Source organism: Saccopteryx bilineata, chromosome 1, assembly GCF_036850765.1.
Source record: "Saccopteryx bilineata isolate mSacBil1 chromosome 1, mSacBil1_pri_phased_curated, whole genome shotgun sequence".
Lineage (NCBI taxonomy): Eukaryota > Metazoa > Chordata > Mammalia > Chiroptera > Emballonuridae > Saccopteryx > Saccopteryx bilineata.
In genome coordinates this window covers 364,437,630-364,985,826 of record NC_089490.1, presented here as the reverse complement: position 1 = coordinate 364,985,826, position 548,197 = coordinate 364,437,630, and the positions used below count along the sequence as shown (strand labels likewise).

Below are 548,197 nucleotides of genomic sequence, written 5' to 3'. Positions count from 1 at the left end.
CTGTCTCTCCTCTTCCCCTCCTGCAGCCGAGGCTCCATTGGAGCAAAGATGGCCCGGGCGCTGGGGATGACTCCTTGGCCTCTGAACGAGGCGCTAGAGTGGCTCTGGTCGCAACAGAGCAACGCCCCGGAGGGGCAGAGCATCACTCCCTGGTGGGCAGAGCGTCACCCCTGGTGGGCGTGCCGGGTGGATCCTGGTCGGGCGCATGCGGGAGTCTGTCTGACTGTCTCTCCCCATTTCCAGCTTCAGAAAAATACAAAAAGAAAAAGAAAAAGAAAAGAAAGAAGAGGAAATTACACTGGTTAGCCAGGGGAGGAGAGAGGTGGAGGCAATGGGGAAGGACAGAGAAATGCAATTGCCATGGATTTGTGAAGGCAACCAGCCAGGAACCTTGGGATCCCACACAGATAGAGGCACCCAGAGGCATGTGACCTGGAGCAGTGTTCTCTAAGGCCCTGGAAATGCAATGGGGCTTTCAAAGAACTAGGTACACGGTGGCATTCCTAACAGCAAGATTTTATCTTGTTATTCACCACATAAAATTTTTCTGAATATAACTTAGTTTTATTATCAAAAAAGAAAAAGTTTGTTGGAAGCTGGAGTAAAATTAAGGTACCATAATGGCCATTATGGTCAGGGAATTTAAGGACCATAGGAGCCGCAATATGGCCAATGAGATCAAGTCCTGATAACAGTGACCAGCAGCTTTCTGTTAACTCGGGTTTGGCCCCAAACCTCACAGCTGAGCTCTTGTAGCCCGGGCTGCCCTGCCTGGTCAGGGCTGGAAGGCTGAGTGTCTTCTCCTCTAATTCCAAACTCAATCACCAGTGCCCACACTGTAAAGGCCATTGCAGGCAGCACCCACTAGCACGGGAGAAGGGCAGCAGAGAGCCAGAACTGGTGCTTGACCCAGCGGAGCCCATTGCCCAAGCACAACTCACATAAAGACTTTTCTCCTTAATATTTGTTTTTCCCCATTGATTTCAGAGAGAGAGAAGGAGAGGAAACAAGAAAGAGAAATCAGAACTTGTTCCACTTAGGTGGTCCCTTTAGTTGTTGGTCCCATTCATACGTTGCTTCTCCTACGAGCCTGAGCAGTGACTGGGCTCATGACCTTGGTGCACCAGGACAACGTTCTGTCCACTGAGCCACACGGCCGGGGCCATTTCTCCAAAGTTATTAAAGTATAAATAAACTGAGACCAGAACAGATGTGTAACTGTTCTATGTCATTGCTTTTTGTTAATAAAAGCTAAATTACTGTAAAAATTTCAGAAGCTTAAGAAATACAGAAATGAATGTTTCACCTAATGGTTTTGGGCAAGTAGTCCCCCAGCCAGGGGCCTGGGCTCCGCACTGACTTACAGACTCCTTCCAAGTTTCTGCTTGTCAGACTTCAGACTGAACCTTGCTGTTCACAGGTGGTCCAGGGACGGGAAGCTTCTGCTCCCTGGGTCCTGTCAAAGTGCGACAGCTCAGCCTCCACCTCAGGACTGTGGATGTCAGGACAGCTCCAGCACGTGTGGACACTAGTGCAAAGTAAAACATGGTTCCTTTGCTCAGAAATTATTAAAAATTCCCAAAGGTGAAAGCAGAGCAGTAATCCAAGCACAGGGCTCAGAGAAGCTCAGGGCGCTGCGTGAGCTGCACAGCCAGGGGCTTAAGAGCACTGAGACGATGTCACCAAAGCCAGGGTCTCCTACTAGAATCAGATAGAAATACGCCTTAGTCCCTAGTGGAATGAATACATAACTGAATATTCAGATTAACCAGAGCCGTCCATCTGGAATGAGGGATCACCTGGCCAAACGGAAACCACAATCTGGGAAACGCTCTGTGTGTTTAGGGCAGAGCTGTGCCAGTGGGTGTTTGCCCTTGCCCTCTGGAAGAACTGCCGAGTGGGGATTTTCCGGGCCTCCCCTGGGTTCTGTATTGGATCTTCAGACCAGGGCTCCTGGAAACTCCAGGTTCGTCATCTCAGCACAGCTGCTCCTTGCTGTGGGTCCATGTTATCCAGGAAGTTCACTGAATCCAGATTCTCCTAAATGAAGGTGGGGGAGAAGCCTCTTGTGACTGAGATTTCACTCTGAGATATTTCAGCCCCTTGTTCTGTTACAGAAAGGTTAAGATGGTAACTTTTTTTTTGTTATCGGTATTTTACGATTAAAAAAAAAAAACCTTAATGTGCTGAACCTGAAGGGACAAACGCTGGTAGAATTTCTGCAGGTGGGCACTGGGGCAAAGGGCATGTCAAGCTTGAGCGGGGCACAACCAGAGGGCCTCCTGTGGAGAGGACCTTAGAAACAGGAAGCATCAACTTTTAGTAGTTGCTTCTCACATGTGCCTTGACCGGGCAAGCCGGGGTTTTCTTTTTTCTTTTTTTTTTAATAATTTTATTTTTTTAATGGGGTGACATCAATAAATCAGGATACATATATTCAAAGATAACAAGTCCAGGGTATCTTGTCGTTCAATTATGTTGCATACCCATCACCCAAAGTCAGATTGTCCTCTGTCACCTTCTATCTTGTTTTCTTTGTGCCCCTCCCCCTCCCCCTTTCCCTCTCCCATTCCCCCCTCCCCCCCATAACCACCACACTCTTATCAATGTCTCTTAGTTTCACTTTTATGTCCCACCTACGTATGGAATAATGCAGTTCCTGTTTTTTTCTGATTTACTTATTTCGCTTCGTATCATGTTATCAAGATCCCACCATTTTGCTGTAAATGTTCCGATGTCATCATTTCTTATGGCTGAGTAGTATTCCATAGTGTATATGTGCCACATCTTCTTTATCCAGTCATCTATTGACGGGCTTTTTGGTTGTTTCCATGTCCTGGCCACTGTGAACAATGCTGCAATGAACATAGGGCTGCATGTGTCTTTACGTATCAATGTTTCTGAGTTTTTGGGGTATATACCCAGTAGAGGGATTGCTGGGTCATAAGGTAGTTCTATTTTCAGTTTTTTGAGGAACCACCATACTTTCTTCCATAATGGTTGTACTACTTTACATTCCCACCAACAGTGGATGAGGGTTCCTTTTTCTCCACAGCCTCTCCAACATTTGCTATTACCTGTCTTGCTAATAATAGCTAATCGAACAGATGTGAGGTGGTATCTCATTGCCGTTTTGATTTGCATTTCTCTAATAGCTAAAGAAGATGAGCATCTTTTCATATATCTGTTGGCCATTTGTATTTCTTCCTGGGAGAAGTGTCTGTTCATATCCTCTTCCCATTTTTTTATGGGACTGTTTGTTTGTTTTGTTGAGTTTTATGAGTTCTTTGTATATTTTGGATATTAGGCCCTTATCTGAGCTGTTGTTTGAAAATATCATTTCCCATTTAGTTGGCTTTCTGTTTATTTTGTTATCAGTTTCTCTTGCTGAGCAAAAACTTCTTAGTCTGATGTAGTCCCATTCATTAATTTTTGCCTTCACTTCTCTTGCCATTGGAGTCAAATTCATAAAATGCTCTTTAAAACCCAGGTCCATGAGTTGAGTACCTATGTCTTCTTCTATGTACTTAATTGTTTCAGGTCTTATGTTTAGATCTTTGATCTATTTTGAGTTAATTTTTGTACAGGGGGAGAGACTGTAGTCCAGTTTCATTCTTTTGCATGTAAGCCGGGGTTTTCGAACCAGCGACCTCAGCATTCCAGGTAGATGCTTTATCCACTGCGCCAACACAGGTCAGGCAGGACCGGAGAAACAGAGAACCCAAGATGAGAGGCTAATATGAGCTCTGAGACTGAGAAAGTGAATTTGGAGACAGGTCACAGAGGGCCTTAGAAACCAAGCTCAAGGATCTGAGCTTTATTCTGAAACAGGCGGGAGGAGCTACCAAAGCTTCTGCTTGGGAGGAGGCCTGATCAAGGCTGTGCCTCAAGAGGACAGGGATTCTGCCGGATCTCCAGTTGACTTCCCAGAGACCAAGACAGGGAGTCTTCCTCAGGGGCCGTGGTTTACCTGTAAATTAGGAGAGCTTTATGTCTACATCTAGGAACAATGTGGGGGTGGGAGGACAGTTGAGGGAGAATAAATTAGTTCCTAGTCCTACAAGTAGCAGGTCTGGGTATATTCCTGGCCTGTGTATTTTCAAGAAGCTCCTGGAAATTCTGATGTGTAGGTTTGTGAACCAGCTGACTGGGTGGTACCTAAGGGTGCTTACAGTTTCATGTGCTGAGACTGGGAGGTGGTAGTGGGAAGGCAGAGTTTAGAAGAGAAGAAAGGTCTTAAGACTGCTTTGGCTGTTTAGGCAAGAAGTAATGGGAATACAGGCAGTGGAAATAGAGAATGGAAAAAAATGATGACTGTAAAACACCACATTGAATTCAGAGAATCTACTTAGTAAATGGCAGTATTAAAAAACAACATTCAACAGAGCAAGTGGACAAGGACATCCTTTTTATGGGAATAGATCAGGAAGAATTTTTTTAGGTTTATTTATTTGTTTATTTATTTATTTTAGTGAGAGGACAATAGGCAGAAACAAACTCCTGCATGTGCCCCACCAGGATCCACCTGGGAAGCCCACTAGGGGCGATTCTCTGCCCATCTTGGGTCCTTGCTCTGTGGCAATGGGAGCCATTTTGTTAGCGCCTGAGTCGGAGGCCATGGAGCTATCTTCAGTGCTTGGGGCCAACTCAATTTAATCGAGCCCTGGCTGTCGGAAGGGAGGAGGAGACTGGAGGGGTGGAGAAGCAGATGGGCTCTTCTCCTATGTGCCCTGACTGGGAATCGAACCCAGAACATCCACACACCAGGCTGATACTCTAGCACTGAGACAACTGGCTAGGTTTAGGAAGTATTTTTATCATGCAGACTGCCTCTTCTTTGTAAAGGGGATGGAGAGGGACCATAATGACAGGTTATCTCCTTAGTGATGGCAGAAAATTCCAGACTAGTTGTTTCTGGTGGAGGCTGAAAGTGGAATTTGATCAGGTATGAAATCTAGGTTTGGCACCATGTGCTTTTAACATGGTGATGCCATTTTGAGTCTGCTATTTTCTCTTTAGCAATTACCTTTTTTTGATCAGACTCTCAGCTTAATTAAGAGATATAGTATAAAAAATTAAGGCACTTTTGTCCCTGTTGGCTACCACTCTACAGCTCCTGTGATCCTTGGTTGGCATGATGTTTTACTTACTGCTGTGACATGGCTTGTGGATTTGTCTTTAACAGCAGTGAGGGTTGAGAAGAGGAAGAGGCAAGGATGACTACAAGGTTTTGAGCCTTGACCATGGCACTGACAGATGTAATACAAGCAAGTAAGTTATTCACTTCAATTGTGGGCTTCCTACTTTCTCCAAATCACATAAAACAATTTACATGGGTCTGATCACTCCTGAGTGAAATGATGATATTCTAAACTTTCCAAAGAACAGCTAACATTTATCAGCCATATAGCTTGTCACAGGCACTATGCACTACTGTTGGGTCTCATTTAATTGTCACTATTAGGTAGCTCTTATATCTCTCTATGTGCTGCATGTTTCACATTTATTATCATATGTGATCTTCAAACTACCCCGAGTGAATGACACTGTTATACCCATTTCCTCAATGAGGAAACTAAAATTTAGAGAAAGAAAGTAACTTTCTCAAGGTCATATAGAAAAAGAGCAGATAATAAAACCTGACAATCAGCCTCAGAACGCAAGCTCTACACCACTACGCTAGCCTACACCTCAGCTGAAACAGCAGAAAAGTCTGGAAAAAAAGTGTAAGTAAGGCGACCGTGAATCACAGTCTGTCTCACATTTTAAAGGAGGTTAGAGATATAAGTTGTATTTGAGAACACTGCCTAATATCCAAGTAGACTGTTGAAATTTAAATGTTTAACTGAAAGACTTTTTTTTTTTTTTTTGCCTTGGGAAATGAATTCAGACGTTGTGATATATTTTTCTTTAGTGCTAGAAATTTCTCTCTGTACCTTTCTGGTAAGTGAGGATTGCGGTAACATGGCCTAGAAACATCTGTTGGGAAATGATTGTGCAACTGTGCCCAGTCAGGCTTTTACCTCCTTCCTAGATTTCTACTGGGCAGTGTTTTGGACTGTCATTGTGTGATGACAAAAAAATTACTCTCATTCTGCATAATCTATATGACCCAATTCCAGCTCATGGGAAGGTGTGATATTGTGATTTTAAAAACATATATATTCGATAACCTGTTTTAATATTATATTCTATTCTCTTGGAACTTGAAACTGTTTTTCTGCAAAGTCCATTTTTATCCTAAATTTGTCAATAAAGGTGATTTTAAATGTAAAAAAAAAACACATATATTCGGTCTTTGTCAGGTTTCTGTCAGAGCTGCTAAAGCCCTTGGAATGTTCAAACTAGTGAGAGAGATAAAGGTGCCGTGTCAGTGAGGTAAGCTTTGGAAGACCTGTGGATAGGAGCTGGTTGCCAGGGGAACCAACTCTGTGATTTGAAGGTTGGAACTTTCAGTCACTAATGACTAATGATTTAATCCATCATGCCTGTGTGATGAGGTCTTCATTAAAATGTAATAGGACTGGGATCAGAAAACTTCCGGGTTGGTGAGCATATGGAGGTTCCCTGAGAGGAGTACAGAGGACATGGAAGCTTCCGGGTCTTTTCCTGTACCTGCACCTGGCTGTTCCTGAGTCACAACCTGTTTAAAACACATTGCAGTGGTACCTTGACACACGAGTTTAATTTGTTTCATGACCGAGCTCGTGATTCAATTTGCTCGTGTGTCAAATTGAATTTCCCCATTTAAATTAATGGGAATGCAATTAATCCGTTCTGGCCGCCAAAAACCACAGAAATTTTTTTGTTTTATTATGCTGCCAAAAACCACACAAATTTTTTTTGTTTTATATGCTTTTATATTAAAAAATGTACTTTATAAATAACAAATACATACATACATATATATATATATAATAAGAGAGAATGTAAAGAAAGTATATGGCCTACCAGAAAGTTCTGTCCGTTTTTGGAATAAAACAAAATACAAATTTTTCTTACCGTCAATAAATTAAATAATATAATTGCCATTGTAATTAATGATTTCTTGCCAGCATGAGGGCAATTTGTATATCCCATTTTAAAAAATGTTTTATCTTTTGATGTGAAAAATTGAACGAGTGCTTGTTTGATATCTTCTTCATTTTTGAAGTTTTTGCCCTTCAAAAAATTTTGTAAGGACAGAAACAAGTGATAGTCCGGGGAATATGGTGAATGTGACAAAATTTCCCAGCCTAGTTCTGCAGTTTTTTGATGAGTCCCCAAAGCAGCATGTGGCCTAGCATTATCATGATGCAGTATGATGTTCTTCCTATTGAACATCGCCGGCCTCTTTTCTTGGACTGCTGTCTTTAAATTATCTAGTTGCTGCCTGACCTGTGGTGGCACAGTGGATAAAGCGTCGACCTGGAAATGCTGAGGTCGCCGGTTCGAAAATGTGCTTGCCTGGTCAAGGCACATATGGGAGTGGATGCTTCCAGCTCCTCCCCCCCTTCTCTTTCTCTGTCTCTCCTCTCTCTCTCTCTCTCTCTCTCTCTGTCTCTCCCTCTCTTCTCTAAAATGAATAAATGAAAAAAAAATTATCCAGTTGCTGACAATACTTCCCTGAATTGAGCTTTTCGTTCGTTTTTAAAAGCTCATAATGTATTGGTCCTCGAATGTCCCACCATATACACAACATTCTCTAATTCAGAGTCAAATTTGGTTTAGAGGTGGAAGGGCTAGGTTTTCCAGGGTCACAATATGCCCTTTTCTTTACGATGTTTTCGTAGGTAATCCACTTTTCTTTTCTTTTTTTCTTTTTTTTTTTTTTTTTTTGTATTTTTCTGAAGCTAGAAACGGGGAGAGACAGTCAGACAGACTCCCGCATGCGCCCGACTGGGATCCACCCGGCACGCCCACCAGGGGCGGGCGACGCTCTGCCCACCAGGGGGCGACGCTCTGCCCCTCCAGGGCGTCGCTCTGCCACAACCAGAGCCACTCTAGCGCCTGGGGCAGAGGCCAAGGAGCCATCCCCAGCGCCCGGGCCATCTTTCCTCCAATGGAGCCTTGGCTGTGGGAGGGGAAGAAAGAGACAGAGAGGAAGGAGGGGGGGGGTGGAGAAGCAAATGGGCGCTTCTCCTATGTACCCCGGCCGGGAATCAAATCCGGGTCCCCCGCACCCCAGGCCGACGTTCTACCGCTGAGCCAACCAGCCAGGGCCGGTAATCCACTTTTCATCCCCAGTTATCATCCGGTTCAAGAAGGGCTCGATTTTGTTCCGAGCAAGCAGAGATGTGCATATGACGACTCGATCATCCAAATTCTTCTGACTTAATTCATGTGGCACCCATCTTGAATATTTCCACACCAATCCTATCTTCCGAATATGGTCCGAAATGGTTTGCTGAGCTGAATTAAGCCTTTCTGCGATTTCCGATGTTGTCAGAAAAGGATCTTGCTCCAACATGGTCTTAACAACATCGTCATCGATCAAAGATGGTTGCCCAGAACGTGGCTTATCAGAAAGGTCAAAATCACCTGTTTTGAATATTTTGAACCATCTTCTGCATGTCCTATAAGAAACTGTACCTTCACCAAACACTTTCAATAAATTTCTACATGCTTCTGTAGCATTTCTTCCTTGTTGAAATTCGTATCAAATACAGTGGCGTAAATGAACTTTATCAGTAGCCATGGGTACACTATGGCTTCACACATAAGACTAACGTGAATCAACTTTGTTTTAGTTAATTTGCTACGTCAGTATGTATACATTAAGTGATAAAAATAGAGAGGCACACATGCACCAAATAAACATGTGCTTACGTGTTGAAACTTGTTGATTAGAAACAGAACTTTCCGGTAGACCTGATATATTGACCTTCAAGGTCAGGCGATGATGCTGTCATAGGGGGAGAAGGCTGGTGGAGGAGGTTTCCTTTCTTTTTTTTATTTTTTTTCAGGGACAGAGAGAGAGTCAGAGAGAGGGATAGATAGGGACAGACAGACAGGAACGGAGAGAGATGAAAAGCATCAATCATCAGTTTTTCATTGCGACACCTTAGTTGTTCATTGATTGCTTTCTCATATGTGCCTTGACCACAGGCCTTCAGCAGACCGAGTAACCCCTTGCTCGAGCCAGCGACCTTGGGTCCAAGCTGGTGAACTTTGCTCAAACCAAATGAGCCTATGATCAAACTGGCGAACTTGGGGTCTCAAACCTGGGTCCTCGGCATCCCAGTCCGACGCTCTATCCACTGCGCCACCGCCTGGTCAGGCCGGAGGCGATTTTCATTTCATGCCCTATTACTTAACATAACTTACTCTCTACAAACAATGCTACATTTAATTGCAAAATTTAACTAACACACTATGTATAATATGTAACTTTATCACTAAACTTAATTGCTATTTTTTCCCTTTGCTTAATCATCATTGTATGGCTTCCTTCTCCTTCCCCTTCTCCTTCTCTGCTCTTTTCAAAACATTTTGGCCCAACAACCTCTCCTCCAGCAACATTAGCTTAACAATGGCCCTTCCCAAGCAAGAAAGTAATTAGCCATTTCACAGACAGCTCCCAGCACCATTTTTAACAATAAAAGTGAACTCAGAAAATATAAATTTTACAAACTCATTTGCCCAACAATCATCATTTTCTTCAATGACTTTTGGCTTTTCCGCCACACTTTCCTCACTTTCACTTAGAGGCCATTTCAACAAAAACCTTACATGGAAGTTTGTTTCTTCCTCCCTTTCAGAACGTTTGGCATGCCATCTAGTGGAGGGTGGTAGAAGTTTGTGATTCAAATATCTGCTCATGAATTAAAACAAAAAAATCCTGCGAGTAACTGCTCACCTGTCAAAATGTTCGTGATTTAAAGTGCTCGTGTATCAAGGTACCACTGTATATGGGCCTGACCTGTAGGGGTGCAGTAAATAGAACAACGACCTGGAATGCTGAGGTCACTGGTTAGAAACCTCAGGCTTTATGCCCAGTCAAGGTGTAAAGGAGAAGCAACTATGAGTTGATGCTTCCTGCTCCTTTCACCCCCTTTCTCTAAAACTTGATAAATAAAAAATATTTTTAAAAATTATATTGAATAAATTTGAAGATCTCATTGGCTTTATTTTGAGTAATTCATGAAAGATGCTTCAAAAAGTTTTACAAAATAAAAGGTTTTATAGGCAGAAACTGGGAAGGAAAAGAAAGTTATTAGGAAAAGAAAAGAAAGGAATGTTTCAGGCAAGGGCATTTTACTTTGAGAGTAAGAGCAGCAAGGGCTTCTTTAGACAGATTATCTCACCAATGTTGGCCAGGAGATTCCAGATTGATTGTTTTAAAATTACACTCCTGGTAGAGGCTGAAACTGTAGTTAGGTACAGAGGCAGATTAAGGTCGGTTGAAGCCCCAGGCACAGAAGAAGATATTGGGCCCCTTAAAAAAAGAGAGAGACAGGGAAAATAAAAATACATGTTAACCATATTTTTAAGTAAATAAAAAATATTATGTACTATTAATGTTAAAATTACACATATGAAACCAAACTTGGTGTCATTAGAAAAGAGTGTAAAGTTGAGGTTTTGCAGGGCCCTTCAGAAGTTGGGGCCCAGGGAATGTGTCCAGTGCACCTGCCGTTAAATCCACCTCTGCTTAGGTAAGGTATTAACTCTTGGTGGGGCTTAGCAAAAATGATTCCATTTGGGGCCTGTTGTTTCTTTTTAATACCCTTTTATAATAAATTGATAATCTGGTAAATAAAATGTTTTTCTCAGTTGTATGAGCTGCTCCAGGAAATTAGTCAAGACCAAGGAATAGGTCATGGGAACAGATGATTTAAAGCCAGTTAGTCAGAAGCACAGTTAACAACATGGACTAATGATTGGCATCTAAAGTAAAGATCAGCCTTGCAGCACTGAACCCTTATTCTGTGGAAGCTGATACTCTCTCCTGGTATACAGTCTCAGAAGTGGGTGGAATTGTAGGATATGCAGTTCATATTAGCTATTGGTTGGCATGGGGAAACATTACATGCACAAGACACACACACACACACAGATGCCACATATTGATGACCAGAATCTTTAGGTTTTCCACACTTCCCAAAGTGTGGAAAAGAAACCTTGTGAAGACTCCTTTTTTGTTCAATCTCCTCATCCAATCTGGTTACATCATATCAATGACATATGGGAGTGTAAAGATTAATAAATAGAAATCCCTTTAAATTGGATTTGGGAGGGCTTCTAAGGGGAGCTCTCAAGCCCTGCCTCTCATTATGGTATTTTGCCGAATACGATATTCAAATTGCAAATAAGAATATAAAAAGCTGCTCAACATCACTAATCATTAGGAACCTGCAAATAGGTACTGCAAAAGGACATTACCTCATGCACACTAGGATGGCTACAATAAAAAAACCAGAAAATAACTGTTATTGGTAAGGATGTTGAGAAATTGGAACACTTATGCACTGTTGGTGGGAATATAACATGGTATAATCTCTATGGAAAACATTATAGAAGTACTAAAAAATTATAAATAGAATTACCATATGATATAGAAATTGTACTTCTGGGTTTATACCCAAAAGAATGGAAAGCAGGATCTCAAAGAGGTATATGTACAACCATGTTCATAGCAACAATACTCACACCGACAAGAGGTGGAAGCAACCCAAGTGTCCACTGACAAATGAATGGATAAACAAAATGTGGTGTACACATATTAGAGAATGTTACTCAGCCTTAAAAAAGGAAGGGAATTCTGACACATGCTACAACATGGATGACACTTGCGGACATCACGCTAAGTGAAATAAGCCAGTCAGAAAAAGGCAACTACTGTGTGATTCCTTGAATTTGAGGTACTTAAAGGAGTGAAATCATAGACACAGAAAGTAGAATGATGACTGGGTGGAGGGGAGAAATGGGAGTTATTTAATGAATACAGAGTTTCAGTTTCACAAGAAGAGAAAGTTCTGGTAATTGGCTTCACACTACTAAACCAAACACTTAAATACAGTTAAGATGGTTAATTTTATGTTATTTGTATTTTACCATAATTAAAAACAAAAGTTCCTGATTGAGACAATTAGGTATCTGGTGCCAGTATCATTCCTAAAAAACTGAGTACACCTCAGATTTGGGTATTTATTCACATTAATCCGAATAGTGTCTTGATCAGAATTGTGAAATAAATATTACCTTAGCCTCTTCCCTTAATCACCTTCATCAACAATGATCCTATGTCCCCTCATCTGTTGTGAGGGGCTGGGGATAGATGATCTCTCTAGTCTTATCCACCTCTGTAAATCTTGGGGTTCCACATTCCCCAGTTCCCCCTGGAGAGGGCATGACAGACAGGTATTACCTCTGCCTTTTCTCAGCGATCCTCAGGATGTCGTAGGTTCTGGCAAACCTCTCTGACAGCTCAAGGGTCAAACCACATTCCTGTAGCAGCGACCAGGCCCGATCTGGACCCATGGCCTTAGCTAATAGCAGTGCCACATTCTCCACATTGACCGGTGAAGGCCTGTCACTGAAGTTCCCATTTGGTGACTTCTGGGATGCTGGCTTTGTGCTCTTGTTTTGTACCAGATGTAGGAGAAGCTTCCACTCCTCCGTAGTCTCAGAGATCCAACCTACACAAACACACAGAACATAGAAGTGCTGGCTCGGACTGCTCTTGGCACTCTGCCTGCATACAGGAGACAGAACCATTTCTGAAAATATAATAGCAAAACGTACAAATATTAGAGAACATAATCTCATTACTCTAACACAAAGTTATTTTCTGAACATCTATTGAAGAAGTCACAGAATTAGCTTCAATTTTCTTTTTTTGGCACCCTCAGTAAATACCCAGGATGTACTCATTCTACGCTGGGCACTGGGTATTCAACAAGGAAGTCTTGTGGAGTTTACAGTAAAGGAGATAGAACTTGGACAAACACATAAATCTATATACTTAAAACTGCACTAAGTGTTATAAAGAAAAAGATCAAGAAAACATTAGTGAGAATGGCAAGGTTTTTGAGAGGATCTGAGAAGGGCTCTGAAGAGGTGACATTTAGGCAGAGAGAAGGAAGATGAGACAAGCTTAGACAGATGGTATGTGCTTCTGGCTACATTTGCACAGACTTGAGGTGCAAGCGTCAGGAAAGGAGAACCTCATTCAGACGGTACCCTGAGTCCCACCCTACCCAGTCTGGCCTTTCAGACATGCCAGGGAGCCCATCACAGCCAAGGTGGATCCAGGAAGAGCTTGATACACCATCCTGAGAGGAAAATGCCTGGACAGGACAGAGCCAGGACAGGGGAAAGCGAGGACAGAAGCTGGTGTCAATTTTCTTTTATATTCACCTCACTATACAAATAGGACACTTATTTCTTTCTTTCCTTAAGTTTATGGTCTTCAGAAGGCTCAAAACAGTAGGTAGTGTCAGTTGCAGGACACTCTTTGAGATTCAGGTTGCGTGGATGATTAAGTGTGTTAACCCCTTGATGTCCCAGGTCCTTTGGGTCTCTCACTTTTGGGTCAGTGGGTACATGTCACTTTCCTCTGTACTCAGGGTATAGTAAAAAAGTTGCCTAGAGATTGGAGATTGAGGATCTTTTAGCATGTTCTATACTAAGTCATGAGCTAAGTTCATCTTCAGGTGGAAAGGTCAAGGGGCTCGGCTGTGGGGATCTACAGACATCAGAGTGCTGGAGGAGAAGGAAGCATTTGTGTTGGGGGAGAGAAAACCCATGCCACAGTGATGGCTGGGTAAGTATTATCTTTTATTACATTTTTGGAAAAAGAAACAATATATTCGTGAAGCTCTAACAGGTCAAAGAAATTTATATTTGGGGGTCTTGGTCCTCATTAATAAAGAATCTAGGCAAAATGTGAGCTTGGCTAGCATCTGGTAAAGAAGTAACGAAGTTTGCATATACAGACTTTCTTGAACTCTGGTTTAAGGGAGTCTGTCTCAGCCCTGGAGCACGAAAGGCATATACACAGGGGAAATTCTTTCCTTAGTTGTGTGGGACAAGCGAGGGTCGATGTGCTCTTCTTCCATTGGCTGCTTGTCAAGTAACTTTGACTGAAAGGACTCAATACCCCATTGTGGGCTATTAAGGTGCAGCCTGCCCTGGGTCCCACAGTTCCTGGCACCTAAAAACCTACTCCCATTCGGAGGTGTGTCCAGGATTGGGAAGCAGAGTCCCCTCCACTTGATGCCCACGTCCAACGAAGAGGCCGGGATATTTTTATTTTTAATTTAAAATTATTTTAATTATAGTCAGCATACAATATCATATTTGTTTCAGATGTACAACATAATGATTTTATGTATATATACCTTATAACATTATCACCACGATAAGTCTAGTAACCATCTATAATTATGCAGAGTTCCAGGAAGAAATAAAGGAGCCGGCTTACATAAGACACTGCTTCAGGGCTGACAGCGGAGCAGGCCTGTCTGTGCCTTGTAGTCTGTGCCTTGGAGCTGAGAGCCGAGCATATGCAGACAGAGAGGGGAAGCAGCCTTGCAGGGCACCCATGAGATTGGGTGGGTCAGTTTAGGAGCTCAAGGGCTTTAGCCATGAACTCAAAGGGGTTTCATCTGACCATCTGCCATCTGGCCCAGCAGGGACCATCCTGAGGAGATGACCAGTAAAGCAAGGTCCTGGATGGAGGAGAGTCCTTTCACTGCACACCTTCCAGCAGTCTAGGTGTCCCGTCAAGGGCCCACACCCTTTCCCTCCACAGCCCAGATGGCCCTGCCTCGTCCCCTTCACTCAGACAGCAGGGCCGTAATCCTGCCCCGTGGCTGCCAACAAAAAAAAATCCCTGTTGTTTCCTCAGGGTTGCCCACGGGGAAATAACCTGTGGATGAAGATAGCCACTGGTGTTCAGTAAGTTTTACTTTCTACTCTTTTAGGAGAAATGACCTGCAGGGACTTTGCCCAGGTGCCATGTCAGCATTTTCCTCCTCCCCATGTCCCCGGCAGGGAGGGCTCAGTATACATAAATAGCAGTCACCGGTCCCCAGCAGGCAGGGACGGTAGCTCTCCTCCACTGGAATTCAGGTGAGGAACTACTTCAAGAGTGATTGTTTTCCAAAGCTTACTCTGTTTTGTCTTTTCCAGCAAGCCTGTGAATTCATGGTAAAGTATCATTCTGTGTTGAATTTGCCCTGTACGAGGTCAGGGCTGGCGGAGTACAGTTAGTGCTTTATGATTAATTACAGGCTGCTTTAGGACCCGTTTGGTCTTGACGGCACTCTTCCTCCACCAATGCCACCTTGGTGACATCATAGACAATCTTGGGCTCAGGGCCGATGGGTTCAGAATTGAGGGCCGTGGTTCTGAGTGAGGTTTACCAGATGCACAACCAGCATCTCTTGAGAACGAGTGCAGATGCACAACCAGGCTCTCTCTGACACACGAATCCTCAAAGGGTTCTTTCCCGTGTCTCCCTGACTCTCCCCTTTCATTCCAGCGCCATGAAGCTCTTCACAGGCCTCGTGTTCTGCTCCTTGGTCCTGGGAGTCAGCAGCCAGGACTGGCTTACATTCCTGGGACAGGCTTATCTCGGTAGAGTCACTGGCGGGAGTGGGATGGGGGTTGGCATTCATGGACACTAGGGTTCACCCTGAGCTCCTTCGGGGCTGAGCTACTGGGTCAGGTATGTGGCCTGATGTAGGAGATGTACAGGGGTTTGGGGAGCTTTTCATCAAACAGACTGAAACCACAGCTCCCAGAGAAAGAACTGTCAGCATTACCAGCTGAAAGGTAAGTTTGACTAGAAGACATATAATAAGCCTTAAAATTGCATAAAATTGTCCTCAGAACAAACTGCACAAAGGATGGTTAAACTATCCATCTTCTCCTCACTCCCTCTCTCTTGCCCTCTTTTTCCTTCTCCGTCCCTTCCTCCTATTTCCTAATTGGACAGTTCAGAGGGACTGCAGCTTAGCTCTTGCTGGGGCTTCCTACAGTCTGGGACACTGTCCCTGCTTCAGTCTGTTGGCTACTCCTTTTCTAGCCTTTTAACTGACGGAAGAGAACCAGTAGCATCTATTGAGTCTCCTGAGGGAACTCAGCCCTTGAATGCAATTTAGGGACCAAGTCTTCTGATGGGCTAAGGTGTGAGGAGTGTTCCATGACTCTTTCAGTGCTAATGAGACACTACTAGGGAACCAGGGACAGTTCTGGTCACCCATTTTAAGTGCAGAAGAACTTGGTGAGGCAGACATCTTCCCCAGCTTTGAAGCTTAGAGCATGTGAGTATGTTGAGTACGGACTAGCTGCCAGTCATCACATCACAGAGTAGAGTCTGACCCGCTGAGGCCACAGTCTTGCCACATAGACGTGCCCAGGTCCCTCTTCCTAAAACTCGGTGGTCCTCAGTCCCATGTGCACACTGGTATCACCAGGAGAGAATTAAAACCTATTGAGGCCCGAGGCCCTCCCCAGAGAGGCTGAGGTAATTGGACTGACATGGGGTATGGCATCGGACTTGCAAAATATCCCCAGGTGATTAGAAAGTGGCGTCAAAGCTGAGAAAGAATAACACTTTTCTAAGGTTTGCTTACCTCATCAGTCAGGCTAGTTAGAAAGTTACCAGGATGCCATTTATGACACTAACACTCAGAGGGTCTCAAGTGAGAACCAGGTGCGTTCTGTCTGCAGGACCACATTTCTTAGGCGTCAGGCAGAAGTGCTGTGTGTCAGCACCTTTCTCTGAATCTGCTCCCTCTCACCACCTTGCTCACCAAGTTCCCCGACATTAACATGTGTACCTTCATCCTATAACAGAGGTTCTTATTTATGGGCAGTTTTGTGCCTCATGGACATGTGGCAATGTGTGAGGCAATTTTGGTTGTCACGCTGGAGCAGGGGTCCTCAAACTACGGCCCGTGGGCCGCATGCAGCCCCCTGAGGCCATTTATCCGGCCCCCACTGCACTTCCGGAAAGGGCACCTCTTTCATTGGTGGTCAGTGAGAGGAGCATAGTTCCCATTGAAATACTGGTCAGTTTATTGATTTAAATTTACTTGTTCTTTATTTTAAATATTGTATTTGTTCCTCTTTTGTTTTTTTACTTTAAAATAAGATATGTGCAGTGTGCATAGGGATTTTTTCATTGTTTTTTTTATATTCCGGCCCTCCAATGGTCTGAGGGACAGTGAAATGGCCCCCTGTGTAAAAAGTTTGGGGACCCCTGCGCTGGAGGAATATGCTGCTCACACCTTGTGGGCAGAGATGCGGGCATTCTGGTGAACGTCCTGCAGTATTCAGGAAGGCCCAGAACAACAGAGAATCACCTGGCCCCAAATTTCAAGAGTGTTGATGTTGACAAATCGTATTGTGAATTGACACCTCCCTTCTCTTCTGTAAATATATGTCACAGAGGCCTAAGTGAGGTGGAACCCATAGATAGTGTCACAGGAGTCAGACTACTGGGTACAGCACAGCTGTGTCCCCACCTAAATGACTCGGTGCAGACTAGAGTTGAGTTCTTCTCAACCTCTGGTATCCAGGTGCTGTGACTACAGGCTGAAATTGAGTCAGTGGTAGATTTTTCATTCTTGATGCCTCTCTAAGGGTGTCACAGTTTTCTGGTATTTCACCTGATATCTCCTTGCTATGTTCTTTGCTTCCCAGGGACTAAAGACATGTGGAGAGCCTACTCTGACATGAGAGAGGCCAATTTCAAAAACTCAGACAAATACTTCCACGCCCGGGGGAATTTTGAAGCTGCACAGAGGGGACCCGGGGGCGTCTGGGCTGCGGAAGTGATCAGGTAACAGGGCTCCTGGGGATGCAGGGCGTTGTGCAGAGCTTGGCTGACTTTGGGCATCAGGAGGGCATAAACCCTAGAGAAGGACCTACAGGGGCTGTGGGCTCCTGCTCATGTTCTATGCCCACCTTCTCCATCCTTCCACACCAGCGTGGGGCTTGGGCTGCCTACAGAGCCAGAGTAAGGCTGGTAAAGATGTTTGATTCTGTACCCAAAAAGAGAAATGAGGGACAAGGACTGATTCCCACCCTCGCCCTATGGGTGCTGTCCACCCAGTGTGTGGGTGGTCACCTCGGAACTGGGTGGGTGTGTCCAGGCTGGGTGAGTGTTTAGCCTCTCTTTCCTGGCTCCTCTCAGAGTCATTAATCCCTGGAAAAGAGAGGGTTAGGAGGGTGGGCAGTTTCTCATCAGCCCCTGATTCACCTCCTACCTGCCCTTCTCCATTCCAGCGATTTCAGAGAGGATGTTTATGGGCGAGCCTTAGACCTTTTAAAACATGGAGACAGTGGTCACGGAGTGGAGGACTCAATGGCTGACCAGGAAGCCAACAGATGGGGCCGGATGGTGGGAACCCCAATCGCTACCGACCTCCTGGCCTGCCCAGCAAGTACTGAGCTCCTTCACTCTGCTCTCAGGATTCGGGGCTGTGAGCCCCTGAGGGCAGCGACTCCCAGCCATTGAGTTCTGCAACCCCAGACACTGATACAGAGCACATAACAGCTAATAAATGCTCTAGAGCTTGAATGTTGAAAACTGTGTCATATTTCTTGGTATAAGGACTGTTTGTTTGATACCAAGGGTTTTTGGATGGCCACCAATAGGAAGGTTGATCCTGTGCCAATTATTTTGGGAATGGGAAACATAGTGTCAGGTCATATAAGGCAGACACCCTGCACCAACTCTTCTCTGAATTAGACCCTCTCCCCTTCCCAGACTCCACTGGATGCCTTTGTGCTATTTCAGGTCCTTCCATGTCTGGCCTCCTAATTCCCTGTCAGTTATGTCTTGCCACCTTCTCTGTCCCAAGGATCAAGTTCTGTTAGTTTATTTTTTAGTGGGCTCTGTTTGGGGGTAAGGGACACAGCCATGGGAGGATTGGAGCACGAGAATGAGAGAGACAGGAGGGAATGGGAGGGAAGAGAGACAGTAAGAAGCATCAACTCATAGTTGCTTTCACTTTAGTTGTACATTGATTGCTTCTCATACATGCCCTGACTGGGGCTGAGCCAATGTCGACTTGCTCAAGCCAGCTACCTTGGGCTTTTCATGCCAGTGACCTTTAGGGCTCAAACTGGCAAGCTTTGAGATTGTGGGGATGATTCACCCACTCAAACCAGTAACCCTGCACTAATGAGCCCACACTCAGAGCCAGCCACTTTGGAGTTTAGAACAAGCAAGCTCAGTGTTCCAAGTCAATGCTTTATCCATTGTGCCACAACATGTCAGCAATTGCCACCTTGATCATCTGTTCAGTTCTCAGCAACACCTGCAAATCCACTTATTGGCCAATTTCTGTCCATGCCATCAAAGAAATGCCTCCAGTTTTACTTCACTATTTTTTATTACCTTATTGCAAGCTTATATGCTGATATAACGCCACCTTACATGTGACTATTTCCTCACAGCTTCTGCTTATTTACTAGCTCAAGATTGTGGATTGATAGTGAGGACAGAGAGCAGCACAGAGAAGAAACCTTTTATCTGTCAGGGTCCTGTCAGGAGAAAGAAACCAGGAGATAATTTGAAAAGGGAAATTTTAATAAATGGACTATTAACTGATATCAGGATTTAACTGCTAAGGGGTTAAGAATACACAAGGCTGAGATCTGGATCTTGTTGGAAAGTCTGTGCCCCATCAGAGGGCTGATAAAGATCTCTGGGTATCAGACGCCAGAGCTGACAAACAAGAACTCCTCCACAAGCTGCCAGTGAAACGTGGCATGAAACTGCGCAGGGTTGCACTTGAACTCACTGGGAATGCCACTTGGCTCCTGCTAGCTCACACACCACATGGGGGCAGGAGGTGGAATGCCTCTAAACTCCCTGGAAGCCAGCTGTGCAGAACACAATGCTCTGGACAAAATTATAATATGTTCATGTTCCATCCCCCTCCCAACACCCCCCACCAAAGTAGGTGTTGAAGTCTTAACTTACAGTGTGGTTGTATTTAGATTAAGGAAGTAATTAAGGTTAAACGAGGTTCCACAAGTGTGGAACGCTGGTCTAATAGGATTAGTGTCCTTACAATATCATTCATACCAGAGAGCTTGCTTTCTCTTTCTGCCCAGAGGACACAGCAAGGACATGGCCATCAGTAAGAAAAGAAGAGAGCTCCCACCAGGAACCAAATGGGTTTACACTTTGATCTGGGTCTTCCCAGCCTCCAGAAATATGAGAAATAAATTTCTGTGGTATAAACCACCCAGTCTATGGCATGCTGTTAGGCACCTCACCTAACACAGGCAGGGTGCTGCTGAAAACATTCAAATCCAGGCGAGGTACCACAAAACTGGTCAGGAAACTTTAGTGGTACCACTGAAACTCTGCGGAGTGAGTGCCACTTGTTGTCCTGATAATGAGAAGAGCACTACAAGAGCTAAAAGGAGCCTGACCAGGCGGTTGCGCAGTGGATAGAGCATTGGACTGGGACGTGAAAGGAACCAGGTTTGAGACCCCGAGGTCGCCAGCTTGAGCACGGGCTGGTCTGGCTTAAGCAAAAAAAGCTCACCAGCTTGGACCCAAGGTCGCTGGCTCTAACAAGGGGTTACTCAGTCTGCTGAAGGCCCGCGGTCAAGGCACATATGAGAAAGCAATCAGTGAACAACTAAGGTGTCGCAACGAAAAATCGATGATTGATGCTTCTCATCTCTCTGCGTTCCTGTTTGTCTGTCCCTATCTAACCCTCTCTCTGTCTCTGTCCCTGTAAAAATAAATAAATAAATAAATAAATAAATAAATAAATAAATAAATAAATAAATAAATAAATAAAACTAAGCCTTAGGGAAAAAAAAAAAAAAAAAGAGCTAGAAGGAAGAAGGACCAGCACATAGGACCTGGAAGAGGTGTCTTTGTTTACTGCTATCTCTACAGCGCCCTCTACCGACAAATATTAGCATTGTGCCCAGCTGGCACAGTAGAAACCTTAACAGGGTCCAGCTCCAGTATCACAAACAGGGCAAAGAATTGTGGATGTGGAGATGTGGATGGAGCTAAAGGTGGGATATACAATTGAGACTCATAGACATAGACAAAAGTAAAGTGATTACCTGAAGGAATGGGGTGGAGGGAAGAGAGTAAAGCAGGCCAAATATATGGGGACTGAAAATGGTTTGACTGGGTGATGGGCACACAATGCAATCAATAGTTCACGTTTTGGAAATATGCACCTGAAACCTATGTATTCCTATGGATCAATATCACTCCATTCCATTTCATTTCTAAATTCAAAAAAAAAGTACATAAAGTGATAACTGGGCATTGAGAACTCCAAAGGGAAGGAGATTAATGGTAAAACGGTATGTACAGAGGAAAGACAAATTTCAGGAGAAAGAAAAAGTAGCAAGAGTCACAGCAGAACTTTCTCATACAGTGCCCAGCAGAAGGCACTAACAGAAGGGCGGGCAGAGGAGATTGGGGAGGTTTGAGGCTGAGTCTCAGAAGGGTGAGTCTATGTCAAAAACAAAGCAGAGCAGGACAGACAGGTGGAGACCGTGACGAGGGACACTGACTGGCAAGAACAGGACACTGTGGAGATTAGGGTGCAGTGGGTGCTGTCGAGTTCACCCACCTCACTTCATGAGTTGAGTTTTCATTCTGTTCAGCTTTTCCTTTGTGGTGAGGATGAAGTGGTAACTTCCAAGCCCTTACATGTAGAACTGAAGCTGATGTTATTAATTTTGCAACTGACTATTTTATGAATTTTCCATTAAACTTTGACAAATTAAAATTTTCTGCATATTGAACTTCATGTGTTGTTCTTTTTCATAATATTCTCCTTATACTAAAAAGAGTTTTAGTGGCAGTGGCTAAGTATTTCTGCACACAGAAAAGAATATCTCCCCTTAGGTCAGTGTATGTCAGAATTTGTGGTATGACCCATCCACATTTCAGTTTTCTGGGAGTGTTTGTAGAAAAAGTACCCTGCTGAGCCAGAAACTTGGAGAAAGAGTGGGGCTAGGAATTGGCATTTTTGAACAAATGCCTCAGATTATTTGTGCACAATACAAATGAGAACAACTGTGTCAGTTTTTTCTACCACTTAGTGATAGAATTTGTCAGGTGCTTGGAGAAAATGCCCCATCCATCTGGAACACATGAAATGAATGTCAAGCAGGCATCAAAAAAAACAAAAACAAAAACAAACAGAAAGAAAAAAGAACAGTCATTATGCTCTGACAGAGACATTAGTTAATATCATAGAATCACCAAATAATAAAATAGAAAATTAGTAGGAAATATTTCATAGAACAAAGCACATAAAAAAAATTAAAACTATTCATTATCATCTTTCTTTTTTCCAAATAAGTTAGTTTAAAGAAGTCCTGGATGTGTAAGTCATAGCAGAACTCAACAAATACTTAATGATTGAACAACTCAGGCACCAGCAGCTCTTCCTGGTTAGACCTGTTTTCAGCATCTATTTTCCAACTAACCTTATTTTTAAACTTTTTTTTCCATAGAAGTATAACTTATATGTACTGAATAGCTCAGTGAATTTTTATATATATAAAAAGTCCAGCCCTGGCCTGTTGGCTCAGCGGTAGAGCGTCGGCCTAGCGTGCGGAGGACCCGGGTTCAATTCCCGGCCAGGGCACACAGGAGAAGAGCCCATTTGCTTCTCCCCCCCTCCGCCGCGCCTTCCTCTCTGTCTCTCTCATGGCGACGCCCAGGATGGGCAGAGCATCGACCCCCTGGTGGGCAGAGCATCGCCCCATGGTGGGCGTGCCGGGTGGATCCCGGTCGGACGCATGCGGGAGTCTGTCTGACTGTCTCTCCCTGTTTCCAGCTTCAGAAAAATGCAAAAAATAAAAATAAAAAATAAAAAATTATAAAAGTCCATGCTATCACATAAAACTATGATGTATTATCTTTCCAGCACCCCAGAGGATGCCTCATGTCCTCTCCAGGTAAGGTCCGCACCAAAAGTAATCCCTGTTCAGACATCCATCACTATAGATTAGTTTTGCCCATTTTTTGATCTTCAAATAAAAGAAATCATGCAGAATGTACTCTTTTGTATCTGGCTTTCTTCCATTCAACATACTTACTAGATTCATTCACTATTAATAATTAGGCTGGGCCTGACCAGGCGGTGGCGCAGTGGATAAAGCGTCAGACTGGAATGTGGAGGACCCAGGTTCAAAACCTCAAGGTTGCCAGTTTGAACACGAGCTCATCTGGCTTGAGCACGGGCTCACCAACGTGAGCGCGGGGTTGCTGGCTGGAGCGTGGGATCATAGATGTGACCTCATGGTCGCTAGCTTGACTCAAAAGGTCGCTTTCTTGAAGCCCAAGGTCACTCACTCTGCTGTAGTGCCCCAGTTGAGGCACATATGAGAAAGCAAGCAGTGAACAACTAAGGAGCGGCAACAAAGAATTGATGCTTCTCATCTCTCTCACTTCCTGTCTGTCCCTATCTCTGTGTGTGTGTGTGTGTCTCTGTCAAAAATAAAAAATAAAACAATTAGGCTGGAACAATAGTCGCTGAGATTGTCTTTGAAAACCAGGACACAGGGACTCATAGGAATCTCTATGAGTATATATCCATGACAAGATGGCTTTATTTTACAGCATAAATAAGTGAAAATAGCTGACTGCCACTATTGCCCATTGTTCAAGTATGGCCCTACAATGAACTGCATGTCCCTCCCAAGAAGACAGACCACAGTAAGTGACAAAGGAAGAGGACTTGCAACGCTTGTCAAATTCCCTGTGAGGAGTTAGCTCCTCTAGGTGTCTAGAAATTGCACTTGCCTTCTCTCTGCTGATTCTGTCAAAGAAGAGAATGAGTAAGATGACTTAAGAAAATGGGGAGTGAATTTCCAGCACTGAATAGCCCCAAAGGTAGTCAAAGAATTACTAGAGGACGTGATCACTGGCCCACCATTTCTGCCCTGAGGAAAGTAGGAGAATGAGGCTGTGAACGTCACATGCCCTCCTCTGGGGAGCAGTCCCCCAAGGTGTGGACGTCGCACGTCCTCCTCTGTGGAGCAGTCCCCCAAGGTGTGGACGTCGCATGCCCTCCTCTGTGGAGCAGTCCCCCAAGGTGTGGATGACACATGCCCTCCTCTGTGGAGCAGTCTCCCAAGGTGTGGATGTCACATGCCCTCCTCTGTGGAGCAATCCTCCAAGCACGCTCATGACCAATGGCTGAGCAGGGTTGACAACTGCCCACTTTCTCTGCCATGTCCACTTCTAGGACCACGTGAGCCAAGGCAGCCCAGGCACCTGGACTACCAGACCTCAGGGCCCTGCCTTTCCCAGGAATGGAACTTGTGCGGGGCGGTCCAAATGCCGCTTAGCATTGCTCTGGATAAGAACCAAAGACACAGGGAAGTCCTTGACAGTTGCCTGCCCCACAACATTCATCTCACTGTACCAACCAGAATTAAAAATGACCCAGATCCAGAAAGAGGAATCACTCCTAATTTGGGCAGCCTCGAATCTCACCCAGGAATCCCAAACACTAGTGTGATCCTGGCCTGGTTTGCTTCATCCTGGGTCACCACTGCTTTCTGATGTCCTAGTCAGAAGTCCTCTGGTCTCATAGCATGGTGGAAGTCTTCCGTCCTCGTCCTTCTCTGGGTGATTAGCGGAGCGCAAGCCCACAACTCTTTCCTGGTCATTATTTACTATCCTCCACATCTCAGCCCTCAAGCCTCCTAGTGGATTTTAAGCCCCTCTAACATAAACTAACATTTGAGTAGTAGATTATAGCTTATAAACACTTTCGTTTCTATTATCTATATAACTTTTCACTTGACAGTGGTTATTGTTCTAGAGAGAAAGTCAAATATGTGGGTAATTACAACACAATTTAATAAGAACCTCTAGAGAAGTACACGAGTGGCAATCCAAACTTTGCTGGGAGGCTGGTGAATAGGAATTGTAGTAGTGGCTATTTTCTTTTATTGCAATCCAGACTATGCACTATACTGTACACACCTTACTTAAGCTATAGAGAAAGTCTATGCAGTTCTCAATTGGAGAACTGAGGTTTAGGGGTATGTGCTTAGGCTGTAAACGAGGCAGAGGCAGGGCTGCCAGCTGGTGTCTGACTGCAGGACCCAGACTCTGCTGTACAAGGCCAAGGGGAGCAGCTGGCGACTCCCTCTCCTTCCCGCATCTCCAGCACTTGGTGTGAACAGTCAGGAGAGCACTTGTGCCTGGAGATGGCTGACCTGTAAAAGGACAAGCACTACGGCTCATTCATCCCTTTGTTCACGATGCCAGATCCAGGCACTGACTGCTTTCTCAGTGATAAACCACATGAAAATCCCCCGGCTCAGTTTCCTCTTCCTCTTAAGAATCTAATGTCTTCAAAAAGCTTCCCATCTGCACTTTCTGTTTCTTTACTTCTGACTCACACTTGAACCCACTCCCGCCTGGCCTCCATCCCCAGCTAAATAGCTCTTGTCACCACTGACCTCCTTGTTGCCAAAAACAACTGACATATTTCTTTTCTCTCATTAGTAGGACTCTGACCAACATTCAGCTGTTGCCTGCTCCTCCTTCCTGGAAGGGTCTCTCTCTTGGCTTCATAATACCACACTCTCCTGGCGTTTCTCTTTTCATTTTCCTTTATTTTCTTAGCTGGGTCTTCCTCATTTCCTCCAAACTCTGAGTGGTCTCAGACTTCGTTCTGCACTCTCACTTTTTATTTCTCTATACTCTCAAACAAATGTAGAAGTGTCTATATGATGATGGCTCTTAAATTATATCTTTAGGCTTGACCTGTGGTGGCGCAGTGGATAAAGCGTCGACCTAGAAATGCTGAGGTTGCCGGTTCGAAACCCTGGGCTTGCTTGGTCAAGGCACATGTGGGAGTTGATGCTTCCAGCTCCTCCCCCCTTCTCTCTGTCTCTCCTCTCTCTCTCTGTCTCTCCCTCTTCTCTCTAAAATGAATAAATAAAAATAAAAAAATACTAAGCTTTAAAAAAAAAATTATATCTTTACCCCAGAACCTCATTTCTGAGCTCCATGCTTGTCTATCTAATGGGCCTCTTGACATGTCTGATTGGATGGCTTCCAGAGATCACAAACTTAACATGTCCCAAAGCAAACTCTCATTTCTCTCCAGATCTCTCACCACGAGGCTTCTCCATTTCAGTGACAGGACCATTCTCTCTGTTGCTCAGCCCAGAAATTAGAGACTGTGCTTGCTGCTTCGCCTCTCTGGACCCCTACATCCAATCCACTGCCAAGTCCTGTGATTCTATTTCCAAAATTCATCTCTAGTCATCAGCACTCTCCCACGTACTCCCATGCTTCTAGCTGCATCAATTCTCACCTGGCTCCATGCAATAGCCTTCTAACTAGTCACCCCATTTGCATGGTTTCCTGATTACTCTAGTTAACTGCATAATCCATTATGTGAGTCTTTCCTAAATCACTCTTTCTTGAGAGGCACCTTCCCTGATCACACTGGTTGGCTGGTCCCGCATATTCTTTCCTTCTTAATAATGTCTATAAGTGAGATTATTTTATTAATTTCTTGGTTATTCTTCTGATTTGTGTTTAGATTATCTTTTGGTCCATCTTCCTCCTGGAAGTATAAAATCAATGAGAGAAGTGACCATTTCTGTCTTGTTCGCTGCTAATTATCTAGTACTATGTCAGCACCAGGCATATAGTGGGATCTCAACAAATGCTTATTGAGTGAATTAGTTAATTACTAATAAAATGGTTTTCTTTCATAATCAGTCAATCTAGTTCTAAGGAGCAAGAAGGAGCTAAAAAATAGGGAGACACCAATGATAAAGAAGGAAAACACAGGGCTCCTGTGGTCCCTCTTCCTATTGCTCACCTTGCCTTTCTATGCCCAGTGTGGTGTCTAATGGAGCCAGAGCAAGAATGGTGGAATGGGTGATTCCCACCACCCCCTGTGGGTGCTGTTCTCCCAGTGGGAGGGGTCACCCCAGAGCTGGGTGGGGTGCCCAGGTGGGTGTTTAGCCCCTCTTTCCTGGCTCCTCTCAGAGTCATTCATCACTGGAAAGGGGAGGGTTGGGAGGGTGGGCCAGTTTCTCATCAGCCCCTCATTCACTTCCTATCTGCCCTCCTCCATTCCAGTGATACCAGAGAGCTTTCTCAGAGAGTCACAGACCATTTCAAGTATGGAAACAGCAGCCATGGAGTGGAGGACTCGAGGGCTGACAAGGAGGCCAACAGATGGGGCCAAATCACCACAGACTTCGCGGCCTGCCCAGCAAGTATGATCTCCTTCACTCTGCTCTCAGGATTCGGGGCTGTGAGCCCCTGAGGGCAGCAACACCCAGCCATTGAGTTCTACATCCCCAGATGCTGACAGAGGGCATCTAATAGATGTCTAATAAATGATTAAGAGATTGAATTTGTTGAATATTGTTTGTATTTCCTTGGTGTGAAGACTGCCTGTTTGATGCCACAGGGTGATGGATTAATATCCACGTGACGTCTGAGACTGTGCCTGTGTGTTTGGTGTGGGGGACACATTCTCAGTGACATACAAGACAGTCACTGTGCATCAACTTTTCCCCTAATCAGACCTGCTCCTCTTCTGGTGCCTCAAGTTATACTTGTGCTCCTTAACCTCGGTGTCCAGACTCCCTCACACCCAGTTTCTTGTGTACTGTCACCTTCTAGGCCCCAGGACCTCGTTCTGTTAGTGTTGTTCCTCAGTGGTCGCTGTCTGGGGGAAGGGCATGCAGCCACGGGAAGGCTTGCCTGGAGGATCCTGCTCTAGTAACTGCTGCCTTTCCTTCGGTTCTCTTCTCAGCAGCACATACAAATCCAATTATTAACTAATCATTTTCCATGCCATCTAAGGAATGCCTCCAGGCAGTGTCCATTGCATTAAGTCTTTGTCTTATGCAAAGATCCAGGCACAGGACATGTCAAGGTATGGAGTCGTGGTAACACTATCAAGATTAAGTAGTTGAACTAACTTCCATAGTGCGTTTAAACATGATGTTCCCTCCACCCAAAACACTCTTCCCACCTGCTCCTCGGTGGCTGCTCACTTCCTTTCCTGACCCCTCACTTGAGCTCCCTCTCAGAGAGGCCTCTCTGACCACTCTATCCCTTTCTTGCTTTGTCTATCAAAAGAAAAAAAGAAAGAAGGGAAGGGAAGGAAAGGAAAGGAGAAAATTAGTGGTTGCCTAGGAGCTGCAAGGAGGGGACATGGGGAATGACTGCTAAAGAGCACAGATTTCCTTTAGGGAAGATGATGAGAATGACACAGAGATCATGGCTGCACCGCTTCGTGACTATAATAAGCAACACTAAATTGTATACTTGGCAAGGATGAAGTTTTTCATATGTGACTATATCTCAATTTAAAAATTGTATGAGCAGCCTGACCAGGCGGTGACACAGTGGATAGAGCATTGAACTAGGATGCGGAGGACCCAGGTTCGAGACCCCGAGGTCGCCAGCTTGAGCACGGGCTCATCTAGTTTAAGCAAAGCTCACCAGCTTGGACCCAAGGTCGTGGTTTAGCAAGGGGTTACTCGGTCTGCTGTAGCCCCATGGACAAGGCACAGATGAGAAAGCAATCAGTGAACAACAAAGGTGTCGCAACGAAAAACTGATGATTGATGCTACTCATCTCTCTCCATTCCTGTCTGCCTGTCCCTATCTATCCCTCTCTCTGACTCTCCCTCTGTCTCTATAAAATAATAAATAAATAATAATAAATAAAAATTGTATGAGCAAAATTATTTTACAAATAATAAAGTTGAGGGGTAAAAGGAGAAGGCGCTTGTTAAATACTGTGTGCCATTGACATAAAATGGAATACTATGCAGGTGTTTTAGATAATAGTCATATTATGTAGAATAGCATTTAAAAATTCTGTTTAGTAGTATAGTGATAAGGCAATAAAAGAGTCTATTGTTTATCTTATACTGTACATAGAGAATTTTCTAAGAAATACTCTCATTAACTTCCTAAGAAAAAATTAAAACTCTATTATGTTTAGTATGAGATACAACCCATTTTTTTGATATTTTGATAATGACTTTATTTTTCAGATACAATATTCCATTACTATTTTAAAAAGATATAATTTAAAGAATGCATTGTTGTTTTATTTTTTTAAACTAGTTGATGGACCACAAGACACAGCGCTGTTCTGAGGAGAGTAGTTTATTCGTGTGGACACATAGAAGGCCCCAGCCTGGTCAGAGCCTAGTCACAGCTCCTTGTCATGTTATCCACCTCATTCAGACGGTACCCTGAGTCCCACCCTACCCAGTCTGGCCTTTCAGACATGCCAGGGAGCCCATCACAGCCAAGGTAGATCCAGGAAGAGCTTGATACACCATCCTGAGAGGAAAATGCCTGGACAGGACAGAGCCAGGACAGGGAAAAGGGAGGACAGAAGCTGGTGTCAATTTTCTTTTATATTCACCTCACTATATAAATAGGACACTTATTTCTCTCTTTCCTAAAGTTTATGGTCTTATGAAGGCTCAAAACAGTAGGTAGTGTCAGTTGCTGGACACTCTTTGAGCTTCAGGTTGCGTGGATGATTAAGTGTGTTAACCCCTTCATGTCCCAGGCCCTTTGGGTCTCTCACTATCAGGTCAGTGGGTACATGTCACTTTCCTCTGTACTCAGGGTATAGTTGGAGGGTTGCCTAGAGATTGGACATGGAGGATCTATCAGTGTGTTCTACATGAACTCATTAGCTAAGTTCATCATTATGGGGAAGGTCAAGGGGCTCGGCTGTGGGGATCTGCAGACATCAGAGTGCTGGAGGAGAAGGAAGCATTTGTGTTGGGGGAGAGAAAACCCATGCCACAGTGATGGCAGGGTAAGTACTGTTTCTTACTTTATGGACCCTTGATCCTGGATAACAGGTAAGTCTAGGAATGAAGCCTCCAAAAAATGTAAGAATCTTCCCATTTCACTACGCCCTCCCACCCAGTGGTTCTCAGTCCGGGTGCTCAAATATTTTATTTGGAAACTGTCCCAGGGAGCAGGAGTGAGAGCCTGGAGGTAACACAGGGCAAGAGCAAGGCCAAGGTGAGGACGGCTTATAGAGCTGGCCGTGAGTGACAGTCTCAGAGCTGGAGCTCATCCCCCTGGGACCTGCTGAGGAACCGAGTACAAAGTGTCTCCGCACTGCCCAGGAGGCAGATAGAAGCACCTACCAACCGGCTCCCTCTGCATGGTCGTGGGTGAGCCCTCGAATGTTCACTTTCTTGCATTTTGTGTCTGTGCACATGTGAGTGCCCAGTGAGTTGCCCTGGGGCATGATGTACAAGGTCATAGAGTGGACTCATAACAAGGTGCTTCCAGGCTCCACCTGCATGAAAACTCCAAAGCCCACGTGGAACTCACCACTGTAGCAGTGGCTGTAGGAAGATGAGGGGCCCGTTGAGTCTGAAGGATGCTTAAACCTTGTCTGATACACCAGTGGTCCCCAACCTTTTTTGGGCCATGGACCGGTTTAATATCAGAAAATATTTTCACAGACCGGCCTATAGGGTGGGACCGATAAATGTATCACGTGACCGAGATAAGCGTCAAGAGTGAGTCTTAGACGGATGTAACAGAGGGAATCTGGTCATTTTTTACAAATAAAACATCGTTCAGACTTAAATATAAATAAAACGGAAATAATATAAGTTATTTATTCTTTCTCTTCGGACCGGTACAAAATGGCCCACGGACCGGTACCAGTCCGCGACCCAGGGGTTGGGGACCACTGTGATACACCACACCCCATGCTTTTCTAAAGCATGTGGAAAACACAAGCCTCCCCAAGGTGTGGACACAGTCAATTCACTCAGGAATGAAGGGATTGGTGGAATCTGAGGCTGAGGACAAAAGAAGAGGAAATTACACTGGTTAGCCAGGAGAGTTGAGAGGTGGAGGCAACTGGGAAGAACAGAGAAATGCAAATGCCGTGGACGTGTGAAGGCAACCAGCCAGGACTCTTGGGATCCCACACAGACAGAGCCACCCAGAGGCATGTGACCTGGAGCAGTGTTCTCTAAGGCAGTGTTCCCCAAGTCCCGGGCCACGGACTCCGCAGAGAAAGAATAAATAACTTACATTATTTCCATTTTATTTATATTTAAATCTGAACAATGTTTTATTTTTTTAAAATCACCAGATTCCCTGTTACATCCATCTAAGTCTCACTCTTGACGCTTGTCTCGGTCACGTGATACATTTATCCATCCCACCCTAAAGGCCGGTCTGTGAAAATATTTTCTGATATTAAACCGGTCCACGGCCCAAAAAAGGTTGGGACCACTGCTCTAAGGCACTGGAAATGCAATGGGGCTGTCATAGAACTAGGTACATGGTGGCATTCCTAGCAGCAAGATTATATCTTGCTATCCACCACATCAAATTTTGCTCAAAATAACTTGTTTTCTTAACCAAAAATAGTTTGTTAGAAGCTGGAGTAAAATTAAGGTACCATGATGGCCATTATGGCCATGGAATCCATGGACCATAGGAGTGACAAGATGGCCAATGGAGATCAAGTTCTGATAACAGTGACCAGCAGCTTTCTGTTAACTCGGCTTTGGCCCCAAACCTCACAGCCTAGCTCTTGTAGCCCGTGCCCTGCCTGGTCTGAGCTGGAAGGCTGAGTGTCTTCTCCTCTAATTCCAAACTCAATCGCCAGTGCCCAGACCGTAAAGGCCATTGTAGGCAGCACCCACTAGCACAGGAGAAGGGCAGCAGAGAACCGGAACTGGTGCTTGACCCAGCTGGAGCCGATTATACAGGCACAATGCACCTAGAGACTTTTCTCCTTAATATTTGTTTTTCCCATTGGTTTGAGAGAGAGGAAACAAGTAAGAGAAACCTGAACATGTCCCATTTAGTTGTACATTCACTGGTTGCCTCTAATGTGTGTCTGACTAGGGACTGGGCTCGAGACCTTGGTGCACCGGGACAATGTTCTATTCAGTGAGCCACACGGCCAAAGCCATTTCTCTAAATAAACTGAGACCAGAACAGATGCGCAACTGCCCTATGTCATTGCTTTTTGTTAAAGCTAAGTTGCTATAAAAATTTCAGAAGCTGCCCTGGCGGGTTGGCTCAGCGGTAGAGCGTCGGCCTGGCATGCGGGGGACCCGGGTTCGATTCCCGGCCAGGGCACATAGGAGAAGCGCCCATTTGCTTCTCCACCCCCCCTCCTTCCTCTCTGTCTCTCTCTTCCCTCCCGCAGCCAAAGCTCCATTGGAGCAAAGATGGCCCCGGCGCTAGAGTGGCTCTGGTCGCAGCACCCCTGAGGGGCACAGCATCGCCCCCTGGTGGGCAGAGCTTCGCCCTGGTGGGCGTGCCAGGTGGATCCCGGTCGGGCGCATGCGGAAGTCTGTCTGACTGTCTCTCCCCGTTTCCAGCTTCAGAAAAATAAAAAATAATAAAATAAAAAAAATTTCAGAAGCTTAATAAATATAGAAATGAACGTTTCACCTAACGGTTTTGGGCAAGTAATTTCCCTGCCCGGGGCCTGGGCTCCACACTGACTTACAGACTCCTTCCAAGTTTCTGCTTGTCAGACTTCAGACTGAACTTTGCTGCTCCAGGGACGGGAAGCTTCCGCCCCCAGGATCCTGTCAAAGTGCGACAGCTCAGCCTCCACCTCAGGACTGTGGCAGCCAGGACAGCTCCAGCACGTGTGGGCACCAGTGCAAAGTAAAACACGGTTCTTTTGCTCAGAAATTATTAAAAATTCCCAAAGGTGAAAGCAGAGCACTAATCCAAGCACAGGGCTCAGAGAAGCTCAGGGCACTGCGTGAGCTGCACAGCCAGGGGCTTAAGAGCACTGAGACGATGTCACCAAAGCCAGGGTCTCCTACTAGTATCAGGTAGAAATACGCCTCAGTCCCTAGTGAAATGAATACATAACTGAATATTCAGATTAACCAGAGCCGTCCATCTGGAATGAGGGATCACCTGGCCAAACGGAAACCACAATCTGGGAAACGGTCTCTGTGTTTAGGGCAGAGCTGTGCCAGTGGGTGTTTGCCCTTGCCCTCTGGAAGAATGCCGAGTGGGAATTTTCCGGGCCTCCCCTGGGTTTGTATTTGATCCTCAGACCAGGGCGCCTGGAAACTCCAGGTTCATCATCTCAGCACAGCAGCTCCCTGCTGTGGGCCTGTTGTTATCTAGGAAGTTTACTGAATCCAGATTCCCTAAATGTAGGTGGAGGAGAAGAACCCTTTGTAGCTGAGACCTCATTCTGAGAGATTTCAGCCCCTTGTTCTGCCACAGAATGGTTAAGATGGTAAATTTTTTTGTTATCGGTATTTAACAATTTAAAAAATCCTTGCCTGACCAGGTGGCGGCACAGTAGATAGAGCGTCGGACTAGGATGCAGAGGACCCAGGTTCAGGACTCCGAGGTCGCCAGCTTGAGCGTGGGCTCATCTGGTTTGGGCAAAAAGCTCACCAGCTTGGACCCAAGGTCGCTGGCTCGGGCAAGAGGTTCCTCGGTCTGCCGAAGACCCACGGTCAAGGCACATATGAAAAAGCAATCAATGAATAACTAAGGTGTTGCAACGAAAAACTAATGATTGATGCTTCTTCGTCTCTCTCCGTTCCTGTCTGTCCCTACCTAACCTTCTCTCTGACTCTCTCTCTGTCTCTGTAAAAAGAAGAAAAAATCCTTGATGTGCTGAACCTGAAGGGACAGACATTGGTAGAATTTCTGCAGGTGGGCACTGGGCCAAAGGGCATGTCAGGGTTTTCAGGGCACAACCAGAGGACCTCGTGTGGAGAGGACCATAGAAACAGAGAACCCAAGATGAGAGGCTAATTTGGGCTCTAAGACTGAGAAAGTGAAATTGGAGACAGGTCACAGAGGGCCTTAAATACCAAGCTCAAGGATCCGGGCTTTATTCTGAAACAGACGGGAGCCACCAAGGCTTCTGCTTGGGAGGAGACCTGCTCAAGGCTGTGCCTCAAGAGGACAGGGATTCTGCCGGGTCTCCAGTTGACTTCCCAGAGACCAAGACAGGGAGTCTTCCTCAGGGGCCTTGGATTACGTATAAATGAGAGCTCTACATCTAGGAACAATGTGGGGGTGGGAGGACAGTTGAGGGAGAATAAATTAGGTTCTTGACATACAAGTAGCAGGTCTGGGTACTATCTTTGGCACGTTATTTTCAAGAAGCTCCTGGAAATTCTGATGTGTAGGTTTGTGAACCAGCTGACTGGGTGGTACCTAAGGGTGCTTACAGTTTCATGTGCTGAGACTGGGAGGTGGTATGGGAAGACAGAGTTTAGAGGAGAAGAAAGGTCTTATGACACTGAGATAGCTATGCAAGATGTAATGGGGCCCTGGCCTGCTGACTCAGTGGTAGAGTGTGCCCAGTATATAGATGTCCCCAGGTTCAATTGTCCATCAGGAGAAGCAACCATCTGCTTCTCCCCCCCTTCCCTGTACCCCACCCTCTTTTCTCCTCCCACAGCCATGGCTCAATGGGTTCAAGCACACTGGCCCGGGCGCTGAGGATGGCTCTGTGGAGCCTTTGCCTCAAGTGCAATGGTGTAAGTTGGTAGTCTAGTTTCATTTTTTTTGCAGGTAGCTGTCCAATTTTCTCAACACTATTTGTTAAAAAAAACAAACTGTCTTTACTCCATTGTATGCTATTACCACCCTTGTCAAATATCAATTGTTGTGATGTTTGTTTTCTTAATGCTTTCTGAATTTTCAGTTTTCTTCTTTAACAAACATTGTACTGTAACTTTAAAATACAAACTATTCATAACAACTTTTCTGGTTATTTTTCAGATGTGTATGACTTTCTATAGTTCTGGTTCTGCAGAGCCATCTGGTCCTTTTGTTTCATTTCTGAAACAGAGATGATCTGAGTAATTATTACTACAGTTGTGGTGTTTGAAGCTAAGCCTTGCCAGCCAACTGACTTCTTTGCTCTGTTCTAACATTTTCTTTCCTACACCAACATGGATTAAAAAGTGTATAGAACTTATATCCAGTCAGACTTGGGTCTGAACACCAGCTCCAGCATTGGTTGTATGACTTTGGGGAAACTGTCCTTTTTCTAGGGCTCAGTTATATAATAGTAACTATCCCATGGATTGGTTATCTCATTTAAACAGCATATAAAAAGCCCTTAGTATAGTATCTAATGCACATTAGGCACCCATGAAATAGAAAAGTTGCCTGTAGTGTGTTTCTGATTGAGATTTCATAACATACCAAATGGTACAGATTAAAAAAAAAAAACAACCTCACAAATTTGACAACTACTATAGCTAGAATTATATACATGATCATTGAAATTATGTTTATTAAATTTCTTTATTGAAAAGTCTGGAGTATGTCTCAAAATATGGAGCACGAGGGCTACTTGCCCATTGCTTGTGGGAACATAAATTAGTACAACTGTTTTAGAAAAATAACTCAGCATTATCAACCAAGTTTACCACAGTCAGATTCAATTAAGTCTGGGTCTATGCTCATGGACACTCTTGCATCAGGACATGTGTCGGTGATCATTAAAAGCAAGACTGTTTGTAATGGAAAAAAAGAAATATATCAAATAGTGAAATAAGCTGTGATGCCGTCATGCTTGGGAATACCATTCAGAACTGAAAATGGAAGAACAACCACAACAGATATCAGTATGCCTCTATCTAAAAACATGTCATTGTTCAAAATAAGCAAGTGACCGGTGAATCCATTCAATAGAAATCTGTTTATAGAATGTTCAAAAACAGGCAAAGCCCTGGTGGAATATCTCAGTGGGTTAGAGTATCGTCCCAACATGCAAAGGCCTGGGTTCGACCCCCAGTCAGGGCATATACAGGAACAGAGCAACATTTCTGTCGGCCTCTCTCCCTTCCTCTCTCTCTCAAATCAATAAATAAAAAAAAAAAAAAAAAAAAACCAGGCAAAATTCTAGACAGTATATTGTTTGTGGACACACACATGTGATAATTTTTTTAAAGCAAGGGAATGATAAACACAAAGATTAGGATGGGGGTTACCTTTGGGGGGAGGCTGGGAGGAGCCTGCAGCCAGAGACGGGCACAAAGTGTTTCTATGGTGTCATATATCTTATCTCATTACCTTTAACTAAATTGGGGGCTTTAGATAAATATTCTGTCTTTTTATAATCCTTTTTTGGACGCTTCTTTTCCTTGGGGTAAGTTTTGAGCATCTAAAACCTGTCTCTCTTTAGCACTCTTTAGTGGAATTTCAGGGATTAGTTTAAGAAAAACCACAGGGTTTTCTAACTGCTGCTGAGAAAAGTCCTGCCAAGGTTGAGGTGCAGGTGGTTCCTCTCCTCTTATAGCTGCAAGAAATGCAGATAGTCTCCAGTCTCAAAAAGCTCTATTGTTGACACAGTTATTTCTAACAAAGGAATCCTGAGAGACACCCAGATTTCAAAGGTTGTTGCTATGTCTTGTAAAACAAAAACTTTATCTTTAAAAGTGTAATTCTGATAGGTAATTTTACTTATTAATGTGTTGCCTTGAAAATAATTTATCAATTTTCTGTTTCCTGCAAAATGCAAATTGTGGACAAGTCCTGCCAGAGGTGAGGACGACGGAGACGCAGAGACCGACCCCGGGGACCAGGTTCAGTGGCGCAGATCCACTTTATTCAGGAAGTAAGCTAGCTCATATACATGGGTTCAGCATATAGGGTGTTACAGAGTGTTCCTCAAAGCCAATGGCTGAAAAGATCAGGGAGCTGCGTGCTTGACTCTAAGTCACTTCCTTATAGCGGGCTAGCTTCCTTCCTGGGTATGCCCAGGAGGGTTCTGGGAGCTGGAGTATTCTCACAGCATTGCATCAGCCACAGCTGCTAGGAATGCGCTCTGCACTCCACCCACAGCAAATGATGAATTTTCTTGGTTAACCCAGGAGACTTGAAATTTGTTAAGTCATTGAGTGCCGCGACCAGCGTGGGGAAGTGAAGACCTGAGTGGGGGTGATGGAGGATGAAGGAAACACAGAGACATAGTTTGGGCCAGGTGGGACATTGTGCTCTAATGGAGACACAATGACACTAATCCTGGAAAACTTGTTTATTTTATGTGCTTAAACAAGAGGGTATTGTGCTGGGGGGTGGAGGCAGTAACTTCAAATCAAAAACTACTTGATGCTCTGTCCTACAAGCATATCAGGACATCCTTAGCCTGTGGTAGCACAGTATGCTTGCCGCCCTGCTTTTGGTGTCAATGCCACGAACATCCTTCAAGTTTTTAGTGAGCCATCTTGCGTTGCCAGGTCACTCAAGGCCGAGCAGGGCCCTTCCTCTGCTCTCAGCTGCACGTAGGCCGGACGCATTGAGTCGCAGTGGCTGTCTACACTTTACATATGCTCAGTGCTCAGAACAGATCCAAGCCCTTTCAGTGTTAATCATGTCATCCTGACAACAACCCTGTAAGGTTGGCACCATTATTTCCTCATTTTATATTTATGAAACTGCTCACCATTCGTCCTCCTTTCCCCAAGTCTAGGATTTAAGCCCTAGGTGCCATTCTTGGTCATGGTATCTTGTGGGGATTTAAAATTTTTTCATTTGGTTTTCTGGCTCTTACTAGCCTTGGTGATGGTCTACATTTTCACTTCAATCAACTGTATCAGAAAAATGGAAAACTCTTAGACCTCTCAACAGCCTGGTCACACATGGCTATTAGACTAAGGGTAATACCTAATTCACTATGCAAACAAGGTCACTTCTGAGAGTGAAAAGGGATGTCACTATTAACAATTAGGCTGAGACAATAGACTCTGAGATTCTCTTTGAAAACCAGGACACAGGGACTCAGAAGAGTCTCTTGAGACACCACTTTAAGGGCTGGAGATTCTGTATCTCCATGACAAGTTGGCTTTATTTTACAGCATAAATAAGTGAAAATAGCTGACTGTTTTGAACTGCATGTCCCTCCAAGAAGACAGACCACAGTAAGTGACAAGGAAGAGGACTTGCAATGCTTGTCAGAGTCCCTGTGAGGAGTTAGCTCTTCTCATTGTCTAGAAATTGCACTTGCTTTCTCTCTGCTGAGTCTGTCAAAGAAGAGAATGAGGAAGAGGAATGGGGAGTGAATTTCCAGCACTGAATAGCCCCAAAGGTAGTCAAAGAATTACAAGAGGACGTGATCACTGGCCCACCATTTCTGCCCTGAGGAAAGTAGGAGAACGAGGGTGTGGACGTCACACGCCCTCCTCTGTGGACCAGTCCCCCAAGGTGTGGACATCACATGCCCTCCTCTGTGGAGCAGTCCCCCAAGGTGTGGACATCACACGCCCTCCTCTGTGGAGCAGTCCCCCAAGGTGTGGACATCACACGCCCTCCTCTGTGGAGCAGTCCCCCAAGGTGTGGACGTCACATGCCCTCCTCTGTGGAGCAGTCCCCCAAGGTGTGGACGTCACACGCCCTCCTCTGTGGAGCAGTCCCCAAGGTGTGGATGTCACATGCCTCCTCTGTGGAGCAGTCCCCAAGGTGGATGTCACATGCCTCCTCTGTGGAGCAGTCCCCCAAGGTGGATGTCACATGCCCTCCTCTGTGGAGCAGTCCCCCAAGGTGTGGACGTCGCATGCCCTCCTCTGTGGAGCAGTCCCCCAAGGTGTGGACGTCACACGCCCTCCTCTATGGAGCAGTCCCCCAAGGTGTGGACGTCACGCCCTCCTCTGTGGAGCAGTCCCCCAAGCACGCTCATGACCAATGGCTGAGCAGGGTTGACAACTGCCCCCTTTCTCTGCCATGTCCACTTCTAGGACCAAGTGAGCCAAGGCAGCCCAGGCACCTGGACTACCAGACCTCAGGGCCCTGCCTTTCCCAGGAATGGAACTTGTGTGGGATGGTCCAAATGCTGCTGAGCATTGCTCTGGATAAGAACCAAAGACACAGGGAAGTCCTTGACACTTACCTGCCCCACAACATTCATCTCACTGTACCAACCAGAATTAAATATGACCCAGTTCCAGAAAGAGGAATCACTCCTAATTTGGGCAGCCTCGAATTTCACCCAGGAATCCCAAACACTAGTGTGATCCTGGCCTGGTTTGCTTCATCCTGGGTCACCACTCCTTTCTGATGTCCTAGTCAGAAGTCCTTTATCTGCATAACAAGTTGGAAGTGCCTCCTTCTCTTTTTTTCTCCTGGTTATTAGTGGGGCACAAGTCCTTCTCTTTCCTGGCTGTTAATTACCATCTTCCACATCTCAGCTCTCAAGCTTCCACGATTTGCTTGGAGATGCTTCCTTAGTATCTCCAGATTACTACCCACATTGTTTTCTCTTGGCAAGCACTCCAGGCAAATTCTCCCCTAGTACTCCCTGGGCTGAGTCTGACTCTCTGACTGCTGTCCCCTGGCTCTCGGTTAGTGTAAGAAGGTCCAGCTCTTTCCACTATCACCTGTAACATTACACACCCATCATCCTTTCTTTTCTAGAGAAATTAAATTGCTTTTAAATTTTACCTTTTGGATGAAGGGGCAGGATGGGGCAGGAGAGCGGACTATGGACTTTCCTGAAACTGCCCTGCCGTTCTCTAACATTGCACCCTTCCATCATTCTTACGCTGCATCCCAGCTTTCTCTGCATCCTACCTGCTTCTCTTATTCTGATAATTTAGCAGCTAGTGGGCCATTCCCTGATCATTTTAATGGTATCATGTCTGCACAACACTGTAGCACATTTCTATATTATAGTACATTACTGGATTGCAGCATCTTCCAAATATAACCTGCCATTATGACCTTTCAATAGCAACTGATCATGAACACACTTGACTCTGGAGGGCTCCCTTTTCTTTCTGTCTTTCTTTTTCTTTCTTTCTTTTTTCTTTCTTTCTTTCTTTCTTTCTTTCAAGACTTTATTCATTTTAGAAAGAAAAGGGAGAGAGAGAGGGAGAGAAAAGGGGGGGGAGCAGGAAGCATCAACTTTCACATGTGCCTTGACCAGGCAAGACTGGGGTTTCAAACCAGCGACCACAGCACTTCAGATCTACGCTTTATCCCCTGTGCCCCCAAAGGTCAGGCCAGAAGGACTCCCAATTCTGGTTCTGAGTCCACCCCACATGAGTGCTGGAAGATTTATTTTGGGGGGTCGTCTGCCTTTCCTTTCTTACTCTTGTACCTGAGTTCCCCCTTCACCTTAAGCCGTCCTTTGCAATGGAGCCCATTCTACTGTTCCCTTCCCCTGTATTCTCACATTCTTCAATCAAATTTCTTTCTGATGTTGACTACCCTTCACAGCAAGTGTCAGTATGTTATTGTGTAGGGAAATTAAACCTTCCTCACCAATGGTGAAACCGGGCAGAAAATTCCAACTTGCTACATCCCTGAAAACTGCTAGGTTGTGCAACTTGGGAAACTTAAATGTGTGAAAAATAACCATCATGTTTTGGAAGCTGTGTTCTGATCAAGAGGAATTTCCCAAATTGCAGTGTTTTGCCTCAAACCTCTCCTACCATTTGTCCCACTAGCAAAATGTCAGTATATATAGCATGGAGCATTTCTCCCAGGTGGATGGCACGGGCAGCTCAGTTTCACCAGAAGTGTCAGCAAGACCCAAGGGCCAAGGTGAGGAGTAGAACTTTCCCATATTCTTCCTCTGGAGGTCCTCTAGCGCCACCAGCATTGTGCGGCCGCATGGCTCTCTGCGTCTTTTCTGAGTCCACTCTTCTGACAGTTATAACTCAGGGATGTGGAGACGTCTGGGGTAGAGATTTTGTCATGTGCTTCTTCTGTGTGAGGTGGTGATGGAAGAGCAGGCATCCTACCATATTTAGGGGTTGTTGAACTCATCTCGTAGGAGAGAATATCGCGGTCACAAAATTTTCAAATGTTTTCCAGACATTTCCTGTTCAGTCAGGTTTCAGGGCTGAGACGAAATGATTGAACTGAAACTGTTTATACAACAGTCCTTTGCACGCTCCCATACAGGAAACCACTCTGATTTTAACGAGACAGATGGAAATGGAAATCCAGATTCTCTGAAATAGTCTATCCATCTGCAGAGATGGATGGTTAGATACTGATATTGATACAGAAATATAAGACTGAGTGAAATTTATTATTGGAATGCTAGGATAGGTTGACATTACAAAAGAATAGACACAAAACTGTTTCATGCTTGGCTGTGTGTGTCTGACTCTCTGCAGCAGGATGAAGCTCTCCACGATCATCATTTTATGCTCTCTGATCCTGGGCGTCAGCAGCCAAGGATGGGGAACGTTCCTCAAGCAAGCTGGTCAAGGTAAGGATCAGAGCTTGGGTTTTAAGGAGGCTGTATCAAACTTCACCCGGGTTTCACAGGGGTCGGGAAGCTATGGCTTGCGAGCCAGATATGGCTCTTTTGATGGCTGCATCTGGCTCACAGACAAATCTTTAATAAAAAATAATAACGTTAAAATATAAAACATTCTCATGTATTACAATCCATTCATTTCCTACTGCTTATGTTCATGGTTGCAGGTGGCTGGAGCCAATCACAGCTGTCCTCCGGGACAACAAATTTTTATTGGATAATGCGTAAGGTACATGGGTCATTGTATGGCTCTCATAGAATTACATTTTAAAATATGTGGCATTCATGGCTCTCTCAGCCAAAAAGGTTCCCGATCCCTACTTTAGCAGATGGCACAGTCCCACAAGGAAAGCTTGCAAGTGGGTAGAAAGAGACCACTGTTTTCATAGTGGGTGTTCCCTAAGATTTTCTGAACAACTTTGTACTCTTTTATGGGGATCCCCAGGCCGGAGGGCACATATGATTCAGGCCTCAACTTTCTTTCTTTCTTTTTTTGTGACAGAGGGACAGATAGTAAGAGAGAGAGAGATGAGAAGCATCGTTGAGGCACCTTAGTTGTTCATTGATTGCTGTCTCATATGTGCCTTGATGGGGGTGGGGAGTGGGTGGGCGGCTACAGCAGACCGAGTGAGTCCTTGTTCGAGCCAGCGGCCTTGGGCTCAAGCTGGTAAGCCTTGCTCAAACCAGATGAGCCTGCGCTCAAGCTGGCGACCTCGGGGTCTCAAACCTGGGTCGGGTCTTTTGTGTCCCAGTCCAACGCTCTATCCACTGCGCCACCACTGGTCAGGTCAGGCCTCAACTTTCAGCAGAAGTGATGAAGAGATCTAGAGTTCAGAGATGCCTCCTTAATTAAAAGTTGCGCTCTACTGCCCCCTAATGGCAATCAGCGACAACTCATTTCTTTGTCTCAGACTTAAAGTGGCCGTATGAAACCTGTGGGGAGAATTTACACTTACCAACCACTAGGTTATTACAACCAAGATTAAGGGAGCTTTTAATACGTACTAGGCACTGTTCTAAAGGTTTTTCATGTACAAATAAATTTGTTTTCAGGTTTTAATCCTTTAGTCTTTTGAAGTAGGTACCCACTTTCTTAGAGAAAGTGAGACACAGAGAGATTGAGACGCCTTACAAAGCCCTCAAGCACAGCAGGATTAGTCTATGTTGTTGAGATCCCCAGGCCTTGCCCCATTAACCACGGTACTAGACTTGCCTCCCAGACAAGACTGCACATGGAAGAGTGAGGGACTTGTGAGCACACATTGTGCTTTTAATCTGAGCAGAGTGCCTTCGAAAGGCACCTCTCTAGAGATCCTCTCCGTACAATAAAAGGCACGACGATAGTTCTGTTGAGGTTGAGACCTAGCTAGGAAAACAACAATAAGAGATATATAGCTCTCTAGCCATAGTAAATAGGCAAAAAATTGTTTGTTTTACAGAACTATTTTGCATTTATGTTCTGTGATAAGGTCAGTTATTTTGCTTTTTTCCCTCTGTGATAGTCTCTGAGTAATTGTCTTAAGAGTTTGCTGTTAATTCTATCTAAATTCTCATAGACCCAGCTAAAAATTTCTTCTCATTTCTTAGGCCAATGTTTTTTAAAGAGTTGTTCAAGGCCCACTTGCATGAGAATCATATGAGGTCTGGGGTGCTTTGTGAAATGCAAATAACTGGGTCCACGGAGTCACAATTTCTGGGCTGAGCATAACACCTGGCCCTTATCAAGCATCCTGTTGATTTTGTGCATGCTAAAGGTTGAGAACCACTCTCTTTGGTTTGCTGCTCTTAGATGAGAAAATATGCCACACATTTTGGAAACACTGTACTTGTTAGGTAAATTCAGACTACAAGGATCTATTTAAATCAGTAACTCACAGTGGATAAGTACAGTGAGACCGTTGTAACTCTGAACAAGACTCTTTTCTTATTCCAGAAATGTTGTGAGTCGGGGACTCAGAGAGAGATCAGCAGACGAAATATTCATGAACTAGCAAAGGACCACCGCTCGCTCAGGCAAATGGCACCGAGTTCGCACTGTGTCCTATTTTTATTCACAAGATTTCAAAAAGCTTGTTTACTTAGAAATTGGCATAGCATCAAGCATAACCTTTAATTAAGAATACATGGAATACATCTGCATGATAGCTTAGTAACAATACAATATCAAAAGGCATTAACTGCTATTGCTTCTATGGTTCCCAAAACATTCCTTTCTTTTATCTCAAGGAATAACCTTGAAGAGAGCAGTAAAATCTTATGAGAAGGTTTTACTGAGAAGAGAGTCTAGCAACTGCTTTCGGTCACATACATTTGTTTCAGTGACTCACCTTCGAATCACAAAACAATTCTCTTGGCAAAACATTCTTTTCTTGTTGGCTATGTTCCCATCCAAGGTCATGCAATGGATTATTCCACTACACAAAAATGACATATATAAAATGAAGATCAGGTATCTCACGGAGTAATTATATGAACCATGATCATAATTCTACATTATATTTTTCTCTTTTTCTCATAAATTATTAAAATTTTTTGTCATTTAATTTTAGTTTGATCAAATTCATTCTGTTTATGACTCCCTGCTCATCTTACTTCATCTTTTTCTTCCTTTGATCCCCTCAACCTAAGGATCAGAGAAGTAAGGTGATATAGCACATCATCCACCTATAGTGTTCTTGACATCACACAGTATTTTCTTCTGCATAACCAATCTGAGCAAGGCACTACTCCTCCATCTCATTGGGAGGACACTGGACTTTAGAGCTTGTGGGTCAATTGTCCTTGTTCCATATCTATTATCCCATTTCTTTACAGTCTCTCTGGGAACTCACTTTAATCACCTGCTGACTGAACTCTGACAGTTGCCCAGGTGCCAAATGTGCCCAGACACTCACATGTACTCAGAACAAGTTGTCCTCACTTTGCCCCTAAGGATGAATGTCTACCATCAACTAGGTTGGGAGCACTGTGCTTCTGAACTTCCCTCAGAATCATCTGGTTCTCATAGCCCAGTCAGGGGGCTCCCTGCATCTTTCCAGGTGGAGGTTCCTTGTACAGCTGAACATCCCTTAAAGACCACCTTACTTCTTTACAAGCACCACATGGCCAAAAGCAAGGTAGCAACAGAACTTAGAATGGAGTCAAACAGAATAAAATTTGCATGAAGAATGATTTTCATAACATCAACCTAAAAAAATGCAAAGTAAAGAAATATTTATTTCATGACAAGATAGTCTCCGAGGTCTTTTTTTTTTTCCATTTATTTATGCATTTATTGGTTGATTCTTTTATGTACCCTGACAGGGAATGAATCTGCAATGTTTTTTTATAAATAAATTTTTATTAATTTTAATGGGGTGACATCAATAAATCAGGGTACATATATTCAAAGAAAACATGTCCAGGTTATCTTGTCATTCAATTCTGTTGCATACCCATCACCCAAAGTCAGATTGTCCTCTGTCACTTTCTATCTAGTTTTCTTTGTGCCCCTTCCCCTTCCCCCTTCCCCTCTCCCTCCTTCACCTCCCCCTTGCCCCTCCAACCACCACTCTCTGGTCCAGTTCTCTTAGTCTCGTTTTATGTCCCACCAATGTATGGAATCATGCAGTTCTTGGTTTTTTCTGATTTACTATTTCACTCCGTATAATATTATCAAGATCCCACCATTTTGTTGTAAGTGATCCGAGGTCTTTTTGATGGCTGAAATCTTGGAATCAGTGGGAGGAAAAAGTTTTTATTCCTCTATTTTGCCAAGATGTGACGATCTCCATTTCCCATTTTCCTTCCTTCCCAGGGGCTAAAGATATGTGGAGAGCCTTCTCTGACATGAGAGAAGCCAATTACAAAAACTCAGACAAATACTTCCACGCTCGGGGGAACTATGATGCTGCACAGAGGGGGCCAGGGGGCGTCTGGGCTGCTAGAGTGATCAGGTAACAGGGCTCCTGTGGTCCCTCTTCCTCTTACTCACCCTTCCTATCTATGACCAGTGTGGGGTCCTAATAGAGCCAAGAGCAAAGAATGGTGGAATGGGTGATTCTTACCATCCCCTGTGAGTGCTGTTCTCGCCAGTGGGAGAGGTCACCCCAGGAGCTGGGTGGGGTGGGGCCCAGGCTGGGTGAGTGTTAGCCCCTCTTCTGGCTCCTCTCAGAGTCTTTAAGCCCTGAAAGAAGGAGGGTTGGGAGGGTGGGACAGTTTCTCATCAGTCCCTGATTCACCTTCTATCTGCCCTCCTCCATTCCAGTGATACCAGAGAGCTTTCTCAGAGAGTCACAGACCGTTTCAAGTATGGAAACAGCGGCCATGGAGTGGAGGATTCGAGGGCTGACCAGGAAGCCAACAGACATGGTCGGAGTGGTGGGGACCCCATATCTACAGACCATCGTGGCCTGCCCAGGCAGTACTGAGCTCCTTCACTCTGCTCTCGAGGATTCCGGGCTGTTGAGCCCCTGAGGGCAGCGACACCCAGTCATTGAGTTCTACATCCCTGGATGCTGACAGAGGGCATCTAATAGATGTCTAACACAAATGATTAGAGATTGAATTTGTTGAATATTGTTTGTATTTTCCTTGGTGTGGAGACTGCCCTGTTGATACCACAGGATGATGGATTAATATCCACGTGATGTCTGAGACTGTGCCATGTGTTTGGTGTGGGAGACATAATTTCAGTGACATATAGGACATGGGATCCTTGAATTTTAAGGCTGAGGAAACTTGAGGCAAGAAATAATTAAAATATATATTCAAATCACTTTGCTGGTTTGACGCTAGAGCCACATCCTTAACCATTTGCTATAATTCACATTTGTTTTGAAGTTTAGAGATTATAAAACACTTTTGCATATATCAGTTCACTTAGTCATTCTTTCAACAAATGCATTCCATGTACCACCCCAGTTGATCATCACAAGTCTATGGGGGGTCAATCTATATGGGGAACCAGAGATAAAAAGGAGCTGAGAAAAAAACAATTTGGAGGCAATTATGTCCTTGTGTCAAGGCAACTGTAGAAAGATATAAGTAGCCATTTCCTTAGAGAATGGCTTATATATAACTCCTCCCCAAACTTGTCAGTCCTGGGGACAGAGAGAGATCTAGACCTCAGTTCTTAACAAAGACAGCATTGCACCCAGCTCCATTCCCACCCCAGCTTTTGGATGTCTCTAAGGACATTTTTAGTTGGCGTGATTATGGAGGCATTTAGTTAATGGACCATCCACTAAATCTTTCAATTTACAGTACAGTGCTGCAAACAATCATCCTGCATCCTGCATGACTTTTGGAATGTCCTATCAGACATGCATGTAGCAGAGTCAGATTTCCTGTGAAGCTGACAAAGCTTAAGCTTCAAGGGCCCCTCACTTACATGCAACCATTTCAGGGCCCTGGGCGGGACTCTAAAAAAGTGTTTATATGATTGAACATCTTTGTGAAATGTAAATAAGTAAAATATTTTAACTTCAAGCAGTTAATGCCTCACACTCTGTTCATTCCAACACCCCACCATCACATTTCTCCACCTGTCGAGTGGCCACTGGGGGAGTCACAGGCATTTTAGGGATCTAACTAAGGAGAAGTTGAGTTGGGAATAGAATTGATTTGCATTTTGTGGGACATATTTATGTGGTTTGCAGTTACTTCCTAGGATAATTAAGTTATTGATCGCCATCCTGGAGTAGGAATGGCCAATAGGTATGCTGTCACCGCCTACCGTGGTGACTCACAGGTGCAGAAGCAGAGGTTATATGGCAAAAGGACCATGTCCTATACAGTCCATAACAGAGTATGTGGGTTGATGAAATATATGGTTCGGTGAGAGTGGCCAAAAACAATTATGAATATAACCATGCCTGCGTCCTGGTAGAAGGGGGTTGGGGTTTTGGAGTCACTGAGGTTGTTATGCTTGATGGGAATATTGGGTGGGCACTCAGGCAGTCAGGGCTCTGGGCAGCAGGGGGCGCTGTGGCGAGAGCAGCGCCGGGCCCTCTGGCGCCAGAAGGCCTCTCGCCTCTTCCGGCGGCTTCCGGCGCGGCTCCTTCACGTCCGCACCCGCCAAAGCATGGACCGTAACCCATCGCCGCCGCCGCCGCCTCCGCCGCCACGGGACGGGGACGAGGACGAGGAGCAGGTGGCTGGCGGAGACTGCATAGGGAGCACGGTGTACAGCAAGCACTGGCTCTTCGGCGTTCTCAGCGGGCTCATCCAGGTGTGGATTCGTGCTCGCGTGGGCTCCTCCTAGGCTCCCCCAGCCCGGGCTCGGGCCCCGCCTCGGGCAGCGCCGCAGTCCCCACAGCGACCCCTCCCACGGCACGTACGGCCAGGCCTCGCCTCGCATCCTGGCGGCTTCCCGGGACCCCGAAGCTGGCGGGGCCGCGCCCGGGGCCTCAACACAGAAGGAGGTGTAATGACAGAGATGCCGGAGCGCTTGCAATGAAAATATTTTGCTTTTGCAAAATTTTCAAAGATAGATGGTCCTCAGCGCCTGGGCCAACTTTGCTCCAGTGGAGCCTTGGCTGCGGGAGGGGAAGAGAGAGACAGAGAGGAAGGGGGGCTGGAGGGGTGGAGAAGCAGATGGGCGCTTCTCCTGTGTGCCCTGGCGGGAATCAAACTGGAACATCCACACACCGGGCCCGGCCGACGCTCTACCACTGAGCCAACTGGCCAGGGCCTGATACTGTTTTTTTAAAACAAAGTTTTTTCAAGAGAAAACACTTTGAGGGTAGTATCTTTGTGGCTTCTAAATAATTTATGGGATAATATTACTTGAGGAGTACTATAGACAGCTGTGTGTGTGTGTGTGTGTGTGTGTGTGTGTCAGTGTGTCAGAGACAGGAACAGATAGGGATAGACAGGAAGGGAGAGAGATGAGAGACATAGTTCTTTGTTGAGGCACCTTAGTTGTTCATTGATTGCTTTCTCATATGTGCCTTGGGGGGGGGGGTGAGGGGGCTGCAGCAGACTGAATGACCCTATGCTCAAGCCAGCGACCTAGGGGTTTCAAACCTGGGTCCTCCGCATCCCAGTCCGACGCTCTATCCACTGCACCACCGCCCGGTCAGGCTAGACAGCTTTTATTCCTCTCTTTTCCCCTTTTTTGTTTCTGAAGATTGTTAGCCCTGAAAACACCAAATCCAGCTCAGGTGATGAGGAGCAGCAGACGGAGCTTGATGAAGAAATGGAGAATGAAATCTGCAGAGTATGGGATATGTCAATGGATGAGGTATGGGGAAGGAAATAAAAATGAAAAGACTTGGGTAAGGAGGTGATGAATGGATTTTTTCTTAAAGGCTTGAACCTTAAATCTCTGGGAAAAGACTTTAGTGTCTATAATCAGTCCTATATGTGGTATAGGGAATGAGGTCCCAGGAGGTATAAATGCTACACTTTTGTCTTTTAGATTTGTGCTTAATATATAGTTTAATGCCAGAACTGTTGTAGTCCAGGAAGGTTCTGATACCTACCTACCTGAGGAGAACACTGACCTCCTATTTGAGAGCACAGTACACGTTAGGAGACCATTGATGTACTACGATTAAATTAGAGGAAAGGGACAAGAAGGAATTACATGTATATAATTGCTGTACTGAATTTTAACATTTGTATTGTGTTCTATAGCTCAAAAGCGTTTTCATGTATATTCCATTTCTTCACAGTCACCTTGTGATATAGGTAGTATCCTTATTTACAGGTAAGAGAAGAGGTTAAAGAGGTTGACTCACATAAGTTCTCATATTATTACTTGGACTTGACAATAGATTACTGATTAAAATTCTCTTTTAGCCTCTTTCACTTTCCTCTTCCACATTGCTACCCAAGTTCTCTTTTTCCTAAAACACATATTTAATTGTATTCTTCTGTCTTAAAATTTTTGAACAGCTATTTGTTATCTTCAGCCATTTTTTTTTGGTTTGTTTTCCAAGTGAGAGGAGTGCAGATATAGAGACAGACTTCTACATGTGCCCTGACCAGGATCCACCTGGCAACCCCCATCTGGGGCCATGTTTACAACCAAGCTATTTTTAGCACCTGAGGCAGAGGCTCCACAGAGCCATCCTCAGTGCCTGGGGCCAATGAGCTTGAACCAATCGAGCCATGACTGTGGGAGGTGAAGAGAGAGAAAGAGAGAAGGGGGAAGAGTGGCGAAGCAGATGGTTACTTCTCCTGTGTGCCCTGATTGGGAATCGAACCCAGGACTTCCATACACCGGGCCAACGCTCTACCACTGAGCCAACCGGCCAGGGCCTCTAGTTCCATTTATTCTTTGTCACCAATTTGGTATGATCAGTCTTTTTTCATTTTAGCCATCCTAATAAGTGTGTAGTGATTCTTGTTATAATCATGACTTGATTTTCTTAATTACTAATAACGTTGAGTGTATTTGCATGTGCTTATTTCCAGTGTTACCTTTTTTAGTGTAGTGCCTATTCTAATCTTTTGCCCATTTTTAATTGTATTTATGATTTTTTTTCCTAGGAGTTTTATAATCTTAGGTTTTACTTATATATCTATAATCCATTTTGAGTTCATTTCTGAGTGTGATGCAAGATATGAATGGAAGGTCACTCATTTAGCATATGGACATACAGTTGTTTTAGCTTCTTTGTTGAAAGGACTGTCCTTTCTCCATGGAGTTGTCTGTGCACTTTTGTTAAAAATTAGTTATCTGTATACATACACGTGTAAATCTGTTTTCAGACTCTTTTCTGTTCCATTGATCCATTTGTCTATTTTTACTCCAATCTCTCACTATTTTGATGACTATAAGTTTATAATAAATCTTGAAATCAGGTAGTGTTAATCCTCCCAACTTTGTTCTTTGTTCAAAGTTGTTTTGGTTGTTATAGGTCCTTTTTATTTCCATATGAATTTTAGAATCAACTTGTCAGTTTCTACAAAAATCCTGAGTTGAATTTATGGAACATGTAAAGGAAGGATTGAAAAATTAACAATAATGAGTCTCTTGACCCATAAACAGGTTATATCTTTTCATTTACTTAGGTTTTCCCTAATTTCAGCAAACTGATTTAGTTTTGGGGCCCACATTTCTACCAAGATTGGGTCACGTGACCATTCCAGATTTCTTTACCTGGGTGGTGTGTCCTGTTAGGTGCTATGGACTAGGCCAGGCCCTGGGAACCAAGTGTGAAGCTGCTGCAGTTACACTGTGATCAAAATTAATTTCTGTTGAGGATTTGAGGATTCCGAAGGAACAAGATCTGATTTTGGGTGTAACCTAGTAGGAGTTTTCACCTAGTTCCCCTATTATGTGTTAAGCTCTTAGAAGAGCGGAATTAAGAGTTTTACTTTTTCCTTATTCCCAGCTCCCAGCATGATAGCTGGCAATCAGGAAGTGTGTTTGGATAATTTAATTCCTGGTGGATAGAAAGATCATTAATGCTAATATTCAAGGCGGAAAAAAGGGGAGAACTCCCTGGAATATCACAATTATTCTAGATTTATTTATGGAATTGTTCCATTGCCTTGGGACCAGAAATTGCCAAGATTTTCTAACATTACATTTATTTATTGATACAATTCCTAACTTTTTCTCTTTGTGCCTTACAGTTGCCTAAGTTATGGGTTTAAAGAGGAATATTCAACATCCAAAATAATTATTTTTATTTTTAGGATGTGGCTTTATTTCTCCAAGAATTTAATGCACCTGACATATTTATGGGAGTATTGGCCAAATCCAAATGTCCTCGATTAAGAGTAAGTATGTACATTTTTTTTAATAAATAAATTTTTATTTTAATGGGGTGACATCAATAAATCAGGGTACATATATTCAAAGAAAACATGTCCAGGTTATCTTGTCATTCAATTCTGTTGCATATCCATCACCCAAAGAGAGATTGTCCTCCGTCACCTTCTATCTAGTTTTCTTTGTACCCCTCCCAGTATGTACATTTTTATAGCTTTCTCCTTGGAGCAATAACAGCAGCTAATGCTGGATAGTCTTTCATTTTTCTCACTTTAATTTTCTTAACTGGCTACAAATCAGTCTGCAAATGCTTATTGAACATTACCAGGCACTATGTAATATGCTATTTAAAATTATTAGTCCCAGAATTATAGGTTTGGGCTGGACCAGGGAGATTAATACTTTTAAGTGAGCATAACTGATGCTAGTTATAACACTAATATGTGGTAGAATAGGGAACAGTGAGTGCCTGAATCTCCCATTTCTGTTTATTGCTCTTTTTTATTCATAAAATCCATTGCTGCCTGATCAGGTGGTGGTGCAGTGAATAGAGCGTCAACCTGGGATGCAGAGGATCTAGATTTGAAACCCCAAGGTTGCTGGCTTGAGCGCAGGCTCACCAGCTTGAGCGCAGAGTCGCTGGCTTGAGGAAGGCGTGACTGGCTCGGCTGCAGCCCTCTGGTCAAGGCACATATGAGAAAACCATCAGTGAACAACTATACTGCAGTGAAGAATTGATGCTTCTCATCTCTCTCCCTTCTTGTCTGTCTCTACCTCTCTGTCTCTCTCTCTTGCTAAAAACAAAAACAACAAAACCGTCCATTGCTTAAAACTTTCATTCTAAACTCTGCCTTTTACTTAACACCGTCCATAGTCTGAATCTAATTCATCTTTCTTACATAAAATCTACCCTCCGGATGGCCTTCTAATGTAGCAAGGCCTGTCTCCTCATCTCATCAGCACCTATGATCATCACCATCTCTGTGCCTCCCTTTGTATACCTTCCATCCCTCTCAGTGCTCGTCTCTACTATCCAAGGTGGTACTTTTCTTCCAAGCCTTCCAAATAAGTAAGCTCTCAGTGGCCATTGTTCATAATAAACTCCCCAAGTAATTATCTATGTTTCTCATTTATGCTTTATCTGTGTTCTGTGTAATAATTGTGCTTTAGTGCCATTTAGGTTGCTATGTGTTATGCATGTTGTAGATGACTAATAAGTATCTATTAAATAATTATAATTATGAATAGCTGCTCTGAAATGAGTATTTAGTTTTATTACTCTGAGAGGTAAGCATTAATCTATACTTTATAAATAAATAAAAGAACGAGGTCTCAGCTTAAGAAATTTGTCTAAGGTTTTAGAACTAGAAAAGAATAGAGCTGGAGTTTGAGCCTAGACTGTCTTTCAGTATAACCATTGTACTGTATTGTCTCTCTCTGAAGTTACGAAGTGGAGAATTCTATAGCATGTTTTTACAAATTGAATGTTGAATTAAATTTTATTTAGGCCTGACCAGGTGGTGGCACAGTGGATAGAGTGTCGGACTAGGAGGACCCAGGTTCGAGACCCCGAGGTTGCCAGCTTGAGCACGGGCTCATCTGGTTTGAGCAAAGCTCACCAGCTTGGACCCAAGGTTTCTGCTTTGAGCAAGGGGTTACTCAGTCTGCTGTAGCCCCACGGTCAAGGTACCTATGAGAAAGCAATCAATGAACAACTAAGGTGTCTCAACGAAAAGCTAATGATTGATGCTTCTCATCTCTCTCCCTTCCTATCTGTCCCTCTCTCTGATTCTCTCTGCCACAAAAAAAAAAAAAATTTTTTTATTAGTACAGAGCTCCTTCTGAATTGGGGCCTGATGAACCGCTAAACCACTTTTCTTTGGGTTATTATATTAATATATTTGATAGTTATATGATTTTTCTAATTTAAATATATTGATTCATGATTAGTACTTAAAGAAAATAAACATGTCAGAAGTGGCAACTTTTAGGAATTAGTCATATCATGCTGTATGTCTGTAAGCTCTGGCCTGTCTGTAGCAGTGATTCTTACCCTTGACTACACATTAGAATCACCCAGGACATGCATAGACTCTCAAACTTCAGCATGTCCCAGAATCACCCACTACTGGGCGCACCCCTAGAATTGCTGATCCAGTAGTTTTGGGGTAGGATTGAGGATTTCAAACATGTTCCCAAGTGATGTTAGTGCTCTGGGCCAGGACCCACATTGAGAAACCTTGCCATTGGGAACTTTTAAAAGTCCTGAGTCAGGCCATATCAGATCAGTTGAAACAGAGTCTCAAAGTGGGAGGCTCCAGGCAGCCTTTAGAGTCTCCCAGGTATTCATTCCAGTGAGCAGCCCAAGCCTGAGAAACTTAGTCTTTGATTGGAAGTTCAGTTATTCCCTTTTTGTTTGTGAGGGAACTGTACGTTTCCTTTCTGCCCCAACCTTCTGCTCACCTTTTATCAACGCTTGATCACCCACATTTTATTTAAACTCAACTCCTGTAGCTTTGGTACCACCTACCCTCCTGGTCTATTCTTCAGTCACTTCCCTGTCACTTTTATTGGATTTTTTCTTTTCTTGATGCATGTTGAGTGTGGACTCCTAAGGTATAGACCCACATTTCTTGTTTTTCAATACTAATTTATTTAGTGAGCTCATCTACTCTTTATACCATTCAGTTGCAAATCTGTACCCGTGGGATCAAAGCTGTGGCCTCCCTTCTGATGTCTGGGCCATATCTCCAACACTTTTCAGGCACTCGCTCTATATTTGCATGCTGCATTTTCCAAATTGAAATTCTGCATATCTTCTTTTTTTTTTTTTTTACAGAGACAGAGAGAGGGATAAATAGGGACAGACAGACAGGAATGGAGAGATGAGAAGCATCAATCATTAGTTTTTCATTGCGCATTGTGACACCTTAGTTGTTCGTTGATTGCTTTCTCATATGTGCCTTGACCGTGGGCCTTCAGCAGACTGAGTAACCCCTTGCTTGAGCCAGTGACCTTGGGTCCAAGCTGGTGAGCTTTGCTCAAACCAGATGAGCCCGCACTCAAGCTGGCAACCTCGGGGTCTCGAACCTGGGTTCTCGGCATTCCAGTCTGATGCTCTATCCACTGCGCCACCGCCTGGTCTGGCAAAATTCTGTATATCTTAACTCAGTGATTATCATACATATCTGATCATAAAAATCACATGGTGTGCTTGGTAAACACTAGCTTCCCAGGTCCTGCCCTGTAGATTCTGATTGAATAGTTCTGAGATGGGATTCAAAAATCTGTATATTTTTAACATGCTCTATAAGTAATTCCTATGTTCTAGCAAGCTTGGAGACTCAACCCTAGCTGAACTCATGGTGTCTTTTCCTATGCTTTCTTTTCAATTTTTCTGTCAATGGGACCAATACCTCCTACTAAAGAAATGAAGCAATTTGAAACCTAGGAGCCGTGTTTAACTGCTTTCCCCCTTTACCCCCATCACATGATTTTGCTTTCACCTGGAGTCTTTTTCAGCCAGCTTTATCCCATTCCTTGCCTGCCGTCACCACCCTCATCTTGCACCATGACCACTGAGATACAGTGTGTTATAGTGGTCAAATGCCTGGGCCCTGGAGCTCTGCTGTTCTCCTAGTTGGGGACGTTGGCAAATTGCTTAACTTCTCTGTGTTTTAGTTTCCTCATCTGAGAATGGGGATAATCATAGTACCTACTTCATAAATGATAAAAAATGATACATGGAAAGTGCTTAGAATAGTGCCTGGGCATAGTAAGTGCAAAATAAATATTAGGGGTTACTACTAAGGTTATTAACTTCTTTTAAAGTTCCTTCAGCCCTGGCCGGTTGGCTCAGCGGTAGAGCATCGGCCTGGCGTGCGGGGGACCTGGGTTGGATTCCCGGCCAGGGCACATAGGAAAAGCGCCCATTTGCTTCTCCACCCCCCCCCCCCCCTTCCTCTCTGTCTCTCTCTTCCCCTCCCGCAGCCAAGGCTCCATTGAAGCAAAGATGGCCTGGGTGCTGGGGATGGCTCCTTGGCCTCTGCCCCAGGCGCTAGAGTGGCTCTGGTTGCGGCAGAGCGACGCCCCGGAGGGGCAGAGTATCGCCCCCTGGTGGGCAGAGCTTCGCCCCTGGTGGGCGTGCCTGGTGGATCCCGGTCGGGCGCATGCGGGAGTCTGTCTGACTCTCTCTCCCCGTTTCCAGCTTCGGGGGGAGGGGGGAAGCAAAGTTCCTTCACTATTGTGCACTATGCATTTTGCCGCCAGAGTGATCTTTATACAAGATCATTGCAGTATGTTGTCCTCTCCATGAGGACCTTCATGGCCCCGCATAACCTCCTAAATTAAATCTAAACTCTTCATGGCATTTAGGGCCATAATCCTGCTCCTTTTACCTGCTGTGTCTATCTCACGCTGGCTCTCGCTTGGTGCAGCAGCCAGGATGCTTTCTTTACTGACCATTTTATCAGCATGTACAGTATTCCCTTTTTGCCTTTCCTGGTACTTTGCCCCTCATTTGAATGCCTTTCTTATTTGCATATCTAAATCCTTCCAATCATTTAAGACCCAGTTTATCCATAAGTTTCTTCTCCCGTGACTTGTGCCTGCCTTTGATCTTTCGTTTTCTCCTGCCTTTCATCCCTTACCAGACACTGAGATTGTCAAGATGAGGGTGCGGGCAGTATCCTTCTATATGCTGTCTGCCGTTCTGTTTCCTATGGCTCAGTGAAAGTTTTTCTTCAAGTGTTTATTCCTGTATATGTCTTTCAGCACAGAGCCATTGTGACCTGTGAAATTTGATTTGACAGGAAATCTGTGTGGGAATTTTAGGTAATATGGCCTGTTTCCAGGAGATATGTGTGTCCATCAGCGGTAATAAAAATCTTGGGTAAGTGTTGTTATATAATAATTATATATTTTTTAAGAAATAGGTTTATATATATTTTATATCCCTGAGGAACTCCTGATATACAGGGGAGATAGGAAAAATACTATGAATGTAGTTCTTCCTTTCTTCTGATGCTCACTCTTCAGGAACTTCATTGTGTGTTGATGGTAGTTAGGAGCGTTCGTGTACGCATGGACGAGTCAAAATTTCAGTCCATAGCAAAGGGGCCTAAATTGTCAGTAGGTGGTAAAGCAGATAGGATAAGAACCAGTGAGGCAGAGCTTAGAGATGGAGCACCTGACTAGAGTCTAAAGCAGTTGCCCTGGGAACTCGGACTTAGACTGGGTGTGGGACCTGCCGAGAGAGTGGAAGATACAGGGTTGCCTCTGATTCAAAGGCTTTCGTACTTCTACTTGGAGCCTAGTTGTCTTCTCCATGCAGGAAAATTTGGGGCAAAGGGTTTTTTAATAGTGGAATTTCTGGTGGTTAAGAGATTTGAGAGCACCCTGGAATTGTATGCTAAATTTTGTGAGTGAATTTATATTCTAGGCAAAGGGTTTATGGTTGTTAATTAGAATCTCAAAGAAATTTGTGCCTACGATAGTTTAAGAAAACTGTCTTGGGTGGTTATTGTCAGTTGGTGCTGTAGAGTTTATCACAGGATTCAAATAGTATAACAGGTGGTGGATTACCTCTTCTAGGTGTGGGGAGACTCAGAAATACTAGGTATTTACTCCTCAGTAATTTGTAACTGTTCATGGAGTAAATGACTCAGGACTGTGTTTGGTCTCTATTGGTCCCTATAAAAAATCTGAGACCTGTTTTATAAATTCAATAAATACTTATCTTAAAATTATTATGGAATAGTTTACATTGATGGGTTATGAATTTGTTCAACCACTTTGGAACAGTTGGGCATTACCTAGTCAAGTGGGAAGATAGGTATAAATCAGCAATGCCATTAGCATGTACATAGCAAGAGAAACCATGCACACATATATCAGGATACTCATACAGAAGGTACTATAGGAGCATTGCTTGGAATAGCCCCAAATTGGAATCACCCTCGTGTCCATCAGTAGTAGGCTAGAAGAATACACTCTTATATTCGTACAGTGGCATGTTGTGCAGCAGAGAAAGAACAACAATTGCAGAAACACCATGGGTAGATCTTAAACACATGTCAAAAGAACTAAACAAAAATACATGGAATATAATTTATTTTCATTTAAAGTTCAAAACCAAAATAAATAATAAAACTATAGAGTTAAGTAAATAAATGATTGCTGGAAAGTCAGGGTAGTCATTTCTCCGTGGGAACAAATTGTGATTTGGAAGGGGCACACGGGCTGTGAGGTGCAGCACTGTCCTGTTTCTTGGAATTATTAGTGTTTGCTTTATAGTTAATCATTTAGTGTAGATCTATATTACTGGCTTTTACATATATATGCTTTACTTCACAATCAAAATGTTTAAAAAATTAAATGAGAACTCTACTTTGATCTTTAAAATGAGGGAATGGATGCATATTGGTTTAACTATTTTGTTTTTGTAGCCAGGTATTATTGCACTGTTTGTATGATTCAGACCCCCCTACTCTGCTGGAAACAAGCAGGTATGTTTTCCTCTTTTTATGAATTTTATATACTCACCCAGAAGGGAGACTAGGAAAATAGAGTTAATTCTTTATTCTTGAATTTTCTTTACTGTTTTTGGAAGATAGATATCAAGCTCACATTTATCATGTAGGTTGCTGCTTACATGCCTTTCCCAGACAGAAGTGGCCAGTGTCTGGGTTGAAAGAATCCAGGAACATCCAGCTATTTATGATAGCATTTGCTTCATCATGTCAAGTTCAACAAATGGTAAGTCACCATGTAATCTAGAAAAAAAAAATGTTTTGATTATATTTTATTGTTAGGAAACCAGATAATTATTTGTGGATGTCACCTAAAGGCTAAGAGTAAGGTGAGAAAGTATTTCAAGATAAAAAATTTCTTATATCATGTCAGTGGGTGCTAGATTTAGCGGTGTGATCACTTTGTAAGATTTATAAATATCTAATTTCTGTGTTGTACACCTAAAACTAATTATTGTATGTCAGCTGTAATTGAAAAAAAAATTACTTAAAAACAGATTTAAATTTTCTTCTTAAACTCCCAAGCAAAGGAAGCAAACTTATTTCTCCTAGAATAAATAATGCCTTGGCAAGATTGGCTTTCTTGGAATAAATATATAGCTTTAGGAATTTTGATTAACATTACTACATTTAAAATTTTGTTTCTCATTTTAGTATGTTTTGTTCTCTGCAGTTGACCTGCTGGTGAAGGTGGGGGAGGTTGTGGACAAGCTCTTTGATTTGGATGAGAAGCTAATGCTGGAATGGATTAGAAATGGGGCTGTTCAGCCTCTAGACCAACCCCAGGAAGATTCTGAAGAGCAGCGAGTGTTTCGAATTGTGCCCTGTGTGCTTGAGGCTGCCAAGCAAGTACGGTAGGTGAGCTCTTTCGTACAAAATGTTCTGGGAAAATCCACTTTCTAGAAGTATCCGTAGATATAAGTCATCTTAATTTCCTTTTGGCCGGTTGAATAGCACACAGCTGATCGTGGTCAGGTTTGATTCACTACTGATATTTGTGGTGACAGAATATTTGGTCTGTGCAAGAATCATTGATGGTTACAAAGTACCTGTTCTCATATGACTTAGCTGTAGGCTATTGTTAGCATTAAATTATCATTAGTGTCTTAAAATCTTGTGTAATTTTGTGTAACTTAAACCAAATAGATAGGATTTTTTATGCTTTGTTTTTCATTGAACATTTAACAACTTCAGTTAATGACAGATATTTGTTTTCTTCTTGTGTGTGTGTGTGTGTGTGTGTGTGTGCGCGCGCGCGCTACGTCTTGGATACGTGACTGACTTTTGGGCTCTGATATCTTAATAAAAGTGATTACTAGATTTTGTAGGTTATTGAAATTTTATTGTTAGTGACTAGAAAATTAATTTATGAATTGATTTGTGTAATGGTCAGTTGTGCATTCTTAGTGCTCAGTAACCCATATTAAAGCCCATTAATTTATGCCCTTTATACAAGTGAGGATTAACTTCATCATGTTTCCCCTAAACCTTCTTCAGCGTTCTCCATCTCAGTAAATGATAAAATCATTATCCCGTTTGGATAACGGAAGAAGTGAAAGCTGTTGCTGGCTTCCCCATCCCACTCTTTCCCGTGGCCAGTCAGCCTCCACGCCTGTTCCTGACTGTTTGTGGCTCCCGTCCCGTCCGTGCCACCGTCAGGCTACTGACTCTCACCTGGGTGACTGCAGCGTTCTCACCCGAGTTCCCTGCTTCAAGGCGTGCTCCTTCCAAGCCTAGACTAGAGCACACAGTGATCATCTCACGTTCAGGTTTCAGACTCTAATTGCCTGTCTTAGGATAAGGATTTTTAACCCTTTGAGTAGTGAGTTTTTCTCATGCTCACTGACCCCCGGGAGTGAGTTTTTTTTCCAAAAATGAAATTAGTTCCAGTTACAGTTTTATTGACTTAAAATCATGTTTGTTTGATAACCAATTTATGGAAACAAGAAGAACATACATTTGCCTTTTTTTAATGTTGCCTTACACATGTATGGTCGTACTCTGGATGGTCAGGAGGCACGAGGATGTACATGAACATTCGTACTACTCAGAGGGTTAAAAACATGGCTTGCCCTGGCCGATAGCTTGGTTAGTTAGAGCTTCATCCTGAAGCACAGAGGTTGCTGGTTTGATCCCTGGTGGTCAGGGCACATACAGAAACAGGTCTATATTTCTTGTCTCTCTCTAAAATCAGTACAAAATGTTAAATAAAATAAAGACATGACTTATATGATCCTGCACAGAGCTTCTCCATCCTTATTCTTTGTACTCTGAGTCTCAACCATAAGAAATTTCCCTTATTTCTTCAACGAAACTAAACTCTCAAGGCCTTTGCATACCATGTCTCTTGTACCTCAAACATTTCTTTCTGCATAAATAACATTTCTCTTAAGATACTTTTCCTGACTCTCCAAACTAAATGAAGTCTGCTCACTGTGTGTTCCTTTAATACCTTGGACATCTTCTAGCATTACGATCTTAACACTTTGTTATTAGCCCTTAATTATCGTTTTCTCATTTAGATTATAAACCTAATGAAGGTAGGAACAATGTCTTATACATCTCTCTTTCCTTGGCCCCTAACGTAGTATCTGAAAATAGTAGGTACTAAATAATTTGCTGAACCATCTTTTAATAGTTTAGTATTTTTTTTTACATGATTGTTTGATTGAAGAACTAAGATTGTGAGTTTCTGGGAATCCAGACTATTGAACACAAAAATTTTATTTAACATGGTTTTAGTATTCTGAACTAAGGAACTAAGATTATCCTGTGAAATTTTAAGAACTTCATTATTGTCGATGCTTGGTGCAGTGAATCATTCATTCTATGAAGTCTGTCACTTTTTTTGTCCTGATAATTCAAGTAACCCAGAATGATAAAGTGTCATCTAATAGGTTTCTGCATTGTTGCTTTAATGGGATGAAGTAAAAAAGACTTTTTCTTTTCTTGTTTGTGTTGATTATAATACAGAATACTTGTTTGTTTTTGACTGATTTCTCTGTTAGAGTGTAAGCTCTGGTGAGCAGAGAGACTTTGTCCTGTTCTCTTTTTTCTTAACACCTTGGGCAATGACTAGTACAGAGTGATGAGTATTTGCTGAATGAATGAATGCAGTCCTATAGCCAGTAAAGCTGTTGGTACAATGATTTTGGTTTTTTGTATTTAGTTCTGAAAATCTGGAAGGACTTGATGTTTACATGCATATCTTACAGCTCCTTACCACAGTGGATGATGGAATTCAAGCAATTGGTAAGTTGTTATATGAGGAAGCACTATATTTACTCATTTGATTGTTTTCTGTTTTTAAAATACTACTTTCTTTATCATTTTATTAAGTACAGTGTCCTGATACTGGAAAAGACACTTGGAATTTACTTTTTGACCTGGTCTGCCATGAATTCTGCCAGGCTGATGATCCACCCATCATACTTCAGGAACAGAAAACAGTGCTGGCCTCTGTGTTCTCAGTACTTTCTGCCATCTATGCCTCACAGGTTGAACAGGAGTATCTCAAGATAGAAAAAGGCAAGTATCATTTTGAGTTCACTGATTTAAATTCTAGTCTGTCACATTTTAAAGCCCAGCTTTGTGTTGTTCATTTTGTTTCTTTCTCCTATTTTTTCTTTTTATTCTCCTGATTACATTTGCAGTAAAAAAAATGCGACATTTATGAAAAGAAAAAGAGTACTTGTATTCCTGCCATTTAGAGATACTTACTATTCATTCACATGTATATATAGTTTTTTTTAAATTTAATTTTATTTATTAATTTTAGAGAGTGGAGAAAGAGAGAAGAGAAAGGGGAAAGGAGTGGGAAGTGTCAACTCATAGTAGTTGCTTCTCATGTCTTGACCAGGCAGACCTGGGGTTTTGAACCTGTGACTTCAGCATTCCAGGTTGATGCCCTGTCCACTGTGCTACCATATGTCAGGTTATATATAGTTTTAAGTCCTGCATTTTGGACAGCGTTGTTTTTCTTTTGTTTGTTTGTTTGTATTTTTAGAGAGAGGGGAAGAGGAAGGAGAGTGAAACATTGACCTGTTGTTCCACTCACTTAGGCATTCATTGGTTGTTTCTTTATGTGCTCTGACCAAGAATCAATCCCAGAACTTTGATGCATTGGGATGATGCTTTAATCAACTCACCTACCTGGCCAGGGTCCCTTAGGCAACTTTTTTTTTCATTTAGAAATATAAAATGAGCCTGACCTATGGTGGCACGGTGGATGAAGTGTCGACCTGGAATGCTGAGGTCGCTGCTTTGAAACCCTGGGCTTGCCCGGTCAGGGCGTATACCAGAAGCAATAAGTTGATGCTTCCTACTCCTCACCAACCACCCTCTCTCCTGCCTTTCTCTCTGTGTCTCAAATCAATAAATAAAATCTTTAAAAAATATATTAAATGAATATTTTTTATATAAAGTAATGGTCTTTCATAGAATGATTTTTATGACTACAATTAAATCCATGATCTATCTAGGATTCTGGTGTTACATGTGAGGTATGGGTTCAGCTTTTTTCCAGTTGGCTAGCCAGTTACCTCAACATCATTTAGTGGAAGAACCAGTTTATTCACATTGACTTGAAATTTCATGATTACTATGTTTTGAATATCCCTGTATATTTTATTCAGTTCCATTGCTGTATTCATGTATCAGTGTTTTAATTTTTTTTTTTTTTTTTGTATTTTTCTGAAGCTAGAAAGGGGAGAGACAGACAGACTCCCACATGCGCCCGACCGGGATCCACCCGGCGCGCCCACCAGGGGGCGAAGCTCTGCCCACCAGGGGGCGATGCTCCGCCCCTCTGGGGCATCGCTCTGTTGCAACCAGAGCCATTCTAGCGCCTGGGGAAGAGGCCAAGGAGCCATCCCCAGCACCTGGGCCATCTTTGCTCCAATGGAGCCTCGGCTGCGGGAGGGGAAGAGAGAGACAGAGAGGAAGGAGAGGGGGAGGGGTGGAGAAGCAGATGGGCGCTTCTCCTGTGTGCCCTGGCCGGGAATCGAACCCGGGACTTCTGCACGCCAGGCCGACACTCTACCACTGAGCCAGCCGGCCAGGGCCCAGTGTTTTAATTATTAAGGCTTTATGCCAGGGCCCAGTGTTTTAATTATTAAGGCTTTATGTTTTGATACCTAGAAGACTAGTTCCCCTTTATTCTACTTTTTCTCTGAGTTTTTTACTGTTATTTTTGTTTCTCACTGAATTAGATTGAGAGCTTCCAAAAATAAAACCCAAAAACCTTCCTGATATTTTTATTGGGATTATGTTAAATTTATAGAGTATCCAAGAACATGTGCTTTCCTCTTGTTCCAGTCTTATTTTGTGTCCCTTGGTAATGTTTTGCGACTTTGTTCATACAGATCTTTCATATTTCTTATTATGTTTGCTTCTAAATATTTTATCTTTTGAATTGCCATTGTCTATGATGCCTTTTTCTTCCATTGATTATTGTTAGACTATATGAAAGCTGTTAATTTCTGTATATTTATTTTGCATCCAGTGATGTTACTGACATCTCTTGTTTGTAATACTTGTTCCAGTGGAAGTCTTGGGCTTTAGCTGATACTGCTTTGGGTGTAGGTCAGATAGGTTTTATCACTTTCTGCCTCTGATTTCTTTCTCTTATCTTAATGGGTGTTAAGTGGTAATGGTGGTGGAAAACACACTTACCTTCTCCCTGACTTTATTGGGAATGAGTCTAGTTTCAACATTAATCATGATACTGTTTTGGGCTTAAGATATTTATGTTTTGTCACTTAAGGAGATATTAACGTATTACATTTAATTAAGATTTTTTTAAAAAAAGACATGTGTTGAATAATTTCAAGTGTCTTTTCTATGTTTATGGATAAGTTACCTCACTGAGAGGGTGACATTGGGTACAGACCTGAGGGAAATAATGAAATAAGTGATGTGAATACTTGGGGAGAAAAGCCTTCCAGACAGAGGGTGCAGCAGGGTAGAGGCCCTGAACAGAAGTGTGCCTGTGTGTGTGTGTGTGAGGAAGGCAGTGAGGTCTGTGTGGCTGGGGTGGGTTCACATGGGGAAGAAGGGTAGTTAGTTCATGGGACCAGAGAGGAACAGACTACAGTGTGGAGAACCCGATTTTACCTTTCACTCTGAATGAGGTAGGGACTTGTGAGGGTTTTAAGCAGGGGATAGAGAGACATAAGCTGACTTGAATAGGCTTCCTCTCGTGCTCGCTTCGGCAGCACATATACTAAAATTGGAACGATACAGAGAAGATTAGCATGGCCCCTGCGCAAGGATGACACGCAAATTCGTGAAGCGTTCCATATTTTTATGTCACTTCGTCACCCACTGTCACTGCTTTGTTTTGGAAGGGCAGTAATAAAGCAACTGAACATAAAAAAAAAAAAAATAGGCTTCCTCTGGCGGCTGTGTTGATAAGACATGTAGGGATGCAAGAATACACAAGGGAGACTAGTTTGGAGGCTGCTGTGACCTTGAGACAAGAGATGAAATAACTTGGGTTAAGGTGGTAACAGTGGTGGTGGTGGGAAAAAATAGATTCTGATCATTTTTAGGCAGTGCCAGCAGGATTTGCTGACAAGACAAGAGGGTAGGAAGAAAAAATCAAGATATGTCTGACATTTTTGTCCGAGAGAGTTGCCATTTACTGAAATAGGAAAGACTTATTTTAAGCATAGTAAGTTTGAGGTGTCTCCTAGATGTCCAGGTGGAGGGTTGAGTAGGCAGTTTATGAATATAGAGCTGAGGCCTTCTGTAACCTTGGTTACTTCTTTTGACTTGATTATGAAATGAGAGGGAAGTTAATATCTCTAACTGCTACTAACATGTTTGTCTTTTTCTCTTTATCATTTGTAGTTTGCTTAGTGAGTGATGTGATATTATATGGAATATAGACATTATAAATTGCCTGCCTTGTCCTTTTTAATGCTTTTTTTTTGGTCTTGGATCATGTTATATCAGCTATAAAGATCGAACCCTTGTTTTCCTTTTGTTTGCATTTGCTACTGTTCTCTTTGCCTATCTTTTTTTTTTTTTTTTTTTTTTTTTTGTATTTTTCCGAAGCTGGAAACGGGGAGGCAGTCAGACAGACTCCCACATGCGCCCGACCAGAATCCACCCAGCATGCCCACCAGGGGGCAATGCTCTGCCCATCTTGGGGCGTTGCTCTGCCGCAATCAGAGCCATTCTAGCACCTGAGGCAGAGGCCACAGAGCCATCCTCAGCGCCCGGGCAAACTTTGCTCCAGTGGAGCCTTGGCTGCGGGAGGGGAAGAGAGAGACAGAGAGGAAGGAGAGGGGGAGGGGTGGAGAAGCAGATGGGCGCTTCTCCTGTGTGCCCTGGCTGGGAATCGAACCCGGGACTCCTGCACGCCAGGCCGACGCTCTACCACTGAGCCAACCAGCCAGGGCCTCTTTGCCTATTTTTTATTTAACCTTTCTAAAGACTTTGTTTTACGTGTGTTGATTTCTTTTTAATAGAATAAATAAACTCATATAGATGTATTATTATTGTAGTTATGTTTGATCTGAATGCTGTCATATTTTCCATTATGTATATTACATTTAATTGTCTTGGCATATGATTTATTTGCTTTGTTTTTGTGTGTAGTTCTAACATTTTGGAAGGTTCGTATTTTTGGTCTAGTAGTTACCTTTATAATTATAACAGATTCCCCTCTTTTTAAAATTCTTAAAATCTAATTACTTTAAAAGATGTGTTTTTATTGACTATTTCTTTTTAATTTTTCTTGGTGCTTTTAAATTACAAATTTAAATTGGAGAGGATTGTTGTTCCTGAATTACCATTTTCGATGCCTGTTTTGTTTCTTTATATCGTGTTTCTTCTTCTAGGATTATAATTTTATTTATGTGGGATCTCCTTTCCTGACCTCCATAGATATTCATTAAAAAAAAAACAACCAAACTTTCTTTTCATTGCTTTTACCTCCCTGACCTCCATATCCGTCCTTGTGCTTCCACAGCGCCTGTTCTCTGTGCTGCGGCCAGTTTTGCCCTCCTTTCTCTGGTGGCTTTGAATTCTTTTAACTTTGAGGTCTACCATCTCAGGTTTCCTGTCCTGTGGTCTTTGATTTCTCAGTCTGCACTCCTGCGTTGTACTTGGTTATGTGCTGTCTTAAATATCATTGCTACATGCCTGACTGATGGTGGTGCAGTGGGTAGAGCATCGACCTGGGACACTGAGGTTCCAGGTTCAAAACCTCAAGGTCACCGGCTTGAGCGCGGACTCATTGGGCTTGAGCGTGGTCTCATCTGGCTTGAGCATGGGCTTGTCAGTTTGAGTGGCGGGTCCCCAGCTTAAATGTGGGATCATCATCATGATACCATGGTCGCTGGCTTGAGCCCAAGGTCTCTGGCTTGAGCAAGAGGTACTAGCTCAGCTGGAGCCCTTATGAGAAGCAATGAATGAACAACTAAAGTTGACACAACTATGAGTTGATGCTTCTCTCTTTCTGACTCTCGCTAAAAAAATAATCATGGCTGTATATCTCAACATTCATAAGCTTCATGTCAACATTTTAGGTGAGTATTTTTTTTGTTTTTGTTTTTCCTGGTTTTCTTCTTAGTATATTTCTGTTGCTCTTATTCTCATTCTTTTTGTTTACTTATCTTTGAATGAACTGAGTTTTTCTTGGACTAGCTTTCTGCAGGAAGTTCATGTAGGGGAGGAGCTAAGGCTGTGTCCCAGGCTAACAGCAGTTGGTGTGTGAGCCTTCTAGCTCTTTTTTTTCCAGGTGGGAAGTAGCTACAGTAAAGTTTCATTCTTCCCTTGCCATTTGCATCCTGCAACATAGCTTGTCTGTGGAATTACTCCTTGACCCCTATTCCTTAGCTCCTCAGGATACCAGGGAAAACCAACATACCATATACTCTGTTCCTGCTTGCAAACAAGGGATTCTGGATTTACACTTCAGAGTATGTGCTTCATCTTAGAGAAGTGGACTTTCCCGGCTCTTTCTGAGATCTGCAGCCTCATGCTCCTTTCTTTCCTTCCTGCACCCTGCTTGATCTACACTGCATTTTACACTGTCGTCAGCTACCTTGTGTTTGGGGTTCAGCTGGCTCCTACTATTATCCAAGTATTTGTTACCCATTCTTTTTGTTTCTTTGTGGTGATTTCTGAATGGAGCAGAAGGGAACTGTTGATTTTGAGCCCATTGGTGGTCCTAACCTCCTTGTATATATGCATTTTCTGTTAAATATCATACAGAGTTTTTATACTAGGAACACATCTTTCTCGATGTTATTGGACAAGATGTTCTTTATTTTTTTTATATATTTTTTAAAATTCATTTATAGAAAGGAGAAAGAGGGAGAGAAGGGGGCAGGAGCAGGAAGCATCAACTCCCACATGTACCTTGACCAGGCAAGCCCAGGGTTTCGAAGCAGCGACCTTAGCATTCCAGGTCGATACTTTATCCTCTGCATCACTACAGATGAGGCATGGACAAGGTGTTCTTTATCGTCCCCCCTTCTCCCCAGAACTTCATGTATGCTTTTTTATGATTGGATGAGAAAGTGTGAAGATACTCCTTTAACTTTAAGCCATTTATGAACACCCATTTCCTCATCCTGTCCTAGGCCTTGAATAGGGGCTTTGCTGAGTTATGACTGGGGGTGAGAAAGAGAGAAGAGAGGCTGTATAGTGTAGGTGATTGAGGAGGGAAATCATGGAGTGAAGAATCGGGTGTTAGAGTGAGTTGGTGAGGACACAAGTACAAGAGTGGGGGTGACTCCAAGGGGACTGTGATGAAGCAGCCAGGTGGGAGGTGCTCTGGAGAGGGACTTTGAGTTGAGAGATAAAGGATAAGATTTTCCTGGTTGCTAACTTTTTAAAAATGTTATTTTCATGCACTATAAAAGACCTAACTTTGGAAATGAAGTTGGATTTAAAAAAGAAATCAATATACTTGATTCAGTGCAATAGCAAACTTTTTTCCTGTTTTGTAATTATTAAGCAGAAATCCAAGTTAAAAATCACTGATTGATGCAGAGTTGAGACATATTTTAGCATAGTCATGCTGTAACATGTGTTTAGAGGCTGAGCTTAATTTAATTTTATGTTCATTTTTTTTATTACAGGATAATTAAAATGATGGTTCTGCTTTTAAGAAATTATACTAATCCTGGACAGTTTGCTCAGTGAATAGAGTGTCAGCCTGGCATCCAGAAGTCCTGGGTTCAGTCCCAGTCAGGGCACACAGGAGAAGCAACCATCTGCTTTTCTTCCTGTCTCTATCCCCCATCTCTCTCTCCTCCCCTCTTGCAGCCAGTGGCTCAAATGGTTCAAGCATCGGCCTAGGCACTTAGGATCACTTGGTTGGTTGGACCATTGGCCCCAGATGGCAGTTGCCAGTGGATCCCAGTTGGAGGCACATGTGGGGTCTCTCTATTCTCCCCTCCTCTCACTTAAATTTAAAAAAAAGAATAGTAAAATTATAGTCTTTTTTTTTTTTTTTTTAACTGAGAGGAGGGGAGATAGTGATACAGACTCCCGCATGCACCCTGATTGGGATCCATTCAGCAACCCCTGTCTGGGGCTATGCTTGAATCAACGGAGCTATTTTTAGTGCCTGAGGTTAACACTCCCATCAACCAAGCCATGCTCAGCACCCTGATGCTTGAACCAATTGAACCCCTGGCTGCGGGAGGGAAAGAGGAATAGAAGAGGCAGAGAGAGAAGCAGATGATCATTTCTTCTGTGTGCCTTGACGGGGTTGAACTGAAGACATCCACACACTGGGCTGATGTTCTATCCACTGAGCAGACGGGCCAGGGTATATTTTTTAACTTAATAAAAACATGACATTTTAAAGTTTTGTCTAAGAGTTTTATAAAAGTTTGTTTGAAATTCATTTCTTACTATGGCCTCCAAGACCCTACTTGATAGGATTCTTGCCCACCTTTCTAAACTCATCTTGTGCCCTCCTTGTCACTCAGCTTAAGTCACACTGTTCTTTTTGTTCTTCAGACCTTACATGACATGTCCTGCTTGGGGCTTTTACACTTGTTCCCTCTTTCTGAAATGTTTCCCTGGTCTTGATTCTTATTCTTCAGTTCTCAACTCAGTCACCTCTTCAGATAGCCTCCTTTGTCAACTACTTTATTATATTCCCCTTTAAATTTCTTAATGGAATTTACCAAAATCTGAAATGACCTGCTTTATTCATTTGCTTATTTGAGAGTATAAAAACATCTTTTGAAGGCTGAGGCCTTGGTCATCTTGTTTACCACTATATCTGCTGTGTCTAAAATACCATGTCTAGCACTAGCAGGTGTTTTTAAAGAATGAATGATGAATGAATAAACAAATTTAACTGGCTAATCTCATGCCTCTCGATTTATTTGTATAGATCTTCCTCTCATTGACAGCCTAATTCGTGTCTTACAAAATATGGAACATTGTCAGAAGAAACCAGAGAACTCGGCTGAGTCTAACACAGACGAAACTAAAAATTCTGATTTAACCCAAGATGATTTCCACTTGAAAATCTTAAAGGATATTTCCTGTGAATTTCTTTCTAATATTTTTCAAGTATTAACAAAGGTAAGAAAGAAGTCTTACTTTTTATTTTCTTCAGCAAAAGAAAATATGGATTTCTTAATGCTCCCAACTTTATTATTACTGTTATTCTTTTAATGCAAAAGTAGTATAATTATATTACATAAGTTTGGGGAACTAGAAAAAAAATCATAATCTTATAGTCTTAAACCAGCAACTGATGTGGTTTGGTATATTTTTATATAGGTATGTATTTTCACATGTTTATAACCTGTCCATGTAGCTAGCTTTCACTTTACATTACATTGTAAATACTACTTTTCCTGATTCTAGATCAATTCACTGAAAGATTTTTATTGAGAGCCTGTTTAATACCTAATATGCCAAAATATCAGTTTTTAAAATTGATTGTAAACTTGTTTTAAGGAATAATCTTTCTAAATATGTTCATAACCCTGGCCGGTTGGCTCAGCGGTAGAGCGTCGGCCTAGCGTGCGGAGGACCTGGGTTCGATTCCCGGCCAGGGCACACAGGAGAAGCGCCCATTTGCTTCTCCACCCCTCCGCCGCACCTTCCTCTCTGTCTCTCTCTTCCCCTCCTGCAGCCGAGGCTCCATTGGAGCAAAGATGGCCTGGGCACTGGGGATGGCTCCTTGGCCTCTGCCCCAGGCGCTAGAGTGGCTCTGGTAGCAACATGGCGACGCCCAGGATGGGCAGAGCATCGCCCCCTGGTGGGCAGAGCATCACCCCATGGTGGGCGTGCCGGGTGGATCCCGGTCGGGCGCATGCGGGAGTCTGTCTGACTGTCTCTCCCTGTCTCCAGCTTCAGAAAAATGCAAAAAAATAAATAAAATAAAATAAAATAAATAAATATGTTCAGGATTGTTAGCATATTATTTCTTTGAGCATATTCTTTCTGTCCAAATATTTTAGAGAAAAATATGTGTGAATATATTGTATTTCCCCATGTATAAGACTCTCCCAGGTATAAGACACACCTTAATTTTGGAAAAAAATGTATTACATAAAGTTATTGAACTCAAGTTTTATTCATCATAAAAGTCATACAACACCTCATAACTGTCAAAACTCCCATCCATTACCTTGTCCTTATCTGTGTCTCACGACGAATCACTGTCTTCATATATTGCCTTGTCCTCAGTTCTATTGGTGGCATTTGAAATGCCACACCCACTTTATAAGATGCATCCAGTTTTTAGACCTTAAATTTTTGGGGGTGGGGGGACTGGTGTGTCTTATACATGGGGAAATATGATAATTACTAAATACATATTCACATTCACTAACTTTTTCAAGAATACTATTTCTTAAAACAACTTTCTGTTATTCTGCTGATTTGTTGTTTTGGTGAGTTGTCCTACTGTGGAAGGAGGGGCAGGCCCCCTCTTCCCTGAGAAGGAAGAAATGAAAAGAATACGAGGGAAAGGAGCCAGCTGGGGTAACCGAGTCAGCCAGTGATAACTTATCTATATCCCATAGTTACAATACAAAACAAGAATAGCAGCATCTGTATGTAACTATGGCCAGTGATCTCGGAACCCCTTCCCCCTTGTTCACCCCACCGAAACTCCCTCCCCTCTCCTTGAGTCCTGGGAAACCTTAAACAAAGAAATCACATGCACATTGCTTAGATACTGTAAAGGTAGATAACCTGTAAGGAAATCAATTTCAGGGAGCCCGTGTTTTAGAGCTACAAGCCTCACGTGCTCCACTGGCTTAATAAATTCTCCTTTATTGATTGAGTTGAGTGTCTGTCCTCTGTTGGATCGCTTCCTGCAACACTACTTCCCTTTTCCAGATTGGGATTATTACCTTAGCATGGGTTTTCAGAAGTTGGATTCCCAGGTTTGACATAATAAACGTGAATATGACTGAGACATTATGGCTACATATTTCCAAAAGGCTTTTGATTTGTGAAAATGTTGATTTCATTTGATCCTTATTATTGGGTATTATAAGTTTATATCAAATAAAATCCAAGAGGTGGTTAAATTGTGATTTATTTTGATTGGCATTTTTTATTATTGGTGAGTTTGAATATATTTTCATATATTTGTATATTGGCTGTGTCTACTGCTTTATAAATAGAATCATTTGATTATTTGTATGGAATTCCTTGGGTAATACTGTATTTTCTGCATATTCATTGCAAATATTTTTCCCATTATTTGCTGTTGCTTTTGTGTTTTTGGGAGTGAGGGACATAGATGTTTCTTAACTTAAAAAAATTTTTTTTTAATTTATTGATTTAGAAAGAGAAAAAAACACTGATTTGTTGTTCCACTTACTTATGCATTCATTGGTTGATTCTTATATGTGCCCCGACAGGGGGTTGAACCTGCAACCTTGATGTATTGGGACGATACTCTAACCAATCGAGCTATCTGGCCAGGACGATATTCCTTAATATATACACTTTTTCTTATTAAGTGGGGGGGGGGGGGCAGACAGGGTCAGACAGACAGGAAGGGAGAGAGATGAGAAGCATCAACTTGTTCTTGCGCACCTTAGTTGTTCATTGATTACTTTCTATATGTGCCTTGACTGGGGGGTTGCAGCTGAGCCAGTGACCCCTTGCTCTAGTCAGCAACCTTGAACTCAAGCCACCATGGAGTCATATCTATGATCCCATGCTCAAGCCAACAACCCTGTGCTCAAGCTGGTGAGCCTACATTCAAGCCAGATGAGCCCACACTCAAGCTGGCAACCTCTGGATTTCAAACCTGAGTCCTCAGCATCCTAGTCTGATGCTCTACCCCTGCGCAACCCACCTGGTTAGGCAAAGTGATAGGCATATAGGAGGAATGTGGGCTGAGACTAAAGCAGAAATGTGACATGAAAATTCTTATATGTCATACTTCCTAGAGTTTGAGCTTAATCTTAAGGAAACTGAGGAGCAACTAAAGATTTTTTTAAGCATTAAAGGTGATACATCTGTTGAGAAAGATTACTCCAAAAATAAGAGAGAAGATTAGAGAGTTGAGGCTGAAGGCCCAGAGACCAAGCAGACTCTTGTGGCTGTAATCTTCAAGAGTGATTAGAAAAATGGGAGCCTAAACAATGGAAGTGTGGGTGGAGAGGAGGGGTGGGATGAGAGATTTAATAGAATTAAACACTTAGGGGAAGGGGTCAGCAGCAGAGGAGGAAGAAAAGTCTTGGCTGTATCCTAAGTTTTTGGTTTGTGTAGCAGGGTGGATGGGGGTAGTGGTGCCCTTTACTAAGGTAAGGACTGCGATGGAGCACATGTTTGGGCTACACAGGAGGAGTGATGCCAGGTGAGGTGTGGGGCATTTGAAATGTCTATAGGTTCACTAGGACTGTACGGATTTGTATTTATTCACCAGCTATAGCTTTAGAAATATTCCTTTCCTTGGATCTCTTTGTTTTGTTTTAGGAGACTGTTGCTAAAGGACTGAAAGAGGGCCAGCTGAGCAAGCAGAAGTGTTCCTGTGCATTCCAGAACCTTCTTCCTTTCTATAGCCCTGTGGTGAGTATGCGTGGGTATCGGTGGATGAGGGTCAGAGGGTTACTAGATAAAACGTTTTAAAACAGATGCTTGTTCTTCAAAGCCATTGTTCAAAAAGATTTGTGCATATAATTCACACCCTTGCCAGATAGATAACTGCTGGATGATTCCTGGGACTAGCCCGAGGAGCAGTTCAGACTTCAAGAGAAAGGAGTCAACACTGAATTTATAGTACTACTCTCTGGTGTAAGGTGGACAGCATATATATTAATAAAAAATAAGGTTCTTAGATTGGTATGGTCAGTAGGTTTTTCTGGTTCTTCGAATTATATCACATTTGCTATCATTTTGAGGCAATTTCAAGATAGGAACTTTTTTAGGCAAGTGAAGTATGGAATGTGGGAGTGAGGGGCTGTGGCAGGAAGGAGGGTGGAAATAAAACTTCGTGAATGGACCCTAAAAGGAAGTTAGTGGGAGGATACATACTAGTTTAAGAGCAAAACAAAACGGTAATGGGTAGTCACTCCTTACCATTTCCAAGGACAGTCCAGGAAGTGCTGCTGTTGTCACCGGGGAATATATCATCATTTCTTTTCTGCTAGACTATATAGAAACCAGATTAGAGCATTTTTATAGTCAATAATCAGTATCTTTTTAAAGTTTTTATTTTGATAGTACATTTATTAAAGCTGGGGACAGTGAAACAAAGGAAGGGCATAGGGTAGAAGAAGCAACAGGAGAGAGCATAGACAGGGCTGCTTTGACTCCCTGAACATGTTGTGGGGAAGAAATGAGCCACGGCAGGGCTGCTGTCTGCTCACTGAACAGTCAGGGAAAGGGGGCCATGAAGAGGATTTCGGGGGGTAACCTGGGACTAGCTGCTGCTGCCTGTTGCCCCTGGTTGCAAGTCTCATGGGATCGCTTGGAGTTTAGGAGAGAAAAGTAAAGATGCATGCCTGAGAGGGAAGAAAGGCGTGGGGGTGCGCCCGGGAGAGCCCGCCAATAATATACATCTTTAGTCACCTTCTCCTGTACTTGAACTTACTTGGTTCTTTTCTTTGACTCACAGGTGGAAGACTTTCTTAAAATCCTTTATAAAGTTGATAAGACCATTGCTGGTGACCTAGAAGAAAGCTTCCCAAGTTTAAAGGTTCAGACTTAAAAACTGAATTATAATTTCCTCTGCCCAAGAAATAAACTTTATTTTTTTAACTGACAGTTGAAATCGACATATAGGGTGTATTAGATAAAGCCTATATATATAAGGTCATAATTGTCTGGTGTTACACTCATGCCCTTCTCCTCCCCCAGCTTCATCTCACCTTTATTTAGTATTGGAATCTTCAGTTTCACCACCATCAGACACCCCTCCCCTTGTTTTGTATTGGTTATGTGATATATGTCTTCAGATAAAGAAAACAAAAATACAAGCTTTTCATTGAGGTTCTTTTTTTAGAATATTTGAAGGGTTGGTGAGAACTTTTTTTCATAACTCTTAATTTGATTTCTATGTGAGAATTTTATATTTGTATCCACTATAAGTATATCCAGCTGCACTTATGGAAAACCATACCATAATAGCTAATCCAATACTTTTATGTGTCTTATTCAATAAGAAGTCCAGAGGTGGGTAGTCCAGTCCTGATAGGGTGGCTCAGGGCCCCTAGTTCCTTTCACATCCAGGTGTTCTGCCATGTAGACCTTTGTATTCATGTTTATTGTCTTGTGGTTAAAGGGCCTCTGCCATCTCTGCTCCTTCCATCCACACTCAGGGAGGAAAAGGAAAAAGGCCAGGAGACTTTCTCCTAGCAAGTCTTTACCTTTTTATTTGGGAAGGACAGACCTCCCTGCCCAGAACTGTGTTGCCTGGCATTTCTAACTGCAGGTATTTGAAATCAAATACCTTTTTTCTTTCTAGCTTCGGGAAAAGGCAAGAAAGAAGGGAGATGTGAATGGCTTTTAGACAGCCAGTCTGTAGTTTGCCACAATATGTACACATATCTTTGCCATTTTGTGACAGTTGTGTTGATTCCACACTAGTTAGTAACTCAAAACAGTTATTTAGCTTTGTTATAGCTCAATTTTTTTCAGTGTTGTACATATAAAGATATAAATGCTAACATCTTGATAAAAGTTCATTAGCCAACTTTTGTATTTTCATCATAATTCAAGTGATTGAATTTCAGAAAATGATTTGAGTGAATTCAGATTTTTTTTTTAAGTGAGAGGAGGGGAGTTAGAGAGAGACAGACTCCCGCATACACTCTGACCAGGAGCCACCTGGCAACCCCTGTCTGGGGCCAATGCTTGAATCAACTGAGCTATCCTCAGCACCTGGGGCCAACACTTGAACCATTCGAGCCACTGGCTGTGAGAGGGGAAGAGAGAGAGAAAGGGCAGAGGGAGGGGAAGAGAAGCAGATAGTCACTTCTCATGGGTGCCCTGACCGGGAATTGAACCCGGGACATCCACATGCTGAGCCAACACTCTTATCCACTGAGCCAACCGGCCAGGGACAAATTCAGATTTTTAAAACTAAGACTGGGCATTTCATAACTTCTGTATTTTACAAACTGTGCTATATATATGATTTTCCCCTCATACTTTTGTTATTCTTTATAATGTTGCTTAATAAAATATATTCAGAGTCTCAACCAGGAACACTTAATGGAAGCATACAGTTTTCATTATTTCAGTTACTGAAAGTGGAATTTTTAATAGTTTATAGTATTAGTTATGAATAACAAAACCAGCTTTTTAAACCTCTGTCCTGGTACAACCTCTTTCCAGCTTATTGCAAAATCTTTTTAGTTAAAGCATTGTCTTGTCTCATAGTTTGTATTCTTTTTGTGAGTGACTTTTGCTAATAAAATACAGGAAAACTGTTGTTGATAAGAGATATATAATTTTCAGTTTGGAGATAGTTTTATTGTAAGTGTACCTGCTGAAAAGACTTGAACCATAAAATTAAAGTCTTACTGATTAAATTGTAATTGGTAGGTTTAGGTTATGTATATTTGGTTGTGTTCAGTGGTAACCTTATCCATAGGCTGAACGTGACTCTGTTTAACATGAAATTTCAAAGGCAGTGATGAAATTACTCATGCCTATTAGCTGGTGCCCAAAATACCACTCTTATTAGCTCTTGAAGTTTAAGGTTAAGATGCAAATAGCCCCATAAACATAATACTGCAAGTTGTTAGTCATAGTTACCTCAGTGCATGTTAATTTCACTTTTTTGTTTTCCCAAGAACACCTTTTAAAAAAAAAACCTTGGGTATCTGAGGGGAAAATGGCCATTCAAAGTGGGTAAGTTACAGAAGGAGAAAATGCATTATGGGAAGTTATTTTCATAATATTTTGATGTGTTTGAAAACTTTGTAAATCTATAAATTATAATAAATCATTTTTTAAAAAATGAGTAATGTTAAAACATTTTTTATTGCTAAACAAGCTAAAGAATTCACCAAAAAAATTAAGAGCCTGCCTCAATAGAGTAATAGTTTGAAATGGTGCTTTCTCCCAACGTATAAATATGAAATTTAGAATCTTATATGCAAGTGAAGTTGAGACACGTGGTTTGCAGAGGAGGGAAGAAATTACAAGAGGAACATGAGTTAGCATTTGTTAAATATGTCCTTCTATTTTTTTTTTTTTTTTTTTTTTTTTTTTTTTTCATGATGGCACATGGTTCTGTTGGAAGGCAGTACCAGACCAGTGCATCTCCAGTTTTTTTTTTTTGTTTTTTATTTATTTATTTATTTATTTATTTATTTATTTTTTACAGAGATGGTGAGTCAGAGAGAGGGATAGACAGGGACAGACAGACAGGAACGGAGAGAGATGAGAAGCATCAATCATTAGTTTTTCATTGCAACACCTTAGTTGTTCATTGATTGCTTTCTCATATGTGCCTTGACCGCGGGCCTTCAGGAGACCGAGTAACCCCTTGCTGGGTTCAAGCTGGTGGGCTTTTGCTCAAACCAGATGAGCCCACACTCAAGCTGGGGACCTTGGGGTCTCGAACCTGGGTCTTCCGCATCCCAGTCCAACGCTCTATCCACTGCGCCACCACCTGGTCAGGCTCTATTTTTGAAGTATCTAAACCACTGGAGACAATACAGAAGACATGTTTTCTTCTGCCCTCTTTGTTTTAAGATAGTTTATCCTCTGAAGTCCATTGTTTTCTTGGATAATCCAACTTTGTACATCAAAAGACTTTTCCATTCTGTCTTGAACATTTTTCATTGCCTTGGCTTTGATTTAATTACCCCGAATAACTTCGGCAAGTAAGTAGAACATAGTTTAAAAGCCACCTCTCAGCATATGTACTTGTTTTGATGAGGTGTATGCGGAAACCAATCGTAGACAATTAAGATACAACTTCCGGGTTCAGAAATCTTAAATGTATAAAATGTTGAACCATTTTGTATTCTGCAGGGCTGGGCTCTAGGAAAGCTGTGTCTGAGAGGTAGCTGTGGATTTGAGTAAATTGAAGGAATGACCTATTGAGGTTATAGATTCTCTTGCCTATTTTAACTGTTATTTTTTAAAAACTCATCATATTTTGAAGAAATAGGCCCACATTAATCTAGAACTGAACTGTGTATTCTACTTAGCATATGTTATCTTTTACCATTTTGCAACTCCAGCCTCCTCTCTGCTCTTGGCAGAAATTTTAAGAAAGAGAAAATAGATAAGCACACCTCTCGAATTAGTACATACCAGTATTTTTCCTCTTATTGTGAGATCTAACAGCAGGAACCATTATTAAAAAGTCATATATTTATAGTGAAATGGTATGATAGTTTGGATTTGCTTCAGAATAGTCTGGGATGAGGGCAGAGAAGTGGGTGAAGGAAGTGGATGAAATAAAAGTGGCCTTGAACTGGAATTGCTGAAGCTGGATGATGGTTACATGGGGATTTATTATACTGTACTCTCTGTTTTGTTTATATGTTTGAGGTTTCCTGTAATTTTTTTTTTTAATTTAGAGGCAGGGAGGCAAAGAGACAGACCCCTCCTGCATGCGCCCCGACGGGGATCCACCCGTCAAGCCCCTTATTGGCGATGCCCTGCCCATTTGGGGCTACTGCTCCATTTCTTGGCAACCAAGCTATTTTAGCACCTAAGGTGAGGCTATGGTGCCATCCTCAGCACCTGGGGCCAACTTTGCTCAAACCATTTGAGCCATGGCTGCGGGAGGGGGAGAGAGAGAAAGAAGAGGGAGGGTTGGAGAAGCAGATGGTCACTTCTCCTGTGTGCCCTGACTGGAAATTGAACCTGGGACATCCACATGCCGGACCGACACTCTACCACTGGGTCAACCAGCCAGGGCCCTCTTAATGTTTTTCAAAAGCAAGTAAATCATACATATAATTTTAAGTCTGAATTGAATTATGAATGATGCTTATTCCTTTTATGTCTTAGTAAAACTCAAATTACTGGATTAGTATTAAATACTATGTAATTTAACACAGTTGAAATCAACACAAATCCTTGGTAGAAAAGATTATCATTAGTATATAACCAATTGTATAAAAAGTATTATCTTTACTTGCATGTTTTAGCCGACTCAACAGGGAGACTTTGTCATGAGAAATGTTGGTGACTACTAACCAGTTTGGATCTGATGTCATAAATATTTTAGCACCATAGTGGGACAGTTTTACTAACAAAAGTTCTTATTGGTGGTCTTTAATGTTGTATTTTATGGGAAGAGGAGACTAAGTGAGATAAGCAGGATCACAGAATTTTAGAGATGGACAAATTATTAGAGATCACCTCTGTCCAGTGTTTATTCATTAGGCTAATCAAACCTACAAGGGCCTGGGCCAATGTAGTCCTGAGGGCCAGGCCAGACCTAACGCAGCAGCCAAAGGAAACCAGTTAAGTCCAAAAGCAGGACACTTGTAGATGCTGCCTGCCTTCCACTCTCAGGTCATGGTTTGTGTTCATCAACCTGCCGACTCTGCATCTCTATATAGAAAGCAAAGTCTGCATTGCAGAAAAATTATGATGTACCTTAGGTAATATGCATCAAGTCAAATTTGTGTAAATCCAATTCTGTAAAACTCAGGGAACATCTGTTATATAAAGGCTAAACAGCCTCTGTGGTTCCAAGTTAGTTTTCAAAGCCAAAGAGTTAGGACTATTAGGCTACTCCTTGTACTATAATTATTATGTGCATGTGGCTGTCCTTTGTAACAGCTGTATTTTCCCTGGAAGTCCATGCCTGCAAGACTTACTTGATTTGGCAGAATTATGGATTAGGTCATTCCCATTTTACTTTGAATTTTCCATAGGGCCCTGGCAGGGAACAACATTTTGGGAAAGGGCCATGCCACTCTGAAATCAGACCTGGAAGGGAGGGTATTCACCAGGCAGTGTAGGTCTCTGACCAGCCTGTGAATGGGCTACAGTGGGCTAAGTGCATCCCCCTAATAGAGTCAGCTAAAGCTGAAATTAAGATGAATGTGATGTAAAATTTATCTGTGGACTCAGAATGGTATAGTAGACATCAGGCATAAAGGCCTGGTAGAAATGGCCACCATTTATTGAGGGTTTACTGTGTGCCAGGAACCCTTAAAGATCATTATACACATTATCTTACTTAATTCTGCAATAGTATCATAAGGTGATTGTTACCATTTTTCAGATGGGGAAATGAAGATTCAGAGTGAATTGGAAGAATTAATGTTATTAAAATATTCATATTACCCAAAATAATCTACACATTCAGTACAATTCCTTTAAAAATCCTAATGGCATTTTTTTTCTTTACAGAAATAGAAAGAAACAATTCTAAAATTCATAAGGAGCCATAAAGGACTCCAAATAGCCAAAGCAATTTGAACAAAAACAACAAAGCTGGATGCATTGCACTTTATGATTTCCAAATTCAGGGTGGGGCAAAAGTCGGTTTACAATTCTGAAAAGTCTCAAAAATCTGCAAATTCTATAACCACGTTTATTTTTCACTACAGATAAACTGAGGGAGGATGTACCATCATGATACTTCATTGCAAATATTAGAACATTAGAGCTCTTTAACTAGTCTTATTGTATACCTCTTACTGCCTCTAAATATATGCCTTTCCTTATAAAATGGTTTTAAATTAACTTTTAAACACCAGCTTTCTGTGTTCCACTGCCAAGGCTACAGCATATATTTATAAAAACTTTTCTACTCACTAGGACACCTCGTTAATTATGAACTGAGCTCATATCAATTTTGGGCTTGTTGACTTACAGGCTGGTTAGAAGTGAAGCCTTACCAGACCATCTGTCAATTCCTGTCATTGGAAGTGCTTCTCTATTACTGTAATGAAATCACTAAAATCATTTCCTGTTTCCAGTCTTTGTTCAGATCTTCTATCTATTGTCAATAAGAGGATATTAAAATACTCAATGAGGTCCACATATCCTTTTCATAATGGTTCACAGTATAGCACATGGCTTTGTATTTTAGTGTTGGAAATAAAAAACAATGACGTCAAGCTTTATTATAATAAAAGAGAACTGCTTATTAAACTCTAGCTGTTTTTCCTTTGACATCATGGGATCTGCTTATAATTCCTTTTATGAGTCTCCTTACAATTCAGGGTTTATAGGATTACATTAGAAATTGAAAGTTTTGGGAAACAGTCCCTTCACAGAACTGATGCCTTCCTGCTTCATTAGACCCTTTGGGCTTGGAGACTCCAACAATGGGGTTGTGGGAAGAAAGGATGAAGAGGCTTTCTCTGTTCTGGAGGAGTTTGACTTCCTGAAGTATGAGCTTGCTTCTAGGAAGCAGTGTATGTTGAAAGCAGGATGGGTGGGTAGGTGATGTATATTGAGCATACAGTTTAAGAGAATGTGTACACACTGCTTTATGATAAGTCAGTTAACTTAGGAACATATAGTTTTTCTTTGAATGATGGCTGTTGACCCCGTGGCAATTCACTCTTCCTTTGGGACTGTATTTGGGAAGGCTAGTGACATTTGTAAACCCATGAGTGAGTGTGCTTTCTTCAAAATGCAACTGATGTTGGACTTTTCTTCCCTGTACCCAGGAGCAAGCAGTCACTTGGCCAGTCAGCAAGCACTTCTCTGAAGGAGGAAAATTAAATCCTTTAACTTCCCCATCACCAAAAAGTCTACTCTGTCATCACTGGTAGAAAAAAAATATGCTATTATGTGGGCCCTGGAACAAATTTCCTAAATAGAATTTTCTAATTTCTCTTTATGTCTGTTTCAGGTTTAGACAAATCAGGCAACTGTCCTGTTTGTCCTGAATAACTCCTAGTAGTTATTTCAATTTTTATGATTATAGTATTTGGTATTTAAAGCAATTTTGAGACTTCCTGCTCTAAATAAATCCTTTTGCTTGTTGCCCACATCAAGTGATCTCTGTGTTTAAAGATCCAAATTTTACCTCTTTAGTTGAGCCTTGAGTCACCTACAAATCATAGGTTTTTCTCTCTCATCCTATTTGATCATGGTTTAATGTGGGTTGGCTATTTTCTTTAGAGCAATTGTAGAAAAACACAGTTTTCCAGAACAACTCACAGAGCTTCAAGGATTATTTTATCTTTTAGAAGTTTCTACAGTTTGTTGTATGTTGTAATTTGTTGGATTTGCCATGTGTTAAGCACTGCTCACTCAGTGGGATTCAGAAGGTGACAGTTCAAGAAAGGAGGAAAATAGGAGCTAGTTAATAGCTGTTGATTCCAGCTCAGGTTGTACCCTGAGCAGTGTGGCCCTGAAGGAAACCCGGAGGGTCACACTGCAGAAGCCCTTCGGAGGAACGTGCCAGCTGCTCCGTAGACATGAGCGGGCTCTCCTTTGATGGGGAGAGTAATAGTTTCCTTAATCACATCATCCTGGTTGCTGTGTGCTCAGAGTTTACTCAGACTTGAAAGAAATGGAAATTAATTGAAAAAAAATTATTTTTCTTGTCTCCCCTCCAAGTCTCTCATCTGGAGAAGTGATGAGAAAGAGATTGAGGGTTTGTTGCCAGAGGGAGCTGAGATGTTTATTCTTTTGCGATTCTGGATAAAAGAAAGTTGGATGGTGGGGAGGGTGTCAGCAAGGGAAGATGGTACAGGCCTGCTGCCTAAACACTTCGAAACAGAACGGAAACACTGGGAAGTGGATCCAGTATGTACCTGAAGGTTTTCATGAGTATCCAGTCCTAGAAATAAGTACAGAGGGAACAGAAAAGGGATTTTGTAGCTGGTACTATGGTGACCAGACGAATTGGATTAGTCTGCTGATTTTTATGTGTCTACTACTACAGAGGAGCTGCCACGAGTTTATTTGCCACATCCTGGAATTCAGGAAATACTTATCTTTGGTTAAAATCTGTTCTTTCTTTTCTGTCTCTGAAATTTGAGCTTCTTTTGAAGCCCCTACCATCACTCTTGACGAGTTCTCACCCTACATACTAGTGTTGGTCTTTGTAACATTGCTATTGAGCCTTGGAGGATTTCATTGGGCAGAGGATTTAGTCTCTGGGAGAACTGGGATATGTTACTAGAACACGGGTCTTGTCATATGTTCAGTCAGATAAATTTCGAATATGTGATCAGTAAGTGCTTTGTTGAAGTTTACTGAACTAGTAGGAGAGAAACTGAATTGTAGACAAACACCTCATCATTCATGCCACAGTATGTTGTCATTTGTTGGATTTGCCATGTGTTAAGCACTGTGCTCACTAAGTGGGATTCAGAAGGTGACCTTTCAAGATAGGCGGAAAATAGAAGCTAGTTAATAGCTGTTGATTCCATCAGTTTCTTAACGTCAAGGTCCACATCCCCTTCCTCTGAAGTGAGGTACTTTTCACTCCTCCAAGTTACATGCTAGTTGGAGTTTTGGGGTTCTGATCCTTTGGTGGGTGCCTGTCTCTGTGCATTTTATATTCAGGCTCAACAGTAGGCATCCTTCCACTGTTGCCCACACCCATGACAATTAAAGACATCAGATAAACGCTTGCCCTCACTTTTCTTGTGGGTCCTCGTAAGGAAATCACCTCTCCAGTTGCTCCCATTCCAGTCTAGGCTTGGCCATTTCTCACCTGCAGAGGGAGGAGACTGAGTTTTAGCTTTTCCAGGCTGTCTGAATATCCTGTGTAATGTCAGTGCTTAATTGATAGTACTGGACATGCAAACAGGCCTGCTGCAGCAGGGCACGGTGATGCCACCGCGGAGTCTACGGGCAGGCAAGGCCGTGGGCCAGGAGGCCGGAGGAACAATGTGTTTGTAAGATACTCAAGGGTTTGTTCATCGGTGCTGAGATGAGGCCTCGTCATTTGGAGCACGGGGCCTGCCCCAAGCCAGCAGAAACAAATCTGAATTTACGTTAGCTGTGGGACACAGCCTCAAACCTTGAGGAAGCAACCAGCAATCTGGAAGCTAAGAGGCCAGAGTTGGAAAGAACATAATCCTCTTTAAATCCACCATGAAGTCTCAGCTACACCTCTTCTCTGTGCACTGTGATACTCTCTTAAGAGGAAGCTGTTAGACACTGAACCTTTATTTATTTATTTTTGTGACAGAGAGAGGAACTGATAGGGACAGACAGGTAGGAAGGGAGAGGGATGAGAAGCATCAATTTTTTGTTGCGGCACCTTAGTTGTTCATTGATTGCTTTCTTGTATGTGCCTTGATCGAGGGGCTGCAGTAGACAGAGTGACCTCTTTGTCAAGCTAGCAACCTTATGCTCAAGCTAGTGAGCCTTGCTCAAACCAGATGAGCCTGCACTCAACCTAGTGACCTTGGGGTTTCGAACCTGGGTCCTCGGCATCCCAGTCCGACGTTCTATCCACTGTGCCACTGCCAAATTAAAGACTGCAACTCTTGAAGGGTCTATTTAAATTCTTGGAGCAGAATAACTTAGGGACATGGACAACAATGTGGTGAGGGCCCAGGGTTGGGGGGAGGTGGAGGAGGGTATAGGCGGGATAAATGGTGATGGATGAAGACTTGACTTGGGGGCGGATCATGCAATTCTGTGTACAGAGATGTGTCGAAGAATTGGGCACCTGAAACTTGTATATATTATCATACTAAGCAGTGTTACGCCAATACAATTCAATTAAAAATAAATTATTGGACCAGAAGAAATTTAAACTGAATTGGGTCTTGGTTTATTAATTTTCCTGCTACAAATATAGAAATACCTGATTTGTTGTGGCGGCAAAGTGAAGCTGCTAACCTTTTTTCCCACATTTGGTAACTGAGTTGCATTGTGAAACCCTGTAACATGGGGAAAGAGTACAAGGAGATGGAGTCGCCAAAGTTATGGAGATAAGTTATAGTGTCAGAAGCCGAACAACAGCTGCTGATTGACATAGTCACAGCGAGAAAGGACAACTGCTGATTGACAGTCACAGCAAGAAAGGACAACAGCTGCTGATTGACAGTTACAGCAAAGAAGAAGAGGCTCAGCGATACTTCCCCCTTTTAACTTCTTGGATTCAATTGGGTTTTCTTCCTCCCCTTTTCTCTGGGGTGTGTGTGCTATCATTTATGGCACAGGGATAATAGCTCTGTACTTTCCCTGCAGATTTACAGTAATTTCTCTGGAAATGAGAGAGGGTGCGAATTCCACAGAAAAGCCTTTAAACATCTCTGCTTAGGCCTATGGACCTAGGGGGCTGGCTATGATATCCCCCGAAAGGGGCTAGATCTATAGGAATGCTCCCTTCTAAAAATCATAGTAGGGAAATATAGATTGTGACTTAAGAATAGGTAGGAAACAGATGAAATATAAAAGCACCTTTCAGTCTTTACCCATTCTATTGCTTTGCCCCCCTCCTAGCCTTTTCACATTATAGAAAAATAGAAAACCTTTCCATTCCTCTCACATACCTAGCCTTCAGGTAGCGAAACGTCCTGGGAAAAATAGAACTTAACTAGTAGATGAAAATAGTAGACAAATACAACTTTTACTAGACAACAGATTGCTAAGTAAGATAGAATCAATAGAGTTTTTTTTAGAAGTTTGTGCCAATATTGTTGCTGCTGCTCAAGTTATTGTATACCACCTGATTCATAGCTTAAAGAAATGTACTATCCCTTTTCTGGAATATTTACTCATATTAAAGCAAAAATAACAATATATTCCACATACCATGTAATTATAACTTCAATGTATTCTGCATTCCATGTGATTATAACTTAGTGTATAAAAATAAAGCTATACTAGCCATTGGCAGAGATGCCTGGCAGTGAATGCTAAAGAATTCGGCTCTCTCACTCGTTTAGCACTGACGCTGTCTCTTCCTGTGGGACCCCTGGATTACCCCCCGGGGCTGGACCCTGGCAAGTTAGAATACTCACAGACTTCTTTTAGAATTTCTGTAAGTAGATATACTCAGTATTCTTCCACATAGATTCATTTCCAAGACAACCAAGAGAACAATAGATGAAAAAGGTGCTTCTGACATTTTGGGAGGCTCACAGAATCACTATGATTCTGGCTGATTTTATATCCAGAATCCATGGAGACCACCTAATGTGTATGTATGGTAGAGCCATGAAGCATCTTCATCTTGGGGTTAAACCCAGAGTGTCCCTGCAAAAGCTGACACATCTAGGGGAAAGTATAAACGGAAGAATTCCAAGTTTAGTCTACACCCAGTTGCCAATGTGAAATGGGAGAGACTGCCTAACTAGTGTTCATTTATAATCAACCAGCATTTAATGATCGCCAGCTATGTGTCAGGCACAGTGCTACTGCTGGGATGCAGTGCTGGGAATACGGCAGTTGTTCCATAAATGTTAGATGAATGAAAATGATGTTCCCTGTCTAGAAACAGACTGATAGGAAGCTAATGAGGCTTAAAGCAGTGGTTTCCAAACTGATGCACATAAAAATCACCTAGGAACCTTTTCTCTTTTTTTGATATTATTTGTTCATTTGAGAGAGAGAGAGAAGAGGGGGGAGCAGAAAGCATCAACTCCCATATGTGCCTTGACCAGGCAAGCCCGGGGTTTTGAACTGGCAACCTTGGCGTTCCAGGTTGACATTTTATCCACTGCACCACCACAGGTTAGGCTAGGAATCTTTCAAAAGAACTGCTGCCTGGATTTCACCTCTGGACAGTCCGATTTAAATGGTATGCGTTACAAATTGGGCATCATGATTCTTTAAGCTTCCCAAATTCTTATACAGCAAAATTTGGGAACCACTGGATTAGGGGACTCTCGTTTGCTGGGGTCCCTTCCAAGACCCTAGGAAGTGACTAGCACTTTTGACTTTGAAATTTTGTGTTATTTTCTGAACGGGACCCCTGAATTGAGCAAGCTTCAGGTGCCACAAAACTTGAATCTGACTTTATCCTTGAGATGGTCTTAGTCCAAATCAATGGGATCTTGGACAGCATAAAATTTTTTCAGAAGTGTAACGTGGGCCTGAGCTTTTTTCAGAAGAATAACCTGGGCCTAACCTGTGGTGGCACAGTGGATAAAGCTTAAACCTGGGATGCTGAGGTCACTGGTTCAAAACCCCGGTTTTCCTGGACAAGGCACTTATGGGAGTTGGTGCTTCCTGTTCCTCCCCCTCATATCTCTCTCTTTCTCCCTCTCTCTCTCTCTCTCTCTCCTTCCCTCTCAAAAATGAAAAAGGAAAGTGTAATCTGGCTGAAAGATGCCAGTTAGCAGTCCTCTCATGGCTACCACCACATGAAAGCTAAGCCATTACAAGCAGCACATGCCACTTTCTGTGGTCTTGTCCTCTTTTTCTGGCCCCTGACCGTAAGAGTGATTTTTGCAATGCTTTCAGAATGAACTCCACTTTGGAGTGGAAGAATTGGTCGCTACAAGCTGCAGGCTACTGTAGTTTTATTGCATTCTGCATAATGATTGGATTTTATGGTCAGTACTAAGTTTATGACTTCATAGTATTTCCAGTGCAAAGCTTTTACAAGAGACATACTGCCTGACCTGTGGTGGTGCAGTGGATAAAGTGTCAACCTGTAATGCTGAGGTCCCCGGTGCAAAACCCTGGGCTTGCCTAGTCAAGGCACATATGGGAGTTGATGCTTCCTGCTCCTCCCCTCTTCTTTCTCCCTCTCCCTCTCGCTCTCTCCTTCTCTTTCTCCATCTCCAATAAAAATAAAATAAAAATAAAATAATAAAAGAGACATGCTGATCCTCGAGTGTCCCGGGAGTTCTGTGCTCCCGCCCCGCCCCCGCCATTCTGAGAGGAGTTGCCGGGTGATGCTTATGAGGCTGATTTAAAGCTCTACAAAATTTATTCAATGATTTTATTACAGAGGCAAACAGTAACCATTTCTGCTGCACATGTGGGCCAGGTGCACACCTGGGAATGTGTCTCCATGTCTTTCAAAGGGGTGGGCACGAACACACCTGAAGAGGAGAGAATGGAGCCACTCACGGTGCAGGAGCTGCTGAGAGTCTCTCCTAGGCTCTCCGCAATGTTTTGTGGGGGGGGGGTTGCATTTTTAAAATTTAATTAATTGTGTTTACATAGATTCTAGGGTCACCCCGAATGCCTCCCCCCTTTTCCCCTCAACATCTCCCTTGCCCCCCTCCCTACAGCACCCTCCCCCCTTCAGGTTTATCCATCCTATCATCCCCTTTCCCTCTGTCCTCTTTTCCTCTGGTCCCTTTGATCCTTCCTCTGTCTCAATTCCGTTCCTCAGTTCTCTTTATTCCTTGGATTCCTCAAATGAGTGAGGTCATATGATATTTTTCTTTCTCTGCCTGGCTTATTTCACTCAACATAATAGTTTCCAGGTCCCTCTACATTGTTGCAAAGGGTAATATTTCCTTCTTTTTCATGGCCCCATAGTATTCCATTGTATATATGTAGCACAGCTTTTTAATCTGCTCATCCACTGACACACACTTGGGCTGTTTCCAGATCTTCACTATTGTGAACAATGCTGCCATAAACATGGGGATGCATTTCTTTTTTTTTAGTTGGTGATATGGTGTCCTTGGGATATATTCCTATATCCCAGTGGCATGGCTGGGTCAAAGGGCAGTTCCATTTCTAATTTTTTGAGGAATCTCCATACTGTTTTCCACAGTGGCTGCACCAGTCTGCATTCCCACCAGCAGTGCAGGAGGGTTTCTCTTTCTCCACATCCTCGCCAGCACCTATCGTGTGTTGTTTTGTCAATGAGCGCCATTCTGATTGGTGTGAGGTGGTATCTCATTGTGGTTTTAATTTGCATTTCTCTAATGATTAGTGATGTTGAGCATTTTTTCATTTGTCTATTGGCCATCTGTATGTCCTCTTTGGAGAAGTGTCTATTCATTTCTTGTGCCCATTTTTTGATTGGATTGTTTGTCTTCCTGGTGTTGAGTTTTACAAGTTCTTTATAAATTTTGGTTATTAATCCCTTATCAGATGTATTGTTGAATATGTTTTCCCATTGTGTGGTTTGTCTTTTTATTCTGTTCATATTGTCTTTAGCTGTGCAAAAGCTTTTTAGTTTGATATAGTCCCATTTGTTTAGCCTGTCTTTTCATTTGCCTGTGGAGATAATTCAGCAAAGATATTGCTGCAATAGATGTCAATGAGCTTACTGCCTAAGTTTTCTTCTAGAATACTTATAGTTTCACGATTTACATTTAAGTCTTTTATCCATTTTGAGTTTATTTTTGTGAATGGTGTAAATTGGTGGTCTAGTTTCATTTTTTTGCAGGTAGCTGTCCAGTTTTCCCAACACCATTTGTTAAAGAGACTGTCTTTACTCTATTGTATGCTCTTACCTCCTTTGTCAAATATCAGTTGTCCATATAGATGTGGGTTTATTTCTGGGTTCTCTGTTCTGTTCCATTGATCTATATGCCTGTTCTTATGCCAGTACCAAGCTGTTTTGAGTACAATGGCCTTGTAGTATAACTTGATATCAGGAAGTGTGATACCTCCCACTTTATTCTTCTTTTTCAAGATTGCTGAGGCTATTCGTGTTCTTTTTTGGTTCCATATAAATTTTTGGAATATGTGTTCTATATCTTTGAAGTATGTTATTGGTATTTTAAATGGTATTGCATTGAATTTATAAATTGCTTTGGGTAATATAGACATTTTAATGATGTTTATTCTTTCTAACCATGAGCATGCTATATGCCTCCACTTGTTTGTGTTGCAATGTTTTGAAATGACTCGGCCTGACCTGTGGTGGCACAGTGGATGGAGCATCAATCTGTAACACTGAGGTTGCTGGTTCAAAGCCCTGGGCTTGCCCAGTCAAGGCACATAGGGGAGTTGATGCTTCCTGCTCCTCCCCACCTTCTCTCTCTCTCTCTCTCTCTCTCTCTCTCTCTCTGTCTCTCTCTCCTCTCTCTAAAATGAATAAACAAAATCTAAAAAAAAAAAAGTGACTTGGAACTTGCTAAATTCCTCGGTTCCCTGAGGCTTCCTTGGCCCCTCCCATGTAGCAAACGCCTGCTTAGCAGGTCACATCCAGGCTATTTACACATCTGATTTTCAGTGACTTTGTTGCCCTCAAAGGAAAAAGTGACATAATACATAAACCCAAGCCCCCATGGATGACTAAAGGCAGATTAAGGGCATGGCTGCTTCTCTGTTAGGAAAGGCTAGGGCTTTCTCTTGATTAATTTCTGCCACAATGCACCTAATAAAGTCTTCTAATATCTGGTACCTAAGAAAAGATACCCCCAACGCACCTCTTCTGGGATGAGGTTCAGGGTATTAATGCCATATAGGTCGGATTTTCCTGAAGATGAAAGAACAGTCTTTTCTGTCTATTTGGAATTCCAGGAATGACATTTATTGTCTCCCGGTGTATTTTCTTCCCTTGACCATTCCAGGTGATCACATTTAGACTCTTTCAGAATCTTCCTAATTACTCTGAAAGCTTGCTCCCTACCTTGAGCTCAGTTGGAGATACAGAAGAGAAGGGAAGTTAGTCATCAAGTTTGCTCATTTTCCCTGATGTAGACTTAGTGATGCCCTTTCATAAAAGCTTCAGAGCTCATTAATTAGACAAATGGTACTGGCTTTGCTTTCTGCAGCCTCAACAAATGCTGTTTGACTTGTAGCAGAAATAACAAGTTGCATTGAATGAGAAGGATGATAATGCCTCTTCAAACAGCGCAGAACAAACACTAAGACAGCAGACACTGGGGGAAGTCAGGTGTGCCCAAGCAACAGGGTTTGTTTCCCCCAACAAAACTGTGTCTCATGCTGTAGGTCTTCCTCTTACTCAAAATCTGAACAGCCAGCACTTCCTAATGATTCAGAACTCTGTATTTCCGTAGATAGTGGCCTTTTCTCACACTGTTTACTTCATGAGCCTGAGCGGGAATGCTGTATTGAATAATTCCAAAGAACAAAATTCTCTATCTTTTATATAAATCATGTTCCCTGGACCTAGAATATCTTGTCTCTTCCACATGGTTTTGGGTGCTTTCATAATTATCTCATTTTAAAAAATTGGGGTACAGGGAAGGGGCATATAGAGGGATAAATATATGGTGACAGAAAATGATTTGACTTTGGGTAATGGGCACACAACGCAATCAACAGTTCAGATGTTACAGAGATGTTTACTTGAAACCTATGTATTCTTATTGACCAATGTCACCCCATTAAATTTAATTTCTAAATAAATAATAAATTTTAAAACTTATTAAATTTATTGGGATGATATTGGTTATTAAAATTATATAGGTTTCAGGTATACAATCTGTAGTACATTATCTATATATTGTATTGTGTGTTCATCACCCCAATAATTATCTCTTAATAATGGATTAGGAAGTTTACATATAACTTAGAACCCAAAGTAAAAGGAAATCTAAAAACCTCAAAAAAATTAAAAAAGAGATAAATCACCCTAGAGAGATAGTGGCTAGAGCCTCGTTTTGATATACAGTACCAAGGTTGTAGGTTCAAGGCCCTGTCAGGGCACATACAAGAATCAACCAATGAATGCATAAATAAGTAAAACAACAAATTGATGTTTATCTCCCTTTCTCTGTCTCTAAAATCAATAAATAAAAATTTAAAAAGAAATCATTTGATTCCTTAACCTATTTTCTTTAGAAATTTCATGGTATATTGAGTTGAAAATTCCTTGGGATAAGCCAGGTCTTGAATTCTGGTCCCCATTTGTCCCTTACTGTCTGACTTTAGGCAAGCAATAATGCACAGCAAATGGAAGGCTTTGTCATGACTGATACTAATTGGGCTATTCTGCTCAACATACCCAAAATGACCACAGCCAACATTTCTTGGAGTAACATGTTAAAGCAAAAATGTTCAAATGACCTGGACTGCTGAGGTCGCCGGTTCAAAACCCTGGGCTTGCCTGGTCAAGGCACATATGGGAGTTGATGCTTCCTGCTCCTCCCTCCCTTCTCTCTCTCTCTCTCTCTCTCTCTCTTTTCTAAAATGAATAAATAAAAAAATAATTTTAAAAATGTTCAAATGATAAACAGGGTTTCCGATTGTAACTTTTTCAAGTGTATTGAGAATTGGAGCAGACTTGGAGTGAAATTTGCACAAGGCTGTGTGCAAACAGACTCGTGCATAATTCTTCCCTTACACATCCAGGTGTTATCAGAGATGAGTGCTCACTGAAGGCATCGTGGTGTAAAGATTACTGTGCTTTTGGAAGGAGATTTAGATTTGGATCTTGAGGACTCAAGAGATTACATCCTGGCCTGATCTCTCTCCTTCATCCCTTTGTCTCATCAAATTACGTTCCATTTGAACATGGATAGAATTCCATATGACCTCTAACATCTGAGATCTTATAAAAACAGCCTGTTTCATACTCAGATACATAAATGGAACTTTGATCTTTCTGATTAAGGGTTACAGAGAGCATTTTGTTTTATTATGGTGTGTTTCATTTCTCATGCAGACTTGCTCAGTTTTGTATTCATTCATTCTTTCTCAGCAAAAGTACTGAATACTTACTTATTAAGCACCTTCTCTGTAACAGGCTTTGCGCTGGGGTCTGAGCTATGGAGGTGAATAGCACAGTTCTTACCCTCCAGGGGTTTATAGTAAAGGAGGAAAACAAGGAAACAAATAACTACCATGCCATAGACAGGTAAGCTCAGGGAGCATTCCACTGTGCTTATCGTTTATGGAGGATGGTTGTAGCTTGTTTGAGAGATCCTCTATAATTAAATGAAAAAGAAAAAAAAAACTAAAACTAAACACATATTCATTCACCTGGAGTTCAAACCAAGTTTCCTCAAAAGGGTAGTATGATGAGTAAAACAGCACAGAGCTGAGAGAGAGACCATCTTGTTTCAAGTTCTTTTTATGCCATTTACAAGGATTGGCCAAGTCACCGAACCATTCTGAATCTCAGTTACTTTAAGGACCGAAGTAAACAGTATCAATAAAGGTGCTTTATAAAATGTGGACCACAACATAAGTTGAAGAGGAAAAACAGTTTGCCACATGCACACACATCTTACTGCTGAAGAATGTTAAGCACAACTTTTACTTTGGGCCTGTTTTTCACCCATGGAAGGATTTTTTTTCTTTTACTTTTTTAATTTTTTATTGGCTTTAGAGAGAGGAAGTGAGAGAGAGAGAAAGAAACATTGATCTGTTTCTGTATGTGTCCTGACCAGAAATCAAACTGGCAACCTTTATGTATCAGGACTGTGCTCTCAACCAACTGAGCCATCTGACCAGCGCAAGATTTTTTCTGTATTACATGTATAAATCACATTGTGATATCCAAACCGATTATTTCTTTTACCTAAGTTTCCAGTCACAAGACAATTAGAAAGCATGCATTTTTTTTTATTTTTTATTCATTTTTTAGAGAGGAGAGACAGAGAGAGAGAGGAGAGACAGAGAGAGAGAGAAGGGGGAGGAGCTGGAAGCATCAACTCCCATATGTGCCTTGACCAGGCAAGCCCAGGGTTTCGAACCGGCTACCTCAGCATTTCCAGGTCGATGCTCTATCCACTGCGCCACCACAGGTCAGGCTAGAAAGCATGCATTTTAGATACTGAATTTGTGTTTAACATGGTATGAAAATAAAATCCCTAGATAAGCCTCAGAATAACTGCAGAGAATGGTTCTTCCTGACATGTGCATAGTGTGTGGCCAGCCTACACTTTGCTTTAGTCTTACTGCACAAAAAAGAAAAGTTTTCTTCATACTTTCTATATAATATATACCCACATTTCATATATTACTTAATAACACTAAAAATTTAACATCTTTTGCTATCTTAGAAGTATAACATCTTGGGACTACAGCTTTTTAGAAATAATTGTGAAGATCATAAATGCTAGCATTACTTTTCAAACTTTGATATTTATCATCAAGGATTTGGGGTTAAAACATGTATTAAGATAAATGTTCCGCCTGACCAGGCGGTGGCACAGTGGATAGAGCGTCAGACTGGGATGTGGACGACCCAGGTTTGAGACCCCGAGGTCGCCAGCTTGAGCATGAGCTCAACTGGTTTGAGCAAAGCTCACCAGCTTGGACCCAAGGTCGCTGGCTCAAGCAAGGGATTACTCGGTCTGCTGTAGCCCCACAGTCAAGGCATATATGAGAAAGCAATCAATAAACAACTAAGGTGTCGCAACGCACAACGAAAAACTAATGATTGATGCTTCTCATCCCTCCGGTCCTGTCTGTCTGTCCCTGTCTATCCCTCTCTCTAACTCTCTCTTTGTCTCTGAAAAAAAAAAAAAAAGATAAATGTTCCTGTCTTTGGTGTTATTCTACTTTATGGAAGAGTCACAAGAAAAGGGAGAGGAAGGAAACTTCCAGTTACTGAGTGCTTCCTGTATGCTAGACCTGCTCCAGGGAATTTACCAGTCTCACAAGGGCAGTAATATCATCTTGGTTTTCTAGGTGAAGAAAGGTTCAGAGAGGTTAAGAAATTTGTCATGATCACACAGATAAGTGGAAGAATGAGAATTTGAACTGAAATTTGTCTGAATGTAAAGCCCATTTTCTTACCTAAAATGCTTTCTTTCCTATATTTATATTACATGAACATTGAACTGCCATAATTTGAATTGCTATATTTTACTTGTTATTGTCCCAAAGAGACACATGAAATGACAAAGACAGCAAGGTTCTAGAATTGAGACACTTTTGTTCATGAGTATTTTGGAAGTAAGAATACCCATGTAATCTTTCAGAAAAAGTATTATTCAAGGATTTACTTCAAGAAAATAAAAAAATCATGCAATAGAAGAAACAGAAATTTATGGACCAGAACCCTTTGGTTTAATTTTTTTAAAAAGGATCAAGCTTCTGGTATGGTGGATTCCAGATGCTCAATGTCATAGGTCCTAGTTTCTCTTTATCTTTCAGTAGTGTTCTTTTCTGCTGGTTGACTTCCATTAGCTGCTGGCTTTCATCCTCCAAGGTTAAAGATTAGAGAAGTTCTCTTTTTCTAAATTGTAATCAAACCTTTGGCCTGATTATCATTGGTTCAAATTAGGTCATGTAACCATCACTGAACCAATTAATATGGCGACAGGCTTTTAATCCTCTAATCAGCTGCCTAGGGTCATGTGACTACTCTAGAACTGGGAGGGGAGGGAGAAGAATCAAGTCCACCCAAAGCAATGGTTGGAGACTGGGAGTCAGCAGTGAGTCCCCAGAGGAAAACCAGAGTTCTATTAACAGAAGTAGAGGGAATAATACAATTATACAGGTTTCAGGCGCACAATTCTACAAAAAATTATCTGTATATTAGAATCTTCTTAAAACTTTCTCCTCTTGGCTTTTGTGACACCATCTTTACTCAAGTATTCTCTCTCATTGGTGTAAAGCTTCAGCTTCCTTTACTGGGTCCTCTTTCTCCTCTTCTTAACCCCTGAAATTTGGCATATCCCAGGGCCCAAAAACTGGATCTCTTTCTTGTCTCTTGATACATTTTTTCTCCCCAGGAAATTTTATCCAGACCTGGTTTTTTTTATATGTCATCATTATACCAGTGACTTCTAAATGTATATCTCTGCCTATGATCTTGTTCTGAAATTTGGAGTTCGATTTCTTAATGCCTGCATGACATCCTTATTCAGATAGCTAAGAAGCATCTCAAAATTAATGAGAGCCAGCCAAGACCTAGTTCTCCTCATCCACTCTTGTCTTCATCTTTACTAAGATTAATCGGTTATTCAATTGTTCAGTAAAAAGCTTAGGGATCATCCTTGAAACCCACTTTCCCTTTCCACCTCTGCCATCAACTGACCCTATTAACTGTATCTCCAAAGCATATGCTCTGGTGGTCCTTCATTCTCTTCCTCTCCACCCTACCCATATCCATCATTGTATCTCAGCTGGACACCTTCAATAGCCTTTCAGCCAATCTCCTTGCTTTCACTCTTACTCTTGGCCCCCACACCCACCACCACAACTAATCTCCACCTGTGCACCTTAGAAATGGGAAGAGGCAGAAGGGTGTGATTTAAGGGGCCCATTAAATTCCAGTGTAAAAGATTGATTGGACTTTAAAAACAAAAATGTTGTAAGGTACAAGACATCTTAAATGTGGTTAAAAGACAAGTAAGAGGCTTACGTGACAGCAATGCATATAACAGTTAGTTAATATCCACAATATCTACAGAGCTCCTACTTATTAATAAGAAAAATAACCTGATTGAAAAATAAGCAGTGACATAAGAAATTCGCATGTGAACAAATGTCTTAAAAGATGTTCAGTTCTACTAATAATTACAAACATGCTAATTAAAAGTAGATACTTCTTTTTGCTATTCAGATGGTCAAAAATTAATATTAATAACAATATCCACTACTGGTTAAAATGAAGATGATGTTTTATATTCCTGAGAGTAGGAATATAAGTTGATATATTCTTTTTGGAAGGCAAGCTGGCAGGATACCATAACTGGAAACCAGTTCTACCAAATGCATATATGCACACATATTGGCACATAGTTGTACCATTCCATTATTATTAATTGAACAAATATTTCTTGAGAAACTACTATTTGTCAGGCACTGAGGTAGCCAATGGAGATTTTACAGAAAAAAAAAAAAGTAGAGAAAAGACATACATAATCTTTCCCTGTAGCAGATGCAAGTAAACAGAGTCACGCAAACAACTATACAATAACAATAACAGTTGCTATAAGTAAAGTAAAAGGGCAGCGTGTGCAAAAGGGGCAGGTGGGCCACTGTAAAGCCAGTAGCCACGGCCACCATCACAGCCGCCTGGCCCATGCAGGTTCGCATTGGATTCGGACAGTCGGTAAAGAAACAATGGAGCCAAAAACTGATGGACTACCATCTTTAATCCTAGCTTGCACCCGGCGGGCAAGTTAAAAAAAACCACACTGGGCTCCAAAACCCACTCACATTCAGTGCTCACAAAGCTACTGACTTATCCGAGTTTCCTAGAATCAAAGGTTTCTAGCTCACCAGACTTATTCCCCCTCTGCTCCCCATCTCCTTCCTTCTCCCTGCACAAACTGCACAAACTGGCTTCTCACTCAACACTCTGCCATCTTGGCTGCTTCTCCTGGCCTCCTCCACATGGCCTTTCTCTGCTCTCCTCTCTGCTCTCTCCTCTAATATTAATCTCAGGAACCAAGAGAGCAAGCTCCCATTCTGCCCTCATTTTATACTGTAGATTCATAACCTTTAATCCAATATACAAAATAGGGAAGTTTCTAGTACAAAGTCACTTATCTGGGGCATGATGGGATTGTACCACCCCACATCAAAATGGGTGGGAAAGGCTTAATCCTAAAACCAAGCCCCAGGCTACAAGGATCCTGCCTGCCCACAGCCCACAGAGACACACATTAATATCACCTGGGCAACGGCCTCCACGTGGGCAGCACCATCTTTAACAAAGTGAGCATAATACATTTTATCTGCCCAACATGGGCCACCTAATTTAGAGAGTTTTACTTCTGGGAAGGAATTGACTCTTTTTTTTTTTTTTTTTTTTCATTGATTTTAGAGGGAGGAAGAGAGAAAGAGAGGGACATTGATCTGTTCCTGTATGTGCCCTTATTGGGCATTGAACCAGCAACATCTATGCTTCAGGATGATGCCCTAACCAACTGAGCTATCCAGCCAGGGCTTAGGAATTGACTCAAGTGAACACCTGAAGGATGGGAAAAGCCAGTCAGGTGAAGAGGCAGACAGGGTGTGTGAGAGTAGATCTTCAGGTCTAAGCATGTGGGAAGGTCTTGAGGTGGGAAGGAGCTTCAATTAGACAACCAGAGCAGCAGTGGACAGAGTGCAGTGAAGAAGGGGGGAGTGATAGGGTAACCAGCCAGAGAGGCGCATAGCGGCCAGATATGGGGCCCTCACAGATCACGAAAAGGTTTCTAAACTTCATCCTGTGAATAATGGGAAGACACCTTATGGGTTTAATCTGAATAGTGATGTGATCATGTTTGCATTTTTAAAGTGTGGCAAAAATTGTGTAGACTCCACACAATAATTTTGAGCATATTTTAAAAATGATACTGGACAAGAGGAGGGGATGGAGTGGGAAAAGGAAACCAGTGAGGAGATAATTGTAGTATTTCCAAGATGCAGTGACAGTGGATTGGACATCATAGCAGCAGAGGAGATGGGGAGGAGTGGATGAAACTCAAGTATATATTGGAGGTAGAAGAGACTAAATTTGCTAACCTGTGGAATGAAGAAAGTAAGAGACAAGCATATATGTAGGAAGGTAGGAAGGCTTGGAGAGCAGGGAGATCAGGCTTTCTTTTTATATTGAAGTAAAATTTACATTACATAAAATTGACCATTTTCATGTGAACAATTCAATAACATTTAGTACGTTCACAGGGGTGTAGAACCACTGCCTCTATCTAGCTCCAAAATATTTCTATCATTCCTGAATAACACCCTGTACCTACTAAGCAGTTACTCCTCATCCTCCCACTACCTCTACTACCACCCAGCCCTTAGCAACCAACACACTGCATCTGTCTCTATGGATTTACTTATTTTGGATATATTGATATATAAATTGAACCATACAACATGCAATCTTTGTGTCTTGTATTATTCTTTGGCCAATATTATTCTTTCATGTTGCATAATGTTTTTCAGGTTCATCTAAGTTGTAGCATGAATGAATACTTCATTCTTTATTATGGCTGAATAGTATTTTCTCTTTTTTTGTGACAGAGACAGAGAGAGGGACAGATAGAGACAGACAGACAGGAAGGGAGAGAGATGAGAAGCATCCATTCTTCATTGCGGCACCTTAGTTCATTGATTGCTTTCTCATATGTGCCTTGACCGGGGGGCTACAGCAGACCAAGTGACCCCTTGCTCAAGCCAGCGCCTTGGTCAAACCAGATGAGCCCGCACTCAAGCTGGCGAGCTTGGTGTTTCGAACCTGGGTCCTCTGCGTCCCAGTCCGACACTCTATCCACTGCACCACCACTTGGCCAGCTGAATAGTATTTCCTTGTATGCAGATAGCAGCTTGTTCATTCATTTATCTATTGCTGGACATTTAGACTGTTTCCACTTTCAACTATTGTGATTGTTGCTGCTGTGAACATTTGTGTATAAGATCTTGTCTGAGTACCTGTTTTTAGTTCTTTTGGATATATACCTAGGAGTAGTGCAATTGCTAGGTCATATGGTAATTCTCTGTTAAACTTTTTGAGGAACTGCCAAACTGTTTTCCACAGTGGCTGACCTATTTTACATTTCTACCAGCAATGTACAACACTTGTTAGCTTCCAAGTTCACTTTTGAATATGTTAAGAAGCCAATGTGTCATGGAAGAAAAGACATAAAATAAGTCATTGAATATAAAGGTATGAAGTTTAGAAGGGAGGTTTGGGCTTGAAATGTACATTTTGGATTGTTAACATAGGAGAGAGGGTGGCATTAACAAGGAAAACAGTATAGACTGAGAAGAGGGCCTAGGTCCTTGCCCAGGGGAACCCTGAATATCTGGAGGGGAAAAAAAGGAGGAGCTGGCAAAGAAGATCAGGAGGGACCAATATAAAGGTACCACAAAACCAGTTTAGCAAGAAAAATTGGAGATCAGGATGTGTCTCCTCTGAAATAAGTTCTGCTGATAATACCTGGAGTGCAATGAGGAATCCTTATTTATCATGCATGGAACCAGCACTCTTTTTTTTTTTTTTTTTTTTACAGGGACAGAGAGAGAGAGAGTCAGAGAGAGGGATAGATAGGGACAGACAGACAGGAATGGAGAGAGATGAGAAGCATCAATCACCAATTTTTCATTGAGACACCTTAGTTGTTCATTGATTGCTTTTCATATGTGCCTTGACCGCAGGCCTTCAGCAGACCGAGTAACCCCTTGCTCGAGCCAGTGACCTTGGGTCCAGGCTGGTGAGCTCTTTTTTGCTCATGCCAGATGAGCCCGCGCTCAAGCTGGAGACCTTGGGGTCTTGAACCTCGGTCCTCCGCATCCCAGTCCGACGCTCTATCCACCGTGCCACCGCCTGATTAGGTGGAATCAGCACTTTTAATATCCCAAAAACTATATCTCAGGTTCAGGAAACTCCTTTGCTATAGATTCCACAGGTCAAGATGATAAAACAAACATAAGGAGAAAGGTCATTTCCCATCTGGATATTACCCAGAGCTTCTAATTTTGGTACAAAAAAGTCCATGTCCTAATCTCTGGAATCTGTGAATATGTCATCTTACTTGGCAAAAGGCACTTTGCAGATGTAATTAAGGATTTTGAGATGAGGAGCTTATCCTGGATTATCTGGTAGGCACAAAGTAATCACAAAGGTCCTAACATGTGATGGAAGAAGCAGGAGAGTCAGAGGCAGATTCAAGGATGCTATGTTGCTTGCGTTGAGGATGGGCAAAGGGTTATGAGCATGCGGGTGGCCTCTAGAAGCTGGAAAAGGCAAGAGAACAGATTCTTCCCTAAAGTTTCTAAAAGGAACACAGTCCCTCTGACCACTTGATTTTAGATTAGTGACCCCATTTTAGAATTCTGACTTCTAGAACTATAAGATAATAAATTTGTGTGGTTTTCAAACAGTACATTTGTGTTAAGTTGTTACAGCAGCAATGGGGAAATCAATTAAACACTTCTAATTAGGCAAATATCGTATATATATATTTTTCTCCAACTGACAGTCCTTTCTCTGAACCTTCTCAAAGTATGTGAATTTTTAAATTGTATAATTGAGCCCATTGAAATTCTTAATTGGTGGAATTCCAGGCACAATGCTGGAGATACTTTGAGAAAGGTCAGAGCCATCTTAGAATTCTGTCGGAGAATTGGGGAAATCCAGACACCTGAATTCCCCAGGGTTGTGAAGTCTAGATGTGTTCAGAGAGGATCAGAGAGGGTTCCTGCTTTTCTCAGTCCTTTCGGGTGACCTTCAACTACTCAGGCCTCTCCACCCCAGGGTCATTGCCTAAACTATTCTGGTGTCCTTGGTGATGGACCCACTGAATGACTTGGCCCCATCTTTCTTCTTTAACTGAGGTGGCTCAAGCCCTGCCATAGACCCAAGTTTAGGAAAGCCATCTTTGACCTTAGCTTTGTTCTGAAAGGTCTCTTTTGGCCAGTATTTTTCATGGTATTGCAGTAAGAACTCCAGATTAAAAGTCAGAATGTTTTTGCTTGATTCTTGAGTGTACTTACTAGCCCCTGCCAAAAGAGGGTCATAGAGTTTCTCTGTGTCTGTTTCTGTAGAAGCTGGAAAGGCACATAAAATAAGGATGTAAAATAAGGATAGTGTTCACCTTATTAGAATTATTTTTCAGATAAAAGAAAATATGCATGCAAAAACTATAATTGTCCTGCATTTTAAAATACATCCATACTCAGCAATGAAAAGGAACAAATTACTGATACAATAGTAACAAAATGGGTGAAGCTCATCTCAAAAGGGAGAATCTTACTGTAAGTTATACATCAACAAACTTGACTTTTAAAAAATTGAAGAAAAAAATGACCTACAAGATAATGTGTTGCATATAAAGCCCTTCGGGGGCAGCAGGATCTAATGGACTGAGCACTCAAGTAATAAATGATCTAGTCCAAATTGGTTTCTGGGCCACGTTGTTCATATAGCATATAACATGACTTTCTGCTAATATAGTGTGCTCATCTGCTTGCAGCCTTAAAATATATTTAATTGGAAGGATACTGAGTGCTTCCCTTTTAAAAAGTTCAACGATTGTTATGCCTCAAGGAACGAGGGAAGCCAACCAAAAGAATGATGAGGGAGGTAGGACAGAGAGAAAAGGGGAGGCGGTTCCTGCTTTAGTTGCCAATCTGAGAAACAGTAACAAGTCTAGAAGAAGTCATTCTGCTGATAACAGATGTTATCTTGGTTTGGAGGAAATTTCCAATTCTGGATATTAGTCAGACCTGTAATTTAGGATGGCCTCAAGCTTAATAGAAACACCAGTCAGAAACACGTGAAGACTAACGTGTGCGAATCTCGCCGCAGGCTGGAGCGGACCACCAGGACCCTGCCCATGCGCCTCTACCCGCCCGCAGGCGAATTCCCTTCTTCTCATTGGACACTGCTTGACTGCCTCGGACGCCCATTGGCCTGCTCCGATGCCCGCTTCTATAAAAGGCGGGCAGGCCGCCACCGAACTCATCCAGTTTACTGCTGGCCGCGCAGCAGGTGAGTAGGGTGACCCCATGCGGGCGGGAGCAGGTACCGCTTCGCGGATTTAGGGACGCTGGGACGGCGTGGGTTAGGGAGGCACGATTACCTTCGGGGGAGGTAAATGGCCATGGAGCAGGGTCTGGGAAGTAGGACTTTTGCTCTAGTGGTCACTATTCTTTCCTCCTACCCACTTTGGGGAGAAAAGGCACTATTTTTGAGGGTCTTTTTTTTGTGCCAGAAACAGGTTCCTTACCCTCATCTCACTGTCAAGTCCGTAACTCTTGCGTTTTACATCTGAGGAAACTGAGGTCAGAATCGAACCCACATTTGTGTGACTCCTCTATGTTAGCAGAAACAGACCGTTCTTCCTTCCCTTCCTCTCCCTCAAATGGCAACATCTCGTTTTCCTTCTCTTCCTATAAAGGAAACCCTCCCTGAGACAATCCCCCCAAAAAGGGAGTCTCAGATGCAAAACCTCTTAGCATCACACGTCCATCCCAACACAGGATGGGGTGGGTTACAAGTGACGAAGAGGCATAGGGTCTGGTAGTTCAGATCCAGTTACTAGTCCAGGTAAGCTTAACCTTGGCTCTGACCATTTGGTTTTCAGAGGTTTAAAGTTAACTCCCCAACTCTAGTTGACTTTGGGGGAAAAGACTAGAGTTGAATGTTCTGACCCAAAGTTTGTGTCTGTCAATTCTCGAAGAAGACAGAATTTACTTCTTTGATTTAAAAGTAAACATGAGCACAGCTTAAAGTAACTATAAATGTTTTGTGAAGCTGTGGTCTGTGGTCTATGAATTTTACCACTGGAGTTCATTGGTACATGTATTAGTATCATATTAGATTATTTTCAAGTAGGGATGTGTCTTCTATTTCCGTTTCCTTTGCCAGTCCTTTATTTTCTGGGTCGATGTTTTTCAGGGTCAGTGTTTTCTCTTGTATTCCATCTTCCTTTCACCCTTGTTTAGAAAAAAAAAAAATCAAGATTCTCTAGAGAATTCTCTCCTTCCACACAAGTCCTCCTCACAGCTTTTGGTTCTGTCTTCAAGCAGCACCCTTGCTTTCAAAATACTTTAATTTGATAGTACTCTGCACTTCCTAGATCAAATAAATTTAAATTACACTTGGTGTTAATTCGGCAAAGGGGAGAGAAGAATTAGTCAATGTATATACATCTTCACCTCTACAATACCACGGGGCTGTTGATCTTCTAACCTCCTTCTTAGTATGTCTTCCTTATTTCCAGTGATATATCCTGCACACCAGTGCATCTTTAGTCAAGCCAGGAAACGCAGTAGGAGAAGGACTCCTTACCTCTCACAAGAAATGGGAAAATGCCAGTTGGCATTGGCTTATTGAAATATATATATATTTCTTCATGAGATGTAGATTCAAACAGGTGTGACCCATTGGACACTTTATAGCACTTTATCTTATCAGACTAGTACTGTGGGTCTTAACATGAAGGGGTAGGAGTGGGCAAGTAGGTTGAAGGGTGGAAAAGTGACAAGGGAAAATGTAGATGCTCTGAGGGCAATTGAGAGTGGTTGAGTCCAAAATGGTGGGATCCTGATAACATTATACGGAGTGAAATAAGTAAGTCAGAAAAAACAAGTACTACATGATTCCATACATTGGTACGGCATAAAAACGAGACTAAGAGACATGGAAAAGAGTGTGGTGGTTACCGGGGGTGAGGGGTGGGAGGGAGGGGGGGTGTTGGAGGGGAGGAGGGAGAAGGGAAGGGGGAGGGGCACAAAGAAAACTAGATTGAGGGTGACGGAGGACAATCTGACTTTGGGTGATGGGTATGCAACATAATTGAATGACAAGATAACCTGGACATGTTTTCTTTGAATATATGTACCCTGATTTATTGATGTCACCCCATTAACATTAATAAAAATTTATTTATAAAAAAAAAAGAGAGTGGTTGAGTCAAGTAAAGAAAAACTTATGCCTCATAAGCTCTGACAACCAGGCAGTTATGGCCAAATCTTAGTAAAGATCAAAGCTCTGTAAGCTTATTTTAGAGGTGGCAGTGGGGGAAGGGTGACGATGTTTTTCTTCTTTGTAGCAAAAATAATTACTTTTGAGAACTTCATTTTTATATTGACTAAAACAAGAGGGATAGGAATATTTCCAAATCTCAATATAAAATTCTTTGCATATTACAAATATTCAATTATCCTTCAACTCCTTGCCCCCATTCTCTAAGGAGATGCTGGTGGCAAAACTAGATACACTCTAGAACCAGGGAAAGAAAAGAAAATATGAACCCCAAAGGGACGACTTAGATCAGCTGTGATTGTTAGTACCCTCTTACCATGGCTTCTACCAGGTGAATTTAGGAGACAGTTTTGGGGTTTCATAATAAACCAATGAAACTGAAAATCATCTTAAGACAAAGAATACTTTCATTTTATAAAACAACTGTTCCATGTGCTTGCTGCTATAAGAAATGTACCATGGGTAAGAGAAAGTCTTAGAGTTGTTTAAAATGTCAATTTCATTACATTTAACATTTTCTCTCTCTCTCTCTTTCTTCTAAGATTGCAAAATTTGGGATTTACACTTTAAACTAATATTAGTTGAGTACTTAGGTCAGCAGCTGTTCTGAGGGATTTAATATATTTTATATATATTTAATCCTTTTTATAACCTTGATATTGGTGCTAATTATCCTTTCAACTTCGCAAATAAGGAAATTAATGCACATAGGAATTATAGTTTGCCTAGATGGATTTGTAGATACTGTAGATATAGTACTAGCAATTTGCTCTCTTATTTTATCTCTTTCTATTGTTTGCATCTGCATGCTATAAAACAAAGTCACTCATCCTCTGTGTGGAAAAAAAAAGTCCATGGTTTTTTAGTGATAACTAGACAAGAAATGTTTCCAAACTTTTCACATCTCTAAAAACATTTTGAAAATGAATATCTGAGATCACCTCTGAATTTTTAGCCTCTGAACACTACTTCAAAATTTCCTGTGTATACTTAAGTTTACGTTAAGAAATGGTCAATCCTGTTGGAGCTGAAAATCTTTATTAGGATTTCTTGTTTCTTATCCATAAATCCTTTTTGATGAGAGATTGTGGATGGGCCAGAAGCCACTTTCAGTCACCTTTAGAATCTCATAAGATATTGGTCACAGGGTGGTCATGCTCTTCAGATATCATAGTTGGGATTTCAGGGTCCCATTTTTTTCTTATAATTTGTAGTTATTGGAAAGTCCTTTTCACCCCCTACCACACGCATAAGTCTGTGAATTATTGAGAGGCAAATTGTCTAGTTTTTAATCTTTACTGCCATAACACTGACTATGTACTTTATACATGTGAATGTGAATGACTTGAACTCTCATTTATTTTACCGTTAGTAATAATTTGAATCACAGAAAAATCTACAGTATTATTAAATTTAACTTGTCATTTGGTTTGTTTTTTTTTTTAATTTCTTTATTTTATTTTTTTATTTTATTATTTATTTATTTATTCATTTTAGAGAAGAGAGACAGAGAGAGAGAAAGAAGGGTGGAGGAGCAGGAAGCATCAACTCCCATATGTGCCTTGACCAGGCAAGCCCAGGGTTTTGAACCAGCGACCTCAGCGTTCCAGGTCGACGCTTTATCCACTGCGCCACCACAGGTCAGGCAACTTGTCATTTGGTTTTAAAGCATTGACACAGAGGTTGTTTCGATTGGCATAGTCAACTGACAATGAACCTTGCTATTTTAGAAAGTTAAGTAGCCATGCCCAAGATCATACTGACAAAAATCAGACCAGTGATTAGGTCTGATTCTGACTTCATGTTTTAGGTATTTACTTACACTGTTTTGCAGTGTAAATAGGTGGTTGAGAAGATGCTAAAGTAGATATCCAGTTCATCTTCTGGCAAAACAGCTCTTGGCTAGATGCCATGAATTTTGTCCAACCTTCTGTGTTTCTGAACATGTTTATGGTAGTCCCAGTGAAATCAGATTAATATGTTAACATTCACATGTTCAGGGACACAGTTTTAAATGTATGTTCTCATATTCTCTAGCTGTGGGACTGTGAACAGCTTAATTTCTCTATGCTTCAATTTTCTTATTTATAAAATAGGTTTAATTCTTTATCCCTTCCCCTCAAGATTTTATGAGAGTTAGAGGGGATAATATTTGTGCATGATATTTATTGACATTTGACAAATGTCAGTTCCCTTACCCACCTCTTGGATTGCTGAGAATGGATGGAGCCTGCCCTCATAGAGTGGGAAATTTCTTTCTTTCTTATCTCCATACTCTCTAAACTTATATGAGATGTAGAAGTCCTTCAACTTTGTACATAAATGATAAATATTTGTTAAACTAAGTTCCAAAGGTATCATAAAAACTGAATTCTGGACCAGAAAATTGTATTTCGTTGGCAAATTTAGTAGCTGGCTATTGTTTATGACCATAAGATTGAATGTCAAGCCAGATGGGTCTCTTAGGGCCTCCTTTTGTAAGAGGCCTCAAAATGTTTTACAATAAGGATTTTAAAAAGCTTTGTAGAAGAAAGAGAAAACTTACAAGGGTTCTCTGGTCCGAAGGACAGAAATACATCAAGCCCCTCATTTTGCATCATCCTATAGAGAAGCATGTCAAATCCAAGATTTTAGCTTAAAAAAACAACCTTGTCCTTAAAATTCCCTTTTAGCCTCCAATTAGACAAGCCATGGTCCTTAGATGGGTATTTGGATGGGCATAGAAAATTAAGTTCAAACTGCCTTGCATTAGCTGAGCAGAGCCTTTTTTTTTTTTTTTTTTGTGACATAGAGAGAGGGACAGACAGGTAGGAAGGGAGAGAGATGAGAAGCATCAATTCTTCGTTGTGGCTCCTTAGTCTTGTTAGTTGTTCATTGATTGCTTTCTCATATGTGCCTTGGGGGGGGGCTACAACAAAGTGAGTGACCCTTTGCTCAAGCCAGCAACCTTGGGGTCATGTCTATGATCCCATGCTCAAGCCAGCGACTCCACACTCAAGCTGGTCAGCCTGTGATCAAGCCAGCAACCTTGGGTTTTGAACCTGGGTCCTCCACGTCCCAGTCCGACGCTCTATCCACTGCACCAAAACCTGGTCAGGCTGCACAGAGCCTTTTAAGGAATCTGGCCCCACTGACCTTAGCCTAAATTATTTCTCACCACTCTGTATTGGTTGGTCACATCCTCATCTTTTTCTTTAACCTCCTTATCTACTCTTTCTCCTTTTTTTCTTTAAGATCCATTTCAGCCTGACCAGGCAGTGGCGCAGTGGATAGAGCGTCAGACTGGGATGCGTAGGACCCAGGTTCGAGACCCCAAGGTCCCCAGCTTGAGCGCGGGCTCATCTGGTTTGAGCAAAGCTCACCAGCTTGGACCCAAGGTCTCTGGCTCAAGCAAGGGGTTACTCAGTCTGCTGTAGGCCCGCGGTCAAGGCACATATGAAAAAGCAATCAATGAACAACTAAGGTGTCACAACAAAAAAATGATGATTGGTGCTTTTCATCTCTCTCCATTCCTGTCTGTCCTTATCTATCCTTCTCTCTGACTCTCTGTCTTTATAAAAAAAAAGAAAGATCCATTTCAAACACATCTTCTTCTGGAAACACCTCTGAATATATACCAAAATAACCCATTTACTGCCATAAGTATGCCATCTGTGTGCCTGTGTTCTTATCTTCCTTCACTGTCATTTTTCTCCCTACAAGGCTTTCAGTTCCCTTATGGTGGGGACTGTATCTTTAAGATATTTCTTATTCCTTTATTCATTTAATGGCATGTATCCAGTGCCTCTTATGTTCAGGGACTGTGCTAAGTGCAGGAGATACAATGGTGATCTCTGCCAGCAAGGAGCTCACAGTCTAGTGGGAGGAACACACAAACAAATACTCACTGAAATAGAGCTACCAGTGGCTGTTGTTATAAATGGAAGGTACATGGTGCAGTGATAACCCACACTAAAGGGAGTTGACTTGGGGAAGTCAGGGAAGGCTTCAATGAGTAAGTGAAGTTTGAGCTGGGCGTTGAAACACAGTGTATCTTGCTTCAAGTACACACCATCACCACTACGCCTGCTCTGAGTGTGCCACAGGCTTGGATCAATGAGTGAGAGCCCGTGGAATCAGTTACATCAAGTTCAGTTGTTAAAGGTTAATTCCATGGAAACTACAACATTAAACTGGGTAATTGGGAAAAATTAACAACCAAATGAAAGTAATAAGAATAAATTCTAAATATGCTATTTTCACTTATTAATCCAAATCTTATTTCTCAAGTGTGTTATTTCTCAATTGAAAGTCACCAATCCAAAGTTACTGTGTCCTGTTTCTATCTCCCACAATAGTCTCACCTCTCCCAACACACACATACATACACACACACACTCACACACACTCACACACACACACACACACACACACTCACACACATACACACTCACACACATACACACCCTACAGTGGGATTTACAATTATATAGCTCTTGTCGGCTAATACTAAAAAGGCTTCAGGGCCCATGGCCTAGGGCAGTGATAGGCAAACTCTTTAGTCAACAGAGCCAAATATCAACAGTTCAACGATTGAAATTTCTTTTGAGAGCCAAATTTCTTAAACTTAAACTATATAGGTTACACTCCTTACCGAGGTAGGACCCGCACGTGGTATTTTGTGGAAGAGCCACACTCAAGGGGCCAAAGAACCGCATGTGGCTCGCGAGCCGCAGTTTGCCAACCACGGGAGGGAATTCCACAGGAAGAGTAGAAAGGAAATACTGATATGGAATCAGACTTCTCTCAGCTACCAGTTAGCCTTCTAGTCCATATGTGTCCACAGCTGCCCAGGCTCGTGAATTTACAAAAGAAATAGAAGGCCTTGTTCCTGTTATGAAGGAGCTTGCTGCTTGTTAGAAGACAAGGCATGTATGAATAAAACATCTGGGAAAGCCATTCAAGACCCAGTATAATAAAGTGCTAAAATTGTAGAGGGGAGAGGAGGTAGCTTCCACAGAGGAAGACTGCAAGCAGCCAGTAGGCTTGAGTCATGCCCAACAGAAAGATTGAATTGGGAAAAAAATAAAAAGAAACTACTAACATATATCGTATGCTTATTACATTCGAGGCACTATTATCTGACAATGTTTTGTTTTATTTTGGCCTCGTTATAATCTTGCAAAGCATATAAACGTATCCATGTTTTACAGGTTAGGAAACTAATGCTTCATTAATGTTATCAAATGTCTCAGTTTCAAAAATTATCAAATATTGTCTACAATGCATATTTTTAGACCTTTCCCTGTATTTTCATACTTGATTTTTAGAGAACTACACCAAATTCATAATGATTGAAGACAATAAGGAAAACAAAGACCATTCTTTGGAAAGAGGAAGAGTAACTCTTATTTTTTCCTTAAAGAATGAAATTGGAGGCCTTATGAAAGCACTGAAAATTTTCCAGGTAAGCACTCTTTGTATATCTACACAAAACTCTCTAAAGTGAGTCTCTAAAATTATATTTAAAATATGGAATATTGTAAGTTCTTCAGAGATGGACTACAGAAATTTCTTAAGCATTTAAATCTCTAAATTGTTGCTCAATTCTAATAAATGAGCAAGGGATAAGAACAGTTCACAGAAGAGGAGATATAAAATAGCTATTAAAGAAATGAGGAAGAAAGATTTGCTTAATAGTTTTTGGAGAAGCAAATTTTAATTTAAAAATATTAAAAATTTAATGATATTCTGGGCTTGCCTGGTCAAGGCACATATGGGAGTTGATGCTTCCTGCTCCTCCCCCCTTCTCTCTCTCTCTGTTTCTTTCTCTGTCTCTCCTCTCTAAAAAAATGAATAAATTTAAAAAATAATTTTTAAAAAATTTAATGATATTAATGCTGTATTAATAATGTAGTTAATGATATTTTTGTATAGCAGAATAGCAAATATCTTGACAATTATACTGTTCCCTGTAGTCAAAGCTTCAATGCATTTGACACTTAAGTACTGTACACATTTGGTGTGAGAGTAAATCAGTGTAATATGTAGGGAAACAATCTGGTAATATATATTATGAACCTTAGAATGTTCACATTTTTTTTGAGAGAGAGAGAGGTAGAGAGACAGGAAGGAAGAGAGAAATATGAGAAGCATCAACTTGTAGTTGCATCACCTTAGCTGCTCATTGAATGCCTCTTATTCGTGCCTTGACCTGGGTGGGGGGGCTTAAGCCAGTGACCTTGGGCTTCAAGCCAGTGACCTCGGCATCATGTTGATGATCCTGTGCTCAAGCTGGTGAGCCTGCGTTCAAGCTGATGAGCCCACACTCAAGCTGGCGACCTTGGAGTTTTTAACCTCAGACCTCAGCATCCCAAGTCAGTACTCTGTCCATTGCGCCACCACCTGTCGTGCAAAAATGTTCACATTTTTTTGACCCAGTAATTCCACTTTTATAAATCTGTCTTAAGGAAATAGGGTCAGTGAGGCAGACCATGAGTATTTACTGAGTATTTACTATGTGCCAAGTGCCCTGCTAGATAGTAAGGAGGTGGAGCTGACCAAAGAAGACACAGAGTCTGCCCTCACCATGTGTATAATCTAGGGGGGACCAGAGACACTAAACAAATCATGACAGGAAGCAATTAATTACATGTGTGTAAAGTGACCTGAAAGGGGAGCACCAGGTACTATGAAGGCATTGAACTGGCTTTCTTCTGTTGATTCCATGATAGATTTCATGTTCCAGGATAAACCCTGTCTATTTCAGTTTCCCAACATCCCTAACATTCACTCCTTCTTTTTGGCTCATATTCCCTGATGATTCCCATCTCACGCCTACCTTTGCTCATTCAGTTCTCCTGTTCGGAATCCTCCTTCTTCCCTCTACTTTCCTATTCTACCTATCCTTCAAGACTTTTCCAGCTACTCTCGGCTTGTGGAACCTTCTGCTCTACCCCATGGCATCATAATTTTTCCCTCTGCCAAGCATTTTCTGCACTCAAACACTCACCCCTTGTATTTTCTCTCAGTCTTGGACAATTAGATTATAAATTCCTGTGCGTTTTACCCTTCATGTATGCTTCACTGCCCTTTTTGATTGCACAGATGTTTAGTAAGTTAATTTAGATCGAAGAGGTTGGCATTGGAGATCATCTACTCCAGCCTTCTCATTTTTTAGGTGAAAAACTGTTGGGTAACTGGTTCTTATGTTTCATCATTCTGTCACCAGCTCTGTCCCTCAGCTACTCAAACTGGTAAGAGAAGACCCCTCCCGGACAGGTTTACACATTCAGCTCCCACAGCTCAGGCGGCAGGGAGAAACCCACGAAGCAATCTGGTTTTAGCTGGTTACTAAGTTTGTAGCTTAACAAATTTGAGGTAGTAAGTACTCTGTTCAAGCTGTTCATCTAATTTTACTGCATGCAATTTTGCAATGGAAACTTTTCTGAAGGAGTAACATTAGCATCACGTTTTGAAATCTGATTCTTTTTGGTGAAAAATTTCAAGAGCTTTTTATTTAGGAGACTTGGTATAGTCTATTGAAAGCCAATCAATTCTGGCACTATATGGACTTCCAGTGGGTGTTACTTTATTGGTTTTGGTAGAATGTGATGAATTTTTCAAACTTTCGAAAATTGTCTAATATTCAGGGGAATATTTGGCTATTGGCAGCACTAAAAGCAGCCTTTTCTCTCTTTGGCTATTATGACAAGTGTGAAATTGATTTTCAGTTGTTATGAAGGTAGTTTGCTCAGAGACTGCTACCACTTGAGGCAGCCGTGTGCGAGCGTGACCCTCTGCTTTACACAGGAGAAGCATGTGAACCTCTTACACATTGAGTCCCGAAAATCGAAGAGAAGAAACTCGGAATTTGAGATCTTTGTTGACTGTGATATCAACAGAGAACAATTAAGTGATATTTTTCATCTGTTGAAGTCTAATACTAATGTTCTCTCTGTGAATCCACCTGATAATTTAACCATGAAGGAGGATGGTAAGTTTGAAAACCGAAAATATTGCGTAGAAGATTGTCTTCCATCCTTTTTTAAATTGTGTGATTTTTCTTTCTTTTTTAAAATTTTATTTTTTAATTACAGTTGACATTCAATATTTTGTATTAGTCTCAGGTGTACAGCATAGTGGTGAGACAATCATATACAAAGTGTTTCCTTCAGTATTTCCAAGTACCTTCAGTATTTCCAAGTACCTACCCGGCACCATACATAAATATTACGATATTATGGATTATATTTTTATGCTGTATTTTACTTACATCCCTGTGACTATTATGTAACTACCAATTTAACTACTATTATGTAACGACCAATGTAACTACTTCTTAATCCCTTCACCTTTTTCACTCAGTTCCTGTCTTATCTTATATTTATCTTGAAGGATGAAAGTAAAAATAAAATACTGTTCTTCAAATTGCTTACAGTCTGGTAGTGAAGGGAACACAAAATAGAGTTGCTCAAAATTCTAAATAAAAACTATACAGCAATATTTTATCAAGTGTGAGAGAAGTGAAAAGGAAAACTTGAGTCTGCAAAAGAATTCAGAAGAGTTAGAAATATACTAAGTTATCTCAGTTTCTAAATCATCAAGCATTTTGTGGTTTCACAAACCACCAATTCACAGTCCCCTGGGTGCTTAGTGACTCTCACAGGGCTTAGAATTGAGCAGATATTAAATGAATGCATTGAGAGCATTGACATTTGCTGGCAACTGTGACGTGAAGTACACTATGTACAACTTTCTTCTCTGTCCCTACTTCCACCAAAAGCAAATGAAACAGCAGTAAAACCTTCTAAGGTTTCGGATGCTCAGATAGCAAAGATACAGGCTCAGATCTTCTGTTGTGAAAAAATCCTGCAGTTTTACTTGGGGCAGAAGACAAATGAATAATTGAGCCACGCTTTGTATATGATGCTCAATTTAAAATAATTGCTTCAGATTATATCACAATATCTGGGGTGTAATTAGGGCTGATACTTGTCTGTTATGTATTTGTACGGCTTTATAAATTATTAGAATATTGATATACTTTCATTTTTGGCTGGCAGGGAGCTGCTTGCCTGAGTCCTTTGAGTGCTTCCTACCATGCCCACAGCCTGTGTGCCCAGATCTCCCTCCACCCCCACCCCCGGAGTTCCAAGCCTGCCACAGACAGCTCCAGGGTTAGCACCTATAAGAACAGGAGCCTGGGACTCTGCTTGTGTCTATTTCAAGTGATATGATTGGTGCCCCTGTTGTATTTGTTGTTGAATCTCTTGAATATCGCTTCAGGGTCTGTTAGAAAGAAAGAACATTAGACTGAAGTAAGAAGGATGAATTCTAGTCCTTTCTCTTCTATTGGAGAAGGATGCGTTACCTTGGTAAATTACTTTACCCTTCTGGATTTTGATTACCATCTCTATAAAATTTAGAGTTTTATAGAGGCTTAATGGTTCAATTGATCTTTAGGCAATACCAACTTGTGTCAGATGTTTCTACTAAGAAATGGGAATACAAAAATATATAGTCCTTACCCTAGAGTTGTTCCCATTTTTTTCTGTAAGACAGATATATTACACATATATTATACTAAAACATAGAGAAAGTTTTTAGACAATTAGAAACATAGTGTCAGGGGAACCTGGATGACAAAGAGTTAGCTCCACTGACAGGCACAGGGAAGGCTCCTTTGATGTGGGCCTTGAGGGAGGCCCATATATATTCTCAGGAATATTTATATATTCTCAAGAAAATAGTAGGATGTCTGGAAGAAGACGAGGGAGTGGGATAGGTATTTCAGGCAGAAGAACAGCATTTGCAAAACCCAGCATCTTATGGGAGGTTGAGTCTGGGGGATGATGAGATCGAAGTGGAAAAGGCATAAATGATTTCTAAGATACTTTTCATCAACAAAAATAAACATTCACATTTCTTATTGAAGTTGCACCTTGGTCTATGAAATTGTACATCCCTATTCTGCTCTTTTAGAATGGTTTAATATGTAGCTTTAAATTTTTTAATTTTTTATTTATTTATTTAGAGAGAGAGAGGAAAGGAGAGAGAGAGAGAGAGAGAGAAACATCAACTTGTTCCACTTATTATTCATTCATTGGTGTATGGGCCCCCACAAGGGCTTGACCCCACAAACTTGGCATGGGGATGACATGCTAACCAACTGAGCTGCCTGGCCAGAGCTAAAAAAAACCCATTGTTTTGGAACTTTTAGTTTATTAGCAAAGTTTAGCATTTCTCCAACACTTAGGATTTCAAGGCTTATAAATTGAAGCTAAAAAAATTTGAATAAGATTTATTTATTAGAAATGGAGAAGTTTGCTTATATAAATGTTGCCTCAATATACAAGCTAAAATTAAAAATTTCATCTAAATGCATTCATTATTTTCTTAATTTCTTCTTCCTTATTGCCTTGTTGAAGATCATCTCCTCACCTGTTAGTGGTTTTTGTATTTTTCAGGTATGGAAAATGTTCCTTGGTTTCCAAAGAAGATTTCTGACCTGGACCATTGTGCCAACAGAGTTCTGATGTATGGGTCCGAACTGGATGCAGACCATCCTGTAAATATTTTTAATACATATTTTTATGAAAATAATGTAAAGAAAACTAAAAATTAAGGGTAATGTTTTCATTTTTTGGAGAAAGTGCTTATTCTAGGCTAAATAGGATCTTGTTTTCATTTGGATTTCAGAAAGTTTAGTAGACAGACTTCCATGTTGATAGAATTGAGGCTAACTGCCTGAAGACCATCTAACTTTGTTAGCTCCAAACCAACTGTTCAGTGCCTGACATTCCTATTATTAAGAGCTATTCTAAGAGTTATACTAAGGCAAAGACAGTATCTTCAGTCAGCTTTTATTCCAGTGCACACAGGTTATTGGAAAGGGGTGTAAAGCTAGGGTGGACTAAGACTTATCACCCATGCAGCCTGGTATAATTGGGTTATTACGAAGTTGATGATCTATGAAGTTGTTTCCTTAAGAATTTTTTTGAGATACAGTGCAGGCATGAGTTGGGGCTTTTAGGAAATCCAGAATATTAGGATTGCTGATGGAGCTCTAGGAGGGGAGGAGAGTAGAGAGTGCAGTGTGAAGTTGCATAGACCAGGGCTTCAATCTAGCTTCTATCATGTATCAGCTCTGTGAATGTGAGTGTATACTGCCTTAAACAGCCCCCAGCCGATCCATCCAATTATGTTATAATATTTTATTGAATAACTATTGGAATTTATAAATGTCTATGCCTGCCAGGGAGCTTATAATCCAGTTGAAAAGATAAAGCACACATACAAATAAACACATATGAGATTAAAATGTGGAAAGTGTGCTAAGTGGCATGGACTAATTGCTATAAGATATACACAAGAGATTAAATGCTTCTAGCTAAGGAGATCAGTTGAGTAATTAAGAAAAAAAAATTATCTTTGGAAAAGAACCTGTATTTAACTAGGGTGGCGCTTTTATTATTCAACCTATTTTATTTTTGTAGCCACTATAATATTTTTGTATCTTTTATCTTTGTACTCACTATAGTATAAAGCTGTCATATAGCATTGACTTTAAAATTAAAATGATCATAAATCTCTAAACAATGCTTGCTCAAAATAACAATTATGTCGCTCTTTAGTATAATAGCTCAGGCAATAATAAAAATGTTTCCCAGATATCATTTGTCAAGTACACTTTAGTATGAATATTTAAAACCTTTTCTTTAATTATCAGGGCTTCAAAGACAATGTCTACCGTAAAAGACGAAAGTATTTTGCAGACTTGGCTATGAACTATAAACAGTAAGTGTATTATAAAAATAACTTTTCCGGCCCTGGCCGGTTGGCTCAGCGGTAGAGCGTCGGCCTGGCGTGCAGGAGTCCTGGGTTCGATTCCTGGCCAGGGCACACAGGAGAAGTGCCCATCTGCTTCTCCACCCCTCTCCCTCTCTTTTCTCTCTGTCTTTCTCTTCCCCTCCCGCAGCCAAGGCTCCATTGGAACGGAGTTGGCCCGGGCGCTGGGGATGGCTCTGTGGCCTCTGCCTCAGGCGCTAGGATGGCTCTGGATGCAACAGAGTGATGCCCCAGATGGGCAGAGCATCGCCCCCTGGTGGGCATGCCGGGTGGATCCCGATCGGGTGCATGCGGGAGTCTGTCTGACTGCCTCCTTGTTTCCAGCTTTGGAAAAATGAAAAAAAAAAAATAATAACTTTTCCAACTTTAAAATAATAAAATCAATGAAGAGAGTAAATTATGCTCATTTAGCAAATAGGGAATAAGTGCTACTATTTAGTAAATGCTAATTCAAAGTAACTTCCCTTTTTCTCACTAGGGGAGACCCCATTCCTAAGGTAGAGTTCACTGAAGAGGAGATTAAGACCTGGGGAACCGTGTTCCGAGAGCTCAACAAACTTTATCCAACCCACGCCTGCAGAGAGTATCTCAAAAACTTACCTTTGCTGTCTAAATATTGTGGATATCGGGAAGATAATATCCCACAACTGGAAGATGTTTCAAACTTTTTAAAAGGTAATAGTTAATTAATTTTTTTGAGGGGAATGTTGAACTCTGTGGATTATGACAGATTTTTTTTAAAAGGTTTTATTTATTGATTTTACATAGAGTGGAGAGAGGGCAGGGGAACAAGAAGTATCAACTTATAGTTGCTTCACTTCAGTTGTACATTGGTTGCTTGTTGTATGTGCGTTGACTGGGCAAACTCAGGGTTTCAAACAAGTGATCTCAGCAATTCAGGTTGACGCTCTACCCACTGCACCACCACCGGCCAGGCTTATGATGGGATTTTTAAAAGACTAATAAAGTCCATTGGTACGGTAGATCAGAATTTCCTGTACTCTGTGCTGGAGTATTGGAGCCTGTATTGGGTATCACATTTGAGGAGGAAAAGTCATAACCAGGAACAAGTATAGAAGAAAGTCAGCAGAGTTGCAAGGGGATTGGAAAATGTATCAGATAAATAAAATCTGAAGGACTCTTAAGGTGTTTAACCTGGAGATTTAAGGGACATTACAGCTTTATTTAAATATTTGAAGGTCACCTAACGTAATAGAGGAATGACTACATGGCCCTTAAGTAAAGAACTGTTGAGGAGAAGCTGCAAGCTTTTGGCTTGAAATGGAAATGGAACAGGCTCACAAGATGGTTAGTTCCCCATCCAAGGGGGTGTTGATGCGTTAGCTGCACACCCGCTTGTCAGGGATGTGGGTTGGGAGAATCAAGCTCCTTGGGAACATTGAAGTAGATGATAGGTAGACCCTTTACACATTAAGAGTCTATCATTTTCCCACAGAAGAAGACATGCTAGTAGAGGCAGAAATAAATGAAGGGTAAGGACAATTTCGTTCTTTTTAGAACCTCATATTTGTTTGGCCTCTTTATTTATTTATTTATTTTAGCTAGTATAGGAAATAAAATGATCAGTGATCTCCAGGGTCTCCATTGTGTAAGAAAAAAAATATCCCTTTTGATCTCGGTAGATTAGAAATACAGAGAAAAAAGAGAAATGATGTTTTTGACTCAAAGTGAATTTAGTTTATTTTCATCATGGTCTGTAATTATTATCTTTGAATTTTTACCATCAGTTGTTATAAAAATCTGCATATTTATTCAACACTATAATTCCCACTCCTCATTCTATATACACAAAAGAACTAAACAGGAAAGGACAATATAGTTTTTACAAGGGAAGAACTCGTGTAAGTGGTTCCACAAACACTAGCTAGGGCTAAAAACAGTAGTGATTATGGATGACAGAACCAATGCATATGATCTCATGAGACTGCAAAGACAAACAAGCATGTGCTACAGAAGTTGTCATCAGTGAAATTTTTATGAGATTTGGAAGAAATATTTTGTTATGAATGCAAAACTGAATGCTTTTCACATGGGGTCCGGAGCCTGAGATGGCTGCAGACATATTGCCAAAAGTGTTTCAAGGGACAGTGTCAAAGAGAGAATTCGAAATTACAGTACATTTCAAACAAAACATCAGTCGTAAGAGGCTACCCGCCCTGTCAAAAATGTGGCCACTACATACATATGATTGTTTAATTGAAATTGATTTAAATAAAAACGTTAGTGCCCCAGTCACACTAGCCACACTTCAGGTGCTCAACAGTCACATATGGCCAGCGGCCACACTGCAGGGCAGCCTAGAGACAGGGCATTTCCATCACTGTGGAAAGTTCAGCTGGACCATGCAGTCTGCCTGTCCGAGTGAGAGAATCCAAGTACACAGTAACTGGGTGTAACTGGAATACAAGAGTGTGAGGATTTAAAATGAAGGGCAGAATTGGAGCTGATAGTTCCCTGAGCCACGGCTGCCTCCTGGCCGATACGTTTACGTGGGCATGCAGTCTTGGCCGTTGGGGACATGGAAGACTGCCATCTTATATTGATAAAATAAAGAATCTACTTTAGGCCCTGGCCGGTTGGCTCAGCGGTAGAGCGTCGGCCTGGCGTGCGGGGGACCCGGGTTCGATTCCTGGCCAGGGCACATAGGAGAAGCGCCCATTTGCTTCTCCACCCCCCACCCCCTCCTTCCTCTCTGTCTCTCTCTTCCCCTCCCGCAGCCAAGGCTCCAAGGCTCCATTGGAGCAAAGATGGCCCGGGCGCTGGGGATGGCTCCTTGGCCTCTGCCCCAGGCGCTAGAGTGGCTCTGGTCATGGCAGAGCGACGCCCCGGAGGGGCAGAGCATTGCCCCCTGGTGGGCAGAGGGTCGCCCCTGGTGGGTGTGCCGGGTGGATTCCGGTCGGGCGCATGCGGGAGTCTGTCTGACTGTCTCTCCTCGTTTCCAGCTTCAGAAAAATACAAAAAAAAAAAAAAAAAAAAAAAAGAATCTACTTTATAGGAGGTAGTACTGGCTAAAAAAAATAATGGCATAGATTTGAAAATAAATTCTGATCTAAATGAATAGATTCTGTTTAGGGGATATTCTAAACCCTTTAGGGAGACACCATGGTTTAGAATAAGGAGACCTGGTTCTCGTCTTATTTGTTTCATTCACTGTGTGACCTTGGGCACATTATTGAGTCCCTGAGCCTCAGTTTTATAGTTGTTGTGAGAAGAATAAGTTTGAACTTATACTGTGAATGTGAAAGGAGACGTGATATGTAAAATTTGTAATTCATTGCCCGGCCATGGAAAGTGCCTAGTAATTATTACTTACTCATAGTACACACAGGATGCATTTTAGTTTTCATGTCCTCTCTCAAAGTGTAGCTTGGTGCCGCTAGGAGGAGTTAAGATGCTGCAGCACGCAGTCTGTTTCGGGGAAGAGTTTCTCTGAGTTTTCTCCCTTGCTTTGCAGAGTGCACAGGCTTTTCCATCCGTCCTGTGGCTGGTTACTTATCACCAAGGGATTTCTTATCAGGCTTAGCCTTTCGTGTATTTCACTGCACACAGTATGTGAGACACAGTTCAGATCCCCTCTACACCCCAGAGCCGTAAGTACGTCTTCATAATTCATTCATCAAACAGCTTTTTGTAATAGTGGTTCCCACCTCATGGGATTCTTGTGAAGGTTAAATACATTAGCACATGGATAACTTCAGAACGGTACCTGGCACCTAATACATGCTTCATGCTCTTAAGTATGTTAGCCGCTATTCTTATTCTTATTATCATAATCATTTGTCAATCTGTTAGGTGACCGGTGCTGTTCTAACTATAGAAGGTATATGAATGTATAAACACTGAAAAATTCAACAGAAATTTCTGCCTCCACAGAGCTTCTATTCCAGTGGGGTGTGTGTGTGTGTGCAGATAATAAACAGGTAAATATATACAAGGTGTGGCAAAAGTAGGTTTACAATTGTTTATATGGAAAATAATATAATAAAGAATAATACAAGAATAAACTCTTGTGTACTCACAACTGTAAACCTACTTTTGCCTCACTGTGTGTGTGGGGGGGTGCACTCACGTGCATGTTTGAGGTATTGCTGTTTTGAAAAGGGTGGTCAGGGAAGGCCTTGCAGGGAAGGTGATATTTGAGCAGTAACCCGATTTGGGGTGGGGGAGCATGTCTCTATGCACTTGTATGTGTGTGGAGTGGCCAAGGTTTTGAACCAAAACTGCTTTCTTTATTTGGTTAGTGTCCTTTGTAATCCTTTTCCAAAGTAATACCACTTGATTAACTTCAGTAAAAGTAAGATCTGACTTTCATTTGATTGAACGATTGCTGAATACATTTATGTTAAGCATCACAGTGTGACAGACTTGTACCTCCTTTTCAGAGACACCTGCCATGAACTCTTAGGTCACGTGCCCCTTTTGGCGGAACCTAGTTTTGCACAATTCTCCCAAGAGATTGGCCTGGCCTCCCTTGGCGCTTCAGAGGAGGCTGTTCAAAAACTGGCAACGGTACACAGCTGGAGATAGCCGTAGAGTCTGTCTTCCCTAACTGGGGCGGGGTGTGGGTGTTTGCATAGTTTAAAAGCGCATATTCAAGATGACCATTAGAAAATGTGTCTTGGCTCATATTTAGTTTAAATAATTTAGATAGTATTAAAGGAGAATGTAAAATTTTAAGGTTTATCAAAAAGAGACTGGAGCTTAAAAGGGCAGAGAAACACTAGATAGATAATGTTAATAGTTTATAATCTTTTTCCAGTAAAAATGATAGGTTCCCCCAAAATAATGCTAAAAATACTTTTGGGCACTAGATACAAGACATCGTGCTGCAAACACAAAGATGAGGAAGGCCTGGTTCCTGCCTTCCAGGAACTTATACACGACTCCAGGAGACGGTTATCTTAGGACAAGGTGAAGGCAATAGAATGGTCAGGCAGAGTTCTGTGGAAGAGAAAAGAACTGCTTTGGGAAGGTTGCACGGAAGAGGAGCATCTGAACTAGCCCAGGGAGGATGAGTAATGTTTTCATGTGCCAAGAAAGGAAGGAAGAGCATCTTGGGATGAGGGCATACAGGGAAAGACAAGGAGGTTCCTGGTGTGTCTGGGGAAATGACAGGAATCTGGAGCAGAGTGTGTGAGGGTGGGGAAGCGGTGTGAAATAGGCTCGATGGTTAGAACAGCGCTTCTCAAACTGTGGTTCGGGGTCCCTGAAACTCTTTCACTACCACGCATAGTGAATGCTCCATTCACAGTGCAAAGTGGATTTTAATGTAACACAGAGTTCACTGATATGGTTTCTGATTCCACAATGCAGCTGAACTTGAAGAAACAGCCACCTTCTGAGTTTTGATGTAGTGCCAAAGAAAAATATCCACCATGATCTGAAAAGGCTATTAAAATATTCAACCATCTTTCAACTGCTTATCTGTGTGAGGCTGAATTTTCTTCACATACTTTAGCCATATATATTAGCCATTATTATTATTATTAATAATTGATAACCTGTTAAGTGACAGGTACGGTTCTAAGCATAACACTGAAAAAAGCAGATAAAAATTCCTGTCTTCATAGAGTTTATATTCCAATGTGGGATATAGATAATAAGCAAATGAATATCTATATTCCTATATTTTAACCAAAACAACATATTGCAACAGGTTAAATACAGAGGCAGCTGTAAGAATCCATCTGTTTTCCAGCCAGATATTAAATACTATCTAACCAAACTTTTAAAAGATTTGCAACAATGTAAAACAATGCTATTTTTTTTATCTTTTTTGTTTTATACCGTAGAGGCACTTTTCATTAAAATGTTTTTTTTTATGTTACTATTAAATGGTTTCTTATATTTTAAAATTAGTAAACATTTCAACACTTTCTCAGTTTTAATTTTTAATATAGTAAGTATAGCTAGCTATAACCCACATACACAAAAAGTCTTTGGGGTCCTCAGTAATTTTGAAGAGTGTATAAGGGTCCTGTGAACAAAAGTTTGAGAAGTGTTGGTTTAGACTGAGGCCAGTTTGGGATAGTCTAAGGGATAGGGACTCTATTCCAGGATACTTTGGGTCACGATGAAGAGTTGTGATGTGTTTAAATCGAGCCATTCAGGGTGTGAAGGTGATACTGATGTCCTTTTGCAGTGCTACTTTTTCACTGTGGAGTTCGGCCTCTGTAAACAAGATGGGCAACTCAGAGTCTTTGGTGCCGGCTTACTGTCTTCTATCAGTGAACTCAAAGTAAGAGTTGTGAACCTTTGTGACATTTGTCACCTAATGTCACTTATATGACCTAAAATAGTTTGTGGATTTGAACTAGTGCTTACTATGGAAAATACTTAGGGGGACAGTAAATATTATATAAGAGACATTGTTTTCTGTTTCCCACATATATATGTAGAAATATGTGGTATGTATCTTTTTTTTAAAAAGTATTTTAAAGCTTTTGCTTAAAAATGTCTTGCTGTTTCCTCACCATTTTTGGTGTGTTAGCAATAACTTCTGTAAGTTTTAGGGATTTTTTTGAGATTTATTATTTAGCCAATAAAAGAATAAACGTAGGCTTGTTGAGTAATGGATATGTATGGCACAAATTCAAGGCAATGTCTTGCCTATCAAGAAGCCTGATGGGTACCGGTCATACATGGGGATAAATAGTGCAGGTAGACATTATGTGCCATATACAGAAATAAATGAATGTCCTTGGGTGCCTCTTACATGCAGAATAGTGTTAGAATGGCGGAGATGGTCTTGAGGCAAAGCCATTTGTTTTACTGAGTAATATTGCAGGTTAAATCGAGCTGTGGGAATTTAGTGTGGAATTATAGGTTGGGGCCATGGCATTAGTCATACATTCAGAGGTGTGCTGATTCTGACAGTTGCATGTAGAATGTGATATATGAAAAAAAGATAATATTCTTTGGCTCATGAACTTTTCATCTTCTAGCATGTACTTTCTGGACATGCCAAAGTAAAGCCCTTTGACCCCAAGATTACCTGCAAAGAGGAATGTCTCATCACAACTTTTCAGGATGTCTACTTTGTATCTGAAAGCTTTGAAGATGCAAAGGAGAAGATGAGGTAAAGTATCTCTTCCCTATGCCTTAATTTTCCTTTGCAAAACATAGGTCCAGTAATGGCAACAACTCCCAGAAGTAAGCAACTGGATAATTAGAAACTTACTAGGTGCCTTCAGCCTGTAACAAATTTCCCCTTCACAACAAATATTTAGAGTGTGTTGTTTAAAATGATAGTTGTAAATTATGAGTCAGATACATGAAGAAATTGTTTTCTTCCCATTTCTTCCAATCATAGAGTTTATAACCTAATAGGGAAAAAACTGTATACAAAATACTATACAACAACATAGAAAGCCTTAGAGGGGATACATATGAAACACTGTTCTTGGTTTTATTCAGGAGCCATTCATTCCAGCTGGTGGAGCAGGGAAAGCTAATGGCATTTGAGAAAGGACTTGAAGGATAGATAGGATTTAGATATGTTAAATTATAGGCTAAGGTACAGCATAAGAAAAGGTCAGGTGGTGGGAAAATATAAGAAATGTGGGATGACATCAAAGCTATGCTTTAACTATTTATTTATTTATTTTAGAGAGAGATAGGAAGGGGTGTGGGGGTGGGGATGAGAAGTATCAACTCGTAGTTGCCTCACTTTAGTTTCTATTGATTGCTTCTCATATGTGCCTTAACCAGGGGGCTCAAGCAGAGCTAGTGACCCTTTGCTCAAGCCACCAACCTTGGACTTCAAGCTAGCAACCCTGCACTCAAGCTGGCAAGCCCGTGCTCAAGCTGATCAGCCTGTGCTCTAGCTGGCGACCTTAGGGTTTTCAACCGGGCCCTCAGTGTCCCGGCCAACTATCACTCCACTGTGCCACCACTGGTTAGGCTATGCTTTAACTATTAATTAGTTAAGTGTGTTGTTAAGAAAGAAGGCGAATGCAGGCAGAGAAACTACTTAGATTCTTGCAGTACTTCAAGTGCAAACAAAAGCCTGAACTAAGAGGTTGTAGGAAGGAAAGGACTATAGAGGCAGAATCAACAAACAATATTTAGTGGAAGAGTTCATGAGATCATATTGGGACAATGGAGATAGATAGGGATTGAAGACATGCTCCTTGCCTTCCAGGGTTTTCTTTTAGTTGGGGATTTAAGTCATGAACAGAACCAAATAGCAGTATCAGAAGGGCTTCCTCTAACACATAAGGCACATTTGTGCAACTAGCAGAGGGGTCTCCGTCAGGTAGTCCTGGTGGATTACAAGCTGGACTTCATCCCCTGCTTGTGTATAATTGTCCTCAGCTGTATGATTAACCACAGGGGTCCTGAACACGATTGTTCTTGGGAGTGCCAAAGGGGGGTTCAGATGTTGGCTTGATAAAAAAGGCAGAACTTTCATGCCTGAAGAATTTGGCCTTTTTAGAGAAGGCTAGAGGAAAACATTCTAAGTAGAAAGAATGTGTGTGTGCAGGAAGCAGGACTGTTCTTGGCCAGTTTTGGGGTGTGCGTGCATGTGTGTGATTGTGTGTATGTGTGGTGTAAATCACAATGCAGGGGTCTGTTACTATGCGGCCAGTGTTGTCATTGTCTACCAATAAAGCTACTATGGTAAAAAATTGTTAATAAAGCCATCCAGGCTTTCCCTGGTAACGCAGGGGCAGAGGTGTCTGTGATGACTTTAGGTTTGCTATCTGCCTGGCACGCCAGGGTGCCTCTGCACATGCGGTGTAGGGAGGTAGGTCAGGTTGGTTGCATGATCACCTAGATTTGTCTTTTGCCTAGTGATGGTAATAGATATGCTGTTACTTCGTTTTCACCATTTCCCCCCTAGATAATTGATCACCTTGTATCTGTTTTCTTAAACAGAGAATTTACCAAAACAATTAAGCGCCCATTTGGAGTGAAGTATAATCCGTATACACGGAGCATTCAGATCTTGAAAGATACCAAGAGCATAACCAGCGCCATGAATGAGCTGCGGCATGATCTTGATGTTGTCAGTGATGCCCTTGCCAAGGTCAGCTGGAAGCTGAGCGTCTGAGAGCTGCCAGTTCTAATCCTGAGAGCATCCAACCATCAATTCAGAGGCCTGTGGGCCAACTCTTGCTTTTCTTGTTGAAGACTTGGTCCTGGAGGAACAACTACCAAACAATATTTTCTACTCCTGTTCTTAATGGCTCATTAGTCTTTAAAAATTTATACCTGGATACTCTAGCCACCACCCATTTTTTTTTGTAACAGTTTTAGTGAAATATGATTCACGTACCATACAAAATTCACTGACTACCTGTTTTGTTTGCTTTTAATAGAGATGTTGTTTAATCCAATGGATTTATCTAGTCCCAGCCTGATTCTGTTTCTCTCAGTCCTTCTTAAGTAAAATGACCTTTATGATTACTTAAAATATCTTCGTAGGTATTAGGGAGCTGGTCTATATTGTTACCTAAATCCTTTTATCTCTACAGTATCTTACTGATCACTGAATTTGTGCCCAGGTTGGTCCCGTTCACACACCTCAATTTATTAGGAGACCAGTGCTAGCATGACCAAAAGTACCAAGGTCTTTGCACATGAAGCAGAGCTGGTACAGAGCGAGCAATCTAGCTTCACGTGTAGTGTCTTGGGGGAAACAGGACTGGCTATGTCTGGAAAGGTTGATCAGGGTATAACCTTAAGACCAGCCTAAGAATTTGAGACTTTACTTTGTAGGCACTGGGGAGCCCCTTCCCAAGTGACAATGCTCCTTAAAACTTTCCTTTTCTGTGGCATTGTAGAACGCTGGTTTCATTTTAGATTATCTGTCCCCCTTATGGGGCCAAGGGAACTTGGCGGGGGTACCACTTTCAAGAGCCCGTGCTGAGACATGTAGCCCCAAGTATTGTGATGGTTTGTCTTTAGGTTAACAGGGGACAGTATTATCAAGGGGGGAGTTCCAACAGAGACAGATGAAAGAAGCATGAAGTTAAAGTTGGACAAGCAATGCTGAGCACTTTATTTCTAAAGTATAAGGTGAGAGCCTGACCAGGCGGTGGCGCAGTGGATAGAGCATTGAACTGGGATGTGGAGGACCCAGGTTCGAGACCCCGAGGTCGCCTGCTTGAGCACAGGCTCATCTGGTTTGAGCAAAAAGCTCACCAGCTTGGATCCAAGGTCACTGGCTCGAGCAAGGGGTTACTCGGTCTGCTGAAGGCCTGCGGTCAAGGCACATATGAGAAAGCAATCAATGAACAACTAAGGTGTCGCAACGAAAAACTGATGATTGATGCTTCTCATCTCTCCGTTCCTGTCTGTCTGTCCCTGTCTATCCCTCTCTCTGACTCTCTGTCTCTGTAAAAAAAAAAAAAAAAAAAAAAAAGAACCAAAGTATAAGGTGAGACCATAAATAGGAAAGCAAGTCATGAGGGTAGAGGGTGAGGAAACATGGAGAAAATGGAATGTAGGAAAGGTCAGGAAGAGTATTTTGGAAACAACACTGTAATAATGCATGGGCTGTTTTTTATGTGGTGTCAGCTCTGTAGTGCAGGAGTATAAATAGATGCTATAAATAGATGAAGCTGGACTCCCAGATACATGCTGTATCTTTTAATTTGTTTCTTTCCTCTTCCCCCACCCCCCGAATGAAGGCTGTCCTCGACTGTCTGTCTCTGGCCCTTCTCTCTGCTATCTCTTCATGGAAATGTCATCCACATCCATGACTTCAGTTCTTATTTTGTATGATTTTCATATTTGTTTTCTAACACTGACATCTTTCTTGAGTTTTTGCCTCTTAAGTCTAGCTGTCTGCTGGATATTTCCATTTAGATGTCCCATAAACTAGGCCAATGTTGTACAACTTTTTGTGGCATCATTCACAGAATGGAATGGGGTTGTGCAACGTGGCAACCCTGTCATGTCTCTCAAACTCAACAGGACCAAGAAGAAACTCAGACTCACAGAATATTACACCCCTCAGCTTCTTCTCCCAGTGATCTCATTTCTATTGATGGTATATTGGCTGGTCCGATGATAGTGGGTTATCAGAACTTATTAATTTAGTGTCTCTATTGATGGTATATTAAGGGTCATATTTTCAGCCAATTTTCCATTCTTAAGAAACCATGTCTTTATTTTTTCACATTAATAGTCAAATTATATATCATTTGACATATTTTCTATTCAACAGACCACATCATTTTTAAAAAAACTTCTTCCATTGATTTGAGAGAGAGAAAGGAAAGGAGAGAGAAAGAATAAAGCATCAATTTGTTCTACTTAATTGTTCCATTCAGTTGTGCACTCATTGGTTGCTTCTCCTATGTGCCCTGACCGGGGATTGAACCTATGACCTCAGTGCTCTGGGATGATGCTCTAGCCACTGAGCAACTGGGCCAGGATGCTCTTGATCTTTTCGTCCTTTTTAGAGCTCAAAGGAAATTATAAGTATCTTCTTAAAAATTCCTTTAATTTTATGTTATACTAAGAAATAGAATTGGGAAAAGTAATTCATGCTATTTTATATTTTTACATTACTTATAAATTTTAATAGCCAATTAAATGTTAAAGGTAATTTTGATAGTAAAAATAGATCTAAATCAGCTGATTCAAAATTATTTAAAATATTAATTAGCTTATAGTTAGTGTATTTGGTTGCAAGGAAATCTGTTTTAGGCAAACTATGATGGATGGTAAATAGCAAATTATGCATACTGCATCTAGTAATTTTCATACAACTCTGATCATGGTGAAGAATCACTGAATTTTATAATGATGGTATTTAATTTTTGTAGGTACTCTCTTTCCAGAAGGTGGAGCTTGATCCCTCTTTCCCTCCTGATTGTGGGCTGAATTTAGCCATTTGTTTCTAAAGAATAAAATATGAGAAAAGGAGGAAAGTTACTTTATAGTGAAGAAAGCTAGCAAACACTACCTAAACTAAGTGATAGAGGTTAACATAACCAGTAATAAGTCTATTGCTAGCGATACCCTTGATGTAATGTGATGAGAATGCTACTTCACTCCTGGGGCCACCTCCCCAAAACCTATAACCCCAGTCTAACCAGAGAAGATATCAAAATGAGCCACATGGTACAAAATTCCTGACTAGTCCCCCCAAAACCTTCTGGAAAGGGAGTATCTACAAAAGTTATTTGGAATCCTAATAGAAGGAAGATTTATTTTTTCTCCCGTGTTCATTTTTTTAATCTATTTCTGTCAATGTGGATTTCTAGACATTTATAGATGATGAAGTTAATACAGGAACTTTTTTTATTAAATTTTATTTATTTATTTTTAATGGGGTGACATCAGTAAATCAGGATACATATATTCAAAGATAACATGTCCAGTTTATCTTGTCGTTCAATTATGTTGCATACCCATCACCCAAAGTCAGATTGTCCTCTGTCACCTTCTATCTAGTTCTCTTTGTGCCCCTCCCCCTCCTCCCTTCCCTCTCCCTCTCCCCCCTCCCCCCGTAACCACCACGCTCTTATCAATATCTCTTGGTCTCACTTTTATGTCCCATCTACGTATGGAATAATGCAATTCCTGTTTTTTTCTGATTTACTTATTTCACTCCGTATAATGTTATCAAGATCCCACCATTTTGCTGTAAATGATCCGATGTCATCATTTCTTATGGCTGAGTAGTATTCCATAGTGTATATGTGCCACATCGTCTTTATCCAGTTATACTTTTTTCCATAATGGTTGTACTACTTTACATTCCCACCAACAGTGTATGAGGGTTCCTTTTCCTCCACAGCCTCTCCAACATTTGCTATTACCTGTCTTGTTAATAATAGCTAATCTAACAGGTGTGAGGTGGTATCTCATTGCAGTTTTGATTTGCATTTCTCTAATAACTAAAGAAGATGAGCATCTTTTCATATATCTGTTGGCCATTTGTATTTCTTCCTGGGAGAAGTGTCTGTTCATATCCTCTTCCCATTTTTTTATTGGATTGTTTGTTTGTTTGTTGTTGAGTTTTATGAATTCTTTGTATATTTTGAATATTAGGTCCTTATCTGAGCAGGTGTTTAAAAATATCATTTCCCATTTAGTTGGCTGTCTGTTTATCTTGTTATCAGTTTCTCTTGCTGAGCAAAAACTTCTTAGCCTGATGTAGTCCCATTCATTAATTTTTGCCTTCACTTCTCTTGCCTTTGGAGTCAAATTCATAAAATGCTCTTTAAAGCCCAGGTCCATGAGTTTAGTACCTATGTCTTCTTCTATGTACTTTATTATTTCATGTCTTATGTTTAGATCTTTGATCCATTTTGAGTTAATTTTAGTACAGGAGGACAAACTGTAGTCCAGTTTCATTCTTTGCATGTGGCTTTCCAGTTTTCCCAGCACCATTTGTTGAAGAGGCTTTCTTTTCTCCATTGTGTGTTGTTGGCCCCTTTATCAAAAATTATTTGACTATATATATGTGGTTTTATTTCTGGGCTTTCTATTCTGTTCCATTGGTCTGAGTGTCTATTTTTCTGCCAATACCATGCTGTTTTGATTGTCGTGGCCCTATAATATAGTTTGAAGTCAGGTATTGTAATGCCCCCAGCTTCATTCTTTTTCTTTAGGATTGCTTTGGCTATTCAGGGTTTTTTATACCTACAGGAACTTTTTTAATGCACAAAATTGGGCTCCAAGAATGGAGTTTCTGATGTGGTTTGTCTGAAATGGGGCTGAAATGTGTGCTCTTTTTAAATTTCTCTAAACTTTACCCTGCTGCCCAAGTTGAAAACCACTACTTTTTTAATTTCAATTTCATAGGACACATTTGATCATACTCAGTTCATGGCATATTGTTCTTATCAGTCCATTGCTGAGACCAGCTCGGCAACGGGTGTGCACGAGAGGAAGGCGCTGCAGGACTTAAGGAAAAACACACAAAACACAACATAAAGAAAAGATGGGGCCTGAACTGTGGTGGCGCAGTGGGATAAAGTATCGACCTGGAACACTGAGGTTGCTGGTTCGAAACCTTGGGCTTGCCTGGTCAAGGCACATATGGGAGTTGATGCTTCCTGCTACTCTTCCTTCTCTCTCTCTCTCTTTCTCTCTAAAAAAAAAAAAAAAAAAAAAGATGGGTACAGGGGACTCCCAGCCTCTAGGACTGAGAGCCCAGATCTGTGTAGCCTCATTGTATTTATTTGTTTCTTTAATCAGCAAGCAAATTAGCAGAGCATAGGCTCAGGTGCTGAGAAGGATGAATAATTAAAACCTTTCAGGTATGCAGGAAATGGCTAGAGGGTTCAGACGCTTCCATTAAACAATCTCAGTGCTTGCCAGGGCGGCGTTTTGCCCCACAGGACTTGGCGTTCCAAAGTCCTCACCAAAGACTGTGTCAGGCAGCATTCCAACTCCAGCCATTCTCCTGCAGTCCACGCAATGTCCCTCTCTAATTTTGTTAATTTCATTTTGTCATCCATTTTCACTGCCCCCAAAGATCACCATTCTAATGTATGACACGAATGTCTTCTCTTTGTATGTGCGTTAGTAAAATGTTTTGTTGTTTTCTGTACAGGCATGTCTCAATTATAAAATAAAACTTTGTAACAAAAAAATGATGGTATTTAAAATCACTTTATGACTAAAGCACATGAAAATAAATATTCAAAGGCACAACCATTGTAATTCACAACTTCAGAATAATGGAAATATTTAAGGATTGATTTCAGTTCTTCTAACCTCTGGGTTTGTGATATTTGGTAAATCAGGAGTCCTGAGAGTCTTAGAATTTTCATGCATTTGAAATATATATCTTCAAAGCGTCTGGGATTAAACTGATCAAAAGTTTGGTTCATAGTTCTTTTTCTTTTTTCTTTTCTCCGCAGTGTTGCTTGCGGTTGAAAGGGCCATGGGCAGGGAACAGTAGGCCCCAGTTACTGGGAGGTGTTAGGCTGCGGCCATGTGTAGGAACAGCAGTGGTTCACAGTTCTTACTCAGACCTATTGTATATATTCTACTGGTGTTTTGAAGAAAGCTCCAAAAGCTGGTCATCAGAATACCTACATTTCTTAATCTGCTTATTTTGTTATTTGAAAATGTACAGTAGAAATGACTCACCAACATAGTCATAATTCAGACAGAATTAGTTGATTTTTTAAGTTGGCTTCCAAATTGAAAAAAGAAAAAAAACCCAAAATAATAATAAGAGTTCATATATTAAGAGTTCATATATTAATTTCTAGGAAATATATCAAGACAGTCTATTTCACTCTAGTCTTGTTTTACTATGTAATGTTTATGATTTGCAAGATTCTTATTTGACTGGATAATAAATGGACACAAAATTCATGTTCTCAGCAAGCATTTATTTTTTTGTCAAACCGTTAAAAACTGATTTAAGTATATTAGCAATTGAATTAGTTTCAGAAATCTAGCACATCCTTATACTTCTTAAAAAGCCTATGAATATATGAGATAAGGGAAGCAAAACACATTTGGAATCTAGTAACCATGTTTTGGAATTCTCGGTAAAGTCTCAATCTCATGATCCTTATCTGTAAAATAAACTAAATCTACTGCACTGGATTATTGCAGGAATTCTGTTGTGAGAGAACTTTTTGAAAAGAAATGTATTATCCATATTCATATGTCAAGAATAATGAATATAACCACTCTCTTAATCGGAAATTCTCCATAGTTTCTGGATGATTTCATTTTACTCTGGAGGGAATTAACTTTTACTTCCGGCAGGCAGTAGGTATATAATGGCATTGAAAGATCTTCTTAGTCTAATTAGGGATTAAGCCACTTTGAAACCGAGCTTCAGTCTTTGTGAAGGTTGGTGTATTTCCAGTTTGCCTCTACTCTTAGGATGCAGCCCGTTAGCGATTCCAAAGGAAAGCTACAGGTTTGTCCCAGGGCGTCTCCTTGGGAAGCTTGGACTCCTAGTTTGTTTCCTTCTTCACTCTCACTGCCTCACCTCCATAGAATTACTCAAGTACTGTTCAGTTTTACAGCTTCTCAGCTACTTCTCAGCCCAGTTTCTTAGCCTGTAAGTCACTGCTTGCTAATTAGCAAATGTTTCAAGCAAAAAAGAAGTGCCAAATACAATCTCTCAGCTTCCAGATATTGGCCTTTTAAGTTCTGGCTGCTTTGATAGTTCTCTAATGTCTTGAAACAGATTAAAAAAAAAATTTCTCCAGCTTTTCAAGTTGTTTTGATGAGAGAATTGGTCTGCAGCTAGACAATCTGCCTTTATCAAAGGCAGAAATCTGACCTTGGAGTAAATTACTTCTTTGAAACTAAGTTTTCTCATCTACAAAATAATTACAATCTTAACAATACTTATTATACCAGTAATATGGAAATAAGATAATCTAGGGGGGAAATTCCCTATGCTGTGTGGTGCAGAGATATAGTCTGTATGGCTCCAAATAGTTTATATTTTCCTCTTATGGGGAGACAAGGCATCTGAAAGTGATACCATCAAATAACCTAAAGCTAGCCCCATTCAAGAACTGCAACTCAATCAGGCTGCTAATGGGAAGGGCTAGTCAGTGGCATGTATGTAGTTGAAATAGTTGCAACATCTCAACACTCCCAAGAAATTGTACTGAGGGATATAACATAATAATATAACTAAGTTAGCTAAAGTAATGATGCATGTACATTCAAGGGATGAAATAAGGAAACAATTTTATTCTTCCAGACCCACTATTAAAACTGGCTCTGTGAGTAGTTCCTCCTGGCCCCTTTGGATGAAATCTCAGGTTCTGGCCTTGAATTTTTTGTTTGCTCTCAGTCCTTAGCTTCTAATCAATCTCTCTCTCTCTCTCTCTCTCTCTCTCTCTCTCCAGCATTTTAAAAGTCCAGTCTTATGTAAAAGTTCAAAATATTAAACTTAGATAAAACTAAGCACACCCTTTCCTTTCTCAGTTCTAGAGAAGAAGAGCACTGAACTTAAAGTTTATTATTGTTATTATTTATTGCTCCTCCTTCCCACTCAGTAGGATGCCTCCGGCTTCTTCAGGATTTGGTAGTGGTGGTGGAAAGGAGAGGTAAGGAGTAGAAACTTTTTTTGGTCTGATACTGTTGTGAGTTGGCATCAGTGCTTTCTGTACTTGGTTAGTATTTAGTGCTGATTCGTTTTCTGTGAGTGTTTTTGAAGACCTTTCCACCTTCCTATTTCTTAGGATCTCTTATTATTATTCATTTTTAGAGAGGAGAGGGAGAGACAGAGAGGAGAGATAGAGAGAGAGAAAGGGGGAGGAGCTGGAAGCATCAACTCCCATATGTGCCTTGACCAGGCAAGCCCAGGGTTTCGAACCAGCGACCTCAGCATTTCCAGGTCGACGCTTTATCCACTGCGCCACCACAGGTCAGTCTTAGGATCTCTTGATGTCAGTAAATGTACCTCTTTGACCAGGCTGTTGAATTCATCTCCCTCAAGCCTCTAAGAATCCAGTGGTCAACTCTCTTGGGGTGTCACTCCAGCTCTCCAGAACTCCCTTGGATGGAGTCTAAGATTATTCCTGGGCTAAATTGTTCATGCTTGGTAAATACTTACATGGCAGATACTCAGACATTCTTTCACATGTAAAACTGGGCATGAAAGTCCTCTCCAAGGCATCAGTGTCACTTTGCTCATCTGTTGGAGCAGTTATGTGACCATAAGCCCTTGGATTTCTCAGCACAAATTGTACAGCAGCCTGTTTGGGTCCCATCCTGGAGGGATACATACTGAGCTCTCTAAGTACCCTTGCTGCAGCATGCCTTTCTTTAGACAGGAGATGGGTGTGGACTCATCCACATCCATTAACAACTATTACCACATGTCATATCAGAATTCCTCCTCAATCTCTCCAACTTCTTTCATAGCCTAGATGTCATACACTGTTTCTAGACACCTCTTTCACAAGTTATGCTTTGGTGGTCTTGTACCTCACTTTATAATGTAGGAGTAATTGGCATTTACAACCTTGGGGGTCTCAGCCAAAGCTGAGACAGGAAGGGTCCCATTTTTACATCGTATTACACATGCTTGAAAGGAATTATCAAACAAAAAAGGCCTATCTTATAAAACAAGCAGCAAACTTGGTATAGTTTTTGCACATCAAGGGCCCCCAGGGAGAAAGAGCTACTTTGTCTCTCTCAAGCTTGTATTTTTCTTAGCATAACCACAGGCTGGAAAGGTTAGGGTGAGGTGCTGCCCTCAAGTGGTCTTACAGGCAGAAACAATGAGGAGGAATGGTGTGAGAGAACAGGAAAGGGTGGTGTTAAGAGCTCACCCCAAACACTTTCCAGGGCTCCCAAGCATAAAGGGTGATGAGTACTGGAGGTTTGTACTATCAGAGGGGTCAAGAACTAGTGAATATGGACTATTATCCTTAACATGACTCCATTTGTACCCCCAAAGTAATGTGTGGCTTGAAAAATGTGGGTTATGTACCCAAAAAATCACCTGGGACTCACCATCCTGTGTGTGTGTGTGTGTGTGTGTGTGTGTGTGTGTGTAGAAAACTGGTATAATACTTTCACAATATAAGTATTTCCCATACTTAATATATTTTAAAACATTTTAAAATGTCAACATAGTAGTCTATCGCGTGGCTATGCCATAATCAATCAATTATTTTTGGACTTCCAGGTAGTAAGTTTTCTTTTATTTTTGGGGGAGGGGTATTTATTCATTTTAGAGAGAGGAGAAAGAGAGAAAGAGAAAAAGAAAGGCTGAGGTGGGAGGAGGAGCAAGCAAGAAGTTTCAATAAATAGTTGCTTCTGGTATGTGCCTTGACCAGGCAAGCCAGGGTTTTGAACCTGTGACCTCAACATTCCAGTTGTAAACTTTAGCCACTGTGCCACCACAGGACCACAGGTCAAGTACTTTTTTTTTTGTAAGTTTTTTTTCCTATTATATGTAATCCTATAGTGAATAACTTGCAGTTTAAATCTTTGTGCACAGCTCTGATTAATTTCTTGTGATGAATTAACAGATGTGGAATTACTGGGTAAGTACTTATCTTCATCTATATAAATATAAATGTAAATGTTCGTTTGTTCAAAATCTTAAATCTCTGAAAGTTCTTCACCGATTACTTTGAAATTTTGAAACAATGTTGCATTCGAATACACACTCTTTTTTATATACCTACTATTTTCTAGATATAGATGTCACACCTGTGACAGGTAAAAACATGCTTTTTTTGAAAAACAGCGCCATCTGTTGGACATAAAAGCAACACACGCTATACTAAATATTTTATGATTCCATTTCAATGTTTTCAATTCACGATCCATTTACATGCAGCCAGACTTGAGGATGCACGGTTGCGAGTGCGGCGATCGTGTTCTGCAGCTTCAGATCTGCTTCGTTCTCAACGGAATGAACGCGACAAACTGAGAATGGCTGAAAGATGTCAATGAGAAACAGCAGATCAGCATCAAACAATCTCCGGGCTCAGCAATCACGCGATTACAATCGCCTTGCATTCCGGTACAACCCAGCTGATGATTATAGTTAAAGCTGGTATGTTTTCATCGACACTATGATTGAAGTGTGTCCTTATTGCAAGGCTCTGAAATTTAATGGAGAAATGAAAAGAATGTGTTGCGCCACCGGAAAAATTTAAACTGCCTCAACTTGGAGAACCGCCAGAGCCATTAAAAACTTTGCTTGCCAGACATACTGCCGAATCAAAGCATTTTCTATCTAACATCAGGAAATAGAACTCATGCTTCCAAATGACGTTGTTTGGCACAGAAATCGTAACAGCTCAATTCATGCCAACTTTCAAAATGAAAGGACAAATTTATCATAAAGCTGGCTCCCTGCTTCCGTTCCCAGATGGTCAACATAAATTCCTACGAATGTATTTCATCGGTGATGGCAATGATGAATTGGTTGCATGCTGCAGAATTTCTACCAGCATAAAAATGTCCATGTTCCCCAACTGCAAGAGCTTCCTCACAAAAAAACAATTTAGTGCGTTTGTTCAAAACAGCAATTGACATGATGTCATCTGATACATACAAGATTGTTATTCAGCCCTGGCTGGTTGGCTCAGTGGTAGAGCATTGGCCTGGCATGCGGGAGTCCCGGGTTCGATTCCTGGCCAGGGCACACAGGAGAAGCGCCCATCTGCTTCTCCACCCCTCCCCCTCTCCTTCCTCTCTCTCTCTCTCTTCCCCTCCCGCAGCAGAGGCTCCATTGGAGCAAAGTTTGCCTGGGTGCTGGGGATGGCTCTGTGGCCTCTGCCTCAGGCACTAGAATGGCTCTGATGGCGGCAGAGTGACGCCCCAGATGGGCAGAACATCGCCCCCTGGTGGGTATGCCAGGTGGATCCCAGTCGGGCGCATGCAGGAGTCTGTCTGACTGCCTCCCCGTTTCCAACTTAAGAAAAATAAAAAAATAATAATAAAAAAAGATTGTTATTCATGCTGACAAAATGGCTGCTAGAGAACATGTGCAAAGATTCAACGCTCCAACTATAGACAAAGTGGCAGTTGTTATAGTCGGAGATCAATTCCAACCTAGAGATATTTTTCTTCATTGGAGAAACAATTAATTGACAAAACTTGCAGAAACTCATCGTTGCTTCGATGCCCTGCAATAAATATCCAATCATTTTTAGGATGGTGCCGATGGATATCACTTCAACGTTAAGATGATAAATCCAGTCAGTGGTGAAGAAACAAATATGAAATGCAGCGCAATGAACTATTATTCATACTGATTGATTTGAGAGAATGAAGACACATTTTGAAATGCCGTCAATTGTTTCACCAATACATCATAGATATGTATACAAAAGTCGAAACAGAATGTTTGATATTCATCCATTTGAATCAGACCAAGCTTTGCTCTGAAGAATACGTTCATTTGTGAGATGCAGTTCTAAATGACGGTAATACAACTAACGTTGGAAGACTAACGATTTTGCCATCTTCATATACAGGCAGTCCACGTCATATGCATGAGTATGCTCAAGATGCAATTGTGTATGTTCGTCACTACGGGTGTCCAGACCTATTCATTACATTCACATGCAATCCAGCTTGGGACGATATACAACAGCACTTACTTCCTGGCCAATTGCTGGAGGATAGGCATGACATCACAGCATGTGTTTCAGACAGAAGCTGAAATCGCTGATGGATTTCATGGTAAAACATGAAGTGTTTGGGTCTGCATGCTATAAAAATTAATGAGCAACGTCATAGAAGCAACAATCTTGACAGGACCTTTCAAAGGTGAAGATGTCCTCATCCCTCGCATTCCTATGATTTCAATGGATATGCCATTTCAATTTAAGAGATTGCAGTTCCCAATTCGATTGACGTTTGCAATCACCATCAACAAAGCTCAGGGCCAATCTTTAGAATTGTGCAGTATAGATCTAGACACGGATTGCTTCTCACATGGACAATTATATGTTGTGTGTTCTAGACTCGGCAAACCAGACAATCTCTACATTTGCACAGACAGTGGAATAACAAAAAATATTGTATACCCACAAACATTGTGAAATTAAACATAATAGAAACTTGTGCTTTCTCTTTTCTTTCTTTTCCATTTAACCAGACTGAGCCACAGCAACGCCTGACCGGGTACAGCTAGTATTCCTAATAAGCATTGCCACATTTTCCTTCAGGTGAATTGTGCTTATTTGGCTCGAACCCAAAGTGTATGAGGGTATCTGATAAAAGCCATTTTATATGAAAATCTATGTTGGGCGAAAATTATCCAGTATTGGTGATCAGAATCAGGACAGGGCCATGCTTGGAGAACTGAGAATCAGAAGGCTGCCCAGCAGGAATCCATGAGGACTAGCCTCCTCAGTGTAAGTTCCCTCCCGGTGCCAGGCGCTGAGGCCCACATCAACGATATACAGCACTATCATCTACCAACAAACTCCCTCAGATTTTGCAAAGGCCTAAGACCCGGGGGGCAGGAGGACCCTTTCCACTCCTTCTCAGCCTCAATCTCTTCCCAATCAAATAATGAAGTCCTGTGAGCCCCTCTGGGCTGTCGTGGCAGTCCAAGGAGATAAGAACGTGATGGAGCATGGTGCACTTGCACCGGATTACTACTAAAAATAAAGGCAAAGAGCGGAGATAACCCGCAAATCAGAAGGCCGGGAGCGGACACACTTATCTCGCGCGCGGCGGGGCGGAGCCTTTGGAGGCGAGGCGGCCCCGGAAGCGGCCGCTGGGCTCTCGCCGGCTCTTGATTCGTGGCGGCGCGAGGGCGCGGCACGGCGACCCCGCCCTCAGAGTTGGCTTCTCTCTCGCGCGCCAGCCCGGCCTCTTTTCCGGCCCCGCCCCTCTCCGGCCCCGCCCTCCTCTCAGGCCCCTCCCGGAAGCCTCCGTGGAGCTTTCCTGCATGGAGCACAAGCCCCGCAACTCGGAAGCTACCCTTGCGCGGTCCGGGCTCTTCTCCTGGGTAAGTGGCGTGATTCCGCCCCCGCACCGGGGCGGCTGGCACTGAGGGGCGCGCAGATGCTGGGAGCACCCGGCCTTCGCGTGGGCGGTTCTGGGTGGGCGGTGGAGGTCCGATCCGGGCTCTGGCTCCGGGTTGGAGGATGCTGGACTGGGGGCGGAAGAGGAGCAAGAAGGAGGGAAGGTCTTCCCGGATTGAAATAGGGGGCCTGCTGGCTGATGGCGTGCGGATCGGAGGGGCTGCGGCTTTGTGGGAAGAACCTGCCTCCAGGGCAGAGCGTCTGGTTCCGCGAGAGCTCCGGGAAAGACAGCGTGGATGGCTCCGAAGAGAGAGAGGATCATCCCATTCTCAGAGCCCTGTGGGTCACCTGTGCTCTGTACCCTCCCCCCTCCCATTGCTCGGAGGATGGGGCCTTTTCCCAGACCCACCCCAGTCTGGCAGGAGCATCCTTTGATGAGAGGCCTGCGGTGTTTGGCGGTGCACGAGCCAGAGACCTGCAGAGTTGCTGCTATTCTGCTGTGGCCGGGTCTTGCCTGTATCGGGGTATTGGGAGTCCGCGTTGGTATTGGTTTGACAGGAGCCCTGAGTGACAGGGTCATCTTTTTGTGTCGTGGCTGGCAGGGAGGAGGAGGGTCTCAGTACAGCTGCGTGTGGCAGGTACCCGACCAGATGCACGGAAACAAGCAGACGTTGTGTCTTAGCTCTTCATAATACATATCCCGGTTGTAACGAAATGTGTAATTTGTCAGTGTCAGTTTCCTTGGCTAGCATGTAAGCATCATAACGGTGGGTACTGTGCCTGTCTTGTTCATGGTGCTTGGCACATGGTAAGGTGCTCGGCACATGGTAAGGTGCTCAGTGAATATGTGTTGACTGATGACTGAATGAGTACCTGTTGTGTGTGAGCTATGTGCAGTTGTTTTTTTGGAAAAGCACAGTGAAAGATAGCTCTAGCGTTAGGGTAGGGGGTAGGGTGGGGAGATAACCTATATTACTGTTAAAACCAGTATATGTTCACTAATTAAAAAATGATACTTGCTGAGGTCACCGGTTCGAAACCCTGGGCTTGCCTGGTCAAGGCACATATGGGAGTTGATGCTTCCAGCTCCTCCCCCCTTCTCTCTCTCTGTCTCTCCTCTGTCTCTCCTCTGTCTCTCCTCTGTCTCTCTCTCTCTCTCTCTCTCTCCTCTCTAAAATGAATAAATAAATTTAAAAAAATGATAATTATCAGTACAAGGAAACATTTGTTGAATGTAAGGCTGCAGACTGGCAGAAGGGAGAGTGTGGTGTGGCTTGAGGTAGTCTGGCTGTGTGACTATATTTGAGGTGGTGCTTGAGCTGGTGGTGGAGTTGGGGATTGAATGTGTTCCTGGGATGAGTGGTGTCTCTGGCTTTTCCCAGGCTAGAGACTGGGGTCTCTGTGGACAGAGGAAACATCTGACAGATAAAGCCTTTCAGATGTGGCCTTATCTGTACTGAAACAAAAAGATTGTTGAACCTAACTGTACATAGAGACCCGATGGACTGTTCTTCCAACGCCTTATCTATGAGATGGGAGTGTTAGTTTGCTAGGGCTGCCAAAACAAAATGCCACAGATTGGGGATCTAAACAATGGAAATTTATTTCCTTACAGTTCTGGAGGTCGTAGGTCCAAGATCAAGGTGTCAGCAGAAAATTAATTTCTTCTGAGGTCTCTCTCTCTTTTGCTTAGAGATGGCAGCGTTCTTGTTGTGCCCTCAGATGGATTTTTCTCTGTGCGAGAGCATCCCTGTGTTTCTTCTTACAAAGACACCAGTCAAATTGGAGCAAGCCACATCATTGTGACCTCATTTAACTTTAGGTACCTTTTTAAAGGCCCTGTCTTCAAGTGCAGTCACATTCTGAAATACTGAAGGGTAGTTTCAACAAATGAATTCAGTCCATAACAAGAGTATTTACCTCCTTGGAGTTGTGTGTGTGGTGTGTACAGTGTTTATAAGGAAGGGAGGCAAATAGAGCTGTAATAGGTTGTATTGAAATTTCCTTTTGTTTTGCTTTATCATGGATTTATGGTCTATTGTTGCATTGCAAAAATTGATATCATTATTGAATTCCATAATGCTGGTGTCTGACTTTCTGTTCAGCTTCCTGTAACCCTGGTAATGGGACAGCTGTGAGGTCTCAGGGCTGATGGAGAAATCCTGTGCATATGCTCGCCACTTCACACTGTGCAAGCTTTTCATTTGATCTTCTCTAGGTAGGGACTCAACAGGTCTTACATCCATTGACTATAAAATATATGCATGCCTTTCTTGGGATGGCACAGTTTTAGATGCAGGGGAACTGGTGAGCAAAACAAAGTTCCCGCCCTTATGGAGTTTACTTTTTAGGAGGTAGACAGGAAATAGGGTAAACATATATAATGTCATGTCAGGGAGTACTATGAAAAAAAATGAAGCAGAAAAAGTGATGGGGTGGTTTTTTTAGATAGGATCATGTAGTCAACCTCTTGCCATGTAAGCTCAGGGCTGGTTCGCAATATATAATTATTGTTATTTTTTGTTTCCCTTTGTTCTTAGTGACAAAGTATGGTATAATGAAAGGAGTATATATCTGACTTGTCCACCCAGCTACCTGAAAGTTACTTAACCTCTCTGAGTCTTAGCTTCTTCATCTGTACAATGAGAGTGACAATGCCCATCTCTTCTGTTGTTATGAGACATTAAAAGTAGATGCCTAACACAGGGCCTCTGAGACCTGTGTTCCTGCTATGGCTTGCTTTGACAGCATAGAATCCTTGCAGCCCAAATGACTGTGGAAGAGACCACAGGGGCAAGAATTAGTGTGTATGTATTTTTTGTAGTTGTTTTAAATCACTTTTCCCTATTCCGGTGTTTTATTTTATTTTTTAATTAAAAAAATTTTTAAAGATTTTATTTATTTATTTTTAGAGGAGAGAGAAAAAGAAAGAGGTGAGAGAGAGAGAGAGAGAGAGAGAGAGTAGAAGAGCAGGAAGCATCAACTCCCGTATGTGCCTTGACCCTGCAAGCCCAAGGTTTCGAACCGGCAAACTCAGTGTTCCAGGTTGACACTTTATCCACTGTGCCACCACAGTCAGGCTTTTAAAATTACTTTTTTTTTCCAGGTGTTTTAAAAACCAGTTTTATTACTCATTTTTATGAAGAATTTTAGCCAGAAGAAGATATTTAGAGAAATTATAAAGATTTCTGAAATCTTAGATTCCCCCTGCAGGTCCACAATCCCTTATTTATTCTCAGTTTTGAAGTCAAAAAGCTTTAAACACCCCAGACTGACCTGACATCATAGGCTGCTTATAGTCTTTGCCCACTTACTGTGACTGTGTACTGTTTACTTCCCAGAATAATACTGTTTTGCTTATGAGGTGCTACTCTCGGACCTTATAGAAGTGTACATGATTTATATACCATGTTACTTTTCTAAAGTCTATAAAATTCTGAGTCTGAAATATATCTGGCTGCAAGGGTTTCCAATTAGGGATTATGGACCTTTATTGTATATTAATGATCAACATATTGCCCCCCCCAAAGAAAACCTGTTTCCTTACGGGGATCTCACCTTGTGAATCTTAGAGTCATAAAACATAGTACAGTACTTGGAAAGGCCCTTAGAGATCATTGCCAACCTATTTACTTACAGATGAGATAACAGTGATGTGCCCTGCTTGAGGGTACAAAATCCTTGACTAACTTTGCTTACAGAAAGTCATTGCCATTGCCAGTTTTTCCAGTAAGGTGTGGAGAGAAGGGACAAGAACTACTAGCATATTTCCCAACCACTTTGTTCCCATTTCCCCTCATTATTTCTTAGCCACCTCAGGTAATTAGCTTTTATCAGAAGGAACTCCCATATTGTCCCCAAAAGCAGCATATGGGGCCTGGGGCATGAAAGGGGAAGGTGAGGAATATCATTGGATAAACCGTGGATGCTTAGGGCTCCTCTCATATGGAAAGTGTGGTGTTCTGGGCTACTAAGTATGGGTTGCACATAACAACCTCTTAAGAATGATCTTATGGAGGCCCTAGCCGGTTAGCTCAGTGGTAGAACATTGGCCTGGCATGTGGATGTCCCATGTTTGATTCTGGGTCAGGGCACATAGGAGAAGCGCCCATCTGCTTCTTCCCCCTTCCCCCTCTCCCTTTTCTCTGTCTCTCTCTTCCCCTCCTGCAGCCAAGGCTCCTTTGGAGCAAGTTGACTCGGGCACTGAGGATGACTCCATGGTCTTGCCTCAGGTGCTAAAATGGCTCCAGTTGCAATGGAGCAATGGCCCCAGATGGGCAGAGCATCGCCCCCCTAGTGGGCTTGCTGGGTGAATCCCAGTCAGGCGCATACAGGAGCCTCTCTGCCTTCTTGCTTCTCATTTAAGGAAATAAAAAAGAATGATCTTATGGAATCTCATTTGTATATAGGCTCTGAGATGTTTGGGTGATAAAGACAGGGCCAGGTAAATAAACATTGGCAGTTGGGGTTCCCATGCTTCTTTCATCCTTGGTTTGTTTTATCCCTAGGGTGCAAATAGCTATGGGCAACTTGGCCTTGGCCATAGGGAAGATGTACTCTTGCCCCAACAACTGAACGACTTCTGTAAACCTGTGTGTGTCCGGAGGATCACTGGAGGAGGGGGACACTCTGCTGTTGTCACAGGTAACTTTTCTTCAAGAGTAGATAGCCTCTCATTTTCTTATTTAGACACTTCCCCGTAGGGTGCCATATTGCCATCTTTCAGCCTTGTGTATTTTGTTTTAAAGTTATCATCAGAGAATCCAAATTGTCAGAGCTAAACGGACTCCTGAGATCTTCTAGGCCAGGGGTCGGGAACCTGTGGCTCGTGAGCCAGATGTGGCTCTTTTGATGGCTGCATCTGGCTCACAGACAAATCTTTAATAAAAATAATAATAACGTTAAAAATATAAAACATTCTCATGTATTACAATCCATTCATTTCCTACCGCTCATGTTCATGGTTGTGAGTGGCTGGAGCCAATCACAGCTGTCCTCTGGAACAACACCTAATTTTTATTGGATAATGCTTATTGTACATGAATCATTGTATGACTCTCACGGAATTACATTTTAAAATATGTGGCGTTCATGGCTCTCTCAGCCAAAAAGGTTCCTGACCCCTGTTCTAGGCTCTCCCAAGGCTCCCACCTCCTTACCCCCCCCAACCCCCATCTCATTATACAAATGAGGCTCAGAGGGGAATACTGATTGCTTAAGGTTACAAGACATATTAGTGGCAGAGTTGCACAATATATCACATTTTATACCATGTATTGCTTAAATTTCACATGTGAGTTAGAAGTTTACAATTAGGTTGACTATTCCATAAGAGCAAGAACTTTGAATTTTCCATAGTTTCCCGTATAGTAGTTAGGCTAGGACTTAACAAGTATTGCAGGTGCTACAGTATTGTGAAAGAGGGCATAAAGCTTCTGGTTAAGAACATGAACTCTGAGATCAAACTGCCTGGGTTCAAGTTCTGGTTCTCTTATTTATCAGCTGTATAGTCTTGGGTGAATTACTTAATTCCTCTGTGTCAGTTTCTTCTGTGTTAGGTGGGGATAATAATGGTGGCTAAGAAGAATCAGTGAGTTAATGGCTGCATTATGACTTTTATGAGTCCTTGGCACTTTTGCTTTCTGAACACCTTTCTCCATAAAGAAATACTAAAATTATATTTTATAACTGCCTTGATAAAAAAGATTAACATAATCCAGGCTAGAATTAGTAGTATATATTCATTATTATTACATTCATATTTCTTATTTTAAAAGAGTTTGAAATTAAAACATTTTTGTGGGCCTCTAAAAGTATTGTGGGCCCTTGGCACTGTGCCTAAAGGATAAGTTGGCCCCGCACGGAAACCTCTTCGAGCAATACCTGTCACATTCTAGGTGCAGAATAGATGTTGGCTTCATTGTTACAGTAGATATGCTCATTTTGGTGATTGATTGGCCACTACTGTAGCCCTTGGAGTTTCCATTTAGATATTAGATTTGAACCCCTTGGCTCACTGTTGTTTGGTTCAGTGCACATTGGCATACACAGATTATTAATGTGGGTGGGAAAAGGTTATTGGGTGTATAACTCCAAATAAATAGCGAAATCTTTTTGCTTGCTTGGGCAGTTGTAATTTCCCCTGTGCACACTATCTTCAAAGCCTTTGTATTTTGCAGATGGAGGAAGCCTTTTTGTTTGTGGCCTAAACAGAGATGGGCAGTTGGGGCTTGGTCACACAGAGGATGTTCTGTATTTTACACCCTGCAAATCCCTCCTTGGCTGTCCCATCCAACAGGTGGCCTGTGGCTGGGACTTCACCATTATTCTTACAGGTGAGTTCACTCCTAGGTAAATGAAAGCCTCTCTGTGTTTAAAAACACACACAAATATTCTCTGTGATTGTCAAGGAAAGTTGCGAGGTGTCTTTTGCAAGGCGAGTTTAAACAGTTAAACTTAGAGCTCGAAAACTCTTGCAAGAGACTGGAGAATGAACTGAATTACCTTTCGTGTCCATTTCTTGTTCCAGTTCTTGGTAGCTGTGTGGCTGGGCTAACAGGCCTTCCGTATCCACAGGTTTCTCATCTGTGGATTCAACAACTGTTGATCAGAAACAGTACTACATACAATATTTTCAACTCGTGGTTGGGAATTTGTGAATGCGGAGGGCCAACTGTATGCATTGTTTCACTCTATTTTATATAAGAGACTTGAGTATCCGTGGATTTTGGTATCCTCAGGGGTTCCTGGAACCGATCCTCTACAGATACCCAGGGACCACTGTAATGCTCTTGGGAATCAGTTCAGCTGACTTCCCCCTGGAAAGTTTTGCTCGATCTAGCTTACCATTCTGGATTCAAAGGACTATCTGTAATTTCTGACTGAAGTCTCTCTTTGTCATGGTCCTCTGGCAAGGGCTTCTTCTGACTATGTAACCTCTCCCACCCCACAGCTCTGCCTCAAACCCTTGTGGATTCTCACATCTATAGCTTATATCCCCAGCTTTTTTAGCACATGACCGTAAATTATTGTTCCCCACCTATTTCTGCTGTTGCCTTGGCTCTTATTCTCCTCACTCTCATACTTTTCTTTCTTGTCTTTCCAACTAGTACATGTCATTCTTTGCCTGGAACAGTCCCTCTCTTGTCTGTCTGGTTAACTCCTGTCCCGTCTTTGAAACCCTGCTAAAGTGTTACCATCTCTCATTGCAGATGGGTTCTGTAATGTATGTTGAATTGGTAGTGATTATTAGAATCTAAATAATAGCTATCACTTATGAAGTGCTCATTGTGGGCCTGAGTTGGGGTTGTAGGGAGTCAGTAGATAATACTCTGTTTCCTGTTTATATTTGGAACCAATTGTGAGAAAGGTGTAGAGCAGTCAGACAGGTGGAGATCAAACTATTGGCTTTTTACTGAGATAAAGGCTAAGTTGGAAGCAGTGTTAATCATCAGGCCAAGTGGTTCTGCTAACACTTCTCTCATCCAAACTTATCCCCCAAACTCTAGGCCAGGGGTCCCCAAACTTTTTACACAGGGGGCCAGTTCACTGTCCCTCAGACCGTTGGAGGGCCGGACTATAAAAAAAACTATGAACAAATCCCTATGCACACTGCACATATCTTATTTTAAAGTAAAAAAACAAAACGGGAACAAATACAATATTTAAAATAAAAAGTAAATTTAAATCAAGAAACTGACCAGTATTTCAATGGGAACTATGGGCCTGCTTTTGGCTAATGAGATGGTCAATGTGCTCCTTTCATTGACCACCAATGAAATAGGTGCCCCTTCCGGAAGTGCAGCGGGGGCCGGATAAATGGCCTCAGGGGGCCGCATGAGGCCCGCGGGCCGTAGTTTGGGGACCCCTGCTCTAGGCCTTCCTCATAGTGGAAACCCTTACTATGTGTCAGCCCGGAGTGCCTGAGGGGAAAGTGTCATGCCACGTGTGTCCTGTTCCTTCTCCCAAACCCACCAGTTGGTTAGGTTACCCCTTCTCCACTAGAAAGTGGTGAGTATGGGAAGGGCAAGGAGGAAGGCTTGAAATGCTAATTGTGTTACGTGGAAACAGAAAAAGTGGAGAGTAAGTATCTGCTTATCCCCACACTCAGCACTGGGCTGAGTGTTCTGCACAGCTAATCTGTCAGGACTTAGGTAATGGACAGTCTGCGTAGAGAAACAGTGGAAGCAGGGAACGTGGTTTAAATGTGCCGAAGCACAGGGCCCTCCTTCCCTCGTCTCATTCCCTTTGCTCCTTCAGCGTTTACCCGTTAGTCACAGCTATCTTACTACTTAGATTGTGATTTAAATATTTGTCTTTTGCAGAAAATGGTCAAGTTCTATCATGTGGATCCAACTTTTATGGCCAATTAGGAGTTCCTCGTGGGCCTCGGAGATGTGTGGTTCCCCAGGCCATTGAGGTAAGGACGCTCCTAACACTCATTTTGCTCATGTCCTGTTAAAGAGTTTCCAGGGTATTACAGTTATTCCTCCCCAGACTGGCTGGGTCCCTGAACACCCAGTCAATAGTTAGAAGTTAAGTTGAAAAACTTAGGTTTTTCTAGGAAGAATTAGGTTGAGGGGAAGAGGGTTGTGAGTGAAAAGAACCTCTGTTAGTCCTCATACACATTACAACTTATTGTGAAATAAAACAATAAAGGTAATATATCTTATAGAGACATTAATGATTTTTTACAATTCTAAAATTAGTAATAATAGAAAACGTGTTAGAAATAGGTTCAGGTGGAAGTGACTCACCTAAAGACACTAAGCTAGGCAAATGGTAAAAGCCAGTCTTGTCTAATAGAAATATAATAGGAGCCACATATGCAATTTAAAAATTGCTAGTAGCACCATTTGAAAAAGTAAAGAGAAACAGTTGAGATTCATAACAACTTTATTGAGATGTAATTCTCCTACCATAAAATTTACCCTTTAAAAATATGTAATTTAGTGGTTTTTAGTACAGTGGTACCTTGAGATACGAGCAGACCAACATACGAATTTTTAAGATACGAGCTGCGACTTGATCTGTATTTTTGTTTGAGATCCAAGGGAAATTCCGAGATACGAATTGTGATTTGGGAAGCTGCCGCTAGTTGGTGCGTTGGCACACGGATCCAGTATTGGCAGCACAACACCAGCATCTTGTTCTTTCTCACGTGTTACCCACAGAATCAAGTCAAATCTCGTGTGCTGTACTCTTTCTTGCATCATTTTTGCATTTTTTACTAACTTTTTTGTGTGCTATCATGGGGCCAAAGAAAGTTCCACCGCTGCTTTGAGGTGATTGAGAATACAATTCTAACCCTTTGAGAGTTTTGGAAAGATCACTACAGGCCCTGGCCGGTTAGCTCAGTGGTAGAGCATCGGCCTGGCGTGCAGGAGTCCTGGGTTCGATTCCCAGCCAGGGCACACAGGAGAAGCACCCATCTGCTTCTCCACCCCTCCCCCTCTCCTTCCTCTCTGTCTCTCTCTTCCCCTCCCGCAGCCGAGGCTCCATTGGAGCAAGGATGGTCCGGGCGCTGAGGATGGCTCTGTGGCCTCTGCCTCAGGTGCTAGGATGGCTCTGGATGCTACAGAGCGACGCCCCAGAGGGGCAGAGCATCACCCCCTGGTGGGCATGCCGGGTGGATCCTGGTCAGGCGCATGCAGGAGTCTGTCTGACTGCCTCCCCGTTTTCAGCTTTGGAAAAATGAAAAAATGAAAAAAAAAAAAAGATCACTACAACATCATGATATGTTTACGTATTATTGACTTGGCATGGCAAGGGGTTACAAGAAGAACCTTGAACTTGGCATGGAAAAAGTTATGGCCTGATGTTGCAGATAGGGACTTCAAAGGATTCGAACCAAAGACTGAGAATGAGGTAGAAGTGTTGGAGAAGATTGTATCCTTTGGAAAGTCGATGGGTCTGGAGGTAGATGAGGGTGACATAAACGAGTTCGTTGAGGAACATGAGGAGGAACTCTCAACTGAGGAGTTGAAGGAGCTACAGATGATGCAACATACAGAGCTTCAGCAAGAGATTCTGTGAGGAGGGAGAGTCGGTGGAAGTGAAATTAAAGACATGCTGGCAATGTGGGAGAAGCTTTCAAGTTTCATTGAAAAGAAACACCCAGAAAAAGTTTCTACTGGTCATGCTTCAGCACTTTTTAATGACACTTGTTTGTCACATTTCCGTAACATTTTAAAAGGCAGGAAAAAGCAAACCTCTTTGGATAGATTTTTTATTCAAATGTCCTGCAAGTGAAAGTGCTGAAAGTGCAGTCAAAATGGCAAAAACGGGTGATGATTAAATGAAAAATATATAATGTTAAGCTTAGTTCAGTCTAAAGTTAAGAAAGCGCATTTTTTTACAATTAAGTTTTTGTGGTTTCATTTTAAGTAAAGAAGTGCAGTTTTAGTTTTGTTTAAAGTAAAGAAAATGCAGTTTACATTTAGTGTTAAGAAAGTGCAGTTTTAGTTTACGTGTCTACAGTGCCTGCATCCCTTCCTCCCTCCCTCCTCCTCCACAATTCACCTCCGTTAGCCGCACTTGTCTGTCTCCAAGGTAAGAATACAGTACTAAATAACACTTTTTTCTTTTATTTCATATATTTTATTATGCATTGGTAAAGTATACATGTGTGCTTCTTAATTAAAAACATGTCTTTTTTTCATAATTTAGGATGGTTTGGGGATGTTTCACAGGGTTGGAATGGATTAAATCTATTTCAGTTATTTTAAATGGGAGAAGTTTGTTTGATATACGAGTTGACTGACTTACATGCTTGGTTACAGAACAAATTAAACTCGAATCTCAAGGTACCACTGTAGAACTCTTTATAAATAAAGTTTTATTGGAACACAGTCATGCCCATTCATTTATGTATTGTCTATGCAGCTTTTATATTAGAATAGCAGTAGAGTAGTGTGACAGAAACCATGTGGCCTGCGAAATCTAAAGTATTTACTATCTGGCCCATTATGTAAAACATATGCCACCCCCTGGACTGGATGAACTTGAAGGTCTCCCCATCTCTGAGAGACATTGTGATACGGTATTTTGAAAAGATTTTTGTCTTTTAGGGATGCATATGCAGGTATTTATGGTTGAAAATGTCAGTTGGGGGCTCTAAACCATCAGACCCACTAATGTCATGCTGCATCACATTTGGGCATCGATTATAGAACATTTTGTAGATGGATGATTCTGCGATCTCAGCCCTCTTCTCTGTTTTGACAGCTCCTGAGAGAGAAGGTTGTTAGTGTTGCTGCTGGACTGAGGCACGCCTTAGCTGCTACAGGTGATCATTTTGCTTTTGTTTTCAAAATAGGTGTATAAGAAGAAGAAGCAGAGCTTTAGAAAAAATGAACTTTAAGAAGTAATTCAGTGTCCTTCTCTGCCACACTTCTGACTAAAAGAAGGCGACATAAGGCCAAAGCTTTCTGGCAAAGCCTTTAGCAGGTAGGGAGGAAGGAAATGAAGTTTTCAGGCTCTTTATTATGTTCTAGACATGGGGTTAGGCTCTCTTGATTTAATAAAGAGCTCATTTAATCCTCACAATCATGCAGTGATATTAGTTGAATTTTTTTTTTTTTCTGAAGTGAGAAGCAGGGAGGCAGAGAGAAAGACTCCCACATGCATCCGACCAGGAGCCACCCTAAATACCCATTAAGGGGCGATGCTCTGCCCATCTGGGGCGTTGCTCCATTGCAACTGGAGCCATTCTAGTACCTGAGGCGGAGGCCATGAAGCCAACCTCAGTGCCTGGGCCAATTTTGCTCTAATGGAGCTTTGGCTGCAGGAGGGCAAGAGAGAGAGAGAAAGGAGAAGGGGAAGGGTGGAGAAGTAGATAGGTGCTTCTCCTGTGTGCCCTGGCCTGGAATTGAACCTGGGACTTCCACATGCCAAGCTGGCACTCTACCACTGAGCCAACTTGTCAGGGCCTGAGTTGAATTTTTATGTATGAAGAAACTGAGGCCCAGAGAGGCTAAAGTGCTCGTCTCAGCATGCACAGGGAGTACACTAGTAAAAGGTAGAGCTGGGATCGGAGTCTAGGATGGTTTGGATTCTAAGGCCTGCTCTCTGCTGTGACTGCATGAGTGGGATTTTAATGTTTATTAACTGAAAAGCTTCAGGTGAGCTTGTCTCCTGGACTGTGAGAGGGCAGTGGGTGTGGGGCTGACCGTGTATGTGAGGTTGAAGGTGGTGAGTAGGGAGAAACGGTGGCAGGTGGAAGAGCAGTGACCCTTTTCTCTCTCCATTGCTCATTTTCTGCTCCCACTCCCGGGCTGAGGACAGCCCTGAGCAGCTGTGGCAGCTGAGGCCCAAGCCTGTGGTGAGTCCAGTTGTGGAGTGGGGAGCGGAGAGGAGGCGAGGAAGAGTTTGGTGCTGCACGGTGCTGATGGTGGCCTGGGGCTTATTGTTGATTGCCCTTAAAAGAAAAATTTAACGTTTTATTTTGAGATAGTTGTAGATTCACATGCAGTTGTAAGAAATAAGGTAGATCTCATGCATGCTTTTCTCAGTTTCTCCCAATAGTATCATCTTGTGTAACTGTAGTGCCGTAGCACAACTTGGTACTGTCCAGATACAGAACAGTTCCATCACCACAGAGAGCCCCTTGTCACCCTTTATCGCCACACTCACTTCCCACCTGCCCCCACCCCTCTCTTAGCTCCTGACAACCACTCTTTTGTTCTCCATGTTCATAATATTGTCATTTCCAGAATGTTATATAAATGGTATAATAGAGTATATGCATCCTTTGGGGTTGGACTTTTTTGGTCAACATGATTCCTTGGAGATTCATCCAAATTTTGAATATTGCCTGACCTGTGGTGGAGCAGTGGATAGAGCGTTGACCTGGAATGCTGAGGTCCCCAGTTCGAAACCCTGGGCTTGCCCGGTCAAGGCAAGCAAGCAATGAACAACTAAAACGAAGCAACTACTTCTTGTTCCACTCACCCCCTCTGTAAAATCAATAAATCAAATCTTAAAAAAAAATTTCCATATTGGAAAAAAAAGCAAATTTGAGTATCGATAGTGTGGTTCATTTTACTGTTGAAAAGTATTCCATGGTATAGAGGCACCACCGTCTTCACTTAGGCAGCCGTAACGGAACACCCCAGACTGGACGGCTCAAACAACAGACATGCGTTTCTCACAGCTATGGGGGCTAGAACAGTGCTTTTCAGCCTGTCTGCCAGAAATTTTGTGCCAGTCTGTGAAAGAGTTAATCACCCTGATGTTCTATGAAGATTATAGACGCAATGATTATAGAAAACCATTGGGCTAAAAGTGCAAGATCCACATGCTGGGAGAATTGCTTTCTGGTGAGGCCTTTCCTCCTGGTTTGTAGAGGGTGGCCTTCTTGCCGTGCCCTTGCTTGGCCGTTCCTTTATACACACATTTCCTGTTTATACCAGAGGTGTCTCTCCTCTTCTTTTAAGTTCTGTCACATTAAGACCTCACTTTTATGACCCATTTAACTTTTATTGCCTCCTTATAAGCCCTGTCTCCACATACAGTCAGTCACGTTGCATGTTAGGGCTTCAGCATGAATTTTCGGAGGACATAATTCAGTCCATAACAACGACAGGTTGCTTATCCAGTCACCCGCTGAAGAACATCTGGTTGTTTGCAGTTTTTCGCTATTAAGAATAAAGCTTGAAACATTTGTGAACAACTTTTTATGTGAACATAAATTTTTATTTCTATGGGATGAATGCCCAGGAGTGTGATTGCTGAGTTGTATGGTAGTAATTACCACTTTTACAAGTAGCAGATCCTCTTATAAATTAGCAGGTTGGAGAATTGCCTATCATGGGTTTATTTCCCCCTTTCCTACCAACTTTGTAATTGCTAATCTTATGTGTACATTTCTGTCCAGTTACAAAGCAGCACAATTGCCACTATGTGTTTCATTAAATTAATTTCCAGTTCTCCCCATCACCATTCTTTTTTGCAAATATTTCTACATGGATTTCTAAGATAAGGACTCTTTCTGAAAACATTATCAAAATACCATCATCATACCTGCAGAAATTAATGGTAATTCTGTAATTTCATCAAATTATATGCAGTCAGTGTTTACATTTCCCTGATTGTCACAAAAATTTTTTTTTTACAATTTGTTTGGCTCAAGATCTGAATTAGGTCTTTACATTGCGGTTGGTTGATATATATCTCAAGTCTCTTTTTTAAATGCTGATTCTGCCTTAAAATTTTTTTATTGTGATAAAATACACAGTAAAATTTATCATCTTAATTATTTTTAAGTGTACAGTTGAGCAGTTTTAAGTACATTATTGTGTGACTCTCACCACTATTTTTCATGTTGCAAAACTGGAACAATATCCACTAACCCGTAACTCCCCACTTTCCTGTCCCCCAGCCCTGGCAACCACCATTGTACTGTCTGTCTCTATGATTTTGACTGCTCCTGTAGGTACTTTGTATGAATGGAATCGTGCAGTATTTGTCTTTCTGTGGCTTATTTCACTTAGCATAATATCCTCAAGGTTTATCCTTGTATCCATGTCGGAATTTCCTTCCTTTTTAGGGCTGAATAATTTCACTGTGTATACCACATTTTGCTTATCCATTCCTCTGTTGGGCACTTAATTTGCTTTCACATTCTAGCTGTTGTGAATAATGCTGCTGTGAACCTGGGTGTACAAATACCACTTCAAGATCCTGTGTTCAGTTTTTTAGGACGTGCCCCCAGAAATAAAATTGCCCGATCATATAGTAATTCTATTTTTAAATTTTGAGGAACTGCCATATTGTTTTCCATAACAGCTGAATCATTTGATTTTTTAAAAAATTTAATTTTCAATTACAGTATACATACAGTATTATTGTGTATTATTTTCAGGTGTACAGCATAGTGGTTAGACAATCATATACTTTCCCACCACCATTGTACAAGGGTTCCCAGATTTATCCACATCCTTGCCAACACCTATTTTCTGTTTTTGTTTTAAACAATAAACATCCCTGTGGGTGTGATGTGGATGTGTCATTATGTTTTTGATTTGCGTTTCCCTGCTGATTAATGATTTTGAGGATGTTTTCATGTGCTTATTTTCCATGTGTATATTTTCAAATATACACATGTCTGTTCAAGTCCTTTGCTCATTTTTAATTCAGGTTGTTTGTTTTTGTGTTAAGTTATAGGAGTTCTTTATATGTTCTGAATCTTAATCCTTTATCAGATATCTCAAATCACTTTGAGTCTATTAACTGCCTTTTTTTCTCTTTCATTCCCCCCCTTGCAGTTTATTTGTTAAAGACATGTTAAGTTTTGTTTTATTACAACTCTGTGTTTTGCTTCATTGTGTTTGGTTGTCATCACTTATATTTCACAGAGCAGGGTTGTCTGTTTGCAGCCTGAAGGACCTCTGGTTATAGGACATTTCCAGAGGAACAGAACCTTACCGATACTGTTGGGTGATGGATCCTAGTTACACACATCTGACTGTAGGCCAAGTGGATACAATTTCACTTACGCATTTGGTATGAGGTGCAGAACATGGGTACATGAATTAGATTCAGTGGACATGGAAATAAAAGGCTATTCTACTGAAATAGCAGCTGTTAAGAAGCTATCTTGCAGTCATAAATTTATTTGGCCGAGGATCTTTGAATTCATCTTGGTGTAGTAGAGAGGGCACCATATTAGGTGTCAGGAGAACTGAGATCTATCAAGCATTTTCTCTGCTACTAGCTCCTAGTATGACCTTGGACAAATCACATCCTTTCTTCAGGGTCTCAGTTTTCTCATCTAGTAAATGGAAGGAATGGACTTGATAATCTTCAAGGTTCTTTCCTGCTCAGTCTGGAGTCAGAGTGGTCTTTCTAGGTCAGTCATGAACAAGGTGTCATCAATAATTTGATCCTGGAGGAGTGTCCCAGAATTTTTTGGAGGGAGTTTTACTATGTTGGAATTTTGGATGGTTTTAGATTGCTCTGAAGATTGGATTTGTGACTGGCTTGGTGGTAATCCCTGTGACCAGCAATAAGCTTCTCCATAAAACATCTGTTAATTGAGAATAAACTGGGACCCTCCCATAGCAGTGAGGTTCAAAGAGCAGTCTGGGCTTATCCAAATAATCATTGTTTCTTTTTTTCTTGTGCTCATTTGGGAAGCAAGTGGCGTAGTGTTCCAGTGGGGAACTGGCTTGGCATCATCTGGACGGCGCTCATGCCCTGGGCAGACCCTCCCACCATTTTTGACAGCAAAGGAACCAAGCAGAGTGACAGGTAAGGCCCTTATTTCTTCTGAGTCCTATATTGATTCTTTGTCAAGAAGTAGAGACATAGGCAGGCAAAAAATGGGTAAATGGAGTTTTGCTTTTGCTATTGGTCTCTGTGTCCTAACTCTCTCCGTTGCTTGTTCTCTTAGTCTTTTGTGGGTCCAGTAAAAGCATCTCTCGTCGTGGCCATAGTTTGGAACCCATTGAGACACAGATGTAATGCAGGTATGTGGAGCTCAAAACAGTAGCTCTAGAACTGTTAAAAGCTAGGTTGGAAGACATGACTTAGGTATTTGTGTAGCAGTAGTGAACCCCTAAATTCTGAATTCCAGATTGGATTTACCTACCAGGCACTAGAGCAGCTGCGTAGAGTTGGCCCACTAAACTGACTGCACTGCTAAGAACACAGGAGGAGGCCCCTCTCTGCAGGGGGGCACATCCGAAGGGGAAGGCCCGGGAGGACTGTGCCTCACATGCCCGTTCCTCCTCCCAGAGGGAAGCAGGAGGGAGTGAGGATGTAGAGCGGGAGGCCAGGACTGTTCCCCTGGGGAAATCTCTACCAGGGCACACGAGGAGTTTTTGTTGGTCAGTCCCCTGAGAACCTTGTCTTTGTCTCTGTCCCATGCCAGGACCCATTTTCATTCTTTCTCTCTCCCTCTCCCCCCGACCTCTGCTCTACACTTACACTCACTCTGTGGGCCTTTCTGTCTCTATCTGGCATTCCATGACTTCCTCTCCCGCTCTTTTACTTTGTTACCCAGCTTGCGTATGGCTGGCTGTAATGAAACCTTCACAGGAAACCTTTGACTGCTCTCCTGTAGCCCAGAACAGAGGAGGGCTGTTGAGGGTGGCGGGAAGAGGGTAGAGAAAGGGAAGAGTGAGCCGCAGTGGGAGCGATGGACAGGAGGTGGGGCTCATCCTGGCTTTCCTAAGTCCTCCAGGCTCTCCCCGGCCTCTGGGGCCGAGGGTAGCTGCCCTGAAGCCCATGGGTTGAGTTGAGGAGGGCACTCGTAGAGGATGAGAAGGGGCACTGGATGCTGGTCAGACAGTCCACTTCACAGGGCATTGAAAACATTCATAGCGTGGACTCAAACTGCCCAAACGTACTTTCCTGCCTCACAAAGTACTCACTGCTCCCCGGGCGGGTGCTACTTTCTCATTCCTCGTGTCTTTGAGCGAACGGTTGCCTCTGCCTTTTCCGTCCTGTTGCCTGGGAAAAAGCTGATAATGTTTAAGGCCTAGCTCAGATATAGCTTTATGAGTAAAGACTCTTCCCTCTTCTCCCCTCTGCTGCATTTTCTCACGTGTGGCTAGCACAGTTCTATTGTATTATCATGAGTTATTTATACATTTTCCCACACACCAAAGAGTCTGAGTTTTTTTAAGGGCAGGAACCGTCATATTTTAGCACAGAACTGTAACTGGAAGGAATTTGAAATGCTTTTATTTGATTTGATTTAAACAGCGTATTTGAGATCTCCTTAGGGCACAGGATAGATTCCGAGTTGAGTTGGGGGAATTTTCTGATGAGACATTAGGATAATTAGCAACTTTCTGCCTTCAGAGTCTTTCATATTTCATTCTCCCATCTTACCTCGCTGCCATGGGTTCTGGAGCTGGAAACATGCACGTCCCTCCTCACTTGGCCACTAGAGACCCAGTGCTTCCTCTCTGGCCCTGTGCTGGAGATGTCTGCTTTGTTCCTTTCTCATCCACAGGATACTTTAAGGTTCAGGCCTTCCTTCCTTCCTTCCTTCCTTCCTTCCTTCCTTCCTTCCTTCCTTCCTGCCTTCCTGCCTTCCTGCCTTCCTGCCTTCCTGCCTTCCTGCCTTCCTGCCTTCCTGCCTTCCTGCCTTCTCTCTCTCTCCCTCCCTCCTTCCTTCCTTCCTGCCTGCCTGCCTGCCTTCTCTCTCCCTCCCTCCCTCCCTCCCTCCCTCCCTCCCTCCCTTCCTTCTTTCCTTTCTTTTAGCATTTATTTGCTTTATGTTGTTATTTATTTATTTTTTGTTTTTACTAGCTGTTTCCTGCATGGTGTGTCTCCTGGGTCACTGTCCGCAGGACTCTGAGAAGCTGTAGGAATATGCAGGCACAGACTCAAGGCCCGGCTTTCTCTCCGACGTTGTGGAAAGGGACTGTATCTCACAGGGCAGAGCCTATGTCCCCTATGCCACCTGGACAGAGCCCCGGGGAGAGTGACTTCTTGGGGGTATCCACATTGAATGAGGAGCATTTTATTAAGGTGCTAGTTAATTGAGTAGAAGTGTCAGAGAAACGAGTTACAGATGACTGACCAGGTGACCATAGCAGAGTTGATTGGGATATACCTTGTCAGTAAAGGCAGTGTAATTAAGGGAGGAAAATGTTGAGTTTGGGGATGGAAGGCAGGCCAAATCCTGTGTGTTGTTATGAAGCCTGCGTGTGTATTTTAGTGCCTGCATGTGATAGCAGCGGAATGTATGAGATGCTATTTTTCTAGCCCTCCTCAGTGGACAAAGCGAGGAAATATACATATTTATACATATGTACACCTGTATCTCTTTATCGTCTCTATTAGAAACCACGAGTCTACACTGATTTCTCCAGTTGCAATCCAGTATCAGTCAATGCTAGCCTTTCACCATTCATATCTGTACCTTCCCTTTCCTCTCTGACAGAATCTGGCTCTTTATCCTCAGTATATTTACTTCTTTGTTCAAACCCCTGGTATCTAACCAGTCTCCCTGCCACGTTAGCCATCTTCTGGCCAGTGCTGCTGCCTCAGACTGCCCGCACTGGCTGAGAGATTCTCCCAGGCCCCGCTGGTGCTGCCTGGGTCCTTCTCTGCCCCTTTGTTCTGTTATTAATGTAATTTCAAAAGAATTGTCTTTTTTCTTTTTGTAGGCCTTGAGAATTCTAAAGCAATGCGTGTTGTTGCTGGCTCAGATCATTCAGCTTCTTTGACAGGTAGGCATCAGCTCTTTCAGTTTAACATTCCATCCACAGTTCTCTCTGTTTCTTCCTCAAATGGTGATTTTGGGATTCAGAGGGAAGTCACAGGCTTTGGAGTCAGAATTCTGATGTCACCACCTGTGTGATCTTAGGCAAGTCAGTTTACCCTCCTGATGCCGTTTCCTTGTCTATAAAATACTTAGTGGGTAGTTCTGAGAACTAAATATGACAATACCTGTAAAACACTCACATGGGTTTACTTTCTTTGATTTAGTGTTCTTAACTGTACAATAGGGGCAAGAATATCTTCTTCTCAGGGTAATTGTGAATGTCAAATCATATAACCAACAGTAAATTTATATATAACATATCTAATCTATTTAAGTGTCTAATAAAACAAGCTCTCTAGCTGTCTCTTCCCTGTTTGATCTGAAAGTAACCTTTCTAATTCATTTATTTCCCTGTTTGCTCTTTCTCTGCATACTCTTTTATTTATTTAATTATATGTATCTATTTTTATTGTTATTTCATCTTTATATCTTTTTATCTAGTCTATGTATCCATATAGCTATCTAAATGTAGTTTTTCTAAACTTTTTTGTTTTTTATTTACTTCTCTATTTTACATTTTTGATCTATTTCTTTAACCTTTTTCTCTCTCATAGGATAACTGTTTAGCTAGCTATACATCCATTCATGCATTTGATATACCCAGTCAATACAGGATACACTTTCCAGTGACAGTATAGTATTTATTTTCTTGGAAGTTAAGATTATCTCTTCCACAGCCCAGATTGCCCTGCCCCCTGCTGGTAGACTGGAGAATATAGCTCTGAGAAATTTATTTTGGTTAAAACTTGTCACACAGAGTTAAACGCATTATGTTAAGCAAAGGGAAATGACTTAAATGCATAGTGTTTTATGTGGAAAATAAGGTGTGTATGTAGTATATGTAAATGAATTCACATTAATTTCTTTAACATCAAATTTGCAATGTAGTCCAACTGAGCAACTGAGAAGCTGTTAATTGTTTCCAGAGTACAGAGACATAATGTAAGAGTTTAAATACTTTACAAACTCTGAACTACATATAATTTGTTACTTAATGAATTTAAAACAGACAACAAAAGAAATCTCTACTTTTAGACTATATCTCATATTAGGTAGATTTATACACATATGTTGAAAGAGTTGTGTTGAAATGAATGTTACTTTCAGAGGAATGACTGGAGGCCTCAGGGCTAGAAAAGACTAGTGAGTGACAGTCAGGGAGGGTTGGGGAAGGCATTCTTTTCTGTTTAATTAAGTTGAAATGGCTGGCATTATATAAACCTGGAGATTTTCTGTAATTAGTAAAGTGACTTATTATGTGGAGCACTTTTATTTTGATGTTTTTAAAACATTTTGAATTTTTAGTTTTTGAGATGTAGTTCATACATAAAATCATCCTTTTTTGTGACAGAGACAGAGAGAGTCAGAGAGAGGGACAGATAGAGACAGACAGATAGGAAGGGAGAGAGATGAGAAGCATCAGTTCTTTGTTGTGGCACCTTAGTTGTTTACTGATGGCTTTCTCATATGTACCTTGACTGAGGGGCTACAGCAGAGCAAGTGATCCCTTGCTGAAGCCAGTGACCTTGGGCTCAAGCCAGCAACCGTGGGCTTCAAGCCAGCGACCTTTGGGCTCAAGCTAGTGACCATGAGGTCATGTCTATGATCCCACACTCAAGCCAGCGACCCTGCACTTAAGCCAGTGAGCCCATGCTCATGCTGGATGTGCTGTGCTCAGGCCGGCGACCTCAGGGTTTCAAACTTGGGTCCTCTGTGTCCCAGTTCAACGCTCTGTGCACTGCGCCCCTGCTGCCTGGTCAGGCATAAAATTCACCCTTTTAAATTGTACAATCTAATAATTTTTAGTATATTCACAAAGTGAATTGTTTTTGGATATTTTTAATGTCAGTTAAGGGTTGTCAACATTCACATACCTCTTGTCCACTTCAAGTTGTTAACACACTGGGTTTTGTTCAGTGCTTTTCAGATCTTTTTTCTAGAGTTGTTGATTACGTAACTATTTGGCATTGCAGCAGAATTTAATTTTGCGACAGTGTAATAATGATCCGAATGTGGAAGGCAGTCTGTGTTTGTGAAAAGATGGTTTAGACTTGCTAGGGTAAATAGAAGCTTTTTACAGACCTAGGCTCTTGGTCAGTTAACCAGGCCATTTAATGGGTTGAGACTTTGCTGAGGGTCTCCTCTGCTTTCTTGTCAGGAATACTCATACTTTGCACACCCTGGTGAAGTCTAGGGAAGTCACATGAAATATACCATAGAACTGCAGTATGTTAATGCTGCAAGGTCACCTGGGTGACAGAAAGCTCCATGTATTTACACTCCCTCATTCTGTCAGAGTGATAAAGCAGTAGATCTGGAATGTGAACCCTGAAATTTGGTCTAATGCCCTTCAATGATATTGTTTGGCTTTTGCTCAGTCTTTGAGAATATACTGGACTACTGCAGGGCAGGCAGCATGTAAAGCTTTATTGAGAGGTCACAAGATATAGTGGAAGTAGAAGGCCTGGCTTCTTGTCCTGTTTGACTCCTTATTAGCCATGTGATCTTGAAAGTCATTTAATAGCTCCGAGCCTTGATTGATTTATTTTCTAGAAGAGTGCTGTCTAGTAGAAACACATTTTGAAAAGTAAAAAGAAACAGGTGAATAATTTTAATAATACATTTTACTTAACCCCACATACCTAAAATGCTATATCAGTGTGTGTGATCATTATGAAAATTACTGAGCTATACTTTATTTATTTTTGCAGTAATTCTTTGCAATCTCTTGTGCTTTTTTGTCTTATAACACATTTCAATTTGGACTAGCTACATTTCAAGTGTTCGGTAGCCACATGTGAAGAACCTTATAGAACTTTAGAATATTAGGGTTGGAAAAGCCCTTAGAGAGCATCGAAGGAGTCACAAATTATTGATTCACAGGCCCAGTTGTAGCCCGTGGCCCCATTTTGTTTGGTTTCCAGTTAAATTTCTTTGGACCTGAATGCCTTTTAGAAAAGCATGTGCCCTCTGGTTTGCCACAGTTGCCCACCAGCCTCATACCATTGTCATCAGTTATACTGTTTGCCCTTCTATACCATCCTTCAATTTTCAGCTGGTGAAACTAAGGCTTAGAGAGGAAGTTATTGTCTGAGGTCAACAGCTAGTTAGTAGATTCAGGAATAGAAGAAGCCAGTCACTTGACTCTGAATGTGCTCTTTTCCTATTAAATCACAATGCCAATCAGTTGTATTGCTGCTTATATCACAGGATTACTGTGAGGTTCAAGTGAGCTAATGCCATACAGACGTGATGTGGTAGTATTATTATGTCTGCTGGACAGGGCATGTAGTGAAATCTTAACATTTAAAAAGTTTAACCTTGCCTGACCAGGCAGTGGCGCAGTGAATAGAGCGTCGGACTGGGACACGGAGGACCCAGGTTTGAGACCCTGAGGTCACCAGCTTCAGCTCATCTGGCTTGAGCAAAGCTCACCAGCTTGAGCCCAAGGTCACTGGCTCAAGCAAGGGGTCACTCAGTCTGCTGTAGCCCCCCTCCCCCGGTCAAGGCATATATGAGAAAGCAATCAATGAACAATTAAGGTGCCACAATGAAGAATTGATGCTTTTCATCTCTCTCCCTTCTTGTCTGTCTGTTCCTATCTATCCTTCTCTCTGACTCTCTCTGTCTCTGTCGCCAAAAGAAAAAGAAAAGTTTAACTTTAATAAGTGAAATAAGTCAGACAAAGACAAATACCATATTATTTCAGTTATATGTGGAATCTAAAAAACAATAAAAAAGAAACAGACTCATAGATACGGAGAACAGACTGATGGTTGCCAGATGGGGAAGGGGTGAAGAAGGTGAAGGGGTTAAGAAGCACAAACTGGCAGTTACAGAACCAGTCCTTCGGATTTAAAGTACAGTACAGGGAGTGTAGTCAGTAATACTGTAAAAACTGTATATGGTGCCAGATGGGCACTAGACTTCTCGGGGCATCACTCAGTAAGTTGTATAAATGTCTAACCGCTATAATGTACAACTGCAACTAATCAACATCGAATATGAACTGCAGTTAAAAAAAAATTAAAACAAAAGTTTAAGCTTAAATCAGATTTTAACCTGTTATTTTAAAAAGCTAGTATATTTTTCCCTAACAAAAGATAATACAAGCATGTATTTTAAAATCTATGTAATATAGAGAAACATATCTTTCACATGGTAGATGTTGAATAAATATTTGTTGAATACATTAATGGAAAAATAAACCCACATTCCTATTCCTTGACAGACTACTAAGAAGAATATTTGGCCTTGTTTCCTATATGTAAAATTTTAAAAAATCTTATATTTTGCTATATATGAATTTTATATCTTGCTTTGCTCTCCTCACAAGCATAAATCGATTCAGCTTCTTTTCACGATCTTTTTTTTCGGACTTGTGTCCTTTTCCATCTTTTGGGGCTGATGTTCCCTTTCCTGTTTTGTTCCCCTTACGCATGTGTAAGATGCAGGAGAGCTGTATGTCTGGGGAAGCAACAAGCACGGGCAGCTGGCTTCCCAGGCTGCTTTCCTCCCCGCGCCCCAGAAAATGGAAGCGCATTGCTTTCAGAAGGAGAAGATCACTGCTGTCTGGAGTGGGTGGACACACCTGGTCGCTCAGACAGGTAAGAGAGCAGCAGAGAAATTGTGGTTGGTAAGAGCATCTGGGGGGGTGCGGAGGCAGCTGTCTAAACAGCTATGAATGCTCAGGATTAAGTAGGTTGGCTTTTACTGATGAAAAGCTTTTAGGATTGGGGAGGGGAGGACCTGGGATCTGGATCTGCAGTCAACCAGATATGTGGCTTTTCTCTCTGGGTCACAGGTTGGCACCCAAAAGGGAGAGGCTGGGTTAGGTTATTACCTTCTGGCCCTAAGAGTCCATGGGGTTTTGAGAAGGAATCCATTGCAGCAAGCATCACCCAAAAATTCGTTCAGGTTGTTGGGGAGTCTGCCTTGGCGTCTCTGAAGAGAGGACTGTTTGCATATCCACCTGAGACTAAATTAAAGGCCGCGGAAACTGTTACCTTAAATACTGGAGTGGGCAAAAATATGATTACAGTTGTTTGTATGGAAACTACAATAATGAATAAATAATAGTACAAGAATAAACTCTGTGTTTCATGTACCCACAACTGTAAAACCGCTTTGCCAATCGCTGTATTTCATGATTGAGGCAGGTGCAATATTTTGAATCATGGCATGATATTTTGCTTTAAATTTTTGTTAACTCTAGCAAACTATGTACATTGATTCAGACATCTCATATGTTCCCTCAGATGTTATCTTCTCATGCCGTGCCATCCAGCTTTTGGCATTTTTATCTTCTCTTGTTCTTCACTTATTTCTCAGCCTTTCCTCGGGACAGTTCTCCTTCTTGGTGTTCACATTCCTGACTTTGTTCTCGGGGTTTGTGTTGGAGGCCTTGCTTCTTCCTCCGCCTTCCTGGAGCTCCTGCTGACTTACACAGAGGTTCCCACACACGTAATGTGTAATTCTCAGGATCTGTTATCATGTCCAGGTCTTCTGAACTTGAGGGGTTCTCTCAGGAGTCCCCTTGCCTGCTCTTGGCCTGCTTATTGGCTATGCATGGCTCTCCAGACTCCCAAATATCTGGTGACTGTTATTCTAGTACCTTTTGGCTTTGTAGTTTTCAGGTCAGCTTCAGTTGTCCTTGGTAAGTCACACAGACATAGACTTATGAGAATTCATAGCTAGGATGATCTTAATTGGCTTTTTAAAAAAGTATACAGTCATTTGGAGCAAAGGTCTTTATGACAAAAGGTGTATAACAAACTTTCTGTATAATAAACTTAAGAGGATGCTCTAAAGAAAGTGTTATTTATTTGGAGGGAAATTGTGACTTTCCTCAACAAGGTTCAGACTGCTTAAAGATTGACAATACATACACGAGTTTTTCTTAAAAACACTCACTGATCATAGTAGCTGCTCATTTGTATAAATGTTAATATCTGTCTTTTCCTTTAGATAATGAGCGCTCTGAGGGAAGGTGCCATGTTAGTCTTGGTCATGTCTGTATCTCTGCTGCCTGTTAGAAAATGTATTCAGTTCCTGCATCAAACTGTATCTAGTTAAAGGAGACAAAACACATTCAAATACTAATGAAGCTGGGTAGACACCTAGGACCTAGGACCTCTTTCCTTGGACTCACCGTTTCTTGAACAGAGGCTTCAGTTTGTCTCTCTGGATTCAAGAGTCCAATCAAATCAGTCATTGTTTATTGGGAACTTATTGACCAATGTCCTTATAAGCCTTGGAGAAACAGAGGAGTGAAGACATGGGCCGTGCCCTGCCACTAGAGTGTATAGACAGGCTTAAGTCTAAGAATATAGGGATGGAAAACTTTCTCATCATCCGTCCAGTTGACATTCATCATGCTGATGGCGAGGATCTGTGTACATACCACGCCTTGTACTAGATGTAAACCTTGCGCCCAAGTAGCCAACTGTCCACTAGGGGAGACAGATCAGATCTGTTATGAAATTTCAGAACATTGCAGTATGAGACATGCAACAATAGAGCTAAGTATATCGTGCAGAAGTAGCATAGAAACTAGCAGCCATATGAGTAATTGGGTGTTAACAAGTAGGCGTTTCGTGGTTTGTCCTCAAAGAATTGCAGTGCAGTGAAATACACTTACTACCAAGTGGTAGTGAGTTTAGTTGAGTCTGTCAGTAAACCCTTTAACCAGTTAGGCAGCGACTAGTGGAAGATATATAGATGCCACTTCTTTGATTCTAGCTCTGAAGCATTCTAACTGATGCTGGTTTCCCCTTCTGGGCCAACAGCCCGACCTGTGGGGTGGGAGGTTGGAACCCACGTATGTGACACTGTCTGAGTCACCCCAGCTGCTCCGGAGCTCAGCTTCAGGTCTCCTCCTCCACTTGAGAGCGTGATTTTTTGGTAATGTTTCAGCTGTTTAATTAGCGTGTTAGTTCAGATCGCTTGTTTATGTACTTTGTCACGTTCCCCTTTCTCCTAAGGCCAAAACGGTTGAAAGTTGGGATGTTTGCGTGTGCTGGTTGTTGTGGGGCCTTTCAGGTAACTGGAAGCCTGCTGCTGTTTGATTTACCAGTGTTGTGTGGCGCTCCATCTGGAAGCAGTGGGAGCCTTTGCCCAGGCCCCGTGTCATTGAGAAGAAACACCGAGGGCTTCCAGTTTAATCAGACTCAGCTGCTCATGTTAATGGGAACAAGCTTTGCTCACAGGGTCAGAAGCAGCTCATTAGCGGAACAAGGAGTTATTTGACTCTAGTTGTTTTCACAAGCTCCAGTGGTGCATTGTTCTCGGGACCTACCTGCAGGCCACATTAGCACGGAGGCTGCTCCCAGTCTCCTTTGGGAAGGCATTACTTATGCGATATTGATTAAAGAAGAGTTTATGCAGAGTGACCATGTATCTGTCCAGTAAGAGGGGATGGGGTGGGAGAGTTTAGGATGAGAGAAAGTGAATGGACTCTGCCTTTCCCCTTCTCCATCATGGGCTCTAGATCAGTGATTCTCACCCACAGGCGAGTTTGTCCCACAGGGGACATCTGCAATGTCTGGAGACATTGTAGGGGTGCTACTGACATCCAGTTGATAGAGGCTAGGGATGCTGCTAAACATCCTTCAAGCAAGGGCAGCCCCCACCCCCATGACAGTGAAATACCCAGCCCCAAATGTTAGTTGTGCCAAGATCGAGAAACACTGCCCGAGACTGACATCCCCGGGGGTCGGTGCTTAGCGAGGCGGCTCCCGCGGTATCAGGATAACTTTACAGTTTGTCTATACAGGAACCTAACCTGGGATGCTGTCTCTGCCATCCCCCTTCAGGAGTCTGGTGCCTGCCTGTGGTGTTTGCGATGGAAAAATACTTCTCTCTGTTAGTCAGAGGCGCTTGGAAAGAGTCCAAGCGAACCTGTTCTAATCTGGGAGAGTTGGCAAGGGTACCTGTGTCTCGGGCTGGGGGGGGAGCTGCATTCTAGAAACCTTTCCCAAGCTGCTTGATGTCCCTGATTATTGTTCTCAGGAACTTCATGGGACTCCGGGGTGACTTTATCCAGGCTCAGTGACTTGCTGCGGTCTTACTCTGAGATTCATGATTTCCTGGCCTGAGGTGCGTCTAGTGAGCACTGGATGGCACATCTGGGTACCTTCTTAGTTTGGTGACTTTGGTTAAATGACTTAACCTGTCTAGGCTCCCATTTCCTCATCTCTCAAGGAAGATATTAAAAGCCTTCCTGCACCTCATAGGGCTACAGTGAGGTTTGAATGAATTAATCTGTGTGAAAGATCTCCCCTAATTGTAAAATGCTGTGTAGATACATTAGCGAGAGGTGCCTGAGGTTGGGATTTGTGAGTACATTAAGGAGTTAGCAGTTGCTTTTAGAAAGACTTCTATTTCTTTCTTTCTTTTTCATTTTTCTCTTTTCTTTTTTTGTGAGAGGAGGGGAGATAGTGAGACAGACTCCTGCATATACCCTGACCAGGATCCACCTGGCAACTCTGTCTGAGGCTGATGCGCGAGTACCAAGCTATTTTTAGTGCCTGAGGCTGATGCCCTTGGACCAACAGAGCTGTTCTCGGTGCCCAGCCTGATGCTCAAACCAATTGAGCCACTGGCTGTGGGAGGGGAAGAGGGAGAGAAGGGAAAAAGAGAGGGGGAGAGAAGCAGATGGTCACTTCTCCTGTGTGCCCTGACTGGGGATTGAACCCAGGATGTCCATACACTGAGCCGACACTCCATCCACTGAGCCACTGGCCAGGGCCCAAAGACTTCTATTTCAACAAAGTGTATGCAGAGATTTAGATACCAGCTTCTCCCCTGAGGGCTCAAGAGCTGTCCAGGGATGTGATGCTCCTGTTCCAGCTCTGACAGGCAGTTTCCTAAAGCCTTTCACTTACATGCAGCCAGCAAGTGGTTCTTATATATTATCAATAGTTTGGAAGAGCTCTGTAGCCTTATAGGTAATTTTCCATGTTAAAATTTTGGATCACACTGTTCCTTCATGGTACTCATCCCAATTTGTAATTGTAAACATCTGTTTGTATTTTTATTTGTGTAATGTTAATTCCATGAGAGCAGTGTCTGTTCTATTCATGACTGTATCCTTAGTACCTGGCACAGGCCTGGCACTTAGTCGATGATTAGTAACTAATTGCTGAATGAATAAATGGAAAGGTGGAGAGAAACATGGGCTTTGAAGTCAGACAGGCCCAGGTTTGAATCTCAGCTCTGTGTGGCCATGGCGACATCACCTCTCTCCAACAGATGGAGAGAGAGTTCAGGCCACTGTTACCTCCTGCCTGGATCCTGCAGAAGCCTCTGACTGGTGTCCTCATCTTCCCATACTCACTTCCTCTCCCCTCCAGTGTGTTCTCTATACCCCAGTTGGAAGATCTTTGAAAGACCATTGTGTCACATTCCAATGGCTTCCCATTGCTCTTATGATAAAAATGTCATCCTTGGTGGACCCACAGGACCTCTGTGGTCTGCCCCCTGCTGACTAGCCAGCTCCATTTATTACCATTCTGGCTCTTGATCTCAAACTGATCTCCGCCCTGGCCCTTCGTTGGTACCTTGAATGCATCATATATTCTCCACTGTAGTACCTTTACACCTGCTGTTCCCTCTATTTGGCACACTTACCCTGTACTCCTTCTTCTGACTTAGTTACATCCTTTTTTTTCAGATTTCAGCTTAGTCATCACCTCCGCAGGGAGGACATTCCTTGACATACCTGACTGATCCCTTTTCCCTTTTATCTGTTCTCAAAGCACTACCACCTCTCCTTTGTGCTATTTTTATTTTTGTAGCATTCTATGACTAACTCCCCCTCCCACTAGATTGTAAGCTCCGTGAGGGTAGGGGCCACATTTTTAATTTTAATTTTAGAAAGAGAAGATTGGAGAGAGAGAAACATCGACTTGTTGTTATAAACCTGAATGTATAATGTGCCCCACCTGGGGATCGAACCCACAACCCTGGTACATTGGACGATGCTCCAACTAACAGCTCTCTGGCCAGGGCGGGGCCCCATTTATTTTGCTCAGCACTGTATTTTCAGTGCTGAGCAAAATATTTGGTACACGCAAGGTAGGTACTCAATAAATGTCAGACAAATGAAAAACTTCTCTAAGCTTATTTTTTTCATTAGGAAAATGGAGAAGTATTGTTGACCTTGTCTGAGAACTAAACGAGATGCTTCCAGCATCCAGCACAGGCTGGGCTCATATGTCGGTTCAGTACACATTAGCTTCCTCTGCCCTTTGAAACTGGAGCCCTTTGGAGGTCAGATGCCCCGTATCCTCTTGTTTGGGATGCTGGAAGCTTTCCCTGAGCCATACAGTATCCCAAAGTAGTCTTGTGGTCTCACAAAGGCTATGGATTGAAAAAGTACAAATGCAGAGTACTTGACATTCTTTGGTTTCTTCAGTGTCACCTAAGAAAGTCCTAGAATCTTAGAAGTTTTAGAGAATCAGAGATGGGAGAAGAAACTTCCTCACTTTGCAAAATGGGAAGACTGAAACGAAGAGGAGAGAACATTACTTTATGGCAGCATTTAAGCTAGAAATCCAGTTCTGCTTTTCAGTAAATTTATCCCCCTTTTATTGCTGTCCTCCTGGTCCTTGGTTATATTGTTTAGTTAACGTATTTTTTATTCTTTTTCTCTAATGTGGGAAATTGCATAACATACACAAAATGGACCATTTTCATTTCTCCAAGTATCACAGATCAGGAAATTTTTATTGTACCTATTTGATATTGAAGCATTAGTGAAATCTAAGCCTAGCCATTGATTCACACTAAACCAAGTGTATAAATACACCTAATGATGATTTTCTGTTTTGGGGCCAAGATCCTTTTCACAGTAGGGTGACAGTGGATATTACCCCATCTTCTTTGTGACCACATATCAGGGAAAAACCTCAGCCTAGCTCAGGGAGATTCTAACCTTGGGGGGCTCTAATGACAGCAGGTGCTTTGGAATTCATGATGTGTGTGCTTTAGAACCTTGAACACCCAATAGTTGAAAGTCAAACCAAGCCCAGAGGACTATTTTGAAATGGGTAGCTTTGCTTATTATTATTAAAGCCATTAGTTTTTATCCTAGAATTCTTAGATTGTCAGCAATGGATAAGCACTTGGAGCTCAACTGGCCTGACTCTTCAGTTCAGAAATGGGGAAACTGAAGACTGAAGAGGGGGAGGCACAGGGAGTGAGGGAAGGAGCTAGGAAAGAAAACAGGCTCATGGCCCTCGGGCCAGTGCTCTAGTCACCTGTCACATTCTCTCTAGAGAGGACCAGGAAGTAAGGATGACTTAACTAATCACACTCAGGACCTGAAGCAGGAAGAATCGTTCCTCCTTCTGTACACGAAGTTCTGCTTCCAGAGAACACTGATTCTTACCTGAGATGTGTAGCCATAGATTCCCTTCACGGGTTTGTGTGTGGGGAGAAACCAGGAGATGGTGCCCTGGGAACGAGGGGCGGGAGGCCATCCGGAATTCACAGAAGCTGCTGCATTTTTATTTATGATCATACAATAGCAAGCATAGTTCTCATGGACTACTTTATCACTATGAAGTGCTTTCACACCCATTTTTTTCATGAAATAGGCAAGGTGGGGGTTATTTTTGCTTCACAGACAAGGCCCTAATTGGTTAGCTGCATTGCCCTGGTTCACATAGATGGGCAGAGCTAAAACTTGTACCTGGTCTTTTGTCCAGCCCGCCTGTCTGATTCCTAGTTGTGTGTTTCAGAATGCTCTAACTCTTTAACTGAACTTCTTTTACTTTTCAAAGGAGCATCTCTCTTCCAGCTTTTGCCAGTGACTTTCCCAAGCAAGACAGAAGGTTACCCTTGATCCTTCAGCAGGTGTTTGTGGACTGTTTGCCTACATGTGGATAGCGTGCTACAGAACACAGGGGATATAGAATCCAGAACTACCTTCAGGAAGCTTGTGGTCAGGTGAACAAAGGAAGTATTTAGTAGAAGAATAAAAAATAATGTGAGGAGTGGCCCAGCCATGGAAAGTACAAGGGTTTCAGAGGAAGGAGAAGTCAGTTGTGGGTGAGAGTGATCATGAAGGGTGTGAAGTCCTTCGGGAAGGCCACATTTGAATAGTGGAGGGTTTGGGACTTGGTTCTTCTGTTGTTGTCTTTTTGTCCTCTGGCAAGACACCGAACTCTCTGGTTTCCTTTTTCCTGTTCGGGCAGTAGAAAGCTGTGGATGTAATTATTTCTAAGGGCCATTCCAGTTCTGAAATTCTTCCCTATAAAAAAAAAAAAAAAGGCTGGCCTAAGGAAATAATCATGGATGTTAGAATAGTAAGAATATTGCTATTAATTATAGCCTAATACATAATAACAAAAGCAAATACATAGAAACATGAAACTGTTGGGAGTAGGTTAAATAAACTACAGTATAACCCTGTGTTGGAATACATAGCTATTAACTAGAATGTTTTGAAGGACATTTAATGACAGAGGAATATGCTCTTGATATAGTAAATGAAAAGAGATTACAATAACTTACTACACTATAACTTCTTTTTTAAAAGGATGTTAGCATAGAAAAGACTAGAAAGATATATGCCAGAATATTATCTCTGATTGGTTTATGAATGAATTTTATTTCCTTTTCTATTTTCTATGCTGATATGTAATTTTCAGCTTGATTATATCGCCCCATAAATGTTAAAGTTAATGGATAAAATTTCTCACCCCTTCACGCAGGGCTAGCAGCCACTTTGCCAACCATTCCGGTGTCTAAGTCCTTGACAGATCACTTCCGGAGGCCTCGGTTGGGAGGTCGCATGGAAAAGAGGCAAGAGACTATAGAAGGAGGCAGGAAGGTAGGGATCTATTTTTGGCTCAGTTGTGAGTCAGCTTTGTGACCTCAGGCAAGTCCCTTTGAACATCCCTGAGCCTTGGTTTCCTCATCTGAAGGGAGGAGTTGGAGGTCAGAGAAGGTCCTTTGAGTATATCTTTGAGCTCCAAGGTGTACTTGTTTCTAAAAATGGAGAATTTCTCCACTGGCCTGGAACCTGCTCAGAGGCCTGATTGGCTCCTGGAGCACGGTGCTTTTGCTTTCTCTCCCGCTCCTTTGTGCCTGGGCAAGCTGTTTTCTGTTCAGAGTTCAGGGTGGGATTAAATGGAGTTGAGTGGTAAAGCTCAGAGCTGAGAATGTGTATTGACAGCATTAAACCACTAGAGGGAAGTATTGTTTGATTATTTCCTCCTTCCTCACATCTGCTCTGGCGGTGAAGAGGAGCCTTGATTTGCCTTGATTTAGTTTCAGATTCTAGGATTTTTGAATTAAAAGGACTTTGAAGATCACCCAGTAGAGCCTCATTATGCAGCTGATGTGACATAATAGAGGCCAGAAAAGGCAACTGACCTACAGTATGTTTTTTCAGAGTCGTCACTATAGGGGTCAGAAGGAGGCTGCAGAGCCGAGAATGTGGCCAGTTGAGTCCACAAAGGCTGGACAGTTCCTCTGATTGCTTAAGAATCTATGGGATCTGCCTGTATGTACCTTTATGACCTTGGTCAGCTCCTTTGGCCAGGGTCTGAGAGGTTGGAGGTAGAGAAGAAAAGCTATAACTCTACCCTGAGGAACTCATGTGGTAGGGGAAGCACAAGCAGACACATGCTGCGACCGGTGTGCCTTTCTTATCCTCTGGTGGCGTGCTGGCCTAGGGTCCACACTGCAGTGTGGCTGAGAGGCTGGTTTATGGACGGCCTCCTGCAGGTGTCCTTGTGATTGAGGCCCTCCAAGATTAGGAAGTACCATGGGCACCTCCAGTTGGTTATATCCAGTGAATTTCTGCAAGCATTGCTCACATGTTCACATGCCCTGTCTTACCATTTATTGAAGTTTGCAAGGAATTCTGACAGTTTGTTTCCCCGATTTCAAAAGCTTTGTTTCCTTGGCCCTGCGCGGACTTTATTTTTGGTTTCAAGGGTGCCCATCAGCCCTAAGCAGTGTGGTAAAGTCGAATTGTGAGCTGGTCCAGGAGCCAGGCAGCTGTGTGACCTTGGGCAGGTCACTTCCTGTCTTTGGGTAGGGAGTTCAGACTCTCAGCTGCAGTGTGTCATCTCTGCTAGAGAGATAAAGTTCTGTGTTATTTTTGGTTTTTGTGTTTGGCAGTGAATACCCATCGATTTGTGGTCCAAAGAAGTGCAGTAGGTGTCAAGCAGAATCAGAATCAGATTCACTCTTAGAAATGGGTGCCTTCAAATAAGGGTGCTTGTCAGGGGTCTGGCCCAAGTCAAGTGCAGCTGGGCCAGGAGGGCCACCAGGTGGCAGCAGTGGGCAGGCAGACAGCCTCGAGGGGTGAGGAGGGTAGGGCGAGCATTCAGTCAGAATGAGCAAGGTCAGAGCTGAAAGGACCCCCAGGGGTCACACAGGCCTTCCTTTCTTTTTATGGATGAGAGAACTCAGGCCAGAGACAGAACGGGGCTACCTAAGGTCTCATCATGAGTTGAAACCCATTTGTCTCCATGCTTGTGAGAAGAACTGAGATTGGTTTGGCCTCTAGCTGGCTACCCCATCAGAGAGTCAGGAGACAAGGGCCTGGGCCCTATGCCAGTGGGCCAGATGTAAGAAGGGAAGGGGACAGGCATTAACTCTCTGCCTTGATCCTGATTTCTTCATGCGTCTGGTCCTAATGATTTCCACTCTCCTACCTGCAGTAAGGGCACGTTCACTGTTTTTTTCTGCTGCCCTGTGTCTGTCCCGTTCTCCTCTAGGCCAAGGCCCTTCCATCAGGCTGTGCTGTGATGGAACCTTCGCCAGGGTCATCTCACAGCCCCCAGGCCCAGCAGATGGGCATGCCCAGAGCCTTGTCAGAGGCACACTGCAATAAGACATGAGTTAGCACAATTGGTTGAACAAAAATTGTTTAAAAATTTCCCAAGGGGGTCAGAGTAGGGCAGGGAAGCAGTCTTCGCCCAGCACGTGCCTTGTTCCGGGTGCTCTGTCAGGTGCTGCCACTTCCGAACTCCTCATAGCCCGAGAGGTAGGGTTTGTGTCTGGGAGAGGTCACGCACCTTTCCTCTGGCAGTCCCCTTTGCCAAGAGTGCTCATCTCTGACCCCCACAAGCTACTGCCACACCCCTGTCACTCTCGGCCTGACTGTCACATCTCACAGAGGCCCTCCCTGTTGGAAATAGCCACTGCCAGTCTGTCCCCACCACTCTCTACTCTCCCCTGCTTTATCTATCACTCTGTTTTCACTGCCTGAAACTATAGTGTTGTCATTGTTTACCTATTTGTCATTACTCTCTCCTCACCGAAGGCAAGCCCCACGGGATCAGGAGCCTGGTCTGTTGTGCCCCTGCCTCTCCCCAGGCATAGAGCAGAAGCTCAGTGGGGCTAGTTCCTTGGAATGGCTTTAACTTTTGCACGTGGAGAAGTGGCTGTGCTTAGGAGACCCAGCCTGCGGCCCTGCCCACTTCTCACCTTCTTGGAGAAGCGTGGGACCGAGCCTCGGCTCCCTGAGGCTGACAGCAGGCCTGGTGCACCAGGGCTTGGAGGCCAGCTTTGCCCCTGTGTGTCTGCAAGGCCTTGCTGTGGGTCCTCAACTTCCACATCTGTCCCCAGTGGGTGGGGCGCCAGGCATGCTGCATGCTCACCAGAGGGTCTGGGAAGGGCTCGGAGGTCCTGGCTCAGTTTCCATTTAAGGAGCCCTCTTCCTCTCTCCTGGTTGGATTGGTTTGTTCCAGGGGCTCTCTGATGGTGAGCTTTAAGTGATCAGCCTGTAATTTTGCCATCATTTTTAGGTTCCTGACAGATGGCACCATGCTTGCCCTTTCCCAGGGGATTTTGCCCGTCTCACGGGAACTCTCAATAATTATAGTGACAGCCAGTGCCTTACAGTGCTCTTGAGTGTGTGCCAAGATGAAAGTGGCCCATTTTGAGGAATCTTGGATCAGCTTTTTCCTAACATGGGAGTGGCTTTTTTTTATTTTTATTTTTAAATTTTTTTTGAAGCTGGAAACGCGGAGAGACAGCCAGACAGACTCCCGCATGCGCCCGACCAGGATCCATCCGGCACGCCCACCAGGGGCGACACTCTGCCCACCAGGGGCGATGCCCTGCCCCTCCGGGGTGTCGCTCTGCCGCGACCAGAGCCACTCTAGCGCCCAGGGCAGAGGCCAAGGAGCCATCCCCAGCGCCCGGGCCATCTTTGCTCCAATGGAGCCTTGGCTGCGGGAGGGGAAGAGAGAGACAGAGAGGAAGGGGGAGGTGGAGAAGCAAATGGGCGCCTCTCCTATGTGCCCTGGCTGGGAATCGAACCCAGGTCCCCTGCACACCAGGCCGACGCTCTACCGCTGAGCCAACCGGCCAGGGCCGGGAGTGACTTTTTACCTCAGGAGGAAGCTGATGTGGCCAAAGTTGTCCTGATGAACCCGGTTCAAGTGCTAATTTGGCTACTTGCTAGCTGTGTGATCGAGGGCAAGTCATTTAGCCTCTCTGGGCCGGCACGTCCTCATGTGTTAAATGAGAATCATGATCCCTAAATTTGTCTGCCTCACAGGGACGTACGTTATTCACTCATTCACACATTTCTTCCTTCATTCCTTCACTATTTAACAGACGAATAGGGAATACCGCTGACGAAGGCATACAAGTGGGAAGCATACGCTGGTGCAGTTTGCTCAACATGGGGCCAGATAGAATGAAAAGGGACTGCAAACATTCACGTAGAACAGGCATGAGTCCTTATTCAGGTTTTATTCCATGAGTGACAGAGGAGCAGCGAAGGTTTCTGTGGGGGCGGGGTGGTGGCATCCAGGAACAGGAAGGGAGAGGCCCGCCTGGGGGGCGGGGCCCTCTGAGACTCTCCTTGGGAGTCCTCGTGCTTGCTCTTTTTTTTGCTTCAGTTCTCATCTCTGGCTGATTTTGAAGTACTCTGCATTCTTGGCGGAACCCCATCCTTTATGAGCTGGGGTTATTATTAGAATCCATGAGGTCAGTAGGGACTGGAGTTCTCTAGCTCATTGGTCTGCCTTCTGGGCAGTTGTCTCAGGCCACATGGAAGGTCACCTAAGAAACCACCATGGTGCCTTCTGCCTTGAAGCATTCCTCCCTGAGGAGGTGGGGGTGTGTGGGGAAGGTTACTCATGTTTATCAAGGATGCACTACAGCCTGACCAGGCGGTGGCGCAGTGGATAGAGCATCAGACTGCGATGCGGAGGACCCAGGTTCAAGACCCCGAGGTTGCCACCTTGAGCGCAGGCTCATCTGGTTTGAGCAAAGCTCACCAGCTTGGACCCAAGGTTGCTGGCTCGAGCAAGGGGTTACTCGGTCTGCTGAAGGCCCGCGGTCAAGGCACATATGAGAAAGCAATCAATGAACAACTAAGGTGTTGCAATGTGCAACGAAAAACTAATGATTGATGCTTCTCATCTCTCCTTTCCTGTCTCTGTCCCTCTCTCTGACTCTCTCTCTGTCTCTGAAATAAATAAATAAATAACCATTACTGTGGAACCAGTGGGGGGTGGTTAGGGAAAAAAAAAAAAAAAAAAGGATGCACTACATGCCAGGCATTTCTCCAGGGCTTTCCAAAGTCACCTGTTTGATCATTACACAGTGTGCTGAGTACGGCTCACTCCCGTTTCACATGTGAGGAGACTGCAGAGCGGTCAGAGACATGGGTTCGCCCTATTTGGTTTTTGAGTCTGGCTTTGCTCAATGTGAAGTGGAGGTCAACAATGTTGCCTTGTGAACATTGCCTTCGAGGGTGTTTGAGTCTCCAGTAAAAGCCTGGATGTGAAAGCACTTTGTAAACTGGGAATTACCGTGTGCACAGGCAGGGGTCACTGATAATACTGCCCCTCAGCAAGGTCGTTGCAGCTTTGCTGGGGCCTCTCTTGCCTGGGCCCACAGAAGGGTCGAACTTCCGGTTTCTCCTTGGGGCACTTCCTCCTGCCAGGCTGGCGGCGTGGTGCTGGGCACCGCTTCTCTCCTTACACCCACCAATATGAAGGCACTGGTTTTTCTTTTTCTTCTTTCTTTTTCTCTTTCTTTTTCTTTTCTTTTCTTTTTTTTTTTTAAAGAAAATTAACCCTACAGTCCAAAATTAATATCAAAATAAGCTTTCTTTCTTTGCCACTTTGGTGAAAACAGTGCAAAGTCATGGAATTAAAATGGTGGAAAGGACCATTCTGTCCTCATTTGAAATTTGAGAAAACAGAAGTTTGGGGAGATGGTCCTGCAGCTAACAGCTGCAGAGCCAGGAGGAGTAGGGCCCCGTGGGTCCCTGCCCAGGGCCCCTCTACCGCGCCACATGGCACCTCCTAAGAGAGACTTCAATGGCTTTGTCTAGAGGAAGGATCCAGTTTAATAAATTTCATTACACCAGCCCCTTTATGTAACAGGGCTGTTTCCGGGTCCTGGCAGATGGTCCATAGTAACAGTGCTCTGCTGATTTGGTTGGAGCTGATCCTGTGAAAGGAAATATTCTGTGTAGCAGATGCCTTTCCCAGTCCCTGGCTGAGGAGAAGTCAGCCTCTCCAAGGAAGGCACGGTGGCTTTTGTCATTACTGTGTCTGGTGTGACTAAAGGTGAAGGCCGTGAGAGGTAGTCTTCAACTGTGTTAGATTTTTACAGAGGTGGGGAGCTGGTAAAGGATGCTCCTTCCAGGGCCTGAGGGACAGATGGGAGCAGAGAGCAGAGTGGGAGGGCATTGGCAGATGTGGAAGCAAAGACAGGCTGTCCCACCTCAGATCTGGACTGCTGGCGCTTCACACCACAGGGCCATGCACCTCCAGAGAAGCAGTTTGAGTATAACCTCAGTGCTTGCCACATGGCCACCAGCTGTCATTGTGGACTTTGATCCCAAGCCTCTCCCGGTCCCTTATATTGAAATTACTGGGACTCCCAGTCTCCTGATGTTATTCCTTCTCCTGGGGAGTGCTTGATCATAATGGTTATTAGGGGCCTCTCAACCTATGCTTGTTGCTGCCACTGCTTGATACAAGTGGCAAATCCCCAAACCATTGACAGTGCAGTGCACATTATCACTTCCATGGGTTCTTGAACTTGTGCTGCTGCTCATTTCTCTCCCTTAAGTGTCCTTCCATGTGGGGGTGGGAAAATGCTCCCCTATTCCTGAGTGCAGCTCTACTGGGTCTCCAGTAGGTCTTTTTTTTTAAGTGAGAGGAGGGGAGTAGAGAGACAGACTCCCACATGCGCCCCAACTGCCGGATCCACCCTGCAATCCCTGTCTGGGGCCAATGCTCAAATCAACAGAGCTGTCCTCAGTGCCTGAGGCTGACACTTGAACACTCGAGCCACTGGCTGTGAGAGAGAGGAAGAGAGAGAGAAGAGGGAGAGGGAGGGAGGGAGAGAGAAGCAGATGTTTGCCTCTCATGTGGGCCCTGACCAGGGATTGGACCTGGGATGTCAGCATGCTGGGCCAACATTGTATCCACTGAGCAAACTGGCCAGGGCTCCCCGGTGGGTCTTTTATACCCAACTCTCAGGACGAACCTGGCAGAGTGTCCAAGGGTGGGATTAGAAGAAATTTGGGAAGCACCATCCAAAGTCATGTCCCAAAACATTGTTGCTGGTTGACCGTGAACTAACATCCCAGGATAGGCTCCCTCCCCTCCTTGCCCTTGGGTGAATTGTTTGCACCAAAAGATTGGGGGCAACCTTAGTCTTTGTCTCCACTGCTTGAAGATCTTAATCTGGGCCTCCCATTAACCAAACACCAGTATCTCTTTGGAAACTGAGGATACAAATAGTATTTCTGGGTGGGGGGTATTTCTTGGCTTGCTAACATAACAGCTTCAATATCATGGTGGGGTTTGCAGGATGGCTGGCCCTAGTTTACAGTTTGTCTCTGCTCCTGCGGGCCTCTTGGTGGTCTGCAGGGACGCTGTGTTCAGACAGCCAGGTACTGAGGTTTTACCGAAGGAACTCAAGCATTCTTTGCAGGCCCAGGAGTGCTTACGAACTGCGGCTCTCCCTTGCTGAGTCTCATTCCCAGCTCCTGCCCCCAGCTCGGGCGTTGTGAGTCATCATCATCAGTAGAAAAGGCAGCCTCACCAACAGCTGGGTGCAGTGTTTGGTCTTTTTTTTCTTATTTCTTCTTTTTTTTAAGTTCTTTTTTTGTAACTTCACAAGATAGAAACTGCTGATGATCTTTTGCAATGGACAGTAACCGAAGTCCGGGTTAGGGACGGCAGTCCTAGGTAGGGAGAGGAGAACCCCGAGGGGATGGGGGCACATATGTGTGTATTTCCATCACCGAACCCTTGGGCCTTCTACGAAGAAGCCATTGCAGGGAGGCAGGCAGGGAGGGACCGTGTAGACCTCACCTGTCTCTGCTCTTCCTGGCCAAGGAGCCGGGGATGTCTTTGGTAAACTTTGAGAGCTTGACTGGTGTTTTGCTAGGAAGCTATGGACAGGATATACTAGGAGGCAGGGCAACGTGGGATCTAGTCTTGCCACCTGGGGTAAATATGTCACTTTACTTACTGGGCCTCACTTTTCCCATCTAGAAACAGACAGTTGAGTTAGAGTGTCCAGAGGTCCCTTCTTGCTGTGACAGCCTGTGAGTCTAACTTGAATACAAAGAACTTAAAACCATGTTCCTGTAATCCCCTTGAACATCTGAAATCAATGGCTTTTCCTCCAGGTAAATGGTACTCACTGCATAAGGAGAATCACATAGGTAAGATTCCTATTCCCCAAGAATTTCCAGTCTGTCTTCCTCCTTTCCTTTCCCCACGAGGCAGTAGACAGTCTACTGGGAAGCAGGAAACTGGGATTCTGGTTCCGGCTTTGCCAAATTAATTGTGTGTACTTGGGCAAATCATTTCCTTCCTTCAGCCTCGTTTCCATTTGATCTAAAATCAAGGAATTAGACTTGCTTTTTGGCTCCAACTCCCCCCACTCTTCCTTCCCTGCTTGAGCCTCCTACTAGCTTTTCTGCAGGGCATGACTCTTAGCTGCAGAGCCCTGGGGTATAGTTTCCTTTCTTGCTGGGAGGGAGAGAAGGAAGATTATTTTTTTAATTACGCAGCTAAGATTAGGCAGCAATCTACATTTTAAAATGTTATTAATAAGAATCTAAAAGTGTGCAAAGAAGCTTTGGAGTTTGAATGTGAAATGACTTGGGAAACATCTGCAGAGGCACTGGCCTCCATCAGGGATTTTTCTCTGGTGCTACGTGGCTGCTAGGCGCGGAGCCCGCGGTGTGGCTGGGCCCTCGGAGGAGCGGAGGGCCCGCACTGAGCCAGAGCAGCGCCCCCAGAGCGGGGCTCGCGGTCCAGCTCTCATGGTGGTTCTTTGCAAATTGACTTTAAAGAAAGAGTGACAGTCATATTTCTAGCACCTCTATTTAGAGGTTGCAAAGTGCATTAATGTTTATTGTCCCCCTTGCCATCACAGTCCTGAGAGGTAAAGTTGGCTGGGGTCTCTTAAGTGTAAGATTCTTTCCTTGAGAAAGATCGTAGGCTATAGAGGAAAGTGAGGACAGGAAGTGAGGAGCTGGGTGCCGGTCCTGGGCTTCCACCTCCGTCCCCAGCTGTACCTTTCTCTTTTCCCTTCTTTATATGTCACTACAACTCTCAGAGTCATTGGCCAGGGCATTTGTTCTGTGTTTTTTGTCCATTGTCTGTCTTCCCTGCACTAGAATGTAAGTTCTGTGAAGGAAGGAGTTTTTTCTGTGTTGTTCATTGCAGTGGCCCTAGCATCTGGGACAGCACCTGGTTTAGTGAAACTGCTCAGTAATGATCTGTTGAATATTATGAATGCCCAGCTTTGCTTCTAAGTAGTCTGTGTGACTTGGAAAAGTTATTATTATTTTTTCTTCTTTTCCAAGTTAGAGGAGGGGGAGATAGAGGGACAGACTCCTGCATGCGCCCTGACTGGGATCCACCTGGCAACCCCTGGAAGGCAGCTTTGCTTACCACTATACCACTAACGCACCTGGCAGCCCCTGTCTGAGGCCGATGCTCTGCCCATCTGGGGCTGTCCTCACAGAAGAGCTGTTTTTAGTGCCTGAGGTGGAGGCTCCACGGAGTCATCTTCAGTGCCTGGGGATGACAAACCAATTGAGCTATGGCTGTGGGAGGGAAAGAGAGAGAAAGTGAGATAGATAGATAGATAGAGAGAGAGAGAGAGAGAGAGGGAAAGAGAGAGAGAGGAAGGGGGAGGGGAGGAGAAGCAGATGGGCACTTCTCCTCTGTGCTCTGACTGGGACTTGAGCCTGCCTAGGGCATCCACATGCCGGGCTGACACTCTACCACTGAGCCAAACAGCCAGGGCCTGGAAATTATTTATTTTCCTCAGTTTGTTTTCTCTTCAGGGAGTTGGATGGGATGGCCTCTGATGTCCTTGGTGGCATGGTAAGAGCAATGCCTACAGCTCCTTTTTCTTCCAGCAAACGCTGAGCACCTGTTCTGGGCCAGGCCCTGTATTACATGCTGTGAGGATGCAGAGAGAAAGGATCAATGTTCTTCACTCTTTAGTGCAGCAGTTCTCAACCTGTGGGTCGCCATGGCTTTAGGCGACCCCTGTGTTTTGGTCGTTCGACCCCCGCCGGGGTCGCGACCCACAGGTTGAGAACCGCTGCTTTAGTGCATGTGATGGTTAATTTTATGTGTCAACCTGACTGGGCGACAGGATGTATAGATATTTGGTAAACGTTATTCCGAGTGTTTCTGTGAGGGTGTTTTGGATGAGATTCACATTTATTGTACATGGTAGATGGAGTAAAGCAGATTGCCCTCCCTAATGTGGGTGGGCCTCACCCAATCAACTGCAGACATAAATAGAACAAAAGGCTGACCCTTCCTGAGCAAGAGAGGATTCCCCGGCTTTCCAAGTAGAGCGTCAGCTCTTCCTGTATGGGAGCCTTTGCATGGAGACATTGGCTCTTAGATTTTCAACTTGCCAGACCCTATAATCGTGTGAGTCAGTTCCTAGTAGATCTCTCTACATATATATCCTGTTGGTTCTGTTTCTCTGGAGAACCTTGTCCTAACATAGAGGACAACATAAGACATGTCAAATAATCTTATATTTGGTGGCATAGAACAGTTGTTGGAACAGAGATACAAGAACCATGCCAGTGGCTTCTAAAGGAAGGGACGGCTTATTCTGACGAGGGGATGATGGATGCTTTAGGGACGCAGTGGCATCTGAGTCAGGCCCTGAAGGGTGAGAAGGAGCTCAGTAGGTGGAACAAGCAAGCCCACCAGCATTACAGGCTGGCCGGCATTGCGGGCTGGCACACAGGATGACTAAGGCCCAGGAGGGAAGAAGTGGAGTATGTCCTTTGCAAAGAAACAGCCATTCCGCATTGAAGAACATAGGTATTTGGAGGGAGGGACTGTGTGGAAGGCAAAGGAGCTACTAAGCAAACTGGGACTGGGGCTTCCTGAGATGTTCTCACCCGGTTTGGGAGAAGAAAGCAGTCCTTTTTTCTGGGAAGCCCTAACCTTGTGTGGTATATATAGATAGTCCTGCAGCTAGTCTGGGGGCTCCACAAGGAGGTCTGTCTTGACTTCTATCACTGGTGCCCTGTTTAGACAGCTAATAAAAGTCAGTGGTGAAAATGGAGCATCTGTGGACTGCCTGGTATGTTTTGGGGCTCTGATCTTTGCCCTGAAAGACCAGGGTGAAGCGCACTCTGTCATTATCGGGCGGGCTCTCTGTGCCTAGCCTGCATATGCATCCCTGTGACACTGACTAAGATCAGCAAGCCTTGGGAATATTCACTTTTGAAAAGGCATTGTGACCCAGTGAAAAGTGGTGTGTCCTCTGCAGGGCAGTGACGCTGGTGCCAGGCTGCTGGGTTCCGTCTGAGCTCTGCCACGGACAGCTGTGGACTCTGAGCTCAAGACTTACCTTTCTTGTGCTTTAGTTTCCTCACCTGTGATTTGAGGATTGTAGTAATTCGTACTCATGGGGTGTTTTTGTGAACTAAATAGAACAACCTCTGTAAAGAGTTTAACATGAAATATGTGCTCTCAAAATATCAGCTATTAGTGTTATCATTATTATTGCAGCTTTGCCACTTACTAGCTTTGTGACCTTGAGCAAAGTCATTTACTCTATGATTTGTTTTCCTGTAAAATGGGGCTCACACCAATCAATAAGGGCTGATTAACTTATATAACTTGAAGGCGGTGCCTCAGTGGAGTGTTAGCGTCAGCTCTCAGTACGTGGATCGCCCCTCCCGCGCCCCGCACCCCTTGTGCACCCCCTTTGCAGGCGGCTGCTGCTTCTCCCCTTCTTAGGTGGGCAGCCCAGGTTTGGAAATTTCATTCCTGTATTAATTTTTGAAAATTCCAGGTTGTGCAGTCAAGTCCCAGTTTTTTATTTAGGTTATGAACTGTGTGAGTGGTCTTTAATTTTAGAGTAGACACTTTGTTTTAGGACATGGTAAGACTAAATTTTCCAAAGGCGCCACTAACGTTGAATTATACACTGCTTATTTTGACTGAAGATTTTTAGACATCATGAATTAAAATTTAGATCAAAAAGATGTCTCAGGGGTCATCTATTCCAGCCCTCTTATTTTATGGATGGGGAAATCTAGGCCCCTAGAGCAGAAGGGACCTGCTCGAGGTCATGTTGCCCAGAAGAGACGGGGTTAGGACCCAGGTCTTAGGCGAAAGCTTCCTCCCCCTTCTGGCTCACCGCCTTCAGCTCTCTTTGTGTCTGCTCTCCTCTTCCGCTTTCTTCTTTTCTCCCAGCTCTAATCCCTTTGTATCATGCAGTACTACAGAGGCCTGTCATGTGCCGGACACTGTGCTTGAATCTTAACTGAAACCCGAAATTTCATGACAGAGCCTTTAGTGCGCTTCCCTTTCTTGGATTATCAGTAGAGGCACTGACCCTGAGACATTGGTAGATGGCAGTTGGCTGAGAATATTTGACAAATTGATGGAAACTGTTGGTGAAACTGTAGAAATCCTTGGTAATAAGGCTGTGGGGTTCAGTCTGGGAGAATAATAGTAACAGTGGCTAACATTGACTCTTATGTGTCACCCACTGTGCACTTTATGCAAAAGTATTCTTGCAACAATCTGACAAGGTCGATGTTACTGTTGTTCCCATTTTACAGATGTGGGGTAATGTGCTCAAGATGGAGCCAGCGAATGATATAGTCCAGCAGGGATGAGAAGAAGCGGTAGATTCATTGTTCATTCAGGAAACAAATATTTAGTGAGCAGCTACTTTGTGGCGGGCATTATTCTTGGATAGAGGAATGAGCAAAAGCAGAGAGTCCCTGTTATCATAGAGCTGACTCTGTGGAGGGGGAGACACAGGGATCAGACACTCCTGATTTATAAACCGACGGTAATGCTCCCAAGTCGAGGACTCTGATCTGGGAGTGCTTAGCAGAGTTGAAGAGTGATGGCAGTTGACTAGGTGAGCTGGGTCAGGGCCTGTGGAGACAGCCCGGGACGGAGGCACTAAAGAGCCTCGTGGAAGAGCAGCCCGGTGAGAGTGCTCCCAGTGCTGTGCTCTGAGCTCTCTTCCTTCCCTCTGCTTGTCCCGACACGGGAGGACAGGCTGGTGACTCAGGGAGTTAGTTCTGTGTCTGACCAGTCCTAGCTTATTTTCACCAAGTACATTTTTATGAAATTTCTGTCCATGTGGCAGAGGAAGAATGAGCTACAGAAATAAGGTTCTTATACTCTAAGACAGTGATTTTCAACCTTTTCCATCTAATGGCACACATAAACTAATTATTAAAAGTCTGCAGCACACCAAAAAATATATTACATGTTTTTGCTGATCTGACAAAAAAAAGAGGTATAATTTTGATTAATTCACACTGGATGGCTATTGTTGGTGTTGGCTGTTGTCATGTTTTATTTGACAAGCTAAGGGAAAAGCAGCCAGTGCCCCTATAGTCAGGTACTGCATGTTTTAAAAATTGTTGCAGCCTACCAGTTGAAAATTGCTTCTCTAAGGACTTAGAATTAATAACCTTTGAGAGTAGTTGGTATTCATAAACAGATGAATTATAGCGAGCTCATAGTTAGAGAGCAGCTTCCTCCTCGTGTGTGTATACTCCAGGAGGCCTGTGGCATCCTAGAACATGAGCTAGAGGGACAGAAGAGGTTGTATGGCATCTTCTCTGCCTGATTCACCTCCATTTCCTGACTCCATTTTGATATCTTCCATGCCATCCTGTCCCCTTTTGGGTCAAATTCTGTTAAGAAAATGTGGATTAATCTTTATATTACACTGTAATTCTATCTTTTTTTGTTTGTTTGTTTCTGTTTTTTTTAAATTTTGTTCTTCAATTACAGCTGACATTCAGTATTATTTTATATTAGTTTCAGGTGTACAGCATAGTGGTTAGACAGTCATATACTTTACAAAGAGATCACCCCTATGACTCAGGTGCGCACCTGGCAGCATATGTAGTTCTTACAGTGTTCTTGACTGTATTCCCTATGCTGAATCTATGGCCATGCCACCTTCGGGACCCTTTCGCTGGGACAGCATAGAAATCCTTCTTCACTGAAGAGCCCAGATTTTCGCGGTGCCTGCAGCAGGGCCTTCTCGCCAGCCTTTACCACCAGGCGCCCCCGAGGGGGCTGGGCAGTAGAGGAAGCTGTGCCCCTGAATATTCAGCATCCACCCACCCTCCGAGTATCCTTCCACCTCAGAGTACTGTCTCTGTCCCCGGGGGCTTTGCACCTACTTGATTTTCTTCTCATTTACTTCTTTATTTATGTTGACTGTTTGAAAAGATGTTTGCCAAAGGTCCAGAAGAATTCAGTCATTTGGTAATGAAATAACATTTTATGATTCTCATTGCTGGGAACCCTGATCTAGCATCTCTGCCCCGTTGTCTGTTTCTCTTAATGGCACCACTGCCTGCCCACTAAGCTGAACACCCTCACGTCTCAAGAGTGTTGTCTCTTCCCGTTCCCTTTCTTTCAGGTGTAACTGGGTGCCAACCCTTGCAAATTTTTACTTCTTCCACACCATGTGATTCCAACCCTCCTTTCAGCTCTGATACAAGACTGTGTTATTGTAGGGGATGGGCTTGCCTTCTTCCCTTCCCTTTTCACTAGCCCAGGGAACATAGTAGGTGCCTTGTTTCCTGTCCATAAGAAGGGGCAGGCAAGAGTACCTGTCTCACGGGGTTATTGGGAAGGATAAACAGGATACTTACTATATAGAGAATGCTTAGAATAGTGCCTGGCACACAGTAGGTGCTGTGGAGGTGTTAGCTGTGAAGTTATTATTACTGGAGCCCTCCAGTCCTTTGCCATGTGTACCATTCTAAAACATTCCTTCATCGGCCTCACCCCTACTCAAAAGTCTTCAGTCTCCCCATGGTCTGTCTGTCTAGCAGTAGTCCCTAAAGTCAGCATGCAAGACCAATTACCAGGGTGTATGAAGAGAAAATGGACTTTTCTATGTTTTTTTCCCTCATTCTTTTAAGTTTTCTACTTTTTGAGTATGTTTTCTACTGTATATTTTTGAATAAGGGTACATTTATAAATATATGAAAATAAGTGCATAGTTTGTTTATTTATTTATTTATTTTAGCGAGAGAGACAGAGAAAGGGACAGATGGGGACAGACAGACAGGAAGGGAAAGAGATGAGCAGCACCAATTCTTTGTTGCACCACCTTACTTGTTCATTGTTTGTTTTCTCATATATGCCTTGACTGGGGGGCTCCAGCTGAGCCCCTCGCTCAAGCCAGCCACCTTAGGTTCAAGCCAGTGACCTTGGGCTTCAAGCCAGCAACTTTTGAGCTTCAAGCTAGCAACCATGAGGTCATGTCTACGACCCCATGCTCAAGCCAGTGACCTCACATGCAAGCTGGTGAGCCTGTGCTCAAGTCAGATGAGCTCGTGCTCAAACTGGTGACCTCGGGGTTTTGAACTTGGGTCCTCTGCATCCCAGGCCGACGCTCTATCTGCTATGCTACCATCATCAGGCCGTATGTGCATATTTTAATAAATAAACAAATATACATATATTGGGAGTATGTTAAAAATATCACACTGATAGGGGAGCGCAAGCAAATGAGTTTGGGGATGCCTGGTCTGGAAGGTGAGATCCAACCCCAAGCCTGGCATTTCCCTGTGGCTGGCCCCAGCCTGGCTGTCCTGGGTCCCCTCCCAGTCCCCCTTCCTCATGACCGTCTCTCTCTCCACCTGCCCCATTTGTGCCTGTTGATTTCCATCCTTGCTCACCCCCTCTTCCCGTTCCTAAAGATTCTCTCTAAGTTTCTCATTTTCCTATCCAGAAGTTCACCTTAAATGCCACTTGGCCCATCAAGCACGCAGGATCATTCCAGTTCCTTGAAGCCCCCTGGACATGCACTGTCGATACTACTCGTACGGCCTCTGCTGTTTTCTACTTGGAGTTGCGATTTTCTGCCGTGTACATTTCCTGTTAAGTCTGACATGCCTCTAAGTTAGGTTTTTCTTGCCGACTTTACTTTGAGCTGTTTGTCATTTATCTGGAGACACATACCTAAACTTTTTGAATGACATTAATGTATCTCTATTTTACTGTAGCAATATAGAATTCTTTACTCTAAGGAAAGGACCCATTTGTTATATTTGTGATCTGAATCTTCTTAGATTCGATTGTGTGCTTCAGCTTGAGGTAGACGTTTATCTGCAGTGCAGTAATGAACATCCTCTGTGTGTGGATTATTTTCTTTGACTCCAGGTGACCTAAAATCATACTCCTTGTGTTTAATGCCTGTATTGTAGTGCTTATAGTCCTGAGTTCTGCATGTCCTCCTGGGCAGTAGGGAGAGCTGGGTGGTACACAGAACACATCCGTTTAATCTGGGTCCCTCTCAAACTCCACAAATGGTTGGTCAGTTCGTGATGGCAGCTGCATAGTCACTGGCGATGCCATTGGTCCTGGAGTCGGGAGGCACAGGGTTAACTCTTGATGCCACCTCTTGCTGGTTGTTTTGACTTGACTGGGTCATTTAACCTCCTTTGTAAAATAAGCTTAATAATCTATATATTTGGCCTGGCCTGTGGTGGTGCAGTGGATAAGGCGTTGACCTGGAACACTGAGGTTGCCGGTTTGAAACCCTGGGCTTGCCTGGTCAAGGCACATGTGGGAGTTGATGCTTCCTGCTCCTATACCTCCCCCTTTCTCTCTCCCTCCTTTTTAAATGAATAAATGAAATCTTTTTTTTTCTTTGTATTTTTCTGAAATTGGAAACAGGGAGGCAGTCAGACAGACTCCCGCATGCGCCCGACTGGGATCCACCCGGCATACCCACCAGGGGGCGATGCTCTTCCCATCTGGGGCGTTGCTCTGTTGCAACCAGAGCCATTCTAGCACCTGAGGCAGAGGCCCCGGAGCCATCCTCAGCGTCCGGGCCAACTTTGCTCCAATGGAGCCTCGGCTGTGGGAGGGGAAGAGAGAGACAGAGAAGAAGGAGAAGGAGAAGGGTGGAGAAGCAGATGGGCACTTCTCCTGTGTGCCCTAGCCGGGAATTGAACCCAGGACTCCTGCACACTAGGCCGACGCTCTACCACTGAGCCAACTGGCCAGGGCCTAAATGAAATCTTTTTTAAAAATAATCTATATATCACAGAATTATTATGAAGATTGAGAGTATGTCTGTGAATGTGCCAGCACCTAGGAGGCGGTCAACAAATATCTGTTTAAAAATAAAAATAAAAGCATCTTCTCTGCCTCTGTGAGCTTTCTGATGCATGTGCATTTCATGGGGAAGGAGCTTCAGGGGTGCGCCTACCTGCCTGAACAAACAGGTTGGAGACCAAGAGCTGGACATCGAGTCGGCCTGGTTTCCGGGCTTGTCTCTAATAAAATGTCTATGGCCTCCCCAGGGAGCATGAGGATTAATTAGTAATCTTTGTAAAGTACTTTGAAGGTGAAAAGTGCTATGTAAGTGGAATGGTTGAATTGCTATTGGAGATGGTGGCACCGTGTCCTGGCAGTCTTGCCTGTCTTGGACATCAATAATCAATAGCAGAGAAAGTTCTGAGATGTTTGACTTGATAAGAAAGGATTCTTTGTGGAATTTGTGATAACACAATTCTTCTGTAGAGTTGCAGATAGCCACTTGGCAGTTTTTCCCAGCAGAAGAATGTGAGGGTCACTTTAGAGGTGATAGTCTCCTCCTCTGGCTGCTTTGGAATCTCCCTGCTCTGTCAATCTGGTGGTAAATCTCAGCCAGCTCAGGTAGAGGGACAGTGTGCCAGTTTTTGGGTCTTGGGCACATAGTTTTTGTTTTTTTTTGTTTTTGGTCCAATCCTGTAGAAACAAAGGAAGAGTGTTGAGTGGTTACCCAGTGATGTGGACCAGTATGAATAACCAATGTAGAGAGGTACCATGGCCTCAAAGACAGAGATGTGGCTTAGCTGTGTGACCTTGGACTGGTCACTTCTCTGAGCCTTAATTATGTCAGCTGTTAAATGGGAACATAGTGGTTGATGAGTATAATAATAGAGATAGCACATGGGACGGTGGGTGTCACCCTTGCTGTGGAAAACTGAGTCAAGGAAGTTTTCACAGAACTGGTGGCACATGAAATGAACTGTAAAGGTTGAGCTATTGTTTATCAGATGGGTAGTGTAAGGGAAGGTCATCCATGGCAAAAGGAACAGCATATGTGAGGCCATGAGGTAGCCTATCTAAATGTACCTACTCCCTGTTCCTGTAGTATACCTGTTACCCCACGGGCTTCCCACCTTGGCTCCCTTTTTGAAGAAGCTCAGCAGTCAGGTTCCTGAGAACTTCTGGGTGTCTATGTTGCTGTCCGGGACCAGACCGATCCTAAGAACTGTATCCCTGTGGGGCCCTCTATCCCTGCGGCATTCTGACATTGCCCCTGTGAGTCTGGGGTTGTTTTGTAGCTGACACCATAAGCCATATGTTGAGTGTGGGGCCAGATGAAGCTTTGATACTAAGCACAGAGTACGTAGTAGATTTGTCTAGAATTTAATATGTATTACTTGGTGTTTTGTCGTTTAAGCAAAGTTTTTCTTTGTTAAAATAAACATGTATAAAGATTTTATACAGCGCACATGGTTATGCATATTTATTGCAGAGAATCTGTTAATAATCTATGCCTCATCGGATTTTGCATTTCTGTTGAAATAACAAATGCAGCACTTGGTACAACTGAATGAATTTGGTGAATTTTCTCTTATCTGAGAGAAGAAAGGCCATTTCTCTTTTCCAAACTTCATTTTCTTCATCATCTTCAGCACTGGCCAGCTTCCCAGGTGGTGCATCTGGGGAACCGAATGCTTTCCTGGCTCTGAGTGATTTTGTCTTTTTTTCCTTCTCTCACTCCCTTCTCTAGCACGCAGACACTTGCCTTGGAACTGTTAAAATTGCTCCTTTGAGTAAGCGCATAGACTCTGAAAGGTCCTCTTATGTTTCATAGCAGGAAAACACATGAAACTGGCCGTTAATTGAGCTCAGAGTGAAGCCCTAAGAGATTGTGACACAGGGCAGGTCAGGAGCCTGGAAACGTCAAGGTGGCCGAGGGGACCCCTGGGTTGGGCAAGAGAGAGAAGAGAGCCGAGAACGAACATCTGGGCAATGTGCAAGGAGGCCGTAAAGCAGGGCAGGGTTCTCTGAGTCACGTTTGTGTCCGTGAAATGCAGGCTCATGGGCTTGATCAGCCTCTGTAGGAATCCAGCTCTCGTGCTCACCACTTAATTTGATCTTGAGCAAGTTATTTCATCTCTCTGAACCTCAGTTTCCTACACCTGTAAAATATGAATACTCGAGCTTTCTTTACAGGTAGATAGGAAGGCTCCTGGTACCCTAGTAGTTGGTACTAAAAATAAACGTTCACGCTTTCTCTTATAATTCAGTGCCTGCCCAGGAGAGTTGTGGAGTGTAGCCTTACTCAAACAATGTTTGTTTTTAGAAACCGGCAAGGTGTTTACCTGGGGCCGAGCAGACTACGGTCAACTAGGGAGGAAGGTGGAGTCCCATGAAGGCTGGAAACCGGAGAAGCAGGGTTCACCCCTCCCCTGCTCGAGACCACAGAAGAGCGTGCCTTCATCTCTACACTGTTTAACAGGAGCAACTGAGGTAGGAAGTGACTTCCAAAGATGCAGTGCATCTCTTTTCCTTGTCTTTCAGGGAGGTGATTACTGAGGGCCTACTGTGTGCAGGTATTCCAGACATTATGGTCCGTTCCACATAGACTCTGAATGGGTCCTTGCCTCAAGGTGCTTGTGGTTTAATATAGTAGAAAGGCAGTTAGCCAGATACTGCAAGGCAGACTGTGTGTAAATCCTCCAGAGAGGTTCCAGGAACTCTGGGCCCACTTCAGGAGTGAGAAATGAATTCAGGGCAGAGGCATTGGATTAGGCTTTGAGGAGGACGTGGCTTTGAGCTCTGCCTTGGAAGATGGGTCAGCTGTGAGCAAGCATCTGTAGGAGAAGAGGACTTTCAGGGGGGCACACAGCTGTAACAGTTACAGGGGAAGGAACGTGAAGAAAGTGTTAGGGGGACCGCTGCAGCGTGGGGTGTCTGGGGGTGAATGCGTAGGAGAATCAGGAAGAGGGGTTGAACCTGGCTGGGGGCCTTTGTCACTGAGCTCAGTGTTGTTGCATTGCTGTTTATATTTCCCCGTGTGGAAAACATTGTAGTTCATTTGCTTCTTCAAGCCCCTGTAGTTCTCTGAAATGTCTTGAATTTCTACATTAAAGGCAGGAGTCTTAATTTCTCCAGGGTGTGTGCTTCTGTTACTAAATTTTACTTTACTGTTGTCCTTAAAAAAAAAAAAAAAGAAAAGGTTTGGTTTTTGAGAAGAATGAGGATGGCCACACAGGAAATGTGCCTCTGAACCCAAGCTGGCTTGACAAAGGATTCAGTCTTCATTCAGAGTCTGTCAGAAAAATTAATAAGCTGGTGAGACTTCTGTAATTAGCATCAGACTAATTACAACCCTCTCCATACCTGGAGGGCTTCCATTCCCCCAGGGCTCGCCTGGCCTCCTCCTTCCGGGTATGTAGGCCGGCTCTCCTTTCTGCCTCACATCCCAACCCTGGCTCTCCTGGGCCTTTCCTCAGTGCTGTGTCGAGTCCTTCTGTCTGTCTCTCTTTTTCTTTAATTGAAAAAGCACTACACACCACCACACAGACAATTTGGACACGCTAATAATAATAATAATAATAATAATGATAATATGGTCCATAATCTTACCACCCTAATACACCTACATTTCTTTTTGTGAGTGCACATGTACGTCCTTTATAAAATTATTTATAGTGTTTTGTATTGTCTTCATTTATTTTATCACAAATACTTTGCTGTGTTTTTCTCGGTCTCTAAGATCATTTGAAATGGCTATTCCATGATTGGAAGGTTCTGGGATTTTTCAAATCATTCTTTGAATGTTGGACAATTGAGATCATTTACTTTTTTTGGCACGATAGTGGGCTCTGCAATGAAGACCCCGTGCAGTGGTCGGCAAACTCATGAGTCAACAGAGCCAAATATCAACAGTACAATTGAAATTTGTTTTAAGAGCCAAATTTTTTAAACTTAAACTATATAGGTAGGTATATTTCTTATCAAGGTAGCGCCGCACGTGGTATTTTGTGGAAGAGCCACACTCAAGGAGCCACATGTGGCTCGCGAGCCGCAGTTTGCTGACCAAGGCACTGCATTGTTTCTTGCGGGTACAGTCTTGGGGATAAAATTGCAGGGGCAAAGGCCATGCGCATCTTTGTGACGTTCATATATTTCTCTGGATTAAGTTGCTTCCCCCAGCAGTGAATGAGGGAGTGTAGTATTCAGGCCGGTTTTGGCTGCTCTGTGAGTTCAGGTGCTGAGATTGGGGATAGAAGGCTGTAGACTCTTTCTCTGAGACTTTGTGGTCAGGGAGCAGAACAGAGGCACAGAGGCTTCATGGATTTTTTTGAGTCTCTGGTTTTATTGACGAGATGAGGATAATAATACCTACCACAGAAGGTCATTAATGAGGATTACTTGCAAAGTTCTTGGCATGTGGCAGGAACTCAGTTATTGTTGGGTCCTTTCTCTTTTCCTCTTTGAAACCTTTTAATGTCCTGCGGTGGGCCTTGATATGCAACACTGTAACAGACACGAACAGTGTAACATAGCCTAAGAACCTGACCTTGATGTGACTTTTATTTAGCTTCTCAGTGGGGCTGTCTAAGGAGTCCACTTGAGCCAGCCCTGTGGGGGCTTCGTTTAGTGTTCCCCTCCGTCTCTGCTCCAGTTTTTGGGGTGCTCATGTGTATACTTGCTGGTCTCAATGCAGGGTCAGATTCTGGGTTAAATCAGGCTTGGAATTCACTGTTGATGTTCAGGTCTGACCTGTAACATATACATTATTAGCCTGAGGCCCAGAGTCAACCCGCTGTAAACTGGAGTAATTGTCAGCCTAGATGCCCTACCAAGCCTGATCTACCTTAGATAAGACTAGGTGTTACCCCGGCAGAGGCTTGGCCAGGGAGGTGCAGGGACACCTGGGCAGACAGGAGCAGCCTTGAACTAAGTTGATTCCTAATCTTAAAGGACCTGAGTGTGGCTTATAGTTTAGCAATGACCTTTATGTCCAAGGGATAAGCTGAGGGAGGCATGAGCTGTCTGGGTGGGGCCGCAGGTAGGATGTCTGCCCAGAAAGGTCCAGAGGGACACAGCTAGACAGTGGGGGAAAGCACAACACAGGCAGATGGAGCTGGACTGTGGTACAAGCATTCCTTCCTGTGAACAAAAGAAAGCAACTAAACACAATGTTACCTGGTGGTTGTTATGGGCCAGGCAGTGTGCTAACTGCTTTATACATGTGATTTCATCTTCATAGTAAATGAAGCTGGGCACAGCTTAGAATCACTGCTTTATGAATAAGCAGACAAAGGCTCAGAATGGGAAATCACTGGCCCGGACTCACACTGTAGGTAAACAATGGCGGAGACTTGGACTTGAAGTACTTGAAGCTCACCTATTTTCTGTGTAGATGAAGTAAAATTGCATATGTCCTTTTGCATGTGTATCCTCACCTGGATGAAAGTCCTGGAAGTCTAAGATTCAGGGTTTCTGATTCCAAGAGTCTCAACTTTTTTTCTTCTGAGCTGTGCCTCATCTCTGGCGTGAGAAAGACTGAGATTGTAGACCTGACGGACCTCACTTTAGTGTTCTTGCAGTGGTGAAGACTGTGTTTCATGCACCGTCAGCCTCTTGCGCAGACGCTGGGCTTCTCTGGCCACTCTCGGGAAATTCCAGGGGTAGCGCGGAGATGGGGATTAACCCGCATGGTAGCGCACAGTGTGTGTGGCAAGTTTTCTGCCCCTTGAGAGCAAACATGCACCACAGCAGCTCTGTGCTTTCCAGGCCCTAAGTGGGGCTGCTGCCTGCACACTTCTTGTGTGATATTGGCTCTAAATTCTGCCCAAAGGTGGAAGCCTGGGCAGAGGTGTCTGTGCTCACTCAGTGAGCATGTTGGGGCTCCCCCAAGGTTCTGGAGCAGAGAGCCGGGCACCTGTGCGTTAGCTTCTCAGGGCACCTGCTTGACTGAAGTGAACAGCCTTGGAGGGGCAGGGTCAGAACATCTGGATTCTAGGTCTTGTTTTACCCTTTCTTCCCGCACCCATAGTTCCCCCATGGGTAGGTTGGGGATGTTAGACCAGGTGATTCCTAGTGTTTTTTTGTAGATCTAAGAGTCCCTTCCATCTGTGACTCTTAATTTTTATAAATTTTATTTAATTTGTAATGACTCTCGCCCCTGGAGTTTCTCAGTGTCATAGACAAGCTCACTTAACCCCTGGCTGTTGGCTCAACTTTGGCGTGTTAACTAATGTTAACGTTTGGGAATGCTGACCAGTCTACAAGTTCCAGGCTGCAGTGCCTCCTGAGCTTTGCTTGCCTCTTTGCCCTAGCTCTGCTCTCCAGCCTTGTTCCTTGGTCCCAGGGCTCCTGGTCCAGTTTAGGACATTGGGACTTAGTATGATGCTCCCAGCTGGTCCACCCAGGACTTGCAGCTTGGTTTTGACTCCCATCTCTGTGTCTCTGCCCTTATTGTCAGGGGCTGGCAGGCCTTGATGACACTCCCTTCCTGGCTTCCCCGCCCGCCACCCCCTGCAGGTTCTGTGTGTGCTGTTGCCCCTCTCCTCACCCATGTTGGCCACACAGTGACAGTGGGTGGGGAGGTGGACACTAAGGTAAAGAACACGTGTCTTTTCCCAGCAAGAACCTCCAGGTACATAAATATGTATAAATCCTTCCTGTACAACAGGGGTCGAGAATCTATGGCTCGTGAGCCAGATGTGGCTCTTTTGATGGCTGCATCTGGCTTGCAGACAAATCTTTAATAATAAAAAAAATAACATTAAAAATATAAAACATTCTCATATATTACAATCCATTCATTTCCTACTGCTCATGTTCATGGTTGCAGGTGGTTGGAGCCAATCACAGCTGTCCTCCAGGACAACACCAAATTTTTTTTTGGATAATGCATAATGTACACGGGTCATTGTATGGCTCTCACGGAATTACATTTTAAAATATGTAGCGTTCATGGCTCTCTCAGCCAAAAAGTTTCCCGACCCCTGCTGTCCAGAGTGGAAAGTGCTGCTGGGCGTGTGTTAGGCCAAGGGAGCCGTGAAGATGGAATGATTTATTTTGAAGACACTACCAAAAAGAACTACTGTTTGAACTGGTTTTTAAAAAGTGAGTGGGAGTTTAAAAAAGGTAGAAGGACATTCCAGGCAGAGGGGACATGACCTAAACCCACGAATCTGAATCTGTTTTCACTCCTGGCACGGTCGGGGCCCTGCTCGTTCCAGCGGTCCAGCCTGGCTCTGCCGTCTGGCTGCCTGTCCAGTGTGCCCCTCCACTGCCATCCACCCCTCTGCGAGGACTGCTGTCAAAGGAAGAAAGATAAGTTCACATATGTGATCTTGTTTGAGCCAATGCAATGCTGTGAAATAGGCCAGAATGGAATGGCTAGGAATTAGGAGAAGACCCAAGGCAAGCAGCCTGATGCTCAGTTTCTGAGGGCTGTTCTCTGGGCCCAGCCTGTAGCCATGGCCCAAGTCACGATGCTGGTTTACATTCTGCCCGTGTTTGGTTGAGGAGCACCGAATCCCAGTGAGGGGGCTCAGTGTGCACACACGCAGCCATTGGAGCAGGAAATGCGGAAAGAAACAAGAGTTGAAGCAGGGAGTGGGTCACTGTCAAGCCCAGATGCCACCAGCCCTCATTTTTCTGCAGGACTAAAACTGTTTGTTGGAGGATCAGCCTGTGCACAGGGTCTAAGTGAAATCTGTCAGAATGAGTGGAAAAGAGACTATTTTTAGTTTGCAGAGTCACTCACTCAGCTGTGTTAGCCGGGGTTTGAGCCAGGCCCCTACGCTTTCCACAGTGTTATTTCTGAAGGAGAATACCACTTGAATGCTGTATAAAACCCATTAATAAACCTGGAAGTTTCCAGAGCATCTTTGTCCTGCCGCTCCTTCCGAAGGCTGCCTTTCCTGAACGACCTTCCTTCTTTTCTCTGTTTAATGCATTTCTAATTTTAAGTTTGTGTCAAGACTGTGGGACTTCAGTGCCCTAAATAACACAGAAATCTACCACCAGCAATCAGCTGAGTCCGGAGGGCTCAGACAGAATTGAACACAGCCTGAAAAAGCACTTCCTCTCTGGTAAGTAGCCTGTGGCATCACCGCTGTTGTTAGGAAAGTGGGAGGTCTCCGAGCCCAAGGGCCCGGCAGCCCAAACCTGTCCGAGGCTGCCCCCAATGGGGCAGCAGTGTGCACCCAAAGACTGTTTCATTGGAGATTTAAAAAGCTATCATGTCGGTGCTGTAGCTGCTGACCTAACAGGAAAAGTAACCCAAAACAACCCTCAAAGCAGTGGGCTGGATTTGTCTGTGTGAATGCCCAGAAGAGGGAAGAGCCAGCAGACAGGGCTGTGCTGTTTGAAAGAGATGGTAGAAGGCTGCGATGCAGAGGCACTATTTACCGCCTGCTATTTTCTCATTTATTTATATTTATCATCTCCTCTCACGGAAGTACAAGACCCAGGAGGGCGAGAGCCTGTCTATGTTGCTTGAGGCTGTGTTCCCAGTGTCTAGAATAATTCCCAGCACCTCGTGGGTACTTAGTGGATGTTTCCTAACTGAATAACTGAATGGTGAATGAAAGAAATGTTTTGGAGGTCTGTGGCCCTCTTCTGCTCCTCTTCTCCCTCCCCACAGCCTGTTCTCAATCCCAGGTCTGTTCGGGAGCAGGCATTCCTGAGTTTTCAGGCATTTGGGCATCAACTGCCCCGCAGAGCCAGGGAACAGACCCTGTAATGTGCTCCGGCATTTCTTACAAAATCTGCTGCTGATGAGGCTTTTATAGTCTGTCCTTTAGTACTTCATGATTTACCAAGCACTTCCACGCATTTTCATCTTTGGTTTTTCTGTTATTCAGCAGGTGCTTATGTATGCCTGTCTGTCTGAGCACTGCCTGAGCCGATCAGGGAAAGCAGAGGAGAGTGGAGTATTCCTGTGTTAGGGGCTCGCGACCTAGGGGCAGGGCTCACATAAGTTCATGGCAGGACAAGCAGAGTGTGACAGAGGCTGTAAAAGAGAGTCTGACAATGAAAATGTGTTGATACCATCCCTTCCCTGTGCCCTTGGGGACTTCTTATATTTTCAGGCCCTCTGGTTCTCTTAGATGCTGCAGGGTTGGGGTGGGGGGTGGTGGGGGCGGGAGGTGGTGACTGGAAATGCTTCCTGAATTGGAAGCGTTGACATTAAATTAGTTCTCCAGGGAGCTAATGTAAAGTAACAGGGGAATCTTGGCAAGAACTTGCAGCAAGAGGAAAGCAGAGGAAGAGCAGCCAGAGACTGAGTATTGACAAGGAGGGAGCAAGCCAGCCAGGAACTGCAGTGTCTTAGAAGCCGAGGAGATTTCACCGGGGAGATCGGGGGGTTGGAGACTGCGAACAGACCCTGGGATTTGGTGATGAGTGGGTTGTTGTCCCTTCTGAGAGAGGCTGAGGTGGCAGCTGAAGCAGGGACAAGGGAATGAAAGGGAGGTGGGAATACGGGCTGCAGTGTGAACGACCCTTTCAGGAGATTTGTAGTCAAAGGAGGATGAGAACTAACTCAGGAACTTGAAAGGAGAGCCTGGTTCAAGTTAGTTCTGTAAGTTGGCGGGCACTGGAGTGTGTCAGAAGCTGCAAGAAAGGATTCGAGAGAGAAAGAGAGAGAAAGCTTGAGCAAAGATGCGAAAGGGAGCAGGGCTAGCTGGAGCAAGGCCCCCCAGGAGATGGGGGGGCTGAAGTCATTGAACGGGTTAGTTCTGAGGAGTTGGAAGGACCGTTTTTCTTGCAGCACAGGAGTGAAGGGAAACTAGGATATGTGGGGAGAGAAGCCTGCACTGAAGAAGAGAAATGCTTTCATTGAAGTGTGTATGTTTTGTCATCATATCTTAGTTTTATTCATTTATTCAATAAATGTTTACTGCATCGTGCTGCGGTCCACACACAGTGCAAGATGCCAAGAATTCACACAAAAATGACCAAGTTGCTGCTCACTACTGTAATACAGTATTGGTAATATAGTGATTACTAATATGTCCATCTCTAAATCAACTTTGAGGTCTTTGGAGAGAGATACTGTCTCATTTATCTTGATTAGGACCAGGCATGGTACAAAGTAATCAGTAGAAGTATGTTGGAAAAAGTGTGAGAGCTCCTGTTAGGTGGTTTCCGTCTTCCTGGTTAGGTTGAAAGCCACATAGTCTGCTGGCGTGATGAGTTTAGAGTGGGGAGGCCTCCAGGGGGGGACTAGTTTGCTTTACTCTGTAGTGGGTGCATCCAGTGCAGTCTGGTAATTGCCTGGAATGGAAGAAAGTGCTGTTGGCTCTGACCTGAGTGGTGGCTAGGGCAGATGTTGCCTCCATCATTCTAGGGGTGAGGAAACCGAAGTTCACAGAAAGCTGTCAGAACTCAATGGCACATAGTATAGAAGACAGACTTGTCCCTGGCTGTCAGAACCCTCATTTCTCTTATTGCTGGCCCGCTACACTAACCACATCCTCTCTGAACAATTCTGATTAGAATGTGGGCCTGGGCTCTGGCTTTGGCCATTACTAGGTGGTGGTTGGGTCTGGTGGAGTCCTGGTAGCCCTCTCCAGACTCAATCTGGTCAGTATCTTATGAGGAAAAGCAGGAGGAAAGGAATAGCCTCAGTGAGGACGGAGACAGTGAAGTTAACTCACGATTGTGGTAAACCACAGTGCTTGCCGGAGTTGGAGCTCTGATGGACGGAGTCTTGAATGTAGACTGGGGTTGGATTTTCTGCTCTGTCACCTACAATCCACATGACTTTGGGCCAGTGAAAACCTCTCTAAGCCCTAAAGTTCTCATCTACTAAGTGGGAATAATAATATCTGCTTTACCTTGCCCACAGTGTTCTGCAAATAAGATACAAGTAAGATAAATAATAGATTTTGTAAACTCTAAAACACTGAGCAAGAGTTATAATTGGGTTCATAGAATATGAGCCACTCTGTGCTTTTGATACAGGATTTAAGTGTGGGCCAGAGCTGCTCTTCTGTCTTAATCACTTGGTATCTTAAGAGCTACACAGAATCATGTTGGATCTTGTGGTAAACACCTCTTAGAATCAGAACCATTGTAATAGTGGAGGCCAGATGCTTGGTAACCTGTAGCCTACCTCCACACAGCACCGGGGGTGTGCCTTCCTGTCGAGGTAGCCGCCAGCACTGACAGCAAGGATGCTCCTGGCTTGCTGCCTCTCAGCAGCAGAGGAAAGTCATCAGCACTGATTTAAAGTCCCAGTGACCTCATGTGTCACCATCATTCTACAGCATTATGACTTTATGACTGCCCGGGCCACGCCCAGGGTCAGCCGGGAGCTGTCCAACTGTCTTTGGTTGCATTTGACCTTGAAAACTGGGTGTTCTAGGGTGAAAGTAAATCGTGCAGAGGTTTAGAGGGGACAGTAATCATGAGATTTCAAAGAGGCTGCAGCGGTTTGATGAGAAACATAAGGTTTGTGAAGGCTGAGTGTTATGCCTGAATCCCTTGGCTGGGGAACTAAAACTGCCTCAATCTCTACCTCTGTTCCTCTGACTGGGACCCCTATCTCTTGCGTAATTACAGTGACAGCCCCTTTGTTGAAACTCCCTGTCTCTAGGGCCTCATCCCAGCTGCCCCACTCAGCTGCCAAAATGATACACTAAAATATAAATCTGATCATGCTATGGTCTTTTTTTTTAAAGATTCTTAGGAAATACAGACAACATTCATTCCCACAGGAAACACTGTTGGAAACCTGCTACATGAAAGAAACTTAGCTGAGCCTTCAGGATATAGTGGAGAATAAGGCACAGGTTCTACCCTCAAGGGAGAGGTGAAACACACAGCCCACAATCCCCACAGCCAGTGCGCAAAGCATGGAGCTAGGAGAGTGTAAGTTCCAGGATTGTTGCTGGCCTTGTTCACCTCTGAATCCCCATCACCTTGATAGTGCCCAGCACACAGTGGGTGCTCAGCAATAATTGCTATAGGGTTGAATGTATGCCCTTACTTTTTAATGGTTTCTCATCCAGGATGAGGTCCAAAATCTCTAGCTTGTCACCAGAAAGTCTTCCTTGATCCCTCCCCCGTCAGGATATCCAGCCTCATGCTGTACGGTCTCTTGCACCGTGCAGTCATCTGTACCAAACGAGGGAAATCATGTTTTTTGATACTGCTGGGTATTTTGCTTCCCTTCGCCTTTAGCTCCTTGGACAACTAGTACCTGTCCCTCAGTGGATAGCAAGGATGATGTCATATTCATCTCCGTTCCTACCATTCAGCCTGACAAAACCTGCCCTTCTTTCTCTCTGTTGAGTTTTCCTTGGCTTGCTGTCATTACCCACCTTCCTTGTCTCTGCTGAGTCTTTGTCCTTGAAGCCTGTCTCCACCTCCCCTCTCCCCTCCTTCTCCCTGAGCCCTTTTGAGAGTCCAGATCTGGACCTTGTTGGGAGGCCTTGCTTTTTGGCTATGATGAACCCTGGCCTCCCTTTTGCCTTTCTTAAACATCATCTCTCTCCCATATTGGCACCATCCAGACAGCTGGACCTCTCTGCCATTTCCACTTGCACAGGAACCCTACCCTGAGCAAAGTGTGGATTTTGCCAGTCCCATCGCTGGGGACTGGACTCTCTGTCCTGGGCCTCCGGTCACTGTTTCAGACCTTGTTCTGAATGGCTGATGCCCCAGTCGAACAAACCTGCTTGATTCTGAGGGTTGTTGCTGCTCAGAACTCCCTGCCCAGAGGTTCTTTTTGATATTGGCATTGGCCTGAATCAGACCAGGCCCTATTGGGTACCTTGTAGGAGATGGCTGTCTTACGAGCCAGTCCGTAGTCATCCCTCTTCCTCAAACGTAATTCCCATCCAGTTCTAGCCTTTTTTTGGCCTGCAATGTTCTGAGCCACTGAGGCCTTGCCTGGCAGGCACCGCTTGAGGCAGCTAAAGAGAAAATGTTGCTCTTGTTACTGCTCAGGAAGCAGAACCAGGCCATTTTGTTGGGCTGTAGCTTTCAGAACCACAGGACCCCAGGCCAGTTGGTAGAGGGACCACCGAATTATGACTGGAAGAAGTTAGTGTTTGTATGATTGCATAACTCTCTTCTGTGACGCAGTGGTTTTCTCTGTGGGACCACTGCAGGTTGCTGTTTGGAAGGGAGTGCTTTTTACGGGGTGCCTGGTAGCATCCAGATTGGAGACTGGCTGTGGTAGCAGAAATGGAAGGAAGCAGAGATGTTCTTGCAAAAAGAGCAGCTGCCATGGCAATTCATTGTGAAGCTTCTGGTGTTCCAGAGAGGCCAGGAGCTTTAGGAGAAAGGAAAGCAGTGGGCGTGATGGGAGCCCACTCACAGGAGCTCCCTGAAGACCTTCCCATGTGTCACTTCAGGAGACACAGCTGGCTGGGGACGGTTGCTCATGGCTGCTGAACGAAATGCATGTGTCATTGTAGTCAGCATTACCAGGATTGAGTGAGGAAAGTTGCTCACTTCAGAAAGATAATTTAGTCAGTCATTCTTGAGTATCTTCTCTGTGGTTTTATTTCCATGTGGTCCTTTAGAGTAGGATTTTTTATTAATAGCCTGGCACATGCACATTATTTGAGTATAGAGTCTGCCTGAAGGAGCAACAAATAGGAGAAGCACTTGGAAGAATCAAAACACTTTACATTGTGGCTTGATTCTTGGACAAACAGCTTGGCTTCTTGAAGCCTCAGATTTCGCATCTGTCATATATAATAATACTTATTAGGCCTTCCTCTCCAAGTGGTTGTCACAATGATGTTATGGAGGTGAAAGCACTTCATAAACTATGAAGCAATAACCAAATATAAGTTATGTTAGTAGATTTCTTTGTCACATTCAACCTATGGGTTTTCAGGTCTTGTAGCTCTTTGGAAATTGTCAGAGAGCTGGAGTTAGATATAAATCATCTTTATGATTTTTGTGTTCCTCTTTATTCATTATACTTACCAAAGTACCCAGGACATATTCAAGCTTTGGACTTGGAATGTGACAACAGGGAGGACACAGAGTCCTCCAGTTTTCTAAATGGGATGTGATTGATAGTATAAATCTCTGACAGGTAAGAGCTGAGGACTTGTGAACAGAGAGTTTGAGAAGCAGTGTTGGCAAGTGTTGTTGGCCAGGTCTCTTGAGTCTCTAGGACAGCTTTTTAGAGGAGCTGAAGTTTGAAGGCTGGGGAGACTTCTTTGGTAGTAGAGAAGATAAGCTTTGTTAGGCTTCTGAAAGATCTATATAGAAAGGGCTGGTTCCTTCTGAAGCAGTAACCTGGGGAGAGAGTGCACAGACTTGAGTTTGAGCACTGAGTTGGCAGTTAAGAAGGACTTGATTGGGAACAATTGGATTGTTTAAAGATAATAACAATAGCTCCTATTTGCTGACCATTGACTGTATACTATATACTATGCTTACACTGTGTGAACATTACTTTCAGTTCTTACCATAGTCCTGTGAAGCAGTGTACTATTTTATCACCATTTTGTAGATGAGGAAACCAAAACTTGGGGAAGTAACTTGTCTAAGGACACAGCTAGGAAATGGCAGAGCTAACAGTGGCAGTGTTGTGGACTAGAGGATACAGACTAACAGTGTAGCAGCAAGGATGAGTTTCTGAGTGTCACAGCCCCAGACCCCCTTACTTGCACATCCAACTTGTGCCACCTTACAGGGCTCAGATTTTCCCAGTTCAGTCTTTTTTGGACAACTCCAGTTGCCATTTCAGGTATAAGCTACTTGAGGATAGGTACCACAGCTTGGTTGTGGATGTACCTTTAGGACATGTCACAGTTATTTTCAGAAAGCAGGTGGTTGGAATTTCTATGGAATAGAATGGAAACCTCTCCTCTTTTAGAGTCTGAGTCACCTGTTACTGTTTGATTTGACTTTAACATCTCATCGCCGCATGTGTGGTGGTCTTCCAGAGGAAAGCATATGGTGTTGCAGAGTGGGTACTGTATTTTGGGATTTAAAAAATACCTCATACCCTATTGGAGAGGGGGCGAGGGGCTAGGTCACATAGCAGGGGACTGGAGCTCCACCCACTCTGAAGCAGGCTTGGCGAGGTCTGCCGTGGGATAGCTGCGTTGGTGGCTAACAGAGTTGGGATATATGAGTTTGGAGGGAGAAGAACAAGAACAGAATGCTGGCTCCAGTGTCTCAGCATGGGGGTCATAGAAATACAGGCATCCTTCTCTGCCTGTGGTGTTTCATTGCTTAGTCGCCTATTTAAGGCTAAGAGGGTAAGAGCACAGAGGTATGCAAAGGGTACCTTTTCCTTTGCATCCCTCAAGGTGAAATTTCTGCTACTGCCCGGGAACTTGTGGGAGCAGTTCACTAGTCACTGCTGTGCAATGCCTTGATCATTTTTCTCCCCTGGCACATTTTGCCAAGCTGCATCATTTCCCTGTTTCTTCCTTTTACTACACGATGGTGATGCATCTGGTGGCTGCAGCCTCCCTGATCAAAGTTTGTTGTATAGTGGAAGAGCAATGTGCTAGCTAATAATGACAGCAGGTAGCTGTCCTGGTGGGGTGCCTGGTTCTTGGCTAAGCACTTTCTAGACATAATCTCAATCCTCATGACAACCCAGCAGAGTTCAGGTTATTATTCCTATTTTCAGATAAGATGAGTGAGGCTCAGGGGTGGTAACTTTTCCAAGACCACATTGGCTAGTAAGTGACAGAGTTGTGATTAAAACCCAAATCCTGCTGCACAGCCCATGCTATGAAATACCAGGTTTCCATTTTGAACTCTAATGCTAATTCTCTGTGGGACTTGGGGCCAGAAGCTCTGCTTCCTTGGGCCTGAGCTTCCTAATCCACATAAAGAGGAGCACTTTCAAGGATTTTTCCAAAGCTCCAAGGCCAGTACCATTTTGGCTGGGCTAGAACACTTACCTATCTGGGGGATGATTTCTTTTTAGCTTTGAGATATTTTATTTTTGTTTTGTAGTGTCAGGCTGGCTGCTATGTATTAATTCCATACCAACAACATTAATATGGGCAAATGAGACTGTTCATAGGGTAAAGTCTATCAGTATTATCTGGTAGAACTTCCTATAATGGTGGAAATGGGCTGTATCAATCTAGTATGGTAGCTGATAACCACATGTGGCTACAGAGCACTTGAAATGTGGCTAGTGTGACAGGAGCTGAATTTTAAATTTTATTTTGTTTAAAATATAAATAGCCACATGTGGCTAGTAGCTGCTATATGAGATAGTGTGGGCAAATAGAGTGTGGGTTTTTTTATTCCCATCTCATCTTTGTCTTCTGTATTCCAACTAAGGCATATGATTTCCATGTTGATTTCCACAGATCTAATACTTGACAGGTTATTATATTTGTATTATGTTTTCAACTTTCAACATGCTCAAACATATATTATAGCATTATTCCTTAGATAAGGAAACTGAGGCACAGAGGAATTAAGTATACTTCTAGGAGCTGAGTAAATACTTTATGCATGAATAATTTGTTGGACCAGAACCAGGATTAGAAACTTAGGTCTTCTGATTCCCAGTCAGACTTTCTTTTAGTTTTTCTATCATTGGTGTGCCAAGCATAGAATGGGGAGACTTTGCTTATTATAGATAATTCTTTTAATGTTAGGTGGGTGACTTCTATATTTTAAATTATTCTTTTAAAAAAAAAATTTTATTGGGTTTTTTTTTTGTTTTTTTTTTTAGATAGAGTATAAAGAAAATGGCAGAGGGTAGGGAAAGGGTGGGAAGCATTAATTATAGTTGCTCCTCTTATGTGCCTTGAATGGGCTCCCAGGGTTTCCAACCAGTGACCTCAGCATTCCAGGTTGATGCTTTATCCACTGCACCATCACAGGTCAGGCATGGGACTTTTTTTTAATACCTTTCTGTACTATTTGATTTTTTAAAATACTATATAGTCATTATCTTAATTATAATAATGTAGGTATTTGGGAGAATCATATGAAGTGCTATGAGACTGCAGTTTTTGTTTTGTTATAGTGAGAACTGTTATGCTAGTCAAACAGAGAGAAGAAGGTTTTCATGTAGGATCCCTGATCAGAAGGGAATTGAAATCCCATTTCAATTTCTGTAATGGTGGAGTAGTTCTTTCAGGTCAACTCTCCTGTAGAAAATGACTCAAACTCTCAGACAAAATGTGAAAAATCAATTACCTGAAGAATCTGGAGACTGACTGAGAGCAGGCCCATTCTTCACAAGTGTCAAGGTCCCAATAGGCAAGGAGAGACTGAGGAAAAATTTAGAATCTAGATCGAAGGAACCTAAAGAAATGTGGCAACTCAGTGAAATGTACAGTGTGTACTGGATTCTTTTGTTGTAAAGGACATACTGGAACAATTGATGAAACCTAAAGGAAGTCTGAAGTTTCGTTGGTAGTTACAGTGTTAATTTTTTTATTTTGATGGTCAAATTGTTGTTACATAAAGCGTGTTGTTGGGTTTGGGGATAAACACACTAATGTTTGAGAAGCATCAGTTTGGTAATTTGCTCAGAAATAGTTTTAAAAAATGGAGAAAGAGAGGGGAGGGACTATAGAAAAAAGATAGTTAATATTTATTGTGAGTGAAGGATCAATAGGAACTCTTTGTGTAGTTCTTGCAACTTTAACTTTGAATTTATTTCAAAATAAAAAGATTATTTTTAAATTGAACAATAATGAAAATCAACATTGTGGGCTGCAGCTAAAGCAGTCCTTTGAGGGAAATTTATGTCTTTAAGTACATATATTAAAAAAGAAGCCTGACCTGTGGTGGCTCAGTGGATAAAGTGTCGACCTGGAAATGCTGAGGTCACTGGTTCAAAACCCTGGGCTTTCCTGGTGAAGGCACATATGAGAGTTGATGCTTCCAGCTCCTCCCCCCTTCTCTCTTTCTGTCTCTCCTCTCTGTCTCTCCCTCTCCTCTCTAAAATGAATAAATAAATAAAAATTAAAAAAAAAGAAGGGAGGACTATACTTAGTGACTTACAGTAACATTTTTAGAAGCTGGAAAAATAAAGTTAAACCCAAAATAAGTACAAAGAAAGAAATAATAAAGGTAAGATTAGAAATTAATGAAATAGAAAACAGACAAAATAGATAGAAATAATAAAGCCAAGAGCAATTCTTTGAATATATCAATAAAATTAATAAATCCTAACTGGACTGATCAAGAAGAAGAAAAGAGATCACAAAATATCAGTATCAGCAATGAAAGTATTAGATGTGCCAGTACAGAATCTACAGATATTAAAAGATACTAATGAAATATTATGAACAACTTTGTGCCAATAAATATAGCAACTTAAATAAAATCTATGAACTCTTTGAAAAAAAGACAATTTAGTAAAACTGACATAAGATGAAATTAAACATCTGAATATCAATATGTCTATTAAAGAAATCAATTTATTAATAATTTTTTTTTTTTTTACAAAGAACCCTCTAGGCCAACATGGTATAACTGGTAAATTTTATCAAATATTTAAGGGAAAAAAAGCATGATTTTTATGCAGAATCTTTCAGAAAATGGAGGAGGGGACTTTCCAACTCGAAGTCAGCATAGTTCTTATACCAAAACCCAACAAAGACATTACAAAAAACAAAAATTATAGACTAGTATCCCTAACAAACATAGACACTGAAATTTTAAACAACATATTACCAAATCAAATATGCCAGTACATCATAACCAAGCTGTGTTATTCCAGGAATCAAATCTTGCTTTAACATTTAAAAAACAATGAAAGCAATTCGCCATATTAACAGAATAAAGGAAGAAAACCACATAATTATTTCAACAGGTCCAGTAAAACCACTGACAGACACACAGTGAGTACCACCTCATGCCTGCTAGGATGACTGTTATCAAAAAGACAAAAAGATAAGTGTTGATGAGAGTCTGGAAAGAGCAGAACCCTTTACACTGTTTATGGGACTGTAACTTGGTACAGACATTATGGAAAACAAAATGGAGATTCCTGAAAAAGTTAAAAATAAAAATAAAAACAGAGGGCCCTGACCAGGTAGCTCAGTGGGTTAGAGCATCATCATCCTTATATGTCAAGGTTGCTGGTTCAATCCATGGTTAGGGCACATACACGAACCAACCAATGAATGCATAAATAAGTGAAACAACAAGTTGATGTTTCTCTCTTTCTCTCTTCTCTCTCTAAAATCAATACATAAATTACAAAAAACTAGAAATTCTATATGATTCAACAAACATCCAAAGGAAATAAAATCAACATTTCTCAGAGATATTTGCCCCTCCATGCTTGTTGCAACAATATTCATAGTTGCCAAGATATGGACGCAACCTAAATGCCTATCAATGGATGAATGGATAAAGGAAATGTGATACAGCCTGGCCTGTGTTGGTGCAGTGGATAAAGTGTCGACCTGGAATGCTGAGGTTGCCAGTTCAAAACCCTGGGCTTGCCTGGTCAAGGCACATACGATGACCAATCAATGAAACTAAAGTGAAGCAACCATGAGTTGATACTTCTCCCTCCACTGCTTTTCTCTCTTTTCTCTGTAAAATCAGTAAATAAAATCTTAAAAAAAAAAAAAGAAAACATCACGCGCACGCGCACACACACACACACACATATACTTAAGAAGGAAGTGTTGCCATTTATGACAACATGGATAAAACCTGGCGGACATTATGCTAAGTGAAATAAGCCAAATACAAAAAGACAAATACTGCATGAGCTCATTATATGTGGAATCTAAAATATTGAAAAAATATACATAAAAGCAGAGAGGAGAATGGTGGTTGCCAGTGGCTGGGGTGTGGAGGACATGGGGAGATGTGGGACAAAGGACACAAAGGCTCAGTTATGTGAAATGAATTAGCCTGGAGATAATATGCAGTATGGTTACTATAGTTAATAGTTCTGTATACTTGAAATTTGCTGAGAGAATAGATCTTAAGTGTTCTTATTACACACACACACATACACACAAATAATAACTATGAGAGGTGATAGATGTGTCAATTAGCTTGATTATGGTAATCACAATTTATATGTATACTAATTATATTGTATATCTTAAATATATACAGTTTTTATCTGTCAATTATACCTCAAAGCTGGAAAAAATGTAATATCCATTTGTGATAAAACTCTTGGCAAATTTGAAATAGAAGGGAATTTCTGCAGTTTAATTAACAGCATTTATAAAAAGCAAATGTCATAATTAATGTTGAAAAATTGTGTTCCTCCTAACATCAGAATAAAACAAGTGTGTCTTCTCTTACCTTGAAATTGGATGGAGGTTCTAGCCAGTGCTGTAAAGTAAGAAAAAGCAGTAAAAACCTTAAAAATCAAGGAATACGTAAATCTATTAATTCATAGATAACATGATTGTTGACAAAGGAAATCTTTTTTTTTTTTTTTAAGTGAGAGGAGGGGAGACAGAGAGACAAACTGACAGATTCCCACATGCACCCTGACTGGGATCCACTTGGCAAGCCCACTAGGGGGCAATGCTTTGCCCATCTGGAGCCATTGCTCTGTTGTTCAGCAACAGAGCCATTTTTTTCAGCGCCTGAGGTGGAGGTCACAGAGCCATCCTCAGATCCCGAGGCCAGCTCACTCAAGCCAATGGAGCCATGGCTGTGGGAGGGGAAGAGAGAGAAAGAGAAAGATAGAAAGAGAGAGAGAGAGAGAGAGAGAGAGAAGGATAGGAGAAGTAGATGGTCACCTCTCCTGTGTGCACTGACTGCAAATCGAACCCAGGGGCGACATCCACACACCGGGGCGACTCTCTACCACTGAGCCACAACAACAAAGGAAAGCTTAAGGAATCCACAGAATAACCATTACAATCAAGAAGTGAATTACAGAGTACAAAGCCAAAACTCAGAAAATCAATTATATTTTTTATATAGCAGCTGCAAAGAATTGGAAGATCTTTAAAAACCAGTTTTTTTTCCAATTACATAAAAAAGCCAAAAATATTTAGGTATAAACTTAACAAGAAATGTGAAAGATCTGTACCTAAAATTACAAAATATTGCTGTGAGAAGTTAAAGACCTAAATAAATGGAGAGATATATCACATTCATGGATTGGAAGACTCAGTGTTGTTGTTAGTTCTCCTCAAAGTGATTTGTAGATTTGAAGTAATCTCAATCAAAATCCCACGAGTAAATTTAGGGATAAAGATTGACAGACCGATTCTAATGTTTATATGGAAATGTGGAAGACCTTGAATATTTAAAGCAATCTTAGAGAAGAGTAAAGTTGGAGAATTCATTTTATCTGACTTCAAGATTTGCTATAAAACTATATATAGTATGTCAGCCTGGTCAGGTGGTAGTACAGTGGATAGAGCGTCAGCCTGAGATGCAGAGGACCCAGGTTCAAAACCCCAAGATCTCCAGCTTGAGCATGGTTCATCCTGCTTGAGCGCGTGCTCACCAGCTTGAGCTGTGGGATTGCTGGCTTGAGCATGGGATCATAGACATGACCCCATTGGTTGCTGGCTTGAGCCCAAAGGTTGCTGGCTTGAAGCCCAAGGTCGCTGGTTTGAACCCAAGGTCTCTGGCTTGAGCAAGGGGTCACTGGCTTGACTGGAACCCTCCAGTCAAGGCACATATGAGAAAGTGATCAAACAATTAAAGTGCTGCAACAAAGAATTGATACTTCTCATCTCTCCCTTCCTGTCTGTCTGTTCCTATCTGTCCCTCTCTCTGTCTCTCTCTCAAAAAAACTATAGTATGTCAATAACAAAAATACAAATAACTTAATTTTAAAAATGGGCAAAGGACTTGAATAGACATATCTCCAAAGATAATACACAAATGGACAATAAGCATATGAAAAGGTGCTCAACATCACTAATTAGGGAAATGCAAATTAAAACCACAGGAGACTACACCTTACATCTGTTAGGATGGTGTGTGTGTGTATTTATTTATTTTTATATACATATTTATATATAGTTGTAATATATATATATGTATATATATTTATATATACACCAAAAAATTGTTGGCTAGGCTACGGAGATTTTGGAACCCTTATGCACTGTTGGTGGAAATATAAAACGGTGCCGCCATTTTACACGGTATGGTGGTTCCTAAAATAGTAAAAGTAGAAGTATATGATCCACTGATTCCACTTTTGGATATGTATTCAAAGAATTGAAAGCAGGATTTTGAAGGATATTCACAGAGATGTTATTCACAGTAACCAAAAAGGTGTAAGCACCCCAAGTGTCCATCACCTACAGTGGAATGTTATTCAGCCTAAGAAGGAAGGAAATTCCGACACATGTCACAGTGTGGATCACCCTTGAGGACATTATGCTGAGTGAAATAAGCCAGTCAGAAAGACAAATACTGTATGATCCCACTTATATGAGGTGCCTAGAATAGTCAAATTCATATCCTAAAGATAGAAAATAGAATTTTTATTCATAGTGGCCCCAAACAGGAAACAGCCCAAGTACCCATCTATGGAGGATGGCTAAAAAACTGCAGTATACTTATATGATTCCTAAGGAGTAAAGGGATACACCCGACAACGTGGATGAAATCTCAAAAACATTATTCTGAGTGAAAGATGTCTTACACCGAAGAGTATGCACTGCATGATTCCATATATATGAAATTTTAACAGGTGAAATTAAAACCAGTAGTATTAAACTCATTGCACATCATCATCTCTATTTTATAGATGGGTACTCTGCAACTCTCAGCAGGTCAGTGGCAGAGCTGGGCCTGCCACCCACGTGGTGAGTGCCACCTCCGTGCTGGCTCATTGACTCTCCTACCTTTCCCCCAGGCTGCCCTGGCTCTGGAGAGTCACACTGCTTGTGATGCTTTGGCACACCCAGAGATCCAGAGGAAGCCAGTAGCACACTGTATTCATGCAGCGAGGTAGCGCCTCAACTTCTCTGCAGTGAAATGCCCAAATTATTCACTGTTGTTAGCAGCCCTCCCAGCTGAGAAGACTCAGGGCAGTTCAGAGTGTTCCGGTGCAAGAGGCAGGGCTGAGCAGAGGTGGATTTCATATCCACACTCAGGGCTGTTGCCTGGTCCACCTTGACACCTCATTACCTTGGAGACCAGCGGGCTAGGAAGGAAGCAGTTAGAAATCAGAATAGTGAAGTCCACCTTCCTTTTTAAGTTAGAAAAAAACTCTCATTTCCCTGGCTCATCATCTAACTTGTTTACTGTGGAAGTATGCTTTTCTACTCTTAACTTCTTTCCTCTACCCTAATCTTTCATTCAGTTTGTCCTGCCACTCTCTCTTCCCCCTGTCCCTGCCCTACTCTCTACTCTTTTCTCATTTGTTTTCTGAGAATGTAAAAATATGGACTGGTAGGGAAAATACAGCACATCACCAGATTTCTGCCCCTTCCCCCAGTAATAGAATCACTGTCTTAAAGTGGGCGTGCAGAATGTGACGTTGCTTTCCTCAGAGTTTATCACATTTGTTATGCTCTGTCCCACACAGTTCACTGTCTGATGCAAGCAAGGCTACAGCCAAGCTAAGGATGACCAGCACACCAAGGCAGAAATGGGTGGTCTTTCCCTAACACTTTTGTTCTATCAGTTTGGCCTTCTCTGATCCCCATGAGCATCCCTGCCTGTCTCCTCTGGTGAGCAGTATGGGTGATTACAATTTTGTTCATGCATCTACTTAGCTTTAAGATGCTATTCACTGTGTGTGTGTGATAGAGCCAGAGAGAGGGACAGATAGGGACAGACAGGCAGAAAGTGAGAGAGATAAGAAGCATCAATTCTTCGTTGCAGCTCCTTAGTTTCCTTAGTTGTTCATTGATTGCTTTTTTGTATGTGCCTTGACCAGCAGAGTGAGTGACCTCTTGCTCAAGCTAGTGTCCTTGGGCTCAAGGCAGCGACCATGGGGTCATATCTATGATCCTACACTCAAGCTAGCAACCTCGCACTCAAGCTGGTGAGCCCGCATTCAAGCTGGATGCGCCTGCACTCAAGCCAGTGACCTTGAGGTTTTGAACCTGAGTCCTCCGCATCCCAGTCTGAAGCTCTGTCCACTGCGCCACTGCCTGGTCAGGCAAGATGCTATTCTTTTTTTTTTTTTTTTTAAACTTGGTTTTCTAACCCATCCTGAGGAAGCTGTGGCTCTTCTGTTCCCTCAGTCCCTCATTCCTAGCATGTCTTGTCTTTTCCTGTTTGCCCACTGTCAATTACTTCTGAGTCCCAAGTATGAACTTATTTCCCCATGTTTTGGTCACTAACAATTAAATAACTGAGTCTCCTGTGACTCTGAGCAAAGAGGTGAGAGAGTCTGGGGTCTAGAGTCTCTGAGAGCCAGGGATTCTGCAGTGTAATACACTGCGCTGGAATTCAGGATGCCCAGCTTAGAGACCCAGTTTGCCAATAACTTCTGGTGTGGCTTTTAACAAGTCACTGTCCCTTGAGTCTCAGTTTTTCCCTCTATCACAAGCTCCAGTGCAGGCAGGGACATAGGTGTAAGTTAAGCTACTTATACTGTGTTGTGACCAAGCCAAACCCCTACTCAGGTGTATTGTCTTTTAAAATGCTCGGTGAGCCAGATAAATGATGGGACAAACAAAACAGCCTTAGGACTAGGTAGGTCTGCAGGGAAGTTACCCGTGAGCACTGTGTCCTGGTAGCAGAGGGCCTAGCAGTGAGTTTGCTGGACAGAAGGGCTTTTACCACTGGGGTGTTGGAAGGTGGTAAGGGCACAGTAGCCATTGTCTGCTAGGGTTGGTCCCTAGAGGTTCTCTTTCTTGGCCACTGACGGCTTGTATTACCACTCATAGAGCATACCACTGCTCATTAGGGAACGGACTAGGCAGGAAGGGCGGGTGGGCTCTGCCTTGCCAACAATGCAGGACACATCCTGTGGGTGGAGGGGCTTCACAGAGGCCTCTAGAATCCCAGGTTTTTAAAGTCTGACCTAGTAGGGCCGTGTAGTCACTCGGTGCTACTTGAACCCTCTTCCTTGGGGATGCCAGTTCTTGTTAGAAAGCTCAACCTCTGTATTAATTTTTATCACTACTCTAGAAGACAGGTAAGACAGGAATTTTTAAAAATAAATTTTAATTTCTGGTTATTAAAATAGTGCATGCTCATTATAGAATTAGAGAACAATAAAATCATTCATAATTTCACAACCCATAGAAAACCACCTGTAACATTCTTTTATTTTTTGTAGCGAGAGAGAGAGAGACACACACACACACACACACACACACACAGACAGGCACAGACAAACAGGAAGGGAGAGAGAGAGATGAGAAGCATCAGTTCTTCCTTGCAGCACCTTAGTTGTTCATAGATTGCTTTCTCATATGTGCCTTGACGGGGGGGGGGGGGGGCTCTAGCCGAGCCAGAGACCCCTTGTTCAAGCCAGCAACCTTGGGCTCAAGCCAACGACCCTGCGCACAAGCCGGATGAGCCTGCAGTTAAGTTGGTAACCTTGGGGTTTCGAACCTGGGTCCATAGTATCCCAGGTCAATGCTCTATCCACTGTGCCACTGCCTGGTCAGGCCACTTGTAATATTCTAATACTTTTTTTCCTACATGTATTTTTTTAAAAGCCTGAGATATTATATAAAGTATGCTTGCTTTATATCTGATTATCTACCTGTGATTATATTGGGAACATTTCCCCCATATTATTGAATATTCTTTAAAATAACTATTTAACATTAAAATAATATTTCATTACATATGCCACATGTAATTGTGTATATGCCACAATTTATGATAGTTTTTGGAAATTTAGGTTTCTAAGTTTTTTGCTATTAAAAATTATGCTGTGATTAACACCTTTGTACCTAAAGTTTTGGTCAAATTTGATTATTTTCTCAAGAAGAATTTCTAGAAGTAGGATTTCTGGATCAAAGTCTATAGTCTTTAAATTTTTTTTTTAAGTAAGAGGAGGGGAGATAGACTCTTACATGCGCCACAACTGGGATCCACCAGGCAACCCCCATCTTGGGGCCGATGCTCAAATCAACTGAGCCATCTTCAGTGCCCAGGGCCGATGCTCGGACCAATTTAGCTCTCAGCTGCGGGGGAGGAAGAGAGAGAGAAGGGAAGAGGGAGGAGGAGAGAAGCAGATGGTTGTTCTTAGGTGTGCCCTTACTGGGGATCGAACTCAGGACATCTGCACACTGGGCTGATGTTCTATCCACTGATCCAACCATCCAGGGCCGATATATAGATGTTTTAAAGGCTCTTGACGCCTATCTAATATGGCAAGAATGACTGATATTTGTATTTTGGTCCTTGATTGCTATGCTCATCACTGGTATAGTGACAGACGCCTGGGTGTCTGAAGTATCTCATTTGAAACTTCCTTTACCCCTCAAATGCTACAGGGAATTGAAAGGCACCCCACATGTTCTTGCCATCCTCAGCCCTATTAAATAGCTCCCCCTAATTCTTTGAGTCTCTGTGAGGGGCCTGTCCTTGGCCAGAGCCACACCCCAACCAGAGTGTAGGGTCTGCAGAGCAGGGAGTCTTATGTTATCCTAGTTTGATTGAGGGGCCAGCCTTCCTTATTAGAAAATAAAAAAATGCAGTTTTATCACTTATCAGATGAGAATAATACATGGGAAAACACATCAAAAGCTATGAAAAAGTCTATAAATGTAATGTGTTATTAGAGTTACTTTGATTTCACACAATGCTGCTATGACTACTAAGATATATAATGGCTTTGGCACATTAGAGGGCATTGGTACTTGAATAATAGCATGGAACTTTAAAGAGTATTTTTTATGGCCCTGTTATTTTACAGATAAGGAAACTGAGGCTCAGAGAACTTAATCATCTTATCCAGTGCCACACAGCAAATGAGCCCGGCTGCCAGATATCCTCACTTGAAACTTTTGTTCTTTTTTCCACCTTCTTGGCTTCCTCTAGAGCCAAGTGCAACAATTACTGTCTTGCTCCTGTGTGCTTCTGAAGTACTGGTTAACATTTTACCAAAGAATTTTAAAACCCTGCTTATTGTATTATACTTATTTGCTTTGTATACCCTTAAAAAACCAGATAGACTTAAACCATTATATTTTCTCTTCTGAATTAATGAACATTAATGAACCTGAATTAATGAACATTACAATACATATGCACATATTTTTATTAGGTATGGTGTTGATCTTTGAGGAAATTGCAACCTCTATCCCCCACACTCTGGTGTCCCCACCCCTTTTTGCTTTATTTTCCGATATACTATCTCCTTGACTCATTCATTGTGTTTATTATCTGCCTTCCTCTACTAAAGTGTAAGTGCCATGAGGGCAGGGTTTTTGGGTTTTTTTTGTCCCTTTTAACTTTTCAGTGGTTAAGTCAGTGCCTGTTACATAGTATATAGCACTTGATAAATATTTATTGAAAGAGTGAATGAATAGTTCCTGAATTAGGATGCTCAAGTTGGGGATGGAGAGAGACCTGGGATGTAATTCTAGTCCGTGATTGCGCGTGTGAGCTTGGGCAAGCCTCTCTTCTCCTTGGCCTCCTGTTAGCCTCTGTATAATAAAAGCTTGGGATCTCTAAGGTTCTTTCTAGCTCTAAAACTTCATAATTCTATGCATTTTTCATTTTTAAATGCTCAATAGTAATAGAAATATTTTTCTTTTTCTCAAATACAATTTTATGCAGAGTCTCAAAATCTAAAATAAATAAAAATAGCACTGTTCTGATTGAATTAGAAATAAGACTCGAGATGTGGCTGCCTGCTTGGGGGGGCTCACCGTACCTTCTGACAACCTCTGAGGTTCATCCAGGGAACACTAGGGTTCCACAGGACACAGTGTGAAAACCCTTTCTCTAGCCTGTGTAAGAAATGGAAACTGATTCATTTCTCGGAGTAAATTCACTTTGTGCTCAGATATGGATTTGTAGGGAATGTTGAGTCATGAAAAAAAGATATGGCGTTAGGTGGTGGTGGAGTTGTAGGTGAAGTTTTCTTTCAACAAATAGTTTATTTTTTTACAAGAATAAAATCAGATAAAATTATTTGGTTATGTGATTTTATTAGATACTCATTTGTTTGAGGTTACTCAAGAATCTTGGTCTCTAGGTCCTTTTAAAATCTTCCTTGGCTACAAATGTCATGTAGCTTAGGACCCAGAGACCTGTGGTTTTGGAATTAACAGAGAATGAAGGGTCTTTGTGAAGCTCTTATATGAACATTGTCCCAGTCACGGTCCCACTGCTAGTCTCCTCATGTTGAAGTGAACCATTGTTAGTTAATAGTAGAACTAATATGTAAGCCATGCGTCTCCCCTGGAGGAGAGCTGTGAGATATATGGGTTCAATAGGACAGCGAATTGAAGGTAAATGACAGGCAGTATCTTTTCTCCTATATCAGTAACTGGATTAAAGTCTGTCTGGGCTACCAGCTGGGAGGCGAGCTAAGCTAATATTTGTCTAGCTCTGTGATCTGAATTGTTTGAGGGATGGTTTGACTTGTTTGAATTTGAGTATCCACTAATAGAATGATAGCTCTTGTTTTATTAAGTACATATTTAGCATATATTATGTTACCTTTTATTAATATAGCAGCTAAAGAAACATTCAGAGTAAATTGTCTATAGACTCCTTTCTTTCTAAAGACTCACTTGATTTCTAATCCTTCCTGGATAATAGGAGTGTATCTGTACCCAGACTATACCTTTCATTTGAGGATCTCAACACTTAAAAAAAACAAGTATTTTTTTATTATTCAATTTATTCTGAAAAATCACTGGAATCTTGTTAATTTCATGAGCGTTTTGGAACTGTATGTTTCAGAGGAGGATAAGCATGTAGGTACCACCTTTCATGGACACTTTCTTGTGGCTGTCATAGGAAAAGCAGAGCCACTTGTTGATGGCTGTTATTTTTTTTCACATTGAAAATATATAATTGGATTCATTTCTAAAATATGACAAAAATTAAGAAGTGAGTTCAAATCATTCAACTTTATAAGACAATATTGGAGAATACAGGTGTGGGCAAAAGAAGGTAAAAATATCAGCTATCATTACCTAAAAGATAAATCATAAGTAAGGTTACACGTCAGGAATGAATTGGAAAAGCAGTGAAGGGTAGCTGCTGTCGTGATGGATCAAGGGAGTATGGGGTCAGATATAGGATCCAGGGGGCTTGGAGTTGGGGCTTTAAGGCACACTCAGGAATGCAGGATCACTTGGGACATAGTCCCGTATTACATGGGTACAGTAGCCCATGGGATATACCCATCACAGGGCTGTAGAATCTCTGTGCTCTAGTATTCCATAGTATAATTACACCAAAATTTATTAGTTAATTATCCACCTCATAGGTGTATGAGTTATTTCTGGTTTTCATGAATACAGATATTGCTGATATGAAAAGTCTTATATAAGGCATGGTGCACAAAAACAAGTAATTCTTCAAGGTATATCTTGGAGTGGAATTGCTGCGTCTTTAGGTATTGTTAGGTTGTTTACAAAATGTGGTATTTTCAGATGTTTTAATTTTTACTCACTGGTGGATGAAATGGTATTTTATTTTGGTGGTTTTTTTATTTGCAGTTGTCTGGTTACTAGTGAGGTTGGTCATTTTCATATTCTTGAGCTATTTCAGGTTTCTTTTCTGTGATATATCAGTTTATCTTCTGTCCACTTTTCTATTGAGTTTTGGAGAAGAATTATATATATATATTCTAGATACTAATTCTTTGTCAAGAAAATGTTCTTTCATTTACTGGGTGTTTTTTACTTTATGGCAGTTTTTTATGAACAAAAATTTTTAATTTTGCTATCAAATGTAACAGTCTTTTTTTGTAGTTAGAATTTTTGCTACCATTTTAAGAAATCATTTCCTACCCCAAATCTATAAGATACAGGAATGGGCAAAAGTAGGTTAACAGTTGTGAGTATGTAAAACTGAGTTTATCCTTGTATTGTTACTTATTTACTAATTGTCTTATTTGCCTTATTTTTATTCTTACTTATAATTGATGGCTGTTATTGATTGCTCCAACTGAATGGTGCCATCTGTTGTTATGGTAACCCTAACCTCATTTGGGAGTATTCACTCAAATTTTCCAAAGATACTTATTTTTATTATACCAAAATTTAAGGATCCAACAACACAGAGAACTATTTTCCAGTTCTCCTCCCTGTTTACCTTAAAGCAGCATATTTTCCTTTGCCTAATTTTAAGAGCTCTGAAAAGTAGTTTGTTCTGCCCTGGCCGGTTGGCTCAGTGGTAGAGCATCGGCCCAGCGAGTGGAAGTCCCAGGTTCAATTCCCAGCCAGGACACACAGGAGAAGCACCCATCTGCTTCTCCACCCCTTCTCCCTCTCCTTCCTCTCTATCTCTCTCTGCCGCTTCCATAGCCAAGGCTCCATTGGAGCAAAAAGTTGGCCAGGGCGTTGAGGATGGCTCTATGGCTTCTGCCTCAGGCACTAGAATGGCTCTAGTTGCAAATGAGCAATGCCTGAGATGGGCAGAGCATCACCCCCAGGTGGGCTTGCTAGGTGGATCCCAGTTGGGTGCATGCAGGAGTTTGTTTCTCTGCCTCCCCACTTCTCACTTCAGAAAATACAAAAAAAAAAAAAAAGGTTTATTCTTCAGTAGAGGGGCTGTTTACTTGTTTGATTTGAATTTAGGGAAATCTAGGTACTATTTCATAAAAACTTATTTTCTCTTCTGTTAATTGTAACAATTTGGTGAATTGTGTCATTTTATATATGAGGAAGCTGACGGCCAAAGGATGAAATGCCTTTCCCAGGGGATTGCTGGTGGTGGCTGAGCAGGGACTCGAACCCGGGTCTCTGGATTCCCAGTCTAGTGCTCTTCCTCAAGGAGGCGACTCAGTACGTATCATTTTCTTCCTCAGTTTGCCATTTCAGTATCACAAGATAACATTAATCAATCAATACAGATTCAAATGAGAGAAAATCAATGGGAACTAGTGGTGAATTGAAACAACATTATTAAATTTGCAACCTTTCAAGCCCAGAGAATTGTTTAAGCTTCCATTAAAAATGAGAAATGAGGGAAATGAACTATCTTTAGATGGATTTCTGATTAACCATGTGTGTCTTTTCCTTTGTGACCTGTAGGACCCCAAATCATCTCTCCAGGGAATCTGCTTTACGGCACAACTGACTTTTCATTATTACTGTCTTCCTCAGCATTTAACATTTTCTGGTGTGCTGGAGGAAAATTTCATTTGGACCATAACATTAGACCTAACTTGATATTGGCCTTATTCCAGGAAAATAGGTATTTTAAAATTAAATGTATAACCTTAAAAATTTAGTTGTAGTAAACTATTTATCTATATCTCAGTATAGCCTTTATCACAAAGGGGACTTTTTAATTACATAGTTGTTCCTACGTTGTAAAAACAGAATGATATTCCTTAATTAAAGTCACTGACTGAGTTAACATGCATGGAAACAATAGCCTTCTCAGTATGCTCTCCCTACACGCAGCCATCCAACTAGAAATTGTTCTGCAGCTACAAAAACAATAACAAAACAAGAAAGGACAAGTCGATACCAAAGCTTTTGGATTGTAACTAAGCTGTGCTGGGTTGATTCTGCCCCCTGGTGGTAGAGGCCTAGGACTGCCTCAATATTCCTTCACCCCTATTCTCTTGCTCTGGTTATCCTACTCTCTTCGTTCTTTTGCTATTCAGCTTTGCACATCCTACTTTAAACAGTTTCACTCTCATATGTGTTCACATATTTCTTTCTCCCTCTTATTTTTTTATTTTTTATTTTTTTGTATTTTTCTGAAGCTGGAAACGGGGAGAGACAGTCAGACAGACTCCCGCATGCGCCCGACTGGGATCCACCCAGCACGCCCACCAGGGGCGATGCTCTGCCCACCAGGGGGCGATGCTCTGCCCCTCTGGGGCGTCGCTCTGCCGCGACCAGAGCCACTCTAGCTCCTGGGGCAGCGGCCAAGGAGCCATCCCCAGCGCCCGGGCCATCTTTGCTCCAATGGAACCTTGGCTGCAGGAGGGGAAGAGAGAGACAGAGAGGAAGAGGGGGGGGGTGGAGAAGCAAATGGGCGCTTCTCCTATGTGCCCTGGCCAGGAATCGAACCCGGGTCCCCCGCACGCCAGGCCGACGCTCTACCACTGAGCCAACCGGCCAGGGCCTCTCCCTCTTATTTTTAATTCTCCCATTATTTTTAAAGTTAGTGACCTGACAACATTTATTGCTCCTTTCTGTTTTACTTTCCATCTTCCTATTTATGAGTCAAAAAAAAATTTTTTTAAAGAGACCTTAATTATGCTTGCTGAGTCTGAGAGCCCTGCTACGAATGTGTGGGAACACCCTCTGAAGTGGTGAGCTCTGAGCTGAAGAGACAGAAAAGGCCTATATTTGGAAATGAAGCACCACACAGGAAAAGGCCCGGGGCCTTAGGCTTCAGACGCTCCTCCATATGCACAGACATTTCCTTTTGCGCCAGAACCAGTATTTCTGTCTCTTCCTCCCCTAATAAACCTGCCTTTTCCAAAATACCAAACATGTAAGATAATGTAAACCTATTTTTCCCCCCCTTTTCCTGTTTTTCTTTTAGGTTTATTGGACGATTTAGTTTTCTACCATTTTTACTTCAAATATGCAGCAGCTGGGATGCTCTGAGGTAGTGATTCACAAACTTAAGCACACATAGAGTTGCCTGGAGGGGCCTCGACGCAGTAGCTCAGTAGGTTAGAGCATCGTCCTAATACGTCAAGGTTGCAGCTTTGATCCCCAGTCAGAGCACTCAGGAGAATCAACCAATGAATGTATAAATAAGTAGAACAACAAATCCATGGCTCTCTCTCTCTAATCCAAAATTAAAAAAAAAAAGAATCACCTGGAAGGTTTGTTAAAACAGAGATGGCTAGGCCCCAGCCCAGGAGTTTCTGATCAGTAGGCATGGGGCAGAGCCTGAGAATCTGGTCTCTAACACGGCCTGGGACCACACTTTGAAAACTGCTGGCCCTGGCTGATTGGCTCAGTGGTAGAGCGTCGGCCTGGCATGCGGAAGCCCCGGGTTCAATTCCCCAGCCAGGGCACACAGGAGAAGCGCCCATCTGCTTCTCCACCCCTCCCCCTCTCCTTCCTCTCTGTCTCTCTCTTCCCTTCCCGAAGCCAAGGCTCCACTGGAGCAAAGATGGCCCGGGCGCTGGGGATGGCTCTGTGGCCTCTGCCTCAGGCACTAGACTGGCTCTGGTCGCAACAGAGCAACACCCCAGATGGAAAGAGCATCGCCCCCTGGTGGGCATGCCAGGTGGATCCCGGTCGGGCGCATGCGGGAGTCTGTCTGACTGCCTCCCTGTTTCCAGCTTCAGGAAAAAAAAAAAAGAAAAAAGAAAACTGCTGCCCCAGGATTATGCGGCTCCTGTGGTGTGCATTTGGGCAGTGTTTTGCAGTTCATTTGGCCTACGTGCTTGTAGAGGCCTTTTTCTGGCGTATGGACTGGTTCTAGAATGCCACTTTTTCTTACACAGCTGGGGCCACTAGCCTCAGAAGTTAAGGACAGAAATTGCGTTTTATCACTCTGCTTTTCCAGCCCTTTGCAGACTGGCTAGGACACGTTAAAGGGTAGTTGGGTATGTGTTTGGGGGTGAGGGTGGATTTTGTTGCAAGGCAGCAGGCTCCGGACATTGAGTATTATTTATAGTATTGTTTCCATAGGAAAAGGCTCTGGGTTGTGAATGGGCTACAGTACTCTCTGTGGAATCACTTATTTCTGAACTAGGCATTATGTATTTGTCCCCATGTTCCTTCTAGTAGTTTCTGATTGTCAGTGCAGGTCAGCAATTCATTAATTAAAGCTATTGCTGTTACTAATAGAAACAAAGAAAAGGGAATCATTTTCTGGATACATTTTGTTTGGCAATTTTATTGATTAGTCTTTATTGATTACTCTTGTTAGTCTTAAAAAAAGACGACCTGATATACCCAAGCAAGTGATAAATGGTAGCCATTTAGGGGAGTGCCTGTGATGATATTATCTAGCAAATTGCAAATGCAGAAGGAACAGGTGCAGTGATGAATCGGGAGACTAAACAGGATCAGGAAATACTGTATTAGCTCTTCCTCCTGACCATTTCGTCCGCTGTGTAATTGAGAGCGCGGCTGATTGTCAGATCGCTGGTGTGTGTGATTGAAGAGTCTCCCTCTGCCCACTGATTGTAGCCAGTTAACATTCATCTTTAGTGCTTTATAAGGGCCCTTAGTCATCGTCCTCATCCAGTTCCTTCCTTTGCAGATGGTGAAATGAGCCCTAGATAAGGGAAAGACTTGCCCCCAAAGCACACGTTTAACAGGCGGCAAAGTTAGCCACCTTGAGCCTTGTCCTCTGAGTCTAGACCTATACTGCCCCACCTTTCCTCTCACCGGTTTTCCTCAATGACTGTGGCCAACTTGTAGACCTTTGGGTTTCCTTTATTTACCTTTGCACAGCGTAGTTGGGGAGGAGATGTATGCTTTTGTCTGAATGCTTCTGAAGCCATTTTCTGGCATGAGGAATGGGCTCAGTCTCTACCGTCTTCTTCCATTGCTGTAGCCATTTCATCTCCAACTGCAGGCTTGGTCCTGGGTCCAGCGTGGCACCTTGGTCAGGTAGATTGAAGAAACTCAAGTTTAGAGCCTGGGAGCCAGTAAGATGTCATCAGGGCCCTACCCCTGACCTTAGCTGCCCCTGTTTCTGTCTTGCTAACCTATACCTGATTCCTGTCTTGATAAGTTGGTAAGTTCCTATAGGGCTGGGGCTGTGCCTTGCTGTCATCAGTTATTTCTTCACTTAGAAGATTTGGGAGGGGGTGGTAAATTGAGAATCTATTTTGTACCATTTACATTTTATTCAATTTTCACATTTTTAAGTATTATTTTAATGTACAGATGTGGAAACTGAGGCCCAGAGAGATCATGGGACTTACTTAAGGTGACATATCTAGGTAGTGGTGAAGCTGGGGTTCAAGTTTGAGTCCATAGAGCTCCAAATCCCACACTTTTCCCACTGCACATTTCAGGGTTTGTAGTTAACCCATAAGCCCCAGTTCACTCATTTGCTCAGTAAATATTTGAGTCCTACTTTATTCTAACCATTATGCTAGTATCTAGAGAGGCAGGCCCTGCCCACGTGGAGCTTACCTTCTATTAGAGAAGACAAAGTAATGATGGATGTATAGAGCCTTAAAAAGTAGATACTATGGGAGTATATAATAGACAAGCTTAATCTAATCTAGAGTGGGGTGAGGGTACAAATCAGGCAAGACCTAGAAGAAGAAATATTTAAGCGGGGACTTACGCTGTGGATGACAGGACAAAGACTGGAAGGAAGGCTAGTCTGGCAGGAACATAGCCGCTGTGGACTGATGTCCTGCTACTTACTAGAATCCTTCTTATTCTTCCTGCCTGCCTAGCACAGTGCCTGGCATATAATGGGTACCCAGTGAATATTTGTTGAATGAACACCTGAATGGATGAAACAATAAATGAATGGCAATTCTGAAAGCTCATTTTGTTTCTTACATAATAATATAATAAGTTACTTTGGAATGATTCCTAATGCCAAACAGCTTTATCCTTCAGCTCCTCTTATCTTTCTGTTGTTTTGGATTTCCTCGCTATAGTTTGAATGTCCTCATACGTGTCCTGCCTTTCCTTTACAGCCATGGGGTGTCTTCCTGTCTCAAAGAGAGCAAAAGCTGAGCTGCCCTATTATCCTCTTAGTGGCTGCCTTGAGCATGAAGTTTGAAATAGCGTCAGTGATTTGATTTTTTCCTCTGGGGATCTGGCAATTGAAAATAAATGTAGAAAGAACCCCAAAGGAGGTTTTTCTTGGGGGCATGAGAGATGACAGCACCAGTTATTGGTGCACTTTGACAATGCAGAGTTATGTAAGTGGATGAAAAATAGAGGCTATTCCACCAAAGTTAGCCTGCCTTACTTAAGTGCTTTTATATTCACAAAAGTGGGTGGCCTGGAGTGGTTCTGTAACTCTGCTGTTTGCAAATTCTTAGCATATGACATAGAGAAATAGAATTCAATAGATTGAGGTTCAACAGATGTTAATTTAAACAATGAATATGTGCTGGGTACTTTCAAATTGCACTTAATAACTAAATTATAAACAGTATCCAGTTTCTAAAGAATAAATTTCCGACCTAACAATTTTAGTAAGAGCAGTACAACATTGCAGAACCTGAAGTAGGTGAGAATAGCCTACTTGTTAGTATCCCTTGGTCCAGAAAACATTCCTAGCCAGTTAAATCCTAGTTTTTCCCAGACTTAACTTCCTGGGTCTTCTCTTTCTGTTTTAGTGTTGGGACTAAGGTGTAGGCCTAACTCATGATGAGTTTGAAGGGCAGTGTTGACTGACACAGATAAAACAGTAAATGACCTTTGGTTCTTGTTTATTTTTCCTTGGTTGATCCATTCATTTGTTCACTCATAGAACATCAGTTGAATAACTCCTATGTGTAGGCTATCATACATGCATACCTGTCTCTGTATGTACAGAGACAGGTTTTGCAGTACTGTCTTCACAAAGCTTACAGCATGGGTGAGACAGATGGCATGTAAGATGAGGGCGGGAGTGTTGGGATAGGTACATCAGCCGACAGTGATGTCAGAGAAGGCATCCTAGGAGAAGGTGAATCTTAGAGGTCCACCAGGGGTCAGCTCTCAATGAGGACTCACAAAGGCAAGCCCTCGTCCCTCCCTATGAGAGGACTGGGGCTGGCTATCGTCCACTTGGTAAGTACTCAGAGTAATGTTGCCCATGGCCCCTGCCGTAGTAATAGTAGGATTGCCTAAGCAGGATAATCAGGAGGTAATCAGGAATCCTGTTGACTTGCTCCTTTAGGTTCTGTGTAAGGTTTGGAAGTCTTGAAGGTTGATTTTAGGAGACTGTGGCTAATGGCTTACAGAGAATTTTATGGTCAGATCTGAGATTTCTATCAGAGTTGGTTGGGGAAATCAAGTGGTCAGAAATCCTGAGGATATGTATCATTATTGCGTGATCCTGGAACCATAAAGCGGAAGAGGAGCCTTTGGTGAGTGCACTGAGGAGTTTCGGATCTGGGCTCTGAGGGTTGTAAGTTATTTTTTTCACAGTGCATTGAGGATGAAAAATGGGCACTTGACATTGAGAGTGTCTCAAGAAAGGACTTCCTTTTCAACCTTCCCTGCAAAATCATCAAGTCGAAGCTTCCTCTCCCATCCTTTCTCCCTCCCTCTTCCTGTCCCCTCCATTGCTAGGGAAACAGGCAATTGAGATACAGCCCTTGTAGAGTGGGTGATCGGCTTTGCAAACAAAGATGAATAAGTCTACAGTGAATCCCAAATCAGAGAAGTAGTGACTCTTCATCTGGAGGGGAGGGGGAATAGCGGGAGGCTGCCTCCCAGGGACACAAGCACATCAGTGTAGAGCCAGCACTAGAATCCAGCACATGGTTTCTGCTTGTCTGAAAGTCTTACAGGGTGAAGGAGACTTTCTCAGCTGGATGGTCACCAAACCGCAAGCTGGTGTTCTCCATGGATTTAGAAGCAAGGGCAAGGTCTGTTTAATCCGTGCTGCTCTGGTCTATGTTTCTCTTCTTCCATTTCTGACTCTGTGGGTCACTGACCTCAGAGGTTGTGGCCAGAGGTGGATTTAACAGTGGGTGCACCGGGTGCGTGTCCTGGGCCCCGACTTCTGAAGAGCCCTGCAAAATCCTAACTTTACACTTTTTTCTAATGACACCACGTTTGGTTTCATATGTGCAATTTTAACATTAATAGTACATAATATTTTTTATTTATTGAAGAATATAGTTAACATGTATTTATTTTTTATTTTTTAATTTACTGATTTTTAGAGGGGGGGGAGAGAGAAAGGGGAGGAACAGGAAGCATCAACTCCCATATGTGCCTTGACCAGGCAAGCCCAAGGTTTCGAACCGGCAACCTCAGTGTTCCAGGTCGACACTCTATCCCACTGCACCACCACAGGTCAGGCAGTTAGTTAACATGTATTTTTTATATTCCCTGTCTCTCTCTTCTTTTTCAGGGCCCAATATTTTCTTCTGCACCCGGGGCCTCAACCGACCTTAATCTGCCTCTGGTTGTGGCCATCTCCCACCTCTGCCCTGCCGTGTGGGGCCAGGCAGCATTCCTTTCAGTGTGCTCTTGTCTGTGGGACGCCAGGTGAGACTGAAGTCTGGGCCGGCCAGGGCCAGTCAGGAGACAGGTGGGGCCGGGAGAAGTGTCATGATTTCAGAGGTGACCTCTCTGCTGATTAGAGAGCTCTGTTCAGCGCCTGCTGGCAGCGTGCCAGCGTAGAAGGCACTCTCTGTTCACTACTGCTTGGTTCATGCTTAGACTTCCATGCATAATTAGTATTTTTAAGTCATTTTATCTAAAGACTTCAAATTTAGAGGCTCTCAGCATTTCAGAGATATTTTATGGATCACAGCTGAGTTTAGAAGGATCTTGCAGTATTTCTCCCCGGCCCTTACTACCGGCCAGCTGCTTCTAATCCCATTCCGTCAGGTCCTGTGACAGACTCGTTCTTCTTCCAGCTTCTTGCAGAAGGTGTCATGCTTTAGGTTGGCCTGGGTCTTTCTGAGGGGCTGTAGAACAGTGTTTCTCAGACTTCAGTGTGCATGCTAGTCACTTAGGGATCTTGTTCAAATGCAAATTTGGATTCTGTACGTTGGACTCAGTATGTCTGCTCTGCATTTCTGCTGTGGTCTGAGAACCACACTTTGAGTAGCAAGAAAATTGCTGGATGTCAGGCATAGAAAGGCCCTTTGAAGTGGATCACTAAATCTAAGCCTGTGCCTAATGATGGAGGAGAAAGGGACCCAGGTAAGGAGAGTAACTTGCCTGAGGTCACACAGCCAATTAGTGGAAGAGAGCAGGACTACATATACTTTTCATCTGCTGATCCAGAAAGAAATGGAAATAAAGTAGTAGAAATAAGGTTTCCTATTGTCAGGTTTAAGTCTGACATGTTGTAGTCTAGACCCACCCAGACTCTTCTTTCTCAGGTTATAGGGAGACATTTTCTGTGTCAACCTTGGCATCTTAAACAGAGCCCCACTTCTCACCACTGTCGGTGCTCAGCCGTTCTTGTTGAGCAGACTTGTCCTTTCTGCACTGGTGCTAGAAGGAACAGATGGCCCAAACTGAGTCTTCAGCCTCTCGGGTTCTAGGAGAGAAAGGTGGATTTGGGACACTGAGTCTGCCACCAGACTTCAAAACTTGCTTAGCACTTTGGCTCTTAGAATGCATGAAATGACAAAAGGAACATACTGGGAATGGGGTAAGTAGGTTTGACCCAGAGACCACGCCCGGAGCCTGGAGTTGTGGGAACAGTACAAAGCAGAGCACGTGGCATCAAGGAGGTCCTAGGAATGGGGAGGAGTCCCCAGGGCAGACATTTTGCAGTTGTCTAGGCAAGTAGGCAAGTTTTGCATTCTATAAATATGTATTCTGTGCCTACAACATGCCAGATACTGGGCTGCACACTGGGGGGTGTGGAGATGAATTCCTTGGAGCTGTGGTGTCAGGAAGGCTCCTGGGTAGATCTTGCATCAAGACAATCTCTTAGAGTATTAGGAAGGCAGGACTCTGGTCTTGGTGGAATGGTTCACTAGATGGGGATTCAGAGAGGAAATAACTCGGGGCTATACTTGCTGGACCTCTGGCGCAAAGCAGGGAATAAGGCAGGTACTCAGTGATGGCAAACAAAGAACAAGGTCAGGGCAGCAATGGTAGCACACTGAGCTTGTTCTGAGCTGCTAACCTCAGAAGCTTTAAACCTTTCCCAACTGAGGGCAGGACCGACTGGTCAGGGTGAGGCTGAGGCTGGAGCTGAGCCTGCAAAAGGTCACCTGGTGAGGACAAGGGGCTAGGCAGTCTGATACCAGAAGGACTCAGTTATGCAGACTTAACATCTGCTCATCTGTCTTGGCCTTGGTTGTAAGAATCATCTTTTTTTTTTTTTTTTTTAAGCAAGAGAGACAGAGAGGGACAAACAGGAACAGACAGACAGGAAAGGAGCGAGATGAGAAGCATCGATGTCATTGCAGCACCTTAGTTGTTCATTGATTGCTTTCTCATATGTGCCTTGACCTACGGGCTCCAGCCGAGTCAGTGACCCCTTGCTTAAGCCAGTGACCATGGGGTCATATCTATGATCCCACGCTCAAACAGGCGACCCTGTGCTCAAGCCGGATGAGCCCGTTCTCAAGCCAGATGAGCCTGCGCTCAAGCAGGTGAGCACATACTCAAGCCAGTGGCCTGAGGGTTTTGAACCTGGGTCCTTTATGTTCCAGGATGATGCTCTTCCACTGTGCCACTGCCTGGTCAGGCAGAATCATCCTATTCTATGGTTATGGAGAGGAAGGTTCTGGAAGTTTCTCAGGTTCAGGCCCTTTGAGGTAGCAGACATGGCAGGAAGCCACTGTTCCCATCATCATTTGTGCTAACATGTCCCGGGCCTCTGCCAGAGCTAAGCTGTCATTAAGTATCTCCTGATGGAGCCAAGTGACTAATGCTTCAGTGGAGATAAAGCTGATGAACGGGTGGGTGGCTTGAGACCATAAGACCAGGCTGCATTTGAGGTTGACACCCATGATTGAGCTGAAGAGGTGCAGTGTTGGTAATGATGGTAATGGTTGAAGGGGACAATGCCTGGCACATAATAGGCCCTCAGCAAATATTTGGTGACTGAGTAGGTGTTGACAGAGTGCTTTATAGTTTTCAAAACACTTCCAATTACATTCTTTCCCCCAGACTCTGTGAGACAGGCCGAGAATTATGCCCATTTGATACTGAGGCAGCCGAGGATCAGGGTGTTACATATGTTATCCAAGATCACATGGCTGGGACATGGCACAGCTGACACTAGAACTCAGGTCTTCTGAATGTCTCTCTAATGTTCTTTGAAGACACTTCTTAAAATGCACACAGGTGTTACCAGGGACGTTGCTATTGCTCATTTGATTTTTGGTACTTATTAAACAGATATGTTTTTCAATTCAAAACATTTTTTTTTCCAAAAGGAAATGTGCCTCTCTATACATACATTTTTATCAAATTGAGCCCTTGGGTGTCTTTATTTTTATAATCTTTTTTTTTTTTTTTATTTATTCATTTTAGAGAGGAGAGAGAGACAGAGAGAGAGAGAGAGAGAGAGAGAGACAGGGGGGGAGGAGCTAGAAGCATCAACTCCCATATGTGCCTTGACCAGGCAAGCCCAGGGTTTCGAACCGGCGACCTCAGCATTTCCAGGTCGACGCTTTATCCACTGCGCCACCACAGGTCAGGCCAGGTGTCTTTATTTTTAATAAGTAAAAACACTTGGGTCTGCAACAGCTGAACCAAGCACCATTGCTGCCTACTCATTAGCTCTGTCTAATTAGTTTGAAACCAAGGTAGGAAGCAGCAAAGGCAACCATTTTTGTTTAGCAGGAATGGTCATATATGGCCTTGAACCTTGAACCCGCCCTTCCTCCATCCCCACCCTTGCCCCCACCCCCTCAAGGCCAACAATGCAGCTCTTTTCTCAGGACAGTGACATATTCTTATTGTAGAGAGAAAGAGAGAGTCAGAGAGAGGTGAGTGGGGGGTGTGGGGGAGTGATAGTATGTGTTTTTGACAGACAGAGTAACTGACTTTTGGGACCCTAGAGACTTGGTGAGTCACTGCATCTTTTTTGTTGATGCCCAGACATGTAAGGCAAAGAGATTATTGTTCTTTCTTTAAGAACTAACAAGATGAGATACAGCCATTTCTCTGAAGTACTTGGAGGACCTTGAATTCCTATACATGACATTAAAAAAAAAAAAGTACACCTAAAAGGTTTTGTCGCTGAAACTTGGGCCCCAGGTTTGCGTGTGAGTGGAAAAGTGCTGGCCTTGATCCCAGGCCTGTTGTAGGTGGTTTTGCCCCATCGTCAGTGGTGACTGACCTCTGAGCCTGCTCACTCCGGTCAAAGCTTTCAGCTGGAATTTTCCATATTCATGCTTCTCTGTTGTTGCAGCAATTTGTTGTTGCAAATTGTAAGGCAGCAAATGTGGAGGGAAGGTCATTTATCTAACTCATAGACCCATACCTTTTTTGGGGGGTGATTTAAAGTGTTTTAAGGGTGTTTGCATATTTTGAGGAAGAACAAATGCCAGGAATGGAAGCTTTGTCACGAGACCCATTCTTTTTATGATCTTGGGGCGTGCCAAGGGCCAGCTGAAGTTTTCCTGAGACTTAGCTTCTACCTGGCTCCTTGAGCTGGCCCATTTCTCCCTCTTTACCCCATCTCTGCCCCCCCACCCCCAACTCAAATCATTGCCTTGTGTTACCTCCAGTCTTGAACCAGAGTGACTGTGCCATTCATTTTCTGCTCAGAACCTACAGTGGCTCTTCACTGTCTCCTTGGCAGAGCACTCAGGGAATTGTTGGCTCTAAGACTGATTGCTTCCACTTGTGTGTCACCACCGCTCCTTTGCATACTCCTTCCATCACTTGTAGCGAGACATGCAAATCCTGAACACACTAGAGACTGTCCTGCCACTGGACCTTTGAACATGCCATTCCTTGGACCATATTTTAGTTCTTTAGATTTTAAACCAAGTATTATCTACCCCCTCTGTGAAATTTTCTATGTATGCTCAGGCAAAATTAGGTGCTTTCTCTCCTTTCTGCTCTTACAGTAATTCAGATATATTCCTGCTATAGTTTTATTGCATAATTTTGTTATTTTTTGTTTGAAAGCTAATCCCTCTCTCTTATTCCCAGTTCATCAAGCTTTTGCTTGATGTCTGCTTTATACTACTACTACTACCACCTAACTGTTGTTGAGTACTGACTCTAAGTCAGGCATTGGGCTAATTTCTTCCTCCTTGGGTGTAGAGACTATCATCTCTCTATACACTAGGAAATTGAGGCTTAGTGAGTTTGAGTGGCTTGTCAAGGTCACACAGCTAGTAATTGGTAGACCTGGCTAGGTTTGTGCTAGTCACTATGCTGTAGATATAACATTTAGTATGACAGAGTCTCTTCCCTTAAGAGGCTTGCGGTCTAGTAGGTGACAAGTAAGTCAGTGTCAGTCCAGGACGCTGAGTCCAGTGATGGAGGTTCTGGGGCGGGAAGGCTGGGGCTGCGCACCCCCCCACATCCGCATCCTCAGCACCCAGCACTGAGTTAAGTTGTTTACCCCTGTGACCAGGATTCCACGTCAGCATTCTAGGTCGACGCTTTACCCTCTGCGCCACCACAGGCCAGGCTCGGTTACCATTTGTTCCATTCTCTCACCCTCTGTATACTCATCAGTCCCTCTCTAGCACTTCTTCTCATTGGATCTGGGGTCTGTACCGTCTGCATCCTGTCTGGGCCCTTTCACATAAACTGCTCCACGTGTGTGGGGACCGTGCCGGAGAGTGTGAGGCGTTTGGTGTCCCTGGAGTCTTGGAGATTGCCTGTGCTCAGCTCATTTGTCATTGCTGAGGCTTCCTGGAGTGCTTCCATCCTAGGAAATTTTTTCTTGGCCTCAAGACAGAACTTCTAAGAACATGTCCCAGGATTGGGCCCTTTGGCACGGTGTCCCTCTCACCCCACAGCTCCGGGCAGCTTCTGCCGCGTGCTGGCTTCTGTGGTGCCTGCAGGAGAGAGAGCACTGAGACGTGGGCCCTGCTCTCCCAGGTGCAGGAGCCAGGAGCCCAGTCCAGGGGAGGGGCGGAAGCCTAGTGAGGCCTGAAGGGTGATCCCGGGGCCGGTGGCATGCTGGACTAACCGACAGGAACCAGCTTGAGGGAGAAAGAAGGAGGTGGCAAGGCAGGTGAGGCAGGTCGACCTCACGGTAAGTCGGGAGGGAGCAGCGTAATCAGAGGTATAACCAGGTAGAGTGGACTCTCGAGGTCAGAATGAGGTGGGATGAGACAGGGCTGGCCCTGAGACCATTACCCAGGTTTCTTCCTATTAGAGTAAACCCCAGGGGAAGTTAATGTCACACTAAGCAAAGGCCCCAAAGGATAATTGTTTTGATTTAAAATTTAAAAAGGTGAACCCAGTGCCCAGACAGGAAAACAGTCTAATTTTGTGGGACATAAAAGGAGTAGAGGGTAGCAGGGAACAAAAACATAAGGGGCCCTCTTGTGCTACATTATTATTACTTAATAATGTGTGTTACTTGATTTTCACAACAGTCCCATGAGTCTACCTATATAGTTGGGGAAACTGAGGCTGAAAGTCATGCTGCTAGTAAACAGGAGGTCAGGCTTTGGAGCACGCTCTGGTCCAGAGCTTCCCCTCAGCTTGCTGCTGGTCCCTGGGGATGGAAACATACCCCCAGCGGAGACCATTGAATAACTGCCTACGCACCACACAGGAAGCCAGAAACTGGTCAGTGTGAAAATGCCAACTAAGGAGTGAAAAATTGTTAATGAGGTCTTTGCCGGCATGGGCTGTAATAGCTAAGGAAAACCTGGTTTTTACCATGTGCGCTGCCCTGCTTTGGGCACGACGGTCTCTTCCTAGGGTTCTCCAAAAGCTCAGAGAAACCATGTGACTCTACGGTCTCCAAGAGAGCCCTCTCTCTCTCGCCCTGGCTGCTGGTGCCTTGATGAATAACCCCCACACAATCTAGGCTGGCCTGCTGGAGCCCTCTCTGAGTGCGTGTGATCCGTCTTCCTGCCAGAGATCATTTGGGCTCGTTCAATAATTGAAGGCCAACTTTAAACGTTTCTCAGTTTGTCCTTCGTGAATAGGAGCGGTTTTCTGTGTGGAAGTGATATGCCCGTCTCCCAAGGACGCTCTGTTTCCTGAAGTGCAGCTGATTCAGCACTTTTGGACACCGGCACTGGGTAGCTTAGATTTCGTCAAGTCCTCTTTCCATGAGAGATCTCTCCTGTCACCTTTGATAGCAAGCACAGCGGGCTCAGTGGCTGGGGCCAGAGACCACCTTAACTCCAGGAATTTGGAGTGGGGAGCATGGGCTACAGGAGATATGCAGCCACTCCCATTGTGCTAAGAGAGCCAGTGCATTTTGTCACTTCAACACAGAATGGCCATTGCAGGTGTGAGTACATCTGTTCGCCCTGCATTGGTCATTCTAGGTCGGTCCTGGTTGCAGTTTCCCCAAACCAGGTGCTCTTTCTGACTTGCAGACCTCCCCGCCCTCCTTACCCTTCCCTGCACTCTGTTGACCCCTGTTCCCCTTCCCAGCTCAGCTCAGGTCTGGCTCTGCGGAGGGGGAGGGCTCTCCCTCTGCACCCCTACAGCCCTCGTGCCTCCTTTCCTAGCTCTCATCCCCCATGGGAGTGACCTGTGGACTTGCCTTTCCCTGGTGGACTGAGAGCTCTTTGGAGATGACGGGATTATGACCAAATGGACAAACTGAGCTAGTCTGTAAATTCTGCTGCTGGGACATTAACAATAACAGTTAAGGATGGAAATGGACGTTTATTGAGGACCTCCTATGACCCAGGCACGGGACTAGGTGTGCTACCGCATTTGACTCTCACGATGGCCGTGGATCATGGGTGGTAGAGGTGACACAAAGCAGTCAAGCTTCCTGCAGTCGTTCATTGTTATCCTTCTGGTTTTGGATTGACTCATCCTAAATGACCTGCTTTATAATTTAATAATGAGGACTTTTGAATCTTAAAAAAGTGCTTTCTTTTATTTTTGCAGTTTCACAGTTTAGCTTTGAGTACAGTAATATATCAGATGACTGTCAAAATGCAGAACCAACTCTTTTGCTGGAAATAATTACACTTTTCCAGCCCCGTTTATTTTGAGCAGCTCCAGTGCGCTAATGTACTGCTGTAAAATGAGCCTGTGCGTGCAGAGTATGCAAAGGGACCGGGGTGGCAAACCAACGGCAGACCCACTGGCTGGGTGGTAAAAAGGGAAATAGCACATGTCTCTTTGTTAAATACGTTCCCTTGAAGAGAGTTTTTAATTTGACAATTTAGACAGCTGGAAAAATTAAGAGCTGCTTTGCTGGAGAAGCTGGCCTGATTCTTCCAATCTGCACTTGGATATGAAACCATCGGTTCTCTGACGAGGCTGCAGTCAGAGTGCTTGTTTCTGAGGCTGAGGCTGTCGGCAATTCAGGACCCGCACCCTTGGCCTTGCCCCAGCCAGGCCCACGCCACCGTTGGTGAGCATGGTGGCCTTTGGCTCTGCTCTCATGTTTCTCCCTGCCTACTGCCATTGCCTCCCAGAGGGACTACTGTCCTCTCAAAGTTGGCCTGTCTAAAGCAAGAGAGCCTGGCAAAGTGGAAGGTGGAATTGAGCAGATTGAGTGACTGCTGTGTTATTTAGGGAAAGTTGTGTTACTTCATTGAGTCTGTTTTCTCATCTGTAAGATGGAGACAATTCATCGAACAATTACTGATTGAGGACCTGTTATGTGCCAGCTGCTCTTCAAGGCATTTGGGAAATAGAAATCCTTGTTCTCGTGGAGTTTACTTTTTTATTTTTAAGTGAGAGGAGGGGAGATAGACCCCCAACCGGGATCCACCCGGCAACCCCTGTCTGGGGCTGATGCTCGAATCAACCAAGCTATCCTCTGAATTTACTTTTTAATGAGGGAAGACAGACATTAAGTCGTAGACATAATAAATGAGAAAATTATAGCTTATGTTAGAAGGTAATAAGTACAATCAAAAGAATAAAAAATAGAGAGCAGGTAAGGGACTTGGGGAATTCTGGAGGGGAGCTGGGATAAGTGTGGGCTGCAGTTTTTAATAGGCCTTGTTGAGATGCTTACATCTGAGCAGAGAGGTGGAGTGGTGAGGCCTTGACTGTGCAGGTGTCTGGTGAAGAGGGACCCAGGACTAAGGCCTGGCATGTCTGAGAAACAGTGAGGCAGCTCGTGTGGCTCAAGCAGAGTGGAAGCTTGGACGAAAGTCAGAGAAGATGAAGTCAGGGAGATAATGGTGATAATACCCCCAGGGTTGCGAGGATTAAATGAAGTGGTATCTATATAGCACCTTGCTCTTCTATTCAACTTCCCGGTTTTCTGGTGGCATCGTCACTCCTACCTACCCAGGCTTCACATTTCATTGAGGCTTTGATACTTTCCTTCTCTTTGCCCCTATTGTCAATCACTTGCTAGGTCCTCTTCTGCTCTTTTCTCTCCACTCCTATTGTCTTTAATCTAGTTGTTGGCTTCTCACCAGTCTGATCACAATAGCCTCCTAACCATTAGATCTGCTGCCAGTCTCTCCATCACCATCTCTCCCCTTACCCCTTCCTGTCTACACCTTGATGCAATATTGAGCCACCTCTCTCCTGCTTATCACCCCTCAGAGCTGCTCATTAGCATACTTAGTGTACTTATTTCTTTGTTCATACACTCAACATCTTTTGAGCATCTACTAATGTGCAAAGTCAGTTGAATTGAGTTTAATGGAAAATGCAGACTTGAAAATAATTACAATACTAATTCAAATGTTTTTGTACTCAAACTTTTTTCAAAAAGGACTTGGAGTTCCATGATTTATTATGTAATATGAGAAGAATGTGAAGCAGCTCTCTATGTATGTACAAGCAGAGTTCTTGTCTTCCGACCTGGTGTTTAGACTCTCTCCCACTCAGTGTAGACGTCTTTCTGGTTTCATCTTTCACATCCAAGTTAAGTGAACCTTTTACTTCAACCAAGGGGTCACTTGCAGTTCTATGACACGACCTCTTTCACACCTACATGCCTCTGTTCACACTCTTCCTTTTGTCATCAGAATATAAGCTCCATGAGGCAAGAACATACAATGGGATAAAGGTTGACTGCCTACTCAATAAATGGTGCTGGGAAAATTGGACAGCTACATGCAAAATAAAAAAAAAAGAACGAAAGGGAGCGAGGGAAGAAGGAAGGAAAGAAGGAAGGGAGGGAGGGAGGGAGAGAGGGAGGGAGGGAGGGAGGGAGGGAAAGGAAGAAAACTAGACCACCTTCTTACACCACATACAAGAATAAACTGAAAATGGATAAAAACTTAAATGTAAGACTTGAAATTATAAAACTCCTAGAAGGAAACATAGTCAAATCTCTGACATTTCTCTTAGCAACGTTTTTTTCCTGATACAGCTCCTCAGGCAGCAAAGGAAACCATCAACCAAACAAAAGGACAACCCACTGAATGGGAAAACATATTTGCCAGTGATACATCTGATAAGGAGTTAATATCCAAAATTTATAAATAACTTGCACTACTCAACACCAAAACCCCCCAAACAATCCAATTAAAAAATAGGCCGAGGACCTGAGTGGACACTTCTCTAAAAAGGACATGCAGATGGCCAATAGACATATGAAAAGATGCTCAACATCACTACTTGTCAGAGAGATGCAAATTGAAACCACAATGAGATATCACCTCACCCCTGTCAGAATGGCGCTTTTCAGTACATCCACAAATGACAGGAAAGGATGTGGAGAAAAGGGAACCCTCATGCAGTGTTGGTGGGAATGCAGGTTGGTACAGCCACAATGAAAAAGTATGCAGGTTCCTCAAAAACTTAAAAATGGAACTGCCTTGTGACCCAGAAATTTAATTTCTGAGAATTTACCTGAAGAATTCCAAAACACTAATTCAAAAGAATATGTGCAGCCCTATAATTCATTGCAGCATTATTCACAATAGCCAAGATTATTAGCAACCCAAGTGCCCATCAGTAGACAAGTAGATAAAGAAATGGTGGTATATACATACAATGCAGTATTACTCAGCCATAGTAAAGAATATATATATAAATATATATATTTAAGTGAGAGGAGGAGAGATAGATAGACTCTCGCATGAGCCCCGATGAGGATCCACCTGTCAGTCCCATCTGGGGCCGATGCTTGAATCAGCTGAGCTATACTCAGCACCCGAGACTGATGCTTGAACCAGTCCAGCCACTGGCTGAGAGAGGGGAAGAGAGAGAGAAGGGGCAGAGGAAGGGGAAGAGAAGCAGATGGTCACTTCTCATGTGTGCCCTGACCAGGGACATCCACACACCGGGCCAACATTCTATCTACTGAGCCAACTGGCCAGAGCCAAGAATGAAATCTTAACCACTTTTGACAGCATGAATAGACCTTAGAGGGTTTTATGCTTAGTGAAATAAACCAGAGAAAGACAAATACCATATGATTTCATTTATATGTGGAATCTAAAGAACAAAATAAATGAACAAACAAAATTGAAGCAACTCATAGACACAGAGAACAGACTGATGGTTGCCAGAGGGATGGGGGCTTGGGGGACTGGGTGAAAGAGGAGAAGGGATTAACAAGTATGGATTAGTAGTTACAAAATAGTTATGAGGTTGTAAAGTGCAGCATAGGGAATATAGTCAATGATATTGCAATAACTGTGTATGCTGCCAGGTAGGTACTGGAAATATTGGAGGGAATACTTTATGTAAAGTATATGATTGTCTAACCACTATGCTGTACACCTATAACCAGTACAAAACAATATTGAAAGTAAACTGTAATAGAAAAGTGAAATTAAGAAAGGAATAAAAAAGAAGAATTTAAGCTTCATGAGAGCAAGGTCTTTGGTTTGATCACTGCTAGATTCCAGTATCTAGAATAGTGCCTGACACAATATAAACACTCAGTTAAACCTTTTGAAAATAAAATACCTGTAAAAGAAGCTAGAAATTGTATGTCATAAAAAGATATTTAGATAAAGTACTATGGGAACTCAGTGAAGGGAGAGGTCACTTCTAACCAGGACAGTGGTTTCTAAATGTGGTGCACATTAGAAACACCTTAGGAACTTTAAAAAGAAAAATTAACTGTCCCCTTATTGATTAAGTCAGAATCTCTGGGTGATGCTTGGACATCAGTAATTTTGAGCTCCTCAAATCATGATAATGGGTAGCTTAAAATGATGTTAACTAGAATAATCAGGGAAAGCTTCATGGAGGAGGTGGGATTTGAGCTGGCTTGAAAATCAGGATTTGGGGGGTAAGAAGGAAGCATTCGGTTGGAGTACACAGCATAATCAAAGCACAGAGACACAGATCACAGGCTGAGTTCAGGGATCAGACATAGTTAATTTTGGTTGGAACCTAAAGAACACGCAGAGGAATAATTGAAGCAACATTACAAAGGCTGACTGGGGACAGTTTGAGATGATCTTTGAATGCCAGGCCATGGGATTTGGGTTTCATTCAGTTTTGCAGTCAGTGAGATTTGTGACTGATATTTAAACAGAAACGATGTGATCAGAGCTCTCCCTGGCTGCCCTTGAAGACTGGCTTGGAAACAGGAAGAGCAGTGAGGAGGCGGTGCGTGGTCCACGTACCATGGGCCTAGTTTACGGCTGCATCAGTGGTGTGAGAGAGAAGGGCTGAGATAGAGCCAGACTGCAGGCAGCCTACTCTCCAGCTCTGGGTCTCCTTTGAGGGCTTTTGGTGGAAACTGGGGTTGCAGTGATCCGTGCCATTTGGTCAAGCCAGGGGAGTCAGCCTGCTCTGGCATCCCTAGTCTAGTTGTGTCCTATGCATGATGAACCGATAATGCAACTTGGTCCCTTCCTGAGATAATAGGCCATTTTATCTAGAGAAGCATGTCTATCAGTGGAACCCAGTACCACGCCAAGCTACCTTTGAGACAGAGGTTTCTGTTGCTTTAATACAACAGTGTGTGCCTCTGTTTCACCTCTGGCTAACTTCAGCACCATGGACACCATGGGGTATGACTGGTAGAGGTCAGCTCTATCAGTACCTAGAGCTGCTCATTTCTACAGTTCTGGGTATACTGAGGACAGCCTGCCTTCAATAATGAGGCTTGAGCAACTGCTGGGAGCCATGGGCCAGGGGGTATGTTTCCAGTAGCCTCCTAGCAGAATGCTCATCTACAAAGAGCTGAAGCTTCTGGGGGCACAGGACATCTGCGTAGGTAGGTGAGGACACCATATGTGCGTGGGGCTGGGGGTGCTGGAGTTGGTGGGGGAGGACAGTGATTGGGTGTAGTTTGCTGATACAGGCTTGTGCAGAGAGGACTGGCTGCCCTTGGCCAGATGCTGCTGGTAGCTGGTGCATCCCCAGGGTCATATACTACCCAAAAGGACAGGCCAGCAGGAGCTGCTAGTGCAGATATTTTTCCTTCCCTCTGTTCTCCCAGGGCTGACCTTATTCACAGTTTCAGAATGTCAGTCCCTCAGACCTGCACAGACTTTACAGTTTGCAGGGAGCTCTCACACCCTTTATCTCATTGGGATCTCACAACAATCCTGCCAATTAATTAGGACAGCAGTTGCTGATCCATTTTTCTGATGAGAAAGCTGAGGCTAGGTTGGGGTTATGTAGCTGAAGAGATGGAGATATAAAGCGCAAAGGCTGGGACTTTTTGCTGCCGAAGCCAAGAGGCCACTTGTCATGGCTGCTTTAGATGGGATTTACGTATGTTGTTGAAGTTAGCGTCGTAGCTGCTTCATTAACTGGGTGGGTAGCTGGGCACGTCCTTTATTGTGCATCTCGCTTTTGTCAGCTGTCCAATGGCAATAGTAATGCTTACTTATTAGTAGGGTTATTTGAAGGTTAAAGTGATCATTTATTTTAAAAATGTCCAGTACAATGCCTGACATCTGTAAAGCGTTCCTGTTTTGAAAAACTTTTTTCCCTTGAAATAATAATAGACTAACAGGAAGTTGCAAAACCAGTACAGAGAATTCTGTGTGGCCTTCCCCTAGCTTTCCCCAATGGTGGAATCTTATGTAGTTTTACAGTCACCGACTTCCGATGGTTTGACTTACAATTTTTCAACTTTAAAAGGATGTGAGAGCATTCTCATTCAATAGGAATACTTCGAAGTTTGAATTTTGATCTTTTCCTGGGCTAATGACGATGTGGTATGGTACTCTCTTGTGATGCCAGACAGTGGCCGCGAGATGATTTTGTCCAACTGTAGGCTGACATAAGTGTTGCGGATATATTTATATTTAAGGCAGGCCAGGCTAAACTATGGTGTTCGTTAAGTTGGGTGTATTAATGGCATTTTCAGCTCATGATATTTTCAACTTACGATGGGTTGTAACTCCATTGGAAATTGAGGAACATTTGCATGTCATTGTCAAAACTAGGAAATTGACATTGGTACAGTACCTACTGTTAACTAGACCAGGCATGGCCAACATATGGCCCGTGGGCCGGATCCGGCCATGTAATGAGTTTATGCGACCCACAATTAAATTTTTAATATTCTCTGCTACTTTAAAATCTCAGCTACTCAGAAGTGGAAGCATCCTTGATTACTGGAAATCGAGATATTTAAGAAGATAGTGATATGCGGAAAAGAATTCTGCATGTGACTAATCTAGGGTTAACTTCCAATAATTGGTTGAATGGTTTTGCAATACTTCTTTATTTTTTTAAAACATTTTATTATAAAGATTTACAACTTTTGTACTGCTCTGTACTCGATATGAACTGTTTGATGTTTAGTGGCGATGTGAAACCCACATTCTTTTAGGCGGAGTTTGCCAGTGCGCACCCAAGGTCAAACAATTCGTTATTTTTGTGGTCAAGTGTGCTGAATCAAATGGCATTGTAGCATAGACAATAGCTGCAGTTGATAACTGAAAACATATCCAGGCTGTTTGTAAAACAAAATAATTGTTTTATTTGCGGTATAACCCCTTCAGGCTTATTCTATTAATTAAACATTGTTTCGATTGATTGCAGTACAGTTTGGATATTTATACAGTATGTAATTATATTTTTATTAAAAAATATTTTTATTAAAATAATATTGTATATTAAAATTTTTTCACTCACTTACATTTATTCATAAGCAAATTACATAATAAAATTTTGTTTACTTAAACGAATCTTTTTTGTATTTAACATTTTTTAATTTTAATATTTCGTCCAGCCCATGAAAAAGTTTTTCTTCTAATCTGGCCCAGGGGCAAAAACTGTTGGCCACACCTGAACTAGACTATAACTATATTCAGATTCCCTTTATCTTTTCAGATAAAAGTTAGCCTAGATTATTTCTGACTTTTCCCCCCAGAACTCTGAAATGCTATCTGCAGGGCTTTCATTGTCCTTGACTCTTCGTCGCATCTGACTTTCTGGAAGCTTTCTTCTTTGCTGGTTTTCATTGATGGTGCATGTCTCTGTGTCTTCACATTTCCTCCATCTCTCCCACTGTCTTCCTGCCCTCTATACTGTGTGCTCCAGATCCACTCCACAGCCCTGCTCTTCCCCTCGGGGCTCTTTCCTCAGGTGGAATCTTACTTTTATCTTTACTGGAGGTTCTGAAATCAGTGTTTTCACTTCAAGTGGCCAAACCCCTCTCCAGTTACCTGTTTCTGGATATTTGCTGAATATAAAGTCTAACTCATCATCTCTGAAAACTAAACTTGTCTTTATTTAAATCCCAAACTAGTTCCCCGCTACCTGTCTATCTGACCTCCCTGTTCCTGTCACCGAGTCATTGTTAAAACTGCCCATACAGTATGAGGGAATGTTTGAATGATCGATATGTTCGCTATCATGATTGTGGTAAAGGCTTTGCTGGGTTTATATATATGTCAGGACCTATCAAATTGTACACATTAAGTATGAACATGTCAGTTATATCTCAATAAAACTGTGGAAAAAAAAAGGAAGGAAGGAGGGAAGGAATGAGGGAGAAAGACTGCTCAGATCTAGACAACCTAGGTCTGAATGAATCCTGGCTCTAACACTAGTCAACTTACTTAACTTCTCTGTGCCTCATTTTCCTGATCTGTAAAATGACAATAATAATAGTTACTTACTGTATAAGGTATTTTTTTGGATTAAGTGAGTTAATTTAGGTAAAGTACTTCCAAAAGTACTGCCACACGTTAGGCTCTGCCAGAGTCTGTTGTTTCTTATTCATCTCAGGTTCACAGTGCCTGGCACATGGGAGGTGTTCTCTAAATGTTTATTGAATGAATGAATGGATGCTGGCATAATCTCGAGGCACTAGTCTCCTTCCCCAACTTTAATCCAAATATTACTTTTTCTTTAAGGTTCAGCTTAGTTTCTATGTACTCTGTGAAATCTTCACCCACCTTCACCCACCTGGCCCTCCTGGCTTCCCCCCACCTCCTCTACACTGGTGTTTTGTTTTGTTTTGTTTTTACACTAGTATTTTATACTAGCATATTTGGTACTGATTCACAGCTAGGTTTTTGTTTTATTTTTAAGTGGCTTCATGTGTACGGATCTTTCCTCTCCATCTCCATTGGACATCTGAGGGCACATACTATTTCTGAATTTGTGTGTGTGTCCCCTTTGTCTATGCTGGACGTACAGCAGGTACTCAGTAAAAGTGGAACGAATGAATGCTTGGTTTACTATTCATATGGTACTATGGAGACCTCATGCAATAAGACAAATTTCCATCAGTTAGCTCATTACTAAAACAAACCGAGAACTTACAACATTTAGCCCTGGAGGGAAAATTTCCAAAGTGTCATAGGTGACATGTGGCCCCAATTCTGTCCCTCTGATCTCACCTTCCCTTTTGGGTCTATAGGCCTCCTCTAGTATGTTGGCCCAAGTTTAGACACAAGCTGCTGAGCACAGCAGAGGCAGGTTGGCACTGGTAAGAGGACTTGTCTGAGGGACAGTGAGGGAGCAGTCGGGAAGGACGCCAAGGGGAGGAGGAGCGGACATACACGGCCCCTGGGTGCCGCTCCCCCGGCGCTGGCCCGGCCCGGCCCTCAGTCTTCTAGCGTCAGCCTCTTGCCTATGTGGAGGGTCCAGTCTGAAAACTTATTTCCTGAGAGATCATCTTGGGCATCATGACATTTTTGTGTCCAAGACCAAAGGACCTGGCTTCTATTCCTCTTCATACACATTTCCTTTTTCCAATTTGAAGGACACACCTAGGATAATCACCATTCTGACATGGTTCTGGCTTGTCCTCTATATGAGTCTAAGTCTAATAGTGTAATGATACCTCAGCCATGTCATCAATAAGACATCCATACCGTGACAGTTACTCAAAATAACACATTATTCTTTGCCATCCCCGCTGGGCCCTGATCTGGCTTACAAGGTTATCACTCTTAGTGCCATTCTTTTGTATTAAGCATTGCCCTTTCCAGCAGCCTCTCCTACAGGAAATGGTAACATATCAGGTTCGTCATATGTTGGAGGACATTCATTTATCAATGTGCATTTCTTCACTTCACAAGAAATCTGGAACAACTTATAGGCACTAGATGCCTGGGACCAAAGAGGCTTCAGATCAACATTCATAAGAACAGATGCCAGTTACATTGTTCTCTTTATTTACAAAGTAGAGTATGTTTCAAGTGTTCCTTTAAACCAGGGGTCCCCAAACTTTTTACACAGGGGCCAGTTCACTGTTCCTCAGACTGTTGGAGGGCTGGACTATAAAAAAAAACTATGAACAAATCCCTATGCACACTGCACATATCTTATTTTAGTACTTTTTTTTTATTTCTATTTACAGAGATAGAGATAGAGTCAGAGAGAGGGACAGATAGGGACAGACAGGAAGGGAGAGAGATGAGAAGCGTTAATCCTTCGTTGTGACACTTTAGTTGTTCATTGATTGCTTTCTCATATGTGCCTTGACCGTGGGGCTTCAGCAGACCGAGTAACCCCCTGCTCAAGCCAATGACCTTGGGTCCAAGCTGGTGAGTTTTGCTCAAACCAGATGAGCCTGTGCTCAAGCTGGTGACCTCGGGGTCTCAAACCTGGGTCTTTCTGCATCCCAGTCCGATGCTCTATCCACTGCACCACCGCCTGGTCAGGTCACATCTTATTTTAAAGTAAAAAAACAAAATGGGAACAAATACAATATTTAAAATAAAGAACAAGTAAATTTAAATCTACAAACTGACCAGTATTTCAATGAGAACTATGGGCCTGCTTTTGGCTAATGAGATGGTCAATGTCCAGTTCCATATTTGTCACTGCTAGCCATAACAAGTGATATGACGCGTTTCCGGAGCCGTGATGTGTGCGTCCGCGTCACCAGAAGTAGTACTGTACGTGAGCGCAGCCACATACAGTACTCTAGGAGCACGGGATGTGGTTGCATCCCGTGCTCCTCTCACTGACCACCAATGAAAGAGGTGCCCCTTCTGGAAGTGCGGCGGGGGCGGATAAATGGCCTCAGGGGGCTGCATTCGGCCGACCGTAGTTTGGGGACCCCTGTTTTAAACAGTTCTATGAAATGGATATTATGTTCTCATTTTACTAGTGAAGAATCTAAGATTCCTAGAGAAAAAGGGCGTGGTTTGCCCAAGGTCATAGAACTGAGAAGTGGTGGAGCCTCCTGACTCCAAACCCCGTTCTCTTTCCGCTCTCTCTCCTGGCTCTTCCTACTAGTAGCTTCTCTGTGATCTGTCTTGCTTTATCCTAGCTTTACCCCAGATTTTTTTTATTATTTCAAGCTAAGCCATTTATTACTTTCTCTGCTGCTTCTATATCTTTTTAATCTTGGGAGAGTTCCATAGATTCCAGCAGGAAGAAATTTATTTCTCTTAGACCCTAAGGTTCTTCCATGGCTTCCCATGCTGACAGTGCAGTTACCTCTACCTCCCTTAGCTAAGTGCCCACTGGTCTCTGCCTTTCTTTTTCCAGCCGTAAGGTTTATCTTGGTCTGAACCTTAGACCCTAATTTGCCCCTTCACTTTGTTTCTCCTAACCTGTCTCATATTTCTTCTAGTTCTTGCTTCTTTGATAGACGGAGGTTTCACCTCCTTTGAGGTAGGCTTGTTTCCTGCATTTACTTATTTACTCATTTATTTATCCACCACTTTTTGAATGCCATTGTGAAGCACTTTACTTAGGCACTGGGGGTTTCAAGATGTTAAAACATGGTTGAAGAGATCAAAGAATCAATTCAATATGGTGATGGTTGTGAAGGCACAAACAAAAGATGTTTGTGGGACCATAGGTGGAGGGACATGTGATCTAGATCTGAGGAGTCAGAGAAGTCTCTCAGAGACGTAGTGTCTGAACTGAATCCCAAGGATAAGTTGAGGTTGGCTTAGTGTGACTGGTGGTGGCGGCTGGAGAAGCTGTGGGGAGGGCAGAAAGAGCTACTCTGTGAAGACCCAAAGCTCAGCACTGAGGGAACTACAAACACTTCAGCTTGACTGGAACAGAGATTGTAAGGGTGGTGACGGGTGAGGCGGGAGAGGTCATCTGCAACCAGGCTGTGAAGGGCTCTTACTTTGTTCTGAAGGTGATGAAGGGTTGTAGAAAGATCTTATGTAGAGGAGTGGCTTGTTTAGAATAGCATTTTAGGAAGGTCATTATGGTGTTAGAAAGAGAGGTAAGTGGTGAGTCTGAAGATTGTGGCACCGATTAAGGCCTGAGTTGATGAGAACTTGAACTAAGGTTATGATGGTCATAAGGGAGAGGAATAAATTGTTTCAGAGTATAAGGGAGGTAAAATTTCTAAGGCTAGTAGCTGACTGTCCATACAATTATGAGGAGGCATGCTGTTTCGTCTCACCCTTACATTGGTCTGCCTTGCCTTCTCCTACCTGCAGTCCCTGTTTGCTGTCCAAAGAGAAACCTGATGTTTCATTCCTGATTGGCTGTGTACCCATCCCCCTTCTCCTACCCCACTCTCCCTGCAAGGTCCTTCTCCTTTTGGCCTACCCTACCTCGACCATCTGTCTGATCAACCTCTAGGGCATTCTTTCAGTTTGCATTTGGAAACCTGAGTGGCATCTCAGGTCAACCAAGAGGTGTCACTCAAGTTTCCCTCTAGGTAACCCTCACTCCCCCTCTGCATGGAGAGTGCCATCTGCTTCCAAGAGTGGTACCTGGGGAAGAGTGAGATAAGAGGTGACCTTATTTGCTGAGTTACTTCTAAAGGAGGAAGAGACAAGTATCCTCTTGTATTTTTAGAATAGAAGGTCTTTAAACACAGCAGGAAAGAACATGTAACTAATTCCCACCAAGTGACGATGCAGCCTAGCGTGGGCAGAATGGAATGCTTCAGGTTGGTGACATTCTGAGCTGCCCTCTCCTGGCTGGCTTAATCTGTTAGGAACACAATAGAATGTTAACATCAAACAGGACCTTAGAGTTCGTCTAGTTTACCATCCTCATTTTGCAGATGAGGTCTTTGAAGTCTCTAGGGGTAGTATGATTAACCCAAGGTCACAAGTTAACTAGTAGCAGAACCGGGACCAGAATCGTGGTCTTCTAGTTCAGTTCTTGTTTCACTAGCCTCATGAAAGTGCTTGACTTTTTTTTTTCTCCCAAAGTTTGACAGTTTGACAGTCTGAAGAATAAGCAACTAACAGGCTGTTTCAGTGACAGTTGAATTTGCTAGTTCCCCTCTCCCCAGGGATGGAGAGAGCTTGTCCAAGGTCACAGAGGGAGTAAGGGTCTATAGAGGAGCCCTCCCACTTGCAGTCTAAGTGCTCTTTCCAGCAGCATTCAAGCTCTCACTCAGGGCTCAAGACTCGGACACATTGGTTCCAAGGACACTGAATGGAACCATTCTTCAAATGCATTGCAACCACAGTCAATTTCATAAGATCCCAAAGACATGATTTCCTCCTTTTTTCCCTGAGTGGTTTTTTCTTCATATTTGATAAAAGTCTGTGGCTGTGGAAATTACATCAGTTTAATTAGGCAGTTTGACACAGTACTTTTCCACTGAATTTACTAGGAACTATGAATTTGTTGTGGCAAACTGCAGTATCTGATTGGCATGCCAGGAGCATCACTAGCGAACAGCTAAATAGAGATTGGGAAGAAAACTGGGTCAGGAAACAGGCCTCCGGTACCTGCAGCCGCTGCGGAAGGTGCACAGCGGTGCAGAGGCGGCAGGTGGCCACAGCATGGCGCTGTCTCCCAGAGCCTGAGCCTTGAGCACTCCGCCCCTAGCCTCTCTGCTGCAGCCCCCTGCCCACTGTTTCCCTTGCAGGTAATTGTTCCTGTGGCCATTTTGCCTTTGGTTTCTCTATAGATCACAAAGCTTTTATAACTGGCAGCTCAGGATTGCTTTTTCTCAATAGAATAGCTGGATTGGTTTAGGTAGAATCTTATTAGCCACTGGTGGTCTAAACCATGAAGCAAGTCTTTTGGCTTTCCAAAGCTGGATTTGTCGGGGCTGATCTGGGTGTGAGAGCGCTATGTACACAGTGATGTGGAATAGTTTGTAATGTTCCCATCTGCCTCACTTGCAAGTGCCCCCATCATTCCCCCAGATCATATTCCATCCATCTCTGAAAGTGTCAGTACTGAGCACCAAGGCAAGTCAGGGGCTTTGAGGGAGGGCTGAGTGGTTATGCCAGACGGTCCGGGGAACCTTTTTGAAGGCAGCAACATTTGAGTCAGGCTTTGAGCAAGTAATTGGGTGAAGACAGAAAGAAATAAGAAGACACTGGTGGCCTGTCCATGCTGGTCAGGCCATGCTGGTCTCTGGACTGCCGTGTGAAGGTTAGAGACCTACCTGGTCATCTGGGTCTGGAATCGAGCACCTCAAAGCTGACTGGGACCCTCAGGATCTGTTTATCTGCTCCTTCTGTTATAGCTGGGCAAACAAAGACGCAGAGAGGGAGGGGCTGGAACATAGGCCAGCCCAGCGCTCCTATAACCAGTCATGCACGTGTCCTCATTTCTAATGTGTCTGAGAACACCACTCCCTCCATCTGGATTTCACTCCTGCATATCCTTTCTGACTCCTGCCATGTGAACTCAGAGAAGCCCAGGGGTCTCTGCTTGTAAATCACCCATTAGGGAGGAAACCTGGGTCCTGCTGGGCTGTATTCCTAGGTTACTCCGATCCCTGCTGGACAATGGTATCCTTTCCTCCCTCGGGCCATGCTGGCTGGGCCAGGCCTGACTTATCGGGAGGCTGGGCCTCCCCAAGAATGCTGGGTAGGATTGGGTCTTGAGTCAGAGCACGGGCTTCAATTCTCGAAGGCAGAAAAGTTGAGTGTGGAGGAACCCAGGCCATTGTCCTTTTCTGCTATTCTGTGAGAAAATGGGCTTCTTTCAACTAAAAATTGTTTTCAATAAAAAATACTTGATTTACTGAAATTTGCTTTTAAAGATATTTCTGTTAGACCATTTTAGTTCTGTACAGCTTCTCTTTTTTGAGGAGTAATCAGAGGATGGGAATAAAAGTCTTCTTGGTAATTTTCCCTGGGTCTTTTTTTTTTTTTTTTTTTTTACAGGGACAGAGAGAGAGTCAGAGAGAAGGACAGATAGGGGCAGACAGACAGGAATGGAGAGAGATGAGAAGCATCAATCATCAGTTATTCGTTTTGACACCTTAGTTGTTCATTGATTGCTTTCTCATATGTGCCTTGACCGCGGGCCTTCAGCAAACCGAGTAACCAGAGACCTTGGGTCCAAGCTGGTAAGCTTTTTGCTCAAACCAGATGAACCCGCGCTCAAGCTGGCGACCTCGGGGTCTCGAACCTGGGTCCTTCCGCATCCCAGTCCAACACTCTATCTACTGCGCCACCGCCTGGTCAGGTGGAAAAGCTTAATCTTTTTTTTTTTTTTTTTAGATTTTATTTATTCATTTTTAGAGAGGGGGCAGAGAGAGAGAGAGACAGACAGAGAAAGAGAAGGGGGGAAGGAGCAGAAAGCATCAACCCCCATATGTGCCTTGACCTGGGAAGCCCAGGGTTTCAAACCGGTGACCTCAGTGTTCCAGGTTGACGCTTTACCCACTGCACCAACTCAGGTCAGGCTTCCCTGGGTCTTTTGGATTGTCTCAATTCAAGGAATTCTGTCTTTAGGCCAAGTACTGATGATATAATTAAATCACAGAAATATATACCCACTTTCTGATAAATGTACAGAAGTTTGCTAATCAAGTGAACCGTTTGCACAGGATCTTTCAAATCAACTTTAAGGCCAATGTGTTTTGTGAGACAGTTTACAATTCAAACGTCAAATGGGCTCTGGCTCGAGCTAAGTGAGGTGAACAGAAGAACAAGGCCATTGGAATAATTGTCAGACATTCCAGGCTGAAAACCAGGCTTTGATGGTCCTGGTAGTCGGATGGCCAGAACAAAGCCAGTCCTCAAAGCAGAGGTTTCTTTTATTTTACTTTATTTTATCTTGTGTCAGAGCAGGTAATTTTAAATGCCTCTAACTTCCCTAGTCTGCAAGGATATATTTATTTGTAAATTAGTAGGGCTTGTATGTGTTGGTATTTGCTAAAGGAAAGAAATGAAAAAGGGGAAGGGAGGGAAGGAAAGAAGAAATGCTTCTTCATACTTAGACAGGTTTTCCCCCAGAGGCTGACACAGTCATGGAAATTTCTATATATTCTCATTTTGGGGTCATACTAGGACTTGTCACTAGAGTGAACATCACCTGAACAGTTCATAGAAGTGATTGGAATAGACAGAGAGAAGCTGAGGAGAGGTTGTATGAGGTTTCCCAAGAGTCCTCTGTCTCCCCTGCAGGCTTACATAGAGGGAAGCAAAAAGCAGGACTGCAGTCACAGTGGACTGCCCGTCGGGCTCAGCTGGGCCTGGCGGCGACCCTCTGCCTAGTCTTTCCTGAACTTCTGCACCCCAGCCACAGCTCTGTGGTCATGGCTTCTTAAGGGTGGTTCTTAGGCCCCAACACTCATGTTAGCTATTGCCAAGGGCAGCTGGGAGAGCCCAGGCTCTTGTCCTTGAGGGCTTCCCCCTCTGTTCTGCCGGTTCAGCCCATGCCCATGCTCTCATTGGCAGCCTTGGAAATGCCTTTGTTTCTTGGAGCCTCCATTAGCCCCTTGTAGGGAAGAAAGTATATGAGACACAAAGCCAGCATAGGGTCTTATGCAGTGGGCTTCTTACATTTTCTCCTCTTCCCTCTACTTTGCTACTCTGTCAGCCCCTGAACACTTCCCTGAATGTACCCCCTGGCTGTAGACACCCGCCCCTCTGTTCTGGACATAGAGCAGACGTGGGCTGACTGCTCTGGTGTGTGTGGTCATGCCTTTGAGGCCTGCAAGGCTGAGGTGAAGTGGGGATTGTAGTGTTCACTGCTGATGGCTGCTGTCTTGTCCTTTACCACCCACAGGACATGGAGATCCCCATTTTCTACTCTCTCCGTGGCTGTCCTCTTGCCTACTTTGGTGACTCCCTGGTTCTGATGCTGGAGCAGAAGCTCAAGGAGCTTCTGTGTGCCTCTTCCTTCCTTTCATGTCTATCTACTCAATGATCAGATCCTGGGATTTCACCCCTGCAATTGCCCTTAGACTCATCCCATCTTATTTCGTTGTCACCGGAATGACTACAAATTAGCCTCTGTTCCCAAAGCCCTGCTGTGGACATGGCTGCCCTGCTTGCAGCCTTCACAGTGTCAGCTTCCTCTGCTTGCTTCCCAGGCCCTCATCATTTACTTGTTTGCATCTCAGGCGCTTGTATTAAATGTTCATTAAACATTCTACGATCCATCCGGAGCAACCTTGTCAGAACAGAGGGGGGAAAAGCAAATATCTATCTTCTCTCTTGTCATTTTGCTCAGATGAATGAATTAAATATTTTTATTGCCTTGAAGATTAATTATCTTCTGTCCCTGGGCCAATTTTAATATTCTAGCTGTATCTTCTTGTGACTGAGTCCTGACAGTTGAAATTTCTGTCCCTGCTCTCAACCTGTGCTCTGCCGGGTTTCTCAGCATCTCCACACCATGTAGGCTTCTGCCGTGAGCCCCAGTCCAGGGGTCCTGAGCGGGTGGGGTCTGACCTGCAGGACTAAGATTAAGTACTGAGTTGCAGATCTTATATTAAGAGACCTCTTGACATCTGGTTCTTTCTGGTACACGAGATATAGTTATTACACTTAACAAATAAAATAGCCAAGACTCAGAGAGTTTAAGTGACTAACCCAAGACCACCCAGCTCATAAATTTTGGACACTAATGCCAAAATAAATTTTAGTCTGTAGTTATACTTTATCCTCTCTATATAAACTAGTTCTTTGTTTGAGGAAGGTACCAACTCTGAATTTCTCTTTGCAAATGAAACAACTTGGGATCCTGTTTTGCAGTATCATGTCTTGTCAGTGTAAAGAAGGAAAGACAGCCTAGAAGTGGCCTCCCACACAGGTGATGTCTGATGGATATGCAGGCATCCCCTGTCGCCTTGTTCCTTAGAGAGCATGGGGTCAGCGTGTGGGACACTTTGTCCTACGTGACTCTTCTTGTTCTGTGAATCCTTGTGGGCCCTCATGATGGAAGGATGTTTTTGTTTGTTCCTAAGGGGTTTCTCAGTCCCCCAGGACCACCGAGCACTAGTTCATTTCTGCCTGTGTTCCCCTCAAACTAAAAGAGTAAACTTGTGCTCTTCTTACATGTGCTGCTCCACCATGCCTGCGCCACCTCCCGGCTGTTGCTCAGTTCTCCCGGGGCTTCTTCTGAACCCTAATTGCCCAGGTTTGGAGTCCTCTGTGATGCAGTCATTTAGTCTGTCAGCTCTCACTAACCCTGTCATTTTTCCCATTGGACATATCTCGCTAATCCAACCATTCCTGTCTCCTCCCTTGTGGCTGCCACTTGCCCCGCCCCAGCCAGGTGTGTGTGCCCTGCAGCACGAACCACTGTGTAGACCAGGGGTCCCCAAACTTTTTACACCGGGGGCCAGTTCACTGTCCCTCAGACCGTTGGAAGGCCGGACTATAAAAAAAACTATGAACAAATCCCCATGCACACTGCACATATCTTATTTTAAAGTAAAAAACAAAATGGGAACAAATACAATATTTAAAATAAAGAACAAGTAAATTTAAATCAACAAACTGACCAGTATTTCAATGGGAACTATGCTCCTCTCACTGACCACCAATGAAAGAGATGCCCCTTCCAGAAGTGCTGTGAGGGCCGGATAAATGGCCTCAGGGGGCCGCATGTGGCCCGTGGGCCGTAGTTTGGGGACTCCTGGTGTAGACCAACCATTGCAGCAGCCTTTTAGCAAACTGCTGGGCCAGCCTTCGTCCATCACGTAGACTGATGGTCGCTAAACTCCACACACTTTCTAATGTAAGCTCTCAGATGAAACATTCCAGCTCTTCCATAATCTATCCCTCCATCCCCAGTGTGAGTTGTTTACTCCAGTCAGACTGGGCTACTCGTGTCTTCTATATATTTAGTGATTCTATGTTCCCTCTATCCTTCAGTGAAAAAAATATAATAATATTTCTTTGCAAACTATAAAACATGCAAGGTTTTATTTGTTCAGTAAATCCTCTGCTCTGTGAAAGGAAAGAATGGAGTTTTGGATTTGGTGACTACCTACTGGGTATGATTATTTGTATATATTATCTTATTTGATCCTCTTGATATTCCTGTGCATTATGTTTATATTATAGATCTAGAGATGTGGAAACTGAGGCCCAGAGAAGAAAGCACGTTTCCTTCTGCTGTGTTGTGCCAGAGGTAGAGTGGTGGGGAGGAATAAAAAGGCTCTGGGCTGGCAGGAGGGTGGGAAACATGTAAACAGCTGTCATGGAAGAAACTGCCCATTGTCCTGAGAACTATAGATACAGAGCTGTAGAAATTCTGAGGATGGTGAAGTTTCTTCTAGCTGGAGGATTAGGGAAGGCTTCATGGAGAACATAGATTTCCACTGAGTGTGAAAGATGGGTAATATTTTGACAGAAGGAACTGGGAAACCAGGACAGAAAAAGAGGACCTGTCATAGACAGGCACAGAGGATCATTCAGTGAATGGTCCACCTTGGTTGAACACTCAGGGTTCTTGTGGGGGAAGATACAGTGGGGATGTAGGCTTGCCAGTGTGAGCGGTAACCTCTTTATAGATGGACTTCAGTGTCTGGCTAAAGGATTCATGGTCTGTTGTGTAGGTACAGGGGAACCATTATTACATTTTGAGAAAGAGAGTTGCTAGTCAGGAGATTTAGGATGATATCTTGTTGAGTTGTACACTTGAAATCTATATGATTTTGTTAACCAATGTCACCTCAGTAAACTCAATTAAAAAATTTTTTTAAAGATTACCTTAGGCACCCAACTAATTGGAGAGAAGGGGAAACAGCAGAGAGGGGAAATAATTAGAAGCTATTATAGTTGTCCAGTACAGATGTTCTGAGAGCCTGAAATAGCACAATGACAGTGGGGATGGAGAAGAGGTACAACATGACAACAGAGCCAGGGAGGCACAGGCCTTGGTGATTGGCTGGACTTGGAGAGTAAGTGGAGGACTCAGTCCACAGTGACTGTGAGAATGGTGATGGCGGCACAAACAGAAAGAGAAGGAGGGTGAGGAGGGACAACCCTTCTGATGGTTCATTCTGTCTTGTACAGATGGAATTTTAGGTGGTGGTGAATTCCTGTTTCACATCTGTGCTCAGTGCTCTTCACCACTACTGCCGCCACCATTTCTGATTCCCTCTGTCCTTCCTCTTTGTTAGGCAAACTTTTGGCTGCCTTTTACTATCCAGCTGAATGAAGCCCTCCAGTGGACTGTATTTATTTTTGAATTTCTGATGTATGCTCCATGCTACTTGTTATTTCCTGACTAGTCTCCCCAGCATGTGCCCTCATACATGTATGTATGTATACCTGGTATACATCAGACAAACACCTGCTGGTTATAGTCAACATAACCACAACAGTTATTCATGTTTGTATAATGTTGGGTTGATAAACACTTAGAATTGTCAGAAGTAGGTTGCATTGCCAGTCCATCCAGGTAGAGTCGCTGATATTGGCTCAACAAACTGTAAAGGTTATTAGAGAATACATGCTACATTTTGGTTTAATAATAAATGCAGTTGAAGATGTTAGTACATATCAAATGGGAAAGTTGGGATGATTTTAGCTGTCTAAGTAGGTAGACTCTTAGAAAGAATGGTGGGATTTAAAAATATACTCTAGATGCTATCAATACTGAGGTTGATGTTTTGTGTGTATACAGGATAGAGACTCTTAGTATTGTACTTGGCACATAGCACTCAATAAGTTTTGGATTGTTTTATTACTGATAGAAATTCTGATATTATAAAAGGGGAAAATGCCATTTTTTAGGACAGCACCAACATTTAAAAAATTTATTGCTTGGATTTATTTAGTTTATTTCATTTTTATTTATTTTGAGGGATAGGGACATGAAGGGAGAGAGAGAGAGGGAGGGAGAAGAGAGAGTAAGGAGCATCAACTCATAATTACCTCATTTTAGTTGTTCATTGATTGTTTCTCATGTGCCTTGATGGAGGAGCTCAAGCTGAGTCAATGACCGCTTGCTTGCTCAAGCCAGAGACCTGGGACTCAAGCCAGTGATCTTGGGCTTCAAGCCAGTGATTTGGGATCATGTTGATAGTCCCACACTCAAGTTGGTGAGCCTGCGCTCAAGTCAACAGGCCTGTGCTCAAGCAGGTGACCTTGGTATTTGAACCTTGGATCTCAGCGTTCCAGGCTGACACTCTGTCCACTGCATCGCCACCAGTCAGGCTTTTATTGAATTTATTGGGGTACTGGTTCACGTATGCAGCTCAATAAAACATTATCTGCACACTGCATTATGTGCCCTTTACCTCAAGCGAAGTCTCTTTCGTCCTCATTTCCCCCACCTTGATAACACCAATATTTTGATTAATATGAATATATATATAATGCTTTCAACGTGCCCTGTAGAGGTCTAAAATTATTTTTAGTTGATGAATATAAAATGTTTTGTTTGCCCATAAAATTATCAGTGCTCACATGTTTAGAAAGAATCAGATTTAGAAATGAACTTTGGAAGAGTGTTTTTCTCTCCTAATTCTTAAAAAATGAAAGATAAAAGAGGTCTGGGGAGAAAATGATTCCTCCTCTACCTCCCAATAATTCTTCCCTTCCCCTTTTGTTTCTCAGGACTATCAGAACTCCAGTGGCCAAAGGAGCAGGTGAACTAATATGTATGTGTCTACTTTGTCCAAGGTGCTAAATGTAGATAATTGAACTCAATCCTCATGATAGTCCTGCGAAGTTATTTGTATAATCCCAGCTACGGAGCTGAGGAAATTGAGGTTTAGAAAGATTTACCGAGTTGGCCATGTTAACAATACTAATAGGTGACAGAACCAGAAGTTAAACCTACTTTCACCCTGGACTTTGGCTGTAGCTTCCCGACAGTCTGTGATTGCAAAGCTCGTGCTCTCTGCCCCTGCCAAGCAGCCCTCCACAGTGTTTACAGCTTCACATTAGAACTGCTAGAACAAGAGGTTTATTGAAAAATATTTGACCTCTGTTTTGAAGGCAGGGCCAGATTCCTGACTTCCTCAGTTACCATTGCGGGTTGCCACTGATTTTAAATACTACTTAAAAAAAGTATTAAATTGTCTGACCAGGTGGTGATGCAGTGGATAGAGTGTTGGCCTGGGACACAGAGGACCCAGGTTTAAAACCCGAGGTCACTAGCCTGAGCACAGGCTCACCGGCTTGAGCGCGGGGTCACTGGCTTGAGCAAGGGATTATAGACATGACCCCATGGTCTCTGGCTTGAGCCCAAGGTCACTGGCTTGAGCCCAAAGTCACTGGCTTGAGCAAGGGGTCACTCGCTCTGCTGTAGCTCCCCAGGCAAGGCACATATGAGAAAGCAATCAATGAACAACTAAGGAACTGCAACAAAGAATTCATGCTTCTCGTCTCTTTCCCTTCCCGCTTGCCTATCCCTGTCTGTCCCTCTCTCTGTCTCTTGCAAAAAAAAAAAAAATGTGTTAAATTATTGTGGATACTCCTTGGTATGTCCCCCTATAAATGGGACATAACATTAAAAAGAACTTGAAAAGAGAAACTTATCTGTAGCATAGCTTTTTGAAGACTTGGTTACTCCCCTTTGGAATGTGTATTTTAAGGATTGACAGAGTGTGCTTTTAATAGACTGTTTACCCACATTGGGGGCTATTGGGGCCTCAGTCTTGACAGAGTGGCAGGGAGAGAAATAAATGTGCAATGTTGTGTTTTGTGTGCCCTCTCCCCCCCTCCCCAGTTCCAGTGCTGGGCTGAGAGTACAGGTAGAGGCATCAAAGTCAGATAGGAAGGGGAACCCATCAACCCAACTACCCGAACCCCAGGCTTTCTGTTATAAGATTTGTCTTTCTGTTTTCTATCAATAAAAATCAGATTTGTTTTTCCCCGAGTTTCATGTTAATGGTATCATACAGTATGTACTTTTTATGTCTGGTTTCTTTCATTCAGCACACAGTTTTTGAGATTTGCCTATGTTATACATATCAGTAGATTGCTCCTTTTTTATCGATGAGTAGTATTTCATTATATGTGTACCACAGTATGTTTGCCCATTGTATTAGTTTTTTTTTCTTTCTTTCTTTCTTTTTTTGATCACATTGCTTTTATTGAACATTCAAAATGAGCATGTTCTTTAAAATTATAAAACATCATTATTGTTAGAAATGTAAATAAAGGCCCACAGTCTTTTAGTACAGAAAATTGATATCCTTATGTGTTTTAAGCAGCATGTATTAGTTTTCTCTTGCTATACAAATTAGCACAAATTTAGTGGCTTAAAACATTTTTTATTGGCTCATAGTTCTACAGCTCAAAAGTCTGAGTGGGCTCAGCTGGGTTTTCTGCTTAGATTCACAAAGCCAGAATCAAGCTGGGCTGGATTCTGATCCAGAGACTCTAAGGAAGAATCTGCTTCTAAGCTCATTTAGCTTGTTGGTGTGTTTCAGTTCCTGGTGATTATAGGACTGATGTGCCATTTTTTTTGCTGGTGGTTGGCTCAAGGTTGTGCTCAGAAATTTGACGATACTCTCCAGTCCTTGAACATGGCCCCTTCATTTTCAAAGCCTGCAATGGTCCCTCAGATTCTTCTTGTGCTTTGAATCTATCTGAATTTTTCTGCCAGAAGCCAGAAAAAATGCTCTGCTTTAAAAAAAGTTCCCAGGGCCCTGGCTGGTTGGCTCAGTGGTAGAGTGTCATCTCAGCATGTGGAAGTCCCAAGTTCAACTCCCGGTCGGGGTATATAGGAGAGGTGACCATCTGCTTCTCACCCCTTCCCCCTTCTCTCTCTCTCTCTTTCTCTCTCTTCCTCTCCTGCAGCCATGGCTTGATTGATCTGAGCATGTTGGCCTCGGGTGCTGAGGATGGCTCTGTGGACCTTCCACCTCAGGTGCTAAAAATACCTTGGTTGCGAGCTTGGCCCAAGATGGGCAGAGCATCAGCCCCAGATGGAGGTTGCCAGATGAGTCCCACTCAGGGCACATGGAGGAGGAGTCTGCTTCTGTATCTTCCCTAATCTCACTAAGAAGAAAATGTTCCTAGAGTAATTAGATTAGGTCTACCTGGAGACAGGCCTTATTTACATTTTTGGTAAACTTTCATTTTTATTTTTTAAATTTAATTTATTGGGGTGACACTGATGAACAAAATTATACAGGTTTCAGGTGCATAGTTCCACAATACATCATCTGTACTCTGTAGTGTGTTCACTGCCCCAAGTCAAGTCCTATGTCCATCACCATTTGCCCTCCTATTCCTTCCTCTACCTCCCTCCCTCCCCCACCTCACCTTCCCTGCCTCACCTCCCCTGTCTCTCCTCCCACTCCCCTCCCCCACTTCTCCCCCCTCCCTTCCCTCACCTCCTCCCTGCCTCCCCCCTCCCCTCTCCTCCCTACCTCTTCTCCTCCCCACTTCCTCTCTCCCACCTCCCCTCCCCCACCTCCCTTACCCTACCTCCTTCCTCACTTCTCCCCCATCTCCTCTCTCCCACCTCTCCTCCCCACCTCTGCCCCACCTCTTCTCTACCTCTCCTCCCCCACCTCCCCTCCCCACCTCTCCTCCCCCACCTCTTCCCCCACCTCTCCTCCCACCTATCCTCCCCCACCTCTTCCCCTACCTCTCCTCCCCCACCTCCCCTCCCCTCCCCCACCTCCCCTCCCCCACCTCTTCCCTCACCTCTCCTCCCCTACCTCTTCCCCTACCTCTTCTCCTCTACCTCTCCTCCCCCACCTCCCCTCTCCCACCTCTCCTCCCCCACCTCCCTTCCCCCACCTCTCCTCCCCCACCTCCCCTCCCCCACCTCTTCCCCCACCTCTCCTCCCCCACCTCTTCCCCCACCTCTCCTCTCCTACCTCTTCCCCTACCTCTCCTCCCCCACCTCTCCTCCCCCTGTCATTCACTACACTGTTGTCTTTATCCATGAGTTTTTTTTCTTTTTCCTCTCCTTTTTTGTTCAATCCTTCCAATTTTAGAATGGCCTTTCTGTTATTACACTGAACTTTGACATGTTAAGCACTTCTGTTCATCAAACCTTATGCCATTTCATTCTGCAACTTGATTTCTCTTCTTCCTGTGCCACTTGTGAACGTCCAAGTTTTCTCTTTAGATTGAAAATACTCTTGTTTTCCCTCTATTTTTCATGGGATCATACATAACTGGATTTTAATTCGTCTATGCCACCTGCAGATTGTGATACAGGACAAGTTAACTTCTTTGAATCTTGGTTTCCTTATTTGTGTATGTATACTTTATAGGATTAATTCACAGATTAGATGAACCAATGCATGCAGAACTCTTTAAACACTTCCTCGTCTCATTACATACACCCTTGCTGGGCAAATGAATTTGTAAAATTTGTATTTTTTGAGTTTGCTCACTTTTATTGTTAAAAATGGTGCAGGGCAGAGCCCCATTTGTGATCTGTGAAATTGCAAATTACCTTCCTGCTTGGGAAGGGCCATTGTTTTGCTAATGTTTGCTGGAGGAGAGGTTTTGAAACCAGAAACGTTTTAAAAGGAAGAAGAAGGAGAAGGAGAAGGAGAGTAAGAAGCCATTTTTGCAAAGTGAGAGCAGAGAGAAGACAGAGTGCTGAGGAGAAAGAAGCCAAGATGGCAGGGAAAGAGATAGAAGCCAGTTTTGCAGAGTAAGAAGCCATGTTGGCAGATGGGGAACCAGAGGTGAGGGGCTTTGGGACTGGTGAGGCCTTTGATTCTAGGAGGAACTGGAAAAGATTCTCCCTGTGGAACTGCATAAATGTATCAGTGGCTTTGTGATCTCTGACTGAATGAAGAGGGAAGTGTTTTCCCTGTGTTTGGCTTGCCCGCTGGTTCAAGTCTTGAATAAAGGAATGGCCCACCATTTTTTGGCTCCACTATTTCTTTACCATATGCCCGAATCTAATGGGAACCTGCATGTGAATGGCCGCGACTATTGGCCTTACAACCCTATATATGTTAACCGATATTATTATTTCAGTTTTGTTCTTTTTCTTCTGGATGTGATCTGTTTCATCGGTGACCTGAATAAAGTGTACTGCCTGAATTGTACAAGTGCCTTAAAGAGGTTCATAGTCTTTCATTTAATAATTCTACTTTGGAAACGATATAATTAGAGATGTAGGAAAATATTTTTTAAAAAGTGTTCACTACAATGGAATTTTTAATGGCAAAATAGTGAAAGCAACCTAGATATTCAGCAGTAAGGAAATACTGAAATTAGGGCATATTCCTAAGATAATATAAAGCATATGCTAAAAATTACATTTTTAATACAGGTTATGACATAGGAAACATAACATTATGTTACCTGTCATGATATAAAATGGAATATATAGCGTGACCCATGTATAGCGTGAACTATGTTTCTGAAATTATGTAGAATTTATTTACATACAGAAAAATACTGATAGGGAAAAAATTGGAAGAAAATATATTATACAATGTGGGTGGTGGGATTATAGATGTTTTTTATTTTCCTTATTCTACTGTTTTGCAATAACTATATAAACTTTTATAATCTGAAAAAGAGAATAAGCTTTATTTAAAATTTATTTCATGTGTGTAGCCCAGAACAGAACATGATAATCTATAACCTTATTTTGAACCAAAAAAGTTTCTGAGTCACTCAGCTAGGACCTGAACGGAAGCATTGGGATTCTAGGAAGCTGCCTCTGGGGACAGGACAGAGCACTCATGAGACTGCTGACTGATGTGGCTGTGTCCAGGCAGGAGCATGGCTCAGGAGTCAAGCTGTAGCAGATACAGGCATCTCAGTGCTGTGCTTATTGCTACACTGCACATGTTATGATAAGCTTTGATCTATTTGTCATATCTTCTCTGCATTCTTGACTTTTTAATCCCTGAAAGAATAAAGCTTTGGGATCTGGCACTCTTTCCTGTTTTTTTGACAGAGACAGAGAGTCAGAGAGAGGGACAGGTAGGGACAGATAGGAAGGAGGAGAGATGAGAAGCATCAATTCTTTGTTATGGCACCTTAGTTGTTCATTGATTGCTTTCTCATATGTGCCTTGATGGGGTGGGGGGCTACAGCAGAGCAAGTGACCCCTTGCTCAAGCCAGGGACCTTGGGCCTAAGCCAGCAACCATGGGGTCATGTCTATGATCCCACGCTCAAGTCAGCAACCCCATGCTCAAGCTGGATGAACCTGTGCTCAAGCCAGCGAACTCGGGGCTTCGAATCTAGGCCCTCCGTGTCCCAGTTCAATGCGCTATCCACTGCGCCACCACCTGGTCAGGCTCAGTTTTGTTTTGTTTTGTTCTAATCACGAAAAGCAAAAGTGATCCTTAGTGTGAGGGGCTTCAGCATATCAGAGGGCCTCTTGGTCAGAGGCTGAGCTCAGGTGCTCCTACCTCATGCCTGGCGATGGCCCAGCCACACTTTTCGCTGCAGCAAAGGCAAAAATTCTTGAGCTTTGTAAGCAAATGGCTCAGAATCATTCTGTTGGATAGTTTTGATTGTTACTGATGTTGGTGGTAGAATTGAGATAGAAGGGGGCTGTGCCGTCTCCTTCCACACTCTGGAGGTCCAATTTCTAACTTCCCATCCTGGAGCATCACCTAGCGGCTTTTTCTCAGACCTTGCGGGATCTACCTGTCATGTCTTTATTCTCTTTATCCACTGACTCAAATCCGAACATCTGAAGGATCATCTTCAACCATTACTTACAGAGCTCAAAGCATTTATGAGACCCTGGAAAGGAGCTAAGGAGACTTACAGATAAATCCAGTGTCATTCATGTAGTATTTCTTGGTAGACTTTGAGCCAAGAGCTGTGTGAGGGACACAGATGAGTGACTTCAACTCAACAAACATCTGGTCAGGACCTACTATGTGCAGGGCTCTGTACAATGCACTGAGGAAGGAGATTAATGAGATGCAGTCTTTATGCTTATGAGAGTTATTGATATAATCTAGGAAGAGACAGACGTGTGAACCACTTTATAAGTGGAATAAATGCTATTTCTATAGCAGGCCCCACAGGAGGGAGCAATTACTTCTGAAGTGGCCTGACCACTTATTAACTATGTGCTTTTAGTCAAGGTATTTAACCACTCTATTCCTCAGTTAATCTATCAAATGAAGATATAATGAGTTAATTCACATAAAGTGCTAGAATGGGATTTAGTAGTTAATAAATGTTAGCAATTCTTTTCCTTCTCCTCTCTCCTTCCTTCCCAAGATGAGTGGTGAAGGTTACCCTGAACTGAGGGGACAGCATGAGCTAGGCGTGATGAGTATGGCATGGTGGGATGCCGTGCACGGGGCGTGTGAGGCTGGCATGCAGGTGTCGTGAGCGTGGCACGGTGGGATGCCGTGCACGGGGTCTGTGAGGCTGGCATGCAGGTGTCGTGAGCATGGCATGGTGGGATGCCATGCACGGGGTCTGTGAGGCTGGCATGCAGGTGTGGTGAGCGTGGCACGGTGGGATGCCATGCACGGGGTCTGTGAGGCTGGCATGCAGGAGTCGTGAGCGTGGCACGGTGGGATGCCATGCACGGGGTCTGTGAGGCTGGCATGCAGGTGTGGTGAGCGTGGCACGGTGGGATGCCATGCATGGGATCTGTGAGGCTGGCATGCAGGTGTGGTGAGCGTGGCATGGTAGGTTGCCATGCACGAGGTCTGTGAGGCTGGCATGCAGGTATCGATGGATAATTAATTCTCCTGGGGAAAGAGGCTAGAGAACCTCACTAGGTCCAGACCATGGCGGACCTTCAATACGAAGCAAAAGAATTTGGTCTTGGCCAACAGGAAACAAAATAATCCACATGTGCTTTAGGAAGGATATTCTGGCAGATCAGGGAGAGGCTGGGAGGGAGAGGGACACCAAGGGAGCAGAGGCCAAGCGAGAGCTACAGAAGAACGAAGACTCACCGTTTCTCTGACACTCTCAGAGTGGCGCAGGCTGCGGGGGACATTCAGTTCTCTGTGAGCCTGAGTATTTCTTGCTGAAGAAACGTTGGTTTGAGTACAGATTATCCCGTGTAGCCCATAAGTTTTAATATTCTGAGATTATGTTCAGCCTTCTGACCTCAAGGCTGAGCCACCCATCCATCCCTGCCTGCTTAGCTGCACTCATTGCATTGCATGTGAGCTGAGCATATACACAGACATATGCACACTTACCCCAGGGCCTTGCACAGAGCTGGGCAGCTGAGAAGGCTGCTGAAATCAGAAATAGCCTTGTTACAGGAGAGCCTATATGAAGAGAGGTATAATATTTAAAATCACAACCATGAAAATTACCTTGGTATTGATCGCATAGGAAGGCATATTTTTCAGAGGCCTTTTAATATATATATTAAAAAAAAGTTGGGATATCAAGGGAGACAGAAGTAACACTGAACTCCTTCTAAGTATTAGGAGCTGGGGTGGGCTTCTTGGTATACCGAATCTCATTGACTCTTCACAATGCCGTGAGGCAAGTGTTACCCCCTTTAACAATGAAGGCTCAGAAAAGAAAGTACAAGCCTCATGCTCAAGGTCAGATGACTTAGCAAATGTCAGACTTTGGACTAGACTCAGTGAATTTTACATTTGTGTACAGCTGTGTGATCGCCCCAATCAGGCACCCAGCAAGCCTCCCTCATGCCTGTTCTCCAGTATTCCCACCAACAGTGCAGAGATAGCCGCTGTTCTACAATCTCGCCTCGGGTTAGTTACTGTGCTTGTTTAAATGTTTAAGCTTACTTTGAAATAACTTCGAATGTATGGAAGAGTTACAAGAATAATATAAAAAACTGCCCAAATCCTTCACCCAGGCACAACATACATTAACATTTTGGCACATTTGTGTCCTCTCTCTTTTTCCTGAAAACTTACCGTTGATAGACTACTGCTATTGAATCCACAGAGCATCTGCATATGTCTCGGTTGTTGCCATGATGCCTTTTATGGACGGTTTTAACTTTGATGCAGGTGCCAGTCCAGGATCATATATTGCATTTAGTTGTCATGTCTTTTTGCTTCCTTTCATCTGGAATAGCTTTTTAAATCTTTTATGACATTGACATTTTTAAGAGTACAGGACAATTGTTTTGTAGTTGTTTTGTATAATGGCCCTCAATTTGGTTTTATCTGATTTTTTGTCGTGATTAGATTTCACTTAGACTTTTGGCAGGAGTACTAAATAAGTGATGTGTCTTTAATGTATAGCATGAAGAGGCATTTGATGTCACTTTATCCCATTATTAGTGATGCTAATTTCGATCACTTGGGTACGATGATGTTGCCTCCTTTCCTTTCTTTATAGCAACAATTCCCAACCTTTTTTTTTAATCTCATGGCACGCATGAACTTATTACTAAAATTCTGAGGCACGTCAAAAAGTACATTTTTTGCCAATCTGACAAAAATAAAATAGGTCTAGTTTTGACTCATTCACACCGAACAGCTATAGTTGTGTTGGCTGTTGTCATTTTTTTTTAAATTTCACAATCTGAGAGAAAAGAGGTCAATGCCCTTGACTAAATAGTCAGATATTGCATGTTTAAAAATTATTGTGGTACAACAGTTGAAAATTGCTGCTATTAAAGTCACCATTTCTCCTTTGTAAATAAGGAGTAATTTCTAAAGAGATACTTAGAGATTATAAAAATATCTCTTTTCTCTTCAGACTTTTGTCCAGTAGTTCTATCCGTTAATGATTCTTCCCTGAATAAATGATTACTATTACAAAATTATTTTCTTATCTAATTTTTTCTTTTACATTTTTTATTCTTGCCATCATACTATAAGGAAGAGCTTTTCCTGTTTCCCTATCACTTCACAGGCTGTGGCCAATCTATGCATTATTCAGTGTGTGCTCATGAATTTTTGTTTTATTTATTGAGTTATAATCTACTACTGTCAGTATTTATTTTGATGCTCAAATTCTTTCTGATTAGCAAGTGGGAGACCCTTTAAGCTGGTTCCTGTATTCTCTTGACATGTCCTGATCGCTTCCTTATTTCTAGGCACAAATAGATATTTCAGGCTCAACTTTTTCTCTCTCCATCCCAACCCTAGACCCAGCCATTTCTCCAAGGAGCTCTGATTCCTCTTAGTTGAATAGCATTTGAAAAGCCAAGATCCATGCACCAAGTGAACTCATTGCTTCTGGGGTATTATTTTTCCTAGGCAGTTTTGTGTTGGTTTAAGTCAGAGTGTGTGTGTGTGTAAAATTGCGTTTATACTGATCCCTCTAATTCTGATCCGGTGTCCATAGGGCTCCTTTCTGCCATCCCTCATATTTGTGTTTCCTTCATCCACAGTGAAAACTCTGCTGCCAGCAATATTAATATATTTTCTCATTTGCTCATTCCTGTAAAACATACTAAATACTTTTGCAGCTCTTTTCGTTTTTAAACAGAAGTTTTTAGTCCACGCACTATGTTTAAAAGTTATCAGAATTGATTCCTTTTGGCCCTTCACATCAGTTATGTCTTTTATTTAAAATGTATTACCTATTTTTGAGCTTCATGTAAGTAGAGGCGTACAATATTTACTCTCTGTGCCTGGTTTCTTCTGTTTACTATTATTTTTGACGTTTTAGCCATGTTCTGAATAGTAGTTGGTTTTTTCCTACCACCCTTTGTCTGTTCTACTGATGATGAATATTTGGGTTTTTTGTTTGTTTTTTGTAGCAGAGACAGAGAGAGAGAGACAGAGAGAGGGACAGATAGGGACAGACAGACAGGAAGGGAGAGAGATGAGAAGCATTAGTTCTTTGTTGCAGCTCCTTAGTCTCCTTAGTTGTTCATTGATTGCTTTCTGATAAGTGCCTTGACCAGGGGGTTACAGCAGAGTGAGTGACCCTTCGCTCAAGCCAGTAACCTTGGGCTTGAGCCAGCAACCTTGGAGTTGAAGCCAGTGACTTTTGGTCTCACGCCAGTGACCTTGGGGTCTCAAACCTGGGTCCTCTGCATCCCAGTCTGATGCTCTATCCACTGCACCACTGCCTGGTCAGGCAAGTGATTTTGTTTTTATTTATTATAAATAAAGTTGCTATGCACATTCTTGTACATGTCTTTTGATGGAAGTAATAATTTATTTTGGGTTCTTGAGTCTCCTGACATGCGCATATATATAGTGTTAGTAGATACTGATAGTTTTTCAAAGCAGTTGTTGAATTAATATTCCTGCCAGCTATGTAGCATTCCATCTATTCCACATTTTTACCAGCACTTCATATTGGCAGTCTTTTTTTTAAATTTCAGCCTTTCTTGTCTATTAGTGCAGCCATTACATTTTTTTGAGAAGCATACTGTATAGTATGTTTGACTGGTCTGAATCTATTAACTGCTTGTCTTTGAGTTTGGTTGTTCAGCTCACAGAGTTCCATCCTAGTCTCAAGGGTATAAGTAACTTAATGGTTTGCTTTTACTGAAATCCAAATGCATTGTAGTGTCAGGCGATTTTAGTCTTCAAGGATCAGAGATCCTATACTATCGAGTTACTTGAGTATTGTAGGATGGGCATAAGTAAGGAAACAGGTGAAGTAAATGCCTCGTAGAGGAGCGACTGTATGGTCGTTTATACAGGACAGCTGAGACATCTAGACCTTCTGAACCCCCAGAACTCTCGCTCTCTAGTAGCTTCGCTATTCCTCTCTACTTTGAGTGTTCCTGCTGCTTCTGACTCTTTTGCCTGTAGCTCCTTCTTATATTAACCTTTCTTGTGTCCATTTCTTCTAGCTACTGCGCTAGCTGCCAGCTAGACTAGGGGACTCACTCCCTACAACCTTTTTCTGGCAGAATTTTCACATTAATCACTTCACAGGCTGTGGCCAATCTAGGCATTAACCCACTTTGGGACAGATGTTTGCTGACCTGTTGAGTAGGGAGATGGGCACCTACTTCTCTGTGGCTGGGGGTGTGAGGCTGTGTGGGGAAAGTGAAATTCTATGATGTCACATGGCTGGCACAGGCACCTACTAAATTTTCGCTCTCTTTATCCCCACCCCCAACCTCTCTATTTGAGTTGAATCCTCATTTTCTAAGGCATATAATGTGCTTTGAAAAAAGGAATCAGCTTTACAGGAGAATGGGTTCTTCACCCAGGACTTTGAGGTGGAAGACAGATGGGGCCACTGGGCCTGGAGGCTCATATTTATGTATGTGGTGGGCAGTTAGACGAGCAGAGCAAGGACTATGGGCCAGGCACACTTAGGCTTCTAGGTTCAGTAACAAATTCAAGCCCTCACTTGGGGCGTTAAGGTATCATTCTAGGGTGAGGTGCTTCTAGGAGCAAGCAGCTATGCTGCCTCTCCACTGTTGCCATGGGCTCCACCTGGGGCTATATCTGAGCCAGGGGTAAAACTCCATTGGCTGACAGAATTGCATTTTGTCTGCGAAACATGCCCAGCCTCCCAGCCCTGCTTTTCTAACGGGTTTGGAAATTCCGCTTGTCTCTTAGAGCTCTACACACTGGGTTTTGGCGGAGTTCTAGCAAAGGCTGCACGGAGGCACCCGTTCCCATCCCTGTTAACCTTAAGGGAGGCTGCCATTCTGGAGCTGCTCTCAGCTGCTCCCTTCTGGGGGCTGTGCCTGCCTAGCGCTCTCAGTGAGGCTGGAGCAAAGGCTTGGAATCCCTCCGCCGTGTCCTCCGGAATGGCTGCCTCCCCTACCCTGCCCGCACCGGGAGGGAGAGGGGGTGTCACATGCCTCCGCACTTGCTCCTGGTTGCCATAGCATCGGCGGGTGCTAGGCCCATTGGCACCGGCAGGAACCAATCAGCAGACCCCGCAGGCCCCAGGGCACATCCCTAGGTGGTCCCTGGGTTGTCACTAGCTGTTCAACAGAAGATGAGGGTGGTCCCTGGGCCCCGCTTCCTCTTCTCGGCATCTCAGTGCTTCTTCCCTTGAGTCCTGTTTGTACCCCTTCTCTCTCTGTTTTCCCCTTCCTTAATTCCCCTGGGCTCCAAGTTGAAAAATCTGGTGGAGGTCCCCGCGATGTGATAGCTTCCACAGGGAGGGCAGGGGACAAAGCTTTGTTGCCGTTTTATAGCCTTTTCCCTCAAGAAAAAGCCCTGGAGCAGCTGTTGCATCTGTTCAGAGTGCTCCTCTAGCCCCAGATGATGCCCTGTGTTTTATAATCCAGGGCTCTCTTCATGCACATCCCCGGTACTTGACACTGGGTTCGTGGATGGAAAGAACTGAGTGAGCAGTTTATTTCCATCCTATCTGCAAACAAGAAGTTAAAACAGTTGGGAGGACAGAAAGATTGAATCGGGATGATCACAGAGTCGAGCACCTTCATTAGCTGTAAGACTCTGGGCAATCTACCTTACCTCTCTGAACCCCAATGCCTAGTTTGTAAAGTTGTAATAACAAAAGAATCCCTCTCTTAGGTTTGGTATATGTTTAATTGAGATTAATCAGGCAAAGCAGTTAGCCAGGTGCCTGACCACAAAGCACTCAAAAGGGCCAGTCAGTTGCCTTTAGAAATGATACACATGTACCGCTGAGAACTGAAGTGCTCATCGTGAACATTTGGCAAATATTTTCATGTTAACCTAATTTTTGCTCATTTAGTTATTCATTCGTTTAACTCATTAAACATTCAGCATATATTCACGGGGTGTCTACTACCAGTCGGACCTGGCCCCCGCTCATCCCTATCCAGCTACATATAGGTAATGGGGTCCAGCTTGCAGGAGATCCCTGAGCAACTCCCCTCGTAAGAACTGGTGGAGCCTCGCCTGGCAGGAGTGTTGCTGGGAGGGCCTGTTCCTGTGGTTGCTGGGTGGTTGCAAGTTGTTTCCTGTGGCTCTGCCTCCTCCTGCTGCAATGTCAGGAAAGAGAAGATCCCTCCAGCATTTGAGCAGCACTGAGTCAGGCCAGCTCCCCACAGCCGCCTAGTCCCACCCCTCACCCTGGAGGAAGTGTGCCCCCCTTCTCCTGGAGGCCCCATCCAGCCAGCCGGAACCCACTTTTTCTACAGTGGGACTCTGTCTTCCAGGACTGACTTCAGTGGCTGGTTTACTGTGCTGTGCTGGGCTCCAGTTCCTGGAACAATCTAGTGTGCTTTTGATGCCCCTGTCATCTCTGTCTTAGTCTCCTAGTACCGTTCCCTTCCTGCCCTCACTGTGCATCTCGGTGCCTGCCTCCAGTTAGGCTGAGTAGACACATCACTACTAAGAGTTGTTTGGAATCAGCTAACTTCTCTGGGCCACTTTATATCTACGCTCCACCCCCGTCATGCCCTGCACTTGTGGCAGAGACGCTGCTGGGCAGACACCTTGCTGGGTGGCTGAGAGATGGGTGGCTAACTCATGCACAGTTCATGAGTGGTAAGGGCCATGTGCATGATGCTGCAGGAGTAGCCAGGGTGCGGCAGCTGGCTGTGCCTCAAGCAGCCAGGCCAGGCTGTACAAGGAGGTGCTATTTGAGCGATCTTGAAAGATTCAGCTAGGTAGACAGTGGGAGGAAGGAGATTCCAGTCAAGGGCAATGGCATGCACAGAAGCCTGAGGTCACTTAGTGTTCTTAGGGAAGATGTAATAATGTAGTGTGAATGGAACCAAGGGAATGTATTATTTGGGGTCGAGGGTTCATGGGTAGCAGAGGGTGGAAATGAGATCAGAGGGGTAAATAGGGCTTTGTGAGCCACACTGTATAGTTTAAACTCTACCCGCCCCCCCCAACGCTAGGAGCCTGTGAAGGGTTCTGCAGAGGGCCATGGGGTGGTCAGAGTTTTGTGTGAGAAGAGTGAGATGCATGGCTGTGAGGGGATAACTTGTCTCACTTGTCCTCCAGGAGTTCTGTGAGGCAGATGGGACAGATACTATTATGTACTTTTTTACACTTGAGAACACTGAGACCTGAGAGGTTAAATACCTGGCAAAAGGTGTTAGAGCAGGAAGCAGAGGCCTGAGGACTCACCAGGCTTCATGGCTCTGAATCTCTTTCTGCCAGACACACTGCTGTATTAGCAGTCTTCTAGAAAGCCGCCCGTAGCTGCGCAGTGGGTGGATGCTGGCAGGAGCAATATGAAGCAAATGGTCATTGATACAGTCCTGCTGAAGGAGTGTAGCACTGGGGTTTTGTGGCCTGTAGTGTTGTCTCCTAACCTCTGTGCCAATGCACAGACAGCAAGAAGCAGTAGGGAGCTCTGAGCTTCAAGCTCTCCATTGTCTTGACAAAATCCATGCATCACTGTCTTGCTCATTAGTTCAGAGCAGCACTTGCTGCCTGATACTGGCATTAGTCAGTGGCTTGTTCTGGAAGCTGCTGGTCCTCAAGATTGGTCAGCTCTACAGTCCACAGCCTCAGGTTGAACCCTGGCAGCCAGAGGCAGGCCCTTTCTCTGTCTGCATTTTGTGAGATGAAGTAACTGTTTTTTAAAAACAAAGGTAACATGGTCTCGCACTACAGAACAGGACCTTGGAGATCATGCAGACCTGGGTTTTAGTTCTGATAACGTCCACTTCATTGGCTGTGAAAGTTATTTAATATGTATGAGCTCAGAGTTTTATCTCTAAAATGAGCAAAGTCAAATCTACCTGAAAAAGATTGTTGTGATGATTAAGATGTAATAATGTTTATAAGGTGCTTTGGCATGACGCCTGGTACATATGAGTCCTCAGCCACAGTGGCTTCAATTTCTGCCTTTACTGCTGCCATCATCACCACGACTGCTAACACCACCAGTGAAGAATATCTGAAAAACAGAGAATAGAAGCGGCGCTTATAATTTAGTTATATTTCCTTCAACCCTCCCCCACTACTTCAAAACATGACCAGATTTGGGGGTTATTTTTTTTTCCTGTGGTAGAAACTTCATTGAATTTATTTTTCTTATACTTAATAGATTATTTTGTGATTTGAAGAATAGTGTATAAAATTGAAAAACATTGAAAAAGCAAAAGGAAAAACCATACTTGTATTGCTTATCTCATCCCTAGTCCAGAGGCAATTACTGTCAAACATTTTTTTTGTTCTTTTATTCATGTTTTATTATAAAGTTGAAATTATATTACATATTATAGTTTTTAGGCAATTTTTCAGTTCACAGAATATCATGAGTATTTTCCTTTATGGTAAGCATCATTTTCCAAGTCTGTAAACTAGTCCATCTGATGGTTCTATTAGAATTTATAAGCATTCCCCAAATATTGGTTATTTAAGTTTTTTTTCCCGGTTTTCAATCTAAATATCTTCCTATGACATAACCTAGAGAACCAGCCTCAGTGTAACCAGGAAGCACATAATGAACTTGTGCTATGATTATGACCTTGGGTGACTCATGCTGTGACCCTCCCAGATACAGAGCCCGCCTCAAAGGATCTCGGAGACTAGGCAATCTGGAATCTGTACTGGTATAAAGTATACAGGTGCTTCTTTGCCAGACACTGTCATGGAGTGCACCTAAGTGTGGATAGCTGTCCTCCCTGTAGAAGCTGGGACCTGGGAAGCACAACTTTGATAAGGAAAAAAAGCCTGAGAAGCTTCACTACCCCTTCTCACCTATCAATGTGTCATTTGGCCTTCAGTGCTCAAATGCCTTTTGAACCTGTTACTGACAGGGGCCTATGCTGATTTCCTTTGAAGTTCACTTCCAAGTGGTTTTCACTGGGAAAGAGTTAGAAGTTGTAGCATCAGGAAAGGAGCTTGTGTGAGAATCAGAGTGGTCCTAGTCTTAGTTTCGACACCCATTTGTTCAGGCACCCAAGGCAAGTTCTTTCCTCTTCCCAAGCCTCAGTTTTCTCTTTATAATGTAGAAAGATCGGACTAGATCTCCTGGGTCCTTCCCACATTGATATTTCGTGAGAACCTGAAGACCTCCTCTTGCTGGGAGCTAGAGTGAGCATTCTGAAAAAGGTCACAGGGGCTTCTCCAGAGTCTTGCATTCTTTTTAATTAGTACCTGAAGAAATGTTTCTGCTTCTATACTCCCAATCACTTCCTCCAGGTAGCAGTTGGAATGTGCAGGCCCAGAAAGGCAGGAAGGGCCTCTTGCTGGGTGGACACTGGATTCAGACGCCCACATGATTGTCTTTTTTGTATTATGTATTCTTTTATATTTTGCTCTTTCATTCATTCTCTTGCTTAGAAGATGTTAGTTGAGTCCCTGACCTTGTACAATCCAACTCTGTAATTCTGAGGTGAATGAGACTTAGTCCTATTCTCAAGACACATGCAGTCTAGTGAGGAGACAGGGGAAAATGTAAAAGGCCACAAGATAATTACTGCAATGTAAGTTGTACAATGAAAGGAGTGCTTTCATTGAGTCTGCCTAGATTAGAAGCAACTGCAAAGGAATGTCAGTGGACACTTTGAGATTTTGAAGGATGAGTAGAAGTTTTCTAGGTGGACTGTTGAGAAGAGGTCATTCCAAGTAGAGGAATAGCATGTGCAAAGGCCCAGAGGTATGAGCGATTACGTTGTGTTCAGAGAACTACAAATGTTTGTGTGACTGGATGGTGAAAGGGAGAGTGAACAGATGAGAAAGTCAAGCATCTGTCCTTAGACAAGTCTGTTCCACCAAATTCTCTGCTCATTTTATCAGTCCACATGAAAGTGGTGGTCTCTTTAGTTAAATTTCCAAAAATTGTCATTTGTATTGTCTTATATTTCCATTTTTATAGCAACACATGCTCATTATAGAACGTTTGAAAAATAAAAAAAAGAAAGGATTTTTATAACTCACTCATGGTCTCACTGCCTTAAAATAAATACATTAACATCTTGGTGTATTTCATTAGATTTTTTTAAAATCACTTTTTTGTAGTTATGAGTATGTTGAAATTATAGTCAATTTTTGTAGATGGTGCCCTTTTCTACTTCCTAAAATTTGCCAAAATAGATGTTAGTATTATTTAAAAATAACTGTGATCATAAAATATATGGGCTGAAATATCTATATATTTTCTTTCTCTAATATAACTTTTCTTTTTACAGGTCTCGTGTGGCTCAGAACATAATCTTGCAGTGATTGGTAAGTATCTAGTATACTGGTAACTGTTTATTCTGAAACTCATGTGGCGAAATTGGAGAAGAGACTTGGTTAACCAAAGGCCAGAGTGCTGTGTGTGTGTGTGTGTGTGTGTGTAGAGATTCTGGGAAATGGAAGTCTTTGGTTGACCAAGGCTTGACTAGAACCTCCTTTTCTAAAAATTTCAGTCTACCTCATTGAGCATCTTCTTTTAAATTATTTATTTATTTATTTATTTTTATTTTTTTGTATTTTTCTGAAGTTGGAAACAGGGAGGCAGTCAGACTCCCACATGCGCCCAACCGGGATCCACCCAGCATGCCCACCAGGGGGCGATGCTCTGCTCATCTGGGGCATCGCTCTGTTGCAACCAGAGCCATTCTAGCGCCTGAGGCAGAGGCCATGGAGCCATCCTCAGTGCCCGGGCCAACTTTGCTCCAGTGGAGCCTTGGCTGCGGGAGGGGAAGAGAGAGACAGAGAGGAAGGAGAGGGGGAGGGGTGGAGAAGCAGATGGGTGCTTCTCCTGTGTGCCCTGGCCGGGAATCGAACCCGGGACTACTACACGCTAGGCCGATGCTCTACCACTGAGCCAACCGGCCAGGGCCTCATTGAGCATCTTTTTAAGGTGCCTGAGCTAGTCCCCCTACATCGGGAAGTGGCACTTGAGGTTATTGAAGATCTTACCAGTTGGGGGCAGTGTGTAGAAAACCAGACATGAAAGGGGAAGAGGACTGAGCTGCTGCTTCTTCCTTGAATAAATCTCTGCCTCCAAGTTTGTTCCTCTTGTTTGGCTCTTTTTTTGGAAATATTGGGCTCTGTTCACTCATTGCCTTATATTTTGTGGTGCTTGGGAACTCTCAGTTGAAGCCTCTGATTAATTAAAGTTTCCTCTTAGTTGATTCTGGGATAACTAGGGATCATTGTTTTGATAATCAGGCCTATGAGTAATTCCTTCATGAAGACTTCTTATTACTTCCATGAGTAGAAGCCCTCCATCTCACAGTACACAGACAACAGTGTGCGGGCCGACTGCCTGAGTTCAATACAGGTTGCCACGTATTAGCTGTGTGAAGGTGGACAAGGTGCTTAACCCCTCAATGCATCATTTTTTTCACCTTTAAAAGGTGGAAGTCAATAGTGCTTACCTCAGAGGGTAGGCCTGTGGAAAGCACGTGGAACAGTACTTAGCTCCTAGTAAGTGTTTTAGAAGTGCTGGTTGTCATTACATCATTTATTTATATAATTGCCCTCCTGTGGGCTCTTGTTCCTCTTTTATAAGATGGAGGAGTTAAAACAGGAAACCAAGGTTCCTTCCTGCTCTGATGTTTTAGGACTCTGTGACAAGCCCCTCACCGCCCACCCTGCACCGGCGATTTCTGTTCCTGCCTGCTTCTCTCCCCCAGCCTCTGACTCTGAGCTTCTGAAGGGCAAGGCCCGTGTGTTTTCCTTTTGCTTCCTGCCTATTTGTGGCACCCAGAGCAGTGGCTGGCACTCAGCAGAGACTTGAGCACTCTTTTCTGAATTGAGCTGGACTGGCGCAGCTGCCCAGGTGGCAGCAGTTTGAAGCGCTCCTTTGCAGGCCTGAACGTGATGTGCAAGGAGGCAGAACCAAGGACAGCAGAGGAGGCAGGCTGCCAGCCAGCAGAGGGGGCGGGGAGGGAAGGGGCTGGAGTCAGAGAAGAGCCAGAAAATGGAACAGCATAATCTGCATGCTTTGCAGCCCTCCCGGAACTGCTCCCGCCTGGGTGTAATTAAGGCAAGCTAATCACAGAATCGGAGGTGGTGCCTAAGATGTTGCTGCCGCTGCTGCTGCTGTCACTGGGGTGGGGGAGGTTGGCCTCCGTTGGGACCACAAAACAAGAAGATTGCAGGGGCTCTAAATATGTGAAAGGACAAAATCCAGACACAGGAGGGGCCAGAGCTAGCAGGGCGGCAGGCTGAGCTGACAACAGCCTGGGGCTGTAGAAAGAGCATAGGCTGCAGGCAGACAGCCTGTCTACACCGCTCCGTCTGTGTGGGCTTCCAGTGCTTCCCGCTTTTCTGTGTAACGGTAATTGCTCCTCGCAGGATTGTTGTGACAGTGAGGTGAGATAATGTATGTGAAATAACCTAGTAAATAAGGGGTGCATAAGAATTCATGCTTATATACATATATATTTATAATTCTGTTTGTCATTTCTCTTGGTCAGGGTGGAGAGAGGGGAGACTCCCGTGTTAGTGTGACTGTTCTCGTGAAGTAATTCTTAGTGGGCAGAGAGAAATGATATTGTTCTCCGCGTTACCCAAGTGAGGAGAACATCAGAGACTGGAGAGCAGGGTATGCTGGCGAGGCGCACCTGTTAATTTCTGTTTTGTCCCCAGTGCCTCAGGTCTGGCTGAATGGATGGTTCCAGGGTCAGGGAAGGTGGGCCCAGTCACAGGGCTCTGGGCATGTCTACATGCCTGCGTGCGACCTGGGAGCAAAGGCTCCCCACCAGGGGAGGGATGGGTCCATGGGTGGGTGCCCAGCAGGGCGCAGGCTGTGCACTGGAAAGTGACAAGAAGAGCCTGTTGGTCCCGGCAGGAGGCCAGCCAGGGGGAGATGAGCTGGAGGAGGAGAATTCCTACCAGCTTAGAGCCTGGTTCCCACAGCCAGCTCCTCCCCTCTGCCCTTCGGCCACTGCCCACTTTAGATGGAGTTCCCCGCCTCCCTTCTCATTCCCGGAGATCCAGCCCCACAGTGCCTGGTGGTGGGTTGCACACAGTATAGGCACAAAATAGTTACAGAATAAACTAGAACAGGATATGAAGAAGCCGAACCTTGCTCAAGGGTAGAAGCAGTTTTCATGTCTAATGAATGTGCAACAGACAATCAGACTTGGAAGGGGAGGTGAAGTAGAGATGGATAAAGGACGTAATTAAGAACCTACTCAGTCTTAGAATGACTACAACTCCACAAGGTGTATTATGGAGGAGACAACTGAGACTCAGAGATTAGATGGATGAACCAGGTTGGCCAGGGATGAGTAGCAATAAATGGTTGAGCTGTGTGCCTGACTTCCAAGATTGCTTTTTAGCTCTATCAGATCCTCAGGCCTGAGGCATTATGGGTAGTACTGAAAAAGAGCACAGGCACTGTGTTCAAATTCTGGCTCCTCCATTGTGAGCTGTGTAAGCTTGTCTAAGTGGCCTAACCTCCCTGTGTCTTTTTTTTCTTTTTATTTATTTTCTTATTTATTTATTTAGTATTTTTCTGAAGTTAGAAGCAGGGAGGCAGTCAGACAGACTCCTGCATGTGCCCGATCAGGATCCATCCAGCATGCAGGAGGCGATGCACTGCCCATCTGGGGCGTTGCTCTGTTGCAGCTGGAGCCATTCTAAGAGCCTGAGGCGGAGACCATAGAGCCATCCTCAGCGCCTGGGCCAACTTTGCTTCAGTGGAGCCTTGGCTGCGGGAGGGGAAGAGAGAGAGAGAGAGAGAGAGAGAGAGAGAGAGGAGAGGGGGAAGGGTGGAGAAGCAGATGGGTGCTTTTGTGTATCCTGACCGGGAATCGAACCCGGGACTTTCACACGCCAGGCTGATGCTCTACCACTGAACCAAACGGCCATGGCCACCTCCTTGTGTCTTGATCGCCTCTTCTGTAATATATTATTGACCTCATGGGGTTGTTGTGTAAAGTGCTAACTTCCTGGCACCAAAGTAAGGGCTCAGTAAATGTTAGCAGATGTTAGTATTATTTATTAAGACCTCAAGGAAGGAAGTAACTGTATGATGGCTGTAATAAGGTCTGAGACTCAGGGTGAGAATCTCAGATGCTAAAGAGGGAAGTGTCTTCCCCCCACCAAGAAGTCAGGGTCCAGGGCAGAATGGATTTTCATACTGGAGCTTGGGGACTCCAGCCTAGGGGATCTAGAAATCCCCACAGCCCTGAAAACACTGCTGGCCCCGATCTGTCCCGGGTAAGGATTCGGCTCTCCACTGTCACAGACAGGGACTCAGGACCTGCTGTCCCGCCTGAGGCAAGCTCCACAGCAGCCACACTTCAGGCTTCTTAGGGGCAGGATCAAAACACTTCTACTCTGCCACCTCCTTTGCTTCTAGGCTGCTTTTTCCCCCATTTGTTTTGGTTCTTTCCTTAGTTTTCCAATGAAGCATCTCGGTGTGTTCTGTGTTTGCCACCAGACACCCCCGTGGCTAGAAAGAATGGTGAGTTTTTGCTTTAGACAAAGGAACTGCAGGAGCTGGGCAGAGGCAAACTCAAGTGACAAGCAGGGAGGAGAGAGCTGAAGCCACTGGCCATGGCCAGCCTGGCCACTCTAGCTATGTGCCTTGTACAGTCACCCCTCCTCACTGAGCCTGGTTCCTCATCTGTAAAATCACCATCACAGTACCCACCCCTAAAAGTTGTTTTTCAAGTGATGCACGTATGTCAAGTGGTGCTCAGGGCCTGCCCAGAGCCCACTCAGAGCCTGCCCAGTGCCTGCCCAGTGCCTGCCCAGAGCCTGCTCAGAGCCTGCCCAGTGCCTGCCCAGAGCCTGCCCAGAGCCTGCTCAGAGCCTGCCCAGTGCCTGCCCAGTGCCTGCCCAGTGCCTGCTCAGAGCCTGCTCAGAGCCTGCCCAGTGCCTGCCCAGTGCCTGCCCAGTGCCTGCTCAGAGCCTGCTCAGAGCCTGCCCAGTGCCTGCCCAGAGCCTGCTCAGAGCCTGCCCAGAGCCTGCCTAGAGCCTGCTCAGAGCCTGCCCAGTGCCTGCCCAGAGCCTGCCCAGTGCCTGCCCAGAGCCTGCCCAGAGCCTGCCCAGTGCCTGCCCAGAGCCTGCCCAGAGCCTGCCCAGTGCCTGCCCAGAGCCTGCCCAGAGCCTGCCCAGAGCCTGCCCAGTGCCTGCCCAGAGCCTGCCCAGAGCCTGCCCAGAGCCTGCCCAGTGCCTGCCCAGAGCCTGCCCAGAGCCTGCTCAGAGCCTGCCCAGAGCCTGCCCAGTGCCTGCCCAGAGCCTGCCCAGAGCCTGCCACATCACAGGTGCCCGGCAGGTGCTCGCTTTATTGGCAGGTCCACTAGTTTGCTTTCTTTCTCTCTTTCTTTCCACCCAGGATTTCTCTCCATATCTGACAAAGCTGGCTGGCTCCTATTCTTGGGCATAGACTGAGGTCAGCAGAGGTGAGATGAGGGCAGGTGGCCACCACTTGCTCAGAAGCCCCCTGCCTGCCAGAGGCTGGCTCCCCAGGCCCAGTCCTGTCTTTGGGGTCCTCACCTCCGTGTCTGGCTGAATTGACTCCAGCTGTTTTGCTTTTCCCAGGAGCAGCTTATTTTGGCTTGATTGGGCAATTTGTTTGCCTTCTCTCCTGATGTGCAGTTGTTCAGCCTTCCCTTCCTGCAGAGAAAAAAGAGCTGACTGCATTTCCTCTCTCCCCGCTCCACACAGACCTTGGAAATGATTTTATTGGTGCCTTTTCCTGGAGGCTCACCCAACAGACATTGTTAAAGAGTGAGATATTTGGCAGGAAAATATGGTTCCTCCTCTTCCTCCAAGCAAAGCCAGTTCTTTTATCAAATTGGAGCAATAATCTATGCAAGGATTTTTTTTTTTCATTTCACTGATGAGTTCCAATTATTGAGCCTTTTTATCTTTGTAATATGTGTGGCAGAAAGTCTGATCTTGGCCTGAAACCCATTACACAGGTTCATGTGTGAATTTAATGGAACTCTTCTTTTGGACAATGAGTATTCCTCTGAGAGGCAGTACTTACTTCCTCACAATATTGTAGAGAGCTTAGACGTACGTACAAACCTATGTGGTCCTGTGCACAGTGTGATGGACAAAATCTATTATTCATTTAATCTGCATAGCAGCTTGGTGAGCTGGCACTATTGTCGACCACAGAAACAAGGGAAGTGGAAGTTTAGGCCAAGCTGTTGCCCTGCCCCGGTCATGGGGTGGTCAGGAGGACTCTGCGTGTCAGGTCTTGACCCGGTCCTCTAACATCAGAGCTGCGGGTCTACTACCCAGTGCTGCCTTCTTGCACACCATGGCATCTGGCCTGCTTTGAAGGCCACCAGATAACATTATTTCATTTGTTCACTTCAATGTTTAGTTCCCCTTCATGTTGGCAAGTTCTTCTATATGTCCAGCCTAAATTTCTTCTGCATCAGATTAAGCAGTGCTCTGCATAACCAGATAAAATTGTGAAATCGATGTCATTATTTTGGAAAACCACCCCTTTTAGGATTCTTCCCACCCCCATTGTCCTTTACTTCTTTTTAAAAGATAATTTACTTACATAATTTTTTTTTCCTGAAGTGAGAACTGGAGAGGCAGAGAGACAGACTCCCGCATACACCCTGACCAGGATCCACCTGGCATGCCCCCTACAGGATGATGCTCTGCCCATCTAGGGCCGTTGCTCCATTGCTTGGCAACTGATCTATTTTAGCACCTGAGACAAAGTCATGGAGCCACCCTCAGTGCCCGGGACCAACTTGCTCCAACTGAGCCATGGTTGCAAGAGTGAGAGAGAGAGAGAGAGAGAGAGAGAGAGAGAGAGAAAGAGAGAGAGAGAGAAGAAAGAGAGAGAGAGAGAGAGAGAGAAAGAGAGAGAGAGAGAGAAGGGAGAGGGGGAGAGATGGAGAAGCAGATGGGCGCTTCTCCTGTGTGCCCTGACCAGGAATCAAACCTGGGACATACACACACTGGGCTGATGCTCTACCACTGAGTCAACTGGTCAGGGCCTACTTATATAGTTTTAAAAATAATTAATACATGTACATGATTTAAAACTTAAAAAGCATAGAATGATTTGGAATGTAAAGCCTCCTTCCTTCTGTATCCCTCATCTGTCCAGTGGCCCCAAACCCTCTACCATATGCCTAGTATTAGTTTCCTCTGTCTCCTTCTAGATTCTTTTTGTCTATATAAGTGAATTCTAAATATTTATTTCCCCGTTTACATAAATGGTAGTATACTGTACACACTTTTTTTGTCTGGTGTTCTCTTTCAGTAGTTTATCTGGGAAATCTTTCCATGTCAGTGAAAAGCCCTCCTAGTTCATTATTATAGTTCACACAGTGTACCCACGTGCCATGATTTATTTAACCAGTGCCCCGTCTATGGACATTTAGGTCATTTTCAGTCTTTTGCTATTACAAGTAATGATGTAGTGAATAACCTCATGTATATTTTATTTCATGTGTGGGATAGTGTAGTTAAAGCATCAGTCCCTAGAAGTGAAGTTATTGTATCAAAGACTAAGTGTATTTATTTTGCAAGATAACTGCAAATTGGCTTCCATAGGAATTATACTATTTTTCACTCCTACCTGCGATGTATGAGTGCCTATTTCTGATGTCTCCCTAATGGAAGATGTTAAGAAACTTTTGGATTTTTGACAGTCTGGTAGGTGACACACTACTTAGGGTGATTTGTTTGTTTTACTTTTTAAATTGAAGTACAATACATATGTACAGTGAAATCACAAATCTTAAAGGTTCAGTTTGATGAGTTTTGACATATTTTTATTGATCAGTCGTAGTCCACTGTTTGAGTATATACCGCAGTGTATCCATTTAGCTGTTGATGGACACTTGGTTTGCTTCCACTTTAGGATTGTGAATAAATTTACTATGAACATTCTTATACATGCCTTTTGGTGCACATATACACTAATTTCTCTTGGGTGCATAACTAAGAGTAGGATTTCTGGGTCACGAGTATAGCATTAGTTAGCATTAGTAGGTACTGCTCAGTAGTTTTCAGAAGTAGTGTTCCAGTTTCTACTCCCACCAGCAATATGAGAGTTCCAAATTGTGCCATTTCCTCGCCAGGTATTTTCAGTCTTACTGATTCAGGTCGTTCTGCTGAGTGTGTGATCCTGGGCAGCTTCTCTCTCTCCGAGCCTTAGGATTCCCATCTGAGAAATGTTTCTAAAGTCGGCTGCACCACTCAAGCCTGTCCTCACATCCACAGACTATACACATCTTAATAGACCATAACTGTCTACACTTGCCCTGCAGGCAGTAGGTGCCCTACACGTTTGTAAAACACTGCATGAGTCTTACGATATTTTTCTCATTGCCTCCCGTTAGCATGCTGGCAGCTGATAATGTAGCCTTCTGGAGGCTGTGGAGGCATGCAGGAACCGTTGTTACCTCATGGGGCCAACAGTTCATGGGAAAGAGAGCTATGAATTAAGCTTGGCTCATAACATGCACTTAGTAAATAATGAATGAATACAAAGCAGAGAGTGATAAGAATTAGGAGAAAGAGGGAAGAGGAAGGACTAATTAATTTTGCAAATCCTCATGAAAGAGGTGGCCCCTGAGGGCAGGAGGGGTGAAGAGGACCGACCTTGTGCTGAGGGAGCATTGCGAGCAGAGGGAGGGAAGGCTTCACAGTGTGAAACGGAGTTGAGGGACAAATGGTCGGCCAGCGTGACAGCTGAGGGTCATCTGGGGCCCTGTCCCCAATGGCATGCTGAGGGACACTGATTTTATTGTGTAGTCAGTATGGAGCTGTTGTGGCTTACTTAACAAGACACTGCAGAAGTTGACAAATACAGAAGACAAAAGGCTTTAAAAAATAATGCCTTTATACAGAGAACTGACAGTGGTGGGGTGAAGCCGTGCTGTCCCCAATCTGAGCACTTCGCCTGTGTCATTGCGTTTAGTTATCACATGCAAGGTCGGAAGTGTGTAGATAATTGTCCCATTTTCATGATGGGAAAATGGAGACTCAAAGAGGTGGATCCCAGGATTCAAACTAATATGTGCTGACTCTGCGGTCTGCATCATATTTACCTTCCTGCAGAGGTCAGGCTTTGGTTTAAGTAGCATATAAAGCAGCATTAACTGAGCCCGCAGTGCACTGTGACTTTGGAAGACTAGAAAAACCAACAGCAGAGCTATGAGTGGTAGTACATGTCTGGAGGCCAGCCCCTATCCCAGTCTCCCCTCACAGCATAGCCCCTAGGAGGCCATGTGCAGCAGGGGACAGCTGTGTGTGACTGTGCAGTCAGGCCCATGAGCCTGGGTGGCACCACGGTAACTCCCCTAGATACACAGTGTTGCCCCTTTGTACCCTCCAGCCTCAGCTTGCGCAGTGCCTCTGAATACCACTTCCTCTGTGGCTTCTGCCCCTGTTGCTGCTTTTCTCTGTGGAATCCCATTCCTCCTGGGTGCACCTCAAGCTGTTAAGTGCAGAACAGCTGTGAGTGTTCTAAAGTGTGCTCTGTGCAGGGCTTCAGCAACATTCCCTTTCCCCATTTGGCCATTCATGGATTTATTCATTCATTGTGACTGTACCATGTTGCAGAAAGAGCCCTGGGCCGAGGGACTTGAGCACAAGACTAGCAGCCTTTCGCCTTGGGCAGGCCACTGTCCTTCTCTGTGCCTCCTTTCCTTTTTGGATATAATTAGAATTGTATAAGGCAACCATTGAGGTCTTCACCAGCTCTGACACTTTCTGAGACTGTTTTGTTCATCCATAAACTCATGTCTTCACCCTAACATAGGGTTAGAGAATCCTTCTCAGAAGAGATGATGCTTGATGTGGGTCTTAAAAGATGAGTAGCAGGAATAGAAAGGCATTCCAGGCAGTATCAACCTGAGCAAAAGCCTAGAGAGGGAATGGCAAATCGGTGGGACAGAAGGGGCTGGGAGAGCAGTGCGCAGTGGGAGACAAGGTACAGGGTGTGTAGGACCATATCACGGAGGCCTCGAATGCCAGGCTAAGGAGCTGGAACTTCATCCGCAGGGTAACAGGGACCAAGCAAGGTTTTAAGGCAGAGGAACAACTTGATCTGATCTGCTTTCAGAAGCTAGTGGCTGTTCAACAGAGGAATCTGGGAGGAATGGCAGTGGTTTGATCTTGTGGCTTTGTAAGATATTTATTAAGTTTGTGCTTTTCAGTTTGAGGCAAGAAAGGTGCTTCTAACCTTTGGTCCTCAGCATCTGGATGTCTAATTCTGACTAGGCACTGTGGCTCCAGATCCCCACCAGACTCCTTGCCCTGGACCCTGCCCTGTCCTAGTTGCAACTACAAGCCCAGCCCTGGCCAGTTCCTCCCTCTTCCCATGGCAGCCCAGGGGCTACGCTTGGTCCTGAAGCCCCGCAGTGTAGCCCTCGTGTGGCAGGTAGCCTCTTATGTGTGCACACTGCTTCGCAGTGCACAAGGCACTTCTAAATCACCCATCTCCTTCCGTTCTCACAGTAAGTCTGAAGTTCTCAGGGAAAGTACAGTCCTGTTGTACAAAAGAGAGAATGGACTCTCAGAAAGGTTGTGTGATGCCTCAAGCAGCATAATATGGTCTAAGGCACTGAGGCTTAGATTAGGAAGTCATGGGTACCAGGTCCAGCTCTGCTGCTTACTATCAGTGTGACCCTCTCTGGCCTGTGAGTTTCTCGTCTCTAAGGACTGAGATAATAATACCTTCTGTACGTGCTTGTCATTGGAATGCATTGTGTGGTTCATGGAGAAGCTACTGGCACAGAGTAGGTGCTCGCCAGTTCTGGCTCTGACTCATTTCAGTGCTTTCTGGTGTTTCTTCTTGCTTCCCATATGCCCCTCTTTGTCATCTCTCTTGCTCTTCTATTTTTTTTAATTTTTTTATTTTAAGATTCCAGAGATTTGTTTAACTATTGAAAGCTTACTACATGCCAGGAATGATACCAAGAATAGCAGGAAATTAGGCTAAACTGGGCAACGTTAGCAGGGTTCAGCAGGCCCCCGTCCCTTGCCCAGGATGCACCACCAGCACTGCACCTTCACTCAGCACCAGGTCGCCGACCCGATCCGGAATTCGCTCTGGCCAGTGGGTCAGTACAGAAGTCAGCGCAGCCTTAGGTGCTAGGGGGCGCCCCTCCCAGATAGTTAGTGTCCAGCTCCAGACCCAGGCATATATTGATGAAAACATTCTCCCATTGTTCCCGGCATGAAGCTGGCCCTTGGGGAGGGGCTGAGTGGACGGGAGAGCTGGCCCCTGCCCTCACATACTGCCTGGTTGCTGTGTGTTGGAGCAGAGTGTTTAGCCTTCCCCGAGCTTGAACGGCCGTCCCTGCGATTTCTCTTCACCGGGTTCATCTGCTCCCTGTCTTCCTCGTTTTCTGGTTTATCTTTCATTTGGATGGAGCACCTGTTCCAGTAGCTTCCTGACAACAGTTAGTTGGGGATACATTTTTTGATTCCTTGAATTTCTGAAAATGTATTTACTCTCTTTTCACACTTGATTGATAGTTTAGCTGTGTGTAAGATTTAGGTTGGAAATCCTTTTCCTTTGATTGGAGGCGTTTTTCCTTTGTTCTCTGGATTATGTTGTTACTCTGGAGAAGTCTACCGTTTTCTGATTCCTTTTCTTTTGTGAACAGGTTCTTTTCCCTCTTTGAAACTTTTAAGAACTTCTCTTTATCATTAGTGTTTTGAAATTTTGTGATGCTCTGCCAGTTCTGGATTTTTTAAAAATACTTCTTTGATAATTTTTTTCTTATTTTTCTCTTTCTGGGGTAATATTAGAAGTATATTGAATCTCCTGGACTTACCATCTAATTTCTTCAGCTTCCTTTTCTCTTGGACATGGTTTTACTGTCTTCCAGCCTTTCTCTCTCTTTTTTTTTTTTTTTTTTTTTTTTTTTTTTATTTTTCTGAAGCTAGAAACGGGGAGAGACAGTCAGACAGACTCCCGCATGCGCCCGACCGGGATCCACCTGGCACGCCCACCAGGGGGCGATGCTCTGCCCACCAGGGGGCGATGCTCTGCCCCTCCGGGGCGTCGCTCTGTTGCGACCAGAGCCACTCTAGCACCTGGGGCAGAGGCCAGGGAGCCATCCCCAGTGCCCGGGCCATCTTTGCTCCAATGGAGCCTCAGCTGCGGGAGGGGAAGAGAGAGACAGAGAGGAAGGAGAGGGGGAGGGGTGGAGAAGCAGATGGGCGCTTCTCCTGTGTGCCCTGGCCAGGAATCGAACCTGGGACCCCTGCACGCCAGGCCAACGCTCTACCACTGAGCCAACCGGCCAGGGATTCCAGCCTTTCTAATGGAATTATTACTTTGGTTATCATTTTTAATTTCCAAGGACTTCTTATTCTTTAATCCTTTAAAAACTAGATTGCCTTATCATCTGCCATTTTTCAATGGATATTATTGTAGAGTTTTAAAAATGTTTTCTTTTGCTCTTTACCCTCTCTCTGTTTCTTCAACTTTTTTTCTGTTTTGGGTTCTGTCTTACACATTGGAGACTGCGCTAGATGGTTTTTGTTGGCTTTCCAGGTGTATCCCACCTTTTCCCTCTGTTAAGGGCCACAGCTCGTCTGGCATCCTTCCCACAACTCTCCCTCTTTGGTTCTGAGGACTGCTCCCTTCCTTTGCCTCCACAGGCTTAGACAGACGTGTTAAAGCTCTAGCTTTACCTGGTAGCCCTGGGGTACTAAACCGTCTCTGATTAGTTTCCCTAAATATGCTCACGCCTCTGGGAGTGGTTCCTTTATTAAACTTTCCCCTGTTTGAGCTGTTGCGTTCTGCTGAGACCCTGAGTGTTACAGAGGTTCCCTCTGTAGAGGTCTGGTGACCTTTGGCTGTTCTGTTCACATTGAACAGTGAGACACTGAGTGAGAGCCTGTGTGCGTGGAGATAGCTCACTGATGGTGGGCTTCCTTGTAGAACGTTGGACTGAGGAGTGAGGGAAGCTTTTCCACTGGCAGATCTCCAGAGGTCAGTATTCATGGGCTTCTTTCCTAATCTCCTACCTGGAGGATGTAAGCCTGGATGTTGACTTTCTGGAACAGGATGGAGGAAGGAGGTTTGGGGTCCTATCACTTATACGTCTCTCGCTTAAATCACTTGTTTCATCCTTGTCCTCACGCTCACCCTCCAGTGCATCTGCTGCTTACTGAATCCAGGGCCTCTCTGGGTCAGTTTCTCCAGAGAATGTATGTCTAGTGCTCCCTTAGTAATCGCAGGAGGTAGGTTGCTGGTTGTATGTGTCAGGGATTATCTGAGAATCTCAGTGTCCTATGAATATGAAGGTTCCATTTGTGAGCTAGCCAGAGGCGAGACCTGGGCCAACTGAGAAAGCAGATCTCCCGCCACTCAGCCCAGAACCCTTTGCTTCAAACCATGTGTTCTCAGAAGGCACCTTCCAAGTCCAGAACTGGCTGTCCCCAAGAGAAGATGTCTTTAATCGGGCCCTTTAGACCGTTAAGATGCTTTTGTTAATCTACATTTTGTGACTTTAAGTAGTTTGCTTACTCTCCAGGGGTTCTGATTGTATAACTATAAAGATAAAGATAATAATCTGGTCCCCCATCCCTGACCTTGTTTTATTCAGACTTTTTGATATAAAAAAAGTGTTAACATGGTTATAAAAGAAAAGTTTTACTTAAAAAGCAAGATAGAGTATCATAGGTTTAATATTGTATTATTATTCTCAGATAAATTTGATGTGATTTTGGGGGGACACTAAGTCCATAAAAGAAACCTGACTAGGTTTTAAATCTCAGTTCTGCCATTTTCTAGCTGTTACTTTGAGTGAATTACAACCTCTCTGAGTCTCAGTGTTCCTGTGTGGAGAAAGAGAATGGACTACTCAGAGTTGTTATGACAATTAAATGAGATAGTATATGTGAAGCAGCTAGCTTAATTTAGTCTGCTACAGGACACTAGTACGTGAAGATTCTGTAGCCCTACATCCTTGCCGAAACTTGGAGTGACCCAGCTACCAATTTTTACCAGTCTAATAGTTTCTATCAAAATAGTCATTTTGTTTCAGAGGCAGAGTAGATCATCCCAAGTTCAACCAGAGAAACAGACTCAGTAGGAGACATATATTGAGAGATTTAATGCAAAGACTCGGCTTACACGACTGTTCCGCAGATAAAATATAGTATGCTCACTTTGTTAAAGATGGCGCTGCCCACGTGGAAGCCTGTTGCCCAGATGATAATATTAGTTGCCCTTCTTTCCTGGGATAGGCGTGATTATATTAATATGTGTTGGGGGAGGGCTTTTGTGCCATAAGGTTTCAAAAAGGAAGAGAGATTACGTTGTTCCAGGGAAGAGTGATTATGTTCTAGGAAGAGCCCATGCTGTAAGAGATCAGAGAAGGGCCACATGGAGGAGGCCAGGAGAAGTAGCCAAGATGGTGGAGTGCTGAAGGAGAAGCCAGTTTGTGTAGAGTTTGTGCAGAGAGGAGATGGGAAACAGGGGTGAATAAGGCTGGTGAGGTAGAAACCTTTGATTCTAGGAAACTCGGATAAGTAAGTCAGTGGCTTTGGGAGCCCTGAATGGAAAGGGAAGTGTTTTCCCACTGTGTGTTTTTCTTGCCCGCCGGGTGCAAGCTAGGATTAAAGGTGATGGCTCACCAGTTTTTGGCTCTGTTGTTTCATTACCGTCTGTTCGAATCTAATATGAACCTGCACTGGCCAGGCGGCTGTGCTGATGGCCGTGGCTACTGGCTTTACAACAACTATTGAGGCTGCCCGGGCAAGTCTGAAATCCATGGGGCAAATCTTTAGGAAAGGCCAGCTCACACTACAGTCTGTTGGCAGGAACTTTTTCCTCAGAAAAACTCTCATTATCTTCTTAGCCTTTCAACTAATTAGATCAGATCCACCCACACTATCTAGAACAGGGGTAGTCAACCTTTTTATACCTACTGCCCACTTTTGTATCTCTGTTAGTAGTAAAATTTTCTAACTGCCCACCGGTTCCACAGTAATGGTGATTTATAAAGTAGGGAAGTAACTTTACTTTATAAAATTTATAAAGCAGAGTTACAACAAGTTAGAGCATATAATAATAATTACTTACCAAGTACTTTATGTTGGATTTTTGCTAAGTTTGGCAGAATAAATTTTTATAAAAAAACTTACTATAGTTAAATCTATCTTTTTATTTATATGTATACTTTGGTTGCTCTGCTACCGCCCATCATGAAAGCTGGAACGCCCACTAGTAGGCGGTAGGGACTGGGTTGACTACCACTGATCTAGAATAATCTCCTTTACAAAAGTCAACAGAGCAGAGCCCTGACTGGAATAGCTCAGTTGGTTAGAGCAGTGGTCCCCAACTCCTGGGCCGTGGACCGGTACTGGTCCATGGGTCATTTGGTACCAGTCTACAGAGAAAGAATAAATAACTTACATCATTTCTGTTTTATTTATATTTAAGTCTGAACAATGTTTTATTTTTTTAAAATGACCAGATGCCCTCTGTTACATCCGTCTAAGACTCACTCTTTTTTTTTTTTAATAAATTTTTATTAATGGTAATGGGATGACATTAATAAATCAGGGTACATATATTCAAAGAAAACATGTCTAGGTTATTTTGTCATTAAATTATGTTGCATACCCCTCACCCAAAGTCAGATTGTCCTCCGCCACCCTCTATCTAGTTCTCTGTGCCCCTCCCCCTCCCCCTAACTCTCTCCCTCCCTCCCTCCCATGTCCTCCCTCCCCCCACCCCTGGTAACCACCACACTCTTGTCCATGTCTCTTAGTCTCATTTTTATGTTCCACCAATGTATGGAATCATGTAGTTAAGACTCACTCTTGATGCTTGTCTCAGTCACGTGATACATTTATCCGTCCCACCCTAAAGGCTGGTCCGTGAAAATATTTTCTGACATTAAACCGGTCCGTGGCCCAAAAAAGGTTGGGGACCACTGGGTGAGAGCATTGTCCCAAAGCACAGAGGTTGCTGGTTTGATCCCTGGTCAGGGTATACACAGGAACAAACCAGTGTTTCCTGTCTCCTTCTCGCTTTAGCCCTTCCTCTTCTAAATAAAATAAGTATTTAGTTATAAATAAGTAAATAAATAAATAAAGTCAACTGATTAGAGTTGTCAATCACATCTGTAAATGCCTTCATAGCAACATTGAGATTAGTGTTTAATTGACTAACTGGGTACAAATTGGCATGGAAAATGACCATCACAAGATTCAGCTTGTATTTTAAGATAAGGTGGCCAACTTTTTTATAATGAAAAGGACAAAAATAATTGAATAAAATAATATCGTAAATAAAAGAAACATTTTATTTATTGCAACAGTAATATACAATAATATGATAGATGCATAATAAAAACATTTGTAATATTTAATCTTGTAATTATGCTTACATGCCTATTGATTTTTAATAATAATTGTATGAAAAAAGTACTCATTTAGTAAAACTAAATATCTAACAAAACCTCTAATTTGGAGTGATATTCAGGTGTATTTATCATTTTCTAATTAAAAAACATCTATTTTATGCAACTATTTAATCAAAATGTGTTATTAATAGATATGATTTGAGGTTAGATTTCCACTTTAAAACCCGAATTTCAGGAAAATACTTGTAAATAAAATTATACGTATTTGGAAATTATTAAATAGATAATGAATTAATAAAATGTGAATTGTGCTTATCTGTTTATGATTGAATATTCACTGAGAAAGAAATAATCATGAGTCTACAATGTCATATGTGCCGTGTCATGTTTCAGTAAGAAGTACACAAAGCCATTTGCGCTCTCGGTATATCGCATGCTCTCTCAAGGTTTACCATGTGGAGTGCATGCGTTTAATAATGGCGTCTCGCCACACTGTAGTGATCCTTGACAAATCGTCATGTCAAATACAAATACGTCACATCACACGCAATGGATCGACTCTGCATCCATCGAATACAAACATTTACATATTAGTCTTCCAATATCAAAAAGGAGGACATGTGGAAGGACACTTTTTGAGGGAGGGACACTTTTTACAAAAGAAGGACTGTCCTCCCTAAAGGAGAACAATTAGTCACCTTATTTAAGAAAATCATTCTGGGACAGACAGGCCAAGTGGAAGGAGAGACAGTCTGGAAACAGAGGGACAGGTAGTGAAAGCAGAGCATTGCCTTCAGGGAGGGGTGTGATGAGGACAGGAATTAAGTAGTGACAACTGAGATGGAAAGTAAGAAGAGATTTGGAAGAGCGACTCAGCTCTTTGGGATTAACAGTGTGAGCAGGGTGGAGAAGGGAAGAGTGGCCAGGATCAGGATGGTACCCAGTATTCCGCTCAGTAGACAGGTAGATGTATCCTCACTGCCTGAGAAGGGAAATACTGGAGAGTGGAAGGAGCAGACCTAAGGCAGGTGATGAATTTCTTTTTGAATGTAAATGAGCGTGAGATGCCTGTGGGCCATCTAAATAGAAGTAGGAGATGAGAATGAAGACTTTCAGCTCTTTGGAAAGATCAGGATGTTGTTTTAGTAGAGGTTAGTGAGGTTGATCTACTTACCATGCTTTCTTTTTGTATCTGTGGAGAGTGTTTCTGCGAAGTGGCCTTGGTGTAGGGTGTGGCATTCGGTGCCTTTCAAAGTGGCACATCAGTATGACTTGTCTGATCATTTCTGCTGCGGCAGTGATTTGGCCCAGGGCAGAGACCGCTTTCCTAGCCGTCTTGTGCAGGGACCTACTCATTTTGCATAACTTTCTCCCTGTGTATTAGGAAGTCATTGTGAGGGTTAGGGCCTCGGGAGGAGCCTCTATGTGCGAAGGCCCTGCCTCCCAGAGGAAAGTCCAGGGTGGAGTCACTGGTTTCTGGGGAGTGGCCTGAAAGCACATAGCATGAGGTCTACTGAATGACTTGGTGCAGCAGCTCACTGTCCCAGAAAACAAGGCCGGCCCGGTCAGGCTGCCTGGCAAGGAGCACCCTCTGCTCTCCCAACTGTGCCCTGGGAGGTTTGGGAGCGTGAGGAAGGAGAGGGCGTGAGCCTTCTCTGAGCACCTCCTATGTGAGCACCTGTTGTGTACTCAACAGAGTGCTGGGGTCTGTCTTCGCAATGAGAATGATGAAACAGTGACAGCCAGGGACACCTAGTGTGTGCCCTGGAGTCAGGCACGGGCTTGCACGGCTCCTTTCTTTCTGTGTAACTGTCATGCCGACTCTTAAGGTAGATACTACTATTAGCCACCTTTTATAAGGGAGGAAGTCAAGGCAGAGAGATTCAGTGACTTGCCCAGGGTCACACAGTTAGCAGGTATCCAAGGTGGGATTAGGAGAAGTGTTCAGGTTCTCGAGCCCGAGGCTCCGCACTCGGCGGCCTCCCTGGCACGGCCGCTTTGCCCGCCTCCCTGACACGGCCGCTTTGCCCGTCCCGGTCCTGTCACGTAGGGCGGCAGAACGACAGGTGCCTTCTCTGCAGGTCCCACAGATTTGTCTTTCACAACTTTTAGGATTGGCTGGGTTGGGTGAAGCACTGGATGAGAATTGGGAGACTCAGGCTCTAATCCAGTCTGTTAGACCTTGGACCTGAGAACTGAACTTTTCAGAATCACACTTTCATCATCTATAAAATGGAGATACTAACATCTACTACCTGGGGTGTTATGAGAATCAGATGCAGAAACTGCTAGGGAACTGTTTCTGTTAACATTGGGAGTTCCTCTATTGCACCTGTACCTACTGTTGTGCTTTTCAGAACATCCTCTCTCCTGTTATCTTCCCAACCCTGACTCCTCTTGTCCTTTATTATGATTTATGGCATTTTTGCCACCAGAAAGTCTCTGATTATTATGCCTTGAGGGCACTGAAATTCGTATATAAATAAATCCGCCTCCCTGAGCCAGCTGGAGGGGGTGGAGTGGTGTAGCAGATCTAGCAGCTGCTGAAGCTATAACTGAGCGAAGTCTTGCCAGTCACAGGAGTGAATCACTAGATGGCTGCTTTGCTGAGTGCTTCCCAGAGCCGAAAGGTAAAGTGGACAGCAGTGCTGCTCTCATCACTCACTAAGCCTAAAATGAAGCTCAGCTTCATACTGGGAAATGTGGTAACATGCATTTAAGAGAGAGCCTGGAGTTAGATGCACCTGGGTTCTGTTCTCAGCATTGCCACTTACTAGCTGAGTGGCCTTTGACATGTAATGTCATCCAACTGGGCCTTAGTTTCCTCATCTGTAAAATGGGAGCGATCATACCTGGCAGGGTTGTTGTGCAGCACAGATGAGATCACAGGTGTTAAAGGGCCCAGCATGGTACGGAGTGCTCATTAAACTCTCAGTCCTTCTTCCTGGTGTCTCTGAGTTGTGGGAACGAGCACCTGGGGATGTGGATTTGATGAGGGCTGAGACAATCTGGTTTGAAAAGGCAAAAGCAGACGACTCAGTAATAGGCATTTGAATCACAGTCTTATTTTTAGTTCAATCCAACCTAAGGTTTAAAACTGTGGTGTCTTCCTCAAGTGGCCCTTTATCCTTTCTGTGTAAGCAGAGGAGGGTCGGGCTGGCGGCGCGGAGGGGCCCGCCCAGCTTCTCTGAAGGCGCGTGCTCCTGCCTTCACAGCCACGTCATTTCCCCCATTAGTAGCCAGCAGTCTCCTTGGGTGCCATCAGCTTAAGGAAATCTGTGATAATGCTTGAACACAAGTGTTTTGCTCTAGTCTTCAGCAAGGTTTCTCACTGTTACACTGGCCTTCAAACCTCCAACGCCTGAAACTTTGGAGGACTCTCATGCATCACCCCTGCTCGTGTTCACAGTGTGGCTGACTCCATAACTTAGGGGAGAAAAGCGATAATTATTTTGTATCAGGTCCTGTGTTCCCACTCTGTTCTCAGGATACTTATGTACCCACAGGGCCCCACAGTGCAGGAGCCCCTCCTGGCACCCACATATATATGCTGAATGTTTTATGTAAAAGGAAACTGAGACTGAGTGGTCAAGGAGCTTGCCCAAGGTTGTTCAGCCAGTAAGCAGCAGAATCTGAACTACAAGCCAGGTCTCCTGACATTTCACCAGAAGCCTCTGGAAAACTGGAAAAATGCCCCAAACCGGTTGCTCTCTGACCCCTTGGGGGTGAAGTCTGAGCTCAGCCTCCCTTCCGCTAAATTTTGTTTCTAGAAACAGGCTGATGTTGTGCATTATGTACTAATACACACATATAAATGATGGACCAGTAAAATGTCCTGGGAAACCGTGATTCCCCCGAGTGCTCTGGTAATGCAGTATTTGGTTAATGCATTTTTCTCTGAGTATTAACCTCTTTGTTTCAGATCTCTTTGAGGATTATTATGAAATGCATTGCAGGCATTCACTTTCTGTTGCTAGAAGAGGCTGTCTAATGAGTGTAATTAAATTCTTCTGAAGTGACAGGGGATCTTGGCAGGGTCTCTAGTCATCATCAGAATGACCAGTTGTGATGTTCAGGACTCTAATAATAATCAGTATGTCCATCTGGATCTCTTACGCTCATTGTATCGTTTAATCATGGCAATAGCTTGTGTGTGGGCAGGGAGGAGTGAGGGACAGGATGGAGAGAGAATTATCCCTACTTTCAGTTGAGAAGGCTAGGACTCAGAGAGCCTCCTTGGGGATCATATAGCTTGGTAATAGCAGAGTTAGAACTGAAATGACGTTTGCTGAGCCTGTGTGTGTGTGTTACATGCTGTTGAGTCAGCGACTCCTGGCGACCCTAGGACTGCTCAGTCTCCTGCTCAGCAGCCCTGATGTCCTGTCCTCAGCAGCCCTGATGTCCTGTCCTCAGCAGCCCTGATGTCCTGTCCTCAGCAGCCCTGATGTCCTGTCCTCAGCAGCCCTGCTCAGCTCCTCTAGACTGATGCCTTTGGCTTCTTCTATGGAGTCAGTCCATCTTATACTTGGTCTTCCTCTTTTCCTGCTGTCTTCGATATTTCCCAGCATTATTGTCTCTTCCAAAGAACCCTGCCTTCTCATGATGTGTCTGAAGTAGAACAGTTTCAGTTTTGAGACAGTGTAGTAAAGCAGAAAAAATTGGTTTTTGAGTCAGACATGCCTGGGTTTAAATCCTGGTGGGTTTTTGTTTGTTTGTTTGTTTGTTTTTTTTACAGAGTCAGAGAGAGGGATAGACAGGGACAGACAGACAGGAACGGAGAGAGATGAGAAACATCAATCATTAGTTTTTCGTTGCGACACCTTAGTTGTTCATTGATTGCTTTCTCATATGTGCCTTGACTGTGGGGCTACAGCAGACCGAGTAACCCCTTGCTTGAGCCAGCGACCTTGGGTCCAAGCTGATGAGCTTTGCTTAAACCAGATGAGCCCGCGTTCAAGCTGGTGAACTCGTGGTCTCAAACCTGGGTCCTCTACGTCCCAGTCCGATGCTTTATCCACTGCTCCACCACCTGGTCAGGCTAAATCCTGGTTTTGACACTCACTAATGGTGTATCAATGATTTTGAGCAAGTGACTCAGTCTCTCAGATCACAACATACCTCATCAATAAAATAGAGAGAATAATATTTCCCTTGCTGGGGTTATTTTAATATTATTCTAAGTCATATATATAAAGCAACTGGCATTGTGCCTGGTCAGAGTAGGTCCTCAGCACGTGGAAACTTACTGTCTCCCAGTCCAGGGCTCTTTCCAGTCTCCCAAAATGTTTGCTACCATGCTATGCAAGGTGCAGCAGGTTTGAACAGCCTGTGTTGAGCCCATCAGACTCGAGCTCTCGAAGTGCCTTTCTGAAGTAGATCTATTCCATTAGCTTTAGGAGGGTGGTAGTGGGGAGTGTTTTGTTTCTTTTTAATAACAGAGGCCTAAAACAAACTTTTATTCTGTAGGTAAGCTTAAATAATTTTACACTTATACAAGGATGCTGCAAAACAAATAAGTATCACATGTGTATGTTATCGATAGTAAATACCCATAGTTTGGAAATGCTTTTTGGATTATGTAGATCTTTCTTTTTAAAAAATAGGCATGAAAAAAAAATAAAATAAAAAATAGGCATGGACTTTGACTAGGAGAACAGGAGACATTTTATGTAGGGTCAGAGGTGTGGAGGTAAGACAGTGTAACATATGTTAGGGTTGGCAAAACAGAAATAGTCATTGGTAGGGGAGCATACATGATAAAGTTAGGAAGATAGGCTCATATGTAGAGCTTCACATGTACATGTAAGCATACACACACTGTTCTCATCGCCTACGCATGTACATTGCTGACCTAAAATCCTAAGTTAGAAGCGATCAGCCCTGGCTAGATTGTGCGGTTGGTTAGAGCGTCGTCCCAAAGTGCAAAGGTTGCTGGTTCAGTCCCCAGTCAGGGCACACACAGGAAGAGATATTCCTGTCCCTCCCCTGCTTTCTCCCTTCCTCTCTCTAAAATAAATAAATAAATAAATAAATAAACAAACATTAAAAAAATAAAAAGGAAAGAAAAAAAGAAGTGATCAGAGGCCTGGCTGCAGAGGCCTAGTGCATCCAGCCTCGGCCTGTCGGAAGGCGGTGTGATGTAGAGAAGGAGCACCGGCCCCGACCGGGAGACTCAGGCGGTGCCCTGGGTCCCACCCCGTTCAGCAGTGCCTGGGACAGGACATGCAGCCTCGCTGGGCCGTACCCTTTCATTTGTAACAACAGTTGGTCACTTTTACAAAAATCCTTTGGAACTCTATCAAGAACCTTTCACTTTCATTTATTAATTCATATTCTGGAACTGTTTCCTGTGGAAAGATCTTTAGAAAAACTTTATGGTTAAAGATGTTTATCATGATCTGGCTCCCACAAGCTAGCCCTGTGCCACCACTGTTTACCATAGATGGTGACCTCACTGTGATGACCACAGAACATTTTCCTAACAAACGCCTTTCTCCCCATATGCTTTTTTAAAAATCTTTTTTATTAATTTTAATTTATTATGTCAACATGAATTCAAGTGTCCCACTCATATAACTCCCTCACCCCCACCCTCTTGTCCCCCAATGCCCCCCTCCTCCCTTCCCTTTGGGATTCGCTGTCCTGTTATCTGTATCTCTGTGTTATGTATATAGAATTTCACTAATCCCTTCAGCTTCTCTGATTCCATCCCCTCATCCCCCTTCCCTCTGACAGCTGTCCCTCTGCTCCCTGTGACCCTGCATCTACCTCTTTTATTCCTCAGTTCACTTTGATCATTAGAATCCACATATAAGTGAGGTCATATGATATTTGTCTTTCTCTGCCTGGCTTATTTCACTTAGCATAATAGTCTCCAATTCCATCCATGCCATTGCAAAAGGTAAGATTTCCTTCTTTTTCGTGGCAGTGTACTATTCCACTGTATACATGTACCACAGCTTTTTAATCCACTCATCCACTGACACTTGGGCTGTCTCCAGATCTTGGCTATTGTAAACAATGCTGCAGTAAACATGGGGATGCATTTCTTCTTTTGAATCAGTGATTTGGTATTCTTAGGATATATTCCTAAAAGTGGGATGGCTGGATCAAAAGGCAGTTTCATTTTTAATTTTTTGAAGAAATTCCATACTGTTTTTTACAGTGGTTGCACCACTCTGCATTCCCACCAGCAGTGCAGGAGGGTTCCCTTTTCTCCACACTTTCACCAGCACCTATTGTGTGTTGATTTGTTAATGAGCGCCATTCTGACAGGTGTGAGTATGCTTTTGTATGTCCTGTTTATTCCTCCTGAAATGCCCTTTCCTTCCTTGTCCAGCGGGTGAACACCTACTACCCTTCCAATCCAGGGTTAATTTCACTGACTTCCTAGAAGGATGCTCGTCATCTGTTGGGAGGTGATTGGACTAAGAGGTTCTCAGTCCTGGCAGTGCATACGAATCACATGGAGAGCTTATTGAAGTGAAGATTCCCACGTCAGAGAAGACTTCCTGATTCCTAATCCCCAAGGCAAGACCCTGGAATCAGTATTGGTAACAGACCATCTTGGTTCTTGTATTGCTTAGCTATGTGTGGGAACCCTTGACCTTAGTCACTCCAGGACGCTTTCAGCTTAAAATCTTTCTAGTTCTGGGAATGGTCTCCTTATCCCTGGCTGCCCCAGCTGTGAGAGGCATCAGCAAGAGGGCATGGTGGAGTAACCAACAATAGAGAGTAACTGCAATAGCCTCACTACTGAGCACGTATTCCATGCCGAGGACTGCTTTACACACAACACATTTTCCCTGTACAAAACCTGAAGGTCAGTTTTATTATCTCCATTTTACAGATCAGGAAACTGAACAAAGAAAAGTTGTCTTGCTCAAGTTTAAATAACAAGAGTGCATGGCGCTCATTTGAATTCAGTTCTAGCAGACTTCAGAGCCCAGGAATGAGAATCTCCCTCCCTGCGGCTTCTCCCCTGCTCCCCACCCCAAGGCATCCCCACAGGGCCAGGGCAGCTCTGCGCTGTGCAGAGGGCCTGGTGGGGTGGGCGCAGGAGCCCTCTGCCCTCTGCGCATGCTTGCTTATTGGCCAGCCATGCGCCACATAAGCAGAGGCTCCTGCTCACTGAATGTGTTCTGATGCCCACCCACCTGCTTACTGGGTGCAGGGAAGCAGCGGAATTCAATTTGCAGCAGTGACCTAAGAGGGGCTATTTTTAGTAAGAAAGTAGGTCAGGGGCTGCAGCGGTGCTGCTGGAGGAATGAGCAGCCTCCCCTCGCACTGGGAGGCTTGCTCACTTCTCTTCTCTTGGCAGCCTGGTGGAGGTGAAGAGGCAGATCTGACATCCGCTCATGAATGCAGGTGTAATCGTCACTGTGGAACCACTGAAAGGGAAACACACACATCTGAGACACGGAGGCTCTGGTCTGGGTTTGCCTAGGGTCCTGGCCCCAGTCTTCATTAAGGGATGAGAATCCCTTCAGAAAATATCTTGAACGTGGTAGGAGGTCCATGTATTGAGCATCCACTACATGCCAGCTGCTATTCTGGGTTTGAGCTGCATTATGTCACTTAATCCTTGCAAATTCCCCTGCACAGTAGATATTATTATCCCCATTTTGTAGATATGGAAATCAAGTCACAGAGAAAGAGACTTCCTCAGAGACCACACAGTTCATGTTTAGTGCAGCCAGATTTTGAATCCTGTGTGAAATTTCAGAGCTGATGACCAAATGACCCGTCCATCAAACTGTGCGGGAGGTGAGACTTTTTAATTACCATTCTATCCCTGCCCTATGTTTTCCAGTACTTCACAGAAAATTGTACAGTGATGGCTTTCTCCAGCTGGTCTTATCTGAGTCCGACAGCCTGCTCCTTCCAGGACAGAATAGTGTACCCAGGACACAGACCTTCTCTGCAGAGAGGATAAGTACATCCCTACATACTGCTGCCCGATCATTGAGGCCAGTAGTTGCCAAAAACAAACTAACCACCTGATTTCCCTGGGCCTGGAATGTTTGAAATCCTCTGCCCACTTGTTCAGCCACATATTAACTGCAGATCCGTGGCAAATTGCAGGGCACTCATTGGCAATGCACAGGCAGACACGAGCTTGTTAACAGAATGCTGTAATTGATATCACGTGATTCATTATGCGCAGCTCAGAGGGCTGCAGCAGAAGCCCACTTTGTGGCCGGCTGCCGCTGGCACCACCAGCCTGGAGCAGTTGTTCCTGGCTCTGTTACGGCTCTCCAGCACCATATCTGCAGGGGCCAGAGCAGCCTGAGGCTTTGGCCTTATCTTGCTCCCTTCCTCTAAGTAAGGCAGCCCCTGCCCCCAGGCTGCATGACCTTGAAGGGAGACCATTCATTCAACAAACATTTTTGAAAATGTGTCAGACATGCAGTAGAGAATAAGAAGTTCCTGCCCTCACAGAACTCACAGTCCTTCTCAGGGCCTTTATCTCCTTATTATCAAATAGGTAGGAAAGATAGAACTGGTTTCATCACTCTCTTCTAGCTCTAAGATTTCAGAATCTATGATTCTGGATTATAAACATTTATTATTGAGTCACAGTGTCAATCTTAGTCATTTGTACCCAATGCTAAAGAGAATAAAAATGAAAATTTCAAATTTCAAAATCTGGATGGGAACCATGGACACACGCTAGTTAGTTCAGTTTTTTCACTTACAGATGGGAAAATGAGGCTAACAGAAGGCCGTGACTTGCCCAGGAGTCCAGGGACAGAGCCAGGAGGGAGGCTGGTTTCCGAAGCCCGAGTCTCCCCTCCAGGCCTCGTGCAGCTGCCCTCGCTCAGCGTGGCTGCTGAGCCCCTCCTTGGATCCGTTCTCTGCTCAGCTTCTCCAGCGGAGCTTTCCTGAGTCCCCCCTCCCCACCTCTCCAGCCACTGCTCCTGGGCTCCCTTCCCAGCCTGCTGCCTGCGAGTGGAAGGGAAAGGAGTAGCCCTGGCCCCTGAGCCTTAGAAGGCAAAGAGGACTGGAATTCACTTAGCCGCTTCTGCCAGAAAGATGGACAGGAAGAAGGTGAGGTGGGATGCGAAGAGTTTGCTCTGAGTCTCGGACAAGCAGAGGCAGGCACGCCGCAGTGACCCAGGAAGAGGACCCGGTGGAGGTGGCCAATGGGTTGCTGCTCGGGAGCTCACAGGAGACCCGCAGAAGGGCCTGCCTCCCCTCAAGCCTCAGAGCCCCTGTGCACATCTGGCCTTCACCTGTCTCCAACACCTCGCCAGTGGGAAGAATCTAAAGCTGAAAGGAACAGAGGACGTCTCAGCCATTCTAGTGAGACAAGGGGAGTGAGCTTACTGCACAGAAGTCAGCAGCAGGAGGCCCCTCGCTTTTGCAGGGACCAGAATGTCTCCGTCTAGGTGGAGGAAGATGCTGTGGGTATAGCAAGGCTGTAGCCAGCTGCCAGAGCCTGTCACTTCACCACAGTGCTGGGACCAGGACCTCGAAGCACCATCCTTGACTAGTGAAAAAAGTTCCTGCTCTTTGGTGATCCCTGAGGATGGAGGTGGTCAGGGGTAGGAGTGGGTCAGAATCTTCTCTTATGGAGACCTCTGTCCATCCTATGTCTTCAGATATAATTTCAGTCTCCTGAATTGATCTTTGTTATTTTCTACACTGTACCTTGGTAAAAAAATAATAATAATTTTCCAGTAGGGACATAACATTGTTCTTAAAAGAACTACCTAATCCATGTACGTAAGATATATCATGTGTACCTATAATGCTTCAAAATAAATCATTCTGAATTTTTGAAAAGGACTGCAGGTCATTTGGCAGTGAGCTGGAAACCCGAGTCTGAAGCGCTGGCTCCGTGTGCCCTTGGGCTCGTTCCTGCGCCCTGCCTGCCGCTCCGCTGTCCTGCCTGCAGAGGGACCGGAGCGCGCTGGTGGTGGTTTTGTTCTCCTGGCCTGTAAACCAGTTCTGTTCAGTCACTTGGATAATTGTTAAATGTACAGATTCCCGGGCCCTGTTGCATATCTGTGGAACCTCAGAATTGAATGCCTGGACGTTTTTGGTTCTAACAATCCTGCAGGTGATTCCAGGTGATGCAGCCAGGTTTTGAGTAGCTGTCTTAAGAACCCCTTGCTTCTGCTGTTTTAGAACCCTTTGCCTTCTCGCTCTTGCTTGGTGTCCTGATTTGCTCTTGCCCTGTTTTCCCGAGAAAGCTCCCCTCACTGGACTGGGAACCTCCCAGGAGCAGGGGTCATAGCTTGTCCACCTCTGTACCTGGCACCCAGCGCCGTGCCTGGCGCAGGAGCAGCGCTCAGTAAGCAGAGGGAGCGCGGGGCAGGAATGGGCTTTCGTGGCTTCACTCCCACACATCCGGGTGATTTCCATAGCTTTTCCTGTAGACTCAGTCATTGTAAGTCTTCTGGTGTGACAAACGAAAGAAAAACAGACTTTGCAACCTAATAAAACTGGATTTGAGTCTCAGTTTCACCTCTTGCTGTGAAGTGATTTATCCCAAGTCATTTAATCTCTTTAAACTGCAGTTTCCTTGATTATAAAGTAAAGATAATAACACATGTTACTCAAGATTGTTGTGAGGATTAATTTACTACATGAACATGTGTACATAAAAGAGCTTGACATGCAGTAGGAACTCAGATGCTTTAGCTACTCTTCTTCTTTCCGTGGCCTAAGGGGGGGGGGGACTGGCAGGAAAAGGAGGGGTGATCAGAAGACTGGATCAACCCCAAACCAGCTACAGAGGTGACACCTGGCCTTTGTCATCTGCTGGCTTCCCCGGACCCCAAGGCTCTGACGGAGGCCCAGGCACTTTGGTGGATCCAGTGTGCTCAGCCTGGGCACATCAGAATTCAGGCTTGGAATCCAAATGCAGTGTGCCCTCTCTGTGACTCTGTTGCAGGGAGGTAGAAATTAGGAGTAGCAAAAGGAATTCAAGGAACTGTTGCACGCCTGGTGTCTGGGTTTGCGAAGGGAACCCCACATTCATTCAGAATGGCTAATTCCCAGGGCCGGAGATCTTTGGGCTGGTTTTGTTAGTATGTCACCTCCCCTCTCCTACACTCTGTGTTGGAACGGCCACAGCATGCTGCTTTTCATAAAAGTCTCTCTTTCAAACCAAATCCAGCTGTTTCAGCCCCAGAAGGGCAGTCTGACTAGCTCTCTTCTGGGCAAAATGTAAATGTTATCCCTCCCCACATGCCTCCAGCACCACAAGAGGAATAATAGCCACCCTTTACCAAATGCCAGCTGTGCTGGAATCTTGATGACATCACGATGAGAAGGTGTTATTGGCCCCGTTTCACGGGGCAGCAGGTTGTAATTCAGACTACAGACTTTAGAGTTAGCCCGAGATTCAAAACCTGGCCCCACCAAGTTTGAGAAAAACCTCTCTGAGTCTCAGTTTTTCCTCAGCGAAATAGGGTTGCATAAGGTAGACCTCAGAGCACTGTGAGGACTAAGTGAATACCACACGTGTGGTTCTTAACAGCGTCACACATGGTAAGTCCTCCGTAAATGTTACTGTGGTAACCGTGGTGACAGTGCCATGATCTTTTCCTCTGCAGAAGATAGCCCCTAGAACGGGATGAGGAGAGATGACAGAACATCCACAGTCCCAAGTACCGAGGAAAACTTGAGAGCAGCTCGGGAATGCTGTTAGAAAAGGACCCGCTGTGATCGATTGCAATAAACTCAGAAAAGAGCTCCATTTTATTTATTCATTCAATGGATTTTTATTGACTACCTACTGTGTGTCAGACCTGAATAAAATGACAAAACCAACATGACACATGATCCCTGCCTTTAAGTAGCTTACAGTCTCTTCGGAGAGTCTGACACTTTAAAATAATTGCAATAAATGTAAAATTCCAAATTAGAATAAGTGCTATGAAAGAAGGGGACAAGTTGCCATGAGGTCCTGTGATAGGGGTTCTGATCTACTGCAGGTGGTTGGAGGTAGCTTTGCTTAGGAGGTGCCATCTGAGCCGAGCTCTCAAGGATCGATAGGAGCCTGTTAGGTAAGGGAGTAGATGACGCTGGGGAAGGGCTGTCTCGGTATTTGGGCCAGCATGGCCCCTAAGGTGGGTGGCAGCTGAGTGCTTTCAGAGACTGGAGAGGGTCAGTATGACCTGAGTGCAGAGAGTGGGGAAGAGTGTGAGGTGAGGCAGGAGGAAGAGAGGGGTCAGGGCCTTGTAGGCCTTGTTAAGGACTTTTGTTTCTCTTTCTTCTAAGAGCATGGGGACCATTGGAGGATTTGGAGCAAAGGCTGATGTATGTGTGTTGTATGTGTGGAGAGTGATATCACCAATTTGATATTTACAAGAGAGCTTATTGACAGCTGTCTTGAGAATGGGCTGCAGGGTGCAGGAGCGATCGTGGGGAAGCCAGTTGAGAGGAAGCTTTTGCATTCATGCCAGTAAGAAATATTACTGGATAGGGTTAGTGCAATGGCAGCAAGGTTGAGAAGGAAGAGGCACGTTGAGATATTAGGAGATAAAATTGGCAGCACCCAATGGTTAAAGAGAGCTATGAGGAAGGAGAAAGTAGGAAGGACAGCCTCCAGGTTTCTGGATGTGTAAGTGGATCATGGCCTTGCCATTCTAAGCTAAAAGAAAAAAAAGAAGGAGAAAAGGTGGAAGACTACCAGGTTTGGGTAGAAATGTCTTGACCTAAATTTGAACACAGTGCATTTGAGGTGCTTTGCAGACGTCCAAGTGCAGATGGTCCATGGCCAGGGCTACTGATAGCAGGACGGAGGCCTTGGGATCCCTCTGGGCATTCCGGCTTAGTTCAGCCTCTCTGGGGGTCAGGCTGGTGTGATCCAGTTGATCTGAGGACTCATGGTTTGCTTTCCACCCTTTGTGATTTTGTTTCCTCACCGGAATATTCTGGAAAGGATGCCATGAGGAAATTCAGCCTAAGGAGGGGTGTGAACAGTCTGGGGAGAGAGTCTGCTTCTTTAGAGGAAATATTTCCAGTATTGATGCATGTTTGAATGCTTTTTCCCAAATCTGTGAGTGAGATATTTGTCTTTGATATGTGTTCTTCCATTTGTTTCCTTAGTTATTTGTTGATTAAAATATTTGCTTATTGCCTGACCAGGTGGTGGCACAGTGGATAGGGTGTTGGGCTGGGACGCAGAGGACCCAGGTTCGAAACCCGAAGAAAACCCACAAGGTCACTGGCTTGAGCCTGGGCTCATCTGGTTTGAGCACAGCTCACCAGCCTGAACCCAAGGGCGCTGGCTTGAGCAAGTGGTCACTTGGTTTGCTGTAGCCCCCCCCTCGATCAAAGCACATAAGAGAAAGCAATCAATGAACAACTAAGGTGCCACAACGAAGAATTGATGCATCTCATCTCTTTCCCTTCCTGTCTGTTTGTCCCTCTCTCTGTCTCTCTGTCTCTGTCATACACACACACACACACACACAATATTTGCTGTTAGTATATATTGACAATCTGGCGGGCATAGTGCCAAGTCAGAGAGGACCCCTGGTTCTTTGGGAAGTGATGTTTTCAGAGCCCATCCGGCATTGCTGTCCTTATGATCATAAATCAAGCTGCCCTTTCTCGGAATGCTAAATCTCCAGGGTGCTGACTGCTGACTTTATCAAGAGGGCACGTTCTTGAGTTCACAGTTGGTTTTTCAGGGGCTCCCTCTGCAGCTGAGATTCCCAGGTCTGTCTCTGGGTCTGTTCTTTCTTTTTTTTTTTTTCATTTTTCTGAAGCTGGAAATAGGGAGAGACAGTCAGACAGACTCCCGCATGCACCCCACCGGGATCCACCCGGCACGCCCACCAGGGGCAACACTCTGCCTACCAGGGGATGATGCTCTGCCCATCCTGGGCGTCGCCATGTTGCGACCAGAGCCACTCTAGCGCCTGAGGCAGAGGCCACAGAGCCATCCCCAGCGCCCGGGCCATCTTTGCTCCAATGGAGCCTTGGCTGCGGGAGGGGAAGAGAGAGACAGAGAGGAAAGTGCGGCGGAGGGGTGGAGAAGCAAATGGGCACTTCTCCTGTGTGCCCTGGCTGGGAATCGAACCCGGGTCCTCCGCACGCTAGGCCGACACTCTACCGCTGAGCCAACTGGCCAAGGCTCTGGGTCTGTTCTTATGAAGTCTTCCTAGACTGTAAAGAATCAGTAATAATGCTGCTTCTTGACTTTGAATGTGGCTCAGTTGGGCAGGCTTAGTACCTATGTCCCGTCCTCCAACCCTGAGCCTGTGCCAGATGTTTGGTTTGTTGTCTAGGCGCATCTCTGTGTGCAGGGGAGGGTGAGAGAAGTGGCAGAGCAGGACTGTGTCCTCCCGTGTGATGGCTGAGGAGGGTGCCCCGTGGGCAGAGGAGTGACTCATCCACCACTGGCCCACGTGACAGGACCTTTGCGTGCCCAGGTGGGATAGATATGTGCCTTAAGGACATGTTTGCCTTGTGAAAGTCTAAACACACACAAGCCACATGAGTTCAGGCCAGTGGTTACCATCATGATAAGGAGCATAGTATTCTTTTACAGATCCTCTGGTATATTTAACATGCAGTGCAGAGAGAAAGGGGAAAAACTATGTGAATGTTGGTGCTCATGGGAAGCTGACATTCCCTATGTCTGTGGAGCAAAGAACTTCTTACAGCTGAACAGATGGTGAGTCCCTGTTAGGGAAGGTATTCCTGCAGGAGCAACTGTGTGGGTGACCATTTGTCAGGTGGAAGAGAGAGACCCCTTCTTGGGGACGGGGGGATGATGGACTGAGAATTGCACCCCTGGGATTCTCTGATTCTTGGTTTTCTTCTTTATCCTGAAAAGTAAGTCTGCTTAGGCAAGTCTGTCAAGGATTTGAAGTGTCCTTGAAGTCAGAAGGACCTCGGCTAAATTCCAGCTCCACCTCTTCTAACAGTATGACTGGGCGAGTCACTGTCTGAACCTCCTCCCGTCAGTCTGCAAAACCAGGTACAGAAATATCTCCCGGAGTTTTGTGTACGCGGGTCAAGTGAGTTGAGCCTCGCAGCCAGCAGCTCAGGATGTAAGAAGGGGAGACGCCTGTGGTGCCTCTGACCAGCTGTCGGCCCTGCGGTGTGTGCGCATGGCCGAGTCCGCATGCTCTGCTCCGGGAGAACATCCATTGCTCTCTGGGCACGAGTGCAGGGCATGTGTCAGCTCGCTGGCAGCCTGGGGTGGCTGGGACACCATGTCCTGTTTCTGCCTGAGGACACACCCGCTCAGCAAACGGTTAGCCCACCCGGCTTAAGTTTCCCAAAAGAACTCGGTCCCCATTGCAGAGAAACCCTTTCAGGTGCCGAGGGTAGCGAGCCGCTTGCAATCTGACCCTGTTAGAATTCGGGCTATGTCCCTTTCTCATGCCAGCTTGTTCCTAAAGCTGATTTTTATGTGGAGTTATTTTCCAAATGTGTTAAACTCTTGAAATATGTTTTGATGGTGTCTAAGGAAGTTTACACTTATAATTTTCCAGGGGAGCATTAGCAAGATACAGAAGACTAGCCATTGGATGGAGCTAGCGTAGTCCCTATAAACTCAAAGCCATTTGCTGCCTGCAAGCTCCTTGACACCCCATGTGTGGCTTTGCCTTCATATGTCACCACCTAACACACTTGGATCATGACAGCCTGAAGACACTTGTCCTTGTTCAGTGTGCCCATCACAGTTATCATAGTTCCCATCCTCGCACACAATGTGCATTTGTGTTCACTGGTTTTCTTCTCTAGTATTTCTGCGGGCTCTGTAGGGTGGAATTCTTGGGCCCTTTATTCAGAGTAAGAGAGCATGGCTCTTGGAAGGTACAGCAGTTTGTCTGAGTCATGCGGCTAGTTATTGGCAGAATTGTGTTTCAAATCTTGGTCTTATGAGGGGCAGCCTGACATAGTGAAAATACCACCCAGCATTTGCATCTCACCTATGACATTCATGAGCTGTGTGACCTTGCACAAACTAGTTATTAACATTATAAGTGGTTCTTAATAACAGTAGCATTTACAAAGCACCCTACACTGTCTTCCTACATTCTCACACTAGACCTGTGAGATGGGTTTTATTTATCCATTTTATTTTTATTTTTACTTTATTTTTTATATTATTTATTTTTAGTATTTTTTATTGTTTTGCATTTTTCTGAAGCTGGAAACAGGAGGCAGTCAGACTCCCACATGCGCCCGACCGGGATCCACCAGGCACGCCCACCAGGGGGCGATGCTCTGCCCCTCTGGGGCATCGCTCTGTTGCATCCAGAGCCATCCTAGCACCTGAGGCAGAGGCCACAGAGCCATCCTCAGTGCCCGGGCCATCTTTGCTCCAATGGAGCCTCGGCTGCGGGAGGGGAAAAGAGAAACAGAGAGGGAGGAGAGGGAGAGGAGTGGAGAAGCAGATGGGCGCTTCTCCTGTGTGCCCTGGCCAGGAATCGAACCCGGGACTCCTGCACGCCAGGACGACGCTCTACCACTGAGCCAACTGGCCATGGCCTCTTATATTACTTATTTATCTGTTTACAGATAAGCATGCTGAAATTCAGAGAGCTAAAGTAGGTGGTCTGAGCCTAAGTTTCTCAATGAGACCGTCACTCCCCCCGCGGGAGGGTGGTTGTGAGGACTGACTGCGGGAGGGGATGTGGCTGAACTGCAGAGCAGACTCTGTGATGGGGGAGGTGCTCGGTCAGAGCCCCTTTCCTCTCCCTCGTCCCCCTTCTGATCTCTACTCCAGTGGTCTCCGCTGCATCGCATTTACTACATTTGGACGTGGAGGCCGTGCTGAGTCCTCTCCATCACGTTCCCTCCCCTTCCCCTGGGGGCTGCTTCAAGGCTCCGACCTGCCCCGCGTCAGTGACCGCTGCTTAGTGTTACGCCAGTTCAGGAAACACCATCCTTCCCTGGCATGCCGTGTCACACCCCTGACGTTTGTTCCAGGACTATGTCTGGACCGCTGAAGCCTACCCTTCAGCCACAGGGCTTTCCCCCTTTTTCTAAGGCAAATACAGGTTTCTTTCCTAATTGTGGCATCTTGCCTGGGTCTTTGAGGTTATTCCATTGCTTCATGAGGCCCACACATGGGAGTGACCTGGAACCCAGTCTCCTGACTTCCAGTGTCATGTTCTGCAGCTTATTATTTAAAGTTCAAGAAGAGTGTGCAATAGGCCATAGGAAAAAATAGGAGTCCTGTCTTTAGGGATCTTCAGAAATTTATTCATTCAGCTTTGAATAAATATTTAGCGCCTATTCTAAGCCAGACTCCGCATTAGACGCTGGGCCATGGCCGTGAAGGACAGGTCTGTCTGTCATGGAGCTCACACTCTAGTGGGAAACATAGATAGTAAAGACACAAACAAGTAAGTCAGCAAGGTAATTTTAGATGTTAAGTGCCATGAAAGAAATAAACAGGGCTCTGGGGTAGAGAGTGACTGGGAGATGTCTGTGCACTTTGGATAGGATGGTCAGGACAGGGCTCGAGGAGGTGACATTTTGAACTGAGATCTCAAATGAAAAGCTGAGGCACAAGCGTTCCAGGCAGAGGGAGCAATGAGAACAAGACCCAGCGGTGGAAAGGGCTTGGCCATTCAAGGAGTGAAATGGATATCATGTAAGAATCTGGGTGGCTGGGACATGGCGTGCCAGAGGGAGTGGTGACAAGGGCAGCGACAAGCAGGAGCTAGGTCATGTTGGGCCCTGGAAGCCACAGAGGAGTTTGGATTTTTTTTTTTTTTCTAGAATCAATGGGAAGCCACTGAAGGGTTTTAAGCAAGGAAGTGATGGGATCTTAAAGAAAACGGAAACAGCTAAGTGGAGAATGGATTGTAGAATGTGAACGAAGACATAGAAGTACCAGCTAGGAGGCTGTTATAATAGCCCAGGAGAGTTGACCGTGGCCTGGGCTGGGTTATGACAGTGGAGACAGAAACAGATAAATTTGTGATTATGTTGAAGTTAGGACAGCAGGTCTTGATGAAGGATTAAATGAAAATTTATTCTGCTCAGTCTACTCAGTACCCAATTAGTGTAGATCAAAGTGATATCTATGCCAGGATGTGCCTCTGCAAGTTTAAGAGACTATAGATAGAGGTTAGTTTTTGCATTTCTTTAAAAGACAGCTGGGAGAAGTGAAAGGGGGGAGAGGTTTTCAAAGAGTTCAGTCACTCCGCAGGCCTATAGCAAGTGCCTTATTTGTGGCTGTTCTGCTGGTGGTGGATAAGACAGGCTCTGCTCTTTAGGACCTTCCATTTCTTAGGGGAGGTAGAAATGTAAATATATAGTTGAATCTCAGTGAGTCAGTATAATGGCAGAGGGACAGACAAGGAGATACGGGAACTCGGAGGGACAAGGGACTTTTCATAGGGGAAGTGAGGGATGGCTTCATAGAGAAACCAGGCATCAAAAGTAGGGGCCCTGGCCGGTTGGCTCAGCGGAGGAGCGTCAGCCTGGCGTGCGGGGGACCCGGGTTTGATTCCCGGCCAGGACACATAGGAGAGGCGCCCATTTGCTTCTCCACCCCCTCCTTCCTCTCTGTCTCTCTCTTCCCCTCCCGCAGCCAAGGCTCCATTGGAGCAAAGATGGCCCGGGTGCTGGGGATGGCTCCTTGGCCTCTGCCCCAGGCGCTAGAGTGGCTCTGGTCACGGCAGAGCAATGCCCGGGAGGGGCAGAGCATCGCCCCCTGGTGGGCAGAGCGTGGCCCCTGGTGGGCGTGCCGGGTGGATCTCGGTCAGGCGCATGTGGGAGTCTGTCTGACTGTCTCTCCCTGTTTCCAGCTTCAGGAAAAAAAAAAAAATGGGTAGGCCCTGGCCAGGTAGCTCGGTTAGAGCGTTATTCTGATATTCCAAAATTGTGCCTTCAATCCCCGGTCAGGGCACATGTAAGAATTAACCAATGAATGCATAAATAAGTAGAACAACAAATCATTGTTTCTCACTCTTTCCCTCTCTCCTGCCTTCCTCTCTCTCTCTCAAAAATCAGTAAGTAAAAAAAAAAGGGGGGGGGGAGATTAAGAGAGAGAGCATTGCTGAAAATAGGAAGAGCATTTGCAAAGACCCAGAATCCTAAAAGGGAGTGGTGTATTCAAGAACACCTCAGTGTGGCTGGATTATAGAGTGCATGGTGGGAGGTACAGGCTGTGTTGAGTTGTTGACTACTCTGTGAAGAGTATTGTAGGGCACATTGAGCGTGCCGAATTAATCCTTTAGGCATCAGGAACCAAGAGAGGTCTTAAAGCCCGGGTCTAGTTGATGGAAAGCAAATAACTGCCCCATAGACTGCAGATCAATCACATCCTCATTTCCCACTGCGTCTGGGCGGCCTCAGAGCTGTTCTCAGTATAGCGCTCCAGGCAGTCACTTCCAGGCAGACTGGAATTGGTGGAGCATGAGGCCTGTTTGCCATTCCCAGAAGATGAGTCTGTGGATGGGTTTAAAGAGAGAAGTGTTCTGAGACCCGAAGCTACCTTTCACAGTTGTCTCATCAGCCGCAACTCTAAATTGCCTACACTGTGTAAGAAACGGCAGAGGACAGTAGGAGAGAACCCCGGGTTCCTGCTACTGAAGAGAGACGGCTGCTAGGCTGGAGGGAGGAATAACAACCTAGTTTAAGGGAACATATTTCTGATGGCAGCCATGGTTATATGGCTTCCAAGGGGGCAGTGCTGAGGCATAAAGTACCAGCCTTTCCAGGCATTTCAGTCTCCTAGCCCTTGAATGGATGCCCCTGACCTGTAGGGAAGTGCAGGGCTCCAGCAAATGCAGGGCTGCCTTGTCCAGCAGACGCTGGTCCTTTTCCCAGAAAGCTCTTTCGAAGGCCATCTAGCTCCTTTGAAGGAAGTAAAATGTCCTGCGCCAAGGAATCCGGAGGTGACCATTAGTCTGAGACCTCAATGATGGTTGTGATTGTCTCTGCTACTTTCATACCCCTGGCACCCCGCAGAGAACTTGGCACACAGTGTGTGCTTGGTGTTGTTCGTTGACTAAAGAACAGAAATTAAAAGAGCTAATCCTGGCTCTTGAGTCTTAGTTCTCATAGCTATATAACAACCTCATTGGCCTCTAAGGCCCCTCACATTCTGCTGTCCTAGAATTCTAGGATGATGACTAGGATGGTTCCGAACAAGCCAAGTTAACATTCAGAGCACTGATCTGCCTCGGGTTTAATCAGGATAAACTATCACAATCAAGCTTTGCTGCACAGCATCTCAGGCATGCCTTCTAAAAACAGAGACTGCGTCTGTCTCTGAGTTGTGAAGAAAATGTATTAGTTTATTTTAAACAGCAAGATTGTCCTTTTTGTAGGGAAGGAATGAATTAAATCTTGTCTTTCCGACGAGGGATTTGAATCGGGATTTGAATCAGTGTGATCTAAATTTAAGTATCCATGCAGAGAACATGTATTGACATCTGCTATGAGCAGGGTTTGTGCTGGGCATGTGGGAGATAGGAAGATGAACAAGACGCAAGATGCGTGAGATCCTGCCGGGCAGGAACTGGTGGCCTCGTCGGGAAGCAAAACAGACGCACTTGACTGTGACCCTGGCTTGACAGAGAATAAGCTGGGGTAGGCCAGATCCAGGGCTAGGGGAAGTCAGAGGAGAAACCCCTTCAAATACATCATACAGGCAAGAAGTCTGCCTCTTACCACATTGCGTAGAGCTTAGAATTCACTGAGCCAGTGTGTCCGTGAGGATGTGCTCTGTGGATGTACCTAGAGCTCCCGCTCTGCCTGCAGCCGCCAAGTTGAGCTCCTCAGCCCAAGCTGTTGTTGGCAGGGAAACCCTCCAGGCATTTGGCTAGCAGCCTTTCTGAGCAATGGGTACACTGCACTGCCAAGCTCAGTGGTTCCTTTTTATGGCTCACATCCTTGCAGTTGATTAAGAGAAATGTTCACTGGAATAGTAATTTGTATTCTTTCTTTTGTAAGACTGGGAACTATTTGCCCATGTGACCCTTTCTGCCTTGGCTGCCACTGAAATCCAGCATCTAACTGAAATGGGAGCATCTGCTTCTGACATTTATCTAACAGTTACTTGTCAAACCCTTCTTAGTGCAGGGCCCTCTTTAAGTGGGTAGGAGACTCACACAGACCCTGTCCTCAGGGAGCCAGGCCCAGGGAAGACCAATATCAGCTGTGAGAGGGGACACAAGAAGTACTAGCAGTCAGAGGAAAAGTTGACTTTTAGGCTCTGGTCATAAAGGAAAGACCTAAAAGAACCTTGTGATTTGGACCTGGACGAATGTAGGAATCGTACACATTGGAGTGTATGTAGTATAATACTAGGTCGGCTAAATAAAATAATGACAAAAGCATTGAGGAAGCAAAAAGCTCCTGGCATGTTTCAGGAACTGGGAATACTTCAGTTTGACTTTAGCAAAGGAACACAAAGGGAATAATGCTCAAGTATATTTTGGGCCTTAGTTCAACCTGCTCTAACTAGATACTATAGACTGGGTGGCGTAAACACCACACATTTATTTCTCATGGTTCCGGAGCCTGGAAGTTTGAGATCAGGGTGCCAGCATGGTTGGGTCTTGCTGAGAACCCTCCTTCTGGTTCACAGAGGGCCATCTTTTCACTGTGTCAGCACCTGGTGGACAGCAGAGATAGAGGAAGCAAGCTTTCTTTCCTGTCTCTTATTGGGGCACTAATCCCATCATGAAGGCCCCACCTTCATCATCTGATCACCTCCCAAAGACCCCCGTCTCTACATACCATCACATTGGGATTAGAGCTTCAGCATATGAATTTTAGGGGGGACACGGCATTCAGTTCATAGTCAGGCCAGATCCCGGCTGGCCTCCTTAGATATTCCAGGGTAAGACAATTATATATTTAATTCTCTAGAGAGTAAGATATCAGTAATAGTGTTTAAGTAGGAATGTGCCTAAAATCCTGGGGTTAGCGAGAACTTCGGAGGTGACCCAGTCCAGCTTTCCATCTCACATATGAAGACTGAATCCCAGAAGGGCGAGCTACTAACCTAAGGACAGACAACCAGTTAACGATGGAGTTGTAGCCAGGGCCAGAATCAGAACCAGATCTTCTGGCTTCAAATACAGTGGTCTTTTACACTCGGTGACGTGATCTATGCTCTGGGAAGATTAATGAGGCTTTCTAATGGAAGTAGATGAAGGGACAGTTGCTAATGGGAGGGAAAGGAGAGGCAAAAGACAGGCAGAGCCTTGGGAGGCTTTTATATAAAGTTTGGGTGAGTGCTGGCCAGGTAGCTCAGTTGATTAGAGCATCATCCCTATATGCCAAGGTTGCAGGCTTGATCCCCAGTCACTGCACATACAAGAATCAACCAGTGATCACATCTCAGCCTTTTGGCTAAGATCAAGCGTAGGTAATCTGTTTATATTGGTTTAACAAAAGTCAACCAGTGAATGCATAAATAAGTGGAGCAACAAATCGATGTTTCTCTCTCCCTTTCTTGGTCTCTCTAAAATCAATCAATCAATCAATCAATCAAGTTTGGGTGAAAGATAACCCCTGAGGTCTTTAATCAGGGCCTCAGCAGTGGGTGAGGGGGAAGGGGCTGATGGGACCACAAAGGTGAAGTCAGTGGGACGTGGACGTGAAAGCGGATGAGAGAGAGAAGTCTACTGGTACTTCTTCACTTGCAGTTCTTCTTCACTAAATTGAGTCTCTCTTTCTCTTTCTCTCTCTCTCTCTGTCCCTCTTGCCTAGAGGGCCTGGTCCTTTTCCAGAACTTGGGCTTCCAGGTCTTAAGTCTTCAGAAATGTGATCCATTTTCCAGTCACTACTCTGGCTTCCTGGTGTCACGCATTGGGTATTGGAACTACCACCATCATCCGAGTGTCTCTGGTTTTAGGTTTCCTGCCAGGCCCCGTGAAGGTGCTGTCTGTGTGACTTGCCTCCCATCCCATGACTCTAGGTTTGGAACCAAAGCCCTGAGACGACCTCCAGCAGATACCGAGCTCCCTAACTGGCCAGGCGCCTGGCCCAAGGAGGGTGCTGGGCTGCCCACTGGTCATCCAGCCGCCTGGCCTCAGGTCTGTAGATCCGTTGCGGAGCCTGGGGCGCACTAACATGGGGGTCCCTGGGCTCCATCTCACTCCATAGAATCAGAATCTCTGGGGTGGGGGCCAGGAAACTGTATTTTTAACAAGAATCAATTTTTTTTTCTTATATACCTAAAATTTGAGACTGCCTAAGATCACTTGATTTTTTTTTTTTTTGATTTGGTCCTCAGTTTCCTTGTTTGAAAATGGGGCAGTTATATATGCAGTTTATAGTGAAAATAGAGCATTTGGAAAAAATGTTAAAAGTTTTACATATATTTATAAAACTAAATATATACTGCTCACAAAATTAGGGGACATTTCAAAATGAATATGAAGCAATAAAATACCCCCTAATTTTTGTGAGCAGTGTATATAATTATATATTTATGGTCTTGGGGTCACGAATGTGTGAAAATTTCTGAGGTTGCAATACTCTGAGAACTGGTCAAAGGTCTGAGTGCTCACACTTGGAGCATGTTTACCAAGCACGTGAGTATGTGAATGAAGACCTCCAGGGAAGATGAGCCCTGAGGCAGGGCCATTAAAGCTTTCTCTTCAGTGTCTTCCACCTCCTGGATTCAGTCAGCCTCGTTCACTGAGAGCCTGATATGTGCCTGGGCTCCGTGCCAGGCTAAGAATACAGAGATGGATAGGACCAGGTCCCTCACCCCGAGGGTTGGAGATCAATGTGGAAATAAACGTTCATCCGCTGTGATGAGCACCAGCTCGAGGATGGGGATCAGTGCTCTGGCAGGGAGAGTAGGAGCCAGCCATCAGGGGAGGTGGCACCAAGGAGGTGACCCTCGTGTGCCTCTTGAGCACAAGGACAGTTGTTTCAAGAAGGAAAGCCCCCTTCACAGCCCCTACCCCTGGCTTCTGTCTTTCGTTCCATCGAGTTCTCTCTTCGGTTTCCCCCTCCTCCCCTATCAAAGCAGTCTCAGAGACCCAGTGTTCCTGGCTTCTTCCTTCACCCTTCCAAAACCTGCCTTTACTCTGTTAGTGCTTAGGTTTAGTCATAAACATTTGGGTTTAAAACAGTGCTTTTGGCCTGACTGGTGGTGGCGCAGTGGATCAAGCATCGACCTGGAACGCTGAGGTCGCTGGTTCAAAACCCTGGGCTTGCCTGGTCAAGGCACATATGGGAGTTGATGCTTCCTGCTCCTCCCCCTCTTCTCTCTCTCTCTCTCTCTCTCTCTCTCTCTCTCTCATCTCTAAAATGAATAAATAAATAAAAATAATTTAAAATAAATAAATAAAACAGTGCTTTTGGGGGGAGGGTTACATTGTTACCCTCAAAGGTTTTATCTGAGGTGGTTCTAAGGTCTGTTGGAGATTTGTTTGTTTGTATATCTGACACCAGCCTGCTGACAGGGGTGCTGTGCTTTGTTGTGGGGCAGAGGATTGGTGGCAGATGGTTGCCCCGTCCTTGCTGTTTCACTAGGTAAATAATCACCATTTGCTTACCTACAAAGAGTCAAGGATGGTACAGAATCTAAGTTGAATTGTAGAATGATTGTCTTTGTGTTGAAGGTAGAAGAGCAATGGTTAATGACTCAGACCTTACCCTGACAGAGCCCTTCACAAATTACAAAGTGCCCTCACCATGCAAGTCCTTTCTACGCAAAAAGTGTTCCACAAACAGGGCCTTGGTGTTGGCCATTGCTGATTAGAAATGAAGAACGCCAGGCCCTACCTGAGACCTGCTGAATCACAATCTGTGTTTTAACAAGATTCCCCAGAAATTTCTATGCACATTAAAGTTTGAAAGAGACTATGAAGTTAGCGTTTTATCCCTATTTTTTGTTTAGGACACCAAAGTCCAGAGAGATTAAAGAACTTGCCCAAGATTCTATAACAAGTAGCAGAGTCAGGATTCAAGCCCTGGTCTATCCAATTCCAAGTTTAGTGTTCTGTCCACTGTACATATGGGCTTCTTTATGCCATATTAATTAAAGAATACTTTTTCAGTGGCTCCTGGTCAGTGAGGAGAGGGGGGAGAATGACTTCTTCAAGGCACAAATGCATCTTCTTGGAAGCCGCAGGGCATCAAGGAGAGTTCAAGGGGAGCTCACATACTGAGTTTTGACTTCATGCCAGGTGCTTGGACAAATCTGCACACAGGTAAACTTGTCTCCATTTTATAGATGAGAGAGACCCTCAGCATTGTACTGAGTATAATCGACCCGTAGGGACTCTTAGGAACGCAGGGGTTGAAGGTGGTATTTATAAGTCTGATAATAGGAGTTCCTGGGTCAGAGGTCAAGGAAATCAAACGTTGTAAACTTTTTTTTTTTCATGCTTGAAGTAAGATTCTCTTTCTGTATGAGGCCAGCGTCTTCCCTGACTAATCGAGTTTGGTGGCTGCCCGCTCCTTCTGAAGTCAGGAATTCAGGCTTTGGTCACTTGGAGCTCCTCTTGATTTATGAGCAACTCTGTCTCATAGAGTAAAAGTGGTTTTTTCCCAAAGAGGAAAAAAATAGCTTGAATGAAGAATCACAATGACAAAATGTATTATTTATAAGGGCTGGATCCTCCACTCAGAAGGAGCAGGTGACAGCCGAGCGCAGTGTAGAGTGGAGCCCAGGAGACTCCAGCGGGCCCCACGTGGCGGGGCTGGTTAGCTGTGCTCTGCTCAGTATCCCAAGGGTCCTTTAGGGAGCAGCTCCAACTGCCAGGACAGGGAGGAACATGTAGCTGGTATTAATGGGTCTCAACTTACAGCTGAGTACGATGGGATCGGTTAAACAAGAAATTCTTGAAGGAGTGGAGGAAGTGCATTGAGAGTCTGTGTATCGGTGGGAAGACACACACACATGCACGCACGCACACCATGTGTCAGACTATATATCGCATTCCTGACTTAACTCCAGGGTACAGGTTCACACTGGGAGCAGAGGCCGGGCAGGACGGGAGTAGGCACAGGGTATCTCGACAGTGTCTGCTTTGGCCTCTGGTTCAGGAATGGAGCATTCCGCTGTTGGTGACTGTCCGTGCAGAGTAGGTCCGACCACATCCAGGAAACAGCCGCTGCTTGCTGCATCACTGGTGTTTTGTACTCAGTGTTTGGCTCATTGTTCTTGAAGAACTTATAGCAATTTCTACATTTTCTTTTAAAAGAATGTTTGTAGCATTGTAAACTCAGGATCAGCAAGTCTACATTTTGTTCGGTGCAGAAGAAGCAGAGTCAGTGTCCAGGGGTCTCTGATCAACATCACAAAAAACCTGTTTCTCGGCCCTGGCCGGTTGGCTCAGTGGTAGAGCGTCGGCCTGGCGTGCAGAAGTCCCGGGTTTGATTCCCGGCCAGGACACACAGGAGAAGCACCCATCTGCTTCTCCACCCCTCCCCCTGTCCTTCCTCTCTGTCTCTCTCTTCCCCTCCCGCAGCGAGGCTCCATTGGAGCAAGGATGGCCCAGGCGCTGGGGATGGCTCCTTGGCCTCTGCCCCAGGTGCTAGAGTGGCTCTGGTCGCAACAGAGCAACGCCCCAGAGGGGCAGAGCATTGCCCCCTGGTGGGCAGAGCGTCGCCCCCTGGTGGGCGTGCCGGGTGGATCCCGGTCGGGCGCATGCGGGAGTCTGTCTGACTGTCTCTCCCCGTTTCCAGCTTCAGAAAAATACAAAAAAAAAAAAAAAAAACCCTGTTTCTCTATCACTCGTCCCTCCTCTCTGCCATTATATATACTTTTGTTATCTGGGTGCTTGTGGTACCGCCTTAGACCTGAGCACAATTTCCCAAATCCGTTTTACACAGAGGGCAAGATTCAGTGACAGGAGGGCAGTTACTGACAAAAAGAAGGGGGTGCCCAGGGACTTCTGAGGACACCCAACGCAGTCACAAGATTGTGCTCTGGCTTCAAAGTGATTACAAGTCCGCTTGTACCAACACCACCAAGGATGGGATTTGAACAGAGGCTGTAGCCTTCAGAACCCTCTCACCTGGCTCGAATCCTTCCTCTGTTTCCTCCTCAAAATTTCTCTTCTGGGATATGGTGGCTACACCATGGGGAGAAATGCTTCCAGTAGCTCTTGCTGTACTTGGCACTTGCTTTGCGTTCTCTGTTGGCTGATGGCATTCTTCCCAGATCAGGGACCTAGTGATCCATGGGACCCAGTGATCCATGGGACCCAGTGATCCATGGGCCCTGATGCAGTCCTCTGGCAGTATTGACCTGGTGTTGCCTCTGGTTCTACCCTCAGAAGTCTTCCAGTGTCCTCTTACCGGAATGGTTACCTCTGGAGTGCAGGGCACATATTCAGTAGGCTCGGGTTTACCTCTATGAGCTGGCAGTGCAGGGGGCCTTCAAGAAGATGGACGTCTGACTCTCCTATCCTCTATACCCGATACAGAATAATAGAATCTTAAGATTAAAAGAAATCTTCAGCATTTTAAAATCCAGATATCTACTCAATGTCTGAATGAGAGGCAGCGTGCTGTAGAAGGGCGTAGTCTGCTGAAACCAGTTAGGTTCAAATCTCACCTCCGCCACTTTCTAGCTGTGTGGTCCTGGACTGGTCACTTGATTCCTCTAAGCAAGAAATGCCTTAGAGAGACATACTGCAGCATAAAGGTGAGCCCCCCACCCCCCAAAAAAGTGCCAGCATTTATGATGTGCTTATAACTAGTGGGTAATATTATCATTATTTTGAAAGCCAGAAGCTTTCAAACCTTTTGCCTGCAGCATGCCTGAGTTCTGTCAGGTATTCTCCATCATAAACGGTGTTTAGACACCTTACCATCCTGGTTACTCTATTATTATCATTGCTACTACTATTCCTATTCCTGTTGTGGTAAAATACATATAACTTATCATTTGAACCATTTTAAATGTACAGTTCAGTGGCATTAAGTATGGTTGTGCCACCATCACTGCCATCCATCTCCAGAACTTTTCCATCTTCCCACATTGAAACTCTGTACCCATTAAACAGTAACTCCGCATACCCCACGCCTTCCTGCCAGCCTGGTCACTCTTGAATAACACCCTCCAAGTTCAGTGTCTGTCTTCCCACCAAAAATGGGCGTTGGAAAGGGCCTCTTAGTAGGGTTTTCTTTGAGTTCTGCAGACTCTCAGAGGGGATTCCCAAGAGCTAAAAGTCCCTGTCCGCTGCAGCAAACTTTGGGGATTGCAGATGGTTACAGAATGGTTGTCAGTCCAGCTGCTTTGCAAGGGACAGATCTGCAACGAGCCTTCCAAGGACTGTTCCGTTCCTTCCAAAAATATCCAAGGGTGTGGCTTGGCATAGCTCTGGGGAGAAACCGACAGTTTTAAATTTTTCAGTAGCATCTACCTTCTGGTGGAGAGGAACGAGATAATTTGCGTCAAGTGTGTAATACAGTGCCTGGCACAAATATGTAGGCTGTTGTTACTGTTACTGCTCTGTGGTGGAGATACTGTGTATAATGTTTTGGCATTTAATCCTCATAATAGGTAAATATCATCTAAATTTTACATGAGGAAACTAATGCTCTGGGCTGTCAACACCCCCAAAATGACAGAGCTAGTCAGTAGCAGAGTAGCAGAGCTGGCATTCAAATGCATATTCTTTCTCTCCTAAGGTGCTACTTGCTGTGATAGACCAAGAATGGAACATAATGACTTCCTGCTCAGTGTTTCATTTTTCCATCTACCCTGGCCTTTCTCTGAGATCCCGTCTTCTTGCTATTTCTTCTTCTTAAAACCGTGCACCTAACATCCAAGCCTCAGAGCTTTCTGGATTTACCAGGCCCTATTCTCTGTGCCATCCTGAAGCAATCACTCATGGTCTGCAGCAGGCGTCCCCAAACTACTGCCCGCGGGCCGCATGTGGCCCCCTAAGGCCATTTATCCGGCCCCCCCCCCCCCGCTGCACTCCCGGAAGGGGCACCTCTTTCATTGGTGGTCAGTGAGAGGAGCACTGTATGTGGCGGCCCTCCAACGGTCTGAGGGACAGTGAACTGGCCCTCTGTGTAAAAAGTTTGGGGACCTCTGCAGTAAACTCTCACTCTGGAGTGAGAAACGAAAACCATGTGGACAAACCATGGAACTCCCTGGCTTTACTGAATGAGTATCTCAGAGCTAATGAGTTGGGCATGGAATTTAGAGCAGTCACTGGAGTTTGGTCAGAAAATGGTGGTTTCCAGGATATTCATGGCACTCTGAAGTGTTGAATAGTGTTTTTTCAGAAAAGAAAATACATTTGACTTCCATGCATGATTAGGATGCATTCTCTTTTCAGAAAATAGGACCAAGTCACTCTTTTTTGCTCTTTGTCATGGCTTCCAGGAGGCACAAAGCCAACTTGAATTCTGTATCACATACAACATGTATAGAAATTCCTAGGGCTGGCAGGCTCGGATAGTCCTCCTGTCCATGGTTTTGAATTTCTATTTCTATTTCACTTGCTATATTATTGGAATGCTTTTAAGAAAGAGATGCACTTAGAGTAAGTAAATCAATAAAGATTATAAGTGCCTAGAGGTCAGGGACCATGTTTGTTTATCATGGTGTCCCCAGATAGCCCAGTATATGGCATGTGGTAGGTGCTGAATAAATGTTTTTCAGTTGAATAAGTGAAAGATTTAATGAACCAACATTCAGAATTACTTAAAGGGTGACATTTTTGGTATTTTTCTTCGGGCTTTTAGCTTACATAATCATCAAGGTGGAAGCTTTTGAAGATGTTGCTTAGACTTTGGAGGTCTGTCCGTAAGGTATCTTGTGCCCAGGCTAGTTACAGACACCAGAAGTAATAATGGCTTAACCCAAAGTCAGTTTTTTCCTCACTGTTGTGGACTGAATTGTGTCTGCCCAAAATTCATAGTTTAAAGCCCTTCTCCCCCCATTCCCCAACTCCTCAATTTGGAGATAGGACCTATAATGAGATAACAAAGGTTAACTGAGGTCATAAAGATAGAGTCTCAATCTAATAGGTGTTTCTATAGAAGAGGAAGAAACACCAGCAATCACTCTCCCTTTGTGTGGGCACAGAAAGGCCATCTGCAAGCCGGGAAGAGAGGTCCTACAGGAACCAATCCTAATGGCATTTTGTATTGAACTTCTAGCCTCCAGAACGGTGAAAAAATAAATCTCTCTTCTGTGTGTGTGTGTGTGTGTGTGTGTGTGTGTGTGTGTGACATGCATGACAGAGACAGAGAGAGGGACAGACAGACAGGAAGGGAAAGAGATAAGAAGCAGCAATTCTTTGTTGTGGTGCCTTAGTTGTTCATTGATTGCTTTCTCATATGTGCCTTGACTGGGGGGCCCCTTGAGTCCACATTCAAGCCGGCGACCTTGGGGTTTTGAACCTGGATCCTCTATGTCCCAGAATGATGCTCTATCCACTGCACCACCGCCTGGTCAGGCTAAATCTCTCTTCCTTAAGCCACCCAGTCTGTGGCATTTTGTTACGGCCAGTTCAAGGAGACTAACAGACTTATCTGTGAGAAGTCAGGGCTGGCATAGTAGCTCTGTGGATAGCAAGGACCCTGATTATTTTGTTTCTCTAGTTCACTATTCTTATTAGCGTAGGCTTTCATCTTCCAAGGTTTGCTCATGGTCCAAGATGGCCACTAGAGTTCTAGCTGTCACATCCATATTCAGGTATGAAGCAGGTGGAAGGGAGAGAGGACAAGGGACTCTTTTTAGGCATGTTCCCTGAAGTGGCACCCAGAAGTGTTCACTTACATACAACTCATTAGCCAGAGCCTAGCTACACCTAACCATAGTGAACGCTGGGCAGTCAGTGTTTAGCTGTCCACATGGCTGCCTTGAATAAAATTGGGAAGAATAGACTTTGAGCAGTAACCATTAGTCTGAGCACTTTGGGGAATGAGGAAACTGGAAGTGAGCTTCTCACTCACAAAATCAGACCCACTTCTCAGAGCCTGTGAGCCACCACCAGTCAGGAGAGCAAGACATCACAGGAAATAATCTTGTCTGCAGAATAGTCCGAGCCCCTCCTCGGCTGAGGGCAGGGTGGGGTGCACTGCTCAGTGTGCTCTTAGCCACCTTCCCAACCTTCTCTTTCCCTGTCCACCTGTCCCTTTGCTCAGGCCTGTTTCCTGAATATGCCTGCACTCTCTGCCTTCCTGTCCCCTCTACCCTGGAAACTACACCCTAAGCCCTTTGGCACCTTAATATCCTACCCATCCTTGCAGGCCTACCCAAACTCTTCCTCCCAGAAGCACCCTAGACAATATAGGGAACTGCTTTTGTGTATGTTTGAAATTTTCTGTAATACAAAGTTCTTAATATATATCCCTGCCTTTCTTCTCAAGGGCAGGGTGACACCCTCCTGTTGCTGCACTACCAGGATTTCCCGAGTATTTATTGGGCATCTATCTAGTGCCAGGCATTCAGCTTGCCCTGAAGGATGTAATAGTGAACAAAGCCGTCTTAGTCCCTGACCTCATGATGTTTACTAACCTGGGGGAAGGGGGAGCAGCAGACAGGTGGCAATAAATTGATGAATACATAAAACAGATAAATATATGATTGTAAATTGTGAGAAATACTGTCAAGATAAAAAAAAGTAGGATGCAACGAGAGAGAAAAATGAGGGCATATTTTAGAATGCATGATCAGATAGTCCAGGATTTAAATCCCTGCTCCCCATACAGAAGAACTCCAAATAAGTTATACAAATATCCCCCCCTTAAGGAGCTGGAACCTAACTTCTCATCTCCTGAATGTAGGCTCTGTCTAGTGACTCCGAAGATTAGGGAGCGGGAGGGGGTGTAGAAGGAAAAAAACTTTACAGTGAAGAAAGGTGGCAAACTTTACCTTGGCCACATGATCAAGGTTAATATCATCAGTGAATAGTATGTATCTTTGATATGACCTGATGAGAAGGGCACTTCACCTCTGTGGTCTTCTTCCCCCTAACAGATAATCCCATTCTAACCATGATTAAAACATCAGAAAAACCCAAATTGGGGTGGGAGGGATTCTACAAAATACCTGACCAATACTCTCAACACTGTCACAGTCATCAAAAACAAGGAAGGTTGGAGGAATTGTAACAGACCAGAGGTGCCTACAGAGATGTGATAAGTAAGTGTGCTGTGGTGTCCCGGAGGGCACCCTGCAGCAGGAAGAGAACATCTGGGACAGCCAGATCTAAACAGACTGTGGCCTTTAGTTAGTAATGTGCTCCTGGGAGGCGCTTCCTTAGTTGTGACAGATATGCCATAGTGAACAATAGGGGGGACTGGGGGAGGGGGATTTTGGAACTATACTATTTTTTCAACTTTTCTGTAAATCTATTCTAAAATTAAAATGTCAGAAAAAGTTAAGAGCCATATGATTTTACTCATATGCGGGATATAAAAGTGAAAGCAACAAATGAACAAACAAGAAAAACAAACAAAACCTCATAGACACAGACAACAGTATGGTGGTTCCCAGAGGGAAGTAGGGGTGGAGGGTAGTAAGGGGGTCAAATACATGGTGATGGAAGAAGATTTGACTTTGGGAGGTGGGCACACAATGCAATATACAGATGATATATTACTGAATTACATGCCTGAAACCTATGTAATCTTATTAATCATTGCCATCCCAATTAATTTAATATTTTTAAAGATTTTATTTAGTGATTTTAGAGGGGGGTGGAGGGAGGAGGAGGAAGCATCAACCCGTAGTTGCTTCTTGTATTTAAAGTTTATTAAAATAAATTCTTGCTCTCCTGCTCACTGACTGTGTGACTTGGCTAGGTCACTTCACTTGTCTAAGCTCTGTTCCTCACAGGTGGGATGAGGACTGTGTGTGACAGCCCTGTGGAAACAGTGCTCCCACATGACTACACAGCATGCAGCTGCCCCCTGCTCTGCAGCCCCACACGGGGAGGCGCTCCAGAGGTCCTCCCCCCAGGGGGCTGTGGTACAGCAGGCCCCGCCCCCTGCTCTGCAGCCCCACACGGGGAGGCGCTCCAGGGGTCCCCCCCCAGGGGGCTGTGGTACAGCAGGCCCCGCCCCCTGCTCTGCAGCCCCACACGGGGAGGCGCTCCAGGGGTCCCCCCTCCAGGGGGCTGTGGTACAGCAGGCCCCGCCCCCTGCTCTGCAGTCCCACACGGGGAGGCGCTCCAGGGGTCCCCCCTCCAGGGGGCTGTGGTACAGCAGGCCCCGCCCCCTGCTCTGCAGCCCCACACGGGGAGGCGCTCCAGGCGTCCCCCCCCCAGGGGGCTGTGGTACAGCAGGCCCCGCCCCCTGCTCTGCAGCCCCACACGGGGAGGTGCTCCACGGGTCCCCCCCCCAGGGGGCTGTGGTACAGCAGGCCCCGCCCCCTGCTCTGCAGCCCCACACGGGGAGGTGCTCCACGGGTCCCCCCCCAGGGGAGGCGGGAGGCGCTCCAGAGGTCCCCGAGGGGGCTGTGGTACAGCAGGCCCTGCCCCCGCCCCTTGTCAGTCCTTTCTCAGGCACAGTTCTGTGCAGGGGATTTCTTCCTCATCTCTCTTGACAGCTTGCTCCCAGGGACCAAGGTTGCATTTTTATTTTTATATGTCACCTGATTTTTTCCCCCTTGAATTTCATTTTTCTCTTCAGGAATCAGCATATGACTCAAACTGCCAGTTCTAAATTTAGTATTGCCTGTGATACCAGGGATGCAGGCAGTGCTGCCTGGGATATGTATTTGGAAATAATAGTTTTATTTATCCACATTCAGTGATTCTGACTGCCGGCTGGGTTCTTTCAGGAAAGAGTTTGTCATCTCCTTTTCTCCTAACGATGAAGTGCTGCCTGCTCAGGCCCCAGAGGCCCTGCCTGAGCCAGACGCTGGTGACTTGAGTCTCTGTTTAATTAAACAAGGCCGTCCTCACGACTGTGCAGTCACAGGTTCTCTCCAAGGCTCTGTTTAGAGAGAGTTTGCAAACATGGCTACTGGACTGTTTGGACCCTGGAAACTTATCTCTGGGCTCTAAGATGAGAAGATTTGCCACTTTTCTTCAGAGAGTTGCCCCTCAGTGCTGGGATAGGTGGGAGGAGGAGGAAGTTCTGCGGATATAGAGCCCTGTGCCCTGGACTTTGGGTGCTGAGGATGTAGAGGTAAGTCACAGGCGCCTGCTGCCCTCTGAGAACCACAATTCATTCATTTATTTTTAAAAAAATATGTATTGACCATCTGCCACGGATCTGATACCATGCTAATCATTAGGGTTATGATAGTGACCTAGTAAGCTTACATTCTTGTCCACGTGGTTTGTATGGCTCGAGCATAAAGCAGGAGACGAGGGGCAATATGTAATAAATTAGGGAGAAAGGGCGTGTAAGTGTCCTAGGGCTTCAGTGATGAAGTCCCACAGTCTGAGTGGCTTACAGCAGATGTCTGAAATCAAGGCGTCAGCAGGGCCACGCTCAGGGGACAGTCTTTCCTAGCCTCCTCTGTCTTCTGGGGGTTCCAGGTATTCCTTGCCTTGAGGCAACAAAACATCTTCTCTGCCTCTGTCTCAGCATTGCTTTCTCCTCGTGTCTCTGCTTCTTCCTGTCTGTCTCCTACGGGACACTGATGATTTGGTCCAGGGCTCACCTGGATGGTCCAGGACGAGCTCATGTCAGGGCAAAGGCTCTAGTGGACAATTCACCCTTTGCTTCTTCCAGCTCCTGTGGCTGTTGGCGTTCCTTGACTTGTGACCACATCACTTCAGTCTCTGCCTCCGTGGGTCACAATACCTCCTCCTGTGTGCCAAATGCCCCCTGTCTTTCTCTTAAAATGACATTTGTGATGGCACTTAGGGCCTACACAGATAACCCAGGACAGTCTTCTTGTGACATATCTTTTGGAGGTGACCATTCAACCCATCACATAATGCAAAAATGTAAGACCTTTATAGAAAGGTCTTATACCCTATGAGGCAGGTTTTATTATCTTTTCCCACTAAGGACACTAAGGTCAGAAAAATAATTGATTTACCCAAGGTCATTCAAAAAGGAATAGCAGAACCAGGACTGGAAACCTGGAGTTGTCTGACTTGGAATGGATTCTTCTCCTCCTTTGACCTCCTGACCAACCAAAATTTTCAAGGTGTCTCACCTTTGGTTTAAAACACAGATGGCCATGGGAAGACCATGCCTAGCTTTACCAGGTATTATGTTCCCGGGGAACTAGGCTGAGAGGTGGACAGGAAGTTTGAGATGGAGGGCTGGTGATGAGGAGAGAGGGGCTTGGAGCCCAGGTCAGGGCAGGGATACCTGCTAAGTAAGAGAAATAGCACTTAAAGGAGAAGTGGACCATGCTTTGCAATCTGAGTTTTGCCAGCACCTTCTCTGATGTGTGGGTGGGCTCTCTGCTTGCTTGCAGCTGGGGAGGTCTCGGGCCAGACTCTCCTGCAAGCTGGAGGACCCGAGCATGTGTAGGGAAAGGCTCTCCGGGATTCGTCATTTATCCCTCTGACATTTCTGAGCACTGCCGTTAGTGAGGCACCGGAAACTCAGAGGTGAACACCTTGCGGTGCTTGCCCTGGAGGCAGAAGAGAAAAAGATGAAGAGCCAGATCCCAGTCTGTCTTTCACCATGTGACCTCGGACAAGGTGCTTTATCTTTCCAAGCTGCTTTGGGCTCACCGGCTTGGGTCCTTGGACAGCCCATTCACTCTCTGTTTACCCGATGTGTCACACGTGATCATTTTTCATGTGTGCCTCAACATGTTGGGCAGTGCTGCTCTGCGAGGCCATGCCTTAGCGTGGCTGTACGCAAGGTAGCGACCCAGTGGAAACTGCTAGACGTTCAAATGACAGGAAGTTGAGCAAAGGCTGCTGCAGATGTACATCCCAGCCCTGTGGAGAGGGGAGTTATTAAAGAGTCAGAAACCTCGTGTTGGCAGCCCCTGCCGCCTGCGGATGTGTTTGGATTGCTGTGATTATTTCCTTTCCAGTGCCCCCTTGCATTTAGTAAACTTCCTCCTACAAATCCCGCCCTGTCTCAGCTGCGCTAATGGGAACTGAGGAAGGAGGCTCCATCAGCTCTTCAGGGCAAGAGTGCTCCCTTCCCCAGGAGAGGCGGGTGGTAAGAAACCCTGGGGGTGTGAAAGGGCAGAGTGAGGGCAGCCTGCTCAGTCACCGCCCCAGAGGAAGCAGCCCCTTCAGTGCCCCTTATTGGAGCAGAGAGCCTCACCTTCCCACTTCCTGGCGGGAGCCAAGTGGAAGTAGTCTCCAGCCTGGATTCGCCTTCAGGAGGAAGACCACTCAGGGACTGACAGACCCTCGTCTCCTGCTGACACAGAGGCTCGGGTTTAGACGTGAGGAGACCCTGAAGTATTGGTGCAGACCCAAATCCTCCGTGCAGATCCCGATCCCAGGGAAGACCGGAGATCCTAAAGAGGGTGTTGGACAAAAGCAGGTCGTGGTGTTTGAATGGGCAAATTTATTCAGACTCTGGTTCCTGTTGGCATTAACTGCATCCCCATGAGAAGGAGAACTTAGAGGAATCAGCAACACGCTTCTCTGGCCAGAAATTCTAGTCCCAGCGTTCTTCAGTCCCTGGTCTGTTTCCTTATACACGGTGCTGAAACTGGCCAAGTGTGGGCCCTGAGGTCTCCCTTATACCCTGACTTGACTCTGTAAACAGACGTCAGAATAGCAAAACCGGCCTCTCAGGGTCCTTTGGAGGAATGTATGGGGTAAGTTAGGTGAAAACACTGAGCCCCACACGTATCAGTCAGAACACTCCAGAGAAACAACCGATAGGATCTGTCTATCTCTTTGTCTATAGAGAGTAATCTTTAAGAACTGTCTCCCATGAGTATAGGGCCTGGAAAGTCCAAAATCCCTTGAGCAGTCGAGCAGGCTGGAGGTTCGGCGAAGAGTTGCGTTGATCAAGCTGCAGTCCTGAACTCCAAAGCTGAAAACTCAGGTGGCGCTTCTGTGTTGCGGCCTGCAGGCCGAGTTCTTTCTTCTTCAGGAAACCTCAAACTTTGTCCTAAGGCCTTCCACTGGTTGAATGAGGCCCACCAAAAATGATTGTACATGTTAATCCCATCTAAAAAAATACCTTTGTGGCAACATCTACACTTGTGTTTGATCAAATAACCGGTAACCATAGGAGCTAGCCAAGGTGACGTGAAATTAACCATCACACCATGAAAGGTTTAGGGTTCTCGACAAAGTCCTTTCCTTCCCTCTCTCCTGCCCTCCCTCCTTTTCCAGGTCATTGCTGTGGGCAGAGAAGCTTTACTCAGTGACACTTCTGCTGTTAGGATCTGACCGGTAGTGCCTGTGTATCCCTCCTATAGCTGAGGTCTATTTCTGCTGACTTTGCACCCCAGGGAATCGGTGTCCCTATTGCCTAAGGCAAGCCCTATATAGAGGACCCAGAGTGGCTTCCCGTTAAAGTCGGCACTCCAAGCCATTCTCGTTTCCCTCTGTGTCCTGTCCAGGTCATTCCTGATTCCTCCACTAATATTCACAGTGTGGTGTTTATTATTTTTGTTTCTGAGGTTAGATGAGAAGACACGCCAGTGTGACCTTTCTGGCGCGGGTGAATTAGCAGTGACTGAGCGCTGGAAGGAAAGGCTTGATGGGGGAGGAAGAATTAACTTCCTGCCTGGAATGTTTCAGGTGGCATTCTGCCTGGAAGCAGAGAGCTGGACTCCATCCCGTTGGAGAGATTTATACTACAAAGGTGATGCAAAGCACCTCTCATTTTAATGGATTATGGAGTTGCTTTTGCCAAAGTTGAAGAATGTCTAGATGGGATTGCTAAGGTAGCAAGGCTGGGAAAAGAGCTTTGGCCAAGAAATTATAAGACCTGACCCTCAGCCACGCTCTCCCCGTGTGATCATGGGCGAGTCACTCATGAATTAAGGCCCCAGCTACGTCTTTGATCTCAAAGGATCCCGGAAACAGAACTCACCTCACCCTTGCGCAGGCACCACCTTCCGGCTTTCGGAGCATCGTCACGGTTCCTGCTCTCTGTTCCTTGCACTGGCCTCGTGAGGTGGCCAGGATGTAGGAGTGGGAGTGGACTGTCCCCATTTTGCAGACAAGGTTCAAAGAGAGTAAATGACTAACCTAAGCTCACAGAAACAGGAGGTGACGAAGCCAGGATGGAAGCCGGACCCTCACTTGGGGTGCTCTTTTGAATGTGGTGATCTCTGGAAAACTGTAAGAGAGCACAGCTGGGAGCTGGCGGACAGCGAGTGCGTGGTCCAGTGGGGAGGGCGGCAGCGTAGGAGAGGGGTGACACTGCCCAAGGCCGGGAGGGAATGGAGTCGGTGTATGCCGAAGGCGGGTTGGTCTCCAGCTACTCAAATTAAAATGTTTTCTCGTGCTGTTGACTCAGGCCAGAAAACATTTGTTGAGGCCTTTATCACAGGTTCCCTATTGGGGGGCAGAATAAGTAAGCAAGAGTATAATGCAAAGTAGACCATCTACCTCTGTAAGCAGACATATAATGAGAGGTTCTGTATTTGAACTGTAAACAGAGGGCTTTGGTTTGACGGTGGAAGGTGTGTGCGATTAAGTCATCCCAGGGAGAGGAAGGCAAACACAGCTGAGCCTGGAGGATGCAGCGGGATCTGACCACCAGGAGACGGAGGAGGAGGAGGCCTCTGCCCTGCCGCAGCCCTCTGCCATGGTGCGACAGGGAGCCAGCGCCACAGCCTGTTTGCTGTAGGACCTGGCTGGTCCCAGCCCCGGTGGGGCCTTTCCCTCGCTTGTCAGGCTTGATGCGATGCCCTGAAGTGCATACTGCAAAGCAAGAGGGAGTCTGCCTGGCAGCTCTCAGAAGAGCAGACGGTAGGAGGGGCACGCAGGCTCTCGGCAGGGGAATGGCAGCGCAGAAGGAGGCACCTTTCTAGTGATCGTGTCTCCTCTCCTAAGGGGCTCAGGGGCAGGAGCTCTTGCTTTGCATGTGATTTTAAGACTGAGAGTGTTTTGCATCTTTATTTAAAAACGGGATTCTCAGTCTCCTCTGCAGTTTTCTGTCAGCTTGTTGCCATGGAGAAGTCGATGGGGCTGGAAGCTCTGTCCCTCTCTGTGTCAGCATTTCTGGACCCACAGCTGCCTCCTGCTCCTTGTCCAGACGGAGGGGGCACAGGGCTCCGCTTGGAGGACAGACCCTTCCCCTGCAGGCACTAGCGCTGCGTCTCGATTCCCTTTGGGACAGAAGTTTCCTTTTTCCTGCTTTGACTCAGCAACTCTACAGCAAGTGCCTTCATGTGTCAGGCATTGTACTGTGCTCTGTGAGTCCAAAGACGCCATGGCTGGGACACACCGTCCGCAGGCAGGACCCTGCAAGGTATCACATCGCACTGCCCCTGTCTTGTGTGTTCCTCACGCTCATTCTCACTGCGGGACTTAAAGGGCTGAGTCTGCTTCTCCACCTGCCTTTGCAACTAACGGCTCATTTGGAATCTGCGCTCCTGGATCTCATCTCCTCTTTGTTTCTACGGCACCCGGCTCGGGGCCTGGGGCACAGCAAGGGCTCACCCAGGACTCCTTTGTCTAATAAAGCCTTTCCCTAATGGTCAGGATGTCTGTCTGGCCTGCTTTTCTTCCTCCGTACCGAGCATAGAGGCAACTGCATGGCCACCTGAGCCAATGCAAAAATGAAGGACTTTGGAACCAGATAAATCTGTGCTTGAGTTTTGGCTCCACCTGTTTCTAGCTGTGTCATCTCAGGAAGCGACTTCTTCACTGAGGCCTTAGTCAGACCCAGTGCTTTTCTTTAAAGCTGCATCACCAGCCTGTCAGTCACTGCATTTTGACACTTGAAGAAACAATGTAGAACTTGGTGGCTATGTGACCCAGAGGCGCCTGCCCTCCACACCCAGGTGGGACCCAATTTGAGAAGGTTCCCTGCAGAGAGCTCTGGGTAGGGTCTCTAGAGACCCAGAACTGTGTCCTGGCTGTGACCCCGATGTGCTGTCTGACCCGATCAAGTCTCTTTAGTTACCCAAGATCTCAGTTTCCCTTTTTGAAAAATTCAGGAGATTAGGTGATTGTGCAGGGTTCCTTTTGCTCTAAAAATCTGAAGCTTTAACTTGAAAAGAAAACTCTTCCCTCAGCTGCTGCTGCCACCATCAGCAATGTCCCTCTGCTGGAGGCTGACCTCAGCATGACCCCTTCTGCCAGTCTCTCCAAGGTGCTGTCCCAGGAAGCTCTGGGACAGGACATTGGCGTTGGGTGTGGGAATCTCTTTTGGATGTGAAGTCCCTTTGAGAGCATCCTCTTTCCCCACCCCCACTCCAGTGGCTGGGCTTGGCTTACGCCCCAGAACAGAGAATTGCTGGAAGGAGCGGTTTTTCTTGCCTTGCTGCACCTGTGTCCTGCTTTTCCTCAGGACCTGTTGTCTTCCCGAGCCGTTGGCTACCGAGGATTCTATTCCTTGAGCTACCTGCAGTCCGGGGCTCTGCGCTAGGCACAAGGTATAGAGACACAGGAGGCGCGGTCCCCGTGGACAGTCTCCGTCCATGGCACGGGCAGGCAAAGCAAAGCCGAGCTATAAGGTCACGGGAGGTTGCCCAGGGAATCTACGGACGTGGGTTCCAGTCACAGTCATTCTTCTGTCTTGGGCAAGTTCTTCCCTTCTCTGGGCCCCAGTTTCTTCTTATGTAGACTTGAGAGAGTCGGCCCAATGAATGATCTTTCCTGCCTTTCCTGCTCTGAAATTGCTGTTCAGTGAAGGAGTTATTGTTGTAGAGTTTTCAGAGGGATACACAGGCACCGTCGCTCAGATCCTAACAGCAGAAGTGTCTCTGAGTGAAGCTTCTCTGCCCACAGCAATGACCTGGAAAAGGAGGGAGGGCAGGAGAAAGGGAAGGAAAGGACTTTGTCGAGAACCCTAAACCTTTCATGGTGTGATGGTTAATTTCACGTCACCTTGGCTAGCTCCTATGGTTACCGGTTATTTGATCAAACACAAGTGTAGATGTTGCCACAAAGGTATTTTTTAGATGGGATTAACATGTACAATCATTTTTGGTGGGCCTCATTCAACCAGTGGAAGGCCTTAGGACAAAGTTTGAGGTTTCCTGAAGAAGAAAGAACTCGGCCTGAGGACTGGAGCTGAGCCTTAAAGGATCTGGACTGGCCCAAGAGAGATGGCTGACGGCCTTCCTGGCTGGGGGCAGGGTGCGTGGGCATAGGCAGAGGCCGTAGGGCACGGGTGGGGGTGGAGCAGGGCCTGGCTGGGGGCAGGGTGCGTGGGCATAGGCAGAGGCCGTGGGGCACGGGTGGGGGTGGAGCAGGGCCTGGCTGGGGGCAGGGTGCGTGGGCATAGGCAGAGGCCGTGGGGCACGGGTGGGGGTGGAGCAGGGCCTGGCTGGGGGCAGGGTGCGTGGGCGTAGGCAGAGGCCGTGGGGCACGGGTGGGGTGGAGCAGGGCCTGGCTGGGGGCAGGGTGCGTGGGCATAGGCAGAGGCCGTGGGGCACGGGTGGGGTGGAGCAGGGCCTGGCTGGGGGCAGGGTGCGTGGGCATAGGCAGAGGCCGTGGGGCACAGGTGGGGTGGAGCAGGGTGGGAAGCCCTTCTGACTAGAGCAGAGGGTTCATGTGGCTCACGGGGGATGAGACCGTCTCAGAGGAGGCAGTTCTTGCCTTCCATCTAATGGCCCTTATCCCCAGGGGTGGCGGACCAGTGGTACCTGCAGGACAGACAGGTGAATGAGGCAGATTAAACCCAGGGTTTTTTCCTTTCTGGGGTCCCAGTATGATGCATATCATGGCAGAAAGACCTCCAACAAGGCACAGGTGTCAGAGCTGGCAGAGGCCACCCCCTTCCAGGTCTTCTCCTTCTCACCCCGGCCAGCAGGTTCTTTGTCAGTAAGTCAGCGCAGAGTGCGGAAGAGGAAGTCTTCCTGGGAGAGCTGCCTTTTTCTATTGCCTGTTCCTCCCCAAATGTTTTTCCCAACTCAGGGCAGCAAGAGGAATATTTGACTGTGTCCTTAGGATTGGATTCTAGATTCATCTACCAGGCTTACGCATCAAACCATTGCTCGTCTTAGACCTACCCGTGACCTCCATCCTGCTAGTCTTCTGGGCAAGGCCGCCTGGCTCCTCCACCCCGTTGCACCCACAGCTCTACCCATGCCAAGTCGTCTTGGTCCCGCCTCCTCGCCTTCTCTCCACATGTCTCTCTGCTGCATCCGTCACCTCTGAGACAGCGCAGGCTTGGCTCGTCCTCTTTCTCCTGGCCTCTGCCTCTGCGTCCAGGCAGATCTTCCTGTAGTCCCTCCTCGGGTTCAGTCTGAAGTTTAGAAAAGTGCCCAGCATAGTCTAGGAGCCCCATGAAGATTATCGTGGTGGCAACACGACAGTGAGGATAATTGTCACTGTCCAGATTTTGCTTCCGAAGCACAGCTCTGACGCTGCTTCCTTCCCCGAAAGCCTGCGTGTCTTCCAGTGCTGCTGAGTAAAGTCCAAAATCTTTAGTGAGGCATTTTGAGGATTATATTTCCTGAGCCGTCTGCAGTGATATGGCCTGTATCTATCATCTCAGATTTATTTCCTTCTGCTTTTTGCACTTCCTCTGCTGCCAGAGTGAATGACCACCATGAGCTCTTACAGGCCCCATCTACCCCCTGGCAAGGCCTTTGTTCACACTCTTCTTCCTCCTTGGAGTGCCCTTCCTCGCCTCTTCCACAGTTTTTTCTTCACTGGGAAGTCTCTGCTGATCACCTAGATTATATATTTCTTGATGTCAGATGCGATGAATGGCTCACTCTGTATCCCTGATGTCAGCTACCAAGTAAAACTCGATAACTGTTTTGTGAGTGGCTAGAAAGACCAGGTTCAGCTCCTTTTCAAGCCAGCTTAGTCATTAAGGCCTTCCAGCCAGGCCTCCATGTCTGTGGATGTCCCTGGAGCGATCTGGAAGTTCCCTAGCATCTGTGGGCACATGATAAGTTAGCTAACTCCACGTGGTCATGTTTGCTGCGTCCAAGCAAACTGGCAGGAGAGGGTAGAAACCCCTGAGGACCATTCTAGCTGTGGAGTTGACTCCCGCTGGGTCCAAATGAGGGTCAGTGATCCAAGGAATAGGGGCCCGAATGATCCTGGAAATGCTAATATCTTGGAGGGCCCATTTGGGATCCTTCAGCAGGAGGGTGAGGGGTCCGACAGAAGGAATCATAATGCAATTATTATGGGGCATTTAAACTTTAAGGGGCTCCAGCCAGACATCAACTTGGGGGACAGATAGAAGGCTTAGGCCCTTAAGTGGAGGGATAGCAAGAGAGTCTAGGCAGAGTGTCAGGGTCTTGCCCAGCCAGCTAGAGATTGACTGAGGCCTCCAGCCCCAAAAGTCCCAGTTTATGGCGCACTAGCTAGGCACTCCCATGGGTGCTGTGGGAGGCTGTCAGAGGGATCGGGGCTCCCTCTCTGGTCGCTGTTGACTTGGAAATAGGCATGTTCTCAATGTGGACACACATTCTTCTGGCCTTCAGTTCCCTTAAGTGGGCAGGACTAGGGGAGGCAAAGGCTGCCAGACAGCCAGGACCAGGGCGAGTCCTGCCACCCCTCCGGCTCAGTCTGCCTCACCAGGCCCTTGCTTCCATTTCAAATTCAAGCCATGACCACGCCACCCTCTGGGCCACTGTTTGGAAAAGCCAATCTCAGGCTGACACTCACTGCCTATAAATGGTGTGGAATTAGGCTAATCAGTGGCTCTTAATTCCCCAACAAACACGGGCGCTGTGCTAATTGCCAGGGTCCACGTCGGCAGAGCCCTGGTTGGTGGCATCAAACAAGAGAAGTGGTAGTTTGGGGGCTGGAGTGGGGGAGGGCCTGCTTTGTTGGCTGAGCCAGTTACAAACCATATTACCCCCTAGCGAGCCACAGTGCTGAGGGCCAGGGCCTGGCCTCCTTGGCCAGAGGGCTGAGCGAGTGGCTGCAAGTGTGTTTGCAGGAGCTGAACCTCTGCACCATGGAGCAGTTTCTTGTCCATTAATGGATTTTGGGTTTTTTTGGTTTATCGAGGACAATTCCACCAGCAGCCTGGCATGGCACTGCCAGGCCAGCTCATCAGGGATAAAACACCCGAACCTTGGTCTACCGTTACCATGGCAACGTGGCAATTCCAGACTCTCCAGGCAACCTTACTGGCATCTGCTGCTGTGAGAAATTCAGACGGGGAAGGGCCACTGCGCCCTCTCCATTAGGGACAGAGCGAATTGTAAAGACAGGGAGCTATGCACCAAGCGCCAGGACATCAAAGGGAAATGCCGCCCCACTGACAAGAGGGCACCTTGATGTGATGGTATTTAAGTGGCTGTTAGAGCTGTTCCGTTACAGTTGGCTGGAGAGAACTACAGGATCAGAACAGACTTCCTGGAGAACAGTGAGAGGAGCTGAGGAAGAGCAGGGGAGCGGGAGGAGCACAGGCCCACCTGGGGGGTGACTGTGTGGATAGGGGCAGTTTGTTTGGTTTCAGAAAAGACATTGGCAGAGCTGCACAGGTGTCGGCCATGTTTCTTCTTCTTTTTTATTTTTAAAGATTTTATTTATTGATTTTTAGAGAGAGAGAAAGAATGGGGAGAAACAGGAAGCATCAACTTACAGTTGCTTCCTGTATGTGCCTTGACCAGGCAAGCCCAGGATTTCAAACCGGCAACCTCAGCGTTCCAGGTCGATGCACTTTCCACTGCGCCACCACAGGTCAGGTGGCCATGTTTCTGTGAAATGTACTGCTTGGAGCCATGCATGGCAAAAGCCTGGCCTTGGCCTTGTGCTGCCTCAGTGCTGTCCCAAGCCCTTCCCACCAGAGGGAGGGGAACTGATCACCACGCCTCCCGCTCAGCACCCACTTCAGGCGGGCATCTCTCGCTTTCTGTTTCAGCGCATGGTTGTTTGCAGCATCTCTTGTACCTGTTGGAATCCCTGAATCTCCACATTTCATAGGGGAATAGAGACCCAGAGAGGAAGATCCTGGCCTAAGGCCACACAACACAGAGGCCATACATAGAACATAGCTGTTAAGAACTTAGGATCTGGAGACAGACTGACCTTGGTTCAAGGTCTAGCTCCACCATTTTGTTTTCAGGTGAGCCTGAGCCCTGGCTTCTTCACGGGTGCAGTAGGGATCCTGGACATTCCCACCCTGGTGGGGGTTAGGGTGTGAGATGAGGTACGGATGTAAAGCAGGACAGCTCCTGGTGTGTGGTAAGAGCTTAGGAAATGTTAGCTCTTAAGAAATTGGTAATTCCTTAAAAATGGGGATCATCTTACTCATCCTTGCCCCTCCATCATCCTCTTTCCTTGTACACATGAGGCACTCAAGTAGTACTTTATCTGGAGTTGGTATTAGAAGGACGCTTGTAGTGGGATGAATGTGTGAATGGTTGGAATAAAGAACTGTCCGCATTGATAGGTTCTGCACGCCTGTCGAATGTTTCAGCTTTGGTGCCATTTGGTCTCCATAGGGCTGGAGCCAGGCCAGGCCCAGTGTCTGTCCCGTGGAGTTCAGCCTGCACAGGAGAGTGACCTGCCCATTCAGGTCCCGGACCCAGCTGCCTTATGGCCCAGGACTTGTACTTCCCAGGGCTGTGGGTTTCTTGAAAGGAGGATGGAGTAGATTTCTTCTGAACTTTGGGCAGTATGTGTGGTATTACTGCTAATTAATGTAGAGCTTTCTAATGTACAAAAGGTTTCCATTCACTCTCCCGTGAGCCTCGCTGTAGCCCTGGGACTGTCAGGAGTGACAGCCCCACACTGTGGAGGAGGACACTGAGACTCAGTGCTGGGTGCTGCCCGGGAACCCGGGCCCCTCTCCTGACTCCAACTCTGATGGTCTTTCCACTGAAGAAGGGGCTCTTTAGGGCTGTAGTTCTCCCTAAGATACGAGCCCAGTGAGCTAAGGAGCACAGGGCTTTGAGTCAGAGTGCCTTGATTTTGGTCACAAACCATCACCTACCAGCGCACAGCTCTTAAGGGAGCCCCTCTCTCCAGACGTGCTTGCTCCCTGATCTTCCTGCCTCAGGTTTGTAATGGAGCTCTGGAAAGTCTGACACTTCAGGGCAGTGACTGGGGACAGGGACGGGGCGTTGCTGTCAGCAAACGGCGTCTCCTCGAGCCACCTCGGGCTCAGCAAGGCTGCAGCCCCAGCGGGGTCGGACGTGCTGTGGAATGGCAGGCAGCCCAGTATGTAGGAGAGTACTCCGTTGCCTTGAAACATTAACCATCAGACCTGGAATTGCCCTTGGAGATCAGCAAAGCTGGTGCCTTTGGCCTATGGGTGCAGAAATGGAGGCCCTGGGAGGGCAGTGACTTGCTGGAGACCATATGCTGAGTTGTGGCCCCTACTTTTCTCTGGCCAGGCTGCCAAGCGGAGTCGGCCTAGAGCTGAAGTGGCGTCAGCCCAGCCTCTGGCTCTCCTGTCTGCTGTCGCGGGCTGAGGCTGCGGGCTCCCTACAAATTGCAGGTGCCTTCAGCACAGGCTGCCCGGATGTCCCTCCACACGGCTCCTTGGGTTGCTGACCGCTGTGGACGCTGGCCCTGCCCTTTGACTTGGCATCCTCTCAAGGGAATAAGCGCCTCCTGGGACAAGTGACACGTATTCATTCTTAAAACAGACATTTATTGAGCACCCTTTTTGTTCCTAAACTTGTACTAAGTGTAGGGGATATAGCAGTTGAACAAAATGAAATTGTTCTCATGGAGTTTTTCATTCTAGTGGGGAGACGGTCAGACAAGTAAGTATGTGATGAGGGGTTCCATGCTCGGGAGGAAGATAAAGCATTGTGTGTGGGGGGAGGCTGGGGTTCAGTGAACAGGGAATGCTCTCTGAGAGCCGGGTATTGAACTAAGACCCAGATGAAAGAGGGAGCCGTGTGGATTCCTGGGGGAGAGCTCCAGGCCAAGGGAACAGCCAGCACAAAGGCCAAAGCCAGAAGCGTGACTGACCAGTGGAGGAACAGCAGAGTGGTCAGTGTGACTAGAGGGGAGGACACCCAGTGGACTGAACTGAACTGAGTGCCCCAACAAACAGAGTAGACACTCTAGAGATTTAAGTGTTTGGAAACCCTGGGGAGATTCCTTCTCAGGTTTGAGTCATCAGTAGCTTCTCAGGAAACTCTAGAACTCTGCTCTTCTGATCTGCATGTGGATTCTTGTGGTCCCACTGCTGGGTTCCAGAACAGACCTTCCTAGCCCTGTGCCCACTATTGCTCTAACTCCAGCTCCCGCCCACCCTGAGGACTCCCCAGCAGGCATGGGGAGGACAATGGAGAGAGGCTCTGTTTGTTGGTGATCAGACTCTAGGAATGGCAGCAGGCGAGATGCTCCTGGCCCCAGAGCCACTTCTGTGCCCCTGCCCCTCTGCTGGTGCCCTCAGAGATTTCTGTGTGTGTTTAATAAGATAATATTTAATGGAGACCATGGGAAGTTCCAGCCAGGTCCAAACACCAGCATGCAGGCCAGGCCAGGGGAGACATAGTGTAGCAGCTCGCACAGAAACAGTTGCCGAGTAGACATGCCTGTGCGCTCAGACTCGGACTTCACTGCAGTTAATGTGACCTCCGTCTAAGCCAGGGGTCCCCAGACTGTTTACACAGGGGGCCAGTTCACTGTCCCTCAGACCATTGGAGGGCCGGACTATAAAAAAAACTATGAGCAAATCCCTATGCACGCTGCACATATCTTATTTTAAAGTAAAAAACCAAAATGGGAACAAATACAATATTTAAAATAAAGAACAAGTAAATTTAAATCAACAAACTGACCAGTATTTCAATGGGAACTATGGGCCTGCTTTTGGCTAATGAGATGGTCAATGCCCGGTTTCATATTTGTCACTGCTAGCCGTAACAAGTGATATGATGCGCTTCCAGAGCCGTGAGGCGTGCGTCCCACGTCACGGGAAGTAGTATTGTATGTGAGCGACGCTGCACTTTGTGGCACTGACACATACAGTACTCCAGTGTGCATTCGCATCCTGTGCTCCTCTCATTGACCACCAGTGAAAGAGGTGCCCCTTCTGGAAGTGCAGCGGGGGCCGGGTAAATGGCCTCAGGGGGCCGCAGTTTGGGGGTAAATGGCCTCAGGGGGCCTCAGTTTGGGGGTAAATGGCCTCAGGGGGCCGCAGTTTGGGGGCCCCTGGTCTAAACAGGTAGAGGCAGCTTCTGGGACAAGGTGTGCCTCTGCATGGGCTCAGGAGCTCTGAGGACAGTTACAGAGAGATGGTGACTACCTGCAACCTACTGAGAGGGTAAACCCCGGCTGCCCATGGGGGACAGGGCACCAGGTCATACAGAGGGAGGATAATGTCACCTGCAGTGAAGAAATATTAGAGGGTAGGAGCGCTATCTGCAAACACTGAAAGGGAACACACTCCCAGGTGCCATGCTGAGGCCTTGCTGCTCCGTCCCAGGGGCCAGACCTCTGCTGGCGGCCCCAGACCCCCACGCGGCCAGCTCGTCGCAACCTCGTTCGGGAAGCTCGCATCGGCTGTGCTCATTTCTGGCTCTCTCCCAGCCTCTGTTTCTTCATTCTCTCAGTGTGATCAATACTTTCTAACCAGGGCTGCTCGGCTAAAGGGGAAGGGTCATGCAACAGTCCTTAGCACCATACATGGTAATAATAGGCCCTTGAGAGGGTTAGTTGCCTTTCTTCTTCCTCTCCTAGTGTGGCCAAGAAGCCCAAAAAGCCAGCAGTTCTCACGGGGAACACAGATTTCAGAAAGACAGTCTGTGGGGAGGATTTCAGTTGTTTATAAAACAGGCCAACATGTTTCCACCTCGTAAGTTCTAAATCCATCATCCTTAGCTCCAGGTCTAAGAATAGTCACCCAGTGGAGCCGAGGTGCCATAGCACGCTCTCTCTGCAGGTGGCTGAGGAGACGCAGCCCCAGCAGCCCCTGCACCTCCTGTCTGGGTGGGGAGGGCTGGCCTCTGCCTCTCCCAGCGTGGGCGTGGCTGTTTCTGAACCTTTCCCAGGCTCAGTTTTCTCATCTATACAGTGTGGATCCAAACACTGTCCTCACTGGGCTGCTCTACTCATAGAAATGCGGCCTGCCTTGGTGCAGGGGGAGATGGAGAGGAGTGGGAAGGTGTACAGATGGGGACCTTTGGCACAACATTGCCCACGCTGGGCCTCAGTGTCCTCTTATGTAAACAGATAGAGATTGATGAAAAGAACTGAACAACTTTTTGAGTGATGTGGTTTTAAAAGAGGTTCTAGAACAGTTCCTGCCTTGCAGCCTCAGAATAAGACCTGTGAGGGCAAACCCAGAAATGCAGCACATTTTTATTTACCACCTGAACCAAGGCCATTCCTCTGTGGGGTCTGCGGGAGCCACCGGAGGACGTGGGTGTCTGTCCTCCTCAGCTCTTGGCCTCTACTTTCCTTCTCTCTCACACGCCCGTTCACGCCCACCCGGACCACCACACAAGTTCCCAGGATCAAGGCCCCAGGCTCCGCCCACTATAGGCCGGCCCTCGCGAGCGGGGGGGGGGGGGGGGGGGGGCGCAGAACCTCCAGGGGCAGGGCGGCTGCTGCTCTCCTGGGCCTCCTTTCAGCATTGCAGCATTGCTTCTGACCGTGAGCGGAATTGCCCGCCCTGTGGCGTCCACACCCACATTCTCAAACAGTCTTTTGGCTGTTTTGGAGAGAATAAGGCAGCTTCATTCTCTCACTTGCCACTCATTCATTTGTTCATTCATTTGTTCATTTGCACGACAAGTATTTATTGAGCATTAACATATGCCCAGCACTATTTCAGGTGCTAGGATAAAATAGCAAGTAAAACAGAGTCCCTGCTCTCAAAAAACTGGTGTTCTGGTCAGGAGAGATAGCTAACAAACAAACAGTAAAAAAATATGAAGAACTAAAACAGGTGAGGAGATAGAGATGGGGAGGTGTGTAGATCCCTATTTCATATGGCATTGTCAGGGAAGGCCTCTCAGATAGGATGACATCTGAACGGCCTGAGGGAGTGACCCTGTGGATTTTAAGGGCAAGTGCATTTCGGATAGCAGGAACAGTGAGTGCAAAGGTCCTGAGGTGAGTATTGTTTGAGGAACAGGAAGTCAGTGTAGCTTTGGTGATGTCAGCAAAGTGGAATGTGATAGGACATGAGGTCAGGGAGGAAGCAGGAGATCGACCAGCTGTGGGTTATGTGAGTAAAAGGATTCTGAGCAGAGCAGAGTCATGTCTGACTTAGGTTTTAACAGGATCACTCAGGCTCTGTGTGGAATATAGACCACAGGGGCAATGGAGGCAGCAGAGAGAGACCAGATGGAAAGCCCTCTGTAGGTGTTCCAGCGTGAGGCGATGTGGGGGAGAGACGTGGCCAGATTCAGCTGTGCTTTGGGCTCATCAGTGGTAGGGAGACAGGAAATCGCCCATGGGAGGACCTGGACCACACTGCTGCAGCCTGATTTCCCTCATCCAGGCCAGCTGCCTCACCCTAAGTGCTGGAGTCTGGTCTGTTGTCCAGGCAAGTAAGGGCGAGGGCCTGAACCTCTCTGTCTGCCACCCAGACCCAGAACACTTCAGGAGCCTGAATTCTGGGTTCTTACTCACTATTCCTTGCTCAAAGCAGAATCCTAGGGACCATCCTACCAACCACTGCCAAAAGGGTGGGTTCCCCGTGAGCTTAGGTGGCTGGACACTCAGAATTTTCCCTGAATTTGCCAGGCTCCAAGGTCAGCTGTGTCCACAATGATATTTACCAGCTTCCTGAATCTAGAGCCTTCCTCTCCGTGAGGTGCTCAAACCTCACCCCTCCTCTCTCTCCACAAAAGAGTTCTAGGTCTTTGTGAGGTCCATGGCAGGGGACAGGGTGAACCATTAGCTGCCTGACTCTTCCACCCCACAGGCCCCGGGCCTCTTCTCCCCACCCCCACCGATGCTGGAGGGGCGGAGCCCTCTGCAGCTTCCCGACTGCAGTCTGCTCACAGGGCTCGGTAGGTTTCTGCTCCTCTGCAGAGTGCATCTGTCACCAGCTATGGGCCTTCCATCACTGATCTTGTTCCCACACAGGTGGACTGTTACCTTTTCTTAGTTACTCGGGAAGCAGGGTTTTTCTACAGAGGACAGTGTATTAACAGAAGAGGTCCTGGAGCCAGACTGCCTGGGTTTAGGACCAGCTCTGCGTCTTCCTAGCCATGTTGCCTTGTGCAGTTCTCACCACCTCTCTGGAAAATGGCAGTAATGTTACACTGTACCTCGTAGGCTTGTTTTGGGGATTCAGTGAATTAATACTCAAAGTACTTATCACAGGGGCTGGCACACACTAGGTGTTCAGTGATTGCATTACTGTTTTCACATGGTTTGGAACTAGTGAAGGAACCCAAGACTTGGGAGTCCTGAGTTCTAGTCCTGACTAGAATGGCAGGTGGCCATGACAAGTTATTTCACTTTCTTGAGCCTAGTTACCTCATCTGTAAAATGGAGATAATAGCACCTCAGAGGGTTGTCATAGGAATTAGGGTTACACTTGTATGGGCCTGAGAAGCACCATCCCTAGGTTGCAGCCCCATCCCCGTGGTATGAGGTGGCAGCCAGAGCTCCAGCGATCACATCCACATTCCCAGTGACAAGAGGAAGGGAGGGACAAAGAGTACATGCCATCTGTGTGTGAAGGCAGGTTACCAGGAGCTACTGCGGAACCTGCCAGCTTGCATCGCAGAGGTTGGAAAGTCTTCCTTCCGTGGTTCAGGGACAATCGGGAGGCGCTGCTGCACATGCTCAGGTGTTTGCCCCTCTTTGGCAAGGCCCTTCGGCAGAAACGCTCTTTCCCTAATGTTGGGCTGTAGTCCTAGCACCATAAGGCCCTGTGAGGACCCAGGTTGCCAAGAAGCTCGGGCAGGTGCCACAGGCCTGAACAGATTTGAGTATCGCCTAGCCTGTGCCAGGGCCCTGCCCGGGCCGAGGTTCCGCTGCCCGCAGGGCTCTTAGGCTGACGCAAGTGCGCTGGGCCATGAGCTCCACCACTCGTCACATCCTGGCCAGGCAAATCTGTTGAGCCCCGTGAGCAGGGGCCCGAGCTCATGAGGCTAGGAAATCCCTCTGCACCTACAGACTCTCCACCCAAGGCTCAGCTGTGTGCTCTGGGGCCAGGAAAGCAGACTGGATCCATCTGATGGGGTCTCAGTGCTTCGAGGGCCCGGCACGTGCCAGCGCAGTACAGAGCCCGCTGTAACGCCAGGCGTCTGCTTTGAAAACGGGGTGTCTGCATTCCAGTTAGCTTAGGGAGAAGCTTATCTTCCTCTCCCTTCTTTGCAAGGACAGCCCACGTGGTGGCATGTTGCCGAGTCCATGGTAGCATGTTCACTGTGCCCCTGAAAAGGTGGCCCTAAGTGAGGCTGGAGGGGGAGCCTATGCTTAGATGCTGGAGGAGCTCAGCATTTAGAAGATGTCCTGCTGTGAGCCCCTCTGGTCAGGGAGTAGCCAGGCTTTCCCTCTCCAGCTTCCTTTGAAGTGTTCAGGACCCTCAGATGCCTTGCCCTTGCTCCCTGCGCTTTCCCATCTGCTGGTGCCCCTCCTCTCCTCTCTGCCATTTGCCCCTCCTTGCCTGTCCCTCCTCTTCCCACGGTCTGCCTCAGGTGGGCGTGGGCTGTCACTATGTGTCAGGTGCTGTGCTGGGACAGTTGATATCTCTATAGCTCTATGTTTATGCTCATGCAGTCCTCCCAGCAACCCTCTGAATTGAGCGGGGACCTTGGTACCATTATCACACAGCACTGTGTTGATGTGGGACAGCATAGTGCAGCCCATAGTAAATAGTTTTATATACATACCAGGGGCCAGCAAGGTATGACCCACTGGCCACATCTGACCTGTGGCCTGTTTCAAATGGCCTTGCGAGCTTATGATTTTTAAAGGGTTTTAATAAAGATGCACATGTGACAGAAACCAGATGTGGCTCTCAAGACTAAAACCTTTATCGATTCGTTTTAGCAAGCCCTGATACGTAACGTGCGAAGTTCATACGGGTTCTGCAGCCTTACTGCCTCGGTTCTAGGCCTCAGTTTCATCATCTGTAAAATGAGAATAATCTGTGAAGTGCAGTGCCTTACAGGGCTGTTAGAATTAAATGAGATAGTGAGCTTCTGTGGAAGAATTGGAGGAAAATATTTCTGGGGCGCTGCCAGGCCTCTCGACGCTGGCGCAAGGCCGCGGCTCCCCCGGCCCAGAGCGCGGCCCCCTTAGAGCCTGTTTCCTTTGGCAGGAGGAGAAGGACCTGCCAGCTGCCACTGTGCCGAGTCCTGCTGGTAGGTCAGTGCTGCCTTCCTCCCGCCCCCCTTCCTGCTGACTGTCAGCTGGTGCCACTCACCAGGGCTGGGCACAGAGCCCACACCAGGTGCCGGGCTAGGTCTGAGGGCAGCAGACCTCCTGCACTCTCTCACCTCGTGCCTCGGATCAGTCTGGCTGAGACTCCTGCTTCTCTGTAGGAGATGCATCCTCTCTGAGTGCATTTCCTCACTCAGGGCCCACCAGGAAGACATCTGTGCTCCCCCAAACCCAAGCTTTTGGCCAAGCATTGCCTTCCCCTTCAGGAAAAGTCAGGGAAGGGGAATCCTGGGCCTGCTGGCCTCCCTCAGTTGAACAGGGATAAGATGTGAAAGGTAAAGAGTAAAATATCTAAGTCATTGACACCTCAAAAAGGATATTTTCTGATCTAGTTTAGGATAGGCATTCAATTCTTACAAGCAATGGAAGAAATTATAAAAGAACAATAAATTTTAATACTTAGAACCAACCATAAAGCTTATGTTTTATATCAAAGACCCAAAACAAAATTTTAACTCATACTGAGAAAAAATATTTATGCCAGATATGACAGTGACAGAATTAATATTCTTAAAAATATTTAAAACAAGGCTGTTAATCAATGACAACAACAATAGCAAATATTTCTGTAGGACCATGTGCCAGGCACCATTCTAAGTATTTTATACATACTCATTTAATCCTCGTAAACTATTTTATGATAAAAGTACTATTATTATCCCCATTTAAAAGATTAGGGAACTGAGGCACAGAGAGGCTAAGTATCTTGCCCAAGTTTACTCAGCTAATAAATGGAGGAGCTGGGATTTGAACCCAAGCCATCTGGCTCTTGGGTCTGCACACTTAAACTATTCTATACTACATAGAAAAAGGATAAAAGGCAGACAACACACAGAAGAGAAAATACAAATATTTATATCTGAGAAATGTAAGAATTTTCTATTTCAGTGGTCATCCAAAAATACAAATCAGCCTGACCTGTGGTGGCGCAATGGATAAAGTGTTGACCTGGAAATGCTGAGGTCGCCGGTTCGAAACCCTGGGCTTGCCTGGTCAAGGCACATATGGGAGTTGATGCTTCCAGCTCCTCCCCCCTGTCTCTCTCTCTCCTCTCTCTCTCTCTCTCTCTCTCTCTCTCTCTCTCTCTCTCTCTCTCCCTGTCTCTCTTTCTCTCCCTCTGTCTCTCTCTCTCCCTCTCTCTCTCCTCTCTAAAATGAATAAATAAAATAAAATTAAAAATAAAAAAAATACAAATCAAAAGAATGAGATATCATTTTTGTTTTCAAATTAGAAAAGGTTCTTAAACACTGTAATAACTAATAAAATGCAGCCCTGCTGGAGTGAAACAGACTCTCACAGATGGCTCTGGGTATAGCAAGTGGCCTTTCTGAAGAGTGTTCTGGCAGTATTCAAAACAGTACTCAGGAATCCTGAAAATGTTCATATCCTTGGGCCAGGAATTCCTATTCTAAGAATCTAATTTGAGAAAATAATTAGCGAGATAGACAAAGATTCATGCATAAAGATGTTCATGAGAATGTTGTACAAAAATAATGGAAAAAACCACCTACTTATCTCACAGTAGGATACAGGTTAATGAAATTGTTTAATCTCCATAATGGACAGTTAGGCAGTCATTTTAAATCTGTACAACAAAAGACACCATAAACAAAGTGAGCAGACACACTACAGACTTCTGGGAGAAGACACTTGCAATACATTTAATAACAAAGAATTATATAAACAAAAGATACACAAAGAAAACTTGCAAATCAATCAGAAAAAGGCAAACAACCAAAGAGCAAACCAGGCAAAAAATGGATATAGATAATTTGTAGAAGAGTCGACATCGGGCTAATGAGCGTAAAGTGATGCTCATCTCACTAGTAGTCAGGGAAACACACATGAATTAAATATACTTACCAGAATAGCAAGACTCTAAAGGCAGAGATAGAGGGAAACAAATTTGTATTCATTGCCAGTGGGGCTATGCATGACTGCAGCCTCTGTGGGAAGCTATTTGGTCATACCTAGTAAATTCACATGTAATTCCACTACACTCATTTGTAGAATCAACCCTGCACAAACACCAGTTTGTACAAGGAGACGTGTTTAAGGATGTTCATTGCAGTGCTATTTATACATAATTGCTATTAGTAGTATTATTGTACTATGATATTTTGTATTATATATTATATTGTCTGATAAAATAGCACAATTATTATTAAAGAACTGGAAATGGATAAGGAAAGGGATAAGGATAAGTTAAATGTGATTTATACATAATTGGATACTATACACAATGAAAATAAATGACCTGGATCAGTAACTGCTCAGACAAATTTAAAAAGAATGCTAAGTAAAGAGCAAGTAGTAAAAATGTTACATATTTGAATGATACTATTTATGTACATCTTTAAAACAAACTAAAAATATTACATAGTATTTAAAGATATATATGTAGAAAATATTAAATAAGCATGCAAATATTATATGCCAGCTTGACTGATTTTTCTAAGGAAGGGTTGAAGCAAATAGGGCACAATGTTAACTAATATTGTAAATCTGGATGGGGATAGTGTGTCTTTCTTTTAAATTATTTTTCGTACCTTTGTGCCTACTGAGTTACTTCAAAATCTCAAATTATTTTTAATTTACTTTTTGAATAATTTGCAATTGCATGAAGAAATGTTCGTGTTATAATGTTAAGGGGTAAAAACAGGTTAAAATATACACAAATATTTACAAATTAAAAAAATTAAAGTTTGAAGGAGATATCTAAAATATGTGTAGTAGTGGGCAAAATTCAGGACGTCTGCTTTTCTTCACATTCATCCGTATCTCCCATTATTTTTCTTTTTTGCCATAAAGATGTATTACTTTTATATCTAGAAAAAATTTAAACAGCTACAGAAAAATGTGAATGCATATAGACCCTCGGAAGGAGTCTAAAACCTAGAAAGAGGCGCAGTTGCAGGACGGGGCGCAGTGGCCAGAGGGGGTGATGGGGGGGCGTGACAGGATGTCTGTCAAGAGACCTGCTGTTGGATGCTGGCTTTGATGCTTCTTGCAGCTTGGCCCTGAGTTCATTCAGTCTCTTTTACTCAGCAAACCCTTACTGAGCACCAGCTGTGTACCAGGCACCGCTAGAGGCACGGAGGTGACAAGAACATAGGCGTTCCTTCCTTCACTGTCAAGCTGTGGTCTAGTGAGGAAGGAAGAGTGAACAAACACAGCAGCTCGGTCGTCTCTTCTCTGCCTGTGCTGGCCAAGTTCAAGGGCAACAGGAATCAGAGTGGGATTGGCGGCTGGGGAACCTGGCTTCTGAGCAACGTCTCAGCTGGAAGCCAAAGGATGAGGAGGAGGTCTGGAGGCCACTAACGCAGGGACTTCGAGAGAAAGGAAGGCCCTGCAGGGCCTCTGAAAGGACCTGGAAGAAGGCGAGCTCTGGAATGCAGAGGATGGGGGTCGAGTCGTGCAAGGGACGACCAGCAGGGTAATCACAGGCCACGCGAAGGTCTCTACGTGTTGTGGGAAGTCCTTGAAGGGTTCAGCTAGTGACATGATGAGATCTGCAGTCTCAGAGGTCCCCTCGATGCTCTCTGAAGAGCCAGGTGGATGCTGAGCAGCCCCAGTTAGAGAAAATGGCGTCAAGAGCGATTTGATGGCGGTGGAGATGGGCAGACGTGGAAGGATCTGAGATATTTTTGCAGATGGGGTTTTCAGGTCTTAGCTCATATGTTGGTGGTGGGGGGGGGGGGTGACACTGAGGAAGGGCCACGGGGGAAAGCAAGCGTGGGCTGGTGGGAGTGGGAAACACTGGACCAAGAGCAGACACGGGTGGGCAGGGGCAGAAGCAGGGGCAGTGAGCACTTCACCAGGTGTCGCTGAGCTTTGGTTTCTTCATAAGTCCACTAGGGTTCATGATGAGCCTGTGCCCCCAGGGTGAGTGTCTCAGCGCCCTTATTCAAACCCTGACCATTCCCACAGCAGTCTTCTCTCTCGTCACAGGTGGGGCCTGCTACTCATGGGGCTGGAACGAGCACGGCATGTGTGGGGATGGCAGCGAAGCCACCGTCTGGGCCCCGAAGCCGGTGCAGGCTCTGCAGTCGTCCTCGGGACTCCTTGTGGGCTGTGGGGCGGGCCACTCCCTGGCCCTCTGCCAGCTGCCAGCCTGCCCCTCCCCAGATGCCCACAGGGACGCCAAGTCTCAGGAAGCCGTGGACAGAGAGAGACTGGAAGGAAAGATGACGTCGACCCAAAGCCAAGCTGACGGGTGCAGAAATGGGGGGCTTTAATAGAGACCCTTTAATAAAGTGGCTTTTCTCACTCGACGTGTTCCTGGAGAATTGTTTGGTCAGGCTGCGGGGTTGGCCAGGAAGGGCTCAGGAGGCACTGAGGCTGGGCCAACCACCAGCCGGAGTGATGTAGGAGGGGGAGGCCTGCCTGGAGTCTGGGCTGGAGGAGATGGACAGCTTTCCAGCCAGCAGGTGGGAATGAGGGTTCAGGCCTCCCCAAAGGGAATGGGAAGCAGCAGGAAAGCTCTAGGCTGTCCCTACCTGGTGGGGACAGGAGCCCCAGGCTATCACCAGTGGTCATTCTGATCCAGCAGCGTTTGACTCAGCAAGAACAAGAACTCGTAGGTCATGCTTAGAGCAGCCATGTGCCTGCCTCTCCTGGGTTTTGTTCTCAGGGCCCAAAGCATGTAGCTTTTTGGTTCATGGTCCCCTGATCAAGGAGCTGGATACCTGGACAGGAAGGAGTTCTTGTCTTGGTTATGAGGACCAGAGGAGGAAGCTCTGGAGTGGAGGTGGCTGGAAGTAGAGATGAGTAAGTGGAAGAAGAGACAAAGCTTCTGGGAAGACCCAGCAGAGGAGACCCCTGGTTCAAAGGGGTCTATAATCTAGAACTCACCATCCTGAATCTCTCAGAAGATTGACATCTTCGTCTGAGCCAGGCAGGCTCTGGAGCTGGTCTGAGTGACTATAATTGCCAGGCTGTGTAGTTTCAGGTGAGGGACAGGCCACAGCCTGGGAAGGGGAGTCTGCAGGATAGCAGACCAAGACCCGCCTCCCCTCCCAGCTGCCCCCAGGCCCTCGCCTCTGCAGAAAGAGGGCCCTCAAGCCAAACGGGGACCAGGCCAGACCCTGGGCCTTGGGCTTCCTGGTGGCAGCTATGACTCTGGGCACCCAGTTTCGTTCTCTCCAGTGTGACTGGAAGCAGGCCTTTGGCCAGAGGGTTTCAGAAAGCCGTTTTCCCTGGAGCGGTTAAGTGGCAGTGGGCCTAGCTGGCCAGCCAGGTCTGCGCCCATCCCATACTACCTTCCCTTTGTGGCTCAGGGGAGGGTTCGGCTCTGTGCGGGCTAGGCTCCAATGGCTTTAGGAAGTTACAAACCCCTGAACATCAAAGCAGGAGGACCTGCACTGACCTTCTAGCCTCATGACCTCCAACTGCATTCATTAGAGCCCTAGAAGTCTCCTGATAGCTCAGTGACTGCCCGGTGGGCTGCCTGTATTATATATATTAGACTTCATGTAAGATTTCACTTGACAAGGTATCCTTGAGAAATGTTCAAAACCACTGATTTCATCCAGTATTTTCCTTGTTCATGTGGGAGAACGGAAGCCTAAAAGGGGGAAGGCACCATCTCAAGACCAGACGCTTTATTCCTGACCCCGGTCCTGATTGGGAGGTGACCCATCCAGGGCCCAGGCAAGAGGACAGGCAAGGAGGAGCTCAGGAAAGTGGGGATTCGCCTAGAGACTGCCCACAGCCATCGGCTGGCCTTGAATGGAGTCCTGCTGCCAATACGGTACCCTGGAAACAATTCTGCCCTGGCTGGCACAGTCCTTGGTCCCCCACCTCTTAGAGCCAGTGAGGCCAGTGCAGCCCCGGGCACTTCTGGGATGGGAGGGAGGACATCTCTGTGCACTCTGAGCTGGTCTTGCCAGGGTGACTGAGCCCTCACAAATGAAGCGATCCGTGGCCCAGAGATGACCCATACTGGGGCAGGCCCACCATTAGTGGCCATCACCCACAGGCTGGGTGGCCCGCGTCAGACATACAGGCCAGAGAGCAGCCCACCTGGGACAGTGCTCAGGCCTGTCCCTCCTCGACGGGGCTCCATGGGCAAGGGGCCACCACACTCTCTTGCAGCACGGCGGTGCCGAGTCCCCTCCTGCCTCTTTCAGCACCTGCTGGGAGAAGCCCAGTCCCAAGGCCTCTAAGGCTGAGTCCGAACGCCTCTTCCGAGGCCTTGTGGGCTCAAGGGAGAAGTGTCCCAAGGCTCCTGTCCAGCCTGAAACGATCAGGTAGTGCTTCCGGCCTAAGCCTCAGCCCCTTGCTCAGAAGCTGAGTCAGACCCTCCTTGGGGGCATGCAGGCCACAGGTAACCCACACGTGGAAGAATGAATGGCTCTTGGCAGTAGAAGACACCCCAGACTGTCTCATCACCTCGAGTTCTTCCATTTTGCCCTTCCCGACAGCAGCAGACAGGCTCCCTTTGAGGTAGTTCATGGGCTGGACCTGATGAATGATTGACAGCTGGGGGGGGGGGGAGGCTCCTGACGGTGTCTGCCAGGTTGTCGATGTCCAAGCTCATCGTTCCCTAACAGACCCTGGGCTCTTTGAGAGCAGGACCAGGTCTGGGTCGATTCTGGAGCCCTTTCTCCAAGGAAGGGTCCTGCTACACAGGACGTGCCCGGTGAATGTCAGTGAATGAACTTGTCACGGCACCTCTAGGTCCCCATGGAGTGGGGAGGTTCAGACAGTGGGCGCTCTGAGCCTCTCCCCCCCCACCCCTCCTCTCCTTTGATCTCTTACGAAGATTTGATGACTGTGCTGTGGAGAGTGTAACCATTGGACAGTCACTGACTGCTTGGCTAAGGAACCACGAACGCCAACTTGAGAAAATAGCCCATCATTTTAAAAAATTACTCTTTTTCTGATAGACGGAGTCACTTGGCCCTCACCCTCCTCCTGTGGGACCCGCTGTGCGCTCACAGGTCTTGGGCCTCGTCCCAGAGGGAGGGTTGACGGTCCGCCACGTGCCGACTGTTAGTGGGATGTTCAATGCCTCAGCTGCCACACACGCTGTCCCTCCTGATGGCAGGTACCCATCTTGACACACCTACCACGTTTGGTCCCACTAGCCCATCAGGACAGAACTACAGGAGGCTGTGCTTGGGAATGGTGAGTCCAGGCCTGGAGCTCAGGGTAAAGCCCTCCACAAGGCCTCGGACACCCACCACTTCCGAGTGAAGTCAATGAGGGACACATCGAAACTGGGAGTTGGCACATTAGTTGGGAAATGATGGGGGAAGAGGGCAGAGGGAGGGAGTCCCAGGTCCTAGGGTACCTGTGTCCCTGCTACAGGTTCGGAATTTCCGAGTGGCTGGAGCACAGAGGGAATGCGAGCTGGGAGAGGAGAGGCTTTGGTAGCCAATTTGAGGAGATTTAACACCAGTCTTAGGGCAACAGGGTGTTTAAGCAGGAGAGTGGAGTGGTCAGATGTGTGCATGGAAGCTCAGGGCAGCATGTGAAGTGGCCCCTGAGTCATGCCCATGGCATTTCATGAAGAGGGGCGGGGGCCAGGTCCTGAGGGTCCTGGGATTCGGAACCAGCAACTCGAGTGTTCCTAGCAGTTCCACCTCCCGCTCCCGGAAGGCCCTGGGACAGCTAACCCATGCTCTGAAGTCAGGCCAGCCACCTGGGTTTAAAATCTTGGCTTCATCATTCATTGGCTATGTGGCTTTGGGTCAGTTACTTTGGGGCCTTTTTCTCCTGCCTCTACAACGGGTATGTTGGGTTACTGTGGGCTCTCATTAGACCACTTTTCTAAGATGCCCACACATAGCAGATGCTCAGTGTATGTTAACCTCCTTCCCCTGTGAGCTCTTATGTCCCAGAAAACCCATATTCCAAATGGCTTTGTGTTGAGTCCCACTTCAATCCACCAGGGGCGCGTCCTCCAGAGCAGAGCCCAGGTAGAGGGCGCGTTACCTGCCCCGCAGCAGCCCAAGCTGCTTGGCTTCTATGACCTGATGCTCACGGATGGCGGTCACATAGATCTGGCAGCCCTCTGGCTGTCGGGGCCCTGGGCAGAGACCTTACCATACTCACTAACCTGCTGCCCCCCCCCCTTGTTTCGCAGGCCTCACGGGACACCAAGTTGAGGCAACTGCTTAAAAGGGATGCGAAACTGTTAGATGAAAAGAGGGCTCCCGCTTCTGATCATTGGCCCAGGCCAGCCTGGGCAGCGTCAAGGGAACTGAAATCAAGGGGAGACTGATACCTCCTTGTTTGTGGCCCTGGGCAGATCACTCCCTTCTGTGGGCCTCTGTTTCTTTTCTGTAAAATACTCAGATGTTGACTACCACGACAGTTAGGAACTTTTCCACCAGCACGTTCCTGAATTCTCTAATGGCTAGAAAAAGAATTGGAACCCTAATCCCTCACTCTACCCCCATCCAAAACTGAATGAATCATTCATACAAATCAAGATCCCTAGGACAGGGCTTGGCCCCTTCCATGATACCTCCAGGCTGAGGGAGGGGTATGCGATAGACCAGACCCAGCAAGAGTGCAGTTGGCTAGGCACCCAGAACTGTCAGTTAGACTCCTGCCTCTGGCTCCATCAGACTCAAGAATGGCCCTAGGAGGGAGGTGACGATGGTGTGTCTGGGAAGGGAGGGCGGAGCTCTGACGCAGCCAGATCCAGGGAGTCATGAATTTGACCATGACTCAATAGAGAAGTTGCCCTGTTGGTGAACCCCTAGAGCAGGGGTAGTCAACCTGGTCCCTCCCGCCCACTAGTGGGCGTTCCAGCTTTCATGGTGGGCGGTAGCAGAGCAACCAAAGTATAAATAAAAAGATAGATTTAACTATAGTAAGTTGTTTTAGAAAGATTTATTCTGTCAAACTTAGCAAAAATCTGACATAAAGTACTTGGTAAGTAATTATTATTATATGTTTTAACTTGCTGTAACTCTGCTTTATACATTTTATAAAGTAAAGTTACTTCTCTACTTTATAAATCACCATTACTGTGGAACCAGTGGGCAGTTAGAAAATTTTACTACTAACAGAGATACAGAAGTGGGCGGTAGGTATAAAAAGGTCGACTACCCCTGCCCTAGAGGGTGTGCCTGTCTTAGGCAGGCCCTTGCATGCCCGGTCCTCCCTGAGAGCTGCCTCCCTCCAGCTGACGGGATCTAGAGGGCGCTGGCTGGAGAACAGCCTCTTCCTTAGGGCCTGACCAGAGGCCCAGAACCAAATTGCAACAGTGACTGAGGCAATAAAAAAGCAGATCCGTGTTTCATCTCAAAAGTCAGTTTTTTATTATTGAGGGCCGGGGCCCAGGGCGGGGAGGGTGTTGAGCTAAAGCAGCATTGCTCTCTTTCCAGGAAATGTTGCGAGCTGCAGGGAAAGTTCGAGATGTTGCATTTTTTTTTTTTCAACTCAAGCATGTGTTTTTCAAATATATCATCCTTCCCCACCCGCTACCCCCTGCCACTAATTTTAGAATCAGACCAAAGCCAAGCTACTGTCCTCTGTTTCTTTTGGAAAAATACTATATTTATTCGAGATGCAGACGTGTGTCTCTGCAAACCTCCGATTGCTTCAGGAAAACAAATCTGCTTTAGACTATACAGAAACCATGGTACAAAATTTATTTCATGCTAGAATCGCTTTGCATAACATTGGGCATGCAGTTTTTACTCTGAAGTACTAAATTGCATACAATGCCAGGTTGTGCCTTTAGTAAAGGTGGGGGAGGGCCACCCCTCCCGTGGTCCTGATCTTTTGGTGCTCTAAAGAAATACATGGAAAATCCATACGGAGTCAATTATTGGCTATGAACAATTTGTCGTGAAAGTTGGTCACGCTGGCTCTACACACCAAAAAAAAAGATGATAGAATCAACCTAGACTAGCCGCTGTCAGGGGTCTTGGGGCGACGTCCGCTGGATCACAAGCATGCCAAACAGAGAGGGAAGAAGGCGGCAGTGGGAGTTTCCACAATTCTGTTTGGAGCAAAGTTCTTGGTTTCCATGTGAGGGATGAATTATGAAGGTGAGGTCAATATGACCGATGACTGACCAACTGCCCTTTCGGGAACCTTTCCTCTCGATCTCGTGTACAAAAACGGGAAGCAGTCCGTTCCTGTCCCCGCCCCATCCCCATGCCGGCTCCTCCCCCAGAAATGTACAGGCTTTAAAACCGAATGCCTTCCAGTCTGGCTCCCACGTGTGTAAAAGTAAAGAGCTTTGAAAGAAAGTAGAGGACTTCTGCTTTTTCCTTTTCGTTGTTGTGGTTGTTTGGGGTCATCATACAGTTGCAGGGGGTGGGCGGGTTTGGTTTGCTGGGTTTTCTGTTTAACTTCATGCAAGTCATGCTAAGGAACCCCTCCACCCCCCTCCCCAAATAAAATAAAATATTTTAAAAAAATGAAAAGAAGGAAAAGAAATCCTCTACGGTCGGTTACCATTTGGCCGTAGAAAAAGCTACGTCCGTCCTAGTACAATGCCTGGGCCCCTCGGACTCGTCCGGCAAACCTGCATGGCGTGAATTTACTCTGTCCGAGGGTGAGGAGGGGCTGCAGGTCCACCCAGATGCTTAATAGCCACCAGTGTCCTGGGCCAAGCCGCCTGGTCAAGTCACTCTCACAGCCTCTGTCGGCATATACTTAGCAATGACAGGGCTTTCTTTGCAAAGATCTGTATGTAAAGAATACAATTAACACTTGAGCGTCTCTCCTCGGCTTCCCCATCCCGCTTGGTACTTAGTTTTTAAGGAAGGAGGAGGAGAGACAGAACAGCCGCATGCAGAGGCAGGCAGGTTCTGCCCCAGCTGGCTTCTTTCCCATGCAGTGAGCCAGCCCAGCACGCCTCTCTCTCCCACCTGGGGGAACCGGGGCAGTCCCTAACTCCTCTCCTGCTCTGCACATGGCTCATGGCCTGGCATTCTCCTGAGAAAAGCAAGTCCTCGGTGGCTGTCATGACTTGGCAGGAGCGAGGCCGGCTGGAGGTGGCTGGGGGCACGCCACCCTGGTGCCTCCCAGAGACTGGCACCCCTGCCTCTGTGGGGCTGGGGAGTGGGCACCTCCTGTGGGCAGTGGCTGCCACGGGGCAGCTACAGGGAGAGGGTTTCCTCTGTCCCATGCTCCCTGGGCTTCTGGAAGCACAGTAAAGAGACTCTCCTTTCTGTTCTTCTAGGCCAACACCCAACATGAAAGAGGCAGGCACCCTCCAAGACCTTACCAGACAGAGCACAGCCACAGGGAACGGTCTGCCTGCTTCCCCCTTACTCCCCTGGGCTGCCCCTGTGCCTGGCATTCCAGAGCCTCTGGGGGGGAAAGCCCGTTGCATTAGGCCTATCCACGGAGGGTGCCCAGGAGGAGGTCTGCACGCCCACCCCCGCCCTCACCGAGGCCGGCAGCCCTCTGCCATGCAGCACCATGCAGGGAGTGCTATGCTGTGCTGGGGTCCCAGGGACCTCCAGGTAGGGCAAGGAAGCAGGGACCAGCCTGGATCGGGGGGCACACCGAGCACCAGTGCCCAAAGGACATCTCCCAACTCAGCGCAAGCTGCTTCTCCTCTTCTAGGTCTGCCCTTCATTTGGAACTCTGCCTTTTCTTGTGTGTTATTGAACCACTTCAAATACTGGAGCAGTTGTGAATGGCCACAGGGTACACCAACTGTTGCTCTAAAAAGCCAACTATTGCTGTAGCCCAACCTGCTCACTCCGGTCAGCATGCATCCCATGTGAGCATGTGACATGCACGAGCTGCCCAGCCAGTCTGCTGTGCTGAGGATAGCTGGCTCCACCTTCTGAGCCCTGGGCCAATACCCGGAGCCTGGAGCTAGGGTGCTCTGGGCTTCTGCCTCAAGCCTCAACCCAGCCCATGCTCAGTCAAGCTCTAGTGGAAGCCTCTTCCCCAATGGTGTCTGACTAAGGTCTGGTAGAAGGAGTCCTTGAGCAGAGGCTACCACAGGGCTCAGCTTTCACCAACCACAAGGGGGCACTGACCACACCCGGAACCTGGCTAACGGGCTCTGGGGATGGAAGGGGCTGCAGAGTCCTGCGTGAACCTTCTCTTGGCAAACTCTCTGTCACTAGCAATATTCTGAGTGGCACACAGCTTACTTCTGCAGGGACACTGGCCTCATCCCCACAGCCTAAAGCACCTCTCTCTTCACGGCTCTTCCCTTTCCCAGGGTCTGTGGATTCTCTTCAAAGGATGCCTCTTCCAGAACATGGGCCTTGAGTGGCTAAGCCCACAGAGCCCTGGCATGCCTGGCCCACCCCATTGCCTTCCTCAACAACTGGATGGAAAAATCACTTTGCCTGCTGGGTCTGACCTGGCTTCTGCCAGAGCAGCCGGGAGAAGTCGAGGCTCATCCCGCATCGGGGGATGGCTCTGTGGTTAGGGTCACAGTTAAGTCAGCCAGCCTGTCCCTGAGCCCTTAGGTACTAACTCTTACTACCAACCCACAGCTGCCTGGACCTCAGGTTCTCTCTGCCCGCCTGACATTCCACTTAGGAGAGGGGGAATCAGATCTCAAGGGGCCGACCCAGGGGGTTCCTTCTGCTCCCTGCCCCCCATCGGTATGCCTGCCTGCCCCTCAGCGCCCCTCGCCCGCCGCCCCGCCCACCCCTCTGCAGGAGCGTGAGGCGCCAGGCCAATGCAGTGCCCCGGCCTCCTCTACATACCCTTTCTCACTCCTCCACCAGGCGCGCACGCGTACTCCCCGGTTGATAAGAGGAAGCAGGGTCCGTATCTCTCGCGGGTGCCCGAGCGCGTAAAGGGCAGGCCCTCATCGGGAGTGAGGGCCTGGTCTATGTGGGGGCAGTCTTCGTTCGCCAGCGCGGCCTTCGCCACCTCCCCATTCAGTTTGGAATCTTCAAACATATAAGCAGAAGCTATTGAGACACTGAAAACTGTTTAGTGGGGGGGACAGGCCGGAGGTGGGGCATTGGCAAAGGGCAGCCCATCCCTGAGGATGGAAAAGAGAGGGGCCATGGAGGGAGACACGAGGCTGGGGGTCCGGATCGTTCAGGCAGCCAGTGCGCTGCCCACAGCGCTCGGAGGAGGGGCTCCTGGGTTTGCTCAAAGTTTGCAAAAAGATGAGCTGGCGGGCCCAGCAAGCGCGGTGCTGCGGGCTGGCCCAGCACCCAGGGCTGGGCCGATGAGACAGGATGGTGTGGATGTGGACACAGAGCTCAGGGGAAAGACAGACAAACACGCAGGAACACTCCAGTCCAGAGACAGCCTTTTCTGACTCCTGTCCTGTGGCCAGAGCCCGCCGCCTCCCATCTTATCCAACGCAGGCTTCCCTAGCCCCATGCAGACCCCATCCACCAATCTGCCCCTCTCCCCATTCCAAATGGGGGGGTCCAGTTCCACCTGCTCCCTCACTTCACGCTGTCCACCACACACACCCGACCTGGTCACACAGCCTGCCCGCCCCCCATACCTGGCTAGTCTGGTCACTCTGTATGCCCTGCCCCCTCCATGCAGACCTGGCCCAGTCACACAGTCTCCTCTGTCCCCCATGCAGACCCTCTATGATCCTTGGGCCCAGTCTCCATACAGACTGGACATGGCCACATAGCCTCCTCTGTCCCCCATGCAGACCCTCTATGATCCGTGGGCCCAGTCTCCATACAGACTGGACATGGCCACATAGCCTCCTCTGTCCCCCATGCAGACCCAATCTGACCACGCAGTTTACCCCATCCTCCACACAGACTTATGCTGGTCATTCAGTCCACTCTGACCCGCACACAGATCAAGCCAGTGACTCCCACCCCGCTCTGCGCCAAGCAGGCCTGTCAGCTTGCACAGGCACAGCAGAGATGTTTGCATGAGGCAGCAGGCCATGACTCGGGAGGGGCTCCCATTCGTGTCTCCTCTCAGCAGCATCCCCAGAAAAGCAGAGCGAATGGATGTAACGACAACAGCGGCTGATGGAGTCAGGTGGGGAAGACAAGTCTTGGCCTCTGTGGAAGCCTGAGAAGGAACCTGGGAGGAGGTCTGGGAGCACATGGCGGGGGTGGGGGGGGGCAACGTGGGGCCAGAGCAGGTTGCTCACCCCTCCCAAGTCCAGGAGCAGTGCCATAGAGGCCCCTGGAGCTGGCAGAGGGCGTGCTGTCTGGCCTCTGCCTCTACCCATCGCTCTTGGGGACTGAGCCTGCCCCACACTCGCTGCTCTCAGCAGAACCATCCTGGTCATGGTGGAGCCAACTCAGTCCCCACCATGGGCACCTTGGCCTTCTCAGAGACTTCAGCTAGGGTGAGAGTGCCCAGGGAAGGACACCAACACAGTGGAGCCGCAGGAGGGGAGGCTCTCCCAGAGACTAAAGGGGAAAAAGGCTGGAGACAGTCTCCTCCCGATCTGACCCTCCTCCGTGACCTTGTTCACAGAGGTGATCCTTCCCCGCGGGCACAGGCTCAGCGTGCCCGCAGGCGGGATCCCCGCCAGTGTGCACATCATGTCACTACAAAGAGGCAGTCAGTCAAAAGAGAAATGGACCAATCAGGTTTATTCATAAAGCAAATCCAAAAAAAATCCCATCATAATTTTGGAACTTAAAAAAAAATCTGTCATACAAGATGGCAAAGCATTTCACGTACAGTGCGTTTCTTGACAAATCCCAGGGGCTTCACTCCCCAATTTACTCTGAGCCAGAAAGGCCAGTTACCAAGGTAACTCTGACACCACAAAACTGGGGCTGGGGCCTCTCAGGGTCTGGGAGCTGCCTAGCACTTGGGGCGTGTCTGTGGGCACACACCTGTACGCACAGACAAGCCCAGGCCGCCTCCCACTCTGGCTGGCCCCTGGCTTCCCTCCCAGTGGTCTCTGGGCTGAGGAAGGAGGGTGGCTAGAGAGAGGGGAGGGAAGTGTCAGGGAGGAGGATGTGGGTGAGGGTGTGGAAGGAGTCAGAGCCCACAGCACCCTGCATAAATTTTCAAGGGGAATACATAAGTCCTACTGGGCAGCGTCTCCATCTGGGAGGGGAGCCAGGGCCTGCTGTCTCTCTGTTGGCCATCATCTGTCAGTGGAGATATCTACAGCCTAGCGTTCTTGCCCAGGGGTGGGTCACAGGCGGATGGTGGGGCCTGGGACCCCTCCTCTGGCTCTGAGTGCTGAGTCCTCGGCTAATGGATCTGTCCCTAGTGCCATGCCCCTGGAGCACCCGCCTCCCACAGCCTCTAAGGGTCCAGAGTTGGGCTGGTTGTCACTGCAGGGGAAGGGAGCGGGGGGCGGGGACCATTGGGGATCTCTGGGTGGATGTGAGCTGTGCACCCTTCCTTCCCTGAGGTAACCCCCAGGACACAGCTGGGACTCCTGCTTCTCTTATCCGTGGCTCTGAGGAGGGGCTAATTGGGAGAGGTTTGGTTGTGCTCTGTGAAGGAGCCAGCCTCCCTGGGCTGCTGGTTAATCTGCAGTTTGGGGTGCTGTCAGAAACTGGGAGCATGCTCCCTCTCCAACTGCAGAGGGAGGGGTGGCCGGAGGAGAGAGAAATAAAGGAGGGGCCCACTCTCTAAACCTGGGGAACCCCCTATGAGAAAGGCCATGGGGTTAGCTCACCCAAGACTGTCTACCCTTCTGCCCTCACCCTCCTGTGGAGGCGATGGCCCCCAGGAGCCTGGGCCCCACTGCTCCCCAGGAGGCGGGAGCCCTGCCTCCCCGGCCCAGGGCCTCTCGGCCCCACTCGACCTGCGAGCTGGCGATGATGAAATGGCAGCATGGGCAGCGGCTCACGGAGATGGTTTCCAGGCTTTGAAATGGGCTGAGAGAGATGAGCATCGGCGAGAGGGTCATTTTTTTAAAACTTTGGAGCAAGGAGAACCCGATGTCAGGGCCCTCGGCCTGCACGGCCGGCCTTTCCGCCCTGGTCTCCGGGCACCACCAATGTACTTACTGTTCAGACCAGCAGCGGGCGCCGGGGGCGCACACGGGGCTGGGGCGGGGTGGGGGTGCTGGGCATTGCCTTGGGTTTAGCTCCCAGGGGTCTGCCCAGCCGGGGGCTCAAGGAAAAAGTCCCAGGCTAACGGGACAGTCTGTGAGAGACACGAGCAGAGTACAGTCACGAGAACCAGCACAAGTCATGCAACAAAACGAGGAGAGAAAGAGAGAGAAACATGATTAGTGGAGAGAGAGAAAAAGAGAGAATATGAACAACACAGAAAAGAACAGCAGGCTTGGCCCTCAGAGCTGCATCGTTGCTCTGATACTTCCTTCCCCTCGGCCTGCCTGGGGGCCACACAGACCCCACACACACCCACTGCCCACCCTGGCCCTGTGTCTGAGCAGGAATTTGGTTGGCTCGTGCGGAGGGGCCCCGCCCACACCCTGCCTGGTCACCTCTGCCCCAGGTCGTCACTCTCCCTGCTGCGGAGGGGCCCCGCCCCCGCCCACACCCCGCCTGGTCACCTCTGCCCCAGGTCGTCCCTCTCCCCGCCCCCCGGGCTAGCACCCTCGGGCCCTCTCTGCAGCCAAGCAGGGAAAGGCGGGGCCAGGAGGAGGGGCACCTTGGACTGGCTGCTCAGGGAAGAACCTCTCCCCCACCCCAGCTGACCCAGGGGGCCCAGGCAGGGCCTTCTCTGGGGCCTCACTGCTGCTCTGCATGTCTGAGGGCAGGAAAAGGGGTCTGGCCACCATCCTTCCCACCCCTTGCCCCATGCCAGCCCCCTGCTCACCCATGGTGGGACCCCATAGCCCTGGACGTGGCACCACAGAGGACTGACCCACATCACAGGAGCAGAAATGGACAAGACACACATGAATGGACATGGCAGAACAAAGGGAGCACTCCAAGCTGTCCAGACCAAGTGGAAAGAGTGGGGAGGCACTCCTTTCTGGGAGAGGCAGCTCCAATGATGCAGGGTACCCTCCTCACATCAACCTAGAGGTCCTACAACACCCCTATGATAAACTCCCCGAACACTGAGGCCATGCCAGCCACAGTACAGAGGAAAAGACCAGATCATTCCTCACAGACACACGGACCGAGGCTTCAAGAGAGACCAGAGTAGAGGGGAGAGAAGGGTGGTGCAGGTCCCCAGGGAGGACTGGCTGTGTCCCACTCTGGTGGTGAGGGGCCTTCAGAGCCTACCGTGCTGGGGTGTCATGTACTGGGCCCAACCAGGTTCTAAAGAGAAACTGGAGAGCTCCGGGTTCCACTGAGACTGCCGACTGCCCCCGGGGGTGGAGAGAGGCTGGATCTCACCTCCTTCCATTCCTGCAAGGCTAGGTCTCCACCCACACTCCTCTTTCCTCCCTCTGGCCTTCCCCAACTCACAAGGGCATCCCCAGCCCCAGGCCCATCTAGGTACAAAGCTGTAAGCAGAAGAGGAGGCAAATAGGAAGGGACTTGGGGAGGCAGAGATGTGGGGGGATACGCCCTAAGGACCACACCCCTCTTAGTGACAGTTAACCGGGGCCTCACACACCAGTTTTTGGAAGAAGGCGTGTTCTGGTGAGGGACGAAGCTCAAAGGGGATCTCGGAGCCAAGGTGGACAGGTCTGGACATTAAAGCAGCACCAGCAGGGCAGTGAGTTCTTGAGAGGGGAGTGGAGGCTGACTGTGGAGATGGGAGGGGGCAAGGCAGGACAAGGAACCTGGTATCTGGGCTTCAGAGGAGAGCTGAGCAGGGCCCAGAATACCTTCTCAGCCATCAGAGACTTTGTGTGCCAGAGCTCTGGGTTCTTGAGACCTGGGTCCAGGGTCAGGGGACTCCCACAAGCAGGGCTGCCGTGGCTGTGGGGCCCAAGGGATCCAGTAGGAGCACATGGGCTCTATAGGTCTGCTGCAGCATGGGAAGAGGGCTTATGTCTCTGGGACTAGCTGGTGTGCATGTCAGAACACACGCATCTGCACTCTGCGTGTGTGCACACATGTGTGTGCACCCATGTGTGTGCACGCCCTTAGCACATGGAAAACACTGGCATTGTCTAGGGTGCAGGCAATCTGTGTTTGACCAGAGTGAACTGGGGATCCTAGACAGGGCCTGGGGCACCCATGCTTGGGGCACTGAACCTGAAAGACACAATGATGGGGAGGATGTAAGGGCAGGGCCAAGCACCATGGTGATGCCACTCAGGCTCAGCTCTTCCTGCGGGGCTTTGAGCAGAGCTGGGGGTAGGCCGACCCAGACCTCCCCTGAGCCCCAGGAACTGTCCTCGCTGTGATGGTGGCTCCTGAGGTCAAACAGCTAGCTAACCCAAAGCAGAGAGGTGGGGCAGGAGCTTACCACTAACCGAGGCCTGACCTCAGCAGCAGCCATGCCTTGGCCAGGGGAGCCCAGCCCCACCTCAAGCTCCCTATTCCAGTTTCTGAGACCCTTGCCCCCCTCTGGCCCAGCCCAGGACATTAATCAAGTTCCCTCAGGTGTTTATAGGAATCCCAGGATGGGGGAAGGCATGGGGCCAGGAGAAGGGGCTGGAGAACCCCCACAGGCAGAGAAGTGGGCCTTGTGGGTACTGTTCTGGACAGCATGGCTGTGGGATGAAGCCAGATCTGGAGCGGGGTGGGGGTGGGCAGAGAGCGCATCAGCAGGGAGACACAATCTATCCTACTCTGGGGGAGGCCACCCAGTCTGGGGAAACTCGCTCACCTAGGGCTGAGCTAGCCTGCAGCCCCCTGCCAGACTTGGACCCGAGATGTCCACAGACTAAACGCTATCACTCACTCAGCCTCCCTCACCCCATGCTCCTTCCTAGTGCAGTGCTGCATTCTTCTCTGGGTCATCCATTCTCTTGAAATTCCTGTGTCCACAGAATAAGTCGATGGTATTCCATGGGTAGAGGTAGACTATGGGCTTTATATCTTCGGACCAGAGCCCCGTGATCAACTTTATGCGCTATGTGCAGATTCTCATAAAACTGAGATAGTCCCATAACGAACCACTAGCCATGGAATATTAGAATATATCCCACGGTGACTAGTATTGTTTCATGTCCCCCTCCCCTGCCCCTCCCCCGCCCCTCCCCCACCGAATTCATGGGAAAGTGGTTGTACACTGGTTGGGGTGTCATGTATTGCTGCTGCAGTCCCTACCGCCGGAAGTGGAGAGAACCCTCGGTGGGAGGTGGTTGCTGGTCTGGAGCGCTTCCGTCTAAGCTGCCCGGGGTGGTGGCCCCTCTAATCCTTCGCTCACCAGCCACTTCCATCAGAAGGTCATTGGAAAATCCCACTCAACCATCAACCCAAACAGACAACGTGAAAGCTAGAGTCACTCCAACAGGTTCTAAAGATAAATGCTAAACTCTAGAGTGGTGGTAGAAGATGAGTTGGTTCGGCATGCTATGGGGAGTAAGCTTGTTATGGAGGGCTAGAGGCAGCTCCGAGGACACGCCTGGAGCTAGGCAGCCGGGATCAGAGCACAAATTCTACTCAGCTATGGAGACAGGCTCTGTTGGGGGTGAGAATCCTTGCCACTGCCTTTGCAGGGACCCTCCTGCCAGATCCCATGCACCCTTTGTGCCGCCTGCACAGCCGAAGGGGCCGCGTCAAGACCGAATCAGAAGCTGTCTGCCATTTCCAAATCACACCCGCCCCTGCCCTGCCCGGACACCGGGTCAGTGGCCTGAGTCCGAGACTCACGCTGGACTCCTGCCCACCAAGCGGCAGCTTCCCGGGCTCCTGCTAAGAGAGAGTCCTCAGCAACCTCCAGGGCCGTGTCGTCTCTTCAGAACCTCATGAGACCAGCACGTCAACCTCCTGCCCCAGGGCCACCAGTGAGGTTCCTCTAGCTGGCTCTCGCCTCGCGAACGTGGCTGCCCAGCATCTCCCTGGGCCCCCGGGCTTGACACCTCGAGATTGAGTGCGGGGTGTCCCGGGTCGCCCACAGAACTAAGGAAGCAGTCTGACTGAATCTGGAATCATCGCTACAGGGGGCAGAGGTGAAAGGTCAGATCGACATGCCTCTAAGAGGTTTCCTACCTGCTCTGTTAATTTCTAAAATCTCTTCCTGGGCCAGCGGGCATGTGTCACTCTGAGTACTGTGGTGTGGAGAGTTTACGACAGATTTACAATAATTGGGAGATCCCAGCTGTGGTGGCCGTGGAATATGCTTCTTTTTTTTCTTTGGTAGTTTCTGCTTAGCCATAGCTAAGGAGTAATACATCCCGAAATTGTTCACGATGACGGGCACAGGCATGGCGATGGTCAGCACGCCGGCCAGCGCACACAGTGCTCCCACCAACATCCCGGACCACGTCTGCGGGTACATGTCTCCGTAGCCCAGTGTCGTCATGGTGACCACAGCCCACCAGAAGCCAATGGGTATGTTCTTAAAGTGGGTGTGCTCACTGGCGCTGGGGTCATTGGGCTGGGCCCCTATCCTCTCCGCATAGTAGATCATGGTGGCGAAGATCAGGACGCCCAGGGCCAGGAAGATGATCAGCAGTAAGAACTCGTTGGTGCTGGCGCGGAGAGTGTGGCCCAGGACCCGCAGGCCCACGAAATGGCGGGTCAGCTTGAAGATGCGCAGGATCCGCACGAAGCGGACGACGCGCAGGAAGCCCAGCACGTCCTTGGCGGCCTTGGAGGACAGGCCGCTGAGACCCACCTCCAGGTAGAAGGGGAGGATGGCCACGAAGTCAATGATGTTGAGAGAGTTCTTGATGAATTCGACCTTGTTGGGGCAGAAGATGACCCGCATGAGGAACTCGAAGGTGAACCAGACCACGCAGACGCCCTCGATGTAGGTGAGGAAGGCCTCCGTCTCCGCCTCGCGGTAGTAGCGCACCTGCGTGCCGTTCCGGACGTTCTCGATCTCCGTCTTGTTCACAATGGGGTTGAAGCGCTCGTGGGTCTCCAGGCAGAAGGTGGTGATGGAGACCAGGATGAAGAAGAGGGAGGCGAAGGCCACATACTGTGGGGAGAAACACAGAGTGTCAAAGGGGAGGCCCTCCCACCTCGGGGGCCTCTGGGTTGGGTCCAGTCTGAAGTCAGGCCAGGGGAAGACACCTGCACAGCGACCCTCCCGACACGGGCCACGCTGACAGGCCACCTTCCCCTCCTCAGAGCACAGGGCCAGGGAGCTCGGGAGTTAAGGGGCTGTGGCAGGGATTGCTGGGTGTTCACACACATGTGTCTGCTCCTCCTGGACGGGCAGCTAGACTTCATTCCCCAGCCTCCCTTGGGCTAGGTGAGGTCACGGGCTGAGTTCAGGCCCGTGGACCGTGTGCGGAAGGGGTGTGCGTTATGTCAGCTCTGGCTCCTAAAACCTCCCTGCTCAGTCTTCATGCTCTTTCTTCTCCGCACTGCCAGGCAAATGCTGAAGCCCTGGAGGTCAGCAGGGCTACCGGAAGGAAGGAGCCTGGGTCCCTGCAAAGAAAGACCACTAAATACTCTCATTGAACTATTGCTTGGGTGGGAAATACACTTCTATTGTGTTAAGCCACTGTGGTTTGGGGGGGGGTCCTGATTAAAGCATTTAGCCATCCTGACTACAAATGAAAGTAATCTAGCTTGCCGAGTCAACTGAAGTTGGCAAAGCGCCCAACGAGAGGGGCAGCTCCGGTGGAATGGGGTCGCATCTCCCAACTTCCTTCCTTCCTTCCTTCCTGCTCCAGTCTATTCGCTCTCCTTTCCACGGACCTGTACCTCACTCACGGCAGCTCCTTCAGCTTCTATCCTGTTTAGACCTAAAGAAGATGTTTATCTGCCTCGGGGCCTTAGATGACTATTTTTTTACCTGCTCTCTCTATACCCAATCTGGAAGTGAGTTCTCCATCCTTGGAGGTATTCAAATAGAAGCTAAACGGTCATTTGCCAGAAATAATGAGTTGCCGGTTCTGATGTCAGGAGAAGAACTGGACCAGCCATCCTCAAAGGCACCATAAACCACAGGGCTTGCTCTCCTGCTGCCTCTGCGTGCCAGCCCCACAGTAAGGGTGTGGGTAGGAGGGAGGACGAAGCTGTTGGGGTGCTGGCGCTTCCCAGTCCTATGTGGGAACCTGCTTCTCTCAGACCCCATCAGTGAGAATGGAATGGCCAGAATAACCACCTGCTCTGGCCTCAGCCCCCTGGTAAAAGGTACAGGAGACCCTCTGCTTTGGTTTGGTGACCCCCTGTGACCTTGGACTTCCCGCGCCCCCAGCAGACATGGGAACCCAAGGACAGAGAGTCAAGCAGCTGTCTGAGTTTCAGACCCTCCCGCTCAGACTGAATTCCAGACAAGGTCTCTTCTTACAGCCTCTTGTCAGGTCCCCCCGGAACTCGGACACACCACGGCCTCCTTTGGCATTGCAGGCGGATGGGGCCCTGGCCAGTCAGCTCTCCTCCAGGGGCCACGCGCGTCACCCCGGCCTGCACGTTTCTGCTGCTGCCCTTCCCTCTGGACCCTCCTTCTCTCAACTTGGCCAAGACAGACCGTGGCTGGAACAGGGCCATCTTCCTGGAGGCAGCTCTGGGCTCCAGTCTGGAATAGTGGCCCCGCTGGTCTACAGACCTGCCCTCAGATAACTGTAGGAGTGCCATGTCTCACCCTGTACCTTCAGCAAAGGGCAGCCATGCTGCTTCTAGCTATTTCTTTAGTTTGCACTGGTGCCCGCTGACTTGGTTGGGGGTGGTGGGTAGCACTGAACACCCAGAGCAGCCCCCTTTGGGACCTGGCACCCATCTTGGAAGGGATCTAGAAACCAAGAACTATGTGGACCTTCTAAGCCACATTCTGGGCTGGGGGAAGGGACAAAGTCAGCAATTTCAGAATGTCAACCTAAGAACGGCCTTTAGGGATTATCTGGTCCAAGACACTACACGCTGCAGATGGGGGAGCCTGAGGCCCAGCAACAGGAAGAGATCTGCCCAAGGCAGTCACTGTGGTGCACTGATAGTCCTGTAGGCTTTAGAGCATTGAGCGATTTTATAAACTTTATCCTAGACTACTATCAGTAGGGATCCCTATGCATCCTTCCTTCCAGCCACCTAGCCCTCCTTTCTTTCACCCATTCATCATCCATCTATCATCCATCTTTCCTTCCTTCTCCCCTCCCTTCCATCCCGTCATCCTTCCTTCCTCTCTCCTCTCTCTCCTTCCCTTTCATTCATGCATCCTTTCATCCTTTTCTCTCCCTCCCTCCCTTCCATCCATCCATCCATCCATCCATCTTTTCTTCCTGTCCTTCCTCATCAAGCACCAGGTGATGCTTAGCAGGGGAGAATAAGGCCTCAGCCCTCAGGGAGCTCCCTGCCCAGCTGAGGGAACAGGACACACAGAGGTGAGTACAATGTAGTGGACTAAGAAAGTGAACCCCCGAGCTCTGTGAAGTGGGTGAGCTTTGGACAAGTGGGGGGCAGGGTAGGAACTTAAACCAGGTCTTCCAACTCCAGAAACAGCTCTACAAGGGTCCAGATAGTGCCCACCCGGGTCGCCACAGAGGTAGACCAGGAAAGCAAACTGAAAGAGACTACCACTGCTGACCCGAGCGCATCTAGCACTTTCCATCACCGGGGTCACCAAAGCTCTTAAAGCCAAAACATCCCTGTCCACTGGGTATTTGGCCCCAGACTCTATCTGGAAGGCCCAATCTTGGAGTTTGGCATTCAGAACCCACACTCCCCATGGGTAGGTCATGTCCCCAGCCATTCCCCACCCCTAGCCTTGGTGACACTCCCCATGGATAGGTCATGTCCCCAGCCATTCCCCACCCCTAGCCTTGGGGACAGAGGGATGTCAAGAGGCAGGGCCCACTGCACTTCTGGGCTCCAGATCCTGGGCAATGGCAGAAGGTAGGAGGCACCTGTCCTTGCTGCCCCATCAACCATGGTGTCACCCTCCTAATGTGTCCCACATCTACCCTCCTCTGTCCCCTCTGCTTATATGTGACTCTCTCTCAACATGGCTACCACCATCGAAGCTGACAGATTTTAAGCTTCAGTCATGGCCACCAGCCCAGCCTTCAAACCAGAGGGAGCAATCAGCTGGAATCCCAGCCCTGCAGGTCCCTGGACGGACCATGAAGCCCACAGAGAGAAACCCTAACTTCTCAGCCTGGTGCATGAGACTCTCTGTGCCCTGGCCTCGCTGTCTCGCTTCATGTAACACTGCCATTTCTGACCCCACCTCTGTGCCTCCACCTCTCTGCATCTTCATTCTTCATACCTGTTGTTCCTTCCATCAGAGTGTTTCTGCCAATCTTTCTCTGGGAAAACCCAACATGCTCCTGCACCCCACTAAGTAGCCCTTCTCCTGGACCCCTTCTCCAGGTTCCTCTTGGCAGCCGAGGCTCTTACGAGGCAGCAAATGAAGGACCCCCCCCCCCCCAAGGAGCCTTTAAGTTCACCCCCTGGGAGACAGCAAGCTTATCTGCAGCTCTGGCTCATTAGCGCTCGGGGAGGCTCGTGGGAACAGCCCAGACTTGGCACTGAGGTCCCAGAGCGTTCTCACTCGCAGTGTCCCCACAGGCCCCTGGAGCCTTCATCCCACTTGTTCCTCTCACAGGACAGGTCTTAATGGGCAAAATGAGGTCAGGTCTTATGAAAATTAGGATAGAAAATAACCCTTGGTTCTCAGCCATCGATGGAGATCTTGTTTAGATTCTTTCCTCTCGGCCCCAGAGCCAGAAGAGTGGGGGCGGGGTGGGGCAGGGTGGACAGCAGCGGCCAGGCCTCGAGCCAGGCACTAGGACTTCTTCCCCAGGGAAGCCGGAGAGGTGGAAGCCAGACCTCCTGCCCTGCCTAGGCTCCCTGGTGCCTTCCTCTGGTCTCTGCTGTCAGCAGCCTGGTCCTCTGTCACCGGGACAGCCCCAGCAACATTCGGTCCAAGTGGCCATTAGGAGGCCTGTGGAGGTGGGAGCCCCCAGCTTGCTCGGGCCGCCCCATTCTCCTAAGCCTAGAGACTAGCAGGTCAGCAAGAGTGCACAACCAAGCGAGAGTGCCTGTCCAGCTGAGTCCCCGGCTCCCTCTGTCCCGCCCCCGGAAGCCGAGCACCGGAAGGAGAAAGGAGGAAGCTACCCGAGCTAAGGACCTAGTCTGTCCCTTTAATCCTCGTACCACCTAGTCAGAGAGGTGGCTGTACCCCTTGAGCTGAAAAGGAAACCCAGGTGCAGAGAGGTTCAAGGACTAAACCAAGCTAGTGATGAAGCAGACCTGTGCCCAAGTCTATCTAGCTTCAGAGCCTAAGCTCTTTCACCCCTGGAGTGGCCCCCGCTCCTGGGGCTGGAAACACAGCCTTGTGTACTGGGGAGCTGAGCCTGATCATAGCTGAGTGATTCACCTCAGAGCTTGGCACTCACAACCCAGACTACCAGAGGCTATGCCCAACCCCAGTGGGGGAGAGAGCTGGGATGTCTGGATCCACTGGCTGGAGCCCAGCCACGCCTGCATAGTTCCTGGGCCTCTTTGCCCAGGACTCGGTAGTGCCTGGAGCTGCAGCAGCCCAGGAGCAGGGGTGTGGCCACACCTTGCTCAGGGAATCAATGGCCACAACAGCCTTGGATGCAGCTCCACCTGGCCCACTTCCTTGACGTGAGCAATGAGCTCAGCATACTCAGGAAACTCAGCCAGAGGGAGGGGGCAGTGTACGGGGACGGGAGCACCTGGGGTTAGCTGAGCCCAGCAGGGAGAGGACCTCTGCCTGGCTGTCACTCCCTGTACGGGTGCAGGCAAGGGCAGGGGCTGCACCCTGTGTGAGCTGTCTGCCTCCCAATCACCAGTCACCCGGAGGACACAGAACAGTCACTCAGAGACCACAACCACCCAGAGCACACACCTCACCCATTACTTAAGCACATACACTGTGCACATGGCCACACCGACAGCACAGTGTCCGACTACTGTACTCAGAGACCACAGGGGCCCACGGAGCATACTGAAACATACTCCACACACTGGCCCTCCACACCCAGGTGCTGCACCGCGGCGCACACCCTGCAACCCCCACACAGCACTCATGCATGTGCGCGCAGAGCACACGGACGATGCAGAAGTGGTCACCACGCGGCGCACCCACTGCGAGCACCACAGACCCCAGGCATTGTCGCGCAGCTGGCCCCTGCTCTGCCCGCTTCACCCTCGAGGGGCACGACTGACTCAGTGTCTGTCTCTCCAGCTCACCTTGCCTCTGCCTCCTCAGTTTTCCTCCGTGCCCTCAGCCTGCCTCCCCGCTCAGATGGTGCCAGCTCCCGGACTCCCCGTCCCTAGGGCCTACCCATCATCAACAGGCTTCCTGACTTCCTGCCACCCACCAGACCTTGTCTCTCCTTTCCCCAGCCCACCCCTGCAGCATCTGTGCCCCCACAGCCAGGATCCGGGCTAGCTGTGAGGCTGGTCCCTGCGGGGAGGCTAGCTGGTGGCTGGGCACAGAGGGAGCTTGCCTGGCAGCCCCGGAGTAACTGCCATCCAGCCTGGTCACATCAGTGACCACCCTGTGAAATTTCAAGACAATATAGACAAGATCTCCTGATAATGCAACATAAACCCAAGCTGGTAGTTTCTGGCCTTTTATTTTTTTCCAGAACCAAATCACAAACCATGAGAGACCCACCAATTGTGTTCTAGAAAGTGGTAGCCATGGCAACAGAGCAAGGCATCCCATTTCTATAGTAACCAGGGCGATGAGGCTGTTGGCTGTAAAGTCAGACAAACATACTAACGATCTGTTGACTTAAGAAAATGTTTTATAAATCACCAAGTTATTTTTATTATAACCCCACCCATGAAACCATAAATCAGAAAGGCAATTTACTATCTATTAAAGTGACCAATATGTGCTATGACTTTCATTTATAAATTATTTATACCACAGTCATCTTTAGAAAATTGTACCTGCTTTTCTGAACTATTCAGGGGTTCACCATGGGGATCTGTGTTCTTGCAGTTTGGTGTTCCAGGAACAAGGCGATAGTTGTGATGTGGTTCAGGGACCAACATTCCGGTCTGGCCGCACACTCGCTGTGTGACTTTGGCAAGTTACGTCCCCTCTCTGGGCCTCAGTGTCAACACTGGTGAAGTGAGGGCTGGCCTTGGGCCTTTCTGAGGAGTTTGAGACTTGGCAAGGTTTCAGGCAGTGGAGCTAATCAGGGGAGCCTTGGCCGGTGTCCAGGCTCCGGGCCCCCGGAGGCTTCAGGTCAGTTTTTCTGTCTAATTAAATCTGCCCAGTGGGGGTGTAGAGTGTTTGAGTCAATCCATGTGGAGTCAGTGATGCAGAGCAGGCAGGATGGCCAATTGGCCTAAATAAATTGTCAGTTGAGTTGAGTTTGGAAACTGAATTAGACTCGTCCACACTTCCTTGGGCTGGGTGTGCCCACAGCATGCAAGGCTGGCTATAGGCTGCAAGGAAGGGAGGAGGGGGAAAGGAGCCCTTTGAGGTCCAGTCCTTTTTCTGGTCCATCAGTAAATGCCTCTACCATCAACTCCCAGAAGCCGGGCTGGGTCCTGAGCACGCCATCCGCATGTCCAGGTTCTGGCCCCCTTGCTTCTCTCCCACCCTCCCTCCTTGGCACCCAGCGCAGGGAGCAGCGGGGGGGCGGGAGCTCCCCATGGTGCTACAGGGAGGGTGGGAGTGTGTGCGGGGAACTTGGCGTGTGGGCACTTGTCTGGGGAAGTCTGTGCTGGGGAGAGTGCGGGTGGGAAGGGGGAGGCAGTGTGTAAATGTGGGGTAGATGTGCACATGGTGAGGCTACGTCACCTGCTTATGTGACCTGACCCCAGACATGTGCACTTGGCTTGGGTAAACGGTCACAGTATGCAGTGTGTATATTTCATGCAGGTGGTAGAAATGTGTGTGTGTGTGTGTTTATGAGGACATGAATGGGTGTGATGCGTGTGTAAGGACATGCATGGTGTGATGTGGGTGTAAGGACATGTATGATGTGTGTAAGGACATGTATGGTGTGTTGTGTGTGCGCACATGTATGCACCATCTCCTAGTGGAATCAGGGTCTGGTTTGGTACTCTGGACACGTGTTCTCTGAGTTGAGACCCAGCCCAGGGCCTTGACCCCTTTCTATGCGAGAGATGACCACTCACACGGTAGCCTAGGGTTGCGCCTCCTTCCCTGGGACTGTGCTTGACTGACAGAAAGAGGACAAACAGGGTGGGAATGGGGAAAAGGTCGCTGAGCCAGCCCAGGGGAAAGCCACAGGCAGGCAGCGCTGTGCCCAGATCAGAATCCCCTCGTCCCACGCATGGACACTCCCAGTCCTCGGACCAGTGCAGGCAGTAGGGGAGCCATGGCAGAGAAGGCAGTGCCCCAGGCTCGGGCAGCCCAGACGCCCCAAGAGGTGAGAACCCACTTCTCTGAATTCATGAATTCCTTCTCATGACCCTGAACCTAGGCTGCGTCCAGAAAGGGCTGCTCCAATAGCTGGCCACTTCTGAGGCGGCAGTGGTTTCTACATTGCTTTCATTCTAAGATGCATATTTTGGAAATGAAAATATTTCATAAAATGAACACATTCTTAAAATAGTATTTCTCCTGTTTTCCCAACATGCTGTTAAACTCACAGCATGCCTTAAATTGGTGGCACCTTGGACTGGAGAACACCTGGCCACTGGAAACCCAGAGCACTGAGCGAGAGAGAAGGCCCTCAGAGGTTTTTGATCCAAAAGCCGCCCCTTGCGGTAGAAGAGGGAAAAAGGAGGGGTGCGTCCACCCAAGGTCGCTGGGCTCCCAAGGTCGCTGGGCTCTCAAGGTCGCTGGGCTCTCAAGTGGAGCAGAGATGAGAAGCGCGTTCTCCGGAAACATCAGTATTGGGCTCTAGCGTGGGGCTTTCATCTTTGCTTAAAATGCCCCCCGCCCCCAGGCCTCTTCGCTCTCCAGGCCCCACCTGCCTTCCAGATCCCAGATTGAATCCCTCGTGTCCAAGGCGGCAGCAGCTGGAGCAGGAATGGCAGGACCTTGAGGTCAGATCAACCTGGGTCTGGGGCCTGGCTTGGCTGGTGACCTCGGACGAGTCACTGCCCCTTTCTGAGCCTTCATTCCTCAATAGGGAGGCGGTGGGATAAGATTCCGTGCCCCCTGGGTAGTTGTGATGACCAAATGTAACAACACATACAAAGTAAGTATTCCAACACATTGTTTCAGTCCCCGCATGAACCTCCCACTCTGACGCTCAGTGGGCTCTCCCACCTGGGTCTTTTCCCACCAGAATGGAGCGCTTAGGATCAGAGGGGCGCAGATGGAGGAGTGGGAACCACAGAGCTGGGAGGCACCTGGGGCTGGGGGGCATACGTGCCCCCATCACAAAACAGCACGACTGTCCTTCAGACGGCACCTCCCGTCCCTGCGCAGTCCATGTGGTACGAGCGCGCCTGAGTCCAGTGCGCTCCTGCACAGGCCTGGCTGAGTGAGGGGACCGTACTGCCCAACGAGGCCAGCCCTGGTCCTGGAGGACAAGGGGAGGGCTGTGCCCGGGGAGGGCGGAAGGGAAAGCGGGGAGTGACAAGCCCTCCCTGGAGGAGTGCGGTGGAACCTGAAGGAGGCGGGAGCAGAGGCTTTTGTGATGGAGAGGACGGTAGTAGAGATACAAATGCAGATTCCTTGGCCTCACACCCAAAGACTGGAGCTCAGCGGTGGTGGGTAGAACCAGAAAGTTACCTTTAATTCACATTCTCAGTGGCTCTGATGCTGCCAGCCCACCCTGGTATTTGGGATGCAGGGGGCTAGATGAGACCCAGGGCCCGGTGACTCTGATGCACAATGAACCTCATCAGACTGAGACAACATTAGGGGCTGGGGAGCAGGCAGCATAGTGGAGGGGGAAGAGTCCTGGACTTGCCCTCGGAGACTTGAGTTCAAATCCCAGGTCTGCCACTGGCTTATGACTGAGGGCAAGTAACATCTCAGAGACTCGGTCCCTTTATTCTTAAAATGGGGACAACAGTAATAACAAACTCCAAGAAGGAAGATATTATTACTGAGGGGCCTGGAGGAACAGGTGGGGTGTCTGGGGCTTCTCCAGACCTGGGGCAGAGTTCTGGGGCAGGGAGAAACCCCAACACTGCCAGCTCCCTGAACACTGGTTCTCCAGGAGCTGGGCCAAAGCTTCCCTCTGCAAAAACCCAAACACAGCGTTTCTGTTTTTTCCCCCAAATTATGGGGTTGGGAGCACAAGGACCAGTAGCAACAGCTAAAGGGAGAAATGTGTTTAATTTCAGGTTTTTTTCCTCTAATTTATTCTGCTACCACTTGCTAACAACAGACCAGGAGCAAAGTGACAGCCTTGTGAGAGCGGAGGACATGGCCCTCAGAGCCTGTTTCCTGGTGCCACAGCCCAAGGCCAGGCCGTGTCTAAGACCCAGCACCGCGGCCCCCAGCCAAGAGGGCCGCACTCTGCAAGGCGATGGTGACTTCACATTTCTGCGTCCACAGGGCTTCCCCTGTGAGCCCCAGCCGTGGGGCTGGGAGGAAACCAGGCTGGGTGGGAAAGGACACCCAAGGTCACACAGAGAGTGAGTGTGGTGCGAGCCAGAGCTCCCGGCTTTGCAGCCTAACTCCGGTAACAAGATGGAGGATTAACACCAGCAGCTTCCCGGGCTTGAGCAGGCCCGGCATCCCGTGCTGTCTACGTGCCGTCTCACTTAAACCTCACGCCAGGCCAGTGAGGGAAGTGCTATTGTTATCACTGCTTTTCAGACTGGGAACCTGAGGTTTAGAGAGGTGAAGAATTTTGCCCAGGGTCTCAGGGGTTCTCAGAAACCCTGCACTCCAGGCCTCCCATGGGGCCCTCTGAGCAGCAGGGCAGAACAGTCAGCGCACTGGGCCTGGCTTGGCCCTGGGAACTGGACCTGGCAGCTCCAGCTTGGTTTCAACGTTAGCCACAGGGAGGAAGTGGGCCCAGGGTGCCGGAGAACAGGGCTGTGCTGTCCCAGAGGGTCCTGACAGTCCCCCAGGCCAGGGAGGCCGGGTGTCAGGGCTCCAGAGGTCTTGTCAAGAGCCAATACTCACTCCCTCCTTGGAGTCCACCCTCTCCCGTTTTAAACTCCACCCAGGAAATTGCTCTTCTTATTCAGGCCTTGGACTTCTGTGTGGCTCCTGGTGCGCTTCTCTGATGAGTGATGGACCCCTTCAATATTTCTTCTTTTGCTTTGGCTGCCAGGGAGCTCAGCTAAATTTGGTGCTCATCTCTGGACTAATCTTATAGCTGGGCTTGGGTATTGCTATTTCTTCTCTATTTCTGCCTCAAACCTTTCTGTGCCACAGTTTGGAATAACAAACACATGACTGAGACCCCCAGGTCATCAAGTGAACAGAAAGGCATCCCATACAGGATGTACAGGCCTCCCCCGGGCAGCTCAATAATGGCCTCTGTGGTAACCCTGAGACAGATGTCTCTGCTGGTGACCGCCAGCAAGGGGGCCCGCCTAAGGCCTCTCACTCTGTCCTTGGACAGCTCTGGAGACATGTTTTTATTTTCTGTTTCAGTCAACCTCCCTGCCCCCTTCTCCTGGTGACCCCAGTTCTGCCCTCTGGAGTCAACAGGACACACACCTGCTTCTCTTCTTCCCTGTGACAGGTGGGCCCCAGGACCCAGCCCGGAGCCATCCCTCCTGCGGGCCAGGCCTCGCCTGGCTTCCATCACACTCCCTGTCCTGATTCAGAGCCTGCTTTTCTTCCTTTCTTTTTTTTTCAATTTATTTGTTTGTTTGTTTAAGAGAGAGAGAGAGAAATTGACTTGTTGTTCCACTTATTTGGGCATTCCTTGTATGATTCTTGTATGTGCCCTGACCATGAATTGAACCTGCAACCTTGGTGTTTCTAACCAACTGAGCTACACGGCCAGGGCAGAGCCTACTTTTGAGCACTCACTGTGCATGGCTAGACAGACTGGGGGCTTTATTGAGCTTCACTGTCCTCTGCTATCAAGGAATAGTGGCCACCGTTAAAAATATGATCTCATTTATCTTTGAAAACCTTTCTAAGGTGTCATTACCTCCATTTTGCAGACAAGAAAATTGAGGTTTAGCCTGACCTGTGGTGGCGCAGTGAATAAGGTGTTGACCTAGAGCGCTGAGGTTGCTGGTTCAAGACCCTGGGCTTGCCTGGTCAAGGCACATATGGGAGTTGATGCTTCCTGCTCCTCCCCCCTTCTCTCTCTCTTTCTGCTCTCTTCTCTCTAAACTGAATAAAATATTTAAAAAAAAAAGAAAATTGAGGTTCAGAGTGATTAAGAAGTGAAAAAACAGAACATCCACATAGCTCAGAAGTGATAGGCAGAACTTCAAACCAGGTTGCTCTGACTCCCAAATCACTATGCTCCAGGGCTTCTGTTTGAAAATCTCTTTCACATCTATCCATCCATCCATCCATCCATCCATCCAGGCAGCCCTGGAGGAAGACTTCCCCTTATGATGACACTGGGTACAGCTGCCTGCAGTTTATAGCACATCTTCGCATTTTGAATCCTATATGAATAACACACACACACATACACACAAACTTGGCCATCAGCAGGACTGTCTTAATTGTCTCCATTTGGCAGATGAGGAAAATGAGACTCCAAGCTTCATGGTGTCGCCACTAGGAATCCACTGGGGAATTTCCCCCAGTACCCTCTTGTGTTTAGCATTGCATCAGGGGTCGACTCCCAACAGGGCATGCATGTGGATACATATATGTGTGTGTAGGTTGGGGGGAAAGGGAATAAAAAGATGACCCCAAGAGAGGCAGCTCAAGGTGGGCAGTGGGCACAGCTCAGGTAGGATCCTAGTTGACTGCCCACCTGCTCTCTACCCAACAAACATGTATGCCTTCTCCTAGGCCTGTGCAGGGCACTGAATACAGAGCGAGCACAACGGCCCCCTGGCAGAGGGGGCTGATACTCATCAAACTATACAAGCAAATATGTACCTGCATGAGGTCGTGGGGCTTTGAGGAGGCACAAGGCATCTGACGGGTCTTTAACACCAAGTCTTGGGGTTAGAGGAGCCCGGGAGGAAGCAACAAGTGCAGAGGTTGGAAGGACGGGTAAGAATCAATGAGGGGAAAGGCTACAAGGAAGAGCATTCTAGGCAGAAAGAACTGGAACAGGTCTCAGTTCTCATGTCCCTTGTCACCAGCAGCAGCTGAGACAGCTGGTCACTCCCTTCTTTTTGTCACGCTTCCCAGGGCCCTACAGTCTTTTGCGTTTCCTCCCACCTTGCTGGTTGTTCCTTCTCGATGTCCTTTGCCAACCTCTCCCCCCAGCCTCCATTGGGGTGCTCCCGAGCACAGTCCTCGGCCCTCTCTCTGCCTGCACTCAGTCACTGCAGCGGTTCACCCAGTTCCAAGGCGTGAACACCATCACCCACTCAAATCCCACTAACCACATATTTCCCAATGTTTGTCTGCAGCCGAGCCCTTCTCCTGAACTCGGGGCTTCAGCATCCCAGTCCTTGGTGTTTCCAGGTGGAGGTCTAATTGCTCTCTCACCAATTTGACATGTCAACGAAACTCCTGCACCACCCACACCGCTGGTAGCCTTCTCCACCTCGTGAGATAGAGACTCCATCCTTAACAAAAACCATGGAGTCATCCGTGACAGTTCTCTTTCTGTCATACCGCATGTTTGATCTCTAAAGAAATCTCGTTGGTTCAGCTGGAGATGAATCCAGAATTGGACCACTTCCCACCACCTCTGCTACCACGGAGTCTCAGCCATCATCATTTCCTATCGACCAGGGGTCGGGAACCTATGGCTCGCGAGCCAGATGTGGCTCTTTTGATGGCTGCATCTGGCTCACAGTCAAATCTTTAATAAAAAAATAATAATGTTAAAAATATAAAACATTCTCATGTATTACAATCCATTCATTTCCTACCGCTCATGTTCATGGTTGCGGGTGGTTGGAGCCAATCACAGCTGTCCTCCGGGACAACACCAAATTTTTATTGGATAATGCATAACGTACACGGGTCGTTGTATGGCTCTCACGAAATTACATTTTAAAATATGTGGCGTTCATGGCTCTCTCAGCCAAAAAGGTTCCCAACCCCTGCCACAGATGATGGGAAGAGCCTCTTAACCGGTCTCTTGGCTTCCAATACTCCCGATGCTTTAGGCCAAGTTTCAACACAGCAGCCAGATAATCCTTTTAAAATGTAAATCTGGTTGTGTCACTCTCTGCCCCAAACCTGCACAGGCTCACCATTTCTCTCTGAGGAAAACTCCAGGTCCTCACAAGGCCCTGTAGGTCCTCATGTGAACTGGCTTCCGTCACCCCTCCAAGCCCCTCTCCTGCTGCTGTCCCCTTGGTTTGTTCCCATCACACCTGCCTCCTCAAACACGTTCCTTAAATATGCCAGACACATGCCTGCCGCAGGGTCCTTGCACTGGCTGTTCCCTCTGCCCAGAACATGTTTCCCTTACCGTCTCATCAAAGTCCTAGCCTACTCTGACCACTCTACTTAAAATCTCAACCAGTAACCCACCAGTCTGGTTTTCCTTCTCTTACACCCCCCATTACACATACCATCTTTGAACACAAGCCTCACCCAGCTTTACTGACGTATAATACACACACAGTAACATTTACCCGGTCTAGTGCCCAGTTGGATGAGTGTTGGATCTTTATACCATCTAGTTTACTAAATTTTCTTTTTTTTATTTTATTTTTTTGTATTTTTCTGAAGCTGGAAACGGGGAGGCAGAGAGATAGACTCCCGCATGCGCCTGCCCGGGATCCACCCAGCATGCCCACCAGGGGGTGATGCTCTGCCCATCTGGGGTGTCACTCTGCCGCAATCAGAGCCATTCTAGCGCCTGAGGCAGAGGCCACAGAGCCATCCTCAGCACCCAGGCAAACTTTGTTCCAGTGGAGCCTTGGCTGGGGGAGGGGAAGAGAGAGACAGAGAAGAAGGAGAGGGGGAGGGGTGGAGAAGCAGATGGGCGCTTCTCCTGTGTGCCCTGGCTGGGAATTGAACCCAGGACTCCCACACGCCAGGCCGACGCTCTACCACTGAGCCAACTGGCCAGGGCCTAAATTTTCATATTTACTGTCCATGAGTGGCTGGACCTGTGGAATAGGGCTGCCAGGCCTAGCCACACGCTGCACACTAGTAGGGGGAAGTCTCTCTTCCTTGGGGACCACGAGCACAGCTAAGCAAGAGCACAGCTTCCTGCCTGTGGGAAGGTCATGGACACATGTCCCGTGTCCACTGGCCTCAGTCCTATCTATGCAATGGACATACCAAGTTTACTCCCTTCAGCCGCATTAGGAAGTGAACCTCTCCCCTGGTGCCCACTCCCTTGTCCACACGGGCAGTATGATAATCACTGACGTGGGACTTGCGTTTACACCAGCACTGACCAGGCTCACCTCAGGTCTTCATCTACACTGGCAAATAACAACCTCTACCCGTGAGTCAGTGACTACACTGGCCCCGGATGCACTCCCGAGCCATTCAGCTACAGTCTCATCAACTCAGTATCCACAGAGACTGTTTGTTACACTGGCAATGGGCACAGAGATGGAGAGCAGGCCCATGCCTACACTGGCAGTGGGTACACTTGCTGACAGCAGACTCATGCATACATGGGCAGTGGGCGGAGTCACGTTCCTCTCTGACAATGGGCACGCTCAATAAGCAAAGACCCAAGTCCCCACCACCATGGACGTGAATGACTGAGGAGAGTGGCCTCAGGCACGAAGGCTCTTATTCAGAGAGGGACAGACATATCCTCCCCTCCCAGCAGGCTGCCAGCTAAAGGTGATGGTTATGAAGTTCAACACCCTGAGTACTGCCTCGGGGGCAGAAGCTGGCATGAGAACGTGGAATTCAAAACCTTCAAGCAGCACTGGAGTGTGCAATCTCGAATCTGGGCATCAAAACTGGAATCTGGGACACATGGCGAGGAGATGAGACCATGTCTATTCCCAGAGTCTTGAGATCACTCAAGGTGAGGAGAGACTTGGGCTGTGTGACTTTCAGCACCACCTGCCCCTTCCCACCCCACACCCAGGCCTGGCCCAGCCAGCCTGGGCTTAAAAAAGCACCAGGAAATGTCATTTTCTTTTTGAGGAGGTGCAATGGGAGGAGATGGCCCAGACAGTGTAGCTGCCGGCCTATTCAAAGGTTGGGAACAGTGACAGCACCTTCAAATCCTGAAGCTCATTTCCTACCCAGACTGGAGTGAATTCCAGCCCCTTCCTCAGCAGACAGAGTCCTGCTTAGTGCTAGCCCCAAACTCCCTGCTCCCACTGGGCTGCATTTACCTATCTGCCTAATGAGGGGTCACCCCAATATCCTTGAGCTCCAACCCTATTTCTAAGACCCTGTGTTACCCACAAGAGCATCTAGATCCTACCAGAGGCAGCCTGGACAAGAGACAAGTGCAGGTGGAGTCCTCCCAAAACAAGCGAGCTCCAAGGACAACCAGCCATCCATTGATGCAGCTTTCACTCAATTGTTTGCTGATTCAATCACCAAGTGTTTTACTGAGTGCCTATTACACACCAGGTGCCACTTTTCAAAACCACCTCCAGAAGTAACAACTTTAAATAAAGCTCCCAGCACAGAGCTAGGTACATAGTAGGTGTCAATCATGAGGATAAGGCCTGACCAGGCAGTGGGTGGCACAGTGGATAGAGCGTCGGACTGGGATGCAGAGGACCCAGGTTTAAAACTCCAAGGTCACCGGCTTGAGTGCGGGCTCATCTGGTTTGAGCAAGGCTCGTCAGCTTGAACCCAAGGTTGCTGGCTCGAGCAAGGGGTCACTTGCTCTGCTGTAGCCCCACCCCAACCCCTCGTCAAGGCACATAAGAGAAAGCAATCAATGAACAACTAAGGAGCCGCACAAAGAATGGATGAAAAACCATGAGGATAAAGACACCTACTGCTCTGACATTATATTGACCTGGAGTCATTCCTAAACACTCTTAAGACATATCCCACCTCATTACCCACAGACCATCTCTGAAGTTCATACTGTGGTTACCACCCCAATTTCACAAAGAAGGAAACTGAGGCTTGGAGAGCTTAAGCTGCCGATGATCATACACCTGGGAGGTGACAGATTTAGAATTTGAACCCCAGCTTTGCCTGACTCCAAAACAAATGCTATGAACCACTCTCCTAGTCCCTCAACAAACATCTATGGAATGGATGCCTGAGTGAATGAATGAAACTTTGTGTTGGTGCAAGAATGGGTCCATGAGTGTCCAGGGCCATTGGAGTGCACACGTAGGGGGAGCACATGTGTGCGAATGTTTGTGTGCTTGCATACGGCCTTTTTTATGGAAAGACTTTCCCTGTTGTCTGGGTCTTGTGTGTGCTGGAGCTATACTTAGCCGTAGCCATGACTGTAATGAGCAGTTAACAGCACACCAGGCGCTCTCATTGGGACCTGGTTTCCCAGGGAGATTGCTGGGGCCAGTGTATGTGTGTGGAGGGTGCAGCCTGGAGCTGGAGACGCTACCGCAGGGCTTTGTGTCTGAGCACAGGCACTCACAGCACTGTACCTGGTGCAAATGGGGATCCTTAGCTCTAGCTGGAAGGATCTACTCTAGGCTAGCAGCATCTAGGCCACCAGGCCCTGCCAAGCTCAACTACTGGCCATTTATGTCCATAGTCCCTTTACTGGCCCTTGCTAGGCAATTAGAATGAAAGCTTTGGAGCTCAGATCTAGAGCCTGGGGACTGACGGCAAAAAGCAGTGGAAGATGGTGGATCTTGGTATACCTGGGCCAGATCACCTGCGGCCTCAGGAAGGCACACTCCTCAGATATGCTCAGCATATCCTGGGGTTCAGAGGCCAATCCCCCACACACTATCTGTTCTCCAATGGCTTCAGGGAACCTGGGAAGCCCTGAGCCCTAGGCCTCCCTGTCACATGGCACTGCCTACAGTTTCTTTCCAGCCTGTCCTGGTTCTGCTCCACCAGAGCTCTTAACCTTTGGGAATGCCCCAGTCCCTGCCCCGCTCCCAGACCCCTCAGTCCACAACCGCCCCCTCCTGCATCTGGCAAACCCACTTTCTCCACACACGGGCTGGGTCGCTCTGCCCTGGAGCCCTTAGCTTCCAAGTCCCATTCTCTAGGATGTTTTCATTTAATGAGAAGTGGGACTTCCTTCCCTGCCTTGAAGTCAAGAAACTAGAAGTTTACCCATCCATCCTTACTTTCATCCATTTATTGACCCATCCACTAAGCTACCCACCCATCTGGGTGTCCACTCATGCATCCTTCCCTCCATCCATTCATCCACATTCATCCACGTACCCATCTTTGTATCCATTCTGTCATCCACCTGTTCATCATTTATCTATCTCATTCTTGACCAGGGAACCACAGCAGGAATGAAAACTGGTACTGCCAGCTGACCTTTCTAATTTCCCAAAGAATACCTGGGGTGTAATCCTTCTTCCACCTGTTAGTAACTAGGCTTTCTTGTATAAATATATTTACTCTCTCTGGGAAATTTTTTCCTTCATCAATAAAATGGGGATACTATCGAATCCTTCTACCTCCCAGGGCTTCAGCAAAGACTGGCTGGTTATGTAACAGGCATGTACTATCATTGCATAAGTTGGTCCTTGTCCTCTAAGAGGCTGCAGCTGAGTCAGGGAGACGTAACCTCAACAGGTTAGCTGGATCAGGGCAGGAAGGGTTCTCTGGTACAGCAGCCCCTTCAGGAGTGGGATCAAGAAAGGCTCCAGCCAGAAAAGGCTAACAGAGCTGGTGGGTCCGTTTCAGGTATGCGGAGGTGGGAGAAAGGGCACTCTTAGGGGAGGGAGGAGAATAGCAGGGGCCAGAGGCAGGGGAGCTGGAGCATCCTGGGGCCTGGCCCGATGTGCCTGGAGGCCACTCTGGAAAGACAGGGCTGGTGGAATTTCCAGGGGTAGCACAACAGGGTTTGAGAAGGGCCACAGACATGGGAAGTCTCAGCAACCACTGCAAACCTCTGTGATTCCTCACTCCGGGGCTTTCACTCAGATCCCTGACTGTTAGACGGGAGAAAAAATATCTGCTTGGTGACAGCCAGGCCTCAGGAGACAAGATTCCTGCTGCCTAGGAGGAAGCCAGCTCCTGGCATCTCTGACCTTTGTGCCACTAAATATATCATTGGTGACAGTGGTTCATGCCCCCGAGGCTGTGGGGCCATTGGACAAGGCCTCCGAAGCAGCCGCCCCATCTCGGTGGCGCAGCCAGGGCCTCACTGTATCAGCTCCCCGGGGGGCCTGAGCCCAGGACAGGGTGACAGCGGTGCTTCAGGCGGCCAGCGCTAACCCTTAGGAAGTGCCTCCTGTGTGCTGAGCACCGTTCTCAGACTCATCCCCCTTTCCCACACGAGGGGACAGGCTCAGACGCCACTTGCCCCAGCTCACACTGAGGCTGAGGGCAGACCCAGGCCCAGCTGGTCCAAGGCCTCCGCTCTCACCTCCACCTGTCGCCTCCCAGCACTCCCCCTGCCCTGGAGCTGGTGGTCTCCTCCTGCGCCGAGCCATATTTTCTCCCTCACAATTATCTTCCTGCCTCTGGTCTTCGTGGATCCTCCCCACATTGCTTAGAGGTAGGGGGCATTATTATGCTTACTTGATAGATGAAGAAATCAAGGCTCAGGAAGAGAAGGGCCATGCTCCAGGTGTGTGAACTGGTCAGGGGACAAGTTAGGAGCACCATGGTAACCCAGGGAGAAGCACACTGCCCGGGGCCAGCCGCTAACAGATGACAGCCATGTGGCCATCTAAGAGCCCAGGCTCTGGCCCTCGGCCCAGGGCTCTGGCTGGTTCCTGGTGGCCCAGCAGTGACCGTGTTCCTCACAGCTGCTCAGAGAGCCCCTGAGGTTGAGCATAAAACATTAATCTCTAAGCAGTAAGATGCCGGTCCTGGTGGGAGACTATGGTCTAAAGTATGTTCACAGTCTTGCCCTGGTGACAAGACCCAAGGGAGTCACACCTCCCCCTTCTACCACCTGCAGGGGTAAAGACACTCTACGGGGAACCATTGAAGTCTCCCCGGTCACAGCAACCCTCTTGTAGACATTGGGTTTCTGTTCAGAACCTCCCGGGGGTGAGGCCAATGTCTGCAGAGCATCACAGAAAGCGGCCTCATGTGCCAAATGGGGAGAGTGACAGCAGTGCCCACCTGGGTCACCTGTGCTGTGTCATGGACCGTGCTGACGGGCTTCCTGTAGCTTAGTTCCTCCGGCCTCAGAGCGCCCGCTCTAAGTGGAGCCTCCTGTTACCGCCCCCCACAGCCGAGGCGGCTGGGGCTGGCGGGGCTCACACAGCTCATACTCAGTGGAGCCAGGTTCGGACTTGGCAGTTTGGCTCCAGTCTGACCTATTACCACGATGCTACCCATCTTCTGTCAGCACACCTGGGCTGAGAGCCAGGTGGGCAGCCACCGAGGGCTATGTGAATGGAAACTGTGGCAGGACTGTCTCTGCAAGGGCCCCTCACCTTCGGCTCCCTCACCAACTTCTCTCCAGTTCTATATCACCCTCAGGGAACAGCTCTCCCCTTAGTGTGGCGGCAGCCATGTGTGGCCCCACCATCTCCTCCTGGGCACAGCTGGCCTTCAGGGAAATGACAGAGGTCCCCTGAAGCACAGGCCCTCTTGGGGAGGCCCAGCTTCCTGGAGGTCTAGACTGTGCAGCCCCTGCGGCCCTGGGAGGGGAGGGACAGCACGGTGCCCTCAGGGAAATGACAGAGGTCCCCTGAAGCACGGGCCCTCTCGGGGAGGCCCAGCTTCCTGGAGGTCTGGACTGTGCGGCCCCTGTGGCCCTGGGAGGGGAGGGACAGCACGGTGCCGCACTCCCAGAGAGCCCAAGGGCAGGCCCCCCAGAGGCAGACCCACTGCGGGGAGCCCCGGGGGATGGGGGAGCTCTGCTCTGCTCTGGCCTGCCCCTGTCCCCTGGCTATCGAAGCCTGACCTTGACACTGGCTTCTTGCTGTGTCTTGAATGCCAGGCACATGTCTGCTCAGGGCATGTCGCATTTCCCTCTGTTCTCCAGGAGTCACATCTCCTTCCCTCTTTTCCTTCAAGTCTTTGCTGAAACACCTGCTCCGGGTCCTGCCCTCCCTGCCTAGGTAAAGCGCCACCTCCGGTATTTCCTGGGCCCTTCCCTCCGTATGCATCTCTAGCGCTCCTTTCCCTCTGAGACCTTGTATATTCCATGTATCCATTTATTTCTTTTTATTCTCCTTGCACCAGAATATAAGCTTGTTGAGGGCAGGTAGTTTGGACTATTTTGTTCCTTGCTCGATTTCCAGCTTCTAGAGCAGTGGCTGCAGCAGTGCCTACACAGACTGTCTTTATGCGCAGAGCGGGGGTGGGGGGACAGTCCCTTCCTGCACTGTGGACGTGGACGAGGAAGGAAAAAGGTAAAGTGTGAGGGAGCATCACGGGCAATAGGCCAAGGGCTCCCGGGCTGGAGCCAGAGCCAGGGTGAAGCAGGATCAAGGCTGCCAGGCCAGCAGGGTCCGGGTCACGCCAGGGTGGAAGGGGCATCCAACGCCCCGCATAAGCTTGAAAAAGCTTCCTTTGGCTGCCACGGCCAGGGCCAACGCAGCATCTGAGCCTGGGCCCCATGAGGCTGGCGCCTGCAATCCCCTGAGTGCAGCTGTCTGGGGCTGCCCCAGCTAATATTAGTCCCCATCCAACCTGGCGTCAGTGTGGCAGGGCAGCCCAGCCCCAGGGTGGGTACCACCCACTGGCACCAGGAGGGGCCCCGGCCCTAGCCCCTGGCCTCCAGCAGCTCCTCGGGTCTGTCTGGCCTCTGCTGCCACTGCTCCCTGTGCCTGGGTGTCCCCTGTAAAGAGGAGGCATCTTAACCCTGAGTTGTGGTGCGTGCCTCTGTCTGCCGGCCTCACTACACTGGCACACTCGTCAGCATCTCAGGACCCTGTGCTTGGCTCCCGGCTACAGCCTGATGTCAACGGCTCTCCCTCTCTCTCCACCACAGGTGGGAGTTCCGTCATTCATCTCTCTGTTCCCAATACAGCTGGACAGGGAAGCAGAGCACAGAGGAGTAGCCCATTACAACAGATGGGGAGACTGAGGTTCAGAAGGGCCATGACCTGCTCATGACACACAGCAGGTTTATGAAAGAACCAAGACAGAATCCAGGCTTGCCTCCCAGGGTGACGCCGCTGAAATCTAGCCCCTTGGCAGGCACTCTGGAAGGAAGAGCCCTCAAAGCCAACGTAGGTGAGGTGACCCCTATAGAGGCATTTGAAGGGCGAGTCAGTTGCCGAAAGAAGGAAGCAGACAGGGAATAACTGAGGGTTTGTTTGGATCTTTTAGAGCTAAGCGCTGATAAAAAGACAATAACAAAATCCATGGTAATTAATTACTTACTAAGTTCAGGGTTCTAGGTTAAGCGCTTAAGACATTTGGTCCTCACGACTTCTATATGAGTCAGGTACTATTAATATCCCTCTCGAGGCACAGACAGGTTAGGGAACTTGTCCAAGGTCACACAGCTGGGAAGTGATCAAGCTAGGATTCGAACACAGGCTTCCTGTCTCAAGAGGCCATGCTTTCGGGAGAGAATAAGGCTCCAGGTCATATTGCCAAGGTCAGGTAGCCAGGAAGTGGGGGTTGGCCGGGAAGCACTTTCATTTTCTACTGAAGACATAACCAAGGCTCCAAGCATGGGGATTTGGGACAAAAAGTATGCTAGGCCTTCGAGGGATAGAATCTGTGTTGAAAGCCCATAACTAATGCCTAGAACTTTACACCAGCACAGCTGATACAGGAAAGGAGTCAATGAGAGAGAAAGAGAGGGGAGGAAAGTGGACAGGGAAGGAGAAAGGGAGTAGAGAAAGACCTGGCTGGTCAGCAGGAAAAACAGAGTCCTAAGGGACTGGACTTGGGTGTTAGGCTGGACCAAGTGGACCTAGGGATTCGGTGTCCTTGCAATGTCACCATCCTCAGAGCTGGTGCATCCTGGTTTTAGTAAATGGCTTGTTAGCCTCTGAGCTGCTGTTGTTGGTAGCAGTTGGGCTGATGCCACGTGAAGGAGGTGTTTGGAGAGATGGAGGGGCCGGCACTGAAGGCTCATCTGGCACTGGGCAGTGGCAATGCAGTGACAGATGCCTGACTCGGGCACCCCAGGACTCCCAGGACTGCCTCAGCCTCTGCCTTCCTTCGTGGCTACAGGCTTGTGGATGGAGGAATTGTGTTTCCAGGTGAGGCAAGGAAGGAGGGGGCCCACTAGTAACAGGCTCACAGGTGTTGTGCCAATGTCTGACCTACGTCTTCCGCTGTGGTCTCTTGACTCATTCTTTCAGTCAGTGTTTGCTTAGCACCCACTATGTGCCAGACCCTGTTCTAGGTTCTAAGCATAGAACAATGGGTAAAAGAGACAAAAATCCCTGCCATCGTGGAACTTCCATTCTAGAGGGGGAAACAGACAAGGAACGAGGCAAGTAAGTATAATATGATTAGGCGGCAGCAAATGCCAAAGAGGAAACAGGAAAGAAAGCCAGGGTGGGAGAGGAGGAGACAATGACATCTGAGCGCTACCTGAAGGAGGAGGGGGAATCTGAGGGGAAGTGCTCTGTCCACGGCGGAAGGACCCGCAGGAGCGCAGGTCCTGGGCAGGAGCACAAGCAGTGTGCTGGTGGAGACCAAGGAGGCCAGAGCGAGCATGGAGGAGAGAGGCAGGGGGCAGAGGGACAGGAGGGGCAGGAGCGCATGTGGACGGGGGCAGAGGGACAGGAGAGGCAGGAGCGCATGTGGATGGGGGTAGAGGGACAGGAGGGGCAGGAGCGCATGTGGACAGGGGTAGAGGGACAGGAGGGGCAGGAGTGCATGTGGACGGGGGGCAGAGGGACAGGAGGGGCAGGAGCGCATGTGGACAGGGGGGCAGAGGGACAGGAGGGGCAGGAGCGCATGTGGACAGGGGGGCAGAGGGACAGGAGGGGCAGGAGCGCATGTGGACAGGGGGGCAGAGGGACAGGAGGGGCAGGAGCGCATGTGGACGGGGGCAGAGGGACAGGAGGGGCAGGAGCGCATGTGGACGGGGGCAGAGGGACAGGAGGGGCAGGAGTGCATGTGGACGGGGGGCAGAGGGACAGGAGGGGCAGGAGCGCATGTGGACAGGGGGGCAGAGGGACAGGAGGGGCAGGAGCGCATGTGGACAGGGGGGCAGAGGGACAGGAGGGGCAGGAGCGCATGTGGACAGGGGGGCAGAGGGACAGGAGGGGCAGGAGCGCATGTGGACAGGGGGGCAGAGGGACAGGAGGGGCAGGAGCGCATGTGGACAGGGGGGCAGAGGGACAGGAGGGGCAGGAGCGCATGTGGACGGGGGCAGAGGGACAGGAGGGGCAGGAGCGCATGTGGACGGGGGGGCAGAGGGACAGGAGGGGCAGGAGCGCATGTGGATGGGGGGCAGAGGGACAGGAGGGGCAGGAGCGCATGTGGACGGGGGCAGAGGGACAGGAGGGGCAGGAGCGCATGTGGACGGGGGGGGGGGCAGAGGGACAGGAGGGGCAGGAGCGCATGTGGAAGCCATAAGGGGCTCCTTTTAACCCTCGTAAGGACCTAGGCTCTTCCCCTGAGACAGGGCAGGGTGGCCCAGTCTGACTAGCACTTTACCACGGTGGCCCTGACTGCAGTGTGGAGAAGGTGCTGGCAAGGGCAGAAGCAGGGAGGACAGTCTGCAGCCATCCAGGGGACAGAAGATGTGGCTTCTACCAGGAAGGTATCGGTAAAGGTGATGAGACATGGTTGGTTGGGTTCTGGGTAGGTTTTCAATGTGACGACAACAGGGTTTGCTGAGGTGTGAGAGAAAGGGAGGAGTCCAGGATGATGGCAAAGGTTTTGGTCTGAGCAACTGAACACAGCTGCGTTACTGAGCTGGGGCCTCACCCCCAAGCCCATCACCCTGATGCCAATGCCTTGAGCACCAGGAAAGGTCAGAATCACCTGTGAAACTGCCATCCTGAACGCGCCCATCCCGGCCGCTCTGCATCCTGACACTTTCCCTCGACTGAGAATTGTTGCCTGCATCAGCACTTCTCAGAATGTAATGTGTGTATGATTCATCTGGGACTCTTGTTAAAATGCAGATTCCGAATCAGTAGGTTGGTGTTGGGGGCGGGCAGGGCTAAACTCTCCTAACAACTGCCAGGGTGATGTTGATCCTTTGGTCAGAGGACCACACTGAGTAGTAGCAAGAGCCCCCATGCCCCCCACTGCAGACCCTCCCTCTCTGAGCATTAGCATCCCCTGGGAGTGGAAACATCCTAACCTGACCCTAAGATCTAAGAATCAAATCCTTGAAAGACAGAGCCCAGGAGCCTGACCCTTTTTGAAGCATCCCAGGTAACCTGGGAGTCAGCCATGGGTGGGAGTCCTCCAGCCACCGCCCCTGCAGCAGCCATTGCAAACCCTCCTACCCCCGCCTCGCCCAGCACAGCAGCCGCTCCCTGCTCCCCTCCTCACGGTGCCCCTACACCGCCAGAGCCAGCCCTCCCTGACCCAGCCCCTACAGCCTGGCACGGCATCTCCTCTCTGACTGCACCTTTCTGCAACTCGCAGAGGCAGGCAGCCAAGAGCAGGGCCTCGGAGAGAGGGCAACAGGTACCACCGCTGGGCCTGAGCAAGCACACCCTGAAGCGGTCGTACCCCCAGGTCCGTGCCTGTGAAAGGGCTGGGCAGATCTACCACGCCACTGCCGGCACACAGGGCCCGGCGCCAGAACAGACCCCAAGCAGAGCGTGATTACTATGCCTTGATTGAATGTGTAAGAGCAGGCTGAGAGAGCCTGAATGAACGTAGATTTCAGACCCCCCTGCCCTGGGCTGCTACCACTTGGTATCAGCGCCCTTGCCAGAAGAGCTCACACGTGCCCTAATGAAGAGCCGGACCGAGGATGAGGAGGGAGAGCTAGGACAGGATGAACTTTGCTCCCATCATGCCTCTGGGAAGCCGAAGCCCAGAATTCCTTGACTCCTGAGATGTTGAACCTGGGAAGAAACTTGATGGTCATTTAGAACGACTTCTGTATTTTACAGGTGGATAATGGAACTTGCCTGCAGGAACCCGGTTAATGTATTGGCTGACTACAGATCTTACTCTGGCCCAGTCGCGTGACCTGCAACCGGAGCCTTGTCTCTGTACCCGGCAGGTCCCCACTTATCGGGGCAAGTCCCTAACCTGAGGACCTGCCTGTCCCCAGCCACAAGTCTCCACAGCCGATCCATGGACACCCATGAATCATCATGCAAGCCTGGTGACTCTGTGCCCAACCCAGACCCCTCACTCTTAAAAAATGTCATCAAGGGCTGGAGCAGCCAGGCTAAGCATTAGGGACCTTGAAGGGTGGTTTTTCGTGTTCAGCAAAAAGTAGAGAGTACTCTGGAGGGGAAGAGATGAGCAAAACCCTGGAGGCTGGAGCGGAGGTTGAAGACAAGGAGGCCGGGGAGGAGCCTGGCAGAAGGGAGCAGCAGGAGACACGGCAGGCTCCCGAGCAGACGGCCTCGAATGCCGAGCTGAAGAGGAGCCAGCATTCCTACCATGCATCGCCTCATGCAGGATAGCTTGTGATCCTCCCATTTCCCTGCAGGCCATATGGAGCCTGCAGCTGGGGCAATTGAGGCACCTTCTGAAAACCGTCTTCCTGGGGGCTGCCAGAGCATTCTCCGAGCCCCTCCAGGCCAAACCCTCACTTGCCATTTATTATTCAGGGGCCAGCAATGGCTGAGCAGGATCCCAGATAAGTTGTTGGGAAAGAGTCTTTGTTGGGGGAGGAAGGGAACCGGGTGAACACCTAAGCCTGGGCCACAGCAAGCCACAGACCCCACCCTCCCTGGAAGCACCAGGAGGCAGTACTGAGCAGTAACAGAGCCCAGTGTCAGGCAGACAGGTCTGAATGCCAGCTCTACCACTGGTCAGCTAAGTGACCTTGGATAAGGCACGGAGTTCTCTGCGTCTCAGCAGCCTCATCTGTGACACTGGCATGCTAATAATGATAGAGTTCCATGGGAGTTTTGTGAGAATTCACTGAGAATAGGTAAATCAAATCCTTAAGACTTCTGACACAAAGTAAGTACTTTAGTACACAGTAGCCGTTAGTATTTTGATTTAAGAAAGAAAGAGGGTTCTGGAAAATCTTGCTTGGGAGATGACAAGAATAGGATTTGGGCCAGTTTGGGTGGACTGACCTGTTATCTCCACGAGCTGTCCTGGGCCTGGAGGGTGGAACGGGGAAGAAAGGGGGGAGGGCAGGAAACTGTTTATTCACCCTCCCTCAGGGCAGAAAATAAAGAGGGTAGTAAGAGAGGAGCACTGGTGGGATTTGGTGTTCTTGGAAACTGGGAGCCAACAGAAATGCAAACGGCTAGACCCTGGCCAAGATGCTTGGGGTGTTTGAGTCTCACTGATTCCCTGTGTGGTCTTGGGCAAGTGTCTTTCCCTCTCTGAGCCTGTTTCTCCTCTACTAGATGAGGGCAGTGGCTAGAGGTGGCCTGGAAGCACCCATCTCCTCCAATAGTCCTGTATATGTGGAAGGTGGTCCCTCCCACCCAACTGGTTCCCCTACGGAATAAGGACTGGGCAGCCGTTAGTTCTTGGAACTTCTTAGATGCCCCTTTTCCTCTGAGCCTGCACCCAGGGGAGGGAAGCTAAGGCCAGGGTGGTGGCCAGGCTGGCTTGGGGACTAACAGGAGGCAGCAGCTTGAGGCCCTGACCTTTTGGTCCAGACCAAATACACTGGTCATGGGACTGCTCAGAATAGCTGTAGCACTATACTCAGCTGTCTTGGAAGTTCCTGAGATCCCTGGCCAGGCCACAGGCCCTAAAATGAGCCCTACCAGACTCCCTCCCTCACCACTGAGACAACCTGCCTCCCTGTTTTGGGAGGCTCGAGGTAATCTCGTACAAAGTTTCTGGCAGATGCCAGACTTCCTGCCCAGAGTTAGGGAGTACCAGCTCCTGCCCCCAGAGCACCAGACTCGAAACATTCCCTGAGGTGTCTTAAGGTAGATGGGGGTTCCCAGGCTACTGGACAGGGACTTAGAGACCAGGATTTCTGAACCAGCCCCCCGAAATAACCTGCTCACATGTGACCTGGGCAAAGCACTCCTCTCTGGGCCTATTATATTGCATATGTAAGCAGCTGAGAGAGTCTGGAGGGGGAGACAAACCTGAATCAAGCAAGGCTGCTAATGAACATTTTATTACAAACCAGAGAGCGCCTCTGAAGGGAAGGACTCTGGTTCTGAATCCTGGACCAGCCTGTGGAGTCTGGGGAAGCACCACCAGGAAACTGATGTTTGAGGCAGGGTGTGAAGGAGGAAAAGGGGCAAACCAGGAGGAAAGAGTGCTCCAGGAGGAACAGCATATGCAAAGGCCCTGAGGCAGACAGACCTGACACATGCAAGACACTGAAATGAGGCCACGGTGGGTGGCTGGAGCTCAGTGAGTGATGAAGAGAGCCAAGCCATATGGAGGGGCAGACAGGTGTGGACTGGAGAAGCACAGAAGGGTTTTAAGCAAGCAAAGAGGGGAGCAGACAGATTTGTGAGTTGAAGCAACTGCTGTGGTTGCCAAGTGGAGAATGAACTGGAGATACAGGGACAGGAGAGGGGGAGCAGCCAGGAGACTGTTGGGGAGGTTGGCCTGAGCGAAGCGGTGGTGGCTTGGCTGGAAGCAGGAGGGCGGACATGGAAACGGAGGGCAAAGGATGGAGTCTAGAGAGCCATGAAGTAAAATGCTAATACAACCCATAGGAGTAATAACAGCAGCCAACATTTATTGAGCATTTACTGCATGCCAGGCCCTGTGACTTGGGGCTCTCCACATATTACCTCAGTTAATCTTTCCATCAACACTCTGGGGTTGTTATTATGCTTATTTTGGAGGTGAAGAGGCTGAGACTCTGACTAGGAGATGCTGGGCTTGCGCCAATCTTTACTAAAAGGGGAGCTGGGGGGGTCGAGGTACATTCAAAGACACAAGGGCACCTGCAAAGCATCATGGGAAAGAGAAGCACACTGAGTGGAGGGGACGCTTGGGGCAGCTGGGAGAGAAACATACCCAGCCGCTCTGCCAGTGCTCACGGGCCTCCTCCACGTCACCGTGAGTCAAACTGGGGCCCTAGCCTGGAGATGTGGGTTCCAAGGTGAGGCGGGCAAGCTGCCTAGGAAGGCCCTGGTAGCAGCTCTGTCTCCAATTCCCCTCGTGTCAAGCTCAGGCCCCAAGAAGCCTGTGTCAGCTAGGACCCAAGGGAAAAACGGAAGTCTCTGGCTGGGCTCTGTATCCCAACTGGCAGGTGAACTTCCTTCCCAGGGAGCTGAGGCACTGGACCACATCAGGCCCCAGAGAGGTGGGGATAAGGCAGGGCGACAAAGACCTAAAGTTGGAGGACAGGTGGGCAGTGGGGTGGATGGAGGCAGGGCTACAATTGGGACTTCTTTGTTTTGGAAAGTCAAGTGACTCTGGGGGACAGATGTCAAAATACACACACACACACACACACACACACAAACAAAATGCTCTCTAGCCCAGGGACCACCAGTGTTCCCTGACCTGACACAGAACAATGTTCCTGATGACAACATGCAAATCATAGCTAAAAGCCAAGGGACCCAGACCTGCACTGGCCCCCAAGGAAGAGAGGAGAGGAGGCTTCAAGGCAGGGCTTCCCCCAGGCTGCCCAACACAGTCCTGCCTGCTCCCACACTTCTGCAGCATGCCAGGACTGCTGTTCCCTGCCATCTGCCTGGCTAGTTCCTACTTGCTCCTCAAAGCCTGCCCCAGCATGACCTGCTCTGAGATAGTTCTTACTCTCATAGCTCCAGGAAGCCCCTTCACAGCCCTTACACATAGTGTCATCCCCATCCTCGGCTTGTGTGTGTCACCCCAGAATACAATCAAGGCTCATCCTGTCACATCTCAGCTCCCCACCCCTCACCCACTCAGCCTGAGCGCCCAGGAAACCACAGGAGAGAGGGGCCCCAACCAGCACTGTCACCCCCAAAGAGCCCAGATGGGACCTCCTACCCCAGCTAAGTAGCCCCAATCTCCTAGAGCCAGTGCTGAGGCCTGGGTGAGGTGGCCTCACCACCTCTTCCACGCATCTACAGCTGGCCGGAGCAACAGAGTACTGCTATTGAGGATGGCAAATGAGGAGCAAAACTGCTCACTAAGGCAGCTCGGAAGTCCCAGGAGACCCAGGCAGCAGGCAGGAAGCTGGTCCGGAGTTTCATCTTCCTCAACAGGCAACACCAGGTCTCTCTCACATCTCACACACAAGCACACACGGACACACAGTTTCTCACACATAGCCTGTATCACACACAGGGCTCCCCCATACAGTCTCACATACAGTTTCACATTTGACACACATCAATGCATTCACACTCACCTCAATCTCTCACATACATGCACACACACAGTATCTCTCTAACACACAGTCTCTTTCTCTTATATACACCCTCCCCTCCCTGCAGTTTCCTCCTCACACATGAAGTCCATCACTCAAAACACACACGGTCTGTCTCTCACACTCACACAGAATCTGATAGAGACAGAATCTCACCACACGCGTGTACACACACACACACACACACACACACACCAGCACAGAGTCTCACCGGTATATTTATTCTCATAACACGAAGAGTCTCTCACGGCCACACAGAATATCTCTGACACAGATTCTCCCACACATACTGTTATTCTTTCACACATGTATACAATGTCACACACATACAGGATTCTGGTCTAGAATCTGCAAATAAAAATGTAAATCCTGGTCCACCAATTGGAGGAGGCTTGGGGCCCCTGAGGGGGAGGGGTAAACAAAGGTGACAGGAGCAGCAGCAAAGACGGAGGGGGAGAGGGGAGGGGGAGGGAGGGCGGGTGGGCAGACCGCTGGTCTCTGCGCAGATGAGCTGCAGAGAGGCAGCGCAATGCAGCTAGGCCTGCTGGAGGGCGGCGGGAAGCCTGGGTTCTAATCCAGGCTCTGCCCTTAGTTCTTGTGTATGCCCTTGGGCAGGTCCCTCCCTCCTGTGGCCTCAGTGTCCTTATGTCACCCAAGGAAGTTGGAACAACTCTGTGAGGCTAATGGGAAAAGAAAGGAGTACTGACAGGCTGGGGGGACACCTTCTAACTTACCTCCACCCCCTCTACTGCCCCTCTTTTCCCTCCGAGTCTGCTCTCCCATGGCACTGGATAGAGTCAGGACTTTTCTGTAAGGTTGTGTACACCAACAAGACTCCAAACCACACTAGCCAGCCCATTTGTCTGCACTGGGTGAAGGCCACACCACAGCCTAGGAATGTCCAGGGGAGGAGGCTGGAACATGCCCTATATGACCCCTGCCTATTCTGAAACTCAGGGATACAGGTCAGAGCCCTAAACCTGGGCCCAAGGTGGCCAACTCTGAGGAGGACGAGGTCCCAGGAGACCTGGTTCTAGTCCTGCTGAGCCTCTCGCTCCCTGGGTGACCTTGGGCAGGGTCCTCAGTGGCAAAACAAAGAGTTCGGCTCTCTCCCTGTTAAGCACCCCCATCGTAAACATCTATTCTAATATTTAATGTACAACACTCTGAACCACTGCCCCCTCTTAAAAGATGCTAAAAACATTGAGTGTTTCATCTCAGTAACAAACCTACCAGGGCTGTGCCTAAACACAGCTTTTTTTTTCTGCCTGTGGACACCTCAGTGCCCACAAGTCCTCTTCTCACCCTGATCCTCAGCAGCTGAGCAGACACTCCTGCCCTCTCTTCTGCCCCATCCTTCCCTCTTGGTTCTGGTGGGCAAGAGGCAAGGCATGTGGCGCAATAAAGGACAGTGGGCAGAGGTTTGCCCAGTAAAGGGCTCGGGGTGGCTGTGGATGCAGGAGGGACTCTGCTTTAAATTCCTAACTCTGACCCTCCCCTTCATGGCTTAGGCTCCATTCAGGCCTCTGAGGACAGAGTCCAATGAAGACAAGAGGTATCTCTTCCAAGATAGTTGGCTGCTACCAGTGTCTCCCTTTGGGGCTTAATTAAGTAGTGAAACCCCTTAGAATTCACCAGACCTCCCTCTCCTATTTTAGAGATGGAGAAACTGATCTAGAAAGGCCACCGCAGGGGCCAAGGTCAGCAGCAAGATGCCCTTCCTCCCATGTAACAAGCTGCTGTCAGGAAAGGGGAGTGCCGGATGAAGACACGCCCACCTCTCACAGACCTCCTTCTTGTAGGTTTCCCTTTTAGATCTCCTTCTCTGCTGTTGACAGGTGGGAGCCATAAGCCCAGTGCCCCCCTCCATTACCCTACCCTTTTGACAAGGAGGGACAGGCTCTGTTCCCAGGGGCAGGTTTCGGCGGGATCATATCCTCCCCCACCGCAGCCAACCCTACACCAACTACCAAGCTAGTAATTAGCCATAAAGATTCCCCCTTGACCACCTCCTCAGAATGGCCTGAGGCTGCTCCCTGGGGAGGCAGGTCTGCATCCAGCAGCAGAGCTGGCCTAAAGCCCTTGCCTGTGGGTCCTGGCTGGCTCCAGATGCCCTTACCTGGGAGGAAGGGTGCCCAGCTTCCTCCCCACAGCAAAATCCTAAGGGCGAGTTAGCCCTGCACAGTGTACATCTGCAAAGATACAAACATGCATGCACAGACACTCCTGCACACTCAAACATATAACATGTTCACCCATTCTCACTATATTCTTTACTCACCCAAATATACACCACCACACTTACATAAATATGCACACAATGTACTCATACACACAAACACACCCATTCATACTCGCTCATACATATTAAATCCGGAAATACAAACACAGACCTTACACATATACAAAGCTAGTCAACCTCGAAAAAATCACCGCCCTCTTACACACACACACACACACACACACACACACACCCCACCCCTTACAGTTCTGATTCTCTAGGTGCTGGTTCTCCAGTCCACCCCGCCCCATCTTCTGATGGGGAAGTTGTCACTTACCCTAGCGTAGCGGGATGAGTAGGGGTCCTCAAAAAGCGCCCAGATGCGCGGCTGCCAGCGGCGCCAGAAGCCTCCAGGCCGGCCGTCTGGGGAGTCGCTGAGTGCCAGACGCTTGGTCATCTCCAGCTCGTCCTCGCCGTCGCCTGAGTCTCCAGGACCGTCGGCGTCCGCGTCGTCAGCGCTGTTGTCCAGGGGTGCACCCCCAAAGCTGTCGAGCGCCTCCTCAGCGTCCCGGTGCTGGCGGTACGTCATCCAGCAGCAGGGCTCCACGTCGGTCTCGTCGATGCCCCAGAAGGCCAGTTCCTCTTCGTACAGCGGCCCGCACACGTCGGCCGGGCAGTGCAGCTTGCCCGTGCGGTAGTAGTTCAGAATGTGCGCGAAGACACCCGGGTGGCGGTCGAAAAAGAACTCGTCGGCACGCGGGTCATAGTCGAAATGGCTGTGGGCGTCGGGCTCCGCCAGCCAGGCGAGCCGCGTGCCGGGCAGCGTGCGCAGCGTCGAGCGGTACGTCTGGTGGCGCGTGCCGCCCACGTTGATCACGATACGCTCGCTCTCGTCCCCTTGGCCCATCGCGGCGCCCCCTTAGACATGGCGCGGCCCAGCGACACCCATGGGAGCTGCCGCCAGGGGGAGTTGGCGACGGGGAGGGGGGCGCGCAGCCTCCTCCCCCCTCCCCCAGCCGTCGAGGGGACAGAGGGCCGTGGCTCTGGCAATCCCAAGAGAGACCCCAGTCTCTCAGGGCGCTTTCTGTCGGTTGCTGGTCCAGGGGACTGTGTGCGGGATCCCAAGGGTCTCTAGGCGCCAGATGTAAGAGGGAGCTAGTCCGGCTGCGGAGGAGGCAGAGGAGGAAAGAGGGGCGGGAGAGAGGGAAGGAGGAAGGGGTGGGGGGGACGGCGCTCAGCGGCGAGCACCGGGAGGAGGGAAAAGGGGGTGGGGGTGCCGGGCTCCCGTCCCCATTCCAGTGGGAAAATGTAGAAATCGACACAAAGCTTTTGGAGGTAAGGTCAGCTGCTCCCAAGAGCCGGACACAGAGACCAGCCCCCGGAAGGGGGAGGGGAGAAGACGGGGCCGGGAAATTCGCGCTCTGTTGTGCAGTGGTCGCTGCAGCACGCTCTCGGCGTGGGGGAGATGGATGCCTACTGCCTTCCTCCTCCCTGCGTGGCCGGGCTGCAGCTCGGGGCGCAGGGCGGGCTCCAGCCCCCTTCCTCTTTCCTTGCCTGCTGCCTGCTCTCCCCGGCGGCGGGCGCGCCTGCCCGCCCGCCGCCCTCCTCGCTCCTTCTCCCCGCCTCTTGGAGGAGATGGCGGGCCCCTGGGCAGGGGCACCGGGAACGCTGCTCGGTGCTGCTGCGGTGGAGCGCTGCGCTCCGTGCGCTCCGGCTCAAGCTAGGGTTCCGCTGGGCTGCGCTCGGACTCAGACTCCGGCTCCGGCTGCGGTGCTGAAGGGACAGCTCCTGGACTGTTGTGGAGCTGTGTGCGGCCCGGCAGGGGTTCTCCCGGTTGGATTTGGTCCGCGGGGTCGACGGGCACTGGCTCCGTTGCCTCTGCGCCCTGTGCTCAACGCCCCGCTTCAGGCAGGCTGTTCGCGCTGCCAGCCAAAGCAAAGGATCTGCGGTGGTCGGGCCGGGAGGCGGGGGTGGCGGATCCAGAAGCGACGAGGCGAGGCCGGGGAGGCGAGGCGCAGAGCGGCCGCCGCCGCGACGCTACTGCCGCCCGAGCTGCTGCTTGGCTCTCTTGCTCGCTTGCTCGCTCGCGCGGTCCGCGTCCAGCCCGCCGCTCTCCGGACACGGGCACACGGCGCGCGCAGCCGCACTCGCCCCCGGAGGGAGGCGCCGCGCTGGGTCCTAAAAAACCCTGATTCCGCGCCCCCCTCCCAGCCCCGCGTGCAGCCGGGCTTCCCTAAACCCCAGCGTTGGGGGCGCCCGCCCCACACGACTCCTGTAGCTCCTGGGGGACCCGCCGACGCTCCGCTCTCGGGGAGCGCCACTCAATGGGCGAGGGCTCTGGGAGACTTCTAGGTCAGCGTCCCTGTGTCAGACTGAAGTGAGAAGGGCGTCTGCACCCGCCCCTCTCTTTCCAAATAGGGACTGTCTTAGTGAACCGAGACGCCCCGACCGCTGTGAGAGACACCTTGACCCGGACCAGTATCTATCGACCGCTCCAAACAACCCTTTAATGCTGATCCTTGCCACGGAATCTGGAACCCACACGATCCTTCCAAAGGTACCCTCTCGCACGGACCCCAAAATAACGTCTCCCCCACCCCCACCCCATACACATAACACACTTGCTGTCCTTTCAGCTCTCTACTAACAATTTAATAATTCTGGATGCTTATTAACCCCTTTCGACACTTTATTGACACCGAGCCCTTCATAACTCCAGGCTGACCCTAGTCTCCCATGAGTGCCACACATTCTATCCTATTGATTCTGCTCACCGATCCTTCCACACTAGCCTGAATCCTTAAGTGGGAACCCCTTATGAATAGTGTCTTCTGTCCTTAGAGGTCAGAAGGTGGTCCCGAACATGGACAACCCCTCCTCCCTCCGCAGGACTTCAGCTGCCCTGGTTGGTAAGCTGATCCTGCGTCTGGGGCTGGATGGGAGCAGCTGCCTGTGATGATTCCTACGGCTTCAGAAATGATCCTGGGGGTGGGAGTTGCATTACGGGCCTCCAAGCCTTCCTGGACTGTGTTCACTGCCAGTGCCTCAGTTTACTCAGTTCTGCAATCACTCTTTACTTTTTCCAGACTGTCCCCGCACAGGAGCACAGGAGACCCTGCCCTCAAGGGACTCCCAGGCTGGTGGGGAAGTGGGCAGGTGTGCCTGGACAGGGCTGGGAAGGGCAGGCTCAGCTCCAGAGGTGGCTCTGCCGGGAAAGAGGCTTATTGATCTTAGCACAGCTCAATCGAACACAAGGCTGCCTGGGCAAAGGGCGATTTAATTAAGAAGACACGAAGCTCTTATTTACCTGTTGGCACTTGCTAACTGTGCAGACAGCTGTCCCTTGACACTGACCCACAGACACTGTTGTGGGCCTGAGGACAAAGTTGTGCCGCTGAATTCAGGCATCTCTCTTCGCTTGGCCCGGGGAATCCCAGCCCGAGGGGAAACCTGTGTGTGGTGGGGAAAAGGTTTAGAGGAGTGGAGACTGTTGGAGAGAAGCCAGGGGCAGGGCAAGAGATGAGGGACAGAAAAGAAGGACAAGAGGGGAGATAGAGAGAGGTAGAGTTAAGGCAGAAACAGGGGTGGAGATTGGCAGAGTTAAAGAGAGGCCTGGAGTCTGGGGCCAGGCTGGAGGGGCCAGGTATCCCTCCAGAGATTGATCTGTGTCATTCCCCTAACTGGGAGATATTTCCCCCTAATCTCAGAATAATGCAAAGGTGAGAGTGCTTTGAGCTTCCCTTTCACCAAGAGGAGGCCTGACCTGGAGTGGCTCAGCCCAGCCCAAATTCTGATACACTGGACCAGGCTCTCAGAAAGCTCTGCCCTAGTTTAAGGAGGTGAGAAAGTAGAGAAATGGACACTCCAGACACACAGAAAGAAAAGAAAAGATAGATACAGAGAGATGGAGACATAGACATACACCTGGCTGGGAGAAATCAAATGGGGAGAGACAAGAATGAGGTTTTTCTAAATCTTCCCTTCCTTCCAGCCACATGTCACCCTTCTCCACCCTCTGGAAGGCTTCTGTGACTCTGCAAGCCACAGGGGCCCAGGGATCCATCCCTTTCCTCTCCTGCAGGGCCATGTGAGGTCAAAGTATGACTCCCCAACCTTTACTCTAGCTCATCTCATTTCCAAAAAGTGACTATCAGCTCCCCAGGGAAGCTTCTTGTTTGCTTCCTTCCACCATGCCCAGAGCACAGGAACTCCTCATTAAAGGCTTGATGAATTGAGAAAGACCAGGAGAGGGGCTGGGATCCTAGAATCCCAGTGTCAGATCAGAGGCTCTAGGCATCTGGAGCCCTAACTGAGGGCAGGTCGGGGGGAGGGACTTACCCGGGTCTCTCAGGGAGTCAGTGCGAAGCCCCCTCTGCCTACTACCTCTTGGTGTGTCACAGTGGGGAGCTGACTGTGTCCCAAATGGTGGAGAGAAGAGGGAGGAGAGACAGTAACGGGAATGTTGACTGATTAGGAGCTCTGGGCAGGCCCGGCCCTGGAGGATGTGCTAGAAAAAGAGTCAGGCCAGGGTTGGAGGGAAGGGGAGTGTCAAAGGGTATCAATCACACCCTAAGATCCCCTGTGAGGCAAGCAGAGAGGGCTCAGAGACAACAGCTCCCAGGTGGGGGAGGGTACCCCACACTGTCCCACTTTAGGAGTCTCGCCTTCATCCTTGATGACACCTCCCAGCCCAGGCCTCAAAGAGTGCCCCCACCTTCTCTATCCTAAGTAGGGACATGAAAGTCTCTTTTCTCACTCCCTCTTCACACTATAAGAAGGCTGGCATTTGCAGAAAGCCCAGAAAATCCAAGAGGGCATCACAGGAGAAGAAGGAAAAGGGCCCCAGAGAAGTGGGGGTGGGAGGAGGAATTGCTGACGGAAGTTTAGCTTCTCTCTCACAACTGCTAACCACAGACCCTCAGCCCAGCTGAGAACCTCACTCCTTTTCATTTTTGAGCAGTGCCCCCCTTACAAGAGGCAAGCTTGTGGTCCCATGCCAGGGTCTTTGGGATCAGTGGGCTGGACAGGGGGCAGTGAACTACCAATGAGGTGGTGGTGTTCAGTGGCTAGGAGCATAGAACCAGATTGCCTGGGTTCAAATCCCAGCTCCATCATTGACTACCTATGACCTTGGGCAAATTGCTCAATCTCTCTGTGCCTCGATTTCTTTTTTGTTGTATGTGAATAATAATAAGCCCTATATCCTTAACACTCAGCTCTGGAATTTCTCATGTTCAGACTAGAGGGGAGGAGTTGCTGGGCTCCAGTAAGATCGGTGGTGGGACTGGCTTAGAGGACAACCTGGGGCTGGACTAGAAAAAGATGAAGAAGTCCTGAAGTCATGGTTGGCCTATAGTCTCACACCTGGCACTTGCAGGCCTTTGATCGAGTCCTGCTAGGCTCTGGAACTGGCCCAAGGCCGGCCCCCAAGACTTTGTCTAGATTGGCACATCCTGTTTGCTGCTCTCCCAGGCCCAGCTTTAGCATTCCTGATGGGTTGGGGTGCCATCTTGTGGCCACATATGGAACCTAACCTAAACTGCACACAGAATAGGCTTTGGGGTGGTAGTAAGCAGTGGGACTGACAGGGATTTTCTTCCCAGATAGGAACTCTTTCCTTTAATGGACAGGTGAGAATGAACCTAAAGGTGCCATAGTGGGAAATTGATGACTGGCAGCTGAATCTGTGACTTGAGCACTGACCCTGGTACCTAATCTGGGAACGGGTAGGTGTAGAGCGATTTCTTCCTGAAGCCCCAGGCAACTGGATTCCAGGTCTTTTAAATCAGGGGAGTCAAGAATGGTGCCAAGGTGAAGAATACTCTGGGGAAGTGCTGGACCAAGGTTTCTCAATCACTGCATTAGTGGCATTTTGGACCAGATCTTTGTTATGGAGGCTGTGCTGTGCATTGTAGGATGTTTAGCAGCATTCCTGGCCTCTACCCACTAGGTGGCAGTAGCACCCCTTCCCCAGTCCTAACAGTCACGCTCTACAGACACTGTCAAACGTCCTCTAGGGGTTAAAATGTCCTCCAGTTGAGAGAACCACTGATCTAGACATATTTGGTTACAAATATTTTGTTGCTTACTAGCTGTGTAAACTAGTCACTTTTCATATCTAGGCTCCTGTTTCCTCATCTGCATAAAGGAAATAATATTTTGTGAGAATTAAATGAGACGGTGGCTCTCACTGAACTTCCTCTCCTTCCTCTGGTCCCCTTCCGTTGGATTGCCCATCCCTCCAAACCCTTTGTGACCAGCTCTTACCCCCAGGGGATCCTGCCATTTCTCAGCAACATCCAGCCCTCAACGTGTCAGCGTGGCCCAGGCGGCAGAGCGTCAGCCCTGCCTGTTCGGTTTGGGGGAAGATGGGGCCTCAGTGCCTCTTGCTGCTGACTGTGGGAGTGAGGGGAGGAAAGTGGAAAATAATGATGACTGTGGTGAAGGATACATGAGGAGGTCAAGGGTGCGGCTGTGTAGAGAGGGCAGATGGGCGTGGGCATTTCTGCAAGGGTGTCCCCAGAGGATCGGGTAAGGGCCACTGAGTTCTCCCAGAAGCAGCTGGAGATGTGAGGCTATCTCAAGGGTTTTCCTTCCTCTTTGACTCCTTTGATAGGAGTCTTGTGGGTTCTCCTGTGTGTGCTCCTGGTGGGCACCGGTGAGTCAGTCTGCAGGTAAATATGGTCAGTCCTGTGCGGGGGCAGGTCCAGGTTTGTGAGACCTGAAGATTATACATTTAGAAGTCAGTCTTTAAAAAAAGAAAAAGAAAAAGAATAGAAAGTTGTGTACAAAACTGAATATTTTTATTTAGAATTAGAAAAGAGGCCAGAGACAAATTTCAAAAAGCTGACAAATATTATGAGCATGAAAAATCTAGGAAAACTAGCTTAATATTTTTAATAACTGCCTGACACACCTACATAATGTTTTTAAATAAGTTATAGTTGCTCAGAAGCATTCATAATGCTAACAAAAACAGTTGCAACTTTTTTTTTGCAATTACAGAATGATGTTCAGTGAACAAAACGACATTTATTATATAAAGGCTGCATCAGAATGACTGAAAATGAAAAAAAAAATCATACCCACGTATAACTACGGTTTTCTGTGCACCAAAAAGGACCTGCTCTAAATTTCCATGCCAATTTACAGCTCCATGTTGTGACAGGTAAGGTGTGTGGTTCTTGAAAATACTACCAGGACAGGCTACTTAAAGATACAGCCGTGAAATGCACGGGACCCAGAAGAGCTAAAACAACCTTGAAGAAAAAACAGTTGAAGGACCTACACTTCCTGATTTCAAAACTTTCTACAAAGCTACAGTCATCAAGACTATGTGTTTGGCATAAGGATGGACACAGAGATCAATGGAATAAAAATTGAAAGTCCACAAATAAACCAATATATTTATGGCTAGTTAATTTTTGACAAGGGTGTCAACACAATTCAATGGGGAGAAATAATGTTTTTCAATATAAATAGTGTGGGGAGTATCCCCGTACAAATGAATGAAGTTGGACAGCTTTGTCATACCATATACAAAAATGAACTAAAAATGGATCAAATACCTAAATGTAAGAGCTAAAACTATGAAACTCTTAGAAGGACTTGGATTAGGTAATGGTTTCTTAGATATGATGCCCAAAACACAAGGTCAGAAAAGAAAAATACGAACATATTACACTTCACCATAATACAGTGATCCCCAACCTTTTTTGGGCCATGGATCGGTTTAATGTCAGAAAGTATTTTCATGGACTGGCCTTTAGGGTGGGAAGGATAAATGTATCACGTGACCAAGACAAGCGTCAAGAGTGAGTCTTAGACAGATATAACAGAGGGAATCTGGTCATTTTTAAAAAATAAAACATCATTCAGACTTAAATATAAATAAAACGAAAATAATGTAAGTTATTTATTCTTTCTTTGTGGACCGGTACCAAATGGCCCATGAACCGGTACCGGTCCGCGGCCCGGGGGTTGGGGACCACTGCCATAATACATAAAACAAACTTTGATTCTTCAAAGGACATGATCAAAACAGTGAAAAGACATCCCATAGAATGGGAAAAAATATTTGCTAATCATATATCTGGTAAGGATATAGTATCTAGAATATATAAGGAACTCTTATAATTCAACAATAAATAAACAAATCCTAATTTCAAAATTGAAAAAGGATTACAAAAAACCCCATTTCTCCAAAGAAGGTATACAGATGGCCAATAAGCACAGGAAAAAATGCTCAACATCATTAATCATTAGGGAAATGCAAATCAAAATGACATGAGATACCACTACACACCCACTAGGATAGCGAGAATAAAAAGACAGTAACAGTGTTGTCAAAGGTATGCAGAAATTGGAATTCTCATACATTGCTAATGGGAATGTAAAATGGTACAGCTGCTTTGGGGACAACTTTGGCAGGTCCTCAAAAACTTAAGCAGAGAATTATAATAATACCCAGCAATTTCACTTTTAGGTATATACCCAAAAGAATTTAAAGCATATGTCTACACAAAAACTTGTAGGTCAATGTTCATAGCAGCATTATTTATAACAGCTAAAAAAAATGGAAATAACCTAAATATCTATCAACTGGTGAATAGATAAACAAAGTGATATATCTATACAATGGAATATTACTCAGCTGTATAAAGGAATGAAGTGCTGATAAACACCACAACATGGATGAACCTTGAACACATTATATTAAGTGAAAGAAGCCAGAATAAGCACATCTATAGAGACGAAAACAAATTAGTGGTTCCCAAGGGCCAGGGGCAAAGAGGAGGGTGGAGAGTGACTGCTAATCGGTAGGGGTTTTACGGGAGTGATAGAAATGTTCAGGAATGATAGTGATGGTTGCGCAAGGTTGGGAATATAGTACAAACCACTGAATTGAACACTTTAAAAGGATTAGTTTTATAGTATAAGAATTATATCTCAATAAAACACCGAGAAAAGTAAAAGAAGGATCAGTAAAGCAGGAGGTTATAAATTATTTGCTTATGCTGAGGAAAACCTCAGTTTGTCATGCTTCCAATTCCCTTATCAGTAAAAGATCTACTTCATTATGTTTTTATTTCTCTGAAATGCTTTGAGTAAATTACTAAAGAATTTCAGAACATATCTTTTAAACTCACTAATCCATTCCACAGAGAGAAAGCCCAATCCAGATGGGTTAACCACTTTCCCCAGCTCTCAGAGCTGGTCAACCGCACAGCCAGGCTTAGATCCCGGCAATTATGTAGCCGTTGACATCATCTGGGACTCACTCTCCCCTGATACCGGGAAAGTTCTATGTGAATTAAAACCTGTGTTAAATGTTGTCTGGAAAAAAAAATAACTATACAAAAATAACCCTGTATGGTATAAAAACAAATATCACACAGCCTCACATTTTAATTTCTTTTCTTTAATAGAAGTGTGTTGTGTGCAGAGGATCTAAGTATTTTATTGATGAGAAAAAACTAGGCTAGAACCAACTTTTCATCATCAGCACCATCATCATTTGTGTCTTTATCTTCCTCACCCTCTCCGCGTCCTTCTGCCGTCCCTCTCCTGTGCTTTTTTCTTGCCAGTCTTGCCCACTCCCTTCCACTGTGCCTGGTAGGCTGGCTGCATACTCTTTATTGCCTCTTCATGTGACAATGGTTTTATAACATCATTTTCTATACAGAGCGCTGAGAGACAATTCAGATAATTCAGTCTTTCCCTCAACATGGTTGATTGAAATTTGTTTTGTATCCTTGATAATTTAGGGAAGCTTATTTCAGATTCACCACCCTATTGCTAATGGCACGTACAATTTTAGGACTGGTGTCAAATTTGGGGAAAACTCCCATCGAGTTTCTTTCATCTGTGGGCTGTAAGAGTTCAAGGTATTTTGAGGGGTGTGTGTGTGTGTGTGTGTGTGTTGATTATTTTTAAAAAGATTTAAAATTGACGATGTTCATTAAAATGTGTGTTGATGTTGAGGTCTTGTTATACTGGCATATTATGTTTTTGTTGTCTTTCTTGATGTTAGAATATTGTGGTAGACAAGCAAAAACTTAACATCATTCTCCAATATGTTCATAAAATTCACTTTTCTTCATTGATTGATTACCAAACATTCAAGTCTTTTCAATAATTCTATTAAAAAGTTATCTCTTTCTTTTAATAAATTGATTTTTGGCATATCTTTTAATAAATATATTTTTGAGGTACTATTGTCTTGTCAATGTCAGAATCATTTACTTCATTGTTCATTGTTATTGCTTCTGTTTTTATATACCATTTAAGATATATTCCACTAAACCCAGACAAAATGTATACCTTTGTATAGGACAGCAACATGCCCATACATGCCACCCAACACAAGGGGAAAAATCAGAGTACAGACAATGGTCATAACCAATTGGCTAAAATAATTTATCTTGTTAAATTAAAAAAGCAGCAAGACCATGTAAACATATTTCTAGGGCTTTTCCCAGGGCCTTAAAAGGGTCATGCAAGGGAGAGGACCTAAAGCTTAAACTTCATGGTACATCTGCCTCTGGGGCTGTGCTCTGAGTACACGTGTGCTATTGTATGAGCACACACATGCAGAGACATACATATGTATCTCTGTGGAAAGCATGGCCCAGTGTATTCTCAGATCCAGCCCAGGTGAAAATGGCCCCAAGAACAAGGGGCATTTTAACTATACTGCAAATGGGTTGAGTTCAGCTAGATGTACCCCCACCACAACCAGGGATGGAAGTGAAGGACATATACCAAGGGTGGACCTCAAATCCCATCATTTATGCAGTGATCCAATCTCCAGCTGTTCTCCTCCCTCCTGACTTTCCTAATTTCCCCTGTAGATGCCACAGAGCAAGACAACCAAAAGTGTGGTCTCTGGAGCCCCTCTACCTGGGTTCGAATCCTGCCTCATGACCTAAGCTGATTCAATTAGAATTCTAACTGGAGTTGAATGGTTAGATCTCAGGTAATCCATGAGTTGCTGGAGAACACCAACATGAAGTAGGCGAGAATAAAGCCAAGCAGAGGCAGGAAGGGGCGTGGACGAACAAGCAGGAGGAGCCCCAGTGCCCGCTCTGCAGGCCATGGAAGTTGTGATGCACATAGTGCTCTTCCCTATGTCCTTCCAACACCCCTGTGGGGTGTAAGCTGGGTTGAATTTGGGTTTCTGTCACTTATATCTGGAAGTATGCTGGACTAAATCTGTCCTTATATCTGCTGCTGCAACTCCTGAGGTCTCCGTCCCTGCATGCACGACCGCCCACTCAGAAGCGAACCAGAGCCTCATCCCTGGTTCCTATTTCTTCACTGCTTCAGGACCTCCATGCACAAAGCAACGTGAACAGTTAGGCAGGTCGTTCACTGCACAAGTGCACCTGGCTGGGTGAAAAGAGGGACCAGTGGATGTAGTCCTGTCCTAGGGAAGCACCCAGACACTTGGGAAAATTGTATCTGTTAGCAGCTGGTTACATTACCAAGAATTAAGTGCTATAATGGATGTGCATGTGGCAGAGGCCCATGGTAGGAACAGAGTGCACAGGTGAGTGAAGGCTGAAGTTCCATCATGGCTCACCGAGCCGCGAACCCTTGTGCACAGCAGTGTCCTCGGGAAAGAGGGACACTTTTTCTAATTGCACACTGGCTCCCTATGGGCTACGAGGGCCCTCTTTGTTTTTGTAATTGACTCCCTCAGTACAGAAACTCTGCCTTCTTTGCTTTTCACCTGGTTACCTTCTCACACCCCATTACTCTCTCTCATTACACCCTTTACTTTTCCTTGTAGCCCATCTCAGCATTTGTAATATAGCGTCTATCTACCTGGTTCCTGGTATAATGGCTATTCCCCTGGTGGGTTTTTAGCTTTGTGACTGTGCCTTCAAGGTTCTCCACTGTACCCTCAGCACCTGCACTTAGTCTGGCACAACCCTCTCCACTCCTGTGCCTTCTCGCCAACCGCCAGTCACTGCCCCAGTTCAGGCCATGTTGTGTGTCCTCTAACACAATGTTATGTGTCCTCTGGTGGCCTTCTGACATGTCTCCCATCCTATCCATTCTGCCAGACCAGACTGGCCTTTCTAAAATATAAATGTATTTGGATCCTTCCCCTGTTCCTATTCTTCTATGGCTCCCCATTACCTTCAGGATAAGGCCCAAATGAGGTTCATCGTGGCCCTGACTGCTTTCCCCCATCTCATCTCTGGTCCCTCGCTGAGAGTGAGTTTGGTTCCATGAAGACACAGTTTGCTTTCTGTCATCTCCAGGTCTTTGCACTTATTGTTTCCTCAGCTTGGAAAAGCCTCACTTGACTTGTCTTTCTTGACAAACTCTTTTGAGATTCTTATTAGGAGTGACCTGCTTGTCTATACTCTCTGTTCCTACCATGGGCCTCTGCCACATATAAACCCATTATAGGACTTAATTCTTGGTAATGTAACCAGCTACTAGAAGATACAATTTTCCCAAGAGTCTAGGTGTTTCCTGAGGGCAGGAACTGTGCCAATTGGTCTCTATTTTCACCCAGCATAAGACTTGCCATCTCTTAAAAGAATGAATTCATGAATGAGTCCCAAGTGGTCTCAAAGGAGTATAAGAAACCCTATGGTGCCTGACCTCTGGTGGCACAGTGAATAAAGTGACAACCTGAAACGCTGAGGTCACTGGTTCGAAACCCTGGGCTTGCCTGGTCAAGGTGCATATGGGAGTTGATGCTTCCTGCTCCTCTCCCCCTTCTGTGTCTCTCTCTCCTCTCTAAAATAAATTAAAAATAAAGAAAGAAAGCCTATGGCACATCTGGGAAGCAGCCAGAAGAAAAGCTAAGAATTGTTAGTAACAGAGCAACTCTGGTGGCTCCTCAGAAACCCTGTGTTGGGAGAGCAGAGGCTCTCCTTCAAGCAGAGATCAGATCCTAAAATACATAACAAGGCCCTTCCTGCTGGCGTTGCATCTTGAAATGAGGGTCTGTGAGGGTGGAATTAGGGTAGGAAACATTGAGGTCTTGGTGGCAAGTGTATGTGTGTCGGGGTAGAGTGGAATGGCATGTACAGGGGGAAGGACTTTTGCTAGAGGAGGATAAGAGGACAGAAGTGCCCCTGTGTGTGTGTGTGTGTGTGTGTGTGTGTGTGAGAGAGAGAGAGAGAGAGAGAGAGAGAGAGAGAGAGAGATCTCCCCCGTGGTTGTGTGTGGATCTATGAGCACTATAGTGTTTTGTCTTGTTTCTCAAGACACAGCTCATGTGGCAGCTCTTCCAAGAAGTCTTCCTCACCACCTTGGCTAAATCAGTGGTGCCTCCTCTGCCCTCCGAGTGTTTATACCTTAATGAGAGCATCTATGCCACAGGTGGTGATGCAGGCTTGCATGTGCCCCTTCCCTTGCAGGTTCTGGGTCTTATGGGATCTGACAGTGCCAAGATGCTCTATGTTCTAGTTTACTGGCTGAGTAGAGGCCTCTGTACCTGTCTGGCCTTCAATGATGTCACCTTATGGATAAACCTATCATTAAGAGCCAATAAGTACCACGTCCCTTTACACTCCTCATGATGCTGAGAGCACCCTATCACATCCTCTGTACCCATGATGATCTGAGTGGCACTTGGGACCACGATTTCCCAGTGATCCTTCTGGCTTCACTCTGTGTGTGGAGAAGTGTGATTTTCAATCCTGAATGCACTTGGAATCACCTGGGGAGCTCTTGAAAAATACCAAAACCTGGCCCTGGGTGTCTGGGGGCAGATAGATAGTTAAAGCAGAATCTCTGGAGGGAGGGGCAGGCATGGATCTCTTTATAAACTCTTCAGATAATCCTAACATGCATCTGATGTGAAAACCACTGATCTGTGTGTGATGATATTCGTCATGGTCATAGGAACGTCCCCACATATTGGAGATTCAAGTATCCCTCCCTCCCTTCTCCGGGTCCCAGGCTTCCACCTTGCCACCTACAGGGCCACTTCCTGAACAGCTGACCCAGCTTGCAGATTTTCCTTCGGGTCAATATTCTTCTCCTCTCCCTAGGGAAAGCCAGAGCCACAGCGGTATAAATTAGCGTTTTTTATTTCGAACACCTGAGCGAGCGCCCTCGGCTCGCCCTCGTTTGGTATAAACGTACAAAGCCCCTTTCGCACCGCACGCCATGCCTCAGAGATAAATATAGCCCTAGGGGCTCCTGCTCCAGCAAACTCTTATTTACAGGAATAGATTACAAAAGTATTACAAAAAGTGGTCCTGAACAGGAGGTGGGGGTGGTTACCGTTCCACTCGTTTCACTTGGGACGAGAGCGCAGCGCGCTGGCGGTGGGAAGAAGCGGTTGTCTCCAGGACTCGCGGAAGGAGACCCGGACTGCGGATTGGGTTAGGTCTGTGCGGGTCCCACCTCCCATGGGGGAAAGGGATGAGAAAGAGAAAGGGCCTGGCCCCTCCAGGATCAGCTCTGGCCCGTGGAGGAACACCAACAGCCATCGCAGCGGGTCTCAGGGAAGAGTACTGCGTGGAAAAAAGGACTGTGTCCTTGTGGTTCCGGGAGGCAAAAACACATCAGTTCTCTTGCTTCTCCTCCCTAGTAAGGGGTCGCTTTTAAAGCGCGTTTGGGGGCAGAGATTGGCACTTAAGTTCAATTTTCTGGGCGTGAGGGGACCCTAGGGCACCATCCCTTGGGCAGGTGGACAACGGTGTCCTCTGACACGGCCGCCCACACGCTCAGAGCACCTGGTAGATCGGGTTGGGGTTCGCACCCACTGGGCACTGCGGGGCTGCATCGGGGGTAGGAGTGGGGGTGCCGCGGTCGCCCTCATTCGGGGCAGCAGCCTCGTGCGAGCCCGGAGACGACTCCGGCGGCGCGTCCGCCAGCAGAAGCGCGGGCGCGGCGGGGCTCTCCGTGGAGATGCGCTCCACGATGCTGGACAGGCAGTCGAGGCTCGACACTGCAGCACTCTTCCCGGGCCTGGGTTCTGCGCGGGGAGGGATAGGTTAGTACGCAGAGGTTGAGTCTCGGACAACTCTCCTATTTCTGGTCCCAGTGCTTTGGGACAGACGGGAAAGTGAGGGCATGCCCATATCCAGTGCGATCCAGCGAGAGCGAGGGGCAAAAAGAGAGGGAGCTACACGCTTAGCATTTCACTCCTTGTACCGTCTTCCAGGACGCATGTATGTGCTGGGCGCGGGGGGAGGGGCGGGAGTGCGGGGGGCGGTCCTAGATTGAGGGAAGCCGGGACAGCTCAAAGGGGAACGCGGGAAGGAGGCGCGCATACGCACCGCTGGGCGCCTCGCTGAAGTAGGTGCCATCGTAGCAATTCCGCCGCCTGGCACCGCTCGGGGGGCCGCTGTAGTCCATCTGCAAACGGCAAGGGCGACTAATTCAGGCCCGCGGGACCGCAGCATCATTCTGTGTCTCCTCCCCAACTCCCCGAGTCTCAGCCACGAGTTTCCTGCCTTACTTGATGGTGGGGGGGTGGGGTAAGGGTGAACAGGAGCTGTCTGCAGCATGTCATGCCAAATAGAGGACGGACTGCCACCTAAGAGCACAAATCTTAACTTTGGAAATAGGGGTAAGTGGAGAAAAAGCAGATCACGGTGCAGCAGTGTTCTAATAGCGCTCCCCGTCGGTTGGATCTCATCTATACCGTGAGTTCCCGAAACCTTCGGCCACCCCAGTGACAGCTGCCCAGTACACGGGGGTCCACTCCCGGGAAGGTTCCCCGTCCAACCCGCGGCCCAGAGGGCAAGTTCCCCGCCCTTGGAAATGCTTCCCAGATACCCCCGAGTGTTGTCTCACGTTTCCTCTAGCCCGGGGTTCCAGCCTTACCATGCCGTCGGAGCAGTTGGAGCGCGGGCTAGACGCATCCGAGTCGCCGCTGTAGTGCTCGCCGCCTCGGCTGGCGGACAGTGGGCCCGGCGCGTAGAAGGCGGCAGCTGCTCCGGGCGGCGCGGCGTCCTGGTCGCGTAGCAGCGCTTGTAGACCCTCGATATAGCGGATAGCGTTGCGCAGGATCTCCACCTTGGGCAGCCGCTGGTTAGGATTACTAGACGTACAGCGCTTGAGCGTCTCAAAGGCCTCGTTGACTTTGCTCAGGCGGCGCCGCTCGCGCATGGTGGCGGCCTTGCGGCGGTCGGCGTTAGTGGTCTTGCGCTTGCACGCCTTGCAAGCCCACAGTAGACAGCGGCCCGCCTGGTGGTGTCCGCTAGGCGCACGCACATGCTCGTCCTCGCGCGCGCCCGGGGCTGGGTGAACAGCCGCAGGGAAGTGCGAGTGCTCCTCCGGCTTCAGGAGCGCACCCACGTGCACGAGGCGAGGGTCTAGGTCCTCGAAGAAGCGCAGGTCTGGCGAGTCGAAACATGGATCATCGTAGAAGTCGTCCGCTGTGGCAAAGTTGCACAGAGAGCCGTCGGGGCCCGTCAAGTCTACGTCGCGCAGTGGCGGCGACAGCAGCTCCATATCCCGACCAGGGGCGGCGCAGTCCTGGCTTTGCCCAACCCCAGTGGCAGGAGTTGCCCGAAACTTTCTGCCGCTCCGGAGCTCCAGCCGTATGATAGCAAAATGCCGGGGGTCTGAATGTATGCCCAAACGCTCCCCCACCCTGCTCTGCCCCGTCCTGTCGGGCCTGACGGGCCCCCTGGAAAGTGACGGCAGGGCTTTGGGGCTTCTCCACCCCTATCTTAAAGCCAGGCGCCGAGGGCTATTTATCCGTAGTAGCCTACAGGCCCCCCGAGCAGGAGCGGGCTGCTGGAGGCGGGGGCGCCCGAGGCCAATAGGAACAGGGCAGGGAGGAGCTTGTGATCCCCAGGGTGGCCACAGGAGCCACCCCTACCTCTCCACACTCTGGGCGCGCGCGCTCCGTCTCCTCCCTAGGCAGGAAGGGAGGCAGAAGCTGGCAACTCAATGCAGCTGCACTTGGCTCCCGGGCACACTCTTTCTAAACCTCTCCAGCACGAGACTCTTCCTGTGTCCACGGAAAACGGTGGCAGCGGGCACTCACCTCCCAGCTGATTTTGGGACCCTCTGTCCTCTGATTGAGGGAGGGGGGCGCCAGAAGCAGGGAGGCTTAGAAATCAGATCGGGAGAGATTTGAAGAGAAACACATAGGAATGGGGAGAGACACTAGAGCTGAGATAGAGAGGTGTGAGAGATACACCCAGAGGCTGAGAGACATTCAGAGAGCAGAAAGCTCCAGAGTCAGAGACAGAGCAACACGCAAGGAGAGAAAGCCTCCGAGAGTCTAAGTGGGCCAACCTGAGACACATTGGATGTGGCGGCCTTGTCCCTAAACTAGTTCCTATTCATCTTCCCCGGGCGTTTAGAAACCCAGCTGCATCTATACAGGAGTCCAGGATTGCTGCTAAAGCTTCAAGTCAATCTCTTCAAACTCAGACCTGCCCCTACTTGGAGGTAGGGAAGCAGACTTATCTCAACCCGCGCGTTTTGGCAGCCGGGTATCCAGAGCGGCTATAGGGAGAGGTATCCCTTCAGCTGGAGAGAAAACTCCACCTGCTCACGTCGTGCCCCCCTTGCGCAAAGTGCCGTGCCGGAAGAGTCCATTGCGTAAAGGCCTCGAACACTCAGGCTCGAGCACCCCATTTCAGAGTGGAGTCTCTGAGAGTGGAGTTTGCGGACCTATGACCTGAGTTCTATTCCAGACCCCGCAGTTTCCTGTCTGATTTTGTGGAAGTCACTCACCTTCCGAGCCTGTTTCCCCACTTTGTAAATTTGGGGATAATAACAGCGATCTCTTGGAGAGATTGGGGCAATGGTGGTGAAATCTAGAGACAAAAATACGTGGAAGCCCTCAGTTCGAGGGCTTGCTTCTGTTGCTGGCACCCAGTGGACTGTGTGCCCCCTGCGGGCTTCCTAGCTGTTGGCTGGGACACTGAGCCCTGACGGGGACCCATGTAGTCTTGGCACTAAGCCCCCACAGAGGCCACAGCTGCATTTCTCTCCAGCAGGTCCGCTGCAGAGGCTGGGTGTAGGAGAAGCCAACCTCCATGGATTCTCTGGCTACCTCACCCCCCTTACCCCCCTAGGGCTTCTCAGCCTTTTCCTGAATCTGCAGTCCACTCCTTCCTCTCAGCATTCTGGCTAGAGCTCTCCCTTCCATCAGACACTCCCTTGGGTCTCTTCTCCTGGAACCCAGAGATATAAACAAGAGTGATTTTTGTGCCTTTCCATCTAACTTCTGGAAGTTAACTTCCTAACTGGCTCTCTGGACTCTGAGAAGCCCTCTCTGCCCACCAAACCTAGAGGGCTCTTTTAGAGCCTTGCCTACTTCACTTATAGTTGTGATGAAGGTCCCCTTTATGAAGTGCTCACCTCCCTTCACCCCATACACCATCTTCATTTATTCACTCAACACATATTATGGAGCATCTATATGTGCCGGCTACTAGTCCATTCGGGTGGTGGGGATAAAACAATGAACAAAATCAAGAACCCACTTTCATGGTGATTACATTTTAGAGTAGGGTGACAATAAATTATTAAACAAGGAAGTATATGATGTCAGGAGGTTATAAATTCTATAAAGAAACAAAATAAGTCAAAAGAACAAAGCAATGAAGATTATTTTATTATATGGAATGGTCAGGCAAGGCCTCTCTGGGATGATTACATTTGAGCAGAGAGCTGAGTGAAGTGGAGGAGGAGGGCAGAAGCAGACATCTGGAGCCAGACAGAGGGGGGAAAGCATGTGCAAAGGTCCTGGAGCAGGATTGTGTTTGGCAGATTTAATATACGGAAAGGAGGTTGGTATGTCTAGAGAAGGGTGAGCAAGTGGGAGAGTGGTAGGAGCTGGGGCCAGAGAAGGAGCAAAGGACGTGTATTCTGGAAAGCCACTGGAGGCCTTGAGCAGAAGAGAAGAATGTTATGATCTGACTTAGATTTTAACAGGAGCACGTCGGTTATAGAGACCAAAGGCAGAAGCAGAGAGACCAACTGGAGACTGTCGTGATATTCAAAGTGAGTAGTAATGGTGGCTGAGGTGTGGGTGGCAGCTGTGCAGATGGTGCAAGTGGTTGAATTCCAGATATATTTTGAAGATGGAGCCAGCAAAATTTATTCAGAATTGGATGTGGGCAGTGAGAGGAGAGGAGCTAAGGATGACTCCTGGAAGAGTGAAGCTGGGGAAGAGCAAGTTTGTGGGTGTCTGATTAAAAGTCCAAGTTTGAGCAAAATTTGAAATGCATATTCAGTGTCCAGGTGGAGATGTCAAGTAGGCAGAGGGGTTTATGAGGCTGGAGTTCCTGAGGAGAGATCTGTGCATGTGGAAGACCTCTGCACTTGACCTCTGAGACATCTCTCAAGTCTCTCCATCTCCAGTGTCCCCGTCCTGGACCAAGCTGCCACACTGCTGGCGTGGACGACCCCAGCAGCCTCCTTGCTGCTCTTCTTACTTCCGCTCTTGCCCCAGTGTATCCGCTCACTACACAGCGGCCTGAGTAATCCCTTAAAACCATAAATGGGATTATATCCCTCTTCTGCTTCAAACTCCCTAACAGCTTTTCATTACACTTAGAATAAAACCTCATCTTCTCACCCTGGCCTAGAAGGCCCTGCAGGAACTGCCCTCAGTCCATCTCTGCAGTTCCACCTGAGACGCTGTTCCCTTTGATCACCCCGTTCTAGCCTGACCACGTTTCTGGTTTTCCAACACTCTGAGCGTGGTCCTGCCTCAGAGCCTTGTGCTCGCTCATTATTGTACCCCCCCCCCCCTTGGGCTCTTCCCAGGATTGGCTGCTTTTCCTGTATCAGGTCTCAGCTCAAACATTGCCACCTAGGGTAGCTGGGTCACATCAACCTGCTCCTTTCCTTCTTAACACAGCCACTCCTTAATTATTTTCTTTATTAGTTCATTGATGGATGTAGCTCCATGAAGGCAGGGACATTTTGTTCATTATGGCATTTCCAAAAACCAACACAGGGGCTGTCGCATAGTAGGAACTTGATCCATGTTGAGTAAATGAATAAATGGGTGATCCTTTGAATCTCTATGTATATATTTAACTTCTTGAAATGTATCATTTATTAGGATGGTGGTATTTTTTCCTAAACTGGACAGTTGCATGCACAGGTAGACATACATGTCTAGTCACACTTGTTTCCAGGCAAAACTCAGGCCTATTGGCCCAGCCCCAGGGCATGGTTCTTGAGGTTGAGCTATCATACATGGCTTGCTGTAAAATCATAACAGTATGTCAAAGAGATATTTGATGCTTATTATAAAGCTTGAGTCTTTTTACTTGACTAACACTCACAATAAGGAATGTGAATAAAAATATTTCTTCCTGCTTGCTTAGACCTCAGCAAAATGCCTGACACGTAGTAGGCACTCAATAGATATTTGTTGGATAAATGAATGACTGAATCAAACTATTTAATTGAGGAGTACCCTGAGATTTCTGGGTGAGCTCTTCAAACTACATATTCATACAAATCTAGACTTTTCTCAAGCAAAGAAAACACAGAAATAAATTGGATGCTGAGACTTAAATGACTACAACTTTGCTTTTTGTGTTTTGCATTCATAAAAACCACCTCAGTGCTGTCATCAAGGTGCCTTTGCAATAAATAAATGCTATGTTCCAACTTACCAAACACATTTAATATTTTATCAGTTGTGGCTTGGAAATCTAAACTGCTTTAATAGTTTTAAACTTGATTTGTAGTTATATCTTCTTCAGTAATTGGAGGCACTCTTAAAAAATGCACACACACCCTCGTGGTATATGCTACTTTTATATGCGACTACCACAGGGGATTTTGTTTGCTACAGGGCTTATTATGCTGCTTGAAGAGTTGGGAATCTCTAGACCTGATGCCCTTACAGATCTCTCCAGCACGGGAACCCGGGCCTGCCCTGCATCACTCTTCTGGTTGTGCCACCACATATTTGGGGAGAGGTTTGCCAACAGCCTCATCTCAATCCCGTTGCTGAAAGAGCAGAGAGAAGTGTTTCTGCCCTGGGACCTGGTGCCTTTTAGTCCTAGTGCTGTGTTGGGGCATGGGGGAAAAAAACATCAAGTTTGGAAGTTGAAAGAGTTCAAACCTTTATACCACAGAGTCTAGTCAAGGGTGTCCCTCAGGAACACAGGTGCTGGGCTTGTTCTGGGAGAGCTGAGGGTCCTGTGGAGGGGCCACCCCCCAGCACCTCTTCCTCCAGTTCAAGACTGAGCAGACTGGTGGGCTACGTGATTTGGGGCAAGTGCACGCCTCACCCTGGGCCTTGTTTTCCGGTCTCCACAGTGAAGAGCTCCTTTGGCAGCAGGTGGGGAGGGAGGGCTCCCTGGCCTCTTCTTCCTCCAGTGTTCTGTCCCCCTCCTCAGCTCCCTTGGCCTGCCTGCCTGGGGCTATAAATGGAGAGCCAGCCTCAGGACAGGAATGCAGAGCGTTCCTGGCTGTGCCCTACAGTGTTGCACCCTCAGGGAGCGGCCAGCCCCAGCTCCGGGCAGCCTTCATATACATATATATAGCCTCAGGAAACCCAATCCACCCCGCACCTGTCCTGGTCTTCAGGCACCCTGCCCCTGCCAGGCTGGATGTGTGGCCTCCCCTTGGCCTGGCACAGGATGCGTATCTGGCCCCAGATGGGGGTGCCACAGGTCCGGAGGGTGAAAACCTGAGTGGGCCAGATGGGACAGCCCAGCCCCCCTCACTGACCCAAGGCTTTCCCTTCTTGTTCCTGGATCCGCCCTGAGCACAACCCTCTGTCCCCTGCCAACTTGGATCCCTGGGGAAGCCCGAAACTGCCTGCCACATGGGTATGGATCCTGCACGGGGCCCAGTCTGGGTGAGTCAGACATGGTCCCAGATTCAGGGCCAGGGTCCCAGAGAGTCTCCCCAGATGGCCATACTTCCCAGTTTGGGGTCCTCTCCAGCCGTCCACACATCAGCAGGGCCTGGGAGTTTAGCGGATGAACTGGGAGTTGGAGAAAAGGGGCCCACGCAGAGGGGGAGGGCACAGGGAGACAACACCAGCAGGTACGCTTCCTTCCTGCCCTGGTGAGCAGGGGCGGATGTGTGGGCAGTGTGGCCCTGTGGGCGCTGTGGGGCCCACGCCCACTTCCAGTCACCCACTCTAATTGGTTCACTCACTCAGCAAATACTTGTGCGGCTCATGTTCTGTGCCAGGTGCTGGGAATACAGCAAAGCAGAGCTGCCTGCCCTGTGGAGCTGACATTCCAACAGAAAGCACAACAGTAAACCATTTGTGCACTAGTAAGGAAACTGTGGAATACGTCAGAAGATGAGATGTGATATGGCGAAAACAGTAAAAGCAGAGCAGGCTGAGTGGGATTAGGGTGCTATGGTGGGACTGGTTGCAGAATTGGAGTGGTCAGGTTGACAAAGTGGCATTTAAGCACAGAAGTAAAGGAGATTTGGGGTGAGCCATGTGCCCATCTGGGGAAGAGTATTCCAGGCAGAAAGAACATATTGAGCACCTTCTATGGGACAGTCACCTCTGCCAGGGGCAGGGGATCCTATGGGGAACAACAAAGGCACGGCTCTGGTCTCCTGGGAATGTGTGGCCTGAATGGTGCTGCCTGGGCTGGGTGAGGGGTGTGGGGCTGGCATGAGATGCGGGCTGAGGATGGCTTCCACGGCTGACTTGTGACCACATGGTCAGGTGAGGATGGGATGCTTCTTACGCATGAAACGTGTGTACGCTGCATTGTGTGCACAGGGAGGGGGCGCCTGAGGTCAGCGTGGCATCGTCAGAGGAGAAACCCCTGTAACCCGCACAGCTTCTCACCCCGACTGCCCCGCGTGCCATGTGCACCTCACTTGCCTCTTACCTCCGGGTTCCTCCGGACTGGGAAGCCAGTGCAGAAGTTAGCAGGAGCCAGACTGCTTGACGGAGGCCGGGAAAGCTGAGGCCCAATTTAAGAACCACCTGGTATCTGCTGTGTACACCTCACCTACGGAACAAACCTCACACCCCATGTCCACAACACACGTGTGTCTCACACTCACTGCTCATATCCTGGGTCGGGTACGTCCACCCCTTGGTCTCAGTGTGAACACTTGCTTTCACCTATGTGTCTGGTTATCCCCACTCCATCCTGAAAGAACACCAAGGGGGCGTATTGGCCATGGCATCCTTCTCTTTGTGGTTTCTAGTTTAAACTTTTGAAGCTGAACCTTCCTGCCTAGAGAAGGTCAGGCCTCCTTGTCAGGGCTGAAGGAGGAGCAGCTCTGGGCTGAGGGGAGAGCTGAGATGGGGGGCCTGGCCCTGAGGACAGCACATGTGGCAAGATCCCGTGGGCAGCTGTGGGGGCCCGGGAGGGACCTTGGCTCCCCACCCCTCTACCACTGCCTCAATGCTGCCCAGTCGGCCCACCTGCCAGCCTGGGGGGCTCCAAGGCGCTGGGATTAAGGCACACACAGCCGTTGGGATCCAGGGACAGACACCAGCTGTTGCCCCCAGCAGCTGCCCCAGCCATACTCTTCCAAGGGGAGGTTGTGTGCCTTGGGGAGGCCTAATTCTCTCCCCGAAACCTGTACTCCCCTGGCCAGTGGCACCAGGGCAGGGGTTTCCTGGCAGAGAGACAAAGGACAGGGCCTCAGGAGTGGTATCCAGGCTGCCTGAGACACCTGTCCTCTGACTCCGTTCTATATCCTGTCCTGCCACCTCCATAAAGCACTCCTGGATTGCTACTTTCCCCTTGGTTTTGGAAAGCGATTTATAGCCCACGTGCCCCAACAGGCCTACTATCCTATTCCTCAAACATTTCATAAGCACCCACTCTGTTCCCAGGTCTCAAGCTAGGCTCTGCGGCAGGATCTGAGGATGTTTCAGACAGGGTCTCCGGCCTCTGGGAGCTCCATCTAGTGGGGAGAGGGAGACCCACAAATGAGTCATCAGAACACCCTGTGGGAGCGCCCGGAGTGGACTAACAATCCTCCTATGAATCTCCAAGAAGACTTCCCCAACGAGGACATAGTGGTCCCCTTCTTCTTGGGCACAGAAGGATGGGTAGGAGTGGCCAATGGGAGAACTGCAGGAAAAGGCATTCCAGGCTTAGAGAACAGCAGGAACAAAGGCCAGAGGCATGACTGCATGCCACACAGAACACCCCCCTGTGGCTGACACTGCTCCGGCATTCCCTTGGTCACTGCGGTCCCTCAAACTCCCAGAGGTGTAAGTGGGTTCTGTCTGAGGGAAAGCCCACCAATTAAGACAAGTCAAGTCAAGGGCAGAAGGTAGAATGAAGAGGGATTGCAGGGGAGGACAGCAAATTAGAACAGTGGAGAAAGGCCGGACTGGAGCCCGAGGCCAGGGCGTCCCCTGTGCTGGCTGTGTGCTGCTGTCCGATGCTCTGAGCCCTTCCTTGCCCCTCCCTGAGTCTCACTCCCTCCACACGTAGGATGGGGGCATAGGACTCCTGGCTCCACTCACACTCAGGAAGAGGTCTTGCCAGGGTCCCTGCTTCTCCCTGGTCTCCTAGCCTCCCTCTTGGGCCTCCTTTCTTAATATGGAGGGCAGAGTCCTGTTCATTGATTCCATCCACGGGGCCCAGCACAAGGCTGGGGGTGGGTGAAGTGGAAGCCCGAGTGAGGCTGGGGCTGAGCATGAGGTGCAGAAACCTGTCCATCACACTGGGAAGGCATTTAACTTGGAGATCCCCACCCCAGTGGGCAGCAGGGACCATGAATGTCATAGTCTTTGCCTTCTCTTGAAAATACAGCACAACTTTTCTCAGGCCCTGTGTGAGCTTGGCTTCCAGGAATGTGGTACTGCTCTTGCCTGACACAGAGACCAGTGCCTGGAGCTGTGTTCTCAGGTGTCTCCTCTGGACTGAGGGGTCCGGTCAATCCAGATCCCAAAGCTGGCCCTGCCCCTTACTTACCTTGGGTAAGTCACTTCCCCTTTCTGAGTCTCACCCTTTTGTAGCTGTAAATGTGACTAGCCCCAGCACTTATCTCTTGGGACTGTAAGGGTTCAATATACCAAAGCATGTGTCTTGTATGGAGTGTGGCTCATGGTGTACAGTACAAGCTTGGGGGTTATTCTTGCCTTGCTTGCTACCCCTGTGGATGGAAGCTATGAGTAAGCAGTGGGTGGGTGGGGATGGGTCACAGGGGGCCTGGCCTAGCTATTCTGGGCTCTGGACTTCTTGGAACTGGGGGCCATGGTTGGGTGTGGGGTGGCTGGGAGTGTAGGTAACCATGCAGCCTGTGAAGTATTGTCTGCAGCAGCGGGCGTCACTGGCTCTGCTGTGAACACGGGCAGCCTGCCAGTCGCCCCCAAACAAAGCCTGGCCCTGGGGGAACAGTGCGGGCTGATGACAGACGCAGAGAGTCTGGTGCAGGCAGGGCCAGGAGGGGGCTGGAAGAGGCCCGAGGAGGCAGTTCTGTGCAAGGCTCCCCGGAGAAGGCCAGGCCCAGCAGAGTCCACATCTCAGTGGCCAGTGTCCACCCCATCTTAACACCAGTGACAACATTTATTCCCATTGTACAGTATAGGAATCTGTAGCAACTTGCCCAGGACTCACGTATGCTTAGTTATGGCAGCTCTGGGACAGAGACATAGGTTTCTTGGCTTTGCACACCCAGCAAACTCTATGAAGCCCAGACCTTGGAGATAGAATGGAGCTGATAGCTTCTTAAGGCCCCTTTATGCCCAGAATTCTCCAAATAAATCAGGATAAACTTGTCCCCACTTCACACCCTTGAAGCAGGGACACCCCCACGTGTGGTAGTCAAGGCAAATGCAGGGTCACCAGGGGCTGGCACTGAATTGATTTCTCTGTGGTCAAGAAAGTCTACCTCTGCCCTGACATTTGACCTCTGCGTCATGTGGCTCAGGGGTTTGGGGTCTCACTGTCCCTCGTTAGCGATTTTAGGATGAGGGCTCAGAGTGTGCTTGTCCCAAAAACTAAGGAAAGGCAGGGGAGATGAAGAGGAACAGATAGCTGGTCTTGGGGACTTCCTGGGTCCATTAAATTTGCATCCAGTCCATTCAGTCCTTCCCCTGCCTCTTTGTTCCTTTCCAGCCCAACTCCTTTTGTCACTCTTCATTATGAAGAATTTCAAACATTGAAAGAGACACACTAGCACAATGAGCCCCATTACCAGCTCTGGCAACCATTCACCCATGTCCTAACCTGACCTGTTAACATCCTGCCCACTTCCTCCCCTCCTGTATTATTTTGAAACAAATTTCAGATGTCACATCATTTCACATATATATTTATGTATCTATAAGAGATAAAAACTATTTTTTACATTAGCACGATACCATTAGTGGCTGAAATATTTTTAAAAATCAATAATAATTCCTTATACCATCAAATATCCAATTTGTAATCAAATTTTCAATGATCTCATCAATGTTTTTCTTTGTTTGTCTAAATTTGGATCCAAATAGGACTTATACATGGTCATTGGTTAATCTGTCTTCTCAGTCTCTTTAAGTCTACAAATTCCTCCTCCATATCTTTTTGTATTCTCTGCAATTTATTTTTTAAAAAGCTAGAATGTTTGTCCTGTGGCATTTCATATTGTCTGTTTTTTGATTGCATGCTTATGGGGTTTATTTTTTTAAAAATATGTATTTTTACATATGGATATAACTTTTAGCCTGACACATGGACACCTAATAGAAGACTACATTTTTCAGATTCTCTTACAGCTATCTGTGGCCATGTGAGCAAGGTCTGGGCAATGAGGTCTGCATAGAAGTGATTTGCATGCAACTTCTTCATTATGGCTTCTTTTTTTGTGTATGACAGAGAGAGACAGACAGACAGACAGGAAGGGAAAGAGATGAGAAGCATCCTCTCCCTGCTTCTTTCTTCCATCACTACATGAGGATGAAAGACACGCACATGGTTTAATGGGAAGCAACTGTCAGCAAATATGTAGGTTCCAGGAATAATTCTCTTAAGGTATAATTCTCCTTTCTTCGTTGCAGCACCCTAGTTGCTCATCAATTGCTTTCTCATATGTGCTTTGATTGGGGGGCTACAGCAGACCGAATGACTCCTTGCTTAAGTCAGTGACCTTGGGCTCAAGCTGGTACCAGATGAGCCCGCACTCAAGCTGGCGACCTCAAGGTTTCGAACTTCGATTCTCTGCATCCCAGTCCAACACTCTATCCACTGTACCACCATAACGGTCAGGCCGTTATGGCTTCTTGTCTCCTTTCTTTTTCCCCTCTATTGTATGGAATGTGGGTAAATGATAGGAGCTAAAGAATCCATCTATGATGGAATAATGGGCCACCAAAGATATCCACATCCTAATCTCCAGAATCTATTACCTTACATGGCATAAAGGACTTTGCAGATGCATTTAAGTTAAGGGTTGTGATGAAGAGATTATTCTGGATTATCTAGGTGAGCCCAATGTAATCTCATGAGTCCTTAAAGGAAAAGAAGGAGGCAGGTAATGTCAGAGTCAGAAAAGAAAATATGACAACAGAAGCAGAGGTCAAAGTGATGTGTCCACAAGCCAAGGAATGTAGGTAGTTTCTAGAACTAAAAAACCCAAAAAAGAATTCTTCTCTAAAGCCTTCAGAAAGAATACTGTTCTGTTAAAACCTTAATCTTAGCCTTGAAAGACCCATTTCACATTTCTGTCTACTATAAGTATAAAATTGTAAGATAATAAGTATGTATTGTTTTAAACCACTATGTTTATGGTAATATTTCAGTAGCAACAAAAAACTAATATACCATCTTAGATTATGCAATTGAAGTGTCTTATTGAAGATCACAGAGCAACAAGATAGAAAGAACCTGGCTTCCCAGTATTGTTAGGCTGGCAACCAAGTCTTTGACCACAGCCCTGGAATTTTATGTAAGAAATGAATAAACTGAAGTTCTAGGTGTCATTGTTGTTACAGCAGCCTAACCTGTCTCCTAATGAATACCTACTATGCAACTGGGCCTGGGAAATAAAAATGTATAATGCACCTGGTAAGTGTGGTGGCTGAGATATGCCCAAGAAATTATGTGAACATAAACGAAGGAGGCAAGAAATTGTTGGACTATGCTGACTGCTGCTTGGTAAGTGAGAATTGTTTTCTTCATTTTGCAGCTAGAATCAAGAGGTTAGTGACCCTTCTCCGGGCCAACAGATGGTGTGTTCCTGAGACAGAAGTAGAGGTTCTGAAGTCACCCTTAGGGAAGATGAGAAGTAAGAGCCACAGGAAGGAAAGCAGTGTAAGTGGTGTGGGTGAGCCTGTGGGGTCTGGGAGTCACACTGCCTAGATTGTACTCCTAAATCTGCCACTAACTGTGTTATCTTGGCAAGTCCCTTAAATCTCAGTTTCCACATCTAAAAAAGTGGAGATATTAATTTACATACACAGACTCCTAGAATAGTTATCATTGGCATTTAATAACCCCTGACCACAGAAGGGTGGAAAAGTGAAAGGGTCTGTCCTGCCTGCTTCCTTCTTCCATTGCCTTCTCTTTTATCCTACTCGAGGATGGAAGACACACACGCAGCTTAATGGGAAGCAATTGTCAGCAAATATGTAGGTTCCAGGTATAATTCTCTTAAAATATTTTCCAAGGGCAGCTCTCGCAACTCTCACCTCTTATGGCTCTCAGGAGGAGGGGCCAGAATAGAACCGGCAGTTTTATTGTTACAAATGGTTCCCATTGGCTTAGCTCGCTCATGCATTCTTTCAACAAACCATGTGTTTTTACTTGGCGTCCAGCTCTGAAAGGTGTAAAATTGAACATGTCTTGGTCTTTTCTTTTAAGTCTCTAATGTTCGAAAGAGAAGGGCAAGTGGGGAAATATTTCTAGATCCCAGAGGGCAGAACGAAATTAGTGCTAACTAGAAGGATGAGGCTAGGCAAAGCAGAGAGTTCTAAAAGGGCATAAATCTCATAGGAACAGCCCAACAAAAGAATATAAAGTTCATGACTTCCGAACAAAGACCTAAATTTGAATCTCAGACCTGCCAGTTATGGCTGGGTGTTTTTGGACAGACTATTTAACCACTTTGCACTTTAATTTCCTCATCTAAAAACTGGTATACCAAAACTTGAGAGCAATCAAGGTGTTCTTCAGTGGGTGAATGGATAAACTGTGGTCTATCCAGGCAATGAGATACTATTTAGTGCTAAAAAGAAATGAGCCATCAAGCCATGAAAAGACATGGAGGAAACTTAAATGCTTATTGCCAAGTGAAAGAAGCCAATCTGAAAAGACTGCAACTCTATGACATTCTGGGGACAGTGAGAAGGCCAGTGTTAGCCAGGGGTGCAGGGGAGGGAGAAATGAACTGGCAGAGGACAGGGTTTTTAGGGCAGTGAAACTATGTATTCTGTATAATACTACAATGGTGGATACATGTCATTATATATTTGTCCATATAGATAGATTATACAACAATAAGAGTGACACCAAAGGTAAATTATAGGCTTTGCGTAATGATGATGTGAATGTAGGCTTATTGGTTGTGACAAAAGTACCAATCTGGTGCAGGATGTTGATAGTGGGGGAGATTGTGTGTGTGTGCGATATATGAGAAATCTCTGTATATTTTGCTCAATTTTGTTATGAATCTAAAACTGCTCTTAAAAATAAAGTCTACTTTTTGAAAAAAAGGTGTGTATCTGTTATCTATTACCATGATACTGTTATGTAATCATCCACCCCAAAACTCAGTGTCTTCAAACAATAAGCATTATTTAGTTTATGAGTCTGCAAGTTGGCCATCTGGATTGGGCCGTTCTCCTGGACTCACCAGGGAAGCTGTGCTGGCCTTAGCTGGCTCAATGGTGGCCGATGGGCTGCTGGCTGCTTCAGGCTCAGCTTGACTGGGGTGACCTGGGCAACCAGCTCTTTTCTACAGGTCTCTCATCATCAAGAAGTCCAACCTACACATGTTTTCATGGGGAGGCCAATGGTGAAAAAGTGCAGGCAGAAGCACACATGTGCTTTTTCAAACCTCTGCTTGAATCATGTATGCTATCCTTGGGCCGCACCAAGGTACATGATCAAACTCAGAATTGAGGGGTGGAGAAATACACCTCTTGATGAGAAGAGCCACAGAGTCATGTAGCAAAGGACATGGATACTAGGAGGAATAAAGTACAGTGCCCATTCATATAACTAGTCTGTCGCATGGGGGTGATCGTATGCTTACCCCAGAGGACCGCTGCGAAGGTTAGATGTGGTCAGATGTACGTGTTTAACATAGGCCTGGCCCATAATGGAAACTTATAAAGTGGTTAGTTCCTTTTTACCCCAGAAACCTGAGGCTGTGTCTGGGACTTTTTGGATAGAGTAGATAACAAGAGTTTCTAGAGGCATAGCAGCAGAAGTTGATACATGATTTATGCTTTGCTTAGCGGAGCTGCCAGCGGGAATAGCTGTTTCTCAGGTTTGGTCTTCGGTCTTGACAAGCGCGATGCCACTGGTTGGCAGACACTCGCCCATCTTTCACAGAGTGGTATTCATCTGAATAGATCCTTCCCAATGGGAGGAGTCACTGAAAGCCTTCCAAACCATTAACTTCCCTCCTACTACACAGACAGACCCAGGCAAATGAAAATGGATTCTCCTGCCTTTTGAGCAATAATGACGAAGCTGCTGCTGATGACAATAATAATATTCATAGCTCCCACTTACTTACTCAGTAGGCAGAACAGGATCTCATCTGATTCTCACATCATCTCACCAAAGTTAGTACCATATGCTCTCCATTTCACAGACAAGGGAACTGAGGCTCAGAAAAACCATTCAGCTAGCAAGTGGCAGATCTGGGACTTGAACCCAAGTATCTCCAACTCCAAGGCCATTACTCTTAACTATACTGCTCATAAAAATGAGGGGATATTTTATTGCTTCATATTCGTTTTGAAATATCCCCTCATTTTTGTGAGCAGTTTTTCTCCCTTAGGGAAAAACTGTTCACTCTGCTCATTTCAAGTCAGAGGCCATTGGACACTGTGTTACTTTATGAAAGCCTGCTTTAGTCATTCTCCTGTTCCTCATGTCACACGCTGACAAGGAATAGCAGACCTGTGGTTGAGGGGGTCAAGATTGGAAGGAAAATTTTCCAGGTTTGCACAGGTGAGGAACCCCCAATAGGTAGGGCTGTCCTCTCTCCCTTCCCAAATTTACACTTGAAATCTCTCCCTTCCTTTGAAGGCCAATACCTGCTGGTCATTCCTAGGCACAGCCTGTGAGGTCTTGGCCAAAGCCAAGGCCTGAAGCTGGCCTTGCTCCCAGAGCCCTGACCTCTCATAGCTTGTATCTAGGGGTCAATGAGGAGCAGGACTACAGGAGGGAAGACAAGGCCCCAACCCTCAGGCCTGAGTTAGAGAAACCTGAGAAGGCCCCCGGAACAGCTGACTGTGGGCGCCACGTTTTGGAGGCGGCTGCCCCTTCCCCCCACACTGGCTGTGCTGTGAGTCACGGGTTTTAAGCTGAGCACTCTGGGAGATTAACCAGCTTTGTGACCAGCTGCTGGAGGAGGATACTTGGCCGAAAGAAGCAGGATAAAGTTACCCTCTCAGAAGTTTATAGGAAGGCCCATAAATGCCCCCCAACTGCTGTGGGGCCCCTGATCTGGGGTTTTCCTAAGTGCTACCCCTGCCCAGGCCCTTACTGGCTATACTTACTTCCCTACTCCTCACCTACTCGGCAGGTTCTGCCAATCTGGCACCTATTGGGAATGCCCAGTGGTTCCAAGAGGGGTCTTGGGCAATGGGCCTTCCTTCCCCGGATGACACACATTAGGAACAGAGCCCAGACTGGAGTCAGTGGGAAGGGCCTGGCTCTGGCCTGGCTCAAGCCTGGGGCAGAGGTTGGTGGGAAATGCATAGAGCAGGATGGTGAGCCGCCGGCACCCAGGTTGTCCCAGGCATGGTAAAATGGACAGGAAAGACCCCACTCTAGGGCTCTAGAGTGCATCACGTCCAGGAGCTAAGAAGGAGCCTTGAGATGGGCAGTCAGGAGGCTTGGGCTCTAGTCGACTCTGCCACTGACCCTCTGGCCTTAGTGTCCTCATTCACCAAAAAGAGGACTTTAATAGATTGTTTTCGAACAGTGCTTTGTGGAGTTCTGGGCCATTCAGAAGTGCTACAGGGATTCCACGAGGGCTGGATTAGAATTTCAGGCCAGTAGGGTTCTCTAACTATCATACAGAACCTCTCCTCTCATTTCACATATTTGTTTCACCAAAATAACCTCATTTTCTGCCTACCAATTAACTCTCCATTTATTCAAAAGTTACTTATTGAGTGCCTGCTACATAACAGGCTCTGTTGTAGCTGGCGGAGAGCAGTGGTGTTCTTTATTTGAAATAAGAGTTTATACATTTGAACTAACACAATTAATTTACAACAAAATGGTATGCTTTTTGTATCAGTGTCTCATGTAAGAATCTAACTGAAGATAGGATTCTTCTCTTAAAGAAGTCTGATCTGGAATGGCCTGCTGGGTGCCTTCCTGTTTACCTGTCTCCATCTCCAAAGCCCTGGGCTGCTAGTTCCTTAGGGAAGGCCCAGTGAGGGGTGAGAAGGAGGCATCTTGTCTCCAGGCTGGCCATTGATGTGGGAGTTTCTCCAGATGTTGGAGGGCACAGTCTGAGTGAACTCTGTATCCCCTCTCTATTGGGGCCTGAAGGGGATGTAGGTAGGAAGTTGGTACTGGTCACAGCCTCTGTCCTGGATCCAAAGATGGAGTGTCTAGAAGAGCCCAAGCTGACCCTGGCCCCCATTATCCTAGCCACAACCCCACTAGTGCCACTACCCCTGGCAGCCTCTGCCCTGTACCAGGCATTTTAAAGACATCCTTTAATCTTAGAAATTGGATATTTTTAGCTACTTTTTACAGATGAAAAAAATATGACCCACTACAGGCGAGGCCTGTGTGAAGTACTGGGAATGACACAAAGAATAGACCAGGGCCCGTTCTAGTCCATTGGGAAATTGATAAGAGTAATATCGAACACTTATATGATATCCACTATACACAGGAACTTTCCCTAAGTCAACTCAACCTCCTAACACCACTGTATGATCATCCTTCCCATTTTATAGATGAGGAAACTGAGACAGATTAGCATACAAGCTCATAAAGGAAGTACAATAAATCTTGGATTTGAACCCCAGCCTTTGCTATGCTAACAGTCAAATTAACATCATTTCACTGGCATTCCTCAATACCATTATTGAGGCAATCAAGAGAACAGGATCATTGTTGCTATCTCACATTTTCCACTCTCACATGGGAGGCAGATTGTAACACTGGTCATCACCACTCAGGTTGAGAAGAGCAGCACCTGGGGTCAGCACAGGTGGGGGGGGCACAGGGCAAGGAAAGATCTGTGGGTGAACCTGGCTCTACCTCTGACCAGCGAGGTGACCTTGAACAGAGCATATAACCTCTCTGAATTTCTACTGCTTCATCAGAAAGATGGGGATAATAATACCCACTGTTCAGGATTGATTTAGGATTAAGTAGATAATGCACGTACATCATCACTGTGTAAGGCAGACAGTAAACACCCAGTAAATGGTAGCTGTTGTTATTAACAGTGCTAAGGAGGGGGTGGGGAGAATGAGGAAGGGGAAGGTTTTGGAACTTGTCTCTCTGTGAGTTCTGATTTTGGCCAGAGGCTGGTCTGCTGCACCCAGCCCTTCTCTCCAGCCTCAAGTCTGTCCAGGCACCTGCTGTGGGTCCTGGCATCCCCAGGCAGGGCCAGGGAAGGGCCAGGGTGAGGCCAGGAGGGCGGGTGAGGACAGCTCAGCCCAGTTCCTCACTGCTGGGGAGCCTGGTGTGGGGGCAGGGCTGCTTCTGGCAACTTGGTGCCTCCATGGGACATGTGTCTACGTGGAAGAGTGAGTGAAGGCAGAGCTTGACTGGCCCTATTGCCTCTCAGAAACAAAGCCTCTAATAGACTTTCCTAGTTGTTGGTGGGCAGGGGAAGGATCCGTGGCTCTACCTGCCAGTACCTCGGGTCATCTCTTGCTACTTATCATATGTCCAGACCTGCCTCTGTTCTTAGGAAGCACCTGGTGTGAGCCAAGATTCTGTAAGGAGAAGGAAGAGTGGGGTGGGGTGGGGGTACTACAGGGAAGGCTTCCTGGTGGAGGTGGCTCCTGAGCTCTAGAAAAAGAAGAGGCCTCCTCCTGGGCAGAGTGAACAGCAGGTGCAAAGGCCCAGAGGTTTATCTATGGCATTAGATAAGATCTCCCAATTCTAACACAAGCTTTGTCCAGATCTGATTATTTTGGTAGAAAATGGGTCCCTTAACGCAAGTCTGGGATCCCTGAGTTAGGCCTAGGTTGGGGATGAGCTTGAGGGGTCAGGGCTGAGTTTAGGAAAGACAAAATGCAGGAACCAGAACTCCCTTAATGTGGTCTCCACTCAGCACCAGAGAGTTGAGACCCTGTGGGGTATAGGGCTGAGATACTTTCGCTGGGAAGTAGACAGTTTGTTGGGGAAGAGAGAGGGGCTTGTGCCCCAAAGGCTCTATCTGCAGAAGGAACTAGGCAGCAAGCCCCAAAGAAGGTGAGAGTTCTTCCAGATACTCCCTAAACACATACTGTAAGTATGGAGGCATCCCATATAGTCGTGTCCAGACACTCGGTCTCACACATAAGTTAAGGTCCTGGATAGCGACACACAGTCAACAATAGGGTGATAACAGGGGCTGCCATTTCAGAGAGTCACCCCCAGTCAGAACTCCAGATATGCAGACCCAGAGCCCAAGGTGACAACTGCTCACAGTGGCACACAATAAAGTGGCCAACGCTTGACCCTCAAAGCCCCGATGCAGGGTGAGGCACCTTAAAGCCGCCGCCTCTCAGCAGCCTCACTCCAGGAATCGTCTCAGGCCTGCGCAGCCGCAGCCGTGGGCGATCAGCGACAGCCGCAGGGCCCCGGTGGCACACGTGCGCCCGCCGCCTGAGGCCGCACACACCCGTGCACACGCCAGCGAGGGCTAACGAGCCCACAGCCCTCCTAGGCGGGAGGGAGCCAGTTGTCGGGCGGGGCCGCGCGGTCACACAGCATTAGCCCTGCGGCCGTCCCACCAGGTGCGGCCACTGCCCCTAATCCCCGGCCCTGGCCCGCTAAGCCGGGCCTGAGCGACGCCACAGCTGGGGGCTGCAGGCCACGCGCCGCCCAGCACCGCAGCCCCAGCCCACCGCCCTCCCCTGCCACGCGCCCACCGCGGGGCCCCTCCCCACACTCCGCCCACTCCCACCTCCCCCCCCCCCCCCCCCGACCTTTACAACCGCCCCCGCCCTCCTCCACCCACCGGCTCTGTGCTCCCACTTTTCCATATCCCTCAGCACCCTACTGCCCGCCCCCAGGGCCTCCGGTACTCCCAGCCTCCGCGCGGGCCCTCAGGCAGGCTGGCGCTGCGCCCCCATCCAGCCAGGCCACCACAGGGCCTGCGGTACTCAGCCCTGCCCCAGAGCCACCCACCTGACAGTTCTGTGCTCACCCCCTCTACCGGATCATCACTTGGGCTTCTGCCTCCTCATTTACCGGCTCTGCCTTTCTCAGCAGGCCAGACCTCACCTACCCCATCCCCTATCTGGATTTGTAGAGTTTGGAGAGGGGTTCCCTCTTCCCCTGTCACACATGTTTACAGCCTCTACGTGCTTATGATATTATGGGCAGAACTCACCTTCCCCCTGGGCAGCCAAACTTGGGTTCTAATCCTCTGACTTGCTAGACCCCAAGGATTCCAGGGCCACTGTGGGAATCCTGGAGCCTCTGAATCTCAGTTTCACTTGTCTGAAAAATCAAGAGGTGTGATATAGATGACTTCTGAGGACCCTTTTACCTTTTCCTATCCCACAAAATTAGCAAGGTCATGTACTTCAAGTCATCTGAATGTTAAAGACAGATGAGTGTGGGAGGGCTCCCACTGGGCTACATGTCTCCACTGCATCTCATTCCTAGTCTTCAGAATCTGAGTGAGCCAAGGCATATTTGAGCCTCTAGTGTAAGGGGTGAGTAAGGGAGGACAGGGTGGGATCTGGGTGCTTAGATCTGGGCCAGGGCTTGGGGCTGACTCTGTGTGTGGATGAGGCAGTAGGGTGGGGGCATCTCTGCCGCCTTGGGGTATTCCCTGGAATGGCATGCCTCTGGAACTCTCCTGCTGGGGGTCTTGGCCTCAGGCACTACCAGCATTGGTGCTGATGGACAGCCTCGGCAGGTGGGAGCTGGCTGGTCACCCCTGCCCACCTGTCACCCTCCTGCTCGGGTGACCAGCTGCCTGACCCACTGACCAACTTCCTGCTGCTTCCCAGCACCCAGGGCACTGCGTGATGAGGGCTGCAGTGCCCTGCCCCCTCTCCTTTAGCTTTTCCCAACAACTTACTGGCTCAGAGCACACAGGAACACAAATATCACACATGTACAGGTTCACACTACATACTTAGACACGTGCACTAATAATACAGGGCTGCGTGCATGTGTGCTGCACATCAAAGCCTGCTTCATACTCATGCAAACTGAGCCAAGCTGCTTCTTCCCAGGCGGGAGATTATGAACAATACGGCCACAGAATGAAGACAAAGGCATAGTCTGGGCAACAGGACCAATCCTGACTCTTTGATGTCCTAACTGTGTGACCTTGTCAACTTCCTTGTACCTCAGGTTCCTCATCTGTTAAATGGAGCTGATTATAATAAATCTCTCTCATTGTTTGAGAATCAAATAAAACAATCCACCCAAATTTCTTAGAATAGTTCCTATGTACAATATAAGTCCACAATACATGTTAACTGTTAATGTTATTATCCAGTGGGGGCTGAGAGGCTCCTGGGGAGACCCTAGTTGAGAATGTTCCTTTAATCAGTAATTTCTGGCCATAACTGTTGAAATAGTTATAAATTACCCTCATAGTACTTCTATTCCATTTTCCATAAGAGGCTGTCAATTGGCAGGTGAAATCAGGATATGCCCTTTCCACAACCTTACCTGAATCCAGGCTTTGATTGCTCATTCTTTGCCATTTAAAAAACCAAAAAGGTAAGCAAGGTTAGACCTGACTTGTTTAGTTAACCATAAGCTGGGCCTGGAGTTCATATATCATCTCTTCAGAATCTGCTGTGGACTCTCTCCCAGGTCAGGATCACTGATCTGTGTGTCTCAGTGTCCACCTCCTTCTTTCTGAAAAGGAAGACGGTGCCTATCCCCTCTAACACTGTGACCCCTCCCATCCCCCAGATCTCCCAAGGCCTCCAACAGCACTTCGATAATCTTACTTCACATGCTCTAGGGCCCTCAGAGTGGGATTTCTTGGGATCTGAAGAGAATGTATGTACTTAGCTTAGCTCTGAGCTCTAGGAGAGTCTTGTCAGGGTCTCTGTCTTCTGCTCCATTCAGACCTAATTCTGTCCTGGGCAACATCTGAGAAATGAATGAAGTAGCCTGAGACACACTGCCCACCTCTGGAGACAATAGTTGTAGGATAAAACTGAGGAGTTCCCTGCTTCTCTGCCATCCTCTGTATCAACAGGAAGCCTTCTTTGTTCTGCTTCCTGCCCTGAGCAAAACTGAACAAACCCTGTTTTCTGCCTTTAGCACTCTCCCAAGTCTCATTCCACATGGGTCTTCTCCTTCCTGACTCCCTTCTCCCAAGCCTTTGTTTTGGTTCATCCTCAGGTAGGTACGTGTCCTGCCTCTGATGTGGGGGCATGTTCTTTATTTATATTCCTTATTATAAATATTATAAAGGATTACAACCTTTATTATAAACCTCCTCTTGTAATTATTCACTGCTGCATAACAAATCTCCCGCAAACTTAGCAGCTGAAAACAACAACCTTATTATCCCATTGTTTCTGTGGATCAAGAATCCAGGAGCAGCTTAGCGGTGACTTTAGCTCAGGATCTCTCATAGGCGGGAATCAAGGTGTTGGCTGGGGCTACAGTCATCTTGAAGTGTGACTAAGGGAGGATCCTTGTCCAGCTCACTCATGTGGCTGTTGGCAGGCCTCATGTCTTCACTGGCTCTTGGCTGGAGACTTCAGTTCCCTGCCATGTGGGTCTCTCCATGAGGCAGCCAACAACATGGCAGCTGGCTTCTCTCAGAGTGAGTGAACCTAGAGAGAGCAAGAGAGAATGTACCCCAAACAAAGTTGCATCTTTTTATAACCTAATTTTGGAAGTGGCATCCCATTACTTCTGCTGATATTCCCATGCAGAGGGAAGAGATTACATTACACCTGGAGGCAGAGATCATTGGGAGTCATCCTAGAGGCTGCATACCGCATTTGCCGTTGGGTTTCTCCCTGTACTACTCCACCTAATACAGTGCCCTCAGTAGATATTTGTTGAAAGAAGAAAAACAATCATCAGAAGACACTGCAAGTGCTGTGGTGGCAGAATTTCTAGGACTGGCTCCAAGAGTCCATGCTTTAATCCCTGGAATATGTGAATATGATAAGACTCCCCTCATTGTATTATGTATGTTATAAGCAGTGTTTTTCAATTGCTGGTCCACAGATCTGCAAGTGCTGTGGTGGCAGAATTTCTAGGACTGGCTCCAAGAGTCCATGCTTTAATCCCTGGAATATGTGAATATGATAAGACTCCCCTCATTGTATTATGTATGTTATAAGCAGTGTTTTCAATTGCTTGGTACAGTTACTGTAAAAGGGGGCGATTACCTGAGGGGGTCTAATCAAATACAATGAGTTATTAACAGCAAAACACTCTCGCAGGTTGGTGGCAGAAAAGGAAGTCAGAGAAATCTGAAGCTTAAGAAGGACTCAGTGCACTGATTTGATTTGCTAATTTGAAGATCTAGGGGGGCCATACCAGAAGGAAGGCCGGTGACCTTAAGGTGCTGAGAGACAGCCAGCTATAATTACAATGACTGCATTCTGCCAACAAATCGAATGAGTTTGGAAGCAGGTCCTTGGAATAAGTCTCATGCCACCTTCCTACTGACACCTTGATTTCAGGTTTGTGAGACCTTGAGATTAGAACCCAGCTAAGCCCAGTCAGATTTCTGGTTTACAGAATCATGAACTTATTAATGGGTCTTTTTAAAATGTACAATGTAATGTCTCTTAATATTTTTTTAAATTTTTATTTAAGCCCTGGCCGGTTGACTCAGTGGATAGAACGTCGGCTTGACATATGGACGTCCCAGGTTCGATTCCCAGTCAGGGCACACATGAGAAGCAACCATCTGCTTCTCTTCCCCTCCCTCTTCCCTTTCTCTCTCTCTTCCCCTCCCACAACCAGTGGCTTGACTGATTCAAGCATCAGCCCACGCACTGATGATAGCTTGGTTGGTTTAAGTGCATCAGCCTCAGGTGCTAAATATAACTCAGTTGATTTGAACATGGGTCCCAGACAAGAGTTGCAGGGTGGGTCCTTGTTAGAGCACATGCGGGAGACTGTCTCACTATCTCCCCTCCTCTCATTTAAAACCTTATTTAGAAAACTAAATCTAATGGGTGACATTGATCAATAAGAGTGCATAGGTTTCAGATAAATCTATGGCAATGACTGTGTTATGTGCTCACAGAGTTACGCAGCCATCATCACTATCTAATTCTAGGACATTTTCATCACCCCCTTCACTCCCAACAAATCCTGTATTTATTAAGTAGTCATTCCCCATTGCCCACCTCCTTTAGCCCCTCACAACCACGAACCTACTTTTTATATGTATGGATTTACCTATTCTGGACATTTCATATAAATGGGATCATACAATACATGGCCTTTTGTGTCTGGGCTTCTTTTACTTAGCGTAATATTTTCAAGGTTCACCCAAGTTGTAGCATATATCTTTACTTCATTTCTTTTTATAGCTAATTAATATTCCATTGTATGGATATACCACATTATATTTATCCATTTATCAATTGATAGACATTTGAGTTTCTGGTTTTTGGCTATTATAAATGAAGCTGCTATGAACACATGTAAACAGGTTTTTGTGTGGACTTAAGTTTTCAATTCTCTTGGGTCTATACCCAGGAACATAATTGCTAGGTCAGATGATAACTATGTCTAACTTTTTGAAGACCTACCAGACTGTTTCCTGAAGTGATTGTGCCAATTTGCATTCCACCAGCAATGTATGAGGGTTCTAATTTCTCCACATCCATGTCAACAATTGTTCTATGTGTATGTCTTTTTGAAATTAAAGCCATCCTAGTGTGTATAAAGTGGTATCTTATTGTGTTTTTAATCTGCATTTCCCTAATGACAATTGCTGTAGAGTAGGTATTGTTTTAAGATGCTAAGTTTGGGGTAATTTGTTACACAGTTATAGAAAACTGATCCAGGTGCTTTCTCACATTCAAATGGCAAAAATGGAAACGAGGCAAAAGTTGGTAATCAAATAAGCCATTTGAGTTGAAAGGCCAAAGAAATCAATAAATGGTGTATGCTTATAAGGTGGGTCTGGACTGTCATGGGTGGGAGGATAAACATCTAAAGTTAAAGGGCTGTACTAAACCAAGGACCAGGATAGTTACCCAGTTATAAAGGCACAAATATCATCACAGGCATGGAGTGAACTTGACGAACATCAGGAGAAATTTGCTTCCAGTTTTGCCTGTTTCTATTGGGTCAGCCATAAGTACAGCTATCTTAAAGGCACCTCAAAGTTCACAACATGTTTGACTTTCAGCCACAATTTCCTTGTAGCAGTACACCTAGGTGGGTGGAGACTTATCACTGCTTAATTAGATCTCTGGGTTGGTCGCAGAACATAGCTAAACATGCCAACTTTAATTTCTGTATCTAACCGGAGAGTTCGGGGGGGATATTCCTTTCCTGTTTACCACCTTGATTCATCCATTCACTCATCAATGAGCTAAGTTCAGTTCTAGACAATTAGGATACAATAGTGAACAAAATACAGACTTTGTGGGGCTTACCGTTTAGTGGGGAGAGATAGTCAATAAGCATAAAGATAGGGGATAACTGAATTACATACTCTAAGGGTGTAAGTGTTGTATAAACAAAAAGGAAATGTTGATCAGGGTAAGGGAGATCAGGATGCTAGAGGAGAGACTTCAATTTCAGTTAAAGGATGATCTGGGAAGATCTTATTGAAAAACAGATTTGAGCAAAGACTTGAAGTTGGTGAAGAATGAGGAAGGTAAATATCTGGCGGAAGAATATTCTAAGCAGAGGGGAAATTTACAACAGAAGTTCTAAGGCAGGAGCATGCCTGTCAGGCCTGAGAAACAGCAAGGAGGTCAGTGTGCCTGGGACAGAGGAGGAAGAGTGGCAGGAGATGCGCGCCAAGTATTATGTTGAGCCTTGTGGGCATTGCCAGGACATTGGCTTTTAGTTTGAGGAAACAGGGAGTCTTCACTGAGGGGTTTTGAGCAGAAGGGTTATGGGACCTAACTTGCATTTTATTTTATTTTATTATTATTATTTTTTGTATTTTTCCGAAGCTGGAAACGGGGAGAGACAGTCAGACAGACTCCCGCATGCGCCCGACCGGGATCCACCTGGCACGCCCACCAGTGGGCGACGCTCTGCCCCTCCGGGGCGTCGCTCTGTTGCGACCAGAGCCACTCCAGCGCCTGGGGCAGAGGCCCAGGAGCCATCCCCAGCGCCCGGGCCATCTTTGCTCCAATGGAGCCTCGACTGCGGGAGGGGAAGAGAGAGAGACAGAGAGGAAGGAGAGGCGGAGGGGTGGAGAAGCAGATGGGCGCTTCTCCTGTGTGCCCTGGCCGGGAATCGAACCCGGGACCCCTTGCACGCCAGGCCAACGCTCTACCACTGAGCCAACCGGCCAGGGCCCTAACTTGCATTTTAAAAGGATCCTTCTAGCTTCTTTGCTGAGAGTAGTTGGGGCAGGGGACAGGGGCTAAGGTGCACGTAGGAGGACTGTAGAAAGGCTGTTGCAGTCATCCAAGTCAGAAATGGTCGTAGCTTGGTTCACAGTGATAATAGTGGAGGGAGTAAGAGGTAGTTAGCTTTTTGAAATAGCATTTGAAAGTAGAGCCAATACTTTCATCCAGATTGGATGTGGGAGTAGAGAGGAGAGACAAAGAGAAGAATCAAAGATAATGACCAGGTTTTTGCCTGAGCCGTGTGAATGATGGAGTTGCCATAAGCTAAGATGGGAAAGGTTGTGTGTAACGCAAACCTGAGAGAGAATATCAGGAGTTCACTTTTGGATAGGCTAAGGTTGAGAGGTCTATTGGACGTCACACAGACTGAGAGATATATGGATTTGAAGTTTATCTGAGAGATCTGGGCTGAAGATAGAAATTTGATAGTCATCAGCCTACAAATGGTGTGTTCCGCAAGACTTAAACGCAAAACATCGATGTTTTTGGCATACAGGATTCTTTGTCCTTTCCTCTGAACAGATCCATTTTCTTTGTGCACATGAAAAACATTTCCATACTGTTTCTGAAGGAGGAGTTGCATCTTACTATGTCTCTGTGAAATTTAAAAGGTGGTATGGATTTTGCTGACTTAAAATCACAAGTGCATGGGGTTGGCCACTGTACTCTGAGCTTTGCATTGGAAGTCACTGCATTATTCACCAGCCCTTGCTCCCGGGTGGCATCTCTGAAAAGCTGGGTAGCATCCCTACATTGCTCTTCTTTCTAGGTCTTATCAATAGATGCCATCTTTCTCTCTCCTCCTCCATCTTCAGTTTGTTGGTAGAGTGGTTGCAGATCAGGAAGCTCTTGGTGTGATCTTCAATACACTATATGCATGGGGAATCTTAGATGGTGTTTTTAAGTCATAGCATATAGAATTTTAAGGTCAGTCCTGTTGGTTATGCTCTCAGGGGCAGGAGATGAAGAGCAGCTGTCAAAGATGCCACTTCTACCACAGCCCCTCAACACAGGGATTCGGGTGGGTCCTGCAGTGAGAGGCGTTTCCTACTCTTGTCAGCTGACCGTTCTCTGTCCATTTCAGGGGTGGAGACACAACAGTTGGGGTGAATGTGGCACGTGAAAGAGATGAGATTAAGGCCTTGGAAGCTGGTGTCTGGACTCCATGTCCTCATCACTATGGTATATGAATCTGGGGTCTCACACAGAGTGACAGGGAAGGTGAGTGAGTTAAACACCCCCAGGAGCCTGGCCTGGTTCCTCTCTATAAGCCTCCTGCCGTTTCCCTCCTCTGGGTTCTCACTTCCCTCATCTCTCAGGCCTGACTCTCCCTGCCTCCTTCTCCCTCACCCCAGGCAGAGAGGGGGCCGATTCCGGGCCCTATGACTCAGGCACGGGGTGGGGGAGGATGTTTGGGATGCCGCTCTGCTGACGCTGGTGCCCTCTGTTCTTACATCCTCCTTAATTTACTGCCTGAGGAGGGGGCCAGGGCTCTGGAGAGGGGATTAGATGGTCCACACTGATCTGAGGCAACAGCTGCTGGGCTGGCGGCCGAGGAGTAAGCAGGAGGCGGGGGAGGCTCATGCCTTCACCAGGGTTGGAAAGGAACTAGGCGGGCATCAGGATGGGGCCCCTAGGTGACGTTGGCTTTGGAAGAATCTGCCTGTAGTCTGAAGAATAGGGCTACAAAGCAGCTTACCTGACCAATAAAGTCAAATTGAGGAGCCACACATGGAGGCCAAGGGGGCCATCTGGTCAACCATCTTGCCAGTTTTCTGAAGAAAATTAGGAAGTGTTTTCTTTAGCTCCCTGCAAGCCCAGCGAGGGGTATACTGGCTGTGGAGACCAAGGCCTAAAGGGCTATCTTATCAAGACCTAAGTTGCCACACAATTGTGTGAGAGGCTCCCTGAAGTCAAAGTTGCCCCATATCATTTGGAGCAGTCCTTATGTCATTACAACATTCTCTTGACTCCTATTCATCTCCCCTCATTTGTTCCTTACAAAGCAGGAGGCAAACCAGATAGCAGCATTTCCAATTGACAGATGGGGAAACTGAGACTTTAAGAAGTGTAGTGCCTTGTCCCAGGTCACACTGGGGTCAGTGGTGTGACTGTGATAACAACCCAATACCCCTAACAGAGTCACTCTGTATCTTGAATGTAAGGGTTCACATGCTGACATTTAGCATTGGAGACTGGCCTCTCTCCTTCCTCGTAGTCCATAATTCCAGGTGATAGCCCTGTCTAATGGGAGATGGAAAGCCATAAATCTGGTCTCTTTGAATCAATGAATGTCTCCTTTTGAGGACTTGGTTTCCCTATCTGTGTAATGGATGATATCTTTCATTGCACTATGGCTATCCTTAAAAGCCTAACAGAGTCTTGCCTTAGCCAGCCAAAAGACAGAAAAGGCTTTGGGAATCATTAAAAAAGTTAAGATTTGTGCTCTGGAGTAAAAATATCTGGAACCAAATATAATCTTTGTCACTTACTATTATTTATAGTTAGTTTTTCCCCCTCTTTGAATTCATTGACTTACCTTATCTTCTGTATACAAATGGCTATTATGTGGATTAAAAGAGACAATGTATTCTAAAGCCAAGTATTATTCTTAGTGCATAGTAAATGCTAAATAAATGATAGAAAGAGCAGTAACGGTAATATTTGTTCTGTGTCACTTCTTCTTTGTTGATATATGTAGCCACTGAAGTTGGACCAAGAGATCCTGGGCTAGTGAATAGAATAGCACTGGGGCAATAGTTCTCACCCTTGGTTGACCAATCAGGATCACTGCTTTGGAGACTGATGCTTAACAAGGTTCCTAGGTGATCTTTAGGACCCCTGAGGTTAGTAATCACTATCTTAGAGGAACAGCTTTGATGCCAGATAATTGACATATCAGTTATTTGTAGGTAAACAGGTGCTCAGCCGGTTAATAGTTTAAACACTTTTCCTGATTGGCACTTTCACTACTAATTAACTCCTAACAAGCCCTTCCTTTTCTGGGTCATGAACAGGAATTCCCATTTGGGGGCTCCCAATTAATGAGGTTTACTCAGCTTGGGGGCCTCTGGGAAGCAGGCAGGACTAATTATGCTCTAGCCCCACCAACCCCCTGGCCAAATCCTCTCCCTGTCCTTCATCAATCTTGTCCTAGCCTCCAGCTGGCTTGCATTAGCTCTGGTTTTCCAGCCCCCATGGTTGCGGCTGTAGCCGAGAGGTTGAGCTAGTCCAGGCTGGATGGCTCTGTCACCCGATCCCGGGTCTGTGCCGCAGTGAGTCCTGGAATCTGAGGCAATGTGATCCCGCCCTGCGGGAGCCCCTAGCCAGGCCAGGGACGCCATGGCGGGGCTCAGAAAATCCCAGCTATCCGGGGCCCTCTGCCTAAGCCCCCAAGGATCACATCTACTGACTCTTTAAGGTAAGGAGCCTGCCCAAGCTCCTCACCATAAAGAACAGAAAATGGGGGCCCAGAGAGGGAGGCATCTGCCCAAGGTCACACAGCCCGTTCACAGCAGAAATGGCACCAGAACTCTGGTCTCTTCACCCCCAGCCCGGGCTCTTTCCTTGGCTCTTCCTAGGTAAGTTCTTCTGCAGACCTATTGTCTGGTAAGTAGGATCTGAAATGGGGCTCATGTCCAACCCCAGACCCCCCCAGGCCAAGCAGATCAGGGGAAGAAAGTTTTTCAATTAAAGCACATGATTCTTTTAACCCAGATTAAAGAAGTCAAATTTTAGGTCATTTAAAGCTGAAAATTTGAGGAGTCTCAGGGATGAAAATATGGGAATAATTGAAATAAGGGCAATAATTTTTTTAAAATGTCTTTTATAGACATAGCACCGCTTTTAGCCTAACTGAGGAACACAGATGATGGGACGTGACATATAGGGACACTTACCTCTGGACTCTGAGCTTGCTTATTGCAATGTTCGCCCAAAGGTACGGAAATGCAGACAATGTAGCAGTAAAACTCATAAAAGAAATCCTGTATTTCTGTGTTCAGTGGTTGAGGGAAAGGCCAGGAAAGCTCTCAAAAGACTGATCTTTCCCACATAGTCCAATTTTTCTTTAACACCTGAACTTCACATATCTCACTCAAACCTGCTTCCTTCGTGCCTCCAAAATGGTGTGAACCAAATCTCTAGCAGAAAAAAAAAAAAGTTATTCTTTTAAGGTTCTGAGGGCGAGGACACCAGAGGCCATAAGGCTATCTGGGTTGGCCTTCGAAGTGTCAGGGGGCCAGGCGGCTCTCGTCTAGACAAGGTGAAATAGCCGCCTTCCCTCGGAGGCAGCCTGGAGCTCAGAGGTGACTGGAGCTGTGGAGAGTGTGCCAGCCCTTTGGTAAGAGCTGCCCTTTGTTGAGAAAGGGCTTACCGTGTCCTGAGGGCTTTGCGCAAAACTATTTTATAAGGTACGTATTTTTATCCCTGTTATGCACTTGAGGAAACCGAGACTTAGAGCAGTCAGGTGGCATGCCTACGGCTACTAACTTTCTATGGGACAGAGCCAGGATTTGATCCCAGGTTTGTAGGATTCAGAAGTCAGTACATTTTTCTCCAGTGCTTTCTGGGGAGAAATGTGGAGTACTACCTACTTCCGTTGGTGTGAGGTCAACTCATTCACGTTTCTTGTTCCTTTTGCATTTATTTCCCTGTTGCTCTCTGTGAGACTTCATAAAGTGGTTCAGGAAGGTTCCGGTCAGTGTGTGTAGCCTGTGGTGTCTACAACATAAGCTCCTGGAACCTCTTCTCATTTCAGCCACAGCCACAGTGGACGGTTCTACATGGGCTCAGACTCCTTCTCAATGTCCTACTTTAAGCTGGAAACCAGAATCTTTACAAATTCTGATTCGGGGTTTCGCCCCCAAACCAGGAGCTTGCTCACAGCCAGTAAGTGCTTCCTAGAAGCACAGGGAGTTAGCTGCCCCAGGAACACTGTTCAATTAGCGAGGGAGGGAGATGGAGGAGAGGCTCCATGTGGATATTTCAGGGAGGCCTTCTGCGCACCCCTCAGAGGTCCCGGCAGACTTGATCCCCCCATGTCTACCGATGCGTCAAGAAAACACGCCCTCGTTTTGGCTTTTCCTATTTCTTCAAGTTGCTCTTTCGAGTCCACCCTTCTGCTTCTTGGGTTCACTTTCCGAGCAGACCACCTCCATCAGGCTCTGCTTTCAGAGGGACCCAAACCCAGATGGTATGCCTGTGCCTGGAGGTCTGTGAATTGGAAGCAGCATGATGGGTGTGCAGGCGGGGACCCTGGGGACAGAGTAGGATAGAAAGCCAAACTCCTCATGCTGCAGCAACCAGGACCTCCTTTCCTTCCCTAGACATTCTCCACATTTAAATTCCTGGAGCTCCTGAAGTTTCTGATGAAAAGAAAGGCATCACGTGGTTTATGGGAGCTGGCAGAGACCTGTGATCTCTTGACGTATGTGGCAATGGGAGTGGTCATCACTCAGTGGGGGGTGTTTCAGGATGGGTCTTTCCCTGTCTCTAGTTACTGATGTTCCTCAGCCCTTGGTGCTGGCTTCCCCAGGCTGTCACTAGTGGGGCTGTCTCAGACAGTGGCTCTTGGCCACAGTTTCAATGCCAGTTTCATTAGTCACAGAGGATGGGTCTTGCATGGGTGGTGTAGGGGACTCCTTTACCTGGTATATCTTTGGAGCTGATATCCAGCCACAGCCTAAGCCTCTGTATAAAAACAAAGGGGAATTTATCCAGCTGAAAAAATCAATTTAAATGCTTACAGAGAAACAGTAAGGCCTGACACTGCCATCTCATTTTCATGAGGTGAGTCACTAAAATGGTTGACCTCATGGCTAATCTATGAGCGAAGGCGCGCTGGCAGTGACTACTGGTGCGGGAACAGCCTCAGACCTGTTTCCTGGAACCCTGGCGCCAGCCGGAGCCCACAGTGGCCTTTCGCCATTAGGAAGTCAGATTACCTCTCCAAGGAGCAAGTTCCCAACTCAGAGATGTAAGCCTCACCGTGAGGAGGCCTTGGTTGGCCAGTTTTACTAACTAATCCCTTTTTTTTGCAGTTTCTTATTGGCTATTCCCCCCCTCACAATATGCAGCTCTCATTGGTCAAGTCCACCATGTCCAAAGATCTTGTTCTCTGGTTGGTAAGTCTCAGGAGCCAGTCAGCTGAAATGAATCTCTGCTTGGCTCTCACACACTTCTCACCAATTTCTATTTAAAGGCTAATTCTTGCTATGGCCGTCTAAATTTATGCTGCTCTCATCGACCTACCTTCTGCTTTATGTTTCTTCTCTGTCCAGTAGGGTGAAGAACAAAGGTTTGGAGTTGAATGAGATCCGGATTTTAATCCCACCCCAGCCACTTATTAGCTTTATAACTGTGAACAAGCTCTTTAACTTTTGTATGCCCCAATTTTAATAGCTAAGAGCCCTAGAGTTAAACGGGTACAAATTACCGCTTTATTGTTTGCTGGCTGTGTGATTTCCAATGGACTACTTAACTTCTCTGAGCTTTACTTTCCTCAGCTATAAAATAGAGAGATCAGTAGCATATACCTCAAAGACATTATAAGAATTAAATGAGATAATGAATGTAAAGTATTTGGTACATCATAAATTCTAAATAAATGCTAGTTATTGCTATTGTGTGTTTAGAAGGAAGGAAACTTGCAGAACAAGAAAGCCCCAGCCTTCTACTCAAGTGGCTAAGAATTCAGTCCAAGATCAGCTAGTGTGCAGACCCGGGTGATGGTCAGTGATCTTATGGATGCAGCTCTTAACTTCCTGCGTGAGGACAGCCTCAGTGTCTTGTCCTGCCTGGACTTGTCCCTCATGAGGTGCAGGCAGAGGCTTCTTGTGTGAGTCAGAGGTCCAGGAAGAGCTAGAAGAATGCTGCTGTTAGACCAGTGTCTCTGAGATACCATGTGGGTCAGAGGTGGCAATATGCTACAGCATTTTTAAATGAGCATAAACACACTAGCAAAGAAAAGAATGCATACTTAGTAAGATTCAAATATACGATAAAGGATCTGGATTCAAACACACAACTACAGTGTCATGATGCACCACACTTATGACAACAGAGGAGGTAAGAGCTAAGGCATATTAAAGTGCATCTTCTATTAATATAATTTTCTGCCAGTTTCCCAATAACACTTAATAACCGTTCTCTTTGTCTTCGACTGGTTAAGCATTTATAAGAGCAAAATACATTGTGCTCGTAAAAATAAACATATCAGTGGATTTTTTAAAAAGGCAAAAGAAATTACTATATTCAAATTCAGCTTTGAAATTCAGACTTTATTTTGTCAAAGGATATTTCACTGCATTTATTATCTTAAAATTTTAGGATTAGACTATACAGTGCCTGGATAATTTTGTATACAAAAATAATTTGCATATATTTGGTCAATATATTGAGAGGCCCTATGTAAACTGGTCACTGCCTGCCCTTTATCAGAAAAATCTGGAAGTTTGTGTGATCATTGGCATGGATAAACTTCTATGAGTAGTTGCTGGACCTTTGAGACTTGTCTGTTTGTTAGCTGAAAGTATATAGAAATCTTTGTCAGAATCTTATGCCAGGGGTGACATGTATATTTTAATACCTCCTGATATATTTTTCTATTCTAAATGGTTTGGGTGTGTGCCTCACAGCATTTCTCCCATCAGCCTTCAGATTGTGGGCAGAGCGGGCCAGGTGAGGAAGTGATGTGAAGAGAAGCCCTGTCAGACAGGATGAGGAAGCAGAGAGCTCTCCAGGTGCAAGCAAAGGATGGAACAAGGTCAGGGTTCTGCGGCTGCCTTAGCTCAGGGATACTGGAGAGGGAAGACAAGAGATGCCCCAATAGGAACGCAGCCCCCAACAGGTTCAGCAAAATGCTGCAAGCATTCATGCTGTGCTGCATTTTCTCTCAGCCCTGCCCTCATGCTGTGATATGTGTCTAGACTGGTATCCTGAAGTAGTTTTTTTGTGCTATGGAAGAGTCCAGAAGCATGTACATGACTATGGCAAATGGAGAAGGCAGCTGAGAATTAACAATCAATCAGTAGGCCTTCCCAAAGATTGCCACTGCGTGGGGGACCAGGGACACCCCGCCCCCTGCCACCCCCTTATCACGTGGAGGTACAAGGACTCCCATAACAATAGGCTGCAGGTAGGTAGCCCACAGCTGGGGGCTCAGGTGAATGCTCTGGCTGAGTCTCAGAGCGTCAGGTGCTGGAGCAGGAGTCCACTAACAAGGCCATCCCCCAGCAAACTAACACCAAGTGATTGTGCTGCCAACGCTGACTGCGAGATAGAAACAGATTCCCCAACCATGGAGGAGGGAGGACAGAGGCTCGTGTCCAGAGATCAGGTGGGTTGAGCTCCCCTTTCCCCTAGATGAGCAGAAGCCATATGGCTCAGACCAGAGGTCCGTTTTCCTCCTGGTGCTCCTTCGCACTCAGCAAGCAGAGGAAAGGGGTGAGCAGAGAGCTTCTCTTAGGACTGAGTAGGACCACAGAGTGGCTTTACTCAGAGGCTATTTTAACTAGAACAGTTGGAGTATAATTTTCCCCCCAACCTTTGTTTCATTTAGACTTTAAAACAGGATAAAAAATATCTAGAGAACAAAAAAGTGTATTTTCCTGCATGTCTGAATTGTAAATGCATAAATTGTAGTCCAGTTACCAAAGTATACAGTGGCCAGTGGCATTGTCCTAAATGCTATGCTAAAACCAACTGTTTTCAACCATCTTTCCCATTCACTAAAACTTTCTAATTTGAAAGGATAATACTTAAAACATATTTATGTTATATGCTCCAGAGCATCTATCTGATGGTTCTCTGATCTGCAGACTTTTTAGGGGAAAGGATTATAATTCCATTTTTCATCCTATAATTGATACACTAACTGCCTATCAAGACTAAGATTTCAGAGGTGAAGTACAGATACTAGCTTTGTTTGCATGGCTTACACACTCACATTAAAAATGGGTGGAAAATTCTATGTGGCAGACACACCAAAGGTGAAAAAGCAGTTCTTATGTGACCCTTCAAAAGCATTATCAGTGCTGCTTTATGTAAAATCATTGAATGCCAAACTGGCAAAAAATTGAGACTGAATTTGCTGGAATGGTTACTATGAAATATTACAACTCGACTATCTGCTTTTCTGTAGCATATGTCCTATCACTTTTGACTTGAACAAAATGTTTTCTCTTCAAATTAAAAACAATTCAAGACCCTTTAGGAAATGTAGGAGACAGCACCACTCATGAGGGTAGCAGGGCTTATTAAAAAGGCTCAAATAGCTGGACCCCTGCACCCTCAGGTGTTGCAAAATCAGACAGACTCTTTGTAATTTGTATACAGCTCTTCATAGCAACAGGATATTGTTTGATTGTTATATTGTCAAGGATTATTTAACATTTTTAGGGTTTTTTTTCAGGATTTTTTGTTTTAACCAATAAACGAATGAAATTATTGGCTATTAGTAAAGTTATGTGCCAGTAATGACAGTAAGACTTTTTTATTGTGTTCAGTGATGGCAAGGAGACACATCAAACTTCACACTGGAGTCTATATTTTCTGCCAAGTGGTCTTAATATTCACCAAATATCTGCCTGGAACGTCCACCCTGTAGTCATATGGGCTAAGACATCTGCTTTATGAAATGTGTTCACCTGGGTGGTAGGAACAACACAATAGAGAACTGACAGGCGAGGAAGGGAGGAGACAGCCCCAGACGTGGAGAAGCGCTCTTCCTGGGCGCTTACAGTTTGCTGGGCACTCGGCCAGGTTCTTAGCAGCATATCATTGCTTGCTCTTTTCTTCTAAAGGAATGATGTACATAGAGAAAATGCACATAAGTTTATAGCTAGGTAAATTTCCATAAAATGAACACCTGTGTGTGGTCAACCCCGAGATTGCGAAACAAACCACCACAGCATCCTGGAAGCCCCCTAGTATCCCCTCTCAGTCACATCTGAATCTCCCAAGGTTAATTATTTTCCTGACGTCTAGCACCATAGATGAATTTTGTCTGTTTTTTTAAAAAAACATTTTATTTTTAAATAATTTGAGACTCAAATAAAATAAAATAAAAATAAATAAATAAATAAATAAAAAGGCCCAGGCTGGTTGGCTCAGTGATAGTGTCGGCCCGGCGTGTGGATGTCCCAGGTTCAATTCCCAGTTAGGGCACACAGGAGAGGCACCCATCTGCTTCTCCACCCCTCCCCCTCTCGCTTCTCTCTTTCTTTCTCTCTTCTCCTCCCGCAGCCGTGGCTCAGTTGGAGCAAATTGGTCCCAGACACTGAGGATGGCTCCATGGCTTCTGCCTCAGACACTAAGATAAGCTCAGTTGCTAAGCAATGGAGCAACGCCCCAGATGGGCAGGACATCGCCTCCTAGTGGGCTTGCTGGGGCACAGGGGGTGGTGGTGGTGGATCAAGACACATGCAGTAGTCTGTCTCTCTGCCTCCCCTCCTCTCATTGAATAAAATAAAAAAATAAAAAATATTTTGAGACTCATAAGAAGTTGCAAAAATACCGCCATTTCTGCATACCCTTTACCCAGCTTTTCCCAGAGATATATTACCATAGTACATTATCAAAAGCAGGAAATTGACATCAGGACAATCATAATAACTTAGCTTACAGGTTTTATACAGCTTTCATCAGTTGTTACATGTACTTTTTCTTTTTTCTTTTTTTTTTTTGTATTTTTCTGAAGCTGGAAACGGGGAGAGACAGTCGGACAGACTCCCGCATGCGCCTGACCTGGATCTACCTGGCACGCCCACCAGGGGGCGATGCTCTGCCCACCAGGGGGCGATGCTCTACCCCTCCAGGGTGTCGCTCTGTTGTGACCAGAGCCACTCCAGCGCCTGGGGCAGAGGCCAAGGAGCCATCCCCAGCGCCCGGGCCATCTTTGCTCCAATGGAGCCTTGGCTGCGGGAGGGGAAGAGAGAGACAGAGAGGAAGGAGAGGGGGAGTGGTGGAGAAGCAGATAGGCGCTTCTCCTGTGTGCCCTGGCCAGGAATCGAACCTGGGACTTCTGCACGCCAGACATGTACTTTTTCTTGCTGTATATTTCCATGAAGTTTTATCACATACATAGATTCATGTAATCATCACCACAATCAGGATGCAGAAATGTTCTATCATCACAAAAAGTTTTGCCTAATTTTGAACTTTATCTAAATGGTACCATACGATGTACTCTTTTTCTGACTTCTTTCACTGAATGTTATGTTTATAAGTTTTATTCCTGTTGCAATTTGTTTATCTCATTGTTGTATTCCATTGTGTGCCTATCTCATACCTTATTTACCTGTTATACTGCTGGTAGACCTTTAGGTAGTTTCAATTTTTATATGTTATGGACATTCTGGTATATATACCACTCACAAAAATTAGGGGATATTTTATCGCTTCATATTCATTTTTGAAATATCTCCTAATTTTTGTGAGCAGTATATTTGGGTGAATATATGTAAGCATTTTTGTTGAGTCTATGCTGAGGAGTGGGATTGCTGGGTTTTAGGGTGTGCATATTTTTATCTTTGAGACATGGTGAAAATCTATTTTCCAAAGTGGTTCTAACAATTTATATTCCATGAGCAACTGTTCACAGAGTCCTGGCGTCCACATCCTTACCAACTCTTGGTATTTTCTGTTTTTTTCATTTTAGCCATGTAATGGTATACATGTGGTGGGCTTCGTTTGCATTCCCCTGGAGAATAGTGAGGTTGAGAGCACCTTTTCATACATTTATTAGCTAATTGGGTGTTGTTTTTCGATAAGTGCCTGTTTGGGTCTTTTGACCTCTGTTTTATTGCATTGCCTCCCCCCCACCTTATTGCTTTAGGTCTGAATGCTTTATCAGATGCATGTATTACAATATCGTCTCCCATTCTATGTTGCCTTTAAAACAAAACAACTTTATTTTTTTTAAAAGAAGTATTGGGTTCAGTGCAAAATTGAGTGAAAAATACAGAGAAGTCTTACATACACCTACTCCTACACATTCACAGCCTCCCTGCTGTCAGCATCCTGAACCAAAGTGTGCATTTGTCACAACTGATGAATTTACATTGACACATAATTATCATCTAAAGCCCATAGTTTATACTAGGGCTCACTCTTGGTGTTTTACATTCTATGGGTTTGGACAAATGTAAAATGACATGTAGCCATCAGTTTAGTTTCATATAGAAATATTTTAGTGTCCTAAAATTCCTGTGTTCTGTTTATTCATCTCTTTCCCATTATCCTGACAACAACTAATATTTTTATGTCTTCATAGTTTATTCTTTTTTCAGATATCATACAGTATGTATAGGGCCTTTTCAGGTTGGCCTCTTTCACTTAGTCACATGCATTTTTAGTTTCTTTCATGTCTTTTCATGCCTTGATAGCTCATTTCTTTTTAGCACTGAATAACATTCCATTGTCTATATGTATCACAATTATTTATCTATTCACCTACTGATGAACATTTTGGTTGCTTCCAAGTTTTGGCAAATGAATAAAATTCCTAAAAGATTCATGTATAATTTTTTGGTGTGGACATACACTTTCAACTCTTTTGGGTAGATACCAAGAAATGCAATTGCTGGATTGTATGGTAAGAATGTGTTTAGTTTTGTTAGAAACTGCCAAACTGTCTACCAAAGTGGCCATTTCATCTTGCATTCTAACCAGCAATGGATGAGTTCTTGTTGCTCCACATCCCGAACAGCATTTGGCATTGTTTGTCTTTTGTATTTGGGGCATTCTAATAGGTGTGTAGTGGTATCTTATTATTTTACCTGGCCGTTCCCTAATGGCATATGATGTCAAGGCTTTTTTCATATGCTTATTTGCTATGCATATATCTTCTTTGGTGAGGTGTCTATTCAGATCCTTTGCCTATTTTAAAGTTGAATTGTTTGTTTTCTTTTGTGAGATTTAAGAGTCCTTTGTATATTTGGGGGAATTTTTTTTTCTTTTTTAATCAAATGTGTCTTATGTGAATATTTTCCCCCAGTCTCGGACTTGTCTTCTCATTCTCTTGATATGTTGCTTTTTTACTTTCTTAATGGCATCTTTTGATAAAAGACATTCTTAATCTTAATATGGTCTAATTTATTTTTAAATCTTTCCTTTTTGGTTAGTGCTTTTTATGTTCTATCCCAAAAGCCAGAAAAATGTTTTATATTTTACTCGAAAAGCTTTTGTGTTTTTCCTTTCACATTCAGATTTGTAATCCAAATGGGATTTATTTCTGTATATGGTGTGAGGTAGGGGTCAACATCCTTTTCTTTCTTCTCTCTCTCTCTCTCTCTCTCTGGATATCCTATTGGCCTAGCACCATTGATTGAAAATATAACCATTTTCTCATTGCAATGTCATCTTTGTCATAAATTAGGTGTCCATATTTGTGTATGTTTACATATATATATTTTTTATTCTTCATAACAACTCATTGTAAGAGTTGAACTCTAACAATTCTCCAGGGTCAGCACTCAGGACTCCTGCCTTCCAGAGCTGTTCACCAGAGACCTGGCCTGAGACTGGCTGAGAGTTGGGAAATTTCTGTCTTTGGAGTTAATTCTGTAGGCTTTGTAGTATGACAGATCTGTATTTTAGTCTTTGCTGACTGACTTTGAACAAGTTGGTGTAGCCTGTTTTTATATGTGTAGAATGAAGATAAGACTACCATTGTTACATGGTACTTGAGAGGCTTAGACAATTAAGTGTATATTTTATAGTGGTTGTTATTACTATCTGTTACTTAAGAATGATGATGAGTAGAATAGGGTGATTCCATTACATCTTTAATCCCTCACTCTCATTCCTATATTCCTGAAGAAGCTCCTAAACTAATGTCCTTGTAAGACAAAGGAATGGAAAAAGTTCTAAAGGTCTGCCTACAAGTGGGAGACAATTGCTTCCTATATCTAAAGCTCTGTTCTCCTAGAGCCTCTTTTTTTCCCAGAGACCATCTCTAGCCTTCCCCTGGGGAATCTGTAAGTACAAAGCAGGCATGGATACAGAAGCAAGAGCAAGGATGTGTCAGTCAGAAAACCTTGATTCTCAGGCTTGGCTCAGTAGTTTATATGCTTGGACAATCTCAGATGAGCTGCTCCCCTTCCCTGAGCTTTACTTAGATTCTCAGCCACTGTAGAGTGAAATCATTCCATCCTGTCCCCAAATCTCCTCAGCATTCACATTTTGTAACTTCTGAATTAAATGTGACACCTGTAAGCCTTAATTTATGTTAAGTTCCAGGGTAGATTCCCAGAGGAGCTAAGAGGAGGCTTAACTTCCTCTTGGAAACTATTCTTTTCCAGGTAGGAACCAAGTAGTCTCATTGCTCCTCTTTCATATTTGTCCCTGGGTAAGAATCCAGAATACATAAATAGCTCTATGTACAAAGATGCTCACCACACTTTAAACACCCAGTTTGTAAATACACTCCATCTAGGGGTAGCCAGATTGGTCCTCAAGATCCTAGATTCAGCACAGAGAAATCTAGTGTTGACTTGGTTTCAAGAAGACAGCCACAACACTTGATATAGAATCATTTAACCAAACAGCAAATATTTTGATCACTTATTATGCCCTGGTCTCAGAAATGACTATATGAAGATGACTCAGACACTCTTTCTACTTTCAAGGAACTCACAGTTTATCCAAGGAAGCAGAAATCTAAGGGGTGAAGTAAAGCCAATGTAAATGCTACATTAGGGTCATGTGAAAGGTACCATGAGAGCCCAGAGAAGAGAGAGTCATTTTTCTTGGGGGAATAAGGGAAGACTTGCTGGAGGAGATGATATCTGGGTTTTCCAGATGATAAGCTGGAAAACAATTTCAGGCAGTGTGAGCAAAAGAATAGGGGAGGCAATACATCTTTGTAGCTGAATTGTAGGGTGCATGGGAGTGGCATAAAAGGCAACCTGCAGGGGAGGTAGGATATCAATCAGAACAGAAGACCAGGGTCAAATATGAAAGGCCTTGAATGCCAGGGTAAGCAATATTGGCTGTACCCCATGAATGGGGGTGGAGTAAGTGGTGTCTAAGATAATAATGGAATGTTTATCAGGTGATATTTTTGAGAGATGGATTGGAGGACAAGAATGGAGGTGGGATGATTAGATGGGAACTGCTTTCAACTTTTCAGAAGAGAGAGAAAAAGGCCTAGAAGCCTAAGGTCCCTGAAGAAAGAGGCAGAGTCCCAGCGCTATTTAGGAGGTAGAACCAACTATGTGCCGAGAGGAAATGGAAGTTGTGATGAGTTTCGGGTTTCTGACTATGTCAATGACATGGATGATGGTATCCTATCTTGAGTTGGGACACCCCGGAGGAGAAGTTTGGGGAAGACAAGGATGGTGGTCTGGGCCACGTTGAGTTTAGGTGCCTAGAAAGGGCTATTAGGAGGCAGATAGGTGGGTAAATCAGGGATTCAGCAAGAAACTGGGGCTGGTGATGTTGCTTTGCGCCTCATCAGCCTAGAGTTGGTGTGTAAAGACTTTAGAAGATCAAAACATGTCTGGGAGAGTCTATTGAGAGAAGGGAACTGAGGGCAGTGCAGAGAGGACCCTCTACCTTTAAGGAAAGAAAGGCAATAGAGAGGCAAAAGAAGAAAACCAGTGAAGGAGGCAGAGGAGGAGCAGTAGGAAGAGACAGAGAGAATGCAGTGTTCAGGAGGGAAGGAGAGAGAGGCTCAAGAGGCAGCAGCTATGAATATATCTTCTAATACTGAGAAGTCCGGACAGCTAAGGACTAAGATGTGTCCATTAAATTTAGCAACAGTGATCGGGACAGAATGGTTTCCACAGCAAGGAGTTGAGGAGTGAGGAAGTAGAGGGCAGCAAGAGGAGACAACCTTTTTGAGAAGGTTGGCTAGAAAGAGAAGGAAAAAGAAAGAACCTTGACTGGGCATGCAGGGAAGTTGAGGGAGGGTTTGGAGCTGTGGTGGTGGTCACAACACTCTTCATTCCGATTTCTAGCTAGTGAACAAGATCAGAGTGTGCTTTGAGGCCTTTCTCCTCTGGGTCAGGCTTCCCCTGGAAGAAAGGGCCTGGGTTGAATGTCTGTTCTCTTCCCCTTTCTATGTGTGAGCATGTCTGTGGGCATGTGCACACCAGTGTTTACAGGCAGTAGTAATGAAGAGCCACTAGGTGGCTAGTAAGGGGCTAGCACACCCCACCTGGTCTGGTGACAGCCCTGGGGCAGCCCCAAGCTTCCCAAGGGGGTGTGGGCCTGCATCTTTTTCTCCAAGATGAGGATGAGAAGTGGGAGGCAGGCTGTGGACCATCAGGATCTGTCAGCGGCCTCTACAAGTCTGCCCGCCATCTGGACCCTATCTGACAAGCTGGGCTTTTCCTCCATTAATCTCTGATGAGCTTGGCCCAGCTTTCATTTCAAAAGCCTCCACTTATTTTCTCTCTTCCACCGACCCTTTCTTTATACCCCTTTCCAAAACAGGGAAAAAAATATGCCTTCTTCCTTCCTTGGTTTCCAACCCAGCTGGGGCTGGAGAAAGCTTGGAAATTAGAGCAAGGTGTAGTATGAGGGGCCGGGAGAGTCGATGTAGCTTGTGGAAAGGGGCTGCAGAAAGAAATAGCCAACAGCATTTCCAAGGAAGGGAAAGACAATAGAAATCTCTTGGGTGACCAGTTCTAGCCCCTCAGAATCTGCACTCTTTCCTTCCCATCTCAGACCAAGTGTCCATCCATCACCCCAGTCCTTCCTCTCCTTGTCCCACATCCCTTAAAACCACTTCCTGGTGCTTCTACTCCTTCCCTGGCTGTCTCTAGAGATGAGGGACAGGGGCCTTGGGAACTTGGTCTTCTATCTTCCTCCCTTCACATTTGTCATACAGAGCAGGAGACCCATGCTGAATGCTGTGTTCCAAATGTAAAATGGGTATTGGGCTAACCAAGATAGGTAGAGTTTGATGTATTTCAGAGACCAAGAATCATGAAATGTCAGAGCTAGGAGAGACCATGAGCCCTATAGTCCAGACCCATTATGGTACATAGAGGTCCCGAGAGAGGGGAGTGACCGACCACACAGGGTTGGCATGAGAACCTGGCAGTGAGGCTCTTACTTATGGGTCTGCCTAGTGTGGGGTCCCACAATAGACAAAAAATTTTACTGGTCATAAGTTAGGGGCTAGTTGGATTCACAGTCAAGGGGGACCAGAGTTGTCCTGACAGACCTGGGTTCCACAGATTAGAAATGAGGAGTGGGTCAGAGTCCAAGTCAAGAACCAGTTTGTAAGAACACTGGAGAATGAAGGGAGGATAAGTGGCTAAGGCTAACAGGCAAGTTAATAGTAGCCCACTCTTACTAGGTTCTTGTCTATGTGAGTCTGTTTCTGTTTTCATGAAGTAAAGATTCATTCACTAATGGAAGACTGCTTATATGGGTGCAGGATGGGCTTGGTGATAGGTAACAGAAAATTCAGCTCAAAAAGAATAGGACAATAAGAGCATGTATTAACTCACATAACAAGAGGTTCTGGATAAAGTGGGCTCAGGCCTGGTTGATCCAGCAGTTCAGCCATACCATTGAGGATTCAGGTTCTTTTTGTTTCTCAGCTTTCCCTACTCTTTGTCATAAGACGGTTGCCTCCTAGTTATAAGATAGTTGCCAGAAGAAAGGGAATCCCACCTGTATTCAGTTTAATGGGAAAGGTGAAAATAATCTCTCCCCAACTATGGAATTAAGTCTTTCTCTTGAGACTAATTGGGTAACCTTGGGTTGCAAGACCATCCCTGGACCACAGCTCATGGGGCAAACCCAGTTAACCACTTATTTATAGACCACAAGCTAAGCATGGTTTTTATATTATTAAATAGTTACATTTTAGTGGTTATAGAAACACCCATGTAATAATTTTTATACTACCTCAAAGCCTAAAGTATTCACTATCTAGTGACCTCTTTTCAGCACCACAAATTTATTGCTCTTTCCAAGCCGCCACTGCCACATACAGACATACCCAGTTTGTATGTCTTTTGTCATATGTCAATTATTCATACAATCTGTTGACTAGCATGCCGGGTGACTCCTGGCTTCTGCTGACTCATGGTTCTACTCACTCATGACCTGCTGACTCATGGCACTGCTTACTGTTGCCTCTACTGCATACCAATTTTTTTTCCTTCCACTTTCTGTTCTTACCACCAAACTAACAGATTTTTTTTGTTCTGTATGCAAATTATAAGAGAGATGCTTTAATTGGTTTGATTAAACTAATCTCTACTGGGCAAAGATCTCTAGTCAAGCCTTACCTGGTCCCAGCCTAGCCCCTAACTCCCTCTCTACTCCCAGCTTAACAGAGAAATTCTTACCTAGATACCAGGTTTAAACTAAGCTCTATGACCATTCTGATAAAGCTTTATTGTTCACACTTTTTAGTATGTGTTTTATGACCACTGAGCTAGAGATCTGAGCTGAAATTTAAGAAAATAAATCAATATCTAAGCCAATATCTAAGATCTATCACGACCTCCCATGATTGAGGAAGTCTTGGATTCATTGCAAGGAAGCATCATTACAAGATCCTGAAGCACCTCAAACACGTGCGATTACTTATATAGACCATTAGGGTGTTGTAAAAGTTACTCCCTCTTGTTCATCCTATTGCCAAAATATTATTGCAATAACAGAGGAAATGTAAAAACTAAGAACAAAACCACAGTAGCCCTGGACAGCCAGAAAAAGGGCTAGCAATCACCTACAAATCCTAAGAATATTCTGGAAGGTATAAAACAATTTAGATTAGATTGATACAACAGCTTGAAACAGAGTCATTACACTGAGCAATGACGGGAAACCCCTCCAGAAAAACATAGTTCATGATGGCAATAGAAAAGAATGCGTGATTTGGATTACTACATTCAGGGAAATTTGAGAGGGTTTCATATCCATAAAATAATACACGGCAGAGGCTGAGTGAAACACGCTCACCAATGCCCTTTCTGTCCTCACCAGAAAACTACATCTCCAGCCTCTATGGAAGTCCAGTTGGAGTCATGTAAGTGGGTTCTGGTCACTAGTGGGTTTTGCCAACTTCTAGGGCTGGCCGAGAAAAACTTCATGTGTGGTTTTTCATGCTTTCTCTTCTCCTTTCATAGTGACCTGGCAGCCAGACATGAAGATGGTGGCATCATAAGGTGATAGGAGCCTGGATCTTTGTTTCACCACTTGGAAGAGAAACTCTGAGGAGAGTTACCCAACATGCACCAGACTGCTCAGATTGTTGGAAAATGAGAAATAAAACCTTGATTGTGATAAGTCATTGTGATTTGGGAACTGTTTGTTTCAAGAGCATGCATAAATAATTTTATATAATACATTCAAATAGATTTTTTTTAAAAAACTGTCATGTTTTCTTGGAAATAAAACCCTAATTAAAGGGGGTAGATAATTGAAGACCTGAGGGAAACACTGAAGGCAGAATCAGTGAACTGAAAAACAGTGCCAGGAAGAGCATAAAGTGCAATAAGACAAAGAGGTGAAAAGCGTAAGATGTCAGTTTAAATACAGGTAAACTCAAGGCTTCTGACAGGACGCTGGACAGAGCACTGCTCATTGTTCCCACACTAACAACCAAAAAATCCTGTATAAACTACAAAGCCCTAATATTTCTTGAACCCATCTGGTAGCCAGCTTCCACAATGGCCCCCAGTGATCCCCGCTTCCTGGTGTTTACACCCGTGTGTAATTGCCCCTGCCCCATATTGTACCAGGGTCAGTCTGTGTAAGACATAGAATATAGCAAAAGTGATGAGATATATATATAATCACGTCCAAGATGAGGTTATAAAAGAATATGCTTTTCTGTCTTGGTTTTCCTCCTCCTTCACTTCCTGCTTTTTCATCTCTCTCTCTCTCTCTCTGTCTCTCTTATCATCTCATCACTTTCTCTGGAGAAAGCTAGCTGCCATGTTGTGAGCAGCCCTATGGAAAGGCTCATCTAGCAAGGAACTGACATCTCTGGCCAACAACCAAACATGAACTGGGGCCTGCTGACAATAGGCATGGGCTTTGATAAAATTCTTCAGCCCCATTCAAGTCCTGAGATGTCTAGAGGCTGGCTGACAGCTTGACTGCAGCCTCGTAAGGGACCCTGAACCAGAACCACCCATTAAGCCACTTCCATATTCCTGAGGCAAGGAAACTGTGAGATAACAATTATGTATTGCTTTAAGCTGCTTTGTCTGGGGGGTAATTTATTATGTAGCAGTAGGTAACTAATAAGTCACCAGAGAGGGGAGGTTTCAGGAGAACCAAGCAGTTTGGAATCTGAAGGAAGACAGGGCCTTCAGGCAGACATGTGAGCACTTGCTTGCCTGTGGCAGAGTCTGAGAAGAAGAGATCTAGGTGCCATAGAAAGAGATAAAAAGAATAGAGGTAATAAAAAAATTTTTACACAGAAAATGATTTTATTATTCTTTTTTTTAATTCATTTTAGAGAGGAGAGGGAGAGAGAGAGAAGAGAGGAGAGACAGAGAGAGAGAAGGGGGGAGGAGATGAAAGCATCAACTCCCATATGTGCCTTGACCAAGCAAGCCCAGGGTTTTGAACCAGCGACCTCAACATTTCCAGGTCGACACTTTATCCACTGCGCCACCACAGGTCAGGCGATTTTATTATTCTTAATTGAGATATAACTGACACATAACATTATATTAGTTTCAGGTGTACAATATAATGACTCAATATTTTTACATACTGTAAAACAATCATCACAACACATCTAGTTAACATCCTTCACCAAACAGTTACAATGCTTTTTTTGTGATGAGAACTTTTAAGATCCACACTCTCAACCACTTTCAAATATGCAACACTATTATTAACGCTAGTTACTATGCTGTACATGACATACCCATGATTTATTTATTTTATAACTGAAAGTTTGCATCTTTTGACCCCCTTCACTCATTCCCACCTTACAACCCTGGCAAAATCACCAGTCCATTCTTTGGATATATGAACTTGTAAATTATACATTGTATTTGTCCTTTTCTGCCTGACTTATTTCATGAGGTAAATTTTTTTGGCTTTTTTAAAAATTATTTTTCTTATTTGTTTATTTTTTTTAGAGAAGAGAGAGAGAGAGAGAGAGAGAGAGAGAGAAGGGGGAGGAGCAGGAAGTATCAACTCTCATATGTGCCTTGACCGGGAAAGCCCAGGGTTTATAACCAGCAACCTCAGCGTTCCAGGTCAACACTTGGCCCACTGCACCACCACAGGTCAGGCATGAGGTAAATTTCTAAAACAAATTGCTGCAAGCAAGAGTGTGGTTCATACTAACTTGGAGGCTCTTCTCCATCAACCTTCACTGGTTGCCCATGACAAAATATTATAGACAATGCAGGAGAATTAAGAATCAAATTGTCCTGCACCTTGATCTTGGATTTCCTAACATCTAAAACTATGAGAAAATAAATTTTTGTTATTTATTGTATTTTTGTTGATAGCCCTAGCTGAGACTCTAACTTATTTTAAATTGTAATTTCAAATTCTTTGTTGGCAATATATTGACCTTATATCCTACGACCTTGCTAAATAAACTCACTTATTAGTTCTATCACTTCTTTGCTGATACTTTGGGATTTTCCACAGAGATAATTATGTCATCTGCAAATAGAAACTGGTTTTTTTATTATTATTATTCATTTTTATTAGAGAGAGAGGAGAGAGAAAGAGAGAGAGAGAGAGAACAGGGGGAGGAACAGGAAGCATCAACTCCTATATGTGCCTTGACCAGGCAAGCCCAGGGTTTTGAACCGGCGACCTCAGCATTCCAGGTCAATGCTTTATCCACTGCGCCACCACAGGTCAGGCTAGAAACTGTTTTATATTTTCCTTTCCAACATGTATACTTTTATTTTTTTCTTGCCTTACTTCTCTGGGGAGAACTTCCAGTACAACATTGAATAGAAAAGCAGGGAGAATTTTAAAGGTCTTGACTGCTAATATCATCATCTTTATAATTTCTCTTTTTCTGTTGACCAAGTTTTCTCCTTGTTATGAATCATGTTTTCCAGCTTCTTTGCATGTCTAGTAATTTTTTAATTGAAATTTGGACATTATTATGTTGTTGAGTGAATTTTTTTCTTCTAAAGACTATTTCGACTTTGTTATACCTTACAGTTACTTGTGTATCAGCATGATCAGTTGGGATCTTGTTTCAAAGCTTAATTAGGCCAAGTTTAGGGTAAGATTTACTCTAGGTCTAGTTTAGTCCTATTTCTAAGGTGTGACCCTTTCTAGGGGATTGATTAAGTGCCTTGGATGTTCAAAGTGAAGAGATCTCTTCACTTTGGCTGGTAAGAATTTGAACCTGTGTAATTCCAGGAGTTGCTCAGTTTGCAATGACCCAATAGTTCTTTGCCCAGCCTTATGGATGTCTACCCTACACATGTGTTTTTCAGTATTCAGCAACAGACTTCATCTATGCAGATTTCTAGAGCTCTTTTGCTACACAGCCCCTTCTACTCTGGTACTCTGCCCACAAATTCCAGTTGTGTCCGACCTCTTGAATTCTATCTCTGTCTCTTCAGCTCAGTGAGACCCCCATGCTCTGCCAGGACTCGTTCCTCTCTGTGCCTTGTTCCAGAAAGTGCTTCCAGATAGAAAGTAGTCGTTTTCCAGTAAGACTCATTTCATTTGTTTCCCTTCTCTTGGAGGTCCCAGCTTTGCACTGCCAATGTCTAAAAACACATATTTTATGTATTTTGTTCAACTTTCTAATTGTTTGCAATTGTTGGGTAGGTCTGCAATTACAGTGATTGCCGGGTGCTCTGTTGGGAGGTCATGTGTGTTTTCAACTCCTAAAAACTCTTTTTTTTTGTTTTTGTTTGTGTTTTTACATATAATTCTCTTATTTTATGAATACTTAAATATCTTCATGAATCATCCTGGGAATGTTAATTAGAATGCTGCTCATATATTTCCTGTTTCTTAAATTGATGGTATTTCATTGAGGGAAATTTTCACTGCCATCTCAGCTTAGACACCATTTGGGTTTATCTGTTATTATTTTTAAATAGTGAGTGAGTTTTAATTGACTGGTACTACTTATAATGAAAGCTTTAATCAGGTTGGTGCTGTATGGGGTCATCAGCCGTTGTATAAGCCGTTGGCTGGGAGATGTACCATCACCATTCACTCCCGAGATGATACTGGTTCTTTTGCTGATGGGGTCCCAAGGACATTTCTTACGCCTAGTCTCTTCCAATCTTCGTATAATTCTCACAAGTATTATGATTACTGTTCCAATTTTACAGTTGAGGAAACTGAAGTTTGGAGATGTTCAGTACCTGCCAAGATCACAGACTAGTGCAGTGGTTCTCAAAGTGTGTGCCAGGGCGCACTGGTGTGCTCTAGAAGATTTCCAGGTGCACCCTATGGTATTCCAGAGAAATATGTGCCTGTTGGGGACCAAGAAACCAACAGGATTTTTGGAGTTTAGATTTTTGGGGAACAAAAGGTGTGGGAATTGGCTGTAAGCTGACAGTCTGCCCAACTTCCCGCCTCACTTGCCTGATTAGGTTGCAAAAGGCTGGTAAGCTGTGGTGCTAGATTGTTTATGGTTATGCCACCCTCCATGTTCCCTGGAAAGGCTGGAGGCAAGTTTCTTCTATCCTTTGTTTGGTGTAAAGTTAAGATGATATGTATGGTGGGAGTTTTCTGCACTCAATACAATTAAGAGTAAAAAGAGAGGAATTCTTTAATGTATTGATGAGCAAATGAGAGTTTGCCTTTTAAATATATGCCCAAACATTGAAGAAATCACCAGGATACATCAGGCTCATGTTTCTCATAAACACAAGAATAAAAAAACTTAACATATTTGTGTCAGGACCTGCCAAAGTTACGAAATCTTACTAAGAATGTATCTATATATATAAAAAGATAACTTTTTGTCGTTTTTTTTTTAAATTTTTTAACCCCTCTTTTTTATGAATTCTAAAAAGCATAACTCAAAAAATGTACATAAAAATGTTTTTTAATGTCAGAATAAATTTAATTTTGTTGTATTTATTTCATTTAATTACCATAAAAGCATGCTTGGACTTTATATTTTTTCTTTAATATTTGACTTATATATTATAACATATTTCTTAGAAATTTGTATATAGTGCATCTACAATTATTTGTAGGATTTTAAATGCATCCCCAACTTCAAAAAGTTTGAGAACCACTGGACTAGTGAGTGAAGCAGCCAGGATTAGAACCAGGCAGCCTGTCTAACCTGTACACTACGCAGCCTCCCACTGGCTGGGTAGCTTCCAGGAGTCTTATGAATCTGGCCTGTTGAGGAAACTGTACCATGCTTTTCATTATAGGTACAGATATTTTCTAGTGTTATATTTTCCCATATATTTCATGTAGTTTTTTGAGTATTTTAAGAATATTCATGACATTAGCTTTTTGATCATGGAGCTATAGCTCACAGCATCTCCCCCACCCCCACCCACCACCATATTATAAACTATTTAAGTTAACTCTTCTCTGAGTTAAAGTCCTCAGTGAAACTATTGGACAAAGGAATAGACATTTTTGAGGGACTTCATATATACTTTGCAAAAAAAAATGTTCATAAATTTTACCAAGACATTCCCATCAAGCAGTGTATAAGAATGCCAGCTACACCAGCGAGTGTATTTTTAATTGGCATCTTTGGAAGACCGAAAGTTTCTAAGATGTCTAATGGTGGAATGTGAGGCATAGTGACATATGGGCAGAGGAGATATTTTTGGGAGAAGTCCTTTCCCTGTACCTCCCAAATTCCTTAAAGACCCCCTTTCTCCTCAGGGGGCCCCTCCTGCACATGTTGGGGGCAGGGCCTGGGTTAGGGGCACCTCTGCCAGGATCCTGCTGATCTATGTTCCTGCCTGACACTCAGCAGCTGTCGTGGAGGCGTGGGCTGCAGGCGCTGTTCCCCACGGGCCGTGTGCAGGCTGCAGGCCGGGGATCCTTTCCCGCCTAATCCGAGGGGCACTGAGGTGGGGAGGGAGACAGCTGGGTGTAACTGATCTGCAAAGGAATGGAATGGCCCAGGCCTCCCAGTTCTGGGCTGGGCCATCTGCAGTCTGCCCTTCCCAGCTGCCGAGCCTTTAACCCTTCCTTCTCTAACTTCTCTCTCCCCTCCATCCTGGGAGTTAATGTCACCCAGTTTAGCCAAGTGCCAGGAATTCAGTCCCTGGAGGGGTCTGAACACCTTGCAGAGGATCCGGCCTTGAGATAGTTACTGTTGGGGAAACTAGCACAATAGCAAGAGGCTTGGGTCCTACCTGGTGAGCATCCTGTCTTAGAAGGAGACAAAGGTCTTGGAAGGGCGGGTGGGCGGGTGTTACAGACAGTGGAGGCTGTGAGGTCAGAGCAGGAGGGGCTCCGCTTGGATTGAGCCTCCTCCTCCCTGGCGGAGACAATGAAAGGAACACAGTTTGAGCCTGGTGCTGCCCTCACCATTGCTCATTTTGCAGGGAGAACTTGGGTGAGTCACTCTCTCTCTAGGATCAGTTTGAACTCCTGAAAATGTGGAGTTCAAAGAAGATGATCTTTAAGATTCTGTCCATAGTGGTAATAATAGCTCCATTCATTAAATGCCTACCACAGGCTAGGAGCTTAATCTATAAACAGTCTCAACATCACTTTGCCAGCTTCTCATTCCTATTTTAGTGGTAAGGAAACAGATTTGGAGAAGATAAATCATACAGCTGTTCAGAGACAGAGGCTGTCCTGGTAATCCAGGCTTCTTCACTGCAACCTGCTTCTTCTTCAGCTCCAACGATCTGTAAATGTTGATTCAGTTCAGGTAGAACAGAAGCAGGATACACAGTTGGCTGGGACACAGCAGAGGCAAAGACTTAGCTGTGAGGCCCAGGGCTCCTGGAAGAAGGGTGGGCTAGGACTGGGTTGGGTCTTTGCTCCTGCTTTTCTCCTGCCCTGGGCACAGCTGGGCTGGGATCTCCTGGCTTAACCGGGCAGCCTCACACATGGCCATGGCCTCTGCAGTTGTCCAGCCCATTGCCATCCATGATCTCACTTGACCCTCATGCCAACTCTGAGATGCAGAACCTGTCACTCCTCTTCACAACAGAAGACTGAACCTTGGAATTTGTCACTGTCCTCCAACTGGATCTTGGCTGAAGAGAAACCAGAACCCCCTTTTCACTGCCCCCTCTGACTTCCAGGAGGGTCTTGGAGAATGAGCCCCCACTAATCCTCTTCATACTCTCTCCTGGTGGACAAAGAAAGTATGAGTGTGGGCTCCGGAGTTAAACATGCAGGGGCTCATGTCCTGACTCCTCCGTTCTGCAGCTGCACAGCCACTTAAACTCTCGGGGCCTTAGCTTCCTCATCTGTGAATGACGTGGGTGAAGAGCGAATGAATGCGAGAGCCAGGCCTACACCCTCTTGTCTGAGCAGAGCATAGGCACAGGCCAGCAAGTGATGCCCAGATGAGCAGAATTTAGGGGCATGGGTGGCTAGAGGCCGAAGAGAAGAGCCCTGTGGACTGAGGTTTTGTGGTGAGGTGGGAATCAAGGCTGGTGTGAAGGTTAGGCAGCGACTACCTAGGGAAACGGAGGCAAAGGGCATTCCAGATGAGGCAAAGGTGCAGAAGCAGAAACAGACACTGTGTGGGAGGAGCAGGGATGGACTTTGGGGCCAGCTGGCTGGGGGACACTGGCCCACAGGGAGGTGGGGGATGAGTGGCAAGCCCAGAGGATGGCTCAGCTCTCTCCAAGGGTGCAGGGGTTGAACCAGTTACCCATGCTGTTACCCATCTTATTCCCCCACCCCACCCCACCAATTCCCTGGGCTGCCAGGACCTCTGGGCAGAAGGCTGGGTGAGAGAGACAGCTGTGCAGGCCTCCTGCCTGCTGCAGGGGATTAACTGGCACCACCACAGTATGTGGGAGGGCACCTGGCTCCCTGGCACTGTCCACCCCTATGCCCTTTAACTTCTTGCTGTCCGGGCTCCTCACTTTCATATTTAAAGGTATGTTCCTACTCATTTTTCAGTGTCCTGTGTTAGATATGGAGGACATAGGGATGAATAAAGATCTAAGGCAGGGACTGCCCAGCCAGCAGTGCCTTTATCCATCACTGGCCTTCCTCATGCCATCCCCAGGATCTCTCTCCCAGCAAAACCTTTCTTCTCTCTCCAGTAGCTCCTTCCAGGATATATGGCCAAGTCACTATCTTACTCAAACCAGCAAACAAATAAACCTTTCCTTGACTCATGCCTTATCTTTCTTCTGTCCTTTTCAACTAAACTCCTCAGAGTCATCTGCACTATCTCCACTTCCTCGTTGAAGACACTGTGTCCACCAGACCCATCTCTTCTTCTTCCTGGGCACACAGTTGGACTACATTTCCCAGCCTCTCTTGCAGTTAGGTGTGGCCATGTGCATGAGTCCTGGACAAAGTGAGTAGAAGAAAGTAAGCCACTTTCAGCCATGCACCCCCAAACCTCCAAGCATGTTTCTTGCCCTCCTTCCAGGGCTAGCTTGATGCAGATGAGCATGGTGGACTCAGAAGGCTCTGAGTCCTTGCTGATGATGGCGACTCTCAAGACAGAGGAGTCAAGGTTTCTGAGTCATTTTAGATGCAAGGTTTTAGCTATTCAAGAACACTTACTTTGGTCTTTCTTTTTCTTTTCTTTTCTTTCCTTTTTTTTCTTCTCTCTCCCTCTCTCTCTCTCTTCTTCCTTTTTTGCTTCTTTCCTCCCTCCCTCCCTTCCTTCTTTCTTTCCTTCCTTTCTTCTTTCTTTCCTTTCTTTCTTTCTTCCCTCCCTCCCTCCCTCCCTCTTTCCTTCCTTCCTTCCTTCCCTTTCTTTCTTCTTTCTTTCTTTTGCTAGAGGGAGAAATAAACTATCATATTTGAACCACAGAAAAGATCTGACTGGACTATACATAAAAAAACAAAACAAGGGATTTGGTCCCATTTTTCCTCCATTTCCCCAAATGAGACAACCCAGGAAATCAGGGAAGAGGGGCCTGGAACTCTGAAAAGAGAGTTAGAAGGGGAAATTTTTCTGCTTCTGGGAGAGAGATTTCTCTGGGCCAAGATGTGGCCAATGAACCTACACAAGTAGCATTTGACCTTCCACTTGAAGTTGTTTCTGTTTGATTCTGTCTGCGATTGCCATCTGACTTCTCCAAACCACCATGACAAGTATGAGACTCTTTGAGGAGATGTGAATGGCAGGTCCACACATGGGTGAACAGGCCATGGGAACCTAGGGCTTGGGGAGGAGGCTGAAGCAGGGCAGGTGCTGACATAGCTGACAGGAGTGGCGAGGAAAGGGTTAAGGGGTCCGTGAGCAGGATTGGCCCTTAGCTCAGTAAGGGTAGTAAAATCAGCATGTCGCCTCCAATTTGCTCCGGCCTGACCTTGAACGTGAATCATCCCATCACAATGTCCTTATTGATTTCCACAGGAAGAGGATTAAGCCCAGAAAATCGGGGCTGGAACTTGAGCCTGAAGCAAGGAAAATGGGATGGTTCTGGGGCTCAAAACCCCTCGTGTTTGCAAATACGTCACAGGGGGCTGCAGGCTGGGCAGCCGCCCAACTCAATACCAGCTCTCTGAGTGGCTGGGCCTTGGGCTTCTGTTTTTTCTTTAAAAAAAATTAAATTTATTAGGGTGACATTGGTTAATAACATTATATAAGTTACAAGTGTACAATTCTTTAATACATCATGGGTGTGTTGCATTGTGTGTTCACTGCCCAAAGTCTAGTCCCCTTCTGTCGCTGTATATCTGTGTATTTGACCCCTTCACCCTCTTCACCCCCCCCCCACCATGGGCTTCTATTTCTTACCTGTCTTCTTGTCCAGTGTGTGGTCTCTGGAATCATACACAGAGTGGGCTAGGGGAGGTGCTCTAGGTACCCCTTGAGCCTTGAGGTGATTCTGAAGGTCACTTCATCCCCCTGTTCACAATGACAACCTTGGGACCAAACAGATTATTCCAGGAGCAGTGCTGCCATTGAGCCAGCTAGCCCGAACATCCAGGAAGGGCCCCCCATGGCCCTGAAAACCCTTCAAGGGAAAGAGACATACACAGGTGTGTGTGTGTGTGTGTGTGTGTGTGTGTGTGTGTGTGACCCCGCACAGGTGCAGAGGTGGTTCATTCTGTGGGAACTGACCCACAATTTCCTTTCTTCATGTCACATATCCAGGAGAATTTGCTATGTCCATATACAAAAGGGCTATATAATAGTTTATAGTACGGCTGTCCCAGGTTATTTAATCATTCCCTATTAACAGACAATTAATGTTGTTCTCAGTTTTTTTTTAAAAAGTTACAACAATGCTGCAGTAAACAACCTGGCTGGCACACATATAAATTATTTCTTTAGATGCTGTGTTAGTTTCCTATTGCTGCTGTAACAAATTACCACTAACTTAGTATTTTAAAACAACAAAAAAATTATTCTCTTACAGTTCCGGAGGTCAGAAATCTTAAATCCGTTTCATTAGGTTAAAACAGGGTGCCTGCAGGTCTGTGGCCCTTCTAGAGGGTCCAGGGAAAATCAGGTTCCTTGCCTTTTCTAGATTTTAGAGGCTGCCCAGTCCCTGGCCACTGGTCCCTTCCTCCATCTTCAAAGTGTATCACTCCAACCTCAGCTTCTGTTATCGTATCTCCTGTCTCTGACGCTGATCCTTCTGCCTCTCTCCCACAAGGACCCTTGTGATTACATTGGACACTTCTGGGTAATCCAGGATCCTTAACTTGTTCACATCCACAAAGTCACTTTAACTGTGTCAGGTGACATATTCAGAGGTTCCTGACACTAACATATTAGAAGACATATTTGTGGACCAGTGTTTGGCCTATGCCATCTGCTTAGAAATAAGATGACTTAGTCAAAGAGTATATGTATTTTTTTTTTTTTTTGTATTTTTCTGAAGCTGGAAACGGGGAGGCAGTCAGACAGACTTCCGCATGCACCCGACCAGGATCCACCCGGCACGCCTACCAGGGGGCGATGCTCTGCCCATCCAGGGCGTCGCTCTGCCGCAATCAGAGCCATTCTAGCGCCTGGGGCAGAGGTCAAGGAGCCATCCCCAGCGCCCGGGCCATCTTTTGCTCCAATGGAGCCTCGGCTGCGGGAGGGGAAGAGAGAGACAGAGAGGAAGGAGAGGGGGAGGGGTGGAGAAGCAGATGGGTGCCTCTCCTGTGTGCCCTGGCCGGGAATCGAACCCAGGACTTCCGCACGCCAGGCCGACGCTCTACCACTGAGCCAACCAGCCAGGGCCAAGAGTATATGTATTTTTAATGTAAATCAACATCTCCAAATTGTATCCATAAACACTCATATCAGCATTACTGGTTCTAGCTTTTTGAGGGCAGTTGGGTACCGTTGATTGAGGTTCAAAATCCATACTCTCTCCTGTGTTAGCCTAAAAGAATTGGTTTCCCAAGAGGGACATGGAGGAGCAGGACTGAGAGTTTGGGCCAAAGGATTGGGGTGGGAGGTTGGGTTACAGGAGAAGCAGGCAGGAGGGGGTGCCTGGGTTAGAGTGAAGATGATGTGGGCCAGGAACACCGTGATTCCATGATTCCACCTTTGGCGTGTGACCATCAAAGCAAGAGCCACCTGTTAGTAGAGGGTGGGGGTAGAGCAGGTGGCCTGAAAACTGGTACCAACTGGAACCAAGGAGGGCCAAGTCAGCAAAGTTGGGTCATTGACAGCAGATAGGATACAAAGAACAGGCATCTGAAAGCCTGAGGCCACCTTTCCAAACTGGGACTGCAGAAAGATGTTCAGGCCAAGCAGTGGTGGGATTCAAATAATTTAACAACTGATTCTCTGCCCTAATGACCGTTTTAAGTATAAAAAAAACCCCAATATACTGAAGGTAGTTTATTATTTTATGCATTTAATACTTAAATAAGAACAGTAAAAGAGATATACAAAACTAGATTATAAGAGTTTTAAATATTAATGAAAAAATATTAAATAATACCTGACAAAAAACAATAAAACTGTTAAGATATTTCCATATTGCTTCTTGATTGGCATCCTCACTTGCAATTTTTTCACCTATGGGTGGAATGAACATTACAATGGGCGCTTAGAATACACTGTTGCACAGATGAACATTAAAAAAGAGTAAGGAATGTAATTTGTGATTCCCACATTGGGCAGCTGCCCAGTCGCCCACCTTAGAGAGAACACTGATTACAAGTGCCATTTTATCAACCGGTTTGCCAAACCCAACAAAAAATTAGGTATCAGTTCTGCCGAACCAGAGCAAACTGGCTGAATCCCACCACTGAGTCCAAGGCTGTCTCAACTTGACGCCCTCTGTCCGTTTATACAATGGCTGACTAGGAGCAGCCCTGTCTGCTTGTCCCCAGATGTAAACAGATGAGAGGGGCTGTGAGTTAAGGGGTGAATACACAGGAACCCTGGCATTCCAGAAATGACTATAGAAATCACCTTATGTTTTAATCTGAACACCTTGCTATATATAATAGAATCAGTATTTTAAAAATCTGTCTATTTAAAGGTATGTTTAAAGTCATGTTCTGTTGAGCTCAGGGTTTGAAACTATCCCTGAAAGCTATAGCAATATAACTTACGTGACTGATGTGTGCCAAGAAGGTGCCTGATTACAAGCCTTTGATCATCATGTGATGAAGAATCATGGAAGCCCTGTCCCTCCCCATCTTTGGCCACAATGATGGGAAAAGATAAAGTGTGAAGTATGCATTTAAGGCTCTAAATGTCCTTCTAAGTACTGCTTTCGCTGCATCTCACAAGTTTAATGTGTCTTAATTTCATAATTACACAGATCAAAATATTGTCTAGTTTCCACTCTAATTTCTTGTTTGATCCATTGCTTACTTAGACATATGCATTTTAAGAAGCTGAAAAGCTCTCCTTTCATTAAGAAAAGTCCCAGGGTGCATGTTAGCAGATAGATGTACCATGAGAGGAGTCCAAGGCTTCCAAATATTAGCTTCAAAGGGGATGCTCCACTCCTCCAGTCAGAGTGAAGCTCTTGTACCCTAAGCACTAACTCTGGCCCTAGGAGTGTCCCCTCTTATTGGTCAGTGCTTCCTCAGACCTCCCCTCTCCTACCTTTCCCCACACGGACAACCCCATAAAACAGTGGTCCCCAACCTTTTTTGGGCCATATCAGAAAATATTTTCATGGATCGGCCTTTAGGGTGGGACAGATAAATGTATCACATGACTGAGACAAGAGTTAAGAGTGAGTCTTAGACTGATGTAACAGAGGGAATCTGCTCATTTTTAAAAAATAAAACATCGTTCAGACTTAAATATAAATAAAACAAAAATAATGTAAGTTATTTATTCTTTTTCTGCAGGCCAGTACCAAATGGCCCACGGACTGGTACCGGTCTGCGGCCCTGGGGGTTAGGGACAACTGCTGTAAAGCATTCTCCCACTTGCCCCTTAGATGTGCCAATGTTTCTTAAAGTTGAAAGGCCACTATAAACCCAGTCCCTGGAATCTCTCTAACCTTTGCACAGTCAACAGTGACTGCCGAAACTTGCTGAGCTCGATGAGAAGACAATGGGGAAATAAATACAGAAACGTTGAGAGGCCAACACGAAACCTATGCTCAGGGCCTGCCCCTTTCACATCCTGTGTAAGAAGCATCTGCCCTTGGCCCCCACAGAGCTGGGACCATTCCTCAGGCCCATCCCCTGGGTGCAACCTCTCCAGCTCCCAATGTCCCCATCCTCTGTCCCCTAGGAGCCAGTCCTCTATCAGTTCAGTCCCAACCAGCAGATACCCAGTAAGGGCCTGTTCTGAGTGGGGCACGGTGTTAGGTATGGATAGGACAGAAGTCAGGGTGACCTCCAGGACCATAAAATAGGATCTTATCTTTACTGTTGAAACTCCTGCAGATTGAAAGCAAACTTGACACGCTCAGAGATGCTCAAAGGTCCGATGTCTTCCCATGGTTTATTGGATATATAAACAGAATACAGGTACAGGAACAGCTGAGGACCATCTTGGCACAGAACCTTAACTCCAACATTTGGGGCATAGGGCAACCACACATGCAGATATGCAGGACAGTGCTGGGCCTGATCAATCTCATGTTCATGCTCTTTGGACCCAGCAGCACAAAGCGGTATGGCAGCATGTGTGTGTGTGGCTGCAGAGTAGAGTGTGGGGCCAGGCCTGGCCCTAGTTTTAAGGGTGATACTCTGGTTCAGAGACAAGGCTCTGACAGATGCTCAGAGACTCAGGCTGCTCACACACCGGGCCCTCATTTTCCACAGACAGATACCCTCCTGCGAAAGGAACCCAGGAAGCAGCGAGCTAAGAATTGACTGAACCACAAAACCCATACCGAAACGCCTCCAGACAGCAGGTCTGCTATGCCCGTGGAGAAATAGCCATTGCAAAGCCAGGAACTGCCCTTGCAGGCTGACGGTACCCTTTATACCACCTAAGGCCCCTGAAGGGGTGGGCTGTCCGCCCGCTGTGAGAGGAGCTGTGCCAGACCCTCACCAGGGAAGTCATTCTCTCCCTTCACCACCCACAGGAGCCAGCCCACCTGCCAAGAGGGCCCGCTTTGGGGGACAGGGGTGGGGGCTCTTAAGGAGAAAGCACAGGCATGCTCTTCCAAATCTTTCCAAAATCACAATGTCATAACAGAATACCAGGGCATCCCTCCCTCTTGGGGTTCAGGGGTCTTGAATGTCTTTGAGCCCACCCCTCAGTCTCTGGGCCTGACCTCACAGATGCTGGTGAGACTGGGCCCAGGATGCCACCCTTTTTGCTTTGGGGAATTCCTTCTGGGCAGCTATATGCAGGCCTCTGTGTTGGAAGTAAAGCCCCACTTTTTACTGTGCCTGTGGTTCTCACGGTCAAAAGAGCCAGGAAAGGGAATGGGCCCCCACCTCCTGACCCTGCACTTAGCCTTGGGCCCAGCTCTGGTCCTGGCTCCTCAGGAAAGCTCTCACCCTCTCCAGCTAAAGCACTGCAGCCAGAGTCACAGATGTGCAGGGCCGGCTGCCCTGGTCTAAGGCCCATTCCAGACCTCCAGCCAGGGACACAGTTGGGTTCCCCAAGCCCTCAGCTGTGACACTTTCCCAAGTGTGGAGGAGGGGCAGCCCCGAGAGGGTGCCAGGATGGGCAGGTGTAGGTATCTTCTGGTCACTCTCTGTGCCTCCGCCCACCTTCCCACACTCAGCACCAACCAGCTCTCCATGCCGGTAGTGCCCCCCTCGCCGCACACAGGCCAGCTGGGAGCAGAAAGTGAGGGTGGCAGAGGTGGCCTAGCCAGCCCCAGCCCCAGCCCCTGGGCCTCAGGACCACTGGCAGGCACAGTCGGTGGGTTCCTGCACTGTGTAGGGCACCCAGGTGGCGTTGGTGGCACAGAAGAGCTGCACAGAGCGCCGCTGCAGGCCCACTTCTCGGCAACACTTGCAGAAGCGGGCATAGGCATTGATGTTGTAGTTGTAGATGCTGGCGGACGGGCACCTCCCATCACAGGACACGAGGTTCACCTAGAGATGGGCAGGCCTGTGAGGTGGACTATGTAGCTCCTTCCCCCCCAAACCCCCCTCCAACCTCATCTTTGGCTGCTCCCCCCCCCGACTGCCTTGTGGGTGCCACGCACAGGGGTGTTGCTTCTGCATTCATTCTTGCGGATGGTCATGCGGATGGTCACTTTCTTGCAGGAGCGCCCATCCTCTTTACCTAGGGGGACAGGGAGGGTAAGGCGGCCGTGGCTGAGAAGTGCTCCCAGGGGCAGCAGGATGGGTCAGACTGGGGCAGTTAGCGCCATGCTGGAGGGTCCCTCTACCAGCGTTAGTGCCCATGCATTAGAACCCCTCTGCATCAGAGGGAAAGCTTTTAACTCAGTGCCCTGGAAGGAGGTGGGGCAGGGAAGGCAAGGAGGATGGAGGAAGATGCCTGGGTTGGGGAAGAGAGGGATTCAGGGACAGGCAGGCTGCCTCCCCACCCTAGTCCCAGCATCTTTCCCTAACCCCTGTTGAGTTTCAACTTTTCTACTCAAGAGAGTTTCTAGCGTCGCGAGCCTGCAGTTCCCTGACTGAGTGGGAACCCCAGTCCCTAGCACCATGCTTGCACACAGCAGGTCCTGTCAGTTTCCAGATCTATCACACAGGGCCAGGGTGTCACCCACCTCACACAGCTGTTGCAGGGATAGGGACTGATACGTGTGCAGTTTCCTTGGCCTGGACCACACTTCCCACGGACAACAGGCCACGCCTCCCATACACAATAATCCTGTGCCTCCTTCATGCTCACATCTGCTCAAATATCTCCTCACCACGGCCTATCCTGATTCCCTTCTCCCTCCACCCAGTCCTCCCTCCCTGACCCCTCTCTAGCAGATTTCTATCCAGGGCATTGTCACCATCCAGTTAGAGACACACTGCTAATCATGCTGTTGAAGTGTAAGCTTTGGAGCGTTAGTTCACACTGCCCCTTCTGTAATTTGTTGTGAGTTCTGTCCTCATTCTAAACAAATACTCACGATTTGTAAATTTTTGTTCTTTTTCTGAATGAGGTCCTCCAAATTGCATAAGCTCAGTCACCATTAAACAAGATGCATTCATTTGGTTGTACAGTTTTATACTTGCTATTCTGTCTCCCCCACTAAGATGTCAGCTCCACAACACCTCGTTTATGCTGTGTCTACAGAGCCTAGAACCGGGCCTGGCACGTTGGTGCTCAGTAAATATTTGCCAGATGCATGGACTTGCTCTGTGACCCTAGGTGACTGTCAGAAATATGGGCAATCCTCTGGCCTCTGGGCCTCATCACAGCAGGTTTCCCAGCACACCAGCTGGAGGACTCCTGGCCAGAGCTAAGTTGACTTTGTCCTCTGTCTCTTGCTCCCAAGAAGCAGGAGAACTGAGTGCTATCCTGGCCATGGCCCATGGGGCCTTGGACCAAGAGTGGCTGAGTTGCCAGCAGAAGCAAAGCGGTGGCAGCATTGGGCATTGGTGGACGCCAGGTGAGCGGTCACTGCCGAAGCATTCCCATGCAAGCCCAGGGGACGCAGCTTGCTAGCCAGCATGCACTGTTGGCCAAAAAGCCTTCACCAGAGGCAGGGAGCAGGGGTGTCACCCTCCCCGCCCTAGCCCCCAGAGCTGGGGCCACCTAGCAGAAAGGACATTATTGGAAATAGCAATGCGTCTCCCCGCTTCCAGTTCCATGGGCTTCCAAGAGGAGTACCTGGGTGGCAGTGGACACTAACCCGTGGAGGAGAGGCAGGGCTAACGGGGACCACGGGAAACAGGGTCCCCGGGGAACCTGGGAAGAGGGACATGGGTCGCAGGTCACACGGGAGCACACGGGACATTCAGGGAACATGAGTTGTGGGTCAGTGATCAGCCAGTGAGGCACTGAGCCAACTTCCTGGGAGTATGTGAGGTGAACATAAAAAGGTCCCAATTCTATAGCGCTCTAAGCAGGGGTTGGGGCCTCGGCGGGGGAGGGGGAGAGGCGTGGGTGTAAGGTGCTAAGACTGATGGGGTCATGCGTGCATAGGTGGTTGGGGCTGTAGGCCCTTGGGTCCAGGTGTACAGACTTTTCACTCAGACACTTCAGGGAACCTGTGGCCTGAACCCCACTCAGGAGGCTCCTCCAAGACAGGGCTTCTGGCCACAGAGAGAATTCACATGGAGGGGCATCTGGGCTGGGGGTCTTGGCAGGGGCAGGTGGGTAGGGGGGCAGGTGGAGGCAGAGAAGCTGGTGAACTACTGACCTCCTCGACCCAGTATTCCAATGTCCCCTGTCTTCAGAGACGGGAACATGGGCATAGCCTCTGTCCACCCACATGTTTGTGCCATTGCCTGAACCTTGTGGTGGGGGTGTTATCCCTTCCTCTATTCATGCCTGAAGAGCTACCACGGGTGGTGCCAGGCCTGGAACCTGGCCCTCTGTGCCTCAGCATGACGCCCTTTACCCCACCAGAGCCCCTGGCCCTGGGTCTCCACCCTGCTCACTCACATGTCCTGCAGCATCCCTCCAAAGAAGGAACCACCGAGCCCCCAACCTGGAGAGAGAGGGGGGGGAGGTGGGTGTGAGATCTCATCCAGACCAGGAGCTATGCTCCCAGCAAGAGGCAAAGACTCCAAGAGACTGGACTCCTTTTCCCCCATGATGTCCCAGGCAGGACCTCCAGGCTCTGCTGGCCACCAGGCCTTGGCCAGAGGAAGAAGGGGTCCCAGGGCTGGCCATGGGAGAGTGACAGGTGTAAGCTGACTGGTTGGGACACTTGTACTCAGACTGCCTGCAGGTCTCAGTGAGGCTGGACCCTGGGCTAAGATGGTGCAGGACCCCCAGCTTCCCAACGGCAGCTGCCCACGGGGAGGGGCGGGGAGGGAGGGGTGCAGGGGCTGGCCCACTTGGGCGAGCAGCCTGGGCTCTATCTCAGCTCTGGATAAGTTGTCCCTGTCTTCTGGGCTTAATTTCCCCATTTCTAAAATGGGGGCAATTCTCCCTCTCTATTGTGAAGTGGATAAAATAACGAATGTGACAGATCTTTGTAAATAAGTGTGTGTGTGTGTGAGTGTGTGTGGGCGTCTATATGTGTGTGATTTTGTGAGCATATATGTGTGTGTACATCTGTGATTTTGCATGTGAGAGTTTGTACATGAGAGTATGATTGTGTGTGTGCATTTCTTTTCTGAGTAGATCAGAAATCTTTAAATGTCCAATATTCATCTCAGGAGCTTTAACAATTTAACAATAACCCCAAGCCCTCCAGGAAATCCTTGTCCTTGAGGAGAGTGACAGCTGTCCATGCTAGTGCAAAAGTGCCTTGGTCTGTAATGGTGTGTGGTGTGTACACTGGTGAGCTGAGGTGTTCATGCCCCTGTGGAGTGTGTGAGAAGCCGACTGCCTGTGGTGGTGTGTCCGTAACAGTGCATGTCTGCGTGTACCTGTGCGTGGCCTTGTGATGCGTGAGGACAGGGGGTGTGATGTGGTCAGAGCAAGAATGCATGGGGAGATGTGGAACTGGGATGGGGGTCAGGCCCAGGCCCCAGGGAACCCCTCCTCCTTCACCCCTGCACACTGGACCTTAACCCGCGCCACCAGTAAGAGAGCCGGTTGCCCTGGCCTCAGGCCACGCTGCAGCGGGAGGAGGCTGGCACTGACCTTGACACACTCAGTCTCATTGAGCGGCGGGCAGCTGATGGGCGAGCGGACAAGCACGGCGCCCAGGGGAGTGCTGCTGCAGTGGTGGCGGGCGCATTCTGTGACCCAGGATGCCCCAGGCTGGAGGGCACAGAGGGGGGTGATGGGGACTTGTGGTCAAATGGATGTCCTGAATGAACCAATAGGGCATACTAGCTCCAAAGACAGGTGCAGCCCAAAACCTAGTACTGCCCAGGACCCTGTCTGTACCCAGCCCTGGGTCCTGGACCTAGGTGTCTCCTCTTGGGATCCTTTTCTAGGTGGCCATTGAAGGGGTGGCATACCAAGAACAGAGAGGTGGTGCCATTGGGGAAAGTGAAGAGGCAGGACACGTTCCTGCAGGAGCCGCAGCAGGCCGCCAGGTCCCGAGGGTGCTCGTACTCCTGGTTCTGCGGGACAGGGAGGGGTGGGCTGAGCTTTAGCACATGTCCCCCGCCACCCCTGCCTCTCCCACTGTCCCTTGTCTCTGAGCCCAGAGCAGCCCCCTGCAGAGGCTCAGGAAGGGGACTTGCAAGGTCTTCTATCGCTGGCAGGACGGTCATCCTACATCTACTCTAAGACTCCTTTGTTGTCATGGGAATTTTGGGTGCCAGTTTTGGGTCCAGATAGACCTCAATCTGAGCCCCAGTTTCGGTGGGACTTTTGGCATTGGACTGGACCTCCCTAAACCTCAGTTTTCTCATCTGAAAAAATGGGAACAATTTTAACCCCTTTTATTCAATTAATATTTATTTAGCCCTTGAAGCCAGTCACTGTCCTAGATATTGGGCATGTTAACAAATGGTAGCAACACAAACACAGAAACCCAAAAAAAGGAAATGTGCCAGCCACAGACGGTGTTTAATGGAGGTGTGTTCCCTTTGTTCAATCCCCACCCTTGCTAGCCCTGCACCTGGCTGTTCCCCTCTGGACCCCTCTCAGCCCCGAGCCATTCCCACCACTTTCCAAAGAGGGGTCCTAGGGGCCCCTGATGCCCCCTCTCTAGACTAGTCTAGATAGTCTGGGACAAGCTGGAAGGACCCCTCTGGTTCTGGGAGCATCTAGGCTCTGCCAGGCCAGCCTTCTGGACCCCTCACCGCCCCCTCCCCCATATCACATGCGGCCCCTACCGCCTCGCAGTGGACATCACACAGCACAGAGGTGGCGTTGATCTGGTAGAAGCCGGTGAGAGGGTCCAGCAAGTCAGTACAGCGGGAGGTGTGGCACACGCCGTCCGCCGAGAGCTCCACCACTGTCTGGCCCGGCTGCATCACCCCCAGCTCTCGGCTCAGACACACAGTAGCCTTCACTGGACGGGCGCGCAGTGTGGCCACAGTCACGGACAGCCCGCACCCGCCCTGGCTCTACCACCCTCGCTCCACCGCCCACTCACCGCACTCGTATTTGGCGCAGCCACACACGTTCTCCACACTGTGCATGAACTCCTCGTCCAGCTGGGACTTCTCCCACTGGGAGGGGCAGAGGCGGTCAGCACCTGGGTGTGGGGGGCCCCACCCCGCCCTCGAGAGCAGCCTGCCGCCTGGGCCCCTCTCTCTCCTTGCAGCCGGTGGAGAAGGGATTGGCCGGCCTGAGGACCCTTGGCACCCTATGGGCTCAGCCTCCCTGCCTCCGAGGGAGAAACACCCAGTGTGGCTCCTGAGCCTCCCACTGAGGAGCACTCCCCAGGGTCCTGTCCCGGGGCCTCGGTCCTCTCTGTCATCCTGAGCACCTACTGGTGCCATCGATAAGAGACCCAGGGGTGCAGAGGGCTGGCTGCCGGCTCCCAGTCTCACTCGCTCCCACTACTTCCCTTTTTCCTTTATCAATTGCAGGGAGAAGAGAATGGGGCAGGAGACAAAATGAGAGGAGATGCATGCTAAGGTCCAGGGGGTACTTATAACTCAGGAAACTGTGTAAAATAACATAAGTCTAAACATAACTTTACATTTCTCAGAGTTTTTTGCTTCCCTCAGGGGCTGTGCAGAGTTGTGGTTAACGGTATGATCTTGGGAGTCATACTTCCTGGGTTCTAATCCCGGCACACGGTTTACTAGCTGCATGACCCTAACCTTAGTTTCCTTGTTTGTATAATGTAAGAATAGACATAGAAGCTCTAGGGAAGTTCCTGACATATACTTAGCTCTCAATAAACATTAGCTACTGTCATAAGTATCACATCACCCTCACCATCATCTTTGCCATCTTCACCTTCTCCCTCATCCCCACCATCACCTCATCACCAGCATCTTCATCATCACCATCATCATAATGGTTGAACTTAATCCTCACCACAACACTGAAGCATAATCATGCCCACTTTACAAACAAGGGCACTGTGCCCAGAGAGAAGAGCTTGGGACAAGAATGCTGACTTGCAATCCTAGGATCTTTGCATTGGATTAAAGGAACAGGATCTCCAGGGAAAGGGATGGATAGAGAGGAAAGAAAAGGGAGGCAGAGCAGGGAGAATGGGAGGGTCAGGGCTTCCATACCAGATGGCACCGGGGCACCGGGATTGTGTCGCAGTCACACTCTGAAAAACAGGAAGGGCCATGACCCACCTCACCAGAGATGACTGGGGTGGGGGCCCTGGGCTTCCACACCCTTCAGTGCAGGTGCAATCCCTCCTCCGGCATGCCTCCATCCCCCCAGGGGGCTGTGGCTCCCGTGGCTGGGCAGGTATGGGCCGTCAGTGATGGGTCATAATGCCAAGCTCCACACTAGATGTGGAATGAGAATAAACAGGCAGATGGACCAATCACAAGTGACTTTTCTTTTCTCCCCAGACCCCAGAGCCCATTCTGGAGCAGGTGTGGGGCCTCTCCAGGAGCAAACATGGCAAAGGTGAAACTTCTGACCATCTGCATGTCTCAAATCTATGTTTCAACAAGCTCAGCCTCACTACTCCGAGCCTTCGCCCATGAGCAGGTCCAGCTCTGAGCCAGAGGGAACCGATGGCTGAGGCAGCACCAGCCAACTTAAGAGAGACAGCAGCTCTGGCTCCAGGGCGAGGAGCTCCAGGGCAGAGTGTCTCTGACACACTCTTCTGAGAAGCTCACGTGCGCAGCAAACGGTTTTAAGCGCCCGCTCTACGCTGAGCTCTTCTCTGTGCTCTGGGGGACAAAGCAAGGACGGAAACCCCTGCCCTCCACCTTTACAGCTAGGCCCGGGAAAAGGACAAGCAAAATATCCAGGTGCAAAGTAGAGTTTCTCCAGTCTTTTTAAAATAACATTTTTATATAAAGCCCCACTGGTGGTCATTATTGATCATGGATATTCCCACCAGCTCCCCGAAAGGATTTGAGGTAAATTTTAACAAAAATCTGTTTACGATCAGATAGTTGCAACAAAGACGTTGTAAATGGAAAAAGCTTTCTTTCTGAAACAAGGAACTTGGTTTTCATCCCTTCTTTTATCCTGGGGAGAAAGAGATGTGGGCGTGCTCTCCACTCAGCGGATGCAGAGTGGGAGGAAGGGCATTTTGGTGGCTTCCCTCTGGTGACTCCAGAGAGACGGAATCTGAGCCAGTGATGGTGGTGGCCTCATTCCTCCCCACCACCCTTCCTCACAGGGAGCCTGGAGCCCCTCCCTTGGGGCAGAGCCGCCCTGTGCAGGGACTTACCACAGGACTTGTAGGGGCAGCAGCGGTCTGGGCTCCACACCTCCACCAGGGCCGTGCCCATGCCACACTGCACTTGGGGGCAGCGGAAGTTCTCACACGCTGCATGGAGGGGAAGCAGGGGACCTATCAGCCACCGATCACTTGGAGTGTGAATCCTCAGAAATGCAACCTTGGATAAGAAGGAGGAATCCCAGCTTCTCCTTAGGTCTCCCCAATGTTCTCAGATACCCTCCCAGGCTGAGTCCAGGGGAGAAGCCTGGGATTCCAGAGACTCCCTGTAGAACTAACGAGGAGGCCCTACTTCTGCTCTGGGAAGCCTTAGCAACATGGCAATGGCAAAAATAACATCACTCAACTGGGCCTCCCCCTCTGGATTCTGTGTCCCCCTGACAGTAGCGATCAGAGGGACACCAGGGACCAGGGAAAACTCCACCGACCCAGATCATTTCCCTCTGTAGGAGAGCATACCCCTCCTGCCTGTGAAAATCACCCACTTACAGCCCAGCAAGCTGGCTCTGCACAGCCCCACTCCAGGGCTCACATGCCCCTTCCTCCTGTTCTGTGGGCAGGTGCCTCTTAGCTTAGCTGACCTTGGCCATTCTCATGTATTAAGAGACCAAGGCAAAGAGTGAAGACATCTCTACGCACAAAGTTTTGGTGGGCAGGGGAGGTACAAGAGTCAACGCTGAAGGGGAAAGACTGTAAAACTTATTTATTTTATTTATTTATTTTTGTATTTTTCTGAAGCTGGAAACTGGGAGAGACAGTCAGACAGACTCCCGCATGCGCCCAACCAGGATCCACCCGGCACGCCCACCAGGGGCGACGTTCTGCCCACCAAGGGGCGATGCTCTGCCCCTCCGGGGCGTCACTCTGCTGCGACCAGAGCCACTCTAGCACCTGGGGCAGAGGCCAAGGAGCCATCCCCAGCGCCCGGGCCATCTTTGCTCCAATGGAGCCTTGGCTGTGGGAGGGGAAGAGAGAGACAGAGAGGAAGGAGGGGGGGTGGAGAAGCAAATGGGCGCTTCTCCTATGTGCCCTGGCAGGGAATCAAACCCGGGTCCCCCGCACGCCAGGTCGACGCTCTCTCGCTGAGCCAACCGGCCAGGGCCTATTTAATTTATTTTTAAACATTATTGACCCATGTAAGGATTATCAACTGGTGTTTCAAAATATTATGAAGCGGAGGGGGAGGAGATTCATCTGGTATCAAAGTAATGGGTTAGTTTCTGGTTGAGAGAGGAAATATATACATGTCAGGTGGAGGAATGTGACAGTCACCACCCTAATCCAGGGCCGATGTGAGCATCAGGTATAGTGGCTCAGCCACTCAGCATGTGTCTCCTGATGGGATGTATTATGAAGCTCATGTTCTGTCCAGTTAAAAAAGTGTTTTAATTGAATTCACCAAGCCTTAGATCTAACTTCCGGTTTACATGACCAGCACAGGATAGAGGAGCAAGACAAACAGTTCTAAGAGGAACAAATGACTAATTCCAGAAGGCAGGACTTTCCGCAGAGCCACAGCCCAGGCTCTACAGTTCGCCGTCACACAGAAAAAGGGACCTGTCCCAGATTAAAAGATATTTAAGAGACATAATACTAATGTGGGGTCCAGGATTGGATCTTGGGTTGGATAAGCCAGGAGAATTGCAGACTGCATATGATATAATTTTAAAAATGCATTAACATGGAAAAGTAAAGGTCACATTTTCACAGCTGGTTGAAAAAGAATATGAACAGGTGACCTCATTTTGGTAAAACACATACATAAAGGCAAAGAGACTGTCTGGAAAGATGTGTATTAAGATGTTGACAGTCAGTTATCTAGGAGGTAGGAAGGTAATAATTTTACTTTCTTATATTTACTTGGATTTTGTGCTTTCTACAAGGCATATTTACTGTTTTTGTGATAAAAATGTAATGAAGACTGGGACAAAGTAATAATATGAATGGTCCTGGGGTGAGGACTTTGTGAAGGGCCCAGTGGTACAGTTTCCAGGAGCCCCCGTCCCCGGCCATGGCCCCGTGACTAGCCAGGACTCACCACACTGGTACAGCGGGCAGCAGAGCTCCGTGGTGTTCCTGTCCACGGTGAGCTCCTCCCCTTCCTGACACTCGGGGATCGGATCTGGACAGTCATCACAGCCTGAGAGGGGAGAGGGGCCACTGCTGTCACAGGAGGTCCCCCTCATGGGGGGCTCGGGACAGGACAGTTTGCTGAGTTGGAGACACCTCGAAAACTCAGGTGTGAGAAGAGCTCTACTAAGAGCAGTGTTTCAGGGTCTCGTGACCTGTCCTGGAGTCAGAATTCGGAAGTTCTCCCTTGTATCCACCTAAAGTCTTTCACTGAACATGCACCGATTTCCAGAGGCGCAATCATGGGCAGAGTGAAGTGGGGATCGGTTTCTGCTTTCTCTTACACTTCTCTCTGCCCACCCTTTCCTCCCAGCCACCCGAGGAAGCCAGGGTGAGGAGGGGGTGGCTGTGGTCCGGGTGTGCATGCTGACACCTGACGGCATGTCCACCCACCGCAGAAGTAGGAGGTGCAGCACGTATCCCCCAGGCGGCCGGCGATCAGGATCTGGTCCTGGCGGCAGCTGGGGATCACCTCTGCCTCACACTGGTCTGGGTCACACTCTGGGGAAAAGACAATTTAGGCACCAGAAGCAGAGCCTGCCTGGCCGCGCCGGGCCCCCTGCCCTGGCTCCACCCTGATCTGCAGCCAGAACCCGGTCCCTGGAGCTGGCCTTGCTCCCCTACCCCAGCTGCAGGGCTGCCAGCCGCCCCCCGGTGGTTGATCCCACTGGCCCTGCCCTGGGACCTCTCACCACAGCTGTAGCTGGGGCAGCAGGAGTCCTCTTGGAAGTGGGTGATAAGTCGGTGGCCTGGGGGACAGGTGGGGGCGAGGCCCTCGCACAGAGTATGGTTGCACACTGGCCAGGGAGACACAGGAAGCTGTCACCTGGCAGTCAGGTCTCCGCCCAACCTCCAGCACTGCCCAGCCCCCGGACACCTGGTTCCTATCATGCCTCTCAGCCCTCTGGACCCATGTTCCCAGAAGGAGCCTCTGAGGGTCACACAGAAGGTCCAGGACTGGGATAAAAGAATAGTAGGAGTTAACATTCAACACAATGGACCATGTGCCAGCTGCTGTTCTAGGTCAGTATTAACTTCTGTAATTCTCACAACAGCCCAGAAGGTGGGTCCTATTATCAGCCTTGTGTTGCAGGAGAGTCGACTAAAGCACAGAGGATGTTCAATGACCTGCCAATGTCACAGGCTGCAGGTGCAAGAGGAAGAGTCCACCAGGCTGCCTGGATCCAGATCCCTGGGCCACCCTAAGGGTGTGGCTCCTGTCCCCTGGGCAGGGCTCTTCACTCCCCTCAACACACCCGCAAGACATGTTCATCTTCCCAGGCCTTGTCCTGTCGTCAAGGTCGGAGCTGGAGCCTTTGAACGTCTTATAGTTAAGGCGCAGGGATGTCAATGGTGGGACTCACCACAAACTGCCCCCAGGCAGCAGGGATCCTCAGTGGGCACGAGCAGGACCACCTCCCCAAAGCGGGGACAGCTCTCAGGGCGGGGGCCCGGGCAGTCCAGGTCCACGGGGACAATGGTGTCCTGAGCTTGGCACTGGTGCTGACAGCATCCGCTGAGGGAGCTGTTCCAGGTCTCCCCCAGGGCCCGCGGTACCCCCGAGCTGTCCGTGCAGGCTGCAGCGGGGGGGGGGGGTACAGGGGACTCAGGAGGGCGAGGAGACCCAGACTGTCCCAGGTTAGACCCTCCCTGGGACAATGACCACCCCAAAGCAGACTGCGGAGATACGGATGAGTCTCAGCCATGGGCAGCAGGAGGGTGAGGGAGACGCTAGCTTTGGAGAGTCCCCCCATCCCGGGGAGGGGAGGGACCTACCACACTTTTCCTCAGGAATGCAGAGCGCAGAGTGGCGGCGGTGCAAGATGGTGCCCTCAGAGCACACACAGCCTTCACCCAGCACCTGGCACTGCTCCGGGTCCAGTGGGCCCAGCATCCCATCCTGGCACGTCTCGGCAAGCTCACAGGCCGCCAAACAGGCCTGGTACGTGGAGTCGCTGGAGCACAGGAATGCTGCAGGGGCGCAGTGGGCACCAGGCAAGGTGAGGAAGGCGCTCAGAGCCCCCATCTGTGACTCAGCAGACAGTGCAAAGGGGTCTGGTTACCTCTTTCCTCGTGATCAGGAGTCAGCTAATGAATTTTTACTGAGAAACAGCCATAGCCGTTCATTTACTTACTGAATCTGGCTGCCTGTGTGCCACAGAGGCAGAGCTGAGTAGTTGTGTCAGAGGTCCTATCGCCCCAAAACCCTCAAATATTTATCTAGTTCTTTACAAGAAACATTTATCAACCCCTTGCTCTAGTCCAGTGTTCTCAACGTCTCTTGACTAAATGCTAGATTTTACACTGTGGTCCAATACACACGTTCATGTAGAACAATGGTCCTCAAACCGGAGAGCCAAAGAATCACCTGGGAGCTTTGGAAATGCCATCATCGGGACCCCACCCCAGACCAGCGGCATCAGCACCCCTAATGGTGGGCCCAAACATCACTGCTTTTTGAAGTTTTCTGTATAATTGCAAAGGGTCACCCGAACTGCGAACTACTGATATGTTGAAACAAAAAACTTTTTCATGAAACTATACTTAACCTTTCTAGGAACAGTACATTCTAGTATTTTCTATTCAAATGCATTTTTCAAATGGTGCTGGCTCCCAAGGTTGATTTCACACGCACTGAGTGGAGACCCACAGTTCAGAGAACGTCACTCTAGATGGCATTGTCTTTCCATCTTTTATCTGTCACACTAAAGGCAGGGTCTTCCTGGGAGCTGCCCAGACCTTCTGCATGGGTTCAAGTTACTTACCCCACGAAGGTAAAGCTAATGGGGGCGGGACAAGGTGGACCTCGCCTCTATCTTTAAGGAAGGAGGTGAAAGACTGAAAGAAGAGCAAGATGACCGACAGTGTAGAGAAAGGAACGAATATGTGCTGGACCATGGCCATGTGGTCCCTCTGTACACGGTACCTCATGTCATCTTCAAAATACCGTATTTCCCCATGTATAAGACACTCTCATGTATAAGACGCACCTTAATTTGGGGGCCCAAAATTTGAAAAAAAAAATGTATTACATAAAGTTATTGAACTCAAGTTTTATTCATCATAAAATTCAAATAACTCCTCATCATTGTGAAAACTCCCATCCATTAGCTTGTCCTCATCTGGGTCTGATGATGAATCAGTCTTCAACAATGAGCACAAGAAACAACACAAAAAAAGCAGGAAATGCAAGTAAAAAAAAATCTACAACCACTGAATAAGACGCAGCTAGTTTTTAGACCCTAAATTTTTCAAAAGGAGTGCGTCTTATACATGGGGAAATGTGGGAGCCCTGGAGGGAGCTACTCGTGTCCCCATTTTACAGACGAGGCAAGGAGATTCAGAGACATTAAATAATATCTATTTGACTCAATGTAAATTATAATAAAAATAAATATTAATTTATTAAAACATTTATAGATTTATTTATAAAGTATTTATAAACTTATTAATTAATGTAAATGAATGAATGAATGAATCATTCAATCTGGAAAACCTAGACTTGGACTCAGGTCTGGAAGCCTTTTCCCACTCTAACTGTGGGAGCAAAAGAGACCCCCTGCCCACACCCTGCCCACCGACTCACGGCAGTAGTCAGAGCGCCGCCACTCGATGCACACGTGGAACTTGTGGCACATAGCCACGTAGACGGCCAGGGCCACGCAGGGTTGCTGCACGTACTTGGTGTCCCGGATCCACAGCTCACAGAATGACTCTGGGGGGACCTGGGCACACGTGTCGGGCAGTGCTACCTCTCCTGATTCCTCACCCCCTAGGGCCCAGCTCTCCCAAGCCCTGTGCAGGGGCAACAGTGAGCCTCTCTCTGCAGGCTCCCAATCGGGTTCCAAACTGAACACGTCTGGGGAGCTCACCCAGACCTGTGCCTCCCTGGCCTGGCCATTGGCCCCTCTTCAGGTGGGTCCTGCCACTGCCAGCCCCACAGGGATCCAGTATCCACAGGGGTCCCCCCACGCCAAACCCAGTGGATACGTACAAATTGGTGGCAGGCGCTGAAGGTGCCGTTGGACAACATGCGGAGGCAGGGAGAACAGTCAGCCGTGTCACAGCTGTATGAGCGGAATCGAGTCTGGCTCACTGAGGTCAGAGAACTGGGCACCTGCCAGCTGTCCAGAAAGGGAGCAGGGTCCTCGGCCTCACCCACCACAGAACCATCCTCCAGGGTGAGGTCGTTGGTTGCGTTCCCATCACAGATACCTGAAGGGGGCAGAATTTTCCAACAGCTATAATAATCACCACTACTCCCTGGTCCCCAGCTGTCACTTGGTATATTCTCAGAACAACTCTTTGAGGCTGGTGTTAGTATTATTCCACTTTATAGATGAGGAAAATGAAGTACAGAGATGCTAAGAAACCTGCAGTGTAAGAAAATGTCTTTGTTCTAAATACATACCCACGTATTTAGGGATACAAAAATACTTTCAAATGGTTCAGAAAAAAATTGCATATATATAACTTGCATAGGCATAGAAAAATGCATAGATATAAATGCATATAAATATATATGCAGTATATCTATGTCTATAACTTTATATATAGAGAGAAGCAAATGTGAACACTTGGTCAACCTGAGTAAATAATACATGGGAATTCCTTATACTATTTTTGTAACTTTGAAGTGTGACATTATATAGAAATTAAAAGCTACTCTTAAAAAATCACATCTGTTTCCTCTTCTTCCTGGGAAATCTGCTAGCCTATTTTTCCCAGGCTCCTTTGTGTTTGGGAGAGACCATGTGACTGCGTCCCAGGCAATGGAATGTGAGTGAAGGTGATGGGCACCAGGTCCAAGCCTGGTTCATGAACATTTCCCAACTCTCTTCCCTTCTGTGGGGTTGAAAGCTTGTGTTGAAATGGCAGAGTCACAAGACAGAAAGAATCTCCATGGGGGGACTTATGTGTGCAAGAAATAAAGGTCTGTTGTGTTAAGAGATTGAGCCGGGGGCAGGCTGATGTTTATCTGTCACAGCTTCTAGAGCAGAGGTCCCCAAACTTTTTACACAGAGGGCCAGTTCACTGTCCCTCAGACCGTTGGAGGGCCGGACTATAAAAAAAAACTATGGCCTGACCAGGCGGTGGCTCAGTGGATAGAGCGACGGACTGGGATGCAGAGGACCCAGGTTCGAGACCCCGAGGTCGTCAGCTTGAGCACAGGCTCATCTGGTTTGAGCAAAAGCTCATCAGCTTGGACCCAAGGTCACTGACTCAAGCAAGGGGTTACTCGGTCTGCTGAAGGCCCACAGTCAAGGCACATATGAGAAAGCAATCAATGAACAACTAAGGTGTCGCAATGCGCAACGAAAAACTAATGATTGATGCTTCTCATCTCTCTGTTCCTGTCTGTGTCCCTGTCTATCCCTCTCTCTGACTCTCTCTGTCTCTGTAAAAAACAAACAAACAAACAAACAAACAAAAACTATGAACAAATCCCTATGCACACTGCACATATCTTATTTTAAAGTAAAAAAACAAAACGGGAACAAATATAATATTTAAAATAAAGAACAAGTAAATTTAAATCAACAAACTGACCAGTATTTCAATGGGAACTATGGGCCTGCTTTTGGCTAATGAGATGGTCAATGTCCGGTTCCATATTTGTCACTGCTAGCCGTAACAAGTGATATGACGCGCTTCCAGAGCAGTGATGCATGCCTTCCGAGTCACAGGAAGTAGTACTGTATGTGAGTGACGCTGCACTTTGAGGTGCCACCGCATACAGTACTCCAGGAGCACAGGATGCATCCACCAATGAAAGAGGTGCCCCTTCCAGAAGTGCAGCGGGGGCCGGATAAATGGCTTCAGGGGGCCGATGCGGCCTGCGGGCCATAGTTTGGGGACCCCTGTTCTAGAGGGACTTTAACTTCCTGCTTCATCTCTCATACTGCAGGAGTCCTTGACTCTGCTTAGGCTGCTACCTCTGCCCGAAACACTTTCTCAGAAGTCCTTCCCTCCAGGGTGCCTCGAATACACTGTCCACCACCTTCCCAGTTCGGTGTAACAGGCTTAGGTCTTGTTCTCGGCATAGAAATTCACATTTTCCTTCTGATTCTCACTCTCTCAGTATTCCCCCACGTTGCCTACCACGGTAACCAGGATGCCAGGTGTTAGTTTGGATGAAATAGAGATAAATTAACTGACTTCTGCTCTGATTCCTCCAGCCACCAGTTTCATGAATATAAAGCATGACTTAATACAATTTTATCAGTGGTCCCAATGGTCACATTTCTGGCATTGAGTCACTAAAGAGTGTCACAAGGGATTTTACGGAGCAGTTGGCCTGCCAGATCACTGCTGACCACAGCACTCTCTGCCCCATGTAAACAGAAGAAGATAAAAGTGGTGAGAAAAGGATGGTAGTGGTGGTGGCGGTGGTGTGTGTAAGGAGAGATGCTTGTGTCAGTGAAATTAGTAGCTTCATCAAATGGATTTTGTCTTTTTTTTTGCATCCTGGTTTGTCCCCAGTAACTGGTACCTGGTAACTATGCACTGTACAAATGAAAGAATAAGCACGAAGCAGATTTACACATGCTAGTTCAAGCATAGGAGGCATTTTGAATATAGGGGCAGGAGAGTGAATGAACAAAATGGATGAATGGATGGAGGCCATGCAAGTATGTGTGTGTATAAGTACTCCTATGTCACCCATCATCATAATCACGGCAGTCTGTGGAGCCACTGGGTCAGAATGTGTGATGGTGTCTGGATCACATACATGTGGCCTGTGTCCTCAATTCGGAACCCATACCTGCTCATGGGGGCCCACTCAATCTGTGAGTCCACCGTCACTCCTTGTAGGAGTATGCCATGGGCCCGTGTCCTTCAGCCCTTACAAGGAGCAACAGTCCAGGCTTGGATTCCTTCTGTATACTGTTTTCTTATCAAAATAAGTCCAGTCCCTCAGGGCATGAGCTATGGGCAATAGTGCTGTGCTCTGAAGAACAGTAGGTCTATGTGTTGTAGTAGCTCTGCTGTGTGACCTGAAGCAAGCCACTTAACCCCTCTCAGCCCCCTTTCTTCTTCAGTTCAATGACCATCTCTCAGGGTTATTGTGTGGATGACCTGGGATAAGTGAGATCAGAGTGTGAAAGTGCTTTGTGAAGTGCTCAGGCACATGCAGACGGGAAGGATTATCTGGTATTAGGAAGCTATCAGGAAGCTGACAGACAATTCTGGCTGAAGTGACAACTGGCTGAGGCCAGAGCTCTGCTCCATCTCCCTGCTGGCAGCTTCAGCCCCTGAATATAAGACATTAGGTCTCCAAATACCAGCAGCTCAACTGGTCCCACCTCTGGCGTGGCACTCTGTCCCAGCTTTCCCTGGTATAGGAGAACTAGTGTCTGGGGCAGAGGTGGACCCAGGAAGCATCCCCCTCCCCTCAGCTGGGTCCCACCTCACCGCACAGGCCACGGCCCTGGGCCTCGCTGGCTTTGCTGGCCTCCAGGATCATGAGTCCTGAGCTGTGGAGCCACTGGATCAAAATGTGTGATGGCGTCCGGATCACATACATGTGGCCTGTGTCCTCAATTCGGAACCCATACCTGCTCATGGGGGGCCACATAATCTGCGAGTCCACAGTCACCTTGTAGGAGATAGGCAATATTCAATGTGAGCACAACTTGTCCATCCATCCATCCATCCATCCATCATTTACCCTAACAAATAGTTACTAAGCACCTGCTATGTGCCAGGCTCTGTTTCAGGTATAGGCAAAGTACAGTTCAAGGTGCCATGGAAGAGTTCGGAAAACATTTTATGAGCACAAAGCAATGATACAAGAAATGTAACACCTGGAGGCAGCTACATCTCTTTGCCCAAATAACACAAATTCTGAGCCCTTCTAATCATTCTTCTCTTTCTTGATCTTGCTCAGATCATTTCTTCTCGGAGATCTTCCCTAAATCCCCAACCTTTGGGTTGGGAACTACTTCTCTGGGGTCTCCCCATCTCTGTGCTGACCATTAAGACAGAATCCCTCAGAACAAAAGTGTAGAGGTCAGACATTTTAACCACTATCATCACTATCTCTTGCCATTCTAACTTCCTTTCCATCTCAGTATCCCCCCCCACTGTAAACTTCCTTGCTTAACATTAAGGTGGTCACCAGTATTCTAATTAAAATCACTTCCAGAAGAATCAACATAGTTAAAATGGCCATATGACCTAAAGCAATATACCTACTTAATGCAATCCTCATGAAAATTCCAATGTCATTTTTTAAAGAAAGAAGAAAAAAATCATCAGATTTGTAAGGAACCACAAAAGACCCCCAAATAGCAAAGCAATCTTGAAAAAAAAGAAAAAGAAAAAAGCAAGAAGTATCACACTATCTGGCTCAAATTATACTATAGAGCCACAATAATTAAAACAGCATGGTATTGGCAGAAAAACAGATACACAGATCAATGGAACAGAATTAAGAGCCCAGAAATAAAACCACACATATAAGGGCAAATAATTTTTGACAAAAGAGCAAAAACACATAACAGAGGGGAAAATAATCCTCTTCAATAAAAATGGTGCTGGGAAAATTGGAAAGCCGCATACGAAAGAATAAAACTTGACTATAGTTTGTCCCCATGCACAAAAACTGATTCAAAATGGATTAAAGATCTAAATATAAGATCTGAAGCAATAAATTACCATATTTTCCCATGTATAAGACATTCCCATGTATAAGACCAACCTTAATTTTGGGGCCTGAAATTTGAAAAAAGATGTATTACATAAAGTTATTGAACTCAAGTTTTATTCATCATAAAATTCATACAACTCCTCATCACTGTCAAAAAAGTGGGAAATGCAGTAAAAAAATCTACAACCACCATATAAGACAAACCTAGTTTTTAGACCTCAAATTTTTCAAAAAGGGGTGTATCTTACACATGGGAAAATACAATACATAGAAGAAAACATAGGTACTAAACTTATGGACTTTGGTTGTAGAGAACATTTTATGACTTTGACTCCAAAGGCAAGGGAAGTACAAGCAAGAATAAATGAATAGGACTATATCAAACTAAAAAGCTTCTGCACAGCAAAAGAAACCAACAACAAAACAAAAAGGGAAATGATATTTGCAAACCACAGCTCTGAAAAGCAGTTAATATCCAAAATATATAAAGAACTCATACAACTCGACACTAAACAAACAATCCAATTAAAAATAGTTATTAGAGAAATGCAAATCAAAACTACAATGAGATACCACCTCACACCTGTTAGATTAGCTATTATCAACAAGCAAGTGTTGGAGAGGCTGTGGAGAAAAAGTATTGGAGAGGCTCATCCACTGTTGGTGGGAATGTAAACTAATACAACCATTATGGAAGAAAGTATGGTGGTTCCTCAAAAAACTGAAAATAGAACTACCTTATGACACAGCAATCCCTCTACTGGGTATATACTCCCAAAACTCAAAAACATTAGTATGTAAAGACACATGCAGCCCCATGTTCATTGCAGCATTGTTCACAGCGGCCAAGATATGGAAACAACCAAAAGCCCTTCAATAGATGACTGGATAAAGAAGATGTGGCACATATACACTATGGAATACTACTCAGCCATAAGAAATGATGACATCGGATCATTCACAACAAAATGGATGGATCTTGATAACATTATACTGAGTGAAATAAGTAAATCAGAAAAAACGAAGAACTGCATGATTCCATACATAGGTGGGACATAAAAACGAGACTAAGAGACATGGACAAGAGTGTGGTGGTTGGGGGAGGGGGTAGGAGAGGGAGAGGGGGAGGGGAGGGGTACAAAGAAAACCAGATAGAAGGTGACGGAAGACAATTTGACTTTGGGTGACGGGTATGCAACATAATTGAATGACAAGATAACCTGGAGATGTTTTTTTTGAACATATGTACCCTGATTTATTAATGTCACCCCATTAAAATTAATAAAAATTAAAAAAAAATAGTCAGAGGATCGGATCTGAATAGACATCTCTTCCAAAAAGATATACAAATGGCCAGCAGATATATGAAAAGATATTCAACATTACTATCTAATAGAGAAATACAAATTAAAACTATAATGAGATACCACGTCACACTTGTTAGATCAGCTGTTACCAATTAGACAGGTAATAATAAGTGTTGGAGAAATTGTGGAGAAAAAGGAACCCTCATTCACTGCTGGTGGGAATGTAAACTAGTATAGCCACTATGGAAAACAGTATGGAGGTTCCTCAAAAAATGAAGAAGAGAGTTACCATATGACCCAGCAATCCTTCTTCTGGGTGTCTATCTGAAAAACTCAAAAACATTTATTTGCAAAGATATATGCACCGCTATGTTCATTGCAGCATTATTCACGGTGGCCATGACATGGAGACAACCCCAGTGTCCGTCAGTAGAGGATTGGTTAAAGAAGATGTGGTACATATATACAATGGAATACTACTCAGCCATAAGGAAAGATGAAATACTGCCATTTGCAGCAACGTGAATGAATCTTGAGAATATTATGCTAAGCAAAATAAGTCAGTCAGAAAAGGCTAAGAACCATATGATTTCACTTATATGTGGAATATAAAACTGAAACTCAGACACAGACAACAGTATGGTGATTCCCAGAGGGAAGGGAGGTCAGGAGTAGTAAAGGGTAAAAGGGTCCAAATATGATGATGGAAGATGATTTGACTTTGGGAGGTGAGCACACAATGCAATATACATAGTAGACATGTATTATAGAAATGTACACTTAAAACCTTTATGATCCTACTAAGAATATAACCCCAATAAATTTAATTTAAAATCACTTTCATATATACCTAATTTTGCATTATTTTTTTAAGAGAGTCCTTCCCGCCTCTATTCCCAGTCATGAATAAGCCTTAGGGTCCTCCACCCCCCCGACATGCCCGTGTCCCCTCTGACTGCTGTCCTGCCCTGGAGGACCAGCCCCTTGGTGCACTCACCTTCCGGTTAAAGCGGTCAATGATGACCTGATGAGTCAGGTGAGTCACATTCAGCATCACAACACAAAATGGGGGCCAGTTCAGGAGTCCCTGCAGAGAAAGCCCAGCCATCATCAACCTGGAGCCCAGTCCCACCTTGTCACCCTGGTGAGCAAGTGTGACCACACTCTTCCCACCCCCACCCCTAACACCACTCCCGACAATATGCCGGGGCACCCACCCACTGGGGCTGTGCAGTGATACGGAATCCCGTAGAACATTTTCGGCTCTACCTGACCTCATGCGAGCTCAGCCACAAACAAACACAAACACCTGGCTCAGGGGAGCGTCCTAGTAGGTGCTTCCTGTAGCTGGCACCCTTGATCGGGTCACATCTTTGGAATGGCATCTCAGCTCCTATGCACTTCAGTGCCAACCCACATGTGCCTAGGACGCTGGGATAAGCTGGGGATGGCACAGGCCCCAGGAAAGGCCAGGAGGTGGTGAACTCCACCTACCCTCTCCCTGCGTGCTCATTTCAGGAGACCCCTGGGAGACAAAGTGAGCTTTTGCAACTGTCCTCACTTCCACCATCCCTCAGAACCCAACTCACTGCTCCATCTCCCCTCCAGACTTCGTCAGGTCCCCATTGCCCCCAGAAAGAGAAGCAGGGGCAGTCACCAGGTTGGCACTTTTGCAGTCGAGGACATGTATGGTGATCATTTCGTCTGGGCTCTGGCTGAGGATGTAGATGGCCTCTTTGAACAGGGATGCATGGCTCCCATCAAAGGTCACAAAGCTCAGGTCAGGAAAGACTGAGCACCGACCTGGGGGAGGGCAAGGAACAAGAATAAACAGATGCCTTCGAGGTCAAAACAGCTTAGGGACATCAAGCAGGTGCTGGCCCTTTTCCTGGGTAATTCAAAGGCCCTGGCAACTGGAGGGTCACACAGAACAGGAGTCACACAGAGATCAGCGGCTGAGAGAGTAAGAAATTTGCCAGGTCAAGGGTCACACTGAGACAGGAGGTCCCATGGAAGGTCACATTCAGGTCATGGTTAGCCTGAGGCTGGGGAGCAACCAGGTCAGAGGCAGAGGTCATGCTGGAGCAAGGGTACAAGTAGGACACAGTACGAAGAGGACACAAGGGGCTCCAATGGGCCCCAGGACTCACAGGCACATTCCCAGACGGGGCAGCAGCGGTCCCCGGCCACTCTCACTGCGAGGCCTAGGACCCCACAGTGAAGGGGGACAGCACCCTGGGGACAGTGTTGGGTCTGGTTCACACGGATCAGCTGGCCCTCCAGGCAAATGTGGCGAACGCAGTCCTCCTCCGCGATGGGCTGGGGCACAGGGTGGAGGGCAGTGTGAGTGCCTGTCCTGGAGGCCACAGCCACTCGCCAGCGCCCCACCCTCCCCACAGCCACGAGGACACAGAACCCTTTCGGATGCAGGCTGTCGCAGGAAGAGACCTTGAGGTAAACTACCAGGGAATGGTGCCCTCGCTCTCCATCTACCCACTGGGGGCCGGGGCTGGGCCGTGTGAGACCCAGTGCTGGGGAATGACTCCCTGAGGCCTCTGCATATTTGCCTCGTCTGTGCTGAGGTCCCCAGGTACAGATGTGCGGACACACTAGTTCAGACTCACAGAAACCCAAGCATCCCTCAAACACATTCTGCCTGCCTGTCTATCTATCTCACAAATGCACAAACACAGTCTCTCAACATCATGTACCACACACACACACACACACACACACACACACACACACACATAGATACCTGAGTGCTCACAGAGTCTTACACACATGAACACAAATGTGTACACACACAATCCCATGCAGGTACCTGACACAAACATGCACACTGACACACCCACGTTGTCACACTCTGGGCACCACACCGAGCCATCCAATTAGCCCTGGGGCCCCAATGGGGCACAGTGTGACCCTGCTATGGTATCAAGGGCCCAGAGGATCTGGAGAATTTTTCAGGCTCCAGGGCCTTGGGGCAGGGGTGAAGACAGTGACTAAACCCCCATCTGGTAGCCTGGCAGCTGGTTAAGAAGCTACAACAGGAGTGTGAGCATAGTGGTGCCCAAGCCCAGGGGCATGGGAGGAGGGGAAGCAGGGAGGGTCCATGTATAGGAGGCCAGAACCTGGCAAATCACTCACGACACACACGGCAGATGCATTGGCCTCAGTGGTGGTTGCCAAGGCCCCGGCTAAACCCTCTGAGCTGCTCTGGACTGCAGCCGAGCGTCCAGACTGCTCCGTGGTGGCCTCTCCCACTGGCTCTGCTGGGAGCCGAGGTCCTGCCGAGGTGCCGTGGGCCTCGGCCAGCTGAGGGGGCAGAACCATGGAGCTCTCCCGGGAGGCAGTCCTGGCCGAGACGGGGCTCAAGGGATAGGATGTGGGCACCAGTGGCACTGTGCCCACCCAGGGGCTCTTGGCCTCAGTCACCAAGGTAGCAAGAGTGGGGACCGCAGCAGGGGTGAGCTCTGTGGGCCCCTCCTGGGCAGAGCCATGGGTCATGGCGGGCAGAGACACTTGCTTGGACAGAATGGCCGTCTTCTCAGTGGTGCTTGTTCGTGGGGCAACAGAGACTATAGAGGCCACCCCCTCAACTGAAGCCGGAACTCCGGAGGTTGGCAGCGTGGCTCCCAGAAGCAGGCCTGGAACGGTGCCCGCTGCCTGGGGGACTGTGGGATGGGGTGCATGCGCCTCGGCCACGGCAGCGGGGGTGAGAGGCAGGGAAGGGCCATGTGTCTGAGCAGATGGAGTAGTGGCCATGGCGAGAGATGTGGCCTGCTGCTGGGGTGAAGGGGTGATGACAGAGCCCTTGGGACCAGGAGTGGCCACTGGGGCAGATGTGCCCACCTTCGCCAGAGGCAGGCTGGTGTCAGGGGGTAGGCCAGAGAGGAGCTGGGGTGGCCGAGTTGATTCCAGAGACGCAAAGGGTGTGGCCCCCAGGCCATGAGCAACTATGGCCAGGCCTGTGAGAGCCAGGGTCCCTGGGGGTGGAGCGGGAGGCCCAGTGGCTGTGGTGGGGTGTCCGGCGGGGCGGGGTGGGGCAGTGGGGAGTGGGCTGGGGCGTGGGGAAGGCAGCAGGCCCGTGGGCTGGCCCGGCCCAGGCGGGACCTTCTGTGTGGACGACACCATCTCCGCTCCCTTGGTGGCCCCGGGACTGACAGGAGCTCGTTCTGTTGCCGTTCTGGCCTCGGCAGGGGGGCTGCTGGGACTGGAAGTGCTCTGGGTCTCTAGGGGCTGGGGTGGCCCTGTCCTGTGCGTGACCTTTGTTGTTGCAGGTGTCAGCAAAGCCCTGTGGGACTCTGGGGAAGTAGGGGGTCTGGAGGTCACTAGAGGGGAAGCCACAGGCTCGGCGGAGGGACCTGCAGGCAAGTCCAGGCTCGGAAAGGTCTTTAAGGGTGTCGTCTTAACAGGCAAGGAGGCTGGACCTTGGACTGTCACCGCTTTGGTCATGAGCGGGAAGCGCGGGACAGGGGGTGACTGGGAGGAGACTGTAATGTTGGGGCTCCCTGCAAAGGTTACAGTTACCCTGGTTGTCTCCACGGCACCCAACCCCATGCTAGGTGTGGACATTGGTGACAAAAGGGGGAGGGGGGAGGACCCTAGGGCCCGAGGGGTGGTCGGGAGGCTGGCTGTCACTCTCCTGCTGGTCGGGGCCTCTGTGGAGCGGGCAGGGAGGTTAGATGCAGTGGCCCCCAGCGGCTCTGGGGTGAGGGTCGGAGGCAGGGCTGGCCCCTCAGTGGCAGCCGTGGAGGGGTTCAGGGCTGTGGTGAGTGGGGCAGCAGGGGTGAGGGCTGGCCTGTGGGAGGGCACCCCAGGAGTGTCTTGTGGAAACTGTAGCTCCTGGTCACTGGGGGTGGACAGCTCTTGACTGGGAGGTAGGGTCTCATTGTCAAAGGTCTCCGTGGGAACCAGAACCGTGGGCTCTACACCTGTGGCAGATGAGAGAAGAGGCTCGGCTGGGGGGCTGACTGCTGCCCCGGGGACATTCCTGTGCGGGGCTGCGATCTGAGGCTCCCAGACCAGCATCCTAGGTGAGGGAGGATGACCGCTTCCCATGGCCAGTTAGGCTGCCTGACCGATCTCCAGGCCTCTGCCATGTGGAAGACCCAGAGAGGTCAGCGGGTCTGAACTCTGCCCTCAAACCCTGAGCTCTGAGCCAAGAGACCCCAGGCCTAAGTCTGCACCACCTTCTCACCATGTGACTCCATGCCGTCCCTCCTTACTCTGGGCCTCATTTTCACTCTCTGTGAAATGGGTGAACAGACTGGATGAGGTCTCAGCCTGCTCTACGGCACTCTTCCTGAGGCCCCTAGGCCGACCTAGCGTGTCCAGGGACCTGGGAGTTCAGGGCGTGAGGGGTCCATGAGACCCTAAGGATTTACTTGCAAATCTGAGGGAGGGATGAGAAATGCAGGCCACTCACAGTCCTCCAGGTAGACACATCTCTGTGTGACTTCATCCAGGACCTTGGGGGCAGGGCACGCAGGCACACAGCCCTCCACCCTGAGGACAGAGCAGAGAGCAGGTCAGCGGTCTGGAATACGAGGAGGGTCACATCTTTTCATCTGGATTGAGCACAGGCCTCATCTTTTCTTATGACATGCATGTGTTCTTATAATGTACACACTGCCGTGAGCCTCCACATACTGTCACACGTCACACAGGAGCACACATACCCAAACACTCATGCTGACGCTCCTGCCCTCAGACCAAGAGGGGAACACACAGACAAGCTCCAGTTATGTACACACTGTGCACATGCTCACGCGTACTCGCACGTGTTATTCAGACACATGCGCACACCTCCTTCATGCCTGCAGGACTCAAAAACATTCATACAGACATACATAAACATCCACACAGACCACTACAAACATCAATGTATACACACTTGTGCACACAGCTGCACCAACACCCAACCATGCCGCTCATACACATGCAAATGCACACGGCTGTACAAGTCCAGGCACACCTGTGCATACAGACACACACACAGAGGGCTCAGCTATTGCACACTGCACAGAGTCACTTATGCCCATCTGAGGCACATTCACCCTGATACACACCTCTCATACACACAGCACCCAAAACAGGCATATATGAACATAGGTGGGTACACACACATCTCAGTCTATGCTCACGCCTCCTCCCACAGATGACACACAAGCCCATTTCCACACCTGTATGCTCAAGCATGCTAATGCACACACCTTAGTGCCATGCTATCTCACCTGGGCATGTCCTGGCAGCTGGCTGCCTGGGGGTCCCGGCAGGTTTGGAAGCAGGGGCTGGCACAGGCATCGTAGCGCCACTCACAGATGGGGTAGGCAGCCCCTGATGGCTTGGCATCTAGAAAGGCAACCCGCCCCAGAGTCCCCGACTGGGCATCAGCTCCGAGTCAGGTGCCCAAGCACAGAGGTTATCCAGCTCAGTCCATGCCCGCTCTGCCCCATGGAAGAGACAAACAGACACATGCAGGAAAAGTGGAGACAGATACAATAAAAACCAACCTGGGGGAACACTGAGAGTTGGTCAGTGCTGGGAGGATCTTTGAGATGGGGCTCAGGGAACCTGGTGTAGGGGCTGAGGGTGAGGTGCTATGGAGCAGGCAGTTGAGTTGGGCTTTGAGGGGTGGCCACAACCCCTGACCTCTCCATTAGGCTGCTTGCCCTGCACCCTGGGACACAATCCCCTGCTCCATGCCCTGCTTCTGTCTGGGCCACTGCAGACTTCCATGTAAGCAAGAGGCTCTCCCTTGAAGCGTGGGGAACTTGTTGGGGGAACCCCTCCCCTCTCAGCTCAAGACTTTACATGACATCTGGCCCTGGATGACAGAGAACTGTTTTTTTACAAGCTTTAACCTCTGTGTCCAGAGAACCTCCCTAAGGTGGCCAGTCCTGGGACACGCAGAGTAGTTTGTCTGAACACAGCCTGGGTTGCCCCTAGTAACTCGGGCTACCACTACTACTAATAACAGCTGACTCGTAAATAGCACCAAGTACAACACTCAGCATTTCATCAGTATTTATTCACTAATCCTCACAATAATTTCATGAAGTAGCATTATTATTATTATTATTCCCATTTTGTAGATGAAGAAACGGAGACACAGAAGATGCTGGGAAAATTAAACTCTCCCAGGGGAGTTCCTTATCAGATCCTGAGGCCAGTGCCTTCACAAATGAGGGTTCCTCAGGAAAAGAGTGTGTAGCCTATGAGGGGCTTCAAGGCAGACGAGACCCCAGACCTCCTTGGCATGAGTGACAGGTCTCTGCTCCACAGCGGGCTGGAGGAAGAGGCTCCACCCTGCCGGCCCCTTCCTGACTTCCTAATCCCCACACTGCTGCTGACCATGAAGAAACCTGCTTTTCCAAGATCCTTGGGACCAGAACCGAGAACTTAACTCTGAGCCAGGCCCAGAGCAAAGCTCAGGAGATACAATCAGTCATCTCACAATAACCTTCTAAGGCAAATACCCCCATTTTTCAGGTGAAGACACAGTCAGGGAGAACGGGGCTCTCCTCTGAGTGCCACGGACTGAGGTCAGGATCTGAACCTAAAGCTGTCTGGCTTCAAAGCCTGGCCTCATTCCACTCCGCCCCAGTGTCTTCCCGAAAGAGACGCTGTCCTGCCATCTCAGCCAGTGATGAATCTGTCCTAGGCGGGGCTCTTGGTGGGCTGGGTAGATGACTACTGAATGTAAGAATGAGCCGGCCCAACCCTGGTGTATGCGTGTGTGTGCAGGTGTGCGTGCACATGTGTGCGCGCACGTGTGAGTATATGTGCATGTGTGCATGTGCATGTGCATGTGTGTGTACGTGGTGGGGATAGGGGGTGATAAGTGAAAAACCTGGCTGGATACACGTGTGGGTCCATCATACAGTATGAGGCACCTTCACAGGTATGAACACACATGTGCACATATAGGACACAGAGGCCGGCCCGGAGTGATAAAGAAATTGTGATCACCTCCTCCAGGGTTCAGGCAGAGCATAGGAGTTTGGGGACAGACACACCTATCAGGGGAATGGCAAAGCCCTGGGGCCCTTTTCAGTCTTGGCTGGAAAGGACTTGGTGCTGCCCCGTCCCTGCTCAGGGTCCTGGGCCTCCAAGGGGGCAGGGAGGGGCTGCTGGCTCGCAGGGCAGGCATGTGCCCCCATCAGCAGGAAACCTGAGCCAGAAGGCTAAGCAAGCAGTGGCAACCACGATCCCTTCTCCCCTCACTTCCACAAAGGCCGCCCTATTTTTAGACTGTGTAAATGGCCTGTGGGAGTAGGCAAGACCCAGAAAGCTGGCTGAGCCCCAAGCCACACTGCCCACAGCTCCCTGGCCACCAACGTGGAGGCCAGGACACCTCCCATCGCAGGGGCTGCACCCAAGTGGTCTCCCTGTGCCAGGAGAGTGAGGATGCCATCTCTCAGGGGCAACTGGAAGTGGAGTGGGAAGCGGCAGGAAGGGCGGTGACTGAGGGACTGGGGGAGGGGATGGCAGGGTGAGTACGTACCCAGGAGGCGGAAGAGTGTGCCCTGCCGGAACACCTCCGTGTGCTCATACGGCCGCAGGGACAGCACGGGGCCTGACACATACAGGAAAGACCCAGGCTCCGCCAGGGACTCCAGGGCCACCAGGCCTGCCCGCCACGTCCCCCGGTGCAGTGAGAAGGAGGCGTGGTGGTGGAAGGCATCACTGCCCTGCCATTTGGCCAGTTCCAGAGACCCATTGGCTGTGACATGGAGGAAGAAGTTGGGTCTGTCTGCTGCCTCTAGGGACACCACATCCAGGTCTGCAAAGAGCCACATGGGTAAGGTCAGCGCAGACAGGGTTCCAGATGGGGGCAGACCCAGCATCAGTCTGCATTCTCTGTGACACAAGATGGCGCCCCCTGGTGGAGTAACTGGGCCTTGCTTCTTCATGCCTGCTCCGTCTCCCCCAGCCCCACTTCCACCTGCTGGTGCCCTCTGTGCCCACCTCCTCTGCCCCAGGGAAGACGGAGGGTGAGAAAAGCCACCCACTGTCAAGCTCCTCCTGTCCTCTCTCCCTCCCTTCCCTCCACAAACATTTTTGAGGACCGTCCGTGGGCCAGGAACAATTGTAGGTGCCAGGGTGCCAGCAGGGAGCAGGACAGAGAGGAACGGCCACCCTGGTGGAGTTATGTTTCATTGGTTGTACTGGACAAGCTGAGGCTTGGTCATTTGTCAGGTTTCAGGTACTGCAGCTCCGTCCTGCTCCTCACAGAATCCCAGAGAGTCAGAGCTGGTGGGACGAGGGGGCTCTGAGTCCAACCCATGGATAGGAAAACTGTCCCGGAGAGGGGCAGGGGCTTGCCCAGGGCCAAGAGCTGCTTCTACCTGGCCTTTCCACAAGGGCCCATTTCGAGAGAGAGGGGCTCACTGCTGGGTGGATAGCTCCCCTCCTGCCCAGGACATTCTCCACTCTCTATCTTTTCCCACCATAATCTTTCCCATTCTTCAAGGCCCAATGCAAGGGACACCCCCATGCAGCCACCCTGGATCACACCTGGAAGGCATTTTCTCTTTTGCTATCGTCCAGTACCTTGGACACAGTACGGGGGTGGGAGGTGGGGGTAGAAGGGCAGGATGGAGTGCAGGGGGTGGGGGGTGGGTCCTCACTGGGTCTTCACCCTGCCTTCAGCTACCCACGAAATCCAAGCCTGACTGAGATGGGGGCTGGACTCTGGTGGTCCTCCCCACAGTGATGTTCTCCAAGGCCAGGCTACCAACACCCCCTCTGGAGTAGACCTTACTTACTAGACTAAAATATGAAATGGAGAACAGAAAATTGCCACTCACAGGCAGCCTATCACATCCGAAAGGTTGTGAGACACCCTTCTTCAATCAGGACCAACAGATCTGGGGACCAGCAATGTCTATGGAGGAAGTGTTCTCTTGGGGTTGGTGGGGTACTTCTGGCCCTCCCATGGCTCAGTGCCTGGCTCCTCACTCCCAGGTCCCCTTGTATAGTGACATGATCCTTCCTGGCACCTCTAACTGTGCCCACAGCTCACACCACCACGAACATCACCTATAGCTGGGGACCCTGGTGTGCCTGGAGCTGGGCAGGAGCTGGGGTGTCTCTCCCTTCTTACAAGCCCTCCATGGCTCCCGGACACTGCCCTCCGCATGAAGATCTACCTCCTGAGCTGAGCTGACGAGTCCCTTCCTTACTCCTTCCCACCCCTCAGGGGAACATCGCTTGTTCTAAGAAGCCTCTCCTGCCTCCCGAAGGTGAGTCCGGGGCTTCTCCTAAGTGTTCCCATGGGCTTTGGGACAGCCTTTGACCCTGTCTGTCTCCTGGACGGGACTGCAAACTTTCGGTGGGCAAGGTGGTGCCTCTTCCCTCCCTGATTTCCCAGTGCCCAGCTCTGTGCCTGGCATGGGATTGGGACTCAGCGCAAGGAAGGGAAGCAAGGAGAGAGGGGATGGAGGGGGGAAGATAGAGGGGAATAGACCCTCAGAACGAGATAAGTGGCAGGCCCTGAGAATCTGAGAACTTCAATTCTTGGACTGGGATGAACTCTGAGAAGTGTCCGGGTTCAAGGTTCCAGTGGGTGCTGGGCCAGGCTGCGTGGACCATCCCTGTGATGAGGAAGATCCTGAGTATATGGGGCCAGCGGGAGTTACAGGGAGAAACCCTGCTCACAGTGGCCACACCCAGAAACACGCACGAATGGCCACAGAAGAGAAGGCTCCCTGGAGCTGGTGAGCCGAGGCCTTGGCTGGCCCGAGGCCCAGCACAAACAGCACTCAGGGGTCACTCCCCTCCGGGCAGGGGTCGGCCACCACTCAAGCACCACTGGACTCTGAAGCCAAAGCTAAGCTTCGGGGGTTCGTGGTGGTCCAAGACCCAGGAGGCTCCAGTCTGCATCCCACCTGCCCGGAACTCAGGATCACAACCTGAGAAAGCAAGAGCCCGCTTCTCCACTCACAGGAGGAGTCCCCGCCAGAGTCAGGACAGCGGCCAGAACTCCCTTGGCATTTAAAGTCTATCCAGCCTTAAAAAGGGAGGGGAGCAGAGGGGGAAGAGGAGGAGGAGGAGGAGGAGGAGAAGCAGGAAGTAGGGCTTTTCTGGGGCACAGTTACTGTGTAAAGCTAAGTACAAAGGCGCATCTGGACCTTGGCCCTCCCGGAAGCATCTTTCAGGAAGGAGATGGGAAGTGTCTCTTCCAAGAAGCTAAGAGGCTGACGTGAAACCCTGTCTCAGCTGGAAAAGGAGCACCTGTTGGAGCCCCGAATTCTTCAGCCACTGCAGATGGTTCGGAGCCTCAGCATCTTCCCTCCTCTGACAACCGGCTCCCCAAGAGGGGCCTTACCGTGCGCCTTGGCCTTGTCCAGCGCAGCCGCCAGCAGGAAGTTCACAAGGTCCCCTGGTGCCACATCCTCTACGCTCACTAGGACTATGGCCCCACCTGCCGCCTTCATAGCCACCAGGGCACCACCAGCCACCTGGCTGGCCAGCTGGTAGGGACCCTTACCTAGTGCTGGAAAGAAAGGGACAGTCCTAAGGCCTGCCACCTTGGGCCTTTGCCCACCTCCCATCCCTATCTGCCCACCCTGCCAGAAGTGTCAATAGGGAAGGGTGCCAAGGAGGTGCCCTTGACCACTTCCCTCACCCCAAGCCCTAGGGACCGTGATTTCCATGAGAAGAAAGGACAGGAACCCCAAGCTGTCAGCCCTCAGTGGGGACTGGCCCTCTGCATAGAGCCTGAATCATTTCCTAGGAAGCCTGGGAACAAGGGTCACCCCTGGGGGTCATCTGGGCCCTCAGAAGTCTCTCCATGGGCCTGTCCCACCACTTGAGACTCTAGAATGCCAGCCACTGCTCTGCTCAGGGTCGCCACTGGGAGGAGATATCAGACTTGGTCTCTGCCCACCCAAGGCTTAGAGAGCTTGGGCTCAACATCAATGTCTCCGTATTCCAAGCACATGCCACTGTTGTGTCTCTTAAGTTCCTGCAGTTGTCAGTATAGGTTGGTTTCCTAGACACTTATAACAGCTTTGTAACTGACCTCCCTGCCTCTGGTGTGCTCCCCACCTCCTCCCCAAAGGACCTGAGTCACCTTCCTAGCCACACTCCCGGCTGGGACTCATCAGTAGCTCCCCATTACCCTCAGGACAGAATCCAAGAGCCCAGCTGGATTCAAGGGCCCTTCATGCCTACCCCTCACCTCCCCACACCCATGCCCCAGCCACACTAAACCTCTCTTGTTCTTCTTGAAAGAACCGTGCTGGGTCCTACCTCGTGTCTCCACTCATGCTGCACCCCACTCAGAGTAACCCTCCCATTGTGTGCCTGGCAAATGCCTCCTCACACTCTGGGGCCCAGCTCATCTGCCACCTCCTTGGTGAAGCTGTCCCTGCACCCTCTCCTGCCACACACACACACACAGCACCCCACCCACGCTGCGTTCCACTAGCCCTGGGAGCCAGCACACACTGATTGCGGCTCTTATGAGGGCTCTTGACCTGGGGTGCATGTGTGTTTCCTCTGCTAGACAGGAGACAGGCTGTGCTGTGCTGGTAAATAGTTAATAATCAGCCCTCAAAAACTGAACAAACAAAACCCCAACTTGTAATGTTTGCTGATTTGTATGGTGTAAATACTCCCACCAGTGGTCAGTTTTAAACTACCAACTGAATGCGGAGTTAGGAACACACGATTGGTTCTAGAGTCGGTGTGGGCCAGCTCCAGGGCACCAATGGGACAGCTCTCGGGGACCACTGGCTCCCCAGCACCCGGCAAGGGCCTGGACCAGAGAAAATGTGGGTAGAAAAGCAGAGCAAGGGATAGATAGGTGGGTGGGAGGGTGGGTAGGTGGAGGATGCTAGAAACAGCTTGTCGTTTGCCAGTTACTGCTACCCAAATGCCACAGAAGGGAGAAAACTGTTCAGAGCTGTCTTGCTGAAATGTCTTGCCTGATGTCAGACAGACAGACCCTGCCTGTCCCAGGGACCACAATTCTCCCACTACAGATTTATTTTTTTAGGGGGTAGAGGTGTTTGGCCATCAGGAGCCCCTGGGGAATAACAAGGCAGGTTGCAGTCCCTGTGAATTACGCTACACCGTGGCCCAGGCCTCACCATTCAAACCCCTGCCTGGTGTCTTTGTCTCTAATCGATCCCCTATTATTCTACCTGCTATCCTCTTTCTCAAACCAAAATACGATAATGCAGGTAACTGGACAAGAGGACGAGGCCTTGGGCCCAAACTCACATTGGTCTTCCCCTAGCAGGCTGGTGCCTGGAAGGGATGGGAATGGGGAATGGGGGTGGGCAGTGTCTACCTCTGCCAAGGTCTGGCTCTGGCCCATCTGGACGGAGATCGGTGCTGAAAGCTACTCCCGGGCAGCCCTGCCCGCACAGCCCACCTGGCCCCAGTGATGACATTGACTAATTGGCTCTATCCCGCTGGACACTGGCCCCCCTGGGGTCTTCAGTCATAACCTGTTTTCACCTAGTTAATGCAGAGGTGGGGGCACATCCCGGAATCCCGTGGCCTCGGCTAAATCGGATGATGAACCTGAGCTGAGCCCGGCCATCCTCAGGGAGAGTGGCTTGCACTTGCCGTTGCCAACGCAAACTTCGGCACACCCGGGACGGTGTTCCGTGGGCTGGAAGAGCTAGTTTACTAAGGTCGTGGGGCAGCCCGCTGGTGCGAGTGGGGCTTCTGCTTCCTGTAGAAGCGGCCCTGGGTGAGCACACTCCCCAGGAAGCTGACCTGGCCTGGGCTTCAAAGAGGCCGCGGGGGACAGAGTGCTGGGCACCCCTGGGCCCCACACTGTCAGGGCCTCTCTGCACGATGGGGCCTCTCCCTGCCCATGTCACAGCCCTGCCAGGGACAGCAGGGCCTCAGGAAGGCTGATGCCGCTGTGGCATTAGGACAGGGCTGGCAGTACCCAGCCCCCGAGGCTCCACTTGGGGAGGACGGGCTTACCTTTGTTAAAGAAGTCACAGTCGTATGCTGAAAGAGAGAGAGCAGAGCCTTCTTAAGAAGCTGTAACAGGTGGGCAGAGCCAAGGCCCCTAGCGTCCCAGCTCTTCCTGCCTCCCAAACTTCCAGATTCAGGCATGGACGTTAGATCCAAATATCTTGAGATACAGGATATACACTGGACCCTCTCTGTGCTCCCAGCACAAAGCTCAAAGCCTGGCCCAGAGTAGGCACTCAGCATTTATCAAATGGATGGATGGATGGATGTTAGGCAGAAAATTATGTTTTGTATGGCCCCAAAGGGCAAGAATAGAACCGAGGGGTGGAAGTTACTATCAGAAATGTTGTGGAAGGTCCCAGAGAAATGTAAGCACACAATAGAAGTCTGTCTGCCAAGAGCCTTCAGTGGGAAGGGACAGGCCCTCCAAGATCCAAAGTTCCTGGGTACCGTTTCCATCAAGCTTTTCGCAAGCTTCTCCAAACGCGTGCTCAGCGCGCCCTCTAGTGGCCAAGACTACTAACACGGCCTGTTTCCCTGGCTGGCTCCTCAGCCTGAGTCCTCAGTCCTTTGGGGTAAACTGGGAACCTCAATCCCAGAGCAAGGCTATGAACAATCAGCTGGAGAAACCTGGGTAATGGTTGAGAAGGAGCTTCTCCATTTAGAGGTATGGTCTCAGAGACCCACCAACTCCACCCAACACTCCCAACCCCCTAATCAACACTATTCCTTTGCATTTGTCATGCCCTCTGGAAAAAGGACTAGAGGTCAGAAAATTGATTTGCTGTGTTGCTATGAGCAAGTATCTGCTTCTCCTCACCTGTGGACTGGAGAGTTAGAAGATCTCCAAGCCTCTGGTTTCAAATGTGTACCAGGTAAATGGCAGGTGCAGCCCTGAGGAGCCATCAAGAGCCAGCTCTCTAAAGTCAGACCGGGGCCACTCTATCTCTCTCACCCACCGCTGTGCATGCTGGGACAACTTACTCCCCCTCTCTGTAACTTAGTGCCATCCTATAAGATGGGACCACCACTAGCATCTGCCTCATAGACTTGTGACGCCTGGACAGGGGTAAGGCGAGTGCCCACCTCAATGCAATATCTAAGGACCCATCAAAAATCTCAGCAATCAAGATACATATTTTTTATTTAATGTTTTTTAAATTTCAAAACTAATGTAAAATATCCATGATGAATAAAATATCAAAATTTAAAAATAAAGACAAGATCAGTACCAGCGCCTCACTAAGTCATAGTGGAGCCTGAGGCAAAGGAAAAATCAGTAATATTATTCCTGTCATTACTTAAAATGCTGATATTTTGTTCATTAAAGTTATTGTTACATTAGTTTTGATTTTTAAAACATGTTGTTTGAATATGTAATTTACGCTGTGCCCCAGCGAGGGCCTCATTTGCCTCACCCTAGTCCTGGGCCTGGCTAAGGCACAGAAGGCATGGAGCCGGGCACACAGTAGGGCCTCACTAAATGTGTGCGCTCTTCTCCCTCCTGTAGGATCTTCGCCAGAGAAGCAGAGGGAGAAGCAGGCTGCAGCAGGACCCGGGGCATCTGCGACGGAAGGGTCTCAGGGAAAAACAGGCAGGGAAAAGGGAAGCCAAGGGCAAATTCTGCTTCACCTTCGTCCTGAGGTCATCCTGCCTGGGCCACCCAGGCTCAGGACGCGCCAGCACCCATGTCCCCATGAAAAATGACAGCAATAGCATAGAGCACTATGACAAGTGCCTTACATGCGTTATCTCATTTAAATCCCGCAGCAACCTGCAAGGAAGGTACAGTTCTCCTCCTGCAACCCTCAATGACAACTCAGACTGCAAGCGATGTGCCCCGGGTCACCCCGCTTGCTGGAGCTCAGTTCTGAACCCAGAGAGTCTGGCCACAGGTCTGTGTAATAATCATAGCACCCCCCCAAAGTGAGGTGTGCTTGCACCAGGAAGATCATTGGTATGCAGAAAGAAAGAACTAATCCATTAATAATTTAAGATGCGTAAGATGCTATAGATTTTGTTTCATCTTTTAAATATTTACTTTTGTGTCTGCTTTGTGATATACATTTACACTAATGATATACATATGTACATGTATCTACATGTGCTTTTGCGCGTGTGCTCAAACTATTTTTACTTGGTAAGAGTGTGCAACCCAAAGTATTTGCAGACCGCCACTGCCCTAAATATACTGATATCTTGAGCCGCCTCTGGTAACATGTCTCAGCTAACAAAGGCCTTTCACACGTACTGCCCCGATTGATCCTCACAATAAACCTAGTGGGACAAGCCTAGTCTTCTTTCTCAGATGACAAAATTGAACCCCAGAGAGGTTGGGTGACTTGTCTGAGGTCACACAGCTCACAAATAGCAGCTCTTCTGGCAAAGTAGTTAAGAACACAGGGTATTGGCCAGGGTTCACTACTAACCTGTATGACCTTGAGCATTTTACTTAACCCCCTCTAACCTGTTTCTGCAACTCTGAAACAGAAATAAACAGTCCTACTTCATAGGGCAGTTGGTGAAGAACTCAATGAACGATACACACAAAGCAGTTGGCACCTGGCACATAGTAAGTACGCAATGAATGTTCGCCAGGGTGATGGTACCCCCAGGCCTGCCCGCAGAGGGGCCCCACTCTCCCCTCGGGTGATGAGACACTCACGGCAGAGACGCGGGGTCCGCCAGTCAATAGCCACCCCGTGCTGGCAGCACTGGTGGGCATAGGCAGACACACTGGCACAGAAGCACTCACAGTCACCGCCCCGGCTGCACCCGCAAGTGTCCGTCAGGCAGTTTGAGTAAAACCAAGTGACATCAACCTAGAGAAGGTCAGAAGTCAGCCGTCAGAAGACAGATCCTGAAGCTCTGCCCTAAGCTTCCCGGCTGGCGCCATTCAGCCGTGGGGAGCTGCAGAAGCACGAAGTGACCACAGGAGGCAGCAAGCTGCCCGCGTGGGGCTGGAGCCTAAGCTGTTGGGTCCAGGGCTGGAGGGGCGGCTGAGGAACAGACCCAGGGTATGAACTGCCAGCCAGGGCCAGAGACAGCCCAGGCCAGTCTGACAGCTGCCACCGAGGCCCTGGCGGGGCAGCATGGGCTGAGCACCAGCTCGCCGGTCTCCACTGCCGGCAGAACAGGCAGCAGCCGAGGCCCGTGTGTGAGGGGGTTGGGATCAGTATTCAGAAGAACTTCCTGACTGGGAGGAAGAGCCAGAATGAGATAGGCTTGAGAGGGCACAGAAGCTGTTTGTCTGGCTGTCTGTCCTGCGTTGTCTGGGCAAACAGGATAGATTGTTTCATCCAAGCGGGCTGGAGGCAGGGGAATTGCAGAGATGGGTCTTACCCCTAGACTGCAGGTGTCTCTTGCAAGGCATGACAGGGGTGGGGTTCCCGAGTGGGAGGGCAGGCTCTGGAATGGCCTCGCTGGGCCCACTCACCACAGGGTGGCATGTCTCAAACACCTCGCTCAGTAGGACGCTGCACTCCTTCTTGGCAAACGGTTCCCGGAGAGGATTCAGGACGCATGTGTCCCGGGGATCGAGGGTGTCTGGGCACTGAGGACAAGAGCAGGGCTGCTGACCTCCCTACCCTCAGATGCCTGTTGCCTGGTGTGGTGGACAGCCTCTTTGAGTGACCCCCTGGTCCCCATCTCCTGGTGTTCTCGTCCTTGTATAATCCCCTCCCGCTGAGTGTAGGAGGGCCCTGGAGCTTGGTTTAAACCAACAGAAGACAGCAAAGGTGATGGATGGATGTGGGCATGTGTAGGTGATTGCGTGATTATGTTGCATGATTTGTGGAGCCTGTCTTGCTGGAGCTTCTCCCCTGCTGGCTGTGAAGAAGCGAGCAGCCATGTTGGGGAACTGCACATGGCAGGAATGGTGGGTGGTCTCTAGGAGCTGAGAGTCATCTCTGGACAACAGCCAGCAAAAAATTTGAAGCTCTCAGTTCTCTGGCTGCAAGGAACTGAATGCTGTCAACAACCACGTGAGTGGGCAGGGAAGCAGCATCTCCCCAGCCTGCCCTCCGAAGGAAAGCCCAGTCCTGGCGGACAGCCCGCTGCAGCCTGTGGCACCCTAGGCAGAGGCCCGAGTCAAGCCGTGCCCTGACGCCTGGCCCACAGAAACAGGGATGGTTGAGTGCTCTTAAGTCTGTGGTCGTGTTGCTACACAGCTATAGGTAATTAATACAATTTCCTGATGTCTGCCAAACCTCTTCCCTCGGGCCATTTTCACTAGAGCCCCCTAGGGAATGCCCAAAGGGATTAGCAAGAGAGAAATAGCAGTGGTGGGGAGGTGACAGGATGGGAGCAGTAAAGGTTGGTCACCCACTCAGCCTCTCCAGGATGAGAATGTGGTAGAGTATATACCTTTCTGAGGCTGTGAGAACGGCCTTGTGCCACCTTATGATTACATTGAACTTCAGGCCATGACTAACAGCTCCCCTGCCCCCTGTCTACCTGGGCTCATCTCTGTTACTCCCCAATGGAGAATTAAGAACCTAAGATTATGCAGTCTAGGAAAGGCAAATATGTAACACTCTTATCACTACTCTCCATTGCTGCGCCATGGCAGGCATAACTAATCAGTCAGTTTTCCTTCCAGCTGAGCCTGACACGAGTCTTAGATATTTCTCAACACAGCATTCCTGGCAGCCTCTTCTGACTGATCAGTGTCATCACATGAGGTGAAATTTATTCACCATACCTCTCCTGACTCTCAAGCCCCTTCACAGAGGACCTGAGGAGATGGGACTTAAGGTTACCCAACAAGTCACTGGATGATCTGAGACAAGAATCCAGGTTCAGTGCTCACAGCTTGGCAGCCTCAGTCAGACATGCCCAACCCTTTGGGATGCCTCCCTCATTTCGGCCTCTGCTAATATTGTTTCCCTTTCAGAGGTCTTCTCTCTGATACACTCTTTCTTCCGATTTTGGCCTATCCTTTAAGTACCACACTAGTCCCACCTCCTTCAGGAAGCTTTCTCTGGTTGCCTGACCCCATATGGGTCTCTCTTCGCTTCTCCTCTGTGCCAGATTTAGTGCCAGGCACTGGGGACACAAAGGTGGTCGTGACTCAACAAGCCTCACCTTCCTGCTAGGTGATCATCTCGCCTAGGACAGAGATTTGTCTTCTTCTCAGTCCCCACTCTTCCCTTTGAGCCCGGCCAAGGGGAGGTGTATGCACCAATCTGTGGGATGGGATGGTGTGTGTCCTTGGGCCATGGGATAGTCTAGGGCTGGGGGTGCCAGCTCCTGTGTGATGGGATGGTGTGTGTCCTTGGGCCATGGGATAGTCTAGGGCTGGGGGTGCCAGCTCCTGTGGGATGGGATGGTGTGTGTCCTTGGGCCATGGGATAGTCTAGGGCTGGGGGTGCCAGCTCCTGTGGGATGGGATGGTGTGTGTCCTTGGGCCATAGGGTAGTCTAGGGCTGGGGGTGCCAGCTCCTGTGGGATGGGATGGTGTGTGTCCTTGGGCCATAGGGTAGTCTAGGGCTGGGGGTGCCAGCTCCTGTGAGATGGGATGGTGTGTGTCCTTGGGCCATAGGGTAGTCTAGGGCTGGGGCTGCCAGCTCCTGTGGGATGGGATGGTGTGTGTCCTTGGGCCATGGGATAGTCTAGGGCTGGGGGTGCCAGCTCCTGTGGGATGGGATGGTGTGTGTCCTTGGGCCATGGGATAGTCTTGGGCTGGGGGTGCCAGCTCCTGTGGGATGGGATGGTGTGTGTCCTTGGGCCATGGGATAGTCTAGGGCTGGGGGTGCCAGCTCCTGTGGGATGGGATGGTGTGTGTCCTTGGGCCATGGGATAGTCTAGGGCTGGGGGTGCCAGCTCCTGTGGGATGGGATGGTGTGTGTCCTTGGGCCATGGGATAGTCTAGGGCTGGGGGTGCCAGCTCCTGTGAGATGGGATGGTGTGTGTCCTTGGGCCATGGGATAGTCTAGGGCTGGGGCTGCCAGCTCCTGTGGGATGGGATGGTGTGTGTCCTTGGGCCATAGGGTAGTCTAGGGCTGGGGCTGACAGCTCCTGTGGGATGGGATGGTGTGTGTCCTTGGGCCATAGGGTAGTCTAGGGCTGGGGCTGACAGCTCCTGTGGGATGGGATGGTGTGTGTCCTTGGGCCATGGGATAGTCTAGGGCTGGGGCTGCCAGCTCCTGTGGGATGGGATGGTGTGTGTCCTTGGGCCATAGGGTAGTCTAGGGCTGGGGGTGCCAGCTCCAAGGCTGAGGGAACAGCTGCAGGAGCAGCCTCACACCAGCGTCCTTGTTCCCTGGCCTGGACGGGTTCTCTCAGCACTGGCCAGGGCCCATCCGAGTGAGGGAATCAGCCAGCTGGGGGAGGCTTTACCTCGACTGCAGCCCAGCTGCTGCCAAATTCTTGGGGGTTGGTTAACTCTAAGTTCTCTGGAGTCCTCATCTCATTGATGGTTTTTAAGTCAAAGTTTCCACAGAGTCCTGCCAGCTGGCCCTGAAAAAAGAGAGGACACCATGTCAATTGCAGGCTCTCCAGCGTGGACATGTGCAGAGGCGTTGCCATGAGCTCAGGAGACTGACATGAACCCAGAAGCAACAGCTGGGGTCACAGTATGAAGAGGAATAGGAAAAAGGTCAGAGGAGAAGGGGTGGGGGAGCCCAGGCATAAGGCATGATGCTCCTGGCTCTCCCATGAGGGGACAGCTCACCCAGGGACAGCCAGTGGCTTGGCTCAGCTCCAGGAAGGAGCAGAGGGCCCCTTGAGGATCACTACTCGTATAACTACCTGCCACTGTGGGCCAGCCTGGATGTGCACTGTGGTCCTCTGGTCCCATAAGAGGGTGATGTGCTCCCGTGGGAAATGCACCAGAGTGAAGAACCCTGCTCGCCATGTGTGGACCTCCTGCTTCTTGTCCAGGAAGCTTTCAGGACTCTAGGGGGACAAAGGTGGTCATTCCTGAGACTAAAGTATCCCCCAGCACCTGGGGTAGTTGGGCCTGGCTACAAGTCACTGCCCAGGCCCAGGACCTCACCAACTCCCATGCTTTCCTCACACCCTGCCGTTGACCTGTGTTCCTGACCCTGGCCAAGGAATTCAGTCTGGGTTGCTGACTCAATGGCTCCCAGAGAAGTCACTGTGGTAAAGCAACCAGTCCTTAGCCCCCTTCTGTCCCCAGCCCTGTCAGCCTGCAAATTGTCCCTACAACCTTCACCTGTACCAGGCCTTACGGGATTTCCTGAGTCGTCATCGAAGATGATGAGTGAGTTCCCAACATTGATGGAGATAAATTTCCTGCAGATGATGCCAGAGCTGTAGCAGTTTACATTTTCTACAATCACAGAGAAGCTGAAGTCCGATGTGCTCTGAGGAGACAACAAGTTCGTTTAGTGAAACCGGGGAGCGAGGAGGTTCTGCTGAGAGGCACGCAGGGAGAGGGACACGAACTCTGACATGGTTGTCAATCCACTTCTACTTTTTATTGTTTGCTGTGTGACTTTGGGCAACTCACTTCAGTTCTCTGAGGCTGTTTCCTTTATGGGGCACCTAGTACAGTGTTTAAGCATGTAGTGACTCTCCAAAAAGTACCTGATGAATGAATGAATGAATGAATGAATGAATGAATGAATGAATACATGACAGGAGTGTGGGGGAAGGGGCACTGTCTTACATACAGTGATAATGGTAGGATGGTAGTAGAAGCCTTTCTGGAGGGCAATTTATAGACTTTAAACAACATTTTATGTACATAACTTTTTATAGCAATCTCACTTCTACAAGTCTAGAGATACATTCAGAGAAGTATTCACTGAGCACTTGAATATTGGCAACAACTAAATATCCATCAATGGGGAAATAATAAAACAAACTAGAGGATGTCCTTTCTGTAACATTCAACAGGAAGAGGAAAGAAAAAAGTAGGTACTGACTATAGGAGATAATGTTCAAGGTAGGCTGTTAAGTGGAAAAAAGCAAACTGTAGAAACCTATCTGTAAAAACTACACAAGGAGCATGTGTGTGTGTGATGGAAAATGACCTTGCAGGATCCACACTGCGAAGAACAAGGAATGAAAACAGGAACGATGTGAAGAGGAATGTTTGTTCTTTAATATGTTTTTATATTGGTTTAAATTTTGGTGAAGAGCATGGATTAGCTTTGAAATTTAAAAAATAAAATGAAACGGGGGTCTGTGGAGTCATTGAAATTATGTAAAAGACCCCAGTATGGTGTCTGCCCCACAGATAGGACTTTCCATAAAAGGTTTGTGATTTGTCATTATTACTATTAGTACTGATATATAATAAGACAGGCCGTTAGCAAAACCCAGATCCCTCATATGTCTGTGGCACTCTCCTCCCTACCCTGATGTTACCCTTTTCTCCCTCTGGAGGGCACCAGGCTTCTCCCAGGCCCCGCCCCCATCACCACTCCTCTTCCTTCCGGTGTGCTAAAGACTTACAAGTGACTCCTTATGCACACCAACTCTCAGGTCAGAGTCTTGGTTCAAACCTGACCCAGCTCTGCCACTGCCTAGCTGTGTGACTTTGGGCAAGAGGTTTGCTGTGAGAATTCAGTAAAATAATCCACAAAAAAAACCTCTCAGTAGACTACCATGCATATAATAAAAGCTCAAAAAGCATTAACTCTTATCACAGACAAGGTTATAATGATGAGTGAGCAGGCAGTGGGGTATTTTATGACTGGTGAGCTCCGTCCAGCCTCTAGCTTACTTTTCAGCATTTCTTTCCACCTCTTGATAGCCACACCCCCGGGGCTTGGATCTCCCGTCCACCCAATCAGCATTAGACTGGCATCCAGAGCATCACCATGCCCTGACAGGTCTGCAGCCTCAGCTGCTCTGGGTCCCCTTGGAGCCAGCCAAGCAGACACATCCAGCTCACCTTCACCAGGTGCACCTTGCAGGCACCCACGAAGTCGAACGGGAGCCCATCAAAGGTGCGGTAATGCCGGTCGCCATAGGCCGTGCAGGTGGCAGCACAGGGGTGGAGAGCGCACTGGAAGGAGCCCTGCCGGCACACACTGAAACACAGGCATCCGGACCAGGTCGCAGGGCCCACCCACCCGGGCCCCCCCCCCCACCTGAATACCCTTGACAGAGACATTGCCTACGGGGCTCTCACTGTGTGCCACTGAGCGGGGAGTCAACAAATATCGGCAACTTCCAACAGAAGCCTAGAGGGTGGGATTGTGGATTCCAACTTTATGCTGAAGACACAGTGGGTGGGGCACACAGCCTGTGCACAGTCACATGTGTATACATTCATGAAGACGAGAGGAACCCCTCAGTCTAGGAGTCTTTCTTTGGCTTACAGGAGACATAGAGTTCAGGATGCTGAGTGGTTGGGAAAGGCTCGTATAGAACACACTCATCTTGGAAACACCAGACCAGGCACCAGGACACCCAGCCTGACCTCAGGCTACTTTACACAGGATCTTGTACCCAGCCTGATCCCTCTGGACAGTCACTGGAAGTGGGACCAGGACAGGATGTGGGTTCCACTGGATGGGAGGCTCCATTAGAATGAGCTGAGGCATCCTGGTCCTGTCTCCTTCCCCTCCCCATCTTCGCCCATTGTTCTAGCTAATGTGCTTTGGTTACCAACTGGAGAGTGGCAAGAGCCAGGGCTCAGGGGCCCCTGAGATGTCCCCTGGCCCCTGAGGCAGTGGCAGGACTGCCTCCATCCTGAAGCCACATCGAAGGTTGGAGGAGCTCTCCCAGGGCCCTGGAAGGCCAGGCTGGGCCCCCTGCAGGGCTGCGAGACCACAGGGGGCACTGCAGAGGTGGCCGCAGTAGGACCTGCCCAGCTTGGGAGATACCAGTTGAGAGCCTTCACTGGTTGTTCAGGAGTTGTAAGGCCTTTGGAGGGGTTATTGGTATAGTATCCACATTTGAATTATTTACAAAACTCGGGAGACTCTTACCTCTCCCAGAAGCAGAGGATAGGTGAAAATCAGGAAAATAAATTGCTTTAAAAATAACCACCATAGACACCTCTCGGAGCCAGACCTAACTCCCATTAACTCTTCTTCCAAAGCCTGGGTCTCTACCCACTTCCTTCGCCCACCTGCTTGGCCCAGAGCAGGCCCTGCAGAACCAGTCCCCTGTTTCCATAGCACCCAATCCAGGTGCACACACTCTCACATATGTATGCAGACGTCACTACTGTACATACTGTATGAAGATATATTTACATATATACTCACTTTCATATACAGGCATGTAAATATTCATAGGAAAACACAAAAACACATTTACAGATATGTGTTTGTGCACATATAAATACAAATTTGTATACCCAATGAGCATACACACACACACACACATACACACACCTTGCACATACATGTCCCCACATATTAAATAGATGCATATGCTCACAAATATATATAAACATACCTATATACATACACAAATTCATAATTATATATGTTCGCTAACAGTTCAGGTTTATGAATGCCCACATATACATATTCAAATACATGCACATGCATGTGCATTCACATATACACTCTATGCATTTGGATTTTTGGCCATACTTACGTATTTATATAAGTATGCAAACACATCATCCCGATTATAAATGTGTGTGTACAAATTCATATACATGTTTGAACAAATCATTCATGTAAATACAAAAAAATAGCCCCCAAAATCTTCCTATGCATACACTTGTATATGTAGGAAACCCTTACAGAGCACACACAAGCACACAACATGAATATGAAATGGTGGGAGGGGGAATGCTAGACTGTGCTCATGACCTTGCATCCCATATTCACCCTCCACCCTTCCCCCGGTAGAAGTTAGCTTCTGGATGGGACCCTCACTTACCAGGTATGGCAGGGAGACATGACCTGGTCCCCAGGGAAATACTCCTTCCCCTTCCAAGTGCATGGGCACTCCTCCGGCAGGAAGCACGCATCCCCGTGTCTGAGTAGGCTGTAGGGACACAGCAAGCATTGGTCAGGAGAGCACCCTTCCCATTTCTGCCATCTTGGAGGACTCTGAAACCACAGAGATACCTTGGGGTGGCTCTCAGCATTTACCCTAGAAGAGATTGATCAGGTACTCACTACTGTCCTTCCAGGGAGGTTCAGAGGTACCTTGGTAACTGGAAAAAACAGACACAGACTTGGCCCAGCCTGGTAGTCTCTGCCATTCATCAGGAAGCAAAGGCTAAACTCTACCAACCACATCCCCCAGGCAGGCTAGATGCTAGTTGCCCCTCAGGCACAAGCTGTATACTAATAAACAGACCATGGTCATAGGCATTGACCCTCCTACCCACATCAATCATAGAGCAACCAGCAGACCTGCACAAAAGAAATGTTAAATGGAGTTTTTCAGGAAGATGGAAATACAGCTCCCCATGAAGGAATGAAGAGTTCAAAAAATGGAAAAATATGTTGATAAACATAAAAAAAATTATCTTAATTTCTTTAAGAGATAACAGTATTGAGAGTAAGAATTATGGTAGTGAATTTTAGGATTTATAACATATACAGAAGTAAAATGTATGACAATAATAAGAATGAGAAGGAAGTAAATAAAAGTATACTCTTTTGAGTATTCCACATAGAGTAGTAAAATATTAATTTGTGGTAAAATGATATATGGAAGCCACATATAAGCTCTAGAAAAACTGCAAAAATACCAAGATATATAATTTAAAATTAATAAAGGAGATAATGCTTAACCTAAAAGAAGGCAAAAAAAGTTAGAACAAATAGGCCCTGGCTGGTTGGCTCAGTGGTAGAGCATCGGCCTGGCGTGCAGGAGTCCCGGGTTCGATTCCCGGCCAGGGCACACAGGAGAAGCGCCCATCTGCTTCTCCACCCCTCCCCCTCTCCTTCCTCTTTGTCTCTCTCTTCCCCTGCCTAGCCAAGGCTCCACTGGAGCAAAGTTGGCCCGGGCACTGAGGATGGCTCCATGGCCTCTGGTTGCACATGGCCTTGGTTGCAACAGAGCGACGCCCCAGATGGGCAGAGCATCGCCCCCTGGTGGGCATGTCAGGTGGATCCTGGTCAGGCACATGCGGGAGTCTGTCTGACTGCCTCCCCATTTCCAACTTCAGAAAAATACAAAAAAAAAAAGTTAGAACAAATAGATAATAACAAGATAGTAATATTAAATCTAATCAAATTACATTAAATGCAAATGCATAAACCTTCTAATAAAAGGGAGAAACTATAACATTAACTAAAAAAGCAAGACCCAACTATATTCTGTTTACAAAAGACATAATTGAAATATAAAGGCACAGGTAAGATAAAAATAAAATGATGGGGGAAATACCATGTAAACACCAGTCATAAGAAAGATGGTGTGGCTATATTAACAGCAGACAAGGTAAACTTCAAGACAAGTAGCATTAACAGCAATAAAGAGGAACATTTAATGATAATAAAAAAGTCAATTTATCAAGAAAACATAACAAGCCTAAATGAGCATGCACTAAGTAACAAAGCCTCAAAAAACAAATGAACAAAAAGAGAAACCAAAACAGAAACAAAAACTCACAGGACTAACAGGAGAAAGAGAAAAATCCACAATTACAGTTGGAGATTTCAATGCTTCACTCCATTAATGATAGAACGAACAGGGAAAAAAATGATCAAAGACGTAAAAGATTGGAACAACTCTAACAATACTCTCAATCTAATTGGCAGTTAAAGAACTCTCTATCCAATAACAGCAGAATGCACACTATTTTCATATATGAGAAGTTCATCAAAACAACTATATTCTGTACCATAAAAAAATACGTTTCAAAGACTTGAAATCATACAAAGTATATTCTCTGACCACAAATTAGAAACCAGGAACAAACAGATATAAGGAAACCCCCAAATATTCCAGAATTTAGTAACATTTCTAAATAATCCATGGATCAAAGGAGAAATTACAGAGGAAGTTGGTTCTCTGACAAGATCAATAAAATTGACAAACTTCTAGTTAGACTGGGAAAAATCAATCAATCAATCAATAAAATATTCAAACACTAATATCAGGAACAAAGAAGAGATAGGGCACTGCATACCCTACAGCTGTTAAAAGGAAAATAAGAGAATATTTGTACAATGTTAAGCCGATAAATTTGAACACCCAAATGCCTATGAGTAAATTCCATAACAAATGCACAAAAACTTTCATGTACTGAAACATGGCTGAGAGAAATTAAAGAAGAGCCCATAAATGAATTGATAATACCATATCTGTGCCTTGGAAGACTCACTAGTGTGAAGAAGTCAGTTCTCTCCAAATTGACCTATTGATTTAACACAATTTTAGTCAAAATCCCAGAGGCCTTTTTGTAGAAATTAACAAGTTGATCCTAACTTTAGGTGGAAATGCAAAAACCTAGAAGTGCCAAAAAACTTTGAAAAACAGCAAAGTGGGAGCGTTATCACTTACTGATTTCAAGACTTACTATCAAACTTTAGAAATCAAGACTGTATGATATTGGCCTAAAGTTAGAAAAAAATAGATCAATAAAACCAAAAAGACAGTCTTGAAATAGACCCACATTTATACAGTCAATTGATATTTTACAAAGATACCAAAGCAATTCAATAGGAAGAGGAAAGGCTTATTTTTTTTAATGAGGATAGAACCACTAGATATCCACCAGAGAAAAATAAAATAAAACTTGACTCCATTTTACAACACATGCAAAATAATTTTAGACAGCTTATAGACCCAAATGTAAAAGCTAAAATTGTACAGCTCCTACGAGGAAACATAGGAGAATATCTCTGCAACCTTGGAGTTGGAAAAGATTTCTTAGGACACAGACAGCACTAATCATAAAAAAAGAAATGACACAAATTAGACATCAAAATTTAAAACGTTTGTTCATCAGAAGTCTTTAGACATACTAAAACACATTAAGTAAATAAACAGGCAAACCCCAGACTTGAAGAAAACATTTGCAAGACATATGTCAGACACAGAGCTTGCATCCAGAATATATAAAGAACTTCTACAACTCAATTTTAGAAGTCAACCAAATAAAAAAATGGACAAAAGACGTGAACAGACACTTCAGCAAAAAAGACATACAAAAGTGCATGAAAACGTACTTTCTCATTGTTAGTCATTAGGGAAATACAAATTAAAATCTTAATGAGCTGTGAATTATATTCTCGCTAAAATGACAAAAACAAAAAAGACTGAAAACACTAAGTGGCAGCCAGCACTCATGCCGTGAGCATGCAAACTCATGCAGACGCTTTGGAAAATAGTTTGGTGGTTTTTTATCTAGTTAAACATAAATCGACTCTAGGGCCCAATTCCACGCCAACGTGTTCATCCAAGACAAAGACAGAACAGCCTTATTCAAAATAGCCCCAAAGTGGAAACAACCCAAATAGCCATCAACATTTGAGCAGATAAATGAATTACTGTATATTCTTACAATGGAATACAGCTGAGCAATCAAAAGAAACAAACTACTGGAAGATGCAACAATGTGGATCAACCTCAAAAACATGTGCTAAGGAAAGGCAGGCAGATATCCTACTGTGTGATTCTATGGTCAGGAAGGTCTAGAGCTGGCAGAGCCCGTGGATGCTGAGGTGAAGAATATGGTGAAGGGCTGGCCGAGGAACCACCTGGAGAAACGCATAGGGCATGAGGGAATTTTTAAAAGTGACATATAAATGTTCTATATTTTGAGAGGGATGTGGATTATAAGAGGGTAGAAATTTGTCAATGGTTAGCAAACTGTATACAGTACTTAGAATATGTACCTTTTACTGCATATAAAGTATGCTTCGCTTTTTAAAAATTAGAAGGGAAAATAAAACAGTGAGGTACTAAAAACTGACTGGCGGCTCCATTTTAAGGGGGTGGGGCCACCATTTTCTTGGGGAATGCTCCAAATGTCAGTTTCTTTAGGTATTTTTTGTTTGTTTGCTGTTTCTCTTGCCTCAGCCAATTATCAAGGAAAGAATTCTCTTTTATCTCCAGCCTGGGAGGCAAAAACTTTGATACCACTAACCTGGAGCCAAGCTGAAGAAAAGGGCTGGGATCCCAGGAGATTTTCATTTAATTTCCCTGTTTCCACTCTGTCTCTTATCCCTCCTGGTCCCCCCCCACCCACCTCAAGATCAAAGTCTCTAATTTGGTTTCTTTAGAAACTCTCACCACCTTTCTCCTGCTGATGGCGCTAGGGCACTCGCAGGACCCAAGGGGAGGGGAAGGCGGCCAATGGGTTGAACTGCTCCTTACACAGACTTGCAACTCATCTGCCTGACTCCCTCCCACCAACCCACCTTCTGAGATTCCTGGAGCCTCCTGTTCCGAAAGCTGCCAGCACGAGGCAGGCTGTTCTTGCTGTGCCAGCATCAGCTGCCAACCTCTGCTCTGCAAGGTCAGTTTCTATACAACCACCCTCAGTCCTTCTTCAAAAACTATTGACCCATCTTGTGCCACTGTCATCCCACGCCTGTTCTCCTTGTCCCTGAGGATTTATACTTTATTTACTCCATTATCAACATTTCATTGTGATTGTGGGAGGAAGCAGGAATAAAAAGCATGTCTTTAATCCACTATGTTTTCCTTGAAGCCACTTAACCTTTCTAAGCCTCTATATTTTTATGTGCAAAACGGAAATAATGACACCTACCTCTCAAGGACATTGTGAGAATTTAATTATAGACCTGGGCACGGTGCCTGGCACCGAGTAATACTGTTTCCTTGCCCGTCCTTTCCCCATAGTCGCATCAACACCAGCACTGGGCTGGCTCATTGCCTTCCACCTTCAGTCCCAGGCCCGGCCTCTGATGCTTCCTGAGCCAGTCAGCACCCACTGCTTCCTCCCTGCCCTCTACTGACCTGTGGACACCCCTGAGCACCTGCTTTGTGTCTACCACAGAGGGGAGCATGCAAAGACTGGGAGCTTTGGCTTCTGTCCCCAGGTGCCCTCAATCTGTGTAGCACCTTTTCCTTAACTGTTAAAGGACCTTCTTGTTCCGAATCTCCCTCAGGGACATTTGCAAATACATGGGGTCCAAATGAAAGAAGACAACGCTATCTGCTCACTTTGAGTGCTTGCCACTGTATGGATGAGGAAACTGAGGTTCAGGTGTTAACTGCCTCACCTAGTATGCCGTGAAATCAGGATTCAACCTGATTCAAGTCTGTGCTCATAACCATTGCACTAGATTGCCTTGTGGCCCCGGGGCCTTGGAGCCTCCCGGACAGCCTTGGTAGTCCCTACCAAGTGGCCTGGGGTCCTCTGCAGCAATACACGGCAGCCAGAGATTCTTAGAAACACTATGGAGAGAGGCATGGGAGCAGGGGGCCCAGGGGGCCCCCAATAGGGGTTGTTAGGACAGTACTTGTACTTGGGCATCTTTGGGAACCTTATCCCAGCGCCTAGGAGGATGCTCCATCATGCTAGGAAATGCCTGCCCTTTCTTTACACATTGAGACTGTAATAATATCCCTTTGACAAGCCCCTGTGGGACATGTGTAAGCTCCTCACAGGGCATTTGATACAGCACACAAACCACTAGGGCAAATACCCCAAGAGGTGCTGGGGTTGAACACTAAAACGGGGGAGGGAACCAGTGTCCATGGAGGCTGTGCAGTGCGGCTCCTTGCAGCCACTTCTCATGTAAATCTCACAAGAACCCTGCCCGGCAGGTGTTACTACCCTCAGTTCACAGGTGAGCAAACCCAGGCTCAGAAAAATTAAGTGATATCATATATCTAGCGACAAACATCAAGCCCTCCGGACTGTGGATGTTCTTGGCACAGCGCAGGGACCTGGACTGACCTGTGAAAGGCCTGGGGCAGAGGAGCTGTGCACTGCCCTGCTCAGAGGGGTCCAGCAAACAGCCAGCAGAGCCCTACAGACAAGAAAATTGATGCCCGAGTGACCACATAACTTGTCAAAGGTCACCCAGCCCATTAGAAATCTTCACATCCTGTTCCTCCCCTTTGGAACCTGGGGTTGGAAAAAGGAGCCCCGTCTGGCTTCTGAGATCTTCTGAGTTAATTTAGCCCCTAACGTTGGACAGTGCTTTAGGGCCTTGCTGCTCAGCGTGTGGTCCCCAGACCAGCGGCATCAGCATCCCCTGGGAGCTCGTTAGACAGGCAGGGGCTCAGCGGGAGACTCGTGTGCACATTACCGCTTAGGGGGTACACACACCCGCAGAGACCCCCCGAAACACCTTCACGAGACGGGCCTCACTGACGCCTCCATTCCTCAATCCCCGCTGGGAAGGAGCCCTCAGCCCTCATTTCACAGAGGAGGACCTGTTCACACAGGTCACATGAGCCCGGCAGAACCGAGCCCGACTCTCCCGCCCCAGTTCCACCCGGCCTCTGTGGCCTTGCCCCCGTGCTTGGCAGTGAGCGATCCTCAGTTCCTGACCCCAGAGGCCCTGTCCTCAGGTTCATGCGTACCACGACAGCGCTACAAAAGGCCTTCAGTGACAGACACTCTTCACAAGATCCTCTAGGGCCTAAGTAACAGCAGATGGTAGTTGGGCCCAGGATCCTGTGCTGGTTCTTGAGCCCTCACAGGGTTTCTTGTGGAGGCCCTTGCCTGGGAAGGGATAGACTCGTAACCCACATTATGATCTCTGTGTAGGGGACCAGGCCCCAGGCCTCACAGAGCAGCACACTCTAGTCAATGGGCAGGGTTTGAAGTAAACAGACCTGGGCTTGAACCATGGCTCCCAGGGCAGACCATTTCCCTTCATCCTGCCCCAGGCCTCAGTTTCTTCATCTGCAAAATAGGAATAATAGTATTTCCCCCCTTTCTTCCAGGGATGCTCTGAGACTGAAGGGGATAGTAATATCCCCTTCATAACAGGGAAGCTACAACCAACTAACCTAGAAACCCTGATTGCCACACCCCCTCACTTCCCTGGGCTGCCAGGCCTGCCCCAGGACTCCCAGCTGCCCAGTGATCTCTGCACAGGTGGAAGGACACAGCCCTGTAATGCCAAGTCATGGGACGAGGCACCCACCTGTCTTCTTAGCCCAGACCTGAAGCAAGACCAGCATCAGGAGTGAGAATGGGCAGAGCCGGATGCAGGGCCTACAGCCACCTCCATACACATAGTAGTCTCGGGCAACCCCAAACACAGTGCATGTGGATCTCAGAGCTTTAATAGCACCGGGGGGACTCTCGGTGGGCCTTTTTTTTTTTTTCATGGATTACAGGGACACCAGCCTGTCACGTGAGGGCTCTGGTCAGACTTTTGAAGTAAAAGAGTTTGAGAGCTGAAACGAAACAAGGGTGCCCTGTCTCATGATCTTGGACCACTAGAGCCTTCTGCTCCATATTCCACTCAGTGCTTCAACTTTGGTACCTTGTGTGATCCTCAGAGCAACCTGTGCAGGTGCTAGGCATTACTATTACTCCCATTTTACAATGAAAAACCGTGTCTCAGAGAGGCTAGACCCCTTCCTTGTTCAGGGTCACATGTTGGTAATAAGCAGACAGGTAGAATCCACTTCAAGTTGGCTCCCCATTGTCTTTCTCTCTCGGATTCCTCACCAGCCATTCCTCTGTCACTGGCCAGGCTGGGCGAGTGTCTGCCTGCAAGGCTGCATGAGGTTTCCCCTGACCCTCATTCTAACGCTTGGTCCCAGAGTGGGAGACCATGGCAACACGGATGCATACCCTTGGGGACAGGCGCAGCCTGAGAGGCAGGGGCCGCGGGCAGGCACGCTCAGGTTCAGCAGCTGCTGCTCACACGTCCTCTCTCTGCTCAGCTCGGGGTCGGTGTGCAGGTCACTGCAGTTCACGAAGACCTGGCCTGCTGGGCAGGTGCTGGCTGGAAGAGAAGCTCGTGGGTTGTGGGAAGAGCCTGGGCACTCGGCAGGATGCTTAGAACACCTGGGCCTGGGTGGGGTGGGGGTGGGGTGGACTGGACTCCTGGGAAGCTGGGGTGGCCAGGGAGACCTGGGTGCCAGCTCCTGGGAGGTGCAGGGAGAGAGGAAGCCAATGCTTTCTGGTGCTCTGGGTGCTCCTAAGGCACTCCTGGGGTCCCCAGATGCACATCACAGGGCGAGGGAGGGGCGTGTGGAATTGCACAACAGGACAATCTCTACAGTACCAGGACCAGCTGCTGAGCAGTCCTCCCCACCAGGAACCGTTCCAGGCACTTCCCATGCCTCTTCTAATTTAACCCTGCAACAAACTCGGTGAGGTGCTCTCAGCCCCATTTCCCCATATAATGAGATAAGCCGTTTCTGCTGGCAAAGGGCATGATAAAAATGAGAGGAGGTGCCCCAGAAGGACCAGGAGAGGAGCCAAAAATTGGTTAGCCATTCAGGGTGGCAAGGTGGCCAGAGGACTTTTAACATCAGGAAGTCGATTTTCCATTACCCACATGTCTGTGACATGAGCCCACTCCCTCTCCCCGAGCCTCCAGCCAGGTTGGCCGTGCACGTTCAGACCTGTGTGAGTGATCTTTGGTAGTGAAATCAATAACAGGGAGTTGAGTTTTGTGCCCAGCCCAGGACAGAGCAGAGAGAAAGGAATAGCCACAGCAGATGAAGTCCCAAAGAAGCAAAAATCAGAAGCCAGAGCAGTAAAAGGAAAACACTTTCAGGAGTATACACGAAACATCAGGAGAATGTTGGAATCCAGGTTATGTACAGAAGAGTTAACAAAGGCCCAGAGAGGTGAAGTGAGTTACCCAGGACTACACAGCTGGTGAGTGCTGGGCAGGATTTGAACCCAGGGTTGCCAGACTCTGGAGGCCCTGCTCTTAGCCATCAGCCACATGATTATTCTCTGATCCCCTATGTGCTGATCTCCATCCTTAGTGGACTCCTCTGTCCTGAAAGACCCTCCCTGAAGAATCCAGCCCTCTGTTCTACACCTCTAAGCCCCTCACAGGCTGACCCCCACGGTGCCACCTCGCCCCCCATCTCTATCAGCTGGGAACATCTGCAAGGCCTAGGCTGACCTCCCCATCTCTGCCACCCCCATGTCTAGCACCTGACTGGGCAGAGATTCAGCCTCAACAGACGTGTGATGGCTCAGACCCAGGAGATCCGAGGCTGGGGCAGGATCTCTGGACGCTACCCTCCAAGCCAGCCTTTCCCGAGAAGGCAAGGAATACAGAAGGCTCGGTGCAAGATCGGACATGGCCTCTCCCTGTCCTGGTCTGTCCTTGAGCTCCCCACTCTCCTCTCCATAACCCCACGGCCATGGGAGGAGCCAGAAGAGCCTCATCGCTTCCAGTCACCCTTACCTGGGGCTCTGCTGTCACAGCTCATGACTCCATCTTTGCAGTGGCTGCACAGAGAGAGGGGCACTGGGTGAGCGGACACAGCACTGCAGAGCCCAGACCTGAAGCCTCCAGTCACTGCAGGACCTGGAGACCCAAGTCACCGCTCTCAGGTCCACAGGGCTCAGACAGAGATCCGTCCCCAACCCCTGTCCCTGGCTCCCTGTGCAGAGGGCGAGCATCATTCCATAGAAAGTTCTGCTCAGAGGCACTTTCTTCAGTTGGCAACTTCCATTTAAAGAGAAGACAATAACATTGCTACATAGGGAGCTCACCAGTGGCCCAGAGACGGAATGTCGCTGTCTCCGGGGGGGTAGTCGACTCCTTGGAAGTGGCAGGAGCACTGGTTCCTATAGAGCCAAGAACAGAGACAAGTGAGCCGACTCAGGAGCTGATGCAGGGACTGCCATGGACAGGGACCCACTCCTCAGCCCACCTGGGGCATAAGGACACAGAGAGAAGTAATGGCATCCGCTGTGCAATGTGACACATCCCCACGGAGTGAGGAGCCAGCCTGGCACCAGGAACAGAGGTCAGAGCTGGGCCCCAGATTCAAGAGCCATCCGCTGAGTTGGAGAAGAGCAGCCTTACAGGTCTCTAGACTCCCAAAGCCAATCTCATTTACATGTGAAACCAAGGCCTCCCATCCAGAGCCCATGCTGTCTAGGGGCCAGGGACCACATTCCTGTATCCTTGTTCCCACACATTCACACCCAGGATATGTTCTAATCGCGCAGTGCCTGTGCCATATAGGTTGTTACATATTTTGCACACCAGGCTAGACCCTCCAAATACATCATCTTCTCTTCCGCACAGGGATCCTATAAGGCAGGGATCCGTCTGCTGGCTTTCAGTTCCTCATTGCAGGTTATCTGAGGGCAAAGACTGCTTCCTCCTCACACGCGTCCCACAGCACCTGTGGGTTATAGCCCAGTGCAGGCTTGGAGCAGAGCGGTTGGGAGCTGGAAGGGGAGTCTGAACGCATCCTACCCCAGGGTTTCTCAACCACCTTCTCCTGCAGCCTGCCCCCACCCCATATAACCCACAGAAGCTCCCCTTGTCAGTAATACTCAACATCAATGGTGGGGAGGGCACACATCTGGATCTCCAGGTAGGATTCTGTAACTTCATAGGGTCCCTGAGTAACTCCAGTAGGCCCCCAGAGGTGGCCTCTCTCCGGCAAGCACCCATCACTCAGCCGAATGTGATACCATTTTGCAGATGGAGAAATAGGCCTGTGGGGGATCAGGAGCCTTGCCTGGCAGCCATGGGACCTCGGGAGGTCACCACCTCCCACTCTGCCTTCCTGCCACACTGACTCCACAACCACATCCAGCCTCAGGGCTGGCTCCTGTCCCCTCTGCTTGCAGCACTTTTCCCTCACTTCCCTCAGGTCTCTGCTCAAATGTCACCTCGTCAGAAAGGCTGTCCTTCCATGCTCATCTCAGGTGACATAACAGTAACCCCTCCCCACCCTGAGGACTCCTAGCCTCACTCTGTTGCATTTGGCTTTATAGCGCTTTTTTACCACCAGACCCATAAAGTGTCTGTTTATGTGTTTGCTATCCACCTCACCACCTAGAACGTGAGCTCCGTAAGGATGGCGTTCTGTTTGTTCACTGATGAATTCCCAGGGCCTAGCAATGTCTGGAACACATGAGGAGGTCAATAAATGTTTGTGGAAGGAGAAGGGAGGGAGGGCAAAGAGACCCCCTTTGACTCTGTGGGGTTGTTCTGTGTTGCAGAGAGGCCGGGCTGGATGCCTGAAGAGCCAGAGCTGAGGAGAGAGGCTGGGGAGGGCTCCAGAGGAGGGGGTCTGCCCACCCACACAGGTCTTCCCTGTGACTGCGAGATGAAGTAGGGACACGGCAGGCCCAGTCAGCTTTCCCAGTCTCAGACGCCCTGGAGAACCCGACCTCCTCCCCAAGTGACAGAATTCCAGCCGACCTGCTCACCTGGGGACACAGAGGTCAGCCTGGGTGTCCAGATAGGTGTCTGGTGGGCAGGCACAGCCCTCCACACACTCATCCTTGCTGAAGTCACCACCACAGGCCTCGGGGCCGGCCAGGTCCTGGCAGGTTTGTCCACACGGGGCCACACAGGGGCTGTACTCCTTAGTGGCCTCACAGGACAGTGCTGCAGTAGAAAATGGAACTGTGCTTTGTCTCCCTTGTCCCTACAACTGTGTAGGGTGGGGTCATCATCCTGATGAGGAGAACTGAGAACCAGAGAAGTTAAGACACTCACCCAGGGTCACACAGCAGGTCAAGGTCAGAGTTGGGATTTAAACCCAGTCTGACTCCAGAGTCCCACAGCCTCCCACTACAGCAGAACAGCAGAGCAGCAGGGCTGGCCCACCGCCCAGGTTCGGCCTGGACCCTGCCATTGGCATTTCTTCCTCTTTGCAGGGCATTCCTCTTAGGTAATGACACTGGGGGAGGAGTGGAAATCACTGCCCCCTGACAGCCATATACCCGCCCCATCACACACACAGACACACGCACATGCACAGGTGTGCAAATACACACACATTCCTGCCCCTCTTATTTCCACACTTGTAATACACTCGGGCTGTGAAAATCACTGATGCCCCTTCTAGCAGCCTCTCGTCCAGACTGCCCTTTGTCCAGACTGCCCTCATCTTATCTGGCCACTGTCCCACTTCTCTGGGGACTCCCACTACCTGTCAGAGCAGGTAGATCCACTGAAATTGTCAAGCTCAGTTGTTCTCACTGTGGCTATGAATCAAAGCCACCTGGGGCATTTTTTAAAATGCTGATACCCAGCCCAACTGGCAGATGCATGGTTTTCATTGATACTGAATGTGGCCCGCATCTGTGCATTTTTAGAAGTTCCTGTGGTGAGGCTAATGTGCACCAATATTAAGCTCCACTGGTCCTATCCAATCATCCCTGGAGAAACTTTGGCTCAGAGAGAGGCAGGGCCTCACTAGGGAACTAGGGACACACAGCACTTACCTCCAGGGCTGGAGTAGAACTCGGGCCTCCTAACTCCCAAACCATTACTTTTTCATTTACTCACCAAACATTTTCCTACAGCTTACTGAGAGTGGGGTCCTGTGCTGGGGCTGGGGACACAGAGACGACTAAGACATGGGAGGTGTCCATAGAGCCACACATGTACCTGAGGGCCACAGAGCCAGTGGTCTTGAGAGAGCTCACTTTGCTCTGACTAGAGTGGGTGGCAATGGAGGTGGTGAGAAGTGGGTGAATTTGGAGTTGACAAGACTGACAGGATTTGGAGATGAGCTGGAGGCGAGGGTAAGAGAGGAGTCATGTGTCACGTGTCCCAGGTGTCAGGCCTGGAGCGACGGGGGCCCGGCAGAGAGGGAGAGCACAGGAGGAGCTGCTTGTGAGGCGGGATGCTAGGCTGGAGAAGACTGTGGGTCCGCCCAGTGAAGAGTTCGGGGGGGCAGGTGGACACTCAGGGCTGCAGCTCAGGTCCTCCGCCCCCCTCACATGGCACACAAGTGTGGGGCACTTACCACAGGTTGGCAGGTGGGTGCGGAAGTCGATGGGGAGCCCGTGGCGCCGGCAGAGGTGGGCGTAGTGGGCCAGCGTGGCACACAGACAGGGCTGCCCACAGCGGCAGGCGTCCCGACGGCACTGCTCGAAGTAGGGCACGGGGCTCAGGTAGAGGGAGCAGGGCGCAAACAGCTCCTCCGTGAGCACACTGCAGGACTGCACCGCATAGGAGGCTGGACACAGGAGGCGCAGGGTGAGGAGCCAGGGAGCGGGTTTGCCTGGTGCCCTGGGACCAGCCCCTGCCTCCCTCCCCACAGCCCGGGGGACTGTGTGTGTGTGTGTGTGTGTGTGCCTGTGTGCACATCCGGTTGGGAATGTGTGGGTATGGTTTAGTGAGTTTAGTAGTTGGCCACGTGCTTGAGTATAAATTAAAAGATATGTATGTGTGGGTGCATGTGTTACACATGTGTGCATGCACTACTGCAATGCATTTCCCCAGGCATGAGTCCACATGCTGGCAGGAGACAAACTCTGCCCTTATGGAGCATACGCCTGGTCTCTGGTCAGATAGGACCATCACTAAACAACTTACAGAGAAAAGCAGGTGAAGGCTCTGAGGACAGGAAGCCAGGAAGGAGGACAGGGTTGCGAGCTGAGGTAGGAGGGGAAGTCGCAATTTTAAATCAAGTGTTCAGGGAGGCTTCCGCAGGAAGATGAAGTTTCAGCAAAAACTCAGAAGAGGTAAGAATGTGTTTACTGAGAGAAGAGCACTCCAGGGGGAGGCCTGGCGAGGGGAGTAGACTGGCTGTGTGGCAAGAACCGCGAGGAGGCCGGCGGGGCTGGGGCCGAGTGCGGGACGGGCAGGTGCGGGTGAGATAAGGGGCGTGGGCAGAGGGTGGAGGGCCTGGTGGGCCCCTGCGGAGACTTGGGCTTTTGCCCGGAGATTGGGGAGCCAGTACAGATGTGAGTGCACCTGACAGTGGCAGAAGGAAAACTTCCTGCCTGCCGAACCCTCACCAGAAAGGAACCCGTTCCTCAGCACTCCCACCCACTCGGACCAGCATCCTCGTGTTCAGAGTTCCCACCTCCTCTCCCCCAAACCAGTCCCACTCCACCCCGTGCCCCTTCTCCTCTCCTCCCACCTCACCGGCTTGCAGGTGCACATCGCAGGGGTCCAGTGGTGAGCCAGGGACCAGCGGGGCACAGGCAGACAGGGTTTTCCAAGAATTGCCGAAGAGCTGTGGGGTGCTCTCGGGCACACCCACCGGGGACCTGCGGCCGTGACACAGCCACATTCACACACCTGCCCATGTGGACTCAGGTGAGCATTCAGCCTACACCCAGGTAAGCACCCACCTGGTCGCCTACATAGACCAAGCATGAGCGCACACACTCAGAGGCACAGAGTACCTACCCAAACTGCAACACCATAGGCCTATGCACACCATCTGCACACGCCTTTAACACACATATACACACAGAGCACAAACATATGCCAGGCATGCAAGCAGCTGATGGGTTTACACAACCACATTCAAACACAATTCTGGCTGTGTGCGTGCACACACATAAACATCACATTTAACAGGTTTCAAAGGGACAAATGGGCTTGGGGCCACACACTGCCCTACCTTCACCATCCACCCCCAGCTCTTCCTGTCAGAAAGAGAAACAGGAGCACTATGACCCAAACTTTACTGGGTGAAGATTTCTTCCTCCCTTCCCCAGGGGCAGGTCCTGAAAACTCCTTTGCCCTCCCTTTCTCTCTGTGTAGGAGATAGTCACATGAGAGACAATAAAGAGAGGATGGGGGAGAAGCATGATTTCTAAACGTCACGGGTCTCCAAAAGTCACCAAACCTGGTGTAGACGGTAGAATGAAGAGAGCTCTGAGGGTCCATGGGGGCAGGCTCTGCCCACATCACTGCTGGGGCAATGAGAGTACTCAGGCTACAGAGAGCAGTATCTCCACGTGGAGTTCACATTCAGGAGAGTGGCAAGCAGCTCACACAGTCAACCCACGTCTGCCCCCACCATTCTGGCCAGCTGCCCTAGCATCTGCCCAACCACACAAGACAGAGAAGAATGCTACATTTTAAAGTGTATGTACATTAACAAGCTCTCAGCTTGTCCTTGTACTGGTTTTTTCCAAACAAATCGAAGCTCTTATTTCCGGCTGATGAGAGCCTGCCATGTTTCCTTTTGCATAGCCTAATGAATGTAACTCAAAGGACTAGCCAGAACCTCCAGCCTTCAAGATCAACCCTTCGTTCTTGTTTCTGGCATGCTTGACTCCTGTCCCCTCCCAAGTTCCTAAACTGTGTCCATGCACAGAGTCCTTCTCTCTTAACTCGCAGTCAGTCAATGGGAAATAGCCCTCCCCTGGATATCTAAGGCTCACAGGGTCCAAATCTCAAACACTAGGTGGGAAAGTTAAAGGGTTAGACTGGCCTGGTCGGACAGAATGCAGGCGTTTTGGCATCACTGGCTCACTGGGGGCTTACACTAATGGTGTTCACAGTCAATTAAAGCAAACATCTGTGAGCCAGCTCAGACCCTGCCTCAGACCTGCTAATTTTAAAACTTCACTCTAAGATGGTATGTCTCAAGGTATTGTCCACAGACCTCATATACTAGAATCACAGTGTGCTTATTAAAAATGAGATTCATGGACCCCAACCTAAAGCAGCTTCTAAAGGAGTGGGGCCCAGGAATCAGCATTTTAATAAGCTGTGCAGGTGAGTCTCCTGCACATAGAAGACTAAACCACTGCCTTAAATAAACATACGTAAGTTTAAATGCAGAGAAATAAATGATCAGTGGTGAATGTCAGGCACAGCGAGAGCCCATGGGAGTTTGAGAGATAAACATACTCAACCCTACGGGGCCCACCTCCCCCTTCCTTCCCATTCCAGGGCAAGGGCACATACAGAAAGTCATCCTGCGTGTTGCCGTTGAAGGTGCCGCAGAGGCCCACCGTGTCCTCCACCCATCGCTGGTCCACCTGCAGGTAGAGCCGCAGGCCTTGGCGGTCGTAGAGCACCCGCACGCCCACGTTGGTCCTCACCCGCAGGAACACGGAGGACAGCCTCCGGATCTCAAAGGCATCTGGGCACAGAACCAGAAGGGGGATGTAGGCAGTTCAGCCAATATGCACCCCAACTACTGCCATGTCTTGTAGGAGGCCCTCCCATTCGCATACGCAGCCCGCAGAGAAGGTCTGCCAAGGAGTTGGTTTGGGGAGCCTGGAGGAAATCCTAATCAATGATGGAATACTACTCAGCCATAAGAAATGATGACATCAGATCATTTACAGCAAAATGGTGGGATCTTGATAACATTATACGGAGTGAAATAAGTAAATCAGAAAAAAACAAGAACTACATGATTCCATACATTGGTGGAACATAAAAACGAGACTAAGAGACATGGACAAGAGTGTGGTGGTTACCAGGGGTGGGGGGAGGGAAGACATGGGAGGGAGGGAGGGAGGGAGAGAGTTAGGGGGAGGGGGAGGGGCACAGAGAACTAGATAGAGGGTGGCGGAGGACAATCTGACTTTGGGCGAGGGGTATGCAACATAATTTAATGACAAAATAAGCTAGACATGTTTTCTTTGAATATATGTACCCTGATTTATTAATGTCATCCCATTACCATTAATAAAAATTTATTTAAAAAAAAATGATGAAATCAGGATCCACAGAAAACCTACTATGGCAGCTCCGGCTGAGAAATTGCTTCTAGTTTCAAGTGTCTATCAAGTAACTGGTATGTTCTTTCTCCAGCGAAGGAGAATTCCGTAACTGCCCATTCTTTTCACAGTGGCCGCTAGGAAGCTCACAATATGACTTTAGATTCAACCGCAGCAATTTAAAATTTTAGATGCAACTGTAATAAATTTTATACCCTTCGTGGTTTGTACTTCTTTGGCCATCTTTATCCTCCTTACATCCACATTCTTCTCAATCCTGAACCCCTATTCTTTTTTTTTTCTTTTGAATTTTCTCTGGTGTTATTTTGTTTCTTAATAGTTTTGTCATTTTTTGTGAGATGTGCTTCCTATGAGCTACCACACATCCCTTGTACAATCAGACAAGATAATAAATAATTAATAAACAAATAGTGAGAGTAGGGCTGGAAAACAGCTCCATTCATATCCTCATGTTAGAAGTCATCATACTGCTATGAAGCCTGTCATGTTGGGGTGGGGATAAAGATCACTTTATGAGTCCAGGGTCTGTGTGGCTGGGACCACAGGCCCCCTGGCCTGATTCACTCAGTATTAGAATTTGAGCTCTGTCCTGTGTGGCAATGCCTTTGGCCAGAAGAGCCTGGAAGAAGCCTGGACAGCCAGTTCCCAGCCAGCTCTCATCCCCCCCACCTAAGCCGTACCGTCCGTGTAGGGCGGGGTGACCTTGTACTGGTCAAACAGAAGGACATCTCCTGCTTGGGTCAGGGTCACCTGTCTCCGAGGGTCCTGGTGCAGAATCACTGACACCGACTGGACACAGACTCCATCCTGGTTCTGGAGAGAGAGTGAGAGAGAGGCCAGTGGGGCAGAGTTAATCTGTCTGTCTTTCTGGTCGCCAAAGAGCCCTCCAGGAGCAGAGATTCGAGTGCAGTTTGGGGCCGGGGCAAGCTCCTCGTAGTGACAGGGCCTGAAAGAATATTATGCCTTCATCTGGGGGATAAGAAGGCAGAGGCTTAGGTTGGAAGTTAGTGACAGAGGATAATGCAAGTCAGTAAGATAGTCAACACTTAGGCTGTCTACGGCACAAAGCAGAGCTGGACCCTTGATGGCCCAGAGTCCAGCCTCAGATACACTGGCCTTCCCACTTGACTACAAGCCAGGACTTTAACTTCTTCCTTGTATGGTTGTTGATATAGTTCTTCCCATATGCACATCCTGCAAGTATCAAGCTCCACTCAAAGGCAGGCAGGAAATGAGCCAATATGCTCTGGGACTCAGGTTCTCATCTCTAGAACAGGTGGTACCCAGTAAGCCCGTTCGTGCTTCCCTTGCATAGGAAGACAGGTGATAAACATGACACATATAGTCCCTGCCCTCATGGAGGGAACATATTCGTTTGGGACACAGACACTAAATGGGATCACAAAGTTTGTTATTTAATTATTATTGCGATCAGTGCTGCAGATACGTGCAGGTGCTAGCACAGGGTGAAGGAACCTGACTTACTCTGCAGAAGTGGAAAAGGTCATCTCCGGAAATGATAATAACAATAATAATGTAAAAATAATCATAACGATAAAACTCTTAATAATCCTACAATTTATAACAATAGTAACAGCTAACTTTAGTGTAGAGTTTTAACAGTCAGGCACTGTTCTAAACATACATTTATTCAGTTAGTTCTCAAAGCAATCCTAATCAATAAGTACTAACAACCCCATTTTGCAGATCAGAAAACTGAGGCACAGGGAGAAAGTGACATTTCAGCTGAAGTCTGAAGGGTGCATGAGCTAGTTGGGCAAAGGCAGAAGGGGAGCAGGAGACATTCAAGCAGAGAGAATAGCCTGAACAAAGTTCCCAGACACGGGAAGATGTTTAATGCATTGAAGGACGTGGAGGAATACCAGAGGGACAGAGTGTTTTAAGATAAGTTTCATGAGGTAGGCAGGGGTCAGCTTAGACAGAGCTGACACAGCTCAGGGTCACCTCCTTTAGGAAAGCCTTTCTTGATCCCCCTCCTCCTGATGCCCAGATAAAATAGCAACAAGGGAAAGTTCTTCCATGGAGATCTACTCCGTACTCTCCACATTGTCCCAGCTCCTGTAACACAGTGGGTATGGGGCCACTCGTCTGCCTCACTCACCAAAGTGTAAAACCCTGGAGGGCAGAACCAGGCTTAATTCATCCCAGTCTCCCAGACCTAACATAACTTCTGGCACAAGGAGTTGTTCAGTATTTGCTGAATGCATGAATGGACAAATAAATGCAGAGGTGTTGAAGATACAGTCCAAAGTAGCAGAGATTAAGTTGAAATAGAGCCATGTTAGAGATTTTTTTAAAAAACACTGAGATGCAAGGAAGGAAAGTGACTCTCAGATGTTCTAGAGGCAGAACCCAGGCCCCTGCCCCTGGCTCTGCCCAAGAACAATAGACAGAAGGTTAAGTGAGCTATGGAAAGACCTGAGGCGCCGCCCTAAGTCCCCAGCCTTTCTAGGGGGCAGAGAGCAGGGATGGCTGGCTGATTGTGCGTAGGTCCCCCAGCCCTTACCAGGCCACATGGGGCGTTCTGCAATGTCACTGTGAAGGTGCCCGAGGAACGGCTCTTAGCCAGGATGTACTGACACGTGGCAGGGAACGTGTACCGGCGGCCGTCAAAGGTGGTGAAGTGGATGTCGCCAGTCACCGAACACTCGGCTGAGAGGCAGAGAAAGGTAGCTGACTCATGGAAACTGCCCCATGGGGACTAACTCTGCCTCAGAGTCTCCCTGAGGCTCTGAGCAGCAGGAGAAAAGAGCACCCTGTCCTCACAAATCAGGGCCGTGTCCGGAGCCCTGGCCTGCCCTTCGAGAGACCTGGTCACCGGAGAGACAGCTCTGCCCTGGGCAATTCCCCCTGACAGGAGATAAGGCCTTGAGCTTGGAGAACATTTTTGGTCCAAGACCTTCAAACCCAAGAAGGTCCTTGATATATAGATCCTCATAAAAAAAAGTCCTTGATGGGGTAGGGCAATCACTTAATCAGGCAAAGCAGCTGTAAAAAACCAAAGGGAAGGTGTTTGAACCCCCCCCCCCAAACAACTGAGTGACCTCCCCCAATCTGCCACCATAGCCCCAACAGCAGGCCTGGCTCCTAGAGCTTCACTGCCCAAAAAGCTGTGAGACCAGAGGAAGGGGGTAGAGTCCAAGGTGGGGTCAGATGTACCTGGGCAGACAGATGTGCTGCACACCCACTTGCCCGCAGTGCATGTGCTGAAACAGAGACCAAGAGGGCAGGGGCTTACCCTTCCAGGCCTGGAAGAGATGCTGGACGATGGCAGCATCCACAGAGCTCCTGCCCCAACCCTCAGTCCTCCCATCTCTAAAATGGGTGGTAGTGATTCCACCCACAGATTAGATCGAATTGCATCCATGACTCAAGGTGCTAAGTGAGTCCCCCCATGTTGTCAGGGCTCTCAGACCCCAGAGAGGCAGCCCTGGTGGAAAGCCCTGGAATCGACCACTTTCTCCCACCCCAGCAGTAGACACAGACCAGGCATTGCAGTCTTCTTTCACCACAGAGCCAGTCGGGTACAGGGTCCCGTGGAACTCACAGGGACAATCAGCTGGTGCCACACAGCCCCCATCCTCGAAGATCAACCCTAGGGTGACAGCAAAGACCCACTTAACTCAACCTCTGCTCCTGTTCACAACCCTTCCTAGGGCCTGTGATAAAGATTCCCACATCAAAGTCTTGCACCATGGAGCCCACTTTCAAACTCTCTCCTGTATAAATCTTTGGCTCAGGTCAGATCTGAAAAACCTCTGAGCAAAAAAATCCCACCTCCATAACTTTGCTCAGAGACCACCCACCCCAAACAAACTTCGTACAAACTAGCTTTTCTTCTTCACCTCTCAAAAGCCTGCCATTGTATCTAGAACCAGCATAGGTACCACCTCCTCCAGGAAGCCTTCCCTGACCATCTCTCCCACCACTGAATTCCTATGTATCTTCTTGTGTGAACCCCTGAGCTGGTCTTTACCACATGGGCCTTAGAGTGGAGTCATATGTGTAAGTGTCTTATCACTGCCACTAGATTCTGATCCCTAAAGTCAATGACATAGCTTTATATTGTTTATCCCAACCCCTGCCTAGCCAGGTGGCCTGCACACTATAGATGTGCTACAAAGTTATACACTGTAAAAAACAGTATGTGGATGAATGTTGAAGCAAATGCGAGAGTGCAAAATGAATAAATGAATGAACGAATGACTTGTCCTCGTCTATGCACCGAAAAAAGCTCAGGCCCAAGAAATGAACTTCCCAGAAGCTGCAGTTCTGCCCCACCCTCACTTCCCTTAAGCCACTTATTCATTTAGTCTCTTATTAGTTTTTTGTTCCTTCCTTTATTCACTGCACAAACAGGCATCTTCTGCCTCATGTTCATCCACGCCAGGCCAGGTCAGGCACCCACTCCATCCCCGGCGTACCATCGGGGCAGTAGCAGCCGTCCACACAAGCGATCTCGCTGTCCACACAGGCCCCCCGGGGCTGGCAGGAGGCAGGGCAGCAGGCGATGCACTCGTTGTAGATAAAGGCCTTCTCCTTACAGTGCACGGCTTGGGGGGAAGGAGCAGCGTGGCCTGTCCGTTACTTGCTGGCTCAGCTCTGCCAAGCCCAGCCAGCCCCTACCCCAGACTCTGGGGCAGGGATGGAAAGGCTTTGATTTTCCTGACCCCTTAGTCCCAATGGGAACACTGGGTGACCAGCAAATTGGCAAGAACCACCCTCATCTCACTCTGTGCGCTTAGACCAGTCTATCCTGCTCTGAGCCACGGGAAATTTGGGGCTTAAAGCTCTGACAACTGTGGTTCTGGTTCTGAGCAGGACAGGACATTGAGCTGAGTCCTGAGAATGTCATCCACAACCCTAGGATGGAGCTTGTCTGACGCCCTCCCTGCCCACCACCAGGCTGCACCTACTGCATTGCCGGAGCTGGGTCCTCCAGCCCTGGAGGGGCTGTCCCGCCTGGGCACACGCCCGGGCATACTCCGCCAACGCCCGGCACCAGGTGGCTTCATCACCCGCTGATCTGTGCAGGAAAACTGAGGGTAATACTGGAGCAAGGCCCAATCTGCCACCAGCCTTCCACGTTTTACAGACTGCCAGGGATCAGGGCACGCCTTCTCTCCACACACAGCCAGAACGGAAGCCAGGGAGGGCATCTCGGTGTACAGAACCCTAGACTGGACGCAGGCCACTGTGGGAGGTCAGGTCCCATTTCTGAGCCTCCATGAATGGGGATCTCTGTCCCATCCATGCAGGTAAGAACTTCAGAGCTTTGGAAAACAAGTCTGTCAGTGCCTGGGATTGTCAGGCTTGGTGACCCACCGGCTGGGTCCCACCCCAACCCTGTGAGGGACCTCCCACCACCCAACACCACCCTCAGTCCTGCTTTCCACTCACTGGCAGAGATCGCTGGTGCAGCTGGCCGTGAAGGGCAGAGGGCTGACGTAGGCGTGACAGGCATCAAAGGGGGCCCTCAGGAGCGCCTCACACCGGTCATACACACTCTGCGGCAAGGGCCAGGAGCTGGAGCTGGGGACCAGCAGGGCTACACACAGCCCCACGTGGAACCCCGACTTGGGCCCAAGGGAGGGAAAGAGGAGGGTGGGGAGGAGAGGAAAGGGTCCATGGGCACCAACACGCCTGGGCACCGGCAGCCAGTGACTTTCCAAGAGGTAGATGGAAAACCAACTTAAGCCAGATACTGGGGTAGGAGGTAGGGAGCCAGGGTGGGGGGATCTCCTCAGGGTCCCAACCTGCATGCTTCCCAGGCTCTGCTGCAGGCATGGTGGGCGAGGCAGGGAGGAGGCTGTGGGTCCTGGAGGCTGGTTGGGGGCTAGCTCCTGCCAGCTGTGCACAAACTCAGCCACGTCGTCCGTCAGCTTCCCTACAGGGAGGACCAGCATGCCCACAGGTCGGGGCAGGGACGGGAGGCACAGAGAGGGCTCTGAGGGGAGGCCAGTGGAGCCAAAGAGACACCAAGAGGTGGACAAGTTGTTGAAGAATCGGCCTCCTGAGCTCCCATCCCGATCTGCATTTCCCAGCAAAACCAGTCTCCTGAGAAAGCTGTTCGGTGGTAAAAGTCAGGAATGCTCAAGAACCTGCAGTGGTCCCTACAGCTCCAAGCTCAGGGACAGCAACACCATGCAGTGAAGGGAGAACAGTACGGAAGCCTGGACAAGGAGCCGCAGTTTTTCCGCATGTGAAATAGGCAGATGATCCCCCCATGAGGTGACTTTGTGGACTCTGTGAGATGATGCATATAAATAAAGTGTTCAATGTGCTGTGGGGGCTCAAGAGCATCCCTTCTCTTCTCAGGCCAGAGTCGCCATGATTGGCCCTGGCCCCTTCACCTCCAGGGTCAGTCCACCCAGCAAAGTGCCCCATAGATCCTCATACAATTCTATTAGGAATTCTCATTATGACTACTTTACAGGTGAGGAAGCAGAGGTCGAGTGCTTAAGAACATGCTTGAGGACACACACGCACGTGGTAGGAAGGGACCCCTGGCCTCCCACTGGTCTTTAGCGCCATGATCCAAGGTTCTTCCCTAAGCCCTTCCCATCCCTCCCAGGTGGACTTGTCCTCCACCAAACCCACGAAAGGCCACCCAACCTGCACCTCACCATAGCTGGTCACCAGGTCATCCTGAGGGTCAGCGTTGTTGTTTCCACACAGTCCATGGGTCCAGCCCAGGAACTCCGGGTTCATCTTGATGTAGACAGCGGAGGCGCCATCCCAGGCCAGCGTGAAGGCGGACTGATGCCGCACGAGGACGTAGCCAGCCAGCCGCTGCAGGTGCACGCTCCCCATCACGTGTGGCAGCTGGACCCTGCACGGCACAGCTCAGAGCCTCAGGGCGTCCACACCACCTCTCCGAAAGCCCAGTCCCTCCCCGAAAGCATCCACCGCTGTAGCTGCAGAACCCCTCCTGTACACTGCTCCTGCCCGCTCCACACGGTCACTGTCCCATGGGACCTGTGGCCCCACTCTCAGGTGCCTGTGCGTCTACCATTAGAGAGTTTCTTTTCTCTTAGAGAGTTTCTTAATATTGTTTTTTAAGATTGTAATTTCCATGGCAGGGATAAGTTTTAGTGACTGAATTTGCGAACTTCTTCCTTTAACCTAGACAGGAGAGATGGTAGAAGCAAACAGCGGGAAGGAGAAAGGGACGGGAGAAGGAAAGGCTGAGCGAGAAGGAAAACTGGGAAGGAAAGCCAGTGGACCATTTTTCCCGGCTTTACTTGTCTGGGGTTGGTAACTTGCAACCCACCTGAAAATGAGGAAAGGAAAACAAATGATATGTCTAACCGGTCAAAACTGGTACCGAAAGATCCATAACCCAAACCTCCACTCACAGGAGAAACCCTCCGGCCTTCCACCTTCCACTCAGCCCCAGAAACCCTGGTTACCCAGTTTCCAGACCTGACACCGGAAGTGAGAAAGACTCCCATCTCCCCTTAAGCAAGGTGAAGTGACAGTAGGTAGCAAGGGGAGGACAGTGACGAAGGTTTCAGAAAGAACCGCAGTCCAGTGTGATAACAGAGTCCTTACTCCTTGTGTGGTCTCCTGATGTCCCAGAAAAATGACATTCAGAATGACCCTATGTCATCAGAAAAAGGTGAAAGTGTACCCAGTTCTTGTTCTAAGGATGCTTAAACTATGTAGTATCCGTTTGGGCAGATTTTCTTCAAATTGTGGGGGTGAACTTAAGCATGTTTTAGTAGTATATTCGCAACTATCTAGAAAATTGCTGTTTGCCTGAATACCCACCGTCTGGAAACCCACAGGGCCTGAGAGTTCCAGCAAATCGCAAGGGACTCGGCTTTCTGCAAACCCAGCTGACTGACACCCAGCTGGCCTGCCGGTATGTTCCTACCCTAATAGTGGAAATTCTGCTATTTTGCCCCTGAAAACAATTTTCTTTAGGCTCACCCATCTTCCACTGGGACAGCCTGGAGCAGGAGAGGTCAGGGCAAAAGGTGTGGTAGTTACCTCACTCCTCCGTGGGTAACCTCCTTGGCCAGACGGAGCTCCTGCTCACCCGCAAAGAAGAGGCTGACAGACTGGGAGCAGCTGTATGGGGAGGAGCTGCACTGCGGGTCGTTGTGCACCTGACGGGGGGTTCAGAGGCCAGAGTGGAGGGTTCCTGCTCAGAACTTCAGTTCTGGGTTCAGCGGCTCTCTGTGAGATTCTGCTAAATGCTGATTGCCTGCCCACTGCATGCCAGGCACCTTTCCTCTGTGATTTCTCCCAGTCCCCACAACATCACAGGAAAGTCATATAATTATCTGAATTGCAGAGAGGAGGCAGCTGGTGCTCAGAGAGGTGAAGTGACGAAAGCCACACACACACAGCCAGGACTCTAACCCAGGTCTGCCGGCTCTTCCAGTACATTGTGCTGTCTCCCGATATCTGGATTCTTTGTTTATCCACCCCAGGTTGTCTCATCAGATTGAAAGCCAAGGTTATACACTCACACCAGCTCACATGCATATAGAACACACACACACACACATACACACACACACACACTCCCTCATGTATCTACTTAGAGGGTACTCTCAATGCACACACTATAAACACATACTTTTACAGCGATGCCAGCAAGCACAGTCCTGCCCTCTCCTGCACACACAGGTGCACAGGTTGCTCCTGTGCTGCTTGTCACATACACTCTCCTCTGCCCCCTGCTCAGACGAAACCCTTACCTCCAAGGCCATAGGAACTGAGGAGTGGGGGTTTGGGGGTACCAAGGCTCCCAGAGCTTAGAGAAAAGTCTGAAAATGTTTCTCTTCCAAGAGTGGAAACTCTTCCTGAATCTTCCACTAGCTTACATTAAATGTGGTTAAGCGGGCCCTGGCAGGTTTGCTCAGTGGTAGAGCATCGGCTCGGCATGTGGAAGTCCCGGGTTCGCTTCCCAGCCAGGGCACACAGGAGAAGCGCCCATCTGCTTCTCCACCCTTCTCCCTCTCCTTCCTCTCTGTCTCTCTCTTCCCCTCCCGCAGCCAAGGCTCCATTGGAACAAAGTTGGCGGTGAGGATGGCTCCATGGCCTTCTTCTCAGGCGCTAGAATGGCTCTGATTGCAGCAGAGCAACACCCCAGGGTGGCCGAGCATCGCCCCCTGGTGGGCATGCCGGGGGGGATCCCGGTAGGGTGCATGTGGGAGTCTGTCTGTGTGTCCCCCCACCCCAGCTTCTCACTTTGGAAAAATACAAAAAATAAAAAAGTGGTTAAGCAGACTGCAGCTATATCAACCAAAAGAAGGATCTATGAAAGCTACCCCATAGTCTAATTAAATAATTTTCAAACCTTTTTAACCAAGACCCACAGGAAGAAATAAAAACATATTCAGATATAAATAAAACAAAAGCTTTACAAAATAATATTTACCACCTGACCAGGTGGTGGTGAAGTGGATAGAGCATCAGCCTGGGACACTGAGGACCCATGTTTGAAACTCCGAGGCCACCAGCTTGAACCCAGGCTCATCTAGCTTGATCATGGCCTCATCAGCTTGAGCGTGGAATCACTGGAATGATCATGGGATCATAGATACGACCCCATGGTTGCTAGCTTAAGCCCTAAGATCACTGGCTTGAGCCCAAGGTCACTGGTTTGAGTAAGGGGTCACTGGTTTGGCTGCAGCCCCCCTGTTAAGGCACATATGAGAATGTAACCAGTGAACAACTAAGGTGCCACAATCAAGAATTCATGCTTCTCATCTCTCTCCCTTCCTGTCTGTCCCAATCTGTCCCTCTTTGTCTCTCTCTCTCTCTGTCTCTCTCACTTAAAATAATAATAATAATAATAATAATAATAATATTTACCCCATCAATATGAAATTCATCTTTATATTTTCTATTTTTTGTGGGGGGTTTTGTGCTGGTTATGACTCATTAAGTTTATTTTATGATCCATGAATAAGTGACAACCCACTAGTCTAAGTAATCGAATATATCCATCATGCAATGACACTCCTGAAAAACTCTGATGTGTGACATCCCAAGGCAGAGTGGGCAGGCTTGGTCAAGGTCCCCAGCCCTTCCAGGGCGTGGCCCCCAGGGCAGCCCCTTGGCAGGTCTATGTCTGAGACAGAAAGGGCACAGCCTCCAGGCCTCGTGGAGCCTTCCTTGACAGGCAGGGCAAGGGGGGTCTCACCTGGACTGAGAAGGTCTGTCCCTCAGGTTCATGGCGTCCCACCAGTGTGTAGCTTCCCTTCCCAGAGTAGTAGTAGTAGAGGCCATCAAATGTCTCCACGTGGTGCTGTCCCCACGCCCGGCAGATGCTGTCCCTCTCGGGGCCAGCATTGTACACTGAGCCAAGAAAAGAGAGCTTTCAATAGCTGTGGTGGTTACCACGCCGAAGTCTGGTGGGTTCCAGCCCTATAAGAGTTATCCCACTTCTCCCACAGTCCAGGACTCCCAGACTTTCCCTGTATCCATGGCCCCTCCCAGGGTGGGATGGAGGCCAAACCCACCCATCTGGCAGCGCGGCCCAGTAGCATTGAAGCGTCTGCAGTCACAGAAGGCCGGGTGCACACATTCGCCCCCATTGAAGCAGGAGAACAAATCTGCAAGGGAGACACAGAAGGCACCTTCCTGTCGTGCTGATGGCACAGCTGAGGGAGGCAACACCTCCCTCATGCCAGGGCACCCAGCCCCAAGCCCCAGAGCTACACAGAACTCAGACGCCCGTCCCAGGGAGCCCCAGTATTCCTCAGTAGCTAGCCTTCCTGGGGACACAGCAGGCTGTGTGTGTGGGGGGGGTACCGCCTTCGGTGTGCACCAGGTGGCCCCCAAGCCAGCCCCATCTAGGTCTTCAGCTGTCACAGCTAAAAGTTCCTGGCCCCAGGCAAGGCAGAACTGAGACTACGGAGCAAGTAGAGTGAGCAGGGACAGTGTCCCGGTATCTTCAAGTACTGCTCTTCCTCTCTGCTCCACAAGCACAGAGGCCACGGCATAAACCAGAGGAGGGAGAGGCCTCACCTTTAGAATGCAGGGGAGAGTAAGGCCACGGAGACAAGAAGGTAAAGCAGAGCAGAGTGAGGGAGGAAAGGAACCATGATGTCAGTGGAGGTCCCACGGATAGAGGACAGGTAAAGCCACGGGCAAAGGACAAGTGAGGGAGAGGCCACGCACACAGGACAAGATGAAGGGCAATGCCACAGAACAGAGAAAGAGGCCACAGAAACAGCAGAAGGGGAAGCACCATCTAAACAAGGAAGCACGGACTCATTGGAGTCAGTGTGAGAACGGAAAGCCACAAGGCCACGGTCATAACACTGGAGAGAGAACTCTCCTCACCCAGGAGGAGAACACAGAGCAAGGCAGTTGGAGGCTGGGGCTGATGGAGGGGGAAGGAACGCCCGTGCAGGGAAAAGAGGTCACGGGAGGCCCGAGGGAAGGCCCGTCGTCCCACCCTCACAGACCTCCCGCCACTGGGACCCTCCCACATACAGCCCACAGACCACAGGGAGGAGACCACTTACAAGATGGTGCACATTTAGCCCGATGGAGTCGCCTTTCCCAGGAAGACATGGCCAATGAGTCCAGGTTTTCAGCCTCCTTTTAAAAACAGAAGAGAATGCTATCAAGGGCAGCCTTCCTGGAGGTGACAGCCCATCCTGTCCATCACTTGGATGGAGGGAGGGCCCCTGCCGCTTCACCTCCCCAGACCCACCTCTGAGAGCTACGGAAGGGAGAAATTTCAGGCCTGCCATAGGCCCAGAGGAATGAAGGCTTTTTTTTTTTTAATCTCCAAAGTGGCATCTCAATGCTAAACACATCCCTCCCCTCCATGCTCCAATATCCCCCAGCCTCCCCTACCTCCTCCCCTCTCTAGTAAACATTTGTGTCCCCACAGCCCAACACAAAACGCCCCTGTCTTGAGAACAAACATGTTCCTCCACAGAAGCCACATGAGGCAGAGCAAAGAAACAAGGGCAGCCCTCACCCCAGGACAGAAGAACATCTCACCCCATCCCTCAACCCAACCTTCCTTTTGGGATCTCCCGACAACAGCAAAAACAGTGCCTTGCTGATCATCAGCCACCATCCTCAGAACTCAGAGTCCAGCCCAGACTCTCCCTGATACCACAAATCAGAGGAGGACACAGGCAAAGCGTAGCTAAGACATCCTACCACTTGGTAATTCCAAACCAGAATTCCCAACACGTGGGCTCCTGAGATATAAACCATCTGAAATTAGGACTGTCCTGAACATCCTACCACGTAGGATGACTTGAAGATCTGACTTCTCAGAACTCCAGTCTGAGGTGTCTAATGTCACCTGGGACTGGAACCCTGGGCACAGCAGGCTCCTTCTCTCTCAGGGCCTCGGCCTGCTCATCTGTACAACTTCCCAGAACTCTATGCCCAGCACCCAACCAGGTACCTCGAACAGAACAAGACCCCTGCGCTTGGGGAGCTCACGTTCTTGTTCACGGGGCCAACGAGGCACAAACCATGCTGTGGGGATTTCTCACGTCTTCCTCCCTCACCATTAGCATCCCCAGGCTGAATCCCAGCCACCAGCAAAGGACTGGAAACATAGAGAACTCTATGTCCCTGAGCCCAACCCCAGCTCTGCGCCCCTCCTTGGCAGGTTGAGTCTCTCCACCTCATCGCCAGGAACTCCCTCTTCACTATCCTGCTGACCGCTGGGAAGTCACTGGCCCGCCCCGACCAGGTTTCAATAATCTCATCTCCTCGCACTTGGGCCCTGGTTCCTGGGTCCTCCCCAGCCCTCCCTCCCTGCAGACCCAGGCCAAGCCCCAGGAGTCGGCCACCCACCCTGGCTGTAATCGATCTCACTGCCTCTGAGACCACGAGAAAGAGGAGAGAGCAGCCAGGGAAAACAATCAATGCCAAAGTCCCTGAAGAGCTTAATCAAACTTGGTCTTTGTGTTTCTCTTCTCCTCGCTGCCACTCCGATGTGGCCTTTGAAATTGGTGCGGCGAGGGCAAGACAGCCTGGGCCGCAGAGTCAAGGCCATTTTCTGGAGGAAAATTTTAAATCCTGTCCACATGATTCATCTCTAGTGTAGATCAGGAGTACTTAATTATTTTTATGCCATTTTAATGAACACTTTTGACAATCTAATGAAGCTTATGTTGTAACATTTCTAAATACCTAAAATCAAACATAAGGTTAAAAAGGAAATCAAATATATTACAATGTAGTTATGAAAATATTTTATAAAAATGTGTGACTCAGCAATATTTGTACTTTTTTATTAACACATTAAATAACAAAACCTAACAGCAGGTGTTATCACTGCCAAAGTTTTGAAGTAGGGAGCATAAGTGAGATCCGGAGATGTCAACAGCCATAAGGTGATAGGATATATCTGTAGTTTCTTTGGAGACAGTCACAGACACTGCTAACACTCCTGTGGTTTGTAGCCAATAATAATAATTGAAGGGAATGCTAAATTTTAGTTAGATCGAGGTTCCTGTAAACAATGTTTTCCTCACCCCAGTTCATAGATCCCTGGTCTACACCATCAATTCTTTGAAGACGGCTGAGCTCCATGGGAGTGAGGCAGCACTGAAAAGAAGGGTGGTTGGGTGCTAGTCTGGGATCCCCACTCTGTTACAAATGAGAGCACTCCAGGCAGAGGCCCCCAGAGGGTCCCTGGGTTCACTTTCTGGCTGATGGCCTCATTCTCCCAACCTCCACTCCCATCACCTTAAAAAGAGGGCCATTCGAATGCCTTATTTGCTCTAAGGAGTAATGTGAGAATTCTACTGGGATTGCCTGGGCCCCACGCTTCCCAAGGAAAGGGAGAGGCCTGCCTTGCAATCCAGCAGGAAGGAAGCCCACCAGGGGAAAAGGTATTCGGGTAAGGATCATTTCCCTCACTGAAATACAGAGATTCCTGGAGTCCTGTGGGGCATCCACGGTGCCAAGGAACAGGCCACTGTGCCAGGGGACCTGGTGCAAGTCACCTACCTACCTCGATTTCCCCAGCTACAAATGAATGAAGGTATTATCTTTCCACTTAAACTATACCTAAACACGACTCTAGAAGTTGGGAGCTGGGAAAGTATGCAAACAAGAAGTAAAAAAAACACCCAGATAATCCACACATTGGGGAATTAGCACGCCCCTTCCTACCTTGGAGTCTTCATATCTATTTCCAAAGGGCAGGAATTTGAGGCACCTCGTTTCCTATTACAAAGGATGCTCTCAATCTGCTGGCACAAGGAGCTACCCAGGCCTGATCTCTAAGGTGCATAAAGTGAGGTTCATGATGCTTGGGACCTGTCCTGGATTTATAATATGTCTGTGATTGTAAGAAAGAGACAAATGCAGGCCAGGATTAGAGAGAGAGCCTGGGTCACCCGATTCAGAGCCCAAAGGAGTTTGGCGAAGAGGAAAAACAAACCGCCACCTCTCCCGAAAGCACGGAGGATGCCAGGAGGGTGGGCAAGAGGAAGCGGTCCGGATTCAGAGGATGGTAGCTCAAGGCTCTGCTTTTCTCTTTCTTTCTTTCTTTTTCTCTTTAGAAAATTAAATTTAAAGGGGTTACATTGATCAATAAGAGTACATAGGTCCCAGGTAAACATTTCTAAAGCATTTGAACTATTGATTATGTTGCATACCCATCACCCAAAGAAAACTCATTTTCTATCACCTTATATTTGTCCCTCTTGGCTCCCCTCCACCTACCCCCAGGGCTCTGTTTCTCAACCAGCCCTTCCTTGCAAACCCCACCAGGTGGCCTAGTTTTTCTCCCCTCTCATGGCAGCACTGCTGGGACACTCTGGAAGGGTTTAGGGTCTTCACAGGCCAGGCAGAGAAAACAGAACTCTATTCTCCTAACGCTTTACCTTCTGACTTTTCACCAGGGAAGGCAGAGCTCAACTGTCTGCTGACAGAACCTTGATGCCCTCTTCTCATTCAAAGATAGATGATAGATAGATGATAGATAGATAGATAGATAGATGATAGATAGATAGATAGATAGATAGATAGATAAATAGATGGATAGATAGATAGATAGAGAGAGAGATGGATGGATAGATAGATAGATAGATGAATAGATAGATAGATAGATAGATAGATAGATAGATAGATAGATAGATAGATAATAAACTGAGCCTGCTACAGGGCCCTAAGAGATTAAGAGTGGTAATAAAAGTGATTTACGAACTTGTGTACTTCAGACACATACCAGAAAACTTCTTCACTCATGTCTGAATAACTGCAGACAGCCTTCCTGAAACCCGACCAGCCTCAGACCCCGACAGAAATGAGCCCCCTCCCAGTGAAGCCCCCTTTACCAGGCCTCCCCTTACCTGGCCTCCCATCAATGTTGTCACGTCCCCCACGGCAAGGGTTTCCTCCTGACGGCTGTGAGAAACAAGCCTGACATGAGCAAAGGGAGAAGAACGGGCCATGCCTCCCCACCAACACCAGGCCATCCCACCTTCCATGCTAGCTCCTGGGGTCACCCACGCCAGTCATAAAGAGGGGGACAGTAGGTGGGGCAGCCATAAGTTCAGCCTACTCACCTGGGCTCCTGGGCTGGCTCAGGCTGCAGCTCTGTGGCGCTGGGGGGCGTGGGAGCTGCAGCTGGAGACAGGAATTCCTCTCCCGCTCAAATCATGCCTCTTTGTTGGGCTTCCCACCACCTGTCCCCCACCTGCTAGGAAGCCTCTCCCACGTCTCCCCTGGTACCTTCTCAAGTCCTTTCTCCCCCTGCCTGGTGACTCTTCAAGGGTCTCCCTGTTTCCTCCCACTGACTGCACCCAGTTCTCTGTAGTTCCCCACTGTGGGTCTCTTCTATCCTGCCCAGTCTGGAACCCATTCCCTGTCACTAGCCTCTCTTTCCTTCTGCGCCCCTCTTTTCAGACCCTCTCTTTGGCTGCCCCTTGCCTTCCTTTAAATCTTCTCTTTTTCTTCTCTCTCTTCAACCTTTCCAGGCTCAGCCTCCCCTAGTCCACACTCTTCTCACCTAGAGCCTGCACCTGTAGGGCCTCCCCTGCCAGCTCACTCCAGGACAGCCAGATGCAAGCGAGGATCAGGCAGGGTGCGGACGTGGGGACGCGCGGGGCCGGGGCCCCCATAGGGGCGCACGAGGACTGGGAAGCCTGAGCGCACGCCCGGGGTCCCGAGTGTCTCTCTTGGCGATGGCTAGGTCACACCTCCACTCGGCAGCCGCCGTCCGTTTTGCTCTTTTTGCCCCAGAGTTCCCTTGGCCCCTCCTCCCAGGCCCTTGGCTCCTCCCCAAGCTAAAGTGACAGGACTGCCCAGCTCATTACCATAACCTAAGCGCTTGCTTTAGAAGGTCCAGCCTTCGCCCTTCTTGTCCTGGCTGCCCCCCGCCCCCCCCCCCCCCGGGAGGCTGAATTCAGGTCGCTCAGTCCTAGATCTCCTAGGGGAGCAAGGAGGCAGCCTGTGCAGCCTGCAACATCCCTACTCCTCACAGATCCCGAGCTCAGGAACGGAGGTCTGGGAAGCCCCTTCCACCAAAGACCCAGGATGCTGGTGTGAGTCTTGTCCTCTGCTTTCCTTTCACAGAGGTCATGGCATATACCACTCAGTGATCAGTAGTCAGTAGCAGAACCAGGGCTGTCCTTCCACCGCTGCCCACTACAGCCTCCCAAGTCCCCCAATCCCCACCATGCCCCAGCTTCCAGCAGCTCAGGGAAAGCTGACTTAATGAAGGGCCTCACACTCCCATATTATTGCTCCCAGCAAGGCCAGGCTTTGACCAAACAAACAAAAATCTTTAATTTGCAAATGAGGTCGAGGGGTGGGGGTGGGGGGGATTGAAAATGGAAATGTGGGTCTCAGAGCCTTGGGAACCTGTGCATCATTCACTTGTCCAGCTAATTGTTGGAACACCAACTGGATGCCAGGCCTTGGAGATGAAGAAGATGTTAGCCCCAGTAAGACCCCTGAGCAGGGGTATAGATTTGGGATGCATTCATTCATTCATCCATTCAACTAAGTTGTTGAGCATCTGTTCCTCACCACATACTGCTCTGGGAATAGGTGGTAAATAAAGCACACAGCTATCCTCACACAGAGGATCTGAAGCCACGGGCGTAGATGAGTAGATGAAGCGGGAAAGCCAAGGATGGAGCCTGGCTAGGGAATGGATAAAGGCAGAACTGTCTCAAAGAAAGCTTGAAAAAGATCATTCCTGGCAGAGGAGAACCAGGACTTGGAGCTACCCTCAAAACCAAGAGGGAAAAATTTTAGGAAGGAGTTTGTGGGGGAGGCAGTCCTGTGAAAGGAGGATTGGGATGCCCTGCCAGTGGACCACAGTTCCTCTTGTAAGGGCATTTGCCATTCTGCCTGCACTCTAAATATGGCTATTTGATATAGCAATGAGATGTAGAGAATCAACAAAATAAATTAGAGAGGAATATATTTTGTGTGTCTTTCCTAGACTTTTGAAAATCCCACGAATTTTTTCCTTTTATCTCTGATGTAACTAGTTAATACTAAGGTAAGATCATGGATAATATTTTATGGTTTTTCTCGAAGAAGGATTTACATCTTAAACTAAGCAATAATTTAGCCCAAATAAAAATAGTCTGCTGGCAAAACTTCAGCGACTGAGGGTGGAATGCAAAAGAGAGGGACTTTAGCCTGACCTGCGGTGGCACAGTGAATAAAGTGTCCCTTCCTCCAATATGGTGCAAACAAGTCAGGCCCCCCATCCTCTGTTAAGTCTGGGAACAAGCTCCCCTAATTAAAGGTCCCCACTCTCCCCACTCACACCTGTTTATTATCCCCTTCCATGGCCCCTCTTTCATCTCAACCTGCCCCAAGCTTGGTTCCTCGTTGTCTTTGCACTCAGCACCTGACCTGGAGTTGAGCAACGTTGGTTAAATTGAATCAAATAAACCAAGTGGGATCTCAGACCTGGGTAACGGGTCAGCCATAAACCAGGCTGTCATTGCCAGGCCCTTCCACGCTCTAGTGAACATGTGTGCACAGGTGTGTTTCGAGGGAGTGGGCTAGGGGAGGTAGAAGGAGAAGTTGATTGAGGAGGGGCACTCCTATCCACTGGTTCTGGCCTCTGGGGGCCATAATAAGACCCAGCCACAAGGAATTCACAGATGAAAGATTTCTTCCTGCTGACTAAAGCCCATGAAGGAGGCCATTATGAAATGTATGCTGAAGGTGAGACACATGGCAAGGGGTAACAGACAGCCTCATGAGAGGGAATACTGACTAGATTATTCCAATCCCTACCCACCTGTGTGCAAGTCTCAGGACCTCTGTATTCCAAGCCCCCAGATAAAAAAATGTCCCAAACCTCCTCCCCACACCTTCAGAAATCC

General features: G+C 46.7%; 8 protein-coding genes, 1 long non-coding RNA gene and 2 other non-coding genes across 23 annotated transcripts; 7 read left to right on the top strand and 4 right to left on the bottom strand.

Moving 5' to 3' along the window:
* The first annotated feature begins 14,953 nt into the window (after positions 1-14,953).
* On the top strand, positions 14,954-18,526 carry LOC136318565 (serum amyloid A-2 protein-like). Its single transcript, XM_066251074.1, is given in 5 exon segments — positions 14,954-15,057; positions 15,470-15,564; positions 17,638-17,776; positions 18,223-18,332; positions 18,335-18,526. Coding segments are annotated over 4 exon segments (393 nt in total). The 5' UTR covers positions 14,954-15,057; positions 15,470-15,473; the 3' UTR covers positions 18,388-18,526.
* A 21,928-nt stretch (positions 18,527-40,454) lies between these two features.
* LOC136318568 (serum amyloid A-2 protein-like) lies at positions 40,455-45,640 on the top strand. The gene is made up of 4 exons (XM_066251078.1): positions 40,455-40,504; positions 41,086-41,180; positions 45,028-45,166; positions 45,478-45,640. The coding sequence occupies exons 2-4, from the start codon at positions 41,090-41,092 to the stop codon at positions 45,638-45,640; spliced, it is 393 nt and encodes a 130-aa protein (XP_066107175.1). The 5' UTR covers positions 40,455-40,504; positions 41,086-41,089.
* Positions 45,641-47,265: 1,625 nt separating this feature from the next.
* On the top strand, positions 47,266-75,894 carry SAAL1 (serum amyloid A like 1). 2 transcript variants are annotated; one of them, XM_066251068.1, is made up of 12 exons: positions 47,266-47,442; positions 48,343-48,456; positions 50,865-50,948; positions 55,752-55,831; positions 57,387-57,446; positions 57,581-57,696; positions 58,144-58,324; positions 60,686-60,722; positions 60,815-60,998; positions 68,839-69,032; positions 72,402-72,494; positions 73,543-75,894. In XM_066251068.1, the coding sequence occupies exons 1-12, from the start codon at positions 47,296-47,298 to the stop codon at positions 73,633-73,635; spliced, it is 1,383 nt and encodes a 460-aa protein (XP_066107165.1). In that variant the 5' UTR covers positions 47,266-47,295; the 3' UTR covers positions 73,636-75,894. The 2 variants fall into 2 exon arrangements, with proteins under 2 accessions (XP_066107165.1, XP_066107164.1); XM_066251067.1 differs by having other exon boundaries at positions 60,640-60,722; positions 60,810-60,998.
* LOC136321554 (U6 spliceosomal RNA) lies at positions 63,670-63,776 on the top strand. Its single transcript, XR_010728705.1, has one exon. It is a non-coding gene; the product is annotated as a U6 spliceosomal RNA (small nuclear RNA).
* Positions 75,895-104,553: 28,659 nt separating the features above from the next.
* TPH1 (tryptophan hydroxylase 1) lies at positions 104,554-127,628 on the top strand. Its single transcript, XM_066253857.1, has 11 exons — positions 104,554-104,690; positions 108,360-108,496; positions 110,842-111,025; positions 113,499-113,599; positions 114,761-114,828; positions 115,358-115,554; positions 118,355-118,490; positions 119,283-119,409; positions 121,043-121,138; positions 121,845-121,978; positions 123,781-127,628. The coding sequence occupies exons 2-11, from the start codon at positions 108,380-108,382 to the stop codon at positions 123,953-123,955; spliced, it is 1,335 nt and encodes a 444-aa protein (XP_066109954.1). The 5' UTR covers positions 104,554-104,690; positions 108,360-108,379; the 3' UTR covers positions 123,956-127,628.
* A 9,552-nt stretch (positions 127,629-137,180) lies between these two features.
* SERGEF (secretion regulating guanine nucleotide exchange factor) lies at positions 137,181-344,670 on the top strand. Of its 7 annotated transcripts, none has more exons than XR_010728089.1 (12): positions 137,181-137,287; positions 141,812-141,947; positions 143,483-143,638; positions 145,628-145,722; positions 148,530-148,590; positions 153,441-153,554; positions 156,428-156,490; positions 161,034-161,192; positions 188,461-188,627; positions 270,130-270,166; positions 293,552-293,765; positions 295,025-297,579. XR_010728089.1 is itself a non-coding variant. In XM_066251064.1 (12 exons), exons 2-12 carry the CDS (start codon positions 139,474-139,476, stop codon positions 344,642-344,644), a joined length of 1,296 nt encoding a protein of 431 aa, XP_066107161.1. In that variant the 5' UTR covers positions 137,560-137,642; positions 139,409-139,473; the 3' UTR covers positions 344,645-344,670. The 7 variants fall into 7 exon arrangements, 5 of the variants coding, with proteins under 5 accessions (XP_066107160.1, XP_066107159.1, XP_066107162.1 ...); XR_010728090.1 differs by lacking the exon at positions 295,025-297,579 and adding an exon at positions 294,843-294,933; XM_066251064.1 differs by lacking the exons at positions 137,181-137,287; positions 293,552-293,765; positions 295,025-297,579 and adding exons at positions 137,560-137,642; positions 139,409-139,494; positions 344,358-344,670.
* LOC136321117 (small nucleolar RNA SNORA73 family) lies at positions 155,563-155,766 on the bottom strand. Its single transcript, XR_010728411.1, has one exon. It is a non-coding gene; the product is annotated as a small nucleolar RNA SNORA73 family (small nucleolar RNA).
* A 5,492-nt stretch (positions 344,671-350,162) lies between the features above and the next one.
* KCNC1 (potassium voltage-gated channel subfamily C member 1) lies at positions 350,163-394,900 on the bottom strand. Its single transcript, XM_066251061.1, has 4 exons — positions 393,177-394,900; positions 360,299-361,232; positions 353,060-353,248; positions 350,163-351,063 (listed from the first exon to the last, which is right to left on the bottom strand). The coding sequence occupies exons 1-4, from the start codon at positions 393,744-393,746 to the stop codon at positions 350,999-351,001; spliced, it is 1,758 nt and encodes a 585-aa protein (XP_066107158.1). The 5' UTR covers positions 393,747-394,900; the 3' UTR covers positions 350,163-350,998.
* Positions 394,901-406,897: 11,997 nt separating this feature from the next.
* MYOD1 (myogenic differentiation 1) lies at positions 406,898-409,478 on the bottom strand. The gene is made up of 3 exons (XM_066253856.1): positions 408,647-409,478; positions 408,097-408,175; positions 406,898-407,792 (listed from the first exon to the last, which is right to left on the bottom strand). Exons 1-3 carry the CDS (start codon positions 409,274-409,276, stop codon positions 407,542-407,544), a joined length of 960 nt encoding a protein of 319 aa, XP_066109953.1. The 5' UTR covers positions 409,277-409,478; the 3' UTR covers positions 406,898-407,541.
* A 28,407-nt stretch (positions 409,479-437,885) lies between these two features.
* Positions 437,886-453,867, top strand: LOC136320698 (uncharacterized). 6 transcript variants are annotated; one of them, XR_010728359.1, is made up of 8 exons: positions 437,943-438,024; positions 438,122-438,184; positions 439,363-439,493; positions 439,702-439,797; positions 439,931-440,031; positions 440,645-440,728; positions 453,561-453,603; positions 453,704-453,867. It is a non-coding gene; the product is annotated as an uncharacterized lncRNA (long non-coding RNA). The 6 variants fall into 6 exon arrangements; XR_010728358.1 differs by lacking the exon at positions 439,702-439,797; XR_010728360.1 differs by lacking the exons at positions 438,122-438,184; positions 439,702-439,797 and having other exon boundaries at positions 437,934-438,024.
* Positions 453,868-468,899: 15,032 nt separating this feature from the next.
* OTOG (otogelin) lies at positions 468,900-546,012 on the bottom strand. The gene is made up of 56 exons (XM_066253855.1): positions 545,854-546,012; positions 545,411-545,471; positions 545,195-545,264; positions 541,382-541,457; positions 540,371-540,463; positions 540,052-540,206; positions 537,885-538,003; positions 536,516-536,721; positions 535,646-535,776; positions 535,290-535,396; positions 534,806-534,915; positions 534,314-534,442; positions 533,376-533,484; positions 533,049-533,095; positions 532,396-532,541; positions 530,549-530,681; positions 529,084-529,261; positions 527,302-527,426; positions 526,175-526,387; positions 524,625-524,805; positions 522,945-523,019; positions 522,634-522,677; positions 521,052-521,205; positions 513,239-513,346; positions 511,287-511,425; positions 509,614-509,748; positions 509,171-509,317; positions 508,760-508,879; positions 505,857-505,973; positions 505,086-505,242; positions 502,427-502,453; positions 499,806-499,973; positions 496,980-497,258; positions 494,707-494,824; positions 493,899-493,978; positions 491,618-493,404; positions 490,618-490,786; positions 490,125-490,270; positions 489,465-489,554; positions 485,924-486,107; positions 482,502-482,722; positions 482,094-482,232; positions 480,284-480,478; positions 479,872-480,084; positions 479,200-479,304; positions 478,901-479,008; positions 478,416-478,517; positions 476,369-476,467; positions 475,239-475,279; positions 474,140-474,215; positions 473,877-474,055; positions 473,052-473,156; positions 472,729-472,848; positions 471,577-471,622; positions 469,214-469,293; positions 468,900-469,100 (listed from the first exon to the last, which is right to left on the bottom strand). The coding sequence occupies exons 1-56, from the start codon at positions 545,963-545,965 to the stop codon at positions 468,900-468,902; spliced, it is 8,775 nt and encodes a 2,924-aa protein (XP_066109952.1). The 5' UTR covers positions 545,966-546,012.
* Between the last annotated feature and the right edge of the window lie 2,185 nt (positions 546,013-548,197).

What these genes read in the sequence shown, in the direction of transcription:
- LOC136318568 (XM_066251078.1), top strand. Translation starts at nt 41,090, where the DNA reads ATGAAGCTCTCCACGATCATCATTTTATGCTCTCTGATCCTGGGCGTC. An exon ending in CCTCAAGCAAGCTGGTCAAG is followed by an intron (nt 41,181 to 45,027) that starts GTAAGGATCAGA and finishes CTTCCTTCCCAG; the next exon opens with GGGCTAAAGATATGTGGAGA. An exon ending in TGGGCTGCTAGAGTGATCAG is followed by an intron (nt 45,167 to 45,477) that starts GTAACAGGGCTC and finishes CCTCCATTCCAG; the next exon opens with TGATACCAGAGAGCTTTCTC.
- SAAL1 (XM_066251067.1), top strand. Translation starts at nt 47,296, where the DNA reads ATGGACCGTAACCCATCGCCGCCGCCGCCGCCTCCGCCGCCACGGGAC. An exon ending in TTCTCAGCGGGCTCATCCAG is followed by an intron (nt 47,443 to 48,342) that starts GTGTGGATTCGT and finishes TTGTTTCTGAAG; the next exon opens with ATTGTTAGCCCTGAAAACAC. An exon ending in AGCGGTAATAAAAATCTTGG is followed by an intron (nt 55,832 to 57,386) that starts GTAAGTGTTGTT and finishes TTGTTTTTGTAG; the next exon opens with CCAGGTATTATTGCACTGTT.
- MYOD1 (XM_066253856.1), bottom strand. Translation starts at nt 409,276, where the DNA reads ATGGAGCTGCTGTCGCCGCCACTGCGCGACGTAGACTTGACGGGCCCC. An exon ending in CCAACTGCTCCGACGGCATG is followed by an intron (nt 408,176 to 408,646) that starts GTAAGGCTGGAA and finishes TGCCGTTTGCAG; the next exon opens with ATGGACTACAGCGGCCCCCC. An exon ending in CTTCAGCGAGGCGCCCAGCG is followed by an intron (nt 407,793 to 408,096) that starts GTGCGTATGCGC and finishes CTCCCCGCGCAG; the next exon opens with AACCCAGGCCCGGGAAGAGT.
- TPH1 (XM_066253857.1), top strand. Translation starts at nt 108,380, where the DNA reads ATGATTGAAGACAATAAGGAAAACAAAGACCATTCTTTGGAAAGAGGA. An exon ending in CTTCTATCAGTGAACTCAAA is followed by an intron (nt 121,139 to 121,844) that starts GTAAGAGTTGTG and finishes TTCATCTTCTAG; the next exon opens with CATGTACTTTCTGGACATGC. An exon ending in GATGCAAAGGAGAAGATGAG is followed by an intron (nt 121,979 to 123,780) that starts GTAAAGTATCTC and finishes TTTCTTAAACAG; the next exon opens with AGAATTTACCAAAACAATTA.
- SERGEF (XM_066251062.1), top strand. Translation starts at nt 137,228, where the DNA reads ATGGAGCACAAGCCCCGCAACTCGGAAGCTACCCTTGCGCGGTCCGGG. An exon ending in ACACCTGGTCGCTCAGACAG is followed by an intron (nt 161,193 to 188,460) that starts GTAAGAGAGCAG and finishes GTTTGTTTTTAG; the next exon opens with AAACCGGCAAGGTGTTTACC. An exon ending in ACATAATCTTGCAGTGATTG is followed by an intron (nt 270,167 to 344,357) that starts GTAAGTATCTAG and finishes CTCTCGTCACAG; the next exon opens with GTGGGGCCTGCTACTCATGG.
- OTOG (XM_066253855.1), bottom strand. Translation starts at nt 545,965, where the DNA reads ATGGGGGCCCCGGCCCCGCGCGTCCCCACGTCCGCACCCTGCCTGATC. An exon ending in GGACAAGGCCAAGGCGCACG is followed by an intron (nt 497,259 to 499,805) that starts GTAAGGCCCCTC and finishes GGCTCTTTGCAG; the next exon opens with ACCTGGATGTGGTGTCCCTA. An exon ending in ACTGCAAAAGTGCCAACCTG is followed by an intron (nt 489,555 to 490,124) that starts GTGACTGCCCCT and finishes CTTTCTCTGCAG; the next exon opens with GGACTCCTGAACTGGCCCCC.
- KCNC1 (XM_066251061.1), bottom strand. Translation starts at nt 393,746, where the DNA reads ATGGGCCAAGGGGACGAGAGCGAGCGTATCGTGATCAACGTGGGCGGC. An exon ending in ACTCATCCCGCTACGCTAGG is followed by an intron (nt 361,233 to 393,176) that starts GTAAGTGACAAC and finishes TTCTCCCCACAG; the next exon opens with TATGTGGCCTTCGCCTCCCT. An exon ending in TTTAGAAATTAACAGAGCAG is followed by an intron (nt 353,249 to 360,298) that starts GTAGGAAACCTC and finishes ATATGTTTGAAG; the next exon opens with ATTCCAAACTGAATGGGGAG.